The sequence below is a fragment of the Rhamphochromis sp. 'chilingali' genome (genome assembly GCF_963969265.1).
Source record: "Rhamphochromis sp. 'chilingali' genome assembly, chromosome: 13".
Classification (NCBI taxonomy): Eukaryota; Metazoa; Chordata; class Actinopteri; order Cichliformes; family Cichlidae; genus Rhamphochromis; species Rhamphochromis sp. 'chilingali'.
The window spans coordinates 26,644,431-27,132,017 of record NC_137940.1 but is presented as its reverse complement, the minus strand read 5'-3'; the positions used below and the strand labels follow the sequence as shown (position 1 = coordinate 27,132,017).

At 41.3% G+C, this 487,587-nt stretch overlaps 35 protein-coding genes, 3 long non-coding RNA genes and 1 pseudogene across 70 annotated transcripts in view; 17 read left to right on the top strand and 22 right to left on the bottom strand.

Moving 5' to 3' along the window:
• Positions 1 to 2,064: 2,064 nt before the first annotated feature.
• On the top strand, positions 2,065 to 12,972 carry LOC308408442 (alpha-1A adrenergic receptor-like). The gene is made up of 2 exons (XM_080900679.1): positions 2,065 to 3,463; positions 11,792 to 12,972. Exons 1-2 carry the CDS (start codon positions 2,500 to 2,502, stop codon positions 12,343 to 12,345), a joined length of 1,518 nt encoding a protein of 505 aa, XP_080756805.1. The 5' UTR covers positions 2,065 to 2,499; the 3' UTR covers positions 12,346 to 12,972.
• Positions 12,973 to 14,864: 1,892 nt separating this feature from the next.
• On the top strand, positions 14,865 to 16,113 carry LOC308408636 (gastrotropin-like). The gene is made up of 4 exons (XM_080900997.1): positions 14,865 to 15,050; positions 15,160 to 15,320; positions 15,428 to 15,517; positions 15,646 to 16,113. Exons 1-4 carry the CDS (start codon positions 14,984 to 14,986, stop codon positions 15,703 to 15,705), a joined length of 378 nt encoding a protein of 125 aa, XP_080757123.1. The 5' UTR covers positions 14,865 to 14,983; the 3' UTR covers positions 15,706 to 16,113.
• A 4,763-nt stretch (positions 16,114 to 20,876) lies between these two features.
• On the bottom strand, positions 20,877 to 36,924 carry ccnjl (cyclin J-like). 2 transcript variants are annotated; one of them, XM_080901898.1, is made up of 6 exons: positions 36,651 to 36,924; positions 35,929 to 36,015; positions 32,342 to 32,552; positions 23,238 to 23,537; positions 22,987 to 23,146; positions 20,877 to 22,895 (listed from the first exon to the last, which is right to left on the bottom strand). In XM_080901898.1, exons 2-6 carry the CDS (start codon positions 35,995 to 35,997, stop codon positions 22,382 to 22,384), a joined length of 1,254 nt encoding a protein of 417 aa, XP_080758024.1. In that variant the 5' UTR covers positions 35,998 to 36,015; positions 36,651 to 36,924; the 3' UTR covers positions 20,877 to 22,381. The 2 variants fall into 2 exon arrangements, with proteins under 2 accessions (XP_080758024.1, XP_080758025.1); XM_080901899.1 differs by having other exon boundaries at positions 35,929 to 36,012.
• Positions 36,925 to 39,548: 2,624 nt separating this feature from the next.
• Positions 39,549 to 43,138, bottom strand: c1qtnf2 (C1q and TNF related 2). The gene is made up of 3 exons (XM_080901259.1): positions 43,002 to 43,138; positions 42,435 to 42,692; positions 39,549 to 41,250 (listed from the first exon to the last, which is right to left on the bottom strand). Exons 1-3 carry the CDS (start codon positions 43,021 to 43,023, stop codon positions 40,607 to 40,609), a joined length of 924 nt encoding a protein of 307 aa, XP_080757385.1. The 5' UTR covers positions 43,024 to 43,138; the 3' UTR covers positions 39,549 to 40,606.
• A 1,893-nt stretch (positions 43,139 to 45,031) lies between these two features.
• Positions 45,032 to 49,870, bottom strand: LOC308409047 (pre-mRNA-splicing factor SLU7-like). The gene is made up of 15 exons (XM_080901589.1): positions 49,714 to 49,870; positions 49,326 to 49,482; positions 49,081 to 49,234; positions 48,913 to 48,993; positions 48,594 to 48,758; positions 48,427 to 48,492; positions 48,194 to 48,325; positions 47,571 to 47,668; positions 47,339 to 47,406; positions 46,750 to 46,889; positions 46,230 to 46,391; positions 46,036 to 46,137; positions 45,843 to 45,920; positions 45,621 to 45,740; positions 45,032 to 45,535 (listed from the first exon to the last, which is right to left on the bottom strand). The coding sequence occupies exons 2-15, from the start codon at positions 49,472 to 49,474 to the stop codon at positions 45,356 to 45,358; spliced, it is 1,695 nt and encodes a 564-aa protein (XP_080757715.1). The 5' UTR covers positions 49,475 to 49,482; positions 49,714 to 49,870; the 3' UTR covers positions 45,032 to 45,355.
• Positions 49,871 to 50,991: 1,121 nt separating this feature from the next.
• nsd1a (nuclear receptor binding SET domain protein 1a) lies at positions 50,992 to 63,914 on the bottom strand. Its single transcript, XM_080901101.1, has 23 exons — positions 63,512 to 63,914; positions 62,085 to 62,950; positions 61,599 to 61,740; positions 61,279 to 61,451; positions 59,403 to 61,194; positions 59,192 to 59,307; positions 58,020 to 58,236; positions 57,812 to 57,915; positions 57,648 to 57,707; positions 57,354 to 57,548; positions 57,166 to 57,258; positions 56,933 to 57,056; positions 56,651 to 56,851; positions 55,087 to 55,266; positions 54,230 to 54,386; positions 53,932 to 54,137; positions 53,735 to 53,847; positions 53,373 to 53,642; positions 53,160 to 53,276; positions 52,907 to 53,048; positions 52,670 to 52,776; positions 52,358 to 52,562; positions 50,992 to 52,062 (listed from the first exon to the last, which is right to left on the bottom strand). Exons 2-23 carry the CDS (start codon positions 62,931 to 62,933, stop codon positions 51,308 to 51,310), a joined length of 6,318 nt encoding a protein of 2,105 aa, XP_080757227.1. The 5' UTR covers positions 62,934 to 62,950; positions 63,512 to 63,914; the 3' UTR covers positions 50,992 to 51,307.
• A 1,034-nt stretch (positions 63,915 to 64,948) lies between these two features.
• Positions 64,949 to 66,881, bottom strand: LOC308408159 (uncharacterized protein). 2 transcript variants are annotated; one of them, XM_080900287.1, is made up of 2 exons: positions 66,652 to 66,881; positions 64,949 to 66,488 (listed from the first exon to the last, which is right to left on the bottom strand). In XM_080900287.1, exon 2 carries the CDS (start codon positions 66,405 to 66,407, stop codon positions 65,661 to 65,663), a length of 747 nt encoding a protein of 248 aa, XP_080756413.1. In that variant the 5' UTR covers positions 66,408 to 66,488; positions 66,652 to 66,881; the 3' UTR covers positions 64,949 to 65,660. The 2 variants fall into 2 exon arrangements, with proteins under 2 accessions (XP_080756413.1, XP_080756414.1); XM_080900288.1 differs by having other exon boundaries at positions 64,949 to 66,383.
• A 332-nt stretch (positions 66,882 to 67,213) lies between these two features.
• atp5po (ATP synthase peripheral stalk subunit OSCP) lies at positions 67,214 to 71,212 on the bottom strand. The gene is made up of 7 exons (XM_080900289.1): positions 71,105 to 71,212; positions 70,781 to 70,831; positions 70,586 to 70,696; positions 70,160 to 70,289; positions 68,361 to 68,473; positions 68,100 to 68,186; positions 67,214 to 67,468 (listed from the first exon to the last, which is right to left on the bottom strand). The coding sequence occupies exons 1-7, from the start codon at positions 71,129 to 71,131 to the stop codon at positions 67,358 to 67,360; spliced, it is 630 nt and encodes a 209-aa protein (XP_080756415.1). The 5' UTR covers positions 71,132 to 71,212; the 3' UTR covers positions 67,214 to 67,357.
• Positions 71,213 to 89,116: 17,904 nt separating this feature from the next.
• LOC308408573 lies at positions 89,117 to 90,552 on the bottom strand. Of its 3 annotated transcripts, XR_013973808.1 has the most exons (4): positions 90,307 to 90,552; positions 90,001 to 90,232; positions 89,696 to 89,782; positions 89,117 to 89,235 (listed from the first exon to the last, which is right to left on the bottom strand). It is a non-coding gene; the product is annotated as an uncharacterized lncRNA (long non-coding RNA). The 3 variants fall into 3 exon arrangements; XR_013973807.1 differs by having other exon boundaries at positions 90,001 to 90,552; XR_013973809.1 differs by having other exon boundaries at positions 89,123 to 89,235; positions 89,609 to 89,782; positions 90,001 to 90,552.
• Positions 90,553 to 96,615: 6,063 nt separating this feature from the next.
• Positions 96,616 to 101,303, top strand: LOC308408158 (serine/threonine-protein phosphatase 2A catalytic subunit alpha isoform-like). 2 transcript variants are annotated; one of them, XR_013973757.1, is made up of 10 exons: positions 96,616 to 96,748; positions 97,176 to 97,385; positions 97,704 to 97,877; positions 97,963 to 98,052; positions 98,254 to 98,415; positions 98,530 to 98,648; positions 99,554 to 99,644; positions 100,599 to 100,660; positions 100,767 to 100,800; positions 101,171 to 101,303. XR_013973757.1 is itself a non-coding variant. In XM_080900286.1 (7 exons), exons 1-7 carry the CDS (start codon positions 96,647 to 96,649, stop codon positions 99,624 to 99,626), a joined length of 930 nt encoding a protein of 309 aa, XP_080756412.1. In that variant the 5' UTR covers positions 96,616 to 96,646; the 3' UTR covers positions 99,627 to 100,350. The 2 variants fall into 2 exon arrangements, 1 of the variants encoding a protein (XP_080756412.1); XM_080900286.1 differs by lacking the exons at positions 100,599 to 100,660; positions 100,767 to 100,800; positions 101,171 to 101,303 and having other exon boundaries at positions 99,554 to 100,350.
• sfxn1 (sideroflexin 1) lies at positions 101,195 to 110,789 on the top strand. Of its 2 annotated transcripts, none has more exons than XM_080900284.1 (11): positions 101,195 to 101,333; positions 103,027 to 103,196; positions 103,290 to 103,460; positions 103,763 to 103,861; positions 103,980 to 104,055; positions 104,325 to 104,410; positions 106,300 to 106,427; positions 106,514 to 106,563; positions 106,769 to 106,818; positions 109,041 to 109,088; positions 109,256 to 110,789. In XM_080900284.1, exons 2-11 carry the CDS (start codon positions 103,033 to 103,035, stop codon positions 109,350 to 109,352), a joined length of 969 nt encoding a protein of 322 aa, XP_080756410.1. In that variant the 5' UTR covers positions 101,195 to 101,333; positions 103,027 to 103,032; the 3' UTR covers positions 109,353 to 110,789. The 2 variants fall into 2 exon arrangements, with proteins under 2 accessions (XP_080756410.1, XP_080756411.1); XM_080900285.1 differs by lacking the exon at positions 101,195 to 101,333 and adding an exon at positions 101,363 to 102,705.
• A 582-nt stretch (positions 110,790 to 111,371) lies between these two features.
• atp7a (ATPase copper transporting alpha) lies at positions 111,372 to 129,767 on the bottom strand. Of its 2 annotated transcripts, XM_080900281.1 has the most exons (24): positions 129,516 to 129,767; positions 129,012 to 129,131; positions 128,121 to 128,249; positions 126,483 to 126,987; positions 124,350 to 125,132; positions 124,015 to 124,227; positions 123,756 to 123,919; positions 123,423 to 123,584; positions 123,236 to 123,312; positions 118,859 to 119,081; positions 118,465 to 118,698; positions 118,257 to 118,348; positions 117,818 to 117,945; positions 116,782 to 116,936; positions 116,557 to 116,691; positions 116,282 to 116,476; positions 115,049 to 115,231; positions 114,739 to 114,952; positions 114,501 to 114,647; positions 114,277 to 114,419; positions 113,883 to 114,086; positions 113,452 to 113,569; positions 113,243 to 113,345; positions 111,372 to 113,144 (listed from the first exon to the last, which is right to left on the bottom strand). In XM_080900281.1, exons 2-24 carry the CDS (start codon positions 129,111 to 129,113, stop codon positions 112,868 to 112,870), a joined length of 4,686 nt encoding a protein of 1,561 aa, XP_080756407.1. In that variant the 5' UTR covers positions 129,114 to 129,131; positions 129,516 to 129,767; the 3' UTR covers positions 111,372 to 112,867. The 2 variants fall into 2 exon arrangements, with proteins under 2 accessions (XP_080756407.1, XP_080756408.1); XM_080900282.1 differs by lacking the exon at positions 129,012 to 129,131.
• A 3,869-nt stretch (positions 129,768 to 133,636) lies between these two features.
• fbxl3l (F-box and leucine-rich repeat protein 3, like) lies at positions 133,637 to 143,258 on the top strand. The gene is made up of 6 exons (XM_080900633.1): positions 133,637 to 134,364; positions 134,492 to 136,445; positions 137,781 to 138,141; positions 138,413 to 138,535; positions 138,744 to 138,915; positions 140,212 to 143,258. Exons 3-6 carry the CDS (start codon positions 137,800 to 137,802, stop codon positions 140,853 to 140,855), a joined length of 1,281 nt encoding a protein of 426 aa, XP_080756759.1. The 5' UTR covers positions 133,637 to 134,364; positions 134,492 to 136,445; positions 137,781 to 137,799; the 3' UTR covers positions 140,856 to 143,258.
• An 807-nt stretch (positions 143,259 to 144,065) lies between these two features.
• On the bottom strand, positions 144,066 to 162,318 carry atp10b (ATPase phospholipid transporting 10B). Its single transcript, XM_080901526.1, has 21 exons — positions 161,730 to 162,318; positions 158,326 to 158,530; positions 157,936 to 158,021; positions 157,517 to 157,623; positions 155,546 to 155,677; positions 155,206 to 155,333; positions 154,804 to 155,056; positions 154,232 to 154,428; positions 153,313 to 153,477; positions 152,349 to 152,871; positions 152,158 to 152,258; positions 151,943 to 152,069; positions 151,655 to 151,839; positions 149,038 to 149,305; positions 147,505 to 147,581; positions 147,288 to 147,413; positions 146,985 to 147,185; positions 146,791 to 146,871; positions 146,527 to 146,631; positions 145,657 to 145,844; positions 144,066 to 144,515 (listed from the first exon to the last, which is right to left on the bottom strand). The coding sequence occupies exons 1-21, from the start codon at positions 162,137 to 162,139 to the stop codon at positions 144,251 to 144,253; spliced, it is 3,930 nt and encodes a 1,309-aa protein (XP_080757652.1). The 5' UTR covers positions 162,140 to 162,318; the 3' UTR covers positions 144,066 to 144,250.
• A 2,410-nt stretch (positions 162,319 to 164,728) lies between these two features.
• gabrb2a (gamma-aminobutyric acid type A receptor subunit beta2a) lies at positions 164,729 to 198,053 on the bottom strand. 2 transcript variants are annotated; one of them, XM_080901765.1, is made up of 10 exons: positions 197,920 to 198,053; positions 197,683 to 197,783; positions 197,170 to 197,237; positions 184,557 to 184,777; positions 176,691 to 176,773; positions 173,013 to 173,150; positions 172,646 to 172,798; positions 168,567 to 168,811; positions 167,957 to 168,097; positions 164,729 to 166,780 (listed from the first exon to the last, which is right to left on the bottom strand). In XM_080901765.1, exons 1-10 carry the CDS (start codon positions 197,991 to 197,993, stop codon positions 166,424 to 166,426), a joined length of 1,581 nt encoding a protein of 526 aa, XP_080757891.1. In that variant the 5' UTR covers positions 197,994 to 198,053; the 3' UTR covers positions 164,729 to 166,423. The 2 variants fall into 2 exon arrangements, with proteins under 2 accessions (XP_080757891.1, XP_080757892.1); XM_080901766.1 differs by lacking the exon at positions 167,957 to 168,097.
• Positions 198,054 to 199,177: 1,124 nt separating this feature from the next.
• Positions 199,178 to 206,656, bottom strand: gabra6a (gamma-aminobutyric acid type A receptor subunit alpha6a; the record flags this gene model as incomplete). The annotated part of the gene is made up of 10 exons (XM_080901527.1): positions 199,178 to 199,206; positions 201,185 to 201,429; positions 203,742 to 203,992; positions 204,075 to 204,227; positions 205,174 to 205,317; positions 205,417 to 205,499; positions 205,631 to 205,851; positions 206,246 to 206,313; positions 206,424 to 206,530; positions 206,610 to 206,656. 10 exons carry the CDS (start codon positions 206,654 to 206,656, stop codon positions 199,188 to 199,190), a joined length of 1,338 nt encoding a protein of 445 aa, XP_080757653.1. The 3' UTR covers positions 199,178 to 199,187.
• Positions 206,657 to 207,095: 439 nt separating this feature from the next.
• Positions 207,096 to 211,443, top strand: nudcd2 (NudC domain containing 2). The gene is made up of 4 exons (XM_080900376.1): positions 207,096 to 207,495; positions 207,945 to 207,993; positions 208,258 to 208,409; positions 210,561 to 211,443. Exons 1-4 carry the CDS (start codon positions 207,307 to 207,309, stop codon positions 210,642 to 210,644), a joined length of 474 nt encoding a protein of 157 aa, XP_080756502.1. The 5' UTR covers positions 207,096 to 207,306; the 3' UTR covers positions 210,645 to 211,443.
• ccng1 (cyclin G1) lies at positions 210,919 to 214,814 on the bottom strand. The gene is made up of 6 exons (XM_080900375.1): positions 214,780 to 214,814; positions 213,627 to 213,890; positions 213,286 to 213,539; positions 212,852 to 212,930; positions 212,505 to 212,615; positions 210,919 to 212,084 (listed from the first exon to the last, which is right to left on the bottom strand). Exons 2-6 carry the CDS (start codon positions 213,888 to 213,890, stop codon positions 211,893 to 211,895), a joined length of 900 nt encoding a protein of 299 aa, XP_080756501.1. The 5' UTR covers positions 214,780 to 214,814; the 3' UTR covers positions 210,919 to 211,892.
• Positions 214,815 to 215,720: 906 nt separating this feature from the next.
• LOC308408121 (septin-8-A-like) lies at positions 215,721 to 231,842 on the bottom strand. 3 transcript variants are annotated; one of them, XM_080900227.1, is made up of 11 exons: positions 231,628 to 231,842; positions 230,183 to 230,225; positions 222,671 to 222,785; positions 222,346 to 222,541; positions 221,718 to 221,904; positions 221,481 to 221,642; positions 221,068 to 221,164; positions 220,746 to 220,914; positions 220,177 to 220,309; positions 219,886 to 220,076; positions 216,233 to 217,076 (listed from the first exon to the last, which is right to left on the bottom strand). In XM_080900227.1, exons 1-11 carry the CDS (start codon positions 231,732 to 231,734, stop codon positions 217,073 to 217,075), a joined length of 1,404 nt encoding a protein of 467 aa, XP_080756353.1. In that variant the 5' UTR covers positions 231,735 to 231,842; the 3' UTR covers positions 216,233 to 217,072. The 3 variants fall into 3 exon arrangements, with proteins under 3 accessions (XP_080756355.1, XP_080756354.1, XP_080756353.1); XM_080900229.1 differs by lacking the exons at positions 216,233 to 217,076; positions 230,183 to 230,225 and adding an exon at positions 215,721 to 216,223 and having other exon boundaries at positions 231,628 to 231,841; XM_080900228.1 differs by lacking the exons at positions 216,233 to 217,076; positions 230,183 to 230,225; positions 231,628 to 231,842 and adding exons at positions 215,721 to 216,223; positions 224,482 to 224,590.
• On the top strand, positions 225,596 to 229,990 carry sowahab (sosondowah ankyrin repeat domain family member Ab). Its single transcript, XM_080900996.1, has one exon. The coding sequence runs from the start codon at positions 225,711 to 225,713 to the stop codon at positions 227,082 to 227,084; it is 1,374 nt and encodes a 457-aa protein (XP_080757122.1). The 5' UTR covers positions 225,596 to 225,710; the 3' UTR covers positions 227,085 to 229,990.
• Positions 231,843 to 232,684: 842 nt separating the features above from the next.
• gdf9 (growth differentiation factor 9) lies at positions 232,685 to 235,505 on the top strand. The gene is made up of 2 exons (XM_080900230.1): positions 232,685 to 232,779; positions 233,933 to 235,505. The coding sequence occupies exon 2, from the start codon at positions 233,941 to 233,943 to the stop codon at positions 234,871 to 234,873; it is 933 nt and encodes a 310-aa protein (XP_080756356.1). The 5' UTR covers positions 232,685 to 232,779; positions 233,933 to 233,940; the 3' UTR covers positions 234,874 to 235,505.
• A 1,062-nt stretch (positions 235,506 to 236,567) lies between these two features.
• Positions 236,568 to 238,433, top strand: uqcrq (ubiquinol-cytochrome c reductase, complex III subunit VII). Its single transcript, XM_080901651.1, has 3 exons — positions 236,568 to 236,679; positions 237,326 to 237,497; positions 238,261 to 238,433. Exons 2-3 carry the CDS (start codon positions 237,344 to 237,346, stop codon positions 238,353 to 238,355), a joined length of 249 nt encoding a protein of 82 aa, XP_080757777.1. The 5' UTR covers positions 236,568 to 236,679; positions 237,326 to 237,343; the 3' UTR covers positions 238,356 to 238,433.
• Positions 238,434 to 240,074: 1,641 nt separating this feature from the next.
• hspa4b (heat shock protein 4b) lies at positions 240,075 to 247,973 on the top strand. Its single transcript, XM_080901650.1, has 19 exons — positions 240,075 to 240,384; positions 240,968 to 241,025; positions 241,242 to 241,382; positions 241,657 to 241,779; positions 242,561 to 242,660; positions 243,035 to 243,168; positions 243,258 to 243,502; positions 243,589 to 243,665; positions 243,762 to 243,913; positions 244,067 to 244,173; positions 244,297 to 244,430; positions 245,651 to 245,835; positions 245,927 to 246,025; positions 246,213 to 246,368; positions 246,460 to 246,585; positions 246,692 to 246,799; positions 246,905 to 247,024; positions 247,165 to 247,326; positions 247,417 to 247,973. Exons 1-19 carry the CDS (start codon positions 240,278 to 240,280, stop codon positions 247,621 to 247,623), a joined length of 2,541 nt encoding a protein of 846 aa, XP_080757776.1. The 5' UTR covers positions 240,075 to 240,277; the 3' UTR covers positions 247,624 to 247,973.
• A 4,386-nt stretch (positions 247,974 to 252,359) lies between these two features.
• LOC308408775 (interferon-induced very large GTPase 1-like) lies at positions 252,360 to 268,935 on the bottom strand (annotated as a pseudogene). The gene is made up of 6 exons: positions 268,826 to 268,935; positions 262,723 to 262,827; positions 261,914 to 262,507; positions 257,339 to 257,391; positions 253,898 to 257,231; positions 252,360 to 253,746 (listed from the first exon to the last, which is right to left on the bottom strand). The product of its transcript is annotated as an interferon-induced very large GTPase 1-like (transcript).
• On the bottom strand, positions 266,267 to 268,450 carry LOC308409069. Its single transcript, XR_013973928.1, has 4 exons — positions 268,309 to 268,450; positions 267,818 to 267,973; positions 267,273 to 267,365; positions 266,267 to 266,983 (listed from the first exon to the last, which is right to left on the bottom strand). It is a non-coding gene; the product is annotated as an uncharacterized lncRNA (long non-coding RNA).
• Positions 268,936 to 270,162: 1,227 nt separating the features above from the next.
• LOC308408411 (interferon-induced very large GTPase 1-like) lies at positions 270,163 to 287,175 on the bottom strand. Its single transcript, XM_080900631.1, has 7 exons — positions 286,474 to 287,175; positions 284,999 to 285,123; positions 284,190 to 284,783; positions 281,465 to 281,502; positions 281,114 to 281,222; positions 276,197 to 276,255; positions 270,163 to 276,103 (listed from the first exon to the last, which is right to left on the bottom strand). The coding sequence occupies exons 2-7, from the start codon at positions 285,093 to 285,095 to the stop codon at positions 271,214 to 271,216; spliced, it is 5,787 nt and encodes a 1,928-aa protein (XP_080756757.1). The 5' UTR covers positions 285,096 to 285,123; positions 286,474 to 287,175; the 3' UTR covers positions 270,163 to 271,213.
• Positions 287,176 to 291,268: 4,093 nt separating this feature from the next.
• Positions 291,269 to 296,064, top strand: LOC308409068. 7 transcript variants are annotated; one of them, XR_013973921.1, is made up of 7 exons: positions 291,269 to 291,525; positions 293,361 to 293,541; positions 293,619 to 294,119; positions 294,606 to 294,731; positions 294,983 to 295,107; positions 295,213 to 295,334; positions 295,477 to 296,064. It is a non-coding gene; the product is annotated as an uncharacterized lncRNA (long non-coding RNA). The 7 variants fall into 7 exon arrangements; XR_013973922.1 differs by lacking the exon at positions 294,983 to 295,107 and adding an exon at positions 294,886 to 294,939; XR_013973923.1 differs by having other exon boundaries at positions 291,270 to 291,525; positions 294,611 to 294,731; positions 294,983 to 295,021.
• Positions 296,065 to 298,107: 2,043 nt separating this feature from the next.
• LOC308409037 (uncharacterized protein) lies at positions 298,108 to 302,922 on the bottom strand. 9 transcript variants are annotated; one of them, XM_080901576.1, is made up of 7 exons: positions 302,852 to 302,922; positions 302,423 to 302,515; positions 302,047 to 302,126; positions 300,888 to 300,972; positions 299,998 to 300,155; positions 299,521 to 299,581; positions 298,108 to 298,585 (listed from the first exon to the last, which is right to left on the bottom strand). In XM_080901576.1, the coding sequence occupies exons 1-5, from the start codon at positions 302,860 to 302,862 to the stop codon at positions 300,083 to 300,085; spliced, it is 342 nt and encodes a 113-aa protein (XP_080757702.1). In that variant the 5' UTR covers positions 302,863 to 302,922; the 3' UTR covers positions 298,108 to 298,585; positions 299,521 to 299,581; positions 299,998 to 300,082. The 9 variants fall into 9 exon arrangements, 8 of the variants coding, with proteins under 8 accessions (XP_080757702.1, XP_080757703.1, XP_080757701.1 ...); XM_080901577.1 differs by having other exon boundaries at positions 298,108 to 298,582; positions 299,521 to 299,575; positions 302,852 to 302,921; XM_080901575.1 differs by having other exon boundaries at positions 299,521 to 299,575; positions 302,852 to 302,920.
• Positions 302,923 to 302,925: 3 nt separating this feature from the next.
• On the top strand, positions 302,926 to 317,146 carry gnpda1 (glucosamine-6-phosphate deaminase 1). 3 transcript variants are annotated; one of them, XM_080901572.1, is made up of 7 exons: positions 302,926 to 302,947; positions 315,483 to 315,610; positions 315,734 to 315,835; positions 315,938 to 316,120; positions 316,242 to 316,426; positions 316,564 to 316,738; positions 316,876 to 317,146. In XM_080901572.1, the coding sequence occupies exons 2-7, from the start codon at positions 315,487 to 315,489 to the stop codon at positions 316,935 to 316,937; spliced, it is 831 nt and encodes a 276-aa protein (XP_080757698.1). In that variant the 5' UTR covers positions 302,926 to 302,947; positions 315,483 to 315,486; the 3' UTR covers positions 316,938 to 317,146. The 3 variants fall into 3 exon arrangements, with proteins under 3 accessions (XP_080757698.1, XP_080757696.1, XP_080757697.1); XM_080901570.1 differs by lacking the exon at positions 302,926 to 302,947 and adding an exon at positions 315,066 to 315,215; XM_080901571.1 differs by lacking the exon at positions 302,926 to 302,947 and adding an exon at positions 315,156 to 315,288.
• On the bottom strand, positions 304,092 to 305,515 carry LOC308408774 (uncharacterized protein; the record flags this gene model as incomplete). Its single annotated transcript, XM_080901186.1, has 1 exon — positions 304,092 to 305,515. One exon carries the CDS (start codon positions 305,513 to 305,515, stop codon positions 304,130 to 304,132), a length of 1,386 nt encoding a protein of 461 aa, XP_080757312.1. The 3' UTR covers positions 304,092 to 304,129.
• Positions 317,147 to 317,751: 605 nt separating the features above from the next.
• On the top strand, positions 317,752 to 329,845 carry ndfip1 (Nedd4 family interacting protein 1). Its single transcript, XM_080900676.1, has 8 exons — positions 317,752 to 317,941; positions 318,818 to 318,911; positions 321,342 to 321,481; positions 321,610 to 321,697; positions 321,896 to 322,020; positions 323,831 to 323,897; positions 324,029 to 324,137; positions 328,509 to 329,845. Exons 1-7 carry the CDS (start codon positions 317,906 to 317,908, stop codon positions 324,133 to 324,135), a joined length of 657 nt encoding a protein of 218 aa, XP_080756802.1. The 5' UTR covers positions 317,752 to 317,905; the 3' UTR covers positions 324,136 to 324,137; positions 328,509 to 329,845.
• On the bottom strand, positions 329,661 to 333,446 carry fgf1a (fibroblast growth factor 1a). Of its 2 annotated transcripts, XM_080900678.1 has the most exons (4): positions 333,139 to 333,446; positions 332,303 to 332,406; positions 331,174 to 331,265; positions 329,661 to 331,089 (listed from the first exon to the last, which is right to left on the bottom strand). In XM_080900678.1, the coding sequence occupies exons 1-4, from the start codon at positions 333,305 to 333,307 to the stop codon at positions 331,074 to 331,076; spliced, it is 381 nt and encodes a 126-aa protein (XP_080756804.1). In that variant the 5' UTR covers positions 333,308 to 333,446; the 3' UTR covers positions 329,661 to 331,073. The 2 variants fall into 2 exon arrangements, with proteins under 2 accessions (XP_080756804.1, XP_080756803.1); XM_080900677.1 differs by having other exon boundaries at positions 329,661 to 331,265; positions 333,139 to 333,444.
• Positions 333,447 to 336,516: 3,070 nt separating this feature from the next.
• nr3c1 (nuclear receptor subfamily 3, group C, member 1 (glucocorticoid receptor)) lies at positions 336,517 to 358,701 on the bottom strand. 2 transcript variants are annotated; one of them, XM_080900586.1, is made up of 9 exons: positions 358,400 to 358,699; positions 356,716 to 357,923; positions 346,418 to 346,566; positions 346,076 to 346,192; positions 345,716 to 345,994; positions 344,143 to 344,287; positions 341,663 to 341,793; positions 341,030 to 341,187; positions 336,517 to 339,107 (listed from the first exon to the last, which is right to left on the bottom strand). In XM_080900586.1, exons 2-9 carry the CDS (start codon positions 357,921 to 357,923, stop codon positions 338,955 to 338,957), a joined length of 2,340 nt encoding a protein of 779 aa, XP_080756712.1. In that variant the 5' UTR covers positions 358,400 to 358,699; the 3' UTR covers positions 336,517 to 338,954. The 2 variants fall into 2 exon arrangements, with proteins under 2 accessions (XP_080756712.1, XP_080756711.1); XM_080900585.1 differs by having other exon boundaries at positions 345,716 to 346,192; positions 358,400 to 358,701.
• Positions 358,702 to 363,048: 4,347 nt separating this feature from the next.
• Positions 363,049 to 374,423, top strand: kctd16a (potassium channel tetramerization domain containing 16a; the record flags this gene model as incomplete). Its single annotated transcript, XM_080900589.1, has 2 exons — positions 363,049 to 363,871; positions 373,310 to 374,423. 2 exons carry the CDS (start codon positions 363,049 to 363,051, stop codon positions 373,759 to 373,761), a joined length of 1,275 nt encoding a protein of 424 aa, XP_080756715.1. The 3' UTR covers positions 373,762 to 374,423.
• A 23,560-nt stretch (positions 374,424 to 397,983) lies between these two features.
• Positions 397,984 to 417,699, top strand: sh3rf2 (SH3 domain containing ring finger 2). Its single transcript, XM_080900584.1, is given in 12 exon segments — positions 397,984 to 398,290; positions 398,633 to 398,688; positions 398,691 to 399,067; positions 401,117 to 401,398; positions 403,339 to 403,434; positions 404,465 to 404,848; positions 415,231 to 415,352; positions 415,502 to 415,672; positions 415,905 to 416,179; positions 416,267 to 416,526; positions 416,714 to 417,015; positions 417,114 to 417,699. Coding segments are annotated over 12 exon segments (2,541 nt in total). The 5' UTR covers positions 397,984 to 398,255; the 3' UTR covers positions 417,295 to 417,699.
• An 8,200-nt stretch (positions 417,700 to 425,899) lies between these two features.
• kif3a (kinesin family member 3A) lies at positions 425,900 to 441,156 on the top strand. The gene is made up of 17 exons (XM_080900588.1): positions 425,900 to 426,068; positions 426,545 to 426,818; positions 426,974 to 427,118; positions 427,925 to 428,009; positions 428,299 to 428,404; positions 428,702 to 428,841; positions 428,966 to 429,163; positions 429,443 to 429,617; positions 429,716 to 429,814; positions 432,468 to 432,624; positions 432,721 to 432,901; positions 433,687 to 433,797; positions 434,017 to 434,142; positions 438,796 to 438,849; positions 438,954 to 439,022; positions 439,128 to 439,258; positions 440,284 to 441,156. The coding sequence occupies exons 1-17, from the start codon at positions 426,063 to 426,065 to the stop codon at positions 440,330 to 440,332; spliced, it is 2,106 nt and encodes a 701-aa protein (XP_080756714.1). The 5' UTR covers positions 425,900 to 426,062; the 3' UTR covers positions 440,333 to 441,156.
• Positions 441,157 to 443,178: 2,022 nt separating this feature from the next.
• Positions 443,179 to 444,021, bottom strand: LOC308408773 (uncharacterized protein; the record flags this gene model as incomplete). The annotated part of the gene is made up of 4 exons (XM_080901185.1): positions 443,179 to 443,304; positions 443,504 to 443,608; positions 443,759 to 443,797; positions 443,881 to 444,021. The coding sequence occupies 4 exons, from the start codon at positions 444,019 to 444,021 to the stop codon at positions 443,179 to 443,181; spliced, it is 411 nt and encodes a 136-aa protein (XP_080757311.1).
• Positions 444,022 to 445,799: 1,778 nt separating this feature from the next.
• atrx (ATRX chromatin remodeler) lies at positions 445,800 to 480,791 on the top strand. 4 transcript variants are annotated; one of them, XM_080900580.1, is made up of 34 exons: positions 445,800 to 445,996; positions 448,544 to 448,605; positions 448,702 to 448,751; positions 448,877 to 448,992; positions 449,079 to 449,159; positions 449,728 to 449,837; positions 449,947 to 450,014; positions 450,126 to 452,050; positions 453,202 to 453,274; positions 453,555 to 453,697; positions 453,799 to 453,963; positions 454,077 to 454,191; positions 454,283 to 454,382; positions 454,646 to 454,822; positions 456,410 to 456,551; positions 456,675 to 456,784; positions 457,019 to 457,165; positions 457,250 to 457,427; positions 457,789 to 457,926; positions 458,023 to 458,198; positions 458,292 to 458,409; positions 462,323 to 462,453; positions 462,717 to 462,811; positions 462,934 to 463,073; positions 464,794 to 464,944; positions 465,029 to 465,129; positions 465,903 to 466,011; positions 466,157 to 466,334; positions 467,873 to 468,064; positions 475,558 to 475,707; positions 477,354 to 477,470; positions 479,748 to 479,843; positions 479,917 to 480,045; positions 480,552 to 480,791. In XM_080900580.1, the coding sequence occupies exons 1-34, from the start codon at positions 445,981 to 445,983 to the stop codon at positions 480,774 to 480,776; spliced, it is 6,024 nt and encodes a 2,007-aa protein (XP_080756706.1). In that variant the 5' UTR covers positions 445,800 to 445,980; the 3' UTR covers positions 480,777 to 480,791. The 4 variants fall into 4 exon arrangements, with proteins under 4 accessions (XP_080756706.1, XP_080756707.1, XP_080756709.1 ...); XM_080900581.1 differs by having other exon boundaries at positions 445,800 to 446,000; XM_080900583.1 differs by lacking the exon at positions 448,702 to 448,751.
• Positions 480,792 to 485,169: 4,378 nt separating this feature from the next.
• fgf16 (fibroblast growth factor 16) overlaps positions 485,170 to 487,587 on the bottom strand; it is a 5,818-nt gene continuing 3,400 nt past the window's right edge. The window contains exon 3 of the mRNA XM_080900268.1: positions 485,170 to 486,606. Coding sequence (XP_080756394.1) covers positions 486,361 to 486,606 — 246 coding nt within the window. The 3' untranslated portion in view covers positions 485,170 to 486,360. The remainder of the gene's footprint in view (positions 486,607 to 487,587) is intronic.

The window sequence follows — 487,587 nt, the reverse complement described above, 5'->3', positions numbered from 1 at the left end:
AAAATAAATTCCACTTGGGTTGTTTTTCAGAGAAACAATTTTGGCCGTGAAATCGTCGTATCCAAAACCATTAAATGCTTTTACTTTTCTTTTCACTCTCGGATTATTTTGCATTTTTTCTACTCTAAAGAGATGGATGCTATTAAGCCTTGTGAATATGCAGGAGGTGGAAGCAGTCACTTCACATATTAGTCATGAAGAACCTCTAAATCCTCAGTTCAGAAATTATGCGAGTTTTATTTGGTATATCAGTAGAAAAGAAGAAAAAGAAACACATTTTACTTCATGAGTCCTGCATATTTCATGACTATCTTTATGAAAATGTTTGACACGATGACATCACAATGGAGAATTCATTTTCAGCACTTTTGACATAATTTATATTAAATTAGTCACATACTTTTGGTCTAACCTGTATTAATTAGTTTGTCCAAAGGAGACCACTCAGGTCGTTGCTGCAGGTCATGTGTGTGTTGTTTCCCGAAAATATTAAACATGACAAATTCTTTCAAACAATCTGGTCTGTGAATAAAAGCCAACTTTGCAGAGCACCAAATCGTAAAGCATGCAACTTCAGGTTTATCAGAGGACACCTTTGTGTGTTGGTCAGCTGCCTGTGTAGCATAAATAGTTAAACAGCTCAGCAGCACTTTATAATAATGCCCATGATTAAAGGTACGATTTCCCTAAAACTGAAAGGAATGTTATTACATTTTATCTGACATTAAAAATGTAATTATAGTTACCTACAAATACACACACTTGGATAAGGGAGTAAATATTCAAGATTTTGCAGGAAAGAAGAAGTAATTAATCTGACAGTGTTTAAGTAATGAGTAACCTCAGTTATTTTCTTCCAGGAAAGAAATTTTAAATAGGGTGTAAATCTGATGCATTTTAACATAAAAACAAACAATATTTCCTTTCTTTATGTTGTGAATAAGTATTTACAGAATACATTGGGGGAAATATTGTTTGATTTTATGTTATAAATACATGGAAGTAACTAACTACTAAAATTACAGCAGAATTATTGGTAGCACTTTATAATGTCACACTATTAAGATTTGGAAAGCTAATACTGAGTGTGTAATTCATCATTTATATTTACTCCATCTTAATATATCATTTATAAATACAGATATGTTTAGATCTGTATTTATTATTATTTATGACTACAGTCAGTGCTGTAGTTATAATCGTGAACATATATTTTTATTTATAAATGGTATACTAAGGAGGAGTAATGCCATATAAATTATAAATTAATCACTTTTTGACACCTTGCTGATTATTTATAGTGGGACATTATTTTAAAGTTCTGCTGGGTTGTTTTGTTTTGTTTTTCTTCTTTCCTGTAAACCTTTAATTTTTGCTTTTATATTCTAGTTTATGTACTGGTAATTATTTGTAGGTACATATATATTCTTTGTAATTCAATAAACATGAAAAAAAATTTTTACTTTTGTGGAAATTAGACCCATAGTGGTTGGCCTTTTTATAAAGTGCTTCTAAGAGAGGAACCTGTCTCTGGAATGCGCATGTGCCAGTCCACTAAGCCTGCCACTTCTTCCCAACTTATACGGTATACCCGAGATGAGATTACTCTGAGGAACTCTTGCATTTTACCAAAATAGGAATATAATTCACGAGAGATAGCTGTCATATGAGAGAGGATTGTATGTGATGTGTAATCTACGTTTGAAGTTAATCGGTTTGAAGTTGAAGGCTTAACCATCTAAGCTGACTGCTGGAACATCCTGAATATTTACCGCACTGAAACTGAGCATCTCTTACAGTCAGGACACCTTGGCTTAAAATTATGTCATTATTTTCTCTGTCAACAAAACACTTTTTTACCAGCGTACCGCCAAGCAAGCTAGAAGTACCTTTAAAAAAAACTGCACCAACGAGGTTTACTCTCACAAAGTTATGTGGTTGTGGAACTTGTAAATGCCCAGTTAAGCACCCTCCCACCGTGGGGAAAAATAAATCGGACACAAATGAAGTGCTTCACCCAAAAAGCGCGATTCCTCACTGCGTCCTGCAAAGTCAAAAGAAAGAAAGAAAGAAAGAAAGAAAGAAAGAAAGAAAGAAAGAAAGAAAGAAAGAAAGAAAGAAAATGAAGCAACGACACTATGTGCGTATTCTGCGCAATCACTGCTCTTCGTGCAGTGCGTCACGCGCACTTCATAAGCGCGTGTTTAGGTATGTTTGGTCAATATATGGCAACGCTGTGTGCGGAGGAGAGGAGGCAGGAGATGACTGCTGCCCCCCTCACTTCTCCACTAACCTCTCAGGAGAGTGGGGGGAGACGGACTGCATGGGGAACGTGCGGCTGCACAATGATCGCTTTTCTCTGATAAAACGTTTGGAAGCGAATTCGAAGAAGCGCAGTGAGCCATGCGCACATAGACCGTTTTGGCAGTTTGTGTTAAAGCCCTTTCTTTAAAGCTACAAGTGGTCTGGAGCCTGCTATGGAGGACTTTGTGAGTCAAAATGAGTCTGAGCATTGACAATGTCACAGACTTGTGGAAAAATGGTTCCTCGAAACTCGACGGGGCGTCTTCCCAGTTCAATTTCACTAACAGCTCTGGGGGTAACCATACGGTGCGCAGCGAGATGGACCTCACCCGAGCCATCCCGCTCGGCTTGGTACTCGGGGCTTTCATCGTGTTTGCCATTGCGGGCAACATCCTTGTAATCCTCGCTGTGGTGTGCAACAGGCACCTGCGGACCCCGACCAATTACTTCATCATCAACCTGGCTATCGCGGACCTGCTGCTGGGCACCACGGTGCTGCCTGTGTCAGCCACACTGGAGATCCTGGACTACTGGGTGTTCGGCAGGATCTTCTGTGACATTTGGGCGGCGGTGGATGTGCTGTGCTGCACCGCGTCCATCATGAGCCTGTGCGTAATATCTATTGACCGCTACATTGGAGTGAGCCACCCGCTGCAGTACCCGGGTATCGTGACGGAGAAGCGGGCTCTGCTGGCCATGCTTGGGGTCTGGGCGCTGTCGGTGGTCATCTCCATCGGCCCTCTGCTCGGGTGGAAGCAGCCACCGTCGCCGGACGACACGATATGTCCCATCACCGAGGAGCCGTTTTACGCGCTCTTCTCCTCCCTCGGCTCCTTCTATATCCCTCTCGTCGTTATACTGGCCATGTACTGCCGTGTGTACATAGTCGCCAAAAGGACCACTAAGAACCTGGAGGCAGGTGTGATGCGGGAGAGGATGAACTCCAGCGAGTTGACCCTCAGGATCCACAAGGGATCTCAGGTGCACGAGGATCCCGGCAGTTCTGGCACGGGGAAGGGTCGCGCGAACCAGGCTAGAAGTTCGCTCACGGTAAAACTGCTGAAATTCTCCCGGGAGAAGAAAGCAGCTAAAACTTTGGGAGTTGTGGTCGGCATGTTTACCCTTTGCTGGCTGCCCTTCTTTCTCGCCTTACCCATAGGTAGGTTCCGTACGTCACTCGGTGGGGGTCTTTTGTACGCCCCACGACTATACTTTTTTTTTTTTTTTTACATGAAGCAATTTGCAAAAAGACATCGACAACCTTTGTTCCCCCTGGAAGCCAGTTTAAAAACAGATATTTAATTGGTCGAAAACAGCCTGCAGAAAATACATCTCAGTCACATAAATGTCTCTGGGAAGCTAAACTGTTGCTGTTAAACGCTGCTGCAGGCATTGCAAATCATATCTGCCGCACACAGAATCTCCTGGGTTGCTCTGCTGTCATTAAACGTCTCGGTGGGCTCTACGGGTTTAGCCATTACTGCTGAAGTAAAACCCCTTATCTTGTAGCAATATGTGACGCAGAATGAATGAATCTATATCATTGATCTGGCCTAAGCCTCTGTTTATGTTGCAAAGTTAAAAGTTCACCATTTTCTCTGAAATCAGGGCCCCATTGGAAACGCCAAAACATTTCAAGGAAGTGGAATTCACTGAGAGCTCATCCAAATATTTTCAGCGTAATTCAGTGTCTGATTTGATTTGTTGTTGCACTAAATACACTGTGAGTGGTAGGTGGCCTCTCTCTGCTCTGGTCAGTCATTTCAGAAGCCTGTGGAGCCTGCTGAGGCTCCCTTATGATGCCACTGGCGCTGGCGAGCATTCAACAGCACTCTGGCATGAATGTTTAAAAAACTGCAGTGGAAATGAAGCAATGTATTGCAGGCTGAGAAAACATCAAGTCTTTGTTTAGCAGTGGCATTTGGGAGGGGAGGGGGAAACGGCCTCACTGAAAAACAAGCGCTGTATTCAAGAATGGGCCGGATGGTCTGAATGTGTGGGGATTAACCCCGCGGGGGCACCGTGGGCTATATGTATATGTTTGTGTATAGCCATGTGTCTGCATGTGTTCATTTAGCGTCGATATAAGGGAGTGTGTTTATGCACCTGGCTTCAAGCTGCAGCTCATCACGTCCTCTCACACACACACACACACACACACACACACACACACACACACACACACACACACACACACACACACACACACACACACACGCAGTACCTGAGGCAGGATCACTATGCAGTGCTACATGGCAGGGATTATTTTGCCCCAAGGCATCCTGGATGAGATACCGAATGTACACACCAAATGTGATTTTACAAAGTTCTGAATTTGCAGTTCTGAGAGGCTTCTACGCCTACATTCAGGGGTGGACTTCAGAAGGACCCTCTTTAGACACTGCCAAAAACCAGCCCCCAAGTTTCTCTTTACAGTCTCTGGTGTAGAATACTGATACATTGCGACAAAGCACCATGCAGCTTTATTTACTGCCCACTTTAAGTGGCTTAAGAGATTCATAAAAGCATCCACAGAGAGAGTACTCTGGCAGAGAATGGTGCTACTATATAGTCATGTCAAAGCTGGGCACCGAGCTCCCTTTCTTTTTAACATATTTTATTTTAGCCTTTATTTTGTTTAGCTTTTATTGTGTTGGGACAGTCTAGAGAAGGCAGGAAAGCAGGGGGAAAAAAAGCAGTAAAAGGCCTCGGGGCAGATTCAAACCTCTGCGTTAGCCTGGGTCGCCTGCTCAACCCAGGGAGCTGAACCGGGGCCCTGAGGCACCTCTATTTTCAGATGCAGATTTGTGGGAGATGTTGTTTTGAAGTTAAAGTTTGTCCTGCTCTCTGCTCTCTGGTGTGACTCACGTCTTAAGTCTGATAGGACAGCGGCACTATCCCTGTGTTGATCTGAGCCTCCACCCACAGAGTGGGATTTCCTGTTTCACACTTGTTATTATCCTGCTCCTTCCTCTGCACACTGCCACTGATTCGTATTGTAACTCATGTGGTTGGTGATGTGTGCGCGTGTGTGTGTGTGTGTGCTGGTGTGCAGTGGATGGGTGATGAAATATTTATCCGTGTTTATGTGAATGCATTGCAAGTTATGCTCGTTTGTGTCTTGAGCGATTGTGTCAGCGTGGCTGTAGATGCTTCTGCCTCATCCATCACTGCAGCTTTTTAAACAATTAAAAGCTTTCAGAGATCAAAGTGAGGCTGGCCAAAAGGAGCCACTGCAACCTCAGATCCATCAAGTTTTAACCTGTGAAGAAATATGTGAACTGTCCCTTAGCTACAGGTCTCACCTATCTTACGCAACGTCTGTTATTACTGTGGAGTTTATTTTTTTGTCATTGTACATAAATGGCAAGCAGGCAGCAACGGTTCCCACAGTTTGAGTCATTCCTTTTCAGGTTTTAAAGTGTCCTTTTTCCTTTTACGCCTTTAACTTGGAGCAAAAACCTCAGGATTATAAACACGACGTCAAATTTTTTTTAAGTTAGTGTACTCCAAACCAGCTACTTTGGACGAAAAGCGGTCCAAAATCTAACACACACTTGCTGTGAACTTTCAGCATCTGCATATTTGTCGGTAAAAGCGTCATACCTAAACTTAGAATGTATCAGCCTATTAGTCTGGCTGTTTCTCTTTTAAAAATGTAAAGCTTGCGTTCACTTCAGGTTGGCTTCAGCAAGTTTCCAAAGTTTATTTGATTCTGATTTTGATTTTTCGGGAACAAGATTGAAGAAGTTCAGAGTAGGCACTACAGTGCAAACACAACAATTTGTAAAGGCAACTTTACAGTCATGTAAACGTCCCACTTCCATTAATCATGTGCACCAGTGCCTCCTGATGCTTGTTGTGTTGACTCATCTGACAAACTGACCCAGACTGAAGCCGATTTCCAGTCTTTTAATTTTGTTTCATGGTGTTTTATTTTTCCCTAAAGACTCATTTTCATCCAAATATCTAAGTTAGATTATATCCATCCATCCATCCAGTCCAGGTTTGCACTGGGGGCTGGAGCCTATCCCAGCTGTCATAGGGTGAGAGGTGCAGTAGGGCAGCCAGTACACTCCATGATGTACTTTTACTGTTGATAACTATTTATTTACACTGACACTGACCTTTCAAATCTCATATGTCCTTTAAGCAGGTCTCATATAACACATGCAAGATAATAGCTTAAGGCAACTCTGCAGCAAAAGCTATAGCAACATGGGTTCACATGCAAATTAAAGTGTTCCAAGGCCACTGTGCACGGAAGCAGATTTTATGATTGTTTACAAATATTTATTTATTTCATGTCTGTGATGAGATGAATTTCATAGTTTTTTCAGCTTAATTAGACATTTTCATGCGTTTATCTTGTTCATAAACAATTAAAATCTACAAAATCTACAAGATTTACTGAACAACAAAAGTCAATTTGCCCACATGAGTAAAACGAGTGCAGCTCATATTGAATTGCTTGCTAAATAACTGAAAGTAATTCTGAGTTATCAGCGAGGTTACTAATTAATTTTTGCTCCAGTGACTAATCAGTTAATTGACTTTTCAGGCCTGCATAGATATAAATGAAGAAAAGGTTTCTTCATATTGCTATTAAAGGGGAAAAAATGTTTAACTTTAAATAAATATACACACAAATAAATATATTTTAGAACCAGATCGACTGTTATCCTCACACTTGTCCTCATCTCTGCGCTCATCCAAAGAAAAGTTTTTAGTGTTTCATTGCACATATATTCCCACAGCTCTGTCACAGCCAGCATAGGCACTAATGTCCTGTGAAGGCCTCGCATCGAACAAGTGGTGCAAGCAGCGTGTCTAAATGTAAGAGAATCCAACACCTGAGGTGTTGTTTCCTCATTTTTTGAGCAGAAACAGTTAATTCTGTGGGATTCTCAGACAGCTTCTTTGGCTTTTAAGGCCGCTGAGCTGGCCCGCCTGTGCGCTCCAGGGTTAACTCAAATGCTTTTTTGAGAAGGAAAAATAATTAGAGAGCTAAGTATCAAAGCAATGAAAAAGAAAGGAGGTGGCAGAGCAGAGCAGGAGGTGCCACGGGGTATCGGGGTGAAGACGAGGGGTCTCTGGGATGTCAGCTCAATTTTCCAAAAATAGCTTCACGCTACAGTTTTCATTGAAAGCAAAGCGAGAGGGCAATAATGCTTTTTTCCTCTCAGATCAAGACATATTAATCATATTTACTGCTGTGTTATGAAACAGGATGTGTGAGAGCAGATTGTGTGTGTGTGTACATGGCACAGAATAGGCATCACTACTTCAATTAGTTAGAATAACAGGATGCCATGTTTTGTTAAGATGTTCCTGTGTTTCAGAGTGAAATATGCGTGTGCCTGTCCTCAGGAAGGAGGTGCAAACATTTCTATTAACAGAAAGGGTGAGGCCACAACCCGCCCGCATTTATCTGTATACTATTGTCCCAGGGCTGAGCCCATCGCCTCCTCTGCCGTTTATACTATAGCTTTTAAACATAAACACTTGAAAGAGGACAAAAATGGACCACGTTCACACAGAACTTAAACACACAAACATGAACCATGTCTGGACACTGGAAGGTCTGCTGTCAGCCAGCGCTTCCTACACTTTTATCCCACGTTTGTGTTGAAAGGAGACACGGGAACATGATGGCAGGGTCCCAACTTATACTCTCTGTGGGATGATCGGGATGTTGTTAAAGGGGGTTTCCGAGGATGGAGACGGTGCTTCGTATCGGTTTTGCCTGTGTGGATGCTGCTCTCGGTGTCCAATCCAGATGCACGTGGTGTAGATTTATACAACTGTCGCCCAAACCGAGACGTTACAGAACGTAAGCACGCAAAATATTTAATAATCAGGGTTGATCAGTTTCAAAAGGTTATGGGTGAGAAAAGAATAAGCAGAGATGTGATGCAGGCAGTCAAATCCTTTTGATTTGCAGCCAGCTACTACACAGAGAAACACACTGACAAATGGAGATGAATGGAGAGAGACAGACATGGAGAGAAACGAAGGAATGACCATATTTTAATTCACCAAATCCCCTCCTCTGTATCCCAATCACACTCATAGCTCACACAGTTATGTAATCACATTTAAGTGGCCGAGCAGAGGGGAAAATAGCATGTGAAAATACCAGCCACCAAGAAGACACCGATTCATCTGGAGTTTATGGGGCCAAGACTCATTCAGACAGCAGTCTCATCTCACAGTCTAGCTACCACACACACACACACACACACACACACAGAGAGAGACAGCTTCTAGTACTTGGAGCCACTCATTAGGATGAAAGCTGAAAGCGACATTTCCTCATATTGTCAAATAATCACTTTCATCAACATTACAAATTGTCCACAGCAGCGTGTACGTGTGCGTGCGTGTGTTTTGGAAAGAACACGTCTGGTTCCATGCTCTCCTGTTATTGCGACATCAAAATCAAAGTGTGCTTTTGACCCGGGTACCTGCGTCAGTTCACCCTTTGGCTGTGTTGTGTATAATGCACCTTGTACAGCTTAGAGTAATCGTTAAAGCTGTTGATCTGATTTTCATGAAGAAGTAAGCTGAGGTGTCTCTGGTTGTCAGAGGTAATTTCACACTTGAAAGCCTGAGATCGTGGTGCATCCTCAGCCTATCCAGGAATGTGATATCAATTTAGGAATGTGGGCTGGTGTAAAGAAACGTTGTTTTACTCACATCAGCCTACACACAAACACGCGCGCAAACGCACAATGTGTCTGTTTCACACTAATCACGCTGTGCTGTGCTTATTAATCCCCTATTTTAGTCTTCAGGCTTCCCCTCTCACCTCATTAGCTTGTAAGATATCCTTCCTGTATTTAAGCTCAGCCACAGTAGGACAAAAAGCACAACAGGGGGTAGATTAATGCAATTTAACCCAGCCCAGATTTGCTCATTATCATACATGGCAAACTTGCCTCATACTCTTTCAGAATGATATCATTTCGTTTTTCGTGTCGAGTCTGACCAACGATCACGTCTGCACAGCTTCAGCCATGTTACCTGTGTAAACACAGACAAGGCCACTAGGCACCGTGCAGAAAGGAGACACTTGTGTTGCTAGTGTAACCTCCATAACCTCTGACAGGACAAACTGTCATTTCACTTCAACTTTTTTTCCCCCTTTTCAGACCAGCTCGTCTCTCCCACAGAGCATTTATCTAAAAGGGAATTCAGGGTCAGCTCACCTTTTCTGCTTTCTTGATCAAGTGTATTGTTTTACTTTGTTTTGGGTTTTTTCTTTTTAAGGAAACACATTATCTGCTTGTGAAGGCCTTCCTAAATACAAGGTTTTCTGTATTGATGAATAACATATGGAACTAACTGTCTTCACGTCCTCATCTGAAGACTGCAAACGGTCTAAGAGTAAAAAAAACCCTGTTTATCTTAATCAGTGCTGCCACCTGTTGGATATGATGCAACATCAATAAAGGATAACTAAACCAGGAAGTCTCAGTAATGTGTAATGAGTATAAAATGATCTTAAAACGACCTAATTAAATGGCTGTAATTGATCCATGTTGATCACTTTCTGTCAGTTACATTTATTCAGCCTCCAGATGACTCTGAGGTGCCATAGTACACTTTCATATTCCCTTACAGAATATATAAATAACCTCTGCTGACTTTCACAGGAGAGATTCAATCCTCAAATTTAGCAAAAATGAGCATATCATCGCTCAGTATAAATGTAGCTCAGGACTGCATGCTTATTCATGAGTCATTTGGTGAAAACATTTCTTTAGCACAACTTAATACACATTTTTTCCGACATGTACAAGGTCGTTGGAATCTCAGCTTCGGATGCTTCAGGTGAAAAGGTCAACTTTCACGACTGTGTTTCGAGTGTGGAGGTTGAGTCAGAAGGCGAATAGCTTAGCTTGTCATGAACCCTGAATCTCTGCTGGTGAAACAGTGAGAACACATGATACTACCTAAAATGAGTAAGGTCTTTGAGTAAACAACACTTTTAGTATGTTAACTGTTGAATTACTCTAGCCATCAGATCAATCTTTAAATTAAAAAAGCTGTTTCGATCCGGCTCAAAAGCCACAACGTTTTTATTTACTATTTTTATTTAACCTTTTTTATATAGGTAGTCCCATTGAGACCTAATGTCTCATCTACAATAGAGACTTGTTCATAAAGTGGAGATTGACACCAGAGTTTGCAGAAGCATTGTTTTTATTATAAATCATTCAATAACCTCAACAGAACCCTGAGAAGGATAAATGGAAGAGGATGGATGGGACGTCAACTTAAAAAAAAAAAAATCCCAGAGAGCCATTGAAGAGAAGAAGTGTCATCTCCCCCAACCTATCCTCAGCCATGCCTTTACCCACACCTCTGGAAGTGTAGACAATTGGCAATTAAGCCTTGGCAACACCCAGAGACTCTTGCACTGCCACTACGAAGGAGTTGCAGAAGGGTGTCACAAGGTGAACACGCATATCTCTGAAAATAAATCAGTCATTTAAAGACCCAAGTTTTCAAATCTGAATTATATCAGAGATTTTTGATAGTTTGTTTTTACAGTAACAATCGAAGTCTAGTTAACAACATTATTTTTAACATTATTTTATTATTAGGATAAGCGTTACTTAATTGGAGTCTAAAATTTAGGAACTCAGCTAATTGGCTTCATTTGTACTGTGCAGGCTGGTTTTCTGAGATTTAATTGACGGCCTTGCATACAAACAAGTTAAAAAGCTCAGGGAAAATAGTGAAAACTGAGACGTTAGAATATGTGTAGGGTAATAAAAGAGTTTATGGCTGACACATGTTCTTATATAGAAAAATCGATTTCACTTGACGGTTTATTTATCTTTTACAAACTAAAGAGGTAATAATGAATTCCATTTAGATATAATCAAAAATAAGAACTTGTGTACAGGTCAGAAAACCATGACACTGCCGTCTACTTAGGCCACGCCCCTCAAGTCACTAAACCGCTGCTGTGATTGATTTAACATCCTTAAAGTGGTAGGCACCCATTTTAGCTCCTAATCACACGGTATCACCTGAGTTATCGTTAGGTTATTTAAACTGGCCATTCTAAATTGGCCTTAGGTGTGAATGTGAATGGTTGTCTATGTGTTAGCCAAGAAGCTAGCTAGCTATAATGGGGCCTCTGGACTCCAACCCCTCCACCACACCGCATTACATTACTGACTAGATAAGAGAAAGAAAATAGAAGGATTGATGTTAGTTTTATGTGAACTAGCCAAAGAACAGAAGAAATTAGGATTTCTGCACAGAGCCGCTGCTCTCTTATTCACAATAGCTCCAAATGTTTGATTTGGCAGATTCTGTCAGATCCCAGTTTGTGTCTCCTCCCTGGATCAAAAAAAGGATCTTTCACTTGTTGTATTGGTGAATGTGTAGAATGTGTAGGCGACTACATCAGCCATGCTTACTATTCATGACTAAGAGCAGCTTCTCTTTTTACCCCCTGCTGTCCCAGGGTCCTTTAATGTGCACCTGCGGCCACCTGAATCCCTCTTCAAAGTAATCTTCTGGCTTGGTTACTTCAACAGCTGCCTGAACCCCATCATCTACCCCTGCTACAACCGCGAGTTCAAGCTGGCTTTCATCCGGATCCTGAAATGCCAGTGTCACCAGCGCAAACGTCCCGGCTGGAGAGAGTATAATTACCGTTCCTCCACCTTCAGCTCCTCTGGAAACTCACGCAAAAACTCAACGGACCACAACTCCGGCTGTCTGAACGGAAGCCAGCGTACTCTGCCGTCCTCAGCCAGCCCGAGCCCGAGTTACCTGAGTATGGGTCTGCCGCCTTGCCCTGAGGGGGAAGCATTATACATCTGGGGAGCTACCACCCCGACTCCCTCCACCCCCAACCTGCTGCCCGGCAGCCCCATCGATTGCCAGCCGACAGCTCTGAGAGGGGGGAGAACCGCTGAGGAAACTACAGGAGGAGTTTTCTCTTTCTCCTTTGTGAAGAATAAAGATAAGGGAGGGGTCAACAAAGACCTTATTGTGCCTGTTGACAAAGTGTGACTCATTCGTCGTACTAAGATGAGACTTACTGGTTCATTCCTTATAGGGATCACAGTAACAAACAGAGCAGGGAGGTAGGGTTTCACAGGCTTCACTGTACATGATCCCATGATCATTCATCAGTCAGTGGATTATCATTGTCATAAGCTGTCAATGTAAGGTGAAGAGTACTGACTATGCTGCTGTATCACAGGTATGTTGTTCCATGTTGCTGTAACTGAGATTGAAAGTAGAGTTTCTTTCAGTAGACAGTAACAGCTCTGACACAGTGTTTGCTGCCCTCTTGGGACTGGACACAAATCTGTGCATGCATGTTTTTTTTGTTTATTCAGACTCTAGGAGAAAAGACTGAAAGGACCTCCATCCAGCACAGCCTCTCACTCCCTTTCAGTTACAACTCCACATCTGCTCTGTACAAGAGCGAACGTGTCGAAGAACCCGAGTCGTGTAAAAAGCGTGGAAAGACAAACGATCACTGTTCTGTTGCAGTCACTTGGTATCTTTATGGTATATTGTGGAAATAAAGTATAACCTGTTTTATCTGCTGTGCACACAATCATCCCATATCATCTTCTTTGTATGTTTGTAGAAATGTGATGAATAAATAAAAGTAGAACGTTGCTTGAATTCTGCTTCAAGGCCAACTCTTCATTTCTCACTTTGCTCTGGCAAACAAAGAGCTCTCTCAGGTATTATCCGAGGTGTTAACATCAGTCTGATGATATGAGCAGAAGCAGATGGTGTTTATTAGATTTTAAAAAAAAGGTTTTCCTCATTATATAGATAGTTAACGTAAACACAGCTCATGATCAGTTGTTATTAAAGTGTTAATCACCAACTACCAATTAAGAGTGTGATAAATCAGATTTTTTAGAAGATATAAAAGAGAGGATCCAATACTGGAGACAGAAACATGAAGAAGATCAGAAAAGTGCAAAAAAAAAAAACCTCAAGAACAAAAACTAACACAGAACTCAGGGGATTGTCTGCACTTTTGTCAAAAAATTCAACACATACAAGTAATCATTACACATATTTAAAGATTTATTATGTTAATTTATCTGCTTCTCATACTCTATTACATTAGCAGCAAAAATGATCCAGCAGTTAAATTTTTATCTACTAAAAGATGCAAAATCCACCTTTTTATTTTGTCCTTTATGTATTTCATAAAGTCACACTTCCTGGAACTTTCCTTGACAGTCGTTGGTCCTTTCCACCAATGATTCAAAGCAGGCTTTGTCTGTGATTCATTACAGGTACAAAGACACACAGTTACACTGTTTGATTTGTAATAAGGGTAAAGTGGTGGTTTGTATTGTCACGTCACAGCATCCTGGCATACCCTGCACCTTTCCCAAAAACTGGGATAGGCTCCGGCTCCTCGCTCTGCAGGCCTGAACTGGATAAGAGAAGAAGCTGGCTGGCTGGCAGGATGGATGGATGGATGGATGGATAAAATAAAAAATTGAGCAATTAGCGTGCCTCAATAATATCAACAATATCCACCCACCAGCATGTCTATAGATCACCAACACATCATAAAACACATTATATTTAAAGAATCTGTACAATCCACATAAGAAGCTGTTTAAAAATAACAAGATAACAAAGTGATTTTACTTTGTAATTTAAAAAAATGCTAATAATTTACATGGATTTTACCACTTAGTACAACACAGTACATTCAGCACTTCGAGAGAGACCAGCTGTTTATTCTGCTTCAGAGTGGAAGGTGAGTGGAGCTTACAAAGAGTTGCAGGTAGCAGAGGAGGAGATAAATTAGCACTGCGTTTCACTCTTTATTACCAGCTGAAATGAAGCCATTGCTCTCGCAAAGGTCCAAGATTTAACACATTCAGGTGAGAGGGCTTTAACATCTTATTCAGCAGCCTTGTTTTCACCTTATTTTCACCTCCTTTCAAGATTAAATACCTTCCTGACTGCAAGCACCAACAGAAATGTGCAAACGTCTTGCATGTTTCTTTTTATTCATTTTAATAAATCTTTTTCAGAAAAATGTCACATATTCAGTCTCAGGTGTGAATATTCTGGCATCTTCCTTTTATACTTAACGGTGATATAAAAATATATATATTACTTGTTCTGTGGAATTGGATTTCACTTTTTTGCTGGTTTTTAGCCACCAAACAGCTTTTTTTCACAGCACAGCAATAGAGATCAGACAGGAAAGCAGGAAGAGAGCAAGGGGGAATGACACACAGTTTTTTTCCATTATTTCTCAATAAATCCACAAAACAGTAGCTTCTACTTTCATTTGAAGGAAGTTCTTTTCTGGTGTAAACTGCTTAACCTCACCTGAACGACCTCCTTTGACATGATGCTGGCATTAGGACATACTGTGTTTATCTTCTATTTTACTACACCACATGTTCAAACATGCAGATGTCCTTTTTTTACATCAGCGAAGGGCTGGAAAAACCTGATACAGGCAGGAGCGTGGACATACTTTGCAGCTTGTGACACTAGTCTTAGGAAAAATACCACGTGTGGGGGATGACACATTGTTAGAAACGTGTAAGTGGAAAGGAACAGAAAGGTGGTTCATTAGGAGCAGGCCACTCCTTTCTTGACTCAAGAACTTCTTCCCTTTTTTTATTTCTGCTCTTTTGGCATCATGGGGTTCAGTGGGAAATATGAGCTTGAGAGTCAAGAGAATTATGAGGATTTTCTGGAAGTAGTTGGTATGAGGATACTTCTTTTTTTTTAAGCCACAAATGAACTAATGTCAGGCATCATTTGTTTACACTTTGTTGGACTTCTTGCTCTGGGATATAACCCGCTTGTTCACAGGTCTTCAAAATGCCAAGACAGACCACAAGGCGGTGACTGAAGTGGTGCAAGACGGGAATAACTTCACCTGGACACAAACCATCCCGAACTGGACCTGGTCCAATACATTTATTGTTGGTCAAGAATGTGAGCTGACGACGATGACAGGATCCAAATTCAAGGTGAGGAACTAAAATGCACAGAGGAAACTTAGGATTTGCAGCTGACAGTGTTCACAACTTTTAATGAAACCTTCATGTAACCAAAGCTCCACGATATTTTTCTTAAGGCGCCTGTAACTATGGAAGGCAACAAGATTTCATGTCAGTTCCCTCAGTACCTCTTCACAGCAGAGATCGTTGATGACAAGCTAGTAATGGTAGGAGAAGAAGCCACTTATTCACTCCACTTTTTGAATGAGATTAATAATCCCTTAGATAAATCCATTTGCTCTTTTAATACCAGATTATCTTTAATCCTCTTTTTTTTCCTTTTTTGCGTATGCAGACTTGCGTAACTCCAGGAGAGAAGGGTGTAACCTTCAAAAGAATCAACAAGAGGATCTAACACCGCGAGACTCAACACGCTTGGATGGAAAAGAGGCTGCAGAAGGTGAAGCATGACAGTGCCTGTTAAATGGGCCGAGGAAGAGCGTCGCTGGGCCTCACGGGTCTGAAACTTAGGCCCAACACAGCAGAAGTGGCCAAACAACATTATGTACTGTATTTTTAAACAGTGTTCATTTTTGATCCAATGAACATCTCCCGTTTTACCTTCAAAGTGCTAATGATCTGCCACTGTGCTCTGATTTTGAAAGTCAACATATTTTCCATCCACTTTCTTTATGTGTTGTTTTACAGCCTTTTTTTTTACTTGTATGTCTCATTCATGTGAAATCATAAGCAGAGGGTGATCTCTTACATGGTTTAGACTGAATGATTGTTTTTCATGATTATTAAACTATGATTTGAATAACTAACAGAATACTTGATCAGTTTTTAGTCAGTCTTTTTGACTGCTCTGTCCTCTGTCTTCTTGTGATGTGAAGAACAGCACGGGCTGAACTCACACTGACATAAAGGCCTTTATTATTACGACTATTAAAGTCACACTTTACTCTTTGATTCTAACGCTGCAAGCACACAGCGACCTTAAGGTGTTGTTATTTGGTCTCTTACTCTGTTCAAACTTGCGAGACCTTGTTCCGTAATTACAGAGCGTCCTGTGAAAGATCACCATTCTCATCTTTCTTTACCAGTGAATGAAACTCGCTTACGCAGTGCAATCTTCCACAGCTGGTCTCAAAGAACAGAAGTAAAACCACATCTGCTGACAGAGAGAGGAAAATGAGTCTTTTGCTCATATTACACCACAGTCTGTGCATCTGATGCTTTTTCAGTTTCCCTTCCTTTCAAAACATGTTATCTTTTTTTATGCATTAACACATAAAGCACTTCGTTTAGCTTATGATATGAATCGTCAGGAAAGCCACAGTACACCTTAAAGGCATAAACAAGCGGTACAATAATTTTAATAACTTCCTGTGTCTTTTATTATCTTCATATTTTCCCTGAAACTTGACGGTGATACCACAGAGCTGATGCGCTGATGAACAAGATAAACCACGGAAGAACTTCTGCAGCATCAGTTTTTAAAGTGCAAAGTTTCCTGTCATTTTCATCACTTCTTTTTTGTGTCGAAATGATTCTTGAACTCAAAGTCAACTTCTCTTTTACTTTCTTTACTTTATTTTATCCTTTTATCTTGTTCTCGAAACTGTAATAAAGTCAGTTAAGCAGAAAAACAAATTCAAAGCAAATTCAATGCCAGTTTAACAAATGGGAAAATATATTTCTGTGCACATTTGATACATGAAAACCCGAGGAGGGACAGATTTCATAAATACAACCCCATACACATCTGTGCAAAATAAACCTGCTAGTAAAGATTGCTTCAGGTGGATCTTTAATCTTTTTTGTAGTTTGTGGTGTTTTGATTCATCAAAACTATTAATTAACCATTGACGTGGGACATTAAGTATTTACATCTGTGCTTCTCCCCATCCCATTAGGTTTTAGTGGGATGATGAGAGGTAACTGATGCTACATCTCCTCTTCCAGTTCTGCCTTGAAATTATAGACCTTGTAGGCTACATTATGTTTTCCAAAATAAATGTTTTTTTTAGTCATAGATAAAGGACCGAGTCCAATTCTAAAACCTCTAGAGAGAGGAAAGACTGAAACAGCACAGTTTAGTAGTGAGAAAAATCCCGATTGTTCGGTTATTGCACGTCTAGTCCGTCCGATTCACCCTCAGCATGTGGTTTTGTGGCTGTTGGTTTTAATATGACTTTTGTGCTCGACACTCCAGGCTACAGGTGCGTTTCTCTAATCTCACCACTAGGAGGTGCCCTATTTCTTCATAAAAACAAGAGTTTGGCTTTTAAATCAATTTCTCGGCGTAGAGTAAAAAAGATTTCAATCTTTGCAAGAGAAAAAAAAATTTCAGTCTGTTTCGAAACACTATGGGAATTATTTGCCTTAATAATGCAAAAGAAAATAAAAAAAACACACAAAGGAAAGTAAATATAGTTGAAAAAAACGTATCAGTCTTATAAGACTGGGCTGTGCTCACTTGGACAGTGGCAAATGTACAAGACGTATTTATGCATATATACTTCTAATGCACTTCTATATCAGTGGTACATTTCATCATGAAAGAGAAAAATCAGAACCTCTGTAATCACCATCTATAATCTGTCAAGTTTTAAGCTAGTGTGTGGTTAAAATCCCGCATATGATCTCATATCATAAGGTTCCTATCATGTAGCTGGGCTTTTTTATTGAGCATGACATCAAACATGTGGGTTTTTTTCTTGTCATGTGTACTTATGTGGAGAGGGGGTGGGAGGTGTATTTGACAGAACACCTGTGCTTCTGAATCAGTGTTTTTAAGTGAGGTTGGATAAAATAAAATGAAATAAAATAATGATACAGGGGGAAATACATGATACATGATCGACCATGCTGTTTACTGTCAAGTCAACTTATATACACAGTTATTACAAATTTACATGACATTATATAAAACTGTCCAATGGATCCTTACTGTATTAATCAGACAATGAACCCACTAAAGTAAGCACTGGATATTTTAAACTATATCTAGCACTCCCCTGCTGTACCAAGACAAAAATATCCATTGTATTAAATAAGTAGCACCCAAATTAACCTTTATAAACAAAACATTTCTAGCCATGTGTTAGATGTAATTACAGTAGAAGCCCTTCAATAACACTGATTAAATGTTGCATTGTGACATGAGGTGAGCAGCTTTCTCTGCATCCCCCTCCTCACCCAACCCCTTTTCTCCTGAGGACACACTCAAAGGAAGCCGGGAGCTTTCTTCTGTAGCTCTGCATACAAAAGCCTACAGGAAAATGATCCATTAACAAACTGACGCCTGGAGCACCACCCTCCCCCTCCCCTCATCCACACCTCTACAGACGAGCCCTAAAGACTGAAGATCTGGAAAATTCCTCACAGTGGTATCATGTTTATTGGTTTGTTGGTTCTTTAGGATTCTGTAACTGAAATTTTTTAAATATTTGCAAGCAAACATGATTAGACAACGTTCCAGATTTTCTCAGTTCCACAGTAAGATAAATATGCCACTGTGCTGCAGGGAACAAAGCTAAGGCTCAGCGGTCTCTAAGAGTTCACTATTGTGTGTGCGACATGAGGAGGGTGGTCGGTTTGCAAGTATTATACAACAGGATAATGTCTTGTTTGTCAGAGAGAGCCCCATCACTGAATAGGTTTCTATATGTCAAAATGCCACACAGCATAGAAAGCACTGATGGAGCTGCGGAGGTGGACGGCAGGAGTAGAAGAGAGGCTTAACTTGTTCATCAGCACGCTGATTAGTGATGCTCCTTTACTACCCCACCAGTGGTTACAGTGTGGGACTGACTGATTAAATTATTTGCTATAGATTTGAACTTAACTGCAAAGTGCTGGAAGAGTATGCACATGCTAGTCTGCATTCATGCATAATCAGACAAGAATTACCGTCTGGTACTTTTAGTTCTGCATTTAGCCTCAAAAAGATCTAAACACAGCTGCCAAGTATTTTTATTATTTTAAAGCAGAAGAAATGATTAGAACACAAGTAACAGCACTTAAATAAATGTATTTAAACTGCTCCACTGGCTTTAGCTTAACGCAGGGCAGGTTTAATGAATGGTGAGCTGCAGTGACAGTATGTGGTCACAGCTGGAGGGCTGTGTGTAAAACCTGCAGGAGTTGTTACATTGTCTTCTCTCTAAGACAAAGTAACAGTGGGAACCGTGTGCACCCGAAAAGCTGCAGGCACTTGAGAAGAAACACACCTTTCACACACTCACTTCAGTCTTTTGTGTTTATTTTTTTCATGGCACTTTATGATAAAAACAGATCATTTTATCATTCAGTGTCACATAAACCAAGGCTACAAAAGAATATAAAAATACAAGTTGGATGTTTGTGGTGTCATTTTTACTATCACATTAGACGAGGGTTGTTTGGTGTGACTGGCATCAGCATTTCTTATGGAAAAAAAGAAAAGCAAAAAAAGCATGATTAAACTGGCTAAAAGACGAATGCATTCGGTAAGATCTATCACTTCCAAGCCTGATGCTGCAATATGCAACATATTCATTGTGTTCAGAACCCGCCGCCCCCCTCTAGGGGAGATCCAACTTACAGCAAGTCAAGTCACAATTATAAAAAAAATTTTAAAACTTATATAAGTTATAAAAGATGAACAGTGGTAAACATGAGACAGTGATGGCTGTGGTCACTTTAAACAAACAAACAAAAACAACGTATTGCACCTTTGACACCTCAATGAGAAGTTGCTCTTGAATTATGAGAAAGATAAAAATTAGCTAAAAAACAAAACAAAAAACTAATTCACACCAACAGCATTCAATGAAAGAATCAGAAAAAGACTGAACTAAAATATAATGAAGACAAATGGAATGCATAAAATACAACAAAACTGTACACAGAGTTAGAAAACATAAAGGCATAGTATCATGGTTTATATCACTGAAACACATCAACAAGTCCTTTTGGTGGATGCAGGATTATATTAATCTGGGTAATGCTGTTTCAGGAAGCTTCATGTAGTGTTGTCTAACAAATATCTGTACATGTCTGTGAGCCTGACAACTGCTCAGGACAAGGCACGGACACGAGGAGGCTGCCCAACGTGCACAACTAACACCAGAATGAAGTGAAAAGTCGGGACATTTAAACGATAGGCAATTCAAGGTTCAAGAAATTCCAAGTAGCATATCTGAGTTTACACTTCTTCCAGAAAGACATCAGTTTTCTACAAAGCTGAGAAGACACTATCAGTTCAGTCAAGAGCTGGAACAATGAACAGATTCACTGATGTGTACTTTAAATGTTTCCTGACTCCAGCCTGCTTTTATTTGCGATATATAACTGCAGATTTTCTATATTTAAGTAGAGTTTTAAAAAAAGTATGAATACAATTAATATCATTAATGTTTTTAAGCGATTTCAGAAATATCACACAGTTACTCAACCTAAAACCCAAATTGATGATTTGCAGCCCTAATTCAGTCAAAATATAGTAAAAAAAAAAAAAAAGATCCCGAAAATTGGAGTCGGCAAAGTTACAGTATCACTATGATACCAGCCGGCACTGGGAAGACGGAAGAAATGTGGAACAATTAGAAACAACAGGCTGCAGATACTGGTGTGTCAAACAAGCGACCGCGGGCTTATTGAGCTATGTAGCAGACTATTTCATGCATTCAGTTACTGAGTTGTACACAGTATGGTCCAGTGATGAATAAGGAGAGTATAACAGCCCCCGCAGATGCTGAATTAGCATCCACTTTAAAGCATAAGCACAGAATAATGAAGGAAAGGCTGCTAGCTTCAGCCTTAAAACCTGAGCCTGTTTCTATGAACAGTTACAAAAAAAAAAAAAAAAAAAAACTAACTGACCAACGGTGGATTTCTAAGCTGGCAAAAAACTACATAATATCAAAAATGAATATTTAAAAAAAAAAAGTCATAAATAAAAGCTATGACATGTTTCAATGGCATCATATTCAAGTATAATCTTGTTAAAGTCCCTGATACTTAGTGGTTCATGTAAACATTTCAGTCATTAACACAGACACAGAACCAACAGTTCAGAAGGCAGCAGCAATTCATATGTACAACACACACCAGCGTTGTGTCTCCTTCACCATGCTGGTCCAGTCACATCAGTTTGTCTTTTAATTCTTTGAGTGGTGCTGGAGAAATTAAAACTTTAGCATGACAAAGCCTGCAGCTTTAACAGAGCCACACGTTCACCTGCATGCGTGAGGGCTCAGCCACAAGGCTCGACTTTGGAGGTGAGAGAGAAAAAAGATGACGAGGGAGGCGGGGATAAAAATAGCGCACGCCTGATCGAGCTGCGGACTTCACCTGCTGCGCACAGAACAATGACTTCTTCGTCCCCTCTGAGGTCTTATGTTGTGAGGAATTCTCAGAGAAGCCCTTCAGCTCATTAGATCAATGTTCAATGACGTGCAGGAGACACAAGTAAAATTTCCACTGACATACAGTCTCTTTGTGCTCTGCCACGTCAGCAACAAGCCTCCATTTCTTTCATCTCTCTGAAATGGTGGCTTAAAAAACAAAAAACAATATCAGCCAAATTTTCTCTGTAACATGTTCAATTTTTGGGATTAGTAATTAAAAAAAACAAAAAATAAAACGTCAAGCAGCAAGATATGCTTATCACATACTTTGTCTTCTGTGCACTTCTAAAATTGGCTCAGCTATCACAACTGAGAACAGGCACTGAATGAGGTGGGTGTTGGATCACACGGCTGCTTTCATCTCATTCACAGTGATGACAGTCTCAAAATAACACAGATTTATAAAGTCAGCTCGGAATATAGGGATAAGAATTTCACAGCGCCTCAGTATTTCATGAGGCAGAGGAGCATTTGTCATGTCAGTGTGATGACTTCCACTGGATCTTTCTTGCTTTTGGACCTCTGTTTGCGTCTGAGGCGTCTCTGTGAGAGGGACGAGGGAGCTGGGCAAGCTGAAGCTGTTGCGGTGGCGACGGAGAGAGAGAGGAGGTCTGTAAGTGGGTGTTTGGGGATTTGGAGGTCTCTATCAGCGGACTCCCGTGGGGGTTTGCGTTCCCTCTCCGTCTCCTGGCGTCACCTGTCAAAGCAGCCGGCTGTGAACGTGTGATGAGCCCCTAGGTAGCTCCCACTGTAAGCCATGCTCAGACAATGTCGCGGCTCTCCAGCAAGGGCCATCTGCACAGAAATGGGGCCCTGGAGCGGCAGCCCACGAGTCCCCGGTTGGAGACCTGAGGTTAGGCTTGGGTAGGAGGGGAACACCCCCGCAGGAGTGATGGAGGCAGCCCCAGCTAGAAGACCCATCCTGTGACTCTGAAGAAAGTCCTGAGACATGTTTACCACAGACCCCAAAGCCTGGGACTCAGCTAGTGCCTGCAGCTGGGACAGGGATGGGGAATGCTGAGAAATGTGTGGAAAGCTATCTGGCTGAAAGAGCAGCTGTGGTGTGGAGGAGGTGGAGGAGGCTGGTCTCTGGATGGCTGACACTGGAGAGAGGTGAGAGGTCTGCGGCTGGGACTGCAGAGAGGAGGGCCGGTGAGGAGGTGTGGATTTGGCTTTATTGGCCTCCTTCACATCGTTGTCATGAGCACTAAAAGGGAAAGGCACATATTTCAGTTGTTATCACACCTCCTGCAAAAATGAAATAAATCAAGAAATGTGTGGGTTTGTGCGTCCCTTACAGCAACATCAGCTCAATGCACTGGGTGAGGTGGTCCCATGTGTACCCTGTTAGTAAATGCAAAGCAGTTGTCCAACTTGGAGAAATCTGAAGGCAAATACGAGATGCTGCCACACACGCAGCAGCAACCTGGGATGGCCTGAAACTCAGAAAGGCATGGTCTGTAAAAGAGAAAAAAGATCATCACTCTATGTTCAACACCTGTGTGACACATTAAGTAAAGTACAGTTCACTACCGTCTTTTAAACTCACCCTGCAATGAAACCTCCAGGAAGTAGTGTGTGTATTTCTCCATGAAAGCCTTGGTCTTGGAGAGGGAGGACAGTGGCCAGCCATTGTAGAGGTCGCCCTCCTGCACTGAGGCATGGAGGTAGTAGTCAATAAAGTGGGCGGGTGTGGGCATACACAGATTCCAGCCAAAGGTCTCGAGCAGCAGGAGCTCCATTTTGATCAGATCCTTCTTGTTGAGAACTATGTTTAGGCTGCACATGAAGCCCAGAGAGTTCAGCTGCTCCAGTTTGGGGACCCGGTCCTCCTTCTCCTCAAATTTGCCTGCAAAGAAACAAAGATGTAGTGAGGGTGGCTATAAAACTTTAGTTACACCTTCAGACTTTAGAGCCATAAAGACAAAAAAAAAAAAAATAGAAACATCCAATATTTATTTAACTTATGTAACAGTTTACATATGTATTCAAGGAGGCAACCTCTGTATTGCACTTAGCTTGTAAGTTCTCAAAAATATAAAGCATTACACTAATGCAGAAGACTTTTAGCTATGGTTTTTGTGTTATGGGTAAAGATTTTGAACAAAAAAGTCTTTAACATCTTTAAAAATATATAAAAAAATTTGTAGGCTTTAATGGATTTATAAAATATGAACCAACTCATTTAAACGATCATTAGCTGCACCTCTTGTGGTGATAAAAAATGCAATTCATAACTAACATCATCTCATGTACTGAAGAAAAGTAAGTAAGAATGGAAAATGTGAACCAGAATGAGTTGCATCTGTTAAAGGGTGTTTAAAGAATGTTTATTAATTGTTTTCCCTCTTTTTAACAAGATTACCATCATGTGCAGCAGGTTTACGGTTAGCTCTAAAGCAGTTTATTACCTACTAAGAATTTGCAATTAAGTTGGCTACTCCCGAACATCTGGCCATAGAGCAAAGTGATTATAGTAATAAGCCCAGGGAGGCTTACAGTGGACCATAAAAGGACTTTCTATGAAAAACACGGTCAGCTCAATCCTCAGTACTTTTGTCCCTTTGTCTCACTCGCAGACATTAGAGAATCGTCATTTTTGGTGAGCCCCCCTCCCTGTCCTAAGACTTCCTGCTTTCCATAGCAACAGCCCTGAGGCCTCTGGGGTCCATGTGACCAATGAAGTGGGGTGTTTATGCCTTTAATCCAAGGGTCCAACAGGCCTCTTCTCAAACATTAAGAATGAGGGCGAGGAGGGGTCGGGTTACACTGATACAGACTCCCTTTAAAGCCTGCAACAAACTGCATGCAGCTTTTACTACTAACTTTCAATGGAAGTTGCTGGCTCTCAAAATCAGAGCTCAATTTTTTTTTAATACTGCTTCTAATTATTGGGAAGAAGCCTTGGACATTTAGCTGTGCAATAAGACACTTTAAATTTAAACAAATGGGTTACGGGATGAAACATAATGTAGCTATAAGCAGTTTTTAAACAAGTATAAGTCCTCCTGTGGACATACAAAAGTGGATCCTAGCAGATAAATTACACCAAAAATATTGTCAATGATTACAACATAATACTCTGCAACAAATGTTTTCATACTGCTTAGACCTGATAAATAGGAACAGATCAAGTTAATACAGTTTAGTCTAATTGAGAAGCACCTAAGAGAAGCATTCAATAAATAAATACATACATAAACACATAAATAAATCAGTACTGTATTACAGACAAAGAAACAGAGAAAAGGTTTCTAAACTAGATTTAATATTTCTTTGGCCCTGGCAACAGGACTGCATGTGATCGTGTTGCCAGGGATCATTTGCAAAAAAATACAGTTAACCCAATAGCTTAACAATAAGCCAATATTAATCTGATTAATGAATTAATTTTTTAATTTTGAGGACCACCAGACTTGCCACGTTTATTAAAGCATATTTATGTCTAAATGTCCGATTTGCTCTCTCTTGCTTTCTTTATAAGGATAGAATTTACATAATATAACATTGAGAATAAAAATTTATTTGCAGACATTTCAATAATCAAAAATACATATTTTTCCTGCCTGGAGACAAAATGTTACCCCATTATATCACGCTGGTAGGATTAAAATGTTACACTTCAGCTTGGCGAAAATATGCATTAATCCGAAAACTCAACGAAAACTCTCTGCAGGAGTAAATCTTCTAATCTAAGACAAGGCCAATGAAACACTGAAAACAGGAGCTTTACTAACCTTTCCCAGCTACAGTTATAAGCAAACAGCAACAATTACCTGATACTGTCATTGTCTTCAACAGACCTCATTTTCATATTTGAGCCCACGTCTAGTAGAGCGTCTTGAGTGTCTTCCTACAAGTATAAATTTTATCACCTATGCTGCAAACCACCATTAAGCAGGGGAAGGAAGAGAGAGGGAATGGGACTGGCAGGCCAACATGCAGGGATGTGGGGGTGAGACAGTAATTAGTAGAGAAGCAGTAATCGTGTCTATCAGGCAGAACAGGAAGCACAAAGAAACAGCGCTGTTTTACAACCACTCAGATTCAGTCCATGGCTCAGTCCACACTTGTCCCATTCTCTCACCCTCATATCCTTTGGATCAGGTCCCCGTCTGCTCCTAGACTGCTATGTCCACACAGACACTGCCATAAAAAGGCATCACTGCCCCCCTATCCCCACATAACCCCAGTCTCTTTGATCCTAAGACACACAAGTCAAGCTCCTTATTGTGTTCTGTGCTTATTCCTTTGGTTTACAACAATGAGTGTCCAAAAATAATCTTCAGTCAAACCTGCCAAACCATAACAAGAGTTTAAACCAGAAACAGGTTTAAGTTAATATCATGGAGATTACAGTGTGTCATTTCAATAAGTGAACACATCATCAAAAAACACAGGATGGTGAATAAATTCACTTTATTCACCCACCCACTCCTCTCCTGCAGTCTGACAGCATCTGAATATAGCAACTTAGTGTCTGAAAGGCCATCCTCGTCATTTACACTTCATATTAAACAAGTCTGAACTACATGCAATCACAGTAACAGATAGGCATGATCAAGATTAGCACATTTCATGCTTCTCTGCGTGCCTCAGCTCACTAGAGAATAACCCTTAACAGCCATAACATATACATAATAAGAGTGTCTCTCACCAACTCGGTTTCTGATTTGCAATAAGATTAAGACATTCTTGTATGATGCATTGCTGCCATTCCCAGTACACGAGAGCATGTTTCAAGAGGCTGTGTGAGGAAGGGTTCGACTGTCTAAGCTAAACACATACTGTGATACTGTGCTTAGTGGCGATGACAGAGTCCTCCTCTTGAACAAAAAAGTTTAATTATACTTCACTAGATTTGACACACACTTGCAGCAGCAAGTCTTTTTCATGTGTGGCAAATACAGTGTAACATAGCTCTCTCTCCATCACAGACATGGGTGGGTCTGAGGAATCTTGTTCTGAATGACAGAAAGCCTGCACCATGACAGAAAGATGAAATCAGAAAGCCTACAACTAAGAGTACAAGTAGCTCCTGGTTCTATTAATTCTGAAGTACAATAAATCAGACCAGTTACCATTTGGAAATGTTATCTAAAAGAGCACTAAAAATGTAACTATACATTATCCAGCCATCTATTCATAGCTTTTTCTGATTAACTAGCTTTAATTAAGTTAAATATTGAAAAATAGCCAATGGGTTCCTCAAAATTGAAAGATGTTGTTCCCAAATTTCACATTTTTATCCAAACAGCAATCAAAAATGAAAACGTATATAATTTCCTCTAACAGAAGGCTTAAGTCATTTTCACACATACAGTGCGGCCAGGAACTATTTTTGAGATTAACAGGTGGAGCGGTGGTGGATCGGACATTAAACAAACTTCATGTTTCCAGCAGAAACTCTGTGACATCAGAATACCATTTCTAAGATTTCTAGGATCATAGTTTTTGTTCCTCCTACAACGGCACCTAAAATCTAACACTGCTTTCCAGGAGCCAATGGACAAGATGAACTACCGTAAGAAAATTACTTTAGACTAATTTGAGACATTTTTCTTAAAATACTATTTAAATCGTTGATTACTTACCTAAACTGTTGTTATATAAAATTGTTGTTAAATAATAAATATCCAGAGCTAAATAGCATTATAGAGTCATTTCCGTCTGTTTTAAAAAATTAAAAACAAAATCAAATGTGCAAAACCGTATATAGCACTACACTGTTAAATCCACAAGTGTACACAAACCAGTACTAATGATACATACAATCATACAAGTACTAATCACAGTGTTTGGCTTTGTAAATTGTATCATATCTACTCACTGCTATTTTATTGGGATAACAGTGTGCCGTTTCACTGTTGCCAGTATGAAAGAGATGATGCATTCCTCTCCTGTGAGTTCAGCTCACCTGGAATGCAGACGGCTACATGATTGTATCTCAAGTCAGTAAGGAGTATAGAGTGACACTCCAAGGGTTTTATTTAAAAGCTTTCTTTTTCATCTAAACCATGTACTTCTCCATACAGAGCAACTACAAGACACCTATTATTTCTCACAGAACACACTGGTGATAATAATGATGAGAAAATGTGGAGCAAGTTGTTAAAAATATTCAGACTTAATGATGTGTGTCACAGGTTAAGGTTAGGAAGAGGTAAGACCAGGATGCAAGGCTTCCTCCCAGGTGTGTCATTTGAAAAATGGGAGTTGGGGGTGGAGATGGAAAGCAGTTTAGAGTGATAGGGGCTGTTAGAAAACCTGATAGTTGTACTCTCACATACACAGGACTCATTTTCTGTTTCACTCCATTTTGCTGACAATGTGCAACTCTACCAGTTTTTGATCAGCCTTCAAACTTTCTTCACCTGGTAGTTCCCCACCACATCTAAAACTATTAAAGCATCTTTCCAGATTTCTTGGTGAAAATCTAAATATATATTTGAAAAAGGACACATTAAACCAGAAGCCCTGAATGACAAAAAAAAAGACTTTATACACAACAAAGCTTCAGATAAATCGACCAACAGCCCTGTGGTACATGTGAATGACTTCCCAAACAGGATTTCTTACTGCTATCAATTAATGCTGATAATCTCTCATAAATAAAGCTCACCCTGCTTTCTCTCTTCAACTTGACAGCCATGAAGGAATTTCCCCTGTTCTTTAAACACAATGTATTTGTCGGTTCATCTTTCATTGGCAGGGAAAAATTGGTCACAGCTCCATCACAGAACCTCTGTGTTGACACCCCAGGTTCTGCCAGCTCTTACAATGTAGGCCTGGGCCGACCCCTGACCCCTGATGCTGAATGGTTGGGTGAGCGGGGAGAAACTGAGAAGACTCAGTCCTGCGCGCGTGTGTGTGTGTGTGTGTGTGTGTGTGTGTGTGTGTGTGTGTGTGTGTGTGTGTGTGTGTGTGTGTGTGTGTGTGTGAGATTGTGTGAGATTGTGTGGGGGGGATTCAGAGACTGACTGTGTGAAATGCCATGCAGTATGTGTGGTGACACAGGTAGTTCGTGGGGAGTTTCAGGCATTGCACAACAAAACACAAAATTCGACTAAATATTGACATTTGCCTGCAGTTGGGGGTTATAATTATAAAAAAAGATCTCAAACAAAAAGATGAACTGCCACATCTGTTTATGGATATTTTTAATAACATTTTCAAGAAAACTTGTGGAACCGTTCAATCAGAATCACATATTTGGACAGAGAGGGAAGTGGGTCCCCTATTAATCAACATTTTAGGGTACCCCACCGAGTGGTTCAGTTCTAACATGTCCCATTTTGCAGGCTACCACCTCTCCCTCCCTTTCTACCCTGTTTAACATCAGCAGTCAACCTGCCTTTGAAGTACCGCTCCACTCATTTCCCAACCCCCTCAGGGATGTGGGAGTGCTTTTTACTGGCTATCCTGTCCCAGGACTGGCTCTCTCTGCCCGACCCTGACAAGGTGAGAGAACGAGGAGGAAACAGAGCCAGCAGCAGCAGAAGGTAAAGGGACATTACCAGAACAAGCCAGTTTTATGTCTGTGTGTTGGTGGTAGTAGTGGCAGCCTTTTAATGGCAAACTCTGAAATGGATCAGACATGAATGTGGATTTTAATGAGGTGACCACAAGAAAGGACTCGGTGGGTTTATCACAAGGTTGCCACAGCAACCATGTCCTCTTTTAGTGACATTAGCTTACGGCAAATCTCTACCATACACACACACAAACACACGCCTGCACACACACAACAGCCTGCACACACAACAACCTCCACCCCTTGGAGTGTGCTCCCCTCCCCCTCTATGGGAAGGGTCTGGCTGGCTGGCTGGCTGGCTGGCTGGCTGGCTGGCTGGCCTGCTTGCATTGACTGGCTTTTGTTTGAGGCCTGACTCGGAGAGCATATGGCAGGTGCCCCTCGGCACACAGTTCCTCCCCACCCCCGGGCTCCGACGCCTATGTAAGTGCACGCTGTAGTCTCTTTAGTTGTGCCATTTCACAGGATGCTCTTTTCTTGTAGAATCAGAAGACTTTATTTATCCCCAAGGGGCAATTAACAAACAACAGAGCAGCATAACGTTGAAGATAAGGACAATAAGAACAGGCAATAAGAGTTGTAGGGCTCATGGAACAAAATATATGAAAACCACCTTCAGCGAGAGCTTGTAACTGAGATTCACTCAGGAGAGTTCACCTGTCCTGATCAGAAAAAAAATGTCAACAAGACTGATGTATCACTGCAGGACTTCAACACAACAGATACTTAATTCTGAGGGAATATATTGGCTTTCTTCTCAAAATAAAAATCAGCAGTCAATAAACCTCATTTCCACTTACTCTGTTTATAAAAAACTGACCATAACCTTACTACCACAAATGAAGAGGAGCTCATCCTTGCGCAAACACAAGCACTCACAAGTTCCCACAAAAAACACAGATATAATGGAGAAACAGGATTAGGCAGTGACTGCTGAGAAGTATGAAAGAGGTACTGATTAATTAACAGAGTTTGAAAGCCAGGAGAGTTTAAAGAAAGACAATGTATGTGCCTGTCAAAGCCAGTCAGTGAGACCTGGGGAGGTTGTTCAATAACTAGGCCAGATTCCAAGGCACAGATGAAAACCCGAGACAACTTTGATTGAAATGCACTTTCAAGCCCTCATCAATCATGACAGAGACTCCCTCAAGTCCTGGAGGAGTGAGAACAGAGAGGAGAGCAAGAGAAAGCCTTAGTATCTGAAAGCCACAATCAAAAGATTTTTTTTTAAATTGATTAATTATTAGTGATTAGAAGGATAACCTCTTTCCAGGTTGAGTTGATAATAATTATATCACTAAATTAACAAACTCACAAAGCTATTCTTGGATTCTCAGGAGATTGATTTAAAAAAAAAAAAAAAAAAACTCTTTCAAGTCTTATATTCAAATTTATCACACCACAGAGACTTCTGATTGCAAAAGCGGCATGTATGCGACTCCATACACACACACACACACACACACACACACACACACACACACAAACTGAGCCCTCCCAAGTGAACGGGCCCCGTTCCAGACTCTTACTCTGACAGCATCATTAGTCTAATTACCCATGATGCCAAGGGCTACATTAACGTACAGAAATCCTCACAGTCTGTTAATCACCAGACAGGCATACAGACACTAATAACTACCACACAACCTACACCCTGAATCTGCACTAGGGGGGAGGGGGGGGATGTTGATTAACACACCTGCTTTACACAAAACAAAAAGAAACATTTTTTGACTTCAGAGCAGAAAAGCAAATTGTTACTAATCAAACTAAACCACTACTTCACTCACTTTTGCAGAAACAAAGACAACTTGAAAATCGATGCAACTACAACCAAAGCATTCACATCTGTGCACACTGATGCATTTTTAATAAGTTTGGAAGAACAAAGGAATTCTGTGATGGAAAACATCCCTCTATTAGCAGGCTCAAATCACAGCTGGATTTGGTCTTTGTAAGTGTTTGCTGACAATAAGAAAGCACACAATATCTCCATATTTTCTCTGCTGATCACAGCAGAAAATTGCCATTAGAGAGTGAACAACTAATGGTAGTAAATTAGATTTGTATTGGGATGTTGGGTAAGCTGGAATTTGCAATCAATTAAATGAGTTTTGTTTTTTTAAACAAAATGTTTTGCAGCTTTAATTAGAGGACATTTTAACCTCAGAAAGTGCAACACTAGTTCATCTCAGGCTCAAACTGAAGTAGCCACTCAGATCATATTACAACTAGCATCAAAGACAGAGATAAAGTTCTGCAGGCATGATCATAATCCCAACGGTTTCTCAAAAACAATGGAACCATCATGCTGTCACATTGGAAACCTGGTTTTATCTTAAACCAACACATTGAACAGTAAACTGTCAATACGGTTCAGTTAGAAGGTGGAGCTGGAAGGGGAAAAAGCATCTCTAGAGTGTAACTCAAAATAGCTTAGTTGCAGGAAGTGTTTCACCTTGTGCCATCTGTGCACAAACCACAGTCAAAGCATTTCTTTTAGCACAACAGACTCACAGTGCAACCATTGTGTAGTTACAAGATGACATATAACACTTTTTAAGATGAAAACATAAACCTTAACCTGAGTAAAGGTTCCTATCAGATTAAAGCTTAAGAAAACCATTTAGAACATCAATTAAAACTTTCATCTACAAAAAAAAAGAGTTTTAAGAAAGAAAATCACCATCATGCTTCTTAATATGTTCATATGGTCCTTTTTATGTTAGAAGACACAAGCGAAAAAGCACCACGACCAAGCGTTTTGTTTTTTTTTTACATTTACTGCTCTAAAACACAGAGTATCAAAAAACACAGATCCAAACAGCCATGGCTTCATAAATAAACTAATTCCAATCAACTTGAAGAGTGGGGCTAACTTGTGAAAGATAGAGAAACCTTGTTCTCCAACACGAACAGCAGCCCATTTATTACCTGTGTGATAACACGTTCAGCTATCAAGAGGTGTGAAATGACCTCTAATCCATTTAAAAGCATGATGGGATTATTTTGAGATTACATGTAAGGATTTTATCAAGGAAAATATTTTTTAAATGCCTGGAATATAGAAAAAGCATGGGGCAAGTTTTGAGAAAATAAAAAGCTGATTCTGAACTTACTAGCTAGCAGCAGACAGGACAGAGCAATGATGTAGAGCTGCCTGACAGCCACGTCATAGTGGTCCATGAACAAGTCCAGCAGGTAGACTGCCAAGTGACGTGCTGTAGGACATAGCTGGTAGCGATTACTCAGGATGGCCAACAAGTCTGCAAAGTACCGTCGCATGCCAATCTGGGGAGAATGGGCCCGGTAGGCCGGCAACTTCAGCTCCTGAAGAGAGAAAAGATAACAGGGATGTTAATGACGGGGTGTAAGAGGAACAGGGTGGGCAGGAAGCAGTGATGAAAAAGCATGCGGGTCGAAAAGAATATGCATAATAATGGTGAGCCATGCTGACTAGATTCACTACTGTCAGGAGAGTGGTGGGTATGATACTCATATTAAGAAAGGAAATTATTTTTATACCAAAAACTCTTGATTATGATTCAACCCTGGATCCGTTTCATTTAATTCACCATTGGAGCAGAAAACTGGAGCTAATCTGGGTCATTGCAGGGGTCTCTGAACAAAGGGGTGAGGGTTTGTGTGTGATGAGTTGTGTATGTGGTATGGGGAGGGAAGGGGAGGGCCTCCAGTGGAGGTTGAGTGGTAGATAGGATTAGGTTTCACCCCTAGCCCATCTCCTATTCATGTTCAATTAGCTGCATGTGTTTCAAAGTGGAATGAAGACACTTGGGGGCATTTGCATTGAATCAGCATTGAGTATCTTCCCAATCAGCTACAGAAAACTGGAGAGAGACCAAGTTTCTAGTTTCAAAACCTGCCTCGGAGTAAGAAATAGGAGACATTTGGAACTGCATGTACACAGAACAGCTATTCCCCCTGAATTCATGATACTAATACTCGAATATGTTTTTATGTTTTTTTGGATGCATAAAAACAAGGGCTTTGGGATTTGATAAGAGATCAAGGATTGGCAGATTAATCTCTTTAGCGCCAGCAAGGAGTCCTTAAAATAAAGGAAAAATATCCACATTATGTCGGGACTGCTGTTCAAGAATATCCCATAGCTTAGGTTGGATCAAATCGTCCAATCTGACTAGTAATCAGTTTTTATATATCCACAAACCACTGCCTTCCATTCTTGTTTATCATTCTTCCATTAAAATAAATCACAAATTGGAGGGCAGCAGCTAAAAAACCTGGCAGATCAGCCAATACTAGTATCAACCGTTTCTCTGAAATGCACTGATGGAAATGTGTACTATTATAGCCGACACGCTGCACAAAAATTATTTGCTGTGAATGCAAAACTTTAAAAAAAAAGTCTTCAGACTGGCACTTCAGTGGAATTCAAAAATAAGCAGTACCCCCTACCAAATCAACATAGCAACACCAACCCCCGGTGCCATGACCTATCATATCAGCCAGTCCTCCCCAAACTCTGCTCCATCTGTCTGTCTCGGGGTACAAGGGCAGCAGGAGAATGGGGGTGGATGTGAAAAGAAGGGAGGGCTCTGGGGGGGTCTGCGAGGAGTGCAGAGGAGCCTTTGTGGGGGATCCGCACCATAATTAAGGATTCCACAGCTGCCTACTGATTTGCATGTCTGATAATTTGCCACATGCTACACACCACCGCTATCTCCCACATCAGGGCATTATCGCTGCAGCACACATCATTAAGGCTGGATGAGACTGTGGGGGTAAAGGCGCCATGCAGGAAATGTGAAGACCGCGTGAGGGCCTTTTTACGCACGGTTCTGACACTGACTCACCAATCTTTTCCATTACAGGTTTATGGAAATTTACTATTTCTGAAGACATAAAACAACCAAGCAACTGACAATTATTTTATTTTTTGGGGGGAAAAAAAGATTTACTCTAGATTTTAAATGAGTTGTTCTGTTTAGAGAAATGTCAGCTTTCAAGTCATCTAAAAGCAGCATTCTTTTTTCATCTGGCATGGTTAATGATCCATAAGTTAAACAGTCATTTCAGCATAAAAACAGTTTAGTCTTGAGAACAAAATCTGAAATCTTGAGGTCTGTTCAAATTCAAATGAAAGTCTTATGGTCATTTATTACATGTAATCGGGGGATAACAGTGTACCCATGCTTCAATTTGCATTATCTGGTTTAATCCTCTTTATTGTACTATTATTACTTAACTTGATTCTTATCTACTTTTACTACTTAAAACCCAATGTGATTTTCTATGATCTATTGGCTTTCCTATATATCTTTTATTCCCAATATGGCCTAGGTAAAGGAATGATTGTAAAGAAATTCCCAATTTTCTTTGAAACAACTGTAGTGCGTTTCTACATGAAGACATCTAGTGGTATCTGCGATCTTGTGTAGATGACCAAGACTCCTGTGAATTTGGGTAAAAGATTCAAGTCCATGGCAAGAAAAAAAATGTATAAAAAAAAACAACAAAAAAAAAAAACACTACAACTGTCTACAAATCAGTCGCCTGATCAAAATAATTTAGAAACTGAGAAAAACCTGCTTTGAAACTGTCTAACTCACTGCAGTACAACACAGGCAGGTTTGCACAGCATCCACCAGGTATTCCTGTATTGTAACTTTAGATCATTTAGTGCTGCATATCATACTGTGGTGAAAACAGTTGCTTTAGATTTGACTAGAAACACTTGAGACGGACAGCATGTCTCTCATTGTCACAGATGAGAAAAGAGTGGGCGTGTTGTTTTGTTTCCAGCTCTGCATAAAGACTTTCAGTGTAATTGACAGCTCACTCTGAGTCAGACACTGTCCAGCATGCGTAAACTGATTCAAATGCTATGTAAGCGTGTGACTCATTACATGCAGCTCACAACCACCCGATACGCTACACTCCTCATTCTACACACATTCTTGCGATTTGTGGCACATTTAAGATACCTGATCTTCTAAACCTGAGCTCCATCACTATGAAGATGAAAATGCCAGCAAAGTGACAGATGTCTCCATTAAAGTGACACATGGGGAAGAAATATGATCACGCTCTGAGGTTAATTAAGATGTTCTCAATTAATGAGCCTTAAATCCTCCATGTAATCTAATTTAGACTATGTTTAAATAGACAGCAGGACCGGGTAATTATATTTTCCTCGCAACATTACATCTTGTCGTGGAATATCAATACAGCTCAGGGTCTGATTCAAATGCGTGCCACAACTGCTCAAAAAAAGAAAAATTACTTTTAACATTTTCTTCTGAAAATCAATAGTAATCACTTGGTCTTTAGAACAAGGCAAAGGGTGCAATTAAAAAACTAAAACTAAACACTTATAATCCATTTGAGTAACAAATTTTGGCAAAGCTGCAGTTGAGAGTTTAACATCAGTGTTTGTTGACTCACTGTTAATCACTTTAATTCACGGATTTGATTAGGCAGAAGTAAAACTGTCAATGTTTGCTGGCGTTTTTCTAGATTTCCTCTGAGCTGGTGATAAACAGACACTGTTGATTTTGGCCTCACTGTTTGAAAATGTCAGCTGCAAAAGCCTAGTGCTGTGAGGAGAGGTGGGGGGTTACTGTTTTTAAAGGTGAATTTAAGTTATCCTAAGCGCAAGCAGTCAGAAGAAGGTCGGCAAAATAAAACTTCCTGTTAAAACAGAGCTTAGTTCAGACAAACTCACCTTAATGCGGAGGGACTGATGGATATCTGCAGCTAACTGATCCTTCCACCATTCCAGCTCCCTCTCCATCTTTCCTAGTTTTACCTGCTGAAAGCAAAATCAGACAAAGTTCAGGTACTTGAAGAAAGAAGCAAGGCCAAGCCAGTATAGCCACCACACTGAAAGTTGAGACTATTTTTACCACATGAGAGGAAAGAAAGCAAAGCTGAATTTAAGTCTTTCTACAACTGTTCTCTTTAATTTAAAATGTAGGATTAGTAAGCTAGCTGTTTTGTTCTCGTTGACAGTAAAAAATAAATAAATAAATACCCTTTCGAGGAATGCGTTTTTGATAAAGTTTTTAAACACCTTTATCTCGCTGCACAGGTCTATTTCCCCGCATAGGCCATTTTCTGTGTTCGGAAACCTAATGGCTCGGTTAAATGCCCCCTTCGACCATGCTGTAGGTCAGTCTCATCAAAGCAGCCTTCCATAAAATCTCATTTTTTAACGTGGTTGTTCATCGCGAAGGCAAATCACCAACCAGTCCTACATTTCAGTTATGACTGAAGGCGATTCTACACCACGAGACTGCGGCCAAACAGGCTTTAAGTTAACTGTGCCCACCAGGCTCAGAAATACTGAGCTCATCACAAACTCAGATTATTTTTCCGGCAATCAGCAACAAAGAAAACTTTTTCTTTCTTTTTTTAGTCTTGGTAGTTATCGCCTGTTTCACTCACCGCTCCGTCGGGAATGCCCCCCAGACCCCTTTGTCTCAGTCCGACATCCTGAACGACAGAACTCCGCTACGGCTCAACTTTGAGTAAGACCTCTTTTTGTCGGCGAAAAAACAAAGTTAATAACACAAAACAGAGTAGGTGCCACCGTTAAATCCCACCGACAGGCCTTCGGGTTCCCCGTTTCCCCCAAACTGTTCACACTTTTCCGAGAGAAACCACTGAGCCGTTTTCTCTCCGGTGGCTTCGCTGTTAACAAAGTAGCCTCTTCGGCTCAGCCAGCTGCTACTGTTGGTCTACAGAGCTCGTGCGCTAGACGTGAGGTTCCTCCCCCAGCCTGGGAATTGTAGTCTTTAAAGGTCACCGCTAGAACTACAAACGGCTACAGTTCAGCAAAGGATCTCATTTCATTTATTTAATATACAAAATGTTAACGAATGCATATTATATTATATTATATTATATTATATTATATTATATTATATTATATTATATTATATTATATTATATTATATTAAACATTTACCTATCTTTTAAGACAGAAATCCCAGACAGTATTCCCTTTGAGCAAGAATTCCAGTGATTTTGGAAGTGCTGTTATTGAAGTTGTCTATTTTAATGCTATCAAGTGTGAGAGCTAACTGTTCAGTCCAGTGAAGAAGTATCTGACCCCTTTCTTTCTTTCTTTCTTTCTTTCTTTCTTTCTTTCTTTCTTTCTTTCTTTCTTTCTTTCTTTCTTTCTTTCTTTCTTTCTTTCTTTCTTAATGATCTGAAACATGTAAATATGACAAATATAAAACAATAAGAAATAGAGAAATTTGCAAATAATTGTCACAGCACTGTATCCCTGACTCTAAGCTTTTCCCCTGTATCAGTACCAAAAAACACAACAATACACAGGCTTCAACAGCCTTTATAAACTGTTTATCTGGCACAAGATTTATGCTAACAATTATCTTAAACTGCAAGATATAAAGAGCTTGTGTGTGCTTCTTAAAAACATTGGTTGAATGCTTTGAGCTAAATGATCCCCAAGTAAATGCTGGAACCCGGGGAACCACAAAAGCAGTGAAGCAGATACTGTGCTTTCAGTATGGTATCTGTTTGAATTAGTTTAGGGGAAGGAATAGGATATGGTCTAGCTGAGGAATTGCTTCAGTATATTTGTTTGATAATGACAACTGCCATTTAAAGGAAGTTAGATATCACACTGGCATTCGTTAAGTGCAAACCTGTGTGAGTCCATTTTGCTAAACATCACTCTTGGCTGACTTTGGGGGATTTAAACTCAGCATCTCTGCATGGGAACATGAGGCTCTATAGTGGTGCATTGGGTTACCTACTGAGCCACTGACAGAGATGAGAGTAAAGCATCATATTTTCACATTTTTCAAATTCAAATTTTTATTTGTCACGTACACAGTCATACATTTTTGTTGAAGGAAAGTGTTTGATTCAAGTATAACACTTTTTAGAAGTGATTCGGTTATTTTTAGCTAGAGCCATCTAAGTAGGAGAATTATACAGCATGCTTCCAGGTTCCATACAAAAAGGAAGATTTTGCAAACATAAGAACAGGGGAGCTGAGCCTGTATATAAATAAAATGCTGCTTTCTTTCTGTTTACTTAAGAAAGCTGTTATCTGAGTGTTTGTAGCAGAAGCTGTGCCTGCATGAAGCGTACTGCAAAAGATTTGACTCCAAATAGCTATTAACACTTTACATGGGTAAATTGTTTACATTAGCTCTACACTGACTAACTATTCTAAAATGAAGTTTTCAGGTTTGCCATTGATGCATTTGTACTTTTACATAAGCACAAGTTTAAATGCAGAATTGCATTTCTTCCCTGAAGTATCATGGGTTATGGATACTTTAGTTAAGTAACACATTAGATCAAGTGTGATTAATTGCTTCCATGTGTGATGTGAATACCCACAGATGACTTTGAGACATTTGAGTATAAAACCCCAGTTAAAAATCCCCCTGTGGTCCATGAAATGGTGATGAACGGCCTCTAAAAGTAAAGAAACACAGGAGGTGCAGCATGTTCTTGTGTTTCTCCAATCCTTTGTCTCCTTAATGTAGTCTGTCATTGTCCTGTATTCGGTAACACTTTACAGTATGGCCCATGACTAATTAAATGGAATTGCAGTGGAATGTAGTTTATTTGAAATTACAATGTAATTATATTTACCTACAAATACTTGAAGTGAGGTAAGGGGGGAAAAGTGTTTTGGGTTGTTTTTTTTACAGAAAACAAAGAAGTATTTATACTGTAAATACATTTAATTCATGTACAAGTAATTTTAAATAATGCGTAACTTAAATTCACTCTATAATACGGCCAACAACCCAAAAAGCATAATGTACTTGTAATTTAAGATGGCACAATTACCAGGAAAGTATGTAGTATGGTACTTAAAATTGTTTATGCAGTATTTAAATTTACTCACAGTATAATTTTTGTCTCCTTTCCTGTAAAATACCCGGAAGTTTGACACTACTTAAAATGACTTAAAATGTCACTATTTCTTCTCTCCTGTAAGTTACATGAAGTTGTGTATTACTTAAATTACTCATGTGCTACATAAAATTGTATACATGCAAATGCAAATACATATAAATACATACATATTATTCTAACGTATCTACCTTTAAGTATTTTTAGGAAAATTACATTATAATTTAAAACAAAATACCTTAAAATTTGATTTAATTGCAGGAGGATTATGCCCTTAATCACAGATTGTATTATAAAGTGTTAACCTGAATTCTATTAAGCAATTCAGCCCGTGAAGCAACCTTGAGCATGATGACTTTAAGTGAGAAATAATTTTAAAATTTTCTACAAATACAAAACTGCAGGTTAATATTTATATAATTTGATACACATGTGATTGGCATGACATGCATATTATTTTATCCTAGTGCATCATTTCTGTTTACAATCATTTATTAATTTCATGTCTCGCTGGAAGAAAAACTTTTTGAGTTGAATAAATTTTCAGTTTGTTCAAATAATTTTTTGGGCATAAAAAAGTGATGCAATACGAGTTAATACAAGTGTTCAAGTAAAATGCCATTTAAATTGATAGTATGTGCAAAACTCCAGTGGCGCAATCGGTAGAAATTACATTTAATTAAATTAATAAAACTCTAAGATGAGTTATTTGATTTCTAAAATGCTTATTAGTTTTATTTAAAAGATGTTAGTTTATAGAATACACTTCTATGTGTCATGAAAGTAATTATGAACTTGAACACAAAAATACACGCCATGTTAATGAACCATACACAAATACTCAAAAACTGTTCCACCTATTCTCCTCCTCTTATCCAATTCAGGGTTGCAGGGGTGGGCTAGAGCCTATCCCAGGTGACAGGCAGGGTACACTCTGAACAAGTCGCCAGGGCCAACACAAAGAGAGAGATAACCATTCACACTTATATTCTACCGGCAATTTAGAGTCACCAATTAACCTGACCCACCTAATTGCATGTCTTTGGACTGTGGGAGGAACCTGGAGAGAACATGAAAATTCCACACAGGGACCAGGACAGTGCTAACCAGTTTTGACTCAAAAACACAAACACTGTAAAATAATTTATCTTACAATATAATTTAGATTTTATTTCAAATTGTGTTTTATAATGGTTAATAAAGGGAAAAAGGGGGAAAAAGAAGAAGGCACTGTGCCATCTCCTATCAAGGAGTTTAAAAAAAAGAAACAGAATTAAATTATTTTGGGTTACATAAATTTAAATATTTTATGAGAACAGGGCATAATATTTCAGGTAAAATGTTTTTTGTTCACTATTAAGGCTTTATTGTGTGATTCCTCCAGTTGATTTTCTTTCTTTCCTAGTGCGCCTCCTGGTGACGAATGTCTTAAACAACTGAAATTCCACAAAGCCCAAACTTGTGAAGTTCAATTAGATATAAATCTTAATTACAGTTCATTCATTTTCATCCTGAGCATTTGCTTTTCTATCTGCTTCATTGAGAAATTCCTGGTCAGGGTAGATTAGGAAGCCCGTAAAGGTGCTGTCTGTCCAAAAAGGATCAAAAAAGAGTCCGTTCTGCTCCGAGTAGAAGATCTGCAGCCAGACCTGGTCTGACTCCTTCAGGTGGAGAACAGTAGAACCAGATGCCACGTCATAGTTCCCAGTGTTTGCATCAAATGTTTTGATCTTGTACTGCCCATTGTGAACTAACCCGATGGCGAGATGCTTGTTGGCCAGTGTGATGTCATAGGTAAAGTAATAAACTCCAGGGATAACGCAGACAAACTTCCCGCTGGAGGCATTGTAGTGATTCCCTTCATTCAGCAGGATCCGGGTGAAGCGGATGGGCGTGCGCTCTTTAGGATAGCTCTTTGTCACAGCCACAGAGAAAGCTGATCGTGCTTGCTTGCCACAGTTACAACCACCTGGAGCTCCTTCCTCGCCCATGTCACCCACGTCTCCTTTTTGTCCCCAGGTTCCAGATGTTCCGGGTTTTCCACGTTGTCCTTTCAGTCCCCGAGGTCCGGCCTTGCCAATAATACCCTCACGACCTTTCTCACCCGGTTTGCCTGGGTTCCCAGGTCTCCCTGGATCACCTGATAACACATAAATAATAACAAGATGACAATAAAATAGTATAATCTGGGCACCAGTATAGCTGACATGCTTGAGCAGCTTAGCTATGTTCTTTAAGGCTATTGAAGATGCCTGGGTCCATTTACCATGTGTCTCACCAAGACCTCCTAGCATTCCTGTCTTCTCTTCACTATTCTATCTAAATAAAGGCTAAAAAATCCAAAATCGTGTTTTAAACAAATACTGTGCTCAAAATAAATAAAGGAACACGTTTAACTCAGAGTGTAGAAAATCAGTTAAACTTCTGTGATATTGATCTGGTCAGTTAAATGATACGGAGGGAGTTGTGAATCACTTTCAGCTGCTTTGGGTGCAGTAGAGGGGCAACAATGAAACAGTTTCCCAAACAGGAATGGTTTTACAGGTGGAAGCCACTGACATTTTCCCTCTGACTGTGTTTTTTCACTACTTTTGCATTTGTCTAGGGTCACTGGTAACAACTGCCAGGATGAGGTGATACCTGGATCCTAGAGGTTCTACGGGTAGTTCAACTCTTGAATGACACATCACTGCGTGCCATTAGCATAAGGTTTGCTGTCATAGAAGAGATTTCAGGGGACAGACAGTTACTCTAGGAGAGCTGGACAGGCCATATAAGGTCCTTAGAGACTGGTGTCTGCTCCTTTGTGCAAAGAGGAACAGGATGAGCAGTGCGAGAGCCCCCCAGTATCATGGCAAAGCGTGTGGACATGGTGGACTAGCATGCCTATTACCCTCATTTTTTCCCTATATCTGATTGTTTTCAAAGTGTTCTGTTAATTGTGAGAGTAGTTTAATTGTTTTGATGACCAAAAGCTCTTAAGAGCCTAAAACGTTCCCTGTGAAATTGTCACTGACAAAAGAAAAGAGCATATTAATTGGCATGTTAGGGCTGTTTAGATGTTTTTTGACTCTTCAAAACTTGTGATAATAAATAATAAATCAACAGGCTCGTTTAAGTAACTGAAAAAGGTCTGAATATGAAGCTAATGACCAAAAAAGTCAAATGGCAATAAAAACATTCCCTTTACAGTTAAGAACTTGCAACTTCAGACATCTGTGCATAGATGTTGGAGAGGTGCTAAAGAAAAATCAGATCAGTGACATATATGATGTGAAGATCATTCAAGTTCACAGTAACATACAACTAGAGATTAACTACTACCTTGATCTCCCTTCTCTCCCTTCTCTCCATCCTTCCCATCTTGGCCGTCTGTCCCGGGGGGCCCCATGGGGCCCATGGCCCCGGGTGATCCAGGGGCTCCTGGGTTCCCTGCAGGCCCCGCTGGGCCCGGCAGACTGCAGACCAGCTGGGATGAGTGGATGGTGAAATTCCGACCTCTCTTAGATGGGGGATTTGTTGACTGCAAGACGACAACTGACAGCACATAGATCATCACAAACATCTGGAGCATGATGGGAACTGTAGAGTCACAAAGAGACAAGGGGAAGCAACTGTTTACAATAATTATACTGACTTGAGTTTTGCAGCCACTGATCAGATGATGCAAACATGTGGTAAAAGATTCCTGGAGTCAACCAGAGACTAAAACCTAACACACCATGTGGACGGGCATCTAGATGGTGTGGCCATTTTCATGCAGTCCCTCAGTAACTAATGACAAATCTGATGCATCTGTTATATGTTCTGGTTACATAAAAGCATGCAGCTTACAGTAGGTTATATAAAGGAGTGTGTCAGCCATTTTAAAAGCACAGAGTAAGAACTCACCAGTTGAGAAATTATGACTCATGGGTATTTTTCAGCTCCGTCCGAGCCCTTTCTCTGCATCAGAGTGCACAAACCTTCCTACATTTCCAACAAACGATTGAGGCAACATTCTTCAAGAGAAGCTCTGCAGAGAAATGTGCAGCCCAGAGTCTCCGTAACATCCGCCCTGTTTATGCGAGTGATAGGCCAAAAAAAAAAAAAAAATACTTTCACCATGATGTCATTACATTCAAGTCAGTGCAACAGCTGAAGCAGTGACACATCAGTGGTTCACAAACTCTGCTGTGAGGAAGCAAGAGATTACACAACGAGGGCTAAAAAGGATAAAGCAGAAACATTTCGCTTGTTACACGTTATGCATTTAGATACTGATGTCCTCAGAAGTGGTCAAATGTTGCAATAATAGAAAAAGAAAATTAAAAAAAAAAACATTTACGTTTCCTTGTCTTATTACAAGCACTAAAATTGTCCCACACTGTAAAGTTTAGAGCACATCTTACAAAAAACAAGAGACACAAGAAAGAGGAACCACTGAAAAAACACGTCTGCCATTTTTTAGGTTTCTGACTGTGTTCATGTGTAATGCACGTGGATAATGTGTGCACCTGGTTAATGAGGAGCACAAGGACAGACTTCTCCCTGCAGTCTGAGATAAGGAACGCTGAGATTGACTGCTTGTTTTTGGTGTCCTCTTCTCCACCTTGGAACCCTCATCAGGGCTTTCCAGAAAATCACCCAGTGAATGAAGAGGTAGCCATCTCATGTTTGCATTCATTTTTCAGTTCAGTCCATTAGGTGACACTCTGGGTGACTTTTTTTTTTTTTTTAGGTATTTCAGATTTTAGTCCTTTCCCTTCTTTCCCCCTTTATCTCTGCCCTAGTTATGCTTAACACACAAGGCTACAAAAAGCAAAATTAAAAAGTACATAATTAATTCTTTTTTTTCCAAATAAATTATCCAGAATTGTTCGTCGCTGAACCTTGCAAGGTAAACACACCTTGCAAGGTTCAGTTTATGGTTTTTAAAAGCAATCAAATAGTTCTAAAACTCAATTTACATGTGAAAACCCGGGTTACCTAAAATAAAAACTAGACTTGGGGGGGGGGGGGTCAAAACTAACTGACATGATTTTGTAATCCTGGCAAACGAATTAAAGTTAAATACAAATATTGATGAAATGTCTTGTTTTTGTTTGTTACTTTGGTAAAGTTACAGTTTGCCCCCATGAGTTTTTAATGGACATCTTTAATGAGAGTCTACAAGACTGTGAATTAACTGTTTTCAGAAGCAGTGGGGTTTTTGTGTGAAACTTGAACTGATCTTCTTAAATCTTGCCTCCAGCATTTGCCCTCTGTAAAATGATATTTTGCAAGGCTAAAGCTAATATTGAGAAAAGCAAAACAATTAAAAAGTAAAGTGAAACGCACAGGCTCACTGTCAGAACTAACAAGAGAGTCAAAATGAAATTTAAAAACAATAAATAAATAATTAGAAAATACAATAATTATAATAACTCTGGTGGGTACTTTTACAAAGAACTGTGTTTTTAGACCCTGATCACTTACATGGGGAACATGATCACTGAGAACATTACATAAACAAGCCGTTCCCTACAGCAGGGATTCAGTGAAGGGTAGAAACTAGAAGGGCAGCTTCAGTTTCATTTTGGCCTGTAGTGGAGGTCACTATGAAGTAATCCTCCACTTTCTCTTCAGATCAGTACTTAAATCGATGAAGTCTCAGACCTGACAGAAATGTTGGAAATGCCTTTTGAATTGTTCTTTCCATATTACTTTCTGTTGTTGTGTACTAATTTACAAATCTCCCCACATACTTAAGTTTCCTCTGGAGTCCATAACTGGAAAACACGATATGTATATACAGCCATGCTAACAACAACTACTGAGGTTCAGCAAAATTAAAAGGATCAGCCGCCCAAGTCATGTTTCCACCCATTGCTCATACCTCATGTACAACCCTCCACCCATGCAAAAAACCCCAAAAAACAAGAACAACAAAAAACCATACATTCAGGCAAATGGATTTTATTATAAAAAGAAATGCAGTTACGTTTCTCATGTTTCCTGTAAAGACTGAATTTGAAAGGTTTGAAAGTATTTAAATGTCTCCTGTTGAAGCGAAACACCTTTTGTTGTTGTTCCACATTTTATGGACATGCAGCTTCAAAACAATGTGTCACCATTAACTTTTACAAAATACTGTACACAGTTTCTCCAGCACTTCTTTCCAAAACACAAAACTTGAGTGAATGTGGGATTTTATATTTTACTGAGCAGCTGCTCTAGTAGAGTCCTTGGGGAGAGTTTAGGGGAATCTGCCGGGACTGAAAAGGTCACTGTCCCAAGAAGGAAGCCATGGGATCATCTGGCCTGCTGCGTTTCATGCGGAAGGCCTCCATCTCCTCCTCAGTGGGCGCCTTTACTTCAAACAAGCTGTTGTACGGCCTCTTCCTCTCATCCAGCTGCATTAGTATCTCCACCTGCTTCACCCGCTTGTCCTCTGCTTCTAGAGCCTGAGAAGGAGATGGCGGTTGGAGGTCAGACACGGAGAAACTCATCAAAACAAACACGGCTGTCAAACAAAAACAAAAACATTACCTTCTTCAGCTTTTCCTTCTTCTTCTCCTCATCCTCCGAATCACTGCTGTCGGAGTCGCGCTTCTTGTTCTTTTTGTTCTTCTTTTTCTTCTTCTTCTCTTTCATCTTATCTTGATGCATCTGGTGATCACAAATATTTTAATAATGAACATTACATTTAAGCTTATTAACATTAACTGCAGCATTTTTTTTTTTTTTTTTTTTAAAAACAGTGTCCCTTACTTCTAGCAGAGTCTTGGGCTGTTCCTCCTCCTGTGGCTCAGTTATTGCCTCTTCAAATGGAGTGCACTCTGAGTTGTTCTGCAGGGGTTCATATACAAACACAGTCAGAAAGTGAGAAATCTGTGACCACTTTATAAACTGATATCCTATCCATCAAACAAACGCTTCAAATACTCTCAGTAAATGTACTTACAATTCCAATTCCAGCTGATCCTGTGCAGTAACTCTGTTTGACCATGGAGTGGCAACACTTGTACCCCCAGAAGCCGTCTTTCCAGTAGGAACCCCAAATACACTAACGAGGAGATATGATCTTGATTTTAGGATAAAACATAAATAAAATGTAACAAAATTAGCCACACATTTGCTACAGTCTGCCCTTCTTACAGTGTGGTTGTTGATGAGCACGTCCTCCTCATATTTGGAGCGAGCGACAGCCTTTTCGAGTCCTTTCAGCACAGCGCCGTGACGCGAATACTCCACGTAGTCCTCCGTCTGGGCCAACAGCAACTCCCGCGGTGGTGCATCCAAATGCTCCTGGCCTCCATACTGATTGTCACACACAAAAGCAGAAACATCATCAGTAAAGCCCAGACTGTGACTGATATGAAGTTCGGTCTGATATATCAGCCAATATTTTTTTTTCTTTCTGATATCCCTAATATTTGTAGTTATTTATTTTCTCCTTTACACAGCTGATCCAAGCCCGACTGCTCAGATAGACTGGTTGTTTGTGGTGTTCTCAAACATGCTGCCAACAGAGAAGCTGCAGAGTGCCATCCGGTGGACAAACTGTGCAACATCTGCACTCATAAGATGGTTGAAGAAAGTTTCTCCCATCTCTTATGTACAGTTCACTCTTCCTGGCCTCATCCTGTTGCTAAATGAATACATATCAGCCGTGTACCTTCTCCAGGATGCTCTCTCTCTGTTCTTCTTTGAAGTCCTCCTTCTTGACCTTGAAGGAACGATGCAGCAGTTCCAGTTTGGTGGGGTCAGCCTGCAGATGCACCTCGGAGCCTTTCTCATAAGCCTCCCAGGCAAACACTGTCACGAGACAATGACAATTGCTACAAATTACACTCTGTGGTCCTAACAGATAAGAAAAAGCTCAGATTTCATCATAATTATCCTTTACTAAGTAACTAAGATCCTGCCTTTTGGTGTCTCATATATAACATAAGTGTGACAGGAGAGGGACTCTTTAATTTAACTGTGTCTAAATAGATGTATAGATGTTAACCACTATTGTTAGCAGGCTGCTTTTTACTTTTTGCAGCTGATTTTTACTCTATAAATGCTGATTTTTCCACTTTTGGATGACTTTTGGTAACCTATTATAATCCAGTCAAACATTCAACAGTTTTGATCACAGTGGCCAAAAATAAATAAATCTCTAGACTCATTTCCAATATAAGTAAAGTCATACTTCCAAAACCTAAAGAGTTAAGGTTGTGAGGTGTTTGAAAAGAAGGAACCATAACTTTAGGACTTACATTGTGTTTGAGCCATGGAAATTGTGGCTCCACTGTAGCGAACAAAGTTGTCTCCAGCGTACCCCACTCTGTTACACAAAACAGTTCAAAAATGATTTCAGTGTCCACTCAGTTACTCCGAGACTATTTCTACTATTCCTCTGTTGATTTAAAAAAAACAAAAAAAAACAAAACCCCAACAACAACAACAACAAAACAAAAAAACAAAACAAAAAACAAACCCATAACTTACTCATCAGGGTTCTTGCCAGTGTTGGAGTACGGGTTCTCTCTCATTGCTCGCGTCTTTGGATCGTAGTACGCTGAATTTGGATCCAGATTTCTCAAGTACTGTGAAAAACAGACACGAGGAGTTCAGAGAAATTAGTAAACTGCAGTACCCCATCTTTCATACACAGAACTGCTGAAAAGTCATGTGATTTTATTATATTTCGCTTGAAAACAAACACGAAGGAAGCGTGAAAACACAAATCAAACACAAAACATGACGCAAAAACAGAGTCTGTGTAACTGCAACAGCCCTCTGAATCAAAATTTGGTATAACTGCCTTTATTCATTAACATAGCCTGAACCCTCTTAGGCAGCCTTCTTGTATTTTCTGTAAGTTGTCTTCAGTAATAGTTCTCCAGCCTGCTTGAAGGACATTCAAAGCTTTTTCATGTTCACAATTTAAACAAGATCTCGATACAACTGTCTCCTTGTAAGAAAAATATAAAAGGAACATGGTGTGGCTCACAGCTTTTACACAATAATGTGGGCAGTAACACTGTGTTCTGTATTCATTTTATCCCTGTGTACACAGTTTATCATCAGAAAAAGCACAAATGACTAATGTTTTACTACGTGGCTCTTACTTTAGCTGTGTCTTCTCTGATACGCAGATTCCTGACAGTGATTCGTCTCTTGGAGTCAAAGTTCTGACCGGGCATGTCGATGTCATCTGCATATTTGTCTTCATCCTCATCTTCACTGTCATGTTCCCACTCCTACAAATAAAGAATGTAAGGTTATTAAACTGCAGTCTGATATTTGCCTCCAAAACTGGGAAAAATTTATTATTACCATGTTAATGTGAGTGAGCACTTACAGTCTGGTCCAGTTTTCCCGAGGCCAACTCATCCTGAAGTTTCTGTGCTTTCAGTGTCCTTTTGGCCTGAGAAACAAATAAGAATTCAATCATGTGGTGGTGGACCACAACAACATTGGCTTACCAATGTTTTGACCTCTGGAGTTCAGTCATGCTGGTCTGCTTACCAGATCTACTTTGGCGTACTCTTCAACAATGCGCTGATGTTCCTCTGGGTCGTAGCCATTCCAGCGATCACGCTTTCCATCATAGTCCATGGTGAGCTGGATCTGAGCGTGTTCATCTGGAGCAATCCCTGTTCCTGTGAATTTGGCACCAACTTTTCTGGGTCGCTGGTGGGACAAAATGAAAGGTAAGATGCTAACTTAAATAATATAACAATAATAATAATAATAATAATAATACTCCTTTGACATCCAGGATAAGAAAACCCTGAATATTAATTTGTTCCAGCAGATAACTGTAAAACATTTTCATCAGTTTTACCTCCAAGCAGTCTTTCTTCTTGTGTGTCATGGCACCACAGTTTTCACAAGCCCCTTTACGGAACTTAGTTACAACTGCACTCTGTGTGGAGACACAAAGTGAAGCTTTTAGATTTTGTGGCAATATACTTCTGTGTCCACATGAGAGAAAAACTTGCCTCATTCTCACCTCCTGCACGCCTCTCTTGTACCACTCTCCGATTGCGGAGTACTGCTTCTCACTCTCACTCTGTGGTCTTTGATGCTTTAGTGTGGGCCTTTTTGATGGGTCGATGTACCACGGCACTGATGAAATGTACTGTGGGATGTGGGGGTTTATGTCCCTGTAGGACAGATGCGTTCACGTTACATATCACACCATTCCTTCCATCAGCTGCCTGAAAGCACACACTTTGTGCACAGGCACAAACTTACTTTCCCTCCTCGTCCACCTCAGCTGGAGCGTTTCCCAGCTTTCTCTGCTCCTCCAGCTCCTTCTTCTTCCTCCAGTCCTCTCTGGTCATCTTCTTGGGCTCATCCAGGCCCACGATCCCCTCCGAGTTAACGTTGGTCTGCTCGGTCATGACTGAACCTGCCGCCAGAAACACGCCGCCGGGGACACCGTCACGGGTTTAGTATAAACACCCGTCCTACTCACCTACACTCAGCAATTATGTGTTTCACTTCTTAAAACAAAGGCTAAAACTACAGGTTTTATTGCAGTATTTGCCAAACTAGCTGTTTAACTGCCGAATGACGTACATGTAGAAGAGGCATTTTACTTAATTTCTGTGAAAATTCATAAACCAATTCACTCACTTACCTTGAATAGGCTCCACAAATAAACTTGATGTTTATATTCCTTCCGTAAAATCAGCAACTTTCCCTGTATTTGACTCCTTTTTAAAACTAGTCGGTTGTTTTGACTAAAATGCGATCGTCGCCATTTTACATCAGCTAAAGTTACGTCACGTCCTTTCTGTGGAGTCGCTGCCGGAAACAGCGACTTCTAGAGGACAGTCAGAGTACAGCACCTCAACCGCAAGAAAACAGGTGGTCTTTACTTTCTTTTACTTGGGAAATTTCATATCAATAGTCGAAGCAAGTTAGTTTCTAACCCTTTGAATGTGTTTTGAGCTGATATCTCAAGTCTAAAAAAGCATAGCTTAAACTGTATTGTTAAAACTCACTCAGAAGTGTTTCTCTGAAGAACTGTGTCAGTTTTATGCAACATTTAGTCGCTAATGTGGCTTTAATTTACGATTTCTCCTAGTGAAATGAACTTGTGCGTCTGTACATAATTACTGACCACGTTTTAGGTACTCATTATTACAAATCTCTAATTAGCTAGCCACATGGCAGCACCTGAGTGTATTTAAGCATGTAGACATATTAAATCTGGCTGGCAATAAAAAATAGTAATTGTGTCCATTCTTGTATTACACCATGTACCCATCTTCTGATGGCTGCTTAATGGTGTCACGTCACAAAGCTCAAATCCTCACACACTGATTTCTTGAGCATGATGACTTAAGACAGCTCTGAAAGCATAAAGGTGGTCCAACCCAGTAACAGCAATGTGTATGAGTATAAAAGATGCTTCAGAAAAGGTTCTTCTTGTTACATGTGGACAGATCCTTGGATACTGAGATCTAGTAAGTACAAGGATTTTATTCTAATTTAGTCAGTGCAACATCAGCAGCGGTTATAAAACCAACACTGGCAACATCTGTGATTCATGTTTAGGTTGTGAGAAGATGACGCTTTTGTCTTTTATTTCTCTGTGCCAAAGCTCCTGAGCTGTGAGCTACTTGTTGTCAAATAAAAGAAACTGGGGTAGTTTTTGTTGTGAGAAGATCATTTATAGCAAGAAGACTCCAGTGGGTTCATTTCTGCATTCGTCACAAGCACCAGGCAGGTACTCCCTCTGCCTAACTGTAACACGGACATGTGAGAACAATGTTTTGAGGACTCCTCTGATTGGAAAGACAAAGTTAAGACAGTAACAACAACATAAGATGCCCTTAAGATGACAGTTTGGTCAGGTGAAGCTTCCCACCTTTTTTCTTATAATCCAAACAGGTTTTTTTTTTTTTCTTAAAAAAAAAAAAAAAAAAAAAAAAAAAAAAGGCCAAAAAATGTAAACATTGTTAAGAGAGACAACAAGAGAACAAAACAGCACCAGACACATACATATCAACAGAAGTAGAAAGGGGCTGAGTGAAGCAGCCGTCGAAGCCTTAGCACCAGTACTCATCCCTGCTGTCAGTCCAGCGGTGTGCAGATGAGAAGGCAATGTTGTACCAAAGTGAAGGCAGTGTTGCATTCAAGTAGGTACCAAAATATGAAACTCTTTCAGGCCTTTCAATGTCTACTGAGTTTTGCTGCTGAGATATAAGGAAGGACAGGATGAACAGTCACTTGTCATCATCCTCCACTCTCCCCCAGTCCTCCGAGTCCTCGCCCTCCACCTCTCCGTCGTCTTCCTCCACATAATCACCCCAAGTGTCATACTCGTCCCCGCCCTCGTCCTCCTCCTCATCATCCTCTGGCAGATTTCCTCCATACAGTGGCTCATCCTCCTCGTCCTCTACTATCTCCATCTCCTCCATATCGTTCTCTTCCTCATCGCCCTCTTCATCGTCGTCGTCCACACCGTCCACGTCCAACCCGCACACCTCCCCATCCTCCACCTCCCCGTCCTCTCTCTCTGCCTTGGAGGAGGCAGGAGTGGGGAGAGCTTTCTCGTCAGTTCTGCCCATGAGGTAGGACCTGCCGGAGGGGACGAAGCTTGAGGTAGCAGTCTTGGTGTTGATGTAGAGACGAGGAGGAGGCGCTTGCCTCGATGAAGTCGCTTGGCTGGCCGGGGCAGAGACGGGAGCGGAAGGAGCCACTCGTCTGGTGACTGGGACGAAAGAAGGGGCGACGGGCGCATCAACAGCCCCGGGCCTCATGGAGGTCGTGTTGGGCATGTATTCACGTATCTCCCCTGGCTCTAGCGGGTCGGGCCCACAGGGGTCGTGCTCGCTGCAGGACAACTTGCCGTCCAGCTTGGAGATGAAGAGCATGCCTTCTCTGTGCTCCTTACAGTACGAGTTGGGGCACATCTCACAGAATGAAGCCGCCTCCTTGCCACATACGTCACACTGGTGCCATGGACACTCCCATCGGCCTGCAGGCAAATCAAATGTGGAATGAATACAATAAACATGCGCAAATAGTACGATTTTTGACTCACAAATAGCTAACAAAAATATAATAATTAACATTTCTCTTCAAGTTCACGTTCATCAAAACTACATTTTATTTTTGCCTTTTTTGGAGAACCTTCACCTCAGAAACCACCCAGTCACCTCTGTTTGCTCCATGCATGCTTGAGGATATTCAAACCCCCTGAGAGCTTGATGTAAAAAACGATTGGCTACACACGGCTATCATATTGTGTGCTCTCCTTAAAGTCTACTTGCCTGCAGGCCTCTTGGCCAGGTTGAGGCAGTCAGCATGATAGACCTTTGGGCAGCCCGGCTTCTTACAGGAAACTATCTGACCCCCGTCACCACAGCTGAAGCACTCATCTTCCCTCTCCTTGGTCACCTCTTGCTTGGTCTTCTTCTTCATAGTACCCTTCCGTTTTCCTTCCTTAGGTTTCATTTTCTCAGCTGCTGGCTGGTTCTATACGAGGACGAGGAACAGGAAGGTCACAAGGCAGCTCTTCTTGTAAGTGCGGTCAGAGGATCATTTAACTGAAGGTAAAGTTGTGAATAAATATAAAGTTTTACCTTTGGCCGGACACCCAGGAAACCACTACAGTTGGGTGCTCCACATTTACAGGCGGTCTTCCCATTGCCACGACACTCCAGGTTGTAGTTGAAAGTCAGCTCCTCACCTAAAGTAGTTGTTGCATTAGATCGGATGTGTAATTAAAATAATCTGGATGATCTTGTTCAATACAACCCTCCCCTCCTAAAAATGTTAAAAAAATTAAATAACCCCAAACAAAAAACAAACTATCAAACCTTTTGGGATGTCTTGTAAAGCAAACAGCCCCACTCTGGTGTCCCCATTCACAGTCCACTTCTGAGTCTCACAGTTTGGCTGGCAGCTGTGATTCATGAAGCGAGCCTGGTTGCCTTTGGGCCCCGCGTCAATGATGCGATCCTGGAGTGGAAAAAAAGCGCAAATCAGTGTGGACACGTCATCCAATCTGCACTGTTAATCAAGCGTGCCGCGTTCAGGCTGCATCTGTTGGTATTTGACTCAGATACTTACTTTGTCCAGTGTAAGCATGTAGAAGTTGCAGATGTCATTCTCCTGAGCGTGCCTGATCCTGGCGCGGCATTCTTCTTCATCTATCACCTCGCCCACGTATTCACTGATAAAAGCTCCCTGGGAGAGACAAAAAGAGACGGAGAAACCGAGGAATAAGTAAAATGTGGTTACAACTAAAGCGATCAATGCTGGCTTGATTCACTTCCGACCCACCTTCCTGATGTCCGAGAAGCCACGCAAACCCCAGCCGCAGGACAGAGTCCTGAAAATCTCCACAGGTGTGTACTGGCGCTTTGTGAAAGATTGATTTTGGCATCGGTCCCCTGCCGCGCACACCTGAGGGTGACACTCGTACATCAGCATACGGTTAATGCACTCAGAGTCGATGCCGCACGGGTTCTCGTCAAGCGCCTTGCAGTTACATCGTGGAACCTCCGAGAGGTCAGCGGTGATAATCTGCACCTTCCCAATCGGCCGGTTTACCTAAGAAACAGAGACAGGGGTGAGATTTTAACAGCACTCGTCAGTTAACTGCTCTGCCATTGGCTAGATGAGCACAGATGTACAAACGGTACCCTAATGTGTCTGTATGGAGGAGGCTTCTTGTCATTCTTTCTGTCCTCCTGAAGCTGCTTCAGCTCCTTTTCTGCCTGAAGCTCTTTGAACCGCTCGGCCGCTTCGTTCAGTGCTACAAAGAGACACACGATCTTTACTATTAAACATGCACCTTACACCAAGAATCAAGATGCACTCAGCAACCTTAAGCACGCACCCTTTTTGTACACTGCATCTGCACCCTTGCCCATTTTTTCTATATTGTGAGTATCGCCCTCCATGTAGGGAAACACTCTGGCCTGGTATGTCCACACGAAATCTTTGGAGCCAAAGAACTGCACAGGGAACTCTCCCACCTCATGTTTCATCCTTAAGATGTTATTTGGGACCTCTTTGGTCAGGCAAACTTCAGCAGGCCACCACCTGAAGAGACACAGCGGGTTTCAGAAATACAAATATGGCTCCAGTAGTTGTTAGCCAGAGCCTCTGTGTGATTGCCAGTGTTGTTAACCTACCTGTAACGCCCCCACTTGACCCACAGGATGTCCTTAATACGGGGCTTCTTTCCAGCTTTGCAGTCGTTGCAGAACCAGCTACCCTGTGGCATCTCCATATTCAAGCATTCCCGATGGAAAGCAGCAGGACAGGCTTCACAGCACAGCAGACTGCCCCCTAGAAACGCAACCCATGAGTGATTAGGGAGCTTTTTTATAACACGCCATAATATGGCCTGCAACAGTCCGTAGTTATGTTTTGAACAGTGATTACAAGGTCACACGGGCCTGCAAATTTTCTTCTAAGTTGGTAAGGGAGAACAGTCCATATCCAATGTAAGCATTTGTGAGGTAAAGCCAGCAAATAAACACCAAGCTGAATATTTATCATCAGCGGTAAGCTAATTCAGTAACTGACTTATTATAGTGCCACTACAAGTGACACTAATCAGTACAAATGTAGATACTCAGGACTAAATGAGGTGAGTCGGTGTATTTAAATGAGATCAGTGGCACTAATTTAAATCAGTGTCAGAAATAAGAGCATTAAACATTAACATGTGACTTCAGCAGTCAAACTGTGTGTTTTTATAGCTGCTGGGTTTCAGAGGCAGATTTGTGAGTAGAGACAAGAAACAGAAATACATTTATAGATATATATTTGCCAAGTGGGAGCATTTAAGTGGAAAATGGGAGAGAGCATAAAAATAATTTGGAGCGCATTATGTTGAATTTAATAATAAAGCCCGGCGCTGAACAGCTGCCTTTCTTTGTGTGTGTTTTTTGTTTAACATTTGAACAGTGGAGGTCTGTTAAAAGCTCATGTTTTAATCCTGAACTCATTTTTACATATGCACACGCTACAAGACTGCGCTCACCTTCAGAGCAGACAAAGCACCAGCTAACGTTGATGTGCTCGTGGTTCTTGCAGCCTTTGCGAGGAGTGAAGTGGTTCGGACAGAGGAAGCTGTTGTTCGCCAGCACCAAGCTGCCCGCTGCCATGCAGTTGTCGTTGCCGTGATAGGCGACGGGACAGCGAACGCATCGAGCCAACCGACCTGAGAGGAAGTGAGAGGAAGCACGGCTTAATTCAGGCAAACAAAACAACACATACCATTTATGGAGCAATTTTAAAACACTTTCACTCCAAATGTTGTCCCTGGATTTGGAACATAAGACTCAGTCTTACAGGATTATTAAGAGAGATCGTAGTACAAAGCACATTGAAGGAGTCACGTCAGTCCACTGAATTAAAACTCTGCATTACATGCCAAAATCCTGCACAGTCAATATTTTATGAAGCCACTTTAAACTGCTAAAAAGCAAGGATTATGATGTACACTTGGTACTGTAGGTGAGGCTGTAAGTGTCAAAAAAATCTCAGTCTAAGTGCCTAATTTCACATGACACACGAGCAATGAATCACATACTCGAGTGTCAGCCTGTGCTTATGCAAAGACACCGAGTCATTCATAAGAAAAAGCTTAATCACAGAAACAAATCCTGATATCTCCAGGCATGAAATTCAAAGCCCTTAAATAATCCAGAGTTCAAAAGAGGCCATCAATATTCAAAGTAACAAGTGACATGCAAACAAAGACTGTGCATTTCCATTCATGAAGCCACCTTTTTATAGATGTTTACAATGAAGCGCCTGTCTCGTCGAGTGTGCTCTTGACTCGGCTAGATGTTCTGAAAAGATGGTTTTTAACCGAGGAAAGAATTCTGCAATCATCCACTTCAGTCGTTCTCTTTAGTCCTCATGGTCCTTTTTTCTTGGTTGGGCAGTGCTCATAAGTGCATTCCTTCTTTTTAAGAATAAACCAAGGTGTTGTTGATGCGCTCACTGCTAAAGTTTCTGCTATTTCTGCTATGAATCCAAGACTTCCTTTACATGCATCAACACCTCTTTGGACTGGATGCAAATTTTTAATAATAAACCACGGTGAAAATGAAGGAATAACTATCAGCCAGCTGGAGATCTACTTTTAAGCACATTTTCGTGGGCTGTTTAAAAGCCACTTTAAGCTGCTCCCCTATTCACAAGGGTCTGGCCACAGCGGGTAGCTCCATGTGTGATTTGGCAAATTTGAACATCTGATGCTCTTCCTGAGCAACCACAAAATAGATTTTTGTCTCCTCCCGGGAAACAAATGACTGCAGTTACTAACCAGACTGATTCTAGTTGTTAAACCTTCCTAATTTCCTAATTAAAGGTAAAACACTACACTTTAAATAAATCTTTACTGCTCTATTTTTAATTCACTGTCCTGTTAAAAAACCTCACATGTCACCTGGTTCAAGTCTTGCAAAAAACGACCCTGGTTTCAGCAAAATCTTAAAACATACTAACATAGAAGCATCTTGTGGTGTATGGTAGGCCTAACTTGGATGAGGAGAAAGTAGATGGCTGGTTGGATCAAAGCCAGCAGTGGCGCTCACCTTTAGAGCTGCAGATGTTGAGGGGATTGGTAATGTGGCAGGACAGGCACACATGCAGGGGGCAGCGGAAGCCTTTGTTGTGAGGCAGGGTGGCCGAGTAGGCCATTATACAGTCCGTGTGGTAGAATTTCCCACACAGCGGGATTATGCAGCGCTTCACCCCATCTCCGGACTTCTTACACACGAAGCACGCGTGAACGCCTGAGAGGATCATTAACAACCAGAAGAATTAAACTCAGGTATGCCGTAGCGTGCATTTTTTGTGCTTTCAGGCGTACCCACCAGCGTTGCATTCTCGACAGAGGAATTTTCCCTTCGGAGGCGCCGACAGGCCAATGCACTGTAGGTGAAAAGCTCCGTAACAGTGGCCTTCACACACCAACAGGTCTCCCGTCCTCTCACACACCTGCTCAAACACACGGAGGAAGAGGCCCGACTAATGATTTACTGCTCCCAAATACAGGGAATGCGCCACAAATCAGAAAATCTAGACTTTCTGATAGACTCCCTCTCACCTGACAGACACTCTCCTTCAAGGATGCAGCTCCTATTTTGCCTTTTACATCCACCTGTGAGGACAGACTGTCATTCCAGCCGGCCGGCAGCACCTACGGAGGTAGTTGTTAGTCAAGTGCTGCTCGTAAATGAAATACCACAGGTGGACGACCAATAACTCAGCAGCTTATCAGCACGACATACATACCTCGGCCTTGGGAGTTAGTGTTCCAGTGTTTTGTTTCTCCTCGGTGCTGCAGGCCTCCACCTCAGCCTCCTGCTTAGGGGTCTTGGATCCTTTGGGGCTTGGAGATCTGCTCTCTGGGGGCTTGGAGGCAGCAGAAGCAGCAGCAGGAGGAGAGGATGTGCTGAACATGGGCTTGTCGTTCTTCACAAATCCCAACTATCCAATATGATGAGATTTTTTTTATGATTAATTCTAGTATAATATTGTTTGGTGTTATACGAGAATCAGAGAAACCACATCACGAGGTTTTAGTACCTGTCTTTTCTTCACCAACACCTTCACCTCTGACGTAATTGCACTGTGACGTTTTTGCTCCTGTAGAACAAAAAAATACTTTCAGTGCTACTACAGAGCGCTCACAGAAAAAGCTTTTGTCCCCATCACAAACGCTCCTAGCTACCTAATGTCATCTCAGTTACCTTCTTCTTTGCAGGAGCAGCAGGCACCTCTTCTATGCTACAGTCCAGCACCTTGTGCGACAGCTTTCTCGGCCTCTTTCTTTCTTGGATTAACAATTCCGTCTCTGGAGTAAAACGATTCAGTATTGCATATTTTAAAATAGCGTCTAAGAGACAGGAAAAATAGTTGATGTTGTAAATACACCGGTTACGCTGTTAGCTTATTTACCTGGTTCAGGAGGTAGATCAGTTTCCTCTGGGGTGTCTGGGTCAAAGGGGGGCTGTGTCGTGACTGAAGCTACCGAAGGTGCTGCAGGAGAAAGCTCGTCCTGAGACGGACTCTTTTCCAACTGTGCCGGAGCCTCGGCGGGCTCGTCTGATGGAGAGGCTGGGGTAACAGTCTCTGACGTGATGCTGAGGTCGTGGAGTGCTGCAATCCCTGAAGTCTGCTGAATGTACACATTGACAACAAAGCACTGCTGAAATCCATCACATAAGAGGTTTTAAACTAACCACGGGGCAATCGTTTCCGTGCACTGTGGCGGCAACATGTTCCAGCAACATGTAGCAGCCATAGCTGTTGTTTATCAGATTTGTTTCTACAATTATATCTTATTATCACTCAACCCAAAAAACCTTAAATGTCAAAACAATAGGCTGATGTATCAAGGCATAATCAGAATGATGTTATTGCCTGATTTGAAAGCAATTCACTTTATTTACTTTATTTAATTCTGGCAAAGTACAAAGAGATATGCTTTATGTCTACTGAGTGGGTAATTCTAGATGGGTCAACCGGATAAACAGAAATATCTGTCTTTTTAAAATGGGTGTGAATATACAGAAAAGCAAAAAGGCTACAGCTATACCTTATATTGTATTGTATGTGCACAATATATACAGGATGCACATTTCTTAAACATGCCTTTAAGGACAATATATGCTGTAAGCTAGAGGTTCTTAGGGACCGCTTCCAGGGAACAAAACTTTCCAAGGACCTCATAATCCTCACACCAATCCAGCTGGTTGGAGCTTAGCATCAGATGAGTATGTGAACGGGCTTAAATATTAACAGCTGGGAGTGATTTCATGACAGATTGTTTTCTATTGTCCCAGTGATAACGCGGGAGGGAGTTATGGACACAATCTGCTTGTTTTATTGGTGTAAATTGTTCCCATCTCTAAAGATTCACTTTTAAATGATACCGCACAAAATTCATGCTTTAAAGCATGAATTTTGCTTTAAAGCAGGCCCCTGTGGATATACTGCGTGGAGCCTTAGGGTGTCAACAAACTCAACACTAAAGACTGTACAGGTAGCACTTGCGTTGTATTTATAGCTTGAAAGAGGCTGCTTACTTCCATTTTTATTAAAAGGAAAATGAATCATACATTTCTTACCATTTGGGAAGATTCTGACAAGTGCTTCTTTGATCTCTTTTTTGGGGCAAATATTTGTTCGTACTCCTCGGTCGACTCCAACAGACGTTTGGTGGGTTTCCGGAGGCGTTTGTTCTCTAAATAAAAATAGGAGAATAATAAATTATGTATCATTTACTTACTGATTTTACCAGCTCTGGAGATGAAGCTCAAAAGGAGCGCTTTGTCTTACCGGCTGAGCTGCTTCCGTCGGACAAATGCGAGTCGCTCTCCGTGCACTTCTCAGCCCCCGGTTCAAGATCTGGTGATGCCATCATCTCATCAGACGCCTCACTCAGGAGTTCACCCTTCCTCTCGGCAGCCTCCTCAACCACCTGCCAGCGCTTCTTTGGAGCCAACATGGCTTCTGAGTTGTTATCGAGGTAGCTGGTGGAAGGATCGGCAGCAACAACAGGAACCGATCCAGAATCGGCCAAATCGGCATGGCCGCTAACAAACTCCCTGCCGTAAGCCATGTCGGCCAGGTCGGAGGAAAGGCCAGATATGCTAAGTTTAAGTTTGGCGGGTAATCTTTGTTTCCTACGTTGCTTTTCTGAGCTTCCAGGCGGAGTACGAACAGGAGAGTCTTCACAGTGGTTGGTGTCAGTTCCAGTGATGCCTTTAGTCCTAATCTTTGTCCTTTCCTCTGTCCTGTGGGGTATTGTGGATTTGCGTGACTTGCCATTTTCAAGTTTGACCCCATGAGTTAATCCCTCACAAGAACCATTGGGAGTGTCAACATCTGTGGAAGCAGGGATCACTAGGGGTTCCTCTTTGATTAGGGCAGGTGATGGAGGGATTGTCAGCGGTTTGCCTTCTTTTTCCCTGGTATCATGCAGGTCTTTCAGAAGCATCAGGAAAGTACTGAATTTATAATTGGAATCAGTACGAAATGCAGCAGTTTCAGAGTCACTGCTGTCCTCCTTTGCAAGAGATTTAAACTTTATTTCCTGGATATCTGGAAAGGAATCCATCGGTGACAGGGACAAGGACTGAGAAGTGGTTGTGATATCCCTGACAGTGCTTTCTGTCTTGATCTTAACAGGTTGCAAAGTGGACTCAGTCGTGACCACACACTTGGACTTAATCCATGAGCCATTACGAATTAGCTTCTTATCAAGCTTCCTTGCACGCCTTTTTGGAGAGCTGTGGTTTACAGACAGTGATACACTGCAGGAGGATTCCCGAGTAGGAGACATTTCAGTGTTCATGGAAGCATTAGTAGGTGTATTAGCAGGAGACTCATCAGCAGAGGCTTCTGCTGAGAAGTGGCTCGTGGCCACTGCATCTTTGAAATCGGTCTCTTCCTCCGCCTGCAGAGCCCTCGTCATCAGGCCACTGCTGGCAGGAAGATCCACCGAGGTCTTTTCACTTTCAACACAGCTGTCCAACCTCTGGCCAGAATTTGTGTTTTTTGATGTCCTTTTGTTTTTTAAGCTGCTAAATGAGTCTGCACCCCGGCTCACTTTTTCTGTACTCTTTTTAGCCTTTGTTGAACTTTTTTCTCTTTGGACCTCTATACTGTGTACTGGAGACAGCGCTGTGCGTTTCGGTCGATGCAGCATTGGAACTGAATCCAGGTCAGCATAAGGCGAGTCCTTCGGCTCTTCTTTCAGTGCACGCGGTGCTGTGTGAAGCTGGCCTGTGGAGGATTCCTTTGATCCACTAACTATATGACCAAATATGTCTGACAGACACTTCTTTTTCTTCTTCTGAGCTTTATTGTTATTGCCTTGATTTGTAGAGTTTTTGATGAGATGGTGCTCGTTTCCATTGGAGGCTGTAGAAGATGCTGGAGGTTCACTGGAGTCCACAGAGACAGACGGGCTCTTGTGTCCCTTCTCATTAGGGAGCGGGCTGGGTATACGTTCATCTCCTTTGACCGACACTGACAGCACAGTTTCACTTTTCCTTTGCCGACCCGGGAGCAGATACTCAGCTTCTGCTACACTGACTTTCCACGCAGTCAGCAAACTTTTGGGTATCTGCAGAGAAGTAATATAATTACTGAAATATTGTTCACAGTGAGCAAACAAAAGATTTTCAAAGATTCACTTCACAAATTATACCGTATACTTGTAGTCTTTCTCCTTCTGCTTCCCTCGCCGCCTGAGAACAGGAAGGTCTTCAAACTGATGGCCTCCTTCAAAAGGTAGAATAACGTTCCCTGGGACCCAGGAAGACTCTATAATCTCGCCAATCGTTTCCAAGAAATACATCCGGCAAGGACGAGGACTGGGAACTGGATCAAAATGTTTTTTTAAAAAGAAGAAAGAGCAGTGTGAACTTTGACATACACTACAATGCCGTCAACAAACTATCAAAAAAAACAGTCAAGTTGTATGAAACGGATTTCTGTCAAATAATCAGTATTTACATCAAATCTCACCTTTCATCTTAGTGTGAATCCCCTGGTCCAGGTCGCTTGTGACCTGACAGGGCCACCACGGCCGTCTGTTGAATTTTGCCCACACCAAATCCCCTTCCAAGTATTTCACTGCAGGAAGAGGCCTTTTCTTTGGGCTGTTGGACTAATCATTACAAGAAAAACACAATAATAAGTGATACAGAAAAAAAATAATGCTGCATGTATCAAATCAAAATTCTTGTCACGTATAATGACAAGAATAGATGATATCCGCTTTTGAATTCTAATGGTGATGACAAAACATCACATTGATTGCTTTGCTGGCCTCAGATTTGAACTGTTTTCTACTCTTTTGGGTCAAATTTTAAAGCTTGGAAGATGGCGTACGTGCATATTGGTGGCTCAGGGTAGTTAAGCTATGCTTGATTATAACATAGCCACATAAACTTGTGTGGATTTGGTTGTACAGAAGTTGCAAAGTTTGTATCTCAAGAGTTTTATACTCACATTAGAGTTGGTGCCACCTGGTGAGATAAGTCCTGGGTCAACAGGGGAGAGAAGTTCACCATCACTGTCAGATTCCTCACCCAAACTCCACCCATCTCTCATGGAGATGTCTGGCAGCGCGCTGGGGCTTAGTGTAGGGTTGAGCTCAGATATAGTTTTGGACATTAGATTAAAGACTGTAGGTTTGTATGTTCTTTTATCCACCCCTGAGTCGCATGTGGTCTTACACTCTGTAACAGTTCGATCCTGACTCGGCTGTGGGGAGTGGCCAAAAGGCGCGAGTTCCTCGCCGCTGTCCCCCTCCTCATCGTCCCCCTTTACATCGCTGCTGTCAAATAGTGTGGACTCAAAATGCAGGCATCCGTTTGGAATGGGGGAACAGCGCTCGAAGCTGTCAGGACTGTGTAGGAAGAAACCATTTCTGCTCATGTCCGGCAGAGTCCCAACAGGCTCCATGTCATTGTTGCCTGGAGAAGGAGGCAACTGGACAGTTGGCGCCTCAAACTCATCATCGTCGTCGTCGCTAATTGGGCTTGCACAGAGCAAGTTGTTCCGAGGATGAAGGTCCCTTTCTGGGTCAGGTTTGTTGATCGCAGTGTTCAGGTCGTAGGGCCTCCTCAAAGAACTGTAGCTTTTAGATCGGTTAGTCTGATTGTACCCTAGTAAAGCGGGTTGTTTGAGGCTGGAGGATGGCAGCTGCACAGTTGATGACTGGTCTGATCCTCGCTTCACAATGCCACATTGGTTTCCATAGGAAGTGCTCACAGGGCCATTGTGGGGCCTCAGCTCTGGCGGGCCTGAGCCAAACACTGAGCCTACCCTAAGACCCGGTCTGTATGACTGCTTCATGTTGTCATGCCTACATCCTGTCAAATGAAACACAGGCAGGGTTAGACAAGGTAAACGTGCCATAGAAGTTTCTCTCTAAATACACTCCTGTGTGCTTATAGAGATGTGTAAACAAAGTGGCTTGTACAGTGATAAATATCAGAAGCATATCCATGAAGGTCCAGCCATGGCCAGTGCGCGCGTACACACACATACACAGGCACCCACACACACACACGCCGATAAGCCGACATTGCATGGCCTCCATTCTAGAGGCCAGTCGTACGGCACAAGACAAAACACAGAAAACAACCGTGCTCACACACTTCATTCACAAACTATTAGAAAATAACAGCGCTTTGTCTGCTAAATGTGGGTCACCCCGGCGATCGCTGACTTGTACAGTCAATGGAGGAGCGCTGAAGCTGTAGTAGAGGAGGTGACACTGAGCCATCACAGAAACAGTCAGTGGCTCACACAAACAAGCTACAGCCGCACACCGACATAGGAAGCTACTATTAACTCACGAAAAAAAGGTCTGATCGGCACTACAAGTTCACCGCACTATCAACACGTGGAAAAAAAGGCGAAAAACCCACCGTTTGGAGGTCGGTCATCGCGAAGCCAGCAGCTGCTCTTTGATAATGTGGCACCAGGCGAGTGTTTCTCTCGGTTTGTGAAAGCAGATCTCCACAATCCCAGCTGCAGCAGCACTAGTAGTAGGCCAAGGCACGGCTCTCATTCTCGCTTCATCAGCGTCGGCCCTCTTAAAAAAATGTCACCTTAAATAAAAAATAACAGCCGACTGCTCCATTACGCCGCAACGTCTTCAGTGAGCCACAACCGGTCCTGTAACAGCCACAGCAGTTTATTTACTACATGGTTATTATTATTATTTTTTGCCTGCTTGTCGATGTGCCCCTGGTTATGTTAAAACAAGCCCAGGCTGTGTGTTGGTGAGCAGTAACCAATCCGCAATGCTACCCAACCCCCCGTCTGTAGAGGGCCGTGACACTCACCCTCCGCGTGCACGCGTGCACACACTGGCGAGCACGGACGCACGACAAACACGCACGCTCGCACGCGTGCACACCCAGGTGAAGTTTGCAGTAGTTATTGGTATGTAGTAATCGTAAATGAAGGCAACGGATTTCTAAGTAGTTTGTCCCGTTTCTGCTGTAACCCCCCTCCACCTTCAGTCCTATTGTTTAACTTTCCTAGTTGATGCAGGCCTGTGTGCGGGTGTGTGTGCCTGTGTGTGTGTAGGAGGAGAAAGATCGACCATATAGGAAAGAAGAAAAAAAAAGACTGCACACCGATAATAACCACACGGCCTTTCCGGTCAAATCACACTCTCCGCGCGCCATGTTGGCTCTCCACGGAGCGCTGACATGAGGAAACAGGCCGCCAGGCGCTCAGGAAAGCACGATCGAGAGTTGAGGCATTGAGCATATGAACGGGTTTCTTTCTTTTGGTTTCCTGTGATTAAAAAAAATCTGTCGGCGTCCGTTTTCAGCCCGCCGGCACGTAACTTTGATGGTTTGTTGCGTGTCTTGTTGCTCTAACTGAAGCAGATCCACAAACGCGCAAACTGAAACAGAGAAGCACAAAAGGCTCGCTGCAGTGGGCCAGTCCTCAGATCAAAGAGCGTGCAGTTACATGCCGACTTGTCAGCAGAGCAGCTACCCTCTGCCGGCTTTTAAAATGTTTAATATCATACACTGTGGTATGTTTATGTCTCCAAAGGCGGTGCACTTCTATGGTGAATTATCATGTACAGAACACAAAGATTGAAGACGCAGCTCACATCATGGCGGCTTCACCCAAAAAAACATGACCTATAGTTTTTTTAACCTCTTCTTCTGTCACGTACCTGGTAAAAACACGCCCAAAAAGTAAGATCATAAACGTCGGTACGCCCTAAATTAGTCTAACAAGGTGTAAATAAAGGTATTATGATAAAGTGAGTGTCATGTCACAGGACTCAAGCCCCCTTGTGTCCAGAGCAAGAATTACAAGTGACAGGAAACTGTGAAAAAGACGATTTCTTTCTTTTATTTTGGCTTCACATACAGGAAATCATTATTATTATTACATATTCCACAAAGCATTAGTCGTTTCCCCCTCTACTGATCAGTCTAACATACATGCACAAGTGGGAGTGCTTATCGAGTGACTGTGGATATGGAAACAGGCTGTTACAATACATGATGCAAACTATATTTACAAAGTGCAGAAACAAAGGGGGTATTATGCTTTAAGCTTTACCAGTTTGAGTCAATAAAAACGTACCGCAGGGCTCCTGCTTTCCTGAATTGTATCACAAAATAAACCACATAATAGACAAGCGGACAAAACACAAAGGACGACTACATGGTTACATATTTATGCTCGGGAAAGATTTGGTTTCATTAAATTTTTTTTGTTCTAAAATGTATATGCATGTAGAAAATGTCACACAAACAAACATATTCATGTCTTAGAACAGAGTAAGAGAACATGTCACAATTCAGAGGAATACATCAGGGTTACTGAGGTCTGAACCACTAACTATACTGACTGGTGTCATTTCATGTGCATGCACCTCTGCCACACTGGAGCAACATATTTGTGATTCAGCTGTTTATTAGGAAAGGATGATGAGAATGCCAATCACTGTACAATGAAAACTTAGAACCACAGTAAATGATAAAACAACTTTTTCTCCCAGCATACATGAAATGCCACAATTCCTTCTAGTCCTCTTCTTCATGCAACCAAATGTTTTTCAAACACTGGGGAAGCAGCTGCAGAATTTATCTCTGTGGTTTCATCCACTTTATTGCTACCGTGCTCACAAAGTTCTCTTTTCTCCATCATGGTGTATGGAAAAGATGAAACATCACAGCTAGTGAAGTCCAGCTTCTTGGGAGCACTGCAGTTGCTAAAGTCCAGCTTGCTGGTGCCGTCACATCCGAATTCTAGCTTCTTGAGGCGAGTGAGGCTCTTGATGCTGCCAGGCGGTCTCCCAGGGCTCACCTTATATCCTGCAGCTTTGGTGGTTCCAAGGGGCCTACCTGGGCTTGTCTTGAAACCGGCTGCTCTAGTTGTCCCAAGTGGACGTCCAGTACTTGTACGGTACCCAGCTAACTTTGTGGTCCCCGATGGCCTCCCTCTCCGCCCTGACTTCGCTGTGCCCTTCTTTCTCTTAGAGCCCTCAGGCCCTAGAGCTTCACCGGCTCTGATTCTCACAGCCTGTGGCTGGAAGTCATTCTGGGTGTCTTGTAACTGGCACGCCATGGCTTTGTGCATGCCCTGTGGCAAAGGGGCAAGGCCGGCGAGGGACAGCTGCAAACCAGGGTTTGTCGGAGAGGGGTAGAATTTGTTGGACTGTGTACTACATAAATCAAAGTGGCTGCCTGGATGACAGTCCTCTGTTAGTGCACTCATGCAATAGTCACTGCTGCTGGTGGTCACTTGGTGCATCATTTTCTGTTGGGGTACATAGAAATACATGAGCTAGAAAAGCCACGTGTTTTACTGACAATCCAGTTTTTAGTAGCTGACTTCTAGTGGCTCAAACAGGCCTTTTTAGCACTGCAACACAAAACAAACAAAGATAAGTGATGTCCGAAATAAACATGTTCAAACAGAGTCATAGTTTGCAAAAATGCACGGCATGCATAACAATAAATTTAAATGATTACTGGATTACTAGATCGCCGAACTACTCAAAGAGCGAAAGATGAACAGTTCGTACCTCATTTGTTGGTGGACGTTGGAGTGGAAAGGGTTAATTTCGACTCGTCTACGCTTCCTCTCCCTGACGGCCACAACATCTTTGTGAAGGCACTGCACAAACTACGCCCTGGCGTCTGCGAGTGTTGTCTCGAAGCGGGTCTGCTGCATATTTCAACGCTCAGTTAATCCTCTACGCAGAGGTTTGGATGAGAGTGGCAGCCATTTTCACCCAGAAAAAAAAAGGAAAAAAAAAATTTAACCAGCAGACAACAACTGCGCATGCGCAATAAAAGCGTTCAAGAAACGTAGGGACTGATCCGTGTGACGTAATGGGTTTCTGTAGAATCGGAAAAGTATCAAAAATGTATCTAGTAGTGAAGCATGGAACTGTGGTAGCCATGGAACCATAATTGTATCAACAGCACAGCGGTAACTATGTAACTGACACACTGTCTTGAACCAACTGTACATTTATTAAAATGTAGTAATGACAATGTATCAACTAATCTGGCCATGAGATCACTGGTCAGTATAATGGAAGCTGTGTATATGTGCTTTACAAAGACAACAAACATCAGCGATCAATTTTTTTTAGTTTTTATTAACATTTTAAGCACAAACACTGGATTTATAGGGCAACAACAGTGCTGGAACAGGTCAAAATCTACAATTTTCAAAGTTTCCCCTTCGCCAATGGTCGTCTTTGTAAAATTAAGTCCACAGGACTAAGTTTCCTTGATGAGCTTGGTCAGCTTCTGGATCTTTGATCTGGTGGACATGTCCACATACTTGTCTCCAATGCTGACGATCATGCCCCCCAGGATGGAAGGATCCGACTGTGAAGAGACAGGTCGATTGTTAGCCAACACATATGAACACGAGACTTCCCCTTACAAGACAATGATTTCTTGTTTCACAAGTTTCCATTTTTTAGATATTTTTTTTTTTTGGGGGGGGGGGGGGGGGGGGGGGGGGGGGGAGAGATTAAAATAGTGGATTGAGCCGCGTTTAAAATCTCTTTGATATACAATTAAAGGCTTTTGCAGAGGACACAATGGACATTGGTTTTTAAATCTATGAACATTTTAACTTGTCGACATCTCAGAGCCTTGCGGGGAAAAAAAGATGTCAGATGCTTTTCCATTTCCTGGAATTCACTATTTAAATGTTCATCTTACAGCCAATCATAATACAAACTCCTCTAGTTGATTATGTACATTTTTAAATTCATATTTATTTAATGCAAGTTTCCAGAAAATATTTGCTTCACTATGTAAATTATACAAATTGTTACATTTGTGCGCTTAAACATTATCTCACCAGTCTGAGATAAGACATGTTATGCAAGAAAATTAACTCCACATCTTAGAATTGACTAATGCACAAAAACAGTTTTCCCCTGAAGATAAAAATTCATCAGCAAGATGGTTATGTACAGATTTCTGGGACTGTGCATTAGAGTTGTACCTTTGTTTCCAGCTTGATAGTCTCACCCTTCTGAAGAAAGCCTTTAAGAGCTACTTTCAGCTCGGAGAGATTAGCTTCATCCAAAGGCTGCAATGGATAAACATTCATTATAAAGGTACAATATGTCTAAATCAATAATACTGCAATTGATAAAATAAATGATATATACAGCAGCAAATATTGCTTAAGTGATGTGACCTGTTTTCAGTATCTGAAAAAAATAATGTATGAACATATCTTGTATATACACCCATTTCATACCTGCGCAGTAGTGACGGAGCAGATCACCTCTCCACGGTGTGCACTCATCATCTTGCTGAAAGCGTTAATAACATCCCCAGTTAAAGTAAGACGACCATTGTCAGCCAAAACATCTAAAGAGGGAGAAAAAAAAAAAGACAATACATGTTTGAGCAAGATTCTCCACTTTTCTATCTGCTCAGAGCAAAGTGTAGCTTTTGTATTACATCAGTTTAAAGTAAACAGTGTGGGATTTTGCCAAGTTCTTCCTAGTAACACTCATTTACCCTTAATCAAATCAAAGTTTACATCTATAGCACATCAACACAACTCAGGCTACGTCCACACTAGCCCGGATAGATATGAAAACGGCGTTTTCGTCTATAAACGCTCCGCAGCCACACTAGCGTCTTCAGTCGTTTTCACAGAGTTGTGTGTCCACGTTGAAACGGCCAAAAACGCTTACGTTCCAGTCCTGCGCATGCGCAAAAGCAAGTGAGGATTAAAGAATTTGAAGAAAAGCTATCTGGAGCATGTACAAACTGATATTAATGTTTTTTAGGGCTGTCAAAATTGAGAGTGTTAAGGTTCAAGAGCAATCAAAACAACTGCTGTATAATGCCCTCCGCTATCTTTGTTTAATTGGTCACATGACTGCATCACATGACTAAAATGCATCATCGTTTTAGAAAGTCTGCGTTTTCGAATGTCCACACTGCGACGGGACAGCTCCGTTTTGAAATGTATGTGTTTTCCCTTGGGAAAGCGCCGTCCCAGTGTGGACGGGAGGCCAAAACAGAGAAAAAGCATTTTCAAATGAAAACGCATTAGTGTGGACGTAGCCTCAATTGAATAAGTGCTGTACAGGCTATGCAACATAGACATAATAGTCACAAAATCAACAACAAACATACACCAAAATACACAATACAACCATAAACCTTGATTAAAGGAGGAAAAAAATAATCAAACTGTGATATAAGTAAATAGGAATACAGAATAAAATTTGCACAATAAAAACCTGGGAAAACCTGCTCAACTTAGACTGTAAACCAGTGAGAATAACCAGTTTCTTTTTCATCAGCGTTTTAAAATGATGGAGCGTCTGGGCAGCTCTTATGTGAAAAGGTAGACTGTTTCACAGATTAGGAGCTGCACCTGAAAAGGTTCTGTTGCCTCTTCTCTTTTAAGCCTGGATCTAGGAATGTTCAAGAGCAGCTGGTCCGTAGACCCCATAAAACACAGCTTGTGAATGTGGTCCAAACCTTATGGCTGTTGTGTCAAAGTATTTTCATATACATGTTATTTTCTTATAATCAACATACTTCTAGCTGCTCTGTTTTTTCTCCAAGGGGGTTGCAACAGCAGATCTGTAATATGCAACTGAATTAATGTACGAATGAGGATTGTAGTAAGGAAGCATTGTTAGAGTGTCGAAAAGAGCTATGCAAAGAAAACACCCTTTAGGCTTCAGACCGATACTAAGCTTAACAAGATGGCTTTCTTTATGTTTTGATCAGAAAGAGGTTCCTAAACAATATTCAAACCAAATATGCCCAATTGGGCATTAAGAATAACGAACCATGTGAAATCTCAAGGACCTGCATGTATAAGTGCTGCAACCATCACATGACTACGTGCAACAACATGTTCCTTACTTTGCGACCTTGGTAACATCATATCTGGAACATGCTAGTGGACTGTTGTCTTTGAAAATGTAACAAAACTAGGTTCAAATGTATTGCATGTGTACACGCCACAAACACACACGATTAATGACACAGGGGTCCCAGCAGTAACACGGGTCTGTGATCACTCACTGATGAGGTTGACAGTGATGGGTGAAACCTTGGCCTTTGCAAGGGCATCGTTGAAGGTCTTCTGCTTGAGGCTGCGCTTCACATGAGGATTCATTACAACACTGTTCATTTTAGGGTCCTTGATCAGGGCCTGAAAAATAATGTGGCAGACAACAGCAAAAAAAAAAAAAAAAAAAAAGTAAGTAAGTATTAGACAAAAGGTAGATGGTACCGAAACTGCTTGGATTATCAATATTTAATAATCAGGTCACTAATCTCATTATTAATTAAAAACCAAACAAACAATATATTTAAACATCCTGCGATGCTATTTAAATATATCACAGTAATATGCACATAACCCTGTGATCAAATATTAAGTAAAGCATCATTTTCATCATTCAGTGTCAGCAACATTAAAAATAGTTTCCTTTTTTGTTGACTTACAGACACTTTTCCCAGCTCCTGCTCCACTTGGTCCAGTTTGTTCTGCTTACTGGCAGCTGAGAACAGAGCAGTGGCATAACGGCCCTCCACTCCATACACCTGGATGGGAGGCTACAAGGACATTTACAGGGATAAGCTACCTTAACACCCTGTCACAAATTACTGAAGAAGGTTATTGCACTGCACGTCACTCACCTTAACCAGTTTGGCTGCAGGTCTGATCACAGACGTGCTGAACTGGCGTGCCTGCAAAATAATATTTGTATGAAAATTAAAGCCTGAGCTGGTGAATTATTAGCCCGCTTTGCACCGTTTACGTTTAACTCAGTTAGCTGGTTGGCTAACACGTTAGCAGTCATTCAAGTGAAATGCCTCGTGTGAATTCTTTTTGAAAGTTCAGCGCTCATTTCTGCTCAGCATAATTAATAAAACTCACCAAACAAGTTTTGGAAGATATGAAAACAAAAATGAGCCCTATTATAAAGGTTAAAATTTAAAAGAGATAACTGAATGTCATACCTGCTGTCCTAGCATGAATGCTGCCATTTTCTCCTACAGCTGTCCAGAGTAGAACGACCGACTGCGCATGTGTGCTTTAGAGGAAGGCGTCTTGCTGTGGGTAATGTAGTTCTTCCGGTGCAGTTCATCGTGAATAAGAGTCCCCAAAACAAGAAGCTGTTACGGAATTAAACAAGTTTGTTTTGTTTGTTTATATTATGTGTAGTAATTAATATTTTAAGCTATAGTAAATGTATATACCATCGAGGAAGTCTTTTTTTGAGTATTAGGTGAAATATAGCATACTTCTCTTAAGATATAAGTAGGCAATAGAAAACAACAAAATACTTGTTTTGGATATGCCTGGTCACATTAACAGGCTAAAACCAGAGACTGTACATTAAAGATGGACAAAGCCACCATAGAACCACCCACTTTGTCTACCTCTAAAAACAGCCGCATTAGATTGTTGAAAACAACATGATGTTTATTTTATAAATTATGGTTGGGAGTATATGGACATTGATTGACATTTGGAAACAACCTCAAGTGGTCATTTAATAAACTGCAGTTGTCTCACTGCTTCACTTTTTTTGCCCCAGATTTAGCTGCGTGACTAAAGGAAGAGGAAATTACTTAGAAAGTCTAACAACTAACTGGAACACAAAAACAGTGAGACAGGGAGCTGCTAGTTTTACATTTTAAAGCATACTTTGTGAGTTTAGTTATTTCTCATTAATTAGTGAATGCATTATATGAGTCCTATGAAGCTATTTTAATTTTAACATTTAAACAAGGTGACTCTATATGCTAAAATGCTGCATGGATAATTCCTTTTGTGTCCCGCTACCTTCTTGCTTTTCTTTTAAGAAAGACTAAAAAAGCAGTTTATTCATTTTTGTTTTTCTGGTTAAAATGTAAAATATTTAGTACCGGGGGAAAAGTATGGAGTCACCCCTCATTTATTTATGTTTTTCTCCAAAGAAGCCAGACTTGTAAACTTCTTATTAAGTTTTAAAACATTGTTGAACAGTAGTTCTCCAGGCTAACTGGAGGACTTTGAAAGTTTTTCTTTGTACATTGGCTGCTTTTTCGCTCATTTTCAGTCCTTGACTTGAATCTGGACATTTTCTGAAGAAGCAAGATGTTTGTTAAGGTAGTTAAGAAATAAAAATATGAATCGTTCAAGCATAAAAAGGCACCTAACTCAAGGAATGAACCAGTGTTGTGTCTAAACATAACAGAGAACTTACCAGAGAACCAATTTTAAATTGTGTGTTTAGCCAAAGTTAACACAGTTTGATAGAGTTAAAATAGCATTTTTGCACCAATTAGGTGATTACCAAAAAAGCATATCTTGGGATGGTGTCCTTAAAAATCTAAGGAAACCAGACAAGTGGAAGACAAAAAGAAGTGGGAAGCTTAATAAACTATCTACCTGATCTGACACCTGACTGGAGAGATGCATCTAGTCCTATATACATACTGTTCACTGAAGCCTCACGACCCTCAGACCCTCACGGCCCCCCTCTTGGACCCCCTGCAGTTTGCATACAGAGCCAACAGGTCTGTAGATGACGCCATCAACATGGCCCTACACTTCATCCTGCAGCATCTGGACTCCCCAGGAACCTACGCCAGGATCCTGTTTGTGGACTTCAGCTCTGCCTTCAACACCATCCTTCCAGACCATCTCCGAGGCAAGCTTTCCCAGATGAATGTGCCTGATTCCATCTGCCGGTGGATCACTGACTTCCTGACGGACAGGAAGCAGCATGTGAGGCTGGGAAAGAATGTCTCGGACTCCCGGACCATCAGCACCGGCTCCCCTCAGGGCTGTGTTCTTTCTCCTCTGCTCTTCTCCCTGTACACCAACTGCTGCACCTCCACCCACCAGTCTGTCAAGCTAATCAAGTTTGCAGATGACACCACCGTTATTGGACTCATCTGGGACGGGGATGAGTCTGCCTACAGCAGGGTTGTTGTGGCTGTCCTGGTGCAGCCACAACAACCTGGTGCTGAATGCCCAGAAGAAAGTAGAGATTAGGGATGGGTACCGGTGTCCGGTGCCATCACATAAACGGTAGTAACCAGACCGAAAAGCAGCGCACATTTCGGTGCTTTTTTTTCCCGAGCTGTGATACACTTCTAGCCAATCATTTTACGTTTCCCAGGATAGTAGGCGGGGCCAGGTACGTACGTTCAGTTAGAGCAGAGCTACAGATTAAAAATGTCCAAGGCGAAGCGGTCAAAAGTCTGGTTGTACTTCACAGCAAAATATGCAAACTCAGCAGCCTGTAACAAGTGCTTTAAGCTGATACTGTGATACTGTCAAAGGAGGTAACACCTCAAATCCGATGAAACACCTGGCGACGCATAGCGTTTTTTTTAAAAGCCGAGAAATGCGCCGTATTTGATAGGTTGCTGCGAGACCTCACACCGAGCACGTTGGGTGGGTTGCCAGTTATCGGACCCGGAGCAACATCCCCCAAAAACCCGAGGAATAGAGTCCTGGCCCCTAGCCCTGCCAGTGTAGCAGAAATGATGAGGATATTGATGCAGCAGCAGCCGTTCTTCTCTGCGTGAGTCGCTTAATGTTGTTCGAGTGTAATTTACGTTGAGTAGGCTAACCACGTTATTACATTAATGCATGTAAGGTGAACTAGCAAACATCATCATAGCTACATGCGGCTGTCCTCTTGTTTGATGGCAGATACTCCCTTCACCCTGGATAAAAAGGCTAAAATGACCAAAGAAAAAGTGGGAAACAGCTGAACATGAGAGGTTTTTGGACAAAGTTTGTGTTTTTTCCATTGTTTAAGCACTGCTTCCAGCCAAGAGTGATACCATATATGCCCCATAGCTGCAGAAAAGGCTAACATTGTTATCTTTTTACAAAAAAAAAAACAAAACAGCTGAACATGAGAGGTTTTTGGACAAAGTTTGTGTTCTCCATTCTTTAAGCACCGGTTCGAGCACCGTTTAAGCACCGGCACCGTTTCAAAAGTACCGATTTGGCACCGGTATCGGATAAAACCTAAACGATACCCATCCCTAGTAGAGATTATTGTGGACTTCAGGAAGCACACAGCCCCACTCCCCCCCATCATCCTGACTGACACCCCCATCACCTCTGTGGACTCATTCCACTTCCTGGGTACCACCATCACCCAGGACCTGAAGTGGGAGCCCACCATCACCTCCGTCATTAAGAAAGCCCAGCAGAGGATGTACTTCCTGAGGCAGCTGAAGAAATTCAACCTGCCAACACGGACGATGATGCAATTCTACACTGCAATCATCGAGTCCATCCTCACCTCCTCCATCACCGTGTGGTACGCTGAAGCCACTATCAGGGACAAACAGAGACTGCAGCGTGTTGTGCGCTCTGCTGAGAAGGTGATTGGCTGCAGACTCCCATCTCTGCAGGACCTGTACACCTCCAGGACACTGGGGCGTGCAGCTCGGATCTCAGCTGACCCTTCTCACCCTGGACACAGTCTGTTTGACCTGCTCCCCTCAGGCAGGAGGCTCCGGTCCATTCGCACCAGAACCTCTCGCCACAAGAACAGTTTCTTCCCCTCTGCTGTTGGACACATGAACAAAAATCGTATGACTGTTCCCACCACTAACACATGACCCTACGCTGTGTTCACTGCATCATTCCATGTTTAGCACTGATCACCACCTGCACTCATGTATATATCTATCTACTTAGCACTTTTAATTCTTATTCTTATTTTTATTTTCATGTCTATTTTAGCGTAATTTATGACAGTATGTTTGCACTGAAGCACCGCAGCAATTTCCTAATGTTGTAAACCTGCTCAACATTTGGCAATAAAACCCTTTCTGATTCTGATTCTGAAATGATTTCATTAGAAGGATGGCTGTCAAGTAGCCATTCTTCAGTAAGGGATACAGGGAAAAGGGATGAGCTATGTCACATTATACAAGAACTGGATTGAAACTCGATGGCAACAGGTCTGATTGAGTGATGAATCCAAATCTGAAACTTTTGGTTCAAATCAGTATGTACAGAGGAGGTCAGAGAGAGAGGTTCAACAGTGAGTGTCTACAGCCATCTCTAAAACTATGGAGGCTCTTCTACGGTTTAGAGGTGTATTTCGGCCCGTGTTTCTTATCTTTGACAAAACTGATGGAGTTATGAATGCAGAAAAGTACCTTCAGATTTTGATCCACAATGCAATAACATCTGGAAAGCAGCTGACTGGCAACAACTTAATTTTTCAACATGACAATGATCCAAAACACTTTTTGCACATTTCAATAAATCACTGCATGTTTTTGACATGGTGGTTTGCGCAGTTATTTGACGGGAGCAGGGGCAGACCTACTGTGGTGGCATGGGGTGGAAGTTACCACCATAAAATAATCTCTTGCAATAACAATGTTGTTTATTAAAATAAAATAGCATTACCACTTTGAGCCTAGCTACAATGAACATTGAATATACATTATAAAACTGAATATATGGCATAGTGTTATCCCCTCCCCACCAATTAAAAATGAACGTAAGAATGAAGGTGAGTTTTATTAACCCTCTCAGGTCGATGGATGTGCAGGCATGTCCAAATCACATGACTGATTAAAGATGACAGAGCAACAAGACGCAGCCACGCTGAGTCTCCATTTCAACTTGTGTTGAAATTGAATGGACTTCAAACTATATGTGTTGATAGGCCACAAAAAACCAGGGTCATCACATGTGATGCTTTTTTCTGAATACTACATTTAGCGCAGGAGGAAATGGTAAAAACTGTGATTTCTAAGAACACCGCTTGCAAGCATTATCTGTTTGCAAGTGTGGCGAGACGAGGTTGGGATATAAAGTAAATACTCTTCAGTTTTAAAGAACGACAACGCCACCCTGGGAATTTCACCCAGAGAATACTGGAAATGACACTAAATCACCAAAAAGGCACTTAGGTTCGCTATACTCAATCCAGAGACGAGGTTCAATAATAAACAAATTGACAATTTATTAATAATTATTTAAAACACCATATAAAAACACAATCATAAATATTCAAATACAAATATGCTTAAAAAGGTATTCAGAGCTGAGGCTTACCAGTGGAGGGGCAGGGATGCCACACACAAACTAAAGAAAGAAAACACACCCAAAACACAAGTGCAACACACTATCACACACACTCACACTAATAAACTAAACAAGGCAGGTGTGTACACTCAAGGGATCCCACCACCAAGGCACCCTAGTCTCCTCCACGTCGGCACTCCGCATCTGAATAAAAGAAACAAAGAAAATTTTAATATATTACAACAAACTAATGTGTAGCACCGGGGGATAACCCAACTGCAAGACCACACTGGTGATCTACAGCTAGAAAAAGGGCCTCCCACCAGTGGTGTAACAAAAATCCAAACTACAAATCAAAAGCAATAAAACAACATACAATCTGGATAAAACTCTAAAATCTGGAGCAAACGGAATCGCCGTACTGCTCCAACTTGCCGTCCACACGACGATAAGTTAACAGTCAATCAATATGCACGCCAGCTGACTCCGATAACCGGCATGCATATAGCCGTTGTCCACGCCGACGTCCACTGTGAAAGCTGACAGCAGCAGGGAAAGAATTCTCACAACGGGAACAGACGGTAAAAGCACAGCAAGGCAAAACAGCAGCACTTCAGTTCGCGTAGCTTGGCGCAAAACTAAGGTCCACACTTCCTGCGAAACATAATAAATAATTACTATAAACGAACAATAGAAGGCAGAGAGCGTAACAAAAGTTGATTACGTACCAAGTAAGCCGGGTCATAGAATGTAAGCAGAATAGCTCAGAGGAGGCTTCTATAGCTACGACCAGCCGCGATGGAGACTTTAGAGGAGTAACCCACAAACGATCTCTACCACACCGAGGAAGTCAGGTGACCAAAAAGGAGATCACAGGCAAGCAATGCAGAGACACTCAAATGGCCACTATTTATACCAGCGCCCCCTAATGGGCCAGGCTGAAAGTGGGTTGGACCGAGGGATAACATTCATCCTGCCACATTCTACCCCTCCTTCTTGCATCGTCGCCCCGACGATGAATTACAAAGACACCCAGATTAGTCCCAAGGCCTAAAAAATGCAGAGACAGCATGTACCCTAGGCTCAGAAATAGAGTTAGCAGCCCCTTGTGCCACCTCCCCTGTTGGTCTTGGGAGATGATGGATGTTTGAATGCTGGCCAGCTGTAGACCGGGTTGTTTTTCGCACCACCACATTTCTTGTATCAGAACTCGTAGAGGGAGCAGGAAGAGAGCTAGATGGAACTGGTGCTACACTCGGAGTAACCGTACAAGTGGCTGGGACATCGGAAGTTCGGTCTTCTGGCCGGAGCAACAACTCAGGGCTACTTGGAATCACTGCCACTGGGCTGTAAGATGGTGAAACATTTACTTGAGGAGCTCCTACGCTCAGGAATAACAGGTCACTGTCACTTGATGAGTCATGTCCTGGTTCTGGGGAGGATATTTCTGGGCCACGTGGGCTACTGCTTGGAGCAGGCCCTTCTGATGGTGTGGCTGCCGTTATCACAGCCTTCAACAAGGTACGATGAACATGCTTCACACTGCTGGGATCATCTGCAGGTGCAATGGTATATACTGCCCCACCTCCTTTAGGTGCCTTCAGGATTCTATATACCACGGGTTTCCATCGATCTTGGATTTTACATCTCCCTCTTCCACTCAGATCGCGCAGGAACACCAACTGGCCGTCGTTCAATGGTGCCTCTTTCACCTTTTTATCATGGTGCCTCTTTCTGCGGTCGGCAGCCAATTGCAATCGTTCCTTGGCTCCTTCATGTACAACCTGTAGCCGGGCTTGATGCTCCTGAATCCACTCGTGCACATCTCCACTGATGGGGTCCGGTACTCTGCCCAACAGAAAGTCCACTGGCAACCTGGGTTCTTGCCCAAACATCAATAAGAATGGGGTTTCCCCAGTAGCCTGATGGGGAGTGGTATTATAACAGTAGAGTAACTGGGGCAAACATACATTCCAGTCTCTTTTTCTGGATACTGGCAGGGTCCGCAACAAATTGTGCAAAGTCCTATTAAAACGTTCACACTGACCATTTCCAGCCGGATGATAAGGAGTAGTGTGGGACTTCTCGATACCATAAAACCTGCAGAGCTGCTGGATCAGGGAGCTTTCAAAGTTACGACCCTGATCGGAATGGATACGCGCTGGTACACCAAACTTTGAAAACCACTCAGTCACGAGAACCTGGGCCACTGTAGCAGCACATTGGTCACGAGTGGGGACAGCCAATGTATACTTGCTGAAAACATCAGTCATCACCAAAACGTTCTCCAGCCCATTCCGGGAAGGTTCGAGCAAGGTGTAATCAATGGCCAAGATTTCATTTGGTCGAGAAGCCAACAAATGTCCCATGAAACTTTGAGCTGCTGGTTGGGTGTCTTTTGCAACTTGGCAACGTTCGCATCTCTGACACCAACGAGCTACCTCAGCAGACATACCTGGCCAGTAGCACCGTGAGCGGAGAAGCGCTAGGGTCCTTTCCACACCTTGATGGCCGTGCTCCTGATGAACATGAGTCAACACCTGCTCAATTAGTGCACTAGGCAGCAAAAGCTGAAGTACCACCTCGGCACCGTCAGGGCGATGAACCTGACGATACAGAACTCCTTCCCTTTCAATCAGACGATCCCATTGTCGTAGCAGCACCAGAGCAAGTGGAGCAAGCTGCTGCCGCTCCTCAAAGCTGGGTCGCTGCTTCCGTCTCCAGAACACCAAGATCTCTTTTATCACTGGGTCGACCTGTTGGAGGGTATGAAGATCAGGAGTAGTGAGATGGGGCAAAACTGTAATGGCAGCTTGTGATACCTCAGCTGGTCCCAGCCGCAAGGCTTGTTGAAGAGGTCCAGGCAAGGCTGTACCAGGAACCATGGCTTTAATCTCCTGAGGATCAGGTGGATGCTGGCGAGATAAAGCGTCTGCATTCTTATTACTCCTTCCTGACCTGTACTTTAAGTCAAAGTCAAACGAAGCGAGCTGAGCTGCCCAGCGCTGTTCAGTAGCCCCAAGTTTAGCAGAAGACAAGTGACTAAGAGGATTGTTGTCGGTGTAAACAATACACTTGTGGCCCAACAAGTACTCTCTAAATTTCTCAGTCATGGCCCACTTAAGTGCCAAAAACTCCAGCTTCATTGAGCTATAATTTAGCATATTGCGCTCAGGGGGCCTCAAACCCCGACTGGCATAGGCTATTGGCCTCACTTTACCTCCCTGCTCCTGGGAAAGCACTGCCCCTAGGCCGGCATGGCTGGCATCCACTTCTAAAATAAAAGGCAAAGAGAAATCTGCATAAGCGAGCACTGGTGCTGTTGTCAGTTTAGTTTTTAATGCCTCAAAACTTTGAGCACACTCTACAGTCCAGTTCTCCACGACACCATGCTCTGACCTCTTCTTTGATTTTCTGCCTCCCCACTCTGCCACCAGTCTATGCAGAGGTGCCGCCAACTTGGCAAAACCCTCCACAAAACGGCGATAATAGCTGGCAAACCCAAGGAAGGAGCGTAGTTCCGAAACAGTCTTAGGAGGCTGCCAGTTAGCCACCACTTCCACCTTGCTAGGGTCCGTAGAGACACCTTGATCGGAGATGACATGGCCTAGGTAGCGAACCTCCCGCTGGAAAAAGGCACATTTGGCAAGCTTGGCTTTTAAACCTTCCTGCTGAAGCCGACCTAGCACCACATCCAGCCGCTCAAGATGTTGCTGTACTGTTGATGAAAAGATTACAATGTCATCAAGATAGAGAAGCAGAGACTGGCACTGTTGATCACCGAAAAGGCGTTGCATTAGTCTCTGGAAGGTGCTAGGGGCATTACAGAGCCCAAATGGCATTCGGTTCCACTCAAATAGGCCGAAAGGAGTACAGAAGGCAGTCTTGGGCCTATCCTCTTCCGTAACTGGGACCTGATTATAGCCACTTGCTAAATCCATGGTGGAAAACCAACGGGCACCAGTCAGCGCATCTAAGGATTCTTCAATGCGCGGCAGGGGGAATGCATCTTTCCTTGTCTTGTTGTTCAGTTGCCGATAATCAACACACATGCGCGGGCTGCCATCCTTCTTCTTAACGAGCACAATGGGAGAAGCATAGGGGCTGCTACTCTCTCTAATCACCTCGGCCCCTAACAACTGGTTAATATGCTCTTTCACAACCTCGTACTCTGAAGGGGGGATGCGCCTATAACGCTGCCGCACGGGGATATCATCTAAGACTGGAATGTCATGGGAGATCAAGTTAGTGCAACCCAAATCAGTGTCATGAGCAGAAAAGACCGAGCTGTATTTCTTAAGGAGAGACCTCACCTGTCCCTGTTCCTCTGCTGACAGTTTAGACAAATCAATCCCTTCCATCTGATCCTGCACAGTAGGAGTGGCGGTGTGAGATGCCATTGTGGCTACGTTAGGGAGTACTTCTATCACACCAGCGGGCAAACTGACCACATGAACATCTTCCAGGGTCCCTATAATGGTCCTAGGGTAAAGCAAGACCGCCGTAGTCCCTACATTAACAACTGGTATGTATGCAGTACCTCGAACCACTCGAACCAATGCAGGGGACGCTAAAAGTCCAGCAGGCAAGTTAACATCAGTAGGTTCAAATAACACAGTGGCACCTGAATATTGCTCAGAACAGGTGGCAGCCACTACTTTCATTACACCACCCGGAATGCAACATGCTCGCTTACCCCTCACTCTCACATGGCCAGACAAATCCAGTGGGGCTCTTATACTAACGTCATGGCACTTTTGCAGCGCCTGCACAAGGGGTTTAGGGGCCTCTGTGACAAAGCCCAAACTAAACAATGCTTCACCGTGTTGCCCAAAAAGCTCGTGGTAACACTTCCGAATGACATTCATCCCCAATACACCCGGAACCGTGGAAGGTCCTGCACCTGGAGGATCTTTAACGACCAACACGCCACACTGTGGAAGAAACTTGTCACAGAGCTCTACACTTAGCTCGATATAGCCAAGGTAAGGAATGGACAACCCATTAGCCGCTTTAAGCTGCAACCAATGACAAGCTTGGAGACGCTCTTGACCCCAGGACTCAAAATGCTGGCGGAAAAAACTTTCAGTAATGGTAGAGACCATGGACCCCGTATCAACCAAACAAGGTACTTTTATACCGCCCATGTCCACATCTATATGAGGACAGGATGAAATTAATTTCGAGACTGCCTCTGGACCATTAGAAACAACCCTTGAGCCAATAGACACCCCACCCGAACTGTGGCTCGGCAATACGGAGGGTGCTAGTTTTCCGAAGCCGTATTTAAAGGAGAGTGCCTGCGATTATGCAGAGGGGCCTGCGAAGGAGGCCGGGAACGAGGAACGCGTTCCCCATCACACTCCCGAGCAAAATGTCCCGGTTGCTGACAACGACGGCATATAATGGAGTCGCCCCGTCCTGAGCGAGGCATTCGATGGGGGCCCTGCAATCGAGCAATGCTCTGAGTGAGCTGATTAAGTTGCTCCTGCTGGCACTTTAACAATTCCTTCATCTCGCTCATCTCAGACAAATGGGTAGACTGGGCTATTCCTGAAGGACCGCTATGGACCCCATACTGAATGCCATAAACAGAAGGGACAGAACTGCTTCTATGCCTAACACCACTAGGCAACCCTTCACGTTCCCACCTAATAGCTTCCCCTCTAATCTCCAGCAATGTCAGTGTGGGCTGCCTCCTTACTAGCTGCTTTAACTCCCGCCGCAAGGTACTATCTAAGACCTGCTCAACAAATTGATCTCTTAATAAAACGTCAGCATTGGGCATGCCATTGGGGGCACTCGATTTAACTTTCTCCATAAGACCCAAGAGAGCGAGGGAAAACTCTTGCAGTGTCTCACTTTCCTGCTGTTTTCTAAAGAAGAAAGCTTCCTGCAATGCTACATAGGATTCTGAACAGCCATAAAGTTCTTGCAATATAGTAATTATCTTAGCAGGATCAGTCCTCTCTGCACTAGAGCGATATTTAATCTCCTCACGTGCTTCTCCTTCTAGGTGGTCAAACAGGAAAAATGCTTTATCAGCCAAAGACAAATGACGTGCTCTAGCACAACCTTCTATTTCCTCCAACCATTCATTCAACCCTATACCTGATTTTCCTCTAAACATAGGGCACTTTCTGTCACGGGGCACAAAAACTAGTCTCTCTGCTACAGAGACACCAGCCGTTGGGGGGTTAACAGATGATGCAGTTGAAGTAGAAGGTGTAGCACTAGTACCTGACCCAACAGCCCTCTCATTGTCTGCTTTCAGCTGCGCGATCAAGTCCCTGAGTTCCTGTAACTCTTCCTCCATCTCTGTAACACAGCTGTGAAATCCCACACCAAAGTAGCTGCTGCTTTGCCTTTATTCTGTACAAAATAATATAAAAAAAACAATTTACGTTACACCAAACAAAAAAAGAAGAACACACGTCTCTGTTTTAAAGAGTATATCCTGTCGACAACGCCAAGTTTGTGGCGAGACGAGGTTGGGATATAAAGTAAATACTCTTCAGTTTTAAAGAACGACAACGCCACCCTGGGAATTTCACCCAGAGAATACTGGAAATGACACTAAATCACCAAAAAGGCACTTAGGTTCGCTATACTCAATCCAGAGACGAGGTTCAATAATAAACAAATTGACAATTTATTAATAATTATTTAAAACACCATATAAAAACACAATCATAAATATTCAAATACAAATATGCTTAAAAAGGTATTCAGAGCTGAGGCTTACCAGTGGAGGGGCAGGGATGCCACACACAAACTAAAGAAAGAAAACACACCCAAAACACAAGTGCAACACACTATCACACACACTCACACTAATAAACTAAACAAGGCAGGTGTGTACACTCAAGGGATCCCACCACCAAGGCACCCTAGTCTCCTCCACGTCGGCACTCCGCATCTGAATAAAAGAAACAAAGAAAATTTTAATATATTACAACAAACTAATGTGTAGCACCGGGGGATAACCCAACTGCAAGACCACACTGGTGATCTACAGCTAGAAAAAGGGCCTCCCACCAGTGGTGTAACAAAAATCCAAACTACAAATCAAAAGCAATAAAACAACATACAATCTGGATAAAACTCTAAAATCTGGAGCAAACGGAATCGCCGTACTGCTCCAACTTGCCGTCCACACGACGATAAGTTAACAGTCAATCAATATGCACGCCAGCTGACTCCGATAACCGGCATGCATATAGCCGTTGTCCACGCCGACGTCCACTGTGAAAGCTGACAGCAGCAGGGAAAGAATTCTCACAACGGGAACAGACGGTAAAAGCACAGCAAGGCAAAACAGCAGCACTTCAGTTCGCGTAGCTTGGCGCAAAACTAAGGTCCACACTTCCTGCGAAACATAATAAATAATTACTATAAACGAACAATAGAAGGCAGAGAGCGTAACAAAAGTTGATTACGTACCAAGTAAGCCGGGTCATAGAATGTAAGCAGAATAGCTCAGAGGAGGCTTCTATAGCTACGACCAGCCGCGATGGAGACTTTAGAGGAGTAACCCACAAACGATCTCTACCACACCGAGGAAGTCAGGTGACCAAAAAGGAGATCACAGGCAAGCAATGCAGAGACACTCAAATGGCCACTATTTATACCAGCGCCCCCTAATGGGCCAGGCTGAAAGTGGGTTGGACCGAGGGATAACATTCATCCTGCCACATTCTACCCCTCCTTCTTGCATCGTCGCCCCGACGATGAATTACAAAGACACCCAGATTAGTCCCAAGGCCTAAAAAATGCAGAGACAGCATGTACCCTAGGCTCAGAAATAGAGTTAGCAGCCCCTTGTGCCACCTCCCCTGTTGGTCTTGGGAGATGATGGATGTTTGAATGCTGGCCAGCTGTAGACCGGGTTGTTTTTCGCACCACCACATTTCTTGTATCAGAACTCGTAGAGGGAGCAGGAAGAGAGCTAGATGGAACTGGTGCTACACTCGGAGTAACCGTACAAGTGGCTGGGACATCGGAAGTTCGGTCTTCTGGCCGGAGCAACAACTCAGGGCTACTTGGAATCACTGCCACTGGGCTGTAAGATGGTGAAACATTTACTTGAGGAGCTCCTACGCTCAGGAATAACAGGTCACTGTCACTTGATGAGTCATGTCCTGGTTCTGGGGAGGATATTTCTGGGCCACGTGGGCTACTGCTTGGAGCAGGCCCTTCTGATGGTGTGGCTGCCGTTATCACAGCCTTCAACAAGGTACGATGAACATGCTTCACACTGCTGGGATCATCTGCAGGTGCAATGGTATATACTGCCCCACCTCCTTTAGGTGCCTTCAGGATTCTATATACCACGGGTTTCCATCGATCTTGGATTTTACATCTCCCTCTTCCACTCAGATCGCGCAGGAACACCAACTGGCCGTCGTTCAATGGTGCCTCTTTCACCTTTTTATCATGGTGCCTCTTTCTGCGGTCGGCAGCCAATTGCAATCGTTCCTTGGCTCCTTCATGTACAACCTGTAGCCGGGCTTGATGCTCCTGAATCCACTCGTGCACATCTCCACTGATGGGGTCCGGTACTCTGCCCAACAGAAAGTCCACTGGCAACCTGGGTTCTTGCCCAAACATCAATAAGAATGGGGTTTCCCCAGTAGCCTGATGGGGAGTGGTATTATAACAGTAGAGTAACTGGGGCAAACATACATTCCAGTCTCTTTTTCTGGATACTGGCAGGGTCCGCAACAAATTGTGCAAAGTCCTATTAAAACGTTCACACTGACCATTTCCAGCCGGATGATAAGGAGTAGTGTGGGACTTCTCGATACCATAAAACCTGCAGAGCTGCTGGATCAGGGAGCTTTCAAAGTTACGACCCTGATCGGAATGGATACGCGCTGGTACACCAAACTTTGAAAACCACTCAGTCACGAGAACCTGGGCCACTGTAGCAGCACATTGGTCACGAGTGGGGACAGCCAATGTATACTTGCTGAAAACATCAGTCATCACCAAAACGTTCTCCAGCCCATTCCGGGAAGGTTCGAGCAAGGTGTAATCAATGGCCAAGATTTCATTTGGTCGAGAAGCCAACAAATGTCCCATGAAACTTTGAGCTGCTGGTTGGGTGTCTTTTGCAACTTGGCAACGTTCGCATCTCTGACACCAACGAGCTACCTCAGCAGACATACCTGGCCAGTAGCACCGTGAGCGGAGAAGCGCTAGGGTCCTTTCCACACCTTGATGGCCGTGCTCCTGATGAACATGAGTCAACACCTGCTCAATTAGTGCACTAGGCAGCAAAAGCTGAAGTACCACCTCGGCACCGTCAGGGCGATGAACCTGACGATACAGAACTCCTTCCCTTTCAATCAGACGATCCCATTGTCGTAGCAGCACCAGAGCAAGTGGAGCAAGCTGCTGCCGCTCCTCAAAGCTGGGTCGCTGCTTCCGTCTCCAGAACACCAAGATCTCTTTTATCACTGGGTCGACCTGTTGGAGGGTATGAAGATCAGGAGTAGTGAGATGGGGCAAAACTGTAATGGCAGCTTGTGATACCTCAGCTGGTCCCAGCCGCAAGGCTTGTTGAAGAGGTCCAGGCAAGGCTGTACCAGGAACCATGGCTTTAATCTCCTGAGGATCAGGTGGATGCTGGCGAGATAAAGCGTCTGCATTCTTATTACTCCTTCCTGACCTGTACTTTAAGTCAAAGTCAAACGAAGCGAGCTGAGCTGCCCAGCGCTGTTCAGTAGCCCCAAGTTTAGCAGAAGACAAGTGACTAAGAGGATTGTTGTCGGTGTAAACAATACACTTGTGGCCCAACAAGTACTCTCTAAATTTCTCAGTCATGGCCCACTTAAGTGCCAAAAACTCCAGCTTCATTGAGCTATAATTTAGCATATTGCGCTCAGGGGGCCTCAAACCCCGACTGGCATAGGCTATTGGCCTCACTTTACCTCCCTGCTCCTGGGAAAGCACTGCCCCTAGGCCGGCATGGCTGGCATCCACTTCTAAAATAAAAGGCAAAGAGAAATCTGCATAAGCGAGCACTGGTGCTGTTGTCAGTTTAGTTTTTAATGCCTCAAAACTTTGAGCACACTCTACAGTCCAGTTCTCCACGACACCATGCTCTGACCTCTTCTTTGATTTTCTGCCTCCCCACTCTGCCACCAGTCTATGCAGAGGTGCCGCCAACTTGGCAAAACCCTCCACAAAACGGCGATAATAGCTGGCAAACCCAAGGAAGGAGCGTAGTTCCGAAACAGTCTTAGGAGGCTGCCAGTTAGCCACCACTTCCACCTTGCTAGGGTCCGTAGAGACACCTTGATCGGAGATGACATGGCCTAGGTAGCGAACCTCCCGCTGGAAAAAGGCACATTTGGCAAGCTTGGCTTTTAAACCTTCCTGCTGAAGCCGACCTAGCACCACATCCAGCCGCTCAAGATGTTGCTGTACTGTTGATGAAAAGATTACAATGTCATCAAGATAGAGAAGCAGAGACTGGCACTGTTGATCACCGAAAAGGCGTTGCATTAGTCTCTGGAAGGTGCTAGGGGCATTACAGAGCCCAAATGGCATTCGGTTCCACTCAAATAGGCCGAAAGGAGTACAGAAGGCAGTCTTGGGCCTATCCTCTTCCGTAACTGGGACCTGATTATAGCCACTTGCTAAATCCATGGTGGAAAACCAACGGGCACCAGTCAGCGCATCTAAGGATTCTTCAATGCGCGGCAGGGGGAATGCATCTTTCCTTGTCTTGTTGTTCAGTTGCCGATAATCAACACACATGCGCGGGCTGCCATCCTTCTTCTTAACGAGCACAATGGGAGAAGCATAGGGGCTGCTACTCTCTCTAATCACCTCGGCCCCTAACAACTGGTTAATATGCTCTTTCACAACCTCGTACTCTGAAGGGGGGATGCGCCTATAACGCTGCCGCACGGGGATATCATCTAAGACTGGAATGTCATGGGAGATCAAGTTAGTGCAACCCAAATCAGTGTCATGAGCAGAAAAGACCGAGCTGTATTTCTTAAGGAGAGACCTCACCTGTCCCTGTTCCTCTGCTGACAGTTTAGACAAATCAATCCCTTCCATCTGATCCTGCACAGTAGGAGTGGCGGTGTGAGATGCCATTGTGGCTACGTTAGGGAGTACTTCTATCACACCAGCGGGCAAACTGACCACATGAACATCTTCCAGGGTCCCTATAATGGTCCTAGGGTAAAGCAAGACCGCCGTAGTCCCTACATTAACAACTGGTATGTATGCAGTACCTCGAACCACTCGAACCAATGCAGGGGACGCTAAAAGTCCAGCAGGCAAGTTAACATCAGTAGGTTCAAATAACACAGTGGCACCTGAATATTGCTCAGAACAGGTGGCAGCCACTACTTTCATTACACCACCCGGAATGCAACATGCTCGCTTACCCCTCACTCTCACATGGCCAGACAAATCCAGTGGGGCTCTTATACTAACGTCATGGCACTTTTGCAGCGCCTGCACAAGGGGTTTAGGGGCCTCTGTGACAAAGCCCAAACTAAACAATGCTTCACCGTGTTGCCCAAAAAGCTCGTGGTAACACTTCCGAATGACATTCATCCCCAATACACCCGGAACCGTGGAAGGTCCTGCACCTGGAGGATCTTTAACGACCAACACGCCACACTGTGGAAGAAACTTGTCACAGAGCTCTACACTTAGCTCGATATAGCCAAGGTAAGGAATGGACAACCCATTAGCCGCTTTAAGCTGCAACCAATGACAAGCTTGGAGACGCTCTTGACCCCAGGACTCAAAATGCTGGCGGAAAAAACTTTCAGTAATGGTAGAGACCATGGACCCCGTATCAACCAAACAAGGTACTTTTATACCGCCCATGTCCACATCTATATGAGGACAGGATGAAATTAATTTCGAGACTGCCTCTGGACCATTAGAAACAACCCTTGAGCCAATAGACACCCCACCCGAACTGTGGCTCGGCAATACGGAGGGTGCTAGTTTTCCGAAGCCGTATTTAAAGGAGAGTGCCTGCGATTATGCAGAGGGGCCTGCGAAGGAGGCCGGGAACGAGGAACGCGTTCCCCATCACACTCCCGAGCAAAATGTCCCGGTTGCTGACAACGACGGCATATAATGGAGTCGCCCCGTCCTGAGCGAGGCATTCGATGGGGGCCCTGCAATCGAGCAATGCTCTGAGTGAGCTGATTAAGTTGCTCCTGCTGGCACTTTAACAATTCCTTCATCTCGCTCATCTCAGACAAATGGGTAGACTGGGCTATTCCTGAAGGACCGCTATGGACCCCATACTGAATGCCATAAACAGAAGGGACAGAACTGCTTCTATGCCTAACACCACTAGGCAACCCTTCACGTTCCCACCTAATAGCTTCCCCTCTAATCTCCAGCAATGTCAGTGTGGGCTGCCTCCTTACTAGCTGCTTTAACTCCCGCCGCAAGGTACTATCTAAGACCTGCTCAACAAATTGATCTCTTAATAAAACGTCAGCATTGGGCATGCCATTGGGGGCACTCGATTTAACTTTCTCCATAAGACCCAAGAGAGCGAGGGAAAACTCTTGCAGTGTCTCACTTTCCTGCTGTTTTCTAAAGAAGAAAGCTTCCTGCAATGCTACATAGGATTCTGAACAGCCATAAAGTTCTTGCAATATAGTAATTATCTTAGCAGGATCAGTCCTCTCTGCACTAGAGCGATATTTAATCTCCTCACGTGCTTCTCCTTCTAGGTGGTCAAACAGGAAAAATGCTTTATCAGCCAAAGACAAATGACGTGCTCTAGCACAACCTTCTATTTCCTCCAACCATTCATTCAACCCTATACCTGATTTTCCTCTAAACATAGGGCACTTTCTGTCACGGGGCACAAAAACTAGTCTCTCTGCTATAGAGACACCAGCCGTTGGGGGGTTAACAGATGATGCAGTTGAAGTAGAAGGTGTAGCACTAGTACCTGACCCAACAGCCCTCTCATTGTCTGCTTTCAGCTGCGCGATCAAGTCCCTGAGTTCCTGTAACTCTTCCTCCATCTCTGTAACACAGCTGTGAAATCCCACACCAAAGTAGCTGCTGCTTTGCCTTTATTCTGTACAAAATAATATAAAAAAAACAATTTACGTTACACCAAACAAAAAAAGAAGAACACACGTCTCTGTTTTAAAGAGTATATCCTGTCGACAACGCCAAGTTTGTGGCGAGACGAGGTTGGGATATAAAGTAAATACTCTTCAGTTTTAAAGAACGACAACGCCACCCTGGGAATTTCACCCAGAGAATACTGGAAATGACACTAAATCACCAAAAAGGCACTTAGGTTCGCTATACTCAATCCAGAGACGAGGTTCAATAATAAACAAATTGACAATTTATTAATAATTATTTAAAACACCATATAAAAACACAATCATAAATATTCAAATACAAATATGCTTAAAAAGGTATTCAGAGCTGAGGCTTACCAGTGGAGGGGCAGGGATGCCACACACAAACTAAAGAAAGAAAACACACCCAAAACACAAGTGCAACACACTATCACACACACTCACACTAATAAACTAAACAAGGCAGGTGTGTACACTCAAGGGATCCCACCACCAAGGCACCCTAGTCTCCTCCACGTCGGCACTCCGCATCTGAATAAAAGAAACAAAGAAAATTTTAATATATTACAACAAACTAATGTGTAGCACCGGGGGATAACCCAACTGCAAGACCACACTGGTGATCTACAGCTAGAAAAAGGGCCTCCCACCAGTGGTGTAACAAAAATCCAAACTACAAATCAAAAGCAATAAAACAACATACAATCTGGATAAAACTCTAAAATCTGGAGCAAACGGAATCGCCGTACTGCTCCAACTTGCCGTCCACACGACGATAAGTTAACAGTCAATCAATATGCACGCCAGCTGACTCCGATAACCGGCATGCATATAGCCGTTGTCCACGCCGACGTCCACTGTGAAAGCTGACAGCAGCAGGGAAAGAATTCTCACAACGGGAACAGACGGTAAAAGCACAGCAAGGCAAAACAGCAGCACTTCAGTTCGCGTAGCTTGGCGCAAAACTAAGGTCCACACTTCCTGCGAAACATAATAAATAATTACTATAAACGAACAATAGAAGGCAGAGAGCGTAACAAAAGTTGATTACGTACCAAGTAAGCCGGGTCATAGAATGTAAGCAGAATAGCTCAGAGGAGGCTTCTATAGCTACGACCAGCCGCGATGGAGACTTTAGAGGAGTAACCCACAAACGATCTCTACCACACCGAGGAAGTCAGGTGACCAAAAAGGAGATCACAGGCAAGCAATGCAGAGACACTCAAATGGCCACTATTTATACCAGCGCCCCCTAATGGGCCAGGCTGAAAGTGGGTTGGACCGAGGGATAACATTCATCCTGCCACACAAGCAAAACACAAAAAACAAGACAAAAATGCAACCCCTTTCCTGTTGTGCATCAATGCACCAATGTACCATGTTGACCAATCAGCATTCGGTTGATTAGGAACAGGGAACAGGTTTTGGGACTAACAGTGGCAAGAGAGAGTGAGTGAGAGAGAGACAGTAATAGCCATAGCGAGCTTTGAGATGTGAGAGATTTGTGACATTTGGCATGTTTGGTGTGTAGTTTTGCTTTGTGTGTAAAACAATGAGGGCACTAGTGAATGCGACAGAGGCCACCAAAGGTAGACTGCAATGTGTCTCCAGCTGGATGTGCTCCTCTGTCTTGTGCTGGAAACAAAGCATTTTTTGGAGTAGCACAAATAATTTGTCACATCTTATTGTGATACCCTATTGTTCTTTAATTTTAGTTTTAGTAGTGGTTTTAAACTTTTGTACAAAAATGGCTCAGCCATTGGCTGCATTTTGGGGTATTTTTTTTGCAAACTTTACTGTTTGCAAAAACCCCCAAATAATTTGCCTACTTGGATTCTATGGGGTTTTTGTGTCATTTTAAATCAGTTGTGTTAATACAGTATGTTAAAATGAAAAAATAACTTTACATTTATTTAGACATGCGAGATTGTGCCGAAAAGCATGATACCAAACAAGGCAAGATAAACAGTTGAAATATAGAGGTAAAATCACAAATAATAAAAAACGACTAATTATACCCTGGACCCCAGAGGGTTAACCCAGTAAATTTTTGGTAAAAGAAAAAACAAACAAACAAGTCTTCATGGCAGTGGGGATTTCTGACATCTTGTATAAATTAAAGCATATAAGATTTTGATTATTCAATAAAAAGAGTGTGAAAAGTTAAAGTTCAAGTTCAAGTTCAACTTTATTGTCACTTCAACCATATACAGTTTAAAAATACACAGTGAGGCGAAACAACGTTCCTCCAGGAACCAAGGTGCTACAAGACAAGTTAGTGCAAAAGAAATAATAATATATAATATATCTAGTAATAATATTGTGCAAAAGAGCATTTACAGGTTGGTGTGTGCGATGGTTTGGTGGTGTAGGTCAGTGTGTTTGCGCTTGTGTTGGTTAGTCAGTCCAGTCTCAATGTTTTGAGGTATTTGAGTTAAGCTGAGTGATAATGTTAGTGTATGTGTGTGTGTGCGTGTTTATCAGTCAGTCCCTTTTTGCTGAGGAGACGGATGGCTTGTGGAAAAAAGCTGTTGCACAGTCTGGATGTGCGTGCCCGAATGCTTCGGTACCTTTTTCCAGATGGCAGGAGTGTAAAGAGTGTGTGAGAGGGGTGTGTCCGATCAGCCACAATGCTGGTGGCTTTGCGAATGCAGCGTGTGGTGTAGATGTCCTCAATAGAGGGTAGAGAGACCCCGATGATCTTCTCTGCTGTTCCCACTATCCGCTGTAGGGTCTTGCGGTCTGATATGGCACAGCTCCCAAACCAGACAGTGATGCAGCCGCTCAGGATGCTCTCAATAGTTCCTCTATAGAAGGTGGTCAGGATCGGTGGTGGAAGCCGGGCCTTTCTCAGTCTTCTCAGAAAGAAGAGACGCTGTTGGGCTTTCTTGTGCAGGGAGCTGGTGTTGAGGGACCAGCCGAGGTCCTTCTCCAGGTGTACGCCCAGGAATTTGGTGCTGTCAACGATCTCCACAGAGGAGCCGTTGATGCTCAGCGGTGAGTGGTCGCCTCGTGTCCTCCTAAAGTCAACAACCATCTCTTTTGTCTTGTCAACATTCAGAGACAGGTTGTTGTCCTTACACCAGTCCGTTAGTCTCTGCACTTCCTCTCTGTACGCTGACTCGTCGTTCTTGCTAATGAGACCCACCACGGTCGTGTCATCAGCGAATTTAATGATGTGATTTGAACTGTGTGTTGCTACACAGTCATGAGTCAGCAGTGTGAACAGCAGAGGACTGAGCACACAGCCTTGTGGGGCCCCAGTGCTCAGTGTGGTGGTGCTGGAGGTGCAGTTCCCGATCCGTACTGACTGAGGCCTTCCGGTCAGAAAGTCCAGGATCCAGTTGCAGAGGGAGGTGTTCAGGCCTAACAGGCTCAGCTTTCCGATCAGTTGTTGGGGGATGATCGTGTTAAATGCTGAGCTGAAATCTATGTACAGCATTCGGACGTGTGAGTCCTTCTTGTCCAAGTGTGTCAGGGCAAGATGGAGTGCAGTGGAGATGGCGTCGTCCGTTGAGCGGTTATGGCGGTATGCAAATTGCATTGGGTCCAGTGAGGGGGGCAGCAGGGTCTTGATGTGTCTCATGACGAGCCGTTCGAAGCACTTCATGATGGTGGGTGTAAGTGCGATAGGGCGGTAGTCATTGAGACAGGACACAGAAGACTTCTTGGGCACGGGGACGATGGTGGTGGCCTTGAAGCACGTGGGGACAACGGCACTGCTCAGAGAGATGTTGAAGATGTCGGTGAGAACATTTGCCAGCTGATCAGCACATTCTCTGAGCACTCTGCCTGGGATGTTGTCTGGTCCAGCAGCTTTACGTGGATTGACTCTGCGTAGAGTTTTCCTCACCTCAGCTGTAGTGAGACACAGGACCTGGTCGTTCGGAGGAGGGGTGGTCTTCCTCGCCGCCACGTCGTTCTGCCTGTCGAACCGAGCATAGAAGTTGTTAAGCACATCTGGGAGGGAGCCGTCACTGTCACAGGCAGGTGGTGTCGTCCTGTAGTTAGCGATGGCTTGTAAGCCCTGCCACATGCGTCGTGTGTCGCCGCTGTCCTTGAAGTGGTTGTGGATTCTCTGGGCGTGTGCGCGCTTCGCCTCTCTGATGGCCCGAGAAAGTTCAGCCCTCGCTCTTCTAAGCGCCACCTTATCTCCCTCTTTGAAGGCAGAGTCTCGGGTCCTTAGAAGTGCACGCACTTCCGCAGTAATCCACGGTTTCTGGTTGGGTCGTGAGATGATGATCTTGGAGACAGTGACGTCATCGGTGCACTTGTTGATATAGCTGGACACTGATGATGTGTACTCCTCCAAGTCAGTGAAGTCGCCGTAAGTTGCAGCCTCTCTAAACATGTTCCAGTCAGTGCTCTCAAAACAGTCCTGAAGAGCAGAACTTGTATTTCTAACTGATCCACCTCATTTTGTGTAGCTTCTGGATTTTATACTTATGCTTATTTATTATATATGCTATACAGTGCATAAAATCAAAATTAAATTTTTTATGTAACTGAAATATGGGCTAAAGAAAGTCACAGACTATGTTTATATGAAATGTGCATACTTATAGCATTTGACGTATTATAACCATAAATAACACATATTACAGAATGTAACACCTGCACACAGGGGCGTTCGTGGCCTGTTTGGTGCCCTGGGCGAGCACTCCCTCAGCAAGAGTATGCAAATGGACAACAAACAGCCATTATAATTCATCATACACTGACAATAGCAGACAAATCAACAATACACCTCTCCCAATTAATGGCTAATTAATATTATGCTAAACACAGTCCAAAACATTCAATAAGCAGTGTTGGGTAAGTTACTTTAAATTAGTAACTTAGTTACATTACTAGTTACTTCTATCAAAAGTAACTCAGTTACTTCAAGTTACTCGTTACTTTAAGAGTAACTAGTTACTAGGGAAAGTAACTTTGGTTTTACTCAGAATTCTCTTGTTAATGTGTTGCTTCCGTAACTGGATACCCAACAAGATTGCCAGTCTTCTAGCTTGCTTACTTGCCACAAGTGCACTGTGCCACCTACCAATAGAAAGGAAAAAAATAATGTGCACATTTCCACGAGAGAAATCCCACGCCTGGACCGTCGTTGACCGCCGCATGATTCTAGCCTGCTTTTTACATCCAACACAAAAACTGCAGTCGTGGTGCTTTCGATGTACTCAGAACTCGGAAATTCTGCCTTCTGAATAGGAAGATGTAGGTAACACCAGACTGCAGATGAGCTGCATACAGAGCTGGACTGGGACAAAAAAAAATCATCCCGGGGAATATGACTAGAGACCGGCCCACCATTATAGGAAAATCATAAAGCCTTTGAATGAAAACAAACGCTGTTGTGACAGTGATGTACACTGTTCTGATGGTATATATGCATTAATCTATCAATTGTTTGTTGTAAGACTCAGATAATTATTTTTTAAAAGTGAGACATTTTAAATGAGAATAAGAAAGCATTTCCTTGTGCCCCCCTTTCCCTTTTAATTCCCTACATGGACCCCTGGCAACACTTTGCTAGACCCGCCCCTGCACAGTTACCAGCTGTCAGCTACTTAGAAAAGGATCCTGGTGTTATTTGTCTCTCAGAAACAGTTCATAACTTCCCTTCAACTCATTCATGTGACCTAAAAGGTAAACCTGTTTCTCCATCACAGCTCTGATGATTCAGTAAGAACATCTCCTGGTTTCATCTTCATGTTTCCCTCTCATCACATAACCAAACCGATATCATGACCAGCAGCTTTTTTGCAGCTGTGGCTCCAGAAAACATCAGCTGATACTAGAAATTAATATTAAATAAATTCTAACAACAGCTGATCAAGCTTAAACGTGCTGCTGTTGTTTAGCGCGACATCCGCTGGTTTCCTCTTTCTGGCGCAAAGTGGGCGATAAACAAACAAGAGAGCCGATCAGCTGATCACTGATCAGTTTCATGATTGAAGTAGAAACAGGAGAGGGAGGGGGAGAGGATGAGAGGAGAAGAGGCAGCTGTGCAGCAAAGACACAGAATAAATCCAGCTTTGTGTCTTTTTCATTGTAGCTGAAGTCCGGGACAAACTGTTCCTTTTCACCTCAATAAGAAACGCGTAATATTTTCTCTGAATACGAGACGATTCCGTTTTTTAAGGAACGGTTGGCAGCTCTAATAATTAACCTTATGAACAAAATAAAGTTCAACATCAGTAACATAGCACCCACCCAGCTGTATAGAAACTCCGTCATGCTAGCTAGCACGCAGTACGAAAATAAACTCCACCTAAACTTGGTTTATATGTGACTCAGATGGACTGCAGGTCATAACTTCTTACCTGAAGTTCAGTTCACTTGACACTCTCGGACCAGCGGCCACTTCGGGTCTCTCCTCTTGCCTCCCTTTTCCTTCATCCACCTGCTGGCCTCCCCCACTTGCTAATGTTACTGAATCTGTGGAAGCTCCGCGATAGCCACCACACGAAGTAACGAGTAACGACCCTATCTAAATCCCAGTAACGAGTAACGCGTTCCTGGTTTTGGCATAATAACTAGTTACCGTGCTCGTTACCACAATAATAACGTAGTTACTGTAACGCGTTACTTAATAACGCGTTAGTCCCAACACTGTCAATAAGCCACATCAGTGTCATCTGTCTGTCTACTGTTTACTATCATAGCCAAGTGGCTAACAAAGGTAGCTAACAAAGTTTTCCCAATCCCTACTAATGAATGTTATCTTGTTTCAGGATACATAATACCTGCCTTTATCCAAAGACACATCTGCTTACCTGTATCTTTTGCTCATTTCTCCTCTTCTTTACTCTATTTTTTTTATAAACCAAGGACCTGATGGCTTTGACCTTTTCTTGTCCATCTTGCATCTCCAGTATTAACACCCAACCCCACAACAGAAACTAATAGACCTACACCTTGTATAGGTTTTTTTTCTGGGATTTCACACAACCCAGGAAACCCAGCCTTTACTCCGATTGGTTCCCATGCAATCCCCAAAATGCGCTGGCATGATGTCGGGGCAGCATGGGTGCAAGCAACTTTTTTTTGCCGATGCCATGATGCCACCCCCGCCGCGATGCCGCCCCGGGCAACCACCCATGTCGCCCATATCAAAAACCACCACTGCCTGCACATGTGTAAAGAAATGGCTGTGATTTTGCCACCCCGTTTGATTTCCATGCCACCCTAAGAAAATTTCTTATCCGCCCCTGGATAGGAGCACACCCGCGTGCGAGCACACGCACATGCACGCGCTAGCTGCGAATACACCAGAGCTCTCCAGTCAGTAGGACGTAGCGTAGCAGAGACACCGAAACATAACGAAATAGCGAGATATTTTCCCGAGGAATTTTACAGCTGGTCGGCTCGCTAGCTGACGGCAAAGCAGGCATGGACGACAAGTCATTCACCAAGGAGCTGGACGGATGGATCGAACAACTGAACGAGTGCAAGCAGCTGACAGAGAATCAGGTCAAAGTCCTCTGCGAAAAGGTGAGGTTTACCAGGCGACTTAATATTAGTACCCCACATTATTAGCTTTCCGCAGTGCTAGCCGACGCTTAGCCCGTACAGCCCCCCCGAATGGCTCCTTTAATAGAAATATTGCCTGGACTCAGACGTTATTGCATGTGGCCTTACAGGAGCACACCATTTGACTGTAGCTGCATGCTGTGGATTTCTAAGACAAGCCGAGAAGATGGAGGGGGGATGCCTGCGAATGTTTTCCCTACCTACGCCCACTGCTTGTCCTAAAGTGCACTTACAGAAGCACACAAGAAAACTCTTTAATAATCAGATTTTTTTTTTAAAAGCAGGAATATTGGAATCTGGCTTATTAATAACTTGTGTACTCCACAGGCTCCCAAACTGCACCACATTCTGGTACATGCTAACCTGTTTTCTTGGTTCTCATGCGTAGGCCAAGGAGATCTTGACAAAAGAGTCCAATGTGCAGGAGGTGAGATGCCCAGTGACAGTGTGTGGAGATGTCCACGGACAGTTTCACGACCTGATGGAGCTGTTTAAGATTGGAGGGAAATCTCCGGACACTAATTACCTCTTCATGGGAGATTATGTTGACAGAGGCTACTATTCTGTGGAGACTGTTACACTTCTGGTTTCTCTTAAGGTATTTCAAAAAAAGTAATCTTAACATCGATATGGACTTAAATTTTTTAATGAAGTAAAACTGCAGAACTGCAAATTTTGGTATTGATGCAATTCCAAGTAAACAAAGCCAGTATTACTGATACGTTTAGTGTATAAAGGCATCTTATTGAGGGGAGAGCAGTGTGTCATGATTTTTGAGATGAATGTTTATAAATTTACTGACCTTAGAGGATAGAAGCAAAGTATCCATCCTGTTGTGCTAGTTTCGATCTGATACCCGTATCAATATTTGGATTGATGCACCAAACTTCTATTACAAATGTGTTTTTCTTCGTAGGTAAGGTTCCGCGAACGGATCACAATTCTCAGAGGGAACCACGAGAGCAGACAGATTACGCAGGTGTACGGTTTTTACGACGAGTGCTTGAGGAAATATGGAAATGCCAACGTTTGGAAGTACTTTACAGATCTGTTTGATTATCTTCCCCTTACCGCGCTGGTAGATAACCAGGTAATGTTGTTTTTTCAGACCCAACCTGAAGGACAGGTGCACTGAGCTGTTATGTGTTGTTTATTTCATATTTCTTATTTGAAAGATATTCTGCCTACATGGAGGATTATCCCCATCAATAGATACACTGGAACACATCAGAGCGCTGGATCGCCTGCAGGAGGTTCCTCATGAGGTAAACACAGATTACGTAAATGCTTTTTAGAGATGTTTAGAGATTAATTTAGGAAATATCCCAGCTGACTGCTTTAGTGTAGGCATACGCATTCAAGAAAGTTCACCATGGAGTCTGTAGGTAATCACTGTATGCTCACTCTGTTCTTTTTACTGAATAGAAATTGCACTAAACAACACTGGCGTTCCCTTCGCCTTTCAGGGTCCAATGTGTGACTTGTTATGGTCAGATCCTGATGACCGCGGTGGCTGGGGCATATCACCACGCGGTGCTGGCTACACTTTCGGGCAGGACATTTCTGAGACATTCAACCACGCAAACGGTCTCACTTTGGTTTCAAGAGCCCACCAGCTGGTTATGGAGGTACTCTGACTTTGTTTGTGTACTACAAGTAATTCTGTTTTTTTCTTCGTCAGATGTACCCTTCACAGTCAGTGGCTATAAAATAGCTAACATGAAGCTGATGTCTTGATTTAGGGTTATAACTGGTGCCACGACCGCAATGTAGTGACGATCTTCAGTGCACCAAACTATTGCTATCGTTGTGGAAACCAGGCAGCAATCATGGAGCTTGATGACACGTTGAAATACTCCTTGTAAGTAAAGTTTGTCATGTCTAATAATGCAAACATATCTTTTTGCAATGAGGGGGGGATGCTACATACAAAGTTCAACAAAGCCAGTCTTTCATTACTTTAGCTGGCTCAGCAACACCTGGTTATCAACTTTCGCTGTTAAGTCACCCCTTATGTCATATGACTCTTCTTCCTCACAAAATGATCCCCGTGAGTGCTACCTACTTCAGTCATCGATGCTATCAGATGATAATGATAAAGTGGTGATGACTAGTCTATAATGAACATAATCTAGCAATTTAGTGCACAGAGCAGTAAAATAAACATTTTAATTCAAGTTAATAATTTTATGGCTGAGTGCAGTCTCAGTGCTGCTGTCTGTTCATTTCTAAGGTGATGGGTGCACATTAGAGCTCTAACACTTTAAACTGGATCCATTTAAGCATTAAAGGTTACTGTCTCATAGCCTAATGAAGGAGACGGGGAAATCTCTTTAGTTTGTTGGCAGATCAAATTAATGAAATTAATGTTATTCATTGAACGAATATTCCTGGTGTGCATTCTGGATTCAGCATAAATAATTACATGTACATTACTGTGGTAATGCATCGGGAATGTTTGCACTTCATTCAGTGGTTTTAGTTTAACAGCAGTTTAACAATCTATAATAAACTTACTGTAAATAAAAGAGTCAGGGAAAATGTGCCACTTTCAGCCGATAGAACATAACTTGCTCTCGACCAGGCTGAGCATTCAGCATAGGTTACCATGGTGATTTAGCCAGGCTACCTTTGTGACACAGAAACTCTTGACTTTAAAGTTGACATACCTGGCTAAACAATTAATCTCACTTTGCTGACTTAAATAAATAAACCTTATTATTCAGTCTATGAGATGACGAGAGCCCTGCCCTTTGTTTGTTTTAGCCTACAGTTTGACCCTGCACCACGCAGAGGAGAGCCCCACGTGACGCGGCGTACGCCGGACTATTTCCTGTAAAGATCACTGCTAAGAACGGTAATGGGCTGCACAGAGGCTTGGGGAAAAGAAGCATTCAATCCCTCTCCCCTGAAAATGTGTGCCATAATTACAATAAAATGGAAACTGTAACGTCTAGATGAACACCACCGTCCTTTTAACTCCTTCCTCTCTGTGCATGATGTTTTAATTGCTAGAAATGATTGCTACTATGAACAATACTGTCATAATACCTGCTGGATTGTCAGGAAACATGAATGAACTAACGCTGAGAATAACGACTAGATGTTGATAAGCAGAGTGTGTCGCCACATACAGTATATACGCTGCATCTTTCACTCGGCATGGCCTCAAACAAAAGGTTGCAGTGCATACAATGTGAACTCTTTTCTTTTTGTAACCGAAGCGAAAGTGCTTATTTTGTGAGATGATAGAAACGAGTATGTTCTCTTTGCACTTTTGTATTTGATTTTTATCACATGGCACTGACAAACTTTGTTCTTTTTATATCCCGTTATAGTGTAAGTAGTTCTCTTTCTGCTGTCTCATATCCCATACGGAAAAGATATATATAAATCTTATAAAGTTTGTATCTGTCTTGTGTGAAACTTGTATGAAAAGCATATAAGAGTGAAAACAGATATAAGATCCCTTGAAAAGTTATATAATGAAACTTGTATGTTTTGGATACTTACTAAAACAATGTATGAAAGTAATGAGAAAGTGGCCACTTTCATGAGTAAATCATGTAAGCCTTATATGATTTACTCATGAAAGTGGCCAATTTCATGAGTAATCACATATAAGTTTTTACTATTTCTTTTCCATATGGGATGGGAGTTAATGTATTTCATTTAACTAGGCAATACTGCTACAAATGACATCAGATGTAAAATAAATAAAAATAATAATATAACTTAATGTTTTGCACTCACAGCTATAAAAAAAATTAAAACTGGAGTTGCTGTGTCATTTATTTCCCCTTTTGTACAGCTTATGACATTATTCCCGAGGAGTGACCACTAGATGGAAACAGACACCCAAAATCGGTGCAGGTGATCAGCTCAGACACTGATAATGAGCTTTATTGTGAGTGGACTATTTGCAGTAAACTGGTCATTTTAACATCTGTTTTTCTTGTTTATTTAATTTCTAAAACAGGATTTTTGCACAGTTTTTTTTAACATGGAAAAAGGTAGGACATTGTTTGCAGCATGATGTTTTACTTTTCTTTTTTATTGTGCATTTCTGATATTAACCAAATAACCTCTCGTTTGCTTTAATTTTCATGCACATGTCATGGACCACTATTAATATCCGCTTATTACACGTGCATGTGTGGAAATCCTCCGAAGTTTTAACAGATATTACTGATTTACTGCCTGTAAAATCAATGTAGCGATAGTTCACAGAGCACCGGCGGATGTAGTGCTGAAAATAAAAGCATAATTTAAAGGATTTGGCGGATTGCAGCTCAGTTTCTCCCCTCAGACTGCTGATCACAGCTCCTGCTGCTTTGCGAAAGATTGGATCAACACTGCGTGTTTTTTTCCTGTCATTATAAGATGTTTTTCCCTAGTAAGAAGCGAGGCGAGGCTTTTATTTTGTCGGTGAAGCCCCTCGCGGTTCCTGTGCGCCCTCCGGCCGAGCTGACACTGCTGCATTGAAAATTAGCTGGCCGCAGCCTTTCAGGGACTCCTCTTGCGGACCTCCGGAGACCACAGTGCAGTAAGTAACCTGTGCTCGTTTCCCAAAACGGACTGACAGTTTTGTGCCGTGTGCGCTTGTGTGTCCGACGTGTCAAGCAGTGATCAGACAGCTTTTTGCTCCTCGGGATCCCACTGCTCGTGTGTGGATGTGGCAGGCTGATACTAGTTGAATCTGGGGCGCACAGCTGGACAATTAACGGTCTGGACAGATGTAGTGGCTAATTTGCCATTTTTAAAACGGTCGCACCTTGATTTTCATTGTTTTGGGGAAAGATTTTGGCGCCTTTTTTTCTTCTTCAGATCACAGAAACACCTCCAGTTACAGTCCAGATTTAACTGGTCTACGTCGGGTTGGACAACAAACCGTATCCATTCAGGGGGCATGTTATTACCCTGCGACCACGCACAGAGAGCCGCGTTTTGTATTATAGCACATACCAGGCTGATACAGGGGTTGAAATATGTGGGATACATAACAATTGAGTTGCAGGTTAATGTGTAGCCACGCAGGCCGCCGTTGATTGGCTGAGACTGAGGGCAGAACCAGCTGTGCGTTTATGGATCAAAGGCCGTGTCGGTACAAACTTCACTCCTTTCACAGCGCATTTATTACTGATTTGGCATCATATTATTCACGCTAACTCGGGGGTTTGAGGCCAGGAAGTGCCCTTTAATCTCTTTCCAGCAGTAATTTTGTGTCTTATTGGGCCACTGAAGGCTTTTTGACATCTCGTGAGAACCCCCGTTGAGTTTAATTCAATTTAAAGCGACAGCATGCTTTCTGTACTGCACAGATTTCTTATTTAAGCCGATCCAGCAGCCATGCTTCAGTTCGAGTTCATTGCTGCTGCATGCCTTCTCACAGTTGTTCATCTGAGGCAAAGAACAAATCCAGATCAAGCTGGGTTGGAACAGCATGCTGCATGCACATCCACAAAAAACCCCCCATCCACTGGTGTTTTTCCATTGCAAGCCAGTTCTGTCTGCTTTCAGACTAATTAATATAATAAAGTTTTAGGTAAGTACCCAGTTACAGCAAATAAAGCCACAGACTTTACTCAGTTTGTAACTTTTTGGTTAAAAATGCCACTTTCCCAGCTGTCCTATACATGCAGGGTGCTTTTCAGACTGGGAGTTGGTGTGTGTGCCCAGTTGCAATTTGGTGTTTCGCAGTCCTCCTGTTAGGTCAGCCCTCACTTAGTCACATTATGCTGAATTAGCAGCGTGGCAAAAGAAGCATTGTGCTCCGCCAGTCCTCCCTTGCTGACTTTTGTCTGCAAGAGAAATGAAGCCCGAAGGGAAGCTAACTCCTCTGCTAAGTGCTGGAGCAGGGCCCTGGTGAATTAATTTCCAGCTTTTCCGGTCCACATGTTGACACATCCTTGGAAAAGGTACTGAACGTCGAGTTGCCCGAGATGCATTAATCAGAGTGTGTGTGTGAGAATGTTTGAAAGCACTTTGTCATAGTACATCTGTGTGTGTGATTCTACTTGTGGTAGAAACCACTTTGAAGGTTCAAATATAGCAGAGACACGGTAGCAGTTCATCCATCTATTTTATCAATGCCCAAGATTATTTCAAACTGTGACTCATGCACAGCCACTCTGCTGTAGTCCAGGAATATAAGTGTGGAAACGAAAACGACTATGATAAGTATTACCATGTGCAAAATCGGATACATTTATTGCGCCTGTAACATTTTGTTTCCCCAGATAAAAATGGCAGCCGAGCTATCCACTTCCATAAACATCAAGGAGCCCCGCTGGGACCAGAGCACATTTGTGGGTCGGGCTAAACATTTCTTCACCGTCACAGATCCCAGGAACATTCTCCTGACAAACGAACAACTAGCACACGCGCACAAAATCATCACCGATTACAGGTAACCAGCCCGCCCAGTTTTTCAGAAACAGGCTGTAAACTCACTGCCGGTGTAAAACGAGAAATATGATTTTACACGCTCGCTGTCTTGCAGGGAAGGTATAGTCTCTCCAGGGCTGACGGAGGATGAACTGTGGAGAGCCAAGTATGTTTTTGACTCAGCTTTCCATCCCGACACTGGAGAGAAGATGATCCTGATAGGCCGCATGTCGGCACAGGTTCCAATGAACATGACGATCACTGGATGCATGATGACATTTTATAAGTAAGATCATGTGCGAGTTAATTGTCAGACTGTCACAGCCACACCCAGGCCTATTATAGCTTCTTTTTAAGCAGCAGAGCATGTCCTCGAGGGAAATTCACACATGCTGGTTTAAATTTTGCTGCTAAAGTTTCACAGGGCTGGTGTAGTGCATGCAGCATTGCTGTTTTTGCTTATAGAAGGAGCCAGTGTTATTGGTGCTTGTTGGGATGATGGCATTCCCACACAGGAGAGTACAAATATCTGTTTACACCCAGTAATGCACATTTTTAATGATTTCAAACTGTATTTTCAATTTACAGGACAACTCCTGCTGTGCTGTTCTGGCAGTGGATCAATCAGTCTTTCAACGCAATAGTGAATTACACCAACAGGAGTGGTGACGCTCCCATAACCGTCGGGTAAGAGGCAGCTGCTTTGGCGCTGATGCCGGCACATATTAACCCCTTAATTTAACAGTGCTGGTGTGGACGGTGGTTTTTGTTTGTGTGACGTGACCGGTGCCTCTTTTGTTCGCAGTCAGCTTGGCACAGCTTATGTGTCTGCCACCACGGGGGCAGTTGCCACCGCTCTAGGACTAAATGCACTAACAAAGGTATCAGTTCATCTAACCCCATCCTACATCTCCTATTAATGCTTTGACTTCAGACATGTGGGTGTGCTGGTATGAAGTTAGCCACACATGAATTGTTTCTCACTGAAAGCCCATGTTGTTTAGAGCATCACGCTCAGTAATCATGTTGTCATGCGAGCTTTTATTTGGACTTTGCGGCAGAAAGGCCTTTCTGTAAAGCATCTGAAATATTGGCGTGAATTCTTCAAGCTATGTTTACATCTGAGCTTCCTCCTTTCCTCCCGCTGCAGCACGTTTCACCGCTGATCGGACGGTTTGTTCCATTTGCTGCTGTAGCTGCTGCTAACTGTATCAACATCCCGCTGATGCGACAAAGGTAAAGATCACTGGTCTGTCCATCTGTCCATCCACTCTTAATGCAATATTTATACTAAAGATTCGCTCGGTCTCAAAGATGATATGATTAGAGTCAGTGTCATACCTCCGGTACAGGAGGAGCAACACACTGGCTTGATGACATTATTTAAATCGTCCTGAGTTCTCCTAACTGCAGTACTTTTGTGCTATAATGAACTGACAACTTGAGAAGAGCAGAGAAGTTTCATGTGTGTTAATAGTGTCAAACTCCAAGTTGGTTACGAACCATGACCAGAACATCAAGTTACTGAACCCTGGGCTCAGCTTGTTTTGATGTTCTGATGATTTGTTTTCCTTTCTTCAATGTCATACAGGAATAGTTATAAATGGAGAACACTGCACCTTAGTGAAATGATAATGAATAATCAAGCAGTCAGAGCTGTTTCATGTTTTTATAAGGACAATGCTATTTTGATTGTCTCTCCCTCTATCTGTTGCTCTTTTTCACAGTGCTGCTCCTGGATGGGTATTAAAACAGTAATTAATGCCCAGAAAGCTTTTCCCTGGAAACGCACACATTTGGGATGTCTCTAATTGTAAAAGGCATCGTTAAAACATCTTTTTTTTCTCTTTTTTGGAAAAAAATAATAATGCAGGGAAAGCAGAAATATTTCCTGGATGCTTGCAGCAGGTCGTTCACTGATAAGGGCCCGCATGGATTCTTTATTTGGATTCAATCAGAGTTTCAGATTATAAATCCACTGTGATTGTGAGGTGCTGCTACTTGGGTGTCACCCTGCTTTAACGTCTCAGCAACTTCAAACTTAAGAGCCATTTATTTTCTTTCCTTCTGAATATGTTGAACAAGAAATGGGAATTTTCCTTAAACTTTCAGATTCCATTTTTGTCATTTGATATCTCGACTTCTCCTTGTTTCCTTTGTTTTGGAAGTTCTGTATGCAGGATAGTTAGCTGAGTTTGGGAGTGACTGCTAATCTCGGTAGCGCAGGGGAGAAACTACTACTACTGCACTACTGTATTCTACCAATGATATCATTTTGTTATGATAAAAAAATCAAATGCTTTTGAAAATATGATTTCAAGATATAAAGTTTAAGAAAATAAAATTCTGTTATGCTTTTGGGGCTTTTGCGTCTTGCATGGCCTCTACACCATTGGATAATCAGGTCCAGACTTTACTATAGAACTGTTAACATGTTCTCAGTTTAAGAGACATGACTTTGAGTGATATTTTTTGGTATTATTTGGATAGGAAAGTCTTTTAAGATCATAATTCATGCGGAGTATCTGTAAGCAGTAGGTAGAAGGCTACTGATGGAAAACCTAATGTGCTGTCGTGCAGACAAAGGTGCTAAGAAGTGCAAAAAGGTTAGTGATATAAATGCTAATAAGCAACTAGTTAATGACTGAAAATGTGTAGTTTACTAGAGGGTGTCATTGTTCTGTGTTTTCAGGTCATACACTCAGATTTCCATACTTTAATTAAATCTTAAATATTTGTCTGCTCATTGCTGTTTCTGATGTATTACTATGAAGAACGGGGAGTTCGTCCATCTGTGTGAGTAGTCCCCGTGATATGATAAATTCATACATGTGCTGTTCATGGTTTACAGCATGCAGTGAAATTGCATTCAGTGTTTTCACTTTTATAAGAACACTTCAGTTGTTTTCATGAAAAACAGGTTTCCTGACATTTAATTTATCGAAGTAAGATGCATTACACAGCCTCTTCCTCCACTTTATTTCCCAGCTGTTGCTGTATTTCATTTCAGTTTCCAGGTTCTTCAGCAGGAGCTCTTGTGCATTTCCATGCATATTATTCAGAGCATTCAGCATTCACAGTCATCTATCTCCAGAACTGTTACCAGTTTTGCTTGTTGTCTTCAGAGAGCTTCAGCATGGTATACCTATAATGGATGAAAATGACAACAGGTTAGGAGAGTCATCAAAGGCTGCGCAGCAGGCCATCTCTCAGGTTGTGGTTTCCAGGATTCTCATGGCTTCTCCGGGAATGGGTATGGAAGTGTTTTCTCACTTTAACATCTGGCTTCAGATATTATTATTAATTTCAGAAATAAAATCAGTTTTCCTCTCTTTTCAGCTATTCCCCCATTTTTAATGAACCATTTGGAAAAGAAGGCCTTTCTGAGGGTAAGCACACGCCTGAGTTAAGACAAAATATGAGAAATGCATTTGTTGCATTAAATGTCAGCAAGTTAGACGATCATTAACTGCCTAGCTCCTTTTTATGATCACATATTAGAGAGACCAAAAGCCCCGAGTGCATGAGGCCGCTCTCGGATTCTCTGCCGCTTTTGTGCCTCTCACTCATTTTTTTCTGCCTGGCCTTTTTCAGAGGTTCCCATGGATGAATGCACCTATTCAAGTCAGCCTGGTGGGATTCTGGTGAGTTGCCAGAGATAGTTCACCTGATACGTTCACCATCATGTGCAGTCTTCTTTCTACTACAAACACCCCACAATCATAACATAAGATCACACTGATGATAAATGCTTCCATTTACAGTGTAGTGTAATGCCCCTAATAAAATGCCCTCATAAAATTTGTTAGCTCAGTGGATAACGATATGAAGATGCTTTAGCCCGTGTGTGGCTCAATAACTTAATTATTTTTTACATGAAACTGAATCTGCTGCTTCCTTTTTTTTCTTTAATGATGACTCGCACATCATCACCCAGCTTTTCACTTTGTGCTTCCTACTCGGCGTTGCCTCACGAGCCCTCGGTGCGACCAGTTAAAGTCTTGTGTAACTCACATGACTGTGATCAGGACCACATTCTGCAAGCTAATCCACAAAAATGGGGAAGCAGGCTCCTTTTAGGAGAACGCTAATCCACACACTTCCACAATGTGTAATGGAAGTTTACATACATGCTTCATTACTTAAATAATGTGCAGATGTTTCTGCACCCACAAGGATGAAATTACAGTACACCTGGTGTTTATCAGTGCTTCAACAGTGCTTTGTGCTTTTGGTTTGCAGGTAGTGTATATGCCCTCCATTTATGCCGACTTTCTTCTAATTGGCTGCCCCTCGTAAATTGAAGGTGTGACATCACCTGTTAGTTTCTAGATTCCCATTTTGAAGCTTCGAGATGAACGTTTTTGTCGCTGCCATCTTGCTCGCCAGAAAATGGATGTGACACGGACTCTGGCTCTGATTGATAACTAGTTAGCTCATGAGTGTGTGATTTCCATATCTTAGGTAATCCTCCATTTTGAAACATGGTACGACCAAGATTTACAGAATAGGTTTCATTTTTTTATTTGATGTGCCCCTAAAGAAGTAATTGATCCCATAAACTCAGCAGTGTTCACAGAGGTCAAGAATGAAAGCTTTTCATGGAGATTTCTATAATCAGAGCTATCGCCATCTGGTGGCCTTCTGATAGAATGCAGGTTTAAAGCTGTTCCCCCTCCCTGTGATGTTATAGATCAGGGGTCTCAAACTTAAATGACCGGTGGGCCGCTGCTGCCGCTGTCATCTCGTTGGAGGGCCACTTTAGTGTTCAAGTAGTAAAAAAAAAAAACAATGAATCAAACAAGAAAACACCCACAAATATTGTCTTGTTTGTTTTTTTAAAATTTCAAATACTTTTGCCCCCCCTAGGCTGCGTGATTGAGACCTCTGTTATAAGTTATAGGTGGACAGATTGATCAAAATACAAATAATTTCAGTACCAGCACTGGTATTAGTATCAGACTGATATCAGTATCTCCCCTCAATAAGATCCTGATAAATGGACATTTACATCATTTTTTGAAATGATGTAAACCTTGTTTTATAGAAGCTTCCACCATCACAGCAGTGTGTCTGTGTAAATGTGTGAGTTTATGTAAACAGTTTGGTCCATTCTTCCCTACAGCGTTGCTTCAGTTCATTCAGGTTTGCAGGCATTCATTAATGCCACAATGTCACAGTATTTCAGTCAGACTCTGACTCGGCCATTGCACCTTTTTTCTGTGCTTGGGATTATCGTCCTGTCACATGACTTTCATGACTTTCACATGACTCTAGAACACTTTGGTATACAGATGCGTTCACTGTTAACTCAGTGACTGCAGGGTTTCTACAACCTGATGCTGCAAAACAGGCTTTCCAAATCAATAGCCCTCCACCATCCTCCCTGACAGTTGGTATCAGGTGTGCTGGTATGTTCTGGTTGAGTTGCTCCAGAAAGCTTGAGGTTTATTCAGATGCAACTTTGCAAACTTAAGCTACCATGTTCTTTTTAAAGAGAACGGGCTTTTTCCTGGAAACCTGTCCAAAGACACCATACCCGTTCAGTCTTTTTCTAATTGTGCTGTCATGAACTTCTTAAATTCAACATGCTGACTGAGGCCTGCAGAGTCTGAGACATAGTTCTTGGGGGGCTTTTGTTACCCCTCATCTATACTAAGCTGATGGGGCATTGTTATCACCTGGCCAGGCGGTGTGGACACGTAAGTTTGCAAATGTGATAACTTGAGAACCAAGCAACATAAGAGCTTTAAATTGATACCATAGGTGTATCTACTAAAAATCTCTAAGTTTGAATCTCGGTGAGCTCGAGAGGCCTTTAATTTAAAAACACGTGAGCTCATCATTTCCGTTTCTTGTTTTTCAGCCTCGTGTTTGCCACACCACTCTGTTGTGCTTTATTCCCTCAGAAAAGGTGAGTGAACCATTTTGAAGTTATTAGTAGTAAATCATCTTATTATTATGTGACTATATGCAGAGTGTGCATGAGTCTTTTTCTGCCAAAAAGGATGCATTACATGCCTACATTGTATGCATTTGACCCATTAACCCCTTTTATTTATTTTTTGCCCTCTAATCCAGCTCTATGTCAGTCAGCCGCTTGGAGCCGGAGCTGCAGGAGAAAATCCGTGCCAACCACCCAGGAGTGGAGAGGGTTTACTTCAACAAAGGGCTATGAGTGTGTGCAACCCCCCCAATCACCGCCCAACCTCATCCGAACACTGCCATAACACAGCTGCAGGCTCGCTCCTCACGTCTCTGCCAGCTCTCCTCATTCAGTGTGCCAAAGTTAAGTTTTTCTCTCCTCACCTCCACCGATCCAGATGGATATCTGAGGACTCCCCCTCGCTGTCAGCCTCTTTGTAATGAGCTGTTCACGTTTGTCAGTGATTGTAGATTTTACTGAAACTGCTGAAGATGTTCTCCAAGCGGGATCAAAAGTTTGATGTTTATCTCGACAGATGTTTAGTGGCCCATCGTAAGGTTTTCTTCTGTGCCATGTTTTTATTACTTTAATGTCTGTGACTTGTTGATCTTATGTTGCCATGAAACCACTGTCACATCTGTCTGCCTGGCGGTTTTTCTTTTTTCTGGTCTTTATTCTGACTAGTCAGATCTGATTACATTTGCCAAATCTGTACTTTTTAAACCTCTGTCAAGGATTTCAACCTCCTGGTGTTCACTTTAACTCACCTGCCAAATGAGTGATACTAAACAAGCCTTCTCCAGGGATACACCCTTTAAAATGGGATGTTATAATAGGCCAGCACGGTGCTATTTCATGTCTGAATAATCAGTGTTTATTGTTCTATTTATTCTAATTGCCAGACACGTGTGAACAAACCACTCTCTGGCTTGTTGAAAAGTATTCTTCTGCCTCTTTAGTGACACAGAGGCTGTGTTCAGGAACACTGACAATAAATGTTAAATTCATATCAATCATTTCAGGAAAAAACATGCTGGTTCTTACTTCTACCAAGCCCAATTCTAGTATGAGAGATCTAATAACAACACAAGGTGGCAGAAGTGTTTTTACATCGTTATATGCATTTAGAGTGTCAGATATAGATGTTATAGATGTTATAGACTTCTCATGGATGCTATTTGTCAACGCCACACCTAAATGGTTCATCTCGCTAACACTCTGCCTGCTTTGAAAACTTCAAACAGTAACACATTTCGAGTCCGGTGAGTTTGAGGAATGCACAAACTCCCAGCCAAAAAGATATCTGAAGCAAAGACCTCCAGCGCCCCCTTTTACTTTATCTGCACCTCAGTCATATCTGCACATGCCATGACCAAGTTCAAGCCAAGCGAGCTGATAAAGCAGGTAGATTTTACGCTCTGTACTTTTGTTCTGCAGTCAGGATTCAGATAACGCGTGTTTGGACACAGTTGATTAACCTGTTGTGTCTAAAAGAATGTGTCTGTAAACTTGTAAACTCGCTTTCGGTGCCAGGCCAAGCGCATCACCGGACATTTTTAAAATCACGAGTGGGAGAAAAAAAGAACAAAGATTAACTCAAAGCAACAAAACTCACACCTTTAACCCAACTCAAATGTGTTTCTGGAACCCAGCGTGCATTCAACAAAAATTAAATGCTTTTGAAATATTTACAGACTCCTTCCCATATGATGTAATTTTTTGTGAGGTGTTTTTAAATGTTTAAACTCTGTAATCTCTTTGAATTTATCGCTGTAAAATTACAATTCTAGATTTTCAGTGTTTTCAGAGAGACGCCCTGGAGCTCTCTCCAGTTTATTTGAAGTGAAATTTGTTATTCTCGTGTTCATGGTGAATGAATGTAGCACTTTCCAATTCCAGCTGTTTGCGGTGTGTCTAGAAAAGCACAATGTTGTAGCAGATTTCCAAATGCTGCACATTTTTAGAACCACACCGATTTCAGTCCGTGCTTGATCAGTTAACTCTAACAATTAAGAAAATTCAATTTACCAAATCAAATGAAATTTCAACACAGCCAAAGCGAGACGAATCAACTCGAGAGGAAGTCATTTATAGCTTGCATTAATAATTTTTAAAATACTGTGACAAAGAATGTTTTCTGATTGTTTTGCAGTACACTGGGGTGATGTAATGTTTTGACTAACCAGATGAAATAAACTTGATAAAATCCCACAGCGAGGGTCGTTGTTGATCCACAGTGCCATCTAGTGGCTTAAAGCAAAAACAGCAATGTGATGTTACGAAAGCATTTTTATTCTAAAAGGCACACAATGTTCAGAAGAACGCGCAAACATGGACACAGATATCTGAGGCCTTATGGACACTTGAAAAAGGCATTGCACAAAAACAGCATTCTGGCAGAACTGACCAGACCAGAGTGCATCATGGGGAAGTGGCAGGACGTGCTGATGTACTTCTCATCAGGAGGAAAAGCAAGAGAGAAATAATTCGGAAACCAAAATAGCTCAACTGTTTTCTAATGATTCACAACAGCAGTGGCTGTTCAGCATCCTCCTCAAATCTGGTGGGATCTAAATAGTACTGAACTATTACTATTATTCTAGCGTTTGCTTCTCAGTAACTTGTTTGGCGGACTGCTGGGACACAGCTGTGTTTACTCTGTTTGTGCTGAGTCTCTTTGATCAAGTGCAACAGCATCAATCCTATTAAAAAGGAAAGAAAAAAAGCTGAGAAAGTGACAGCCTTGCATTAACGACAGTAACACAACCTTGCTTACTGCAGACACAAGGATGGACACGACGGCATTTAGAGTTCAGCCATTTCAAAACACAAGCCTAATTGCAACAACTCAAAGACATCCAAGAACATCATAATCCATGTAACAACTTCTGCTTCACTGCAACAGCAAACAATCTTCACATACATTGACAGATGACTGACTACAGCTGGAGCGAGTTGACGCATGCTGAAACTAGAGCTTAAATCGACCTTCAGCAGACCTCTGCTCACACTTTGTGAAGATCAAGTCCAAGATAACCTCTGAATGCTGCTATCTTTGGAATGTGTTGGAATTGCCGGGTGGCACTTCAACTGGCACTTTAGGTAACACGGACATTCACATCTCACTCCTTAGTTTTGCTTAACAATCCCTTTTGCAGCTTGTTATAAAGTTTTTATGCATAACTTTTCTAAGCAATCACACATTTTTTGGGAACATCAAAATCATAATTTACAGTTGGATTCAAGAACTTCATGTTTTACATTGATGTAGTGAAAAAACAAATAGATAAATAATAGTATAAATAGTTTGGAATATAATTATACAACACTTTTCCATTTAGGGAGATTAACTAAAATAAAACTCTACTCTGTCCACTCTTAGGAAGGGCACCACTGTTTAAATGTCTTTGGATAGATGTTCAAGATTGTAAAGTTGCAACGATGATCACAGCTCTGCTTCCTGGATGTGGCACCTGCTTCATGGCGCTGAAGAAGCTGACACGGGAGAGTTGTGGATTGTAGTGTCAATGAGTTTGTCTAAGAGTGTCCCCAAGAGCGTAACCTCAACAAAACCCATCTCATCATAGTCTGAAGAGTGTGATCAGTGGGTTGGGCTAAAAGAAAACAAGGGAAAGCTTTCTTCACGTAAACAGTGCTGGCCTGAGGGCACCTACAGCAAATGGAAGGGCCATTATTCAATGTAACCCTTTTGACTTAGCATGGCCCAGCCTGGAATAAACGCACTTTCTATTGTAAGCTCCTCAGATTCAACACAAGTCATCCTCGTGGCTCGCAGCGTCCCCGACCAGCAGCGAGTGTTTGTCGGGGTCACCGAGCACGAAGCTGTTGACTGAATGCTTGTCAGAGCGCAGCGAGTTGATTGAGGCTCGACTGTAGTTGACGATGCGGTCTAGCAGACTAAGTTTGGGGGACGGGCGACGCATCTCGCCCATGCCGATGTGGACGCTGACGTCAGACAGGCTGCCCTGCCGCCTGCTGGTACCCAGTCTGGCCTCCAGCTTCTCTGCAGTGGGTTTAGTGTAACTACATAAAGATGAAGGGGATAAAATGGACAGAAGTTTTTATGAATTAACACAAAATACACACAAAATACTTCAACAAAACCCCAAATATTTCATTACCATTTAAGTAGAAGCGAGGACAAAACCACAGAGACTGATGACAACGCCATGGCAGCAGAGCCCATCCACGGCTGTAACACCAGGCCGATGGGAAGGAACACCCCTGTAAATAGATGAGGTTCGTATTTCCACAGAGCTCAAAGTGATTTCACTATGATACTAAAAAAGTGGATGACCTCACTCTGCATTCAGCCCACCAAAGAACCTACCAGCAGCAATAGGAATTCCAACCAGGTTGTAGATAAGAGCGAAGACAAAGTTGATCCTGATCCTCTTGACGGTCTTTTTAGAGAGGTCAATACTGCCGACCACATCCAGCAGGTCATTCTGAAGACAAGAGAACAACACTGGGTAAATGAGCAGGGCGTTAATAGCAATTTGTGGCAAAAAGGGGAAAAAGTTGAAATGCTTTAAGTAAAATCCTCTCAGCACAAAGCTTTAAAAAACAAACAAAAAAACTAAACAGATCAACTGTTTTTATTTCAGTCTACAAGGTTTTTTATGTTAGACTTTTGTTTCTCAAGTTGGAGAGTCACCGGTGACCTGTTGTGTTGTCTGCATGCGATTCACATCATCCTAAATATCATCTGTGCCGCTTTCATGTTACAAAACAGACACCTTTGTCGGATCAGATTCTCACCCTGATCAGCACCACATCTGCGGCCTCTATGGCCACATCTGTCCCGGTTCCTATGGCGATGCCCACGTCAGCCATGGCCAGAGCGGGCGAGTCGTTGACGCCGTCACCCACCATGGCGACCCTCTTTCCCGCCTGCTGCAGCTGTTCCACTTTGGCCACCTTGTGGGAGGGCAGCACCTCAGCGAACACTTTCCTGATGCCGACCTGGTGGACAAAAAGCAGAATGATGAGCTCAGAAATCAAACACGTGTTGGGTTTCCAGCTTAATATGACATTAAAGCAGAAAAGCAAAAAAATCGAAGCCATCATCTCTGTTACAACTTCACCATCTAGTAACAAAAGTCTAATGATAGCATCAGTATTAATCAGCTCTTCATTCGTCTGCTTTGCTTACCTGAGCAGCAATAGCCCGAGCTGTCTTGCTGTTGTCTCCAGTCATCAGCACAATTTCCAGACCCATGTTGGTCAGCGTGTGGACCGCCAACTCAGCCTCTGGTTTCACTGTGTCTGCTATGGCTATCATTGCACACAGCAGGTCTATGCACAGAAAAAAAGGTTTTTAAGTTTCAAGCAGTCAGAAAGTGAGAGAAAAGAGTCAATTTTAACATTGCTACTCACCGTCTACGGCCACCAGAACAGCAGTGCGTCCTCTGCGCTCGTGCTCGATCATGGCTTCGTCGATTTCAGGTGTGACTTGCAGGCAGTTCCTCCTCATCCACTCCCTGTTCCCAATCAGGACTACATAGGTGGCTGTCTGAAGCAGGCCTGCAAACAACAGCAAGAAGGCATAAAAGCAAGTGAAACACAACTTTACAGCAACTGTAATCGTGCAGTAGGAATGCACTTCCAAACATACTTTGCGGCTGTGGGTCCATGATGAGTGGATGGGAGCTGGTGCATGTCCGGCTGTCGCTGATCTGGACTAGGACACTGTTGCGCTGGTTGTTGTCCTCGCTGTCACTGTCCAACTGCTTCAGCAGACTCTCTGTGTTGCTCACCTGACATCGGATGCCACAGCCCGGCACCGCCTGAAAGTCCACGCACGTGCCAAGAGACTCTGTGCCAAGCTCCTGCACGCAAATAACAATGGATCAACATCTTCCACATATACATACTGTAGATTATCATTCATCTCACCGTGGGGTCAAATCTGATGAAAGGCAAACCTGTTTGCAGTATTTGGTAATAGCGGCTCCGAGCGGGTGTTCACTGTTGTTCTCAGCTGTGGCTACAATGGCCAGCAGGCGGGAGCGAGGCATCTTATTCCCCTCCACCGCGATCTTTACTTGAACAACCTTTGGGGCCCCGTATGTAATGGTGCCGGTCTTGTCAAACACCACAGACTGAACCTGCATATGAAAGATAATATTATAAGTTATTTACTTTGTGACCCCAGAAATGATATCTAAATATAAAAGACGTTTATCACCTCCAGCATCGAGAATTTAATTATTTATTCATGTGTCTCATCTTTAACAGTCTTTAAGATTTTTTTTTAAGATTTTTTTAACGATTAAAGCAGGAGATGGGAATTTCTTTTCAGAATAACAGCTCTCAAGCAAATTAAAGAATGTGGAAAAATTATTACAATTCATGAAACAGAAAACTACAATATAAAAATACTGGCACCCCCAGTGCTACCCCTCAGGCTTCTAGTAGATATACCTACTGTATCAATTTCAAAATCCTACAGCACCTTGTTCTCAGAGAACTCTGACCTTGATCATGCGGTCACTGAGATTGTAAACTGAGATTTTTAGTAGATACACCTATGGCATGAATTTAAAACTCCTCATTCGAGTTATCGCATTCACAGACATAACAGGGTGATGATAATACCCTGATAACCTCCTGAAAACTGGGGGGGGGGAATCTTCCCATTGAACATTTTTTGTTTGACATGTTTTTTGTGATTTCCTTCCTCTTTGAAGCTAAAAGAGGCCACTCAAACACATGACATATCAGTGGAAAACCCAGGATGTCCTCTATTTAGTACATCAGGACTTAGTAGGGTAGCTCAAATAAGTCAAAAGATATAGACCAACAACAAAATGTCCATTACAGAAGACATGAATGAATAGGCTGGTTTTCAGGAGGATCATACTTGAGAGGTGAAAATAACCCACTAAAACAAAAATACAGTAAATGCACTTGTGAGGTCTAAAAACCTCATTTTAGATGATGGAAATAAATCACTATGCATGTCACGTAATCGAATAAGTGCATACATGTGGCACTACATCGATAAATCAAATTTAATGCATTCAGTCTCACCCATCTGATATCTGCCTGCATTTATATAATTATAATTTTATTCAATGTGTTAAAACTAACAGATGCTTTCTCATATATAACCGCCTGGCTAACACAGAGGTGTCAGAAAATCATCATTAACACACCTTATGCGCCATCTCAAGTGGCTCTCCCCCCTTTATCAGGATGCCATTTTGGGCTCCGACCCCTGTGCCCACCATGACAGCTGTCGGGGTTGCCAAGCCAAGGGAACAGGGACAGGCGATGCATAACACGGTTATGGAGGCCTGGAAGGCGAAGCGAACCACAGCCTCAGTCCTGGAAATGGATTTGTCGTAACCCTGCGTGAAGGAAATGATGTTAGCTTTTTTCCAATTCACAAAAATGACATAAAACTGAAGTAAAAGGGAAAAGAACTCACAGGAAAGTACATCTCCACCAGAGAGAAGTTCAAAAAGCCAATGATGATCCACGCGATCAGGGTAAGCACAGATATGCCAACAATGAAGGGTACAAAGTAGCCACTAATTTTATCCGCATACTGCTGGATGGGAGCCTAAAAACACAAAGTAAAGACATAAACACTTGTACAGCGTTACTCTCAAAGCTGGTATATACAGTGCACAGGCCAAACCATGTAATTCACCTTTGAAGTCTGAGCCTCCTCCACTAGTTTGACAATCTGAGACAGCGTAGTGTCCATGCCAACATGTGTAGCACTGACGAGCAGAGAGCCGTTCTGGTTAATGGAGCCTGCAATCACCGAGCTCCCGGGCTTCTTCGTCACTGGCATGGCCTCACCTGGAGTCATAAAGCAACAGCTGGTCAAAAAGCTGCAGTACAGGTAAGAAAAAAATAAACAAAACACACCCACTAATATTTGGTTTGGTTCCCATAGCAAGTTGCACGCCAACCAGATGCTTTTGGCCTTCTGGAGAAAGGTTTTAAGGTCGGACAAGACAAAGACTGAGCTATTTGACCACCTTGACAAGAGTTATGTTTGGAGGAGAAAAGATAAGGCTTTCGCATCTAAGAACACTGTCAAGCATGGTGATGGTAGCATCGTGCTCTGGGCTGTTTGTTGTCAGTGGATGCCATGTAACAATAATAAAATAACAATAAAGGAATTCTTCACCTTCCCCTGAAATCAACAGCCAGAAACACACAACAAAACTGCTTCTGGAATGAATGAAGCAGGTTAACATTAAGCTTCTGAAATTGTTTTTTCTCAAAGTCTCAACTTCAACCCTATTAGAATTTTTTGCATTACGCTTAAAAGTCAGGTCTGTGCCAAGAAACAAACTAATTTAAATGAACTCTACCAATTCTGCCAAGAGAGGTCAAATGCCCAGGAAGAATTATGTCAAGGTTGTTGATGGCTACCAAAGGCACCTGGTGAGGTGCAACTGGCTGAAAGAACTAAATATTAATTCTAGATTAGAGAAAATCCAAAATAAATCTAAACTTATGAACCAAATTCTTGTCTTTTTAAAGTAATAAAAGATGTATCCTGTACAATCATTCCACCCTAGAAAAATAAGATTTCAAAGAAATGATTAAAAGCCCCAAATGACCATGAGATTCATGCCCACGATGAGCATAAGTGACCTATTAACACTTTTTATAGACATCCAGCACCAGTCCATGCATAGATACAGGTCCTACAATTAATGACGACCAACCTGTGATGAGGGACTCATCGGCCATGGAATGTCCTTCAATGACCCTCCCATCGACTGGAAACTTTCCCCCAGGAACGACTTTGACTATATCACCCCTCTGAACCAGCTCCACATCCACCTGCTCCTCACTGCAACACACAAACATAAAATAATGTCAAATACTAAAAACAAATTCATTTTTGACACTGAAAAAAATAGTAAGATTATTAATAATAATAATGATACTAGACTGTTTAGGAAAGGCTGTTAGAAGACACACAAGGTCAAAATTGTCAATTAAATCTGACACTAACTCTGGAAACTCCCCTGCTGTTTTTTTATACACCCTTTGTTATGCTGTTGTCTATTTCAACAGGTACTCTAACTGCAAACATTTCATTATGTTGTCATTTCAAACCAAGTCAACATGTGAAAGGTGAGGGTAGAGAACCAGGAGTACCTGAGAACTGAATTATCACTGCCGAGAGTGACGACTGTGGCCTCAGTGGCTTGTAAAGACATCAGTTTGGACAAAGCCTCAGAAGTCTTGCTCTGGAAGACGGCACATAAAACAATTTGACTTTTTATACATGTGTGTCGATTTGCAGACTTTTCAAAAAAGTAAAGTTACTTGAAATGTCACAGATATTAATAAATATGAGCTAAACCTTGGCTATCTGTTCCAGCCAGCGTCCCAGAGAGATGAAGACAAAGAGCATAGGCGGTGTGTCGAAGAACGTGATGGGATTGACTTTTGCCTTCTCCGCTATGGCCACAATTAGGACAACGCATGAGTAGGTGAAGGCTATGGAAGTGGCCAGAACAATTAGCACATCCATGTTCGCAGACTTGTGTTTCACGGCTTTCCAGGCTTGAACGTAGAAGTAGCGACCTCCAATAAACTAAGGAGAGAGAAAAAAACAAACAAAACAGAAATCATTAATATGACTCCACGACTTTTCTCTCCTGAGGGCAAAAATTAATACTACTATTACTACGACTACTACTACTAAAAGTTCCCTATCATGTTTCCTGGGAGTGAAGTTAATCCCTGTGATTTACCTGTACAGGCACACAAAACAGGAAGGAGAGGAGGTTCATGATGGAGAGGCCTGGGAGCAGCTGTCTCTCCAGAAACATGGTGGAGTGGTAGCGGTTGCGGTCCTCTGCCGTATTGTTGTGATGATGTGAAACTGTCATCTGGTGGTCCATAATAATCATGTAGATCATCATACCCATCACAGGCACACAGAAAACCAAGCTCACAAGGAAAGACTTCCTCCACCTTAGCAAGGGAAGATAATATTCACTTAGTAACAGGTTTTTTTTAAAACGACAAAGCAAACATATGCTGACTTTAATAATCATAACAAAAAGAACCAAGACACAACTCTCTCACGGCCAGTATGACTAAACAAAACTACATTCATACACATTTGGAGCAATATTTTGTGGGGCGATATTATAATGATATTTATTAAATAAATATAAATGCTCTGGGAATACTACAAACAACAGGGCTAATCTCATGCACCAAAACCCTGAGATAATGTTAGTCGAGCCAACTTACATTAAATCATCTCAACTCAAAAACCGTTAAACACTGGTAACATTTAGCTTGACAAAGCAACCTCCTAATTCACACCAAGCTAATGGCTCAGCCACACAAGTTAAATAAAATAAAATAGAATAGAAAGGGTTGCTCAGAGCTTGAAGGTCTTACACACTCACAATGACTTTAGATCGAAAGTTGAGTGAACAGGTCGCCTGGTCACAGTCTGACTTGAACTGACTGGAATCACTCAGAGAGATTGTTGAAGGTTTGACAATAACTGCAGTCTAATTTATAAATGCAGACAGATGCCAACATGCTGCCATCAGTCTGATTATGTTCCTATAGTACAGGAAGGCCACTGAGTATCAATGTCAGTTAAATTTCTGCTGAATGTGTAAATATTTCTATCTTTAGTGCAACCACTTATCACACTTCACAGATAGCATGTTATTGCCAGCTTGACCCCATACAAATGCAGAATGATATCAGCCTGCAGTTGAATGGGGTCTGATATAAGACTGATACCAGACTGACCCGGTCTTATGACGCCACTTATGCCTGGCTTTCAAGCCAGTGTTGTACGGTTAACAGTCTATTTGGAGGAAAACCTAAATAAATAAATGAAGTGAGATAACATTATTTTAGATAAAACAGATAATAAAGTTTACCTCTGCTGATGAAAGAACAGGTGACAAATCGCAATAATTGTTACTGCAATACTCAGCATATTTCAAAATGTTAAAAAGTGCAATAATATGAAATAGTAAATGAAGTAGTATGATAACATCGTATCATGAGGTGTCTGGTGATTCCCACCTCTCCTGAAATATTTGATCTCTGACAGCATTTTTGGATGCTTGTAGAAACCACAGGTTTGCAGGTCTTATTAGTAGTATTATTTTTTAAACAGCTTTTTATAAAATGGCACATGATATTATTTAAAATAGTGCAAATCAAGTAAATGGCTTCAAAAACATAAAAAATTTGAATAAAGAAAAATGACAGTTATATGCTCCACGTACGACACATTGTACCGTATCCTCAATTTTGCCCCCCAATTTTCAAATGAATGCATGTGCAGCTGAGTGTAAGGTCAGTGTTACAGCTTCTGCTCCCATGGGCATGCGAGAGGTCGCTTGGATCTGAAGGACGTAAATAAGAGAGGGACTAAAAACAGGGCTCTGTCCCATGACCTGCAGCAAGACACGACACTACAATGCTTAATTACGCATGCACCCTCCAAGTGGACTTGGCCTTCGTGGCCTTGCATATGAAATGTTTTCCCTCAGCTGAGAGTGCTTTTTAGAGCTGAATATGAAAATAACCTCCTCTGAAGCATATTACATGTGCAGCTTAACTTAGCTCAATTACCTTATTGGGTACAAAGAGAGCTACATTTCAAATCACAAATCAAATCAAATCAAATCACTTTTATTGTCACATCACATGTGCAGGCACACTGGCACAGCACATGCGAGTGAAATTCTTGTGTGCGAGCCCCACAAGCAACAGAGATGTGCAAACACAACAACACAAACGAGCAAAATACAAGAATGGCCAACCTGAAACTAATAAATATATGTACAATATATAATAGTGTATGCATTTCTGGATGTATATACTAAATATTTTCCTACGTGTGTGTGTGTGTGTGTGTGTGTGTGTGTGTGTGTGTGTGTATACACATTTTTACAAATTAAATAGTAAAAAAATAAAATAAAATAATAATAATAATAATAATAAAATATACAGAGTGAGACATGTGCAAAACAAGTGGCATTTATATACAGTGTGTAGTGCATAATGTTGAAGTTCCAGTAGTGAAGCTGAGGTGTCTATGACGTGTTCAGCAGTCTGATGGCCTGATGGAAGAAGCTGTCTCTCAGTCTGCTGGTACGGGACCGGATGCTGCAGAACCTCCTTCCTGATGGAAGTAGTCTGAACAGTTTATGGCTGGGGTGACTGGAGTCCTTGATGATCCTCCCCGCTTTCCTCAGGCAGCGCTTCCTGTAGATGTCTTGGAGGGAGGGAAGCTCACCTCCAATTATCCGTTCAGAGCACCGCACTACTCGCTGGAGAGCTTTGCAGTTGTAGGCGGTGCTGTTGCCATACCAGGTGGTGATGCATCCAGTGAGGATGCTCTCAATGGCACAGTGATAGAAGGTCCTGAGGATGCGGGGGCTCATGCCGAATCTTTTCAGTCTCCTGAGAAAGAAGAGGCGCTGCTGCGCCTTCTTCACTGTTTTGTTTGTGTGTACTGACCACGTAAGATCCTCAGCCAGGTGTACGCCAAGGAACCGGAAGCTGCTCACTCTCTCCACAGCAGCGCCGTTGATGGTGATGGGGGTGTGTACTTCTCTGCACCTCCGGAAGTCCACTATCAACTCCTTTGTCTTTGCGACGTTGAGGGTGAGATGGTTGTCTTGACACCAGTGGGTCAGGGCGCTGACCTCCTCCCTGTAAGCCGTCTCATCACCGTTGGTGATAAGACCCACCACTGTAGTGTCGTCCGCAAACTTCACAATGATGTTGGAGCTGTTAGTGGCTGTGCAGTCGTAGGTGTAGAGTGAGTACAGGAGAGGGCTCAGTACACACCCCTGTGGAGCACCAGTGTTCAGTGTGATGGGGGATGAGGTGATGCTGCCCAGTCTGACCACCTGGCGTCTGTCAGACAGGAAGCTAAGGATCCAGCTGCAGAGGGAGCTGCTCAGTCCTAGATCCTGCAGTTTCCTGTCCAGCTTCGAGGGAACGATGGTATTGAATGCTGAGCTGTAATCTACAAACAGCATCCTCACATACGTGTCTCTCTTCTCCAGGTGTGACAGGGCAGTGTGTAGTGTCAGGGCTATGGCATCATCAGTGGACCTGTTGTGGCGGTATGCAAACTGTAGAGGGTCCAGTGAGTCGGGTAGTGCAGAGCAGATGAAGTCCCTGACCAGCTTCTCGAAGCATTTGCTTACGATGGGGGTCAGGGCTACAGGTCGCCAGTCGTTCAATGAGGAGATGGTGGAGGATTTGGGTACAGGGACGATGGTGGCCATTTTGAAGCAGGCTGGGACTACAGACAGAGAGAGGGAAAGGTTGAAGATGTGCGTGAACACTCCAGCCAGCTGAGCCGCGCATGACCTGAGGACGCGGCCGGGAATCCCGTCCGGACCAGTAGCATTGCGTGCGTTCACCTTCCTGAAGCACTTCCGCACATCCTCCTCAGACACAGTGTGCGCACTGACGTCATCCGCGGTGCGCACACTGTCCGGTCTCATGGTGTTCGCTGTGTCGAATCTAGCGTAGAATACGTTTAGATCCTCACACAGAGAGGCTGTGGTCTGCGGTGTGCTGGTTTTCCCTCTAAAGTCTGTGATCGTGTTTAGTCCCTGCCACATACTCCGAGGGTTGTCAAACTGTTGTTCCACCCTGTCCCTGTACTCACGTTTGGCTGCTTTGATCGTCTTCCGGAGTTGGTAATGTGCGTGTTTGTAGTCCGATGTGTTCGCGGAGGCAAAGGCGGTGTTCCGTGCCGCCAGTGCCGCGCGAACATCTCCGTTAATCCAGGGTTTTTGATTTGGGAAGGATTTGACTGTTCTAGTTGTGACACTGACAACTAGCTTCACGCTCAACATACCTCACTAACTGATTACTTTCAATCCCTAGTATCACTCTCTGATAAGTTTACATTTTACTGCCTATAATGGCCTAAGCACTTCACTCTACAAAAAGATTTTTCTTAGGAAAGTCAGATAAACGATCAAGCCAACATTCAGATGAACAAAAAGGAAAAAGAAAAAGAGTTTGAACACCAGACTCATGTCCCAACACAGTATGGTAACATACATAACTACACAAACAACAGGTTTTTAAATTGACAAACACCAAATGCTGCTTACTGTCGTATCTCTTTGCTGTGGTCCAGGTGGCTGGCAGTGCGGTCCCTCTTTACCAAAGACGCTTCAAACCCTAGATTCTACAGAAAACAAACTCCTGATGAGGCCTTTAAAGACTTTTATCCAGACCAATGAATTAGTAAAAGTATAACTGAACACATGCATAAATAAACAGAGGAAGGCGTAATACCTCAATCAGCTTGATGATGTCTCGTGGTCCAATAACTTCAGAGTCGAATTTAATGTGTGCTTTGTTGGTTGCCAAGGCAACAGAGGCATAGATAATCCCCTTTTCTTTCGTGAGGTTGGATTCAATTTTGTGAACACAAGAAGCGCACGTCATTCCCCTGACCTGAAAGAAGGTGAAGAGGAGCAGACAAGCAGATGAAGAGGTAGAAAATAATGAGAATATGAGGGGAGGAATGCACCTCATCTAGTGAATCCTTATTGAGAAATGTTTGTTTATGGTTTTGCATGCATGCATTAAAGAACATAAAGTCAATGCAGCCTCACAGTGACTCACCACTAATTCAACGTTTCCACCTGAACCTTCATAGTTCTCCATAACAGAGGCGGTGAAGCCCAGCTCCTTCACGCACTCGGCTACCTTCATAGGATCGGTGACTTCAGGGTTATAACGGACCTCTGCTTTACTCGCCATTAGTGCCACCAGAACAGAGTAGATACCTGCACAACATTACAGATTTTCTCTTTATTTCCTAAGGAAAGCCAAAAAATTATCCTATCAAAAAAAAAAGAAAACCCAAAAAACTTTAACACACCAGGTTCATTCTTGAGATTTCGCTCAATGTTTGACACACAGGAAGCACAGGTCATCCCGCCGATCTGGATGTAGCATTTAGAGTTGGTTTCTCCACTAAGTCCCTGTGGGGTTTCTTTGTGGTGGTCACTGTCCACCTCTTTACCTTTGACAGGTGCTATACTTGAAGACTTCGATGAAAGAGGATGTGGCGCAGGCAGCAGAGAGTTGGTCTCTGTTTACAAGAAGATTTCTTCATTAATGATGCTAATTTTGCTCACTAGCCTCTAAAAATAAAACTGCTCTGGGCCTGAAACCATGTGGGTAATTAAATGCCAACATAATCGGTCCTCTTACCAGGCAGAAAGGCATCAAAGCCCATGTCCTCTATGGCCTCCCTCAACTCCTCTGGTGTGGTCAGCAGAGGGTCGTACTCAAAGATCCCCTGGTGATCAGTCAGAGAGACCTCGGCTGACATGACCCCTTTCTTTTGGGAGATCATGCCTTCAATGGACTGAACACAGGAGTTGCATGTCATGCCCTCAATGTGGATATTCACCACAGATCCCAGTGGCTGATTAAAACAAGGCTGCAAGACAGCAGGTTTAGCCTGGTTTGCTCCTGTAGGCCATGATGATGACGGTGGTAAAGTGCGAGCAGGTGATGTGGACACAGGACTGAGGGGACCGGAGGAGTCCCACGGTTGAGTCTTAAAGTTTCCTGGAGGCAGTGCTTCAATTGCCTGCTGCAGCTGAGTCACTGTGACCGTTTGGGGGTCATAGCAGATGGAGGCCTTCTCATTCTCCAAAGACACCTCCACAGAAGACACACCAGGCAGCACTGAGATATTGTCCTGAATGTTGACCACACAGGAACGGCAGTGCATGCCTTTGACCCTAAGCGCGACGAGCGTGGTGTCTATGAAGATTTCAGTCTCCTCCGAAGTCTCAGATGGCGACGAAATTGTTTGTTTTTGAGAATCAACAAAGCGCTCCATTTCACTGGGGGACAGCTGCAGGGGGCGGGGCTTAGACTTCACAAAGGCCTTGAATCCAACCACAGTAATTTGATCAATGATGGTTTGGACAGTGAGGAGGTAAGGCAGGTAGACGAGTGTAGCTTCCTGAGACTCTAAAACAACTGTGGAAGAGATGGAAACAGGAAAGTTAAAACAGAAGCACAAAGCAAATAAAAACAAATGAAATTCTTTGACAAGAAGCGGAAGCCACTGTGTGTGAAACAAGGACAAAGATGTTGGCAGAGAATCAGACACACGAGATACAATCGATGTGAGATCATTTTGATGGTCCAGCTTAAAGCTTCAGGAGACAAAGCCTTTACTTCACTCTGAAGGCTGTTACACACTGAACATGTTGCATAAAAACAACACAAAATTCCAGATCTGAACTTGGCCTACATACAAACCAAACACATTATATTTTTTGTGGAGCATTCGTCCTCAAAAAAAACAAAACAAAACAAAACAAAAAAAAACACTGACTGTGACAAAAAAAAAAAAAAAAAAAAGTTCATCCTGATGTTTCTGAAACAAGAAAAGAAGGAAACAGAGATTCTGGGTTCATCAAATTCTCACAAGAAAGCAGCAGCAAGGACAATTTTACGCTTTGATCTAGAAGTTAAAACTGTATCACGCTCGCTTTCGTACATATTTCAGGATGTCAGTGGGGCACTTTGAGCTCTTTTATCAGAAATGGGACCACGCTTGAAGAGGGAGAGATAATTTCATTTCAGAGAGACGATTATGAGCCGGAGCAGTGTTTAGCCATGATGGCACTTGTTGCCAAATATACTGATCTGATTGGTCAGATCTGTTTATTTGGATCCAAAACATCAGAAAGTTAAACTACACATCCTGTATGAACGACTGCAAAAAGAATAGGTGAGCCCAAAAGATATTTTTAGCTCACAAAATATTTGAATGATTTTACACGTCCGGAGTTGTCTTATGCCAAAAACCCAGGGTTAATAAGTATGAACACCATGCAAAAAAACAAAAGAATCCTCTTCAATACTGAGCTTCAGGGCAACAAACTACAACAGTTAAAAACTGACTTCGAAAAATTTCAAATACGCATAACTTTTTCTGTTCTTTTTATAAAGGAAAATAAATGTCATCATTACTATAAAACTTCCCTTTTTGCGTCAGTTTGAAACAAATTTGACAGAGCAAACAGTACACTGACAGGCTGTGCAAACAACCACATTGAACGCAGGGATCATGCTGCACTCAACCACCATAATCCCGTCTACAAGTCATTCTTTCCAACCAGACGGGATTTCATGAGTCATAATCATATCGTACTAAACAATCTCTACTTGCTGAACCTAAAGACAGCCTCGCTGATCCACAATGACATGACACCTGAGATGTAGGACGTGCAATTCAGCAGTCGCGCTACAACATCTCTTCCAGCTCAGGCTGTAAAGTTATATATGACTGCAAATTTGCAAATGGGTCGAGTACATCACCTTTGATCTTTTGAATCCCTTTGAGTTTACCAATCTTTCCTTCAATAGTGGTAATACAGGAGTGACAGGTCATTCCTTCAATGCGCAGCTTAAGGATGGCCGCTCCACCTCGCGTGGTCTGAGATGGAGAGGAGGTGGGGTCTTTTTGCAAAGGGCTGCTCGGTGTGGAGATGTCCGGCGGTGTTACGCTGGCCACCGCCTCACTAAGCTGCTGCGTGGACGTCAGGGAGGGAACAAAGGTGACGGTGAGGCCCGTCTGTGGCAGGTTCTCTCTGACATCCAGCACTCCCTGAATTTGTGATAGTTTCTTCAATGCTTCCTGTTGGGCTGTGGGTGTCATGCCCGAGGTGGAGACCAACTGGATATCAGTAGGGACTGGTGTGGCTTTGCTGGAAGCTGGCAAACTTGATTCAAAGCCCATGTCCTCAATGGCCTCTGACAGAGACTCTGGGCTCTGATGGCTGGGGTCAAATATGACAGTTGCATTCTTGCCCTCTAAAGACACCTACAAAAGTGGAGTTGAAAGAGAAAATGTAAAATGGAGTCAACAAAATTGGAATAAATGCTAAGCTTAACCTTAATATGCAATATAGCTACATTTAAGATGTGGCTTCTATTTTATTCAAGCAACAATCAGATTTACCTCCAGTAATACTCTTAAGCACTTAATGTCGGTTCAGAGTTAATTCCGATACTATGAAAGGGATATTTTTGGTCTTGTGTAGCTATACAGATTCCTTAGATTTTATTATCACCTAACGCTTTTACTGTCTTGTCTCAGAACTAAACCTTTATTAAAACAAACAAACAAAAAAAAGAAAAGAAATGCATGACTTTGGCAAGCTCACAGCATGTGCTGTCAGCATGATCCCCTCAGCTCTCACTTTAGCAAGAAAGAAACATGTGACACATTGAAGGCATCGCCTGACTTGGCCATAAGTTAACCAGCAAGTGAGTGAGTAAGTGTGGCTGCCTGCAGGGTTAACCTTTACTCTCAGAATAAAGGGGAAACACTAATCCGACAATGACTGTTCTACTAAGAACATAAAATAAATCTATTTACTCTTCGCAGATCATGTCTGTATAGATTAATGTAAAATAATCCAGGACCTAAACTGTCTTAAGACACAAATGACATTTTCTGTGGATACACACAGAATTTATTGAGCTGATGTCACAGTCCCGCAAAGGGCAGAGCACTATCTGGAACACACTATTACATTATCGTCTCATTTACCCTCAGCCTCGGGGGTAAACACGCAATAAACAAAACAGCAGGCCTCAACTATTGCAATTAAACCCTCTCTCATGGCTACATTGATGCTACTTGGTTCTTAATCAGATGAGCGAGTCCCGAGGGGGTAAGATTAGGGTATCAATCAGGCCTTTAGTTAATATACTTTTTTTCTTTATGAGATCTAATACATGGTTTTAAAATACTTGACCACTGTTACAACATCTAGTTATTTCAGATCCTGTAGTTAAACAGTAAGTATCACGAGGGAAGTATTGAGTCAGCAAAATGTTATTATCAGTTCCTCAACAAAGACTGCTGCATGACATTTAAACTAAAAATTAATTAAAACAAAATTCAAACCCACTAACCACCACAAACAGCTCTAAAGAGCCCACGTTTACCTTTATATGCATCACTCCAGGAAGAGACCCAATGCGCTGCTCTATGGACTGGACACAAGAGCCGCAGGTCATACCCTCCACTCCAAGAGAAACTGAACACAGGCTGCGTTTATGTGTCATGACTGTTTCCTAAAAGAACACAAGAAAGACAATGGTTTTCCCACCAAGTCTTTGCTTTGAGGAAAAAGATCACGAAAGCTGAGTAGAGAAAGACGGGGTAGTTCTTCTCGAAATGACAGTTATGTTAATGTATGGGGCAAACACAAACACGCATGCAAAACTAAACATACACGATGCCTTATATTACCAATAAAGTGTTTAATTTTAAATCGAGACATCCGTCAGGGTTATCTTTGCTTTACTAAAATAAAAAAGGCTTAACATCAGATATAAAAATTGCTCAGCTTAAAGTTTGCCTGTTTTTAAAAATGTGTCATCAGGGTGAATCTCCATTTTTATTTCTATAGCAAGGTTTGAAACTGTCAGAAAAAGACAGTAGGGTGATGTTATTCCATGTGCACAGCTGGTCTGCAGCTTTACAAAAACTAAACGAATTTTGTGACATGCAATTGGTGCTTCCAATTCTGGTACATTTACTAGACAAAAAGTGGAAACAAAACAAAGCTTTGTTTGTACAAGACGAGAATTGTTCCTGTACTTCCTTCCTGGCATGGACTAATCAGGTTGTCCAAACATTGCCGTTCGAAGCTGAAGCTTGAAACATGATCCCAGTTTCATTTGGCTTACAATAACGTTCGTTTCGTTGATGGGCTGGAAACATATCTAAAGTTCAAGTTTTGGTGGATAAATAATGTTTAACTTAAGTATAATCTCTGTTATCCCCTCCTGGGCTTTGAGTGAATACTGTCACACCTACAGACGATCACTTACGGATCTGCCGCATAAACAGCACTCTTGGCTGTAGCTATAGCCGTTTAAAATCCCATGAAACGGATGAGGTCGGATCCTCAGGTCGGATCCGTTGAATGACATAAAGGGACTCGTATGACACTAGAGAGAAAGACCCGGGCCACGTTTAGAAAAAGCGAGACACCGATGAACTAATCTAGATAAACATTAGGTTAACACAGAAGAGGTAATTTAGTGAATGTTTTAATAGTTTTTAGAAAAAGGTCAGTTATATAAAAAACGCATCGGCTACAATGGAACGTAAAGTATTTGTAAAGCTAGTTTGGTGACTTTGTCAGCCGTACGAAAAAGCTACTGATCCCTTTTGTGAGCAGTATTTGTAACAGAAAGTATCACCTCCACGGAGCTAAAAATACCAAAAATATTACCTAATGTCTTTTTAGGATTATATAGGAAGCAATTCCGTCTCTTACTAGTTGCAATGCGGCCAACGTGACACCACAGAAATATCTGAGAAAAACTTACCGTCTCAGTTCACAGCGTGAAGCAAACTGTTAGCCACAGGCTAGTACTCCGACTGTCAGAGCAAGCTAGCTAGCTGGTATCTACTCTTCATCCTACGTTACAGTCAACAAAGCGGACACGTCGCTGCATCGTGAGGACTGCTAGAAATAATTGACAGTGCTGGATTGAGAGTTTTCTTCCTCTGTTATCACAGAACTCTATGTGTAGCTGATTTTGTTGCGTCTCCTCATGCTGACGTGACGAGCGGCTGCATTCCTGTTTGTCCAGGGATAGAGGCGGAGCTAGGAGAGTTACGGCAACGTAAAAGGGTGTAGTTTTTCCCTGTACTTTGCCTACAAGGCTGTGGCGTTCTCTAAAAGTAACCATCTTTTATATAAATCGCGGTTAAGTGTTGTTAGATTAGATGTCATGCAAAGAAGTTACTAGTAAGTTAACGGGTTCGCTTTAGTGGACTCGAATTATCAGTCGACAGTTTAGTTTACGAGCCTTGAAGACGAAACTCAGGGTATAAACAAAGAGCAATAACAGAAGAGAATTTATTTGTCCCATATTATTTATCCCATTTTTTTCACTGCAGTCGAAATAATAATAATAAATTTTAAGATGTATTCATGCTTTTTCTATGTTGCATTTTGCTTCTCATCTACCTACAGATATTAAGGTTGTTATAGGCAACAAAAATAAACACGAGACTGAATGTAAAAAATTAAGACTTAAACTATGGAACCTTGTTTCCTTCACTGAAAAAAATAAGTAAATAAAGTAAACAATAAAATAATATTCAGGCAGCACTGAGTCAAAATGTCAAATTGTTATGTCTTTTTGGGTTTTTACCCCAAAACTTCAGGTTAGGTTTTTCAAAATGTCGAGTTACTCACTCTGACTTGTGAATAAGTTGAAGCCTTAAGTTATTTAGTTGAAACTTTGAGTTACAAACTTGCTGAATTATGGCTTACAAAACAAACAAATAAATAAAACATCAGTGACATAAAGCCTTGCAACCATAAAACTTTACTGTTAGTCTTTGTCAGTTTGGGCAATTTCAGTGTCAACGTTTAATTGTCAGTGTTGTGTTCAGTTTTTCAGACCTAAATGAAAAGCTGCAGATCTTGTCTTTTCCCTAATTACTGCCAGACTTGTTGAATCAATGAACAATTAAATAGAACCTGTGTGACAGAGTGGAGGATAACAGAAAAAGCAACACATTGTGCAACAATCTAAAGAAACTGCTGAAAAACAAACTGACATCTAAATGATCCCCGAGACTTTTGGGAAAACATTCTGTGGCAAAAAGTTGAACTTCTGGAAAAGTTTACTAATACTCTACTAATAATTTCTCATCAAAAGATTGGACTTTTGACATCAGGCACTTTGTGACACTGACTGCGAAAGATTCTTTGTAAATAAACCTCTTAGTTAAGACCCCAGGCTGCACTAGAGTCTGTGCCCAAGGTTTTCTACAAATTGTTCTTGTGCCTTTCCATTTCAAAATAATTTTGGAAATGCCCTGCACAATGTAGTCCCCAGAGTGATAAACATGACCATTTCTTCTTGTCTGCTCCTCCCTCTCTTGCTATTCCACTCTGCAAACTCAGTATCCAGACATGCAATAGGCCTAAAACACTGGGGTTGCCAAAAGCCCAAAGTTCTGTAAGGTACTGAGAAATAGCAGCCAAAGTTGGAGGAACAAACTGATTTACAACTTGATTAGGATTAACAGGTTAAAATAACAACAAAACCATGCCAGTATTTTTAAGAGCAGACTGACACCATATGACAGTATCTGTTAGGTTAAGGCTGTGTGCAGGCAGGAATAGGACCCAAGGTGCAGACTCCAGAGACAGACGTGAACTCAAAAAAGGCTTTAATTTAATACTCAAAATATAACATAACTGAAAAAACTCAAAACAAACTTAAACTAGAGAAATGACAGAACACACAGCTAGGAAACCGGTAGATTGCGACACAGACCCAGAGAAACACTGGGCTTAAATACACAGAGGGAGCAATCAGGGAATGGGTAACAGGAGGGAAACACAGCTGGGGCAAATCAGGCCTAACGAGACAAGAGGAAGCAAAACCAGACACATTAACATCAGACATGGACTTTCAAAGTAAAACAGGAAACACATAACACAGACTGAACAAAGACACAGACTCATATGCAGGCACTACAAAGGGAACAGAGACGTGGGAACAGGGCAGACACAAACACTGACTGAACACGGGGATATAGGAACTTAGGATACACATAGACGCGAACTAGACAAGGGGATGCAGGTGATAGGGGAGACATAAGCCATAAGACGGAACTCAAAGAAACCAAAAACTAGAAAGTATAAATAATAACAAACTCAAACACCCTGGGTCAACGACCCAGGCATCCTAACAGTACCCCCCCCCCCCTTAAGGGCTGGCTTCCAGACAGCCCAAACCAAAACATCAAAATCAAAAAACACACAACCCAACCAGGGTGGGCGGTGGGGGAAACAGGATGGAGGGCTCGAAACAAAACAAGGAGCCAGAAACAACAAAACAAAAAAGTGCAAACACTGGAGCCCGGAAAGCAACAGAACACAGAAACAAAGTCCAAAACAACAGCACCAAGGCCCAGGCAAAGTCCAAAAGCAAACAAACAAAAGAGCTCACGAAAGGCGCAGAGGCCCAGGCAATAGTCTCAAAAAAAAAAAAAAAAAAAAAAAAAAAAAAAAAGTTCAGGGGGGCCGGCCCGGAGGCTGACAGCACGATAGTCCAATCCCGGGCAGTTCAGGGGGGCGGCCCGGAGGCTGATGGTCCAAGAGCCCAGAAAACAGTTCAGGAGGCCGGCCAGACAGAAGGCACCGGTGGCGACGGAGCAGGTCAGGAGGCCGGCCGGCCGGGCGGGAGGCAGCGACGGCGACCGAGCAGGTCAGGAGGCCGGCCGGCCGGGCGGGAGGAACTGGTGGAGGAGTAGTTCAGGGGGCCGTCCATGACGGCGGTGTAGTTCCGAGGGCTGTCCATAACGGCAACGACGTCCAGACATCGGCCGGACAGAACGTGCAGGACGAGCAGGCCGGACAGACAGCAGGGAGACCTCAGGAGCAGACGAAGCTGAACACTCGGAGGCCGGACCAGGCGGAGCTGCAGAGGCTGAGGCCGGACCAGGCGGAGCTGCAGAGGCTGAGGCCGGACCAGGCGGAGCTGCAGAGGCTGAGGCCGGACCAGGCGGAGCTGCAGAGGCTGAGGCCGGACCAGGCGGAGCTGCAGAGGCTGAACCAGACAGCAGGGAGACCTCAGGAGCAGACGAAGCTGAACACTCGGAGACTGCAGACTCGGAGGCCGGACCAGACTTAGCTGCAGACTCGGAGGCCGGACCAGACTTAGCTGCAGACTCGGAGGCCGGACCAGACTTAGCTGCAGACTCGGAGGCCGGACCAGACTTAGCTGCAGACTCGGAGGCCGGACCAGACTTAGCTGCAGACTCGGAGGCCGGACCAGACTTAGCTGCAGACTCGGAGGCCGGACCAGACTTAGCTGCAGACTCGGAGGCCGGACCAGACTTAGCTGCAGACTCGGAGGCCGGACCAGACTTAGCTGCAGACTCGGAGGCCGGACCAGACTTAGCTGCAGACTCGGAGGCCGGACCAGACTTAGCTGCAGACTCGGAGGCCGGACCAGACTTAGCTGCAGACTCGGAGGCCGGACCAGACTTAGCTGCAGACTCGGAGGCCGGACCAGACTTAGCTGCAGACTCGGAGGCCGGACCAGACTTAGCTGCAGACTCGGAGGCCGGACCAGACTTAGCTGCAGACTCGGAGGCCGGACCAGACTTAGCTGCAGACTCGGAGGCCGGACCAGACTTAGCTGCAGACTCGGAGGCCGGACCAGACTTAGCTGCAGACTCGGAGGCCGGACCAGACTTAGCTGCAGACTCGGAGGCCGGACCAGACTTAGCTGCAGACTCGGAGGCCGGACCAGACTTAGCTGCAGACTCGGAGGCCGGACCAGGCGGTGCTGCAGACTCGGAGGCCGGACCAGGCGGTGCTGCAGACTCGGAGGCCGGACCAGGCGGTGCTGCAGACTCGGAGGCCGGACCAGGCGGTGCTGCAGACTCGGAGGCCGGACCAGGCGGTGCTGCAGACTCGGAGGCCGGACCAGGCGGTGCTGCAGACTCGGAGGCCGGACCAGGCGGTGGAGCCGGTGGTGGCTGAACGGCCCCCTCGGACCCTCCAGCGGAGACAGGAGGCTGAAGCGGTTCCTCGGACCCCCCAGCGGAGACAGGAGGCTGAAGCGGTTCCTCGGACCCCCCAGCGGAGACAGGAGGCTGAAGCGGTTCCTCGGACCCTCCAGTGGAGACAGGTGACTGAGCAAACAACTGAGGCGGTAACTGAGCCGATAGGTGAGCTAATGTCTGAGCTATGGAGAGAAGTTTAAGTTGTATTGACTGTTGTAACGATGGCAGTAATGGCGGGTGAGGTGGTGGATTAGCAGATTGTTGGACTAGGTTGTCTGAGCCTACGGATCCTACAGAAAACTGCTGGACGGGCTCACCTGAGCCTCCAGCGAGGTCAGAAACAGGTGCAAGTACCTGCCGGACACCAGCCACTCCCACCCGAGGAGAAGGTACGGGTGCAGGAGCTAACTGGTTCCCGGTCATCCTCACCCTGGGAGCCGGGACAGGCACAGTCAACGGCTGGGCAGCTGCAGTCCCCACCCGAGGAGCTGGTACGGGTGCAGTGACAGGCAGAGGCTCAGCCAGCCTAGACACCTGAGCAGGGACCAGCTGGACCTCAGCCTCCCTCACCTGAAGCACTGAAACAGGTGCAGGGGAATGCTGGGCCTGAGCTGCCCTGGGAGCAGGAACACAATGGTGCGAAGGAGCAGGCTCAGCAAACACAGACTCTTCTAAAACGTTTTTTTAACTTCCTACCACCACCACGTCTAACAGTCTTAATAGTCTCAGTCTTAGCAGTGTTCATATGATTATTAGTTTCCAGCTCCGAGGAACGACAGCAATCACAACTCACCACCGGGAGTTGCTCCGCAGAAAAAGAGTGGTGACGGTGTGAGCGTCGCCTCCTCCGGGAAGTGGGAGGTGGCGAACTGGGCTGCGAATCCTCCAAAGGACCGGGCTGCGATGAGGAAGCAGAGAGTTTGTGAAGCTCAGAACGTGGCAGACCCAAAAACAGAGCGAAGGACTGCAGCGGAGTGAGTCTAACGTCCGGTGTCACATAATCTCTCTTTCTCCGCCGCTTAACTCTCTTGTCGGACTGGTAATCCAGGGGTGAAGGCGGAGGTGTAGCGACTGGAGAGAAGGAGCACGTGCTCAACCTGATCGCCCGAGGCATAGACGCTGGCTCGGCCGTAGCCATTTGGAGGCTGCGGGGCCCTCCCAAAGCCAAACGTGACCCATAGAAGGATGACTGGAGCTCCTGGGCATGCTCAGCTTCCTCCCTCACGATCTCCTTGAGGAAGGCAGAAACTGCGGGTCGCTGATACCACACAGAGTCTGCTGGGTCCATGTTCTGGTCGCGATCTTCTGTTAGGTTAAAGCTGTGTGCAGGCAGGAATAGGACCCAAGGTGCAGACTCCAGAGACAGACGTGAACTCAAAAAAGACTTTAATTTAATACTCAAAATATAACATAACTGAAAAAACTCAAAACAAACTTAAACTAGAGAAATGACAGAACACACAGCTAGGAAAACGGTAGATCGCGACACAGACCCAGAGAAACACTGGGCTTAAATACACAGAGGGAGCAATCAGGGAATGGGTAACAGGAGGGAAACACAGCTGGGGCAAATCAGGCCTAACGAGACAAGAGGAAGCAAAACCAGACACATTAACATCAGACATGGACTTTCAAAGTAAAACAGGAAACACATAACACAGACTGAACAAAGACACAGACTCATATGCAGGCACTACAAAGAGAACAGAGACGTGGGAACAGGGCAGACACAAACACTGACTGAACACGGGGATATAGGAACTTAGGATACACATAGACGCGAACTAGACAAGGGGATGCAGGTGATAGGGGAGACATAAGCCATAAGACGGAACTCAAAGAAACCAAAAACTAGAAAGTATAAATAATAACATAAACTCAAACACCCTGGGTCAACGACCCAGGCATCCTAACAGTATCCAGATGTAAACATCCGGTTTGTTTGATGTTTTTCACCTTGAGTTTGTAAACCCACACGTGATTGCTATTTTTTTTAATGAGTTTAGATAAATGTAAACGTTTTTATCAGGTATAGTTGTTTTGCCATCTGCTTTAGATGCGCCAGTTTGTGAAGCAGCAAGATTCATAACACTAAGAAACCACCTGACGTCGTTTTCTAACTTTTCTTCACCGCTGACGGCCGCGGTTAATAAACTGCTTTAATCGGCACAGGTTCGATAATCAAGGGTTTATAAAGTGTGTTCCTGTGTGGGGTTTTAATGAGCATGTCCACAAGATCACTCTCTCCGTCACACAAACACACGCACGCACGCACGCACACTTTGACACACTGACCTAGTTTCTGTGTGCAAGCGTGCACACACTATCTTGTGCCCTCTGCTCATGAGGACAACAACACTCATTGAGTGACCACATAAATTAGAATTAGTATAAACAGTCCTTTCCGACTTCCTGAAATGTGAAAATATATGTCCTCTGCTCACGCAGAACTGTTAATCTGTTTTTCTGCGCGCAAGATGGTGGTGGGAGATGCAGATCCATGTTTTCCTCAGCTCACGTGTACCGGCTGCTCGGCAGCGCCCGTCAAGCTGTCGCTAAAGTGAAGAGAGCTTATTATGGGAGCTGCTCCTGCTGTCCTATATCAACAGCAGCCAGCATTTCTGCAGTCATCTCCAGCCATGGCTCCAAGTGGACGCTGTCATCTCAGCTGGCAGAGCACGAAACCCTGCGGAAGGCGTCGTTTTTAAGCCGTTCGGGTAAGTAACTCTGAGCTTTATTGATATTTTGGACTGTGAGTAAAAGATCGATTGCGGAATTGGAGGAGGCTGGAGGAGAAGGGCTGTGTTACGATTCGGTCAGCTTTGCTGCAGACTCATAAATGCTCATAGGACACCTGCATTTATGCATTTTAAAGTTTCTGTTCAGCTTTTTTTAAGCATGTGCAACATGCAATAATATGCAACGACGGTAACAACAACAGCAACACAATACAATGCAAGGAAAGCAATAGTAGTGGTAATAACAGAGGGACAATACTATAAATGGTTTTAAAACAGATTAGTATATTTCATAGTTAGTGAAACGCGAACACCATTAGCTGATACTTTATTTAAAAGACCTTCGTACATATTCTGGAGCCAGTATTGACTCTTGAATAAAAACAACATCAGCTCACAGACAGATTTTTACAGTGCATCTCTGTAGGGTTAGGTTTTAGACACTTTTAGCTTTTAGACTGGTCGCTGTTGCATTAAATTATGTCGGTGCTTATAGTGTCTAAGATTGTTTCTTCAAGTGTGGTGGTGGTAAAGGACAAAGAGTTCCGTTTTAATATCAAGTGCTATATATATATTACGTACCTTATATTTGTGTTATACAGTGCTCATATGTCCTTTGACATAGTTGGTACTTCATAAATCTAGTTCTGACAGCATTTATTTGTTTGAGTTTGGCTGTCATGTAACGCAGATAACATAGAGAGTTATATGTTAGAGAACTCTGTGCTTTTAGTGGATAAATATAAAGTTCTTTGTTCTTTTTTTAAATTATACTAAACAGAAAAAATGTCATTTGCAAATACTGATTGTGTGAAAAAAAAGAGAAAATTCTCATTGGATCCAGACACATTTAAAACTCTCTGATTTATCAGCACGTTGGTAGCTCCATAGTTACACATTTGCCCAGCAAGCACAAGAACCCTGAACTCTGAAAGAAACCTGAGACTAGAAAAACACTCAAATTGGGGCTTTGACAGAAAGACAATCACGTGTAAAAATGTGGTGACTCCCTGTGAATAATGGAGCAGCCAAACGCAGCTTCTTTATTATATCAGGGCTTTAAAAACATACAATTATAAAAGAAAATAATTAATGAAGCATTTCAGGAAGCTATAATTAAGTGGGTAAATAGTGTTAAAGCAGATAATTATAGAATTGGAGATGTTTGTCCCTAAACACAAAACCTGTTCAGTGCTACCAGCATAAACTGAGTTCACACTGTACTGCAATTCATGGCTTGTGTAATCCCAGCACAGTAAAATCTTAACCCTGCACTGCCCTTTTAAACACACCTTTGATTTTATGACACCACAGTGGGCTGATTTGCTTCAGAATGAAGCGAGGAAGGACAGGTCTGAAATCACAGTGCCAGATTTTCCCCTCCCTCGGAGAGCGGGCTAAGAGACCGAAGTGGATGACTCCAGCACAAGACTGGGGAAACCTGCCCCATCACGTCGTCCTGCAGATCTTCCAGCATCTGTCCCTGGTCGACCGGGCCAGGGCATCATCCGTGTGCCGGTGCTGGAATGACGTCTTTCACACCCCTGACCTGTGGAGGAAGTTTGAGTTTGAGCTCAATCAGCCAGCCACGTCCTACTTACGCTCCACTCACCCTGACCTCATTCAGCAGATCATCAAGAAGCATGCCCAACACCTGCAGTATGTTAGCTTCAAAGTAAGAGCCTCCCCTGCCGTCTCTCATTTCCTCTCACCTGTTTCACCTGCTGTGGCCTCTTTCTCTTCTTCCATTTTCACAACACACTGTCTTATAAACAATACCTGCCCTCCTTAATCTGAACTGCTGCAGAATTGAGCATCACATGTCAGCAGTCTTGGCATCGACGTGCTTAATTATCTCAAGTGATTCTTACACCTCAGTCTTTCATCAATTATTTTAATGTCTCTTTCCTCCTCTCCAAAATGTTGAATCACTGCTGGTAAATCAGGTGGACAGCTGCACCGAATCTGCAGAGGCAGCTTGTGACATTCTCTCTCAGCTAGTGAACTGCACCATCAAGACCCTGGGGCTGATTTCTACAGCACGGCCCAGCTTCATGGATGTATCTCAAGTAAGAAATGGCCTGTTTATATTTGATTTTTTTTTTAACACACATAATATATGCTGGTATTTCAAGTCATCATGAAGATTGTATTCACCTCTTCCCCTGGTGCATTATTATTTTTTGCACTTCCTGTAAAAAGATTTGCACAGTTTTCTACATCAGCAATAACAGATAATGAATCCTGGTTTGATGAACATCGTTGGTATCTCCTCAGGCCCATTTTGTGTCTGCCCTGACGGTGGTGTTCGTAAACTCCAAGTCATTATCCTCCATCAGGATCGATGACACCCCAGTGGATGATCCGTCCCTGAAGGTGCTGGTTGCCAACAACAGTGACACCCTTAAGTTGCTGAAGATGAGCAGCTGTCCTCATGTCTCCCCAGCTGGTTAGTACACCTGCAGTATTTTAGCTTCAAAGTGGGCACTGTGAATACTCATCAGCAAGTTGCTCAATTTTGCTTTTCTTGGAACTGAGGTACTTCAGCATGGAACTGATTGCCAAAAAGAAAATTAAATTCACAGACTGTTTATGAAGGTGAATGAAGGAAACGGTTTCCAGGGCCTAATCCGTGGATCGACTTCCTTCGAGGCGTGGACGTCTATCAGCAGAGAATGTACCTTCACCTATCAGCAGAGAATGTCCCTTAGTCTGTAACACAGTCAAATATATTCTCAAGCAATATTCAAGCATGCCATTCAGCGTGTTAGTACGAGCTCGGGAGCAGCTTGGGAGAACAAGAAAACAGAGACTGCTTTAGATTGTCTTCCCAAAGTGACTCAACTTTATTCACAAGTACAACAGTTTATATAGAGGGTAAAATTCATGAGACAGCAGATTATCAGTTTAAACCAGTACAGACCAAGATAAGGCAGCGTCTTCCTGCCCTTGGGTGAAGAAGCATCCTTTGTGTAGTGTATCAGTTCAGCTACAATTGTGATTATCTCAGCGACATATTTTCAAGGCACAAAACAAAGTTCTTTCATTAGTGAAATCTGAAACAAACCATTTGGCCTTCAACAGGCGTCTAAAAGATTAAGAAACTAATGTAGCTGAGGGAGTGATCTCTGTGGTATTTCAACCTTGTACCAGCCTGTGATTCTCACACATCAATTCTTGGGTCAAAGAGAAAAATAACTAAAACAAAGGGGCCTTATTGAATGACAGAGTTTTCCTGCATAATGTCACTATAAAACAATATCCAGTAAATGCTACCATGGTACTAAAATACCTAACAGTGAACATAAGCAACATGATGTCACCTGTCAGCTTATGGACTCCCATTATGAAGCCTTTAAACTATATGACAGGGGAGTTGAGCTGACCCTAAACCCAAGCACACTATAGGCCAGTTGGGTAGTAACCTGACAGTCACAAGGTGGCCCCACCGTGAAATCGTACCGTACCACCATAAAATCATCAGGAAAGTGTTTATTGTGGCCATAAAGCAAGTGAGAAGTAACGTTATCTTCTTATAGATTTCTTTACAGTTGACCCCTGCTGCCCAAGAAAGAATGCAGCTTTAAGGACAAACCTTTAATACCCAGAAGCTATGAACACCTTTTAGTATACAGTCTGTGATTAAGGGTACAACCGTGCCTCAGCTAACATACTCATATTTAAAAGGTATATACATTCTCAAAGGCTCTAAAACATTAAGACACTCTTCTCTCTTTTTCATAAGGTATCTTGTGTGTGGCAGACCAGTGTCATGGCCTCAGGGAGCTGGCGTTGAACTACCATCTCTTAAGTGATGAGCTTCTTCTTGCCCTGTCTTCTGAAAAACACGTTCACTTGGAACACCTGCGCATTGACGTGGTGAGTGAAAACCCCGGCCAAACACATTTTCACACCATCAAGAGGAGCAGCTGGGAGGCTTTGATCCGCCACTCGCCGAAGGTCAACATAGTCATGTATTTCTACTTGTATGAGGAGGAGTTTGAGCCCTTTTTCTGCGAGGAGACCCCCGTCACCCACCTGTACTTTGGCCGAGCTGTTAGTAAAATGATGCTAGGCCGCATTGGACTGAACTGCCCTCGGCTGGTGGAGCTGGTTGTGTGCGCCAATGGCATTGAGCCCCTAGATGAGGAGCTAATCCGCATCGCAGAGCGCTGCAAGAGCTTGACAGCGATCGGGCTAGGCGAGTGTGAGGTGACCTGCAGTGGCTTTGTGGAGTTTGTGAAGATGTGCGGGGGCAGGCTGACACAGCTGTCAATCATGGAGGAGGTACTGATCCCAGACAGCAGCTATAACATAGAGCAGATCCACAGTGAGGTGTCGAAGCACCTCGGGCGGATGTGGTTTCCTGATATGATGCCCACCTGGTAGGCTGACATGAAGCCAGAGCTATCAATGATGGCATTAAACTATGGTTACAGTTTACAATTTTAATAGACATAACATTTAGAAAAGGAAAAACGAAAAATCCATTTCAAGATGGCCCCTGACTGGAAAGCCCTGCTTGGAGAAAGACTTTGGGCCAGAGAAGCACAGGCATACACGTTTGGCTTTGTGTAAGATTGGAACCCTGCTTTCCCAGGTGAAAATCCACTGCCAGCGCACCACCATCACCCTATCTCTATCATGTGAAAATTATTTGATTTCTTATGTTCTTGCACATTTGTCACACTTACATGTTTCAGATCATCAAACGAATCTTAATGTCATACAAAGAGTCAGAATGAATACAAAATGCAGTTTTTAAATAACAATTAAATTTATTAAGGGAACAAAAGCAATCCAAATCTACCTGATCCTGTGGGAAAGAGTAACTGACCCCTAAACCTAATAAGGGGTTGTGCCACTCTTGGCAACAAGAGCTGCAATCAAGTGTTTGTGATAATTTGCAATGATTTTTGCCCACTCTTCATTGCAGAAGAAGAGTTGAAAACAATTAAGGTCATGGCGAAGTATCTCAATCTAACTTCATACTTTCACTTGGCTTCTCCCAAACATTCACTTTGTTTGTTTTTCGGGGGTGGGGTGGGGGGTTGTTTTTTTGAGCCATTCAGAGGTGGACCTGCTGATGTGTTTCAAATCATTACCGTGCTGCGTAACCCAAGTTTGATTGAGCTTCAGTCCATGAAATGATGACCAGAAATTCTCCTTCAGGATCTTCTGGTAGAGAGCAGAATTTATGGTTCCATTAATTACAGCAGGTCATCCAGGTCCTAAAGCAGATAGTTTGATTGCAGTTCTTGCTACCAACAGTGGCACAACCACTTATCAGGTTTAGGGGGAATTTGTCTTTCAAACACGTGCCAGGTAGATTTGGGTACCTCTTTTCTCTCTCTCAGTAAGTCATTGTTCAAAAAAACTGCAAAATGTACTTACTTCAGTTTTCTGTGTCTAATATTAAAATTTGTTTGGTGATCTGAAATATGTAAGCATGAGAAATAAGCTGGGAAAAAAATTAGGAAAGGTGAAAACATTTCTTCACGGCGCGTCTTGGCCCGCTCACTATGGGTAATTTCTGTAGCTGTTGTGTACCATCAATGAATTTTATGTAAGAATAATACACTTCTCTGAAAATAGTTCATGCATAAAAACGTTTGATTGCTTTCTGTCTGTCACTAAATGTTGTAATGAAACATGTTGGTTGCAGTTGAATGATGGGCTACATTTTTAACCATGGTGTATAAAAGAGCGTGACGCTGCCAGGTGCTGGTCGTTGGTAGGGAAAAATCCCCCAAACATAATTCACAAGTTCTTTACGTTTCTAAATCTTTCTGAAAATCTTAAAATTAATGAAATAATTAACCAGTTAATTTAAAACTCTTCCTCAAGTTACAGATTTTTCTGAATTTAACCACATTTGCATGCATTCAGGTGAGGACACTAACCACAGTGATACTGGTTCATTGCAGAAAGGACAGGAGTTTCCTGTTGAGCCGGAGCGAGTCACACCTCCATGGAAAACACAATGGGTCTCTTTTGTCTGTTGGCCTGTTTTACTTTGCCGTCTTTTCATTTAGTTGACAGGTGTTAAAAATCAGGTAATAGCAGGTATTTGACTAAAGGCTTTGAACAGAAATGAATATGCAGAACTCAGATTAGGTGATGTGGTGACGTGGTCAGTTTATGTTCTTTTCTTTTTTTTCCTTTTTTAAAAAACAAAACAAAAACATGTGCACTTAAAAAAAAGATTTGCTGTCCTCATAAACACGAAGCAATAATTTTGAGGCAAAGGCAGTTGAAATCAATCAAATCAAAGATTTATTTATTAAAATAAGTGATCATTAAGCGAAATATGTTTGGTATAAAATGTACTACCAGATTCCTTTAAATGTAACATTACATGGAAAATTAACATGTAATCAAATTACTTAAAGTCAGCACTTTGGGCGTGATTTGTTTTTTGAGTGTTACATTTAGTTATTTATTTATTTTTATTATTGTCCTGTGGGATTTAACATGTAGTTAGTTGGTTCTTTGCTTGTAAGGGAGTACCAACTTAAAACTGAAGTATTTGTATCAAATGTGATTACGACGATAGTTTTGTGCAAAAGGTACAAATGAACCATTACAGGCCCACGATGTGCAATGACACGCTGTCCAACATACAGCTGTAAATATCTGTTTTGTATTTGTTTACTTTGCGTGGATGTAGTTAGTAGAAGAAGAATTGCTGTATAAATTTATATCACTTATTGTTAGTGGTTTTTGTGTATGTGCAGCATTGATGTCAGCTTCATTGAAACTGCTTTTTATTCTACACAGGCTGTATTTAAATACTAATAAAAAAAAACATGTTTACATAACTTTAATGTTGCATGATCTCCTAAACAGTGAAGCCTGATCCAAGCTGACTTTGTCCCGTTTGACCTTTCTGCAGCACTTCGTTTTCAGCTCTAGAGGGCAGCAAAGATCTAACCGGAGGGGGGGGGGAATGGGACGTTATATAAGCAGAGCTGCTACTGTATAATGGGGTATACCAATGATACCTCAGCCTTTTTTTACAAGTGGATTTGCTTGTGCACACTCGATTTCCATTTAAAAAAAAAGCAGCAGTCTTTGTAGCTCAGAAGTCTTTGCTTCTGATTCTTCTAAATTTATCTTTTTTGGCTTGTTTGATGTAGATGCTCCAGCTGGATTTACATAAAGCTTGACACACACACACACACACACACACACACACACACACACACACACACACACACACACACACACACACACACACACACACACTGGTTGTTGGTGTGGAAAATAAAATTTGATTTCCATGCATTTCCATGGTAATTTTCACAGACATGCATACCGAACACAAAAATTACTCCAAGGCTAGCTTATAAATGCCACTAATATTATTAATAATGGCAGCAAATTAAATAGAGGATCTGTAACTGTGGCTGTTTAGGATATCTAGGTGAGAGGACCACACTAAACCAGCTAAGCATTTTGTCCTGGAAAAGTACCACTTTTTGAAGGGGTGGGTGGCATGACTAATTGGGTTACCACTATGCGCTGAAACCCCATCAGGAAACTAACAGGCTTATGTGTTACTTTGTTAGGAGGAGAGGAAGGAACAGACGGCCCACATGCTTTTGTCACGTAGTTTATTGCAAAAATAAACTCCAGTTAGAGAGCAGCAGTATCTCCCTGATTGCATTTCAAAAATGAAACAATGTATACAGGGGGACTTCATGTATATAAAATCCTCTGAATAAATAACCATCTTAGAATTCCTTTCCCCTTCATGTTCCCTGTGAGTCTGCAGACTTTTGCTAGTTTTTAGTTGTGGCATTCAGTGTGAAATCATCCCCCATGATATCAGCAACCGCAAGAGACTCGTGAATGAAGTCCACAGGGGTCTCCAGGGTGGGAGAGGGTGGGGTAGAGAGCCTAGAGCGTTTGACCTGCCCGCCGCCCCTGTAGCTCCTCAACTCCTTCATACACTCTTCTCTGATGGAGGGGTTCTTACGGTCCAGATGCTTAGCTTGTATGAACGGGGAGAGGGCGATAGAGTTCTGCAGCACGTGAAAAATGTACCTGAGGGAGAGAGTGTGGTGGTGAGAAAGTAGGCCAGTGAAAAATATGCAGCCCTTTGATGTAAATCAGAGCGTTCTCTCTAAATATCAGCACTTTCAGACGCATCAGCAACCGAGAAGAAGAAGACCAAGCTGTGGTGCAGTCCTTCTTGACCTTCACGTTTAACAATATTTAACTACAATTCTGCAGGTAGGGTTTACACACCGTAAGAGCCTCATAATTGCATAGCAGTTAATGATGTACACAAGTCAAAGCGTGCTCTAGATCAATATAAGTAATTAAAATAGGAGACCCGCTAGCTTTAAATATGTGTGCAAATGTAGACTAAAATAGTGATTTCTATTTTTGTTGTTTTTTCTGTTGCCGCTCATCTAAGGTTATCTATGGCCTTTTGTGCAGAGATGTTCTATTATTTTTTTAAAGATTTTAAGTGGCTAAGAAAAGGGTAGCATTAGAGAAAAGTAGCATTGTCTGCTCCCTTTAAAAACCGCAGGATGATTCAGATTTGCTGTTGAGAACCATTGGGCTAGAAAATCCAACACAAATAGACATGTATTAGGAAATAGATATAAACATAATAGGAAAACTGCTCAAATGGGTTTTTTGAAAATCGATTAAGAAGTGAGTTATATTGTGAACATGAATTAAGCATTGAATGAGTCATTCTTTAACTAAAAATAGAGAATATTTGCTGCTTTTTCTCTTTATTCCGTTTTGAGTCACCGTACCGTCGACTGTGCTGAACGCAAAATACATTTATTAAAAGAAATTATTATTAATTTCAGAACATTTTTATTTTCCTCTGGTTGTCATATGACAAAAAAATGGAGAACGTTAGAGTTTAATATCCTTAGTGTTAATTAACACCTGTGCAGCTAATTGTTGCTTTTCTATAATAATAGATCTGTAAGTATATGTACATCCTTTCACATTTGGTGACTCCTTAAAGTAGAAATGAAGGGAAATACAGAGCAAAACCCACCTTATGCTGCTCATATTTTAAAATTAGACTATGTGATTGTTAAACATTGACACTGAAAAGACTTACCAACGCTAGAAAGTGCTCACAAATACACCCCAAAACTCTGGACAATTAAAAATCTTCAACCCCACTGAGCTTAAAGAGTGACAGACACGGTACCTGGGCAGGAGAGCCACCACAGTGGAGAGGATGCAGATAAGGTAGAACATGGGGTCCTCCATCTGGCTCTGGAGGATCCAGTATGGGTTAGAGGGAGGGTTGCAGGTTACACAGACGGCGCTGTAGGCGAGTGTCACGATGAAGTACAATGCCACACTGCCCAGCATGATTATCCAGTGAACCACCGTCTGCGGCACAAATGACAAAAAACAGCAATTACATGTGGTGGAAACAATCCAGTTAGCAACAAATACCCGTTAATTCTCTGTTTTCTGCTGCAAGAGAAATATTTACAGCAATAAGATTCTTCATCAGTTTTTTTTTTTGCATTACTTTGTTTCCATGCTTTAAAAAAAATTATTACCTTCTGTTGAAATTGCATATAAATTAAATACCTCACTTAACATTTTGGAAAATATGCATATGTATAAAAAGTTAGGAATAAGTTTAGTGGTTTGTTAGTAAATAAAATTTAGTCTTTCTAAAAAGAGATAAAAAGAGATTCTAAAAAGAGAATATTTGTATTTTGAATATTTGGAGTAAAAGCTGTGGATTAAAAATGAATACTGAAAAAATGATGTAGATCCTTATTCCTTAGTTTTACTTTATTCTGCCTATATTCACAAGGTTTTCACAGAGAGGCTGTTATACATCATCCAGATTTCAAGAACATTTTTCTCCTGGAAACATAGAAAAACCATCTGGGTTAGCTCTCTATTGCATTTTCTAATTTATGTGTGTCTTCCTTTCATTTAAAACCAGTTTAGAGGTCTTAAAAAATGTTAGAATTCGAATATGCACTAATAAAAAGAAGTGAATTAAAGACATTTCTACTGAGGTATATCATGATTATGTCAGTTCAGAACTCACCCAGGATTTGATCTCTATTGACAGATGCATCAGGATGATAAATAAAGCAGATGTGTTCATAGGTGTTCCAAAAGTGAACATATCAATGTCTGAATCCTGGTAGACCTGAGATACAAGTAATTAAATTAAGTACACTATCAAATATAAAGAAGAAAGCAGTTATCACAAAGAGTAGTTAACCAGTAAATAAATCAAATGACGCCCTGTTATGAAAGCATTACTTAATGCAATCAAAGATTAGACTGTTTAAAATGTGTCACTTACAAAATATGGAACAAAGAAGCAGACCAGACTCTGATAGAAGGCATCGAGGATGGAAACCCAGAAAGTTGTAAACCTGTAATCCTGAACAAACAACACAAAAGTTGGAATTCATGAAGACAGAAACTAATCAAAGCATTCTGCACATTTTTATTCAAGACCGAACGCTCGCATGACTTTTTGGGAGTGTCACTAACCCCTTCACCCTGTCCAGTCTTGTACAGCTCGGGCACACCCAGCAGCATCTCTGCTGAGATGTCTTTGTCCATGAGTCCAAACATTATGGGTGGCACAGAGGTGAAGAAAAGGTTGAAGAAAATCATCAGCCAGTAGTCGATCATGGCAGTGGCAGAGAATCCGCAGAAGAACTGATACCAGAAAAGCAGGTTTACGTAGGCCTGGGAAACATATTAAACACAGACGGTTAAAGGATGAATCATGACAGGATGTTAATTTAGACAGCAGAGCATCGGGATGCAGATATAACATATAACACTCACCACGTTCTTATAGAAGAAATAAATGATCATGTTGGCCAGTCGAGTGTAGCACCAGTGTCCGTGGACCAGGAGAAGTTTCTTCAGGTGTTTGAAGCGAGATATGGCAAAATCACTGGCCATGACGGCCTGCAGATGACAAAGAGGAGTTTTGATGTGTTTTAGGCTGTGAGGCAGGAGAACAAAGCACATACATGGAGGTAAAGAAATCAATTCCAACCTGCATCCCCTCCTGTCCAGATATCCCAATGCCAATGTCAGCTGCTTGGATCATACTTACATCATTTGCACCATCACCTGAAAACACAGCACAGACGCTGATTTAGTGGTTTATACAGAAGCTTAAAAATGTTTTAAGATTCACTCGATTCACAAACTCTATGCACTGTATTGAGTCTTATTCTCTTTACTACATGGATGTAAGTCGTTAGTGAACATGACACTGACTTATTATCACATTTTAAGCTGCTATGCGAAACCTATCAGGAAACGTGTAAGCATGATTACTAATTTATCTAATTTAGCCCTGTGTTTGGTCTCTAAAAAGCTTTCTGATAACCATACATTTGCATGAAAATAAAGGTTTTCTCGGTAAGCACATCCTTACCACTTCCTCAGGACTTACGAAGTAGCAGCCAGGTGCTGCTAAACAAACTGATCATTTGCTATAAGTTTGCTGGTCTGGTGCAATATGATGCAATAATGTATTACAATTAGAAAAAGACTGGACAGGTATGGCTTGTTTTACAGGGTTCCCAGGAGAAAGCCTCTTCTCTCTAAAAACAACATGGCAGCAAAGTTACATCTGAACCAACCACAAGACTTGTGGTCCTTTGGACAGGTGGGATCAAAGTGGAGATGTCTGGCAGTAATGCATAGCACCACGTCTGGCAAAAACGAAACATGGCATATCATCACAAGCACCTCACAAAAGTGCATGGTGATGGATGCGGCATCATTTGGATTTGTTTTGCAGCTGCAGAAGCTGGGCATCTTGCAGTCATTGAGTCAACCAACTCCTAAGCTAAGCTGAAACTAACTCGTGCAATCATCCCAAACAGAGAAGCAAATCTACAACAGGAAGATTAAAAAAAAGAAAAGAATCGTGATGCTGCATTGGTCACACTTCAACCTGACTGAAATGCTTTAAGAGAGCTGTGCACATAAACAAATACCTGCAAACCTCAGTGAACTGATACCTGTAGAGAGAGCCAAAGATTCCTCTATAATGATTTGAGAGACTGATAAAGTAATGACGAAAACAATTTCTTATAGTTATTGTTGCTAAAGGTGGTTCTACAAGTTCCTGAATCATGGGTGTGTTTAAACTTCACAGTCCTGTGAAAGTTTCTTTTGTAGGAGCAGCTTTCTGTGAAGTGAACTAAAGCGCAACGATCAAACAAACATCTGAAGTGGGCTCCAAATACAGGTGACAATTTTAACTTAACTTAGTATGAGCTGAGTATGACTTCTTCCTTTTTGCCTTATTCTTTTAGTTTTACCTCTTGAAATATTTGACCCAAAGTGTACCTGTGTTTGACCTCAGCATGGATTAATTTTAAAAGTAAGTTTCAGGTCTTTATCTTGCATCTGAAGCTCTAGTGTTTGGTTCAAAAATTATACAAAGAAAATGTTTTTGGTCACTTTCATATTATTTTTTACTGTATTTTATGTATGATGGGAAGAAGTCAAGAACACATTAAATCAACTTTTTACTTTACTGAACATGTAAGCATTTCATTGATTTTCTTACCAACGGCGAGTGTCATGACCTTGAGTTTCTCCCGGATCACTTTCACCACTCGGCTCTTCTGTAACGGCGTGACTCTGCAGCAGAGCACGGCGCGGCAGTGCTTCACCAGGGCCACAAAGCGATCCAGTAGGTCCGGCGACAAAGCCTTGTCCAGGGTAAGGCCGTCAATCACCAGAGACATGTTTTGGGTGGTATCCACATTACGAGGATCAGCGTTGTACCTCCTCACTTCTTCCAGGGTGCAGTCCAGGATGTTCGTACACGTGATCTGAAAAACAGCAGCTGATCACTTAGATGATTTTTGCTTTGAAGTTTGTCAAACGTGAGCTAAATATTATAGAAAAATAAAATTGTTGTTTCTCTTTTGTTAATAATGGAAAACTAAATATGCCTGGGTTCTGGACAGATTTCCAGAAAAAATAAACACGCCCATTTTTTTGGTATTTTAGCAACACGATTACTCTACTGCTGATTCACATTCATGATTTCTGAATACAAGCAGATATCAGGCTCTGGTCCCATCAGACTCATCATTGTTGTGTGTAAATAACTCAAACAAAAAGGAAACTGATGGAAGAAAAAGGTTTTTTTTCTATTTTTATTATTTTAAATTTCTTTAGGCTTTGGTAGGACGGTGGTTGTGGGAGTGTATCTCTCAGGTGAGCACCGAGTTATGATGGTAGAAAAAAATGGTTCGCTTCTAATATGCCTCCACTCTGGATTATGAGAGAATTATTTCCTCTGAGGTTTGAACATTAGACTGGTAATTAGATATGAAAGCATTAGTTATTGTGTTGAGGCTATCTCACTCCATTCATCATCAGTGACTAGTCCATCTGAGGGAAGCGCAGCAGCCCGTTTGTTTCAGAAAGTCCCACATGTATCCCTCAGGGCCGACAGCCAATTTCAGTCTATTTGAGGCTGCCGATGATTAGACATGGTCAGGTTGTTATGAAAGCTTCATTTCGGTGGTACCAGTTCTTTAATGACCTAAGAGAAGCAGGGCCACACCTGACACCTTATCTTTCTCTGATGGAAATGCGGAGGTTTGACCTTTAGTTAAAATGTAAAAGTGGTCACAAAGGTTCAGTCATTTAAATTGGAAGGATACAAGCTCACAGGAGGAGAAACCTACCCTGAAGTTACTGCTGGGAAAACACACAACTTTCCTTGAAAGACCATCAAAGAAAATCAGTGTTGTCCCCTGAAACAAGCTGTATGTGATTCTGCGAAATATAAATTACACATGTCCCTAATTTGCTTTAAAAGGCCAATGTTTAATAGACTTTTTTCATATCTGTTAGCTACTAATGCTTCCGGTCTTCACAATGTTTTTAGTTTTTGATGAATTAAAATAATGGAGGAAATGGTCCTCTTTCCTTTGAACCCTGTTAGAGTATTTATTATTTACTAATGGTGTGAACTAAAAGGGTTCAGGATTTAAACTAATTCCACATCTTTTACAAAAAGTTTGTAAAAATTTTGTTTTAATGAAATCGATATGCGCACTATAATATTTTCCTCTTCAGACATATGTGATACAATTAAATGTAACCATGCAAACAGTTTAATGGTCTTCTACTTCGTGCTCTTTGGTCAGCTATGCCATTTAACTTCAATATTTTTTTTTATAAAACAATATCAAACTGCAAGAGCACAGAAATGCTGTTTTAAAAAAAAAAATCTGCTCCAGTAGATTCTTAACATAACAACTTGCTTTGATGATTTCTTCTTTCATGCAGAGGGTCATCGCTGCTCTGTTACATACACCTGCAAATCTCCAGACAGAAAACTAGGCACCCAGGAATGTTTCTCAGGTTTTTTTCTGAGTCTCCTGTAAATTTCCCTTTAATTTCTGTTTCATTTAATTAGTGGTAGTTTTAACACTCAAACAGTGGCACTTTTTGTCTTGAAAACTGGGAACACCTCTCCTCCTGCATCAGGAACACTGAAAGTGAAGGTAAATTTCTGATTTGACTGGTGTAGAAATTCTTGTATAAAATTCCACCAACTTTTTGGTCAGATTTCCTTATTCTGACTAAATCAACACCTCTAATTTATCATATTGTGTACTTATTTAAATCACCAGAAGATAGACATTAAGAAGATTTTATTTTAACCTTTTATTTAAAATTATTATTTTTTGTTAAAAGTTAGATTCCATGATTCGACACCACAATCTGCACTGTAAATAGGAAGATGCCACCGTTAGTCAGTTAGCTTAGTGTAACATCTTGAATGCCCTTTCTGACACAACCCTCCACATTTATCCAGGCTTGGGACAGGTACTAGGAGTACACTGGCCCCCTAGGATAAAACTACTTTTGACTGGTGCCTTGATGCAAGGGGTCGCCACAGCAGGTGGCAGATTTTTTTTTCCAAGTCAGATGTCATTTCTGACACAACCCAAAGGGGATTTGTGTCTCGTCCTGGGAACTTTCCCTTGTTTGCCGAATCTGTACTACCTACATATTTACCATGCACATGAGTGTTGTAGGTTGCACAACCTAAGTACATTACTTTGATTTCCTGAAAAATAAATTAATGCTCCATTTTCAACACATGCCATAATGAAAAACACCTCAGTCAGCAACCCTTAAATGTGAGGCCTCCTCACCTTGTCTTTGCAGCCCATATTTATCACCAGGTCTTCGTCTTCAAGGAGCCCACAAGCATATCCAATGTTGACAGCTGTCTCTGGCTTGTCACCTGTCAGCACCCACACCTTTATCCCTGCCTCGCGCAGTGCCTGGATGGTGTCTGGAACGTTCTCCTGCAGACGGTCTTCAATGCCTGTAGCTCCTGCACGTGGACATATTTCAAATAAAGGCACCATTCGCACACAAATATTATCACAAAGATATACAGTATACAGCAACCAATGCACGATTGGTGGATGTGTCACCTAGCAGGGTGAGATTTTTCTCTAGCTGCACAGCAGTGTCCATGACGAGCCTCTCTCTATTCTCTATAGCAGCCATAGCGTTCTTTCTGTCCACTGACCAGCGTTTATACACTGCTTCACTCACAACCTGAAACACATGCAGAAAAAAAATGAAACATAGCTTCACTTAAATAAGCAAATCATGCTGGTAAATAGGATAATGTATGATTTTGCACCTTCTTTGCGATGCACAGTGTGCGGAGCCCCTCTTTAGCATAGCAGTCGAGATGACGCTGAGTAACAGTTGCTATATTTTTCTTATTGCCACTGAAGTGCTCTGGAAATATTACAAATTAATTAGAAATGCACTGACCAGTTAATATAGATGCATACTATAAGTACTTAATGTACTCTTATCTCAACTTACCTGGATAGGGTGTACCAAGTAATTCCATGATTGCAAAATCTGCGCCTTTAGTGTACAGCACATACTCTTTGGTGATTGGGTGTCGCACCAACACAGACATTCTCTTCCTGTTGGAGTCAAAGGTCAAGGTGTCCAGCACCTCAAAATCCAGCACCTCCCCAGATGGTAGTCTCACTGAAACGCTGTCAGGGGTGCGAGACAGCAGAGTGAAGCCATATGCTTTGGCAGCATAGACCAAGGCAGCCTCATCTGGACTCTCCGCCTCATATCTCAGATTATCTGAGGTCAGCGCGGGCTCGTCGCTCAGGGATGGAGGATGAGGCGAACACGGCTGGAGCCCGGTGGTGTCGACCCCCTCTGTTTGTCCAGAGGGTTGAAAATTTTCCTCTGAGTCCTCTGTGAAGGTACGGTGTCTCTTGGGATTGCGCTTGCAGAATTTAAAAATGCCGCCAGCATTTCTCATCAGGCTGGATAAAGTTTCCAGTGGAGTATTTGTGTGCTTGGCTTGTGGAGACACACTCACCTGAGAAAAAAAAAGAATCAAGAAATTCATTAAATAGCTTTAGGAAGACCTCTTCTCACATTACACATATGGCAAAACGTCCCAGTAACAATTCTTCTTCCACTCAGTTTCTGTTTGTGCATTAACCTTTGATTGTGAACTCAGGGGGGAAAACACACAGATTACATCCATCATCCATCTGCCAGACTTCAGAACTGCACAGTTCAGAGCAGCAAATGTTCAACTTAATGAAGCTTGCCCTGTTTGCAAATCTCCACTTGCTCCATGTCAATTTAGTGAAGAATGTTTTTTTTTCTTTTCTTTTTTTTTGTTCTATTTAAAGTTTATAGTTATAGGACACTGGAAGTTTAAAGAGGGCACATCTTTAATCTATCATTTCTCCACCGGATGTGCCCTCCATCTCTACTTCCCATCCACTGTCGCAGCAAACTGAGCACTCACCCTCCTTCTCTTTGTTGTTGCCATGGAAACCACCACTGTGTTGCAAATGGCTAGGGCCAGAAAAAAATCCAGGTAAGCATCTGTCTTCTGGCTGTGGCTGAGGCTGCCGCTTGATGTCCTGCTAATCTTCTGAAACAGCTTCCCGTCTGGGACCACCTCAGTTTCCTGTCGGAGAGCAAGTTAATGATTTTGTTAATGAAACACTTTTATTAGTAGATTTATTGCTTACGTTACGCTTTTCCAGCTTTGACTTGAGGAGATTGGATAACGTTTCTCTGTTTTCATTGTGGGTTTTTTTGGTCCATGTTTAAGGAAGAGCTGCGAGGAGAGAAGGACAGAAGGAAGGGAGGAAGTGTACGTTCATACGAGCATTCAGCTCTGTTTGAGACGCAGCATGAGGAGTGCTAAAGATGGGCTGTGTACTACATTGCTGGCATAAACATAAGACTTTTTCTGTCTCCGCCTGTATGCCCAGGCCTCCGCTCTCTGCCCCGCAGATAAAAATAGGCGCAGAGTCACTGTACTGTAAATCAAGACGACGGTGACTAATCTATAGTGCACATTTACAGTTTATGTGACATCACCGGCCTGTGCCAAATGATGCTCAGCATGACCATATGTCCTGTCACAGACACAGGGGCAGCTTTGAGCCAAAATGGATGTGCTCATCACTGACACCTAGCAGCTCGGCCATCTGCAGCAGGGACTGGGACCTTCTGACAGAAGGTTGGGTCACATTTGGGTAAAAAAGTAAGAGTTTGAAATTAGGTTGAAATATGAATTCAGATATGAAATAAGGCTGAGGGCGGACTTCCTCGTTTAAAACCAAAGTTGTGGATTCCGCAATAACTGAACAACAGATTTGGAGGAAAGCAGGTATCCAGACAGAGAGAAAAAAGAAAAATAAACATCATCGTACCAGTGGGCTGCTGAAGGCCACATCACTCTGGGCATTTCCTGTGACTTTGCTTCTGCGTCGGCTGCCATGGCCATGTGTGTCTTCAACATTGGCTTCCTCACTATCCAAGGACCAACGAGTTGGTAGAGGCTGTGCATGCTGGTTGAAGATGACCTCCTCTTCTGCCTCGGGCTCATCCAGGACAGCCAGGCGGATGGCTGCAAATCACCCCCCAAAAACATGTCGACACATGCATTAAAACACTAACAGTGCTGAGGGACTGTTTAAAATCCGAGATTAGAGAGCTGAGTGGAAGGACTCTTTCAGTAAGTCAAAACACCAAAGTATTCAGCAAGGTAACAAGATTATTAATAATTAAGAGAGCTCTCTTAATATTTCTGTTAAACTAGTGATAACCTTCTGATTCTTTTATCCTAGTTTTCTGTCTGATTTAATCAGACATCCAAATTTTCATTTGGAGAAATCTGCATATGAAAACACCATTTGTAACAACGTTACAAAACAGGTCATAATCGTGAGGTTAGCTAAACTGCATCAGCTTTAGGTTAAACTAACTCAGTGAAGATGTTTACCGTTCTCTTTGTGTGGGTACTCGGTTCCCATGATGGAGCATCTCCGAAACACCATCTTGTTCTCAGTCAGGGTGCCTGTTTTGTCTGAGAAGATGTATTCAATCTGCCCCAGGTCCTCTGTGATGTTCAGAGCCTTACACTGTATGCGGCTGTCAGTCTCCTCGTCGTACAAATCAATATCATTAGTGATGAAGAAAATCTGGCCAATCTTGACCAACTCGATGGATACGTAGAGAGAGATGGGAATCAGGATCTTTAGAGGAGAGGAGTAAATAGAAAAAAGGTGAAAGGTAACCCAGAGAGTAAACAGGAGGACAGTAAATGAGACAAGAGGAGAGAAGATTAGTTTAATGACTTCAAAATGAATAACAACACCCTCCAAACCGTCAGAGAGAGCAGTACCTGCAGCAGGATGATCATGGTGAAGAACATGTAGAAACTAGTAAGACTAGGCCTGTCCAGCTGACCGCTGGTGGGGGGTACCAGGTAAGGGGGGACAACAGGCATAGCATTAAGCCATAAGTAGTGACCTGCATACAGGAGGACAGCAGGATTAATCACTGACTGCAGTGCACGGAGGAAAGCTATTTTTAGCAGCATACCGTCCTCTGTCTTGATATGAGCTTGGGCTTGTGCCCATTTTTTTATTGGAAGTTAATGTCCCCTCATAAATGTAAAGCCATCAAACATGAATCATTTTGTGTAGCGATTTTACGGCTAAGAGATGTAATTCATTACTGACCTAGTGCTCCGATAAGACACATGGTGAAGAGGAGAATGACGCAGAAGAGGACGTCTATGTTCAGCCTCCGCTCAAGTTTGCTGCGCTTGTATCTTGGCCCGCTGTTGTTGAGCATGGACTTGGTTTCACGGCCTTAAAGGAAGGAGGAGAAGGTGTTGATTCCACACCCCACATGGTGAGTGAAAATCGGTATCACACGTTAAGACATGCATAATACATAAGAGACTTTACTGTCATTGTGCCACTGTCACAGCATCACATTAGGTTGTGCTCACTAAAAAAAGCAAAAAATCTTAAATATTGTAATAAAATACTACATTTACTACTATTACATTTATGCAAAATGAACATCATTTTCATCTGTTCGATCTCTTGAGTCCAAGACTCTGAATTCATAAATGCTAAAATGTTAAATAAACACTAAACATGGTGGCAAACGTCATCATGCTAGCTTTGTTTTTTTTTAGCATGCTAACATTAGCATATGGGGCTAAAAATTGAAGCCATGGTGGAAGTGCTGATACTTGTAGTTCCTTGAGCGATGGTACACCAGTTTGTCACAATGAAGACTGATGTACCAGTACATCTATGTTCCCATCTTCATCTGTGGTCATGAGGCTACAAGCAGCAACAGAAAGAATAATGTCGCTGATACAAGTGGCAACAGGGCTCTCTCATACAGACAGTGTGAGGAGCATAGTAATTTAAGAGGGACTCAGAGTGGACTGTAAATTCCTCCACAGTTAAAGGAGCCAGATGAGGTGGTTTAGCATCCGACTATGATGGCTCCTAGCTCCACCTAGGTGAAGTGTTTTGGCCTACAGGGACCAAAATGTAGGCAAGACAGTCTGGATGAGTTCTATTTCTTAGCTGGCTTGTCAATGCCTCGTTGTCCCTCCAGAAGATCTGGTGGAGAGAGCAAGGTCTAGATGTCTCTGTTTAGACTGCTGCTCCCATGACCTGGACCTCGATATGTGAAAAAACAAGCCAGCATCTGTGTTTTTGCTTTTTACCAGTGCTGTCATGGTCTCAGGCTTTGGTCCCAGAATTTTGAAGTCATTGTTGTTCTTGATTCTTGTTAAGTAGAGTTTCTGTTTTCATTTCATTTACATACCACTATTTGGCCTAGTGTATATGAAGTGTGAATACTGGTGAAGATGATCAGCTGTTCTAGGGTTGGTTCTGAACCCTTGTTTGTTTTTCACTCAGTCCTATTTTGAGTTTGTTATTTGTGTTTAGCTCCCTCATTATTTCACCATCTGCTCCTCCCTTTAGCATCTGCTGGTTTCATTTGTGGTTGTTGTTTATTTCCTGTTTTATTATGTTAACTAGTTTCGTTTTTAACTTTCCTTTACCCACCTGTCTCAACTTCCCCTACCAGCCCTCTGTGTATAACTAGTCAGCACACGTCACTCTTGGTGGTAGTCTAGTTGCTTCAGTCAGGACCCACCCACTTCGCCTGTTTGCACACCCCTTAAGACGTCCAGGTTTCTAGTTCCTATACCTTGTTTTTTCCTGTGTTTTCTTTTTTCTTTTTGTGCTTTAGCAATCCACCCTCTGGTCTAAATCTGGTCACTTCTGACTCCAAAACCCCAAGCTGTTAGGTGAATGCACTGACCAGTTGATATAGATGCATACTATAAGTAAACTGTGGGTGAAGGCACAATGGCTACTTCTGTCCTTTTTATACAGTCTGTGATTACAATTATGATTATGTAAGTCTCACAGAGCAGCTGGCTTCATTACACTGCACAATAATTACTTTTCTGACAGTAAAGAATAATAAAGGGAAACTTAATGAATAAATGTAAAGAAAATGTGACATTTTTAAATAGTAATTTTGTAGAGTTACGCTTGTAGATTGTGAAAAGCATCTTCTTGTGATCTCAGTATTTCAAGAATCGTGGTGGGAACAAACATTAAAAGCTCAAGGTTAAAACAGCGAACCAGCCGAGAAAATGGAAAATATACCTGCATATACCACAAAGCCAACAGCATGGTCCGTGTTTCTCACTGTGCAGCCTTGCAGCAGCAGACTTTCAATTCCAGCTCCCACCTTCTGCTTATCGGGTTTCTCTCTGCAGCAGGAGAAAGTGAGAAGCCTCCTTTTTACTGTCAGATCTCGTTAGATATTCATTACTGCTTATATATTCCCCATTAGCAATTCTCCTGCTTTATGTCTATAGCTGGCCAGCATAGGCAGACCACCTGTAAGAGCCGTGATGCCTGAGAAAATCGATTCTAGTCTATTACAGCCCCAATAATGCCTCTGGTTGAATCAGAAAGTCCAGCAAGGCGGTTGGAATTAGTTTTGCTTGGCTGCTTTGAAAGGCTAATAGAAACTGGGGGTGCAGGGAGGGGTTCATGTTGTCTGTGTATTTGATACCCACACGTAACCCTTGAAATGATTCAGGTTGTTGTTGGGTTTTTCACACACCAAGATCCCATTGAAGCTTTCAGGCTCAAATTCTGGATGCTGGGAAAAGGAAAGAGAGAAGAGACACGGGAAAATCATTACAAATGGAAACTTTTTAAATGCAGCTTAACCTGTACTTCAAGATGTCTCCTGCACCCGGGAATGGCAATCCCTCTCCAAATACATGTGTTAAAGCTATGTAATCCAGTAGGTATGTCTTCACTTACTTTGACAAGTTGTAATGATTTGCACTTTAAGTAACATCCGGACATGGCACGACTGTTTTCAGAGTGTATTCAATTTCAGTCACGCAGAGAAAGAAGGAAAGAGAAAACAAAAACCGGGAGGCAGATTTAACTCTCACCGTGTTGCAGACTCCAGACACAGCTGTCCTCTGCTTCAGGTTGGTCTCTCCATCCAGGTTGGCTGTCTCTATGTGACACACACCGTTGGGGTCTGATGTGTAAAGCAGGAGGAGGTCTGCAGGAATGATCTCATTGCAAACCACCTTCACAAAATCTCCCACTCGCACATCTTTCCAGTGTCTCTCCACAAACTGCTTCTCTTTCCTGCAGAGATGTCAGGTGCCAGCGATCATTGCATTTTTATCTTAATTTTTTTTTTCTTTTTAAAAACTTTTATACTAATTTATGCTGAGGTTTTTGTCTCATTCATTAAAGACATAGCCATCTTTTTTTATATATATATATAAATGTATGCAAATGATAACACTTTTGATGATGTCTGCAATTTATGATTGCCCAGACTAAGCAGCTAAAATACTTACCAATAGATACAACAGAACAACTGGAGGTCTCAAAAGAAAGAAGAAATAAATTATTGCACTTCTTAAGTGGCACAGTATTATTAGGGTTGCAGGCTATAACACAAAGAAGGGAAGTCAAACTCATTTTACAATGTGGGCCTCATGTGGTCCACTTTGATCTAAAGTGGGCTAAACTTACGAAATCCCCCTTTCAGTCAGTCTAAAGATGTTTACACACATTTAAAGCATTATAATATAAGAAAAGTGCCATTTCAACAGTCCATCTCAGTTTTTCTGCACAATAATAATCCATTAATTACCAATTACTTACTTTGGTGTAGTATAAATGGCAATGGTGGAGGTAAAAATGAAATACAGTCCAAAATCTATGCTCTCCTTCATACGTGGTCCTCTGGAGTGCCCTTTCATTCAAAAGTGACAACACTAAAACACTTTAGATCTGAAAGGTGTTGTGGGCTCAAGGCCCGGCGTAAGGACGAAGTAAACAGTTTGCTTTCGGTATTAGTTAAATACAACAGCTTTTATATTATTAAATTAAATTAAATTAATGAATTATTTTACCTTTTTAACTTCACAGTAAAAAAAAAAATCCTTATTAAACATCAGTTGAGAGTCTAGCCTCGAATTCTTTTTAAAAATTCCAAGGTAGGTTTTGGGGAATCACACGTGTGCTGTGTTATGAAGTGGTTGAAGTCAGAGCGTAAACAGCAGGAGCAGAGAAAATTATATCAGGTTTCTTTTTTCGGGGGGGGGGGGGATGACGACACAAACTGTGATATGTGTTTCAGAAAAGGAAAATTGTAGAGATGGTGTTTGTCAACGAAGTACTGCACGTTGAACATTAACAGATGAGGCTGTTCCCAGGTAGTGAGGCTTAGCCATGAGGGTGAGAGATGCAGGTATGCTACTCTGCATGCAGGACCTGATCGGTTAGCTACTACTGAACACCACGCCTCACACCAAACAAAGCCAGGACCGCAGACTTATATATTTTTAGTTTCTTGTGCTTATTAATCTCACGAGATGCACGCACAATCCTTTTCATGTCCAGAAGGCTTTACAGTTGTTACGCTAGTTTTTGTTTTTTATACATCAGGCAGTTGAATTCCAGGTGTGGGAGGTGTTAAGTGTGTGCTCTAGCCTTTGACATCATTCCTCGGATTTATTTTATCAATCATTCTGACACGTTTTATGACATATGCTTTCTTACTTGGATTTATATAAGAAGACTCACACAGCTGACGAGCTGTTAATGTTAACAGCCACGAGGCAGTTAGCTTAGAACAAAAGACTGGAAATAGGGGAAACCTGTTTCCCTAAAACCTGACTTTATTCAAAGATTAAACATTTGCGCCTAAAATTACGCAGTAGTCATTGTGTGCCACAAATAACAGTTGAAAAAATACTTGAACATGTTACTTGGCGAGTGTTAGAAGGAAGTTGTTGGGTCGGTGAGCTGTTTAATGGAGACAGCCTCAAGACTCACAATTATTAAATTCAACTGCTCTCAGCCACATTTGTTTCTTTTCTAGAGAACTACAAAAAAATACATTATTGATTCTCCTTTATTAGTTTGCCTACTTCTTTGGCGATCAAGTGATACTTGAAAGCAGTGATGATATAATATCAGCCAGATTTGTTTAGCTGATTTAAACAGCAGATATGGGAACAGCCTGCGAGGTGTGGTGACTGGTTGTAATGCTATGCGGTGAGACATACTTAACAAGAGGAGAGGGCGACGTGGCATTCAAACGCTGTGACAAACAGCCGGCATGCTTCATGCTCGGCATGTTTCCACGCAGGTGGACTGACAAGTGTTTGAGACAAGATGGGTAGAATGAGCCAGAAGATAAGCACGTTCTGCTCAAACACTTCACACTGCTTTGAAAACAAAATTATGTCGAGATAATGGGGGGGGGGGGAAACTTCGTGCTTAAGAGATGGCCCGATTGATTAAAGTCTGATCTCTGTCATCAGTCTGCACCTCCACGTGGGTCTTTTCAGGTAAAGATGGTGGAAAGGCTTCTGTCATCATGCCTGTAAAAATGGCTTCCCAAGAAGAAAGGAAGGATGTGTGTGGAGGTCTAAAAATCCATCCCTGAGCTTCTTTAGGAAATATTTGTATACTTCGAAGAAATCCCAACCAAATGATTTTGCTCTAAGCTTTATGATCCCAAAATGAAGCTTTAGCATCCCCTCCCAGTGAGCCGTGAGAGACCCACAGGAACCTGCACAGCAGCGCACAACTGCTCTGTGTGTGAAGCAGAGGCAACTAGTGTCCAGATGGACCGGCGTGTTCTCTGAAGTGTTTGAAATGTTGTGTCTGGAGACCACCCTTCAGGCCACCTGGACCCTGTCACCACACACACACACACAGATTCACACTATGGGCTTTTCCCCCAGATGAGGCTTCCTAACACCTCTGCTGTCTCTTTGGGGAAACCAGCAGCGGGCGGCGGGTTAATTATAAACCCCACCAGAAGTTGAGGCTTCATCATTGGAGGCAGTGTCTCCAGTCTCACGTAATACCCACCTCCCCACTTCCTCCATGTCCCACTGTACTTCAAAATCACAGCAGCAACAGGGATGGAAATGACGGAGTTTATCCTCCTTTGTGAATTATTCATTTTTCACCAGTAATTCTAAAAAACAGATAACGTCTAACATTACTGTCTTTGCTGACGCAATGCCCGAACGAGGATTTCATCAAATGTGCACAATGTGACAGTCAGAGATATTGTTATGAGGCTCTTCAAAGGAGGAATAATCACCCACACATGTTCTATTTCTAAGTCGAAAATTCCCACGGGGGTGCTGCAGCGCAGAGGAGGTAGAACACAATTGTACAGATCTACGCAATCAAACAGCAGGGAAGAGAGGAATCACAAGCACTGATGTTGATCGTTCGGGGCACGTCGTGCATAAACAGCACGGCACAGCTGTTTCTATATTTGGGACATGACTGTCATCTAGTCAGTTACCTGCTGTAGATGAAGCACGGCATGTTGTTAAGCTTCCTGTCAGACTGGTACCTCCTGAAGTCCTCCCAGGCGTCCTTCATAGCGGTCAGAGACAAGATGACACAAATTGGGATAAGGGCTATTTCTGGCTGGAAAGCATTCACTTCAGGGATAAAGTTCAGAATAACAAGCCCCACAAAGTAGAGGTTGGCCAGACGGTGAAACTGCTCATAAAGGTTCATGGGGATGAAGAAGAGGAGGCTGTATTTTGTGGTCTTGATGGCATTTGATGGGAAGTAGCGGTTAGGTTGCTTTCCCTTCTCTAATCCTTCATAAGGTAGATTAGACTCTAAGCTGCGGAGTTCGTTCTCCCGTGCCCTTTGACCTCGCAGGGCATCCCTCACCAGGGCCAGCGGGCTCCTCCACGTCATGGTTGCCTGTCCTTTTTCCTTTTCCTCTTCTCACCAATTTTTCCTTCCCATCCTCTAGAAATCCACTGCTGGTTTGTGTTAAATAGACTCTCCTTGGGCTTCGTCTTTCCTCCAGAGATTCTAGGTGAGTGTGTGAGGCCTGTGCCGAAACAAATGACAACACACCTAGTTCTTCTCTTGAGTCCTCCCCCTTGCACTGACAGGTGTGTTGCATTCCTCGTGCTTGAGCTGTCAGGGGAAAGTAGGCCAGGTGATTACACCCAAAAAAATTGTTGTGATGTGTCTCAATGAATCAGCTGATTTCAGTCTGGCTGGAAGTGATCTCCTTCCTTAAGTTATATCATGTTTTCAGCTGAAATAATCTTACACTTCAGTGTGGTGAGTCTGTGTAGTGTGTTGTCGGTATATTACAGACTTTGGGTGTTGATTAAAAAAATAACACACATAAACAAAAAGCTACTATCACATATTCAAGTCAAAGGCCCTAAAAAGCTGACAATGTCATAGTTACAGAGCAGAAAATTGGTGCAGTGGGTCATAGGGAGATTTGAACTGACAGCACAACACTGAACAGACTGCCCACGGCCAGTATATATGAAGAGTCTGCATGAAACTGGCAATGGATAGCAAGGCTCTTTATTGGTGCACGGGAGACAAAAATTCCAATGCTCATGGTCTGCTGTCTCTGCAGAAAGGTCAGAGGTCAGCAACAGAAGCTTCACAGGTGACTTCTTGTCACCGCTTTAGGAGGACAGATGCAGAATTTTCCGGACGGGCGTGTCGAGAGCTGGAACTTTGATGGCGTTAATCATGCAGGAGTCTGTGAGCGGAACTGCTCACATGCATGTGTGCGAGTCTATGTTTGATGGACTACAGCAAAGCAGCCTCTTGCACAGATGGCAAGCATGTAGGATGCTTTCCACTTCCTCATGTTGACATATGTTGTCTTTTCCAAAGCAGTCTGCCAAACCTGTTTAAGGAGGCCTGATTTGCACCGGGTCAGTCGTTTAACGTGCTTAAATTTAAACTTCAGGCATATTTATAGTGACTGCAGTAAATCTATATGTAGTATTTTACACACAGTAAGGATGCCACGCATGACCTCGCAGGTGATTTATTTTGTTACAGAACAGATGACACAATCAGGTTCAGCTTCACCGGGGAGCTCAGCGTGTTTTTCCATCAAATATGTTTACAGCGAGGAGGGGGGTGGCTTTGGGTGTAGCATTAAGGGAGTGCGGCAGACTCACCCTCTCACCCGTCCCAGTCAGCTCTGGCTGGGTTTGGCTTGGCTGGCACACCGACTTTCACAGTGGCGCAGCTGTGAATCCACACACACACACACACAGTAACAAACACGGTCTTGGAACAACAACACGCACACACCAGATTCCACAGAACAGAGGTCTGTGCATTACTAATTATGCCAGTGACATGGAAACACAACAAAGTAGAAAGCATCTGCCTTTCATCCCCCCCCCTTACATGACAACACTAATGCCCTTTTTTGAAAAAGAGAAAGAGAGGGAGAGAGGGCCAATTTAGCACAAACCATCTGTCTTCTGTAGTGAGATAATACATCTGTTATACTGAGCGGGCAACAGTCGTGTAGAGCTGCTTTTTTAGCGATGCATGGAGGAACAAGGTTACATGTCACATTACATCAGTTTTTACACCAATTTGCCTTTTGAGATAGTTTTTCTTTTTACTCCCAGCAGCTTCACACATGCAGAGTCCTATTCAAACGTAAAACGTAGTTCCCCTTTTTTTCTCATAAACAAACAGCAACTACAAAACACTCAAAGATGATGCTCTCTCAGCCTCGCTGTTTTTTTGTCCTCTATTTTCCAGAGCTTAGTGACAGAAATCTTTGGTTGATAATTTGGTTTTCTGTGCATTTTCATCTGCATTTTTTGCCTGATTTTTTTGATATTCACCAGTTATTTCCTCACTTTCCTAAGCTTAAAACCCAGACATTAGCTTCACACTAGAACAAAATCCTGCTTTAAATAATAAATATTCAGTGTTTTGCACCATTAAATATTCACCAGCATCCATTTAAGTGGTCAGCCAGTGCACGCAGAGTGCACTCGCTTTTGCTGCGTGACGGGGGAGGATGCAGCGAGAGGTCGTGGCACGGATGGCTGCATGGATGGCTCGTTCTCTTTCTTGTCCTTTATTTTCTTTCTCTTCGTGGCTTCAGCCAGAGGGCCACAGTCGAGTCTGCAGAGTGCCTCCATATCTATGGCTCTCTGCGTTAATGCCCCCCCCGAGGCCCGGGTTAAGCTTAGCCCCGCTCAAACCCCAGCCAAGCCCATCACAGCCAGCCTAGACCACCGCCACAGCCTCTCACTCCAACTCCTCCACTCCATCCATTATGCAGCCAATAGTCCCAGCTGCAGCACTCTCGACTCTCTTTTCACCCCCTACATTTGCTCCTCTCATATGCCTACTCATTCCCCGTGCTGGGCTCAGTTGTTCATTCGCTCATGCAGACACTCAATCAGCCATGCAGCTCAGACAGTCAGTAATCAGGCTCTCATTCATGCAGGACACATAAAACTGCCACCCATGTACTCTGTTGTTGAAGTGATAGACTGAATTGAGTTTTAATTGAATTTAGATACATCTTCATAATTGCTGACAATCATTACACAAGATATTTACAGTCATTATGAAATATTACAATTGGAATTTACAGAAACTTTGTACAAAATATGCCTGACTTCAATGCCTGGATAGTGGGGTCCTTGTTAAGCCATTTCCGGAGAGCAAAACATTGACCCAAAAGTCACTGGTGTCTGGAAGTGCTTTAGTTTCAGCAAGTAGATGCTTTTAAGAGTCCATTAAAAAGAAAAAAAGAGAGAAAATCCCAAAAGGTACAGAGTCAGCAAAGTTGTGAATTGTGTTTTCTTTTTCTTTCTTTTTTTTTATCCTCAGTTAAATTGCTCTTTTCTTTTTTCATTATCTTTTTATTTTCTCGACTGAATGGAACATTTGATCTGTAATTCAACTGCAAAAACAACAACGAAGACCCATTTAAATAGAATAAATCCGTAATATTTACACAATAATGTGAGTACTGGTTTATAAAAATGAATCATCTGTTTTTCTTTAAATATGACTTTATGTTTATCTACATTTTTTTCAAAACAGAAACCTATAAGCACAATGGAACGCATCATACTTCTATCATTCAATTCTACTGATAATGATGGATTGTGGATTGCCATATTTATGCAGCAAGTCTGGTTGCAATGAAACTCAGCTCAAAGTCCCCACAGCAGCCTAGGTTGCGTTGAAGCCGTTTCAAGCCTCTCGAGCTCCTTGCGTGATGGCGGAAAGTTTAGGGAGTCAAGTTAAGTCAAACAAAACAAACGAGAAAAAGAAAAGAAGAAGAAATAAACACGCGTGGTGAAATGGATTCGATTCCATCAGCAAAAGCGAAAACAGAAACTTGGCTGAAGCTTCAGTGTCCACTCTTCTTTCGGCACACAGCAAGCTTTTCCTGTTGAGTGTTGCCACCACGAAAGCCCCACATAGACATCCAGAGAAGAGCACGCCCCCTGCTGTCCACCTGTTCCCATCCAGCGACGCTCAAAACAATCCACCCAGGTGAGTCATGCTAAGCCAAAGCTGCAAACGTTAGCTGACAGGACAACCTCTACTAGCACAACTAAAAATGCTTTGCACTCCATCATCATCATCATCATCGTGAGATGCAAATGAAATCAAACATAAGCATGCTTTTAAAGGATGTTTTTGATATACAATAATTATAGGAAAATAGACTATCCAAGGATGACTCCTTTAAAATCATTTATAAAGCTTTCCTGGATGCAGACAGCTCGGCTACGAAGTAAATAGATACTAAACAAAAGAAATCCTTAAAAGTATATGCAAACACAAGCATAAATATTTGATCCACAGAGAGTAAGCTACGAATGACAAATATTAGTGATATATTGAAATTCTGGAACAGGCACCGTTTCTGTCTTTTTAAAACTCTCTCTTCTTTTCTCAAGAGCTTGACAGTCGATTTGAAGGTGTTTCCCAAATCCTAAAAGAGTCACTGCCGACTGAAGTGTTGGGTGCTGCTGCAGTCCGTCTAAAAGTCTTTTGTATCTCCGTATTTTCTCTAAAACGAACCACCTAAAAAAAGTCGGTGCACTGTTCATCTCACATTCTCTCTCTCACACACATCCTCTCTCTCATCTCCTCTTATTTTTTCCCTCCTCCCCTTCTTCCCTCTTTCTTTACATGCCTGCCGCGAGCCGGCTCGGTTTAATGGACGTAGTAAAGCCAGTAGACCACGTTGAAGAAGGAGAAGACAGTGGGGAAGATCATCCTGGACCACTTGTCAATAGAGTTCACGTCAGACAGGTCTGGGATGTTCACCTTGAGCTGGGAAGCCCGTCTCCGTAGGCGCGACTTCTTCTGGGCGTGGCGCTCCAAGGCGCTGTGGCCATAGTTCTGGCGTGCCATGGCTGCCCTGCGGTACTGCAGCGTCGAGCTATCATAGGCCAGCATGGTGTTGCGGGGGTCTCCGGGTGCTCCGAGGCCCCGGGACAGATCCCCGGCGCCGCCCATCTCATTCTTCATCTCCAAGGTGCTGAAGAGGATGTTGTCGTCGGGGGTCATCTGTGTGAAGGTGCAAACAAAACAAAACAAAACAAAACAGGCGCAGCCATGAGAAGTTACTGCCAGGGAGGAAATTTTGGAGCGTTCAGTCTACGTCTAGCAAAATTATAATTGAAGTTGTAATGATAATTATGCAGTTTACTGTGTAAAAACACTGATGGGGTGCTAGAATGGGTAATGCAAATGAGTCAAAAATCGTGTTACTTACAGTGAAGAAAAGATTTTAAGCACTTTAAAAAAAGCTCTAAATAAATCATTGATCATCTGTCGTCATTATCTGAGTGACAATACAACCACAAGACTATGAGATAACACTCCTGGAAAAGCACAACGCACTCCACAAACTTAATTCTCATGGAGAAACCTTCATTGCCATGTCAGAATTTCAACCAGCGTGTGGTTAAAATTCTGTCGATTCACAAGACAAACTGAACAAAAACAGAAAAGAGAAAAGCAAAGGAAAAGGAAAATGTGACAGGAGAAGGTTGAGAGAAACTGTAAAGGACTTTGCAAAGATGGAGGAGAGGCTAAAAGGTTCAGGGCAGGTCAGGAAAGACGTTGTGGGAAGTGAATTCGGATCAACATTTCTTCATCCATAGCCTGACTTCTGAGGAAAAACATCCCAATAATCCAATCCCGTCCTGCTGTAAATGTCAGCCTGATGCATTTTGTTGATTTTTTTTTAGGGGGTTTAAAGCGAAGCCACTTAGTTGGAGCTTTTCATCAAACTGCAAATGATTTCTTTCTCTTATCTGGAGATGCTTTTTTTTTCTCTTTGCTTTTGTTTTCTTTTCAATTGCTTCACTTAGTTTCAAGAGATTAATCAGTCACCTTAGAGATACAGTATTTCGGTCTAGATGATATTATCTTAAGAGGAGCTACTGATGTTTTCATTTCTCTTGTTCTCATTTCCTATTAATTCAGATGTACAGCCCAAGTTAAGATTAAATTAATGCCTGCAGAAATCAAACTGCTAAGCCATGTTTGTCAGGAAAATGCATGAAGAGCAAACCAAGAGAGGGAAAAAAACACAATGGTGGGAGTGATGATCAAGGTTGCCTTAAAAAATCTATAAAAAATCAAAGAAATGCACAAAAAAACTACAGCATTTTCCTCTGATCTGGATTGATTCAGATTGATGACATTGTTAGTTTTGACTTTCAAAACCTCCAGTACCTTATTTCTTTGCTCGCCTAGTCCTAATGCGGCATCGTCCACAAAGATGGGATCCCACATCGAGTCATATGCGTCAATTTCCCTCTGTTTCATTCTGGCATACAGAGCATCATCTCTCTGAACTACATTTCCCACCAGCCACTGCAAGCATACAAAATCAGCACTGTTACTTAGGGGGAAATCGTAGCTTGCCACACTCAGAAGGAAAGGGTGTTTGATTTCTTTTTCCTTATGCTGCCGTTGTTCTTGCTAACTTTAGCAGCTGAATAAAATTTAAAGAGAAGGCTTTGGCACCACAGCCAGTGATTTTTCCGAGGCGCCTTGCCCTTTGGGAGACACAGAAATATGGAGATAAAGTATAAGCCAGTCATTGCTTCTGCATTCACTCTTTCAGATCCTAGCTGAGTAATAAAGTTGATACACAGGGCTAAACCAGTGAGAAATGGAGAGCTAGAGCAGGAGTAAAGAGTGCTGGTAAAGGATATCAAGCATTGATCACAGCATCACATTGACCTTGAAAGGAGAAGAGGTAATTTTCTCGCACAGAAACAAACACGCACATTAACTGACAACACGGATACCTTTGGAGGAGCTCGGCTCGCGCACGTACCTTGTTGGGGTCGGGTCTCAGCTTCTCGTTATTGGCGGTGGCTGCTTTCTCGGCCGCCTTCTTCTGTCGCTGGGGGCCCTGGCCGAAGAAGATGTAGTTGACGAAGGCGTACTCCAGCAGGGCCAGGAAGACAAAGACAAAGCACCCCATCAGGTACATGTCAATAGCCTTCACGTAGGGGATCTTGGGGAGCGTCTCTCGCAAGTGGGTGTTGATGGTGGTCATGGTCAGCACCGTGGTGATCCCTGGACATCAGCAGAGTCACAGTTTCAGAGACAAAAGCCCCGCATGTGATGTTTTGTGTCAGGTGTTAGTGAAGTTTAGTCGCAATATTCAACTGTTATAATGATAATCACTTTTGTGCTTCATCCAGATTTCTGTCTAGAATTTAAAGCTTTAAGAGCTTTAAAATCAAATTTTATTTATTTATTTACGAGTTGCCTTGAGGTGCTTTATACTGTAAGGTAAAGACCATACAATAATACAGAGAAAATCCCAACAGTCAAACTGCCCCCTTTGAGCAAGCACTTGGAAACAGTGGGAAGGAAAAACTCCCTTTTAACAGGAAGAAACCTCCAGTAGCACCAGGCTCAGAGAGGGGCAGCTATCTGCTGCGACTGGTTGGGGGGAGGGAGACAGGACAAAAAACACACTGTAGAGGAGAGCCAGAGATTAATATTAACTAATGATAAAACACAGAGTGGTTTATAAACACATAATGAGTGAGCAAGGCAAGAAACAAAGTGCATCATGGGAAGCCCAAAGCAGCCTAGACCTACTGCAGCGTAACTAAGGGAGGATTTAGAGTCACCTGATCCAGCACGAACTACAGTGGGGCAAAAAAGTATTTAGTCAGCCACCGATTGTGCAAGTTCCCCCACTTAAAATGATGACAGAGGTCAGTAATTTGCACCAGAGGTACACTGCAACTGTGAGAGACAGAATGTGAAAAAAAATTCCATGAATTCACATGGTAGGATTTGTAAAGAATTTATTCGTAAATTAGGGTGGAAAATAAGTATTTGGTCACCTCAAACAAGGAAAATCTCTGGCTCTCACAGACCTGTAACGTCTTCTTTAAGAAGCTTTTCTGTCCCCCACTCGTTACCTGTATGAATGGCACCTGTTTGAACTCATCATCTGTATAAAAGACACCTGTCCACAGCCTCAAACAGTCAGACTCCAAACTCCGCCATGGCCAAGACCAAAGAGCTTTCGAAGGACACCAGGAAAAGTATTGTAGACCTGCACCAGACTGGGAAGAGTGAATCTACAATAGGCAAGCAGCTTGGTGTGAAAAAATCAACTGTGGGAGCAATCATCAGAAAATGGAAGACATACAAGACCACTGATAATCTCCCTCGATCTGGGGCTCCACGCAAGATCTCATCCCGTGGGGTCAAAATGATCATGAGAACGGTGAGCAAAGATCCCAGGACCACACGGGGGGACCTGGTGAATGACCTGCAGAGAGCTGGGACCAAAGTAACAAAGGTCACCATCAGTAACACACTACAACGGCAGGGAATCAAGTCCCGCAGTGCCAGACGTGTTCCGCTGCTGAAGCCAGTGCATGTCCAGGCCCGTCTGAAGTTTGCCAGAGAGCACATGGATGATACAGCAGAGGATTGGGAGAATGTCATGTGGTCAGATGAAACCAAAGTAGAACTTTTTGGTATAAACTCAACTCGTCGTGTTTGGAGGAAGAAGAATACTGAGTTGCATCCCAAGAACACCATACCTACTGTGAAGCATGGGGGTGGAAACATCATGCTATGGGGCTGTTTTTCTGCCAAGGGGACAGGACGACTGATCCGTGTTAAGGACAGAATGAATGGGGCCATGTATCGTGAGATTTTGAGCCAAAACCTCCTTCCATCAGTGGGAACTTTGAAGATGAAACGAGGCTGGGTCTTCCAACATGACAATGATCCAAAACACACCGCCCGGGCAACAAAGGAGTGGCTCCGTAAGAAGCATTTGAAAGTCCTGGAGTGGCCTAGCCAGTCTCCAGACCTCAACCCCATAGAAAATCTGTGGCGGGAGTTGAAAGTCCGTGTTGCTCGGCGACAGCCCCAAAACATCACTGCTCTCGAGAAGATCTGCATGGAGGAATGGGCCAAAATACCAGCTACTGTGTGTGCAAACCTGGTAAAGACCTATAGTAAACGTTTGACCTCTGTTATTGCCAACAAAGGTTATGTTACAAAGTATTGAGTTGTATTTTTGTTATTGACCAAATACTTATTTTCCACCCTGATTTACGAATAAATTCTTTACAAATCCTACCATGTGGATTCATGGATTTTTTTTTCACATTCTGTCTCTCACAGTTGAAGTGTACCTCTGGTGCAAATTACTGACCTCTGTCATCATTTTAAGTGGGGGAACTTGCACAATCGGTGGCTGACTAAATACTTTTTTGCCCCACTGTATATGTTTATCAAAAAAGGAAAGTTTTAAGCCTAATCTTAAAAGCAGTGATAGTGTCCGTCTCACAAATCCAAACTGGGAGCTGATTCCACAAAAGAGGGGCCTGAAAGCTGACGGCTTTTCCCCCTTTCTACCTTTTAATACTCTAGAAACCACAAGTAAACTAGCAGTATGAGAGCAAAGTGCTCTATTTGGGTGATACAATACTATCAGGTCTTTAAGATAAGATGAGGCCTGATTATTTAGCACCTTAATACTAATACTACCACGATGAACCCTTTAAATTTGATGTTAGTCATCAGTGTGGTCACATTAGCATGCAGAGCTTAACATGCTGATGTTAGCGTTTGGCCCAAAGCACCGCTCTGCCCAAGTCTATAGGTGAGTCATTCCCTGTGCAGGCTATGGTGCACTATAGCTACTGTCTGCCATTTTATTCCACTGGTTTTAGGCAACAAACTGCACAGTTTTCTGCATCTGATGCCATAACTCTGCATTTTATATAAGCTGCTTACAACTGAGGATCTACTATAGAGGCAGTGCATAATGAATGAACACAGATGTCTTTCTCGCTTCGCTGGAATTTGCCCCAGCATCAAACTAACTGAGCTCAGATGCTCATCTCCAAAGTATACGTGCTCGGGAACATGTGCATTTGCTCTTATGCTGTACAATGTATAGTGTTTAATGAACACAAGCAGTCAAATTTGAGAGAATGTGAGTCCACATGGATTAAAAAAAACACCTGAGACTGCGATAGCTTACATCCCGTCGTGCAACCAATGATGATGGAACAAACTGTAGGCTTTAAAAAAAAAGGGCCACATTGCCACTGTAAACATCTGTTGTTAGTCACAGCACGATTCACCTGCTTTCCTGACATGTACACATTGTGTTTGATACATTAGTCATCTGCCTGCACAATCTGCATTTGGTCAGATTCACACGTATTATAAATAACCCGGCAGCCAGCACTGTCACTGTAGCACGGAGCCTCGTCTCCCCATTGGCTGCACTTGTTCTCTTTTGGTTAGGACGCTGAGAGCAGAGCGGGGAGGGGGGGGGGGACATCTTTAAATCACGTTACCCTCTAAACGCACCGTCTGGGACTCTGACCTGCCAGCCGTCCCCACTTCCGAAAAAACAAACGGTGTGTGACAAGAAAGAGACGCGCAAAACGCAAAAGCTACCGACGTGCCAGTTTGACATTGGCGTGAGAGCGTGAGCTCCAAAGTGCACGGTGCATTTAAACAAATACAGCTGCGCTCGGGCTCTGATAAGCTGCGATCTCCAGCCAGCGAGAGGCTCCAAAAGACAGACAGGATGAGAGAAAGACAGCACACTTCAAGGTCGAGCTGCAGTGCCTCTCGCTCTGCATGACTCATGCATATAGTCATCTCTGAACAACAGACATTTAGCCAGGCAGCCTATCACACACTGCTATCACTCACTGTGCTTAGAGCTAATGAGGAAAAAAAGTAAACGCTGAGAAAATACAGGGAAAACATCAGGCTCGCCACAGACACAATAATGCAGAAATCCTGAGCATAATAATGTACGTTAAATGGCTCTTTTCATGCTCTGCTATCATTTGGCTCTGGGTTATTTCTGAGGGTCAGCGCTGAGCAGAAGCGAGCCGATCCTACCCAGGGCCACTCTGGCAGCCGATGCATCGTAGTTGATCCAGAAGGAGACCCAGGAGAGGATGGTAATCAGGATGGAAGGCATGTATGTCTGCAGGATGAAGTAACCAATGTTCCTCTTCAATTTAAAGCTGAGGGACAGGCGGGGGTAGGAACCTGAAGGAGGCAAAGGAGCAGAGGAAGTGGGATAGAAATAGAGTTTCCTCAGTGACACCAAATACATTTTCCTTGACGCAAGCGAGCCTGTCGCATACACTCTCTCTCTAATACTGACTGTCGATTTTATGTTAAAAATAAAAGGCCAAAAAATTGTTAACACAGCAGCTTATGCTAATTAAAACCTGCAAAACCCAGTGAAGCTTCTGCGCACCTGTGGAGAAGACGACGTTCTTGGAGATGAGTTTGTAGTCGACGATCGAGAACTGAGGCAGCTCTATCCTGTCCACGCCGGACACTGCGCCGTCTCCACCTCGCCAGTAAAACTCAATATCATCTGTGGTGTATCCATCTGCAGGGGAAAAAAGCCAGGACACTTAGAGAAACATTATCACCATCCATTAATGCTCTATAATATATCACAGCAAAGTGCTGTAATGTTAAAAGTCGTCTGCGGTTTTGTCTGTCTTTGCCCTTAACTATACTTAATGCTTGGCAATATCCACAGCAGCCGTCACCAACTCTGATTACATCTGAGGGGTCATAAGATGATTAGGAACTTTAAATAACAGGAAATTTAACAACATATTTTATGCTTTCTTGGAAAATAGAATGAAGGTGCCATTTTAGGGCTCTAAAAATATGAAATCACTTTTGGTTTAAAGTATTTAAAGTGTTTAAAATTTAAGGAGGTGTTGCAATTTGACTTTAAGAGCCACAAGCCAGAGAAAAGGCCCGCGGCGCTCACTGCAGAAACAAATCTCTATGGTTGTGGTTAGGGTGAGGATCATTAAACTAACACACATTTAAGATCTCCCATTTATCCAGCCACTGCTGCAGAGGCCATCTTTGCATTAGGGGCTTGTCACATTTTAAAATTTTAAGGTTATAAACAGCAGGGAAGATTACAGAAACACCTACAGCCCTCAGAAATCTTTGAGCGGTGCTCTGAGTATTTGCTGGCAAACTTTGTGTAAGCGTAATCTCTATAAACATGCATTTATCCATTTGTCACTCAAAATTAATCATGAGCGTAAGAAGGAGGTGATTGTTGGTGATTTCAAGAACTTGCAGGAAGTAGAAGTCTCTCAGCTCCGTCACCGGGACAAGAAACAGAGGGACGCTCACTAAATATGTGGCTGCCGGTTCACTGCAGGTTTGTTTCCATAACCTGTTTCCATCAACCTGAAACAATTCGTGTAACTGCAAGAAGTTATCTGGTTGACAACGTGTTTATTTTTCAGCACTTTAAAGCAGGAAGCTAATTTCTACATAGCTGCACACATCGTGAATGGAGACAAAGGAACCTATCTGCATATAAAAAATTAATCAACACTCAGCATTTTCAACTCTCTGTGTGTGAAGCATGTATATGTACCAAGAAACATGTTCTCGTCTGAACTTTATCCTGCTACAGTCAACGGAGCGGCGTCGTGTGCTCACCCAGGGAATGGCCGTCTCCCTACTCCAAAGCTCCACTTTGACTGCCGCATGCTCAAAATAGAGGCAGTGACCTATTCAGATGTGATGAATAATTAAAGTCCGAGGCTTTGATTTTTAAAAATTAACACAAAATTCTTTGTTGCTATGGCGCTGACACTGAAGGTGAAGTTAGTCACGTCGGGTTGTTATTGGTCGGACGGGCAGCCGGCTTCACCCACAGGCCTTTTTTTTTTCACAGCAGACATTTTGATTTGTCATAGTTGGAGAAGCTCAGGTGTTACTAATAATATCAGCAATGGCTTCCTTCTGCACGAACCTGCATGCACAATGTCAGGAAACTCAACAGCCACCATTCGGTATATTATTTATACCTGTGCTTTTCCTACTGCGATGTGTCTGCTGTGGAAGAAAGAAACTCTGTCTCTAGGGTGGTTTTAACATCTTGCATCACTGACAGTTAAGGTAATGGCACACAAATACAGATTTTCTTTCTTTCTTCTTCTTTGTTTTTGTTGCTGTTTTTGTTTGAAAGAAAAAAAAAGAAATCCCCCGAAACAGCTGGGTCCTGTAGCTCATGGCCAATATTACTCAAACAGGAGTAAATTCTGCATCTGTTAAGGTTCTGCAACACATTTGGTGCTCTGGTGAGTATTCACAGCAGCAGGATGAAGTACGTGGGATCGACTCAAAACAAACTCACAGTGTGTGATGACAGTAATGAAGAAGGATGTCCATCAGTGCAACACAGAAGCTCTCTGGTGCAGAGGGAGCACCAACTTCTCCGATATTTGTTTAAAATTAGTCTTATTCTTTAATTAAAGCTTTTCTTGCCAGGGCAAACTATGGCACTGAATACTGAATGCATCTGCAGAGCATAAAGCAGTGGATGCTGGAACTCCACACCAGCAGATAAATAAGCTCTACCGTTATCGTCACAGCATTACCCCAATTAGTGTACCATGCTGCTGTTGAGGTGCAGCTCGGTTAAGTTCTTATCGGCTACGTCAGGCTGGGGATCAGCGGGGTGTTGAGTCATTTGGTAGAGGGGAGTTTTTTTCAATATGAAGGGAGCAGTTTATGGCCAGTACATTCAGTTAGTTTGTAGCTCCATTCGTTCCAGACCATTGTCTCTGTTAGTGCATTACATCACTGCACTCAACCTGGTCTATCAAGACTGATATGAAGGGTGCCTGAGCCAAAGATGTGCATGGATACTGTATGTCAGCATTTATATGTGCATAACAGATCGTATTAGTTGGTGTTAGAGGGGAAGAAATGCTTTCTTTTTTTTTTCCTCAGTGCAGCACGTGAGTCCCACGGCCTGAGCCGCAGCAGTGAGTCGCTGATGTATCGGGGGTTTCTGGGGTTTTAAAACTTGTGTCTGTTAAAAATGCATTGAGTTTATCAAGGGGAGTGAGACTTCTCTGGGCTCATTAGTCTGAATAAAATAGCATGCTCTGGCATGAAGAGATTCCAACGTTAAAACCGTTGCCAGTTAATCCATATGAGAGCAGATACTGCCTGGTGATCAAAACTGGAGCTGTGTGTGTGTGTGTGTGTGTGTGTGTGTGTGTGTGTGTGTGTGTGTGTGTGTGTGTGTGTGTGTGTGTGTGTGTGTGTGTGTGTGTGTGTGTGTGTATTTCTGCCTGAGAGAGGAGGAGAGAAAAAAAGAGCATATGAGTGATGGAGAGAGAGATAAAAAGGCTGGGAGGGAAAAAAAAGAAGAGGATGAGACCGTGCGAAGAAAGGAGATGAGAAACGGAAAGAGAGGGTGATGGGGAGAGAGATGGCAAGCATAATGGGAGAGGAGCAGCGGGGGAGGGGGGGTGGTTCTGACCCGCGCTGTTTTTGTGCTGCTTAACGCTGCTGGCAATAGTGTGATCAAACCCGGGAAGACTGGGCCTACACCACATCCCAGCCCCATAATCCTTCTCCTAGGGGACCCAGATAATACACGCAGAGGACCTCGTCTTTCTCTCTCACGTTCCTCCTCTCTTTCCTCGCTCCCCTGACTCGAGAGCACCGGATCACGTACAATTACAAACTCCACGTGAAACTGAGTCTTTGTACTTCACAAACATGGAGGCGGCTTCACGAGAAAGCTGAACACAACATCCACTATCAGCACCCTCCTGAAATACTGGACCTAATCAGGCTCCTCCTCGCCTTGGGAAGCCACTGCAGTAGCAGTTGAATTAATTAGGCTGGATGTTATCAGTCACTGAGCCATTAGTGATGTTCCTCTTCTTGATGCATATCTCTTGATATCTCATCAGCCTTTCTCAGCATTTTACATCCTGTCTTATCAACTGTCTTTCTACCTCGGTGCCACTGGGCTGGCAGACTGTTTTCAGGACGGTTTTCCGAGCTGCATGCGTACGTGGGATCTCTTTAATTCGATGTCTTCGTGTGGGTGTGAGAGCTGGTTGTCAGGGACAACGGTACTTACAGCTTTCGATCTCCAGGGTGCAGTTTTGCTCATCTAGAGGGTAGCGGCGCAGGTCCATCATGCAGGCTGCGGTTGTAGTGATCCTACACACACAGAGAGGGATAAAGAAATATAGGATTCAACGCAGAAACAGGTGGAGGCGGCCACGAGCAGGCTGGGTTCATTTTATTTGACCTTCACTGCGCAGAGTAATGTAAACATCCCTGCAGGATGTTGGCAAACCTGAAGAGCACCAGACATGAAAGCCATTCTTCCGGAAATAATAGGTTCAAATGGAAAATGCCATCAAATGTGGGGATCAGGATTAACTCAAAATCAGATGCTGTTTGGCAAATCCAAGAAACCATTCCAACTGGCCGAGGCAGATGGCCGCGCTCCCGGAGCCTGGTTCTGTCTGGTTTCCTTCTTGTTAAAGCACACTTTTTACATCAGCCTCAGTTCAAGCCTCCATAAATCGTAAGCTGATGCTAACAATGTCTTTTTATTGAGAAATTCTTTTCTGCTTTTATTATGAAATTTACTGCATATTTTATTCTAATGACAAGATTGGGAAACTATTAAAGCTAGTAATTACTGTACTTAACAAAGTGTGGAATTTGGACACTATGCTGGTTTTACTTTTATCCCATAAAGAGATAAAAAAAAAAAAAGCAGGGTTCAACGTCTGGTCAATGGGCTCCTTAAAAAAAGAGCCGTCGAGCACAGGCCAGTCATATCCAACAGGTTCAGTCAGGGTGACGCACTTCCTGTTATAGATGACAAGTTGGCCAGAGCTGAGACGGGCTGGCACCCGGCCGCACCAAACCCCTGAGGCTGTCTGAGAGAGACTGGCCACACAATCTAACTATGGGGGCTAAATCTAGCGTAGACGTGTAAGACGAACCCCCTCACACACACGCACAAACAAACACACTGATTGATATAAAACATGATGGCGTCACGCGACCATTAATAATAATAGCAGCCTGTGGGAGAATTCCCAGTATAGGTTGAAGTGTTTGTCATAACCGCGGGTTTTCCTTGTCACAGCTGATTACGGTCACATCATCGATTTATTGTGTTAGCGGTCCATTCATTCGTACGTGGCAATGAAAAAGGCCACTGAGTAGCCAGATCATCCAGTAAAAGTCATGCTACATTTACACTTTACATTCATTGGACATTCAGTTCAACAACAAGGATCCCTCAGTGTCGCACAATCATAATTTGTCTTTATTCATAATTGCACTTTCCATCAATATATTAGTTCATATGTCCTTTTATTCTTTATTTCTTCAGTTTCACCATTTTGTGAAATACAGTGTTTGTAATGGGAACAAATGAATCTTGCTGCTTATCACTGAATTTGAACTAATACAAAAATAAATGAAAGGTAAACTGTCCTTATAAGAGAGGTGATGTGAACAAAAAGGCTTCATGATGATCATTTTACAGTGTTAAGCTGTAAAACAAACCCGCTGTCCTTATTTGAGGGCTTATGAGGGTCACCTTTGCACATCTCTGTTCAGAAATTGGGCCTCAGGAGGATATGCAATTTTATAAATCAGGGACAATAAATATTAAATAATAAAAAAAATCTGTTGTTTACCATTAAAAAACACAAGCAGTGGTGTCTGGATTTGCTTATTTTGATAAATCAAAGACTTTACGTCATTCCACTATTTATAAAATCATAATGGAAGTGCTACCATGGGAAAAAAATTTATGACAAAGTGCTGAAATGTATATTGTTTGGTGTGCATTGTCATCTCCTGAAAGCCTGTAAATGTTTTAAACATGAATAGAAATGGGCAAAAAAATGTTCTTAGTTCACACATTTTTCAAATCGCTGCTGCTTTGAGATTGAGAACGTGGTCCCGTGGAGCTGCGGGGACACTATGGCAATAAAAAAAATACAATCACAATGCCTTCTCTCGGTTAACTTCATCACATCTACAGATGCATCTTTAAGAGCGCCTTGTCTTTAATAATTAAGAGCAAACTTTATTTGAAATCTTTCTGCATAAGATGTTCAGCTCCCTCAGGCCGAGGCTGGCAAGTTTGGGATTTCATTTTTTCGAGCTGCAGAGTCTTCTTTCACACACTCGGGCTCTCTCCGTCTCTGCCTCCTTTTTTCTTGCTCTCTGGGCTCTTATGTAAGAGCCAGTTAGCAGGGCCATGGTGCACTGGGGGATTAAAACAGGAGGCTCATTTCTGTCCTAGTTTACCCCTTTTTTATGGCCACAACTTCCCAGGATGTTGTGCTCGCATAGCCGGGCACTCATCACTCACCATCATCGCCATCGCCATCACTAAATCATCGCGGTGGCACAGAGGAAACACAGGGGAAAAGCAGAAATGAGGCCAAAATGGCAGGGGTAAAAATAACAGCCTATTTATAGCCCACCTACATCATCAGCAGAAGTCTCACAGCTTTCTCGTCTGAGACTCCGCACGGCTGATCAAGAACTGCTTCTGCACCCCCCACCCCACCCGGCTGAGCTAGAGCATCCAAAACCTGCTCTAACAATTACCCCAAAAATGCAAATAATGAGCACGCAGGAGAAGCAGGACGAGGGTTTCTCTCTGCAGGATTCCCTCCCCATCTTTGAATCTCCTCCTCCTCGTCTTCGTCATCTCCACTGCAGAGAGAGTCTGCTGTGGACCTCTGCAGCAGCAGCAGCAGCAGCAGTTGTCATGAAGCACAGGCTTGTTTGCTCTTCATCAACATCAGAGCCGGTCCGTCTCTCGCTCATCCCAACCTGCCGGCGGAAAGGCCATGCTCTCGCAGATCACGCAGAATCAAACACGCTACATTTGCTCTGCGTCGGAGCTAATAGGACACAGAGTCTAAAAAAGGCTGTTTTTTTCTTTTTTTGTCTATGTTCCTCTAACAGTTCAACCCAGGCGCGCTCTCTCTCTCTGTATATGTGTGTGTGTGGACCCCCCTAAGGCGGCCTGTGCACCTTTATTCCAAATGACCTTGTTTACGGACATAACACAACCACCACGAATTCCCAGACAGAATCTCATTTCGAGGGAGCATCAGAGAAGAAGAGGCCAAAATACAGATGAGAGGGGGATTTTTGCAGGTTCCAAACCTGGTGCAGGCTTACTTAAACTGACATTTTATCATGCATGCAGGCATCAGGAGAAAAAAATAGAAAGATCATTTCAGAAGTTAAATTAAGATGGAGAAGCTTCCTCCATTTTGGATAGAGAGCCCATGTTGAGCTGAGCTAACACATGCAGGATTGTCTCTTCCTGCTCAGGCAGGTCACAGAGCACATCCAATCAAAAAGCAGGAAAAATAAAGAGGTTTCTACGTTTCCCTCTCGCCTGATCTGTAACTTCAGAAGGAGATAACTCTAAAAGTGATCCCATTGACAGCATTCGCACGGGATATCATTGTGCATTTTAGCTGCAGAGCAGAAACGTTCCTCGGCCTGACAGAAGACGACGTCAGTCTCCAAAGCACAAGGATGTGTCCTCTCACAACACAAAAGGAGTTACAATATTCACAGAGAAAGGAGGGAGGGTGGAGAGGGAGTGGGGAGAATCCTAATAATTTCTCCATTTTGAATGAAGTCTGACCTTCACGTCTCTTTCTCCCTCTTCGGCTCAGTCTCTCTCTGTATGCCAATGTGGAGCGACATACAGCACGAGTCACGCACTCGGTGTCTATATTTCTTTTTCATTTTTTCCTCCATTCCTGCATAAAATGAAAAGCTAAGTGGAGTTTGTGTTTTCCTGTTGTGTGTGTATATGTGTGTTTTTTCCTCGCAGCCTGGGCGGTATCTGTGTTATTGGCTGAGCCTTTTCAGGGGCTGGGTAATTAGATCAGACTGCCTCTCCCCGAGAGTCAAACCGAGCTCTAAAGTGACAGTTGGGAGCACTGTTGTAATTTTCTGCTCCTCCTGGTAATTGAAGACCAGGATTTGGCAGGATTGGGATGCACTATATATCCACAGAATAAGGAGTAAACAACACCCTCACTCTTCCTCCTTCGTGTGCACCCCTGAAAATAACACTCACTCATTCACACGCACATGTACCCAGAGACACAAACTGCACACACAGACACACACATCTCCTGCAAACTAAACAGTTTAACCTACTGGTGTTTGCCAGTTAGCGTGTTAGCTGGTTTCAGCTCAGCACAAATACTCCTCCTGCAAGATCAATAATATGTTTACTTTTGCCCCTCATTATCTAAGGATTTAGCAATATTACCTGATATTTTATAGTCAAACATTTTAGCTTAATCTCCAAAAAGAGAGATTCAGCATATAGTAAGGGGGTAAAATTATAGGGGCAGGAAGCTTTCTGGTTTTCAGTCTGTAGTTCAAGCATTATAAGATAAGTCACCTTGAGCAGGCTTTACTTGCATTAGAAGGATGGCATGTGATGACTATTAGCTGGCAATTATTACTTGCCAAAATTAGTTTGCTCTATCCAGAGGCTGAGTCAGCAGACCAGTCGGTAGATTTTAGAATAAATTTAAAATGTATTTAAACGTTTACAGACGGTTGTTTGGTTGAGTTTTTCTGTGTTTATATTGTGCAGATTGAATAAGAGAGTCGCTGTGTCCTGCATGTGGCTTCATCTACTCCCGTGATTTAATATCACAGCAGAGGTGAAGATATCCTGACCGCACCGCTCCATAAACATGTCAGCACCCATAGATTTCTAAATGACATCTTTTAGTTTCCTACCTTCTTCATTCTTCATAATGCAAAACTTGCTCTAATAAATGAGGAAATGAAGAAATCTCTGTATGTTTGTGATGTTTAACAGCCATTCATGCAGTTTAGTTCAAAATTGGCAGGTGTGCCACTGGAGGCCTCTGGAAGTGCTGTGTAGAGTTTATCCACATAATAAAACAGAAAAGTGGGACCCACCCACTCCATACTGCCAGTGGATATTAATCACTGAAGTCAATGACTTTTTGATTGTCACATTGCTGCAAATCAAAATAGAAAAAAACAAAAATACACTTGACTTGGAAAAATTGGTGGTTGCTGGATGATTGCATTTAATTTTTTTTTAAAAATGCAATGGCTTGCAAGTAGATGAGTATCCAAAGTCCTCAGCCACTGGGGGACCACTTAAGATTGCAAGATGATTGCACAGGTCGCCTGATGGGAGGCAACCTGTCTCCAAACACTTGTCATCTGACTCACTTTCAGAAAAATCAGCTAAGATTTGCAAAAATGTATTTAAAATTTATACAAGCAGAGAGATTATAAACACATCGGGATCAATCTGAGTCAGTCTGTGCTAATGGATACAACTTATCTGCAATGCATCTCTTTGCAGTAGGAGACTTAGACTAGTTGCCAACTGGTTGTATTCTGGTTCTATTATGTCAGAGCAAGGTTGCCAAGGTTGTCTTTGTCATGTTGCAGTTGAATCACTGTCCTGAAGAAACTATGTTACTGTTTTTGGAGGAATTTCTGAATTTCAGAGATTCTGGCTGGACACTGAGTGGAAGTAGGTAAACAGTGTGGTTTTTCACTTTCATGTGGATTTCTGTATATGCAGACGGCAACTGACAGCAAAAGGTTTATGATTTCCTGCGATTTATTCATTCACAACCAGTTTACATGGAATTGTGACCTTGACCCTACTCAGCTGCAAACTGATAACACACTCATCGCCTTTTTGACAAACCTAAGCTGCACTGAAGAGTGCTACTACCTGTAAGACCTGGTCCTCATGGCTAAAGCAACCATTTCAAAAGCAACAAGATTACAAGATTTCAAAGGCACAGCTGCAATAATTTTAATTACCCTCCGATTCTTCAATGTACTTTTACATCAATAGTTAATGTTTATGTCCTACATACATATAGATTTACTCATGAGAGTGGTCCCTTTCACAGTTTACATGTTTATAAATAATTAGGAAATGGCTTTCAGGGGCAGTAATTATGGTGGAACTACTTGGAAACATTTCGTCTCTACTTTTTACTCAGATACATGTATTTGACAACTGTAGTTACTCCACTTTTCCTTTTTTTTATATTTTAGCTACAGTCAGTCAGCTTCAGACATATGATGCAGTGGTATGAATTAAACAGCAGTGTGTAAAGAAAGTGAATTTTATTGTCAAAATGACTAGTATCCACAGTAAAAGCTTTCTTACTTAATAATGCATCCGTTTTTAATTTGTCATAACATGCTGATATAATTTTATGCTCTTTCTGCAGCACAATTTTAAAATGTTCTCCCCTTTACTGTTTCCTTTTTACTTTAACTCTTAACTAAAACTTCTTCCACCACTGCTGACCTTTACCCCGATGACATGCCTTGAATGAATTCACATCCCCGGACCTCTGACAGGATGTGTGCTCACATACATCCTCTTTCCTATAGACTCTCAGTTAGCCATCTTCTCCACACCCACTAAAGCTGTGTTGTTGCAACCAGCTGACCCGTCTCTACAGGTACGTGTCAGTGTGCTCAGAGCACGCAAGCATCTGGCCGGGCTGACTCTGACAGCAGCTTGTGTCTGGACTCGCTAGCATCAAATAAAACCTGGACCAAACCCACGAACCAAATAACGGAGAAGAACTGACAAGGACAACGCATCCGAGGTAAAAACCACATGTCTCTGCTGCGCACACCCCCTTAAAATTTCACAACACTCTTACAACTCCCCTGGCTTTCATTGCTTTTTGGCTGTTATGCAAAAAATATGTGTTAGGCTTATATAATTGAGTCAGAGTGTTCGGAATTACATTTCTCGACTGTTGAGACAAAATGTAGCGATGAATAATGTGGTGCAGTGCAGATACTTAAATTTTTTAAGCAGCCTTTGCGCAAGAAGGGCATCTCAGTCAAGAGAGGGAACGACTGCAACATCTTGAATTAGCAACAATAACCTCAGCTTTTAACACACACACATGCATGAACACACACGCACACGAAAAGGCGGTGACAGATCAGAGGAGGCAGCGGCACAGTGATGGACGGGTTGCGTTAGCATATGCAGTCAAATACGCAACGTCAGTACAAATACAGATTCAGTGTTTGTATTGAACTGCTACATTATTGATTATGACTTTATCAATTATGGATGACAGCATCCTCAGAGGCATCGCAGCCCTGCGCCACAAAGACACATCGTGTAGATGGGCTGCACACAATCAGAGTCAGTTCAGCTTTTTATTATTGATGATCATCAGGAGATATGAAAGGCTACAGTACAAGTGCATATAGTTCCTCCTATACACACCTTCTATACTTCATTACGACCCGGGGTGTTATTTTTTTTTAGATTTGTGGCTTGTGTGCAATTAATTCGATGACGTTAGCATGGAAAGTCAATAAGTCAGTGGTATAGATGATTGAAATCACTGAACTCTAACTTAAACAGTCAAACGTAACCTTTCTGTGCCCAAACACAATCACCAATCCTTTGATATCAATAAAGAAGCGGGAAAAAAAACAGGAAATACACACATTTGCACTTTTTCTTACTTTAACAGGTGTTAATTTTGTGTCATATCAGCTTTTTTAATAATCAGATTTAGGTTATTCTTTGAAAACACTGCCTTTTTCAATATATATATAACCCTGGGTTTTATTTTAAAATGCCTTCTTGTTGAGCAGCGCTACACAAACACACCTGCCTCGCTTGGCCTCCATGTTGCCTCTTCTTTTCAACCTTGTTAATCATCTCAGAAAGCGGCACCATGGGCGGCCTCGTAATAATCCCTCATTGCGTATGAAAAGTGCAGCTTGACTGCTCTGAGTAGAGTTTGGAGAGGCTGAAATATCTTCTCTTATTTTCTTACTTTTTTTTCTTTTTTGTGGTCCAACCAGATCATTTGCCAATAAAAACAATTCATAAAGACACAGCTATGACACATAAAAGTCTTACCTGAGTCCGTACAGCACCGTTCCATCAGGGTGGAGACGAATCATCCTGTTCTTCACTGTGACGCCATGCACAAAGGACTTCTTGTCGTTGAGGAAATAGGTGTCAGGGACCCACAGCTGGTCAGCCACTCGGTTATCCAGAGTCAGGTTGTAAGCAATCTCAGAGTAGGAGAGCCGCTTGTCCCGCCACGCTTGCTGGAAGTACATTGTCAAGGTGTAGTCCTGCCAAACAGAGGTGAACTACATTTAACGCCACAGTCAAACTCATTGTACATTTTTTTTATATATGTTTTATTTTCATCACCATCTCAACCGGGGAGCACATAAAGCTCTACCGGGATGTCATGTCACGCTCATGTCTGAGCCATGGCATGTTTTCATGGGCTCTGCATAGTGAGAAGGTCAGCCAAAAGGTCGTCGGTGGTCTGAAAGGCCACAGCCTGCACTAGGGGGCCCGTGGTGGCCGGGGTTGGGGGGTTAATATTCAACTATCCTCCATTAATTTTTAGACCATAACCAGAGGGCAACTTTCTCAGCTGGCTGACTATTGTCTCATGCTAAAAATATCTGCTTCCACTTGAGCGAATGAAGCTGCCTTCTGCTTTACAGAGACAATACCCTCTTTAATGCAAACTCCTGGTAGATATCTGCAGCTGGGGCTTTCTCCCTCGCTCTCTCTTTTTATGTTCTGACTTTGCATAATAAACAATCACAGCGACTGAGATTCAGGGGAGACTTTTCCAGATTTAACCTTAGTGGGGAGGGGGAAAAAATCAGTATTTATACTGTACAGTTTGTTTTTACACATGCTCAGAGATGTGGTAGAAAACCGTACCTCCTCCTCCTCCCTCTCCGTGTGTATCTTTTCTCTGCTTCTCACTCTTAAAAACAGACTCACACCCACACACAGCCACAGCGAAAAACAGCACTGCAGTCGGATCTGCTTGGTTACAGTGTGTTGCAGTGCAATCAGCGAGTGGGAAAACAAATTAAAAAATACGGTCCATGAAACAAGGCCCTTGAGCTTTTACTCCAAGCAGCCATCATCATCACTTATCGCCGTGTTTCTATGTTTCAGAGCCCCATCAGAACACATTGGCGTGACGCTGCCGCACAGTTGCCACTGAACACTAAATTCACTGTGTGCAGCGTGCCCGACCGAAGTATTAGTGTAAAAAAGGCCATCTAAAAATACACCAGATTCTGCCATCTTGATTTTTTCTTTTTCAGAAATAAAAAAAAGTCACGCGAGGACAGCTGCTTCCTTATCCTGTTTTACAAGGGTTCCCACTGAACCCTCCTCTCACACTCGCTCCCTCTCTGTCTCATTATCAGCCTGTCGATCGGATATCTCTATCACCTTTGGGATCGTTAGCTGCTGCCTGCAGGCTCAGAGTACATCACAAACCCAGGCAGCACATCCTGTGATACACTCCTGTCTTTATCGCAGGAAAACAAACAGGCCTCTCTTTAGCAGAATTATAAAAGAAATAACACATAATATTAACCCAGTCTGAGAAGATGGTTACAGAAATTATTGTTGTGGAAACTTTCTGTTAATGTGGTGTCAGTCTTGCAGAGAGAAACACCTCAAGACATTTTGGTGGATAAAGTCACAATGTGACAAGGAGGCTAAGTAATAAAGACAACAAACTGCAGTTCCTCACGTGGCCACTTGAGGCTAGCTTCAAATGTGAGTCAATCCCCATAGACCTCCATGTTAAAATGCCCACCTTTGCACCAGTGCAGTCCATCTGATCACTACTAGATATTCTGCTGAGGCAGTGTCCTTGCTTTTAAAGCCCCAGCTGCAACTCAAAAACACTCAGAATAACTCGGATAATAGCAATAGCAAGTCTGTGTATGCACCTTGCTAACCAAGCAAACGTTAGAGATGTTAATAATTTAGCTATGCAACTTTTCTCGAACTGCTGTGGTTCATGAACACAAATTGTCGGGTTTCTTTGTGTCAGTAAGTGTGTATTTGTAAGTAATGTGCTGTGTGTGTGTGTGTGTGTGTGTGTGTGTGTGTGTGTGTGTGTGTGTGTGTGTGTGTATTTGCATATATTAGTTTTAGTTTGCATAATTTTTGCTGCATCCAGCATTTTTTGTGTGCAATTTATGGTGTAATTTATTTATGTTGTTCTAGAGAAAAAAATCACTCTGATCTCTCAAAAACAAATGTATCAAATGTCATGCATTAACGTTAAGCGTTAATCAATAACATATTTAAAAATGACAGAAATTACATCTGAAAAGTCTGTAGCTCAAATTTGAGTCTCTGGTGTTAACAGTGAATTAATCGGCTCCACAGCCACAAACCCCTCCACCTTCCGAATGAAGACTGTGGAAAATATTAACATAGTGAAAATGGAATTAAATCAGTACATATGACAGTGGGCTGATGAAAAGTTGTGTTCATGATGGGAATTTTATATTGAGGCAAACAAAATGATGCCAAATTTGTGCCCAGAAACACAAATCATTAGATTAAAAGGTCCTGATAAACTGCTGTGAGGAAGGTTTGTGTCCAAATATTCTTACTTCTGCCTCCAACAGCCAAGATGGCGACAAAAACGGTAGTCCATAAACCAAAGGGTGATGTCACAGTTGCCAGGTCCATCTTTAATATAGAGTCACTGGTGTGAACCGGGAGTGCCATTATCCTATTTTTGATTTTCTTGTTTGCAGTCCCAGCTCTCAACTTGAAATTACTCGAGTAACTAAAACCTAAAGATTTAAGAGTCCTGAAGATATAACAGAAAGATAACCAGCAAATTCTGGTGATTACCTGGTGATATTAGTTTCAGTCCATTTCAGCATTATTACACTGAAAATGAAATGTCCTTTCTTAAAATGACACGATGCATTTAACTTCAGTTATAGTGATTATTCAATTTAACTTGTTCACACTGAGTTTTCTGGACTTTCAGCCTCCATACTTGTTTCAGTTAATTATATTCTAAACAAGGAGCATTGCCACACTCAAAGGACTGCTACTGTTTAAGTTTAGGTGTAAGTTCAGATAATGAATTAAGTAATAATCAGACTGTTAACATAGCATGTTGTCTTTAGATGATACAATGGAAAATGTGTATTTCAGCCCATTTATGTGATTGTAACATGTGTTTACAAAAAGAGTGTGAGAAGATGGAAAAACAACCGACTGTTTTCTGTGTTCGAGGTCATGAGGCGCTTTCTGTGTCGTTGTTATCAAGCAGGCGCCTATGTGACAGTGAGAAGAAAACCCTCCACAGCTGATCACACAGTTTGTATCCACACAATGAGCATAAAGGAGCTGCTAATTTCCTTTTCTGCATCGATGCTAATGCAAAGACTGCCTGTACTGTATTGATCCCTCTGCAGAGTTTCTTTCAATAAATCTCAGAAAACCCAGTTTGGCTTCAACGCTCAGTTTATTTTTTTCATAAGAGTTTGTTCACTTTTCATGGAAGAAGACAGGGGCCACTGAAAAAATAAAAATGAAAAAAAGACAAAAAATTCTGACATTTTTCTGACAAAATTCAAACTTTGATTCCAGACTTCTGTTTTTAATTTTCAAATTTTACAATTCTAAAGTAAAGTCAGCTTTATTTTAATTCACCGATTAGAATAAAACAATAATAAATAATAAAAATAACAGCCTGTTACCAAAATCTGTCGCTACTCCCCGTATAAACAGTAAACGCTCAATAGTAGGCAACAAATAAAAATCTGATTTTGAATCATTGTGAAGTGTCTCCTGTACTCGGATACTAAATGAGTCACATATTCACAACGGACATTTTATCCTGTCATAGTAGGAAAAGTTTAGGTGTTACTAAAAAGATAAAGATTTCTGACATGACAGCGTGACAGTGAGGCAGTTACACATGTACTTTTCTGACTGTGACCTCTCAGATTAGATGAGGAGTGGACACCAAACGATGTGAATGCTAAAACCTGGATTTTAAAGATGCCTGTCCTCGTTTTAAAGTGTTGAGTTTGCATATTTGCAGGACCTCTGTGTGTGTGCGTTAGAGGTTTTAACAGTATAGATATGCGCAGAGAACACCTGGGCCTGCACGCTGCCTCCTGGCTGTGCTGTAAAATGGCAGCATAATTACGTCCTTGCAGATGGTGCTGTTTACCTTGACTTGGACATCACTTGAGCATAGAGAGAGACACAAAGTACAGCTGCCTCACCTCTCTCTCTCTCAGTGCAGCCTGAGAACCAAATCTGCAACACAGAGTACTGCAAGGGAACAGTTTTGTAACAGACGAAGTGCTGGCTGAGTCATGCTGTGCAGGTGCTGTGCAGTAAAATAAGCAGGACAACCATGTTATTTTTATGCAAAAAACCCCTCAAAAGCCTAAAAAAAATAACGAGGTTATCTTTGAAAATCTGACAAATATGTTTCTGCATCTTGTATATTAGCATTCAGTCACTAGGGCTGTGTAAGGAGAGAAAATCCTGATTGACTTTTCTCCAATCCGCACCCAGAAAAAAGCTGCAGCTAGTCGGAGCATCCCATGCTTGAGCACTGGTCTCCAGAGCGACCTTCAATCTCCTTGTCACAAGCACTTCTCAGAAACTCCATTAACATCACACAGACAGCCCAGTAAGCATCAGTGAGGGAGAAATCTTGTGGAGAGCACCAACATTTAAAAGAAAAGGCACGACAGCACCGAATACATAAACACAAAGAGCATACAAACGAGGCTCGGCTAACTTGAAAAAACATCAAGGCTGGGTGCACAGTGACAGTGTCTCGCTGCAGATATGTTTCTGGGCTAACAAACCCCCATTAAGAACCTGACAGAGTGACAAGGAGTACATTTGTGTTTCCCTGAGAAATCTGACAGACTATGGTTGTTACAAGTCCTCCATTACAACTACATCAGCTGTCACAAGCGACATAAGAGGGGGCTGCACATAGATGGGCTTAACACAATATACTGCTGGGTTTGTAAATTTAGATTTGAAGGAAAAGTTGACTTTAAGCATTCACTTTTCATAAACATATAAACTGCTTCCTCTGTTCTGTCTGTGCAAAGCAGTCACATTAGGTTTAGGAAGGGGTAAGGGTGATGGTATGTGCCTGAAACTTGTTTTTGTCTTTTCAGATTGAACTCATTTTTAGGTGACATTATTTTCCAAGTCTCCTTTTTCCCAGAGAATGGTTTGGTTTATTGAAATTGCTAATCAACAGTAAAGGATGATATTTATCATACATTTATTTAGGTAAAGGTGAAATTCCCTTGATAATCTTAAAAAAATAAAAATAAAAAATACTTTTGCACTGACTACCCTGCTACCTTGATTATAGTGAAAATTCACTAGATTTTATATAATACATATAACATAATAAACATAAGGAGTAAGAAACTGTAACTTTACTTAAGAAAATTGTAAAAACAAAACAAATTTAAAAAACGATAAGGCACCGTGAACGCTGCTCAGTAATACAAATAAAATACAGCTGTTTACTGTGATTGGGTGTGCTTGTGTTACCACGGTGATTTGCTGCAGTGTAGACTTAGTAGGAAACTAACGCTAAAATACGAGAAACCCCGTTGCCAGTATTTACTCTTAATCAACGGGATAATTTTTTACAGTGTGTGAAAAGACACGTCCACAGACAGTCACTTTCATGTTCTTTATTAATTTCTAATTAATAATTTATTAAGTCGCTGTCCTGCACTAATTCCCACCGTAAAACATAATTAAATGTGATGGATATAATTTGTACTTGTTGTTAATAATGCTTTCTATACAGCACTCCCTTTTTTTGTCAAACATTTTCTGCGACAGACCAGTCAGCCTCTCTGTGGTTTATACCCACACAATGATAAATACATTACAATATTTATGAAAAAAACATTTTTACTTGTTCGTTGTCTTCATTAAAAGACTAGTTTTATTATTAATAATACTAATAATAATAATAATTTTTGCTAAAGATATTTTCACTGTGGTGAAATATACACATTAAATAAAAAATAATACTAAAAAAAAAAACTGATCCATGGATGTTTGGTTTGTGCACCTTTCCCTCGTCTCTCTGCAGCTTTGCAGCAGTAGACAGAAGTCCACCATATTGCTAATGCTCTCCTGTGCTTGGTCCTGCTGTCAGGCGCTCCAGCAAAAGCAGGAAGAATATGCTAATAACAAAATCTACTGTGTGTGAGGAGACAACTGGACATTTGGGGAATAACGAGCTTGTCTGCAGACGTCTCAGCATTTACAAGCGGAGGCACATACCCAGAACAACTGGTCAAGCTGAGCGTATTCATTTGTCGTTCTCTATCTGTGTTTCTGGTTAAGTACAGTCTTCAAATTAAATATTAGGGGTCAAGGGGGCTGTAAGTGCATTCTGAATGAGTTGCCAGCCATGCACATCCTGAGGGAAGTGACAACATGGCCTTTATGACTCTCTTTCCAGTTGGTCATTTTTCAGCTACTTAGTTTCAGTGGAGAAAGTGCCTGACAGAATCATTAACAGAGTCATCAAAACACATTAAAGGCTTTTAATGGAGCTGGATAACTTACATCCCACTTTAGGAAGCTTAGATTTTTTTCCCTTTGCACTGGCCACAATGAAATTAGATTAAAACCAATTTAAAGTTTGTGCAACGTTATGCTGCGGGACTCTACAAGGGTAAGTTAATAATAAGAACATTCAGTACATTAGCAAAGCAGCGATTTCCTGTTATTATATAAGTCCCGTTGGAAAAAATCGTGGCATAATGTTTGCATTTCCATTTAAGTCACTAACTTCCTAGTGTTCAAAATATGCATACTTTTCCATATTTAACAATGTATGTTTTGCCAGATTTTACCTTTAGGTGTAGCATAAAGCTCGTGTGCCTCTTTACAGTACCTTAGGTTTAACAGTTTAAGTGACCATGGACTAAACATTAAGGCAGAAGAGCCGGCATGCATGTAAGAAAGCTGCAGGATTAAGTGTTGTTCTTGCGCTGTTGTAATTATACTGCTTACCATATTAATCTGTTACTGTGTGCGTCCACTCAGCATTACTAATGACAGTGTTCTGGATAACCTGGATTCTTCTCTTAAGCTTTTTTGGAAAGCTCAGCAGAGCAAAGGCAGAAAGAAGAATTGAAGCAGCAACACATGAAAAAAAAGTCTTTCTTGTATTTAAATGGTAGAAAGGTGTGAATATATCTGAATGAAAATGTGCAAATTTAGGTAACTAGGTGGTTTTTTAAAAGCCATTCATCACGCAGAAGCTCGATCAGTTTTTAATCAGCTTAGATGATAAGCAGGGAGGGTTGTGGGTTCGAAGCTTCTGGTGATCTGGAGGTTTGGACCAGGCATGCTCTCCCTAGGTTAAGTGCTTGATCCTAAACTGACTCCAGGTGTGATGTGAACACCTGTCTGAGTCTCTGTGTTGATGGGATGGTGTTCAGAGTGTCCAGAGGCTTTGAACCAGCCACAACCAGGACTCCAGGTGTATAAGAAGTTAAGAAAATGGATGGAGAGAAATAGAAATTAAAAACAAAATGCTAAAACAAAGTCAAAACAACCTTCATCTGGAATATAAGTGATAGAAAAATCTCAAAAAAGTCTCATCAACAAAAAAAGAGGCCTTTTCCCCCTTGACTTCATTGGATCCACCATATAAAAAAAGAAGAAGAAAAAGAGGAAAAAGAAATGGCTGGGTTGTCATAGCAACACTGAGTAAAAATAACACAAGCTTATTTTCCACAAGCTGAAAATAAAATGGAACAGGATCAGTTTGGACAAACAAGATCAAAATGGTTGCTAATTCACAGACACACAAGCGAAGCTGCATCACACGGACGTGCTGCACAGCCGTTCCTGTCCCTCTGGTCATCGGCCGCCGTTATCTGACGGCCAGATCCCGTTACTCACGTAAAGAAACACACCAGTCGGGATAAAGATCTTAATAAAAAGCTACACTCACGCCCCACTAATTCCTCCATCCCAGAAGCCACCACAGCTGGTTTGTTTAAATCTTTTAATTCACAGCCAGCTAATTAACATTCAGAGAACAGTATTATAGTACAGGCAGTGCCTCTTAACAACCACAAACCTCAGGTATTTTACATGTAATTAACAACCGGGAAGGAAAAGAGGGGAAAAAAGAGGAGTGAAAATACTCATTTAACTTCCTCCCCATTCCTGCCTTGCATTGCACAGCTATGCTCAACATATGGATTGCATACTGAAGGCATTATTATGCAGCGCTGATGCATTGCTGAGACAACAGACTCGACTTGTATTTAATCAGCTGCACCGGCTGTGTGCAGAACACTTTTTAATGCACCGTAACCAGGGTTTGGGTTCCTGGATCTGTGGTTTCAGCGAAAAAACAAACAGCATTATGCAAATCAAACTTCAGCTGCTAAGTGAGGGAGATGAGTGATGGAGAGGACAGACAGACAGACATTGATAAACCGTGGAGTAGGGTTGGGGTTGGGGGTCTCGGCCATGATATCATATCTGTGCCATATTTTGCACTAACCCCAGTGAGTCAGCACAGCCCACCCAGCAAAGATGTGTGGTCACACCTCGGACTCGGAGGACACTTTCCTCTCAAAATAGCACATTTGTAATGTCATGCAGGCGAGGCTGCTACCACAGCGCTGACTGACCTGCACATTTTTATGGCCCCACAACATGGCTGACCTTTGAGCCTGAGCAGGCCAGTGCTGCAGACCGCACAAGAATGTGCAAATATATATATATATATATATATATATATATATATATATATATATATATATATATATATATATATATATATATATATATATATATATATATATACATACATGTATACTACTTCACAGCTGTGGCACAAACACATGTGAACAGGCACTGAAACAGCAAGAGGAGCAGCAAAACTACAATTCCCACAACCGCCATGGCTTTCATGTCAGAGCAAAAAATAAATAAATAAAATAAAACAAAAATGCCACAATGTCTTCAATCAGCCACCCCCCGTTCAAAATGCAGAGTTCATTCTCCACCAGAGGCGTTTTTAGCGTTAATTAGAGGAGCGAGCAGCTGTCTGCAACCCAGTGCTGCACACCACCATGAAAGCGGGCCTGCACACAAACAGCTGATTTCAAGATCACTTCCTACAGCCAGGGGTGCCACCGGGGGTGGGGGCATTGGCCACCCCGCAAAATTTGCTGCCCTCCCCTTCCTGTCCTATGTTGGTAATAATGTAATAAGGTTGCAGAAAAGCTGGTGCCAATCCCTGGAGAGGTAACAGTTCACACTCTTACACGATCTAATACTGAGAATTATTAAAGTGATGCCTGGGACTCCCAATCAGTCAATCAGTCAATCAATTAACACAGATTATTACCTTTTTTTGTATCTTTGTTGTCATATTTTTCAGGTAACCTATACTTGACAACAGCATAATAAAACTGGAAATTATGTTTTTGGTGTGCCACCCCAAATACTTTCAGTGGCCCCCATATGGCCACCCTTATGAAAACATCCTGGAGATGGCCCTGCATACAGCTGATTCCTCCATTTTCCTTCCCCTCCACAAACTGCATTCATTTGGAAACAGACATGACTTGGATGAAGTTGGATTTATCCCTAGAAAAGCTCCTTCAGAAATCATTCCCATCTGAATATATCTTTAGACTTTCAGTTTTGCTTTCAGAAAGTTAGCCTTTGCTCTGAGGGTAGCCTGCAGAACATTTTTTGATCTTGAAGATGGTGAAGGTGGACAGCACCTTCAAAATCAGCTTAACTATTACAAGTTTAACATCTCTGCATTCTTCATTTTAATTTTGATCACTTGCACAAATTACAAAAAATCAATTTTCTTCTAACTGCCAGCTTGGCATTACAGGCAGAAGAAAAAAAAAAAAACAGGCATCAAACAATGTCCATGACATTGTTTGATGCCTGTTTTTCCAGTGGCTATCTCTGATGACACTGTTTAGACAAGACTGCATGATGCACATTTGCAGTCATCTAATTTGCTCTGTTTTTAACCCCCTACCCTGCACCAAAGTCATAACAAACTTGTGGTTTGTAGCCAAACCTTGGACTACAAAGGTCCCATAGATTACTTTAAAATACAGCAGACCTCCAAAAGAGTGTGGGGAATTATGCACAAGCATGCAGAAAATTTCCATTTCATTAGGTGACTCTGCCACAAAAATCTTGGGTTTTGATACAAGTTTTAAGGTTGTATAATTTCAGTGGGGAAGCTGAAAATAACTGACAAGGAATACACACGTGTGCTAATACTAGATGTCAAAATGGAAAAAAGCGCCAGTGCGTTTAGGAAGGACACTCCTGATCTTCTGTGCTGGCACAAAGGTCTGCAGCAACTTTAGTTCAGCTCACACCATGTGTGCAGATATCATTAGAGGAGATACCGAAACTGATCACAGTAACCTTCACATCCCTCCCACCCCGCTCCTCGCCGCCTTCATCACCAGTTTCATCCTCGCTTCTCTCTCTCCTTGTTGTTTTCCCTCTCAGCACTTTAATCTTAAAAGCAAGCTGCCCCTGATGAGGAAGATCAAAGCAGCCCTGCACCAAGCACAGGTCACCAACTCCATCCTCGTGATCATGGCGCACGGTGATATTATTGATTTCTCCGAGATCAATCTTGTCAACTGCTGTTATCCTCTACTGCACCAAAGAGAAGCCGGACGTGAAGATAGAAGGAGGAGGAGGAGGAAATTCCAGCGTGTTATGTAAGTTGCAAGGAGGATTTTTCACAACGTAGCACAAGTCCACAAGAACTTAAACTTTTTTTCCCCTTTCTTTTTGTCTAAATTTGTCTGTCGTGTCAGAGGGACGCTTGTGCCGATTTGGCAGGGAGAGCTTTTCTGAGAAATGAGAGAGATGAATGCTCTCTCATAGCCACGGGGAGTTGCATGACGTCAGTCGCCATTCACTGTTTGCGCTCATTTTTGTGTTTTGTCACAGACACACACACACACACACACACACACACACACACACATGGATGTATGAAGCAGTGTTTTTTTCCAGATGAATGCCTGCACAGATGCCTAGTTCTTAAGTAAGATAACCCTTTGGAGCAAGGCAGAGGTAGATTACATGGCTGCTGAGTCCAGAGTCACATCCAGGGATCCAGTCAATGTGGTGGGAGGGAAGGATGGAGAAGGGAAAGAGGAAGGGAGTGAGAGGGAGGGAGAGAGACAAGGAGAGGCGGAAGCTGGTGAGGGGTTTCTATTTCAAATCTCCCCGGACCCCCAAGGCACTTCCGTTCTGGCAGCATCCTCCACCAAAATGAATCATTTCCATCAAAGGAGAAGCTCTGACCATTGAGTGCTTTTCCCCACCCAAAGCAAACTCACATCACTGTCGTATCTATCTGCTGAAAAAAAAGAAAGAAAGCCCACTCTGTCCGCTTTCAAACGACCGTCAGACACAGCGGCTTTAACGGGCTGCCAAATCAAAATCTGACAAGCAAAATGAACTAGACGTCAGCTCAGAAAAAAGGAAAAGAAAAAAGAAAAAGCTTCTGTTAATGATAGAAAACACACCTCCTTCCATTCCTGGTGGCAAACTTGTTTTTCACGCTCTTATATAACACATCTATTATGTTGCCCTGCAGAGAGGCTGCTTTAGAAATCATCTTTTCTCACACTCGGATTTCTTCAATATGGCCTTAATATTTTCATTACCCCCCACCCCCTCCTCCCATGAGCAAAACCACTAATTTTACAATGGAGGCAGACAGTATTTGATGCCCTACAGCTGCAGTGAAGTAGCTTAAACTGCTTGGCAGTGTCATGTGTGCTGCAGTGGTCCGTCTGTCTGTCAGTCACACGGATCAATAGGTGGTGCTCTTGCATGGGCTGCTTAAATCCCCCCCCCCACCCACCCATCTGCCCTATCTCCAAGTCGCAGAAGTTCTACATCTTTGTGCACCCCCGAACTAAAACACACACACACCCTCCTTCTTTTGTGTGTGTGTGATGGTGGTGGTGGTGGTGGTGGTGGGGGGGGGGGGGGGGGGGGGGGGGGGGTTCTTTTCCACCGTCGTGTGATTATACATTTATTAATAACAAATTGCTGACGTCATCTGACAAATAGAGGGGAGATCGCTTGTGTAGAGGTTGATGATGAGATTGGCCGTTGAATTAAAAAGAGCGAAATTATGCGCATTTAGAGGAAAGGTGGTGTTCTAGGTCTCCTTTTTTTTTGCGTGTTTTGTGCGTGTGTGTGAGAGAGAGGCAACAAAATTACAGCACCGAGGCTTGACAACGTGAAGCAGTGACACGCACACAAACACACACACAGAAGCAGCTCTCTCCGTGCGCGCAGCCGGGGCTGTGCGTCCGAGTGCGCCAGTGAGTGTGTGTTTTGAATTCAAATGCAGCAACACACCAGAACTGCAAATGCGGAGACTGAGGAGAGGATGGCGATGATGTGTTTGGGGTAGTAGGAGGGGGGACGGAAGCCTTCACATTTTTTTTTATATCCCCCCCACCTCTAAATGTAATTAACGACCTGGCTCCATCACGTATACTGCCCCCATGATAAGTATAGCTCACTTCAGAGGATATAGCGGCCGTGCCAGGTACATTTGGCAACATGAAGCGGGCGGTAATGATAATAAAGATTCACCTACCATGTTGACTTCTGAGACCATGTCTATGCTGGCTATGTCTATATTCATCCCCACAGCAACCGGGGCACCTGTGAAGGAAGGAAGGGGGTGGTGAAAAAGGAGGCATTAACACGGGACATGAATTATTCTCACCATCATGTAAATTTTAACAAATTCGTGACGCCAGTGCAGGTTCCTCTCCGAACCCCGCACCTACAGAAGGCTTGTGCATCATCAGCCCGATCAAGAAAAAAAACCCCTACACGCTTGATACACAGATGAGCTTAAATGATGTTAATTTCATTTATTTAGCGGCGTAATCAAACATTGATGAGCGGTATCGATCACGTTAAAAGCCCCCCATCATCATATGAAATATATGCACATCATCTCTCATGGGCTAATCGGAAAGGCCTATTTGACTGTGAAGGGATAATTATGTAAATGAAAGCAGATTTTGCGATTCATTAAACATGTATCGCACGTCAGGAGGGCGTGAAAACATGACATTCCCGTTTTCAATTTGCTCGTTACCTCCGAAATCTGGCCTCAACCGAATGTCGTATCCTTTCATCAGCCTGTCCACTGTTTCTTTTACCAGAGGCATATTGCTCGGATCTTTGATATCCTTGATGCTGCGGAGAAAAGGGTGGTGTAATGCAAGAAAAGAACCACATATTAAAAAAATAGCGCATTAATGTCACGCGCCAGGCACGCGTTCACAGAGCTAAAATCGCATGCAAGACACACAGACGCAAAAAACGAGATTACCTTTGAGCCCACACAAAAGTCACTAGTAAAGAAAAAGTCAAAATCCCAAAGTGGTTTTTCCTGATCCTCCCCATCGCAACAGTTTTTGAGGCGCCTTCGGGATGCGAGTGAGGGGAGCGCACATCCAACTTACTCCAGACAGTGCAGAGGAGCCAATGAGGGGCGCATGCGTGCAGCCAGCCCAAGATCAAAGAGTGGAGACTGATGATGGTGGATGAGCAGTTTCCATTGCAGAGAAAAATATTAAAGGGACAAGTGAATGTGCGTAATGAAGAAACAAGCGTTTGTGGCAGGAGTGAAAACACCGACAACCGCGTTCGTTTAGGCTGCTTTTATTCTTCGTGCTGATTACACGGCAGATGAGTTTGTCTATTTCCTGACAAGGTCGAAGAATGGAAAAAACTGCAGGGTTTAAAATGGTCAGATTAAGTTAAGAACAACTTTATTCCCTCTGTTTTCATCTTACCGGATATATTAAGTGGTGAAAAACAGAATCAATCCATCACATGTACACGAGCCTACCTTTACACAACTATCTTTTATGCATCGTACATACAAAAATAGGAAAAGAATACCACCATCACCCATGGGTATATATCGTACTCCTCCCTGCAGTGTTTCCAGAGGACCTGCTGTACTTCTGGAAATGCAAGGGGAGCACCAAAGCAGAAATGTGGGGTGGAAAACACAAGCCCACAAGTCTTCTTCTTCTTCTTCTTCTTCTTTTTCAGGTTTCAGTACATTTTTGAGCCTTCAAGGAGGGATGCAGCCTCCTCTAAATTGCCTTTGATGTTGTTGTAGTGGGAGCTGTGCTTCTGTAGAGGGCAGGCTTCTGAAAGTGTTGGTTCACTGTTGCATCACCACCAGTTAAAGCCATCATAGATTATATCATCCACATCTTTTTGATGTGTTTCTTGGTTTGTGCGTGTGTGTGGGTGTCATGCATACCGTGTGTGTGTGTGTGTCGTCAGCTTTGGTCCGGGGGTCTCAGAAGTTGTCATGTGTGCCTCGGTGGGGTTTTAAAGTGGCCGAGGCCCGTGAAAGGGCGGCTCTTCAGCTACTGATCAGAACACAAGTGGGCAGTGGTCATAGCCTGTGAAATGAATAGATGTGCAGCGGGAGGATAAATGAGTTTCTGATTCATTTCCTCTGTCAGATGAGAGCACAGTGAATGCTGAGAGCTCGTTCGCTGAGGCAGAGGAGGGTGAGGTGAAGCCGGCTGGATGCTGAAGGTCTCTCAGGCTGCACATGCCCTTTTCCAGGTCTTCTCAGTCTAGCTCCATAACCCTGCAACACGAGAATACAGCAGAGTGGAGGGGGGGGGGGGGTGAGCAGAGTGTACAGAAGCCTCTCTGTTTCCACATTCAGAGATGCTCTCTCTGCAGTATACTGCACAGCCAAAACTGTTACCATGCTCCCTGTCCTCTCCTTAAAAAAAAAGAAAAAGAAAAAAGTAGCAGACGAGAGACATGGCGAAAATATAAAGGGGGAGAGATGTGATGCAGCTGCTCTCATGCTCTCCATCTTGTCTCTCTCATTATTCTGCAGAACGTTATAAACAAAACAACCATAAAAATTCTCTGACAGGAACATGAGAAGCATGATGAGCAGATTTGCACTCCCCAGTGTTACATAACAGATCTCTCCCCCACCATCTCTCCTTCAGCCTCTCTCTGTCTTTTTGTACTGTACCTCTCTTTTTCCTTCTTGGACATGGAGCTTTGCGCTCTATAAGCGGCTCACTTATAGGTGGGAAAGTGAAGAAGAGAAGCTTGTTCGTGTGGTTGATGCACAAAGTAAACTTAGGTTTGTTGTCACTAACACAGCCACCCTCCCTCAGGTAAACCGTACTTAAAAGAAACCAGAGCGTGATGCTTACTTTCCTCTCAAGTTAGCTGAGAGTCCAGCCTGTTGTTGTATTGTAAATCTATGATGATGATGATAAAAGCCTCAGCGCTGGCATCAATGCAGCAGCAACGCCACCTAACATCTTTCTCCTTTTCCTTTTTTTTTCTTTTCCTTTTTCGCCTACAGCTCCCGGGGCTGTTTCAGCATTAGAAATTATTGATGTCTTTACTGCCTAGATGAGTGTTTGACAAAAACTGTGGGTAGTTATGGTTCCACTGAAACTATTATATTAGCAAGACAGGATTGTGGCTTTTTGAGACACGGACTAAGTATGCGTGTACACGTTTTTTTGTTTTTTTTGTTTACCGTAAGATGTTTTTAACTTCATCTGCAGAATACTGGATACCCTCCAGCTCTATATCAGCCATTTTCACTGCTTTCAGCACGACTCAGAAGGTAGGATTTAACCATTTACATTGAGATGTAAACAAGGAGAAATACATTTGAAAGGTTGTGTCTTTTTCATAAGGTTATCTTGTCTGGATAATCTTTACGAATATATTCAAAACAGCAAACCCACAGTCTACTTGTGCAGCGCTGCACCACTTTTATGTCCCCCGCTATGTTTAGATTGCTCCCCAGATCAGATGTCCTGTCCAAACCCTTTGGCATGTGTGAGTCTGTTAAGGTGCACTGTTGAAGTAAAATTTCATTTTGGGGTAGAGTGAGTGCAGATTGTGTCTTGTGGCTAAAACCCCTGCATTTTGAATCCTCTGTTAGCACAACGGCGCATGTTCTCCCTCAGACCTCTCAGGACATTGTGATCCAACCCTGTGAAAGCCCTGGCTGCGCTCTGTGGAGTCATCTGCTTAAAAACTCCTGTCGCTTGTAATTATCCACAAAATGAAGGTTAGAACTTGAATATTGAGCTCCATAAATAGCAGGAACGCTAGGAACGATGCAGGGCTGCTCAAGGAGACCATCTTGAAGGGGACTGTGGTCTAATTTAAATCAATGTCTTTTATTTATACCTGTTATTTTAAGCAGCGTGAAAAGGAAAGAAGAGAAACTCTTTGTTGAACTGGAAAATGTATTTATCATGTTAGGGCAAAAGCCAGTGGTGCCCATTTCCTCTCTGATGTACTGAAATAAAAGTGCAGCCTTTAGCAGATGTACTCAGATGTGTCTTAGTTTTGTGCTTAGTGGTGTCTGGACCAAAATGGAGCTCTCTAGCACAGATGAATAAGCTCATGCTTGGCATCACGCATTTCGTTTCCACCTTGTTTTTTTCCACGAATTATTGATGATTACTTACCTTTTAAATGTCTGGACTTCTATACACTTTGCCTTTGCCCTATTAGACATAACAAATAGACAAAAATAGATGTACCAGTGTAATTAAGAACAGGATGTTTACCTGGGCTTCTCCATTGTGTCCTTGACCAGATAGATATACCAGTAAATTAAGTTGAAGAGAGCAAAGGAAAGGGGGAAGAGGATGCGGGCATACGCATCAATAGGGCTGGTGCCGGCCAGCTGTGGGATTTGGGGAATGGCTGAGCCCTGCTGGAGAAAAATGGGCAGATGGGGAATATCTCCTGGCTCACTGCGGCTCACTGAGTGGTTTCTCCTCTTCAGGCCTTCCCGGGGGCTGCTGTCCGACTGATGGGGGGAGTAGCAGGAATGATTTTGTGGAAAAGCGAAAAGAGGTAAAATGAGGTAAGTGTTGGTTTTGTGGTAATCACTGAAAGGGAGGGGGTGGATGTAAAAAAAAAAAAAGAAAAAAAGAGAGATGGGGCAGATTTTTAACCTCCAAATTTATAAATGGGAACACATGCTAACATGTTAGTGTCGTGTATGCAAGGCTGCAAGCCGGGTTTGTTTCCACAGGAGCGTTCTCACCATGGCATGCATCTCTACATTTCTATAGGAAGCAGCAGGAAGTTTTGAGGATGCATATATGATGGCTGTGAGATCACACGGGGAGGAGTGCTGGAGCTGCTCTCTGTTCTCACACTGAAGCTATTTTTAAAGCGAGCATCTAACCATGAGATCTACACGTGAGGCAGGTCCCAGGAGGACACCGGGGTGGCTTACAGTATTAGCATAAAGCAGACAGTATATAGCTAGCCCAGAGATGAGAGTACACAACAGCCCATATTACTTTTTAATGCATGGTGTGCCCTAAGTGAGAAGAGCGAAAGAGGCAGGGGGACTACTTGGAAATGCATAGAAAAAGAGCCGTGTGTGTGACATAGTTTCTTTTTTCTGCTTCTGCAGCTGCTGACTGTCTCCTCGTCACTAACATCACTGCATCAACTAGAGACTCAGAGGCTCTGTACCTAAAGATTCGCCATTATTAGCGCTGTAAATACACTGCGGAAAAGATGATGTAACTGAGCATTGTGTTCCTATAAAAATTTTTTTTTAAGACAACACTTATCCAGTCAACTCATGAAACTGGCTATAAAGATGTAGCCTATAGGGTATACAAGTCTCCATGTTCATAACTGGAAACTCACTGCATCTTGGCAACATATCCCTCCTTAGTAACAAAATGACTAAGTGCATTCCCAGATATAGCCTTTAAAACATACAGTATACAGTTTGGCTTTATTGCTTTGCTGAAAAAATGGATTATCTCTTAAAAGATCAGGTTAATCTAAACTACATATTTAGAATTGCTCCATTACACCACTGTGAGACTTACACTACCTCTCAGCATTACGGTTACTCCGTAATGTCCATGGTTTTGAAAGAAAAGCAAATTGTTCTAATATAACAATTAATAACTGATGGAATTAGAACTATAAATCCTTGATTTAATGATTTTATTGGAATATCTATAAAAGCCTGTTTGTTCTGTTGACATTTTATGTTACCTGTTTTATGTTTATCCAATGTAAAGGTTGATTTATCACTAAAAAGAATTTTTCTCATTTACGATAACTCCACTGAGGACTGTCTGGACCTTGAGCCCCTGTGGAGTTGATTAGAGTCTCACAATCAAACTGAAAAAATAAATTTGGTCTTTTTCCAAGTGAATGAAGATTATACCACACAAGAAATTGTGCCCAAAAGAAAATTCACACAAAGGAGTGTACTACTCTCTTTCCAACCACTACAATCTGGCACTTTAATGAAGCTGCCAGTTGAGGACCTGTGAGGTGTTCGTTTCTCAGACTAAAGACTCGGCTGCTCAGATCTCCACTTCTCTTTTTTTTTCAGGTTAGAAACCGCGATCCTGTTCTGTGTAGGAAGTAGTACACACCAGAGGTTTTATGTCAGGGTCCCACATGAATAGCCTTCATTTCTCACATCAAGAATAATGACTGTTCTACAAAAATGTGGGGTTTTTAAAACTACAGTGTAAGCACAGGGGCTGAATTCTCACACACTCACTCACTAAATGTGTCATCGCTTGTATTAGTGTGAGTGTAATGTTTTCAGCATTATAAACTTGCATTAGATGATGAAAGTGCCATTAGTGTCGCGATTGCTGGATATGCCACCCACATATGCATTAAAAATCATGATTAATAATTCCATTTATCAGTTTTTGTTATTTTTGATCGATTTAATGTAAAAAGTAGTTTTCTTTTAAAAGCAAGACATTTCTAATTGACCCCAAACATTTAAGCATTAGTGCTTGACAGTGACTTTTAAAACGCATCGAAATAGGTGGTTCAGATTCAGAAATGGCTTCTTTACATTCATCTTTCTTAACACTATCTGGTGACTGCATTACCCACAGTAAACCCCAGCCACACTGGCTCTTAACAGTAAATGTCGCTTGTAACCATTATCCCACAGAGCTGAGGAGCTGGCTAAAGAGGATTCATTCTGTTCTCACCCCAATGAAATTTGCTCATTTTTGAGTCATTTATCAGGCCCTCTGGTGGAAAGATCAGTAGGGTTCCCCTTTAAAGAAGTTATATACAGCTTTTCTACATTTTAATATGAAAACTGCTTACCGAAACTGTGTCATCATCATCGCTGCCGGTGGCCAGGACCTCAAGCTTCTCCTGTCTGGCTGCCTTCTTCTTCAGACGGTGGGCCTGCAAGGTGGCGAAGTAGTTCACTGCCGCAAATTCGACGAGAGCTGACGCCACAAAGGCAAAACACACAGCAATGAACCAATCCATTGCCGTGGCATAGGCTACTTTAGGTAGAGACTGGCGGGCACTGATGCTTAAGGTGGTCATGGTCAGCACTGTGGTGATGCCTGAAGGGCAGCAGAGTATTCATGAATCACACATGCAGAGGGAGATTAGATCAAACTGGGCATGAGGGAAGAGGGGGCATACCAGCAACTGTGCGTGCAGGAACAGACTCTTTGTTGATCCAAAAAGAGACTTGTGACAGTACGACAACCATGATAAGAGGGATGTAGGTCTGTATGAGGTAGTAGCCCAGCTTCCTCTGGAGGTGAAAATAGACCACCTGCACAGAGTAGTGACCTGCAAGATAAACAGCACGTGAGAAGACAGCGAGTGTGAGGGACAGAGCGTGGTCGCACAGAACAGATGCCCTTGCTTGCCCTTCAAAAGGGAATAGCAGCTGAAAGAACCAGTTGTTGATGCTGCCAGGACAGGAACAGGTTGCTAAGTCTAAGGGAGCAAAAGAAAGAGGAGATAGGAAGAGAGGAGAGAAGACAGTGGGACAAAAAAAGGAAGGAAGGAAAGAGGAAGAGGGGGAAGGAGCCAGTGAGGTGGGGGCTGGCGGAGAGCATGCAGTGCCACTATGTGTTTGCTGCCCTGCTCTGTCTGAACACATGCATGCAGACATTCACAGACCGAAAACGTGCTGCATCATGCACGCTCACACACACTTATTTAGACGTCCTCTGTCTCACTCTGTGTTTCTTAAATGTGTATCATCGCTACATTTTGGAGCCTGCCTCATCCTTTTCTGCTCCATTCGAGGAATGTGCTGGATTCACAGCAGGGAGGCTTTCTCCTGGTAAAAAGAGAAAATGCACACACATAAAACTCACCCCCCCACCCCGCCTGAGCATCCACTGGGGTTCTACATGGTTTTTAAGCGGTTTACTATTTATATTTTATTCCGGCACAGTTGATGTGGAGCACCCAGAATTTTGTTGTACATGTACAATGACAATAAAGGCCTATTCTATTCTATTCTATTCTATTAAGGTGCACAGTACGCATTAGGGCCTAACCACTTAAGCATCTTAGATGGTGGCTCAAGGAAGTCTTTGCCTTTATATATCGTCCTCCTGCGGGGAGCAATGGACACTAGTGCAGGGCTTGCAGACACTCATTTGACCCCTTTCTACTCAAACATTAATAAACACTTGTGGATCTTTTAATTATGCTTGTATATGTGGCTACGGCCATAATAGGCTGCTTATGAAAATAGATTTGTTTTTTTATTTTGCATTACCTGTGTTTGATTTGAATATCTCCCTGGACAAAGTCTGTCCGACAAGATCGTACTGCAGAAGACTCATTGACTCTTTGGGACAGTCGACGGAAGCTATTGGTCCCTTCCTCCAGGTAAATATAATTTCACTGCTGGTGTATGCATCTAAAACAGGAAGAAAATATCACATCAACATGCTCAAGGTTTGGTCATATTTATCAATCTGGATATTCCTGGATGCTAGCGTTGGTCTGAAATACTCACAGCTTCCAAACCGCAGAGGACAGGAGTGGCCGTCCATAGGGAAATCCATCAGGCTCATTGGACACTCTGCACTGATTGTGAGCCTGAAAGCAGGAGCTGGGATCAGTCTCTGATAAATGTTCTGATTTGGTCTTGTGTTTAGCAAAAATGATCTGCTCCAACAAACAAAAAAAAAAACAAAGAACAAAACTACACGTTCACTGTGAAAAATCACCTCATGGTGTAAAGGACAGTCCCGTTCTGCATGATGCGGAAGAGCTTGTTGGGTGTGGTCATGTTATGGGAAATGGACTTCTTGGAGTTTCTGAAGAAAGTGTCTGGCGTCCAGATTTTGTCCACCATGAGGTTATTCAGCCGCAGGATTTCAATGGGGCCCTCGAATTTCAGCCTCTCATCAACCCACATCTGGCGGAAAAACATGTCCATGGTGTACTCCTGAGGCACAAACGTAATATTGTTTTGATACAAAAAAACCCCACAACTACAATCCCAGATTCAAGAATGAAATTTCTATCTTCGTCCATTCATCAGCACGCACAAGACCGAGGTGACATTTCAATACAGAGTGAAAGGTGAGGGGAGACGATGAGGCAGTGATGGATGCCACTCATCCCGGATAATCATTAATCAATCCACTCAGCGATCCTCGCTCTCTGACATGTTGTCATATTGATTTAGAGGCCATCAATAACGGAGTTATAGGGCTGGTCAAACAGATTAAAGCTCATTAGATGGTCTCATGGCAGAGTGCCCATAAGGCTGGTCACTGAAGCACTATTATCTCCCACAGTCAGCACATACACACTTCCTGACAGAAGTACTATCTTACCATTTCAACATCTGAAACAGGTCCAAAGCTGGTGACAAAGATGTCTGTCTTCACCTCGGTGACACCGCCTGCAACATTATTTAACAAAAGCAAAATGTACCTAAGAGCACAAAAAGTGCTGTTGCATAATGTCTTTATCTCGAAGGAGCAAGGTATTAGGACATAAAGTTTAAATTACCCCCAGAACCGGGTCGCAGTCTGTTGTCATAACCATCTAGAAGTCTGTCCAGAATGCGAGTGATGTTGTCTGAGTATATCTTTTCATTTCCCCATACATTACCTAGACTGCAGAGAGAAAATCAAACCTTAAACTCGCACGATCACTTCTTTCTGCTCCACGTTTAACTCCACAGACAGGACTTACCTCATCCAGCAGATAAAAGCAGCTAAAGTTAATGAAGGGACGGCCATCCTAGGTTTTGAATCAGGTTTCACAAGTTCATAAAATTAAAAAAAAGAAAAAGAAAAAAGAGCCACTTCAGAGCAGGATTTCTGCTTATGTGTCGCTAAAGTTACCAGTAGGTATGCATATGGACGCAGGAAACAACGAGGCAGGGAGTGTAATCTAATTAACAGATTAGAAAATCCACTCCATTTTTAGAAAAACTCCGGATTTAGTTGCTTTATTTAGTTAAAATAACTAACTAATAATAGTTAAAATAGGAGCATTAAAAACAGGAAATAAATACAACACGTGACATTTCAGTAACATTAAAAAGAAAGAAAAATCCTAGCTAAAGAGTCTATGGTGTGTCTCATAGGAGCAAGGTTTTCTAATTACTGGTTCATCCTATCAGGCAGTAGATGGCGCTGCAGCTTCCGTGATTTTCACAACCGGAAATGACACCGAGACTGAGAAGAAGAAGAAATTTGGAGCTTGTGAGGGGAAAACACCACAGGGAGAGGTAAAATACACCAACTTAAAAACAGACCTTTAAAGTTAAAAACAAAACAAAACATATAGGCAACTGTAACAGTTAACCGCACAGCAAGCCTCCAGCGTATCTTCGACCTGCTCGGTTTCACGCTGGAAGCTGGTCAGCCCGGCGTGCAGCCGTAGCATGTCGGTACACTTCGAGGAGAGGAGCGGTGTCGTCCCCTGCAAGACGCCATGGGGCTCTTGGTACCAGACCATGGATGAGGTCTTCATTGAAGTCAACGTGCCTCACGGGACCACTGCTAAAGAGGTCAAGTGTCACCTGGGGTCCAGAGACATCGAGCTGTTGGTCAAGGGAAAGGAAATATTCAAGGTAGGGCACCAAAGTGACTCCCAGGTCCCGAGAATAACCTGCATGCTGTGATCTTTATTTGCAGAAAGTAAGATAATGCGATTCCTGGTTTATCCTCCAGCTCCACCCCACTCTCACCCTCTTTTACCCAGTGACTGAACTAACCAGTAAACCCAATCCAGCCTTGTAAGACCATTCATGTAGCCCCTTTCCGTCATACTTATCACAGTTGGACCTAAAAGTCCACGTCACATTTAATCAGCAGTGTCGCCTATTTTGATACCGTACAATGAAATCAGTCGGGCTGTTGTGTGTACGTAAAGAGTATGTAACTTCACTGTATTGTGCTGTAACGCAGCTAGACCTGTTCTGGTCATGTGCAGGTCTTTTAACTCTTCCAAGAACAGGTCCAGGTGTGCTGATATGAATAAAACTGATATTATTCATTTTTTATTTTATTCTTTTGCCAGGGAAAGCTATTTGGAACAACTGTATCAGATGAGGCCACATGGACACTAGGTAAGTGACACACTCACAGAAATATTAAGGGAATTAATAACTATCCTTATAACTCTAACGATTGCTGTTGACTGGCTGTGTTGTGATATTCATCCATTCATGTCTTTATGTTACTTATGTTAAGTTACTGGGGGCTTTATGTTCACCCTTTGTATTATGTCATTGTTGAATTAGAAATGGTCAAATAGAAAGGAGACATTACTAAATTAGACTTTAATGAGAGCCAGCTTAATGCATTGTTTGCTTTGCTGATCATTTCCTCAGAGGATAAATGTCTTATCCGGATCATTCTGATGAAGACCAACAGAGAAGCAGGGAACTGCTGGTCCTCGCTGCTGGAGGGGGAGTATTGTGCGAATGCTTGGGTCCAAGACCAGATGCAGAGAAAACTCACTCTGGAGAGGTTTCAGCGAGAGGTGAGTTTGATTCGCTGACCTCTGTAGCACTGTTGACTCTACTGTACATCCTAATGACTGTTGTATATTGTACGCATGTAATCCTAATACATTTCTTCTACTGCACAGCTGCTACTTTTTCAGCCAGGTTAGGACCACCTTCTAAAAAGGAAACTTTTAAAGGCTTTACATACACTTACTGGTCACTTCATTAGGTACACATCTTACAACTGCCTGGGTTTGGAGCTCATTTTGCCTTCAGAGCTGCTTTAATTCTTAATGGCACAGATTCAACAAGGTGCTGGAAATATTCCTCTGAGATTTTGTTCTATGTTGACATAATAGCGTCACACAGTCGCTGCAGACTTGTCAGCATTCATGATGTGAATTTCCAATTCTGCCACATCCCAGAGGTACTCTAATGGATTGAGATCTGGTGACCGTGGAGGCCATTTGAGACCACTGTCATGTTCAAGACACCGCTTCGAGATTGATTGATTTGAGATTTGTGACATGGTGTGTTATCTTAATGGAAACAGCCATGAGAAGATGGGTACGCTGTGGTCATGACAGGATTGACATGGTCAGCAAAAATACTCAGGTTTTGGTCTGTGGGCTCATTAGTACAAGTTGAGCATAATTTAAACACCACAGCCTATCTCCAGTATCATTAGACCATCACCACCACCAGCAGTCTGAACTTTTGATACAGGGCCACGTGGATCCATCCAAATGTTGCAGCAGAGATTGAGACTATTGTCCAATTTGAGCCCGCTTGAATTGTAGCATCAGTTTCCTGTTCTTAGCTGACAGGATGGGTCTTCTGCTGTTGTAGTTTATCTGCTTTGAGTTTCAGCATGTTGTGTTTCCAGAGAAACTCTTTTCTACATCTTGGTTGTAACAAGTAGTAACTGAGTTATTGAAGCTCCTGCTACCTGCAGCTTGAAGCAGTCAGGGCAGTCTCCTCTGACCTCCACTATCAACGATATATTTTTTCTTACAGAGCTGCCAATAACTGGATATTTTCTCTTTTTCAAACCATTCTCCATAAACCCCACAGGTGGGTCTGTGGGGAAATTGCTGTGAGATGAGCAGTTTCTGAAATATAAATATTCCAAAAAAGTTACTTAAATGACCTTTATTCTCCTCGGTCTGATGCTCAGTTTGAACTTCAGCACATCATCTTGACCATGTGTGTATGGCTAACTGTATTAAGTTGCTGCCATGTGATTGGCTGATTAGATATGCAGTTGGACAGGTGTAATGAGAGTATGTTTTGGATTGTTGAAATATAGACATCTGACTGTTTTCATTCCCAATCCATTAATAATAACTCAGTCCCCAGGTTGTGATAAATCGGTTTTTCTTATAAATGAAGCAAATCCATAAATAATGAAGGGAAATAATCAAGGGAACTCTGTGATGGTCATTTCTGGGTAGGCTAAAGAGAAAAAAAATAACCATGCCACCTTAATTCTCAGAAATGCAGCTGACATGCTCTTTGAGTTGTAGGATTATCAGTAACACTTCAGCTTGAAGGAAAGATTGGAAAATGTCTTCCTCATTACAATAGAGATTTCTGATGTAATGTGCGACATTACTAACTTGCAATTATGTGGCAGTGTGAGTCACTGACTTTTAACATATTACATATTTTGCGTAATGAAACCTGTAAGGGGTTCTGAAAGTCTGGCTGTCAGAGCTCATTCCTGAGAATGTTTTAAAGGTGATGATCTGTTAAGTTAATGAAGGCATTGCTTTCAACCTCAAAGCCCTTTATCAAGAAATCCATCCATCAGTTCATCTTCTTAACTATTTAAATTAAATTTAAATTAACAAATCAGGATGAGCTGAAGTCTCTCCGCTGATATTGTGTGAGAGGCTGACAGGTCACCAGTCTGTTGCAGGGCTAACAGTGAGACTACCAACCGTTTGTGTGCACACCTGTGGCTAATTTACTATCACTAACCTAATAAGTGTCTTTAGACTTTATTAAACACTCATTGCAGTGTTACTGCTGTGATTCTGGAAATTGTTGAGATGAGCACTCAGTGATGAGTTTGTCTTCTTACATCTGTTTCTTAAACTCAGATACATCTATCCTCAGGAAATCTTAATTACAGATTAACAATCAGCAGTATGTCTTACTGACTCTTTTTTTTCCTTTGTTAGAATCCTGGATTTGACTTCAGCGGTGCAGAGATCTCTGGGAATTTTGCCGGTGGCGGTCCAGACTTTTCCAGCTTACAGAAGTGACCCATACCATGATGCTAGTACATGCTTGAGGAGTTACCTCTGCCCATCATGCACAATGTGCAGAACAACAGTGGATGCATTCGGTCTACTGTGACAAGAATTTGCCTTGAGACGAACTAAAAAGCCTGGCTGTCACATCATTGGTCTCGTCCTCAAAGGACTGATTTTGTGCAAACCAGATGTGGGGAGTGGGAAGGCTCTACAAAGGAAGTTGATAACTCTCGTTATGAGAATTTTCTGACATGTTTTAATAAAAACAAAGTGCACTCAGCAATAGCTTTTCAATAAAGTTTTATTGAAAGGTACAAATACATAGGTTAATCAGATGGTGTATTCAGTCATTTTGAATTTGAGACCACATTTTGTTTTGTCACTAAAATCAAACTAAACAGGGAAACTGGCACAGAAAATGCGATATAAATTTCAACCTGAATTTCCACTGCAATGACCTTTTTTGGGGTTTTCTGAGTGCTCTCTAAAAAACTAACAACTTAACTCAGTATATTTGTGGCGCTTCACACGGTGTCCACAAATTAAGAGTTGGTGAAAACAACTCATCTGTAACCGTTGGTAACGTTTCATCTCAAACACTGATGAGCTGTAGATAACAGGATCATCACTAGCTTCATTTCCCTGGTACAAACCAGAGCTCCCTCGCCTTAACAAAAAAAAAAAAAAAAAATCATCACCTTGGGTAGGAGTGTGCATTCAGGACAGCTTAGCAACCTAGGGTGGGAGTGAAGGACTTTGGGCCCGATCTTTTGGTTCCATTTTTTTGCTGTTCACAAAATCCCTCTCCCTCCTCTTCCACATGGTGGACTGAGGACCTAGGTGGTTCTATACTTATTAGCTTAAAACCAGCAACCCGTTCCAGGGAAACACCAAACACCGTGGTACGGATTTAAACAAGAACATACTAGACACCTGTGCAAACGGCTCAACCAAGAAAGTAAAACTTCAACCTTTCTGAGGAAGAATTACTCCTTGTCATAGGGAAAGAAAAATGTGTGTCTGATCAACATATGATTACAAACTTAAGGGATAAAAAAAAAAAAGAAAAAAAAAAGGGGGGGGCATTTCCTTAAAGACATCCATCATCACAGATGAAGGTCTCTAAGGAAAATAAAGCTGGAGCTGTAAGTGGGTGACCATACTGCATGTTACATCCAGTCAGAGGACAAAGATGTAACAGTGGTAATGTTGTAATTTTTCTTTCCATGTCAAGTCACCCACTTGGACGCCCAGGTTTTAACAAGCTGACTCAGGTATGGTGGGAAGGTGAGTGATCTTGTAGTAGCTGTGCTTCAGCTGATGTGCAGTTCTTCCTGAAATAGTCCAGCGAAGTCTCTGGACGTTTGGCCTGCAGCACTTAGTGGTGGCGTACTCAGCCAAGCATTTTCCAACTAGCTCCCGCATGCAAACCAGATCCCCGTCTTTGATCTGCAGGAAAGAGGAGTCGCATCTTTCTCTGCTTAACACTTGGCAAGAAGCATTAAAATTCATTAAGCTACACTGCATGGATCACCACCTTATATTAACTGTGACAAAAACACTAATATGCAATAATGTTAAAAACGAGCCATTTTGGTTTGAGTTGAGCAAAGGCTCATTTTGATAGTTTTTCCTACTCTGACCTGTATGTTGATAAGATGGACCTATTCCTAATAAGGCACACGGGTGTAGCCATGAGCACACAAGTCCCACTGACCTGTTGTTTAAACCTTCTGCCTGCTAGGGGCAACCAATCAGAAGAACGTTGGCATAAAGGGCTTGTGTCTTCTGAGGCCCAGTTTAAAATAAGGATTAGTTTGAACTGCTCGTATATATTCTTTAAAGCAAAAGGCTCAGAGCTGGACTTACATTTAGCTGCTGCTGCAGATTGCTCAAGGCCTCAGATATTTTGTCAAGGTACTCTGGGTCATGTTCATCATGGGCCTCAAAACACAGGAGAGCCAGGGCAAGCAGAGATGGCTGCACAGAAACACAAACACAGTCTCTTGTTAAAAAAAAGAAAAAGAAAAAAAAAAGTAGAAACTATGATAACATTTAAAAACAAATCGACACAGATGACCTACATTATACCTGAGATACAACAACAAACGAGAAGTGTACAAGACAAAAGCAGTCTGATTTTTAATGAAAAGCGCAGAAAAGCATTGAAATAAGTCATTATTTTCAATGTGGAGAGAGTAGTTGTTTTGGCTTACCTTTATTTTGGAGAAGACAAATGAGCAGTGACAGGCTTTCAGCTGCGCCTCCAGTCTCTCAAGGCTCAGGATCTTCATGCTAAAGGGAAAAAATGCTTTTAGTGTCAAAGCAAACTGAATGTGAAGTACAGCTTACATAAATAGTGATAAAAAAGCCAACCAAAAGGATTTCTATTTTTTTTTTTTTTTTTTTAAAGGTAACGTTTGAAAAGAGGGGGGGGACTTGCATATTTGTTTTCTAACACCCTGTCACATGTCTAAAAGTCTACACGATTTCAAAAAAGGACTGTGCCTGTTGGCTAAAAAAAATATATTTTTTTTTGGTTAGTGTTAGCTTTCAAACCAAATATGAGAAGACACATTTTAGTAGAGTAAATATAATCTCGTTGAGTCATAGCTCAGCCCTGCAGGTTGGTGTGACCGTCTGTCCTTACCTCTCAGCGTCGAGCTGCTCCAGGACGTGGCTGTGAAAGACGCGGAGAAAGCGCAGGGCCGTGGGGGCCTTCACCTTCCAGTAGAGCTTCTCCATGATGATCTTCTCCATCCTCATCATGTCAGACACTGTAAAGCGATTCTGACTGATGCGAATCAGGTCATTGGCCAGAGGCACGTTCTTCTCTTCTTCTGTGGACTTCACAGCGATGTAAAAGCAGCACAGACCGACACAAGGAAGGTGCTTTGGCTGAATCTGTAGGAGATGGGGAAATGGATATTGGAGAACGGAACAACTGCTACGATTTTAAGAAAGTAAGCAAAATGTACTGCATTTACAAACCTTCATGACAGACAGAAATCGGTCCAGCAAACTGACAGCCAGCGAGAAGCTCTCTGAACTGAAACCGAAGAACCTGGTCAGTGAAAGCAGGTCCTTCACCTCCAGCTCCCTGAGTCGGGAAGTCATCCTGAGGCCATTGTCCTGGGCGCTTTCAATGAACCTCAAGCCACTCAGCTTTGGTTGGTATCGGCCCTCCAGATCAATCAGGGCCTTCAGCTGGGCTGCAAAGGGCTGTGCCACAGGGCCTGTTACTGTGTCAATCATCTGCACAGACATGAAAATAAAACTTAGTGATACAGTAAAAAAACAAACAAACAAAAGATACACTGGAATTAACTGTGTGACCATAAACTGTGTATAAAGTATTAACATAACTCTGATAAACATCTTAGTCTCTTTAATAAGGCAAGGCTCTGTCTGCTACGTAATTGAAATATTAGACTGGTGTATTTAAAGGACATCTAGTCCGAAACAAAAATGGTTAAACAAATGCAGTGAGCGTAGTTTACTAACAAGATCCTGCAACAAGCCTTCCGCTAACACATGCCCGTCACTGAACTGGACTAAACTGGACTGGACAGGAGCAATGACTGTATATAAACAGGAGGCGAAATGAGACGAACACAGAACAGGGATATGCTTCAAAAAGTTTCTCCGTTTTTAGTTAAAGCGACATTTCTGCTACTAAAAGTGTGTAAAACACGAGTTCCACAGCTTTAGTGCTAGTTTGTGAGTCCACATGTAGCCGTATCACAGCAGCAGGCCTTGTGTATGTCAGGGCAAGGACCGGCGTCATGTCGAGACATGTCCCTGCCATACACACCAAAGGAGAGCTAACGCAAAGCATGGCACAGCAAACCAAAGTGACAGTACACAGTTTAAACAATAAAGATAAGAGTGAAACAACAACATAAGTCTGTAAGTACTATGTAAGTTAAACTTCATACTTTATTAGAGAAACCAGAAAATGACAAACTACTCTTTGTTGACGACGTAAACTGTTTAGCAATCAAAGCTAACGCTAGCTAAAAATCCATTTCTAAAACTAGTAGCATTTTTTTTGGCTGATAGCAACACATCATTTACTGTTTAGAGCCACGAACACCACTAGATAAAAAAATATATATCATATAAGGAAAATGGGTTTACTTACCTTAAACAGTTACGTTGCTTTTTGTATTTTAAAAAAAAAAAAGAGCAGGTGGAAAAAAAAATCCACGCGCTTCAAATAAGCGGGTGAATGGAGAAATAAAACACACAAAAGTGTAAGTATGAACTTTCACTAAAGAAAGTTTTAAGCATAGGTTAGTTTCTGCCTATGCACACCCCCTACCCTTGGCGTAAGGCGATGGGGAAAAGGACAGTTAAGGCGTTAAAACAGGCATAAAACCAAGCCCATGACCAACCATGCCGATTTTCTATTGGTCCTCAACAAGTGACGTTACCAGCTCTACATTTTAGTTGGATATTTAACTAGCTAGTCACATACAAGGTCCACCCCATTCATGCATTAGGGCCAATCGCACGTCAGAAGGTGGGATACGACCCAAAATAGCGTCGTAATAAAGTTGCCTCCTTTGGTATATAAATTATATTGGATTAATTTTTTTAAATTCATTAATAAATAAATACAGATATACAAATTATATCAACATTTACACAGTAATGTCTTTAGTGGGTAGTAAAATAGATTACATTTTTAAAAGGGTGTCGAAATCATAGAAAACTATTTAAAAAAAAGACACACACGCAAAGTTTCTGGAACAATCTGGAAGGAACCTGCATTATCCATCACTCCTTTGGTCTTTTCTGTCTAAAAATCAAAGTAAATATAGAGAGTACACAGTTCATTTTTCAATAAAGTAACTCTTTATTACATTAGGATTTAAAAATCTGCCAAGCAGGTCTACACAGACCCAGTATATAGATCTTATGACATAAAGAGATTTAATCCTGAATTTATATACAGTTTAAAATATGAAATCTCTCTCTCTAATATATATATATATATATATATATATATATATATATATATATATATATATATATATATATATATATATATATATAGCAAACACAACAGAGAGCTGACAAGTTAGTAGTACAGGGTACCATTTATAATTGGATATAAATAAAGAAAGCATATTTACTATAACTGTTTTAAAGTGCTTCTAAATCATAATGATTCACAATCAGTACCTTTAACAGCAATAATCATGTCAGTTTATAGTATATATTTCACAGTGTAACTTGTCATTTATCAGAAACCACAAGCATAACATAACAGACAAAAGTAGCACATTTAGTACAAAAGAAATTGGAAATTTTGGTATTGGAGATATTTTAATAAAAGCATACTTGCAGTTTAGGAGCCATGCAGAGACCATGCTACAGATCGCTGTTTAAAAAGAACATTGTTTAGTAGACATGGAAGACTTTGACTCACTTCAAGTGAAAGTTCAGCAAAACTTTTATTTTAACACTGTAAAAATAATAAACTTGAGTAGTTAGTCTGTGATCTTTAGATGTGGTAGAAAGTCTTCTAATTCAAATTCCTTCCTGAGGTTAGGGAGCACGCAGATGGGAGACTAAAGAAGCTATGAGAGGAAAGAAAAACCACATCATCATTTATCCAAACAAGCATCAGTCAGTAAAGGTCATGTGACAAATTCAACAACACTGCACATGTTGATTAAAAATAAATCATGTTGCTGGGTTTCCTGCTGCTGCCACTCACTGATACAAAAATAAAACAAGCAACACTGTTAAATAAATCAAAATCATCAGATGTGTTTTGGGCATGGCACGACACAACAGCTACAATATGAAATGCTTTGAGTGAACCAAAGGGCTCATGCGATGGAAGTCCCAAAGCACTGAGGCATTCCGATGGAAATGGGTTCAGGTGACACACAAACTGATGCTCTATTCTGTTTCCCATCATCTCTCTTTATTTAAATGTAAATGAAGACAAAGAAATTGTGTTCATTTCCAGATTCACTGTCAGTAAATTTAATCATGTTCTTCATAACGCTGCACAGAACACTGCTTAGGCAATTGAAAGATATCACCTGAGAAAAACAACAATTAAAAAAGATCAGTATATTCATATACATTACAAAGCATCTTGTGAATAAATGTATTAATATATACGTAAAAAGATTATTCAATATTCATTTTTTAATATAAAGTTCTGTTAGTGTCTCATTGAAAACCAGAGACTTAAATTTACAACTGAAGATGAACATACATTCTTGTCAAGAACATAAAACTACACAAGTTACATGTTATGAAAAACGTCCATTGATTTATTATTATGTGTTTAGCACAATCAGCATATGAAACTTAAATACACTGAACAAGGCTCCCTTTCTCATCCGTAAGATCGTTTTTCCCATGCTGATGGCACAAACATTCCTGGTTTCCACTGATGTTTGATCCATAAATCAACTGAAAGGGGAAAAGAAATATGACAAAATATGGCAAAAGAAACAAAAGGATGACGGATCTGAAATATGGCAGGAATCAAAAGTAAATAGTGAATGAATTGGAATGCAAGATTTTTTTTCTGTTGAAATATGCTGGCAGCTCAGCTCCCATTACTGACAGTTTAACATTTAAATCACATTTACTAACAAATATCCCAGAGAGACATTTAGCTGTGTGACAAGTCTGAGGTTTCTACTGTCTCTGAGTCAAGTCGCTCCAGTCCAACAGGAAAACACTGACAGCTTAACTCTTTATACACCAACAATGGCTATACACACTCACCAGCCACATTATTAGGTACACCTGTTCAGCTGCTCATTATTGCAAAATAACCCAAAATTGGACAATAGGAAATGGAAAATGTTGCCTGGTGTGATGAATCTTGATTTGTGCTGCAAAATTTGGATGGCAGAATCAGAATGAAGGCTGCTGGTGGTGTGGGGGATATTTTCTTACCACAATTTAGGACTCTTCTTATCTAGGCATTATTTAAACACCACAGCCTAACTGAATATGGTTGGTGACCATGACTATCTCTGTATGACGAGAGTACCCATCATCTGATGGCTCTTTTTAGGAGGATAACTGATTTCTTGAACATGACAATGAGTTAGTAAGTACAAAACCTCAGCACAATACCCCTGTACTATGGCCTCCATAGTCACCAGGTCTGGGGGGATGTAGTGGAATGGGAAATCCACATTGTGGATGTATACAGTGGTCCCTCGTTTATCGCAGGAGTTACGTTCTAAAAATAACCTGCGATAGGTGAAATCCGTGAAGTAGCCAACTTTATTATTTACAAATATTATAGATGTTTTAAGGTTGTAAAACCCCTCACTACGCACTTTATTCACTTCTCTGAGGCAGGCATGAACATTTTCACACTTTTCTCTCTTGTTTAAACATTCTCACAGTTCAAACCTTTGTAGAAAAATAAGTCCAGTATTATAGAATTAAACCAAAGATCAAACCCTAATTTCAGGTCCAGAACAGAACAGAATAGAGCAGCTGTGACAGAATTTAACAGAATCAATTCAATTTAATTCAGTGTAATTCAATCATACGGAAGTGGAGGAAGCAAGAAGAATGAGTTGAGTAAAGTTTGACTTATCTGACTGTTTTGTTTTGCTTAATGCGCCTTATAATCCAAAAAATATAGTAACTTCTATCTTTCTTTAGCATGTCCAGAAGTGCAACTTTTTGTGCGATGGTTAGGATCTTCCTCTGCCTTTTGGGTGCTACCGCAGGTGCCTTTGACAGTGCAAAAAGTTTTGTCGACATTGTTGTGTTTGTTGGGGAGAAAACTTCCAAACATACAGTACAGCACTTCAGAGTCACGCTGCTAGCGATCGAAGATTTATGTAAATTTGACAAGCTAAACGCATTCTGTACTGTACAGGAGACACAACATGGAAGAGATTGATTGACAATGATCTACAGCCAATCAGGACACAGAACACAATGTGCTGTAAAAAATTAAAATTAAAATTAAAAAAAGCATGCAAAATTGCATGGAAAAAAAATCTGCGAAACAGCGAGGCCGTGAAAGGTGAACCGCGTTACAGCGAGGGACCACTATAGCTGACAAATCTGCGGGAGCTGGGTGACGCTAGTATGTCAATATGGACCAGAGGAACCTCTGAGGAATGTTTCTAACACCTTGTTGAATCTGTACCATGACAAATTAAGATGGTTTTTTGAAGTAAAAAGGGAGGTCAAGCTGGTACTAGCAATGTGTACCTAATGAAGTGCTCAGTGAGTGTATTTAAAAAAACAACAACAACAACAACCAGACTTTTTGGTTAGACAGTGACTTTAAATACTTTCCACTTGCAATCTTACCTTAAAGCTTCAGCTCACTCTTGTCTACAGTAAGATTTTTACAAACATTTCCTCATCTTTCATATGACATATTTAAAGGATTATTTTATAAATCCCTTTGTGTATATGCTTAGTGTACGAAGCTGTTAATTTTGAAATGCATAAAAATGCATTTATTGCTTTTTCAAAAACAGTGTTATAAGAATAGCAGGAAGAATTATTAAAACATTAAAATACCTGAAATCTCTTCATCCACCTCACATGTAATTATACTGGCTAAATGCCTCGTAAAATTTTACTGTCTGGAATACTGAAGCCCTTACCATTAATAGTAAATGTTTCCAAGAAACTCTGCTCACTCAGTTCTTTTCATTTTTCTATTTTACTGACTATTAAGACAGCTTTGGTGTGCTGTGTTTTACAAGGCTGATGCCAGGATCAAGCTGCATTTAAAGCATATGCAACATCATGATTACAGCTCTTTGCGGGATGTATGAGTATCATCTGTGCTCTGCATGGCGTGAGCATCGGTGAGACCAGTCCAATGTAAACAGAACTGTCCCTGCCCGAGATACAGTCTGGCAGGTCAGCCTGCAGAGACATAAGCATCAGGCTGTGTCATCCAAGCTGTGACCCTTCCTACAGCGTCTGGGCACACAGTGTCAGTCTGAATCTGTCCCCGTATCCTTTTCTGAGCCAACATAGCCTCCGGGAAGATAACACTATCTCGTTAATCACGTTCTACTGCTCCCCCTTTTCCAAAAAACACCACAAAGACTGACCTCCATGATATGGAAGGTCAGTGAATATAATGTAGATTGACAATGGTTATCCATAAATAGCTTGATCTCAAGGTATTACTCATTGACTGTATTAACAGTTCTGCTGACAATCAGTGTGTGAATTAAGCAACCAGCACAAGGTAAATACAAACACATTAACTTACTTCTTCTTGTCTTTGTCCTTTTTGAATGGCTGCTGTGAGCAACCTTGGAGTGCCTGTCCCATCAGTGTCTCTGCTGCAACCTTCCTCCTATTGAAGGCATTCATCTCCTCCTCCAGCTCTCGTCTTTTCTCCTCCAGATTCTTCTTTTCTTCTTGGTGCATCCGCTTGAGCTGCTCAAACCTCTCATGAAGCTACAGGTGATGATAATATATATACACAGAGCAATGTCATACAAGCCAAATATGAGATATGATCACACAGGAGTTCTTTTATGACTTTGTTAATCCTCACCTCTTTTTCTTTCTCTTTCAGCTCAGCTTCTGTCTCCTTCACTTTGTTGACAAACATCTGTCTCATTTCTTCTTCTTTGCGCTGCAGCTCCACAATAAATTCCTTCCTCTTGGTTTCGTACGTCTGCTGCAGGCTGAAGATCAGGGTAAAGTCAATAATATGCTCACTTTACTGCCCTATAACTTCACACTTCGTTGAGCCATAAAATCTGTAGAGCAAACGCTGTAATGTTAACTACAGCTAGCAGAACTCATCCAGAAAAATGCTCTGCAATAGTAAAAAATAATAATAAACAAGCAATATTTTAACTCAACATTCAAAATTAGAAAACAAAACACACCAAATTATAAAACATTTTAACTGTGATACAGAGGGATTAATAGTTTTCAAGTCACATTCTTTATCTAAATCTCCTTAAAACGTTGACTTTAATGTGCTGTTTATGAATAATCCAAGTTATTTGCACATTTTTAACCTCATAAGAAAGCTAGAGTTTTGTTTTGGGGTTTTTTTTTTTGATAAAGTAAATTGCCCAGATGCATTTGCATCACTGCTTTCCCTAATTTCACCTGAACGACTGGCTGTCAGTGCCTGTGTCCTTGAAGCCCATCTCTTCCAGCTTGCAGCGACGGTACAGCTCATAGTGACGAGCGTGCGTTTGCTCCCGGAGATCCTCCATGTTCACACGCAGCACCATCTCCCTCAGCTTCACAAAATCACAATGCTTTTCGTTTTCCACTGAAAAGAAAAACTGGTCTTTTAATTGCTCATAAAATCCATCATGTTTATACCTAAAATAAATAAATAAATAAAAAAAACTGGATTTGAGCAGCAGGCATCTGACTAAACAGCTCCCTCATGATGACTGCCAAACCATTTCAGCAGACTCACCCTCCACAGATCCCCAAGGGTACAGCCTTCCTTTCACCATCTTATTTCCTACTTTCACGTCGTCTACGCTTCCAACCACAGCAAACGGCAGAAGAGTCTGTGACAAAGAGTACTGATAATGTTAGAATATGGAGCTATTAATAATGCTGCGTCATATCCAGGATCCTAATATGCCATTATGCATTATATAATGTTTCTAAAAATACTGTTTCCTCACCAATGAACATCTATTTTCAAATGGCATGACAAAGTTGATTATCATTACATGTGATTATCAGCATAATATTAGTTAGCTTAAAAAAGAGAGAGCAAGTATGCAGATTAACCGATGACTACAACTAAGCATTAAAAAAGCATTAGGTACCAAATCCACGGTGCACATGTTTTTATGTTTATCTGTTTTTAGGACTCACATTCATAGAGGAGTTGATCTCTGCAACAGCCTCATCCTCTGTGGGAAACTGATATATCTGGACTCCATTGCTGACCAGCTCACTCATAACCTTGATCTTCAACTTTTCTAGCTCATTCCTGGACACAGTGTCTGCCTTCGCAATCACGGGGATGATGTTCACCTGAAGATAACCAGAAGATAAGTCATGGACTGAGTAATACCTGCTGAAATACACATAGCTTGGATCTCCTTTCACCTTGCTGTCCAGTTTCTTCATCGTGACGAGATCGAGGGACTTCAGAGAATGTCCGTTGGGGGCGATGAAATACAGGCAGATGTGGATCCTCGTGTCGTGGTAGTTAAACAGGGAGCGCTTTATTTTTAGCTCCTCTTCAAGAAACTTCGCAAACTGGGCATCGATATACTCAAGAATGGGTTTGTAGCTGCAGTAAAAAAAACAAACATTACATGCATGAACATTCAACTTCATGTTGTTCAACAGACATATCGGTAACCATGGTAAAAACTCTGTACACAGCCAAGCATGTTAGATGCGTACACTTCCTGCTGATGGAGCACTCAAACAGCAATTGAAACCACATTTGCTCTATCACTCACTCCCGGGTTCCCTTTCTTCCACTCCAATTAAAATGCCAGCAGCGGGGCAGAGCTGGCTCTCGATTTTACAATCGGAAATTGTTTCAGCATAAGAGAAAAATGGCAAAGTGATTCAGGGTTGGCACTGATCTATCAGGTTTATAGTGTAACCTCTGTGAATTTTCAAAGGTTTTCTTTGATTTCTAAACTGTTTCTTCCTCTTTAAAAAATAAAATAAAAGTCATTTTAACTAAAAGTCCATCATCACATCCATCAGCAACCTGTACCTCTGTTCTTTGTTGATCTGGTCTCCAAACCCTACAGTGTGTACAACAGTCAGCTTGAGGTTGACATTGCTCTCCCGCAGTTCATACGTGTGTGGGCGCAGCTCCACCATTTGCCCATAGTGGCTGGCTTCCTCATTTTCAAATGTTGTATTGAAAAGAGTGTTCATCAATGTGGACTTGCCGATCCCGGTCTCACCTTAAAAACAGACAGAAAAACAAGGAGCGAAAATTACAGATGAAGCAGAATGAGTGCATGTGAATTTCAAATGAACTCTTGTTATGGTTACAGGACTAAGTTTGAAGCTCCTCCTGGGTTCAGACATACCCACACAGAGGATGTTGAAGCAGAATCCCTGTGCAGATGCTTTGCTGACCAGCTGATCTGGAAGGCTGTCAAACCCCACATGGCCACTGAGCTCCAGAGTTCGCTTCTCTTCATTCTGAGAAATTACAATGAAAACAAAACCATATTCATCCTATGCTAGTAAATATCCAACAAAATAAAACAGTGACTGGAATGGTGAGCTTAAAAGGTCCATCTGTCACATCCCATCCACACACACTCTGCTCTTAGGCTTAAAAGCATCTTTTGCAAATGAGGTCATCTCTCTCTCTCCCTCTTCCAATTAACACACTGAACAGTCCCATCTATAAAAAGGAACTATCCAAATAGTGAACCAAATTCCAGTTAGCACTGATGTCACGTTAAATGTATCATATGCTTCGTGTGTTATGAAATGGAGTAGATTAGAGTGTTTTTTCATGATTTCATTGGCTTCAAGTGTAATTCAGTATTCATAGTAAAAATGAATTAATTATACACAAAAAACGACATACACAAGCTGCTCTGTATATACCAAACTCCCTGGGACTGTTTTGCAGCATACTTTAGACGTTATAGCAGCTAAACTTTGGTACAGCTTCCCTCAGCCCTCAGGTACAAAAATAAAGATATTATTATTATTATTGAACATTCAAATCATCAACAAATATTTGTTTGATGAATTATTTTTAAAACTGGCGCTTATAAGTAACTTACTGACAATCATATCAGTGAACCTAGTATATGTAGCCAGAGACTCAAGCTGATAAACTCACTCAGAATTCCCAGCTTGAGCTTTGGGTATTGCGAGTTTGTATATAGTAGCCCAAACTATACGCAGTAGGATGAATGATGCTACAGCCTGGTAAGTTGGCAGTGAGAGACTGTTCCTCCAATACCAGATTCACCCTGGGAGCCTGGCATCTTGCAAAAAGGCTCAACATGAGCACCAGGATGTGTTTCAACACAACAATCCTCTGCTTCTCCCTCACATCTCTCTCTCACACACACACACACACACACACACACACACACACACACACACACACACACACACACACACACAAAGAGCTCTTTATGTGGATGTTATTTCACAGGATGGGAGGATATCCAAGCTGCTGGCTGCCCTGGTACCCCCCAAGCTCCCCTCCACAAACACTACATTAACTTGAACTCTTCCATCCTTTACAACATAGACAGGAAACTAAATTCCAGGTATGTGAGGTGAGCCATGATAGGATTTAATTAACGCATGTCATTACCCTGAATTACATGTTTGGCTGAAACATGCTGACATGTTTTTGCTGAGCAATATGATGCTGACGGTTGAGGAGCTGGTAGCTACCACTTACTACTACTTATGTTTATCCTCTTAACTCAGTCTCTCAGTCATTGCTGGCCTGGTCTTCAACCACATGCTAATTTCGTGCTGTTAATTCAGCACCAGTGCACACCTGTCAGAGGTGCTGACACGGTGAACAGGAAAGTACTGACACACAGCAGGGCTCCGTGCTGTTTCGTCCAAGACAGCGCGCCTGGATGCTGAAGTGCGCGCTTTCCGCACGTCTCCGAGGACCAGCTCCTCAAAACGGAGCGACGAAGCATTTCTCCGCTGAATCAACCATCTTCATCGCGATTCATTACACATAACGAGCTTTCCTCATCTCCGCAGCCCTCCTGCTGCAATCCCCGCACACATCACGTTGCTCTTATTTACACCCGAATGTAAGAAACCGTTTGCTAGCTCAATGCTGCTCTTCTAAAAACCGCTCGTCACCGCTGCAGGCCGGCAGACAGCCCACCGTCGTACTTACCGCAAAAGCATCCACCTCGCTGGTCGCCATCGTCACAAGTGGCTGTGTGCAGGAATTATGAGTGTTCAGCGCGACCTGCACTCCATCCACATCACACACAGACTCACACTGCTCTCAATATGGCTACTTGAAGGCAACACCCCCTCGGTGCTGGAGGATGATATTACACCAGCTCGAAATATACTAAACTACACCGAGATAGTTGCTTTTGATGAGATTTTACGCGAAATTACGATAATAACTGCTTTGACTGGGTTTGCAACGACTGCCACGGAAAACCTGGTTCACAATGGGAGCACTTTTTAACTATGATTTGTAATTATTTTCAATGGAAATGAAAATTGTACAATTTATTTATTAGAGGGAGTTTTTTCTGCCGCTTTCCAATATTCATCCAGTTTTCTGACTTGAAAACCTGTAGTACGTAATTGTCAAGGTTTATATATTTACACAAAGTGACACTAAACAGTAATATCTGGCCCAGAAAGTGTTTTTATATACGATTATGAAATTTCAGTGGGGTTACAGCAGAGTACAGAGCCTATAAAGAAAATGAACGACACAGTAGGACCGTGGAAAAATGTATGCATTTAATACCTGTTCACGTTACTTTTTCTATTTAATGCTACTTAAATATTTATTTGATAACCATGGTTGAAAATGTAATTTTGCAGAGAAAATATATAATTAAAGGAAAGACTAACCGTGTAAAAAATGCAAAATATTTTAAATAGGCGTCCGTGACCAGCTACAACATGCAGACAGCTTTTAATATGTTTATTTCCAGTTCTCGTGTATTTATTAATTTCGTTTTTCAATGTAATTTAATTTATAAGCCCTCAATGATGAAATATTTGAGAAATTTAATATATCTGTGGTATGTAAGTGTAACCCCGTATAATATACACACACACATATACATACACACACATCTTAAATTAAGCTAAACTCGTGTACTCCGTAAATAAATACTACGATGATAAAGAAAAAAATACAGAAGATTTAAGCTTTTATATGAATCCACTGATCACGGGAGGGTCAGCCCTGCACACAGTCCTTTTAACTGGGAGGGCCGCAATAACATACGGGTGGATTTATTTGGAGAGGCGCCGGAAGCAGCAGGTTGGTGCAGGACAGCAGAGAGGGGAGCAGGCAGTGCGGGATTATCCTTTGGGCTCTACTTAAACCATCCGCTATATCTTTTCATATTTTTGCGCCGCCGGGACAACATGGATCTGACCCAAGAGTCCATTTTGTCCTTTTTACTAGAGCACGGAGGCAAAGTAAAGAACTCGGAACTGCTAAACTATTTCAGACTCCGCATCAACTGCAGCGATCCCGCGGGAAAGCAGCACAATAGAGAGCTTTTCAAGAAGCTGGTGAACAGCGTCGCTGTGGTCAAACAGATCGACGAGGTGAAGTTTGTGGTGGTGAAGAAAAGGTACCAGGACTTTATTAAAGAGGCGGCACAGGATGTGTCGCAGAAACTGCAGATGGATGAGAGCTTCTCCAGCCAAAACACGAGTTTTTCCTGCACATCTCCAGACCGAGCCGAGCCAGCCAGGACTGACTCAGATATAGAAAACAATAATGTAGGCGACGCCTCAAACTTTAATCCCAGTTCTAACACCGATGTAAAACACATGTCCCTGTGGGAAATGCAGAAAAAGAATGTGTTATCTGGAAACGTGAGTATCGAGGATACGACCACTGTTAAGATCCTGAATATCTCCGGAGATCAGGCGAGCAGAGCGGGGAAATCTGGAGCTGTGTTCGCTGTCATAGCTGTGAAATCTCCAGGGAGAGACTGTGCAGCAGCAGCACTGGACGGATCACACTCCCGAGTGCATCAGCAGATAACTTTAGACAAACCAATTAATTCGAGTGCAAAAGTTTCTACACGACCAGCACCAACTTCAAACGCAAACTTTTCCGCTTGCAAGGGTATATCCAGAGAAATCCAAAGTAAGATGGTCACACACACAGATGACACACACCCACGAGTTTTACCAGAGGTGAGGGCGCCAAACAAGACCACAAGACAAGCAGATGATGCCAAGTACTCAGAGTCTGTGCCTTTGGAGCGACTGGCTCATGAGTGGTTGGTGAAGTGTGCAGCTGGGATGTGGGGACATATATATGCTTTGCTGCTGCAGGACACTGGTTTAGCCCAGAGGAAAGACTTCATGTCAGGGTTCACAGCACTTCACTGGGCTGCTAAGGACGGCAGCAGCGAAATGATACGCAAACTCATGGACATCCCCAGGAAACGTGGCATCCATGTAAACGTCAACACCAAAGCACATGGAGGCTACACGCCTTTGCACATCGCTGCCATACATGGGCACACTGAGGTCATGGTTCTGCTTGTGCAAAGATACAGAGCCAATGTAAACGAAAGAGACAATGATGGCAAAAAGGCCTTTTACTACCTGGGCAAAGGTGCTCCGGCTGAGGTCAGAGCACTTCTGGGAATGAAGCAGAATTTGAAAGCAGAAGATATAGAGAAGTACAGAGAGCAGACGAAAGGCTTCAACACAATCAGTAAACTGTTTCAGCCTCATGGGAAGAAACAAAAGACTAAGTTTGCTCATGACTGGTAAGAAGTATCACAAAACAAGCTGTGACATGAACTATTAAACCTGAAGGAGATAACACTGTTTATACTTTACACCTTATTAAGGCTTTACATATCTTACAGTCTTTCACTGAATTACAGAGGAGTACTTACTGTATTTTGTATGGCACTGCACAGTGTGGTTTTTTTTAAATTATTAATGGTATTTATAATTATCATTGTTTATCTTAAATTTCATGTAAACTGATGTGTTATTTTTCTCACTGATTAACACCACAATGTGTATAGTCATGCATATTTTCATTACCTAATGTGTAGTAAATATTTACAGGTCACTTCTCGATTCCTGACTTTTCAAAGTATGAGGAAATAGAAAAATAGATTGCACCTCCCTACTTCTTGGGAAATAGTAACTGTCAACTCATCAACCTGTAATACATTGTTCTAGTATGCTCATTGCTTTTGTGGGCTGCTGATCACATTTACAATCACTTTTATCATCCACATGAAATCAGTTAGCTTTGTCAAAGGAAAAGGAAACATTCAGTATAGCTGAAGAAACAAATAAAGTTAGGTTTTAACATATTCAACATCTCAGTGTTAGTACATGCAAAGAGTGTGGAATAAAGGCAAAGCAAAGCAGGAAAGAAACTAGTTGGGGTAGTGCAGTGTTTGCATTATACACTTTTTGTCAACAGTTTGTACTGTATGAGGAGGACACTGTTCTGTGGGATAAGCAGTATCAGCCAAAGCTCTAAAACATACTGCAATAAAAACAAAGCAGTTTCCCCATCTTTAAATAAATACATAAGCTTAAACTGTATTCAAAAGCTAATGAGCAAGGAACACTAACTATTGCAGTGACTTTATTAACATTTAATTGCATTGAATTTAATACCTTCAACACAATGAAGTGGAAAAAGCCTTTGCAATATTTTATCTGAGCCATAAATAACTAAACCTAAACTTATTAAAACATATTTCCTTGTTTAGACATGACTGACTAAACATAAATCTTTTTTCAAGACCAGCTATGCATCAAAACATCATTTTGAGATTAAATAACCTCATTTGTTACTTAGCTGACCCAGTCTGAAAACAAGTTTGGGTCTAAAAGGCACTTGGACAATAAAGCCGTATTCAGAGCAGTGCCAGAACAATGTCCTTTGTGTTGTTATTTAGGAAAAGAAGCTGCTTACATAAAGACAAAGGACAGCTCCACTCATAGAAACTGTGTCATGTGATTAAAAAAGGAAATCTCCCACAGAAAGGTTTCCTATGTCCCATGATCCAAGCAAAACTTCTAAACATCAAAGTTTTTCTAGGGTAACTATGTTAGATCCTGTTAAGAAAAATGTTTTGTTTTTATATACTTTATATACTAACTGCACTTGCTGTAAATAAACTGATTTTATTTGCTTCAGTACTTGTAGTAAACTGGGGCAAAGTTATAACTAAAGCTCTGAAATGGTCCCTTGAGTTCATAGTTACACTCCAGAGAACACCAGTACAAAAAGCTGTAGTGTGGTGCCATAATTATATGATGTGCCACAAGCGTGGTGTTTGAGAACAAAGTTAGGGATCACAGTTTTTACAATAAACAGAAATCTGTGGGAACACTATAAAAACCAGTGGCTGCAACGTGCCAATCAAGGACAAAACAATTTGTGAGTGGAGACTGTGATATTCTGGACTGATAGTGATACTAACGTTTAAAATAACAATATACCCAATGAAAATATTTAATCACAAATTTAAAATCACCAACTCCATACACAAAGACCCCAGCTGGAACTTGAACCAGACACCATGAATTAACCATGCTAACCGTTGCACCACCATACCACCCCTATAATTTTATCCATCCATACATTTTCACTACTATTTTTTCCAGTTTACCTATTGCAGGATCAACAACTAGAGCAAGTTAATCATTCACAATCACGTTTATACCGATAGCCAGTTTTTTGGATTAAGTTATTGGACTGTGGAGGAAGCTGGAGTACTAGGAGAGAACATGCAATCCCTACATTTAAAGGTACAGTGTGTAAAATCCCACCGCTAGATGTCAGTAGATTGCAGTCAATTGAGTTCTGATTTCTTACCCCTCCTAATTCTAATGTATAATCCTAGCTACAGTGTATGGCAGCCAAGAGAGAGTGAAACATTACATTTAGACTGCTCTATAACAGCAATAGCCAGCTGCTTTGCATTTCTGTACAAAAACATTTTTCTACACACTATATTTTAACATTTTTGAATAATATCACCCCAGAAAAAAAATGCAGCATTTTACATTTTTACCCCTAAGTCCACTCAAAATACTCTGGCTGACGTTCATCTGTAGTAAGTGTAGGCTGTCAGTCCACTGTTTACGTTAGCAATATGCTGGGTGCATACATTTACTCTAGAGGAGGCTTTGTGAAAGGAGTCTGAAATGAGTCAATGAGCCAGTAAAACTCACTTCTGTTAGATGACACTGATATTGAGGATATTCTGAACTTCTCTGCTGCTAAGCACTGCTATATCTGCCAGTGTATCTAACATTGTTGGACTCTGATGCTTAGTGAATAAACTCTCACGCAAAATGAGAATGTAACCAAACTGTTTTTCAGAGGCAAGGTGTGATTTTCAGGACACTCGAGCCTAACATAAGCTGGCATAATGTTAGCTAATATCAGCTATTGTTGATGTTTAGATCCCAAAGATAATGGAAATAACAATACAAATTAGTCATCTGGCACAGTATGTCAGGTCCAATGGTGAGAAGCTGTTCAGTAAACATAAACCCACACTTCTGTAGTGATGACATGACAAAACATACTGTCACATTTGAGGAGCTTTTCCCAGAGAGCTGATTGAGGAAATAAACAGTTACTGTCAAAAACTACACACATTTGTCTGGGACATGGTCCAGATTGGTTATTTCAAACTCACCACATAAATCTGTTGGCAGCCTTTTCAAGCTGTCCAAATAAAATGGTGTAAAAAGAAATAAAGGAAAAATGTACAAGGAAGCTGGCAAAAAGTAAATTTTGTTTGTATGGCTTGTTTATGTTCTTTATAGCGTAATACTGTACTGTTCTCAAACTTGTTTAATTATTAGGTTGAGTTATCTCTTACCGTGTTAATGGGAACTAATGGTTCCTGCTGGGATCCCATTTCCCTGAAACATACAGAATACCCTTAATAACACGTTCGTCTTTGCAGTTAAGTTTAAAATAGCAGTTAAGTTTAACTGCTTAACTGCTTAAACTTGCTAGCTTACGCCTAGCAGACAGCATACGCTTATATAAAACGGTCGGTTGATACTTCTAATAAATAATCAGCCAACTATATATTTCTTGACAATTTTTTTGCTTTAGGTTAGGTTTGCTTTAGGTTTTTCGCTTAAACTTAAAACACAAGAATAAGAGTGGCACCGGAAGTTTGGAGGGACCTCTTCAAAATAAAAACATTGCCATACCAACATGTTTGGTTTTTGTTAGCTTAAATTCTTCCTTATCCATGCTGCGAAAACTCAGTTCAGTTTTTTTCTAAATTAGATATAAAATAAATCTATGTTATAAAATGAGGTAAATAAAAATGTTGAAACAAGCATTTAAACAAACAAGAAACCCATCAGAAATACATAAACAATAAAATGATGCAGCAGATATAGCTGTACAGTGGTATTTTTTATTATTAGGTGGAAGCACTAACAAGGCGTGTTTATATATTTTTATATACGTTTTCTTTTCCTTTCCTAAGATTTTGAGGTAGGCTATTCCAAAGTTTGGCAGCAAAAATTGGGAGAGCTGCGCCCCCAGTTTTTCCAGTTTACTACTGGATAACTAAAAATTAAGCAGCATAGGATCTAAAACTTACAGACTTACAGAAATATAAAAAGGCAAGAGACCATTTCGGATTTTATATGCAGGTAAAAGTAAATAATTTAAATAACAATTTAAATAATTTCTGAGATACTGGTAGACAGTGTAGCTCTGCTAAAATCCATATACTTTAGGATTAAATGTATTTAAATTTGCTAAAATGTGTTTCAAATCTGTTTAGAGGGCTCGGTTTTCCGCTTTAAATGTTAAAATGTGTAGTCTGACCTTGTTTTTACAATAACCGGAAACGTACTTCAATACCAGAAGTTAAAGGTTCACAGTTTAATCAGAGCTGGTGCTTTACAAAACACAGTCCTCTCACTTATGCTACATATAAAACAAGCTCGCTGCAGTTTTCATTCTTATTTTTCACACGACCCAGCCGCAGGGGCTCCTGCAGCAGCTTTCTTTTACATGACAAAGTAATATGAGTGATGGAGCTGATTGCCCACACCTGCGCGTGTTGATCAGCGGCAGCACGTGTTCGCTCCTGTTGACCTCGAGCTCTCCACAGAGAGTCCCGATAGGTTTTGACCGGTTTCGTTGTTTATAATGGAAAAACAAATGCTGATGTCAGCTGCCCTTAGTCGTTTTCGCACTGTCGCTCTGCTGCTGCTTGTCACCTGCAACTTCAAGCTGGTTGCGCCATTCAGGCCTGCCACTAACGCGCCGCACACACTGACCGACTTCACCTACCAGTACGACAGCATCTTCTCCCCGCTGCTGAAAGCTCTGTCGGAGCACGGGGGGTCGAGGTGGAACCCCGGTCTGAAGAAAAAGCTCAAACCCGAGCACAGGTACATGAAATATCTGACAGAGGTTTACAAGAAGTCCTCCAGAGTGCAGAGGAGTGTGGACGGGAGCAACATCTACAACACTGTCCGACTGATCAAGCCACAGGATGAGTGCCTGGCACAAAGTAACAAAGGTGAGCAAGTCACACGGGCAGCTGACTGCACTGGAGAAAACAAAACGTTCATGCAGCACTGATGCTCCATGGCCATTTAAATAAACGAATAGGCTCTGAAACATGGCACACAGCCTTAAAACACCCCAAAGGATAGTTACTAAGGGTCATGTGTTTATTAAGATTATAGAGTTTCAATGATTTGGAGATATAGGTCACTTTTTCGAAGATGAGGTAAAGCAAAGCGAAATTACCAGAGCTTCCTGGATCTCAGAAGAACCTCAAGCCCCAGATGCACCCTAGGATAAGTATCTCAGTTTATATTTGGTAATATAAAGTTTTTGAGTCAAATGTCCCAACAAACTGACTCAACACAGAACAAAAAGTGGTTCATTTAATGGTATTACAATGTGACTGTTTCATGTTTGACATTAACCATACCTTATACTACATCTCATCATCTTACCCTGACCTGACCCACTTCTCTCTGCTGTACCAGGGGCAGACTAGATCATACGTAAATAATTCCAGTCCACCATGTACATGCAATACACTAACCACTGATTTTACAGGTTGTGCATTGATGTTAATTATAAATGAATAACTTTATTCATATTATAACATTAAAAAAGGCAACCTGGGACTGCCAACAATCCTAACTACTGAATTTCAAGGTGCTATGGCTTTTGGTGCACCTGCATAAATCATTAGGCTGCATGTATGGTGAGTGTTTGTTTGATCTGGCTCATAACTGGGATGTTTTTTGCAGCATTTAGCTGCCTTTTCTTTCTCATTTTTATTCCCTCCCTGTCTGCCTTACCTATATTTCTTCCCCAGATCATCCATTTTGCTCTGCGCTTTTTTGTTATTAGGCAGAGCAGCAAGTAGATGTTCGCTGCCAAGAGATGCACGTACATTTGCACACACCCTCGCTCAACTAGGTGCGTTGTTTGCACTGTTGACACACAAACTCACTAGGCCAGTGTGGTGAAGTTAGTCATACCTGCTCTGAGGATTGTGTTGCTTGCTATCTGATTGCTGGTGCAGCAAAATTACAGCAAAACTGCTCAGTCAAGTACTTATGAAAAGCCATAACTTAACCTTAGTGCTAACCCAAATTATAGAGGGTACCATGGGAAACCTGGTTTAAAGGGAGAACTAATTTCTACACAAGGCTGGTATATACTGTGGCTGCTGGATTTAATGATGTTCCAGGAAAAAGATGCACGTCTTTAATAAGATTTATTACATAAACTCTGAGGGAAGAAGGTAAGTGGTTTCTAGATGATTTAGTCTTTCACTTTTTTTGTGAGGGTTCATTTTGTAGTTCTATTATCTACAAAGCATCTTGAGTGAGGCCCTTCAGATACTTTTACGTTAAATCTATTACTGTAATTCTATGAATATGGACTCATGGATGTAGCTCAAGTTAACGCAGAATGAATACCGTTTAAAATCAAAAATATTTGAATGTCAGATCTCTGGCAGCAGATTGGATGCCTGTAGAAATCACAGTTTTGCAGACAGGGGACAGATATATTTTTTTATAGCTTCTAATATACAACACATAATATCTTAAACGGTCCAAACCACATGTATGGTTTCACAGATATTAAAGCTTGAGGTCTTTTTAATTTTTTTAAATTTTTTTTAGTCATTCAACTTTAGTGTGATAATACTTGGGTATGCTACAATATACCAATATTTTTTATTATATATATTTTTAAGTGTGTAATAGTTGATATATATATATATATATATATATATATATATATATATATATATATATATATATACACACACACACACACACACACACACACACACACACACACACACACACACACACACACACAAAAAGTGTGCGTTTTTAGGGTTTTTTTTTGTATGTAACTGATTATGGAAACACATTATTGTCACTAATCCTGCATTTTTACCTTCCCTTAAAAGTAAAATGTCATTGGTGGAATTGGCTACATGTATAAGTTGTGCATGTTTATTCAACCTAATTAAAATTTGGTGTAATCTTGAGCACGTCTGCATCATGACATGATGGTGACTTTCTGCCCTTTATGTTCTTGTGTTCTTCCACAGAGAGTTTTATGCAGGATTTATCCTACAGCCTCCATCAAGTGAAAAGAAAAGAGCAACTTCTGAACTCGGCCCTGCTGTACAGTTTGGACCATGAAAGTTCAGCACCTGTCAGCTCTCTGTGTTACATCACTATCGAGGAGTATGAGAGGTCGAATCAGTGCCCGCTCTGTCCAGGGATCCAACGTGCAGTGAACTTTTCAGCCAGCACAGGCAGGAGGAGCTGGAGAAACTGGGTGGAGATTGACATCACTTCATTTTTTCTGCCTCTCCTAAAGTTTCCGAAAAAGAACATACACTTGCTTGTCAACATCACCTGCCCGGAGGAACAAAGAGCCAAGGGCAATGGTTGCAAAGGTCCCCTGGAGATCACCTTGAGGTCCCCTCCTCTACTTCTTTACCTCAATGACACCAGTAAAATCGCCCACCAGTGGTCACTAGAGAGTGCTAAAGCAAGTAAAAGGCCATCTGTGGCCTTTAATAATTTTCAGAAGGAGGGGGCTTTAAAACCAGAACGCAGGCGTGGGCGCAAGAGGAGATGGAAGAGGGAATCTCCAAAGAGCAAACGAGGTGATACAAAGTTGGACATCCAGCTGCCTGAGCTTCTCCCAAGTTCCGAATTCCCAACACGTGACTGCGCCTTGTATGATTTCAGGGTGCGCTTCAGTCAGCTCAAACTGGACCACTGGATTGTGTTTCCTCCTAAGTACAATCCCAGGTACTGCAGAGGAATCTGCCCGAGGATCACGGGCTTCATCTACGGGTCACCCGTCCACACCATGGTGCAAAACCTCATCTATGAGAAGCTTGACTCCTCTGTTCCCAGGCCCTCGTGTGTCCCCTCCCACTACAGCCCCCTCAGTGTCATGATCTTTGAAGAGGACGGCTCTTACGTCTACAAGGAGTTTGAAGACATGGTCGCCACCAGGTGTACATGTCGCTAAGCCAGCAACCAACATGCCTTTCTGTTTTTCAGGCTGATCAGAATGTCAACAAACCCTCATCAGCAGTCATCACACAGGTGGACTGTTTCCAAGCATCAAATATTCTGACCAGGCTCGGTGATTTCATGAATTTATAAAATCGTTGTGCATGAAAGAAGTTTGGTCTGGAGCAGTTGTGTTTACTTAAAGTATTTTATCATGTAAAAGTGTGGCAGTTATTTCGGTTTTGTTAAGGCAGAAAAGGTGCAGATGCATCCTGATCTTCAGCTGTTAGAAATGTTGTAATGAATCTAACACACTTGAAGATAAAAATGTGTGATGTATGATTTATTTTAAGTTTGCTTGTTTTTGTTAATTTGTTCTGGGTGGGTTGTCTGTCATTATTCTTTAATTTAACACAATTTGCCAAATTTTAAGTAGCCCTGTTCTGGACAAAAAGAAAAAACAGTCACAAACGCTTCCCAAACCTTTTACATATCGTTTTATTCATGGGGATTACAGACGTCTGTCTGCATAATGTCCAGAATGAAAGTTGTCGAGGTTTCAGTGTGTATTTATTACTTCTGGTCACTGAGTGACTGCATACGTGTGAACTGACTGCATGCTTATATATTTGTACTGGTTGAATGAGACTAAATGCATGCATCTATTTATGCAAACTGAATGAATTCACTGTGTGTCTGTGTTCAGCTTAGGAATATTCGAAAGAATGAAATTATGTAGGCAAAAGTTGAAGAAAATTAAAAATAACTTGCATAAACCTTGTTTAAATGGAATTATGTGAAGAGCTATGAGCCACTAAAGAAAGGTGAGTGGTGCTGAAATTGAGGAAATCTACTAAAAAGAAAAGTTTTATGGCCAGATGAGACAAAGATTGCGCTATCTGGCCACAGAGATGAGGTGTCTTTCTTCATCACCTTAAATCAAAGCTAGACAGTATGAACTCAGATCTAATTGGATGTTCCAACAGGACAATGATGCCAAGCATACATCACAAGTGGTTTTGGAATAAATAAAGCAGACTAATATTACACCTTTGTAATGGTCTTGCCAAAACGCCGGCCTCAACCCTTGTTAAAAATTGTGGACTATGTTTAAATGCCCAGTCATTGCCTTGAAAGTAATCAATTTAAATGAACTACCAACTGTGCCGTGAAAAGTGGTCATCCAGCCAAAAATATGCCTCAAGCTTATTTATGGCAACCAAAGTTTCTGGTTGAAGTGCAACACGTTAAGAGACATTTAGCTAAATATTAGTGGGAATGTATATATTCATATTTAAGCCTGTATACAGATGTACACTAAAGAAAATCCAACACGAATTCAATTCTGCACCCAATTCTTGTTTTGTTTTTTTAAAGTGATTAAAGATCTATGATGCACAATCATTCTACCCTAGAGCACTGAATAAAAATTAACATAACATCCATGCCCTCCATGAGTGTATGGGAACTTTCGACCACAACTTTACTTGTTTTGCTTAAAGTCCTAACTGAGGAAAAAAACCTTTAGAGCTTAGTCGATTAATATTGGCACCTTCTGAGTGTGATTTGCTGTGGCAGCTAGGATCTGCGGCCTAAACTAGATGATGCCCATAATCAAATATTGGAATATCTGAAAACACACGAGCACAGTATTAATAGACCTGGAACTAGAAAAAACACATTTTCCTCACTCAGTTAATGGCTTGCCGTTTAAACCCCAGCCCGTCAGGGGGCAGTAATGCCCTCGGCGTGAGCTGACGCCTGAATAACAAAGGTCGACGGACACCGGAAGTGTTCAGAAACACCGTGGACAAGCAAAGCGGTGAGTCTCAATGTCATTATTTCAACTGAAAAGTTTTTCTTGAATTTATCCGTAATACTAAAACGTGATATGTCAGTAATTTTTTTATAGCGAAACTGAACTAGTGTGAGCCTATTGCGATTCAAATACCACGCTTTCGTGCAAGCTCAAGGTCTGTTTGTACCTCAGGAGCTAGCCTGTTTGAGCTAACAGACAAGCTAACGTCTAGCGCGGCTAACCTTAGCTCGTTTGGGATTTTAATTTTGTGTTCTTTGAGACAGGCTACGGATCAACAATCTGGCACCCTTTTGGGGGTTCTGTGTTAGTGACTATCACAGGAAGTCTTTAAGACAAGGGCAGGTGATTGTTTATGTAATACTCTTACATAAAACAGCTTTATAAAGCTGACTTGTGAACCTCATTACATAAGCTAACGTTTAAATGACGACTTTACGTTAAAGTTAATACGACACGTATGTATTGCCCTTTATGTATATTTAAAATTCAGTAACCCCAATAACCCCCTTTCCAATGACAGGCTGGTTTCTGAGGAGAACATTAGATATATTATCCAGCTATTGGGTTAAAAATATTTTCTTTAAATCCAGCTCACAGAAACACTTAAGCACTGATGACTGTGTTTGTATGCGTCTTGCTGTCTTTTCAGCTCAGCTCTCCAGTAAACATGGGACGCCACTTTGGAAACTTGGCCAAGGTCAGGCATATAATCACATACAGTCTGTCCCCTTTTGAGCAGAGGGCTTTCCCCAACTACTTCTCCAAGGGAATCCCAAATGTGTGGAGGAGGGTCACGTCGTCTTTCTTCAAAGTTGCACCCCGTGAGTGTTTTTCTTTTACACTATGTTAGGATTCTGGTATACCAGCTCATTGTGTCAATATCAGTAAATTCTTAAAATTAAATAAGAGCATATGTAGCATGCTTGGCCTGTTTGTTTCAACTCTGTCATTCATATTTTCCTAGTTAAACTTCACCTGGAATCTTGGAGTTGGTTTCTGAGCTAAAAACGCTTGTATTTTAAACTATAAAAGGATCTTATTCTGAACTACTTTAGGCTATTTTTAAGATAGAGAAAATAGAAAATAAAGCAAACCTAGATGACTTGCAAAGAAAAGCGTCTGGACTTCTTTAAGTTACTTGAAGACGTTTCACCTCTCATCCGTGAAGCTTCTTCAGTTGAAGAACCTTCTCAGATGAGAGGTGAAACGTCATTTGAGAAGCTTCTTCAGTTGAAGCTTCTCGGACGAGAGGTGAAACGTCTTCAAGTAACTTAAAGAAGTCCAGACGCTTTTCTTTGCAAGCTCCTTTGACTACGATGACCTGGGTGACTGAGAACCTTCACAGACAAACCTAGATGACCTGTTAAATTAATTGATTATGAGTTTGACCATAACAGTATTTGTGCTTATATAATAGAAGTGTTTTAGTCGTGTCATGTGTGAAGCATGAGTGAAGATTTGAAGAGAATGAAGAGACAGACAATATGATTTTTAAGGATTTACTAAAGACACTTATTTCACAGTAAGGTGCATAAAGTGTCAGATCGCTAATGCTAATGTGTTTTGTAATCTTCCTTTTTGCAGCAATGGTCCTTATGTATCTGACCTACAGCTGGGGCAACAGCGTCCATCAGCAGGGCAAGAGGAAGAATTCAGCCGACTACGAGAACGATCAATGAACACGCACCGCCTCTCTAAACTGCCCTCTGTTTATAATTCCAAGTCTGTACGTCTAACCAATAAAAAGTGAAAATATTTATGTGAAATCAGTTTTGATTGACTGTTGGTTCACTTTAATTCCTAACATTGAATGACAAAATAAAAAATAGTTAAGTTAGAGTGTGACATTTGGAGGATAAGTGTGGTACTCTCGCAAATGATGTTTGGTGATGTTCTGGCCAATAATCTGATGCCTGTGCACACCAGTTTGTCATGTTTTCACTTAGAATGTGGTGGATGTTGTGATAGGGTTGCAGTTTTAGATATTCTAATACATATTTTGCATTAAATTAATTTATCAGTACACAGAAAAAAGTGTGGTTAAAAATGTTGGAATCTGTGTTTGAGTGAGTTTGAACCGTTTGATGTGATTATTTGCTATTTTTGATCCCATGAGAATAATACTGATGAGACAGAAATGTTTCAACTGCAGAAGTTAATACTAGTCAGTCATAAAAGCAGTGCTGAGGAATGGATATATAAGACATATAAATGTATTTATTTTCAGGCTCAGTGTTTCAGGAATCATCCCCACGCTTTGAGTCTGAGGGGTGGAGGCAGTGCCACAGCTGTCTTTTTGCACGACAGTGAACTTTATATACTGTATTCCTTCCCTGTGTTAGTTGAATCTCCAGATTCATGAGTGTCTAATAAAAGTAGGCTGATTGACTTTGTGATGTTGTAGAATACAGTGTCCTGCTGACCACAGTCACTGGTGAGTGCTGTTGCCATAGCAGGATCTGCAACAGCGTAAGTGGGTACTATGTGTCAAAGTAAAAGCAGAACACACTGTTGTAACAACATGATTTTGCATCACCTGATGCTGATTTGCTGATGTGACTCCTTGATATGTTTAGCTGGTGAGAGTTGCCAGAAACATAATCAGAAGTCTTAACAGCCAGACAATTTTATTACAGCTGATTTGAAGTAGTTGTGATACTTAAGAAAATACCAACCTGCAAATGGTTGACGCTACAGCTACCAGAAGTCAGACAGCGATCATACAGACTCTAGTGAGATACTGGGATGTCCAACAGGTTAGGGTGATTATGGATAGAGATGGGCATGTACTAATCAGTGACCAGGGTGTGCTAAGAAGGTGGAAGGAGTACTTTGAGGACCTGATGAATGTATAAAATGAGAGAGAGAGAGGAAGCTGTAAATCAGGAAGTGCAGAGGATTAGCAGGAGGAAATGATGGCAGCTATAAAAAGAATGAGTGGAAAGGCAGTTGGTTTAGATAACATACATGTGGAGGTATGCAGAGCTCAGCTGAGTTTTTAACCAGATAATTTAACACAGTCATGGAGAGTGTAAGGATTCCAGAGGTATAGAGAAGAGAAGAAACAAGTGTGACAGACCGAGTGGTAGTAAATATACAGCGATAAAGATGATGACCCATGCCATGAAGATATGAGAAAGAGTTGGTGGATGGATATAGAGCTTCCACCGAGGAGGAAAAGAGAAAGGCCACAAAAAAGATTCATGGATGTACCAAAGGAGGACATGCAGAGGGTTGGTGTGACAGAAGAGGATGCTATGAACGGTGAGAAGGAATCACATGATCCGCTTTTGCGACCCCCAAAGGAAAAAAAAAAGACCTGCTGATGCGATACCGGGTCTGAGCTGTAGGTGGCGCATGACATCTCTCTGGTCCCCGCAGTCGGATGCTATTGGTCAGTGCACAGACAGAAAATTCCTGAACGCTGTCACGCATCTGCCGGCGTACCGCATGCTGCTGCTCAGCTTCATGGAACAAGAAGAACAAGGGTGTATCACCGTCCGCTGACTGAGAGCTTCTGTAGCCACCGTTGTCACTTTGAGCACCGAACTGTATTTTTGTTCCTCCTTGTAACTCCACACTACCAAGTTAACTAGCGATAATGTCAGTTGTAGGCTTTGACGTCGGGTTTTTAAACTGCTATGTAGCAGTAGCCCGAGCCGGAGGGATTGAAACTGTCGCCAATGAATACAGCGATCGATGTACACCGTAAGTACGACTAGTCACATCATTGAGGATGCTTTGCAATCTATCGTCTGCGTTGATAACGCCTACAGAATGTGAATGAATGCACTTTTCTATATCCTAATATTGAGTGAAGCTAACATTGCTAGCTAGTTAGCATGCTAACAGATTTCACAACAGGAAACAGCATGTGAGTGCTAAAGCTAATGCTAGCAAGCCGGAACGAAATTGTTGGAGAAAAGAAACCCTGGGATAACTTGATTTTAATTTATTGTTTCTTTTGGGGTTTGAATACATTAATACCATCGAAAAAATATTTAAAGGTCGTTAAGTGACCTAACTAGTCAGGTGATGGATGTTTTACTGCAGGCTGACGGGAGGAGGCCGGAACCAGGCTGTCAAAACCACATTATCAGCCTATTGTGCTTCATTTTTAACGCTCTCGGTCCACAGAAAAACCAGATAAAGGACCATAGAATTGTGATTTCAGAATCTTAAAAAATACACGTGAAAGGGTTAATATTATATCGCCAGTTGGTGAACTAACTGCACCATTGTGAAGCAATTGTTGTAGATGAGAGAGGTGAATTGTGTTTTCTGTTTTTAGAGCATGTGTTTCTTTTGGACCCCGGAATCGATCAATTGGTGCAGCTGCAAAAAGCCAGGTATGTTTTCACGAGAAGCTGAGAGGTGCTGGGTACAGGTTTTGCCCAGGAGACCGGGGTGGGGGTCGCTTCATCACACAGTGCACAGAGCATGAACAACTCTACACAGAAACTGCACCAACACAAATCAATTTGCCAAGTCATAAATTGACAGTTTGTGCAGTTAGTATTTGTGTGTCAATTAAACATTTTTCTTTTCTTTCTCTCATTAAACAGGTTGTCACAAACTGCAAGAACACAGTCCAAGGGTTCAAGAAGTTTCATGGCAGGGCATTTTCAGATCCATATGTGCAGTCCCTCAAAGAAAACATGGTCTACGATATTGCACAAATGCCCTCGGGAACAACAGGCATCAAGGTAAGAGAAGAAGAGGGAACATTTGCATTATAGTTAAAATTTTGGTATTCTTTTTCCAGACCTGACTTTATAGTAAACTTGGTCTGACATTTTCTCTAGCAGCTGATAATGGGTTTGTTTTTCTTTGAGGATCTAATTGAAAACCTCTGAGAACCTTTTGCTGCTCTGTGTCACTAACTGGAATATTTTTTAAAAATCTGCTACTATACAAAACACTCATTTTGAGCTGACGCGTAATAAACTTCCATGTCTGTCAATTGGATTTTTGTTAAAGGTGATGTACATGGAGGAGGAAAAGGTATTCAGCATCGAACAGGTCACCGCCATGCTTCTCACCAAGCTCAAGGAGACGGCAGAGAACGCCCTGAAGAAGCCCGTGGCTGACTGCGTTGTGTCTGTAAGTATGCTGTCATAACAAGTCCATGCCTCACACACATGCATTTGTCATGTTACTTGATCAGACTTGTCCTGAATCTGTCTTTCATTAAGTAGGTTAATAGAATAATACACAAGCTCTGAGAGAATGGCATACAACAGAGAGTCTATGTTTTACATAGTTTGGTTTCACTAAATCCAGTCTTAATTATTGAATCATCCATATTCTATCATAAACCCATGACCTTTGATTGTGCATCAGACTTATTTTAGAATTAATAATTAAACTCTCCTCCAAGAACTTCTAGTGGTTACAGTAGTAATCCTTCTGCTCTGGAGATCTGCTGCACTCTAAACCAGAACTTGCAGCAGGCAGATACGTGATTTATGTTCCATTATGCTTAACTCTTCCAAGCAGCAGAGCAGAGGACAGCTGACTGGAGTTGGATGAGAGATTCATTTTTGAGAATGTTGCTTATAAGTTGTTTTTTTTTTTGAATTGCTCAGAGTTCTTTTCAAATTGGCAGTGAAAGTTTATTTCTCAGCAATCATACACAAGCATTTCCAACCTTCAAAACAATAAAAACCTGTTGCAAATGCTAAAGATGCGTGTGACATTCAGTCTGTGACTTTGCTGTAATTCAGACACAGATACATTGTATTGCTTAACATGAGAGCATAGTCGTGTGACCAAATTATCTACTGTTTACCAGCTGAGAAAGATCAGAATCAAATCATAGTGTGTGCCACCTTGCGGGCTGATTAACCAGACTAATCAATGGACTCCCTTCTGTTCTAACCAGGTTCCTTGCTACTACACTGATGCTGAGAGGAGATCTGTAGTAGATGCTGCTCAGATTGCTGGACTCAACTGCTTGAGGCTGATGAATGAGACAACTGCAGGTCTGTACCAGAGCTTTTAGGCAAGGAAGTGCATCTCACTAACCAACTCTGATCTGACAGTAATTGAGACCTATTCTGCTCTTGATCATTTTCTGTCATATTCAAAGTGGTGGATGCTCAAATCAGTCGAATGCTCTACATACTCAAATTTCAAACAGTTTTTTTTCTTAAAAGGAGATATCATAATATGATCATATCAGTCACTAAAAGGGCTACATCACTGCCCAGTATAAATAAAATAGTTAATTATCAGATAAGGATTATTTTGAGCTTTGAGTCATACAAAGCCACTCTAGCTTGGTGTTGTTTGTAAGCTTCCATTTTCTAACTAGTTAATAAGGTACACCTAAAAATTCTAATTGACTCGATTGCAGTTGCCTTGGCTTATGGAATCTACAAACAGGATCTGCCTGCTCCTGAGGAGAAAGCCAGGAATGTGGTGTTTGTGGACCTGGGCCATTCTGGATACCAGACATCTGTGTGTGCCTTTAATAAAGGCAAACTCAAGGTGTGTAGACATCCCAGTGCACTGCACACAGTTTATCAGTCTACAACTGAGTTTGTGTCATAACCATAACTCTTTACCCTGCCGCTCAGGTTCTTGCCACAGCATGTGACCCGCTGTTGGGAGGAAAGGATTTTGACGAGGTTGTCGTTAAACATTTCTGCGAGGAATTTGGCAAAAAGTACAAGCTTGATGTGAAGTCAAAGCCCCGGGCTCTGGTCAGGCTCTACCAGGAGTCTGAAAAACTGAAGAAACTGATGAGCGCTAACTCCTCTGACCTGCCACTCAACATCGAGTGCTTCATGAATGACATCGATGTCACTGGAAAAATGAACAGGTAGTTCGACAAGAAAGTGATTTTTTTTTTGCTGATTGTTGATATCTACTTTACATCTAACGGCATGTTCCTCTTTTCTTTTGCAGGGCTCAGTTTGAAGAGATGTGTGCTGACATTTTGGCCCGAGTAGAACCCCCTCTGCAGAGTCTGTTGGAACAGGCCAGTAAGTTTAATTTAGTTTTTGTCTAATTGAGTTTAAAAAAGGAACTCATTAGTTTTTCTTCATGTTTAAGATTAAACTTTGTTTTTATTTCATAAGAACTGAAGAAAGAAGACATCTATGCGGTTGAGATAGTCGGCGGTGCTTCTAGAATCCCAGCTGTCAAAGAGAGAATCAGCAAATTCTTTGGAAAGGAGTTGAGCACTACACTGAATGCTGATGAAGCTGTGGCCAGAGGATGCGCTCTGCAGGTACAATGCAGTCGGGTTTTATTCTGATGTCTACTGGAAAATAATCAGTTGTTTGCATCTGGCAAACTTTAACAAGTGTTGATGATTGAGAGGAGTTAATATAATATAATGCTACTGCAGTGCTCATTGACACAAGGCCATCTCTCTCCTCAGTGCGCAATCCTTTCTCCGGCCTTCAAAGTCCGTGAATTCTCCATCACAGATGCCGTTCCATATCCCATCTCTTTGAAATGGCATTCTGCTGCAGAGGATGGTGTGAGGTAAAAAAAGAAAAAGGCTTCTTTGTTTTTCATTATTATTATTATTATTATCGTCATCATTATTTATTTATGCTGACATTTATCTTAGTTACCGTAATGTAATTTAATATTCATTTGTTGCAGTGATTGTGAGGTGTTTCCCAAAAACCATGCTGCGCCCTTTTCCAAAGTGCTGACTTTCTACCGGAAAGAGCCTTTCTCTTTGGAGGCTTACTACAGTTCCCCTAATGAGCTGCCTTATCCAGATCCCACTATAGGTAAGAAATGAAACCTTCCTAAAACTTGGTTACCTACACATCAAGCAGACACACAGCTAGATTTGTACCTATAAGTTTTTATTTTCCCCCCCATAAAGTCCTTAGAAAAATATCTTGGTTGGTGTACCTTTCCTCACTTTCAAATTTACTGCCTGGCCAAACAAAGTCACACACTAATGTGCAGTTGGACCCCATAAGCTTTGATGATGGTGCTCATTTGCCATCACTTCTTTTCAATAAGCGTATGCAATGTCTTAAGATTTATCTGTGTCCAGAATCACATTAGTATCTCACCAAGATCTTGTGTTCACGAGTGAAGAGGTGGACCACTGTGTATAGTCTTCTCCAGCACACCCTAAAAAGTTGGGTTAATGTCTGGACCAGTTGGTGTCCCATTGAAACTGATGTCTCGTGATACCTGAACAACTCCTTCACAAATTGAACCATCGATGATAAAGATGAAAAAAAAAATCCTATGATCGAAAAACCTGTTGACTCACTATATCCAGATTGTCAGGTGAAGTTTTGGGTGCAGAATGTTGTTGAACCAAGAACTGACCAACTGAAGTAATGCCACATCATCAACACTGCTCTCATAAGCTTGTACTCTACACTATGGATGATGAGTGCATCACTTAATCCACTTTTCTTTGTACCACGATGTGACCATCACAGTAAATCCTTTACAGACCTCATGATCTTTTTCCGTCGCTCCAGAGTCCAATTTTTATGTTCCTTCTGCCAACTGAAGCCTTTTTTATTAGTCTCACTGATAAGAGTTTTTCTTAAGGCTACACAGCTGTTTAGGCCCAATGCTTTGAGTTCCTTGTGCTTGAAATCCTCTTAATTTCACTATTAAATGTGGCCTTTTTGTGTGTTAGTTTTTTGTTTTGTTTTACCAGTTTGATCTCACTAAATTTTAAAATGATCTCCAGTAATCATCTTTTTTTTTCCTCTTTCTCTCTGATCAGTTTCTACCTAATACATCACGGTTCACCTTTATCATTCCAGGTTTTAATAATATGTTGCAGTCTCCCTAGGGTTTTTTTTGTTTGTTTGTTTTTGTTTTTTTTTAATAAATGCAGACCTATAACTGACCCTGAGTGATATCTTTTTAATGACTGTGGGATATGACAGGCAGCGATTAACAAGCTTCACTAAACCTATTTTTCCTAGTTAATTTTTTTATCTTTACTCCTTTTAACCCTTTATTTCCACAGGTCAGTTTATGATCCAGAAAGTTGTCCCCCAGGCATCAGGTGAGAGTTCCAAAGTGAAAGTGAAAGTGCGGGTGAACATTCACGGAATCTTTAGTGTGTCCAGCGCCTCTCTGGTTGAAGTGCAGAAGTCTGATGAGGCAGAGGAACCAATGGAAACAGAACAGGCTGCCGACAAAGATGGAGAGGTAGTTTGGACAAACGGTTCATCACAAAGAGTCATGCGGTACTCATTGTGAGATGCTTCTTCTTAAAGACTTCTTAAATTTCTTCCCACAGCAGAGCAAAATGCAGACAGATCAGGATGAGCAGCTGACTCAGGGAGAGGCTCAGAAAGAAACAGAAGAGAAGACGCCACGAGAGAGTGAAGAGATGGAGGTGAGATGTTTGTGTAGAATCAGTTAAATATTGATAGCCCAGATTAAAGTCTTTATGTTAGAACCCTGAAATGTTTTGATTTTTATGTTTTATCCTTATGAAGCAAATTCATTACTGTAAATGTTATAATACAGTTGTTTCATTCTGTGTGTTTATATTTTGTTATACCTTTTCTTTTTTTCCTTAGACTTCCACAGAGGAGAACAAGGGTGAGAAGAAGTCCGATCAGCCTCCACAAGCCAAAAAACCCAAAGTCAAGACAAAAGTTCTGGAGCTTCCAATTGAAAACAACCCACAGTGGCAGCTAGCAAACGACATGCTCAATCTTTTTGTAGAAAATGAGGTACCTATATTTTCACCCATCTCTCACACTGACATTACACAATCCAGTCATCTCGCCTGGGAGTAAGAATGGCTGTGTTTGTTCTCCTCAGGGCAAGATGATCATGCAGGATAAGCTGGAGAAGGAGAGGAACGACGCTAAGAATAATGTAGAAGAGTACGTGTACGAAATGAGGGACAAACTGCACGGCATGCTGGAGAAGTTCGTCAGCGAAACTGTGAGTGAAGAGCATCGTCTCATTCATCGTTTAAGATAAGCCGTGATGTAATTAGCAGCAGATTCAACGTCCCTCGACATAATGTGAAATCATTCTAATTCTTTAGGACCGAGATGTTTTGTCCTTAAAGCTGGAGGATACTGAAAACTGGCTGTATGAAGATGGAGAGGACCAACCCAAACAGGTGTACATTGACAAACTGGCAGAGTTGAAGGTGATTATTGCGCTGATTTCTTTTTATTTCTTTATTTATGTTTCTTGTCTTAATCTGATCACATATTGATTCCTCTAACTGATGTGTTTACGGTGTGCTCTGCAGAAACTTGGTCAGCCGATTCAGGACAGGTATGCAGAGTCTGAAGAGAGACCTAAAGCTTTTGATGAGCTGGGAAAACAAATCCAGCAGTACATGAAATTTATCGAAGCCTACAAAATGAAGGTGACTACTATTAACTACAGTATTAAGAAATGTATTTGTTTTTAAATATGTTTACACGGTATTGTTTAAAAGACATGAGAACTACTATTAATAGCTTCTGTTGCCTGCACAGCACATAATATTGCCTGTTTGATTTCCAGGATGAGCAGTATGACCATTTAGATGAGGCAGATGTAAACAAGGTGGACAAACTGAACAACGATGCAATGATCTGGATGAACAGTGCCATGAACCAGCAGAGCAAACAGAGCCTGGCGGTGGATCCATCTGTCAAAGTCAAAGACATTAAAGCAAAAACAAGGGTGAGTTTAAGATTGTAAGCACTAGGAATATTAGACTGTAGGGTTAGTTCAGTTTTTATTGAATCAACCCATCATTTCATTTTTCCACAGGAGCTTTTCGGTGCTTGTAACCCGATCGTGACCAAGCCCAAACCCAAAGTGGAGCTTCCCAAAGAGGAGACCCCTGCAGAGCAGAACGGGCCCGTCGACGGCCAGGAGAAACCCCAGGAAGCAGCGGCAGACAAGGGAACGACCGAGGCTGCGGGCAATCCTGCCTCAGAAACTACAGAGAGCAAGCCTGACATGGACCTTGATTAAAGCAGCCCGATGCCTCCTCGAGCGGAGCTGAGCAGGAGCTGATTGTTTTAGATTGAGACGCAGCCTAGCTGTATATCAGAGCCGATGACGTGTTTAAGGAACTGCTCTCTACGGTCAAAAAGCAGGCAGGGTGTTTGGCACACTGAGCCCAGCTCCTGGTGGTATCTCTGTCTGATGACATAGCATGCCCTCTCCCTTTCTGGATGACATAAATCAAAAGCCAGCTGCAATAATTCTGTTCGGCAATGAGCGCTGTACACATGATGGTATTTATTTCTGTTGTGTGCTCTGTAAGTGTTCTGGTCTGTGTCACAATATGGTTTTAATAAAGTTATTGAAAATCACTCGCACCATCACGGGACATGTGCCATCTATCATTTCTCAGAGAATTTTTCAGTGTTAATAGCACGAAGCTACAATGAATGAGGAATCATCCGAAAGACAAAACTCCTAAACACAAACTGAACAATGTGGTGTATGCTGTACAGTGTAGCGAGGAATGCCCAGACCTCTACATTGGAGAGACCAAACAGCCACTTAATAAACGCATGGCACAACATAGAAGAGCCACCTCCACAGGACAAGACTCGGCGGTCCATCTGCATATAAAAGACAAAGGACACTCTTTCGAGGATGCCAATGTTCACATTTTGGGCACAGAGGACAGATGGTTTGAAAGAGGAGTGAAAGAAGCCATCTATGTCCACTGTGAGCGACCATCTTTGAACAGAGGCGGTGGCTTATGACACCAACTGTCTGCCATCTATAATCCAGTTTTGAGATCCCTTCCAGACCCCTTAACGCCCACTCATACCCTGGTCCATCTGACCTCAGGAAATCCCATGATAGGGTGGGGCTAGGTTTCCCAATGAGCTCACTTGAAACCATGGGTGATTGTGACCTACACTCGTTTTCGCACCTTGGCTCATGTGATTAGGTAGAGGATCATTAGGGGGTCCTTTTTTCCCTCTTGGGGGGACACTCCCACAGGGTTTAAATCTGGGACTGAAGAAGCTTCTTGGATGAGAGGTGAAACGTCTTCAAGCAGCTTAAAGTCCAGACGCTTTTCTTTCCAAGCTCCTTAGACAATGAAGAAGAAAGGTGATTTAAGTAACTCTGAATGATGTTGTTACTGCCGGAGAGATCTTTGTATTTCACAAAATGTTGATGTGGGATTTTTCTACAGTCACTGGGTTTTCACAGAATGGTCAAGTTCTCTGGGAGAAAATGTGCACTTGATTTCAGAGAAGAATGGCTCAACTGCTTTAAACTGACGGGAAGTCAAGACAGCAACTTATTACATCTCAAAGATGCAGAAGAGCATCTCTGAGTGCAGAACACATTGAACTTCGAAGAGGGTGGGTGGATTATGGCAGCAAAAGACCACATTAGATGCCACTCATGTCTGCTAAGAACAGAAATCTGAGGCTACAATTCTAAAAAGCTCACCAAAACTGGACAACAGAAGGCTGAAAAACGATTTCCTGGTCTCGTGAGTCTCAGTTTCTACTGCAACATTCAAATGGCAGCGGCAAACAACAAAGCATCCTGCCTTGTTTAAAATCCCACAACCTACTTAAGTATTGTTGCTGATTACCCATCTTCTGATGGCATCTTTTTACCTTTTTAGCAGCATAACCCAGTTACAAAGCTCAAATCATGTTTGCTGAACATAAGTTCACTGTACTCTTTGATTCATTCATCCTACAAAATCTATTGAGATATGGTATCAAATAACACCAGCCATTCACTGATTATCAGTTATCGTAGTTCAACATTTGCACACCCTGCTTACATATAACCTTTAACCAGCTCGTGGCCTCTGATGTTGAAGTTCACAAAGCACGGACTTTGTTTTAGGGCAACACCACAACTTTTAACTTTCATGAGGGGAAAGGCTCCCTGAGAAACCCAGCTTATGATCAGAACGACGCAACATTTCAGACCTTCGATCTTAATCATGCATTTTTTTTATTAATTAACATACAATTTGAAATTTTTTCATTGCATATAATATACACACAGGATCAAAATCAGTTTGTCATTACAATGTGCGGCTTAATAAACACCGTGACGGCTGAAACTGAACTAATGGTATCACACATCCATATATCGCACATATGTTTTGCATGTTTTACATTAATTAAAACTAGATGCAAAACATGTAAAAACCACACGGTTTAAGCAGAGACCAGCTGCATCCAAATGCTGCCTCTATTTCTAAATGAGATCTCATTAATAAAACGTCTTTCCTGTCTCAGTCCATAAAAGTGCATGAAACCACATGAAATGTCAGAGAGCAGAATTAATCAGGACTGTGGCACCCAGTGAGGTGTTGGCCTTACCACAAAGGAAGACTACCAGAGTTGCAGCAAAGTACACAGACCTGTGTTAACTAAGGTAACACAACATTTGCCTCAAGCATATACTGAGCAGTTGTACTTATATGCTTAATTATTCCTTTAAGGTACATTTTGAGCGAGGTGTTAATTTTAATTTTAACTGCTTTATTTCCTTAAATCAGCACATATCTTAAGGTGGAACCTATTCTTTCAGTATGTTGGATGATTGGGGGATAAATGATGAAAATGCAGTGCATAACCCTCTTACCATCACCCCCAACCACTGTCCTTTTTTTGTTTGTTTTTTTTGCTTTTTTTTTTTTTTTTTAGAACAGTAGGTGCGAGTTTATAAATGGCGCGGTTGTGTGAAAGCTGCGAGTGATTTGTGATCTTGTTTAGGAACCTAAGGGCTCCACCTGCATGTCAACACTGGTAGAGACTGTAAATGCTTCTATCCAGGCATATACTACAGCCAAACACCAGGGGGCAGCAGAAACCTTCCTCTGAACTTCTGGGGCGCTATTAGTTCGTCAGCTTTTATCAATGGCAGTAGATCGGGAGGTCAAACTTATGAGTAAATGTGGAAAATGCTGTAATAGCTTTCTTTAGGAATTAATTTTTTGACCGTTAATTAAAACAAATGTTTATTTTCTTTCAAGATTATTTATTTTATAATCAATATTGGTTTATCTTCTACTCTGTCGATTTATAGTTATGTTACTCTGCCTATTTATGGTTAGTTAAATCTGTGCCAGAATCTTGCAGAGATCATAATGCATCAAAATACAACTGGAGAAAGGTCTGACTGACATGACCTTAAATCATCAGTAGCTATGACGTCATTTTGAGCAAAACAGGTTAAAGTGGTAGTTCGAAAAACTTCGGTATTTATCAAGCTAATTTTATCCTTTAATTATTAAATTAGGAATTTTTCATGGAAGACCTGAACTTGTAATACAGTTTTGTATGCTGTTGTACTGGTAGGTTTACTGAACACGTTCTCTACCGTTGCGACTATATACTCTAGTATTGCAGCCATTTGTCAGTGGAAGTGCTTGAAAGCTGTTTTGTGTGGGAGAAACTAAATTTAGACTATAAAACAGTAAAAACAGCTGATAAGTACTTACAAATGCCCACCCCTTCTGCTCTTGAACATGTCTTTTTTTTTACTGGCACTTCATTAAAACTATTACTACAAAACCTTAACCTATAATAATTTAAATAAACAAACAGAACAACACAACACCAAAAAGCCCCCTAACTCTGTTTCTTTTAGCTACCACATAGTAATCACATCCGCCTAACAAGAATTACCAAGAAACATATAACTATTAGCAATCACAAAGATAAAAGTGCAATAGAAGAAGGGCAAGTGCTGAATGATGAAGACTGCAGGTCCTATAACAGTTCATCCATCCATCCTCTTCCGCTTACCCATGTTAAGGGTACCTAAGTGCAATTTAGAATTACCAATTAACCTGTCCCCACTGACTGCATGTCTTTGGACTGTGGGAGAAAGTACCTGAAGAGAACCCACACAAACACAAAATAGAAAGACTCAGTTCTAAGTATATAAATGTCACACAATTTTCACTGCATGTCAGAAAGAAAGTCTTTTATTTTATCATAACGCATTTGCACACAGATAACACCAATGTTCATCTTATACTTGTTACTGAATGGCACACTTATAAAAACCTGTAAAAAGATTTTATCATAAAAACAATAGTTAGGAAAATATTCAGGATAAAATGGAGAAAAACAGGATAAAATTCTAATTTAAGTAAACTCAGTCTGGATAACTAGTTTTAAATGTACCAACTAGGTAAACAAAACAAATCAGCCTTAAATCTGTGAATGAATTTTCATGTAATATAAAAAAACAGTTGTGTTTCTCTAACTGTGATTAGACCAACTGAGAATCAATATATGAGGATCAATATATGTCATTATTTAAACATGATGACAAAAACACATTACAGAAAATCAATTTGAAACAAATTCAGATGACTGAGAATATATTATTATTATTAATATTATTATTGTATGTGAAAGACAAAAAAAGGAATGAAGAATTATAATTTTACATGATCTATAACAACCTGAACAAAAGAACCTGAAAAGAAAAAAGTAAAATCAAGTTATTTGTTCCAGTATAATCCATAGAGAAAGTATTTATTGTAAAAGAACATATTAATAATAGTTACTTTTAAATGTTAAGCCATTATCACATTAAAAAACAGTATAATCTCAGACACTACTTCTGCTTCCCTGTAGCAATGCTGTCATCTCTACAAGCCCTGCACTTTTACTTATGACACTAAAAACTCTACTCATTTGAGTAATGAGTTACAATGTGAAACCAAAACTGAAGGGTTTTGTTTCTCTGATGCTTTAACACATTTCATCCAGACTTTTAATAGCTTCATCCTTAGGGATTTTTTTCCACTCACTAGGAATCTCTCCTCTTCCCTGGAATTTGTACTTATAGTACCCTTCCAGCTGATTTTGAAATCGACACACAAACCACTTCCAGTACGCCAGCTTAGACTCATCAGGGATGATTCTCCAGTTAGCATACTCTGGACCAGCAGTTCTGTACAGTTTATAGGGAACAGATTTCTCTGAATTATGATGAGGATAAAATCTGCCATCACTTGCAACATTTGTTGTGCAAAAATTGACGCTGAATTCCACTGTGCCTCTTTTGTGCCATCCTTTGATTCCAGAGAGTCGATGAAAAGGGACGCTGTGGTCATCAGGACTGTGACCTTCAATGGTGTTGGTACAAACAGCTGCACAGAAGGGACACGTTACCCAGCAGCACTTACACAGCTGATCAATGAGGATTTCATCAGGTTTTAACCTGGATTCCTTCAGTTTCCCCAAAGAGAGGCTGCTAGTTTGCTCAATGATGGAATCGAGTCTTTTCTTTATCTCTTCCTTCAGAAACTCAAAATCATTGATGTCACTGAAGTTTTGAGAAGAAATGGTATGAAGAGTTAACTCATCTTTTAGCAAACTAGAAAATTCCTTCAGCCACATCTTTATGTCTCCTCCCTGACTTTGGACATTCTGTGTTGCTGTAGATAAAGCTTGACTCATCAGTGAGTTGACATCATCAACATTTTTCTTGAGTATATTCACAGTTTTATCTCTGTGATCTATGAAGATGTATTTCTCTACTTCTGCTTTTATAAAAGCTTTTGTTTGTCTCCTTGGATTTCTGATGTAGGTGATGAAATCATTAAAGTTTTCATTCTCAGCGAGTGACTTCAGCACATGTTTCTCCAAGTTCAGCCTGTTCCCATTGAATGCTGGGAAATTACACCTCATCTCTCCAGCCAGACCAATGGCAGTCCTGTTACAGACAGCCTCAACAGTGGAAGCTTTCAACCTTTCACAGATCAATTCTGCAAGCACAACAGCAGATGAGTTTCCTTTGCAAAAGCTTCTAAAGACTGTGTAAAACTGTGTTTTCTTGCTTTCTAAATAAGTCAGTGCATCTGTGTTCATTTTAAATTTCTTCTGGGAGTCTAGAAGCCAACTCTCTGCTCTGTCAAACACATACAGTATGAGATCGACTGTAAACTCCTTTTTCAAATTATATATCATTGGGAAATTCTTCACTTCTTCTTTTACGTTTTTGGCCACCTCGTGCAAGTGAGTTTGTGTGTAGCCTCTTGTAGCCACAGGTTTGTCTTTAATTGCATCAAGTGACTGTTTGTCAGCTTTGTCAATAAGCAGTCTGATCTCTTGCTGTTCATTCCAGGATAAAGCACTGTGTGATTTATGTTGTTTTTGTTTTGTTTTTGAATTGTATCTAAATGTCTTTTTTATATATTCCAAAGCATTTCTGACAGGTCCTGAAACATGTTCTTCTGGTCTACTTGTGTGATTGTTATCCTCCTCAATATCTTGAGTTGATTCACTTGTGTCAGAGAGATTTCCTTTCTTTGGAAGGATGACATAATCTGTATAATCTCCAAGCCTTGACATATCCTTGTATCTGCCATTTTGTTTGCGTTCATTTATCAGAGTCTCTTCAAAACCAAGTTCTTTAAGGATAATAAACTGATCTTCTTTCAAGTTGATGTCTTCAACAGGTTTAGTATCTGCTGTCAATTCAGTGACCCAGTCACTCCAAACAGAGCTGAACTGTTGGTTTAGCTCTTCTTCATCTTTGGCCTTATCCTTCAGCTGCTGAGCGAGCTCTTTGCTCTTCTGTAGCAGCTTGTCCTCAAACTCTTTTTTCTTATCATCCAGCTTTTTACGAGCCTCCTTTTGTTGAATAACTTCATCCAGTTTTCTTTTCACTGTGCTCTCCTGTTCATCACAAAAGTCTTTAATTTTGGTTTCAAATCGGCCTCTCCATTGAGCCAAGATTTCTTTGTCTTTGTCCTCCTCAAAGTATGTTGTCATTTCCGTTTGGATTGTTTCATGTGTTTCATGTGATTCTTTTTTAAGATAGTTTGCTTCGACCTTGTCAAGATTTCCATTTTCAATTCTGTTATGAAGTTGGTTTTCAATGGTCAACATGTTGCTCCTCAGGGCCCAGGTCCAGTTTGCGTACTGGTCCTCCAGTTTTCTGTATGCTGCAATTTCAAGTGTGTTTTTAAAACTGAAAACAAAGTTTTCATTGAGGAGGGCACTCCACAGGTCCTGGACTTTGTTTTTGAATTGTGTGAGAGTGATCCCAGCAGACTGTGAAGCTTTAGAGAGGATGGTGTTCTTCACTTCTTGGATGCTCTCACTATAACCTGGATTAGGAGGAGCCATGGGTGGACTGCCCTCCCATAGCTGGGCACAGTATTTTACATCTTTTTGGACATCAAACTCAATGATGTCACTGAAGCACTCTGCACTGGAAAACTCCTCTTCAGCTGCTAGTTTGGTCATCTGGTCCAGTTTTTCTAGCAGGCGTCTCTTTCCTTCCATGTTTTTCTCTGCTGCTGCGACATCTGTAACATTCTGGTGAACAAACACACAACTGGGAGAAAGGTTAACTTTCTTCATCCTCATAAAAGCCTGAACAACAATCTGCAGGATGTCCTGCATCTCAGATGGATTCTCTCCAAAGATGTTGATCAGTGTCAGGTTTCCCAGACCAACAACAAATGTTGCCAGTTCGTTGTCATGGTGAAGAGTGGTGTTACCTTCCAGCTCAAGAGCACGTAGTCCTTCAGTGTCCACCACTAGAAGATAGTCAAACTTCAAGTCTTTCTTCATCTCCTCTGATACTTTGAGCATCTGCATGAAGACACCTTTGGTGCACCTGCCTGCACTCACTGCAAACTGCAACCCAAACATGGTGTTCAGCATTGTCGATTTTCCACTGCTTTGTACGCCCAAAACTGACAACACAAAAACTGTCTGGTCCCCCAGTTTCTTGATGACTTCCTCTAAAAGACTGGAGATCCATGTTAAAGGCACGTGACCTGCATCACCATCCATCAGCTCCATCGGGTGTCCTGATATCATCAGCTGTGCAGCCAGCTCAGGGTATTTAGACCAGTCAGTGTGTCTGCTCTCTCCTTCTATTGCTCTATGAGCTTCATAGATCTGTCCCATTTCTCTGAAAATGTGCTCCAAACCAAAAGTTGCAGACTGCAGTTTTCTGGAAATTTCTTCAAGCTCAGTTTGTTTTATTGATAACACATCTGATTTATTGCATTTGTTCTTTAAAGCCAAGACCTCAGACCATTTTTTATCATAACTTTGGAGAACTGAGGAAAGCTCATCTGTGGAGAGATCATCTATTAATATCTGAATCCATTTCAGAAAATACTGTTTGTCTGTCAGTGGCAAAGATGAGAGACTTTAAATGAACAATTCCATCAGTTTACTGCAGGAAGCAGCGCATTGTTTCTGGCGTATGTTCATCAGTTGTTGTTGCTTTTTACATTTCTCATTTTCGATGTCTCCTCTGAGATGATACAGTTCTTTGTGTATTTTGCTCCACTGATGCCACAGATCACCTCGATAAGGAAGGAATTCATCTTTCAGCTTTGAGACATCCATGTTATTCTTTTTAATCAAATCCATTATTATCATAGCAGCAGATTTCCCTCTTTGACAGGCTGGGACGCTTTCATCCACTCTGATTCCAGAGACCTCAGCCATCATTTCAAGCTGGAAAGATGGTTTCAAGCTGGATCCATCTACAGATAAAACTTCTCTAATGATTTGTTTCAGTTCTTCAGATACATCTGACTGGCTTCTGTCCTTGAGACCTATGATGTATTGTCCAGTTGTTGTCTTTACAACATCACAGTCATCAACACAGAGACAAATGAGAGGTTTGCGAGATTTAAAAAGACCTGATATAAATGATTGACTTTCTTCATGCTTTTGCAGAGAAGCAAAAAGAATAATATTGATGGAAGATTTTTCAATCAGTATGTCGCGCCGTTTTTCAGTCAACAGAGCATCACCATGAAGATTACAAAAGGCAATGCAGTCATTGAAGGCATCATTGGGTTTTCCAGCAGGACAGTACCAGGCAATCTCTGCCACACCATCCATCAGATAACGAGACTTGGTGCTTCCTGGACAGTTTCTGTGGAAGAAGGTGCTGTGACGGTCGTTGATCAAAGTGTTCATCAGCTGAGATTTAGACACTGACAGAGAACCCAGGCGGAAAAATGACACCAAGGGTGTCTGAGCTTTGCACACTGGAACACTCTTCATAGTGACGATGTTTGAGCCGTCTTCAGTTACCTTCCAGGTTTTTGTTATTTGTTTGAAAGTCCACAGAGGACACTCGATCTCCATTGTGACTGGGTCAGGGACAAGCAATGGTAAGGCATACTGACACTGAGACAGCTTTGTAATCATCATCTGTTTAAGGAAGCTGTCTGAGCAGTGAAATACTGCCATCTGAACATCCATTGGATGCAAATGAGTTTGTTCTGTCTCATGTGTGCCTGCACCCATTCTTAATAAAGCCCCCAAATTACTGAAATCTTCCTCAGTTATGTCAATCACCTGAACAGGTTTTGGATGGTTCCCCTCTGTCTGACTGTCTGATTTTACAGGAATGTATCTGACTCTGTAGTCTAACATCATCAGCCTGTGAAGAAACATCTGAGCTAGATCTTTCTCAGATGTCACATGGTTCTGTTTCACAGGTGAATGTATCTGAAGAAAATCTGCTGGTGGAAACTTATCTTGAAATTTGTCTTGAAGGTGAAGTCTGCCAAGCAGTATCTCGGTTTGTTTTTGACATGAGTTCTTCTTTTTGATTTCTCCAGAAACCTTCACTGGCTGCAGAAAATAAGCAAATAAATATGTACTCTATGTAAAGAAATTATAATGTTATATAGTGTAGTAAAGTAAAATGTCCTATATGAAAAAAATGATGACTTTCTTACCTCCTTGTTTCCACTGATGTTCTCCTTTACACTCACCTCCTCATCTGAAGTTCCTACAGTTTAAAGTGGAACCAAAAAGTCAAATCAATGAAAGTAATACACTTATTAATACAAGTAATACAATAATACAATTCTCTAGTTTTTGCTGCAAAGCTTTCAAACTTGTTCTTTGGGACTTTGTAGTATAGTGGTTAACACATTTTCCTAACACACAAACAATCTCTGGTTGGAGACAGGGAGGAGACATAAAACCTTGGGTGGGGTTGTATCAGGAAGGGCACCCAGTGTGAAATTTCTGCCAAATCAAATATATGAATCCATCTGCTCTGGTGACCTCTTGTAAATAAAGAGGCCTTGCCACACCTAACCAACTATAAGATCAATCTCGGAGCTGCGGATGGTGACCTGCAGCTGGCAGAGGAGCTGAATATCTTCTTCGCCCGCTTTGAGACCATGGTACCGGAGGTATTGGAGCCACAGCAGCAACACGCCACCCATAGCAGCACCCCCCTCACCCTGGAAGAGCACGAGGTGAGGTGCATGCTGCAGGCTGTTAACCCGAGGAAGGCGGCGGGTCCTGATGGTGTGCCAGGTCGAATATTGAGGGATTGTGCAGAACAGCTGGCTGGGATCTTCACCAGGATCTTCAACAAATCCCTCGCACAGGCGACTGTCCCACTCTGCCTGAAGTCCTCCACCATAGTCCCCTTGCCTAAGAAGCCCCACATCACCGGCCTGAACGACTACAGACCGGTGGCACTCACCCCAGTGGTGATGAAATGCTTTGAGAAGCTGGTCCGCAGACACATCACAGCAGCCCTGCCCCGCAGCCTAGATCCACACCAGTTTGCCTACAGAGCAAACCGGTCCACGGAAGATGCTGTAGCCACAGCACTCCATGCTGCATTAACACACCTGGAAGAGCATGGTAGCTATGTGCGGATGCTCTTCGTGGATTACTGCTCAGCTTTTAACACCATCCTTCCACACAAACTGGTGGCCAAGCTACAAGACCTGGGGCTTCCATACAGCACCTGCATGTGGATCAATAGCTTCCTCTCGGGCCGTAGACAGAGAGTCAGAGTTGGCCATCACACATCCTCAGCCCTGAGTCTCAGCACTGGCTCACCCCAGGGCTGTGTGCTCAGTCCACTGCTCTACTCTCTCTACACACACGACTGCACTCCTCGCCACCACAGCAACATCTTTGTGAAATTTGCAGACGACACCACAGTGGTGGGGCTCATTTCCAAGGGAGACGAGTCTACGTACAGAGACGAGGTGGAGCAGCTGACGTCATGGTGTAAGGCCAATAACCTCCTCCTCAACACTTCAAAAACCAAAGAACTCATAATAGACTTCAGAAGGAAAAAGGCAGAGATCCAACCACTATTCATTAATGGGGACTGTGTAGAAAGGGTGGCAAGCTTCTGCTTCCTGGGAGTCAATATAGAGGAGAACCTTTCCTGCAGTGTGAACGCCTCCGAGCTGCTGAAAAAGGCCCAACAGAGAGTGTACTTCCAGAGAATTCTCAGGAGGAATAACATCACACAGAGACTGCTGGTGTCCTTCTACAGAGCCACCATTGACAGTGTTCTAACTTACTGCATATGTATTTGGTACACTAGCTGCACAGGGGCTCAGAGGAAAGCACTCCAAGGGATCATTAACACCGCCCAAAAGATCACTGGCTGCCCTCTCCCCACACTGGAAGTTCTACACAACGTCCACTGTTTTAAAAAGGCCCAAAACATCATAAAAGACACCTCACATCCTGGCCACTCCCTGTTTGAACTGTTGCCCTCAGGCAGACAGTACAGGGCAATCAGTGCAAGGACTAATAGACTCAAACACAGCTGTTATCCAACTGCAATAACACATCTGAATACTACAAAAAAAATGTCCATCACACCACTCTTGTGTTAATCTATGCACGGTCTGAAGCATGTGTGTGGGAATGTATGTGAATGTTTTACTGTTACGTCTTATTAATATTTTAAGTATTCTATCTATTTTATTTATTGAATTTTATTGTTTTATTTATATTTTGATATTGCTAGGGATGATGCAATGATCGGGGACCATTCTTAATTTCATTGTTCTTGTGACAATGACAATAAAGTTTCTGATTCTGATTCTGAGGAGCAGCTGACATAAGTATTTTGTCACCATTTCCATTTTTGGCTTATTCCTATTAATATAAAATCCAATTTTCATTAAAATGTTACCCTTTAGTGGTTGCAGATGGTTGTGGAGGACCTGAGCTTTGATGGCACAAAGCAATTTTAAAGCTTTTGAGCATCGATTAGGGCATGTCCATTGGGCGACAGTGAATTTCAATCCTTTGCCACAGCATAAAAAGTGATTACAACTCAATTATACATTTCCTGAGCTGTCAAAAATTTCACACAGTTGATCAGCATACAAGTCTTAAAATAATTATTTTACAATCCAAGATCAAGGCAACCAGTCACTGCTCATTTCATATGCACATTTTCAGTGGTAAAGGCATGATATATTGTTTTAGTAACTAGAAATTGGCCAGGCAAACACCACAGAGGCATCATACAGGAAATGCCATAATTATGTGTTTACCCCCTAATACTTGTATGTTATTTTGGTTTAAATTTGTTTGAATAGTTCAATTTAAAACACACAAACAGATGAACTGAATTTCATAATTTGATATTTGTGTATTGTAGTTTACAATAAACCAAAATGAAAGTCATTAAAGTCAATGTTTAGTATGTTTGTTGTGTGTAGTTAGTGTGTTGTGTAGTTGATTGTTTTTTTTTGCTGTGTAAACGCAGTCTCCAGGTGGAAAACAGGACGTGTGATACTGTTAGGATGCCTGGGTTGTTGACCCAGAGTTTTGAGTTTATTATATTATTTATTATTTCTAGTCTTTGGTTTCTTTGTTACAGTTCTGTCTTATGGTTTATGTCTCTGTGTAATCCTTAGTTGCTGTCTCCCCTGTCTGCTATATCCCCGTGTCCAGTCAGTGTCTGTGTCTGCCCTGGTCCCACGTCTCTGTTCCCTCTGTAGTGCCTGCCTGTGAGTCTGTGTCTGTAAGTTCAATCTGTGTTATGTTTCCTGTTTTACTTTGAAAGTCTGTGTCTCATGTAAATGCGTCTGGTTGTGCTTCCTTTGTCTCGTTAGGCTTGATTTGACCCAGCTGTGTTTCCCTCCTGTTACTCATTCCCTGATTGCTCCCTCTGTGTATTTAAGCCCTGTGTTTCAGTTTGTCGGTGTTGTGATCTACCCTTATCTAGCTGTGTGTTCTGTTGGCGTAAGTTCACCTTGGAGTCTCAGTTTTGTTACTTTTTGGAGTTTAGCAATAAATTTGAGTTACTTTCTGTCTCCGGAGACGGCACTTTGGGTCCTTTTCCTGTCTGCACACAGCCGTTTCATAACAGATACACGCCCTGCAAGTATCAGGGTATTGATGTTCTCCTTTATCTTATCGTGGACAGAAATATTTTTTTTGAGTGGAACAAATAATTTGTGTAGCATCTTATTTGATGCAGAACACCTGATTGTTCTGTGAATAGTTTGAAATGCTTATAAAAAAATCCCGGCCTTGGATGCATTTTTAGGTAAATAGCTGCAATAGCTTTGTTTATTGCACAACTGTTACTAACTCAATTACTTTTTTGAAGAAGTAACAACTATAACTAATTACTTTTCCAAAGTAACTTGCCCAACACTGCTTATTATTATTACTGACTCCTTTAAAAAGCAGCTGAAGACATTTTTATACAAACGGGCTTTTAATTAATTTTAACTTGTATGTCTGATCTTACTGTAAAGCACTTTGTGATTTTTATCTGTGAAATGTGCTATATAAATAAATTTTACTTACTTACTTTTACTTATTTTGTCTTTATTAACCTTCTTGCATGAAATAACCTACTCTTAAACTAACAACCAAATTTCAGATGAAACAAACTGAATATTTGCTATCCTCGTTTGGAAAAAAAGGGGAGCAGCAATAATACTGATCAAAACACGAATAAGCTAATGTATTTTGTGTCTCCATGATCATATCAAAATGAGTGGTAATATTACAATTTAAGCCCATCTAGCTCCCAGACATCAATGTGGCAGTTAAGACACATGAGAGAAGCCTGATGAAGAATCATTATGTTCTTCCAAATGCATCTGTACGTAGAGAGGAGGCAGGTATCTCAAATGAAAGAATGAAAAGAAGTGGTATGTATGAAGATGGTCTGATAGACAACTTTATGCTCAGTTAATACATAACTACAACAATGTGAATTTGTCACTGGGGTGAAACAGCCTCAGAAACAAATAACTCTCATTTGTGTGTAGACATAGGCAGATGGGTAACCACTATTTAAACAAACACCACTACACCTCTGCGTTTAATATTTTCTGGACAGAAACCCTCACAACTTTTGCACAAATCTATCAAATGAATAAAATTTTGGTTACAAGGACAATTCTAAAGATAAATGTCACCGAATTCATTGTATATAATCAAATTAAGATTCACAGGTTAGCCCACTGCTGAGTGCAAGAGTTTGTTTGCCTAAAACACAGACAGGCAGGTACCTCTTTCGTTTGTTGAGTTTTTCCTTTCTTCTTTGTGGGATTTGTCCTCCAGGTGTCCTTCTTGGTCTTTATCTTCAGCACACATCAGTCCAGTGTAGCTTTGTGGATCATTTTCAGAGACCATGACATTTATTTTTTCTAACAAATTTGCTACCTGTTTTTCATCCATCATATTTCTGTTACATGTGTGGAACCTCTTTTCATTAAACTCTGTGTTAGTTTTCAGCTCTTTTAATGCACTTTCACATGTTTCACATGTTTCACCTGTTTCGTGAGTTACCACTGTGATTAAATAAGAAAGTGCTCCAATCCCAAACGTTCTCTCTAACCACTGCACTCCTGAGCTGTACTGGCTGCTATGCAGAGTGTTGGGTAATAGTAAGACAAAGGCATGAACTCCCTGATTTAAAGGGATTTTCTTTGTTTGTAGACCGAGCATGTTAATGACACAGACATGTTGACCACACAGATTATACAGATTGGAGGAAAATGGTTCCACATTTGTTTGGTCGTCATGGTCAAGAAAAATGTTCTTTGGTCCGATCTCAGTGGAATCTGGGTCACCAATTAGTACAAGTGTGAGATCGGGAGCCACTGAAGAAAAAGAACAACATGTTACAATACAGACATCACTAAAACCACAGTGAATGATTACTTTGTGATTTTAATGAACAGTAACTAAATATTAAGAATAAAGAATAAATTAAATTTAAATAATTAAAGAGGTAAATGCTTCACTGTGTTTAAACTCAAATCAGATGCATACTCTAAATAGGTCTGACTATAACACTATAATATGATCACACTACCTCTCTCACTGATGGGAGGTGTTTCAGACGTGTTTTCAGACTCTCCTCCTGTGCTGTCGTTGTTCTGCTCTGCAGCTGCGTTATCTTGATCCTCCATCTCATCAGCTTCTCATTTTACTGAAGGTCTGTGTATCATATATGCATTCAGTTTATCACAGATGAAAGTACAAAAAGACAACTATTTATTTGTCCCCTGTGTGCAGCATAAAATCACTACACTTTATCAGGTACAAACATGGACCTGCTCTTTAATAACATGACAGCAACTCAAAACATTTAGGCACGTAGACATGGTCAGAATGACCGGCTGAAGTTCAAACTGAGCCTCAGAATTAGGGATGGGTATCGTTTAGGTTTTATCCGATACCGGTGCCAAACCGGTACTTTTGAAACAGTGCCGGTGCTCAAAGCGGTGCTTAAAGAATGGAGAACACAAAATTAGGGGATGTTGCTAACCCCGGGTCCGATAACAGGCACCACACCCGCAGTAGATGTGCACGGTGTGAGGTCTCGCAGCAAGCTATCAAATATGGCGCATTTTTCGGCTTTTAAAAAAAACGCTATGCGTCGCCAGGTGTTTCATCGGATTTGAGATGTTACCTCCTTTGACAGTATCACAGTATCAGCTTAAAGCACTTGTTGCAGGCTGCTGAGTTTGCATATTTTGCTGTGAAGTACAGCCAGACTTTTGACCGCTTCCTCTTGGGCATTTTTAATCTGTAGCTCTGCTCTAAAAGAACGTACGTACCTGGACCCGCCTACTATCCTCGGAGACGTAAAAGGATTGGCTAGAATCTAAAGTGTATCACAGCTCAGGAAAAAAAAAAGCACCGAAATAAAGCACCGAAATGTGCGCTGCTTTTCGGTCTGGTTACTACCGTATATGTCAGAACCGATACCGGTACCCATCCCTACTCAGAATTGATAAGAAAACTCATTTATAAATTTCGAATGTGGCGTGATCTACTGGGATTTCCCATGATTTTCTCCAGTATTTACAGAGAATTCAATTCTGTTCAATTTTATTTACATAGTGCAAAATCACAACAGCAGTTGACTCAAACTGCTTATGGTCGAAAAAATTAAAAATATCATAGCAGCATTTCTCTGGGTGATAACCACTCGTGTCAGAAGAAAATGGGTAGACTGCTATAAGCTGATAGGAAGACTCAACTCAAAATATTTATCTCAATCGATTTGTCTGTGAAGGTTCTCAGTCATCCAGGTCATCGTAGTCAAAGGAGCTTGCAAAGAAAAGCGTCTGGATTTCTTTAAGTTGCTTGAAGACGTTTCACCTCTTATCCGAGAAGCTTCTTCAGTTCTAAGGTCAAATGGCAGAGAGTCCCAGATTTATACCTAGGTGATTAGAGGATCATCAGGGGGTCCTTTTGTCCCTCTTTGGGGGGAAAGTCCCACTCTTTTAATTCTATGTTGTTGTACTTTTTCAACATGTTCAAAATAAAGATTCAATCAATCAATCATATATTTGTAGTGTCTGTTTTGCAAGGAGGATTAACAAAAAGTATTTCAGCTGAGCTCAACATTAAACATCTCCCATGATAATCCAGAATAACACTGGTGTTTTCTTCATGTTGAATGAGTACTTTTAATTTTGAAACTTTAAAAATGATTTTTTTGTCAGGGTCCTGGGACTGGGCGACCCAGGATCCCTGGGCAGTCATGGACCTGCGTATTATTATTATGTATTTTTGGTGTCGTTTCTCCTTCTCTGTGCGTGTACATATGTGTGTTTCTCTGTGTTGTGTTAGTCTGTGTCCCACTCATATGTTTAGGCGAGGTATGGGTGTGTATGTCTGCGGGTGTGCCTGGAGGATGGAGCTCGGCCACCTGCAGGCCTGAGGGGTGTGGCCCTGCGGAGGGACTGGCCACACCCGAAGCCACACACCTGCCGCTGATCAGGGCTCGTCGGGGGAGCTACTTAGGAGAGACTTGGAGCTCCCACCGACGCGGGATCATTGAGTTATCTTACCAAGTCAGTGTGTGTTAGCGTAGGTCTGTGCTGTGCGTATATGTGCTGGTTAGTGTTGACGGCTGCGTCTCTGGTTTCCCTACACACTCAAAAAAATGAAACGTTGACTTTAATTAAAATTATTTTGTCAACAGGTTCCACGAAATTGAATTATGTTAGTTTAAAGCAAAAATCTTTAGTTCATCTAATTTAAAAAAAAAACTACTTAAGATTAACAAGACATATTTAAGACTAACTAAATCAAGTTATGTTGTATGAACAAAGATGATATATTTTCAGGTTAGATAGTTTAGATTAGTTACTTCAACACATTTCTTATTTGTGGCAGTAAAATGTTAAATTTAAGTTAGATTAATTCAAATATTATATTTTCAGCCACCTTGTGCTTTATTAATTAGTTTTACATAAATCTATTTTGTCAACAGGTTCCACACAAATGAATTAAGTACATCCAACTTATTTTTTAAAATTTCTTTTATTGCCAACACATTCAGTGAGCATTTGTGTAAACCCAGTCCAAAATAAAACACAACAGCTCATTAGGGTTAGTAATTAACAGTATGTAGACAGATGCAACATCAAGACTTTAAATTAAATGTCTGTATCTACCAGAAATAGAAGAGAGAAAAAAAAAAACGCATTGAAGATCACATAACACATTGATAAGATGACACTTGAGTTATGCACATGTGATGCTAGTAAGGTCTGTGAGTGTTTTTTTCTTTTAGTGTCTAAAATGGATAGCAAAGTTGCTATTTGCAATGATTGCTTAGGGTCAGTCCAGTAACACAATGCCAATGAAGTGCTTTCCTTTAACAATGCAAAGTGAAGTGTCCACCTCAACAGCCACAATTTAAAAAAAATTTATGTAACAACAACAACAACAACAACAACAACAACAATAATAATAATCATAATAATAATAATAATAATAATAATAAATAGTCCACTGATATTAGCAATCAAAGAAAATTACATCACCATCCCAAATAAAACTTTAACAAAACATGCCAACATTATGGTCTAACAATAAAACAGCTTGTCAGCGTTCAGTTTTTTTGCAACAGCACAGCAGTAACCATTTAACACTTGCCACTGTCAACATTTATTTTACCAGTGTTTGGGCAAAAAACTTCAGATGTAAACATTTTAACATGGAAACAATTGTTCGTCTTTAAAAGTCCACAAAATATACATTCATCCTGCATTCCCAACTTGGATGATCTGATATCCTCGTGTTGGTGTTGTTCCCAGACCATCATGAAAATGTTGTCACATTGTTGTGACGTTATTCTTTTGCGCGCCAAGCCATTCGTGCATTTATGAAATTCCAATGTTGCAAGGACAATATCAATTCTGCTTACTGTTTATTAAAGGGTTACGGTTAGGGTTAGGGTCAGTTGATCGGCGGACAGAGGCGGTTTCACGCAGCTTAAGTACAGTTTTTTGTTTTACGCCGGTTTTTCCCGAAGTCGCAAAAGTATGACGTCATAACATTCTGATTGGTCACTTGCAATGTTGATCCTGGAACAACATTTAGTATGATGATCTGGGAACAACACCAACACGAGGATATCAGATCAACCTCCTAACTTACCCTTATTTTTAGTATGTATTGCAATTACCTTTACAATGCACACAATGTAACACAAACTGAATATGAACATATTTCCACCTCATAACAATATGCCTTGAACGCTAATATACACACCACCCTTCAACATTTCTGGTGCAGTATCATCTCTCAATTAAATCCTTTAAATCTCAATACTTTTGATTGTCTCTTACTAGCCCCCCACAACAGTAAAATCTCTCAAATTGTAGTAGTTTACAAACTTTTCAAAATGTTCTAAATTTCTCTTAAATGTAATTTTCCCTTTATCTGTCATTTACAAATTACCATTTTATTCCCATTCAGCCTCCGAAAAACTTCTGTCCATCTGACAGAACATTCATCATCCAAATTAAAGGTTGGCTTATTCATTCAGTGTATTCTTGAGCAACTGTACCTTGGTCAAGAGTATGCTGACATACAGATGAAGGAAGAGCTTCTGAAGTACTTCAAAGAAAGCTTTCAGTCTTGAGGTTAACTGAGATTCAGTGCATATATCCCACCCATTAAGAGTGCACATGCAGAGGCCAGGTCTTCCAGGTCATGCAGGACACACTAGATGGTTATACCCACATCGGCTGGAGGAGTGCTGGCATCAGCTCTTTCGATGGTAAAGATAGCAAGGGTAATTTGTTCCAGCTCCCTCTGAACAGCTGTAGCTTAGACACAAAAACATAGAAAAATGGCATCCAGTTTTAAAAAAAGAAAGAAAAAGGGCCAAAGCTACCCTTTAATGACGTAAACACAATATTAGGAACATGCACCCCAGTGTGCCACTATTTCAGACTACAGATTCAACGATAAATATAAATAGTTTGGGTATACAAGAAGATTTCCCAAAACATTTAAACAGGTTCCATGCAAATTACAACAACAACAACATGCAACAACATTAGTTATTCAAAATTTGGTTTAATACAGATAAAAAACTAAACTAAAATTACCAACCAATTATTCTTTGAAGAGGATGCTTGGGTCTTCATTCAGGTAAAAAGGTAGTGCCCTGAGGACACACTCCCTCCCCTTTTCAATAGTTTCCTTCTGTAGAGAGTGGCAGAGATACAGGAAGAGAAAACAGAAGTACTTTAGGATGACAGAAACTCACATTATACGCAAAATGAATGACATATCCACTGCACAGATAGACATGAACACAAGACCAACTAATCATCACATGGACATGAATAGTTAACCTGTTGGGCAGGGTTTCCACCACATTATATATGTCCATAATGGAGGTAAAGACAAACTAATACATCATCTTTTTTGCATTCAAAACATAACATAAAAACATTCACTTCTGGTTTAACCTAAATCAAGGGATCAGATTTTACATATGTTTAGGTAATTTAAATTTTCCAACGTTTTGAGTACCAAACTTTGTCTTGCTTAATATAAATGTAAGTGCACTGTGCAGCTACCATACACTAGCTGTTTAAATTTGAAAATGATCTTATTAGCCATAATATTTTGCTACCAACAGAATAACGCACCTGTGTGGCTGGGGCCAAAGTTTGTCTAATTTTCTTCCCTGCAACGCCTCCTTTTTTCTTGAAGACTTTTATGAGCTGGTCAGTGTATTGGTCAAGTTGTGTAAAAAGCCTTGGAACATGTGCAGCAGTAGTAATCCTCACATATTCTGCTTCCACCTGAAAATATGTCAACAAACACAACATACTGTACTGTATGTACACATATACAAACTAAAACTAATGTAGTAAGACCTCATTAAAGCTATAATTTTAACACAAACATTTACACAAAATGCTAATGGAGCCATTACAGCTTTTATTGTTATTTATCAAGTTCCAAAAAATATTGATCACAGCTGATCTGAAAAGAATTTCATGCCTCAGGCCCTTGAACTGCAACCTTTACAATGGTTCAGATGTGGAGAAGAAATAACAGGGGCATGGGATGGGTCACAAAAGAAAACTTAACTTATAAAACAGTTTTGTTTTTAAAAGTATAACAGTTCACATACCACATACAAGCTCAGCAATACCACATACACCACATCAGTATAGGAGGGAGCAGGTAAAGGCAGGATCTGAGATTTATAAAGTAAAACAAGAAATTCATTACTTAATTTCAAGAAGCAAATTATTGTTTGAATTACAACTAAATAAAATACAGGTTTCTGTCCTAGCTAAGTACTGCAACACTATGTGCTGGCATAACAACTTCAGTGCTCCTTGTCCGTGGAGTTGGAAATTAACATCTAATTTGTTCATTTAACATTTCTCATTAGTGCTGAACATCATTTTCATCCTCTTTAAGGTAAATGTTAAATTTCCCTTGAAAAGGTAACCCAGACCTTCACTTTAGGGATCAGCTGTTAATTTTTTCCTTTAATTTGCTACCCATCATACTCACACAGGCACAGATTTTACCAGGTATATATACACACACACACACACACACACACACACACACACACACACACACACACACACACACACACACACACACACTACTACAGAAATCAATAATAAACTCACCTTTGCTTGTTGTGTGTGGGTTTTTTTTTTCTTATAGTTCTGTCTGTTTTGTGTAGATGCTGCTGCCTTCTTATGAATCCTACCAGATACTGTTCTTTATATAGAGACATCTGTACTATTTAATGATAGGTCTGGCCCTAACAAACTCCTCCCAGCGGCTCTCAATAAATGGCATGTCATATTAGAGGAGTGTACATGAGTTTCAATTGAGTGATATCGAAAGGAAAAGCCAAAGTTGAATGGCTACACCACTTGATTTCCCAGAAACCATGTGACAGGAAAAGATAGGTTTCATTTTCCTGAGAAGACACTGCCCAGTATGGACCGAACACTGACAATTTACTGCCACCATACTGTAATTTATTTTACAGTTTTTAATGGCACATTGTTTAACAGAAGGATACTGTATTTTCTACAGGGCAATACTAACACCGGCCAGCATCTGGCCAATCCACCACCTTTCGTTGTTTATACCGTTACAAAAAAAAAGAAAATTATCGGGCCACCGAGTAAATGCCCGGTATGCCCGATGGCTAGTCCAGCTATGGTCGTGCCATCAGTTAACCCTTCGCGTGCCAACTGTGGCTAGGGTTGCCAACCCCTGTCCTATACTATAAATCAGAAAGAGAAGGTACGACCTCTCTCATGACCTTAGGATATGCGTGTATGCCAGAGGACTCTGGAACGCACACAGAGTCTTTGCAGACTACTAAGGATGAAACATTCTATCAATATGCAATCGATTATATATCTCTAAGCATTACTGATTATATGTTTCTAAGCATAAATGACAATCCAACAATATAAATCTGACAGAGATCACTGTCTAATATATTTACTCAGAAATTCTCATTGGTGCTGAGATCTGGTTATACCTTGCGATTTGTAGCATTTATCTTCTCTTCGTGCTAAATGTTAAATGTTGTTGAGGGTAAAAAGATGATCATTCAGAAAAACTTTATATATACTTTAAAAATGACCCCTGAGGGGGAGGGTGCATCTGACCTCCTTGGCTGTGATTGGTCCAGCCCAGAGTCGATCATGACCAATTGGCCAATCCACCACCTTTTATTGTTTATACCGTTACAAAAAAACAAACAAAAAAAAAACATTGGCCCATAAAAACAAAAAATCACCATCGACCCACCGGACAGTCCAGCTTTGTGGGTGGGTGATATTAAAACCCGATCCTTTTATCCCCATGATAGAACAGAGAAAACCCGACTCATAGTGGTCAAAACATTTATATTTCTTTTTATTCAGTCATCTTCCAGAAGAGAGAGCCCTGCACAGCCCCAAAAGCCAGTTGCAGAAACTCTAACATTAGAATTTAAAAACGTCTCACATATAGGTGTTATTTTGGTACTTTACACGTCACACAGTTTTGATACAAACACTCCTTATATGGTAAAAGTTCCTCTTTTCTGTCTGGCTTCCTGTATTTATTAATATACTTGTATAGCTCTACACTAACTTCCTGTTTTTTAGTCTGGCTGACCACTTAGTTTATGAGTCAAAAGTGGCCTTGCTGTACAAACCTTCATTATTAAAGTACACAAAGCAATATAATAAGAAAATAAGCCTTAAAATATATATATTTAAATCTCAACAGTGATAATTCCTGATGTCAAAGTTCAGAGGAGAACAGGCAGACTGCTTCAAGCTGATAGGAAGGCTCAACTCAAACCATTTAACTCAACAACCATTCGTTGCAATGAAGTTATATTTATTTTGTCACTAAATGGTCTAAAAAGATATCATCATGAAAACAAAAGTTAGACAATGTTGAAAACAAAAAGTCTAAATTTTTCTAAATTTATTATAACCAAGTAAACAAATCTCATGAGCCCTTAATCTGTCAGTGGATATTCATGTTTCATCTCTCTCCTTTCCTCTAAACTGTAATTAGAAAACTTGATTAATATACAAAGATGAAAAACTGGAAGTTGTTCAACAGAAGACAATAAAATAAAATTACAAAATATACAGAATATTAACACATGAGACAAATTCAGATGATTCAGATTATATTACTGGACACAATTGATTAAATAATTCTAATTTAACTTTATCTGCAACAACTTTCAGCAAAAGAAAGATAAAGTAAAATGAATGTATTTGTTCAATGTAAGTGCAAAATACACACAAAAAGGTTTTATTACAAAAGCTACATTTCAATAAGAGTTACTTTTAAATGTTCAATAATTATTACATAGTAAGAGTCTAATCTCACATGCTGTGAGTCTCTTTAATTGTTAGAATTATGTATAACTATGTTGTAATAATCCTGTCATTTCTAAAAAGAATCTGCTATTTTACTTGAATCACTAAATCTTTCTTTCCGTCATTATGTAAGACATATAAACCGAAGAATGCTGTTTCTTTGACTCATTTGCACATTTCATCCAGACTTCTAATGGCTTTGCATTTAGAGATTGTTTTCCACTCACTGGGAATCTCTCCTCTACCCTGGAATTTTAAATTGTAGTGCTCTTCCAGTTCCTTTTGAAATCGACACACAAACCATTTCCAGTACACCAGTTTAGACTCATCAGGGGTGATTCTCCAGTCAGCATACTCTGGACCAGCAGTTCTGTACCGTTTATAGGGAACAGTTTCCTCTGAATCATGACAAGGATAAAAACTGCCATCACTTGCAACATTTGTTGTGCAGAAATCAATGCTGAATTCCACTGTGCCTCTATAGTGCCATCCTTTAATTCCAGAAGGCCGATGAAAAGGGACACTATGGTCAGCACCACTGTGACCTTCAATGGTGTTAGTACAAACAGCTGCACAGAAGGGACATTTTACCCAGCAACAATTACACAGCTGATCAATGAGGATTTCATCAGGCTTCAGCCTGGATTCCTTCAGTTTATTCAATGAGAGACTCCTTATCTCATCACTTATGGGTGTAAATTCTTTCTTTAATGCTTCCATTAAGAAATCAAAATTATTAATGTCACTGAAGTTTTGAGAAGAAAACGTATCAAGAGTTAACTCATCTTTTAACAAACTAGAAAATTCCTTCAGCCACATATTTATGTCTCCTCTCTGAGTTTGGACTTTCTGTGTTGCTGTAGATAAAGCTTGACTCATCAGCATGTTAATGTCATCAACATTTTTCTTGAGTATATTCACAGTTTCATCTTTGTGATCTCTGAAGATGTATTTCTTTACTTCTGCTTTTATAAAAGCTTCTGTTTGTCTCCTTGGATTTCTGATGTAGGTGATGAAATCATCAACGTTTTCATTCTCAGCGAGTGACTTCAGCACATGTTTCTCCAAGTTCAGCCTGTTCCCATTGAATGCTGGGAAACTACACCTCATCTCTCCAGCCAGACCAATGGCAGTCTTGTTACAGACAGCCTCAACAATGGAAGCTTTCAGCTTTTCACAGATCAGTTCTGCGAGCACAACAGCAGATAAGTTTCCTTTGCAAAAGCTTCTAAAAACATTGTAATACTGTGTTTTCTTGCTTTCTAAATAAGTAAGTGGATCATGCTTCATTTTGAATTCCTCCTGGGAGTCTAGAAGCAAAATCTCTGCTTTGTAGAAAACATACAGTAAGAGATCGACTTTAAAGTCCTTCTTCACAGTACATTTACTTTCTGACTGAAATTTCTCCACTTTTTCTTTTACAATTTTTGCCACTTCTTGCAAGTAAGCTGATGTGTAGCCTCTTGTAGCCACAGGTTTGGCTCTGATTGAATCAAGGGACAGTTTTTCAGCTTTGTCAATGAGCAATCTGATCTGTTGCTGTTCATGACAAGATAAAGCACTGTGTGATTTATGTTGTTTTTGTTTTGTGTTTGAATTATATCCAAAAAATGTTTTGGTATACTTCCAAAAATTTGAGACAGGTTGTTTAACATATGCGCCGAGTTTACTTGCGTGACTGTCATCCTTCACAATATCTTGAGTTGGTTCACTTTCACCTGCCTCATAAAGATCCTTTTTTTTTTGAAGGATGACATAATCTGAATAATCACCAACACTGGATATTTTCTTGTAACTGCCACTTGTTTTGGATTCATTTATGAGAATATGTTCAAAACCAAGTTCTTGGAGGATTTTAAACTGATCCTCTTCCAGGTCGATGTCTTCAACAGGTTTTATATCTGCTGTTATTTCAGTGACCAAGTCACTCCAAACACAGTTGAACTGTTTTTGAAGTTCTTCTTCATCTTTGGCCTTATCCTTCAGCTGCTGAGCGAGCTCTTTGCTCTTCTGTAGCAGCTTGTCCTCAAACTCTTTTTTCTTATCATCCAGCTTTTTACGAGCCTCCTTTTGTTGAATAACTTCATCCAGTTTTCTTTTCACTGTGCTCACCTGTTCATCGTGAACCTCTTTGAGTTTGGTTTCAAATCGGCCTCTCCACTGAGCCAAAAATTCTTTTTCTCTGTTTTCGTCAAAATACTTTTTCATTGCTGTTTTTATTTCTTCATATGTCTTGCTTGTTTTTTTTGTAAGGTCACTCACTTTCACCATGTCAAGATTTCCATTTTCTATTCTGTTATAAAGCTGATTTTCAGCAGTCAACATGTTGCTCCTGAGGTCCCAAGTCCAGTTTCCATATTGGATCTCCAATTTTCTGTATGCTGCAATTTCAAGTGTATTTTTAAAACTGAAAACAAAGTTTTCATTGAGGAGGGCACTCCACAGGTCCTGGATTTTGTATTTGAATTGTGTGAGAGTGATCCCAGCAGACTGTGAAGCTTTAGAGAGGATGGTGTTCTTCACTTCTTGGATGCTCTCACTGTAACCTGGATTAGGAGGAGCCATGGGTGGACTGCCCTCCCATAGCTGGGCACAGTATTTCACATCTTTTCGGACATCAAACTTAATGACATCACTGAAGCAGTCAGCATTGCAATCCTCCTCTTCAGCTGCTAGTTTGGTCATCTGGTCCAGTTTTTCTTGCAGGCGTCTCTTTCCATCCATGTTTTTCTCTGCTGCTGCAACATCTGTAACATTCTGGTGAACAAACACACAACTGGGAGAAAGGTTAACTTTCTTCATCCTCATGAAAGCCTGAACAACAATCTGCAGGATGTCCTGCATCTCAGATGGATTCTCTCCAAAGATGTTGATCAGTGTCAGGTTTCCCAGACCAACAACAAATGTTGCCAGTTCGTTGTCATGGTGATGAGTGGTGTTACCTTCCAGCTCAAGAGCACGCAGTCCTTCAGTGTCCACCACTAGAAGATAGTCAAACTTCAAGTCTTTCTTCATCTCCTCTGATACTTTGAGCAGCTGCATGAAGGCACCTTTGGTGCACCTGCCTGCACTCACTGCAAACTGCAACCCAAACATGGTGTTCAGCATTGTCGATTTTCCACTGCTTTGTACGCCCAAAACTGACAACACAAAAACTCTCTTGTCCCCCAGTTTCTTGATGACTTCCTCTAAAAGACTGGAGATCCATGTTAAAGGCACATGACCTGCATCACCATCCATCAGCTCCATCGGGTGTCCTGATATCATCAGCTGTGCAGCCAGCTCAGGGTATTTAGACCAGTCAGTGTGTCTGCTCTCTCCTTCTATTGCTCTATGAGCTTCATAGATCTGTCCCATTTCTCTGAAGATGTGCTCCAAACCAAAAGTTGCAGACTGCAGTTTTCTGGATATTTCTTCAAGCTCAGTTTGTTTTTTTATTAACAGATCTGATTTCATGTGTTTGTTCTTCAAAGCCAAGACCTCAGACCACTTTTCATCATAGCTTTGGAGAACTGAGGAAAGATCATCTGTGGAGAGATCATCCATTAAGATTTGAATCCATTTCAGGAAATACTGTTTGTCTGTTGGTGAAAAAGATGAGAGACTTACAATGAACAACTCCACGAGTTTACTGAATGAAGCAGCACATTGTTTCTGACGTATGTTCATCAGTTCTTGTTCCTTTTTACATTTCTCCTTTTCGATGTCTCCTCTGAGATGATACAGTTCTTTGTGTATTTTGCTCCACTGATGCCACAGATCACCCCGATAAGGAAGGAATTCATCTTTAAGCTTTGAAACATTCATGTTATCCTTTGAAAGAATATCCACTATGATCATAGCAGCAGATTTCCCTCTTTGACAGGCTGGGACGCTTTCATCCACTCTGATTTCAGAGAGCTCAGCCATGGTTTCAAGCTGGAAAGATGATTTCAAGTTTGAACCATCTAGAGATGACGAAACCTCTCGAATAATTTGTTTCAGTTCTTCAGATATATCTGACTGGCTTTTGCCTTTGAGACCCATGATGTATTGTCCAGTTGTTGTCTTAAAAAGATCACGGTCGTCATCAACAGTGAGAAAAATGAAATGGTTTTGAGACTCAAAAAGAGCTGTTATAATTGAGAAGCTTTCATCTTTTTGCAAAGATGCAACAAGAACAACTGTGACTAAAGATCTTTTAATCAGTATGTCGCGCTGTCTTTCAGTCAACAGTGCATCACCATGAAGATTACAAAAGGCAATGCAGTCATTGAAGGCATCATTGGGTTTTCCAGCAGGACAGTACCAGGCAATCTCTGCCACACCATCCATCAGATAGCGAGACTTGGTGCTTCCTGGACAGTTTCTGTGGAAGAAGGTGTTGTGACGGTCGTTGATCAAAGTGTTCATCAGCTGAGATTTAGACACTGACAGAGAACCCAGGCGGAAAAATGACACCAAGGGTGTCTGAGCTTTATACACTGGAACACTCTTCATAGTGACGATGTTTGAGCCGTCTTTGATTTCAGTTACCTTCCAGGTCTTTGTTATTTGTCTGAAAGTCCACAGAGGACACTCGATCTCCATAGTGACTGGGTCAGGAACAAGCAGTGGTAAGGCATACTGACACTGAGAGAGCTTTGTAATCATCATCTGTCTAAGGAAGCTGTCTGAGCAGTGAAATACTGCCATCTGAACATCCATTGGATGCAAATGAGTCTGTTCTGACTGACGCGTGTCTGCACTCATGCTTAATAAAGCATCCAAATTAATGAAATCTTTCTTAGTGATATCAATCACTCGAACAGACTTTGGATGTGTCCCCTCAGGACCGTCCGCTTTCACACGAACATATCTGGCCCTGTAATCTAACATCATCAGCCTGTGAAGAAAAGTATATGTTAGATCTGTCTCAGATGTGACATGGTGCTGTTTCACAGGTGGACGTATCTGAAGAAAATCTGCTGGTAGAAACTTCCTTTGAAGATTTTCTTGAATGTGAAGTCTGTCAAACAGTTTTTCAGTTTCTTTTTCACATGACTCCTTCTTGTTAACTTCAGAGTCATTCCTTGACTGCAGCAAATAAGAAATTACATTTATGTAACAAATTTATAGTTTTGTACAGTGTGGTAAAGTAAATTAATTATTTGATAATATTTTTCTTACCTTGTGCTTGTTTCCACTGATGTTTTTCTTATTTACGTTCAAGTCCACATCAGAGGTTCCTGAAGTTTAAAATAGAACCAAAAGGCCAAATCAATGTGTGATAGAAGCAATACAGTTTTTTCTGCACAACCTGTCAATTTTTTTTCTTTTTGTTTTGACTCCACACTGCAGTGGTTAACACATTCACTAAAAACACAAAAGATCTGTGGTTTGAGACTAGGAGACCCAAAAACTTGCTGTGGTGACCACTTTTAAATAAAGGAACACTTGAAAAATGCTTTCGGTAACCAATTTTTACTTATTCCTGTTAATATATAAACCAGGTTTTCTTTTTTCTTTTTTCTTTCTTTTTTTTAAACCCCTTTGTTACAGATGTTTGTGGAGGGTATTTACCATTGACAGTGGAAAAATCTTGGCTATGCTCATTTTCAAAGCTTTTGATCAGTGGTTAAAGGACAGGCCCATAATGTCAGGGACCTGGGTTCTTGACTTTTTTTTTTTAGTTTCCTGTGTTTTTTGTCACTTTGTATTGTGAATTATGTTCTCATTTTTGGTCTTTAGTTACTCCCTTGAGTCTAGTTTCTTGTGTTCCGTTCCTAGTATTTCCCTCTGTGTATTATTTATCATCTCTAGCCTTTTGATTCTTTGAGTTCTATGCCTTATGGTTTATGTCTCTGTTTCTTAGTTGATCTGTCTCCACAGTGTCTAGTCCGCATCTCAGTGTTATACTTCCTGTTTTACTTTGAAGGTCTGTGTCTCATGTGAGTGTATCCTGCTTTGCTTAATTGTCTCGTCAGTTCTGATTTCCCCCAGCTGTGCTCTCCTTCTGTGTCTCCTTCTAAACCTCCTTCTAAACGTCAATAAGACAAAGGAGCTGATAGTGTACTTCAGCACTAAGCAGGAGAGGAACTACCAGACCCCTGTCATCAACGAGTGCCCAGTGGAGAGAGTGGACAGCTTCAAATACCTCGGAGTTCACATCACGCAGGACCTGTCATGGTCCTGTCACATCAACACCGTGGTGAAAAAGGCCCGACAGCGTCTCTACCACCTCAGACGCTTGAGAGACTTCCAACTGCCCTCCAAGGTGCTCAGGAACTTTTACTCGTGCACCATAGAGAGCATCCTGGCGGGAAACATCTTAACCTGGTTCGGGAACAGCACCATGCTGGACAGACGAGCTCTACAGAGGGTTGTGCGATCAGCTGAGTGCACCATCCGCTCCGAGCTCCCTGACCTGCACTCAATCTACAGCAGGCGGTGCTGGACCAAGGCCAGGAAGATCGTGAAGGACCTCAGCCATTCCAACAACAGACTGTTCTCTCTGTTGAGGTCAGGAAAGCGATTCCGCTCCCTGAAGACCAACACAGAGAGACTGAGGAGGAGCTTCTTCCCGCAGGCGATACGGTCTCTCAATCACACCACCACACAGTACTGACCCACACATATAGTTCTTACACACACACTGGACATTCTGGACATTGTTTTCACTTCATCACTTAATCACTTTAAGCATATTTGCACTGCACAAGACATAATGTGGATTGCACAACACTGGTCACTACATTCTTCACTTCCAGTTAATACTGTACAGCTGCTGTTATTGTGTGTATATTTATTTATATTTCTTCATACATTCTTATATAGTTCTGTATTGTGTATTTTGTTGTACAGTTATTTTATTTTCAACTTTAATTTATATATTTTATCTTATTCCTTCCTAGTTAAATTTACCCTTTTTAATTTTTCATATTTATTTCCTATCTTATTCATAGCCTTTTTGTTTTTTTTAGGTCACGAGCAGTTGTCCAAGCATTTCACTACATATCGTACTGTGTATGACTATGTACGTGACAAATAAAATTTGAATTCATTCCCTCGTTATTCCCCAGTGTATTTAAGCCCTGAGTTTCTCTGTGTCAGTGTCGTGTCATCCCTCATGCTTGTGTTTTGCTGTGAGTTTATCCTGTGAGTTTAGTTTATTCTTTCCCAGTTTAGTTGAGTTTTCGTGTTACATGCATTTTCCTTGCCAGCCAATAAAGCTGTAATTTTGAGTTCATCCCTCATGTCTGAGAGCCTGCATTTTGGGTCCAACTCCTGCCTGCACAATGCCGAAACCTGACACATAACAACTTGAACCACCCACACAGCACAAGAAGTTCCTATAACTCTAATATACAAACACATATAAATATTTCCAACCTGCTCAATTTTCTAAGCCATTTCCACTGTGGAGGACAAAAGGTTTCAAACTTGTCCAGGCCTTAAACTTCATGTGTGTCCTCCCTAGTAGTAGTAAATGCATAGAAATCAAGCTTTTATGAAAATGCTGAATAAAAAATAGTTTCCTTGTAAAAGACTAACTTTACAGTTCACTCTTGAAAAGCATATAAAATAAACAACATATAAAATGTCATTGGATGGCAGAGATGCAGAAATGTCTGCGTCTAGAGTGTCTAAATGAGTCTCACAGGCCTGAATGTGTGCATAAAGACATTTATAATTCTTGACTTTTTTTGATCTGCTGCTCACCACAAACAAGCACAAGCATAAATTTTGGACCTGTATTGTCAATTTTATAGCTTTTCCTACTGACAAAAATCTCCCTCATGGCTATTCATACTACAAAAAGTAAGCCACACATAACAAAAAGTTTCAGTTTCTCTCTTTCTACTATAGAAATTTCATTTTTTTTTTTACAGGTGCAGTTGAAAAAAAAAAGCAAAAAAACTACACAGTCTTTTTTACCTGTATTGTAAGAAATAAATCTGTAAAATTACAGAACAAGTTACAAGTCCAAAGAGTCGTGCTGACAGATTTCAGCAGGACTCTATTAATAAATAATTTTAAGGAATAAACTTTCCTTGTCATTGTGTACCCTACCTTTACTTGTAAAACACCAAAATACACCAAAAATCCAGCAAACAATTCACTTCGATCACGTGAACCTAGCCAGACAAACCAAGCCTTGACACAGAGCTTCTGAAGCACTGTGTTGTGGTTTTGGAGTGTGATCACTGAGTTAGGGTGAATAGTAAATTTAATAGTACTTTAAATTGTGCTCTGTCCCCTTGTTTTCTAACTTAATTCCTGGAGGATGCTTATTTGATAATTATTTACTTTTTTGTATAGTCAATAAAGCTGGTTGTAACAGCTCTTGAATTGCATGGGGATTCCAGACTGCAGTGTTTGTCTTGATTTTAAGATGAGCCACCTCTCTGCATGCCACAAATACATAGATTAATGATTTTTAATTATTAAAAATGTAAAGATTTTGAGTTATCAGTCAAATCTAATCACTTCGGTCATACACATTACTCTGGTGCAGGAATAAAATGCAGACTCCCACCATTAGCATGCTCTTTGCAAATTCCAACTATTTTGCTACTTTTATTGATAGTATGTGCAGGCGCATTATAGTGGAATCTGTGTTTAATTAAGAATTACTATTGAGTGTTGATCCTGTTAAGTAAATCCAAGCAAAAGATGAAAAAGGGTAGAACAACACTTCTAGCAGGTGGTGGACAGTCAGTCTTGGTGACTTTTCCTTAAGGGTCGGCAAGTGTTTCATTGTGTTTCACAAAAAACATGAACTGTACCTGCTCTCATCTGGACTTGGATGGAAGCATAACTCTGCTGTTTAAAGTGTCCAAAGATCTTTAGATGTCTGCAGCAGCAGGGGGATTTGCCATAATCAGTGTAACTCTAAGTTTAGTTTAATTGCTAGATGTTTTTGATTTTTATTCTGTTTCATTTGTATGGCTCATTAAAAGCTATTTGGAATGGAGCACATTCAATTTTTATAGAAGTAATAGAAGTTGCAAACAATTTCAAGTTTTGTGAAGACTGATAATAAAGCGGAGGGGGAGACATGCGGCAAAGGGTCGCGGGTGGCACTTGTGTACTTATCAGTACATGTTAGTAAATTGTGCTTAAATATTGTATTTTGCATTTATATTGTCAGTATATTTGATATATTTGATATTTAAGTATTTTTTGCATTTCATGATGCTTTGCATTTTTACATGATGGTAAATTTCTGTTTTATGGTATTTTTCTGGCACTCCAGCTGCTTTTTCTAAATCTATGTGAACACAATGCACAAACAGTCTTCTCTGAGCCAAAGTTAATTTAAAATGAAGCCAAAGTGGAAAAGCAGATAGATTCATATGCCGGACAAGAATAGGATGACATTACTTTCCCAAAAGTCCAGCAATTGGTCTCAGATCCTGGACTTTTATAGACTATTGTTAAAGGAACATATTGTCCCTACTTTTTGGTGGGGACAAATTCCATTTTAAAAGTACATTTACTCAATTTAAACATGTGATACAACATCTTTGTGTATTGTGAATAAAATATGGATGTCTAAGATTTAAAAAATCATTGCGTTCTGTTTTTATTTCCATTTCCCACAGTGTCCCTGCTTTTGTAGAATGGGATTGTACCTTTCGATTGTTTTAGCAACACTCACTTTGAGATCATCAGTTTATGAATATAAAAATACATCTGCATGTCAGTAAGACTGAAAAGGTGCTATTTAACTGCAAATGTATTATATTACAGTTATAGCCAAAGTTTGGTGGTAATTTAAACATGCACACTTCAACAAGAGTGTACATTTGTAGTGATCCAGATTTTGCAGAAAAGCATTAGAAACAGAGGCATATGAAGCATAGCTCATGCTCTGTGGTGTTAGTTGAAACAGTCTGACATCTCACACTAGTGTAATTTTCCGTATCACCCTCTTCAGAGTTTCTAAACATATATTTGTTGCTTTTACTAATGATTACTTCATCAACATCAGTTTCTTCTGCTCCAGGGTCACAACATACAAACATCACACTTTAATTTATGAATTCTCAAACTGTCTCTATATAAGTTACTGTGTAAATGAACACAAAATGAACACGTTACCTTTCTGTTTGTTTGGGGACCACACTGGAGACTTGATTTCAGGTTCTTCTCTTAATGCTGTGCTGTCATCAGTACTCTCTGATTGTTTGACATCAGTGCCTTCTTCATTCTGAGAAACAAATACTGTCATTTGTTTGTTAGCTGAAAACCACTGATGTAGACTAAAGACGAAACGGACTACAGATGACCCAGCAGTTAATGTCTTTTTTCACACATTTCTCACAGGCTCACATCTTATGACCAGTTAATACACAATTCCAGTGTCTCTGTCATATATCTGATATTCATTTTAGAAAGTAAATGTTGGTGTGCAATGATGAACATTTTTTAAAACAAAAAAGTAACATTTACCTTGATTTCATTTGTATCCTCCTCCTCGTCTTCTTCTTCTGCAAAGAAAATATCTGCTTTACAATGCAGGATCAAGGGAACCAGTTTCTGTTTTGGTAACTAGAAATGAACCTAGTGTGATAACTTCAACACACTAATGAGTCAACATAATGATATTCTGTGTTCTTCTTCACAGTATAAAGGTCATCTATAATACAGTTTATTTGAGGTTTATATAATGGATATTTTGTGGCTCTCCTCTGAATGAATCCTGGCCTCCATCTGAGCTGTTAGACAATTCTATAACTCTGACATTAATACTGTGAAAAGCAATGAAATTCAAAATTCACCACAGAATAACTGAAGGACAGAGATGGTATCAAAGTTAGAGAAAGCAGGCAAGAAAGAAAAAAAAACAGGGAAGGCAAGACACATTCATGGAGCAAAAGAAATATGTTTGAAGATCATCATACAGAGGACTTTATGTTTAGCTAACATATGACTTTTGCTCAATTATAGTTGAATAATGTAAAAGTGCAACTGCGGCCAGATAGCCTTAGAAACAAATAATTGAAACGTGCATAGGAGCTGGAACAACTGATCCTACTTAAACCAACAGAACTCTGCTTTTAATATTATCTAGACCTGTGGTTTTCAAACTGTGGTACGTGTACCAATGATGGTACGTGGGCTCCCTCTAGTGGTACGCGGGAAGTCTCCCCCAAAAAATAAGATTAAATAATATACCATGTTCTGATTGAGGGATTTCTGAAAAATGAAAACGTACAACATAAATGAAGACAGAAAACTAAACAATAAAAACTAAACAATAAAAAGTTAACAATAAAAAGTTAACAATAAAAGTTAACGCAAGAGTTTCCAGTGGTTAGGGACAAATACAATCAAATGGCAGGATGCTGTAAATGGACCAAACTTCAGTCAGGAGAACAACTGAGATAATCCATCCACAATACAAGGTTAGTCATTCATTTATTGCTGCATTGGCTGGGCTGTAGTTACATTGTAAGGTTTTAAAAACTGAGCTTTAAAATAAATAGTGGTAATAAAAACTGAGAGAGGCCGACAGTGATCACTGCCTTTTTTAGGGGCTTGTTCAGATTAAATAGAAGAAGATACAAAGCATTAAAACATGTTAAAAACACAACAGCCTTCATGAACACAGAGTAGTTTGGATCCGGAAGCAGGGTTCATACGTCATCACTTAAAGATTGGATATCCCACCTGCTATGAATGTTTTAATGCTGTACAGTTAGTATTATTATTATTATCACTTTTCACATCCTGTTTATGACAGTTAAAATAACTAACATTCATATAAGAAATAAAATTGTCTTGTGCAAACTGTATATGGTGTTATATAGGCCTATACTACTGTAATTTAATGTCGGTCATAAGGGTAGTACTTTATATATTTTATGAGGTGGTACTCATTGTGAAAAATTTGAGAGCCACTGATCTAGACAGAAAAAAAACCCAGATTCATTAAATAAATCAGATTTTTCCAAAGCACCAGTTAGGTTTCTTTAATGAGTTCAACAATAATCAGACATTAGAGGAGCTAATTCTAACATTACTGTTCATAAATAAATATTGTCACTACATTAATTGTATCTAATAAAATTAAGATTCACAGTTTTGTCCATTGTACTTATGTGTACTTATGTTACGACCCCCTCTGCTAGGGGACGAGGGGGAGTAACATACACAAGACCTCACATGAGACACTAAGTAAAATAAAGATTTTATTGCAAACTTCAAACAGAAAACCGACAGGGCCATGTTCAACAGAGGTCTGGGCAACCAGTTAGCACGTAATGCATGAACACAGACGACACATTAACACTGATCGCAACTCTCCTGTATTCCTTGCTCAAATGTTTAACCACAATCGACGCCTTGTGCGATGGGCCCTATTACAAGAATACAACTTAGAGATTCAGCATAAAAAGGGTACTGAAAATTTATTGGCCTGTCCAGGTGGTGAGTATGACTTGTTTTATTTTCTGCTGTGAACTGTGAAGATCGTGTATACAAAACCTAGTTTTGTAATTTAAGGGGAGGCTTGTTATGGCCCTGGGCCTTGGAGGGAGTGAGATTGCCTTTCTCTTCAAGCAAATGCAAGAGTGCCAGCACTCGCTGACGATTGGCTAGCTGGAGACTCGTGCCGTCCTGAATGCAAATTGCAGTATGTCAACCCTCACAGATAACTGGCTGCCTGGGATACTGTGGTGCTCCAGGAAGCAATGAGTGGTTGATTGTACTCATCTGTGGCTACAAAAGGCTATATATCCTTCACTCAGTGGCTTCTGCTTAGGACTGAACATGCAGTTTGCCCTTCTTGCCTCCCTCTTTGAACTTTGCTCGCCCAACTCTGTTCATGGTGTTGAACTTTGTTAACCCCGGGTTATGGTTGAACTTAGCTTGAGTAGGTGGTTGTTGGTGTTATTGCCCGTGAGGCTAGCTTTAGTTTTTCACTCTCTTGTGTACTAATCAATAGTGTACTGATTATTTGCCCAGTGGCCTGCAAAATGCAGCCCTGTCAGTTTTCTGTTTGAATTTCTGCAATAAAACCCCCTTTTTTTCATTTAGCTTCCTGTGTGAAGGCTTATGTATGTTACTCCTCCCTGTCCCCTAGCAGAGGGGTCGTAACATGCTGACTGTGAGAGTTTGTTTTAAGAATTGCAACAGTGTTGGAAAAATGCCTAAAACACAGACAGGCAGGTACCTGTTTTATTTGTCTTTAACTCAGAGTCTTTCCTTTCTTCTTTGTGGGATTTGTCCTCCAGGTGTCCTTCCTGTTCTCTGTTTTCAGCACACACCAGTCCAGTGTAGCTTTGTGGATCATTTTCAGAGACCATGATGTTTATTTTTTCTAACAAATCTGCTACCTCTTTTTCATCCATCATACTTCTGTTACATGTGTGGTATCTTTTTTCATTAAACTCTGTGTTAGTTTTCAGCTCCTTTAATGCACTTTCACATGTTTCACCTGTTTCATGAGTCACCACTGTGATTAAATAAGAAAGTGCTCCTCGCCCAAAAGCTTTCTCTAACCACTGCACTCCTGAGCTGTACTGGTTGTTATGCAGAGTGTTGGGTAATAGTAAGACAAAGGCATGAACTCCCTGATTTAAAGGGATTTCCTTTGTTTGTAGACCGAGCATGTTAATGACACAGACGTGTCGACCACACAGATTATACAGATTGGAGGAAAACTGTTCCACATTTGTGTGTACTTCATGGTCAAGGAAAATGTTCTTTGGTCCAATCTCAATGGAGGCTGGATCACCAATTAGTACAAGTGTGAGATCAGGAGCCACTGAAGAAAAAGAACAACATGTTACAATACAGACATCACTAAAACCACAGTGAACAATTACTTTGTGATTTTAATGAACAGTAACTAAATAATAAGAATAAAGAATAAATTAAATTTAAATAATTAAAGAGGTAAATGCTTCACTGTGTTTAAACTCAAATCAGATGCATAGTCTAAATAGGTCTGACTATAACACTATAATATGATCACATTACTTCTCTCATTGATGGGAGGTGTTTCAGACGTGTTTTCAGACTCTCCTCCTGTGCTGTCGTTGTTTTCCTCTGCCGCTGCAATATCTTGATCATCCATCTCATCAGCTTCTCATTTTACTGCAGGTCTGTGTGTCACATATGCATTCGGTTTATCAAAGATGAAAGTACAAAAAGATAGAACTTTTTATCAGGTGCACACGTTCAGCTACTCGTTAAGTCAAATATTTGGTCAGTCAATCATGTGACACCACTCAAAACATTTAGGCTCGTAGACATGGTCAGGATGACCGGCTGAAGTTCAAAATAAGCATCAGAATTGATAAGAAAATTAATTTATTTGACTTCAAATGTGGCATGATCTACTGGGATTTTCTATGATTGCTGATGTCAGAGACAAATGGGTAGACTGCTTCAAGCTGATAGGAAGGCTCAACTCAAACCATTTAACTCAAGCATTTGTTACATCAAATATATGCAAAAAAACATCTCTGAATGCACAACACTTCCAACTGTGAAGCAGATGGGCTTACAGTAGCAGAGGACCGCACCAGGTGGCGCAACCTGAGGCTGCAGGTTACACAGGCTCACCAAAACTGGACAAATGAAGATTAGAAAAATGTTTCCTGTTCATCGTATTCTATAAAATCGTATGTTTGTAGTCGCTGTTTTATGAGGCTGACACTTAATGAGCTGGATTAACAAAAACTATTTCAGCTGAGCTCAACATTAAACATCTCCCATGATAATCCAGAATAAAAATGGTGTTTGTTTCTGTTGAGTGATTACTTTTAACATTAAAACTTTAAAAATATCATTTTTAATGCATTTAAATTGTACAGTTTATGTGTATTGTATTGTGGTAAATATAGTTGGTATTTTCATAAATCATCTAATTTAAACAATTCCTCATCACTCCTCATTGTCATTTAGTGGTTAAACTAAAAACAAACAAACATTTAATGGGTATGGGTTACAAAATATGGATAGGGAAAAACCAACAGGATGTGCCCTAGTTAAATACTGCAACACTATGTGCTGGCATAACAACTTCAGTGCTCCTTGACAGTGAAGCTAGAGATCAACATCTAAAATGTTCATTCAACATGTATCATTAGTGCTGAAACATAATTTCTCGGGGCTATAAAGACTATAGCTTATTTCTTACATAATTTTTAACCTCCTCAAGGTAAATGTTAAATTTAGCTTGAGGAGGTGATCGATCAGAAACCCACCCCCAAAAACTTACAACTGGTTTAAAATTATGGTTCCCTCTAAAAGTGTAAACGGAGCCAAACCAAGCACCCAGACTCTCACTGTAGGGGGCAAAAGTTACGTTTTTCCTTTAATACTCATGCCTGCACAGATTTTACCAGGTCTTTGCACACACACGCAGACATAAATGTGTTTGTTTTTATAACAGTGACAATAAAGAGCTATTCTACAAGAGAAATATTATTAAATAATGATCAACTCACCTCTGTTTTGTGTAGATCCAGATGCCCTCTTATGAATCCTACAAGACACTGATCTTTATATAGAGATCAGTAATATTTAATGATAGGTCTGCCCTCTCATAAACTCCTCCCAGCTGCTCTCAAGAAATGGATGTCATATAATACCATAAGGAGCTTTAGATCTCTGCATAAGCAAGTTGCCAATAATTGAGATGCCATATAAGACATATCAGGATCAAACATTCGTTTCAAATGAGTGCTATAAAAATGAAAGTCAAAGTAGAATGGCTACACCACATGATTTCCCAGAAACCATGTGACTTAAGTTTCAGCTTACTGATAAACTCATTCATACACAGCCGGATGAACTGAACAGCTGTTTCCAACAAATCTGTATAACTGTGAACAAAAGTTTTTGGTCACATAAAGTTTGTTTTTTAGTTGTTGTTTTCTTTACACCTTTCTACACTGTAAAATCTAATTAGTTCCTAAAACTTAAAAAAAATATTCAAACTCATTTACAAAGTAAAGCTCACTTAAGTTACGGGAACTTATTCATGAAGTTCTTACGAACAAACATGGGAAATTCATAAGTTTCAAAACCTTTTATTAGCAAATACATTTTAAAAATTGTTTTAACAGTGGTGCCACTGCCAGTACTTTTGGCCAGAATTGTATTCACTGTAATTAAGTTTTAAAAAGGTGCAGTACGGGCTCTACTTTTACCTGAGTAATTAGTAAATCTCACTTTTGGAGACAAATCTTTCAGGGAGATGAGCCATTGTTTTAACGTTGAACATACGTGGAAGTGTCACGTCTGCGGAGGCAGATGACAGGGAGTGAGGTGAACGTGGACCCAAAAGCAGACATGGAGCTGAGATGGATATTAACAAAAAGCGAGCCTTTTATTTTGCTAGAAAAAGGCACAAACAAAAAGCAAAGAACAACTGGAATAGAACAAACAAAACCTATACTGGAAAAACAAAAATAAAACAAATAAACAAAACACTGCATGAAACTTGGAACCTGGAAAAACAGAGGTAGGAAACTCAGACAAACCAACCACAGACAAAGGACTAAATACTAGTGATGGCCCGCTTGAAGCTGAAGCTCCGGTGCGTGTGTCCAAAAAATCAACACACTGCTTCAGAAGCACTGTGTCGAAGCTTGATTCGCTTTGGCCAGAGTCACGTGATCAGTGACGTCCGAGGTTCATTTAGAACCTAACTGCTTCTGTGTCTGATTCAATGGTTTATAAGGAAATGAATCATTCGCGGGATTTGTGGAGTGTTTTGATGGTGACAGATAGCGAACCACTGATCATTCCACTGAGAGATTTGGAGCCAGCGAGGAACAGAGGAGGTTCTGTTGTGTGGTTTTCCAGCTTTGTTTCTGGCCGTTTGCTTTTGTTTTGTGTGTGCTTATTATATCTGACAACGGGAAAAAAGGTAAAATGTCAAAAATCTTCTTCAATAATATAAATGTCATTAAATAACTTTTAAAAAAAAACTTCCACTTGACTCTTTACATGTAATGTTGTAAAATATATATTTTATTGTGTAATTAATCTGAAAATGTTAGTCTGCCAAATGTGCAGCAATTGAATTTATTTATTCTCTTTAGCTGATAGTTTGTGGGGCCCAGGTAGACTGTATACCTGCATCTCTACCAGTTTCTCTGCACTCCAGCCTCTTCTGTGCCATGTGAAGGGATTTCCCTTAAGGCAGGAGAAATTATCTCCACGAAAAGGAACAGGTTCGGCCATCGCACACTAGAACAAATTCTCTTCTTAAGGGATACTTTAAATGCATCATGTTTTTAATTTGCAAGTTCATAAGCATTTTCCCTTCAATTCTACCCCCAGGTCAAAAATATGTCTGGGAAAATTTCCCTAATATAATATTATTTATAAATATACCCGTCTAGCGGTTAATTGCATAAGTGCATGGAGGCAGGACCTCACAGCAGAAGCATACTCCATAATGTGTTGCACATTATCATATGTATATTATATGTAATGTGGTATTTTTCAATTATTGTATTTACCAACATCAAGAAGTCACAAGCAAAGAAAGACCACACCATGGTGCATGTTTAAACAAGGAAAGTTTACATTCCGGCCCCTAATTGTTACTGCTGAGGCATAACAATTACATATTAATGCAATATAGTGTCATTTAATATCAACACTCAGAATTTAACTGGCTTAACCAAACATTACATGAAACAGTAATCATGTGTGTTGAACATAAATCTGTTACACACGAGACTGAGATTCAAATGGTTGCCTCCATTTCAAGCAAGAAACATAACTTGTTGACAGGCCTTTTGGTTTTGGAGAACACACGTCTGACAAGTCCATGAGAATCAGGGACTGTTCTCTCAACCTTTCCCATTATCCAGGAACTTCTTGGTGCACTGTCATCAACTATGACGGACCTTCCCAAAGTGTGGGAAGGTCACACAGTCACATAAACACAGCGAGGTGATACTTATAAAGACGCTAAAAAGATGGTCAGAAGGAACAACAAAATAAACTTGGAAGAATTAGCCATATTTGTACAAAATGAAAATGCTATCAGTGGATAGATGTAAAGATATCAGTGGTTACACCCTCGGACATGTTGTTTCACAAGACACGATAAAACGGCTGATCAATTTGTTTCTCTAACTCACAACAACAAATTTAATCCCCACAATTTGACTTTTTTGTTAAAATAGAATTTTTACTTTAATCCCAAAATTTCGACTGTATTCTCAAAATGATCAACAATAATTTCTTTACTTAATGTGGCCCTCATACTCCGTATGGTGCTATATATTACCAGAACATTTTTTTCGTTAGTAATCTTTATAAGCAAAACTAATGATCGCTGCAGCACACATACACACTACAAAAATGTTACAAGTTAAAAATCAACTCACCTTTGCTTTTTTTCGATCTGGTTTTTATCAACGCAGCTTCCTTTTTATGAACCCTAACAGATGCTGTTTTTTTATAGAGAGAAAAGTTATGCTGAGTCTGCTCCTAATAAACTTGTCTGTTTTGGTGAGAGGCAAAAGAAGCTTTGAATGCATGACTTCAAGCCAGTGATGTCGTATGTCTATGTATGGTATAGCTGGAAACACACACACACATTGTGCATTATTTACATGTCATTGCTTGGATTTGAAAAAAAAACTCGAGAATGCAAACCAGCTCGAGAAAGCTGGTTTGCATTGTCTGCTCACATGAGGTAGCAAGAAGGACAACCCAGCATACCTGAAGATGTTTATTACACCGAGTCTTCTTAATAATTTTATCTGTTTTATTAATGATTTAATTAAAATGTTTTGACTTTTATACATTCTTTTTTTGTCTTCACTGCGACAAGTTTCTTTCTCTATTTGACGGACTTGACCCACATTTCCAATTTATTAGAATGAACTTCTGTTTGCCATTTCTTTGGGTTTTCCTCCACAGTGTTACATCTGAGTACTTAGGAAACCTTACAGCTGAGTAATGTGTGAGCAGATGCAATTATTTTTTAGTCTGTCTTCATTCAGTCTTACTGAGATTGACTATTTTTCCTTGCTGAGCAGTCTCGCTGTAATATGGAAGTTTGATTTGATTTGAGGTAAGGCAGCACGGTGGCATGGTGGTTAGCACTGTTGCCTCACAGCAAGAAGGTCCTGAGTTCAATTCCACCATCAGGTCGGGGTCCTTCTGTGTGGAGTTTGCGTGGGTTTCCTCCGGTTACTCCGGCTTCCTCCCACCGTCCAAAGACATGCAGCTTGTGGGGATAGGTTAATTGGATAATCCAAATTGCCACTAGGTGTGAATGTGAGTGTGAATGGTTGTCTGTCCCTGTGTGTTAGCCCTGCGACAGACTGGCGACCTGTCCAGGGTGTACCCCGCCTTTCGCCCTGTGACAGCTGGGATAGGCTCCAGCGCCCCCCGCGACCCTGAAAAGGATAAGCGAATGGATGGATGATTTGATTTGTTTGCTTGTTTTAATCAATTTTAAATCATGCTTTTTATTTGTTTTTGTTTCTTTGAACCACCTTGTTGTTGAATTGTGCTATACAAATAAACTTGCCTTGATTTGATTTGTGGTGGAGCTGTAATCTGCAAATACAGTCTGCATCTCCACCTGTTCATTTATTTTTGAGGCTGTTCATTGGTTTCCTTGAGTGCCTTGCAAAAGGTGCTTACACCTCTGGTGCGGTGGTTATGTTATTCATACTACGCACAGGTACTCTCTAGTATAATATGTATATGCAGTGTTTCATTTTACAGTATACTGCAATGATCGTCCTTCAAGGTAATTTGAACCATCAGACACTTAATACCCTTTGAATTGTTTTTCTGCGCCAGTTTGAAGTTTGAACATTTCCAGTTTAGAAATATCTCTATTTATAGAAGGAAAACTAAACTAAAATCAGGCTTTATTTGACAAGCATATGCTAGCATCCATGAAAGACTGAAATTTAGACACAGACACTCTCCCATGATGCCAGTGGTTTTACTTGGAACCCCTGTTGGTAATGACACATGCGGTTTTTCAAACCTTAGCTCATGATTAATAGTATGTAGGTCAGCTACCACCTGACCTACATATCTTGGGTCTGTGTTTGTGTCCTTCCTGGCAGATAGAACAGTTCATTTTACCTGAGATTTACCGCTTAAAACACATATGATAAAACACTAAATGGATCCAGGCAATCAAGATTTGAGACTTGCAACATAAGGTAGATGAGGCGAGCTCATCTACCTTATGTTGATGAGGCGAGCTCATCTACCGCGTCACCAAACCAACACGTTTGTATCGTTTATTGCATTTACGGAGGGAGTGATGTATGCTGGGTAATGGCACAGCTAGCGACTGGGTGACTTTATTCACCCGCTTCGGCTGTTATCAGTCCATACATTAGCGTTATTAGCACAAACCAGTCCCATAGATATGGGCCATCTCCTGCTAGATTGTTCAGAAGGTTGTTCTCATCCATCCAGATGGAGGATCACTAACAGGAGCGTGGGAAGACTCCAGAATCCACTCTGGCTGGAATCCGGTGGATATGCAGTGTGTACAGGTAAGACCATTTAAACGGACAGCATTTATAGAATGACTATTAAAAGTCAGCGAGTGTCAGTAATGTTAATGTGGTTATGTTAGTAATACACCGAGTGCTAATATAACAGCTTTAAGATGCATTTGTAGATATTATTACGTGTTTTACCGTCTTTATGGTGCTAGCTTAAAGTTACGGTGTAAACGTTAGCTTATATTGGAGGAAAGCTGTTACTGGTTAAACGATGTTAGCACAGAAATATTAGCTTCTGTCATGACTGATGAAGTTACCAGTTAATAAAGTTTTCAGTAAAGTGTTTAATCGCAGCCACAGATTGACAGCAAATATCTCGGTTAGCTTCAGTGCATCTATAATAAATATGTGCAAGTTTCAGTGCTTCGTTTAAACTGTATGATACTTATACTGACCCAGGGTCAGTGTAAAATACAATCCTAGCTGTGTGAACAAAGCCTGGCTCCTTTAATCCTGCATGACAAACCTCAGGATGCAGGTTATTATTACTCTTTCCTGCTGGCACACCTGTCACACCTGAGAGTCAGCTAGAAACTTACAGTGACGTGGACATCATGCAAAGACTGCCAGACTCTGTAATACTGCAAATGATCAGTGACTCAGGTTAACACTAAACTTTAAACGGCACCTCTGTGTCTCTGTGTGCTGAACATCTAGGATTGAGTCAGGCTGCATCAGCTGAAGCTGTTATTTGTATATATCAGTATTTTTTATTTAGGTGTGGGGAAAATACGTAAGACTGCAGTGAAGCGATGCACCAGAGTAATCCCTGGCCAAAGGTATCGTACTTAAATCAGACTACTGATCCAGCCACATCAGCCTTTTGTGAGGTCTGTTTAAAGTAGACTTAAAGTGAACTGCAGGTTCCTGAGAGGTGGACTGTGAGCACAGAAACACATGTTCATACATACAGCTGCAGCAAACTTACATTAATTTTAAATAGATTTGTTACTCTGATGTCTGTCTCTGTGTTAGTCCTCTGACAGACTGGTGACCTGTCCAGGTGTGCTCTACCTGTGACTACTGGGACAGGCTCTAGCCTCTGTAATAGAAATGTTCTGTTATTCTCATTTTAAGTATTTAAGTGCTTATGCATATGCTTAGTTGTGACACTGTTATAGACTGTTCAGTGAAAGTTTCTAAAACTAGATGAACTTACTTCAGCGTCAGCAGTTTGAGAAAACAACTCCCTTTACAGGTGCTGATAAGGCCAAGGGCACAAAACAGCTTAACCATTGATCCGTTGAAGTGTGGTAGGATCAGTTTGTAACTTCCTCCCTCTTCCTTGGAATGCATAAAGGAGGAGGAGCACAACTTCTGTGGCAGCGCTGACATGACTGAACTGTGATGTTTGATGTGTGTTGGCGCAGTAATAAATAGCTTGATCACAGCTCTTTCTGTGTTGCAGACTTTATTTCAAAAATTCCACGACCCCCCCCCCCCCCCCCCCCCCCCCACCCTCCCACTGTGAACCTGAATTGAATATTCAGAAGACATTTGTTTAAATAGTTCTACAAATCTGAGCTGTTGGTGTGTCCTTGGATTGTGTGGTAATAATATTAGAGCCTGCAATCTTTCTTACTGAATCTCTACTATGAGTCATGTTACCTGAGATTAATTCTATGTTTACCTGTCAGCCTGGACGAATGTGCTGTGTGAAGGAAATTAAATTAAATCAGATCTGAACTGCGTACATTTGAGGAACCTGTTCATATTTAATTGAAATATGAACCAGTGATTTTTTTGATTGCTGATTCCAAGATAGTCTTTGTGGAAATCCTGTTTGGCTTTTTGTCATTTTAATTCTCTTCTCTGTTTTCCAGAACAGTTCTCCACAGTCGCTGTCCACATGGGTCAGTGGGACCAAGAAGCACTCTGCTAATGTGGGACTCTGACCAGCAACATCCAGCAAGACTCAGACAGCGTTTTCTATCTCCCAGCTGGAGTTTTTTGTTTGTCTGTGACTGGAGAGTCAGATTTTTGTTGAGCTTCACACTTGCAGAGGTAAGTCAGTTTGCAGAGATCCCTCCCACCCTGGCTTTTATGTGCTAGATTTCTTATCTGAAACGGTAATATTTCAGTGACTGCTGCTTCTACACTCTACTGATCCCTGATGGGAGAATCATCAATTTTGCCAACAAAGAAGCCTGGTGGATGTTTGTTTACAGTCTGATGATGGGACATCATGCTCTGCATCTTCAAAGTTTGCCTCCTCATTATTATTCATACCCAGTAATGTGAAGTATGCTCATATCTACTATAACTGAACCAACCTGGTGCTCTTCATTTATGGAGGCTGTTGAGTCTGAATGTTGGATGTTGTGTATCTCGTGTTCTCTGGGCTTTGTTGTCCTCAGTCTTTTTGCAGGATCAGAAAACAAAACCAGGAGGCGCGTAAATGTTTCTTTTCCATGATGTTTCTTCAAATGTTTCTTCTGGATGATGATAAGACTGTGACACAGGATGCCACCTTTGGTCTTGTGATGAAGCAAAGCTCAGGAAGAAGTGTGATTAAATGGTACCCACATGTGTGCTGCTGAGAAGGATGTACAGGGGCACCTGCAGCCAAATCCAAGCTTCAGGTTAGTTGTAGTTGCAGAACGCTATAGACTGAGACAGCTGAGGCATCAAATGTTTGATTAAACGGATGAAAAAGAGAAGTTTCTTCCCTATAATTATCACTTCTTAAAATCTGTAGCAACTTCAAGTCTGTCAGCGTGCTGAGCATGCTCAGAATGTGACAATATATTTTTGTTCAATATTTAATTTCTTTCAGTTGCAATTGTTAAATGAAAAAAAAATAAAAATATATTCTTATAATTTAGCAAACTAATTTATCAAAAGAAATATACATATATCTGTATTAGTTTTAATAAATTAATTTGACAGCTGTATTGAAAATACCATATTGTATTCATACAGAATCAGTATGGTATCATTGTTTGTCTTTTCACTGATTGTTGAAACTAAGAGTTGCTTTGATCTGTTTAGATCTAAAGTATCCAAAGTTGAGCTCTGATGTTTCTTCACCCTTGTGTGTGTGATATGTGATTCCTACATGCTGGCAGAGCAGCAGTTTGTGCTCACAGATGGTGACGGTGTGGAGAGACGGTGGTGTTTCCTCAGAAGAACCAGCAGAGTCACTCGCTGACTGATGCTCGTCTGCACTGCACAGAGGAAATCAACTGACCGAGGTTTGTCCAGTGACGTGTTATGAATGTATATTTGTTTTATGCTTACAGTTATGTTTTTCTTGACAGAGGCTCTGCAGAGGTTAGACAAAGCAGAGAAAACATGTGCTTTACATTTTACTGTGATTTATTGAGATATTTGTTGCCTGATGTTCAGCAGGAATGGAGAAATAGAATCAAAGGGAGATGTTTTTGCTGTTTTTGTAATGATGTAAGTAAATCTTCAATATTATTTATTTGCTTGGTTATATTAGGAGTGTTTCTGAGTGAGGGAGAGAGGAGTCATCATCCAGGTAAAGTGACGTGGATCAGTGGATACACTTGTCTCCCCTTTAAAGGAGACACTCTTAGAGAGAGACGATTAGAGTCATCCTTAAATGTTAGTGCTTTCAAATACACAAACATTTTTAAAGGACAAAAATGAACATCCAACTTTGACTGTAATACAAAATAAATCTTTGCATGTGTGTTTTCAAACTCTCAGATGGGCAGCATATCAGTCTTGGACTGTCTAACCTGCCGGAGCAGCACTGAATGACCACCACACATGAGCATGTTCCTGCAACATTCAGCATCTGATCCTTCATCTGTGTGCTGCTGCCTTTGGTAAGTAGAGTTACCCAACTACAGTAACTCTAAACACATGCCATCCATTTCTAACGGCCTGGTTACTTCCTGTCAGTTACTTTAGAAACCAAGTGGTCACCTGACCTAACACTGTTTCTTCTTCTTCCCCTTAATGTTCAAGTGTCACATGTCAAACAGCTGGAGAGGAAACTACACCAGTGTACTGGGATGTTTCACCAACACGTGCCAGATGCTGTTCCTTCATGGTGACATCACCAGAGACAGCCCCACCCACCTCAGGACCTCGCCATTGATCATGATGATTATAATGATGACAGCGAGCGGAACTAAGACTGTAAAAATCCACGACCAGAATTTTTCTTTCTAATTATTAATGAATACTGAGAGCCTCTTTCTGTGTTTTGTCTGTTTTGTTTTTTTACCTCATTTGTTACTAACAAAGTTCACCAAACTCACACAGTTTACATTCTGTATGTTTCCATCTTTACCAGCCACACTCTAACTGCATTTAAGAAAATGATCCTTAGAAATCGTCCTTTTTCTCTTTTGTAATTGATGATAATTCAGTGAATATACTGCGCTGCTTCCTTCTATTGCGTCACACATTGCTTTATGTTTTTCAGTGTCCAGTTATTTTTTACTGCTGTTTGAATTCTCTGTATGTTTGACCCTGTAGACTGTTTGATGGACTGCTTGTCTTCCTGTTTGTAACCGCCGCCTGTTTTTTAATAAAGATTTGGATTTCTGACTTTAACACAGCCTCTGCGTGTCCTCCCTTTGTGTCCTCTTCCTCTTTGAATGTGTTGCATGTGTCACAGATTCCTTTTATTAACAGCTTTCCCACAGTGAGTTGCATCAGCATTCATTCACAGCACATTTCAGAAGGATTCAGATTAATACAGTGATCTTACAGTCAGAATGATCCTGACAGAGTGCCACTGTAAATGATCTTTCATCAGGTCAATTTTAAAGTTCAGTATTTCAAAGCAGGAGTTATGAAGACTCATACTGGCATTAGGACTAATAATATGTACTCACAAAGTCAAAGTTTTTTAATTATGCTAGAATATTGGAAGACAATCAACTTTTAGTGTTTTCTGCATATTAATTATTCTGAAATAGAGACGGTGACCCTAACTGTACAGAAGCACTAAACAACTGACAGACATCATTGGCCCGAGCTGTCATGCACAGTGAGTCTGATCCTTTGCTGTGAGAGTCTGACAAGCATGTTTCTGGTCAGTTTGGAAGAAATAATATCACAATGTTGATCTTTCTTTCCAATATTCCTTCTCTTTTACAACATAAACTGTGATCAAAGGTACTTATGTTCACAGCATGTAATAATACTGACAGTCCAGGGCATTGTGGTCTGTTGAGCTAGGGTTAGGGTTAGCAATTCAGACATATGTAATCAATATTAAACGTCTCTGACGTGGGCCACTGTCCGCAGTGTTGGGAAATCCATACCACGCTGGAACGAGTCAAGGTAGGTGAGCATCCACGAGAAGACACAGCAGATGCATCCTACTAATACTGACAGGACCAGGAGACTCCAGAAACCCAGCATCTTCTCTTCAGTGCCATCCTCGCCTGTCACCCTCTCTGCCCGCAGCTCTTTGAGTATGGGGTAGATAAGGGCGCAGAGAAACCCTTATTACTAATTTGTATTATAATTCAATTTTCATGAAATATTCATATTTTGTATCGGTCCTTTTATATTATAACCACGTATCCACCCAGGCTCATGGTGGGGCAGGGCTCTGTCCTGGGATGCTTGAGTACAAGGTAACGTACACCCTGACCAGGTATCCAGTCTGTCAGAATTGTTTTCAATATTTGGTTCAAAAACATGAGTGACAACAAAAATCCAACTAGGATTCTTGCATATGATGAATGAAGTCTGTCTTTGACTGTATTGTCCAGCTGATCCATCAAACCCCCAGCAGGTGAACCTTATTCATGACATAACACGGCAACAATGTAAAAAATGAAACAGCAACAGTCTAAATGTAAAGTGCATTCTAAACTCCTCTTCAATGAATCATATGCAAAGAGTCATTCAGGACTGTAAAACGTGAACTACAGAACCCAGAGTCTTCATCATTAAATCTCTGGTTGCTTCATTTTTCTATCCTATATCAGATACTTTAAGGTTAGGTTAGGTAAACTTGCATTCTCATGGTGAGGCAAAGTGCTTTATGTGTGTGTGTGCGTGTCATGAACGGCTATAAAAGGCCTATAATTAAAGAACAAAGCGGGGTTTGAGTTCGAGTTGCGGCAGACTGTCACTACTTCTAAATGGAACGCAGCCTTCCTGCGGCGGACAGCTAATAACAGGAATCGGACGCGGTCCACCCAAGTCCACAGCAACCACCATAGCAACCGCCTAGCATGACCTTAGAAACATATTCTGTCTTCATAACTATCAAAAACATGAAATGATTTGCAAAGTGTTTAAGTGTTACAGCTGCAGAGAGCTATGGCGGTATCTTTGGAAGCTGTTTACATAGCTAATAATATATGTATTAACCATGGAGACAGTCAGTCACGTGAGGTAGCGGGGCATGTTTACTACAGTGAATAAGGTGATTGCGTGCACAGCGTCCACACGCTGCACAGGGTAAAGACATTACTTCAATATTGTTTTATATTGATATATATTTGCCTTCTGTTGACCATCACCTCAGGTTCACCATTACAGTTTCAGCAGACAGATGCACACTGTCTAAATATGAACACATTCAAAAACTCATGTCTCAGAAATAAGCACAGCTGTTCATGTTTGTCATTAGAGTTTTATTTGTAAGAAAATTATGAGCTTCATATTGTGTATCAAATAAAAGAACATTTCACAGCTCCGAGTCAACAGACACAGGTAACAGAAATGTCTCTAATGTAGACATGTACAGTGTGGTGTAAGCATTAAAAGATCATAAAGGAAACACTAACATTCATGTGAAACTAATTGTAATAAAAAAATGAACAGGTGCTTTATAGATGTAAAAGAAAGAATCTGAAAACAACACTTTTTTGGTCTAAGTGATCAAAGTAGAAAACAGAACTGATGTTCAAGAACAAACCGTAGCTGCACTAATATTACACATCTCCATTGTTGTGGTGAACAGACATGTTGCTTTTAAAACCACATGCAGTGTGTGACCATGACTGTTCACTGAGACCATGAACGCCACTTCGCTGAAGCCTTCGCCTTCTTCTTCTTCTTCTTCTAAATTGGAAGCAGAAGGAGCACGAGCTGCTTTGATCTACTGAAAGGAAAAAGCAGAACATCTGAGCTGAAACCATTAAGACAGGAACAATCATTCAATGCAGTGTCTCAGGTGGCTTAGCCTGTTACAACTGTTGATACAAGCTAAATACGGTTAACACACAGTGTCAGGGAGCTCCAGTGTGGGAACTAGTGGCTTTAGGTTTGTAGTCATTTAACTTTCATCCATTCATTCATTTAATTCAGGAGGAAGAAATGTCAGGTTGGTGCAGGCTGGTTACATGCATTTGGTCCCATGCTGTCTTTAACTAAATGACTTGGTTCACTTTATGGCTGGGCTGTATGTGGGGTTATATCATGTTATTTGGGCAGGAGTACCTGTCCCCTGTTAGACTTAGAAAGTTTCTCCATAAGTAGAGTTTCTAACTCTTCTAGCACATCTGTGGCTGACAGCTTTTTGGTGGCTCTTTTTACCCCACACTGGTTGTGAGTGTGTAAATAGCCCCACTAGTTATTTTGGGTTGCAGTTAACTTGGGAGGAAGAGGTGGGTCTGCCATGACTAGATGTATAACAATTATCTGGGATACATAAATTTCATAATGCATGCATATATCTCTATAAACCTGCCTGAGGGCTGCCATTTTTTTACATTCAGTTATTTCTTTGTTGAATCTAAATAATGAATGTGTTACAGTTAAACTGACACTGATCAGTGTGAATGGCTCATTGGGACACAGAAACCTTTAAATTAAACCCTATCACCTGATATCGATTGTCAAACAATATCAAAGCTGTAAAAGCTGTTTACAGTCAGAATTTATAAAACTATGATTGTAAATTAATTCAAACAAGTGAGCTTTTCTCTTTGTGCTGAATATCAACACTGTGATTTCTTAGACTGTAAGCTTTACTTCAGCACAACCAGTTGTAGAAGCTGCCACTCCAAATGTCTTTTGATAACAAGAAAAAAATACCTTTTCAGTCCACGGCCTGAAGTTCTTCTCCGACATCTTCTGCAATCGGCTTTGTCTGCTGGTTTGAAGACAATAAACCACAAAAAAGATGATTTAGTCACTTTGTCTGCATCATGCAGCTCGAATGTGTCGTGTAACGATGTTGAATAGCCGTCGTTATCCCTCTGCTGTGTCAGCAGGATTGTACTGTACAGCATCTCATTGATATGTGAGGAATGCTAATGTAAACAGACTTACATCATTAAAACATAAAGGACAGGAGATATTTAGATATTTTTATATTTATATTACATTTTATAGCTGACGGATATTACTAAATAGATAGAATTTACTAAATAGCTGGATGAACATGAAAAATATGTCTATAATCACAAATGACCATGAGAGCCAGTAGAATTAATTCAACTGGACACTCGAAAGACGTCCTTAAATGCTCTTTAAGTGGCAGAACAAACGAACAAACACTTAATTGCTTACTTGAGATGAAATCTGCTCAGCTACTTTGAAAACAGCTTCTAACTGGTTCCTCCTGTAACAGGATGACTGCTCAGGGGTAAGGCCATCATGCAATCCAGCAACCTTTATGGTTCTGCTTTGATTCACCAGGAACTATTAGGGAAACCTTCCAGCGCCTCCTGTGAAAGACACAGGCATAAACACACAAACATTTATTAACATGTTCCACAGTCTTCCAGTTTGATTTTCTCATCCTGTGGACAACAACGTACATGGATGCAGGTTTATTGTTGACTTTTGTAAGGTTTATTTAGTGAACATATCCAGCTGCAGCTCCACTGTGATCCTGAGCTGGATAAGCACTTAAGAAAATGTGTCAATAAATGGACATACATCAACTTACTATATTTATCCAAACAGACGGGACCAATAATGCTTCACTGAGTTAGAGACTTTAATGTCTCTTCTATGTAAGAAGATCTCGTGCTGATATACCAGCAAACTTGACAACAAAGGTTTTTCAGACTGCATGTAGCTGTCCTCTATGTCAGCTCACACATTTACATTCATGTCACACTTATTTCTGCTTTCCCATTTTATAATTATTACTTACATTTTGATTATAAACCTTGAGTTTGTAAATGATCAGATTACATAATTGGAATACAATGTATCCAATTCAGGGTTGCGGGAGGATGAAGCCTATCCCAGCTGATACAGGACAAAGACAGGCTGCCAGTTTATTGCAGGGCTAACACAATATGTGTAACAGAAAATCCACTTAAATGTTTGATATTTCTTATAATAATCATAATTATGACTATTATTTAAAGGTTTCTTTATAAATACATTTTGATTTTTTATAACCTCTAAAATATAAACCTGAGCTGTTTCAGATTCTGACCTCTGACCTCACTGCAGCTCCCTCTTGGAAGTACGTCTGCTTCTTGTCTTCCCCCAGTGTTGACCGCCTGCCCTTGATATCACGTACTGTACCTGAGGAACAAAACAGGACAAACACTTGCCTTCATTTAAGAAGTACATTCATACAGAGGTAATCTATGGAAACACACTAGTTCAACCTTTGGGAGGAATCAGTTCCTGTGAAACATTTCTGTAAATGAACATCATGTGGAGAATGAATGAAATGAGTTCTTCAGGTGACTCAGCAGTCCCACACTGACAAATGAAATCTAGTTAAACTATTAAGCATATTTGCTCTTCTGAAATCTGTGTTAAACAACAACAAACATAAATTAGTAACAAAAATACAGCTGAGTAGAGGCTTTACAAACCACCAGCAGCCATAATGCTAAATTTTAATCTTCAAATGTTTCTGAGCCGTCTTCAACCTGCTTTTAACACATTAAAGTCCCACAGTCAATGCAGCCTGACTCAATCCTAGATGTTCAGCACACAGAGACACAGAGGTGCCGTTTAAAGTTTAGTGTTAACCTGAGTCACTGATCATTTGCAGTATTACAGAGTCTGGCAGTCTTTGCATGATGTCCACGTCACTGTAAGTTTCTAGCTGACTCTCAGGTGTGACAGGTGTGCCAGCAGGAAAGAGTAATAATAACCTGCATCCTGAGGTTTGTCATGCAGGATTAAAGGAGCCAGGCTTTGTTCACACAGCTAGGATTGTATTTTACACTGACCCTGGGTCAGTACAAGTATCATACAGTTTAAACGAAGCACTGAAACTTGCACATATTTATTATAGATGCACTGAAGCTAATCGAGATATTTGCTGTCAATCTGTGGCTGCGATTAAACACTTTACTGAAAACTTTATTAACCAGCAACTTCATCAGTCATGACAGAAGCTAATATTTCTGTGCTAACATCGTTTAACCAGTAACAGCTTTCCTCCAATATAAGCTAACGTTTACACCGTAACTTTAAGCTAGCACCATAAAGACGGTAAAACACGTAATAATATCTACAAATGCATCTTAAAGCTGTTATATTAGCACTCGGTGTATTACTAACATAACCACATTAACATTACTGACACTCGCTGACTTTTAATAGTCATTCTATAAATGCTGTCCGTTTAAATGGTCTTACCTGTACACACTGCATATCCACCGGATTCCAGCCAGAGTGGATTCTGGAGTCTTCCCACGCTCCTGTTAGTGATCCTCCATCTGGATGGATGAGAACAACCTTCTGAACAATCTAGCAGGAGATGGCCCATATCTATGGGACTGGTTTGTGCTAATAACGCTAATGTATGGACTGATAACAGCCGAAGCGGGTGAATAAAGTCACCCAGTCGCTAGCTGTGCCATTACCCAGCATACACCACTCCCTCCGTAAATGCAATAAACGATACAAAAGTATCGTTCTACCTGTTTTTCAGGTAGTTGTTTACATTATATAATTTATTGTGTTCTGTATACGTCACTACAATGTGATTTGGAAAATGTCTAAATATACCGACAACAGGCACTTCCCGGCAATCTCTTCAATCGGAGGACCCTTCACGTCCCGACGCGAGAGGGGTACCCTGCGCGTCCATAAGTGCAGCAGAGGGTATGGCAAGCCATTAGTGCCAAAATTCGCCACTTTCCTAACCCGTTTGGTTAAGAAATGGCGTAAAAAACGCCGTTTAATTATTCAAAACGCCGAAAAAAACGGCGTTCTGTTCCGACAAACGCCGCTTTTTCCGCCGCTCGGATGGCGCCCTGAACGCACCATCCGAGTGACGTAAAAAGCGGCGTTCAAAGACAGACGGAAACGCCGTTTTTTACGCTACTCGGCACAAAACGCCGTTTTTATGCATCTTTGAACGGCGTTTTTTACGCCATTTCTTAACCAAACGGGTTAGGAAAGTGGCGAATTTTGGCACTAATGGCTTGCCATAAGAGGGAGCCTGACCATGCGTCACACGTTTGACGAGTTGGGAGTGAGAACGTGTTGACCAAACAGGCGAGCCTGGGACACCTCGAGCATGCTGCCAGTCCAGGTAGACCAGACCTATATGTCAGTGTTTTTAGAAAGGACGCAAAAGTAAAGATGAAAGCCAAACTAAACCAAACCAAACTTTTCCCACCGCTTTGTGAGTAGTTGGCATCCAACATGCAAACTGCAGATGACTATGGCAATCTGATTGCAACCAAAGCAATCAGAATTATGTTTTTGGTGCAGCAGACCCTGATTTCACCTGGCAACCACCACAAACCAGTGGCTTTACCCCCAAAGTTGCCAGGGGTGTGCAGCGCTGTGGTCCATTGATCACCTCTCCGGTTTGAGCCTGTCCAAACACATGCTTGTCAATTGGTGATTCTAAAGTGCCTGTTGGTGTGATGGAAGTATTTAAAAAAGTGACGACAGGGTGTGGGGACGGGAGCTGAGCCGAGGAAGCATTCATGCATCAAATAGCAAGAGAGTGAGGGGAACACCGGGGAGGACGACAACAAAACTAAAACAGGGAGCTAAGAACTTCACTACTGTATGTTTTCAATGTTTTTGTCACTTTTTACGGAATCAAACTCAAAGTAAGCTTTAAACCCTGCATGGTCGTACTCTCTCCTGCACTCCATATTATCCTTTGTTGATCTACACACGTCTGTTGCTGCCACGGACGTCGCACACTCGTACGTCATTGTCATGAGACTCTCTCACGAAGAAAATGACGAGGATTAGTAACGCAGTAATGTAGCCTGCTTACGGGAAAGTAACAGTAATCTAATTACCTTTTTTCCAATAGTAATCCCTTACTTTACTATTATATATAATATAATCTATACTATTGTATATTATGCACACACACAAACACACATGCAGCTATTACCTATTTCTTGTTTTTATACCTAAGATGAATGAAGACATTTTTCAAACACATGTAAAATGTGGGCAATTGTGTTTATTGGGTAAAGGAAAAGGCAGAAGGGGGAAAAGGGGGGATAGAAAGAAAGAAAGAGAGAGGAGAGTAAACCCCAACAATCTTTTAAAGTGAAAGAAACCTAAAGGAGAAACCTATGGCAGAACCAGGCTCAGGAGGGGACAGTCAACTGCCGGGACTGGTCGGGGGCTGAGGGTGAAAAAAGAATAAGGAGGGAGGGGAAGGGAAAGGGGGGAAATGAAAATGGAATAGAGGTGGAGGAAGACGAGGTTACATCAGGTGAGAAGCAGCAGTGCCCCTCCTCTAGAACCAGTGGAAGCGTTTTTTCTTCTTTTTCAGATACTCTTCCACGAGCACTTTTTTCTCAATGATGAGGGTTTTCAGCTCATCGATTGTTTCTGCGTTTTCTTTCTCAAGTTTGTTGCATCTTTTCACCATGTCTTCTAATTGTTCTTGTTTTTCTTTAAGGTTGTCTTTCAGTTCTTTAACTGTTGCCTCCTCTATTCGCTTTGCCTTGTGCACATCTGTGTGCATGTCTTCCAGCTGCTGGTTTCTCTTCTGGATATCTTGAAGTCTACACTGCAGGTCTTTATGTGTTTTCTGTTGTTCTTGCTTTTGCGCCTGGATTTCAGTGTTTTTGTGCTTCAAGGTCTTAGAAAGTTCCTCAAGTTCGGTATTTTTTCTCAGCATCTCATTGATGCTACTCTGCATCGCTGAGCATTGATTTTCCAGTTTTTTCTTTTCTCCTTCCAGTACAGTTGTTTTGTACTTCGTTTCGTTATACAATTCTTGGAGTGCTTGATTTTTCCTCTGGAGATTAAGTTTTTCTTCTTCCTGTTGTGTTTTCTGTTGGTCTTTTTCTTGAAGCAGCTCTTTATTTCCGTGTGCTTTTTTCTCAAGCTTGATTTGGAGCGATCTGTGTTTTTCCTCCATCTCATCACGCTTGGAGTCCATTTCCTTCTGTTTCATTTCCATTTTCTTCTTGTCTTGAAGCAACTGTTGATTTTTGTGCAGAGTTTTATCATGCTTCACCTGCAGAGCTTTGTATTTTTCCTCCATGGCTTGGAGTTTGCTCTGCAGGTCTCTCTGCTCTACGGGCTCTTGTTTTTTGTCTTGGTGGATCTCTTTATTTTTCTCCAGAGCTTCATCGAGTATTACTTGCAAGCCTTCATTTTGTTTCTCGATGTTCCTCAGCTTACAATCCATTTCTTGCTGTTGTATTTTCTGTTGGTCTTTCTCGTGAAGCAACTCTTTATTTTTGAGCAGTGTTTCCTCAAGAGTTATTTGGAGCATTTTGCATTTTTCCTCCAAGACTTCAAACTTTCGGTCCATTTCTTTCTCGAGCATTCCTTGTTGCTCTCTCTCTTGGATGAACTCTTTATTTCTGTGCACTTTTTTATTGAGCCTGACTTGAAGCATTCTGTGTTTTTCCTCCATCTCGTCAAACTTGGAGTCCATTTCCTTCTGTTTCATTTCCATTTTCTTCTTGTCTTGAAGCAACTGTTGATTTTTGTGCAGATTTTTATCATGTTTCACCTGCAGAGCTTTGTATTTTTCCTCCATGGCTTGGAGTTTGCTCTGCAGGTCTCTCTGCTGTGTGGACTGTTGCTTCTCTTCTTGGTGGATTTCTTTCAGTTTTTCTAGAGCATCGTCAAGCTTCTCTTGGAGCTCCTGATTCTTCTTGACCATGTTGTCCTGTTTTATGCTCTCTTTTTTCTCCTTTTGGAGCAGATCTTTATTTTTTTCCAGAGCTCCATCAAGCTGTTCTTGGAGCTCCTGATTTTTCTTGAGCATTTTATCCCCTTTAATGCTCTCTTTTTTCTCTTTCTGGAGCAGATCTTTAATTTTTTCCAGAGCTCCATCAAGCTTTTCTTGGAGCTCCTGATTCTTCTTGAGCATTTTATCCCCTTTAATGCTCTCTTTTTTCTCCTTTTGGAGCAGATCTTTAATTTTTTCCAGAGCTTCATCAAGCTTTTCTTGGAGCTCGTGATTCTTCTTATCTTGGAGAGCACATTGTTTCTCCTCAATAATACCTTCCCTTTCCTGAAGCTGGTAGGATAATTTTTCTAATTCAGCGCTCTTTCTCTCATTTTCTTCTGTCAGGATCTTAATCTTTTCTCTGTTCATGAGATTTTCATTCTCCATTTCTTCCAATCGCTTTTCCTCTAATTCTACCTGTTCATCCCAAGGAAGAGAGCTGATATAAGGGTCTAGGGACTCATACCATGGAATAGAGCTGGGGTCAGCTTCTTGTCTTTCTTGCTCTTTCTGAGACATGTTGGAGTCTTTATACCGTGAGTACGAAAAGGATCCAAATGTTTGAAAATGCTTTACTGGTGAACGTTTGAATGCTGCTAACATAAGTGCTGCAAATAACGGACTAAAAGTTCTACATCCTCACCCCTACTTAAGGATTCATGAGGATCAAAGCTTTAGAAGCCTGTGACATCAGAATTCCATAAGCCAATGAGGTTGTCACATGACATTTTTGAATGAGGTCATGTTTTTGTATGAATTTTTAAAATAACATCAACATTCCGTAAGCCAATGAGATTCTTACATGACTTTTGAATGAGGATAATTCTTTTGTGTTAAAAAAAAAGTGTAAAAAGTGTTATTGCAATAACATAAAAAGTGAGTAAAGAAAGTAAATAAAAGTACAGTTTTATTTATATAGCACCTTTCAAGACAAATTCATTGTGTCTGAGTTGTATTGGTAACTCGTTGAAGTGTTACTGGGTATCATAACTAGACAGTTTGCGCATACAGTGAGTGAAAGCATTGGGTGGACTGAATCAGGTTAAATTAAATCGATAGAACTGAGTGGAGTTCTATCGATTGTATTGATCAGAGAGTTAGAACAACAACTAAAGGAAACTTTGATTAATCTGAAAGGAATTAATAGGTTAACAGGTAGCTGATACAAATCAGGATTTAAAACCCTTTTTGGTTTGTTTGTTTTTTCTGTTTGACTCCTTGTTTTATTCAATATTGCAGTTTTTATGATAGTATTATGGGTTTGTTAAACTGTTCCATGTGAAAATGTTGGGAAATGAAATATCACAGGTGGAAATCAATGAAAGTGGAAATTCAGAAGAAATTCTGTCCTTTTCCTCATTAATGCACATCATAGATAACTATGTAATGTGTCTGTTGCACACTTTGTATGTAAGGAATAACCATAAATGTGTTGTCTTACAAACGGCTGTATCAGGTCTTTGCATCCACAATAAGCGAGGATAACAGAACTCCTGGAAAGCAAAAAAAATCTGTTTTTAAGACAGTCACCTTTAGTTTCACGCTGAGTGATGCTGGATTGTTGCAGACAAACCTGATTATGTTTCCCACTGGGTTTTATACTTCAGAGGCAACACAGAGTAAAGAGAAGCATTGTTATTTCAGTGTAACTTTAGTCAGTCAGTGTTTAGTCTTATCCCCTTGTAAATTTGATAAGAGCCAAATAGAGGAAACAAACTCAGTGTGTGGCCAGAAAATGCCATGGTGGCTTACAAACACGTCAGAACAAAAAATGAAGGATAAGACATCACACGTATAACGGAAAGAGACGCAGAAGAATTCATCTCTGAAATTTCTCACTTTATTGAACTGACATTTTCCCGAGACCACCGGAATTGGTGGGATGGACACAAAGAAAATCAGAGGTAGACAAAAATCCGTCAGGCGGGATCAGGAGAGAACAACGGTCTGCCAAGCCATTCCCTGCTTCAGAGTTTTGTCATTTTGCACCTGCTGTCGCTTTAATATTAAACTAACGAGGTTGAAATAGACTCACAATGGTTTCTGCTTCTTAATTAGACAGATTTATATCCCTTCATGTGCTTCTGTCTTCTGTGCTTCACTGTCAGTGATCATGCTCGAGCTCATCTTCAGTCAGTTATCTTCTGTTTGTTTCCTGCTTCCTTTTAAAGGTCAAGGATCCCACCTTGACCTTTCCACCTGCCTGCGTGCCATGGACGCCCAGGTTTGTAAATACAATGTTGTATTTTCAAACTGATACCATAGATACATCTAGTACAAGCCTCGAAAAAGTTTGCATCTTCGTGACCTTGACCTTGAGGTCTGATGCCAAGTCTTGTCACTTGAGACTGAGGTGATGCAGGATTTTGAAATTTATTCTATATGTGCAGCTACTAAGAGGCTGAAGGATAACACTGATATTTTTACATTTTCATGGAGCTGCTCTCAAAGCTTTGTCATCTAGCCTCAGTCCCTATAATTCAGTCCTGGTCCAGCATCACAGTGTGTGGTGTGGAATAAAACTGTGACAGTGTCAGAAATTTAGCTTGATCATCTGAGCGTAGCTGCTGCTGCTACTAGCCAGCAAACCGAAATGCAGCATGTAGTGATGCACTGACGCTGGCCCCTCTGTGAAAAACCGGCACACAACCAAACAAATTTGGACAGCAGAAGCCGCTGATGTGTGCTCTAACTTCTGACTGAAGCAAGGAGAACACTGGATGGACAGACACAGCCAAAGATTTAGATTTCAGGTAGTAGGCATTTGGTACACTACATGCATAAAACCTGGTGTCCTTCCCATATTTATTAAATCCAGGTCTCACAGTGTGGTGATAACAAATTCTGTAGAAAGTGAGTAGGCATTTAAGAAACAAATATAGTTAAACATGGCACATCTCATCTCTTCTTCCTTGGCACTGCTGCCCTCTTCTGGTTACAGTGGGTCAGTGGTCGCTGAGAGGAGGTGTGAGCTGTTAGTCTGCTGACTAAAGATTCGTCTGTGTTAAACCATTAATCACATTCTAAAGTAATCAACCATACTTTAAATGCTGTTTAATGTGGCACCTCGTATTGTGCATTATCAACTTTGCACATTATACTCTGTAGAAGAAGTACAGTGTGATGCAATGTGAAGTGGGCAATGCAGAGTGTTCTACAGTTCATATCAACCATGTCAATGAAAGTTAAATTCTAAAATAAAAACAAAACAATAAACCATGAATGTATTTTCTACCACTTCTTCTAGCCTACACTGTAAAAAAATATTCCGTAGAAAAACAGAAAATGTCCTGGTAATTTTCTGCCAGTACATTTTCTGTTTTTTTACGGAGGTTTGACGGACCTTTCTGTAAATGATAAAACGGAAAATTCTGTAGATTTACAGTATACTCTCTGTACTATTTACGGACATTTCCTTCAGCTATAAAACAGAAAATTCCGTTTATTCACAGTATATTTTCTGTATCATTAACTGATATTTTCCGTTAATAGAAAAATTGAAATTTCTGTTTATATTTGTCACGGTCTGGAGGGCAGACCGTGGGGATGTGGGGAAAGGAGGACCCAAAACGCAGACTCTGCGATGCAAACAGTGCTCTTTATTTACAGTGGAAAGCTGTAAACACAATAACTCCCCGTTGCTCCCTCGAACCCCATGTGCGTGCTTCCCTCCGACGTCTGTGCTCGTGCTCGTGCTCCCCGCTGTTGTGTTACTGCACACCCTGTGCGTGCTGCCCTTCTGGTCCCTCGTTTCACCTGCAGGACAATACAGAAGCAGCCGTTAAACACTGAACCCGCGCGCGCACACACACACACACACGATCCGCACTTCCTAATGCTACACACTGACTTGGAGTCTTAGCTTAATGATCCTGCGCCGGTGGGAGCTCCAACTCTCTCCTAAGTAGCTCCCCCGACGAGCCCTGATCACCAACAGGTGTGGCATGAACTTCAGGTGTGGCCAGTCCTTCCGCAGGGCCACACCCCTCAGGCCTGCAGGTGGCTGAGCTCCATCCTCCAGCCACACCCGCAGACATACACACCCATACCCTGCCTATACATATGAGTGGGACACAGACTAACACAGCACAGTGCAGAAAAACACACACATCACCAAAATAATAATAACAACAATATCAACGGGAGGTGAGTCAAAACTGCTCACGGACCCCGAGTCCTCCAGAGCTGGGTCCGTGACAATATTACTATTTCCAAGCACTTCTTTTCACTGTAACTCATTAAATATAGTTCTTTATATCCTTAAACGTACATTTCTATGCAATTACAACCTAGTACACCATGTACTCAAAAATTCATAAATTAAAACTTAAATTAATTTGTGCTTCGTACACAACAACATTGGTACAATTAATGTTAAATATTCTTTTATTCTCCTTAACTCAAACACTATACTTAAATATAATGACAGCATCCATCTTGTCATAAAACTACTAAACAGCTGATACATGAACAAAATAACTCACAAGCTTTCAAATTTGAGCATTTTTATTTCCTTAAAATCAGGTTGCCCTCATGTAAATGTGTTTATTTACATTCATTCAAGTGGCTACCAAGTGTTTTCTTCAAACAGGACACCTGACAAACAAAAAATGTCATATTTAACGACATGTTCACATTTAATAATATCCAGAGTACCTTTTAGTTAGAATCACTGCCTTGTGGTAGTTTTGCCTCAGCCAAATGGTTAAGGTGTGGTTTACATCCATCTCTGTCCACTTATGATACAGTATACACATGTAGTCAGTTATAGCCAAACACCTTTGATTACTGAATTGCATTCACTTCATTAATGAAGTGAATGTAATTCACATTTGTGTGAACATTTGTCTGAGATTAACTCTTTGAGCTCTTTACCTTACAATATAACATACTTGAGTCAAAATTTGTTGACTGTTTAAGTGGTGCCACATGAATACAACTGAACAGATCTAAAGAAGATGTTCCTGAACTTTGGGTTTATTCGAACAGGACTGATGGATAACCACAGGACTTTTCCCCATATGATAACTACAACACATAATAAATTAAGACAGATTACTGTCCCAAACTTAAAGATAAAAGTGTATTTACGGGACTTGTTTTGTCAGTGAGGAGCAAAGTATAATTAGAAGTGCTTGTTCTGATGAAAAGTTAAACTGTAAACAGCAGCATAGTGAATAAGGATCTGTGTCCACGAATCCTCAGCAGTGACAACACTTAAACATCATAGTTCAAAATCCTTAATGCACACCTTTTTCTCCACGGTGTTCAAATTCTCTAAGCTGGTTAAGTAGAGGAAAAAGTCTGACATATTTCATGACCATTAAATGTTAGACAAGGCTCTGAAAACGAGGTTACAGTTACAAACAAAAACCTCTGCTTGTGCGCACAGACCCTAAATCACAACAAATAAGACAATAGTAAGACAAATTACTACAAAGTCTTGTTACCGCTCTTCATATAACAGTGTGACAAAGTCCTGAATGCAGCCTGCATGTTAGTACATCAAGGTCCATCTGAGCTTTAAGTAAAATACACTCAGCTTTTCCTTGGATTTTAAGAGTTGCTCAGTTCATACAGGAACTGCAGCAGTCGGAGTTAACGTGTCGCTGTGTTGCTCCTCCGTGTCAGCCATTGAGACTAGTCGCAATTTATTCTGAGGAAAAAAAGAGAAACAACAGGACATTTTTAAAAAGTTTGTATTTTTATAATTTTTTTTTACCTAGAGCATAAACAACATAAACAAAAAAAGGATTAGGGCTGTGCGATATGACGATATATATCAGATTACGATATAAAAATGTCTATCGTTTCATATTATACACTATTCTTTGTTTTGTGGTGTTGCAAAATAAACTGTTTACGGCAATATTTTTTTCATGGTTTTGATGGTCACTGTAGTTGCTATATTATTTCTTAAAGTTCTCTCCTTCTCTTATACTTAAAATAACCACACTATGGACGGACAAGTGACTGTTTTTACGCGTACTTTCGTTACCAACAATGAGGATAAAACCATCGTGTGGCTCCGCCGTCCGCTTGTTTATTTTCCACATAAACCTTTCACAATAAAGCTCAAGTTTCTGTTGAGACTTTTCAAACTAAACTGAAATGATATACATTATTCTCAAACATAAAATTTCAGAATATGCATCAAACAAATGACCTCAAATAAAAACATCAAGTAACTATAAATGGCGCTTACAGTCACCACGCAGATGAAGGCACAGAGAATACCAGCATGGCCAGCAAGGATGAGGCAGAACCAGAAGGACCAGTCAAAAGAAATCGAGGACCTTATTGTTAAATGAGGGGCTACCTCTGTAGCATGGACATGGTTTGGTTATGAAAAGTCTGACACGCCCCAGAAAACTGTACTATGCAAATTATGCCACAAACTGGTCCCCACCACCACTCGAACACGACAAACCTCTTTAACCACCTACACAAGAATCACATGAAAGAGTTTCGAGAGAGTTTACGAATGAAAAGCAAAAAAGAGTCGTCAGGTGCTCAAAATAATCCTTAGACTCAAACGTTAGAACAGGCTTTTCCTTGCAGCACGCCGTCTAATAAATACTCAGAAAGAAAATGGCGGCCATTTAAACTCGTCTAAAAATGTATAGTTTCATGCATCGGTCAAAACACTCGACTCCAGGTACACGACGCCCAACTGAAAACATTTCACATAAGTCGAGTTGCCCGAGAATCACAGAATTTACAGAAAATGCACTATTTTGTGATATATATCGTTATCAGGAGAGATACGTCTTATATTGGGATATGAGACTTTGGTCATATCACGCAGCCCTACAAAGGATTATAATTCACGTAGAGTTGCATACACATAACACCATTCTGTTGCAACAAAAGCAGTTTATAATTAAAGTAACATACATACATACCTTGAAAAACTAAATCAACCACAACATTAAACTCACCTTGTATTTGTAGAGAAGGTGATCAGGGTTTTTCTTCATTTCCTGAGACCAGCTGCTCTGGATCATCACCAGCTTGTATCTTCATCTTTTTTTTCACTCGGGGAAGTCTCTCCTTTTCTTGGCCATTGCTCTGCACTGGAAAACCAAAGTGTGTGATCAAAGGTGAAATAAGGGATATTTTTCCACTGCAGGACTTAAAGTGCTTCAAGTAGTGATAGCTGTTGATCCATTTCTCAAATAATCTGTAAGGATCTGGATTTTTAAGAAAGATACAAATATCTCTGCTTATATTTGGCTAAAAGCTTGATATAGACAAGGCATATAGAGCCCCTGCACACCAGCACTGCGCTTACATTATAGTTCAATCAAGAAATAGTTATTATTGATTTATTATTGAATTTTTTTAGTAATAATTTTTAGTATTTAATCACATTAGCACAGTGGGGTGACAAAAATATTCCACATACAAGAAATGCTGCTCAGCATTTCATAAATTACATTTTCAACAAATGTTGGAGTAAAAACACAGTTACAGGGAAAATGTATCTGTCTGTAAATATTAACTAAACATTTCTATGTGCTACAAAATAGACATACTGTAATTGTAAATGTGCTGAGGTGAAACTATACTTTCAATAATTTTACCACTACAGTCTGTTAACCACCGAAATAATCTATGCTGGTCAGCTAGCTAAAAGTCTTTACTTTAGCAGCCCAAATCAGAGGCTAACAGTAGCATTTGCTAGCGTCAGCCAGTAAGGTCTGAGGCTTAAACTAGGGTTAGTGTAACTTTGCCTGAAACCCTTTAAAGTGTACAGGGCAAAACTGGTGGTATCACAGTAAAAATTATTTTAACATTAATTAAAATAAAGCTTAAGTCATGTTAAACCTAAATAACAATTATTTTAAAAAATGAGTCAGCAAAATATTCCTGACTTGTCTGGAGACAGCCGAAACCAGTTAACAAATAAATTAACAATTCTTTCTAAATAAAAACACGGAGTCTTTTGAAAAACATTATTTTAATAAAACGAAACATGAGTTTTATAATACTTACCACAGAAATTTGAAGGCAGTTTCTCCAACTTCAGAATCCAAAATCCAGATGAAGCCTGAAAGAAGCCTAATGGCTGCTCTTGCGCTTACTTTTCCCTCCTTTTCAGGTTCTTTTTCCCACAATGCATTGCAGTAGTTGAGAAATACAGAAAAATACCTGTAAATGACTAATACGGAAAATTCCTTCACGTTTATACAGTAGATTGTACTGTATTTTTACGGATTTTTTTTACAGTGTAAGCACAGAAGCCCAGCTCCTCACAAATATATAGACCAAATTCAATTCAATTCAATTCAAATTCTTTATTGTCCCACAAGGGGAAATTTGTTTAGTTTAGCAGCAGGCAACAATAAGAGTAAACAAAACAATAATATTAAAATAATAAGGACAATAATAGTAATAAAGAACAGATGTCTGTACAGAAAACAGGTGTCTGTACTGGTCACCCTACAGAGAAACAAGAAGATAAGGACAAACATGCAGACAGGAGGGCAAAAAAGACAGAGAGGTTTATAAAAGCTCATCAAGATTGATAGGAATGCTACATGAAGCAAACAATGTTATTGAGCTTCTCTATTGTCATCCTGCCTGGTGATGGACGAGTTCATGCCTATCTCCTATCTTATTCTGAGCCCATGGATGCAGCCATACCACACAGGACACATGACCAGCACACACTCTGAGTGTGTTTCTGTACCCAGTTTACTGAAAAAATGGAAATACCCAACAGTGTGTCTGTATAAAAGTCAGTCCATATCCAACATCTACACCCACTTATACTTGTAAAGCTGCAGAGAGCACAGCACATTTAAGGACAAATAAAAGGCCTGGAATGGATTCAAAAGTTCAGTTAAAGAGACCAACATTTTGATCTTACTCCTCTGTTTTTCACACCAACACTCCTTACTAAGTAGGTAGATTTGGTCTATGATCATGCTGAATAAATCGATTATTACAATTCAAAAAACGTGGGAAAATTGGTAAAACAACAATAGATAAGTAAATGGGACTTAGTATTCTAAAATCATTTTATTTTAATCAACTTTTTTCATCAATGACGCCTTTTAGCAGCACTTTTTTATACACGAGAATCTATAATATTAATTTAATGAGTGTCTGAGCCTTAAAATGAGCCCTCATGATAAAGATGCAGAGCTTATCATTTTAACATTAATATCAGAAATGTAATTGGTTATTTTAAAAACTGCAAACAATCTTAGTTTTTCGAAAATTTCAAAAGCTTCTTTCACCCATCGGCAGCTGTTGTTTGGTCGGGAATGCATTTTGGGCAATGATGAAAGGTTGGAGTGGACATAATGTGCAGATGCTACTGTTTAGACTTTTAAATCCTGGGAAGCTGAGAGGGCGTTTGCGCAACAGCAGACTCATTCTTTTTGTTAAAAGCTCACAATAATCGTTCAAAACTCTCGCGTAAAAGTAAAAAAGGACTGGCCTTTGGGACACAGGCTTTTCTGTCATTAAAGGGCGCTGTGGAGCAGCCCGGTGCCTTTTGTTTTCTCAGCTCTTGGGCTTGAAGTTCAGTTTTCGTTTCTTCCGCGGTGCGCGCTGTTCGCCTCCGGCAGAAAGTCACATGATCCACCCAGAGCCGTGTGCTCAGACTGAAATCTGAAAGGTAAAGCTGGCTGCATTAACTAAATTACTTTTTTTAAAATCAGTAAATGTGAGGTTCTGGCGACACTGCGCGGGTGAGTAAAGCTGTGAGCGATTTGCGAGTATGTTCGGAAACCTCGGAGCTCCAACTGCTCTGCTTGTGGCTGATTTTTATTGATGAGTCTAAAGTCTGACAAGGAGTGTTTTGAGACGATCTTCTTAGAATCTGAAGTTGTTTAGAGTCTAAACAACTTCGTTGCTTCATTTCTCACTGTTTTGACTTCTGCAGGACCATGAAGCTCATCATCCTGAACGACTACGACCAGGCGAGCGAATGGGCAGCAAAGTACATTAGAAACAAGATTTTACAGTTCAGCCCTGGCCCCAACAAATACTTCACTCTGGGGCTCCCTACAGGTAAGAGCAACGTGCAGTCCTGTGATGTAGCATTTAGCACATGTATTTAGATTTGCATGATTTTAATGTGCAGCCTACGTTTCCTCCTCTCACTCCTTTGTTGCTTTTTCTGCCCGTCTTCAGGAAGCACTCCTTTAGGTTGTTATAAGAAGCTGATTGAATACTACAAAAATGGAGATCTCTCATTCCAGTACGTGAAGACTTTCAACATGGATGAATATGTAGGTAGGTCCTGATTGTTCTCTATTGTGCCATTAAGCATACAGAGTGAGGGACGCTTCCAAGCTCTGGTCTTGCATAAGAAACTGCCATAAACTGCTTTTATAGGACTTCCCAGAGATCATCCTGAGAGCTACCACTCCTTCATGTGGAATAACTTCTTCAAGCACATAGATATAAAAGCAGAGAACACGCACATCCTCGATGGCAACGCCGCCGACCTGCAGGCAGAGTGTGACTCCTTTGAGAAGAAAATAACAGCTGCTGGGGGGATTCAGCTGTTTGTTGGAGGTCAGAAGACACACAGATAAAAGTGAAAATACTGCAGCTAGTCAGCCACACATTTCTTTTCTTCTGCCCTGTAATAAATGATTGCAAAACAATTAAGTCCCCTCTTCTTTTTCTGTGTCAGGTATTGGACCTGATGGCCACATTGCATTTAATGAGCCTGGTTCAAGTCTGGTATCCAGGACCAGGGTGAAAACGCTGGCGAAGGACACCATCATGGCCAATGCCCGATTCTTTGATGGAGATCTCTCAAAAGTCCCCACCATGGCGCTGACGGTGGGAGTGGGCACTGTCATGGATGCCAAAGAGGTTGGGAGTCTGGCTCAGTGTCAGCCACGTGCCTTGGTGTTTGTGTTTTTGCTGCTGTGCCTAAATATCAAGAAGAGTGGTCATCAGTTAACTTCTGAACTTGCTGAGTTATTTCTCGGTTTTCAATCTGTCCTCAGGTTATGATTCTCATCACCGGAGCACACAAGGCGTTTGCTTTGTACAAAGCCATAGAGGAAGGTGTGAATCACATGTGGACAGTGTCTGCCTTTCAGCAGCACCCACAGACCATTTTTGTGTGCGATGAAGATGCCACCCTGGAACTGCGAGTCAAAACTGTGAAGTACTTTAAAGGTGAGACACTGAATCACAGATCATGCAGTTGCTGAGTGGGAGAAAAACATTTTATATTTCCAGCTGATTAAGAAAAAATATTTCCAAAGCAGACATGAGTCATAGAAAAACTACTGAGTCTTGTTTTTTGTCCACAGGGATGATGCATGTCCACAACAAGCTGGTAGAGTCACCTCCATCAGAGCCGAAGAAAAACTGAGGGAGACCTCTCTCAAACATCCTGGATTCAAGAGGCATTTGACCAAATGAGCACTCCAATAATTCCATTGATTATGTTTTTCCCTCTTCAAGATCAAGCAAGATTTTCTCACAACTACTTTTCAACTACTAGATAATTTAGTGCTGGTATAGATGATTCTTCATACAACTGCTCATTTGTTCTTTGTAATAAAGCAAATTTAATTTGTACATCTTATGTGTGTTTTTTGGGACATGCTGTGGTTTTCAGTCCGTCCTTCCAGTCATGTGACGAACAGGAATGAACTCCTGTTGCCTTCAAGTGCTCCTTGTTATTTTTACTGGTTTTCTTAGGGTGGAAGTGCTATGAAAGTTTATTTTCACTACAGGGGAAAATGCCCGCAGACTTATTATAATTATTATATGTAAACTTGATATGTAGTTATTAGCCCAAATTTTTTGACTTGCAAATGGCAAAAAAACCCCCCCCAAAAAACCAAAATCCATCCGCACAACCGTTTTTGTTAACTAGAATACTGCCTCACACTTCATATTTGCTTAATTTCAGATGCTCAATAAGAAATCTCGGAAGATGGCACATCATATTAGCTCAGCACCAGTCATATTATGTATTATAACACTTTAAATGAGCAATTTCTTCCAAATAAGTGCATTTAATTTTGCTATATTATACACTGTAGCAATTCCCCTTTACAGCGTAAAATATATATAATTGACAGTTATGGGCTTATAATTTGTAATTTTTCCCCCCTCGATCTTTCACGCGCTAACAACTGAAAGAATGTCGTTTCCGACTGCACTTGAACGCAGCACCAGCTCTGCCACTACCAGGAGCGGAGAAGGAAGGAGATGGCCGACTAGAAGGCAGCGTTATCTTTGCTACTTCGCCTGCGAGATTCCTTTTACATTACACAGTTTCACAGCAGAAGCAGAGGGAGTACTGTACAGTTATTTCGTTCCTCTTCAGCTATGGCAGAACAAAACAGCAGCGTCAGATATCAGGAGGTAGGTAACAGGTTGCCGTCACACTTAAATGTGGCTAACAGCTAGCTGCTGCTCAGTCAACATTAGCCTGTCACTGAGAGCAAAACAGCGAACTGAGCTGTCATTTGTTTACGGGCGGGCCCGATGTTGAGTGACATGTTTTATGCTTTTATTAAACAGAGTTTCTTCCACTGCAACTGCTGTACTCATATATTCATCATATATAATTTTAACGCTGAATAGGCCATATTTATTTAGCAGCTAATTAGCCACTCCTAGCGTTAGCTGGCCTGCACAGGAGTGCTGTGTAGTGTCTAGACTTGATCCAAAGCTGTCCTGGCTCACTGACCAATCCTCCCTGTCAGTGACTGAAACCTTAGAGACGGATCAGGGTCAAAATGCTAAAGTGAAGCTGCTGCATGCTCGCTTAAATCGCCACACAGCACTGATGTGCAAATTATGTCTGAAATCAGCAGCCCACGGTTTATAATACAACCTGCCTTGTGTGTCGTTGGTAAAGATAAGTTTACTGTCCGATAATGTTATTTAAATGAGAATATCCGTAAGTATCAAATCCAGATGGTCTAATCTGTGTTTGGGAGAAGAAAGTGGCTGACAGAGCCTGTATGTCCGTACAGCAGGCCCTGTTTAATGACTCATGTAATTGTCTATAATGGCCCAGTACAAGCAGAAATCTTCCCTGGGGATAGTTGCCATGATATAAACAACATGGCAGACAAATATCTGCTATCACACAGTGTAAATGCTATCATTTTGACCTCCCCTATGCAGACAGCATTGTTCCCTTTTCTAAATTGCAGCTGCTTACTTATCTGAAAGGACCGTGTACTGTAAGCGAGACCCAGTTTGTGTTGTTGTCTATTAATGTTTCTCCAGCTGGTGAATGAGGAAGAGCCCGCCCAGCCTTCCCAGGAGGGTCCTGCCCAGGACGCCCCACCACCATACAGCAGCATTGCTGCAGCAAATGCAGGTTAGCTTGGTCACACGCTGTCAAATCACTTCATTTTCTTAAAAACACAATTTAATTCCAGATGTGTCTGTGCGACCTAATTGTCAATTATAAGTGAATTTAAAAGCAGGAAGAGATAAACATTATGAACACTGGCTGTTTTTAACAGCTGTAATTTGACAAGTTGCCACCTATGTGATCACTGCTTCGACTTGTACAAAGCACTTTGATGTTGAAGCTTTTCTGGTGACAGGTTTCCCTGCATGCAGATTTTGTGAGCTTATTTTGCATTTTGTTAAAGATCAGATAAATATTTAGTTTCGCTCACAGAAATCTTAAATACAGTCCAGATGCACCATATATCATTTGTACTGAAATGAGTATGTTTATTTACACGTATAATTGTGTGAAGTTTGTTTAATTTTTTTTTCCTAAAATAGGATTGCAGAATAGGTCATGTGCAGGGAAGGTCTCAGGCTCGTTATCATGTTTCCAATGTCACTTCTTAAGAGGGCAAGGGTCAGCATGTTCCATAAGAGGGTGCAGCTATAGCTCTTCCTGGATGAGTCCATTGATCTGTTTTAGTGCTGTTAGTGTTTGAGCGAGGCAGAGGCGTATTCCAGGATCGCAGCCAAACAACCCAGATAAGTCTTGGCTTGTATGTAGAGAGCACAAACAGTAATGGGTGCATGCAATATATCACAGTTGTCTTTCTTGTACTAATGTTTTACGTAAGTCATTGCTTCCTGCTTTGGGTTTCTAAAGCTCAGCTGTAGCTTTCATTTTTGAAGGAAGTGAAAGAAGATTTTTGTCTGTCAGCAGTCAGACGTGTTAAAACTCGCTGACCTTCGGTTTCTTTGTTTCTCACTTTCAAAATTGATGCTTTAATTATCATCTCTGCCTTCTTTCAGAGGATGGCTTCGAGCCATCTGTCTCTGTCTGTTGCACAGTGAAGGTTGCTAAAGAAGCGGCAGTTGTCGCACTCACTGTTTGTAGATGTGTGCCAAAATTATAAACTGTGCTTCAGTTTACAGCAGCCCAAAACAGTGTTCAGTTACATTTACAGCAAACTGTTTCATAAATTGTTGGTCCACAGAAGGCATTTAGCACTCCTCAAAATGAAACACTAACAAATACACTCTATACACACTACATTAGGTAGACCAGGTAGTACCATGTTGTCTGTTTGGTTTTTGGAACTGGATTAATGCTTTGTGGCATGGATTTAACAACATGCTTGAAATATTCCTTAAAGATTTTGGTCCACATTGACACAATGGTGTCACAGTTGCTGCAGATTTGTCAGCTGCACATCATGAAACAGTTTGTCTGTTCCACCACACCCCAAAGGTGCTTTATTGGATTGTGGAGGCCATTTGAGTTCAGTGAACTTGTGTTCAAGAAACCAGTTTGAGATGATTCAAGCTGTGTGGCATGGTGTCAGGTGAAGCATCCATCAGAATATGGCTATACTGTGGTCATAAAAGGATGGACATGATCAGCAACCATACTCAAACAGGCTTAAACAAAACAAGTTGGTGCTAAAGAACCAAAATGTGAAAAGAAAATATCCCCCACACCATCATGACAGACCTGAACATTTGATACATGGCAGGAAGGATCCATGCTTTCATTGACACTACAACTCCAGTGTTTCAGTAGAAATTGAAACTCAACAGACCAGGCAGTGGTTTTGCTCATCTGCTTCAAGAAATGCTCTTCTGCATGCATTGGTTGTAACAAGCAATGATTCAAGTTGCAGTTGCTTTCCCATGACCATGAAGCAGTCTGGCCATTCTCCTCTGACATCAACAAGGCATTTTCACCCAGATGTCTGTCTTTCACTGGATAGTTTCTCCTCTTTGGACCATTCTCTGAACAGGTGTACTTAATAAAGCCAGTCAGGATCTGCCATTGTCAGAGTCTTGGATGATACAATACAGCCTTAGCTTTGCTTTCAAGGGACACCTGTGTTAATAATTTATCTTGCCTTAAAGCATCAACTGAGATTTAGCACAGAACTGGTCTGTGAAGACAATGGGAAAGATCAGCAGAGTGAGCACATAGAAATGTTTTTGTTTGCACTCCGTTGTTCAGATTAGCAAAAAGTAAAGCAGGGAGGTGGAAATCAGGAACAATCAGTCTTTGGTTTTCTTGTTTTCAAAATAACATTTGTATTTTTGAAGACATCACAGGCTCTAGAAAAGTGATTTTGTAGTTTAAAGACCACACGTTTACTGGAGAAATAAACCAGCTCATTAATTGATAATGCTACTGTTTGGTGTAGTATTAAAGTGTAGGAAGTGTAAAATTTCAGCTCTTATACACTGTGATAACAGGATTTCATTTATTATTTTCTGTAGGTCTTCTGCTGTGTGGAGGAATGTATTATTACAGATATATATTTGTTGTTAATTAGTTGTAATTATTTGTTGCTTGTAACACCCACAGCTTTCTTTGAATACAAGGAAGATGGAGGAAGATTTCCCAACCCTCCATCCTACAGCGTTGCCACCACTTTGCCCTCCTATGATGAAGCTGAGAGAAGCAAAGCAGAGGCGGCCATCCCGCTGGTCGCTGGAAGAGTCACGGTACTCGTCTCGTTCTCAGACTTCTTTCTAATGACTTAGTGTTGTCACATATAAAACACTAAACAAGACAGAGGTAAACTGAGGTTATTTTAATTAATAGTTTAAACGTATCCTTTTTGATGATGCAGGAGGAAGACTTTGTGGCCAGAGATGACTTTGATGATGCCGACCAGCTGCGAATAGGAAACGACGGCATCTTCATGCTCACTTTCTTCAGTAAGAAACAGACTTTTGTAACGGTAACAATAAACAGACTTGATGCAAATGTACAACTCTGTTGACTCATCAAGGACAAAATTTACTCTCCTTTAATTTAACTTTTGTTTAGCTTCTTTTTGTTAAATCTGTGCCAACATGATGACTTTACAAATCAATGATCCTTCTGTTAATGAACTGCTGTCTTTCTGCTACCAGTGGCATTCCTCTTCAACTGGATTGGCTTCTTCTTGTCGTTCTGTTTGACCACATCAGCCGCCGGCAGATACGGGGCCATCTCAGGCTTTGGCCTGTCGCTCATCAAATGGGTTCTTATTGTCAGGGTAAGAGCCACACACAGCATAGACCAGCTCAGCTCAGCTCTCCACAAGGTGGTTAAAATTCAACCATAATATCACAGTTATTCTCCCCCCGAAAGGAGCGCGTATGTAATCGGTTCAATTAGTTTGTCTGTCTGTTTGTAAGCGTCCGTAGTTTTCAAGATGGGTTCAAATCTTGTGTGATTGTCGATGATAGTGACAGCTCGAGCTGATTTCATTTTGGTGAAATCAAGTCAAGGTCACAACAAATGTGAAAATCAGCAAAAGCTTTATGTTACCCAAATCTTTTTTTAATGCATTGTCTTCAAATGTAACAACACTACACTAGGCTGTGGGGGGACGTCAGTAACCATGTTGGCTAATCATTTGATCTCGACCTTTATTGTTGGTGCCAAAGCTCAAAGGGACCTTGGAAAAAAAATTTAAGAAAGCGTATAAAGTAATATAACGTATGAAAGGGTATGGGGAGAGCCGTAAAACACAGGGTTATATCTTTTCAATAAAACACCCTATGACATCATAATGACGCCATAAAGTTTTGCAAAATCTTACACTGCATGAATATCTTCAAGTCTTAAGTTTTTACAGCTTATAAAAACCAAAGATTTCAGCCAAATCTGCTCCAGTCGAATGAGTGAAGATGATAAAAACACCATTTATTTTAGTATGTAATGCTTCAAGGTCAGAGGTCAGATAGCAGCGTGTTGTAATAAAAACAGCATGTTGCAATAAAAATGTCATAAAACATTAAAGTTTTAGTACAACCTTGCCCTTCGAGGGAGTTGTGCTGTCTTAGCGACCGTGGCTCAGGGGGTTGGGAATCGCATCTGTAACCGGAAGGTCGCCGGTTCGATCCCTGGGCTCTCTGTCCTGGTCGTTGTGTCCTTGGGCAAGACACTTTACCCTACTTGCCTACTGGTGTTGGCCAGAGGGGCCGATGGCGCGATATGGCAGCCTCGCTTCTGTCAGTCTGCCCCAGGGCAGCTGTGGCTACAACTGTAGCTTGCCTCCACCAGTGTGTGAATGTGAGAGTGAATGAATAGTGGCATTGTAAAGCGCTTTGGGTGCCTTGAAAAGCGCTATATAAATCCAATCCATTATTATTATTATTATTAGCGTTCTTGTTTTAGTTTAAATTTTAATAATTTAATGTTGGTCTTAACCCTGTGAAGCCTGAACAACGAAAGGATTGACAGAAAATTCTGTTTATTTATATTTGAACACTGCATGTGTCTGATTGTATAAATTACAGTTCTCAAAATGTATCATATGTATGATACTCGTGTATCATATCTGATAGCCACAGCCACCCCAGCTGTGGCTCAGGTGATAGAGCAGATCAGCTACTGATCGGAAGGTTGGTGGTTCGATCCTTGGCTTCCCCAGTCTGCATGCCAAATATCCTTGGGCAAGATACTAACCCCAAGTTGCCCTCCGATGCATCCATCGGAGTATGAATGTGTGTAGTTTAGTTTGCACTTGTGTTTAGAAGTGTTTGTATGAGTGGGTGTGAATGGGTGAATGAGGCATGTTGTATACAGCGCTTTGAGTAATCCGGGAGAGTAGAAAAGCGCTATATAAGAATCAGTCCATTGACCATATGATGCATTTGGCGTTACTGGGTTAATGATCTATTTAACGGCACTTAATTTCCAAAAACACTTGAAATTACTCGTGCCACTTAAGTTATGGATGGGTGTGTGGTCAAAGATGTGCCGCATGATTCTACAAAGTGGTGTTTGGTGCTGTGTTCTTAAAGACAGACCACCAGAGTCACACTGTTGATTGAAACTTGCGTCTTGTGTCTCTGCAGTTTTCGACCTACTTCCCCGGTTACTTTGATGGGCAGTATTGGTTGTGGTGGGTGTTTTTGGCACTTGGTGAGTGAGAGATGATGTTTTATAAGTATACTTGTATTTTTATATTATTAACACACTACACACAGCTAAGATTTTTCTAATTATGTTGTGTGGTCATTTCTTTGGTAATCTGTCTTCTGTTTGGACTGCAGGCTTTATGCTGTTTATCAGAGGCTTCGTGAACTACTCCAGAGTGCGTAAACTGGCTGATCCCACTTACGCCACCCTTCCTCGAACAAGGGTACTCTTCATCTATTAAAGGTAAGGTGCATGGGTCATGAAGAAAATATCAATTTTTACTTACTGTCTGTCAGGTTTGTCATTAGTGGGCAGCACCTTTAAATCCGTGTTGGACTGATTTATGAATGGCAGCTAAACAAACAGCACAAAAATCAGCCATTAAACAAAAAGCCCCAGATGGTACCCACAGTTTGTAGTGGCTCCATCCAAGTGAAAATAAAATGTAGAGACTTGGTGAAAAGATTAAAATAAGCTGTTCATGACCTCTTTGATTTTTCAGCTTAAGCAGATTAAACATAAACCTGCTACTTCCCCATGTAACCTCTGTCCTCTGACTTTGCTGCTACATGGCGCACAGCACAACCACTGTCAACACCTGTCTCTGTGATTAAACTAACCTGATGCTCCAGATGGTGTGTGACACAGAACCAGCAGGGATGTCCTTTGGAAAAACGCAGGTGCAAGCCAAAAATAACTGTCTGTTCATTACAGGTGAAATTTAACCAATCAGATCCACAGGCTACTTTCAGTGCAGCCAGTTGGAAAAACAGGTTCTTGCCAAAGTCAGTCGGGAGAAGAGTGAAAACAGAGAGCAGGAAGTGCCTATAAGGGTTTTCTTTGCACTTCTTGCAGTTTAGAAATGCTCTAAACTAGAGCTGGGCGATATAAGATTTTTTCATATCACGATATGTGTTTTTGTTTTTTTTTTTCATTTCAGGCGATAACGATATCTATCACGATATAAGCCAAATAACTATATTTGTAAGATTTAAATGTGCCGTTGCTCACAAGTAAAATGTGAAATAATCAGCAGCTTGTTTTTATTTAAATATTTATTTCCCATAATAAGTTCAACAGGGTAGATGTACTTAAGGAACATGAGACTTTTTCAGATAAATAAAGGCAAATATTGCAAACTACACAAAAGGCAGCCGCTAAAGCGTTTAAGTTTCAAAATAGAACAAACGAAACAGACTACTAAATTGTCAATTCCACTTAGAAACAAAATATTAATTCTAAAAAAAAATCTTAGTTTGTTTTACAGAAGAACAGACAAAATTGACTAACCTTTGTCAATATCAAATAAACTGAGAACTAAAAGGAAATTCTCAATCTCTCCTTGTTGTATAGCTTAGCTTTTCAAACAGTTTTAACAGTTACTTTAGTCTGACAAAAGTCGAATGACGAATTAGCGCTTCCAGTCAGAGACTGAGGCTACGTCCACACGTACACGGGTATTTTTGAAAACGGAGATTTTCCGTTTTCGTTTTAAAAAATTATCCCGTCCACACATAAAGGCAGAAATGAAGGAAAACGCTGCTATGAACATGCCAAAGCAGCAGGTGGCGCTAGATTCCTAACCGTGCAGAAATATTGGCCAATCAGAAGTCTAGAAGCCTCGGTCTGAAAAAGTAAACAAAGCTGGGGCATAGAAGCAGAACCGAGTCGTATGTGTGGACGGACAGTAACTGTGTGTATATGTAAGCATTTAAACACTGCAGAGAGTAGAATTAACAGTATTGTAGAAATTCATTTCACCGAAACAATAACGTGGCGCACAGTGTGACGCATGCACCAGTTTATTGTATTTCCAGACTTGCTTTCGGCACAATTTACAGTGCACGCTACTCTGTTTTTTGTCAGACTTGAAATAGCCGAAATACCTTCACACTACGGAACTTCTATGGCTCTTCCGTTCGACAATCTCTCCGGCATTGGAGCCATCATCTGTTTTCTCTTCGGTAACCTTCGGTCATGCTCGGTTGATTTTTCTAGTCGGCACACTCATTTCCTCCATTACCCGGGCAGTACGGTGGCTGGCTGCTTCCCAAACAAATACACATGTGCGGCTTGGCACTTGTGCTGTACTTAACAAGTCACGCGACGTGACGCTGCGGCTGTGATTGGTTCGGCTCTGCGCTACTTAATTTGGATTGGCTGACCCTTTTTTTTTTTTTTTTTTTTTTTAAAGAGGACAAGAGCGGCGAGGTCTATCGCGATAGTTTAATTTCTCTATCGAGTAAAAGTTATATCGTGATACATATCGTTATCGTTCTATCGCCCAGCTGTGGTGGTGACAGTGGTGACAGTGGGAAGGAAGACCTCCCTTTTAGCAGGAAGCTGTTAAACATGGGAGAGAAGATGCATGTTAATGAAATGCAGTAGTGTCATGTCCATTCCCATGGTTTCAGTAGTCCCCCTCCAGGAATTTGCTGACATCTAAGTGGTTAGACTGAGGTTATGATTATTAATTAAATCAAAAATGGTGGAAAAAAATAGCTAGCAATGCACAGAAGGAATCTACACTACTGAAGAGACCAGTCAGAACAGGTGCTACCTGCATTGATGTGATCTGTATTTACAGTTTCAGGGAGGTACCTGTCCGGTTACGGTGTAGGGCAGGGGTGCTCACACTTTTTCCTCATGTGAGCTACTTATAAAATGACCAAGTCAAAATGATCTACCCACTACAAAAATCCAAAACATATACTTATTTATAAATATATTGAGGATTCTTTATATCTACAATGTATATACATGCATAACCGCAATATCCAATATTTCACAACACAATTAACTATGTAAATTTTTTGTCATTACCTGAGTTTACTCTGATGACTTGCACTGAATTGAATCAGCCAGGGATGCATAGTCCGGACAGTAGCTGCTGACGGCCAGGTTTAAGAGAAAAAACCGAGAGCTAAAAATTGGAGTTAACTCGCTGACTAGCTTGTCAGTTTTACTACACTTCGCGCCGCTGTTTGCGCATGCGCAGCGACCTAAGCGTCAGAAAAAATCTGCTGTCATCTGACTGGCTTCCCTGTATCAATCAAGTGACGGGATGGATGATAGGCTGGCATCTATTTTTTTTAATGCCATGCGATCTACCAATACTACCTTTGCGATCGACTGGTCGATCGCGATCGACGTATTGAGCACCCCTGGTGTAGGGTTTCACTTTGTGTGGTTACAACATATCTGCGGTGTAGCTTTCATGCAGCAGCAGCTTTGACCTAAACAAGTTTCCCTGCCATCAGTCGGAGTCCAATAATCTTTGGTGCTACACTTGAATTAGACCGGGAATGTGAAAAATGCAGTCCAAGGGCCAGAAAGACTCCAATCTGGTCCACTGGATGGCTTGTTTCTATGAATGAATGGGAATTATGTTAAAGAGCTACCAGAACTTTATCAGCAAATTTACATACTTATTTAAGTATGCTGACAGATTTTTAATTTACCTCAACATTTCTTTATCATGTAGAAAAACTGAGACGTGCAGTTGAAGTTGCACTTTTTGATTTATATATCAAATGTAATTAAGTGTGTCGTTAAACATCTGTACGCTGACAGAAATAGGAGTTTCGCTGGTCTGGCCAACTTACAGTCAAAGTAGGCTGTATGTGCACATGAAGTACAAAGAGTTTGACGTCACTTCTTTAGACTTAAGTGGGATTTATAGTCCCACAAATATGTCCATCCACGTTCGCTTTCATGAAAAGCGCAGACAGCTCTGTGTGTGTTCTGTTGGTCCATGGCTGGCTCACGGACCAACAACACCACGAGCAACAGCAGAGACTTTGTACACTGCCTCCACCTGACCACAGAGCTCACTGCAGGCAGACGGGCAGAGCATAGAGTGGAGCCGAAAGCCTACACGCTCGCTCTGCTTGACCATAAAACCAGCTTAACACTTTGCCATCAGCTCATGTAACACTGCCCCTCCTTTCTTTCACACAGAGCAGAGAACCTGTATCTGTTTTCACACACATCTGTTTTACTCTAAGTGTCTGCTCAAACCTCTAAAGTGCACTGCAGTGAAAATACAGCGTTTAGTTGAGGTTAGGGTGTCGTCTGAGCAGCAGCATACAGGCCGAGGACCACTCCAGCCTGTGTACTCAGCAGCTGCTTTATGTTCAGATTGACTGCAGACGTCTGGTTTGTCACAAGCATTTCCTGCAGGGCATGTGTGAAAAAATTTCCCCTCGACTTCCAACTCAGTAGAAGGAGAAACGCTTATCTGCTGATTGGGCAACCAGCTGTGGTTCAGAGACTGGTTTATGATGGATTCTCTCGTGATCTTGTGAGACTCTGCCTTGTAGGTTAAAGTTAAAACAGCATATCATTAACATGTCACTGAAGACCAACTCCATCTATTATGAACTGAACTTTTAAGAACAAAGTTGTAGCAACAAATGATCTCAAAAGCATTAAACCATGTTTCTGTAAAACATGTATTTATATTTAACCGAGTGGTAATAATTCGGTGAGCAGGCCTGTTATTAACTGGCTCTACTTACAGTGTGTCAGGTTGATAAGTAAGATTTGTGGTTGAGATTAGGATTGATTTCCACTGTTATGTCAGTTTTCTCCATTTTCCTATGTCAAAATCAGGACGTGGAAGAACTGGATGTGAAGAAGAAGAACGAGTTTAAAATAAAAGAAGACACTTAACCAGAAATCAGCCAGATGAGATCCAGATGAAGACGACTCGAGTCAATAAAAAATAATAATCAGGAATTATATCACTCGTTTTCTTTTGTTTCAAACCTTTATTAAAGACAAATGGTTAACAGTAATAGTCCCTCAATGTACTCATTAGTGGCGAATGTTAAGTGCTATTTACATCTGTCTGTAATGTATAAGTAATGCCTTATATCATTTGATGGTAGCATACGAGCATGCATCTGCCCTTAAGGTCAATTAAATAGGGAGCGTCTCGTGTTGGCGACACTTGAAGCCAACAGGTATTAATTAGCGCAACACTCTGTAAGCTTGCCATAGCATGCAACACACTTTATAATAATCTGCTCTTCGAGGTTTAAGCTCTTTATAGATTTCTTTAGGCTGTAAATACGGAAGTACTCATGAACACATCCTCCACTCACCTGTTGGCTTTAAGCAGTGTTGCTAGGAGGGGACAGTGTTGTCTGCAGCTTTTAGAAACTGTCATCGTAGATGTGATTCACACACAGCAAAGCGGCATCCATGATTTTTGCCTGTTACAATGTTTTTGTTGTACATTAAATCAGGTAAAACTCTCCAACCAGGGAAGAGAATTCAAGTTGCATGTGCAGGTTGATCCTAGAAGATGGAAAAGGAACTCGATGGCCTCAAATGACAAAACCTGGAGCTGCTCTGCTGACAGCTGTGGAGACACCAAATTTCTTTTGGCACTGACAGTGACCGAGATGATTTTTAAGGGCATATGAGCACATTTTCTGGTCTGTGTCCTCACAAATACCAATTAGATGTAACAGCGTGACCTCTCGATGACTCCTCAGTCTTTCTAGTCCACGTCCCACTCGCTGTCAGAGGAAAAGCTGTCAGGATTTCAGTACATAAGAAATGAACTTGTATTTTACTTCCAGGTGGGTTTTTACCTCAAGGTTTAATTGATGATTATTTCTTAATTTTTCATACTATGTAAGAAGTTTCTCTGTTGTGAGTATTATTATCAAAGAATGTTTAATGCAGGTGCACTTTTAGAAACACGGCCAATAAGGACATTTCCATCATTAGATTAAGTCACAGACACATAAAGCAAGTGGTGCAGGATGTTGTTTTATAATGATGCTTGAATCAACAGTTCATATTTCATATGCCATGGCTTTCATTTACAGACCAGTTATGCTTCTTTCTATATGATGTAGAGCTGCAGCCTGGGGTTTTTGTTGTTATCAAACTGTACAGAAACTGTTTAGTGTTAAATAAATGTCACTTTAAATGCACCTGCTGAGCTTACTGGGTTGTTACTGATGCATCACCTACTCAGAATACATAAATGCAGTGGATAGAAAAAGTGTAAGCTTCCCATTTATAGGCGCATGTGCAACCACAATGTTTTATGTTTTTAATTTGATCCGCTAAAAGTTTTGTTTTAAGGTCACATTAAAGGTGGAAAAAGTTTTATCTTGGTCTCGTTATTGTAACGTCATTACCGCAGGCACTTTAACAGGCACGTGTACGCTTTTTATATCCACTGCATGCTTCATTAATGTGTAACAGGAAAACCGCTAACAAAATGAAGTGGTTTACAATGGGGTACAACTGAAGAACTATAAATATGGTAGTCAAAGGAGCTTGCAAAGAAACATTAAAATAGTTCAATAAAATACAACAAATATTTAAAAAAGCGTAACAAAATAGAACCAAGAGCTCAGTAGAACAGAAATGAAGGCTCATTAAGTGCATAGTAAAATAAACAGTGCAGGATATTCAAAGTGTAGAGACGAGCATACTGATGATTGTTCTAGGTTATGAAGCCTTATTGGACAAACCATGAAAAACCGTGAGTGCACAAACAGTTGTTAATAAGTGTGATTAAAGGGGCTAACTCATAGGTCAGTGTGTATGTGTATAAGGGGCCGGTAAATTTAAGTGTTGCAAATAAAAATTATTTGGAGAGGATGTAATCATGCACAGTGGCGGCTTCTAGTGGCAGCAATGTGTAACTGTTGGAAGTATAACAGAGCAGCAACACTTCTGAGAAAGCTTTACTAGTTAATTTGTTAGGCTTTAAGCTCTGTAGCACTTTCTATCCAGTCAAGGTTTCAAGAACAAAACAGATTACAGAAAAGCTAAAGTACAGTACATAATTAGTGGCAATGTATTTATTTACTCTTCCCAGAAAACCTTAGTCCAAGAAGCACAAATTCCTGTTAAACTGCAGGTTAATGTGTTCATGTTTGCTCTACATGTCTGTTCTGTGAGCTAAGAGGACCTGCTACCAAATAAAATCAAAGATTTGTTGTGTCTATAGATTTGACGTATTATTAAAATAAAGAGACATTTGATCTCTCCATGCACTACACAGACTGCCTTTGCACTTCCCTTTTATTTGGATTTATTATCTCTTGATTTCACGCCACCATCTCCTGTAAGTAGTCCTATTGATGATTTAGAGGTTATGTGTTTCTGGTCCTTTGCGGTTGAGGTATCGCTGTGTGTTTTGCTCCTTCAGTCATCCAGCTGCCTGGGGAGAAAGAAGACGGCTTTCTGTCCGATGTGGGTTCTCGGGCCGAGTTTAGGCTTTCCGTTCTTTTTCAGAGCTACGTACCAGTTGTTGTCGTGATATTTCTGTGGCTGGTATGTGTTGTAGTGGTTCTCCTCCAGCCTCTCCAGGAAGTAACATTCATCTGTAATTGTGGGCTGAGAGACAAATGCAAGAACATTTCAAATAACATCTCATGAGGTTTGAGTTGGAGGTAAAAATGTAAACATTTAAAGGGTTAGGAATAACAGTTAATAGTTTCACTTTGATTCAGTAAATCCTGCACTATCAATAATCAGAGTTTATGTCTTGTCCTCCTACATTAAGCTGTGCTGGCAAAGCAGCAGAGAAGTATGACCAGTGATCAATACACTGTGGGAATGCCCTGATGTTGAAATCTTATTCTGTTACTCAGATTTTTCAACCTTCTTGGTATTGAACAAAAAACTAATATATTAAAAGTACAGTGTGTGCAAAGGTTTTAAGCAGCTCCTTCTTTCTTTGGTAGGTTTAATAAGTTCAACAAATTTATTAAAATATACAAACAGACTTACAGAATGAATATGATGCAAAAAAAAAATTCTAAAGGACACAAGAAACAGATGCTATTTATCTGTTGCAGATAGTTTTCCAATGTTCTCTTGTTTTTTCAGAACACACGGCACACCATGCCAAGATATGTCAGGTTTTCAACTGAAAAGTGAAAAAAAAAGGTTTATCCATTGAGTTAGGTGTCTTTTTAGGAGTGAATTCACAGGTCTGTTAAGTGACTTACCAAAAAACATTAACAACAAATAATTCTTGGATTATTTTCACTGGACTGAAAATGAGTGAAAAATCAGCCAGTGTCCACAGAGAAACTTTAAAAGACCTTCAGAAAGCCTGAAGACCTACTGCTTAAAACATTTACATGAAATTCTTATAAAGAACTATATAAAGAAATGAGGGGTAAATCAAGGATTTTACATGGGACTGTAACTCTGCAACAAAGTGGGATCAGGTTTAAAAACATGATGTCAGTGCAGATAACACAGACCGAACTTATACAATTCAAGCAGATAAAAAATAATTTAATGAATAATAAAATGTGTCTTATGTTAAGTGTTAATATTCTTGATTGTTTCCCGATTTGTTTTTCTTGTAATAGTTCCCATAAACCTTTATTTAAAAAATAAAATTTGCCTTAAATACTCACTGAACTGTACAAACGGCCTTCATCGCTCATGGCTAAATATCTGCTGGCTTCAGTTCCTTGGATGACCACGACACCTCTGTCCACAGCTTTGAGCTTTAAAACAGCTGAAAGGATAACAAAAAATTACATGAAAGTCAAGAAATTACACAGAAACTGTCAAAATCTGAATATATAAATAATGAATATTTCATGGGTTGGCTCAGAGGTTTCAGTGCAAAGGTAAATCTGCAGCATCTGAATATAAAACATCAAAAACAGCTGTCGATGCATTTATTTATTTTATTATTCACAATCTGAAAATTCTTCAGCAAAAATCTTTAAATATTCCTGCAGAAAGAGAGCCACCAATCTTTTTTTTAATCTGTTTCTCTCTGTTTTGTCCAGCCTTGATTAGAACAGGTTCACCTGCGGTGTAGCACAGAGTAAAAAGAGAGCTTGCAGATGGCTGATCAATACAGAAAAGTATCTGATGACTGAAATGTCTCGTGCTGTGGTTTCCTGTTTCCACCTTTTCAAGGCCAGAAATGTTTCTTTCACAGAAGCCTCTGCGGCATCATTCCCAGCACGCCATTCCACTGCTCCTGTCGGTAAACTTTCCTTCTACTTCTGCGTGTTTTCTCGTGCTCAGACAACCACCGACTCCATCCACATTCATAAACACGTTCAAACTGAACTCACAGACATTTTGCAACAAACTAACGCAGTGGGATGTCCCGCATTTCACTTAAAAAGTGAAATGGACGCATGGCGCTTTAACCTGGAACACCTGCAGCAGAGGAAGTGAACGCGTCATGCTGCAGGCCTGACCTGGATGTTAAAGCGCGCAGTGATCTTACTGTGAGCGTCACTCTCTTCCCTCTGGCCCTGCACCGTCCCGTCGGGGAGGATCTGGAGGTGATGTCCGCCATTCATGCAGTACAGCCGAGCCAGTCTCCGGTAGTCCCTCAGCTGCAGCGGGCTGCTGTCCCCCACGCTCAGATCCACCACCGTGTCTCCATCCGCCATCCTGCTCGGCAGGAAACCTCGCTCTCTACAGCAGGGGGGTCTGCGACGAGAGGGGATCGGTTTCCTGCGGAAATTCTCACTGGATTTGTCCCCTTGCAGAGATCAGGTGTTTATGTGGCCGTGAACGAGCGCGAGACCACACAGGCAGCCACATGCGCAGTCCCGATTCCTGGCAGCATCCAACTGGGGTGAAAATAACAATGCCCACTTTGAATTCAAAGTAGCTTTTTAAACAGCCAGTGTGAGGACCCTGAGTTACTTTCTGCTTTCGTTACTTGTTGATCAGGTAATCAGTAACGAGCCCACGTGCCATAAGCACGCAACCTTTATTCACATGTTTTTGAAAGATATTTCTAATTTTCTGGGAGGCAGCTGTAATTAACGTGGGAGGAGCTGCTGCACATCACAGCTTTATCCCAGAGATGGGACTGCAGTTTGGACACAACACAACTAAAGTTGTTTGCGTCCCCGGCTGGCGCACTTTTAATCTAACTGATAGGAAATAAGGGGAAAAGGGACATTTTCAACATGCTATTCATAACACAACATGACAGTTTTAGTTAAAGAGTTAAAAATAACTATACATTTTCTTGAGTAAATGAACATTTCCAATGACACAAAGTTTTGTTTTTTTTTAAGTTCAGAAATGTCCTACATACTGGTTTCCACGAGTCTCCATGAAATAAAAACTGAGAACAGTTGAAAAAACTGAAAATTCCACTGAAAACAGGCAAAGAAGCTGAAATTTCTGCTGAAAAGAGGTAAAGAAGCAGAATGTTGTGCTGAAAAGAGGTGAATCAGCAAAATTTCTGCTGAAAACAGATTTCTGCTTAAAAGAGCTAAAAAAGCTGACATTTGTGCTGAAAAGTGGTGAAAAAACTGAAAATTCTGCTAAAAAGGAGTGAAGAACATAAAATTTGTGTTGAAAAGAGTAAAACAAAGTTTTACTGTTAACTGAAAAAAATGTTACCATAAGCAGGATTTGAACCTTGGCCTCCCAGTCTGAGAACGGCTGCTCATCTCACTGACCTAAAACACAGCTCAGCCCAGCGAGCAGAAATAAGTGACCACATTGATAATGTGTTCCATTCATTTCAATGGGCAAAATATTGCAAAAAATGCAATGTGAGGCATTCACACAATAACTTACAACCAGGGAATGCAGAAGAGCATCTCTGAATGCACAACTCGTTTAACCTTTAAGCAGATGGCCTGGAGGAGCAAAGACCACACCACCAAAAGTGGACGAAAGATTTGAAAAATATTGGTCTGGTGAGTCTCCTTTTCTGCTGCGACATTTGAATGGCAGGGTGAGAATTTCCAGCACCTTGTTGAAACTACACTGTGAAGCATTAAAGCAGTTCTGAATGCAAAATAGGGTTCAAAGTGTACCTCATAAAATCTGTGGTGATTGGATAAGCATCTAATTTTCACAGCTAGATGTGCTCCTTTATTGGCTCTCGGAGTTTAGTCCCTACTCCAAGGTGTTAAGTTTTGCTTCTCAGCAGCCATTTAAAAACAACCACTTATTGGGGCAGTTATTTTGAACCATTATCTTAATTTAAATACTCGCCTGCACTGTAAAGTCACCGGGGAAATTTGACAGAAACTTCACCTTAAAAGTTGCTGACTTTGCCTTAAATTTAGGTTTTAAAAGGCTTTCTTTCCCCTTCTAATTATACTGATCCCACCATTACTGCCATTGTAGAAGGTTGGTTTTTGTAAATGACCAATAAATAAATAAATTTTACATGCTTTTAAATAGGAACAAAAACACAGGTTTACTTCCAGTGAATCTAAGCAGTCAATAAACCAGGTGTCAGAATGGAAAAGCATGTTTATTTGATGAACACGTGCTTGCTGTGAACATGAAAAGTGGCCTTGCACCAAGAATGACCATTTCCACAGTTTAGTTTTACTGCGACGGATGGCAAACATCATCATACACGTCCCCGTTTCGACAAGTACCACACAAAGACGTTAAAGGTTCAAACTTTAATCGATGGAGGAAAAATATCAACAGGATCTCACTACAGAGAGGAAATAATACAGAGGGGGTGGGGTGGGGGGGAGGTACTGAAAAACTCTTTTTTTGGAGACAAATACACCACATTATTTCTTTACAATGGATTATATGTACATATTAAACTGGTTGGAAGCAAAAAAAAAAAACAAAAACAACCAAACGCTCTTTAGAGAAAGCATTACCAGTGAAAGATGATCTGCCCTTGATAATTCTCAAAAGTTAATGTCTGCATATGTTTTTATACAAAATAGATTTTCAAATAATATTTGGGTAGTGCAAATTTTTTTTCTCTTTTTCTTATTTTTATTTAAGATTCAAGCTGGTTGATTACTTTCACAACCAGTTTGCGTGTGAAATAGACTGACTCCTATCCTATTCACAGTATTACACAATCCGACCAAAGCCTCCACGTTAGAGGAAAAAGAAACAAAAAGAACTGTACATTTGTCCTGTCTGCACTTGCTTTGGTCACCTTGTAGTCAAACATCTAACAGGCTGTTGTTTGTGCAATCTGGGTGGACTGATTATTGTTTCCTGAATATCCTGAAAAGCTGGCCTGCAGAGATCAAAGTCAGTCCCCTGTACGTAAATAGCTTATATAGGAAAGAAATGAAGGAAAACAAGAAGTAATGTAATGTTATGCTATGATGATGGTGTTTCTATTGCATATTCAGATGTCCTCCTCAAAAATGTACACACAAGACATTTTTGAGCAAGAAGAGGCAAGTGTGCGATTTTTATCTCTCTCTCATATATATATATTATATACACACACATACATACATATATCTATATATCTCTGTGTGTATATATACCTGTTTAAATGAAGAGCAGCAGCAGTAGAGACTTGGCTACACTGAATGTGAAAGTAACCCAAGATGATTTCCAAATATCTGAAACAAACCTCTCAGAAAAATGATAAGCATCTGTTGTCTGAGCCTCAGTGAGAGTGATGCTGGTGGCAGCAGAGTCATTAAATTATTCTCATATATTAAATTTTTTATCTTTGTTTGTGGGGGTGGGGGAGAAAGGAATAAACATTAAAAAAAACACCAAAAGAGACATCTGGGGAATCCAAACTTGTTTTTGGTTTTTAGTGTCAAAACGGAGCACAGACAGCTAAATGCTGTGTGAATCAGACAGTTTAAATAACCTGAGAATGGGGGAGAAAGTTCTTTTAGACTTGTCGTGGGGGATAGATCAGCCACTGGACAATTTTACATTTTTCCATATTTAAATACTCAAGTGAAATAAATGAATTCCTCTTTTAAGGGTCACATTCATGTAAAACATAAAAAAAGGGGTTAGGAAACACGGCCGGCTGACTGGTGAAAATTCCCACTTAGACCCCACAAACACACACGTGTGTTTATACATCTGTGTTACATATAAAACTCAGTTATCTCTTACAACAATCCAGTGTCCTGAAGTGCAGATAACTCAGGACTTCCCCCCCTCTATTTAAGACAAATTTATAAGCTTCAAAGTTTGGGCTCATTTCCGCTTCTCATACAATACTGACCGACTTTCAGCATCACTGAAAACAGACAAAACAGGAGTTTGGCACTGAAACAGTTCCCAGAGAATAAAAAGGATCCATTTTGCCTGCTTCCCCAAAGCAGCAACGCTACACTCGGACTGTGACAGGACTCTATGAGGTGACTGGTTTTTTTTTAAAATGCCGGGACTCGTCCACAATGGCAAACAAACAAACATACGAAGAACACAAGCAGATGCTGGACACGTTGTCTAGGGAGGGGACGATGCCTGAGCCGAACTGCTCGATACACAAGCCGTCTATCATACAGACTGTTCGTTCTCAAAGGAATACTCTGACATTTTGACCAGTATTCTGTAAAATGTCTCATATCCCTGCAATGAATATGAAGCTGCCGGCACAGAAAGAGTGTAGAGAGGGGAACATCTGGCATGGTTTCATTTAAAAACAATAAGACTGCCAGGACCTTTAACACCTCATTAATACCAGTTAGATTGTGTTTCTTTAGTTTATACAAAAAACTAATAAAAAAGCCAGAAATACCAAACCAGCTTTAAACTCCAGCTTCACATTCACTGTACAGATATGACAGCGGGATAGCTGCATTCCCACAAAATGTCCAGCTATTCCTTTAATGAATACAATAATACATGAGCTTTTAATTAAAATTTAAAAAATAAAAAAAATAAAAAATCCAAAGCAGAAGCTTATTGAGAGAAGAGATATACTGTATGTATCACATCATCTTTACCAAACACACTTTGTAAAAAGAGCTTAAAAAGTGAAAGACAGGTGTTTCTCCTTCCACTTTGAGCCACATTAAAAACCACAGAAATTTCCTGATTAATCAAAAATGACATAAACTTGCAAACACAATAAGAATAAGCCCTCTCTCTTGTGATTGGTAGACGCAGATATCCATCCAACTGTTAGACTACCGGTGAAGGAGCGCGGACTAAAACGAGCACAAAATGGGCTACTTCCTAAAAAAAAAAGCAGCTCTACTTTCCATCTAAAGTCAAACAGGAAAGACAATTTAAACAGTCTTTCTTCACAGCCTTTTAAAGCCTTAAGCAGAGTACAAAGTGCTCAAATCGCACCTAAAGACTCCCGTGTATGTGTGTGTGTGCAGGAGGAAGCAGGCTCTGAGCGTTGTTTAACAATAAGGATCATTTCTACACGTGAGCTGCCACTTCTAAAGATAACATACAGCCACTGGAAAATCAAAAAGGAAAACTCGTAAGAAGTATAAAAAGTACAATCAACATACGATGAAGGTAGACCATGACGGGATAAAGAGTACGGTCGGAAGAAAAATGGCTAAGTGATCATTGAAGCAAAAAAGGCACGTTTTTTTTTCCCTTTTATAATAAAAGACGTGTGTAAACCTGGAAGAGGTCAGCTTGTGAAAGAAATAATCCTTAGAACGATGGATGTCTCTTAACAGTCCCATAGATTTGTTTTGTATTTTCCAAAGTTAATTAGCAAAACCAAAAAAAAAGAAAAGCCACTAAATACGCTTTTTAAATGACTATAAAACACACTCTCCCCCCATGTGACTGATAAAACATTTTGTTACAACCTCCTATAAAAACTAAAAGTGGAACATACAGTCTAAAAGCCTACCGACGAGCATGTTAAGCTTCGCTACCCTCTTGGGTAACATCAACCTGGGTAATTGTAGAAACTGTCATAATTTGAAAATGTAGAAAATACTATCAGAACCTGTACATAGATATTTGTTCAATCTATTTTAGATAACGTTCTGAATTTGAAGGTAAGAAACCTGAGATGACGTTGATGTTAGTCTAGTTCTTCTGTGATTATCTTTTATCTTACAAACAAGTCCTAATCATTGTTACACACTACATCCTACACTGTTCAACAAAACCAAACCTCTTGTGCTTGCCGTTTCTACACAAACATCTCCGCCCTCTCCCATCAGACCCGTGAGCCACTACACAAGAGTTGCATACGTGCTCCCAAAATACATCATCCGCGCCTGGGATCCTCAAGTCTTCTGGGGTTGGGGTAAGGGTGGTGAGGTGAGATTATGTGGTGGGACTTTTTTTCTTTTTCTTTTTTTTTTTTTTTTAAGGCATTGTGTCTGTTACGGGGGTGAGTCATCTCTGGTGGAAGAGCAGAGGTTTGACGCTCCCAGCCTTGAATTTTGGCAACTGGTTGCTGATGATCTCTGCCAGCATCTCTGGGAACTCCACGCTCAGGGATTTATTCACAAAGGTGTAGAAGCAGAAACTCAGCAGACCACCGACCATCTGGAGAGAACGCAAGAGGAGGAAACATCAGAACGTGATTAACATAAAACACATGCAAGTGTTTCCTGAATAATGGTTTAAAACTATGAGTGGCATTTTAAACAGTCCATCAAATATACAAATATTTCCAGCGAGCAACAAAAACTGGCTTGAAAACATTTAAGTCAAAGTTACAGTACAGCTGCTGCTCTCATGTAATTCAATTAACATACACAGAAATACAGCCTGAACTCTTTCTTGTCATTTTCTTAAGTAGTTTGTTCTGTTCTCTGTCAAGATGATCCCTCCCTGCTTTAATAACGCTTATCCACTTTGTGGGGAGGACAATCCATGCCTAATAGAAAACCACAATGGAACACCATCTTTTATGCTTTTACTACACTGGCAGTGTGTTTTTAGATTAGACTGAAAACTGGTGCCAATCTGATGCTTTCCAGATAGTAGTGTGATCAAAATCTGACCATACTTTTCTGCTTTTTATTATCCCATCAACAACACTAGCTTAAAGTGTCCAGCGTGTTTTACAGGTGGCCTATTTCTTAAGGACATGAGTGTCAGATACCACTGATTGACTGTACATACTTATCCACCTTAAAATATTAAGGCAAACATTTCAGCTAACAGCTCTTTGGGAATCACCTTGTTGGTACAAAAATACTATGTTACTATTATTAATAAAATATTATTTTAAAATTAATACTGTTCTGTGTTATGTTTGACATCTTTTAAGTAAAGAAATGGGAACAAATTATGTGTTTTTGGAGCAGGCTGCTAGTAACAAACTGCTTAAAACCCCCATAATTTAAAATGTGTTATTTGTAGACAACACCGATTCATTCCGCGTTTCACTTGTCTGTGTTAAGTGACATTCTTAACTTTCCTCTGAAAGTTGTACGAGGAGTGAAAGTGAATGAAAAAGCAGCCAATGTCCAAAAAACAAAAAAAAAAACCTTTGAAAAGCCTGTAGTGTTACTGCTCAAGACCAATTTAGAAATTACAAAAAAGTCCATCTTCTTTTAAGCAAAACATAAAGAAATGAGGGATGGATCAAGACTTGTGCACAGTACCCTACACTGGCTGACAATGCTACATGCAAACCTACAAAACAAACTGCACCAGCAATGTGTAGCTTTGATGGTGGGTTCACCAGTTTCACTTCGAGTATTAAATGAGCCTTTTTGTAGCCTTTTTTTTTAAGGTCCTGATTGCATTCTCAGACAATTTTTGTGCCGGTATGTTAGCCCTCCACTAGCTTACTCCTTGCTTCTAAAGCCATATCCCTTTCACACAGCTGCTTCTGGTTCACATTCAGCAATCTGATAAAGTAGGTTGAGTTCCTCCTAGATTGGATATTTGGTTTCTGAGTCTTTCGTTAACTTCTGGCATCGTGTTAGCAGAGGTGCCAGAGCAGGTGATCACTGATAAGTGACGGGCGATGTGATCGGCTCGGGCTGCTGGCTTTTTATGCACAGTTTCCAGCTGAGAGTCAAAAGCCAGACACTGTTCGTTAATACTGTCTAAAGTTTATTTTCTCCTATCTTTTCTGTAAGTGGCGGTCCATCTGCACTGGGGGTTAGTTCCAGTTTGTTCCCCACAAAAAGGTGCTTCTAGTTTATTATGAACCTCAGTGAGTGTCTTTGATATATCACACTCTCTTAATTGTCGACATTAAGCAACTGAGCAAACCCTCCACAGATAGTTTCTGATCAATTTTGCTGCACTTTAGGAAGTACTATCAAATCTGTACTTCTCTGTTTTGTATCACTGAAACAAGTCTCCCTCAAATCTCTCTGCACTTTAAAATGATTAATCTGATTAGTCACAGATAACAGACCATTGTTTAAGGATTTAGGGACTGCAGATGGTCAATAACGACTTGCTGGCACGGATAGGTTTTGGGATCATGTGCTCAGTCTTTGTACCTCATGCATGGAATCCAGCAACTTGGTGAGCTGATAGAATCGCTGCCAGTTCTGGCTGGAGTTCTCCTCACGCTTCACAATGGCTTTTCCTAGCTCCTTGATATACGACATGCGAATCTCATCAAACACTGCTTGGCTCTTCAGGCCGTCCTTTGGCACTGTGGGAGAGGAGGACACTCAATGTCACCATCTTGGAAATAAAATCAGGGGAGTGTGCCTCACTTTTACTGCCCGTGTCTCACGCTACAGCCATCACACTTCCAGGTTTAAACCGCAATCACGGAAGGGCATTTTAAACACCATTAACTACTTAAAACATCCATGCTGTGAAGGACACAAACAGCACCTAATGACTATCCAAATAGTCTACAAGGCAGAGATCTAGCTCTAAAGACTATATAAATGTGTTTAAGTATTAAATGTAGTCTGGCACCTTTAATTCTGCAGCACTAAATGATCACACACACCACAATGCAGTTTTGTAAACTTCTGTACTCAATTAAAACTACGTATTAGTTTAACTGAGAAAGTGCTGAGATGTGCCTTGTGCATCCATCAACATTGTCTATAGTATTGGATTGAGATAATGACTTTTGTAACATAGGTTCAGCTGCTCTCAGGTGGAAGTCTGACCTGTGCTGAGCAGCAGCAGGACCTTCATGCACAGGTACTCATCGTGGGAAACCTGCAGCCGAACAAACTCGCTGCAAATCTTCAGCATCTGCTCAAACTGGTCGGTCATGTAGGGCAGCTTCATCCTCTCCCTGGTGGGTTCAGACAGAGACATTTCAGAATATTTCTCCTGTTGTGCTACCTGTAATATTTCTGTACATTTTATGTCCATGGTCATGATGTAGAAGGGTGAAAATCCATTTTTCCATTTAGTACAGATCATTACAGTGATCCATTTATATTGTGAGTTACACCAAAACATGAAAACCTCAAAAATAGGATATAGAATAAACTATCTGCTTCTATTAGATATTATTCTAAGGAAGGTATTTTAAAGGGGTAATCTCTGCTGAGGCTAGTGTCCTAACTTCCAGTTGATAAGTGATCCTCCTGTGCAGTGTCTTCTCGAACACATGTGCTGCCTCTACACCAAGCTTTGTGAAATACACCTGGGCAACGTTTGCGACATGTCGCTGACAAACAAACTTGAGGTTACTGGTCCTTTAACCTCGGTTCTCTGATAACATGATTGATGCTCTAACAGCATTACCTATAAAATGAGGGTAGTTCAATATCACTCATCATTCAAGATGAGCCTCTCTTTATCTCTGCTACTCTCTCTTCTTTCAAGGTAAGACAGCTCACAGTGGAGTACAGTGACACTTAACTTATAAATCCCGGCAATGATTGACTTCAATACAATTTCATCTTGTATAAACAGAGCCCAGGAGGTGTCATTCCCCTAAAGGAATGAGCACAATGACACACAGGTAGCTGCAGTCCTTTGCTAGTTAACTTACATAATCCGGTGAGAGAGCCACTGTTTAGTAACAGGCTTGCCAACATGGGGTTAGCCCATGAAGCAAACAACTGATCCTCATGTGCAAGGCTTAAGGCACCAGTATTCCCCCCACATTTGATGCTTCGCACGCCACTGCAACGTCGTCATGCAGTCGCTTCTATTTATGTCTGCTGTCAAGGTGAAGGAAGCTACCACAGCACTCTCCCGAATCATAAGTGCCCACACTCAGAAGATAACGCCACATCAGCGCCAGTATAGGAAGGGAAGAAGTTTAAACCAGAATCAAAGACTTTACAGTCCCAGAAAGTCTCACAACACACCAACGTGCTAGCAGCATAACCGCCGTGTTACAGGGGCCATGGTGAGCATAAAAACAAGCATTAACCCCAACAGGCTTGGCTGTCTAAGTTAACATGATCCCACACCTGGCTGTATGGCGAGGACTAGACGGTGACTGTCAGAGAGGAGCCATGATGGCATCTGATGATGAAGGTATTCAGCTGGACAGTTAAGGCTTCAAGTTGAAAAGGAAAAAATTGTATCACCCGAGTATAGTTGGTGAGTGCTTGTTCACAGTTGGTAGCTAGGTGAAATTTGTTGCAAAGAGGGTGCTGCACCAAAAACCTCCTTGTGATTGTTCTGGCTGAAAGCTGTCGCCAGCATGGTAGATTCCAACTTGTGTGCAAACAAAAGCCAACTATTAGCTAAGTAGTAGGGGCTTGTGTAATATACTTGGATATTTATATTGAGCCATTTGTATATATTGGAGCTCTGTTTACGGACAAATCTGCATCTTTCATACAAACTACAGGTGACCGTGGCAATCAAATCGTGGTTTTTAGTGCAGTGCTGTATATCTCCTTCACTGCCAGCAACTTCCAGTGACCAATTCCCCACTGGTTTAGGAATATGCTTCTTTTTTCCCCCCTTTACTACCGTTGGTTACCAGATCTCTAGGTCTGTGTAACTGGTACAGTTAAACAGTCAGCTGAGAGAGGCCTTCTGGGTAAAATAGGAAAAGAAACTTAAATGACATCTGATACTGAGCTATCCTCATTTATAGGGAAGCAGCATGATTTTGTCTCCAGTACTGTTTGGGTAGATAAAAAAGAGGGTATGAAGACAATACTAAGACAGCGTTCCCCATGGCGGGACAACAAACAAATGTTTGAAAGAGATTATTTTTGGCAAATTATGACAAAAGACAGGCAGCAAATGAGGTTTGTTTGGAGCTGACTAACAACAGAAAACACACCCTCGTCAGATATTAATTATGATCATGCTAATTTTAAGCTTCTGATTAGGGGGAGAAAAATGAAAAGCAAAAGGCCTATTATAGCCCTAAGCACGATAGCTCTGACAACGGCTCACTGCTCTCAGATTCTATAAGAAGGATCAGACACAGATTACTAGTAAGAGCAGGCAGACACAGTTTGAATGTTGGTAGATGGGACACACAGCAGAGAGCTGCTCTGATACACTTCAACAAGCAGATGTTTGTGCTTGAGTCACCTGGTCATCTATGTTTTTACTTTAACAATCCCGACAGCAGTGACACATTATTTCACTTATTTTAAATATACACCGGTCTAGTCGTCCTTTAGGTATCAGACGATTTAGAATGCTTAGCAATACTTACTCATTGATGACGAGGTCTGGCGCAAAGCAGAGCATGTTGCCGTTGCACTGCTGGTAAGACCTCCAGCCCAAACTAAAAGTCATGAGGAAGAGCCAGGAGTACTGCAGCAGAGTCATCTGGTCATCCAGGTGCAGGTTCCTGAAACCTGAGGGGAAGGACGTGGAAATACCTCAACTGGTTTTTTAAAGCAGTCACGATATAAAATAATTATATTCATTTTCCAGAGGTGGTCTGTGGTTTACAAGTAAAATGCTAAACAACTGTTTGCACAGACTTTAAAGAGGCATCACTGTTGGCGAACACACAAGACTATGCTTAACACGGAAAACACCCAGAGTGACATTTGCTTCAGAAAGACAATAGCAACCAGTGAAGCTGTGGTTAATACCACAAACATGATATTTCTGCATTAGCATGTAAAACAACAAAGAAGCTTCTCCTCATAACATAGCTTAAAATGTTAATAAAGGACATAGTGGAACTGTCATTAAAAACAGGTATTTTGGAAACTACACTGAAATAAACTACATGGAGTTACAGAACATGAAGTCCTCGTTACAAAGAAGAATCTACATTTGAGAGTTTGGCAGTACAAACAAACCGCAAAGACAACAGTTCGCAGAGATGTGGAAAAAGTGATAAGGTCAGATGAGTCATCTGTCACTATATTCTCTGAAGGTGGGCGAGTGTACGTGTGGTGCACGCCAAGAGAAGGGCACAGTAGGGTTGTGCAGATGGTCAAAGTGACTGATGATAGCTCGCCAATCAAGGCCATTTTAGCTCATTTTCCCTTTCATGCATTAAAATACCATTAATATGATGTTCAGCATAAATCTACTTATTTCAACTAATTAGGCTAAAATGAAATGTTGATGTGTAGACATCTCTTCATGCTGAAGTGAGAAACAAACTCATAGATGTGCGTGTTTCTCTCTCATTTGTTGCATACTGATTTGGTGTATGTGGGCCACTCGCTGTACTTTAATGGAGGGTGGATCGCACTATCCTAACCTCTACCCTAACCCTTAACCTCCTCTGTGGGATCCCACAGGGTGACAATCAGACCGTCGAGCAAAGAGGCCAGCCCTACAGAACAAACCTAAATGCTTGACTGCAACAGTTCTGGGATTTGCTGGTTCTGTTTAGCTGTTGGGGGCATTTTTGCTGTTGTGGTTTGGTTCCATTTGTTCCCTTAGTGGGCACAAATCAATAAAATGTTCTTCTAAGTGTTTGTCTTTTCACCGTAATTAACACCAGTTGAACACCAGTGGGAGGTTTTGTAGCAACATGTCAAACATGCCAGACTCTTTACCACCATCATCGAAACACCCAAAAATGGAATATCTTTGGGAGAAACGATGATCTATCCCCCGAGTAGCATTACAGAGACTTGAAGCTGTCCTGCTTCAATTCAGTTTTATTTATATAGCGCCAAATCACAACAGTCGCCTCAAGGCGCCTCAAGGTGTTGGTGACGACACCTTGCTAAGACCCTTCAACTTATCACCTGTCTTTACTATTTATACTTTACAAATTCCCCACCATAAGCTTAATCACACCAAGCACCACTAACCTGGCAGGGCCTTGGCCCACTTGACGGCAGAGATGACCTGTCGGCCTCCAAGCCTGTTGAGGGTGGTCATGAGGCGGGTGGAGTTGTCGGGCAGGGTGCTGTCGTAGCCAGCGTAGATGGTGTCTGGCTCTATCGCCTTCAGCAGGGATAACATTGTTGGAACGAGCTGAGGCATGCACTTGGGTACGAGGGAGCGGGTCTCAACTGGCGGTGAAGGTGTAACCTCTGGTGGGTTGCTCTGCTGGACGCCCTTTAACCGATTCTTCTTTAATTTGCGAGCTTCGGGAGACATAACAGGGGTGAACAGTTGCAAATAAAACAACTCAAAGCATCTGAAATATCCATGCGGGTGCTGCATACCTTCCAGATTCATGCCTGCCATCAGACACTTTCGGAATCGGCAGGCTGGGCAGTTCTTCCTCCTGATTTTGTCTATTATGCAGTCATTCCTCCCTGCACACAGGTAATTATGTTGCCCTGCAGCACACAGAAGAGAAGATCCATGTGTTATTTACCTTAAATGTTAAGGCAAACACTGCAGGCTAAATCTAATGAGGTGTTTCATGGTCTTTTAAAACATTAAGGCATCAACTTTAACATTATAACCCCTGTATTTGAGCTAACATGAGAGGCAAACACTAGTAATTACTGTGTAACAGGAGGCAATAAATACACAAATGATGATATTTTAGGGTGTTGCACCTTCTACTGCTCTCTTGAAGAAGACTTTGCAGCTGCCGCAGGTGAGAACGCCATAGTGGCAGCCCGAAGCCTCATCAGAGCACACCAGGCAGATTTTATGAGTCCCGCTCTTTCCTTGTGTGGAGGATGTAGCGGTGCTCCCTTCCTGCCTGGAGATAGAATTGGAAGAAGCAGCATTTTTATTTATTTATTTATTTTTTAATAAAACACAATTTCACACACAGTGACATCTCGCTAATGTAATTTTACTGCATGCCAAAAGTGTTTAAACTGATTCAAATCAAACAGTTGCAAAACACAATCAAATTCATGTAAAATTCACAAACTGCGTGTTTACACAGTGCTATTTATGCAGCCTTGTCCTATCCAGAATTGAGCTGTAGTTCATATTTATAACTCTGTGCTGAAGCTTTGAAGCAAATAAAAAACAATTTACATATATATACACACACTCTAGTGACTATTTTTGTAAACTCTGGTTTGATCTCAGCATCTTGAGTGAAGAAAACTTTAAAGTCCCAGCCCTTAAAACCTAAATTATCTCAACATCTGCGGTCACATCCTAAATCCGGTGGTTTTCATCAAACAGCCCTTCTTCCTGTGATTGAACCGCAAACATTTCCAGACCCGGTCAATACTGGTTAAGAATGCACTTGCTCAAAACCGCCACTAGAGGACTTTGCTGCATTCATGAACTTTTCTAACCCAATGGCCACAGCAATGACAACGCCCACACTGAGAGGATATGTAGCCTGAGACGTGCAATAACCGTTTCTGTCCATATGTTTACACATCTGCTGCTGCAATGAAAACTATTGTATTTGACAACAGCTTCTCCTGAACACCATCACTGCACACAACAAAACACTTATTGAGGTTATTGGCAGAGGACTCAAGTTCACTTTTTGTTATACAACATGAGGGTATTAAGATGAAAGCAGGCATTCATGCACTTTCAATGGACAGCGCAGGACCGGAAAACCTGAGTAAAACATCAAAGCATCAAGTCCAGAAGCATTCATAAATCTTGTTACAAAAGAAAGGCAAGAAAACCAAAGAAGCACGAGATCTGTGAAAGCTAAGCTCCCCTGACAACACACTGTGGCCAATACATGTCAGTTTTCTATAATCTGTACAACTGTGTGATTGTTTCCGAGCTTTCATTTTCTCCGTCTTTCACCGCACTGTTTTCTTACACCTCAAACTCAAACCAGTGTTTACTTCCAAATCTCGTTTTAATTAGGAGAGCCGAATGCCGAAAAGTGGAGTGTTACGTAAACAACTCCCTTCTGGTCAGCTGTGAGCGGTGAACGCAGCTTAAAGAGAGTGAACACAGCCACTAAATTCACGAGTAAGCCAGGAAACCGGCATTTATGATTATTTTGAACTTAAAAACAAATGTTTTTAAGAGTAACACGAGCAGGATTTCAAAATGTTTGAGGTAGACTACGCAGAAAGAACATTATGATAAATGGGCATGGTGCAATAACAACTGTTTTTTAAGCCCTGAAAACCAGATTTATCGTCCCAGCTTAAAAAAAACAATGCATCCCAGCTTAAGTAGGTGCATTACTTGTATAAATAAGAAACAATCAATCATTCATTTGCAACAGTTGAAAAGGGAAACAAGAAATTACCAGCAAATCCACATTCAACAAACCAAACAGTGGGGTAATGGTTTTGCAGTATGTTCCCACTCTCATTATCCATCAAAGTTACACCAAAGAAGTGACTACTAAGCCTAGAGATATTTATTTTTTAACTGATTTAAGGCTGATGTGGGCTGCACTTTAAAAGAAATATTAAAACTACATGCCCGTATTATAGCTCAGTATGTGTGATGACAGAGAGCAGAGCCTCCCTCATCCCTCCGTCTTTTCAAGTATTCACAAGAAAAACTAGTTCTGCTCAGTTATGCTTTAAATCAAAGGCATCCCCTTGGTTGAAGGGTAATAGAGATGGCACTATTATCCTGTTATTCTTCAAATACTGCCTTAAACGCCAAACTGCTGTCAAATGACTAGGAATTGACCTTTTACGGTTTGCACTGGACCTTGTTTGTTTATTACTGAAAGGAGCTCCACTTTGCAAAAAGCGTTGCATTTTTCACCTGTTTGTACATTATCACATAATCCCTCTCATGTTATTAGCGTATTCTTCTTTGATTTTTATTCATACACATTTTGGACACTAAAATGGTTGCATAAAGTTTTTTATATTTTGGATAACATGATTACCATTTACGTATCAGCAATACATTTGTATTGTTTTGATGATGTTCCCTTTTAATCTGCCAATACAAATATTTAAAATAGTCACATTTATGTAGCAGCTGAAGACTTTAATAAATTCTGATATTCACTGCTTTCCAGATCAAGGGTCCAAAATACTGAGGATCCAAAATGTTTCAACATTTTAATTAAAGTAACTCTTGACAGCAGGAATGAGGTGTTAGTGCTGATATGATGTGTCGGGCTATTTCCATATTTGACATTGCATATTACCAAACATCTCCACTTTGGTCTGATCGGTCCAAAGGACACTGCTCCAGAAGTCTTATGTTTTGCTAGATGCATCTTTGTGAACCTAAGCTGTGCAGCCATGTCATTTGTCAAGAGGAGTTTTCTCCTGAAACCCTTCCAAACAAGCCATGCATGTTCAGTCTTGTTATAATTTTACTGTCATGAACTTCCACTTTTAATATGTCAAATGGCTCTAGATGGCTAAAGAAAATGGTAGCTCTTGGGTTTTTTGCAGTTTCTTTGAGCATTGCACTGTCTGACCATGTGCTGAATTTGCAGGGATTTCCACTCTTGGGAATATGGTTGCACTGTGTTAATGCACACCTGAATGTTCCTTATCAGCAAACTGCCTGAAGGTCTGCTTTTATAGGGGTTGTCACACTTGACAAGTACATCTGATTAGCAACGTCTGGCTGCTACAAACTGTCTTAATTCATATGAAAACGATAAAACTGTAGTTAATTTTTAAGACGGGATCTGGAGGTGGCATTAGCAAGTTCTCTCTTTGCAATAAAGTCCTGTAACAACATCCAGGACACATCATGTCTTCTCAACCATAACTTCTTGATGTACTGTCAGGATGCAAAAACTACACTGCTCTGCTTCCAAAACAAACTTTGCAAATAATCTTTTAGTTTCGATTTGTCTTGTATTTTGAGAAACAAAACTAATAACAGTGGGACCTGAAATTTTGCAGAAATCCTATTAAGGTGGATTGCTCCACTGGAATTTTTCTCAATTCAATCCTAAATGGTTGGATTTGAGGGACTTGATGACTGACGTGGAATAACCTTTGCATTCATTTGGGATCCCAAAGTAAGCCAACAGAAAGTTATGTTATTTTCTAGTGCTGCTCACTTTGCCCTCTCTGCAGTTCTTCCAAACTAACACAAACAAGCCAAGGTCGGGGTATGTCCTTGACCTTGACTGGTTTTAACCTCACTGAACTTTGGTTTATATTTATACACTAACATCACCTGAGAGGGACGGTTGCGCCATCTCTACTTTAACAACAAGATCAATTTGCCAACCATGTAATAAAAAGAAAATGTGACTTCATGATGCATTCAAGTGCGCATTGTAAACCCCAAAATTCATCCTGTAATGACCACGCATCTTTTTACACTTTATACCCAGAGCACAACTCATAGCCTACCAAAGTTAAGGTGACCCTAGTTAAGTAAACAATATTTTCACATTACCACTGAATCAAATGTGAAAATGATTGTTAATCCTCAACAATTTCCAAAATGTTTTACTCACTCTGCCTTTTCCAGTGCATTGTTTAAAAGTTTAACCTTTAGCACTTTTCAGTAATAACAGCTTGTGGCTGCTTTCAACAAAAGCTCTAACCTAAGCACAAAGAAAAAACAAAAACAATAAGCAGAAACTCTTAACAGATGTATAAATATGTATGCAAATATTCAGAAGAATGCCTCCAAATAACAATGCTATCGTTTCACCCCTGCTGGATGTGTTAAGAAGCTACGGTTTGCCAAAATGTGTCCTGTAACAAAGTTATTAGGTGATAATACGTCGCTATTATATTTGCAGCCTGTTCCAAGCTTTAGAGTTTAACACAATGCTTCAGTGTGGCTATACCAACACACTATACTGTAGAAAAATATAAAGAACCAAATATAAAGCCAGGATGCTTTGAACAACAATGCTATATACAGTTTTTTCCCATATTAAGCTAAAAATCAAATCAATATTTTCTGCTCTCTCCCTTTAAAACATCACCAGTTCTCCACACAGGCTGAACTACAGCTTTACTGAGGCCTATAGATCTGAGAGGTCATGGCTGTGTGGGGGAAATACCATCTGCTGCACAGTTCGCTGTTGTACTTGTCACTGAAGATAATGTTTCATGATTCGGGTCTATGTTTGAGGTTTGTGCCACAGCATTTTGGATCACTTATAAGGCCTCTGGATCGTACTGCATGATGGGTAAAAATAAAATAAGACCACGAAGCCCCCAAATGAGAGTGTAGTGGCCTGCACGATGGGCGGTGGCTGCTAATGAGTCTAGACTGATGATGATGATGTCAGAGGGTTTGTCCTTGACTGGTCCACTGAGATGGTGTCAGCAGAGCAGCTTTACTAGAAGGCTTTGGACTACTGGCTTAAATCCAATTACTGCTGCTGGTAAATGCTTGCAAGAACGACAACAATGTAACCCCGAAGAGAAGTTGTGGCTGTCTATGACACTCTCAAAATCTCATTGTGAAATCAGCTGATGAAACTGAACTTCACCATAATATGAGCTGCAAATCTGTCTTTGTGGATTGTCAGATGCAAACCACTCAAAGCTGCAAGGCAATGTGGGGAGACCAAATTTCCTCTTTCTGAAACCATCTGCTGAAGTGCGTGCTCACAATCAACAGGAAGTTCTTGCATTCCCTCTGAGTGTACTCTCGGTCAGAGCTCAGACGCAGAACAAAGGCAGAGACACCCTGAGTGGGGGCTCGCCTTCAACACGAGCAGCGCTGAGAAAGTTAGCTGCTTAGGAGCGCAATCAATGAGCCTGGGCGTTAAGCAGGCAACACACTTGTGCTAACGCAGGTGTCCCAATGCCCTGCTTAACAATTCATAATCCCCTTTAAGCTGCGTGCATCACAAGGAACTTGGCAGCCCCCTACTCTCTATACTCCACTGTCTGCCCATTCAGATTATCAGTTATTCTTCTTTTGCAGATGATAAATCATTTGAAGCTTTTCTTACACATATTTTTCTCAATCAAACTACTTGACCTACTTTATAACCAACCACTGCAAATGAGTCATCGCACTGAAAAGATTATGACCAATCATTTTACTGGATTTGTCAGCCTCACTTGTGATGGTTGCTTTATTTTACTGGCAATTGCAGCTACAAATATGGATTAACATCATCCCACAAACATCTCATCTTCATCAGACGTTTGGAGCAGAGCCGGTAGAAGTGTATGAGGAAGTACACCACTGAAATATAGAGGAGAACTGGTTTGTGCACTCTGAATCGTTCTCATATGCAGAACAATTAAAGAGGTTTTATGAGTGAGTGGCAGGATTTTTTTTTTTCTTTCTGGGCTAGACGTTTCAAAAATATCTATGATGTATGGTGTCTAATAATAACAGTATGTCTTTATACATACTGGTGCTACGCCTTTACTCAATGAGGCACGCTGTCAAGGTACAGTGAACACGTGAAAAAGCATACTATTTCGGTTTTTACATCTACATCAAGTTTTCTCATGGCTGTTGCTTTGTTTCATCATACAGGCACTCTGGATTGTCCCTCTGTGTCACTGTCCACAAAGGGCCACTGTCTTCCTCTTCGTGCTAAATCGGTTTCAATAACAGTGGCAGTTTGTAGCCCAAAGCAGCAACTACTGCTTGGCTTCGAGCACCAGAAGAGGAAATTAGACTCAACTCGCTGCTAAGCATAGGAAGAACAACCCCCTAGGATCCGAGTTTCCATACAAGTTTCCATAATAGAAGCTGTTCGTACGTGTAGGTGGGAGGTAACTTCCTGGCTGAATGAACTGGATACTGTAATACCTTTAATTGGGTATTACAGGATGTGGGAGGATCCCATTCCCAAAAGTTTGACTTGCTGACTCAACAACTTCACTGAAAGGAAAAAAAACAACAACAACAACAAAAAAAGCACATAATGCACAGAGTTAACCTAGCTGTATCCTCTTATCCTCAATATGGGGAGTTTCTGTAAGCCTATTCAGCATCAAAACTCAACAAAGAGTAAATATAGAAAAAGCAGCACTGTGGTTACAGGGGAATGCAGTAATAACGTGAAAGAGACTGGAATGGCTGGCATTTGATCTGGTGCATTCACTTGGCGCCAGATGTGGGGAGGCGGGAGAGAAAGTAGGTCAGAGGAGTGAGAGCTTCACGGCTGTGCTCTGCGGTCTGCCTTCCTGCCTCGGTGCTCATGACACACCCACATGCACACATACATGCGCGCACCTACACATTCATGAATAATACACATAGTCAACAGAAAGAAATGTCACGCACACACACACACACACACACACACAAGAAGAAGCGATACACAGCAGTTGAAAGCTTCTGCTGACGGTCATGGTCTCTGCCCTTGACTGCAGGAAGTAAAAGCAGGGGACAGAGGGAGAAAGAGGGAGCGAGAGGTAGAGGACGGCTGAGCGAGTAGAGGGGTGTGCCGCGGCAAGACTGTGCAGTGAACTGGGACTCTGACCAAAGATTACTTTCTAAACACAGAGTTAAGGCACAGAGGTTAGTATAGGCTTACAAGCAGGTTTTATTTAAATACACACAGTTATATATAAATTAATGACTGACCACAAATAACTCAAGTATCAAACCAGCTTTTAAACCACAGCTGGCACTCATGACACCAGTTTTAGTTCACCAATACAACTTAAACACACTTTCTAACTTCAGATTGAGGCCCACCACTGCTGCAACGGTTTGATAAGCTGTCTGTGACACTGCCCCGTGGTAAAAGTATAGACAGCTGCAACAAGTAGAAAACTGTCTGCAAACCTATGCCCAGAATTTGCACAGAACAATCTCACAATCATGCCAGTGTCTTTAGTTATCTTTGGAACTTGCATGTTAACAAGGCATAAGGTTTCCTTTCCCCTACATCTATATTTTTATGGTTTCATAAAAGGCTGAAGAAGCACTCAGAAAAAATAAGGTGGATTATTATCTATTGAAGGAATATATTTATACCAGTTCCATCGATCCATCACGTCTGGTGGTCAAAACTAGTCATGACATGATGAGGGTGTGTATTTCCCAAAATAAACAAAGCTCCACATTTCTTAAAGTGACGCATTCGCATTCTTGATTAACTGCAAACAGGTTATCTACGAGTCAGTTCATCATACTATAATACAACGTGATGCACGGAATTCACAGCGGACGTTTGAAACTAATGGACAATGGACTCATGTTAGGAGTCCTGCACAGAGAAACCCAGCAAAAATCTACTGTGTGTGCTATTTATAAAATGTGCCATTTCAGGTCGGTCACTCAGTGTCACGCAATGCCCTCTGAGCCACAATTTTAGAAGGAAGCAGCAGTGGCATTGCAGCGTGAGAAGTTTTCTACCTAATGCAAACTGCCGGGTGACCACACAATCAAAACACAGCCCAGTGCTCAGTTCATTTCAAGCCAGTAAATGTAACACAACCAGAGTCAAACAAACACCACACAAAAATTACTCATACACACAGACTCAGACACTAATAAGATAGTCATCAAACAGCCAGAGGTGCACACAAAATCATTTTGCCTCACACCACACGGACAGGCATAATCCCATGCCTAAACACACCTTTACTGTTCACAAAGACAGGACGATTAGAGGCTCAAGTGAAATGAAGCTGAGGTGTATCTCATGTCTGAACTCATCCGTTCCTGCTCACCAAGCAGTGTGACAGCTGTGGAGATGGCACCATGCATCATTTGCACAATACAAACACAACCACATCGGTGGCTGTGTTGACAGGGTGCACCAAGTTTTAAGCTGATCACTCCCATATCAGATACTGAATCAAACAGGCGTGAATGTAAAAGAGATGCAAATAAAGCAGACAGTTAGACTCTCTGACACACCTCTGTTTGTATGTCAGCCTCGGAGCTGAAATCATAAAATATCTGCAGGGCAGCAAAGTAACTACAAAACAAAATATGCTTTGTAAGGCCATGTGCACTGCAAACACTGTGATTCCTATTAGCCAGAATGCAAGCTCACTGGAAATAAATCATAGGAACAGAAGGTGTCTTTCCTACCCCCCTCACTTCTCCTTACACAGAAATAATTTGATTATTACATTACGGGCTCAAATAATCTGTTTAGACCATGATCCTACTTATCTGTCCTCAGGTTTATTTTAGCACAAAACAGCTGGAAGAGCTACTAAAAATGACTCATTGAACTCCCTGACTGGGTAACCTTACTCTTATAATAGAAAACAAAAGAGATAGTGGGATTAGGACATAAAAACAACAAATCAGAAAACAGTTGATCACAGAGTGGAAGTGAAACAAGCTATGGAGACTCATACTGACACTCTTGTCAAGGAAAACAAAAGGATGGCCTGTCTGATTCGAATATAAGTGGAATTCCCCGAGCCTTTAACAGCACATCCTTCCTTTAGATCTCAGCACTTACTGCTTCTGGTGCAGCCACATCCTGTGGCGACCATCAGTCTGCCTCACAAAGCAGGATTAGTAGGTTAACTATCTTAGAGGTTAAACCATGCTGAACCAAAACAAGTCAAACAAAAAACGTCTAATTGTATGAGTCACCAATTCTACAGAATAAGGAAACAGAGAAACAAAACCCATTGTAAATGTTACATATCATATTGTTATTTCTCATATCTGTATTTTTATTTAAATACAAACACTGGAGTGATAAACTGTGATTTGTGCCATATTGTAATATGGTTGTAATATGATTTTTTATGTATTTAGAGATAAATAAAAAAGGCTTAAAATAAATTGCAGAAATAAAGAACTTCCTCAAATGTCTCACTGTGGGTATAAAAATAGACTGTCTCTTATCGCTGCAAAAAAAAAAAAAAAAAAAAAAAAAAGCAGGAAGTTGTACTGATCAGGAACTATAATAAAACTGCAGCAGTGGTGCTACTTTGATGTACACCATCCACCTAAACATCAGTGCCCCACACTAATAGCACCATCAACAGCAAAACTTTAATTTAGACATTTTTTTTAGCTGAAAACCCACAAATAATAGAAACTAACTAAAATACAGGGAAGAAATAAAGATTACAGACTGAAAAAGATGCAGGTCAAAACTCAATACAGCGACTCTTTCTATAGCAATTCACATATTTTCTTGATTGCTGATCCAATTCTATACAACTGCATTATTTTCACCTGTAACGCATTTACTTCTGTTCTTGGTATTGAAAAGTAAGCGTTTTACTTTGCTGACCCTTACTTTTTGAAGCTGATTTTCCTCCCAGGGATCAATAGTGTCAATGTAATGTGTTTAACAAATAAAAGTTTACTAAATGCTTTAATTACCCAGCATTTTATTTGATAAAGGTAGACGTGAGTAGCTGCTTGTGTGAAGTCAAAGTGAAACAGTCTGGGCTGACACCAATATCTGATAACCATTTTGTAAGACTGGTTTACCAGAGTTGCCAAAGTCCGATCTGAAAGCAGATAACAAAGTCTACCAAAGTTGAGACATAAACAAGACGAGTACAACTGAAACTAACAGTCAAATCACATGAAAATAAAAACAGCAACCGAATTTCAAACACAACTTTCTTAATCACAAGCAGCATTTACAAAAAAAAAGAAAAGAAAAGAAAAGAAAAAGAAAGAAAGAAAAAAAGTCTCATCTCAAAAGTCTCATAAACAAGCTATGAATATCCACCAAGGGGGTGCAAGGCTTCTGCAAGTAAGATCAAATCTGAGATGCAAACCCCCACTAACACTCTGAGTCAACTAACCGAGAAAAAACAAAACAAAACACCCAATTAAAAAAAACAAGAATTTCAGCAAAGGATCTTGAGTATTTGTGGGCAAGTCAGCTCATGACCAGGCTGACTTCTGAAGACCACAGACCTGCTGCTAAAATGCAGTCTAACACTGCTGCAGTGGTATTTCAGCACTAAATACTAAATTTCTCTAGATGATATATATGATAAAAACAAGGCATTTTTGGCTTAAAACATAAAAGATAGTGGTTATTCAGGCATACTGAAATGAAGGGTGATAGGACACAGCTGATGTCGACAGTTGTTACCTGGTAAAGCTGGTGGGGTAGGAGGGGGAACTTGAGAACCCCTCACCAGCCCTCTGGACTAATGAGTTGTTACCAATACCCTGGCCTCGGTTCCAGATCCCACCGATGGTCGTTACTGGGAGAAACAGGCTGGAAACTGGCTTCTGCTCATTCTGCAGCGGAGTATCACTGCTCAGTGTGTTCACACCAAAGTGGTAGGTCTGTCCTCCTGAAGTGCTGACCCCACAGACTGAGATGGCGTTAGTCCCAGCCATGTCTCCAGAAGCCGTGCCGCTAATTTGGCAATAACTCTGTCCTCCAGAGGTCTTCTCCTGTTTAACCACACCTGGGGTGCAGAGCTGGATGAAGTCTGCATCTTTTTCTTTTTTCACCATTGCAGACAAAGTGGTTGTAGGGGATAGTGAAGTAGTTGTGGATATGGTAGAGCTGGATAGATCTGGACTGGTCACACTGTTGCCATTAAGGGCAACAGGCACTGCCCCAGTCGTGTTACTGCTGTCAACTACAGCAGGTTTTATGTCCCTCTCGGATGTCACTCCAAGCAAAGAATCATCTGCAAGAGAAGACAAAAAAGCATCATCCCCTACATAAAAATCTGAAGGGGACCCAGAGAGGTCAAAGTCCTGCAGCAGATCCAGAGTGTTGTCACTGAACAACTTTTGGTTCACGTCCATATCTTTCCCAATGGGCTCAAAGGCATTATCAAGGTCAATTGGGTCCTGCTCTCCTTTATCCAAGGAGAAATCCTCCGTTTTCAAAGGGAAGAAGTTGGGATCTGATCCCCCAATTAGCGAATCCATGGAGGACTGGGTGATGTCTGCCATACTGGCATCCAACTGGGACAAATTTTCTGATAAGGTTTGATGACCAAAAGTCGTCTGCGTCTGAAGTAACTGCTGGTGCTGGGGTCTCTGATCTTTGGTCAATCCCCGGGGCTGTGGACTGTCGATCAACGAGCCTACGGTGGCAGTGACAGAGGCAGAGGTGAGCTCCTCAGGAAGGGTGTTGTTGTTGAGGCCGTTGGGCACCTGTCCTGGCTGCATCAAAGAGCTGGATGGAAGAACGACAGAGGCGGGAGAGGTGACAGACATGGCACTGTGAGGAGCTACTCTCAACAGACCTCCCTCCTCGGGGCTTTCAGTATAGACCAATTTGCTTAAATGGTCATCTCTTCTGTATGCTATCTTCTTCACTCCACCTTTATCCATCTTTAGAGGGGAGAGGAGACAGACAGCGATAAGATACAGAGTGCAAACACAGATAAATGTGCAGAAATGCTACGGAGTTCGATAATAACACATGCACAGAGCAGGTAACTCCAGTTATGTTCAAGACCAGAGGAAAGTTGCCTGATCGCGCCTGATACTCAACGAACTGCAACCGCTAACTACGCTAGCTATTAGCACAATATTGACATGAATGCACACATCTCGACCTCTTATCCACTGCAATTAAAGCAAACACACACATCGCGAATTAGACTACACACTGTATGCAGAGACTGGTAAAGTTAAGACAAGTTTAAGATTTCCCAGCGGTAGCTTCTTGCTAACTGTTGACATGCTAGGTAGCAATAGGCTAATGTCGTTGACACTAATATTAGCCTTCAAGCTAACGCAGTCCTTACAACGGCTGCTTTAGCATTAACTGAACCAACTAAATGTGAATAATGTATCGTATTTACCCTTGAAATGAGTGGTTGCAGATATCTGTCCACAGGTCGCCTGTCAACATTGTTTTGGTTGATACACCCTGATTGAGTCTGCTAACATTACTCCTGTCGCGGCGTATCGTCTCTACATTCCGACATCAAATGATACAACACACCCAGCCTCGGCGTTTTTTCAGCCGCCCAAATCAATCTAGCTGTAGATTTGCATGCAAAAGGTGAGATTGGTAACTACACTGATTGCCAGCTATCCCTTAGGAAAGTAGGCGCTAACCTCTAAGAAAAACATACAAAATGGAGAACTGGAAGAGGCGGTTCCATGGCTGACCTGCTTTACTACATGCAGCCCTGCCCGCTGCTGGCCGCACCGGGGAACTGCAGCTGAAGTTCCGATTTAAACTTCCAGAAAAAAAAACTATAAAACTGAGTCGATCAAATATAAGAAAATGGGTGCAGAACGACAGTTTGGTTTTTTTTGTTTGTTTGCTTGTTTTAATTACTGAATCAGAATTAGTGCCACAGTTACAGCAAAGTTCTGCTTTCTTGTACAGTTAATTATGTTTTGCGTGTGTTTGTGTGGGTGGGTGGTTTTTGGTGGAGGGTGGTATTCGTGGTTGCAAGAACATTTCCTCTCAGTTTTAAAGATTTAAAGAGTGTTTACTGGTGTGTAAACTCAGGTATGATGAAACACTGTGTTTATTAGTGTACTCCTGCAATATCTGTTCACTTTTTTGTTTTTTAAATTGAACCCATGTTTTATTTGTCCAAATGATTGAACCTGATCCAATATAAGTTACACCTAACGTCAGATTGTTATAAATATTCTAGAATGCTTGGGCTTAGTAGTTAAATAAACGAATAACTCATATCTAGAGATGCAATTTCCTGGTTTAATTTGTTTACCGCCCTCTAGGGGCTACAAAAGGGAACTGTGCGTGTTAGTTTTTATTAGGTAGGTTAATAGTTAAGCTGTTATTAATGGGCGTCATCAATCAAAATATTCATGTTGAAATTTATTATGAAGCAAGAAAAAGATAGTTACCAAAAAACTAAAAGACAGTTGCTGCACTGCTTATGCAAAAAGCTGCAAAACACATATTGGCCCTAAAAAAAATAAAAAATAAAAAAAAAAGCCGGTTCACACTTCTGCCTTTTTATGTGGAAATACAAGTGGATGAAAAGTGGGCGGGAGAAGAGGAAATCGTGTGAGGCAGGTTGTTTGTGCATGGGGACAATAATTCTGCAGAGAGGATCAGTCCTATATTATTTTCCCCTCTAAAGGCTGCACAAGAGTGCATAAATTCAATGCCTGTCAGTAAATTTGCACAGTAAAAGAGCAGCGTTTAACGAGTGAACGGGGACATTCATCACCGAGCATACGTGTGTATTCAGATTTACAAACGAGTCTTAAATAATTAAAGAGATATTTTGTGCATGCAGTGCGAGCTGACCTGCTTCAAAAAAAATCTTTTGTCCAATCAGCCCACACCACAGATTACAATGCACGAGCTTCCAAAGCCCACAGCTGAGAATTTAATGTTACAGCTCATACAGATTTCTACTTCACGCTCAGCTGAGAGACATATTGTCTTACATTATTCATGCTGAAGTTGCATGAAATTCAATCCCTTTCAAAAGATAGAATCTAACCTGGGAGCTCTGCACGAACAGGAAATAAAGTGAAGACAGGAGGCAGGGAAATTGGCTTTAATGGGAGGATGAGTGAGATGAATAAGAAATAGGATCTATAGCACACACAGGAGGAGAGTCATCCCCAAGTACATTTTAGGGAATTAACTCCAAGTCGTTCTGTTATACAAGTCAAACATCGCCCTATCTGCACATGTGCAACTGCAAACAACCTGCCTTATACAGTAAACTACACCGTATGATGCTATTCCTTATCTATAGTGGCGTGCGCTTCAGTGTGGAGGGCGCACAAGCCTCAAAACATCAGGATATAATTTCAAATGTAAGCAGCAAAGCCCTCACATGACAGAAAAGGAGATCAGTATGCTCACTGTAGCTCTAAATCCCCACTGTTTGAATCCCACTCAGTCCCCTGCGGCTGCTTAGCAACCCCTCTCCAGCACAATATACTCCGAATTAACAGGGTAAAGCGTGACCGCTGCCTCCTCACAACCACGAGTCAAGGGTGCTCTCCCATCACCAACGCCTTCTCTCAGCACTGCAGCAATAAAAGCCGCGGCTTTATTACATCGTGGATCCAAAACAACATGAAAAGCAAACACGAGACACGAAACAGTGTGAAACGTGGTTGGGGGCTCCGTGTGATGTGGACAGCAAGATTTATGGGATATTTCACACACAGCGCAAACAGGCAAGTACGTTTCAACTTGGTATCACAGATTCGGGTGATTGTGAACCCTTGAATGGCCCTCTCTCCTCATTTAAATAATTTCTCCTACACACATCTTATATTATGCACAATATATACAACAGGAGCTTGTGACCTACATAGAAATGCACATGCAGATGATGACATGCGCTGTCAATCCTTCACCTCTGCTTTGCACCTCACATTATCCAAACTCGATTTTCCACCCCAAGAAAACTTGGCTTCAGCGCAGTGTACTCTGATGACTCTACGGCAAATTCACTGAGCAGGCCTTAAGCACTATCACACGTCCCCAAAACCTCAGCCCCCCTCTGCTGCTATATAATCCAGAATAAAATGACTCAGTAATGAGGGTTCCAACTCTATAAACCGCAGGGAGAGCGCACTAAACGGAGACTTCGTTATGATATACATGTTCAATTACCATTATAACACGTGCAGAAAAAAGTAAAAGTGTTCATTAATGCATTTCTTAATATTTTTTTTTAATTAGTTCCTTTGGTAAAGAGATCAGTTTCACCGTGATGTCTGACCCTGGTGCTCAAAGGTTCAGTCAGAGTGCCGCTCAGATTCTAATTATTGCTCACTCAGCTCGAGTTTTCAAGCGTAACACCGGACAGGGGTGTAGTTAAGAGTGTAGATCACGCGCAGCTGTCACACACGACGAGCTTTCAAGTGACACAGCGACACCTTACCCCACCTCACCCATCTCACTGTCACGGCGAGTGAGGTGAGCCGTGTGGAGGTAATGAAGGAGGATCCAAACGCAGGCAGTCGTGAAGGTGTGAAGGTGGTTTATTGAGCATGAAAGTAAATACAAACGGCAAAGGGAGCTATGACTAACTAGACTGGGAACAAACTAACTACAGAACACGAACCTGAACATGAGCAGAAACACTTGGCGGTTGACAGCAGGGAAACACACAGATGACGCAGGGTGGAATACACAGACGGACCAGCAACTACAATGACGGCAGACATGACTTAAATACACAGAGAATCACAGGGGAATTACACACAGGTGGTGGACACAGCTGGGAATAATCAACAAGACGAGACAAAGGTAAAACTGAACACACTCACATGAGACGCAGACCATCACAATAAAACAGGAACAAGCAACCATCACACTAAGACACAAACTCGACATAGAGAGACAGACAGAAAATGGCACATGGAGCTAGACAAATACTAAGCAGACACAACTGAAGAACAAATCCTAAACACCACAGAAACATGAAACTCAAATAATAAACATCATCATAATCAACACTACAAGAGAACAAGAAAACAATCCCTGATGCAAACTAAAACCAAAACATAATAAAACTCAAACTACTGGGTCCGACGGACCCAGAACCGTGACACTCACGGGATAAGCACGTCAGCTAAAAGTGTTAAATGTAAAAGGGGATTAATCTGTGATCTTAAAATTGCGTCACACCTCATCGCCAGCTGCACGTCGCCCGTGGCCGTATCAGAATTTCATGAAAAATTGCACAGATCCCCCCCCCCCCCCCCCCCCCCCCCCCCCTCTCTCTCTCTCTCCAATCATCCCGCTTTGCGTCCATCAGCTGAAAATGTCATTTTCCTTTAAGATGATGTAAGACATTACTACACGGGACGATTTTTTCCCATTCTCTCTCTCTCTTGCACAGCTTGGAGCAACGTTATCTTGAGCCTGCCGTCGGTCCAAACATTTCCGCACTCAGCAGTTTGGAGAGATGGATGCGCGCAGGAATCCCATCCTCCTCATCTGTGCGAGAAACCTCCTCGCGCATTTCAGTATCTCAGGAGCCGGGAGCGTGGCAGCAGAGCGACGAGGTGCATGCACATTTGTTTTTTTTAATTCTTTATTTGAGTTTATCTGGCTGAACTGAGGGACAAACGCAAACCAGTGACGCTCTCCACTGAAACTTGAGCGGAGATGTATTCACTTTTTTGTGCTGTGAAATTTCTGAGTGAAGTGAGTATATTACATTTATCTGGAATCAAACTAGCAAATCAACGGGGTGGATGCGTGTAATTCGACGCTGGTTAGGATAATCGATTCCATTCAAAAGAAAAAAGAAAAGGATGCATCGTGGTGGGTAGGCACGTTTACGCACGGGGTTAAAGGATGTACTGTAGACACACCTTGGGATTGTTCTGTCATGAGATACTGGATGCGAGTGCTGCAGCTTGCATCGAGACTGTGTGTTAGCTGAGCGCATCGGCACCGTATGCAGCTACACCCTACACCCTGAACTTCTGGGACGTTTGCGCTCCGTGATCGAGACTCGGATTTCTTACAGGATCGGACAAAATGGCACTGAGCGAAAACTGCAAAACGCAACCCACAAAGGAGCAAGGCTCGGTGCAAAACCCTCCATCGGATGTGATTGAGCTAAACGTGGGTGGGCAGGTGTATTACACTCGTTATGGTACACTGGCAAGTTTTCCAAATTCTCTACTTGGGAAGCTGTTCTCTAACAAGAAGGGGTCCTCGAATGACTTGTCCCGGGACCTCAGAGGACGCTATTTTATAGACAGAGATGGGTTTCTGTTTCGGTATATCCTGGATTACCTTAGAGACAAGCAAGTCGTCCTCCCTGATCACTTTCCTGAAAGAGGAAGGTTGAAAAGGGAGGCGGAATACTTTCAGCTGCCAGATTTAGTCAAACTTTTGTCATCCGAGGACTCAAAACTATTCGCAGACGACTTGTACTACAGCGATTTGGATGATGCGTCGCAGGGCAGCGACCAGAGGTATTATCCCTCTTACTCCTTTGACAGGAGGTACGGCTACATCACGGTCGCCCTCAAAGGCGTTTGCGCAGCGGGAGGCAGAGAAAATCAAAGTGATGCCAAGGCCAGAAAGTTACCGAGAATCTTCATTAGTAGCAGAATTGGCTTGGCGAAAGAAGTGTTTGGAGACGCCCTGAATGAGAACAGGGACACGGACAGACCTCCGGACCGATACACCTGCAGATTTTACCTCAAGTTCAGACACCTGGAGAGGGCGTTTGACATGCTGTCAGAGAGCGGCTTTCATATTGTGGCCTGCAATTCGTCCCTGACCACGTCCCCGATCGCTCATTACCCGGATGACAGGGTCTGGTCCAATTACGCACAGTACATCTTCTACCGTGAGTGAAGATTTATTCCCACTCTGTTCTCTTAGAAGTGCTAACAAGCTGAGCTGGAGGCTTTCTGACCTTCAGGAGTAATCATAAGGCAACCATCACCAAAGTAAAACACAAACAACCCCAAATACGAATTAAAAATAAAGAAAACAAACGATTAAACAGGAACTAATGCCCTCCCCTCTCGCCCCCTCTAATAAATCCACATCCACATGTAATGCCTATCAGGAAGGGTTTTTTTCACATGAAAAGACCATCCTGCTAGTTTGCCACACGACAGTCAGTGTGATTTGAAGATTTACAAGGGTTGCTCACACCGCCAGGAGGCACGGTCGGATTGCAGCATTATCCTTTTAAATATTTGCATCCCTTACAGTGACTGACTTAAAACATGTGTTCTGGGTCCGAGATAAGAGGCAAACCTGCCTACGGCCCTCGGAGGAGTTGAGTCACAATGCTGCTACACTTAAAGTACACATGCGTCATGCGTAAACATGTCTTATTGCTCACATTTTTGCCAGCCGCTGGGCGATGAATAATATAGCACCAGCGGGCGGGGGGGAAATCACATGGATGCTGCTACTGCCGCTTGTCTTGAATCAGCTTGTCTTTTCTTTTCTTTTTATATTTGGAGACAAAGTTTGTTCATCAGCAAATAACCTAATTAGCTGCAAATATGGCTTGTCCCGTTGCGGAGGGAGGAGTTGGAGCATATGGCCAATTAAAAAGCACTTTGTTCATTATTCTGAACGGCTCCCCTTAGAAGAGCTGAATTAAATCCAGTTGGTGGGTCAGAGTTGGAGGTGCAAGGTGGACTGAGGAAGACATGACATATGGTTTGGTAATGATTTACCAATAGCTTTGTTAATACGAGGTAATTATCACAGAGGGCTCTGCCTTGACCTAAGAAAACATCCAACCAGGCAGCTAGCAGGGTTTTCCTGAGTCATTCAACATTCTGGAGCACAACAACATATGGTGTAGGTGTTCACCCCATTCCCCATTAAGAAACACTGTTCTGGGTCATGGGACAGCAGGAGGTGGAGAGAAGGTGGGAAGAGACAGAGGAGAAAATAAGAGCGAAGAGCAAAAACGGGAAAAGAGAGGCACAATGTAAGAAGCCAAGCTGAAGTGAAGGGAAGAAAGGGGAGGCTGGCAGATGGAGGAGAGAGCTGCCGAGCGGGAGGGATGAGGGAGTAAAAGTTGCATGAGACCTGGCCATGGGGAGAAAGAACTGAGGCAGAAAGAAGAGAGAGGCAGTGGGAGCAAAAATAGATTAAAGTAAGGATCAGACAGGGAAGTTCATTGAGGCCGTGGGAGCGGGGAAGGGGGGAAAAAAACGAAAAAAACGGGGTGGTAAAACATGGAAGCACAGGGAGAGACAGGCTGGGTTTTCATTAGAAGACAGTGGATGAGGGGATAGCACAGGGATAGATAGATAGATAGATAGATAGATAGATAGATAGATAGATAGATAGATAGATAGATAGATAGATAGATAGATAGATAGATAGATAGATAGATAGATAGATAGATAGATAGATAGATGATAGGGTGATGTATAGGCACATCAAAGGTAGACAGGCGGGACAGGCCTTTCTTCACAGCAGCACAGCGGCCTGCATCCACTCTCAAAACTAATACTGTAACCTGATTCTAAATGTGGGACGCTGGCTGGCCTAGGGCAGGTAGTCCTAAGCTAAGAATGCATGTAGACAAGTGCACCTTCGGGGATGGCAGAAAACAGATGTGCTTTGTTGTTGTTTGTTGTTTTCAGCTGAACATTTTACTGCTCTCTTTTTATATACTCTCTCCTCCTTCTAACAGAGACTCACATAGTGGGGAAAATGGTCAGAGGGAGGATGGGTTTGTTGAGTCTCTAAGAAGAGCAATCCAGCGCGGTAAGAAAAAAAAGAAAATGGAAGAAAAAAAAAAACGGAGGACTTCCTTCCAGCCTGTCAGTTTCTTAGCATCATCCGTGTTGCTCTTCTTGTTAAATGCGTCAGTTGTTTTCTGGCTCCACTGTCTGGCAGCATTAGTGTGGACTCCACATATTCATAATCTTTTCTGTTAACAGTCAGGGGACTTTTTCCTCTCATCATGTTAAGACACTCTTATCTCAGTTATTGTCATCCTCACCTGCGCTGTAGAATATGCTGCCAGCTTCTCCTCAAACTAAAACAAATGATATTTTCATCTAAAAGGGCAATCTCCTCAGGAGGCTGCAGCCATGATGAATGATTCACATTTAGCCAAGCATGACTTGGACACCTTTTGAATAAACAACTGAAACTGCTAATGAACACACAGAGCGAACAGGACTGGGATCAGTACTTTGCTTTTAGAGGCTCATCCGGTCAACCGGGATCTTGCTTTGCAAGTTAGTCGTAATAGCAAGACAGTAAGGTGATTGAAGTCATACATAAAAAGTCATCATGAGATGAAAAATATCAATTATTTAAAATCCCAAGTCAAAACTGTGCAATTTAAAAGCTAAAAATGATTAAATCATAAGTAAAATATTTGATAAAAGTCAAAATTATAGCTTACTTAATCAAAATGAGAAGAGAAAAAACAGAAAAAATGGGAAAGATCATAAATTTTTGAGTGAGGAATTTAAATGTGGACGTCGTCATATTCTGACATTTTCAATTACACCCTGTGCAGAGAAATTTGACTCAGTACATCAAAATATTAACCTACTTTGAGCATTTTAATTATATCATTACACACTTTTCACCCCCCCTCCCTTTGACTTGCAGAAATGGCCTTATATAAGCGATTCTGTCAAGTGACATCCCAGGCAGAGACGTAGGTTGTTTAGCATGATAGACATGTTTGCTGTTTTCCACTGGTAGTGACAACATTATCGTTGTAGTGATTAAAAACTCTAACCTCCCAGCTGGCAATTGGGACCGGTCCCCTCACTGCTAATTATCTCCGGGGAAAGAGGGGAGTGCTGCTGCTAATTAAAAATCAATCTGTGATCCCAAAATATTTCCTCAACTGCCGTCATCCACCGAGGAAGAAAAAAAACAAACTCCCTATTTAAAGAGACACTCTAGGCACCATTACACCATAGGAGAACTTTCAGGCAATTCATAAATGAAAACTAGCTGTCATCTTGGACTAAATATCATCCTAGCCTGCTCATCGGCGAAACCAGAGACATGCTCATCTTTCCCACTTTGAAAGAGCGGTGCAGAGAGCCTTGTCAAAATGGGAGATTTGTACAGTAAAGATGGAGGATGATTGTACTTCCTCTAGTCTGTTAATATAACTGTGCAGTCTTCATTTAAGCTGTGAAAGAGATGATGTTTGCCCATAATGGCTCCTGAACAATGGCCACAAATCGGCAGGGAGAGACAGTGAAAGTAATCAATTGCTTGGGCGTAATGGAGGCAGAGATTGGACCGTCCCTGAGCTCCCACGGAGCCTGGTTGGAGTCTGGATGGATTGGCAGTGCCTACAAGAGATGGATGGTGTTCCCATGAATAACTCGTACACGTCTTAAAGAGCACCTGGGCGGAAAAATGGTTGGAAGCAAGGCGAGGTTTGTGTGCATGTGCCATTTTTTTCCATCTCCCAAAAGGTAACCGAACTTTGTGCGTGACATCAGCTCACGCAGGCAATCTGCTCCACCCTGGGAGTAAAGTATGAGTTTATTAAACATCTCAAAGGGAAAATCGAGTCTTTGAAATCAATCGCTCTTTGAAAGATTATGTTGTGGCCTGTTTTGCGGCCCTGCCGCATGGTTTCTAAATGTTTGACCTTCTACAAGCTTTTACGATTTCTACCCAGTTTTAACCTAATTTTCCTACAACACAAAGAGCTAGAACCCAACATGAAAGCTGGAATTGTTCATGTTTAAGACTGTCTGTGCATACTGATTGTCCTCTGGTTTAAGTATACTGTAACACAAGTGTGTGACAAACTAATAAAGATTGTCATTGATGATGGATTTTAATCAGTCTTAAGCAAGTTGTACACTGAAATGAAAAGACTGGTCAAGCTTCAGATTTTAAACTTTGTTGCTACTTACCATGTTTTACTTCAGACAAACTGAAAAAAAAAATTTGAGTACATATTTAGGTCTTCACATCACTTTTTTACCGAACATATATGCAAATAATCACATTTTTAATAACTGCCGGGAGGTTTCGTGGTGATATCTACATGTATTAGTTAGAAAAATTGCCATAAAGTGTGTGAAATTCTACAGTGCATAACTTTAAATGCTGTTTACTTGGAAAAAAGTTCATTCTCATACTCTGAGCCAGAAAGAAACCGTTCCAGTTTTATTCCCATCTTTATTCCGAAGGTCATTACACATGGGCTGTATTCATACATCATTCATAGCCTGATTTATAGAACATTTTGTTCCAAAAAAGATGGTGAAAATCTATTTTTTTTTCTAGCTGTTTAGAATTTCTTTTCTGTTTTATTGAGTAATAAAACCCCAAATTCCCTCTGTATAGACCCTACAGTCTATATCAGCAAACTGAAACACAACTTTTTTAGCTGACTTCATCCAATAAAATATATTGTTGTTCTGAAACATTTTGTGCACACTGCCTGGGATTCAGACATAATCGTTAACCGTTAATCAGCTAAGCAGGTTTTATGATTGTATCTAACCCTTTTCTCATATTTCCCCTAAGACTCTCCCCCCTTAATGGAATTGTGCAGGCAGCACTACACAGAAGTTATTATTTTGGTCTCTGCTTCTGCTATTTCTGCTCTTTGAATCTGCTGGAGAGCAGGTATAACAGCTCTTTCTGTCTGACATTTAACACCTTTACGATCCCTCCAGAGATACTTAATGGCTGCTCGGGTGTGAAAGTCTTCACATTATGGACAGGACTGAGTGTTTTCTGAAGAAAAGGGGATCCCCTGTGTTGGTATGCAGAAGGAGACCGTTGTATATTAGTCACTGGCATGTTATAGGTTTTTTGAAGGTGTGTGGCATTCTGCAGTCACCAACCAGTTCATTGGGTTGAACTTTTGCCTTTAGAACATTTTTCGTGCCATAGACAGATCTGGTGACTGTGGAAGTCATTTGAGTACAGTGAACCCTTTGTCAAGTTCAAGGAAGCAGTTTGAGATTATTTGAGTTCTGTGACATGAAAATCCTGCTGCAAGCAGCCATCATGGATGAGTACACTGTAGTCATAAAGTGATGGACATGGTCAGCAACAATACTTTCGGCTGTCTTTTTTTAAAGACATTTTAAAGACTTTATTTAATCTTGTTACAGCAGCACAAGGGTCAGGAAGAAAAAGTGAATTAGAAACATATTATAAAAAAATAAGATGAAATAGGTATAATAGTGTACAAAAATACGTACAAATATGCACAAATTGTTACTATATCGAGTAAGACCCTGTATACTCAATGCTCATGTGGAACTAAGGGACCGAAAGAGTACCAAAAAGTCCCATTGTTCCATTTTGACGAGCCCGTTTGAACTGTAGCCTCAGCTTCCTGTTCTTAGCTGATGACACTTGCACTTGCTGTGGTCTTCTGCTGCTATAACCAATCTGCTGCCATGCCATGTAGACGGTGTCTACATGTCTAAATACACCTAGCTGCTGACATGTGATTGACTAATTTGATATTGGAGGTAACAAACAGTTGAATGGGTGTACCTAATAAAGTGGCCAGTGAATGTAGTTGATAAAGTATGCACAGTCTCGTACTCAAACTCATTGTTCAGTGTACTTTCTTAGATTTCCCTCTTTGACTAAAACCAACCTGACAGGGAGAGGGACCACAAACCCCTACCCCCCAAGTTCTCCTGAGGCATCATTTAAGGGATGAATAGAGCACTGCAAACTACTCGGGACACGTCCTCCCTTCATCTCGCTTCATTAGTGCTTGTGCAGAAGAGGGGTGTGGCTCTGGGTCAGAGGACAGGCCTACAGGGAGAGGCTGATATAGACATTTCAATCTGCCTGCTATGCTTGTTCATCTCCCTGTCAGGGAGACACTCAGCGGACAGCCACCCTCTGACTCGGGAGGGGAGAGCACCCGCTTGTCATTAACAATCAGCCAGTCATGCTGTCACTGTCCTCATGGAAGGGAGATAATTTCAGCCAGAGCAATGAAAAACAACAAGCCATGCTTTGTGTCCTTGAATTAGGTCACGTAGTCCTTTTTTGGGACGGGTTACCCCAACTTCCCAGCTCTTTCTCATCACTGCTGCCAATAATGGTTGTTTCAGTACATTAGGGTGGCTGCATGGAGGTAATTAATATTGACAAATTCAAATGTATGCAAATATTACAGACTTTATTATACACGGCAGGAGGTTTGACACAAACTGCTGAAGTGATACTTCTGCGGCAAATAAGACTATCTTGGTGAAATGGATTACCCTCTCCGTGTAAGGACAATCGCTGCCTTTGCAAGACAATTCTTTATTTTTCTGCTCCAAGGACATGCTGACCTAAATTGTGAGCTAACAAGCATGTAAACTACTTCCTGAGGCAGGAAAATATGTATATATATATATATATATATATATATATATATATATATATATATATATATATATATATATATATATATATATATATATATATATATATATGTATAGATAGATAGATAGATAGATAGATAGATAGATAGATAGATAGATAGATTTGTGTAACTGGATATAGAGGTTGAAAAATATAAGATGAGAAAGTTGTATGAGCTTACTCTCTGAATAGCTGCATGACGCATGAATATACACATTCATCCTCCAACACCAAGTTAATAAACGGGCCAATTTTCTACATTTTTTCTTTTTTCTTTTTTTTGTTTTGCTTCACGCCCAAAGTCTTGGCCTGAAAATATTATTTCATAAGAGAAAACACAGCAACTGGAGCTTCATACTCTCAGGTCTCACAGGCTTCTCTTGTGTTTGCACAAATAACAGACAGTAATGAAAGTGAACAGAAGCAGACGTGTTTATTTCAGAATTTTTAAAGTATCTTTGTGCCTGACTCCAACAGCTTTGATGTGAAATGCTCTTTGTGTGTGTGTGTTCCAAACTTTCATCCGTGTAGATTGAGGGCACAGTTCACACCATATTCACATTTAAAAAGCAGATCTGGGTCACTCACATCTGAACGGGACATAAATTGCATTCTGGCCTTGTGGATTTGTACTATAACAATGTTCTTGTTGCCTTTTTTTTTAAAAAATTATTTTGCCTCTCAACTTTCACCACACGATTGTGCAGAGTCTCTTTCAGATTGCATGACTGGAGCACAGCGCTGCTCTGCCTTTAAAGCTGCCATCATCAGACACCCCTGATGACTCAGTTTAGGAGCACAGTTAAAACCAATCTCTCCTCCTCCCCCCAGTGTCTGGCAAGAATTCCTCTGACATTTTGCATTTGAGTTTGTCAGATCGCTGTGCCTTCAGTCATGTCCTACTTTTCTGCCATTTAAAACCTTTAAACACCTATAAGCGAATGCACAGTTCGCCAGAACCGTGTAAACCTGGCCTCTGCAGGCACGGGGACAAGCGTTCCCGCTCTCCTCAGAGGTGGAGAGGATACCCGGTGTGACAGGCCTGCTCGCGCCCCGTGCTCTGTGCAGAGCTCGACTCCCTCTCTCTGTGTTATTTATGAGAAGTGCAGGCACAGCCCAAGTCTGAGGACCAGCCCTAGTCAGTTAATGTGGTTGGAATATGAGCTTTTAGACGGGGTGTATAGATCTGAGAAAAAAAGACAAAAAACACATTACAATCAATGGCTTCCCTGAAAAGATACCAGAGTGTATCACACCCACCTAGTTGTTTAAATGCACCTGTGTTTCCTGAAAGTCTCTTAGTTGTTTACTGACTAGGCTCTGACGGCAGAAATAAGAACCTCACAACTTCTCCCCAAACGCTCAGATTTGTCTTTGTGTTACTGGCTGCGTGGCAAGAGCCCATTTCCGTATCCATGCTCCAGCAACATGAATTGTTATGGAAAACAAAAATAAAAAGGCAAAAACAGGTGCTTCTCAACCTCATCGGCGGCTTTGATACAATCCATTCCCCTGCATGGGCTCAGAAATTTCATGCTGCTATTATTGGGTGTTGGCTAGTTTCCTAAACGGGTTTCCCCCTCTGGACTACAGCATCCATCCATTTCGAAACAATGCTCAGCCTCCTCCTCTTCATCCTCCTTGCTAAAGAGCCTGCATCCATTTGCCTGGTGCTGTTTGTCTGCCGGATTCAGTGGGATTCATTATGTGGAAAGGGGAGGGGTAGGATTGGCATGCTGATTGGCCTCTTTACTCATGGATTAGCCATTAAAAAGCTGTTAGTGACTCTCTCACTATCAGCGCAATGCAATCATCGTGCTACAGATAAGGTCATTATTACTGTCTGCGCAGAGAGGTTAAAATCCCCCTTGAACTATGCTCAGTTTAAATTGGCGCGTGCACTGGAGGGAGTAATGGACAAATTATTGCTCCCTCTGAGATATCACTGCTATGTGGTCTGTATGATAACACTGGGGGGAGAGCCATTAATATGTTTCTGTGTCTGCGAGTTTATTCCTCATATGCTGGTGTTTACGCATTTCAACCTAAATGAGACATACTGTGGCTATTTTTGGAAATGAAAGACAGCTACAGTGTTTGCTGCCTTTACTTGAACACTTCACAAGCCAGCGGGCAGTACTGTACAGTCCATAATTAGCCGTGTAGGAGGATGTGAGATGAGACGAGAAGAAGGTACGGGCAGAAAAACAAAAGACTACAAAAAAATCTTTAGTTTGTACCTGTTTGCTGCTCGCTGCAGAGCGTGAGTCACTGTTCCCAAAATTCATGATAAGAGATTGCAGCACATCAGAGGTCTACATACATCCACCCATCCTGCAACATGCACTGACCTGACTCTAACACCAGCTGAGATAAATTGTGCTTTGTTTGCCTACATTTTCCTGGCCCGGTGGCTCCCCCAGAGGTGTAAAACATAATCCCAGACTTATTTGACTGAGTGATCCGAAAACACAAAAATCATGCGCCACCTCCTTGGCAGCCAGGGTTACAGCTCCAATAAGAAGCTGCAACAGCAGAGCAGATTGCTTTGGCTCCGAGACAAGCTTCGCCTTGGGAAAAGGTCTTTAAGGGAGTCGCACTGAGCTGCACTGAGCTCCGAGGTTCTCCTTATCAGGGGATGCAATATGCACAGCCCACCAGCTCTTTGAAATTCAGCAATTAAATGTCAAAGCCAATACCTCGCATGTTCTTACAGCTGTGGCCTTTTTTGAATAATTGAAAGATACTCGTGTGGACACCGAAACTGCTGTGCAGGCATTTGTCAGCATTTGCTTGTTCACTCCAACTGTTTCGGTCGATTACTGTGGGGATTTGTCTCCGTAAAGACTGTTTGCGGTGGTTTTCTGCAAACTGCATGTGGTCGGACCCCACTGACAAACCTTTTTGCATTGTCTTGTAGGCGGACCTTCTCGGTGGTCGTCCTCTCACTGTGACTGCTGCTGCAAGAGCCACAAAAGCGAGCGCGAGGGAGAGAGCGGCACATCCTACAACGACCTCTCCACGTCCTGCTCCGAGACCCAGTCAGAGGCCAGTTCCCCTCAAGGAACCGTGATCTGCGGGCCCGTGAGCCGGCACTCCAACATTCAGACGCTGGACCGGCCGGTGCCTAAAGGGCCGGTTCACATGCTGCAGCAGGCGGAGATGCGCCGCAAGACTGACATGCTCCGTGTGAGAACCTTTGGAGTGCGGGAGCGAGAGGCTGCGAAAAGGAAAGCGAACAAGGAGAAGATGACTCCCGAGCAGGAGCTGGAGAAATGTATCCAAGACTTCCAGCGCATTAGGATTCCCGATCACTTTCCGGAAAGGAAGTACATGTGGCAATCAGAGCTTCTGAGGAAGTACCATCTCTAAATATATGAGTGGAGGAGAGGCAAGAGAGAGTGAGAGATGGTGCCGTAGTATCATTTAACCATCAGTGGAGAGCATTAAACTGCATAGGCAATACACTGCACCCTCTAAGACACATACTGTACTAGAAAAAAAACAAAACAAAACTGTGGCCACTTTCCTGCCAGGATGACTAGCCAAGCACACACAGTATGAGGCAGTGTGAGTCATTTATTTGTGAGGTATGCACAGTGTTGTGTACGATATGCACATGTGTAAATCAGGTTTCTCCTGCTGGGGCTGACATCACACACACACACACCCTGTTCTCGCTTCGCGGAGCTGAGAGGCAGGAAACACTACCACTGACAACAAAGCAACCTCAGGGGCAACATCATTTCAGTTCATCAACTCACCACATACTGTATGTGCAATAGCCCACAATAGCTATTTTCTAAATGGATGTACCCAGATGGTGCTGTGAGTTAGCAACGGATTATCACTATACGTCACCGACGCAACATATACTTATAGTACGCTTTGAAAGCAGCACTGCATGTCATTTCACTCTTATCATAATTATGCAATATCAAGCAAAGTTTAAATTCACCGTTTCGTGTGACAGGTAAAAGTGGCGTGTCAGGACCGAGGCCGACTTCACCGAAGAAAGCACTGCCTAGATCTGTTTTGCCATTGTGAAACTTTTTGTCCATTGACGTCATTATGTGTTGGATAGCTGATGTTGTGTAGGTAGAGTGTATAATGCCAATGGATACTGATCTAATCCTTGATTGTATGTGTGCATAAAAAAAGTAAATAAATGAGTAAGAATTCTGTTCCTTCATAATGAGCCTTCTTCAAAACTTTTACAACTTTTAACAAATGATGACCTACTTCAGTACTTACACTTGCTATTTTGTTTCTAAGAGTGCTTTAAGAGATTGATATAGCTTCTGGGTCTGAGAAGCCAACGCAGCAGTACCTTTAACCTGCATTCCTTCTAATGGCCAGCAGCTCATTTTGTAACTCATGGTGGTTATTATAGTCAGAAAGAAGGATTATCCAGGGTGTGTGTGTGTGTGTACTTAGTTTTACAGTTAAACCTGCCCCTCCCTCATCATGTCGTGTCTCAAAGCACCAAGACTCTGATGGCAAAAACGAGACGCTATTTCTATCTTATATATTGTCTGTGGTTTACTTTAATAAATATAGCTACTGAAAGTGCCCGAGTATCTACGTAGTGCAACCTGGTAACTTGTGAGGTCAACAAAGAGGCTATTGTGCACAGATATGAATAGAGATGTACCTTCAAAGTTTGGTTAATTTTTCATGCCCACCTTGAAACTAGTGATCCTGCTTTCAGGTTTTGAAGTTGCATGATCATCCGGTACTGTGTGAAAGCCTCGAGCCACTTCTCATTTCTTTATATTTTACTTCGAATGAGCATTGGGTGCTTTGTGGCCTTAAAAATTTTGAGGAAATTGGACATGTAGAAGACAAACAAAAAGAAGAAGTGGCAGGCCTAAAAAAATAAATACATTCATGTTCTTAAGAAATGGGAAAAAAATCCAAAAGAACAGACCAAACAGTCAAAACAACACAACTGACAAAACTGTTCATCTGCTCAAGTTCCTCAAACATTATACTGCTAATATATCTGGTTAGCTAGCTCAGTGCTGTAAGCTAGTAATTCTTCTAAAGTAAAGCAGTTTCCTGTGTTTTTAAGCTAACGTGTGTGTGTGTGTGTTTACTTTTACAATTAATCATGTCCTGTCTCAAAGCACCAAGACTGATGGCAAAAACGAGACGCTATTTCTATCTTTTATATTGTCTGTGGTTTACTTTAACAAGTATAGCTACTGAAAGTGCCCGAGTACCTACGTAGTGCAACCTGGTAACTTGTGAGGTCAACAAAGAGGCTATTGTGCACAGATATGAATACAGTCGTACCTTCAAAGTCTGGTTAATTTTTCATGCCCACCTTGAAACTGGTGATCCTGCTTTCAGGTTTTGAAGTTGCATGATCATCCAGGCTACCATCTTTGCTACTATCAGCTTGTTGCTAAAACATAACAATTTGTTACCATTTCTGTGAATCAGTGAAAAATGCCAACAATAACCTAGTTTGTCAATAATCTAGTCAATAACCAAATGTTATACTAAAAAACAAGAGGCAGTTTTCTCTATTAACACCACATCTGGGTATTTAGTTGACATTTGTTGTGTGTTGCTCCAAGCAGCTTGCTGAGCTTAGACTGTTTCAGTTTTTTCATGTAAGCCATGGTGTTGACATCAACAATTCATGGGGCCCATACCCTCTGTTGTAGGGCTAATTGCTGTTTTTGCAAAATAGCTTTTTATTGTTTTGATTAGAGTCCTTGTTGTGCTGGAGACCATAAATTTGATCACATCTGTGACTATTTTCACTAATTGAACTCCAGATTTGCAGGTTGTAACTTGCTTCACCGTAAATTTCTTCTTCCCAACTCCTCTGCAAAGAAAAACCTTCAGTCAGATGTGGATATTTTTAAGTTTCATTAGTCCAGAGTACCTACCTATTTTTTAGAATCCCAATTTTGAGCTGATGGGCAACCCTGAACACTGCTTTGAAAGTCAGCTTAACCTGTGTCATGTCTGCTGTGCTCAGTCCTTGGCTGACCACTGTGTTTCTAGTACTCAGTCATAGGCCTTTGTGCTCGTGAAGACCTGAAAGAGTTAGACAGCACGTCTGGAAAGAATTATATAAAACCTCTGCCTGTAACAGACTTTGCTGAGGCAGAATGATCACATCGTCGTTTTGACTACTCTTACTACGGTGTGAAATTTTTATCTTTTCGGCAACATCACTGTTTCAGTATAGCTTTCATTTCCCTTACAAAGCTGTTTGTGTTTTACTTATTAATCCTATTCCTGTTTATTAGCATTAGTATCCAGTGGTAATGGACACATTGTGATCTGTACTGTGACCAGGTGGAAGAGTGCCTGGAGAGGTGGAGGTATTCTCTGGAGAGAAGAGGAATGAAAGTAGAAGCGAGACAGAACATGCAAAGAGTACAGGTAGTGAAGATGGATGGAGTTAAAATACCTGGGGTCAACCATTCAAAGTGATGAATAGTGCATAAGAGAGGTGAAGAAGACATCACAGACAAGGTGGAGTGGGTGGAGATAAGTGTCAGGGGTGATTTGTGATGGAAGAATAGAAGCAAAAGTGGAAGAGAAAGTTTAAAATATGGTAGTGAGACCTGCTATGATGTATGGATGGGAGCCAGTGGCACTGACAAAAAGTAAGGAGGCAGAGCTCAAGGGGGCAGAGTTGAAGATGTTAAGACTTTCATTCAGACTGATGAAGACGAACAGGATTATAAATGAGGCACAGCTCAGGTTGAGTGTTTTGGAGACAAAGTTAGAGAGGCAAGGCTGAGATGGTCCGGACATGTGCAGAATGGGAATGGTAGACATACTGAACAAAACATGCTGAATATGGAGCTGTCACACTGGAGGAAAAGACAAAAACCACAGGGAAGACTCATGGATCAGGACAGGGTGAGATGGATGATAATCTGCTGTGGCAACCCCTAAAGGGAGCAGAAGAAAGAAGGATAAGACTAGTATTTGATGCGTATAAACAGTACACTTGTTTCCTTTTGTACAAATTTCTGCAAACTGATTTGAAAACATTTTTCTTTAATGTAATCTCTGTTCTTCTTATCCAGGTATATTTATTAAGCAGCCATACCAGGGTTGTTACAATAAACAGTACTGTTTGTTATTCATAGGTCGACTACACAGATCATCGAAGGCGGATGCTGACATAGTTTTAGATACAGACATTTAGCACAGTATCATGTCTGCAGTTGTTTTCACTTACAAAGTCTGCTTCTGACACCAACATCTGAAAATGAAGTATGTAAATACGCCTTCCATGTCCTGTTTTCCTCCACACAGAGATGCCTTATAAATTTTCCACATACAGAAGCTCGTCTACGCTGGAAACAAAACCATGCTCCCTTGAGATGCACTGCATCACCTGCTCATCCCACACAAACTGGCTTCATTTAAGAAGTGAAATAGATCCCTGCTTGTTGACATTTTAATGTCTGCCTCATCCTCTCGAGAGGATCTTAAAGAAAGGCGAAGAAAACCATAGCATAGAGAGCACTATTTTTAGCAAACAGATTTCTGCAGTGTTCCTTACTGCATCCGTAAGGAGCGAGGCTTAGGGAGCGTATCACTGCAACCCAAAAACAGCCCCTGCGATGATAGATGAAGACCTGCTTCTCTCTTGAGGCAGCCAGTGTCCTCCAACACAAGTTCCAAGGAAAAAAGCTTTGTTATAGGGCTTGGTGATTTTTGCTCTGTCTGCAGAAATGCATTTGATAATAACCAGATTATAAGTGAGGAAGGGGAATACCTCTCAAGAGCTTCCATCAGTGTCAGCTAAGGCATAAATGCAAACTGGAACCTATAATCCTGGGGCAAAAAACCATCAGCTTACACCCATATGTTAGAGAAAAATTCAGGCCTGTAAGCCTCTATTAAAGTCCTTTTAACTGCTCTGTAACTAAGAAGTGATGTGGGTAAGGATGTAAATGGGCTTTCTGAAACTCACTAAAAAAAAATGCATTAGATCCGTAATAACTCAGTGACGGTGACATAATGAATTTGTCATGGATATCATGGTCCTTCCGCCTCTCCTGCACTCTGCACCTGCACTGATATCTCTTCCTCTCAGCCGTCATTCAACAGCACCGCAGCATGAAATCTCTTTGAAATTCAATGTCCCTTTCCCCGACTTTGAGAACCACATCCGCTTTGGATGACATTTCGCCTCGCACAATCTGAATCCTAATACCTCAATGGAAGAAAAAAAAAGAAAAAAGAAAATCAATCATTCTGTTTTTGCATATCAAATATGCACAACATCACAGTGTAGCATGGCCGAGCCTGGCCCTGCACAGGTGACCTTGCTGACATATCCCACAGAACCACCTGAACACGGCCGGCATCGCTCTGCTTTCCTTACAGATCAATACCCTCAGATCCTGGCCCGGGCCTTTCTAGTCTTTATAGACAGTCGATAACCAACATCCTCCTCAAGGATGCAAGCTAACATTAAATCTTCACTCAAAAAGCATCCCTGCCACCGCTAACTACCCTCAATTATCTGCCAGGGCTGCCTGCAGGCCTTGCATTACACACAGCAGCTTTCTTCAGCACAAGGCAGGTCTGACAGCGTGATTACAGCCCTTGTATTAGAAAATTACAGCACAGCCTGTGAGGATTCAGGAGTGGGAGAATTACCCTGATTATCAGATATTAGGCGACCAGAGAAAGGATGTTATTCACAAAAGAAATAATGGACGTATGATGTAAAACCAGGCAAACGGGATTACATATATTTTTTTCACACAAGGACTGTGAGGATTAGGCTCTGCATTGTATGAGATTTAGATGAGGCTATGTTGTTCTTCCTTATGTTATAAATCCAACCTGATAACTGGTGTCATTGTTGCAACAAGAACGATTTAGGCAGCTATACAATAAACAAGCCTATGCTCTCTTTTTTTTTGACAAGCTTGGCATAAAAAGATGAATTATGCAATTTTTCATTCTTCTGACAAAAAACAGTTCTTAAGGGAGAGGTTTCACTGTGTTTCCATAAATATCCATTTTCAGCTCATTCGTCAAATTTTAGATGACTGACATCTCTGGGTTTTATGGGGAAGTGAATGGAAATGTTTCCAAGTTAGGATTTATCTCCTGTGGTACGTATCTTTGTTTATTTGCATCTTTCCTCATTGCTATGGCAGAAGAGGGTATTCCCAGGATTGCGCCACCGTGTCCTTTGATAATATGATAAAAAATGATTAAAAAGAAATCTTGCAGCTCATACTGGGCTTTTTTTGTTTGTTTTTCTTTTTAATGGAAAGACCACCCTGGAGCCCTGATTTCCCTTCAGTGTCATATTACTTGATATATGTAAGATTTCACTGTCTTTTATGATTGTAAATGGGGCCAATTTTCCCTTGCATGCCACATTGTGCTGCGAGCTGTGATTATACTGAACTTACATACTGTCTCGCACATGCATAGAGAGCCTGCGGGGAAGTAGCTATGGAGAAATGCATTTTTGGGGGTCTTAAACTGGCCTGATTCTGCCAAGTCCAATGTGTAGAAATACCAACAGAGCAGAGTACCAATGAATTCTGGGGGAAAAGTGACAGGATGACAATAAATATCATCACCATAGCCCCAGCAAAAAAAGGGAGCGACACCCTGAGTGGCAGGACTTCCCTGTGAGAATGCAGTGGTTCAAACATAAACCTTAAATCTTTATGCCTCCCATTTCCTTTAACTCACTTCAATTTCACCATTGCCAACAGCTAATGATTATTAAATGGTAAATGGTCTGTATTTGTATAGCGCTTTACTTAGTCCCTAAGGACCCCAAAGCACTTTACACTACATTCAGTCATTCACACACTGGTGATGGCAAGCTACATTGTAGCCACAGCTGCCCTGGGGCGCACTGACAGAGGCGAGGCTGCCGGACCGGGCCCTCTGACCACCACCAGTAGGCAACGGGTGAAGTGTCTTGCCCAAGGACCGAGACTGTCCGAGCTGGGGCTCGAACCGGCAACCATCCGATTACAAGATGAACTGCCAACTCTTGAGCCACGATCGCCCTGTGCAAGCTACAACAATACACACCCACACACTCTTTGACTTTGAAGCACTTTATTTTGAAAACGCAACGACACACAGTAAAGTGCCCCGTGTTACCGAGTCATTTTTGACTCTTAGTTTTATGTGTCCAGGTTTTAACATGTCCAAGATTTCTACTGCTGACCAGCACAAAACCTTAAGAGCCTTCTTGATCTAGAACCCCTTGCAATCTCTTCTCATTACTCCAGGTACAAACACACACACACATAGACACGCACACACACACAAACATAGACACACACACACATAGACACACAATGAATACTGCAAAGACAGGTGTCAGTCAATACCGCTGACTTCAGCAGTCACTGAGTCCAATGCGAGTCTTCTTTTGCACTTCTTCGGCACCCTATCTCCTCCCTCAGCTCTCCCCTCTGGCGCCAGTAGTGAGGTTTGACAAATTTACCCCCACCCTCCCGCCCACCTCAGACGACCATTGTCAGCATTGCAGCTTGTGTCTGGATTATGTGCTCAGCTACATTCTTGGATATTCCTCCAACCCCCTGTGGGATCCCTCCTGCCTCTCCCACTGCACAAAATAAAGTTTTTAAATCCATGCTCCTAATAATGCGTAATATCCAGAGGTCCAGAGTAAGAGTAAAAGTGCAAAGAGCGAGCCCGCTAACTACATACAGAGGCTCACCAGGGATCCATCTGAGACATAAGTGGGTGATGAAAGAGAGGAAAAATGAGGGTGCACTCAAGAAGTCACCCCACTGCATTGTTCTAAGGTCAGTCAAGTGAACTTGAAGCTCCACAGCATCAGCACAGGTGTATATGCTTTGTTTTGGTTTTTTTAAAACGTTTCCTCTTGGCGGATTTAAGGAGGCTGATTTACAGCCAAAGTGTCTCCCACTCGTCATTTTCCACCTCATTACCTTATCCCTTCCTCAAGGACTGCTCTGCTAGCATATACAGGCTCAATTAAGCTGTTCTGACCGGAAATCTCATTGCTCATAAATCACCTCCAAGGGCTACTGATCAGCGCTGCTGTGCCACAGCATAAAGCAGCAAGCTATGATGTGTGCCGCAGAGCACAGGGTATTATAAATCAAAGGAAGAGAGCAGAGAATATTGCAGGGGATAAAATACTGTAGGACACCGTATCATAAATCTGGAAAATAATCACTGATTGTCTGTGAGGTTTGATATCAGAGAATGAATACAGCAAGACAGGTAAACAGTTATGAAGCTATGAGAGAATAGACAAGGACTTACTCTGCTTATATATATATATATATATATATATATATATATATATATATATATATATATATATGTATCGTTACATATATATAGAGAGGGGGGGGGAGGGAGAGAGAGAGAGAGAGAGAGCTGTCTTTTGTCAAGATGTTATGAAACACAAGGGAAGATTTCACAGTCCCCTTAAACCTGATTTTGTACCTTAAAATATGCTGCGCTCAGCTAATGTGTCGGCCTATTAAGTAATCAGTAGGCGAACTTTGTCTTAATTCCTCCCAACATTTTCCCAGTGATGTGCAATTAGAATTTCATGCCCTAACCATACCTTGAGGTGTTGTCGCTCTTTAAAACATCCTCAAATAGCTTCCGAGCACTTTTCCATCTGTGCAACCCTTTTCAGTGTACAAGCGCGATAAAGACTTTGTTGGCTGTTAATTTCTTTCATGCCTTTTAACAAGGGCCCAGGGAGAAGCCCTTCCCTGAATACATTACAAAGCTGGTAGTGTATAGCGAAAATAATCTCTGTATTAAGTTGGAGAATTCAATTTGACTCTAAGGCGATGGAGCAGGTTCAAGTTGAAGTCAAACAAAGCCTTTATGTGACGTCTAACTGATGGGAGAAAAAATAAATATTGTTGGCGCGTATCTTCACAAATATATGCAATTAAAAAAACTGAGTCAGATCAAATCACAGCTGGGAGGTAACTATCATGTGGCATCCAGACTGGACGGCGAGGAAGATTCATGCTCACTATGCCGCGTTCTTTCAATATAATCCAATCTATTTTCAGTGGTAATCTGTTTTTGAAGGATGGGGAGGTGCAGCACCACAAAACGGAAGCCACGTATTAATGCCAAATGCATTTATTTCCCAGCTACACTCATTAAATCAAATTCTTTTCTCTGGAGAGATATTTAACTCAACCAATGCAGGTCTGCGGGATGTGTTTTTATGGGTATTAGGCACTATTTTCCCAAAGCTGAGTGCGTCGTGCATGTAAGGAAGAGCTCATATCACCCATGGAGTACCAGATTAATCCTTCCAGAGATTAAACATTGCACACAGATGGTGGGCATGTTGCATCCACATCAGTTGACCCGGTACCATTGCTCTGCGATTATCAGCAGTGGACTAAACATATCCACACAGATTGCTTAAAAACATGAAAACATTAGTACATTGTGCACATATTTTCACTGAAGGCCTACGCCAAAGCACTCAGCTTCTGGGGTCAGATAACAGTGCAATAATTACAATGCAATTCTGTGCAGTGCCCATCTCAACAAAAAACACCAGTGAGATAGAAAGTCTTCTCTTTTTTTATTTCAATGAAGCAACAATAAAGCAAGCTACTGTTTTAGCCAAGCTCTCGGCGTTTGATGTGGAAACAATTAACTTCTAACTTTTTGCAGTGAATACATCCTAAAAACTTCACTGACTTCTACTATATATCTTTTTCACCAGTGCCTGGTGCCAACTCTAGAATTGTTTTCATGCATTTGAATGCAGCCCATGGAGTGTCTGTGCCAAAAAGCTTGTGCCAGGACTCCATAATTGCTTGAAACGCTGAAAAAGTTGGAACCACTGAAGTCAGGAGGCACGGGAGAGGATTCAGAGATGATTCACAGATGTGGAAGGTAACAATTGTAGATTTCGCTGAAAGGTCCACATAAAAATAAAATAATGGTTTACTAACTTTAGTAAAAGGCTAACTTCGCATCCTGCACCATTACCTAGTAAACATATCATTATTTCAAACTGCTTTATTTACAAAGTAATAATTAATTAAATGAACTCGTGATTTCTTAGCATTACATCAGTATGTTAGCAAATGTTTTTCTTTCAAAATCTGCCCATTTAGTTGTTTCAATTCAATTCATTGAAATTCAGGTTTATTTATTTAGCAAGGTGCTTTATATTGTGATGTAAAGACCATACAACAACACAGAAAACCCCAACAATGTCACTTGGTGACAGTGAGAAGAAGAACTGAAAAGAGGTGACTGAAGAAGAAATCCTCAGTGCATCATTGAAAGTCCCCAACAGCCAAGACCTATAGCAGCTTAACTAAGAAAACACTGCTGAAAGAAATAGAGGGAACACTGGTATACCACAGTATACCACAAAGACCGCTTCATTCCTCCCATGAACCCCTTCAAATCCATTTTTCCTACAAGTGAAAGTGTCAACAGGTGCACCAGAGAGGCAACAAGACAACCTCCCAAAATGGTTTAGCAGGTGGTAGCCACAGACCATTACCCCACCTTATGCCTCCTGACTGATTCTTCTCCAGTTTCGCTTTTTTGCTCAGAGACCCTGCTGGTAGCGTGACACGGTACCTGCAGCACATTCACACGTGGTCCAGCTCCTCCAGGATGGCTCTTCCACACATGCTGTTGCAAGAAAATCTGCTGTGTGCCTCCCAGCACAGCCTCAGCTGACTTTGTATTATACTGTGATGACTGAGTGTTCCCTTAATTTTATGAGCAGTGCATAAAAATCAAATTAGCTGAATGAAGCTGCTCGCAAATGATGCGGCTCGTGCTGTCACCTGTAAGCAGAGGCTGGTTTAAAAAGGTCACAAATGATGACATAATTAAAAAGTACGTCAATAAAATATGTTTGACTGCAATAAGATGCTTAAATCTCTTCAGAAAAACCCAGTTTTAATACAATGTGACTTAAACAGCTTAATGCACTTTGAATAATGAGATCATGTCCTTTATTTTTATCACTGCTTTTAAGAACAGGAGACAGGCGTTTAAATGCATTACATTTAAGGTCAACAGCAAATAAATGACTTGTCAGTTCCCCACATTCATTTTATTCTTGAAGATTTAGCATTCAGTGCTAGCCAACAACCAGATAATGTTTAATAAAGAGTTGAATAGCTGATTTGTATCTTAGATAAGGTGGAGTTTTTTAATCAAAACTTTGTTTTAATGCTTAAATAGTGCAACTATGTGGAGCTGGTGAATGTGAGTGTGGTGAGTGTAAAAGTCTAACCAACACAAAGCAGATGTTGTTTGTCTTATAGCCGTGAAAGTGTTAAGACCATGGCACTCTCATTAATCTCTATTGGCCTGTGTCAGCGCTCAGAAAGAAAGGCGAGATTACTCCCATCCCCGGCCTCGGACTTTCATTTAGCCTCCTACTTCAAGCCATTATTCTGCCATCATAAGAAAATCCACAAAATAAATGGTATTTACCTCAAAGGCCACATTACCTCAGGGTAAAGGGATAGGAGGCTATGACGCCAAGATAGGGGTAAAGCAAGAGGGGGTATAAACAGGAGTTTGAAACTCATTATAAAGCTGCAGCGTGCTGACTTCCTCTGCAAGTGTCAGCCTGTCATCTGTCATCCAAGAACATGACAAACGGCTGAAATGAGCTGGAGAGGGATTTGACACAGATGTCTGACATCACCATCTAATCCTTCACTACATTATGACATGGACTTGATTTCCATGGCAACAAACTTAAAAATAATCCTGCAGCTCCCTGAACGCCTGGGTAATTGGGTTTGATTTTGATTGTGGTATTAAATCACGGCCTGCTTCTACACCAAAGAAAGTCTGATTTCCAAATTAGGGTGCTGTTAATTAGTCACCCACACAGAGACAGCCTGCGGTCTATCACGGTCCAATCAAAGAGCTCACCCGCGTGACTTTACCCTAACAAGGATCTTACACAACTGAACCCTGGCTTAGCCTCAGAAGTAAGGCTGATTACATCTCTGCCACAAGGATGTCTGTCATTTGCTTCGAATCTCATTTTTCCCAGGAGAAATATCAACATCTGGACAGTCGTTCTTTTATTAACTTCTTGTCTTTTATTAAGTTATAGGAGGTCCAGTTTGAGAAAGCGAAGCCAAGGTGAAAGTGGAGAAAAGGTGATTGTGTTAGGGGCAGGAGTGTGTGTGTGTGTGTGTGTGTGTGTGTGTGTGTGTGTGTGTGTGTGTGTGTGTGTGTGTGTGTGTGTGTGTGTGCAACAGCCTCGAGTCGGGAGCAGGTCTGCTCTGTGATTAACTTTAGATAAAGGAGACCTCGAGCAGGATCAGAGCTGCTCGAGGAAATAGAGCCAAGGCTTACATACAGGATGAAACACACCTGTGATAGTTTCATAGTGATTGCTCCTTGTGTTTTTGAGTGTTTTACTTTTTCCTGTGCCTTCCACCCATCGGTTTCTTCTTGTTTTCTCTGTAAGTTTATTCTTTTTTTATTACTCAATCTTTTATTTTGTAGATATTCTCTTCCTGTGTTTTTACTTCCTTCCTACGTCTTCCCACCCTCATTAGTATCCAAATGAGTCTACCTGTGATTTTCCACCCATTACCCAGGTGTGTACCACTCTGTGGCACAGACTTGAACTGTGCCACAGAGTCAGTCCTCACAAGTTTCTGTGTTGGTTCTCTGTCGTCTGTCGTATTGATCCCCAGGCTCTCTGTCCTCGTCGTTGTGTCCTTGGGCAAGACACTTTACCCTCCTGCCTACTGGTGTTGGCCAGAGGGGCCGATGGCACAATATGGCAGGGCAGCTGTGGCTACAACTGTAGCTTGCCTCCACCAGTGTATGAATGTGAGAGTGAATGAATAGTGGCCTTGTAAAGCGCTTTGCGTGCCTTGAAAAGCGCTATATAAATCCAATCCATTATTATTATTATAGTTCCAGTCTGGCACCTAAACCAATACTCATGTGGAGAGTCCAACACAAAAAAAAATGCTGTTTTAAAACCCTAGCCTTTGAGTTTAAGTGCTTTATGAAGTTCTCCCACATAGAGCCCTCACTAGTGCGGGCTTATAAATCCCAGCAAAATGTGCAGCACATTTGTGCAGAGGTGTGGACTCGAGTCACATGACTTGGACTCGAGTCAGACTCGAGTCATTAATTTTATGACTTTAGACTTGACTTGAAAAAATGTTCTAAGACTTGTGACTTGACTTGGACTTTTACACCAATGACTTGGGACTTGAATTGGACTTGAACCGGTTTACTTGAAAAGACTTGATATTTTACCCCAAATATAAAATTTAACATGCATATTATATAGAGATTGAAAATGTGACATCATTCACGGGTAGAACCGCAAAGGATTCTGGGAACTCGTGGCAAGCGGTACTAGCGCACGCAGGCTTTCAATTAAAATCAGTTACACAGCGATAAAAAGAAACACAAAAATGGCAAGAAGCTGTTGTATTATTAACTGCAATAGCCGGTCGCATGACAGCCACGGGAAGCCGACGGGTAAAGAGATCGGTTGTTATCGGATTACGTCGTTGAAGAGAAATTGTTCAGCCATGTTTCCGAAGTAACAAAGACGCGACTGGATTGCAGCCATTCAAAGATCAAATATAACGTCCTAGAACACTCCAGCTCACAGGTTAGTCTGCTCCAAGCATTTACACGAAGGTCAGTGTTTTTTAGTAGTTAATACGTCATTTTCATAACATAATTGGTGATATAGGTTACAAGCAAGTCTGGCGCTGAACAGAAATTGTCGCGCTATGCTCCTTTATTTATTGTGCATAAATAGTGAATTGTCCTGACACAATATTGCGTTTCGCTTCTGTTATTATGGTACATTGACAAAAACATATACTTTTATTCACAGGATAAAACAGGTTTTTTGTATCACTAATTGCCCAGTACGATTACAGCATACAATATTATTGTCACTGCTACATTTCTGTGATGGGTACCAGAAATTATTTCCACTGCTAATTAATTACCGTTGAGCTCAAAGGTCCTATTAATAAACGGTTAATGAATGTGTATTTATGACGACAATTTGTGAGACTGGTAAACTTATGATACGTACGATGGTCTTTCGTTCTACACGGTGCATTTCAAGGTCCTGCACCCATCCGTCGGTAAACTGTACCTGGGCTTGTTGCAGTGACCTGAAGTTACTAAACTTCATGAGTGTATGCACTCACTCCAAGAACCGTATGATTATAAATATGCATATAAATATGCTACGATGAGATAGCTGACTTCATCTAACTAGCAAATGTTGTCCAGGCTACGTTGGTGATACAGTTTTTTTTAATATGTATGATATTTTTGTCATGCGATTTTAAAGCTGGTCCTACAACCGCATCCAAGAATAACATGCAGCTTATCTCAGAACCGTCGGTGAAAATTATTCTTGGAGCTAAGTTTAATTGAGCTGCATTTTAAAGAGGTGCAATTTCACAATTTGTGTATATTTTCTACGTTCACTTTTGTCATGTGTTGAGAAAAACACAGATTTAAAATTACATGGTCTAATATTTACATTTAGCATAACTGCAACATTATTTTTTCGTTGTTTTTTTTTTTTTAAAGACTCGAAAGGACTTGAAATTCAAAGTTTCAGACTTGTGACTTGACTCGGACTTTTACACCAGTGACTTGAGACTCGACTCTGACTTGCCTGACATTACTTGAGACTTGACTTGAGACTTGAGGATAAAGACTTGAGACTTACTTGAGACTTGCAAAACAATGACTTGGTCCCACCTCTGCATTTGTGTCCAGCATGGAGGAAACTGAAACTAAAGGAAATAGCATTTATGGAAATTTTGTACATGATTTCTAATGTTCTTGAAAGGTTCTCCATAATTTAATTTATTTATTTGTTAAAAATGCTGGTAGGATAAGAATGAAGTAAAGTCAGTTGCAGCCACCCTCGATGCAAATGTATGATACAGAGAGGGTTAGTGCGACTCCACGTTGTGCTGTCTGACTTTAATTCAGTTTAAAGTTCTACAGGTAAATTTTCAAAGATTACACTTAGAAAACAGTTAACATAAGTGATGCATTCAACATATTGCTGTTGTCACAAACTAGTCATGCACATACGTTCTTCTCCTGTCCTAGACCAAGTTCATGTTGGACCTCTATCTTCGTATTCTCAAACAATGTAAACAGTATCTGAAAAAAGTACACATTTCACCAACAGGAGAAGGTAATAATATTGTTTAATATAAGTAATATAAGTACGAAATATAAGTAATATATTAGTATTTGGATTTAATGTTGTTCCTACATTTAAAACACTAAGTATAGTATCAGGGTTACATAAATAAAGTATGATTAACTTGGGATTTGTGTATTAGGATCAGTGTTGGTCAAGTTACTTGAAAAAAGTAATCAGTAACTAATTACTGATTATTTCCCCAAAAAAGTAATCCCGTTACTTTACTGATTACTTATTTTCAAAGTAATTAATTACTTAGTTACTTAGTTACTTAGTTACTTTTTAAAAACACGATTTACAACCTGAAGAGGTGATAAAGTGATAGATCTTTCAGCCCAATTCTACTTTTTCTACATAATCCATCATACAAAATGTAATCAAATGGAAAAGTATCTTTTTTTTTTTAACTTGTTTTATCAGTTTTAATCTTTTAACTTTATGCATCAAGCAAAAATTTAATTATATGCAACATTCTCTGACTTGAATAAATTAGTTTAACATTTAAACCTATTTTCTGCACATTCCAGCACATAAAATAAAATATTTTTTGTGTTTACACTCAGTCTTTCAAATAGATGCAAGTAAAACACAGCAGAACATAAATAAAGTCAAAGACTCAGCGGTCCTGTTGCTCTATTTTCACCTGTAAAGCAGGACTGTGGTAGGCGGAGGTTTACCCTGGTGCAGGTGTGCCGCAGCGGTCAGTTGAAGAATCCGCGAGTTTCTCTGTAAATTTCCCATTACGTCATAGCACACTCGGTGCTTGCTTGGAAGTTTAGGGGTTTTTTTCGCTGTAAAAAGAAGTTTTCTTCCCACGCACAATGGACGCTAATGTTTTTGTCACTTTTTATGGAATCAAACTCAAAGTAAGGTCAGTACTTCCACGCTTTAAACGCTGCACGCTCATACTCTCTCCCACAATCGATATGTGATCCATTGTTGATCTGCACACAGCTGTTGTCACTAACAGCGCACTCGCTTACGTCACTGTCATGAGACATTCTCGCAAAAAATCACGGTTTTAGTAACGCAGCGTTCCTACGGGAAAGTAACGGTAATCTAATTACCGTTTTTGCAATAGTAATCCCTTACTTTACTCGTTACTTGAAAAAAGTAATCAGATTACAGTAACGCATTACAAGTAACGCGCTACTGCCCATCTCTGATTAGGACAGGGAAGATCACATGTGTGGTGTCACTAAGGGAAAAAGTGTGGGATAAACATATCTCTCCTGTGTGAGCGTGTATTTTGAATTGATAACCCAAGAAAGATATATATGGAAACAAATCTGACTTGGTCCATTTTCTAATAAGTGATAACCTTTAATACATGAAACTGACAGCTGTACAAATAAAGACGCTGATTACAAATTTCTTTTTCCACTGCAGAAAGGCGAAGTTATCCCAAAGCTTGCTGAGTTATTTTCCACTCTGCCCTTTAATTAAGAGACCCTTCAGCAGCTGCAAATGTGACTCCACATGGAGTTACATTCACCGTGGAGTTGGAGGGTGTAGGACACGGATTGAAGTTGGGCCTTTGAGCCCTTTATGCACACTGTCAGTAAGTCGACATTTCTGTCGACTTGTGCCAAAGGGAAGTACCCACATTTCACAGCACTGTGATGTTAAATATGTTGCAGGGGATGCCTTAGAAAAAAAGGATGGGAAAAAAAAAATGGTAAACAAGCGAGGACAGGAGAAGAAAACAACTTAAAAGTTAGAAAACAAAAAAAAAAAGTTACATGAAAGGTTTTTTTATTACATAGTTTATTTTAAGGCTCATTTTTATTTTTTTTTTTATTTTTTGTCAGGGACCACACACTGAAACAATGATCTCATGCTAATTTCCATCTGCAGTCCCTAGGCAGGCAGTAATACTTAAGGCATAAAATAGAAATACATATTCAAGACACAAGATACGGCTAGATATAAATATAATGTGATATGTATTCAAAGACTAAAAATCCTCCTGGATTTTAGCCCTACCCATTCATATGTACAGCACTTCCACAAACAGATTATTCTAACTTTCATCCTCGCGGTATAGAGCGAGACCCTGGAAGATTACCCCTTTAAGTTACTGGGCGCTGATGGAAGCACCAAAATAAAGTGAAACAAATGATCCAAAAGCTGCAATAAGTTGGAAACCTTACAATAACATCACTTCATAAGTCATAAAGTGCAGTCCACTTTCTGTTTATACAATTTCCAATCCCTACCAGCTCAAACTCAACCTGCACACGCAGGTGATGTCATTTAAGCCTTAGAGTGAACACTGGGATCATGTTTTGTGCTATTATTTGCCCGTGTTTGTCTGTGCTGGAGGCTCCTGCTACCCTCACATATATCCTGTATGTTTTTCAGCTGCTCACTAAAGATCCTTATATTTCATTTCCTTCTTGTCGCTCTACCTCTGTGAGCTTCATTTGGGCCCATTACCCTAAAAAACCTGACAAAGCCACTCTCCCATGATATATTATTTATTTTTAGATTAATAACACACACGGGCTGAATAGAAATGTATGATTCAACCATTCAGAACTCTTGGTAAATCAGAGTGAAAAACACTCAAGCCATGACAGAAAGTGGGTCTGACAAAATGCTATTCTGCTGGTGTGTGTGTGTGTGTGTGCATGCGTGTGTGCGTGCGTGCGTGCGTGCGTGGGTGGGTGTGTGTGTGTAGAAGAGCCTTGAGCAAATACATAAACCGCTTCGAGGAACTGGTGATATTTCTCGGTTTTCTGCACCATACAAATTATTTCCATGGTTTAACAGGAGCCGTGATCCGGCCTCTAGATGGCATTCAGTGTCACCTTAATCACTGGTGACACACTTGTCATGCACCACTTATCCAAGACTGTCACAGGACAGAGGATCCCGACGTGTTTTTTAATTTTTTTTTACACAGACTTCACTTTTTTTTTATGGTATCTTCAACTCTCTTTTCGCCAATCATCCACTTAAGGTCAGCCCAGCAGGTAATACCCCAAACAACCGTTTGATTTGAGGGCTGCATCCCAGATATGTTTGTGATGAACGTGCATGAATAATGATGAGGCAGAGGGGAGAAAGGAGAAGGGTTGCGTAACCTATTTTGAAAGCTCCCAGTCTTTCTCCAAAACTGATACCAAGCAAACAGTGTGACACATGTATCTGCCTACTGAATGGGAATTAGACACACACAGAAGCACATCAAAGGGTGTGATTGAGGGGGTTTGTTCCACGGGAGATGAGTGAAAGAAACTCAGCCAGTCATTTCTAATGTGAATTACTTTCATCACCCCCGCACACAGGGCAGGCCATAATAATCATGTTACAGCGTTTACTCGGTGAAAGAGAGTTTTCCCGTTCATGGAGTCTGCAGGGACAATAAACAGAGGCTACTTTTTTTTTTTATTCATAGCCCGAGGAACACTCATGCACACAAACCTGCTCGATGTCTGCACTTCACGGAGCTAGAGGAAAATCTCGTCTCTTACGCTGCTTCACCTTTGAACTTAGAGAACAAAAGCTTTTTGCGTGTCAGTCTACTTATAGGATAAGGACTGCATTTTTTTTTTTTAAACAAAAACCAACAGTGTGCTAATCCATTTCCTAATACTTTCCAACTTCTCTTTTGTCTCAGCCCAAAGCCATTTGTTCAATTTAAAAATGTAAATCTTTTTAAAAAATAGGTCACAAATATACGCGCCACGCTGTGAAATTCACCCAGTTTCAAAGACGGCCTGGGACTGAAGGTTTTAGCAAACATCACTCAGTTGTTGGGGTTTATTTTAATTTCTTTCCCAGTTTAATACTTTTTTATATTCATTAAATATAAGGGCTAGAATTCTTACATCCTACATCCTGCAACAACTGCATGAGCTGTGCAACAAGAATAAAAAAGAAACAATAATAAAAAGGGGAAACAGATTTTTACTGAACATCATAGCATACGTGATGCAAATGGTCTGGTACTTATGTAGCACTTTCAACTATTTAAGCACTCACACTGATGCATCAGGAGCAGCTCTCAGTATCCTGCCCAAGGATGCTTTAACTTGCAGACTATAAGAGCTGGGGATCGAACTATCATCCTTCAGATTAGTAGGTAACTCGCTCCTACTCTCTCCTGAGCAATAGCTGCCCTGAGCACACACACATACTGTATTATTCCTGCAAAATATATCTCCCTTTAGCAACTATTAGCTTGAGTGGCTTTGCTAAACTTATCTTTGGGTATCTTCTTATGGGTTTCTTGTTTGTTTGTTTGTTTGTTTTTGCTATAACTAACTAAAGTAGGTGTAGAAGAATTAATATAACCAGGGCCTATAGGTCAAAGGTTATTGCCCTTCTTTGCTGTGGGTATTAGATAACTCTGTTATGCTGTCGGGTACATTTGACTGTCATGCTTATGAGCCATTTGGCTCCTTTTTGAAGAAGAGTAACAGCAAATCTATAGACATTCATTCATCATTATCCTCTTGAACCATTTACAGTTGTGAAAGTAATGAATATAAGTATTAATTTTCTTAATGATTTCATCAGTCTCACTTTTTGGGGGGACTTTTGGCCTACTCCGCTGTACAGTGTTGCTTCATTTCATTGAGGTTTGCAGGCATTTGTTTATGCACCACTCTCTTTAGGTCCCATCTCAGCATTTCAATCAGATTCTTGTCTTGACAGTGTCATTGCAACTCCTTGATTCTTTTCCTTTTCAGCAGTTCTGTTGTAGATTTGCTGCTGTGCTTGGGATTGTTGACCCATTGAAATGGTTTAGGCCAAGCCAACTGCACGTGCCCTGGTCCTGTGGCTGCTAACAAGCATAGATCATCAGCTGTCCATGAGGTGTATCCTCTGATATGCTCTTTTAGGTTTTCTTTGAATGTGGCGCTGTGCATTAAGGCCAAACATCTCTGCTTTGGTCTCAGTCCAAAAGACATTATTCATTAAAATCTTGTGGTTTGTTCAGATGCAACTGCACTCTGCCACATTCCTTCTGCCAGCCCTGCAAAGCTGAGCTTCTCTTTTCAGTCGTTTTCTATTTGTATTGTCATGAGCGTTAACCTTTAACATGCTAACTGAGGCCTGTAGACTCTCAGATGAGCTCTTGGGTTTTTTGCAGCTCCTGAGCACTACACAGTCTGACCTTGGGGTGAATCATCTGGACATCCACTACTGGGAAGATTGTGGCTCTGTGTTAACACACATATGAATGCATCAGACCTGAAAACTGCCCAAACCTCTGCTTTTAAAGAAGTATTTATGCCTGCTGATGATCAGTTAATCAAGTGCATTTGATTAGCAGCACGTGGCTGCTACTTACCCTCTTCATTCCTAAAGCAGTAAGGGTGTACTTAGTTTATCACAGGACTGTATCTCGATGGGTAATCCCCTCATCCACAGAGCACAAGGAGGTCCATGGGCACCAGATCTCAGCCCAGCTAAACAGCCACAGATATTATTTACCAACGTTTTGGGCAGCATTCTCCACCAGCAGCATCGAAACACTAATAGAGGGAATATTTCTCAGCAAACTGCAGCTCTTTTCCTCCAGTACATTTCCAGGGACTTTCATAATCAATGCCAACATGCACTGCAGCTGTTCTAGCAGCATGTGGTTGCACAACAGCATAAAAAAAAACTTCATGCTTTCTGGAATCTGTTGTGTCTTTATTTTGATGATTGACTGTTTCCAAGAAATCACACCTATGCGTGATCAGTCATGAAAATAATAGCAGTACGACACATGAATTTAGTCCTCAATATAACACAGGGTCTTGCAAAATTGTCCACAAACAATGTATCTGCCTGGAAAACGTCTGCTGGGAAGTGCTGAGAAGTTTTTCAGCAGGAGGGAAAAAGCTCAGGCTTTAGCTAGTTTACAGAAATGCATTGCCAGCATTTTTTTCTTTTACATCAAAACAAGCCATGAAAATGCCAAAACCAAAATTTGTCACATGCGAGATAAGAAGTTTCTCTGTTGGAAAGAAGTGTTATTAAGCAGGAATGGAGAATAAAGCTGCAGTTCCAACTGCAGCAAAGCATGCTTCATGTCCTGCCAGTCTTGGAATACAAGTATAAATGTTTTCGAGTTTTCCAGGATCCTTCTCAAACACACAGTTTCTGATATACCTGCAGATCTTTATTTAGGGGTTTAAATTTACTGGTGCTTCTCTGAGACTCGTGGGATCGAGACTTCATATTTTCAGTACTGATTCACGTGTTCTAGTTTCTCTTCAGATTGAATAATGGACCACAGTGAGGGGGAGGCAGTGTCCTGTTTCAGTTCTTTCATGTCAGCTCAGGACTGGCCGGGAACACAAGGCCTTTTCAGGGACAAAGAAAAGTGGGAAAATAGAGATGAATGCGGGAACAGAGAGCTACTCAGAGAAAAGGAGGCAAGCAAGAGGGGAGACGCAAAGGCAGTCCCAAAGGCAGAGAAGAAGCAGCTGGCTCGGAGGTGTGTGCGTCCTATTTTTAGTTTCCCTCATGCACATCTCAAACTCCACACAGCTGCTGGAGCATTTGCACACGAATAAAAAACAAAAACTTCAGCACACCTCCTGCACATCCACGCAACAGGGAGACTCAAACTTCAGCCTGGCTCAGGTGTTTCAGCTGTTATTGGCTTAGAGCTTAAAATCCCGCCAGCATCACCCGATTTGCGCTTCTGTTAAGTTTAAGACGCGAACACAAAGGTGGGGTGCAGGGTAGAGTCACATGACCCAGAGAGCGCGGCTGATACATACCGCCTGCAGCCTGAGAAGCAAGAAAGTCGTAAATAGCCTGTGTCCCATGTGAGTAATGTATGGAGGGCCATGACAGGCTGAGAAAACAGCCAAAGGGGGTCATTAATGACAGAAGTAGCTGGGATGTCACTCAGGGATATCAATAGTGTATTTGTTGTGTCCCCTGCATGTACAAAATATAACACAAGAGAATATTTCATTGATGAAATGCTGTAGGATATCTAAAATTTCCACCTTAATAACGGCTTCAGACTAAGTCAAAAACTATTTGTGTAGTTCCCAGCAGAATGAGTGCATGTTCATTTCAAAAATAAAGCAAAACATCCCTGAGCAGAGCCTCGTTTTGACAGTGACTGAAACAATGTCAGAGCAGCAGTAATAAGCCATAGGTAGGAGAGCAACTTAGTGCGCTACCCAGAAGTAAGAAAAGAGGTTGTTTCATTTATTTATCAAATGTAAAATATTTATAGGATTCAATTTGCTGGTAGAGGAAGACCAGGCAGAAGTTGCTTTGCAGATGGATGTTAAAAATAAAAATTTAAAAATTTAAAAAAAAAACATCTGGTGGAGGGCTGCCTGCTGTTCTGCATACATTTGCAATCTAAATTACATTTCTGGGCTTTCAAGCAGTCACGGCTGAGTCAGTCCCAGACCGAGAGTGACAATGCACTGCGGGCCAAAAACATCTCACTCTTTTGTCAGCTGGACTTTCTCTCTCAGACAACTGAAGGGAGTACCTGAATAAAAGAAGGAGGATGTGTCTGTGTGCCATACACAGAAACGCAGACTCGGAAAAAACTACAGATATTCTGGTTGAGCCAGTCTGACTGGAGTACTGTGTTTTTCCTCCAAACACAGCCGGCGGCCTCATCTCACATCTCACGTTACTCCGTGGGAAAAAGAGCCGGTTCCCGCCCTGTCCGTGGATCTTTCATTAAAGAATGGAAAAACAGCAAAAAATAAGTCATCAAATCAGCACCTGAGAACTGCCGCAGCTAAGAGAGCCACTAGGTTTGGAGTGGAGGATTAGTTCCCCTCTGAAAGGAAGAAGTTGATTATGTGGCTGTGACGCACCTAAAGTGCTGTTCGATTTGTGGCTAATCCTCACCGAACTGCTGCGCGAGGATTACGCAGTTTTACCGTTGCCTTGTTTCGAGTGAAACTGCTGAAACACATCCTCGTGCATTTGGAAGTACATCTGCACATGTACCACACCGAAATGATCAAACACAGCGGCAGACAGAGGAGGAGAAAGAGGCCTGAAAGAGAGAAAAAAAAGAAGTCGAGGGGGTGAAGGCAATGCTGAGGCAGATCACACTCAATGAGTTAGCAGCGCTCTCTGAACAAGACAGCTTTTTAAATAAAACATGAAAGCTGGAGAAGAAGTCACTACTTTATATACAGCAACTCGTGGCAAGCCATGATATTCTGAGAGACAGGGCAGCCAGCTCAGAGCTGTCCCCGGGGGAGATCCTTCAACTCTCCATCAGATAGACTATATATCAGAACCATCAGACATGATCCCCACTCCTGCAACATGCAAGGCTCCACAGTGGAGGCCAGACTGATCGTCGGCTGTAAGGAGCTGATAAGCACTTATGTACTGACTCCCTCTGAACAACTAAACAAACACACTCCCTTCTCCATCTTTCAAAGGATTACAGGAGATCAATCACTCACACGCGAGAGTGTTACAGTCATCAGGAGGTTACGTTTCAGTCCAGTAAGGAAAAAAAGACCTAAAAATAAACTAAAATCAAGTGCAGTTCGGCCCCCCTCGTGTCTACACTTATGAGGTTCTTAGGAGGAAGGCCCTGTATCAACACTGAGGTGAGCATGTAAATAAGCCATGGCTAATCTCTCCCCCTCACTTTCTCCTCTTCTCTCTCTCTCTGTAAAAGCCATATGTACATTTTTAGAATTCCCCGAGTTCTGCTGACGTGAGGAAAGAGATGAAAGATTCATGTTTGTTTAAAAAATTCAAACTGATGTCCTGAACTTTCAGTACACAGCCCACACTGGTGAATTATTTAACACTTTGGTGCAAGAAAGGGAATTTGGGGTTTGGGCGGTGCTGCTGTAATCCGAGCAACAATTAAAAGTCGTGCGACATGTTAACTGTGAACTGCTTTAAATGCCTTTTGGCAAAATTGTGGTGGAGGAAAGGAGTGCCGGTGAATGTCAGGTATGCTTGATATTCCCTTTACTCAATTCAAACTGATGTGCACTGCTGTGGGGCTTTATAAACTGCTGCGGAGTGCGGTGAGTGTATGCACCAGCAGAGGGAGCCAAAGTCACACGACTGCGCTGTAAATGATGCCCAAAATTCCCCGTTTCATACATGTTTTAATCAATAAAGATGGGCATGCTCAGACGGTTCATTTGAAGGGAAAAATAATTAAAAGCTTCAATGTCTGCCATGTTTAATTTTAGTGTTTTTAAGGATTTGTTTGAGACTATGCAAAACATATACAGTTAAAAATAAATATATAAATAAATAAATGTTTTTTTTAAATGTAGGAATTGCAAAAAGCATTTGTCTTACAGGAGATTTGATTTTAAACGTCCATTTTAATCCTTTGCATGACATCACCTTGAAATATTCCGTGTCATTACCCTGAACGGTGTAGCCGAGCTGATCAGCTGTAAAGGGTTAAAGTTAGTCAAGACACTGAAACCCGAGACAGTTCCTGATGGATGCGCCCGAAGGCGGCTGGGACATTTTAAGGAGTTTGTTTTGAGTAGAATTCTACCAGGTGCGTTTCTTTTTAAATGTCGTCGTGATATTTGGCACGGGTTTAAGGTAAAGCTGATGCGCCCTTTGTGCCCCGTGCTCGGCGCACCGCGTCTCGACGACGGCGGGGAAGAAGTTGCGCATTTCCAAATAGTCGAAGTTTATGGATTGTCCCTCTGATTGGCAGGAAGCAGACGTGTAAGTACCACGTGTGTGCTTTTTTCTTCTTTGAGGGTTTTTCTTGTAAACAAATATGGAAGAACTGTGTTATTTCCTGGTTCTGTCCTACCTGTGGAGTCAGGTGAGCCGACATGACACCTGTGTAAAGCACCGCGGGCGAGCAGCTGCGCGTGGGGCGCTCTATTAGGTTGTAGTTCGACCTTATCAAAGCTGTCTGGAGGTATGTGGTGGGACATGGAGTTCTACTGGCTGTCATGTGCGAGGACATTGGTCACTCGTGTTGTAACTGCTTCACTGTGTTTTGGCAGTAACTTATTTCACTACATCAGCTTTTCATTCCTTTCTGTGTTTCTGTCTCAGAATGGTGGATTATAGTGTTTCCGATGTACCAGAAGTCCTATTCTCAAACAGTTTTAAACAAGTTTTAAAATGGAGGAGCTGGCTCTAATGGCCTTGCTGGAGTGCCCTCTGTGTCTGGAGAAGCTGGATGCGTCAGCCAAGGTCCTTCCCTGTCAGCACACTTTCTGCCTGCCCTGCCTGCAGAGGCACGAGGCTGACCAGTACCAGCTATTTTGCCCTGAGTGCCGCGCTCCTGTCCCGGCCAGGACCGCAGAGGAGCTGCCGACAAACCTCCTGCTGGTGCGGCTCCTGGAGGGGCTCAACGGTCCCTCGGGCCCCAGCAAGAACACACAGAAATCCCGCTATGCAGTGCCCGTGTCCCGGGAGAGCTTAACAGCCAGGGACGATAAACAGTACCAGGAAAGTCCAAACAGAGAGAAGCAGGGGAACAATGAGGTGAGTAAGGCCTCAGCCCAGTCATCTACAGCTATATGAGAAACAAAGTGGAACTGTAAAAACTAATATGTGAAACCCAAACTCAAGTGTTGCACATCACTACTGACAAGTATAGTTATTTGTTATTAACACTACACTACACTATACGGGCTGAAGGGTTTTACACAGTAGTAAAAATGAAAGTGTTTGCCCTTTCACTTGTACTACCTAACCTTTGAACTTTGGGGATTTTTAATATGATGGAATATCAATCTTGGATGTAGATAAGATCCTTTAAGCAAACTATAGAAAATACTATAATTATCAAGTGATGGGGAAAAAACAGATAGCACTTTATGCCGTTAATCTATAGAAGTGCTGCTGAGTGATACACCCACACGCATGCAGGGCAACAGGAGGGAAAAACCAACCAGATGATAATATGTGTGTCAACTCCATGGAGAGCTGTGGTTTACTGCTCGGTTATATTTCCAACAGTAGCTAAGCGATATTTTTCGACTAATCTCCATACATCTGAAAGTTTGTGGCTCATGCAAAACAGAGTACTTCATATTCCTAGCATTCTGGTGTTTATATATTAAAAATAAAGCGTTTAAAGAAGAAAACATATTTCTACTTAAAGCAATGCCCCTGAGGGGACAAATGATGGGCATTCTTAGGAAGGTGGGCCAAGCCATAGAACAAGTTGGGGAAAAAATGTTCTATATGCCAGAAAGTGAAGTAAAGTGCACATGAATACAGCTAGCTCCATAAGCATTTTTTGACAATTATACACTTTTTGCCCCCTGCACATCACCACAGTGGATCTGAAATCAAACAATCATCATGTGACTAAAGTTCAGACTTTTAGCTGAAAAGTCAGTGAAATTAATCAGTTAATGCAATGCTTTTGTAAAACCCTTTTAATTAATGCTGAAAGTCTGCTGTTTTCTGTGGTGGTGGTGGTGGTAAAGTTAGAAAATCTGTGTTTTCCCACTTTATGAACCCAATTGGACCTCCAACTTTGGCTCTCTGGCAGTGATACAGGCTTTTGGGTGCCACCAGAAAAAATTGGACGACAGTTTTATTTGTGTGCAAAATGAAAAACAAAAAACAAATTCAGCATGCAGATTTAGAGATTGCCATAGGCAGAAGAAGATGATGAAGAGGGAATTATACAAAGCCCAGTGAACTGACTATTTCTTATGCATTTTTTTTTTAAATTAGTATTATATGCATCTCTGCAAAAACTTTACAGTCCACAAATCTGCGTTCTCACATGTGCGAGCTAAACAAGAAGAGTTCAGTATTCTACTTGAAACCTGATTTGAGTTCAGTCACAGTTCAGAAAGCTGAGCCTGTTTCGTTAAACCGAGTTAGTGATCATTTTGGCTTCTTCCGAATGCTGTCATGGATACAGTATGTGTCAGTCTGATTAACTGTAACCCGATGCTACGATGATTGGCCGTAAAGTGGTGTAAACACTTTATCTACAGACTTGATACAAAATCCCTAAACCATCTATTTAAATTGCACATATGACATTTTCCACTGGTAATAATCAGTGAAGCTCAGGGTGTAGCCTGCATTTAGTTACGGAAATCACGAGGAGACTTGTGAAATTGTTACTTTAAGTATGACTTGAAGTCCATATTAATCAGATTTTGTGCCCTCTCAGGCAGCGTAATCGCTTTTGTGCCGTTTTCGAAAAACTCCAAACTGAAGTGTAAACTTGATACAATCTTGAAAGGGGGAAAAAAGAAAAAAGAAAGGATGTGTCATATAAAAGTCATCTTCATATCTCAGTGGTGCATCAGTGCCGGTTCAGCGCAAAATTGTTTTGTCATCCCACAATCTAACTCGTATTACAAGATGAAGCACAAATTAAATGCAGAGTGTTTCTGTAGCACCTCACACCAACTGTCACTTATTTTCTTAAAATGTGTCATAGCCGGGGATTTTTACAGATGAAATTGCAGAGTGTGGGATCTTTAAAATCTTACATTATGTAAGAAATCTTAATTATTTCAACATAAAGAAGCTGAAATTTGACTTTCTTCCACACTTTAGGCTGCTCACAGAGCATCAGTGTATAGCCACAGAGGTGATCTGTCAGGAGAGCTGTTCCTCTCGGCTGGTAACGCTATCACACCAAAACACAAAGGGGATGACAACTGGCACGCCGGCGACAGTAGCAGTGCGTCTGTCAGTGCTCAGCAGGTCGTCAGCCAGACACCTCAGCTGCAGCCCCTCCAGCAGCTCCAAGCACCAGCTCTGTGCAGAGCACTGTGTGACTTTAAACCAGAAGAAATGAATCTGGAAGACAGCAGATATTTTCTCAGCTTCCTCAAGGTGAGCCACTCAGACTGCTGAGTTAGTGCAGCAGGGCAATATAGTGTTCATGGGGTAATTGTGTGTGCACAGTTTTAAACCTTTTAAATAGCATCGGTTTTACTTCAGTGAACCTCTAGAGTGAAAAAGTATAAAGGTTCCTCTGCAAGAAATATGCTACAAGCCTCGTTTTTAGAAATTCAGTTATCGCACATGCACTGAAGTTTACAGACCACCATGGCGGTACAAATGGACCAAACTTCACATATTTATTGTGGCTAAAAAGCACCTGTATTTTATTTCTTTATGATTTCAGTAAGCTCCCCAGTAATGTGAAAAAGACAGTTTTCAAAGGGGTCTGTGCAGTCGGTAATGCTTCCACAGAATTAAGGGCCAGATTTACTAAACAGGGCAAAGTAGCGTTTGAGCTCAATCCCCAGACAGCACTGATAGGTGTTTGCTGTTTTCTAAACACAGGCACAGTTGATTCATTTCAATATCAACTGGTAAAAATGAGACATGCTTTAAATATCTGCAGAATTAGCAGTAAATTGTGTGTCGCAAATATCAGTAAATGTTTTTGTGCTTGATTTAAATATTCTCCTTCTTACGTTTTGCACCTTATGAGGTCACCTTGCGACACATGTTTAACAGCGTCAGTCGCAAATCTGTTACTCCCTGTAAACACCTTTTTTACACCAAAACCCAGTTTATGGAGCAACATATTAGTAAATCTGGTCCAGAGAGTGTAAGCAGCAGCCATTTGCTGATAGTCAAATGCTCTTTATTCATTGATAGTCTGATATATTCAGGTGTGTGTTTAACAGAAAGTCCTTTCCAGGACTTTACACCCAAGGGAAACAACTAAAAAAAAACAAAACCCAAGAGCTAAATCTCAGACTCCACAATGCAATTAGGAAAAGACTGAACAAGTTAGGCTTGTTTGGTAGGGTTGCCAGAAGAACCCTACCAAACAGTTGAGGTTTGCAAAGTTGCTTCTGAACAAAGCGTAAGACTTTATGCTTTGTTCAGTGACCAGTGTGCGGATGTTTGGTCATAATGCACAGGACCATGTTTGGAAACCAAACACAACATATCAACACCTCATACCAGCTGTCAAGATGATGGTGGAGAGGTAATGTGAGGCCATGTGGCTGACAGCTAAAGCTTGGCTGAAAATGGGACAGTACAGCAGCAAATCTACAACAGAGTAACTGAAGCTGTGCATGAACAAAAAGTGGACCAAAACTCCTCCACAATGATCTGAGACACCGATAAAGTCATACGGTCATAGTTTTAGCTGCTGGTTTGACTACTTGCTTCGGTTTAGATTTCATAGATGCATAAAGGACAGATCTGTCAGTTAGCTAGGATGTTAGAAGCCTTTCAACTGGTGTATTGACTTATCTTCTGTCATGGCAGGGAAACAGCAGTTTTGAATTGATGCTTAACCCCTTGAACTTAATCCTGCTTTCTTTTATATTAAACCTGTGTTTGTAGCAATCTGTGAATACAAAGAGCGCAGGAAGTCCCCAGCAAAGACTGCTACATAAGGATCACCGCTTTTATTCTTTTCACTGTTTTCAGAGACTGAAAACTGAGACTTGTGGAAACGGAGGCTCAGACCTCCATTGCAGCAGTTCTTACTTACCCTGGATTTCTGAGGCAGTTATATAAGGGCCTGGGTACTTTTGTGCCCTCCATTAAAACGCCCTCGACCGAGCCTCTTTTGTTTCTCAATCTAGGTGGTCAAATGTTGTTGTTTTTTTTTTAAGAGGCTGGCCACAGAAAAGGACAAGGCCTGCAGACACAAAGGGAGCTTATGTCACATGTTCGTGGAGAAACACAGAGTTTCCGAGCTGAGTGCTCAGTCTCTGGGGCAAGCGCACTCTGTTAAATCCATCTTGTGTCCCGTCTTGTGTGTGGTTTTCAGTCTGTTATTTATTTTGTGCTTCATACAGGGAGACATTCTTACTTTCATCAGGCGGGTGGATGAAAACTGGATCGAGGCCAAGCTGGGGGAGAAAGTGGGATTCTGCCCTGAGCAGTTTACAGAGGTGAGTTTCTTTTCTTCCTTGGATGTGAGTTGTGACCTTTTCAGCGCGATCGAGGTCGACACCTGCCGTTAGCCACTTTTCTCCGGTAGTGTAATCAATTGAACTGCAGATGTCGTCGCCGGATGCCATTAATTCCAGGTCACTGCCGGGACGCTAACTTGCTTTTCATTCAAATCTCTGATTTGTCAGTAAATGTCACTCCTGCTCTGTAAAGTGCTGAGGCAGAAAGCTAATCTGCGAAGCCCTGCTGTGTCTGCAGCTGCTCATTAGTTTGTGACTATGTGGCTTACTCAGGGTTGCGGGGCTTGCTTAGCTGGCTGACTGTCATTTGTTTTCCTCTGCACTTTCTGCCTCCAGGAATTAACTTCACCCATGCTGGAGGGGGGCTGTGTTTGTTCATTCAGTCGCTGGGGTCAATGCCTCATTCACTTCCTGTTTACTTTCCTAACTTGTCATCTGCTTTGCTGTGATTTCCTCACTAATATACCCCCTCTTCTTATTAGTCCTCTCTTTAATGCATGCATACTTTTATCTCCCACTCACCCATGTCTTCTCCTCGAGCCCTGCTTCAGTGATGCTCTTTATCTTTCTCCTTTCCACTTTCCTCCTCTCCTTTCTGAGCCAGCCTCTTCCTGTGTCGTGCAGCCAGGCGTAAAGACACAGTAATGCTTTCTCTGCTTGGGTGGCATAACAGCACATCACTGTGGAGAGTGAAAGCATTAACCCTGCCAATGCCTGTCTGCCTGCCTGTCTGTCTGCGCGGCTCATTTCTCAGCAGTATCCAACCCTGCCTGGCTTATTGGCTGGTACTTCTCACGCTCTCTGCTGCCTGCCTGTCCAACAAGTTGTAGGGGTGAGTCTAGCGGTGATAAGTGGGTGTATTTAGACAGATTTTTAGCTGGTCAGCAGGAGCAGAGGTTGGCAGGCGCAGGTTAGAGCAAGTTTGAGAGGAATTGTTTTTCTTGACTGAGGATTTTCCTGTGTTACGTTTCTTACTGTGGTTCGTTTTTATGCATTCATCCTATTCCAGCCAAACTCTGTGGCTGCCAAACTGCTGAAGGGAAAGAGTCGGAGGGGGGGGGATCTAGCAGAATTTCACCATCAGACTTCGAGCGGGGGCAAAGACAAGGCCACTGACGCATCCAGTAGGACTGCCCATTACGGAGTCCCTCAAGCCCCGGCTAAGACGCCCGTCATCAGCACGTTGCCCCTCTCCAACCAACGGAAACAGCCTGTAGCCGGAGGAAGCAACTTTTATCAGACAGGAGACAACAACAACACCTTCAACAGCTACAACCGTCAGGGTCAGACGCAGCGCCTCTCTGTGCCCACTACCACCCGGGGCCACTCTCATTCTTCCAGAGTGAACTCTCAGCGAAGACGCCACTCTGATTCGCACAGACACCTGTTACAAGTGAGTCACATAACTCTCTTATTATTTATTTATTCTTTTCTCCACCTCTGCTCTAATCTTTTAATTAAAGCTGGGTTTGGCTTTGCTCGCAGTGATTTGCTATAACAGAAAACATGCTGTTGGCAAAAAGGTGAAATGGTTTTATGTGCGATAATAAGAGGTGTTTATTTGAGTCACTGATCAAGTTGGCCTCTGGTTAAGGGAGGGAACCGTAACACTGTAAGCTGCAGGAATGAGTGAGAAAGAGATCGCCCTTGTGATTAAGTGGTTCTCATTAAGACGAGACACATGTGGGAAAGGGAAACAAAAGAAGTGAGGAGTGGAGGTGAGTGGACCGTAACTTTTGAGAGGTCTTTAATCACGAGTCCTGGGACAAAAGCCAGGATTTCCCGTCTGAGATGAATTATAGTTCCACAGGGTGGGTTTTCTTTTTTTCTCTCTTCATCTCAGGGACATGTGGTTTGTGATGTTGTGCGAGTTTGAATCCTCACAGGGAGAACTGTCAAGCAGGAGAGAAAAGAGGAAATCTCTTCTGATTTGATGGGATTGTTAAAATGACTCATTAACTTATTTTTTTTTAACTCTGAGGGAGCACAGAAGAAAGCAGGTCAATTTTACTGTCTAAATTAATTATTACCTCTAGAAGACTAGAAGTCATTAACAGTCTTGAAACTGAAGATTTTTGCTGTTTCATTGTTTAGTGAGGCTGGAGTTTGGGAATGTTAGTGTTTCAGGCTATTGGGTTCATAGCTTTTCCGGCACTAACATGATATCTGCTGCATACTTTATGAAGAATGTGTAGCAATATCAGGGCGAGGCATGATTGGTAAACATGTCCCTGCACATAGCTTTAACCAAGACAAGAAGAGTTCATTTCTGAGAAAGCTTGTGATAAAACTTACTCGGGAAATGACCCAAAAGCTCCTATAAATCATTAGCACGTTGGAGTAAATAACCGGACATAGTGCTGTTATTTCACATTAGAAAACAGCGGTGATGTGGCACCAAGTCACGGGGCCTAAGAGTACAGTGCTGGCATGAAAGCCTCTGGAAGGCTTAATAATGTAACGCGCTGCCAAATTCCCTGCCCTTCAGAATAGCGATTTCCTTTGATTCCTTTCAAACGTCTCGGCTCTGCCCTGCAATTACACATGTCAGAGCGCAGAAATGCTCAACCTCATGCAGGTTGGAGAGAAACAGGAGAGGAAGGGAGGCGGAGGGGAACGATAAGAAATGAGGAAACGGGGCAGTACGGCAGGAAGAGGAAAAGCTGAGCGTCCGAGAAAATGGTATGGAGCGAGGGAGAGAAACGCGACACATTTTCAGGCTGCGAAAACAAAAAACGCATGAAGTGGGAAGAAGGAGGAGGAAAAAATGAGAAATAGATGTGGAGAGTGGGAGGCTCAGAGAGTCCTTCAGTGTGTCTGCTTATCGCTCTTATGCTGATGATGATGATGAGTCACTAGTGAAGTTGCTTACATAACAGACCCCTCTCCCTCTCTGCCCTTCCTTCAAACTCCTTCCTCTTCACTAAGCAGGTAACGCTCCCTTTCACATCAGCGAGCCTGTAATGGCAGACGAGCCACACACTCCCCCTTTTTAAGGGAGCGGAGGGGCCGTGTCCCTGAAGCTGAGGCTGAGCTCTCCAGTGACCAAGACGGCATGTTTGTGCTATTCTTGGTGCCGCTTCCCATCGGCTCTTACCTCTGACTCTCGCCTGTTTCTTTTTTTTTTTTATTTTGCAGCTTCCCTCCCACTGTGGATGAAATAATGCATATTAGTGTGAATATCTGCACAGTTATGTAAGAGCAAACTTTAGGATTAATTTGAAAAAAAAGTTCACTCCCCTATCATACTTCACCAGAATATCTGACATCATTGTAATTGTTATCAGTGGTTATGCAGTCACCCTGCAAAGTGACTGCATAAAAGAGCAGAAATAATTAGGCTGAGTTATTTATACGGCAGTTTTCAAGTGCAGAGTCACAAAGTGCTTCCGAAAACAGAAAAAATAGATTTAAAAGTAAAAACAAGATAAGTGGCAGACGGTTCTCTTCAAATCTCAAGCTTAATCGGAGATGGAAGACCGAAGATAGACAGATAAAAGTTTAGGTAAACGCAGATCAGAAGAGCTTTGAGGCTTTGTGTTTGAGTACGACTGCAGTTGATCTGTAATCTAGTTCACTGTTTGACTGTGCAGAGGTACAAAACAGGAAACCTGAATTAAATTCAGATTTTGATTAGTCACACGTGATGGATTGTAGGTGACCTGGTCAAAAGCTTAGTGGCATTTTAGGCAAAGTAGATTGTTAAGCTAATGCAGCAAGGAGGGTATTACCTTAGTTTAGATGAAGTTACATGAAAGTATGAATTAATTATTTTAAATCTTCATTTTGACATAAATGTGTTTTAGCTTCTTACATTTACAGCTTTGCTTCTACTGTTATTATTCATTCAAGGAAATGAAGAGGATCTGAATATACTGGGTGGGCCATTTATATGGATACACCGTAATAACATCGGAATGGTTGGTGATATTAAAGTTCTGTTTGTGGCACATTAGCATATGTGAGGGGGCAAACTCAAGATGGGTGGTGACCATGTTGGCCATTTAGAAGTCGGCCATCTTGGATACAACTTTTGTTTTTTCAATAGGAAGAGGGTCATGTGACACATCAAACTTATTGGTAATGTCACAAGAAAAACAATGGTGTGCTTGGTTTCAACGTAACTTTATTCTTTCATGAGTTATTTACAAGTTTTGACCACTTATAAAAGGTGTTCAATGTGCTGCCCATTGTGTTGGATTGTCAATGCAACCCTCTTGTCCCACTCTTCACACACTGATAGCAACACCGCAGGAGAAATGCCAGCACAGGCATCCAGTATCCGTAGTTTCAGGTGCTGCACATCTCGTATCTTCACACCATAGACAACTGCCTTCAGATGACCCCAAAGATAAAAGTCTAAGGGGGTCAGATCGGGAGACCTTGGGGGCCATTCAACTGGCCCACAACGACCAATCCACTTTCCAGGAAACTGTTCATCTAGGAATGCTCGGACCTGGCACCCATAATGTGGTGGTGCACCCTCTTGCTGGAAAAACTCAGGGAACGTGCCAGCTTCAGTGCATAAAGAGGGAAACACATCATCATGTAGCAATTTCAAATATCCAGTGGCTTTGAGGTTTCCATTGATGAAGAATGGACCCACTATCGTTGTACCCCATATACCACACCAAACCATCACTTTTGTTGTTCCAACAGTCTTGGAGGGATCCATCCAATGTGGGTCAGTGTCAGACCAATAGCGATGGTTTTGTTTGTAACTTCACCATTTACATAAAAGTTTGCCTCATCACTGAACAAAATTTTCTGCGTGAACTGAGGGTCCTGTTCCAATTTTTGTTTTGACCATTCTGCAAATTCTGTGCACCGATCTGGGTCATCCTCGCTGAGATGCTGCAGTAGTTGGAGTTTGTAAGGGTGCCATTTGTGAGTAGCTAATATCCGCCGAAGGGATATTTGACTAATGCCACTCTCCAGTGACATGCGGCGAGTGCTACGCTGTGGGCTCTTGCTGAATGAAGCTAGGACAGCCACTGATGTTTCTTCATTAGTGACAGTTTTCTTGCGTCCACATTTTGGCAAATCCAACACTGAACCAGTTTCACGAAACTTGGCAAGCAGTTTGCTGACTGTAGCATGGGAGATGGGTCGTCTCGTAGGGTGTCTTGCATTGAAATCTGCTGCAATGACCCGGTTACTGCGTTCACCAGATATCAACACAATTTCGATCCGCTCCTCACGTGTTAACCTCTTTGACATGTCAATGGCTGTGAACAAAGAGAAACTTGTAAATAACTCATGAAAGAATAAAGTTACCTTGAAACCAAGCACACCATTGTTTTTCTTGTGACATTACCAATAAGTTTGATGTGTCACATGGCCCTCTTCCTATTGAAAAAACAAAAGTTGTATCCAAGATGGCCGACTTCTAAATGTCCACCATGGTCACCACCCATCTTGAGGAGTTTGCCCCCTCACATATGCTAATGTGCCACAAACAGGACTTTAGTATCACCAACCATTCCCATGTTATTACGGTGTATCCATATAAATGGCCCACCCTGTACATTTAAAAATAACCATAAGTTTATTTTTGAGTACAACACTTATTTTCATTGACACATGGGTTATGTATAACAATGTCGACAAGATACTGATAGACATACATTATTATTAGCTACTTGTGCCTACTTAAGTAAGGCTTTCCTAAAAGTCAGTTTTTAGATTGCGCCAACTGTGCAAAACCACAGAGGACTTTATAGAAAGAGCAATAGAGATAAAATCTAAATTCTTGCAAGGGATAGAGAACTGACCTGTAACTACTTATTCTTCTGTGAGGGAGGTCAGGTTTTTTTTTTTTTTTTTTTTGTTTTGTTTTTTTAAGCACTGCCAAATTTTGAAATCAGATCCCATTTTAAATCTCCCACCTTTGTTTGTATATAAATAAGAACGAAATTTAAAGGACATTAAAACACGAGATAGTCAGCCGTTGTTCTGAGAAACCGTTCTACTTTCACAAATCGTCCTACCCGTATTATAATTTGATGGTGACTTCTGACTAATCCAAACCATAACCCTAACCATAAGAAATATTGGCAATGGGTTAAAAAAAAAATGAAGTAAATGTGGGTTTTGTGTTGTACACATGTGCAGAAACAATGGGTAGGATGGCTTGTGAGTTAGGATGGATTCCCAGAACACCGTGTCAGACCCCTTTGAATGCCCTTGCAAATGGAAATTACTGGTGTGGACACTGCGTCCAGTGTCACAACACTAGTAAAACTACATACTTTTTTCAGTCGCATACCAGAAAAAAATTTCCGATAAGAAGTGTGACTACATGTGCATTTACTCAAATTATATATAAATGATACATTGCCCTTGTGGTTTTGCACATATCAGCAAAACCACACGGAGAATAAGTTAACAATAAAAGTGCGATTCACCGATGTGACAAAATTATTCAGTAGAAGCACATTTTTTAATGATATGAAACATGATCTCTGCATCTTTATGATTTTGTGACACTGAGCATGTTCCAGTACCTCCAATGGGTGGAAACCATGACTTGTTAGTGAAGAGAAGAGAGGCATTCACCTCGCAGATATTGTCACCTAAAGGACTGAATGATGAACTTGCACTCAATGTTATGTAGTGGCTTCTCCATTATATTATTTTTTTGGGGTGTATGTGGTTTGAATTGTGATGTTTGCATTTCCTAAAAACACTATGCATCACTCAGTTGACTAAAGAATACATGGAGGAGTCCCTAATTGGCTGAATCTCTCTGAATGTGTATATATGTGCAAATGTTTGCATGAACACTTTTTCTCTGTACCTGACGAAGGTTGCACAGACTGACACGTTGCAGTTGAATAAAAAAAATAATGGTAAGCGGGACAGTGTGGGGAAGTTATACTATTTTTCTCCACAAAGTTTTTTTTTTTTCTCCTCTTTTCACTCGTCATTGATTTTTCCCTTTTTTTTTTTTTCTTTTTTTTTTTTTTTTTTTAGCTTAAAAAAACCAAAGCATTAATTGGTTACTAAAGAGGGAGACTAGTCAATAATATAAATCATCCTCACCCTCTAACTGGCTGTTTGAAATTCAGCTTACTCGTCCCTCTGCACAGCTAATTTATGTTGTCTGATTGGAGTTTTCATTAAACACATCCAGGGTGGAGACATAAGCTTAAAAACTGAACTCGAATAAAATCCCGAACCTGTAAAGTGATTGAAAGCTAGTGAGTACACTAGGGTGGGGGACAAAAGCTGCGTTCAAGGTTATTCTTCTTTTCACCCAATTGAAAAACTTTTCCATAACCATAAACATGTAAGAGAACATATCCATGATAATGAGTTGACAGGGTTTATACTTCCCAACATGTCATACATATAAACTTCATAAACAAACACTCGAAATAAAATCCAAAGACCAATAAATCAATCAAATCTATCAATCAAATGAGGTTTGAAATCAGTCTGCACAGATCTTATGTCTTCACATGTTTAAACAACGGTTCTATGTCTCTTTAAATTAATTATAAATTGCAGTTGTTTCGAATCTCATTTTGGCCTCATTAATCATTTTTAGCAGGAAAAAAATAGACTTGAATAGTGCAATTTTAACAAATAAAATGTTAATATTGAAAATGACGCAGAAGACGTAACACGTAACAACGTCACACATCTGAGCTGGTTGGATGAGGGAAAAGCCTCGTGCCTTCTATCATGCCCTTGGCGGGGGGGTTGCAGTGAGTGGAGAGCAACCTCAGAAAAGTGCAGCTGCAAGTGATCCCGCGAGGTAATTCCTGATGATGTCGGCATGATGCCACGGTGACTCGAGATCAAGCTGGATAGAAGTCAAACGTGTCATGTGCTGTTTGGTGGTTTATTGATTCTGTGCAGGCCTAGCACCTTTTGATCACAGTTAAACATCATGTAATATCCGCTAACCAGCTTCAGCTTGACTAGAAGTCTTATCCATAATAACTGAAAAGACCTGTCCGGTCAGAGCTTTTGTGAATGTTTTCACCTCATATCATAATTTTTAGACACACATTATGACGTGGTGTTGGTAGTGTTTGCTTTTGTGACGGTAAAATGATCATTTCAGAAGATACAGGTTGCAGATATAACAAAAAGCCTTTTTTAATATAATAAAATTTATTGTTTTTAAGGGCTCCAGAAGTCATTTCCTCATTATTCTTACAAAGTGACCTGGAGTTCAGGTATTTCCATAGTAACAACACTATTTGAAGGCAGAGTAGTTCTTTTCCACAACATGGCAATAAAATGTAATAAAATGTGCTTTTTGTTAAGACAAGGCTGATGACTTTACTGACGTTATTTCACAAAGTCACACAGTAGCTCATACTTACTTTGGATGGTCATGGGATTAAAGCTCGTTATCAAAATCCCCGTCAAAAATATGAACGTGATTTCTACGTCTGCAACCTCACTGATGAACTATTTACATTTATTCATTATAATATTTCACAAGAGCTCATTAATTTATTTAGTTTTACACTTTTTGGGCATCCATACAAACTGTCTCACTTCATGTGAGGTCAAAGGATGTTGGCAAAAAGCTGCAGATTAATATCCTGTTAAATTAATGCGCGTGTTTGTGCTAGCAGGATTCAGACTGTAGGAGCAAGCCAACCTTTCACTCTAAATAAGACTTTATTTTCTGCCTGACTAATATCAGAGTTAGTTTCTCTGTGTAAGTATCCTTCAATATCCTTTAGCCGCTGCAGCTGCTGGGTCAGTGCACCTGGCCATAGCGTGACTGCAGTATAAATAAAGCCGGCTCTTTGTGGCTAAAATAAAAACCTAAGAATAGAAATAGGACACAAAGTCATGAAAGAGATGAATAATTTAAGACATTAAGTTATTCTTTGTTGTCAGTGCTTTGCATCTTTTTTTTTTCTTTTTTTTTTTGTCCAAATATAATGTATACTGCTTCTTCATTCATTTAAAAACATGGTTGTTTTCTTTATGACAGAGATGCTCATTCGTGGCCTCTCACATATGATGGAAGTCTGTCGTGTCCTCAGGAATCGGTGCACGCAACCTTACTTTTACACTTTTTACTTCTGCCTCACAGCGCTGCCTTTAAAAAAGCGAGACTGCGGTTACAGTGCTGGATGCGTCTGTCAGATGCATCTTTCTTTGTGCTGTTGAGTTACAGAGTGTGAGAGCACTGCAACATCCAGCCGCATACTGTAATAGCAGGAACTCTGAGCCCAAAGGCTATCGTTAAAGCTTCGAGCAGCAGTTTAGTGGTGGTGCTGTAAATACAAGCAGGAATCAGCAGAGAAGATGGGCGCAGCAATGTTATTTCTGCGTCTTTGTTTTAAGTAAGAAAGACTAATGTGTTTGATTAAAGGGGAAAAAATGCAGCACACAGGCCAGGCTTTATAAAGGTTAACCTAACACACCTTATTTGAGTCTTGTTTGACTCACATCCTGCTGATTTCATCACTGTAAAATATTCTTTGCTCTAAGCTTTAAGTAGACAAGCTTTGATCTGTAAAGATACACTGCAAAAGAAGTCTGTTTACATTTTTCAAAGTATGACTAAGAATTTCAGAGGAAAATCCAATGAATCATTTCTTATGTGCAAACGTGTGACAGATTAAAAGAGAAACTTAAAGAAATGAGGAGAAATGTAGAGACTGAATGCGCTGCATTCTTGGAATGAACCGATTGTGAAATTCTGGCAACATACCAAAGTCATGAATGATTTAGCTTTTAATCACACTGTCTTTGAACACTTGGCACAAACTGATTTGACGTAAGAGATAAACATCCACCACTGATACGCCAAATGTCAACTTATTTGCCAATGTCTGGGCAAATGAGTTGAAATTTAGTTAACATAGCCGGCGTATTGGTGTATTAGATACAAACCAGCAATTTACTATACACAACAACAGGTAAATTAGTGTTAGGAGTGTCAGCTTGCAGAAAGAGAGTAGCAGCTTGGCTGCCAGTCGGACTCCTGTTGTGTACTCAAGTTTTGTGATGCAGATCTACTTTTTTTCCCCACTTAGTGAAAGGTGCCTGAGTAAAAAGTTCTCAGCTGATAGCCACCTGCTTCCATGCACGCTCTTATATCTTCAGCTTTTTACATCGGTCCCCTGCTGCAGAGCCTTGTGTGTGGTGAGCTATGGCAGCAGGTCTTTGTTAATGCACCTTCACACCCTCTCATCCATGTTACGTAGTGCCCAAAAATGAGGTGTTGGAGGCGTAAAAGTTACATAATACTGCTTTATATTATCAGAAGGCTCACGTGCCATTATGCCTGTCTTAAAGGCATAACAAGCAAAGTGCGTAGGCCGCTGTTTAACAACACAACAACATTTAAACTTCTCCTCCCTGGCTCAACAGGGGAGCGAGCGAAAGAGGGAGCGGTGTTGAGCAGAACAAAGCAGAGATTTAGAAAAATCAAACGTTATTTCCTGATTGCATCGTAGCTGTAACGTTCTAAAGCATGAGAAATAAATGGGCCCACACTTCTGCACAGCCGTGCAGAAAGGCACTACCTTGGAAAATTTTGTGTGAATGCAGCCAACGTGTGTGTGGCCAGTCAAACAAACATGCTGATGTGCACCTCTTGAGTCCATTATTTTATACGTCCATGACGCAGATTAGCAGAGCAGAGAGCTGGAGACAGAAATGTAACCTGGCTGCTATATCCTTATAAACTCTGGCTGTTATTAGTCAGGATTACACGCTGACCACAACAAAATCAGAAGAAATTAAGACAATAGATTCAGAGATCAGGGTCTGTGCAGATAAAAACTCTTTATTCTTTTAAAAGTGTTTGTCTTTGCTTTGATCATGTTACATGTTTGCCATTGTTCATTAAAAAAATCAGCATCCTGAAGTTTTTTTACTGTTAATAAACATTCTAAAATAGAAAATCGAGTAAATTATCCTTCTTCTGATCATTTTACCACATTGTCGACATTAAACTGTTAAGTGAATTAAAATTGCATTCGGTATAGACAGCCATCCCAGCAAGCGGCCCTCTTTGGGGCCTATGTGAGGGGGGTGCTGTGGGCAAACCCACACATCCACAGTATCAGTGTGAAATTTGGCAAAGAGAGGCCCACAGTGGGGCCCATTGTGGGCCTGATCGTACCCACGGTATGCCCACACAGTGTGGGCTGTCCTACTGGGGCCCAGATGTGCTCTGTGGTACATTATTACCAGAATGTTGCTACTTTTAGTGACTTCTTTATCAATAGGGGTCTATTAGAAAATGGAATAGGTCCTGATTTCTTTCACTAATTGACTTCTTTTGCAGTATTTTAATAGGATCAGTTTAACTTCCAAATTGAATCGGTGGTTTTTCCCAGGCTCATATTTCTGACCGCATAATAGAATAAGGTCTGTCGTTTAAGTATCTCCATAACGGTCACATTTCCCTGTATGATATTTCCTTATTAATGTGCCAACAAACATGCCTATGCGGGCTCACATTGGGTAGGTGTGGGTGAACTGTGGGGCTGTGTTGGCAGGGCAAGCCCACACTTATCCCAAGCAGGCCCCAGTTGGGAGTGCCTAAATGGTGCCGACAGCACTCTAGAATGGACAGCACTTCTATATAATGACCCCATAGGGGTCATTATATAGAATTTCTAGGTTGCCCATAGAAATCCAGCCCCACTGTTTACCCACACTTGCCCACTGTTGGCCCACACTGTTAAGTTTGCTGGGATTGTGATTACGGGATGAATAATAAACGATGTACCATGAGGTGTCCTTTGCTTCCTATATGATAATTTTGAATTTATCCCATTTTAGAGCGAGAAGAAAATGACCAGCGAGACTCCGCCCACCATCTCTATGGCTCTGATGAACCCCCAGATGCCTTCTGCCTCTGCAGATGGCAAAAACTCCTCCACACAGCAGCTCTCCATCAGTGTGTGAGTCACTGTTTTGAAAAGTCATGGTGTGTTAATGGTATTATAATGTATAATGTCACATCTATGAGGTGTGAATAGAATAAGAAACAGTTATATGTGGCCAAAAAAGGGCTGAATAATCTGGATGTATATTGTTTTTGACTTCTCAGGTGTGCTGTCCTCTACTCCTACAAACCACGCCGGCCAGAGGAGCTGGAGCTGAGGAAAGGGGAGATGGTGGGCGTGTACGGAACATTCAAAGAAGGCTGGCTGCGTGGGTTATCGCTGAGAACGGGCAAAGTGGGCATTCTTCCCGGCAACTACGTCACTCCTGTGCTCAGGTGAGAGGTTGCGATCGCTGACCGCAGGAAATGGGAGCTAAATGCTATTTGGGTTCAGATAGTAACATAGTGTGGGCATGAAGATGAGCTATTTTGTACACTTATTTATGAATCAGAAATATAAAGCTGCATGTCACGGCCTGCTGCTGTTTTCTTTGTCATATATAGCAACAATGTGAAAGTAGACATTCATCACTATCACTATACTAATATTTTTGTTCCCAAAATACAGAACCTCGGCCAGACTGCTGGAGACCAAAGCGCCTAATGTGCCCTCGCAGTACAGCACTTTATCTGCAAAGAAACACACAGCTGCCAAGAACCCTACTGTGTTCCTTGCTCTTGATAAGGTGAATGGTGATGGAGCGATATACTCACCAGGACAGATCCCATCTGTGCCAAACGGAGCACACCATGCAATGTCGCCCACTGGGATTGGAAAACCTTCCTTCTACGGGGATTCACAGGGTTGGGAGACTGTAAGGCGCGTTTTTCACCCACACAGAGGCGAGTGTCAAACAACCACACTCTCTTGGCTTGATTGAATTATGCACTTTGTCAGGTATGTGACGATCTTTTTTTTTTTTTTTTCAGGCTCAAATCGCACGTCCCACATGGGCAGTTCCCACGTTCCCTCCAACTCGCAGCACTTTGCACAACATCAGGCATCTGGCTACTCGCCTGCTCTGCAGAGGAAGAAGGGCGGCAGCTTTGTATCCAATGCTAACGTACCGCTGGGTTGGATGACTGATCCAGCAGCGCCCTCTTCTGCTGTGTTCATGAAGGACGGGGACAGCACTACCCCTCAGTCAATTCTAGTAAAGCCTGACATGCACAAGACCAGTACAGAGAAGGTAATGCCATTCTTATGAAATCAGTGTCATTAAAGTTGATCTTGCTTTTGCATATATATATATATATATATATATATATATATATATATATATATATATATATATATATATATATATATATATATGTATATATATATATAAATCACGCTACTATTTGTGTGATTTACAGTTTGTTTTATTTCCATAGCCGGCAAAGTCTGTGCGGTTTGTCACAAATGAAGGCTCCCCTCCCCCAAGACATCGGACCGCCTCTTGGTCGTCAGGAAATCAGGTTCTCTCCAACAGCCGACCCGGGCCCCTTCCTTTAGAAGTGTGGGCCCCATCGCTCACATTGGGAAGGGACGGACCTGGGATTATCCTCAAAGATGGAAAAGGTCCTATTCTCCGGAAGGGGCTTGAAACGGCCATGACAGATTTTTATGCTAACCAGAAGGCGACAACCTCACAGCCAACGTTGTCAGCTGTGTCAGCACAGTTCAGCCCAAGTAGGTATGTTGGATTTATGGGTTTGGAGCAGTGATTGATCATACAGTCTTGAAAGTCATTACTGATTTTTTTTTTTCTTCCCCCCCCCCCCCCCCCCACAGACACAGAGTTGCCGCGACACATTTAGCCCAAACAGACTCAGAGCTCAGTCTGCTTCAAGGAGAGCTTGTCCTCGTCCACAGACCGCGACCTGATGGGCGGGTTCTCGTTACTCAGGAGAGCAGCGGGCAGACAGGATTTTTCCAGAGCAGTATTCTTCAATCCCTCGAACGCCTCAGCTGACCGTGCATTCCTTCTGTAGTGATGTATATTTCTAAATACCATGTTTTAAAACTGCCAAGTGACTTGATAGACCTGGTGACGCGCCTAGAGCTGCAAAGGTTAATGCTGCCAAACGACAATTGGAAGGTGGAAGGTGTTTATTTTTGTTCTGAGTTAGAGTATGGGTAAATTCTCTGGAAATATTTGTTGCGTCCTTTAATGTCCATGCATGTTTGTTTACACATGTACTATTACAAGATTTTGCACATAAAAAAAAAAACACTTAACGACTGTTCCTCGTTTTATACCCATGTTACACGCATTGTGAGTGCCTTTGTCAAAACCCATGAAGAAAGTATTAACTATATCTGTACATAATTAGAGAAATTATGAGGTGAAATGCCTTTCCGGTAATAAAGTATACTTCCTTGACATCAGTAGTTTCATGTCATCTTTCAGACATAGAACTGACATCAACAATACGAAACAACAGTAGCGTATTGTAGCATGTTACTTTGGTAGTGACCTGTTCTATATGTAAACCTTGCTTTGCAGCCTGGATTTTGACTGCAACTTTCTTGTGGCACACTAGTTCAGTTCAGTTCAACTATATTCATGTACTACTAATTCATAACAGTCATCTGTTCATAAGGTAAAAACCTTTCAATATTAAAGAGAGAAACCCACTGGTGCTCTGTAAGCAAGAACTTTCCAAGACTGAGGAGATTTTAAAAACACCCTTTAAGCCCAGAGGAATCTCTGCAGGTGTAGAACAGGGATTCATGTTACATTGTGGGCCACATACAGCCCACTTTAATTTTAAGTGAGCCAGACCAGGTAAATTCTCCTTTCTGTCATTATGCAGAGGTTTAACTGTACATTTAATCCTGGAGCTAAAAAGGTACCTTTTTAAAAAAAACAAAAAAACAAAACTGTGAACCCATTGTCAAAAAAAACAACAAAAACTGAAATTTGTATACAGTTTAACTGTTTAACTTTTTGTGTATGAATGGAAGAGGTCTCTAATAGTAGTAAAAGCTGTAAAACCTGTGGAAAAAAATGTATGCCTTTCTTGGCATTTTCCAAAGCAGTCCAGTGGACTGTGCTTATTCTGTCCCCCGGGCCTTACGTTTGACACCCGTGCTGTAGCAGGTCGTGTTAGGCAGAAGGGGAAAAAGCAGAGACAAGCCCCTCTCTCAATTTTTTAGATTCTTCTCTTTGCTTCTGAGATTTTAAGGCAACAAGCATTTAACAAAGTGAGTCATCCTCTCCCCATTCAAAGTTCTGCACAGCAACACTATAAACTGTTTTAGAGACTGATAAAATAAAATAAAAATTCTGGTCTCGGATGTGACACTAGTAAACTCAAAACTAAAGTCGCCAGCCTGTTGCAGGGCTAACACAGAAAACAACCGGAAGGTTCTTATCTATATTAGATATTAGGACCTCGTGTTCCCTTGCAACCACTTATTTATGGGGTAAAATGACCTATTTGTAGGAGCTGTGCACCTAAGCCCTTATAAAAGAATCATATCATGCTAAACTTTCATCATGCCTGATTGAAGCTGACATCCATCCTCTGACATCATCACACTCCCTAGCAACTGTAGCAGCCCAACATATGAGTAAAATCTTTGACTAACCAATAGAGCAGCATGCATATGTACTCATATAGTAAGTGCACACAATTTTCCATTTTATAGTTGAAGGAAATGCCCATTTTGATTCATGATATAATGGAAATCTACCAGTTAACCTAACCCCACGAGCTGTATGTCTGTAGATTGTGGGAGGAAGTTGGACTAACCAGAGAAGACTCATGCAGACACAAGGAGAACATGCAAACTCCAGATAGGACCCAGCCAGATGGTGGATTCAAACCTCTTGCTGTGAGGCAAGCTTTAAAAGGCATTTTAAAAAAGCTATTTGCAGCTGTTTCATAAATTTTCTATGTATTTACTGTTTTAAAAATACGGCAACAGCACAGGCTAACTTTTGCACAAACCATCTGCTCCTGCAGCAGGTCCTCATGATCGTTGTTGCTGTGCAGGTTTCTTTTATGACTGAATTTTATGGGCAAGGGAGGTGGATCTTTGTTCTTGGTTTAAGTCAAGTAAAATGCATGCTCTTCATATTCACTTCCTGGATAACCGTTAGAAAGCAGCAGAAAGATTCTTGTTCTCTACTTTTTTTCTATCGCCGAGCTACAGCACAGAAGATGTCTTGCAGAAGATATACCCATGTACCGAGCACAAGTTATCACTGAATTTTCATTTTTGGTCAATAGAAAGTGAAAGACAAATAAAGAGGTCAGGCGGAAAAGATGAGGTGGTGCTTAACAAATTGTTTTATTTATTTATTTTTCAAAATGTATCTTACTCTGAAAAATAAAAAGCAAATACTGAGTCGATGAGCGAATATTTCAACTGTCTACTATTTTAATACAGCTAAAAATATGATATCTGGACAAAAACCATACATGTACAGTTCAGGAGCAGTGTTTTGGACAGTGTTTTCTAGTATCAATGTCCAGGAAATTGCCATGTATAGCCCTGATAAGCTTTCAACAGTTGGTTAAAAATAAACACGCACCTCGCAGAAACACTGATTCTAGAAGACATGCACAGACAACTAGCAGTCTGTGGCAACAAACAGTAATAACAAAACTGCATTTCTCTAAACAGAAATGTGCTAGAGGTCAGACAAAATAGATTATATATGGATTATACACACCACACTGACTTCACAGCAGAAGGCTGGTGGTGAGCTGCAGCATCAAAGGTGCACTTTTTGTGTTCCTTCTGAGTTAAATTTTCTTCAAAGTTTAAAGTCTGATCATTTTTGAGCAAAAAAAGAAAAAAAAACCACTGCAGGATTTAAACCATGGTGGAGGCAACATGCATGTCAGTTCTTGCAACAACAGCTAGAGCAACCACAAAAGAGATGAAAATAGAGATAGAAAAACAAGAACTTCTGAACTCTATTCAAAGAAAAATAATGTGAGGGACTTCACTTAATGACACAAGGCTAATGAAGTAACCATATGACTGTCAAATGATGTCAGCAAACAGAAAAAGTGTATTTACTTTTTAGTCATAGTAGTTTTTATAGACTGCTGATTGATTTTGAGTCAGAACACACAGTTGTGTAAAATGCTCCAACAGTATCTACTTTTTATTTATTTACTTATCTACTTATTTACTTACCATCCATCCATCCATCTTCTTCCACTTTATCCTGTTCAAATTGTATAGAATCACAATGTATTTCTTCGTGTTGGTGTAGCAGTTGTTTAGTCATTTTTACCACACAAAGCATTGCACTATTGTCAATATGACACAAATGCTGAGGATATGATGTAATCAGAAATTTCTGCTCTGGGATTTACATCAGTGTCAGTGAATTTCATATAGGGTAGACTAAAATAAACTGAATGTAAGAATTCTCCACTGATGACACAGGATAGACTGTGCATGATAGCAATTTTGTTTTAGGGCTAAAGGAAATTTCCACTGTTGACATAGGATAGACTGTCAATTAGGTAATTTTCCATTTTAGGACTGAGCAAAGTGTCAGTTTATGATAGTTAGATCATAGTTTAGATGATACCACACAAAATCTATATTTGTTTGTCTGTAAAAAATACCTACACAATCAGTAATCCATCCATTTTTTCTTCTTATCTAGTTCAGGCTCTTGGGGAAACTGAAGTGTATCCCAGCTGTCAAAAGGTAAGAGGTGGGGTATACCCTAGAAAGTTCACCAGTGTGTTGCAGAGCTCACATAGAAAGACAACCTCCACAATCTGATTTTGAGCAACAAAGATGGGAACACAGATATTAAGACCGGAAGTTTTTTTTTTTTTAATCTATATCAGAGACTAGGTTCTCATGTTCCCTAGCTGTGCACCTAACACCTTATACAAGCATCGTATCATGTTAGCAATTTTCACCCAAAAACTTTCATTACGCCTGATTGAAGCTGACATCTATGATAATGCTGCTCATCCTCTGACATCATCACATTTCCTAGCAAATGTAGTAACCCCAATATATGAGTAAAATCTCTGACTAAACAATAACATGGACATGTATGCATACACTAAATAAATCGAATTTTATATTTTATAATTGAAGGAAATGTCAAATTTGACCCAGGATGTAGTGGAAATCTACAGCACAAATTATATAAATATACAAATGTATATATAATTTCTTTATTTATCATTTATAATTTATCCACATTACAAAAATACAGAACAAGAGTTCATAGGATAATGCAAGAGTCTAATCAGAATTGCATATTTTGAAGAAGAAACAAATATATTCTACATATGGACATGAAAAGGCTACTCTCCAAAGTGTTAAGAGTCCTCAAGGCCAAAATATAACAACACCATTTCTCCCAACTATTTTCCCTCATTTTTGGAGCCAAATAAGTATGTTGCCTGTTCCAGCATATGTATTTAGTTGACACTATTAATAAACAATTTGGCACTAGGGCAATTTAGGTTAAATAAAAATTAAATTTAAAAAAAGTCCAACCAAGGACTGGGTTTGCAAATTAGCCCTTGGCAAGAAAAATTTTGTACGTAACATTGCTTAACTAACTGAATACCAACATATCATATAGCATGTTTCTTAAAGACTAGCCATAGATTTTGTAAGGCCATAAACCCATGGACAAATACCAGTGTATTTACTTCTGAAAATTCAAAGGTGAAGTAAAAGGCCCAACTAATGAGCTAACCATTCCAGACTAGTTTCAGCCCCAGTCTTCAGGCAGATACACTGATTCCACTGGCATAAAGGGCAACCATAAAATGGTATCTCTCTGGTAAATAGGGAAATACTTCCCAAACATTATCTTTGGCTATGTTCTTTGCCACATTAAATTGAAAAACAGCTTGGTTTGCCTACCTAAGTCTACCAAAGGGACATTTATGCGGCTCTACTTATCCTAAAAGAATTTAATATGTTTGCAAACCAAACAAAAAATAGCGCTACTATTACTATCCTAACAATGTAATAACCAAGCAAAAATTAGACACTATCTTGTGTCCCAAAAAACTTGGGTTAGGGTTAGGGAAATTTAAAGCCTTGATTTTACTGCTGACACAGACATGGCCATTTTCTAATAAAAAAAAAATACTAACATATACAACAAATGTAAAATTAAAAATGTAACAAATACAAACACCACACAGGGTTAATGCCTAGTGGCATGTAAGATAGATCCATGAGCAGTTTATCTGGACCTGCTTTTATAGCCTGGAAGGCCTATCTCAGTACCCACTCCTGACAACTTATTACCCTCCAAAACAGTGAGGACATTACTGCACAAAGGGAAATTTATGCACTATTTGCCCAAATATATGTATACAATGTAGCCAGTTTCTTCCATATTATAGATGAAGTGTAAGCTGATACTGGGCACAATGTTCCCTCTAAACTGCGCGCGTGCGCAATTGCGCACTGCTGGCACGGTCTCTCCGCACAGAAAATCTGCGTTGCGCACAAAAAAAAATCTAACCTGAATTGAAATTAAAATTAAAACTTTAACAATTCTGTTTTGCAGTGTTAGTCAGTAAGTGAATGGCTGCTCCCGTATGGGATTAGAACGATGCCACCTTATCCCATAGTCCAGCCAATGATGCGATTCACATTCGTATTGACAGGCTATGACAGCGTCCTTATGTGCCGACACCGGTGTTTTAGCTAGCAAAGCGGCTGATGTGGAGTGAATCTACGTTAATGACAACGTGTACAACCATTGGAGATGTGAGCAGGACAGACGGAACAATTGACGGAAAAAGTGTGGACTTTACAGGGAGTGCAGAATTATTAGGCAAGTTGTATTTTTGAGGAATAATTTTATTATTGAACAACAACCATGTTCTCAATGAACCCAAAAAACTCATTAATATCAAAGCGGAATGTTTTTGGAAGTAGTTTTTAGTTTGTTTTTAGTTTTAGCTATTTTAGGGGGATATCTGTGTGTGCAGGTGACTATTACTGTGCATAATTATTAGGCAACTTAACAAAAAACAAATATATACCCATTTCAATTATTTATTTTTACCAGTGAAACCAATATAACATCTCCACATTCACAAATATACATTTCTGACATTCAAAAACAAAACAAAAACAAATCAGCGACCAATATAGCCACCTTTCTTTGCAAGGACACTCAAAAGCCTGCCATCCATGGATTCTGTCAGTGTTTTGATCTGTTCACCATCAACATTGCGTGCAGCAGCAACCACAGTCTCCCAGACACTGTTCAGAGAGGTGTACTGTTTTCCCTCCTTGTAAATCTCACATTTGATGATGGACCACAGGTTCTCAATGGGGTTCAGATCAGGTGAACAAGGTGGCCATGTCATTAGTTTTTCTTCTTTTATACCCTTTCTTGCCAGCCACGCTGTGGAGTACTTGGACGCGTGTGATGGAGCATTGTCCTGCATGAAAATCATGTTTTTCTTGAAGGATGCAGACTTCTTCCTGTACCACTGCTTGAAGAAGGTGTCTTCCAGAAACTGGCAGTAGGACTGGGAGTTGAGCTTGACTCCATCCTCAACCCGAAAAGGCCCCACAAGCTCATCTTTGATGATACCAGCCCAAACCAGTACTCCACCTCCACCTTGCTGGCGTCTGAGTCGGACTGGAGCTCTCTGCCCTTTACCAATCCAGCCACGGGCCCATCCATCTGGCCCATCAAGACTCACTCTCATTTCATCAGTCCATAAAACCTTAGAAAAATCAGTCTTGAGATATTTCTTGGCCCAGTCTTGACGTTTCAGCTTGTGTGTCTTGTTCAGTGGTGGTCGTCTTTCAGCCTTTCTTAGCTTGGCCATGTCTCTGAGTATTGCACACCTTGTGCTTTTGGGCACTCCAGTGATGTTGCAGCTCTGAAATATGGCCAAACTGGTGGCAAGTGGCATCTTGGCAGCTGCACACTTGACTTTTCTCAGTTCATGGGCAGTTATTTTGCGCCTTGGTTTTTCCACACGCTTCTTGCGACCCTGTTGACTATTTTTGAAACGCTTGATTGTTCGATGATCACGCTTCAGAAGCTTTGCAATTTTGAGACTGCTGCATCCCTCTGCAAGATATCTCACTATTTTTGACTTTTCTGAGCCTGTCAAGTCCTTCTTTTGACCTATTTTGCCAAAGGAAAGGACGTTGCCTAATAATTATGCACACCTGATATAGGGTGTTGATGTCATTAGACCACACCCCTTCTCATTACAGAGATGCACATCACCTATTATGCTTAATTGTTAGTAGGCTTTCAAGCCTATACAGCTTGGAGTAAGACAACATGCATGAAGAGGATGATGTGGACAAAATACTCATTTGCCTAATAATTCTGCACTCCCTGTATACCAGTTTTTAAATTGTGTTGATAGGCCACGTAAAACCAGAGTTATGATAAAAAAAAAATATGCAATGTTTGGTTTTCTTCCTGAATATTATCATTGTTTATATTTACTGTGGAAGAAAAACGGCGTATGAGGAAAACGCTCCAATCAAAAAATGATATGGCAACAAGGCATTTAGTTGTTTAGGAAGAGGGAAGTTTTAGGAGTGATGGTGGTGTTTTGAAATGTGAGAGATTTGCGACGTTTAGCGCAAATCTTGTGTAGTTAGTGTGTAGTGTAGTCAGTAGTTTTGTTGTGTGTGTCAGAACAATGAGGCGACTGCTGAATGTTACAGGTGTTACAGGAGTGATACATCTCCTGTTGTCAGGCCTGCAGGTATCAGGCTGTTGTTCTCCTTTATCTCATAGTGGACAGAAATTATTTTTTGGAGTGGCACAAATAATTTGTGTGGCATCAAATTTGATGCAGAACAGATGATTGTTCTGTAAATAGTTTGAAATGTTTATTTAAAAAACTGCCTTGGATGCTTTTTAGGTAAACAGCTGCAAAAAACTTTTTACTTTTTTGAAGAAGTAACTATATAAATAATTGCCCAACATTGGTCATTATATACTGTATTTTGCAGACAGAGAGTTACAGGACTCTCTCCCAGACCACAGACTCATACTCATAATACAAGTCAGAGCTTTATAAAAAAAAGAAAAAAAAAAGAAAAGAAAGTTGTGTTTTCAAAATTGGAGTACAAGTTATTATTATTTTTACTTCCAATAGTGTTAACAAACTGCACAGGTCATGAACAATATTTTTTTTTAAATTTTCATTGTAAGTGGGTTAAAGTATAGTCTAACGTAAATGTTGTAATTTGATTATTTTAATAAACCATGTAACTTGGATGGATTCGATGCTGGCGTGACCACAGTGCACTCGTCTGCTGTTGCTCACAGTGATCCAAGTGTCCTCTCAGGGAGTTTGTGTGTTCGCTTAGACACATGAAAAATTAGAGGGAACATTGCTGGGCAAGCAGATGGTATTATTCAAAGATATAAAGACGTGTGTGTGTGTGTGTGTGTGTGTGTGTGTGTGTGTGTGTGTGTGTGTGTGTGTGTGTAGTGAATCACTCTATAACAAAATATTTCCCAATACTTTCCACCTGTACTTGTCTCCGTAACATTAAATTCTCGATGTCATTTAATATTAAACTGCAGCTGACTGAGCCAGTGACGACCGGTTAGCGCATGCGCAAGCAGACCTAACAACAAGCGATCGGTTGTGAGATTCTGGTAATATGGGCATAGCTTTGGTATTTTAATGCTTCGGATAACGTAGAGTCAAATGAACAAAGGCTTGAAAATATTTTACTGTTACTACACGTGCACTGTAATTGCATTTCGGCCTTATCACTATGCCGGTAAGTCCCCACGCATGTTTGCATTTTTGTTTTGTTTGCAAACTGGGTTCCTCCCTTCCTCTGCTGATGTGATGCTAACCGGTTAGCACAGCTAACCTAGCCGTTGTTGTTGCTGTAGGATACAAAAAACCCCGCAGACTCATTCTTCCGACGTTGGGTTTTGCGTGTCACCTCAGATTTGGTGTTCTTGAGTGGTGCTTGCTAGCTAGCATTGTCATTTATGTTACTAGTCCAAGCGTATTTTTGCATAGCAAAAAAAGCTAGCGGCAAATGCAAAGCAGGTAACTCAAGCATAACCTCACCGTTAGCTAGCTTCTACAAATGTTACCCTCAGATTTAGTCCAAACTAATAAACTAGCTCCACTGAATCGACCTGACAGCTCTGCCCTTATATCCATGTTCGTAAAATAAAAGTTATTGCTACGTACTAGAAATAACTGTCTTTATTATGGTATTGTGGTCCTTTTTTTTTTCAGAGCCATAAGGTTGAGAAGCAGGAGGTCAGCGATAACGTTAAGGTCGTGGTGAGATGTCGTCCCCTCAACCAGAAAGAGACGACGATGGGCCACAAACAGGCCGTCATAGTGGATGAGATGCGTGGGACCATCACAGTCAACAAGCTGGAGACCCCCCACGAACCTCCCAAGACCTTTACTTTTGACACTGTTTTTGGTCCTGACAGTAAACAGCTGGATGTCTACAATCTCACAGCCCGCCCCATCATTGACTCAGTGTTAGAGGGTTACAATGGTATATTTAATGCGACTACACACATTGCTTTTTCAAATTAAGAAACCATTGCTGTTCTCTTTATTGGATTGTAAACTTTGCATTTTTTTCTTCTTTCTTATTTTCCACATGCATTATTTGAAGTAATGATTTTTATTTTCTTCTGTCCATTTCAGGCACAATCTTTGCATATGGGCAGACTGGCACAGGAAAAACTTTCACAATGGAGGGTGTGAGAGCGGTGCCAGGGCTCAGAGGGATAATCCCAAATTCCTTTGCTCATATTTTTGGGCACATTGCCAAGGCAGAGGGTGACACAAGGTAAGACCACAATCAGTTACACACAATTGATCCAGTCAATTGCAGACAACTTGGCAAAGAACAAGTTACATCTTTAGGACTTTTGTTAGTAGCAGCATTGTCACTAAAATGCATAGTTTGTTTCCATTTCTTTAGTCTACGCAAAAGCCAAAGATAACACTGTTTGACAGGCATAAAATAGTATTTTTGCACCAGCAAGGTGATTCCCAAACAGCTGTTAGCCAAAAACCTGGCAACTAGTATAGACCTGACACACAACCTAAGAGATTCAACTGCCCTTTCATTTGATCCATTTATGGTTAGCTGAAGCCTTGTTATAAATTGTGGCTGTCAAGAAGCCACAGTAGTGTATGTCAAAGGTGTAATGAGGATGTCTGTAACTGGCTTCACATAAACTCAGTCTTTGGTGAAGTGCGATGTTTATCCTCAAGTGTTGATCAAAGGAGCTTGCAAAGAAAAGCGTCTGGACTTCTTTAAGTTGCTTGAAGACGTTTCACCTCTCATCCGAGAAGCTTCTTCAGTTCTAAGGTCAAATGGTGGAGAGTCCCAGATATAACCTAGTGGGAGTAACCCCCCACAGAGGGACAAAAGGACCCCCTGATGATCCTCTAATCGCCTGAGCCACACCCAGTTTCACACCTTGGCTCAGGCGATTTTTTTAAATTCAAATTATTTAAAGGCTCCAAACCTTTAAGGGCTCTAAACAGAGCTCTTAAAGGTTTTGACCTAAACTGTTACAGGTAAAATATTTACAATTTACAGTTTGAAGTCTTAGTGAGTGTCTGATTTGCACTTACCTTCCACAGGTTTTTAGTTCGTGTTTCATACCTGGAGATTTACAACGAAGAGGTGCGGGATTTGTTGGGAAAGGACCAGCTGCAGAGGCTAGAGGTAACACTGCATTTACAATGAGTAACTTTTAACAAAGCGGTTCGGATAAAGTTGGCATTAAGGACACTATAGTCTTATCCATATATGACTATAGTATATTATTGCACGGTCTATACCTTGCAATATAAAGTGCCTTGAGGCGACTGTTGTGATTTTTAAATAGAATAGAATTGAACTGAAACCTTCCAGAAGATGGCTAAATTAATTTGATTATGTTCAGTGTTTTGCTAGTGTATTTCTGACAGCAGCTTTTCAACATTATGGTGTTGATTTTTTTTTTTTATGACAGGTGAAAGAAAGACCAGATGTTGGCGTGTACATAAAAGACCTGTCTGGTTACGTCGTGAACAATGCTGATGACATGGACAGGATCATGACACTGGGCCACAAAAACCGTAAGCAGAACACAGGCAGTACTGAAAGTGAAATAGATGCCACAAAGCTAAATGCTGATCTTCATTCCTCCTAACTGAGATATTTATCTCTTGTGATTAAAAAAAAAAAACCACACGTCAGAGTAAAAGGCTCTCACCCTACTTGTAGTAAATGGAAAATGGTGACTGCTAAAGAGTAAATGGGGAAATATGCAAAAATAACATTTTCAAAGTTTTAATTTCAGGTTCTGTTTTAATGTTACTGAATCAATCACCGTAATTATATTGTCTGGTCAAACCCTATTGTGGTATTTTTAGGGTCTGTTGGAGCCACAAACATGAATGAACATAGCTCGCGCTCTCATGCTATTTTTACCATCACCATCGAGTGCAGCGAGAAGGGCGTAGACGGCAACCAGCATGTGCGCATGGGAAAACTTCATCTGGTTGACCTTGCGGTATGTACTCTTGTACTACTAAACTAAAGGAGATGATATTGATATTGGGTGTATGTACTATATTCTTACAGTCCATGATATACCTCACTGCCATTAATTAAATATAGACTTTCACTACTTACAGGGCTCAGAAAGACAGGGCAAGACTGGAGCCACAGGTCAGCGTTTAAAGGAAGCAACAAAGATAAATCTGTCTCTCTCCACGCTGGGTAATGTCATCTCAGCCCTGGTGGATGGCAAGAGCACTCACGTTCCCTACAGGAACTCAAAACTGACCCGACTACTCCAGGATTCACTCGGTGGAAACTCCAAAACAATGATGGTACTGCTAAATTTGGGAAGCAGCGTGCTGTTGTCTTTGCAAGGATGGAAGGATTTATTATAATTAGAGAAACCTTGAATTCTTGCTTAAACCATAGATGTGTTTTTGAAAAATACTTTGGGTGATCTGTTTTGCTGTAACACCACAAAACAACTAACTCCTGACCTAACTAAAAAGCCAACTAACCCTTAAATTGAGGGGGATTTTTACAGTATTTTAAATGTTGAATTGAAAGTTTTTGCCTCACTTCTTTAAATGCAACACTTTAATTCCCTCCAGTGTGCAAATATAGGACCTGCAGACTACAACTATGATGAGACCATCAGTACCCTTCGCTATGCCAATAGGGCTAAAAACATCAAAAACAAAGCCAGGATCAACGAGGATCCTAAAGATGCCCTGCTGCGTCAGTTTCAGAAAGAGATCGAGGAGCTCAAGAAAAAGCTGGAAGAAGGTAAAAAACCAGAGCTTGAAGAAATCATTGCACTTTTTGATTTGCATATAATTTTTAACGCCACGTCTTTGTGAAATGCCACTTTGTGACGCATCTAGGTGAAGAGATCTCTGGCTCTGATGGCAGTGCATCAGAGGAGATGGATGAAGGTGACGATGAAGGAGGGGTGGCAGGAGATGGTCGAAGGAGAAGAAGAGGTAAAAACAGTTGTGAATGAGCACATAGATCGTTCAACCTTAAATCTGCTTACAGTGATGCTCTGCATAAGAGATGTTTTAGGCCTTATCACTGTCATCATTCTATTATGAGTCAGCACTGAGGTTGCTTTGATGCTGCTTGAATGTTCACAGTCTTCCTTAAACATAAGACCTCTTAGTTTCCCTGGTATTCTCACCTTCTTTTTTTAAAAAGTAGGTGTTAAATACTCATGAATTCGGTATGTGTTGCAGTGCTGGATGTTTTCTTGATGCTTTGTTCTATTTTTTTTTTTTTTTTTTTTATCTCAAATTGATGTGTGTGCATATTTTTCAGTTGGGACTTTTCTACTTGATATAGTATGAAGCTATTCTAAATTAATAGCAGCCAAACTGTCCGTATGCTGTGAGTAAGCTCGTCTGCTATGTTTGTTTATATGCATATGTGCACATTACAGAGCTGCAGTTGATATACCCGCAAACTGCAAAACAAACGCTGCTAGACCTTATCTCTCTTTTTTTATTTCTCATTGTGGGCTTTGTTGGGTATAGTACTTCCTCTTTTCCTTTACAGACAACATCAGTTCAAATTGTGACTGCACCTCCGCAGTGCCACTGTCCACTGAGGACAAACCTCAGAATAGTGAGTTAGAGCAGCACTCTGCTCACCAACCCACCTGCCTACAAATTTAAGCCCTTTTCACACATGAGACAGATACATTTGCTGTGCCGTGTACTTTTGCGCTTTATTGGCTGTTTGCTTTCATGAATACTAGACGCAGTTCTTTGACAAGTCTTGTTCCCATTTTAGTTTCCCCAAACAATGTAACCTTTTTAGACAGATGCTCCTAAGCAGTTTCACAGTAAAGTAAATATGATCCGTAATTATATAGTCTATATTTCTAGTTTTTTAAAGTTTTTTGCCCTCCGTATTTCCTAATTAGCTTGTTGCAACTCTTCGAATGGGGATTAAAATAAAGATTAAACGATGGCTTGTATGCTGTTTATAGTTTTTCTTGTTATGCTCTGTAAAAGAGCATGAATGAAAGCTGAATACCAACCTCATGTCTAATAAAGACAGAATTTTTTTTTCTTCATGCCGTGGATGTAGGTGGTTTTCTTTAGGGGATTTCCTAAGGCCTCGATGTCCCGTCAATGACTCAAGTAATTTGCTGCATTTCCTCTTTAGTGGTCAGCTTACCTAGTTACCTGTTACTATTTTTCACTGTGGTTATTGCAGTTGTCTGGGTTCTGAAGATTTTCTCAATTTTCACTATTTTTAGTGAAAATTCATATATATTTTTAATGTCCTCTTTGTTTGTTAAAAGCCTTGATCAGTTGATGTAATGGAGAAAGCCTTAAACCCCTTTATTTTTTCTTTTGTTATTATATTTACAATTAGCATCAGGATTGCATTGCTGGATTACAAGGAAGCATGCAATCTTTTGGGGTGTTGATCCTAGTTTGGTAATTCTACATTGTGTTTGTGAATTACAGGACATGTGTGAAAAGGGGCTTTGTACTATCCTTGACACACTGCCACTCCTGTAGGCTCACAGCGTAATCCCGCTTCCCGACTGCTCCACACACCTTCATTGTCATCTCCCAGGCCTTGTTAGGGTTTCCATAAAACTGATTGCAAGTTTGTCCGTTGAATGAAGGTGCTCATGCTGCAGATTCCTGAATCCACTCAGTCCATTAATTTGGGGTATCTGCCCAGCTGGACAACTCTTTGTGAAAGGTTGATGTTATCTGAAGAATATTTTCTATTATTCTTCTTTACAGATGACCCGAATGATCAGTTTTTGTGCATGACAGTTCAATATCCTCACTTTATACCTGCTCAAATTGTGATTTCTTTAAGACCTAATTCACCCACATTATGTTTCATTATGGGTTTTTTTTTCTTTCCTGTGTGTCTTATGACTGGCATCACTAAAAGATGCCTCTCATCTCATCAGCATTTTTATTTATATATATATATATATATATATATATATATATATATATATAATTTTGTTTCAATTTATAGAGATGTAAGACTTTCCGAATCACTCTGTAATGTGTTGCTCTTTCTTTCTCCTCCTTTTGGTGCAAATGATGCCTGTCTGACTTGCTATACACCTCTTAATTGAAGAAGAAAGAGGTTGGTGTAAGAGTCTACATGGTCAAACTGTCCTTTACAAACAATGTTTTTTGCTCACTTAAAATGATCAAGATTGCCAACACGTGCTTTAGTAGCTTTTCACTAACCGATTGGATAACTGCTGATTGTATAAGCACTGCTAGCATTTTTCTGTTTGTCCATTGTCTGACTGCCACCCTTAATACTTACTCTTTTCATAAGCACCATATCATCCTCGCATTTCTTATAGTTTCCCTTATTCATAGGTTTTGCATATACTAACTTTGATTATTTAATACTGTGCACTAGCAAGCTAGAAACATATGCACATGGATCCTACTAGCATTCCCTTTATAAGGACTCATTCAGAAGACCAACAGGTTTGCTCAGAAACTGCACAGATTAAATAATACTAATGCTGATTGTTAAAGAGGAATGAATCTGCCTTTAAATGATCCAATACCTATACAGTGACAAGTGCTTGTTAAACAACCACTAAGGCTCTTTGCTGTCCTATGTGTGTCTGTTCAGGAAGGAAGAAGGTTTCCCCAGACAAGATGGTGGAGATGCAGGCAAAGATTGAAGAGGAAAGAAAGGCTTTGGAGGCCAAGCTAGACATGGAGGAGGAGGAGAGGAACAAGGCAAGAGCAGAGCTTGAGAAGAGGGAGAAGGACCTTCTTAAAGCCCAGTGAGTCAATAAAGAGAAAATAAATTCTATTTTTGATTAAAAATCATTTGTGGTATTTGCTAATTTTGGTAATTGGTGGGCCTTTTAAAATGTCAGGCAGGAGCATCACCTCCTGCTAGAGAAATTGTCGGCTTTAGAAAAGAAGGTGATTGTGGGTGGGGTGGACCTCTTGGCCAAAGCTGAGGAGCAGGAGAAGCTTTTGGAGGAGTCCAACAATGAACTCGAAGAGCGTCGCAAGAGAGCAGAGCAGCTGCGGAAGGAACTGGAGGAAAAAGAGGTACGGATAAATAACGTCACTGAATCCACGCATTATCTCATCCTTTCCTAAGTTTGGCAGCTGATAGTCACGCTGTTGACGGTAATGTCACAATAATGAATCAGCATTACCACTTGGGAAATTCTTCTTTACCTGTTGTACCACATTGTAACCACAATAAAGCAACACATACATTCGGAAATTAAACCTGTAACCCATATCTGTCAGCTACCCTGGAGAGAATATCTCATGTATGTATGTTTTGTTTGCTTGCTGACCAGTGGTTTTAAAAAAAACCAGCTAAATTAATAGTTTTACAATTTGTTTTAGTTTTTTTGTTTATTTTTGGGCAACATTTTGCTTCAAAAAATTGCGACTCTTTTGCCACTCATAGCTAACCATTATCCTGTCGTGCTTCACTGAGATGACAGGATATGCTGACAGTTACATTGCTTGTTTTTTAGAGAAATTATTGCATCACTGTGGTTGGAAATATGGTTAGAAGTTAATACTACACACTTTCATGTGCAAATTGATTATGATCGATGTTCAGATAAAAGTTGAAACTCATGTCCTTTTAGTTTAATGTCTGAATTAAAGATATTTGAAAGCTTTATTTTTTTCTTATTATTATTATTAAAAGTGATATTTTGATTTTTTGCTGTTTATTTGTGGCTGTTCCTGCTTGCAGCTCGATGGTATAATGTCCTTTACCATACACACAATATATTTTTGTAAACCCAAACAAAAGCTTGCAAAAGTACCTTGATTGTGCATAATCACAAACCTCGTCCCTCTTAAAACAGCAAGAACGTTTGGATATAGAAGAGAAGTATACTAGCCTGCAGGAAGAGGCTCAAGGAAAGACCAAGAAGCTGAAGAAAGTATGGACCATGCTGATGGCTGCCAAATCTGAAGTAAGTTTAACAAAGGGTTGCACCATAAATGATCATTATTCTTTGACTTGTTCCCTGTCGGGACAGAAGGGTGACCATTATGAGACACTAAAGTATTGCTATTATTAATTGTGTATGCAGCATGTATATTCAGATTTAATCAAATAGCTCTTTGTGGCTAGATGTATTATCAGTTTAGCAGAAACTGATCCGCTAGCATTGTTGTTTTTCATCGGTTAGATGGCAGATCTGCAGCAAGAGCATCACAGAGAAATCGAAGGCCTCCTCGAGAATATCCGCCAGCTGAGCCGAGAACTCCGGCTCCAGATGCTCATCATAGACAACTTTATTCCCCAGGAATACCAGGTGTGTGTGCGTGCGTGCGCATGTGTGGGCTTTTAAGAGAAGTCCAGATAACGCAATGACAGTAGAAGTACTGTAATATTAGACATCTTTAGTTACAAGGCTAATCTGATACTTGTATTTACCTGTTATTTAAACATACACACATTAAGCATACATCATCTAAATCTGACATGAATTGAGTGGGGTTGTTTTTATATTGTTGTTGGCTTTATTTATTGTTGTTTTACTTCTGCTTCCTCTACATCAGGGGTCGGCAACCCTAGGCACCCGTGCCAGGGTTAAGTGATGGCACGACCATAGCTGGACTGGCCATCGGGCATACCGGGCATTTGTTCGGTGGGCCGATGATTTTTTTTTGTTTGTTTGTTTGTTTTTGTAACGGTATAAACAATGAAAGGTAGTAGATTGGCCAGATGCTGGCCGGTGTGTAAAAATAACTCAGTTTTTGGTGGTGGATATGGCGTAGCTTCCACAGATTCAGTAATATTAGCAAGTGGTGGCCAGCAGGTGGATGAGAGAAAGGGGAGGCAACAGGAGAGACCAGAGGCGGGGCCGGTCCGAGTGTCAGGTGAACTGAACTTTAGGTAAGAAGTTATGACTTGCAGTCTATCTGGGTCAGATATAAACCAAGTTTAGGTGGAGTTTATTTTCGTTGTGCTGACTTTTTACAGTCAGTTACAATAACTCGTACTGCATACTAGCTAGCACGACAGAGTTTCTATACAGCTGGGTGGGTGCTTTGATGTTACTGATAGTGAACTTTATTTTATTCATACGGTTAGTTAGTAGAGTTGCCAACCATCCCGTAAAAAGACGGAATCGTCCTGTGTTCAGAGAAAATATTACGCGTTTCGTATTGAGCTGAAAAGGAACACAGTTTGTCCTGTACTTCAGCTACAGTGAAAAAGGCACAAAGCTGGAGTTTTTCTATCTTTATGCTGTCAGCTGCATCTTCTCCTCTCATTCTCTCCCCTCCCTCTCCTGTTGCTACTTCAATCATGAAACTGATCAATGAGCAGCTGATCGGCTTTTCTCTCTTGTTTGTTTATCGCCCACTTTGCGCCAGAAAGAGGAAACCGCTGGATTTCGCGCTAAACAACAGCAGCATGTTCAAGCTTGATCAGCTGTTGTTAGAATTTATTTAATATTAATTTCTAGTATCAGCTGATGTTTGCTGGAGCCACAGCCGTAAAAGCTGCTGGTCATGATGTCGGTTTGGATATGTGGTGAGAGGGAAACATGAAGATGAAACCAGGAGATGTTCTTACTGAATCATCAGAGCTGAACAGGTGATGGAGAAACAGGTTTACCTTTTAGGTGACATGAATGAGTTGAAGGGAAGTTATGAACTGTTTCTGAGAGACAAATAACACCAGCATCCTTTTCTATGTAACTGACAGTTGGTAACTGTGCAGGGGCGGGTCTAGCAAAGTTTTGCTAGGGGGCCAGGCAGGGCATTTACAGGGAAAGGTGGGGCACAAAGAAAAACTTTCTTATTCTCATTTAAAATGTCTGGCTGTTATTAAATAATTATCTGAAGCTTACAACCAAAGTTTTTATCTGACGTAAAATGTATAGAAATCATACATATACCAACAAGATTGTACATCACTGTCACAACAGCATTTGTTTTCATTCAAAGGCTTTATAGCTTTAATACCTGGTGGGCCGGTCTCTAGTCAAAATGCCTGGGCTGTTTTTTTTTGTTTTTTTTTTTTTTTTTGTCCCAGTCCAGCCCTGGGCAAGACACGCAGTGAATTAATCTGAGAAGGTGCATTAAAAAATAAATGGTCGCGCCAGCGGTGCACATCAGAAATGAGCTGCATAGACATATTAGTTGTGCCACTTCTTAATGACGGTATCTTAGCTAACAACCCCAACTACCAGATTCAACTTGTAATTGGCTAAAAATAACTTAGCCTACTGGTGAGAGGGATGTTGTTAGCTTTCCACATTCCGACACTTCAAAAGCTTCAGGAGCTTTCCGCTCAGCACAGCATCAGCACCATGGAAATACACGGATACAGACTCGTTTTTGGGACTTTCAGGTGTATGGACCAATGTTTTATTTTCTGATCACACCAGAAAGCTTTAATGAGCAGCTGGATTTGTCTTGCATTAACTGGCTGAGTTAATGCCAGTTAATGCAACATCGAAGCAGCTGGAATCCACAGCTGTGCGTGTTCATGGAGCTGCATTTTCACCTGCTGGACATCACTACCTGACAAGTTTAACTGTCTTCAAAACATTGCAGAGGCCTTATTGACAGTATTTGGCTCTGCATGTCTGTGTGAGCAGATTTTCTCTCACATGAAGAGTGTCCTCAGGTAGCCGTCTGAATGCTGGACACTTGAAGACCTGTGTCTCTGAGTGGGAGACCAGAGATCACATTAACATGTGTATCCCTGTATTAACAAACATGCCATATTGGCTCAGTTTATTTTTCTTATCATTGTTGTGAGGAAATAGCATTTTCTGTTGTACAGTTCATTTGCTGTTATGGAGTTCTTGTTATGGATAAAAAGTGTCTTTTTTTTTTGTTTCAAAATAGCTGATAACTATTCGCTGATAGCTGCAAACATCTGCAAACAAATATAATTCTATGAAGTGGTTCTATATAGTGTGTAACTGTTAATATAGAGCGTTATTAAATTTATTGCTAATGCAATCATATGACACACTGACTTCTGAGGAAATTTTAGACGGCACTCGTCATCAGAAAGGTTGCCTACCCCTGCTCTACATCTTTTGTCATAGAGACACAGTTCAGACACCTTGTGCATGTGTTTTACTCTTTCTGAATTATTTAATAATTTTTAATTAATAATTTGTTTTGAAAATCTGCCCTTACTCAAAGTAATGGTAGGTCTGAATTGGACTAATTAACTGTCAGATGTTAGAATCAAAACAATTGTCTCTAACCTGCCCACAGTTTTCAATCTTTAGGCATGAATTTTTGTCTTGTATGCTGAATGACCCCTCCTTTTACTTACAGGAATTAACCAACATGCTTGAAAATGTCAGCTTTGATAATTATAGCTGCCAATTATTTATTTGAAGTTATCAAGATGATCAGATTGTGTGAGATTTTCAAAATAAAAGCCATATTAAAAACTGAAGGATATACTTAGAAATATCACATTTTCTAAATAAAACCCTATTGTTATTGTTGTTCTTTCCATATTTTTTTCCAATGTTTTTAACAATGATTAAAAAAACAACCAAAAGTCTCACAGTAGCAACAAACCCCTCTGTTTCTTTTTTGGTTGTTGTTTTTTTTCCAGAAATTCCACATATTTGATCCACATAATGAAAGTTTTGATTATTAGTGAACTTCTGTAAATCTTTAATCCTGATATGGTATTAACGATTATTAATGGGGAAATGGTATTTGTAGGAAGATGTCAGTTGTAATGACATGCCACTGACAGTAATGAATAGCATTTTCCTAAAGATCTGTGCCTTTGTTAATAAGAGAGAGGATTTGTTACTGCTGGACCTTTGTGAATTTTGCCAACCAGCAACAGAGTGACTGTTGTGACCAAATAATTATTTTTCACATCTACAAACATAGATTTAAATTTTGTTTCATATATCCCAGGAAATTAAAAGAAGAGCATCCAAGCAAGATGTTGTAGAGTAGACCGCAAACAGAGTAACACAGGGTCAGATTTAATCAGCTTTACTTTGGCCAACACACATCCATAGGAGAAGAAGCTATTAAGGTTTATCTACTAATTTAAAACAGGATGTTTGCGTAGTACGATGTTGTTAGAAAGCTATGTTGTAGTGCTGAATGAGATGTTGTGACAGATATACAAGCCAAATTTGTTTTTACCAAAGTACCTACAAAAAGACATAGACTGTGCGATAGTGCTCTTCACAGTATGTGTGCGCACATCAGCAGGAAGACAAAAAGCTGCGTTTGTAATTTGTTTGACAAACACATAATTTCTGTAGCTTTGCCTCTGTACACCACAACAGTGAATTTTCAATCCATCAATATGTGATTGAAGCGCAGACTTTGAGCTTGAATTGGAGGGGTTTATGAAAATGTGGCAGACCAATTAACGTCACAGACCAGGATCGTCAAGTGCTGAAAGGGCACGACACGCTCTGATGACCCAGTAACTGTAGAGCTCCTAGCCTCCTCTGCCAGTAATAACATCACAGAAACTAATGTGCCTCTAGCTAGGCATGGGTTTCCATGGGCGAGCAGCTCTAGTAGGTGTTGTGTGTAGGTTACCAAGTATTTTGTCCAAGTCGTGTATATGTGCATAGTAGATGTGAAAAGAGATAACAGATTTCAAAAGTGGTGCAATTCAAAATCTAGTAGACATACATGCATTTAAACTCAGATGTACAAACTGGAAAAGCTGCTTCTTTCTTTACTCAAACATTAGTAATGAGCTTCCTGTACGATTACATTTTTACATGGGAAGCAACATCTACCAGCATTAAACATTTTCATTGAGAAGCAGGCAAACAGGAAGGTTGCATGGCCTTCCAAGTAGCCTACAAAACTGTCAGCTGACCAGTTTTTCTTTGACAAGCAGAAAGAAATGTTACTTTTGCTGTTTTCTCACCATGCAACATATCTCATCTTCAACTTCCAGATAGTGCTTCTGATAATCTCTCATGTTTTGCTTGTAGGAGATGATAGAGAACTATGTGCACTGGAATGAGGACATTGGAGAGTGGCAGCTGGTGAGCTCACTTTGCACAGCTAATTCACACACTGGTGCACAGTCTAATCAGCATCCGTTTAAAGAGTTTCACTCCTTCTTTCTGGTGATTTGTCTCTCTTTTAGAAATGTGTGGCTTACACTGGCAACAACATGAGAAAACAGACCCCTGCTCCAGACAAAAAAGAAAAAGATGTGAGTTGTGGAAAGTTGTTTTTATGTAATCATTGATGTTGTGGATTTTTTTTCTCTCTTTACATTGTAATTCTGACCTCTTTTCTTTTCTCCTTGTCACTGTAGCCATTTGAGGTGGATCTGTCTCATGTGTATCTAGCCTACACAGAGGAGAGTATGCGGCAGTCGCTGATGAAACTAGAGAGGCCCAGGACCTCTAAAAGTAGCAAGAGTGGCCGTCCCAAGACGGGGCGAAGGTAGAGAGCTTTCTACACAAATCAGTACCTTGTGTTTTAATATTGACTACCTGTCCCCTGTGTAGTTCACACACATTTTCCTCCCCCATCTACATTTGTCATAGCAGTATGTAATACACTTCTGTTTCCTCTTAGTTAACAAATATGAACTTGAATGTACAATGTACTTGAATGTGATTTGACCCAGTTTGGTTTGCATGGGTTGGACTGCATCTTGTCTGCAAGATGAATGACCGAAATGTTAAAAAAGGAAGGAAAAAAAAAACTTCCACAATAATTTTTTTTTTTTTTTTTTTAACAGGCCAGCTAATAGCTACCATTAACCAACAACACCAAAATTCAAACTTGCACCTCTTTCTAATGTTGGCCTTTTTATTCCCTTAGTGCTGAATTTGGATCAGATTATTGCTCCTGGCTGACTGTTGCAATCGCGTTCCTGCGCTTGCTTATCATGGAGAGAGATGGTTGATTTCTACTTAATTTTTCTGTTACCCCAGCTGCAGTTATCACAGAGGAAGATCTTCCTCACGTAGTTACACTGAGGCAGAGTTAAAGTACTAATCAGGTCAAACTGATTGTTTTTTTTGTTTGTTTTTTTAGTTTAAGCTTAGATGCAAAAACAGATCAAGTGTAAATGGGTTCTTTAGATGCAGGGTTCAGAATAATTTGTTAAACAGTGAGCTGGTTATCTCCATGTGTACTTGTAGATCAGTGACATTTCTACTTATGTTTTATCTTTTTTGTTTTTTTGTTCTTGAGTTCGACTGCATGAATATGAAGTGCATGCAGTCCAAGTGAAGAACAGGGTGATCAATTTAAATATAGCGTTGAGTTCCTGAATATCGTTTGGGAACTCAAACATTTAGCAACTCTTCATAATTAGTGTATTTATAGCAGTTTGATATGAGCTGTAAGCATGATGGTGTTAGTCAATATCATGATATGCTGCTTTTCTGAGAACTGAGCAGGCTGAAAAGCTCTTTGAAATGCTTGATAACGTTTATCGCACACCCATCTCCACACAGGAAAAGATCTGCAAAGCCAGACGCTGTGATCGAATCCCTTCTGCAGTGATGACAGCACAGAGGAGAGCCCCAGTGCACTGCAACTCTCGTGTTACCTGAAAGAAGCTGTTGGTCCAGTTTATGACCAAACACTATCTAAAAGATTATCTGCATACTTTAAATAACTCATACGGTTTTACATGTAAAAGAGTTGCACCTGTGATAGGACTTTAGACTTCTTGGCCTGGAGGACCTGTTATATGTATTGTGGTATTTTTATGTTGCTTTGGGACATTTTTCAGCTGCACCATAACCATAAATATATACATTTCTCTTTTGAAAATGTCTTAAATCCTGACAGAAACTCACAGAAACAGAGCTGTGAGCTTCTAAACTGATTTCCTGCAATGTGACCAACTGGTTTGTGTTAAGTGGTTCGTGCGGATATTAATGTGTTATGATTAATTTCTGATTGCGTGTGCAATTTCACAGAAATCATTTGGGTAAAAGGTTAAAGTATTTAAATAATTATATACACGAAAAGTTTGCTTTATACTCGTTCCTGTAGGTAAGGAGCATAGGAGCATGCATGTCAGTCAACTCTTACTGCTAATAGCTAAAATAGGAAAGTCATCTTTTTATTGTCAGATGTCAGGACACTGTGTTATATTATTATAACGAGATACTACATGCATATGGTATGCCTTAGTATAATGCACTAGTAGGAATTTTTGTGAAGATGATTTCATTTCATGGTGTTTTATAGTAGAGGCAAAATGGCTTTTATTTGGTATCATACTGTATTATCATACTGTCAACTGTTTACAATCCCTAAACCACTGGGTTTTTTTTTTGTTTTTGGTTTTTTTTTTTGGGGGGGGGGGTGTTATTTATTAAATTATTCCACATGTTTTATCTCACATTCTGGATGCTCTTTGTGTTTCAGAATTAAAATGTTAGAAACTAGAAGAGATTATCATGATTACACCACCACACCAGAAACAGCTCAGCTGGCTTTCAGAATGAATTTCTAAACTAACCTAATTGATGTCATATTTGTTTTTTCTTTATCTTTTGCATAAAACAACTTTTTACTGAACAGTTTTACCCACAAATACTTTCAGGGTGTGATTTACCAAGGATCCCCACCGCCCCCTGCTCTTTTGATCCCCCTGTGGGACAAACCAGAATACAGGTGGAAGTGATCTTGATCCCTCTTTTCATGATGGCACCACACATGAAAGATGATCGGACATGTTACACACGCCTGATCATCTGCATGAGCATTCCCAGCACAATGGTCCATCGATAACTTCATTTGTGAGAATCTTTTGTATTCTTTGTGCAGGCTGTGATCAGCTGATCTGTTCTGTTGTCAGCCTTGAGGTTTACTGCTCTTTGTGGATTTAACCGTCTGAATTCAGCATTTCATGTGCTGTCACAGCTCCTTACCAGCTCACAGGCAGTATCAAAGGTACAATCTTATGAGTAAAACTACACGCCCCATTTCAGAAGCCGAAAAGGTTTGCTACAACACCTAACAATGATCGGCTATCTTATTAAAAATAAGAGAATTTGTTTTAGACTTAAAGCTGAAAGTCATCAGTGCAACTGAATCAGCAAACTCTCATGTTTCCTTGTAGAAATAAATCATATTTATTCACATTATTTTTACATCATATTTATAGATGGTTGTCAGTGCACTTGCAGTGGGGTCCGCCCCACAGTTTGAGAACCACAGATCTAATCAAAAAGTGATCTTAAACACCACATCCTGCTCTACACTAGTCCAGTATAGTCCATTAGTGTAAACTGCACTAAATTTCCACATATTTTAATACCATTAAAATACCATATTTCAATAGCACAAAATTCCAGTGATTCAATTTGTTTTCAGGTCATTTCTTAATATGAAATAACTTCAGGGACACATGTACAGATCCACTGTCTGACTTAAAAATCTGCACATCATCGGGCAAAGCGGGGATGAAAGGGATAAAAGGATGTGCACACTGCTTTTGAATTTGATGGAGGAGTTATCGCCATGCCGTCAGCTGGAAGCAACGCTAGGCTTCAGCGCAGAGGAAATGAACTCGCCAGAAAGCATTTTGTATGTAACAGCAGATTTCAACATTCACTCACTAGTCGAAGGTTCCTGCTCGTCCCAGTTTAACCTCGATCTACATTGCAGCCATGCAGCAGGGCTTGCTATCTGTGTGACATCCTGCTGGAAACCACAGAGGCAGGCATCATTCACTGCATCAAATCAAAAGTTACAACTGGCGGCTCATGGTGATGTGAAACGGGTCACATAGCCGAGTCATTGTCATCTATTTATTGACTTTCAAACTGTGAAAGTCTGGTATTTGTGTCAGTAAATGAACCGGGGGTTGCCCCGCAGAGAGGTGGCTCAAAGAGGGATGAGGTGCTACAAATGGGCTGTTTCTGCTTTCCTGCGTGGGAAGTGGTCACCATCAACAGACCGCTTTCTCAGGCAGACAAAGAAGCCTACGCTCTACTCAGGCAGGCCCTGTTTGTTTATTTATGAATGACATGTTTTAAAAAACATTTAATAATTTAATCATTTATATTGGTAAGAAGCATGCGACTGATGCACACATTAATTTTAAATAAAGAGATAAAGATAGGCTATAAATCCAGTGATCACATGTCTAAATCATTAACATGCCTGGCTGAAGTTCATAATTATCCCATAAACGTTACACACTGATGGCAGTAATGAGTAATAAATACACAAACACACATCAATAGGTGTAAAAATCAAAGTAATGACAAGTGCTCCTTTTTGTTTTAATTTATTTGTATATAAATAGAAAACGTGAAAAAAGTAATAAATATGTCATTAAATAAGTCCATAAATATATTTACAGTTGCAATAAACTTGGGGATAACTCTTCATTTAATATGATGTGGACATATGATGCTCTTGTTGTTCAAGGCGACGTCAACACAATGCACAATTTTCTCCAGAAAGTCTTTTATATTATATTGGTTTTGCGTGTGCAGGTGACAGTTTTCATCCTGCAACAAAATCAGGTTTACCAGTTATGTTTCGAACATTAAATTTAGTTGAAGACAGAACTAAACACACACACACACACACACACACACACAAATCTTTTATCACCACATCAGCGATTTGCTGTGTTAATTACTAAAACACAGTCAGTTTTTTGAATTACTGCCATACAAATGCATTGAAAGAAATATGCATCTTTACCTTGCTGTACACACGCAGGGAATGCTCAAGTGTTGCCAGATTCTGATTTGAATTGTTTTCCAGAGATTTGTTCAGCGCCTTGTCAGCTAAGCAGAAGAATTTTTCCTGCAAAGAGAAAACAGTGATAAGCAACGGTGCCCAACATGCTGGAGATGAAACTGAATGACATAACATAACAAACGCGTGGTAACCGCTGTCTGTTATAGAGGTCAAAGAACACCGTGAAGAGTAAAATATGAAACATTTTCAACTTACCACACATTTTTCTATCTTAGGCACATTGAAGTCAGGCAGCTGCAAGGATAATTAGATAAAAATGTGAGTATATCAACAAAGAATATATGGCGTACTAACAGAGAAACATAAAGTTTACTTACATGATCTTTTAATGTCTTGTTGGCATGTTCTCTAATTTGCTTCAGCTTCAGCCTTTTGTCTTCACACGGGTTGATTGGTGCTGCATAGACCATCACAGCTATCATCAACAGTGTAAGACACTCAATACCAAAGTTCTTCATGTCTTTCAAAGAGCTCCGGAGCTAGAAGTGTCAGCTTGAGTAGAATAAGGTAAATTCCCTAGATAGTCTTACTACTGTTGGTACTTATACAACTCACCCATGACCACGTCACAGGGGGAAAGCACCAAATAAGGCGTGATGATTATTACATGTTCCACTAGTTGAACTCCATCGATTACTAAGAAGTTACCTTTCCTGAAAAGTTTAATCAAGAACCTAACCCCCCCATATTCACACCTTAAGGTATATTTTTACCACAGAGACTGCAGCTTTGGTGCGCCCTTTACTTTCACCACTGGGACTTTGACTTATCGCACTTTAAATGTACAAGCAGAGTTTGCGTGTGGTAGCAAGTGGCATTACTAACATTTATTAGTATTTTTATTAGTATTAGTGTCTAGCCATTAATGTGTGACATATCAGACTGTGGTGTGTAATGTGTAGGCACATGGGAAATATTTTGAGTCAAGATTTCAACTTAAGCCAATCCCACACACATTAGGAAGAGGAAAATGTGACTGATAGAGAAAACTCCTAATAGCCCTAATGTCAGTTTTACTCTGTATAGTAATCCCCCCCACACACCCTTATTCACCCACGCACACAGACACACACACACCCTGCTCCCCTCTCTCCAATTATGTCATTATTAGACACAACAGTAGTAGTGTATTACTGTATTCGTTTTAACTAAATTATTATTTATTTAAAACTATTTAGTTAAAAGTTAGTTAACTTAGTTAAAACTTAGTTACAACTAATACAGTGTTTAGCTTTCATTAACAGTAAGCCAAAAATACTCGAATTAGTAGAATTAGTCACAGCCTCCACCAATCACACCCAGTGCAGCTGAGAGATAGCTGCAACATTTTTGGTTTATTATGTGATGTTTTTTTTATATATGTTGAAGCTCGAGCACACACCTTTTTGCAGTTTAAATACGCTTACATTTATACACTTCTACTCGTTATTGCTGTGCCCTTGCACCGGAGAGGCTGACATCCTTTGAGAAAGGGCCCCACCTTTAGGTATTGTTAAGTAACTCAGCTTTAAGGATATTCAGTGTATTGCAGTAGGCATTCACAAGCTGCTGCTGTCTGAACACAGAAACAAAACAATCACGTGCACTTCACAATACTTTGCTCCTCAACCATTCAAGTAGTTCCTGAAAGATGAGAATTATTCAGTGATTTTACCAAGCCAAGATTTCAAAATGAGTCCATAAGGTCTGCATGAATCTTGGTTATAAATGGTTAAACAGTCAAACAGGACAGACTGCACCAAATGTGCAACACAGTCATGTTTATTTACTTAAACCATTAGATGCTTGTAAAGCTCAACTTAGTACATTGTCACATTCTAAAATTGTGTCATATGTCTTTATAATATATAAGTTGTCAGTTCTACTGCTGAAGATTAAACAGTGGTTTCCACCTTTTTTGTAGCTACATGCCTTATATTATCTTTCCATTGTAAACTTTTGAGGTTTACAATGGTATGTGTATTTAGATCCTACATGTTTATTTACTTGAACTGTCGTCCTCGAGAAAGATGTATAGAAATTGTGTGCTGTACACCTTTATCAGTAAATAGGCTTCAATAGGAATGACAACCCAGCCAGGAGCAGCAGCAAAAGCAGCTGCCGCTCTTGTTTTTTATGGAGGAAATGTTTGCTTTCGCTCGGAGGATCAATCAGCTCCGGAGAGCCTGGACCATTCAGAGCGCCAAAGCTCACGAGCCTGTCAGCCAATAGGAATCCGCACAGGATTGAGGCTAGATGCGCCATTTTACTGCGTCCACAGCCATCCGGCAAGATGGTCCCCCTGCTTTGTCTCCACTGACCGGAGTTGTTTCGGTTTTCTCTTGCTTCTTCTTGCTTTAACACTAGTGAAAATCTGTATGCTCGACTGAGCTGGGCTGCCTGGGCCAAAGACAAAACCCGTGTTTGTCAGTCAAGAAATGACGACGGCGAGAAGTAGGTACGAACACTTGTCTTGTTTGTTTAGACAAGTCAGTTTTGCATTGATTGCCGTGCTTGCCTTCGCTAGCGGCGAGCCGGGCCATAGGAGCCTATTTGCTAGTTAGCAAGCTAGGCTAGCTTGGTTGCAGCCGTTAGCTGCGCGGCCGGTAATGCTCAAGTTTGCGCACACGCTTATTCAGACGCACACATGCGCATACATGGATGTTTGTCAAAGTGATCAAAATCCTAAATGTGATTGATTTTTTTTATTGAGTGGTAGTTTTCGTTGTGTTAATTGGAGCCAGCTAAATGTTGCTAGCCGGAATGCTATACGAGGCAGTGCCAGTCTGCGGGTAGCGCGCGGGTTGGTGTCATGGCATCGTCACAGGGAGAAAAAGGCCTGTGCATGCAGCGGTGCATGCCCATGCACTGGAGCTTGTGTGAACGGCCGAGACTGCAAGGTTGCCAGGGCAACACGGGGGCAGTGAAAAGAAGTAAACGGGCTAATATTACCAGAGCTGAACTTGGCATCCCTGATAGTCGACGCTTTGTGACTTGTCAAAACCCGGAAAGACTTCGGTGAGGATAAAGAAGCTGCAAATACAGATAGGTGGGCTCTTTTCTTTCTCCCACGGAAGAACTGAGTAAGAATTGTACGGCCGGCTGCTGCTAGCAAGCCCGGGTGATTGTTCACCACATCTCGTAGCATCTAATCAGCACGTTATGATGACGCAAAAGGGGCAAAATAAACAGCAGCGGCTCTGTCTGCAGAGCGGCATGCTCCAAAGATGTGCCTATAAAACATGTAGGTCACAGCGGTATATTTAATTACGTGATTGTGCGGACTCGCAAAACCTGCGGTTTGGCTTTTGTTGTCATCAGGAGCTCATTTAGCTGCATTTAGTTCAGTTTTGTCGGAGTTTGTTTACGGAAGACTGTGCACATAAATGTTGGCATAGCTTTGTTTTCATGCTGTGGTGTACTGGAAATAATATATAAATAAAATCGCCGTTAGAGAAACAGTTGGCCTATCAAGCAAATACAGATTGTTTTGGTCTGAGTTGCGCACTTTTGGAGACATCGGCCCTTTTCTGAATATCATAAAGCTAAATGCCACTTTCCCCTTTCTTAAAGCCTCACTCAATACACTCATGAAGAATAACCCCATAGTTATTAAAAGAAAAGCTCTGTTGCGAGTGGCTTTATGTGGGAACTATTTTTTTTTTCCTGTTGTACTTGTCTACATCCGCCAACCACAGAAAGCATAGACCTAGCAACCGTTACATTTCACCTGAAGGACATGAAAGAGTACATCCTGTCACAGTGTGAAGAGCTGGAGCCTCTCATCATAGTAGATGCACAGTGGGGTGGGGGGGGGAAGAAATAGTAACTACTGTAAAACAAGGAGTGGGACTATCCTTAAAAAAAGGAGAAAAAAAAAGAAGTAAACAGACCATATTTTGGTGTTTTGGCACTTTGAGCACCACAATGCAATTAACTCCAGTTTATTCAAGATATAACTCTCAATAGCTATAAAATTGGGACAGATGCAAAAACATTTAGTTATTTCTTTTTTTTGTCACCTTAAGCAGGAACGTCAGAATCAAAGTCCAAAATTCTTGCCCTCCTTTATATTTTCTGAAGCCATCCAATGGGCTGGACACCTTACCTTAAAGAAAAATTTAATGTGTTTGTCTTTTGTATCATAATTTTGTCTGCTGCTGTTGATATTCTTGTTATTCTATATTTATAGTAGTGATATGCTGTTGGTCTTGGGCTACGTCCACACGTACCCGGGTATTTTTGAAAACGCAGATTTTTCGATGCGTTTGCACCTTTCTTCCACACGTAAACGGCGTTTTCGGTCACTGAAAACGGAGATTTTTAAAAACTCCGGCCAGGGTGGATATTTTTGAAAACTCCGTTTTTGCATTTAGGTGTGGACGAGAAAAACGCAGAAAACGCAGCGTCAAAGGTGTGCGCCTTTTTTGACATCACACTGTGCGCCACGTTATTGTTTCGGTGAAATGAATTTCTACAATACTGTTACTGTTAATTGTACTCTCTGCAGTGTTTAAATGTTTACATATACACACAGTTACTGTCCCTCCACACATACAACTCGGTTCTGCTTCTATGCCCCATCCTTGTTTACTATTTCCCACCGAGGCTTCATTTCTACATGGTAAGGAAAATATTGACACCTGTTGCTTTGGCATGTTCCTAGCAGCGTTTTCGTTCATTTCTGCGTTTACGTGTGGACGGGATTATTTTTTAAAACGAAAACGGAAAATCTCCGTTTTCAAAAATACCCGTGTACGTGTGAACGTAGCCTTGGGCTTTATACAGAGCAGAGCACCATGGTACAATAGAAGATATGAACTGTTTAGATTGAAATTAAAGACAAAAGCTCAGTTTAAATGCAGAATGTGAACATAGATTCATACAGTAAATGCATGTAGCTGTACTTTTTTAAATGTGTTTTTCCCTCTAGTTTCTGACTGTTCTGTCAGATGTAATATGGTACCAGAATGCAAACTTTTTTTGTAAATGTTTTTTCAGGTAAAATGAGTCTGGCTGCTTCAGAATCACACCTAGACCAAATGGCGGAAAAGGAAGAGGAGGTAAGTTCACCACTTTGTTTGTTTGTTTTAGACTTTTTAAATGTTTGAAACTTGTTCATTCTCAAGCAATTAAAACACATTTTATATCGTTGCCAGCCTGGTAGCTCAGCAGAAACTATGAAGCCCTCCTCTTCTCGCAACAAGAGGTGCGGAGCAGATTTCTTAAATGTGTCAGCCTTTTGTTGTTGCTTATGCACTTGTATGCGGTCAAAATAGCTCGCAGAGATGATGCAGATTGAAATGTTAAAGTTGATTCCCTGACTTATTGCAGGAAGCCCACCTCTGTAGCTAAGCACACGGACCAGAATGGATCCGAGTCCTCGGCTGAAAGTGAAGGTGCCACTTCTGACAATCCTTCAGACAATAACACGGGGAGTGTTTCTAAAGGTATGAACTGTACGAAGGTATTTCTGAATTTTTATTCAAGATGTCGTGGATGTCTGGGTTGCAAACGGAGCTGTTTTGTTCTTCAGGCACTTTAGTGATGAGGCCAGCTGGGAATGAAAACAAAGGTGCTATGAAGCTCAGAGTGGATTTCAAACAGAAAAAAACAGGTAATTATATTTCTGATTAAAAATGTGTGTTTACAGTGTTTCTTACAGAATTAAATCTGATTTTTGGCAGGTGTGGTACAAAAAGAGGTGTAAAAGTAAATGTACATTGTGACAATAAATAAGGTGATAGGAATCAGCTGCTTCTTCAGTGAGTTCCTCGTCTAGTGGATTGACTCGTACTCCAAAAGTGCAGCTGGCAATAGTAGACCTGATTCTCCTGTTGCCAGCTGCAGTCCACAGAGTGCAGGCACGTGACCTCAAACTACCATGAGATCTGCCTAGCTTGCATTTAAATAACTGGAGACAGTAATTTAACTGGTTAGAGGCAACTAAACTTTTAAAGTAAGGGTGAGGGCATTGGAATTCTGTCATTCTCTCAGACAGAGGAAAACATTAATATATGCTTGGACAGCCGCTAAAAGAATGCTGACTTTTTTTAACGTGCGTGGGGGGGGGGGAGACAGATTTGTCATGTTGACTGTTGAAAGTGAACCTGGATAAGATTTTAAAGTAAATGAAGTGGATTGTGAAAGTCATGTTTTTTTTTTTTTCTTCCTTCTTGCTGTAGATGATGCCCTGCAGAAGAAGGTAAACTGCACTGCCTGTGGAAAACAAGTGAACCAGTTCCAGCGTAACTCTGTGTTTGTTCATCCTGTGCTCAAAGTACTTATTTGCAAGGTAGAGACTCTGAGATGGACATTTCACATATTTTCATCATATTATTACAAGTTCTACCATTTTCACTATTTTTTTTTTTTAATATTTACGTTCTTTCCTCTTCCTCCAGTCATGCTACAAATACTATACAAGTGATGACATCAGCAGAGACTCTGATGGGATGGATGAGCAGTGCAGGTACACTACACTAATAAAACAGTGAATTTCTTTTAAAGTAATGTTTGGAGGAGTTTTTGAGGACCTCTTTTGCTATTTTCCCTCAAACCATGTTAAATATTTATTCTCCAGGTGGTGTGCTGAAGGCGGCAAACTCATCTGCTGTGACTACTGCAACAACGCCTTTTGCAAGAAGTGCATTCTGCGCAACCTGGGCAGGAAGGAGCTGTCAGGGATTACTGATGAGAACTCAAAGTGGCACTGTTATGTCTGCAGATCAGAGCCCCTCCAGGATCTGGTCTCCAAATGCAGTCGCGTCATGGAGAAACAGCAGCTTAAGCAAAAGAAAACGGAGAAGACGGAGGAACGTGAGAGCAAGAAGCATAAGAACAAAGCAGCCAAAGAGCACAAAGCAGTCGTCAATGGAAAAGAACACACAGAAGACTCGGGGACCATGACATTCTCCTACAGAAAACTGCACATACCAAAAGAACTTGTAAAGAAAGCAAAAAAGCTTGTTGAAACTACAACTGGGTTGAACAATACTTTCATTCAGTTCATTCAACAGGAAGCCGAGGACCAGGGAGATAGATCTATCAGGTATCGGCATTTGAAAGCCTTTAAGGCCGTGCTTTCTGATTTGAGAAAAGCTCACAGTGCTTTAGAGGAGGCTTTGGAGCCTGAGTTTAGAAACATGGAGTTGCAGAATGGCAATGAAGGCCAGCACGTTGTTAGAAAAAGCACTAATGTTGAGGCAGTTGCAGAAAATGATACCATGGACAACACTGCAGATTCGGTGTGTGAGAGCGATCCACCTAAAGAGGCGGATGAGGAGACGCTTCAGGAGCAGGATGTGGTAAAAGATCAGGTGTCAGAACAGAGTGAAATGAAAGAGCACCAAACAGAAACTGACGCAACCGAAAGGACAGTTAAAAAAGAAGTTTGTGAAGATGGGCTGGTGTCTGCTGGTGAAATGTCCTTAGATCATGATATTATGTCTGTGCCGCCTTCGGTTCCTGAAGAGCTTTTTCAGATGGTGGAGAGTCTTGCAGATTCTACAATGCTGTCACAGGCTGACACAACCTCGGTCACCGATGCCGAGTCACAGTCTAATGGAAACCCAGCAGACACTCAGCCCCAGCCTAAGGTAAAGAACCTTATAGTGAAACTGACTCCTGTCCCAGTTGTTACAACGCGTGGGTCAAGGTCATCCAGGTCCAAAAACAAGGAAAAGGGCGGCGAGGTTTCAAAAAAGTCTGAACAAGAATGCGAGGAGGAAGAAAATGCTGCTTCTGATGAAGTAGATGGAACCAAGAGCCCACCGCCCAGCCGTCGCTCTAGCAGAGTGAAGACTACTCCTTTGAGAAAGCAGACTGAGAATAAGGACAAGAATGTGTCCTCTGACTCGGATTCAGAGTCAGAGGAAGATCACAAAGACAAGGTCAAGTCTTCCAAGAAATCCAGGAGCACTAAAAAGGAAGACGAGAAACAGGCCAAGGCTTCTGATAAAAAGACAGCTGACTCTGATTCGGATGAAGTTCCTGATGTACTGATGGAAAAAGCCGCAGCAGGCGACAGCACTGATGAGGGAAGCGCCAATTCTAAAAAGCATTCGCGCAAACTAAAGCCATCCACAGAAGACGCAGAGAAATTGTCCAAACGCAAAAGGAAGTCTGTAAGCTCCGATTCAGACCTGGCAAGTAAAGGTAAGAAGACTTCCAAGAAGAAGAAACGGAACGGCTCAGACTCCTCAGACTCGGACTCTGAGGAGAAGGACAGTAAAGCGCGTGTAGCGAGGAGGAGATCTACCCGTGTAAAGAAGCAGGATGACACAAAAGAAGAAAGCAAAAACTCACCTGAGACGAAGCCGAAGAGGTCCTATGAAAAGAAGTGCAAGGGAAAGGGCTCTGGAACATCCTCAAAGCTACAGTTGACCTCTAGTGATGAGGAAGAGGAGGCTGAAGGTGCCTCTGGGGAGGACAGCGACGAGCAAAAGATCAAACCTATTGTGGAGGATAACGTTTTGGCAGGCAGTGCAGCCTTTATTCAATCCTCAGGTACACCTGGAAGTAGGGCTGCTCGATTATGGCAAAAATGATAATCACGATTATTTTCACTGAAATTGAGATCTCGATTATTTGACGATATTTATTTAACAATAACAATGTGTTGAATAATGGCTTTAAAGATTGTCAAAAATAATATAAAATAGTGTGCAAATACTGATAACAGTGCAAATGTTAGCAATATAAAAAAATAAATGAAAAATGTAAACATCTATACTTAGTGAACTTTGCAGTGTTGCTCTGTGGTGCAGCTACGACACAGTAGCAAAGTTTACACACTGTCTACTTGATCCACGTCTGACTCAGCGAACCCATGTTTCCACACCACTGAAGGTTTTTTTTTTTTAACCTCTCTTTTCAACCAACGGCAGTCACTCTCCTCTCGAAATAACTTCTGCTTAGCTTTCCGAGCTTCCCTCGGGTCCTCTTAATTGTTGTGACGCGTGATGTGTTCGAAACACAGAGAGGTGCGCTCGATTTGCCACACGGAGCAGCGCGAGAGTAAAGCACGAGGGAGGTCATTTTTAATGATCGTTGAAAGCCCAGATCGTAATTTAGATTAAAATTCGATTAATTGAGCAGCCCTACCTGGAAGTTTTATAACATGAATTAAATAAATGAAATGTGCTGATGAATGCGCTTCAGGAGGACAGAGATGTGTTAAACTTTTCTTGTAATGACCTGCATGGCCTTCAGTTAGCTACACGTGTGTATGGAAAACTACTTTAACATTTAATCTTTAACCACAGCGAAAACAACAGCATCTTTTTGAGCTATTACCATCAAAGCCAACAGCTTTGACCCAAGGCAGTTCCTCTTAAAGATATCTCCAGTTTATATCTCCTCAGCCAGAATGATTCATATCAGCAATTTATTTCTTACTGGAACTGACCAGCTGTAGTAACCTAAATAATTGCGACATTTAGCCCTGACTTCTGTTCAAACTCTGTATTATACTTCCATATACATGCGATAATTTTGATTACTCTCTTTATTCTTATTAAAGTCATCTACAAGTTCATGGCAATATAAAAGAAAATTGTGAAGGAATCATTCTAATTTAGAAATTTTTTATATTGATAATGTCTTTGATCTGTTTAAATGTCGGAGAGGTTTGCTATAATGTGTGGTGTTTTGTACAGGAGATGAAGTGGACACTAAAGAGGGAATTACTGGGATTTGTGACGACGATGATGACGACGATCCTGAGAACAGGTACTTGTAAAAGAAATTGATTCTTCCAACTAGGCATCAAGTGGGTATCAACATCATTCAGTCCCAACAGTGAAACGCGAGGTTTAGCGTTAGCAGATCGAACAGCTGCATTGAAATAATCTCAAAGGAGAAACTGGTGTTCGAATGCTCTGATTTATATTATATTGCACTAACTTTACAAGGTTCCACACAAATGTTGTATTTGTTTGTTCATTTTTTGGGGGGCTAGAATGTTTTTGTAAAATCAGGTTTTTATGATTTTATTTCTCTTTACCTGCAGGATTGCAAAGAAAATGCTTCTTGCCCAAATAAAATCGAACTACTCCTCGGGAGCAGAGAGCTCCTCTGACAATGAAGAGGCAGAAAAGGAGGAGAAGTCCTCCAAGAAAGTTAAAAAAGAAAATGAAGAAGACGAACAGCAAGGTAGAAATTTGTTAAATAATCCTAGGATTTTATTTTATTTATTTTTTTAATAATACTCATCTTCATGAACATTTTCAAAACAAATTTTTCTTTCCATGAAGATGATGAGGATACAGAAGACTCTGGCTCTGATGTCGAAGTGAAGAAGAGTGGCAGACGCCATAAACTGCTTCGTCATAAACTCTCACTGAGTGAGGGTGAATCAGGAGAGGAGAAGGCTGCTGGGAAAGAGAAGAAGAAGGGCAAAAAGAAGTCAGGACGGAAAGGTTTGTTCTGAAATTATAATTCAGTCTCTGTGCCACGTCCTACTTGAGGTTAAAATATTTGAAGAAGCTGTTAGATGACAGGTTTTCGTTTTGTTTTTTTATTTGCATTTCAGTGGACAGCGATGACTCTGCAGACTCAGACTTTGAAAAGTCAGAGTCCAGTGGCGAGTCGGCCGAGAGTGAGGTAGTTAGCGACTCAGACAATGAAGACAAGCGTCGAAAGACCAGGTGAGAGGAAAGAACTCCAACCAGTGGTGGTGACTTATTTCACTGCCGGTGGATCCGGACAAATCTAGTATTGTTCTTTTTATTCCTGCAGAGCTGCGAAGAAGAAGGATGATGAAAAACAGAGAAGTTATGCTCAGAAGAAGAAGCGACGCAGGATCAAAGTTCAGGATTCTTCTTCAAGCAATGAGAAGGTGTTTTAAATGCAGTGCACTTGGTGCTCCTAAACTGTCCCAAAGCTTCTTTTTTCATAGTAGGATTACTAGGTAGAGGAAATGGAGCCACGTGAAATTTACCAAGTCAAGTCATGCACGACACTTAAAATGTTATTTCAACTTACCCTGGAGTGTGTTGTGGGGATTATTGAGGCCACAAACCAATCATGGGGCTGCTCAGCTACTGATCGTAGCCTAAGGGCTGAACATCAGAGGGCTGAACTTGATGTTCATTTCCACAGAGTGGAGAGGAGGGCGGGGAGGACCAAGATGGAGAAGGACGCAAAGGCCGAAAGAAGATCCGCAAAATCCTGAAGGATGACAAGCTGCGGACGGAGACGAGGGATGCTCTGAAAGAAGAGGAGGAGAGGAGGAAGCGCATAGCAGAGAGAGAGGCACTCAGGGAGAAACTTCGAGAGGTAAAGATGAAATGTGTGGCTGTTATCAGGAGTATAGACTCGATATTCAAAGCCCTGAGCTGTTGTAGGAAGTGGAAAGAAAATGAAGAGTTTCCAGTGAATATTAGTTGTAAGAGGATCTAATGATGAGCAGTACGTTTCATTATTTGCACTTTATGCTAAATCAAATCATGTGTCTTAAGTTTTTCAGATCAAGCAGTTGGAGAGTCTGCTTTGGAAGTTATAGTAATTACCATAAAACAAATATATGAATCAAAGATTCAGAAAGGTTAGTGTGAAAAGATGGGCTGTCAACTAGCTTGTGAAATACACTGGTGTGAAACTAACAGGGATCCTGGACTTTGATGGTTGGTGTGTATGCCAATGCAAATTTATGTTTAATAGGCCAATAACACATTTCCTGACCAATCTCCCTATTACTACAAATTTAAACTTGGCACAAATCCTGGTAGGTTAGAACTCATCCTGCTGATTTTGAGTTGGTTCTCAGTGGTGGGAATGCTGCTGCATTGTGGGTGGTAAATGGCTACGAATAAAGAAAAATCCAGAGTGAAATCAAGTTGAATGGATATGTTTTTTTGTTTTTTTTGGTAGAGAAATTAAGAATTACAATAAAGGGATTTGCTAAACTGCCATGTGGACCAGTCACAAATGTAATTGTGATAACATTTTTGTTATTGGGATCTATAGTGTATGGGCTAGACTTTTTTGTGGTGCATGACATTTGAGAACTTGTCCTGTAACTCCTGCATATGATGTAAAATGTTCCTGGTGTTTGTACCAGGACTCTCTGGCAGCTGTGGCCTTTGAACCACTCTGCTCATCCTCTTTTGCCTGCAGTGGCACATTTTTTTTTCTTTCTTTTAAACCTTCATCTAAAAGAAGCCCATAGCAGTCCGCTGAAGGCTGCCTCTGGGAGCAGTACTGCCAAAGTAAGTGGGTTGAGGCTGCTGGTCCAAATCAAACATTTACTGGAGAGAAGCAGATGTTGGGGAGACGAGGGCCACACAGAACCACAACATGCTTCACAGCTGTCTCCATTTTTGTTTCTTGTTCTCTATTATCTCCCTGTTGTATTATTGGTGGTTGTGTTAGCATTAGCGTTAGCATGGTTTCATAACAGCCTGTATGTATCCAGCATACAAAGTGCCAGTTGTGGTGGCTACATTGTTTGCCAATATTAACGACCCATGTAAAAAGTCAGCCATGTGCTCATAATTCAGGGGTAGCTCTGCTGTTAAATACATTTAAAGGACATTTTTAGAAAATGAAAGTGTAACGAGCAGCAGGGTGTTTCCGTAAGTACTTTATTTTTTTTATTAAAATGAATAAAATGCGCCATGGTTTAGTCAGAATTGCCAAAAGTGCATGATGGATTTTTCTTTTAATTTGTGAAATTGACCATGCATTAGCCTAAACGGGCTTCCTTCACATACACAGACGTAAAGAGAGCGAGGTATTTTGTTGGAGATACAAAGTGAGAATTTTAACATACTGGAAGAATTAGTGATATATTTCTTTTACTTAAGACGTTATTTCCAGATTTTAGAATTAAAACAATCTTTTTGGCTCTTCTTCATTTTGCAGGTGATTGTGGTGGAGGAGTCTTCCCAGGTTGTCTGCCCCATCACTACCAAGCTGGTGCTGGACGAGGACGAAGAAACCAAAGAGCCTCTGGTGCAGGTGCACAGGAACCTGGTGACAAAGCTCAAACCTCACCAGGTTGATGGTAAGGACACAATGCACAAAGAATTTTGAACCGGTAGGAGCTGGAGAAAAAAAAATAAGCAAAGCAAGCCTGAGGTGCTCGGCACTGATGTTTCCTATCGTGTGTGTTTTGTGTCCCTGTCAGGAGTGCAGTTTATGTGGGACTGCTGCTGTGAATCGGTGAAAAAAATTGAGAAGTCTTCTGGCTCTGGCTGCATCCTTGCCCACTGTATGGGCCTGGGAAAGACTCTGCAAGTGAGTTACTTGCCTTATATTGTCTGTTCATTTTCACTCTTGTACAAACTACACCAGTTGTGTAATGCAATGTTTTTAGCTGCCCCAAACGTACAGAAATGACCTCCTGTGGAACTTTAGAACAGCACAGAGAAGCAGTTGTCAAAATCAGTGCTTATATTAAAAGGCAGTCTGATAAAAATGTTCGAAAGCTCTGTGCTGTTGGTGCAACATTTGACTCGTTTTGTCCTGTAGGTGGTGACATTTCTTCACACGTTGCTGCTTTGTGAGAAGCTCGATTTCAGCACAGCACTGGTGGTTTGCCCTCTGAACACTGTCCTGAACTGGCTCAATGAATTTGAAAAGTGGCAAGAAGGAATGAAGGATGAAGAGAGTTTAGAGGTAATGGGTTGCCCTTGTGACCTTTCAAGCCTTTTCTGTTTCCAGTGCGTTGCTTAGCATATTTACCTTTGGTGTGCTCAACAGGTAACTGAGCTGGCTACAGTGAAGAGGCCACAGGAGCGAGCGTACGCCCTTCAGCGATGGCAGGAGATGGGCGGCGTTATGATCATGGGCTACGAAATGTACCGAAACCTGACGCAGGGCAGGAACATCAAGAGCAAGAAGCTCAAAGAGACTTTTCAGAAGACTCTGGTAGATCCAGGTAGAGTGATTTTTACGTTACATGTTATGGACTTAGGTTATCTTTCGGTGCTCCTAAAAATCAATCTTGTGGTCCAAATGATCCTTTTTTAAACTGATATAAGCTAAAACAAACATTCTCTTTAAGTGAGTACATCTCTGGCTGAATGTAGACTCAGTCCTGGGGTTGTTTTTTGCACGTTAGCTGTTCTAATGTGGCCACATGTACCAAATTAGCCAAACTGTTTTCATTTTCTTTTGTTTACATCTGAGCCTGTTACTGGTAAACCCCTTTTTTTTTTTCGATGTGCGTGCCATTCCAGCGGTGTGACCTGATCTGAAATTGGCTGCATTAAAATTATCCTTGTGTTCATTTTTACTAGGGCCAGACTTGGTGATCTGTGATGAAGGCCACATCTTGAAGAATGAGGCCTCTGCTGTGTCCAAAGCAATGAACTCTATCAGGACGAGGAGGAGGATTGTGCTGACTGGAACGCCGCTGCAAAATAACCTTATTGAATGTGAGACTTCCTGCTATCATCCATGTGAATCATTTATATGGATGATTTTTGTTTACTTTTTAAAAATAACTTTTCTGACTTTTGTCTCCTTACCAGACCACTGCATGGTGAACTTCATTAAGGAAAACCTGCTTGGTTCAGTTAAGGAGTTTAGGAACCGCTTTATTAACCCCATCCAGAACGGTCAGTGTGCTGACTCCACCCTACAAGATGTCCGGGTCATGAAGAAAAGAGCTCACATTCTTTATGAGATGCTTGCTGGATGCGTCCAGGTATATATTTAAAAAAACATTTTTGTGTTTGAAATGATTCTCTCAGGCCTCCTTTGACTTCCTGCTTAAATAATGCATTTGCTTTTCCTACAGAGAAAAGATTACACTGCACTCACCAAGTTCCTACCTCCCAAGCATGAGTATGTGTTGTCAGTCAGAATGACTCCAATCCAGGCTAAACTTTACAGATACTACCTGGAGCACTTCACAGGTGAGAACCAAGCTTTAGTGCAGTTTGTTTTTTGCTTTGTTGATGTTCAACAACCCTAAGTTTTAGTCCCAACTAGAGGAAAACTCTTTGGTACTAAAATTGTGTTAATTTAACTCCCCATATTTTTCCCATGGTTATTCACGCCCTGCTGCAGTGGCTCTCTGCCTCACCAGTGTGGGCCCATGGTGCAGTTTGACAACCACTGCTTTAAACTATTTGGATCTTTGGGGGTTATAAACAGCAGGGACTCTTGTGGCTGCTAGCAGTGCTTTCCCAGTGACAAGTCTGATCTGATTGCTCATACAAAGATTTAGACCACGCTTAGACTAAAACAAAATTAGGGAATTCGACTGGAAAACATGTATAGGCTAGGACTAGGTTAAATCCTACTGCGGGAGTTCTGTTTCTCTTGAAAGCGCTCTCCTTACTGGATTTGCTCAGACAAGGTTTTTAGATAAATGGAGGGTCTTTCTGGTGGCGCAGTAAGTCATTTAGTGAACTTTTCCTCTGAGAGTGTGTGTGTGTGTGTGTGTGTGTGTGTGTGTGTGTGTGTGTGTGTGTGTGTGTGTGTGTGTGTAAAAGAGTGGCAGCTGGCACAGTGCCGCAGGCAGGGTTTAAGCCCAGTTTCCCACGTCTCCCTAATGAAGAGCTCTGGGAGTGAGGGTGTGGGGTAAGAGGGGAGGGATGTGGGGCATAAAGGGAAGGGAAAGAAATTTCTAGGGAGAAGGGGCCAGAGGTTTTACACCAAAAGCAAAGAACAGGAGGGCTGGTATTTAAGAACAGGAGTGTTTGGAGGGATTGTTGGTATGTGTTGTGGCTCATTAGGCTGGGTTGTCCACAGTGCACAGCGCTGATGTTGTGACAGAGGATTTAGTGTTTTAAAGTGGTGTCTTCAGACTAAAGACCACCACGGGTTGTGGTGGGAATATCCATAAATATTCTCTCCTTTAATTCCACTGCTTATGTAAAACTTGAACTAACTTCTGATGTCTTGGGGTCAGTGCAGGTCAGCATCCTGAATAGGTACGTTAGTGTTTTAGCGACTGCTTTTTGCTCTAGGAAGCAGCTGATGGAGCAGATTATAAGGCTAAGAATTAGCTATTAATCATCGGCTTTATTGTGATTTTGTGGTTTCAGTGTTCATTCCTTGAGAAGAATGATTTGCACTTATTGCTTAGTTTTGTCTGTACAATTACTTTGTAAATGCGCTGCACAGTCAAAATCAAGCAAAGTTTTCAGGCCGTTGCACGTTTTCCACATTTTCAGACTAATCTAAAATGGATCGAATTTATTTTATTTTCTTGTCTGTCTGCACACAATACTCAACCGTGTTCAAACAAAAACAGGTCTTTGGGTATTGTGTAAATGTAAGAAAAATAATGAAATGGCTAATTTGCAAGTATTCCGACCTTTGCATTTGTACTTTGTTGTTGAAGGAAGTCTTGGCAGCTGAGCCATCCTCAAATCATATTAAAAGTGATCTCCCATCCTTCTTGGCAGAAAAATGTAAAAAATTCAACCAGGTTTGATGTGCCGATAATGTGCACAGCCATTTTCAGGTCTCTCCGGGCATGCTTTGAGTATTTCGTTGATCTCTGTACTCTCTAGCTCTCAGAGGCGATTTTTATCATCTTGGCTCAGTTTGATCTAAATGGTGAGGGAGTTTGCCCTTTTAGGAATTAGAGGGGGAAACATGATGCTATAAGACGACGAGAGCAAATAAGAGTTAAATTTAATTCATATAGTACCAAATGTCGGCAATAGTCAACTCGAGGAGCTTGATATTGTAAGATAAGCACCTTAAAATAATTGAGAAAACACTCCAACAATCAGACGACCCCCCTATGCGCAAGCACTTGACAATAGTGGGAAGGAAAAACCTCTGGCAGAATCAAGCTTAGGGTGGGGCAGCCGTCTGCTATAACCAGTTGGGGTTGAGGGGAGGAAGACAGGATAAAATACAGCCTGTGGAAGAGAAGTCAAAGATTAATAACTAATGCAGCACAATATTCCTGATGATAATCTTTTTCATAACTGTTCAAAAACAGAATTGTTTCTGGAAAACATTTTAGAGCTCAACCCAAGCCACTTTTGTATCTATCTGGCAGCACCTTTTTAGGTCATTATCTTGTTGACGTGGACACTTTAGAGCTCTCAGGATCTCAGAGTAAAGTTAGACTTTTTTTTTTTAAAATCCATTTTTCCTATGCGTCTGTCCAGCTAATCTCCCACATTATGTAACAGAAAAACTGTCACAGTCAGCCACCGCTGTGTTGACCTGTAACAACAGTGTCAACGAGGCATTCCTGAATTGTGGTTTCCACGATACATGCTGTTGGATATCGTGACCAAATAATTCAATCTTTGTTTTGTCAGACAAGACGATATTTCTTCTAACTGTATGAAAGTCATTAAGGTTCCTTTTGGCAAACTCCCAGCAGGCTGTCATGTGTCTTTTAGACAGGAGCGACTTCCCCCTGGCTACTCTTACTATAAAGGCCTGATGGGTGGAGCGCTGACCTCGAATCAACTTTTAAAAGCGTCTTGAGGATAATTGATAAAATTAGAGCTCAAATGTGAGTCTCACTCCAAATGCTGTTTTTGCTTTGTTGTCTAAGGAGCTTGGAAAGAAAAGCGTCTGGACTTCTTTAGGTTGCTTGAAGACGTTTCACCTCTCATCCGAGAAGCTTCTTCAGTTCTAGGTTCTTCCGTTCTTGAATTCAGTTCCTAGAACTGAAGAAGCTTCTCGGATGAGAGGTGAAACGTCTTCAAGCAACCTAAAGAAGTCCAGACGCTTTTCTTTCCAAGCTTCTTAGACTATGATGACCTGGATGACTGAGAACCTTCACAGACCTTTTGCTTTGTTGTTTTTTCAGTGTTGTGTGTAGGTTTAAAATTGAGTTGAATCCTTTTTAAGATGAGTTGGGATTGCTTAGAGCTTGTTCACTATGGAAAAAAAAAAAAACAACAACCTCTGAGTACCAATTAAATATTTTGCTATATCCCCCTCTGACACTCCGGCCAGCATTAATCTGTATTAACTGTCAAATTACTGTTTACCTCAGCTGTGTGAAGCTTCCATATCTGTTTACTGTGGAGGAGTCCAAAACTGGTTAGTCAAAGCTCATTTGTTGTTATGGCTGGCTAGTTGTGAGCAGTTCATTTACTGGGGAGAAATGCATGTTTAATCTGCTGACAGTAACAAACTGTTTAATTATTCCGACTAAAAGACTTATGCACGTTTTAGACAGTGGAGTTGAGGCACGGGGTGTGGAAGGAAGATGATGAATTGGATACAAGGGAGAGAGGGAGTAGTGGTGGAAAAGGTAGAGGAAGATGTGAAAAAAGAAGCAAATGATAATGCTGAGGGTTCAGAAGGAGGGATAAGATCCAAGGAAGAGGCGGTACAGTGTCAGTGCAGATGGGAGATTTTGAACCACCATGGACTGCCACTCTTACTTCTCCTGCCATTCAGCCCTGTGTGGTTACAGCTTAAAGGCTTAATACTGACAAAGGTGTGAATTGTGTTTCTAACAATCTCTCATGACCAAAATATATTTTTTTAATTATTAAAAACAAGAGTTTATTTATTTATTGTTTTACATTGTTTGATGATGGGCTGTGAAAACATGTAAATTTAAAGCTCTTAATGGATCATATGTAGTTTGAAAGAGTGGTTTGTGATCCTTAAAATGAAAACTAAATTATGATTGGTGTTCTCAGAAATTTCTTAGTTAAGTTTAGCTGTCTGTCAGTTTGTCAGGTTTCCTCTTTTTGAAAGATTACAGAGAGTTAAACTCAGTTGCTCCTGTTCTTATCGTCTGTATGTATAAAAGGTTTAAGAGCATGCTGTCAGGTACGTAATGCAAACACACATCCATCTTCTCCCTCATATTCTTTCCCTTGCGTGCAGGTGTGGGGAATGCTGTGGAGGGGAGCCGGGGCCGCGCGGGGACCAAACTCTTCCAGGATTTCCAGATGCTCAGCAGAATCTGGACCCATCCCTGGTGCCTTCAGCTGGACTACATCAGTAAAGAAAACAGGGTAGGGCTGGGGAAGACGAGACTAAACCACAGCAAACACTGACTGAAAAACTAGAAATACATTCCCACAAATTGCGCACACTGTAGCAAAACAATAGAAACACATTGCTGACAGGTCACGCTTCGAGCAAGAACACCACATACTGCTACTGAAGCAAAACTTTTCCCCTTATGCATCGTTTCTGCTGCCCAAGATCGAGCCCTGCGTACAGCTGACCTGCATTGCTGCACAGTTGAATCTCACACAAGTGTACTTTCCCGCAGGGTTTCTTTGACGAGGACAGCATGGACGACTTCATCGCTTCAGAAACAGAAGAATCCTCAATGAGTCTGACCTCCGAAGATGAGAAGATCAAAAAGTAAAGTCATGTTTGTTTGTTATTTATTTATTTCTTTATACAGATATGACATAATTAAACTGCTTTTCTACTCGGCATCTTACTCTTGCTAACCCAGTCTCGCTGTGCCTCCTGGCTAATAGGAAAAAGAAGCAGGGAAAAGGGAAAAAGAAGGGATCTGACGATTCGGACAGTGATGATGTTGAGGTCATCAAAGAGTGGAACACCAGCTCTCGTGGCAGGAACGGCGAGGGCCGAAACAGAGCGGAGTCTGTAGAGGAACGTGAGTGTGCAATAACACACAGAGGGGACTACGATTGGTTGGCTGGGTTTAAGAGGGTCATGAACTGTACTGTATATCTATATAACATTTCAGGCTCTGATTCAGTCCTTCCTACTCTCTAAGTAATTAGTTAGTGAGAGGGGGAATCTGTTTTATCAGAACTGACCTCAGGGAACCAAGCACACTACCTGCTTGTCTGAGCCTAGGTAAAAAAAAAAAAAAAAAAAGAAGGGGAAAAAAAGCCCCTATTGCAGCCTTATTTTAGGCTCCGAGCTGATCCATTTGCCCTTGTCCTTATTCATTCCCACATACTGAGGAATGATGATTATATTGTGATATCCTTCTGTTTTATTTAGAAATTAGGAGGCTTCACATCCAGCTGCTGCTACAGGCAGAAGCTGTTGATGAGTGCGCCTCTCAGTATAAACAAATATGAAATGCACGCATTTCCATCCCATTCTCATGAACCCGATGTCTCCATAGATGTCTTGACTTCTCACTTTAATCCAGGATGATTTGATTCAAAGTCTTTAAACACATTTTTAGCTATAATGTGAGAATTTTTATGCCTATTAAGAAAAAAAAAATCAATACGCTAATTAAGCAAAAGTTTTAATTAAAGGCCTAATAGAATGACATGGAAAAAGTGATGACCTTTTATACCTAAAGGGTCACACCTGAAAATACCTGGATTTAAACTGGAACTTTACTGGTTGGTAGGGATGAGCAGCTACTTGTGGGTTTGAGTGAGTCTAAAATCTTCTGTTTCCTTTAAAGTCAAAGATTCATGGAGATACAGTATATGGATCAAAGTACAGAGCCATCTATACATCACACCTACTGTAGATGCTCGGTCATAGAAACCTGTGAAATGAGGCAGTTTCTGTGCTGAGGTTAATGCCAGAGGAGTTTTGGAACTCTACAGGTTTTAAGTGCGAGTCTTGGCGACTTCTGTGTGGCTCAGCGCTCGGTGACCCGGCTCTGTAGCATTTTGTGGTCTGCTGCTTTGTGGATGACTTGCTGTGGTTCCTAAACACTTCCACTTTGCAGTAACACCACTTATAGCTAATCGTGGAAAATGGGGGGGGGGGGGGATCACGTTGCGTTGGTGGCATCCTATTACAGTACCACGTTCTTCAGAAGGACTTGTTCTTTCATAAATGTTGGTAAAGGCAGACTGCATGGTTAAGTGCTTGATTTTGTACACATGTGTGGGACTGGCCGTGACTCCAAAGGTACACTATATCATGCACCAGCAGTTGTACTGCATAATACTGAGAGAGCTGTTTAAATGTAGCAGTAACTGTCATGTAATGGAAGATGGTCTGGGACAAAATTATGACAGTGCCAGTAATGTTAGGATGATCATCTACTACCCAGGTCCACTAATCACTTAGTCAAAATGTATCAAATCAAAATGATCAGCATGCTATTGGCATCATTGTGTTATGCAAAAAAAGCAATTTTGCATATGCAGATCTAGCAGTGGCAGTAGAAGCTTGAGTTTGGAATCACTAATAGTATCCACGTATTAAGTGCTTGGTTGAGTTTACAGACATATTAAAACTAAATAAAAAGAATAATTTTCACACACTTAACTGCTGTAACACAATAGACAACCATGTAATAGTGGGCCTCAGCTTTGGAAACTCAGTGTCTGTTACAGGCTTGTTGTTGTCAGATGCATGTAGGCTAATCTGTAACTCTGTATTATGAACAGCTCGGCCCTCTGGCTCTGCACCAGGAAGTCCCACTGCTGACTGGCACAAGGAGTTTGTCACGGAGGCTGACGCTGAGATCCTGGAGCACTCAGGGAAGATAATGCTGCTTTTTGAGATCCTGCGCATGGCTGAGGAAGTAGACGACAAAGTGTAAGTGTGTTTGTACTGTGTGCAAGCGTAGCCTTTGTCAGTTTGCAGTGTCATTGCAAGGTGTGTCTCTGTGTTTGTCTTTAGGTTGGTGTTCAGTCAATCTCTCATCTCTCTGGATCTGATTGAGGATTTCTTAGAGTTGGCTTGCAGAGCTAAAGATGAAGAGAAAATTTCTCCATACAAAGGTATGTTTTGGGCATTTTTACATAGCATTACACTATGCAAAAATGAACCTATGCCCTGTTACTGACTTGCTAGACTTAGCCAAGCACTGTTTTAGTATTATAAGCGAGTTGAGATTGGCAAGCTTCATTTTGTCCCAAGATTCATTTTTGTGGTTTTACACTGCGCTTTTTAAAGTGACGTGTGTGTGTGTGTGTGAGTGAGTGTATGTGTGTATGAGAGAAACTGTGTTAAAAAATTTTAACATGAGCCTTGGATAAGGATGAAGCATTTTCATAGAAATGCAGGTTTTCGACTCATAAGTCAACCCACACGCAGCATGTATTCTTACATGTGTACTGGTGTGCTTATTACTCTTAAACACACACCAACATACACACATTGCCGCTGGTGTAAGGTCATGTTCCTAATTAAACTTCAGCAGCTGTTTTTGCTTTCATTTTGAAAATGATTAGACCTTGACTTTTTATTCGACAAAAAATGTTTGCTCAAGGGTTTGTAATTTGTAATGAAAAGATCACAGTGCCGTAATTGGAAACATGCTGAAATGTTGGTTATGAAGGCTGGTGGGAGGGGTTGGTTTGGCCATCTTGAAGGCTAAACATGGCTGGCCTCTAACCAACACAGCCATCTATCTGCTGCCTGTTAATACCAAAACTAAGTCTCTTTGACAAGCAAAAGGCAGCACTGACGCAGATACATGTGCTTTTGAAGTTTCTGTTGAACGTAGACGGCAGATGGCAAATCAGATTTCGTTCCTCTCGTGTTTGTGAAGGTGAAGGCAAGTGGTTCAGGAACATTGACTACTATCGTCTGGACGGCTCTACCAATGCCACCACCAGGAAGAAGTGGGCCGAGGAGTTTAATGACACCAGTAACACAAGGTGACATCTTTGCTGTGTTTACAAAATGCAAAATGATGACAGCGACTTTGCAAAAAAAGAGCATGAGAATCTTAAAGCAACATTTTTGCACGTGACACAGGATATAATTGTGATGTGTCTCCTTTTGTTCCATTTTCATACACAGAGGCCGTTTGTTTCTCATTTCTACAAGAGCTGGTTCACTTGGCATCAACCTGGTGGCAGCAAATCGGGTCATCATCTTCGATGCCTCCTGGAATCCATCCTATGACATCCAGAGTATCTTCAGGGTTTACCGCTTTGGGCAGCTTAAGACTGTCTACGTCTACAGGTTGCTTGCCCAGGTGAAGTTTAATAAAAGTCAATACATTTGCAGGTAAACTAGCCACCAATAACCAGCAAGCAGGTAGTTGGTCTTTGTATATAGATTAAGACTTTCATGAGTATAAACAGTTTCATGCAAGATGCTCTGTATAAGTTTACAACATTTACCAGCAAAGCCAGCAAACGTTGAAAAGCCACAACAAAGTATAAGAATGGTTTAACCTCCTAAGACCCGAGCTCTTCCATGGCATGCATTTTTATTTTCTCTTTGATATTTGGGCATATTGGGACCTCATGAATGTAAAAACAAAGAATTGCCAGGTTTTTTTTTTTTAACCTGATTTTTGTTTCTAAGAAAAATGAGAGCCACATATGAGGACATTCGTTTTAAATTTTGATAGAACAGTGGCATTAGAATGTCCTCATAAGTGGATATCAGGCCCTCGTAGAGAAACATTAGTGTTTTTAGGTACAGACAACCCAAAATGTCCACATATGTGGACGCCAGGTCCTAGAAGGTTAAGGTGACAACAATTAAGACTTGTGAAATTCAGCTAGAGATGAGCTGCTGTTGAATTTTTGGGACTAATATTGACTTTATATATAGATTTTGATAAATGCATGGCTAATTAGGTGACTAATGCAGCATCGATGGGCTGGGAAGTTGTGGATTTGCTGACTTGAGGCATTGAACTGTAGGTGGTGTTCGGGCAACTCTGTTTAACTTTTTGACTTTTGGTTTCACTCTGACCATTTTGAATTTAGCTGAAATATGAGACACTTTTTCTAAAGTCTAGCTAGTGTGTTGTGAGTGTAAAATAGCTTGAAGTGCTTACCTTTCAATCAGCTAAATGCTACGTGCTGACCGAAGAAATCTAGCATGCTAGTTAGTTTCCTGTGATGGCAAATGTATAAGCGGTGTTGGCCGAATTTCCAGTATATTGGTCAATTTTTACGTTTTTTTTCTTTCAAACATTCTAAACAGACACATTTCTGTTACATTTCTTTTGTATACTTATTTATATTTACTTATACTTATTTACTGTTGCAGAGTGCCCTCTGGTGGACAAACTATGCAACATTGACACAAAACATTGCTGAAGGGCATTTCTCCCATCTCTTTAAATGAAGAGTTGGCAATTTTAATTTATTGACTATTAAAAATACAATAGAAAAGCAAATAAATCTGGTCAGTTAATATTTGCTATCAGGCGAAAATCGTTCGGTTTCTACTTCCAAATAACTCTGCACCAATTTGTGTTGAGCTGTTAGGCTAATACACCTCTTTGAGTATGGCAGACAATAGAATTGGATTCATGCTGGGCAAACTATTGATGACCTAAATCATCATTTTACCTCATTAGGAAATGCAGATTGGTAATGAACTCACTAAACTGTACTTGGAATTCTTGCTGCATTGTCTTGATATTGATGCCTCTGTGTTCATCCAGTATAGGGTGGATGTGATGTGCTTGTGTAATTCTGATTGACTCCTGGGCCACTTGATGTTTTTTAAACCTCCGTTTTTTGTTCATCTCTTTTCATTCTCCCTTTTTAGGGCACAATGGAGGAGAAGATTTATGAGCGGCAGGTAACCAAACAGTCTCTGTCATTCCGGGTTGTGGACCAGCAGCAGATTGAGAGGCACTTTACGATGAACGAGCTGGCCGAACTCTACACCTTTGAGCCAGACTTGCTGGATGATCCCTCTGAAAAGAAGAGCAAGAAAGCCACACCCATGCTTCCTAAGGTAAAGATGCATATATTGTATGTATTTAGATCGAGAAGGTGGGCTTTCAGCAACCCTAACCCTAAGTTAAATTGACGCTATAAATCAGACATGTAATTTGGCTTTGATGAATCATTGACTGAGAATTCATGCTTTTCTTTGAAGGAAATGTTGAAAACAGGCTGAAACCTATTAACAGTAGTAAAATAGCTTTTTTTTTTTTCTCCTTCAGCAAACATGGCACAGGATGCTATTATAATTGCCAAGCTTGTTTTTTTTCCATACTTTCAGCGAGTAGCTTGTTCTTCCTTTTGAAGTTTTGCACTTCAGTGATAAACTGTTATTTAAACCCAATGCCAGCTTGTATCCTGCTTAGCCTCTTTCTGGGATCTCGGTATTTCTTCTCGTTTCCTTTCATAATCCTGCCCTCGCCTCTTCTTTTCTTCTAATGCAGGTGCAGTGTCACTATTTAGGCCCCCTGGGGTTTAATAAGAACACAGCGCTTACATGGACCATCCAGTCCAGCACAGCTGCACAGATCTGTCTGTTTACTGCTATTTACTAAATAGTCTTCCCATTGCAACACTCCTGCTGCCCTGCTATAAACCTGCACTCCTCTTTTTTTTCATTCATTCCTTGCTGCTTTTTACTTCTCTGTTGATCTTTGAATTACTCCCCTCCTTTCCCACTCATTCCCTTTTTTGAACTCTCTGGGTTTATTCAGATCTGTTTCTTAAGTGGTTTTACCTCTTTGTTTTGGTTTGACCCGGGTTACTCTGCAGAAACTTGTAAACAGACAGGTTTAAAAAAACCCACTGTATATACAGCTTGCATGCTCTTTCATTGGAGAAAAGTCCTTACAGTTCACCTTCATTGGAAATTGTTTTTGTTGTTTTTTTATTGACATTGACAGAATAATTTGCATTTGCCACTCTCTTGATGAGTATTATCAGGTAGGAGCAGTGTGAGAATCCCCTCAGTGAGCAGCTGCTATAATTTCTCCCACCACATATATTCCTCTAAACCCAGAGTAGCCTACTTAGAGCGCAGCAGAGCACAGTTGGAGATCTGAAGAGGAAAGATGTGTTCACTGAGCTGCGGCCTGTTAGATGTGTATGATCTTTAACGAGCCCAGTGACATTTATATGACACAGTATTAAAGACGGAGAAGCTGACAAGCTCTTATAAAGCCAACCTGTTTTTGGCCAAGGGGTTAACTATGATGTGGCAGCAGGACTGCAGTATTACGGAAGGAATTTGCCATCTGGAATGATGTGAAGATGAGTCAGACACCCTCCATCATTTTCAGCCAAGAACGAGAGAGCTTGTACTTTCTTTCCTCCATTTCTTCACACTGTGAAGTGCAGGGTTTTTTTTCCACGCAGAAAAGACTTGGGTCGCAGAGAAGCTGATATTTAGCTCTTTTTTTCTGCAAAGCTTTGTTATGGATATTTATTTAACTTGACCTTACCTCAACCCTCATACTGTACCTATAGTTGCACTTTTACTCATGTTCCCACTCTCTCTTCCATCCACGCCATTTCTTTTCTCTGCCATCTTTGTGACCATCTGCTACTATGACTCGCCTCTCTACCTCCAAATGTTCAAAGTGAACTCAGTAAAGTTGTTTTTCTTTTTTCGCCCCCTGGCCTCCCCCTGCATGATGAAAGGTCATTATTTAAACCCCACTCTTAAAGATGGCTCTCTAGTCTTCAGAAAAACTAATTGGAGACAAAGGAAGCAGGCGTGCTTCCCGCTAATGACAAAGAAGGCCCTCTCAGCCCAGACATGAGATTTTTTGCTCTCCACCCATCTCTTTCTGAGACACTCTTGCCTACTTCCTGTTCATCACACACTTCCATCTAACATGCTACCACTTGTACTTAAAGTTATGTTGGTAGTCTTTGAACAATTTTTATAAAAGTCTCCAGCATCTCGTGCAGACGTGCTCTGCATTGTACGCTCTCGGCCCGGCTGGCGTGCTCTCAGCAGGTCATGGCTACAGTGGTCATTAGGCTCTGCTAGGAACGCTGAAAGGCCGTGGGCAGGCTGTGCCTAAACTACAGTATAGACTGGAGCTATAAAGCACACCATGCTTGTCTCATTAGAGGTAGGAAGTCACTTTTGACCTTGGGGGGGGGGGGAAATCTCCCTCAGATAGTCTTCAAGCATTACATGAATGATCGGTAGTTTACAGAGGTCCTTTGTGATGCTGTTGTTGTAAATTACCTGCCCTCAGTTAGGCCGATCTCTCCTTGGATAAACTGTTTCTTTTACTTCCCAGAGTGCTTTTTGCCTGCTTTTAGAAAACATGCCTGAGCTTGATGTAGAGAGAGCACTAATTATAGTTACAGCAAGAAATTAAGTGGTTGCAGGTGGTGGTGGGGAGAATCAGAAGTCATCATCAGACCTCTGTTGCTATACTCTGATTGTTTGGGACCACCTTTAGAGACTCCGACTTATTTGTCTTTTCTATGATCAATCCTTCTCGGTATGATTTATATAATAATAATAATAATAATAATAATGGATACTTTATTGATCCCCATGGGGAAATTACTTGTTTTTCTCTGCATTTGACCCATTCACTCAGTGAAGCAGTGGGCAGCCCACTAAGCAGGCGCCCGGGGAGCAGTGTGTAGGGACGGTACCTTGCTCAGGGGTACCTCAGGGTAGCCGTTAAGTGGATTCGAACCGCCGACCTTCCGATCATGGGGCGACCACTTTACCTACTGAGCTATCCCTGCCATAGCAGTAGGTGACTCATTTGAGACTGATCAGTCATTCATAGAGTTGCACTTGTTTTCTCATCACCCCACAGCTTACAAATCACCGTGTGAAACAGCATAAAGTCTTTCTCTCTACTCCAGATTTTGAGACTGAAACTGTTTGACTGACCTGAGAGCTGTTTGATCAAAGTGCATTGGCATCTTTATTCTGACTGTAGCGAGACTTTGGAGCCAATGAATGAATCTGAAAAGAGCAGCAGTCTGCCTCTTCTCGTCTCCCACCCGTTTCTCACCTCAGGCTTGTTCAGAGACTGATTCCTATTTTTATATTCTCATCTCCCCCCTCTCAACCCTCCGCTCCAGCTGGCTGTCTCCTGTAGCGAACCCTTCACTGCTGCTAGCTGAGGCTTGTTTTTATTGGAATGTGGTATGTTTGTCTTTTTTTAGCCCTTTATGACATGCATGATTTTTGTTTCTTTGTTAATTGACTGACAGCTAGATAAACCCTCTGACTTGTGTTTAGGCCCCAGAGGGTGTAAAAACAACATGGGCAGGGGCGGCCTCCTGATGTCAGGTACAAGAGCAGCAGTTGAGCACATTTGTGCGAAGAGACTGTTTAGTGCAGGTTGGTAGAGTTGTGTGTCACTTATGTGCAGCTGGTGGGGAGAGAGAGTTTTGACTGGACTTAATGTTTAGGTATTAGAAATATCCCATACCTTCACATTCCTGCTGTTGCGATCCTGCTTTAGACCCCTTAGTTGCTATGGCCGATGCACCTGTGTGTCAAAAGCAGTTTGTGACACACACACACACACACACACACACACACACACACACACACACACACACACACACACACAGCCATGCCAGTGCATTAAAAACTCGTGCACAATTTGGGAATAGTTGTTGTAACTGAACAACTGAGAATTTCTTTTGCTCTGCTGCTTTCTTTTCTTGTCTAAGTGTTAAACCTTTTCCCTTTTCATCCTTCATATTTTATGGCTTGGTGGAGGCTTACTATTGTGGCAATGACAGGTATAATAGAAACCTCATTGTCAACATATTAACTGATCGCTTAGGAGTTTGGAAATGGAGTTAACATGCTTGAAAATGTTCAGAAAGTTGATAATGTGGCCAAAGAACTGCTGCCTGTTATGTAGGCGGCACTTTAATGGCATCATACCTCTTTACAGTTAAGCGCCACCTAAAATCTGTTTGTAAAGCATACGTAGGCTTCTGTGCCAAGTAGTAAAGTCTACATGAGGCCCACTTATATGGACTCCCAAGTTTTCATCTTTGTGATGTGTGAGGCAGCCACGTTTGAAAGCTCCTTTACATAATTTGTGAACTGTTGGCAGGAGAGCTGTTTTTATACATGTGCAAGTATTTGGTTTAAAGGATGCATGCCTTGGGAAAGGTTCTCATGCATTGGTAAATTTAGTGAAAGCCTTGTTTGGTAAGTAGACCATGCAGGTTCTAATGAAAGTACTGGTTCCGTTTGCATTTACAGAGGCTCTTCCTGTACTTGGATTTGAAACATCTGATTATCAGGATCTTCTTACGATTGAGCAGTTTGTGTCCTAACTGAGGAACGTCTAGAGGTCGCCTGCAGACATTACCTGCCACCTCCAGTGCTGCGTCTAAGCAAACGCGCACCAAATGTCTCCCCTGTGCTTTTCTCAAAAGGGAGAAAACATTCAAATGGAGTTGAATTGGCTGATTTACCGCCCACTCTGAGCATCTGCCCCCACCCGCAGTCTTTTGCCTCAACCTCCCTGCAGTAAATTGATAGTCTTCCACATACAGCTCCATACAGATGACAATAGCATAGGTCAGGTTACCTACAGTCATTAGTGCCGCCTCAGGATACACGCACACATAGCACTAGGATGGGAGATGGACCGGACCACCCCAGAGCCACTGCTGGTAGGGATTACTTGGGTATCCCAGAATGCACAGTGTTCCAGTGGGAGCGCCTATACTGTCATTTGACCTGCAGCTCCACTGACCCGTTACTCGACCAGCAGTCAGAAAAACTCCTCTTTCATTCATTTGGATAAAAACACCTCACATTCTCTACACGCTCAGATGGTAGCTTTGTTTTTTCTTCTTGCCACCTAAACCTTCGGGGTAATTTCAAAATCATGTTTCTGTTCAGCAAAGCAGTAATATTTCTTTTTAAGCAGAGAAAACAGGGTGTGTGTTGGTTTTAATTCTTTTAAGGACTGATGCAAAGCTGTCAGCAGTCGTTGTGTACCTTTTGCTATCTGCCCTTCAGACAAGGCAGCAGCGAGATAAAAGCTTTACCACTAGACTCAGTTTGGTGTTTAAATCGGTAAAATGCTGCTGTTTGAGCCGTGCATGCTGCATCCCAAGTGTTTGTTGTGGCCTTGATTGTGACCTTTATTTGACCTCATGCGGACTTATTTTGGCAGAACAAACCATGATGGGTGTCTTTTATCCAAGTCAGACCAACGGGCTCTTCTGTGCTTTTATGTCCTAATTAGAGAGTAAAGCAGCAGTTGAATCGCTGCCTGTGCTGCTGCTCTGAAATGTCTGGTTGTTCAGGGGTGGCCTGGTTTTGTCCTGATTGAGTGTGATGGCTGGGAAACATAAACACATGTCAATGAGGAGCACAATTGGCTTCAGGATCCAAGTGTTGGAGGCTGTGGTGTGCAGGGTTGAGAAACACTGTGTCCCAGTCTGCTTCTACCTGTTTCAGCCACCTGTTTTTTACTCTCTGAAGTCAGGGAGGCTCTTGCATATTACCACTCTTCTTCTTTTTATTTTGAAATGGTTGCAATCCGCTATTAATTTTATCGTTTGTTTCTGGGGGCTTTAGTTTTTTTTTGTTTTTACCCTCCTTTTCCTTACTGCTAACTATATTGATGATTAATTTTGTTTGTGTCGTCTCACCCATTGTCACTGTTTAGCTTGAGAGCACGAAGAGCAAGGGAGGAGGGCCGAGCCCCTCTGAATTGGCTCGTGTGGAGCTGAAATGATGCAACTTCTGTATGACGTCTCCAGATTGCAAGGTTCCAGTTTAATGTAAAGCTAAGTTGAGACAAAGAAAAGCAAACATGCTGCACAGAGAGTAATTTAAACCATGTTTGTGTGAGCGAAGCCTGGCCCAACTCTTAATTTTTCACAGGTATTGTTTTCAATAACAGTGTAGCCATGGAAACCTCAAAACACATGTGCTGAAAAAATAAATGTATTTATCTTTTTATTTTGGTATCAACAGAATTTTCCACGTTTTCTTGAATTGTGCGTTCAGGTCACTGTTGGAGTTGTTTGACATTTGAGCGCGTGCTAATCTGCTTTAAGAGAAGATTTGATGCCTTAAATGTAGTGTTGGTGTTTTTTGAATTTTAGTAACTTAAGAGGTTTCTGCAAAAAAAGCAGATTCAAGGTGCTGTAGAGAAAAATTAGCATTGCATCTGGAACCTTTTCTGTTTTTAAGGGGCTAAAATGTTGGTTTAAAAAAAAAATGATATTATTGACTGCTCAACGTGACATTTAACCATACGTTATTTTGTTTGTAGTCCTTTAACTCTTAATTCTCTCATGAAATGCACATTGCTTTGGTAGTGTGTGTGCAACAGAATGAATCCACTTTGAGTGGGTCACAGTCAAAACAAGATGGCCAGGCTTCACTTGGGGTTGTCGCCTGTAGCCAGTCCTGTGAAAGTTGGGCTTAGCATGGTTTGCAGAGCCAACTCACAGCTTTGCACTGTTGTCTACAGGTTGTAGCTGTTTACTGTCACTAGGGGGCAGTGTCAAAAATCTGAGGGTTACTCTTTTGTTTGAGCTGCTGTTCTTTAAAACTTAGAATTTTAGTTTCAAATCACTTTTTCACATGCATAAAACTTCTGACCCTAATTGAACTCCATATAGCTGTTGCAGTTAAATCATAGGTGACAAATATTCAGAGTCAAATGCGTGACAAACAGAAAAAACACTAAATTGCATCGCGTAGCAGCAGTTTGCAATGTCAATTTTGGTGTGTGCGCTCTTTTATTCAAAGGAACTGGTAGCTGGTAGCGCTACTGGCAACATAAGTGCACATGCTAGTCATTTCCTGTATAAATGCTTCATGGCTTCTGTGTAAAAAGACCATGTACACTTTGTATGGATGATGGATCTGGTGTAGCCACTTTGATGAGTCCACATGCGTTTTGTTTTCTAGTTTAACCACGGGGTTAGGAGAAAAGAGTGTTCTTGTTTCCAAATTTAAAAAAAAAGTCTTGTGAGCTGCTGGCCATATTTAATTGCAGACCAGGTCATCGGAATAACCGTAAGGAGTAAGGTGGATGATAATGTTGCTGAGTTTAAAGAAAAGTCTTGAAGATTGACCATTCAGGGACATCACAGGTCAGTGGATAAAGACAGAAGGATGGAGCTTATGGAAACTTTTGAATGTAACAAGTTAATTTCAAGTGAATGTTGAAAAACTGCCAATTAAGCAAAAGATTTTTTTTTATTTTTTTTTTAAAAAGAGAGAGAGCTGTTTGGAGCTCACAGAACATTTTTATTGAGAAACACATTGTTTTAATCCAGCAAATATGCACCTCTGTTCATGGGTATTCTTGCTGCATTCTTTGCACATCACATGAAATCCTCTGTAATTAAAAAAGGATTTGTACTTTGCGGTCTGAATATAGAGGAACCTTTAGTGCTCAAGAGGTCTGTGGCTCCTCCACAGTAATCTTTCCTTCCCCTCTAATGATGATGATTTCAAACCCACCGTGACCATATTTTTTTTCTCATCTTTCCTTGATGTAGGATCCCTTTCTGGCTGAGATGCTGCAGAACAATAAGGACCAGATTGTGTGTTACCACGAGCACGACTCTCTGCTGGACCACAAGGAGGAGGAAGCCTTGAGCGAGGAGGACCGCAAGGCTGCTTGGGCTGAATATGAAGCAGAGAAAAAGGTAGGCGGCGAGCAGAAAACGCATGCATACAGACGCGCACCAGCAAATCCACCAGATCCAAAATCAAAGGGCCACGTGTACAGCACTTAGGCCTCGGGGCTGTCACTCTCCAGAACATTGACAGTAATGTGTGAGGTGAACCAGGGCCCCGCTTTTGTTTGTCAAGATGTGCGAGTTAGTGTTGGATCTGTATAATCCTCTCATCACTCAGAGTAAGCAGATGACAGAGGCTCCCCCTTGCTCTGCTCATGGTCATTTTGGCCCACCATCAGGCTAGTGAGCTGCTGTACAAATCGCCAAGGCTGTCTAAGCAGTGTCAGCGCTACTTACTGTAAGACCACAGAGGTTTAGGGACTCCTGTCCTCTTCACACACATAACTGTCCCCCCTCTTCCTTCACTCTGTTGTGGGGCAATTAGTGGGGTTTATTTTGAGATGTGTATATTGTAAGAGAACAAGAGCAGGTCTCCTCTACGCCCCTCGAGTAATCCTAGATTCTAATTCACACTAATGATTATTTTTCCAACACACTCTACCCTTCTTTGCCCTCTATGCCTTAAGCTGATTTTCCCTTGGAGCCTCTTCTGCTTTTCAAGAGAACAGAGGGTTCCCAGTCGCAGTAAAGAGAGGGGTCTGTTCCCATCACTTCGATCTGTCTTTCAGCAAAAGAGCAGAAATGGTCACCATCATCATCAAGAGGTTGTTCGGTATCGTGTTGTACGCCCTGCTTTGCAGGAGAAACAACTGGAACGTAACCCAAGCTCTGCTAATGTCTTCACAACTTAAGGTTTGGCCTGGCGGCGGCTAGAGAGGGCTGCATGTATGAATATCACATTTGCAACTCAGGGAAATGGGAAAAACTGAGAATGCGATTGGGAGCCCAAAACGAAATTGAACCCAAGAGCCCTGGTTCTCACTGGGATGACTTCAGCTTGGTACAAAGCTTACCGAGGCTCATGCCATAAATTTAGATTTCAGATACTGAATTTTGGAAGCAAAGGCTAGATTTGGTTTCCGTCTGTGTGAAAACGTATGAAAGGCGCAGAGCATCGGAGGATGCTGCTAAAGTTAAAGAGGTGTGTGTGCGTAGATTAATGTGTGTTGAAAGTTCTGTACTGTTTAGGTTTGCACACCTGTCTCTGACCAGGTCCAAATATCCCTGCTGGCCCCCAACACACACACACACACACACACACACACACACACCCCCCCCCCCCCCCCCCCCCCCCCCCCGCATACCGGATGGCCAGATTACAGGGCACGGGAAAACCATCTGCAGCAGAGACTCAATTACATACAAACATCGGCATCCTGCTGGCCTTTGCTGGGACGAGACTGTTTACTTCAGGTCACTACTTTCACACACATATTTAATACTGCGGGAGCAGGCTGATGTTGGACAGCTTGTTGCTTTTGGAGTTATTTGTGTAGATATGAAAACTTCATGAAGACTCAACATGAAGTGAAGACCTCATCACATCAATGTGCGACTGAATATGACAGACAAAGTGGGCCGTCGTCTCTCGTCAGCCTCGCCGATTGTTTAGTTTTTCCCATCATGGCCTCAGTGGCTCTTAACACCTGCGTAATTAGCCTCTGCTTCCTCACTCCCTCCTCTGTCTCTTCCTCTTGTCTTTCATCTCTCAGGGTATGTCCATGAGGACCAACTACCAGACGGCATACGCTCACGCGGACATGAACAACCCCAGCTACTTCACCTACAACATTGGAGCTTTGCCCTCCATGACCAACCAGCAGCTGGAGGTAAGTAATGAGCTCCACATGTCACCACTGCTGCCTCACACCCGTCCCGCTCCTTCCCCCCGCAGCATGGCGACTCACATTCCTCAAACCCCACAGCTAATTGTGACAGCAGTCCTGGTAGCAGATCAGCCCAACTCTGCCCCACGCTGCTCAACGTCTGCAGCTATTAATGCACAACAACTGATGGAGTGAACAGAACTTTTTGTTTAAAATTTAAACTACTATACGCTGTCTTTATAAATTAAATAATCACATATGAGACATTATGTAAGCGGAAAGCAGTAGACTCTGCAAAGCAGGTTTTGGAGGTCAAAAGTGATTTTGCTGACACATGCTTTCATGTGCATCAGGTCATCCGATTAATGAAAATCTAATATTTAGACTACTTTTGGTTTTCACTGTTGTATTAGACGGTCGCAAACTTTATCTGTCTGCTGTGCGGTGCTGGGCACAGCTAATCAGTTACAGGTTTTTTTCTTTTTTTTGTTGGTTGTTGCTGAAAGTGGTGAGACTCAACATTACAGTAAATGTGCGGGCTGTAAATACAAATAATAAGCTAGAAGGATTTCTGTGGAGCTGCACAGATGGAGATGATTCACCTTTTGACGTTACGCATTTTGAAGATTACCATACATAGGGTACAATATCTGGGATCTTTTAAATGTTTTGTTCACTTTGCCATCTGTTTGGGAGAGTAGGGCTGCTCAATTAATCGAATTTTAATCACGATTACGATCTGGGCTTTCAACGATCATTAAAAATGACTGCGCCGATTATTAGCCCCTCCCTCATTTATCCGCGACACCTTAAAGGCCGGTCCGTGAAAATATTGTCGGGCATAAACCGGTCCGTGGCGCAAAAAAGGTTGGAGACCGCTGATTAAGAGGACCCGAGGGAAGCTCGGAAAGCTAAGCAGAAGTTATTTGGAGAGGAGAGTGACTGCCGTTGGTTGAAAAGAGAGTTTAAAAAAAAAAAAAACTTCAGTGGTGTTGCACACTATTTTATATTATTTTTTTAAAGTCATTGTTAACCCTTTAAAGCCGGTCAGAGCAGCACGCTCCGTTTTGCGTAACTATTTTTAAATCCCTGTAGAACCTGAACCATGTAAGCTAGCGCAATAATTTGTTTTGCATATGAAACCGGAGGAGTTGTACTTACATCTGATGCCATCAGCTTGTCCTCGGTCACGGTTTCGTTCCACATATAGCTTTGCAAAAATTGCATAAAAAGCGCTTGCAGGAACAAAAACATAATATTCCAGAAACAGGCTTTGCCGTTCCTATCAGCTGTTCGTAACACTTCCCACAGTGAAATGATGCACATGCTGTTTTCTTTGCAAATTTGCATCATAGGATTGTTTTTTGTTTTTCCTGCAGTATATAAAAATTGCTGTATCTCCAAAATAAAACTATGAAGACACTCAAAATAAATTTCCTGTGGTGGGAAACTATTTTTTGCAACTTTATTGTATTTAAAGTTTTGAGGGATAAACCTCTTAAACTTCTCCAAGTAGAAATATATGTAAACAAAACAAAAGCGATTTTCAATTTTTTTTAGTTTATTGCACTTTTTTGCAATTTATGTAATTACTATGGACTTAATGCATACATATTATTAAAATATGGGCTATAACAGTTGTATTGATGTATAGCAACTTGAAATGCTCCCACAAATGGCACTACAGCATGTAAAAAAAAAAATATAAGCTCTGGTGGACTTGGTTCTATAGTAGGTCTTAAAGGGTTAAATAAATATCGTCAAATAATCGTGATCTCAATTTCAGTGAAAATAATTGTGATTATCATTTTTGCCATAATCGAGCAGCCCTATGGGAGAGTCCCTGCTTTTATTTTGAAGTTCTGCTGCTATTAGCCAACTAGCTCAGAGGTTTCCTGTCTTGTTTCCCCAAAGACAGGCTGATCAGTCATAGTGGTGATATTATTTTGTGTGAATGTGTGAATAGAGGCACCTCTAGTGAATGTAGAGCGGCCTCTACATTCACTCTGTTATCCTGAGGTTGAAGAGGATGTGTTGGTCTTTGCTGTGAGGTCTGCTCCTGAGCAGGTGGAGAACTGGTGCTATCATGGCTGAAAGGGAAGGACTAACACTAACTAACATTCTGGGGGAGTTGTGATGGATGAGAGAGGCTCACTGAAGAGGCAGCTGAATATATTGCTCTACTGTTGGTCACCAAGTACTCGACACAGTGAATACAAGCAAAGATCACCTGCCTTCGTCTCATGTGTATTCTCTCTGCCTTGTTTTGTTTTTGCTCAGGATCTCATAAACCAGGGCCGACAGAAAGTCATCGAGGCTACAAATGCTTTAAAGTCTTTATCACGGGAGTCGCTGGAAGATATAATCAGCAGAGTGGTGAGGTCTTTGAAATCACTTTCCATTTACAGGGATCACTGTATGTTTTAATGGCTGTTGCCTCTCACCACAGTGGAAAGAGAACCCAGCGCTTACGGAGAACCAGGTCCAGGCTGCCGCTCTGGGGCGACAGGCCACCGTGGAGCTAGAGCTTAAACGCAGGGAAGCGATCTACAGGGATGTCCTCAACAGGCAGCAGTCGGTAAGAGCCACTCTGTATACGAGACAGAACAGACAACTGAATGACGCCAACAAGTCATCACAGTAGTTTAATTTCATTAGTTTATCTATGGTGGTTAAACAGGGTAATTTGTAAATTAATCCATTATGACCAAACAGTCAAAAGGCCAAAAACTGGCAATAATATCACTGTGCATCACAACATTTTGTGCTGAGAGGGCTATACTGGTTTACCTGCACCAGCCAAGAAAAAAGGTTAGCGTGGGAGTAGTATCTCTGTTTACTGTCTGTCTGTGAAAGCATGAGGCAGTTTGACCTCTTAAAAGCTCTGATTCAGCCTTGACTACAGCTCAGAGACACCACTATATGTGACCTCTGATGTCAGCTGTTGAGCTGGGTTTTAACGAGGACAAGGGACTGCCACCCTCACTACTTCCTATAATTGTTGTCATTGTGTTAAACCGTGACAGGGCAAAGTGTACTTTTTACCTTTGAATTGTGTTAATTTTCAATGTCTGTGTGTTTCAGTTGATGATGTACGTGCAGAAGCTGATTACCAACAGGAAGGTGCAGGAGCAGCAGCTGGCCATGGCCAATCAGGCCAGCTACCTAAACCAGCTGGCCCTGCAGAATGGCATGATGGGAGCCGGCGGGCTCAGCCAGATGGACCTGCTCACTCTCTACCAGCAGCTCCACGGCCTCGGTGGCCATCAGGGTATGGGCAAAAATCCTGGCCCCTCCAAGGGCCTGTAGGTCCTCCCCCCCCCCCCCCCCCCCCCCCAAAAAAAAGAAGCTCAAAACACACAGATGCAACGAGCCAGAGGGTCGGTGAGAGACTGAGACTGGACTGCTGTCCACTGGAGCCTCAAGTGAGAGAGACTCTCAGTGCTTTATTCTGTAACTCACTGAGAGGATGTAATGTATAAATGACTGTGTGAAATGTCTGTTAGGAGAGGGGGAAAAAAATGTATATACCGCCTTAATGTTATTCAAGTTCTATATCTTCATTTTTCATGTATTTAAAGTTTTACCCCCAATGCTTTAAGGCATTGTATTGATTTGCCCTTTTTAAAAAAAGGGTTTCCTTATTATTTCCAGCTCAGTTTTTTTATACGGTTTTAAATGCCTAACTATCTACACCTGAGTGGGACCAGTATTGTTGGTGACAGGACTCTGATGCAAAGCGCTACACGATGATGAACTCCAGTAGATTCCTCCACCTTTATCTAGCAAAGCAGACAGCTGTTGGTGCTGCAAGTCCTGCTTTTTATTTCTTTCTTTCTTTTTGGAAGATGGGAGAAACTGATAAAAGGGGGGAGGGGGGGGGGGTACTGGGGGAAAAAAATATGGCCTTATTGATTTGCTAAAAAAACAAAACAAAAAAAGCTCTGTAAAGATTTGAGGTTTGTTGAGAATCTTTTCTATTATGCTTTTAAGTGTTTACATTAGTTGTCGCTGAACATGGTAACGGAATGCTTGTGTTGTTCAGAAACTGCCTGCCAGTTCCTATGACCCTTTTGTAACGTCACCCTCATTGTCACGTGTCGTCTAGCATAGCACCGTGCGTCTCGTTCATTACGTTCCACTTGTGTTGATCCCCGAGCCTGGGTGAGAGGCCGGGTCTCGCAAAGCGGAGGCGGTTCAGCCAGGTGTCACAGAGGGCCCAGAACTTTTACCTTTCAGCATCTTTCAGCGTTTGAAATATGCGTTTCCAGATGGGATTGACAGAGTAAAGGCTGGAAATCTTATTATACCTGGCTGATTTGTGTCCTCTGCTTTGTGAGAAATGTTCTCCTGGACACTGTAGTCTCACCAGGCAGGCCCCCAGACTACTTGTATTCTACTTTGGCACATTCATGCTTCTAAATGCTTAAACTGGTGTAGCTGTTGAACATGAGGAATATGAACGTTTCTCACGGAGAGACGACTTGCCTTCTCCGATTGACTCCTGTGTTTGCACAAGGTGTATTTCATAAATGTAGAAAACGTTTTTTGCCCTTGTCTAAGAATGTTCTTACGTTAGCGAATACACCAACATGATTTGCCATGAATCTGATCTGCTATTATCTTGATAAGTATTTAATATAACATTTAATAAAGTGACCAAAAGTATAACCGGTGCATGTGTTGGAGTCTTTTTTTTTTTTTTTTTTTTTTTTTTTTTTTTTTAATTAAAGGGATTGAAGTACCGTATTTCCCGGACTACAAAGCGCACCTAAATATTAGCCGCACAAGCTAAAATCAGGGGAAAATCCTGTTTTGTACATACATTAGCCGCACCTGACCAAAAGCCGCAGGTGTTTCAATGTTGACTTATCATATGTAAGAGAATATGCACAAAGGGAATTGTCAGGAAAGAGATGGCTGTTTGGAGACACATCACTTTTATTAATATTTTGAAAAACAAGTTATGGGTACATATTTGCACATGTAGTACATAACAATAACCTACAGCACACCAGAACAATAGATTCGGCCTACCTTTTAGGCTCAGGTGCAGTGACACAGCTTTAACAAGAAGAAAAGTCAGTCATTCACCACCATCTTTCTCTTCTTCCTACGCACTAAAACCACCAAAGTCCTCTTCTCCAGTGTCGGATACAAACAGGCTCATGATGGCTTCGTCATCCACTCTTCTTCTCTCCTTCGTTGTCACTTTCAAAACCAAAGAAATCCTCATTGTCAGTGTCAGAGTCGAACACCCTCAGAAGGGCCGTGGCGGTGTCCTCCTCTCCATCATGCAGCAGTCCAGCCCTTCAAAATCCGTTGGTGATCGTGGATGTTTTCACACTTTTCCACGCTGTCAGAATCCACCGGTGGAGTTGGGCATAACTTGCTTTTTGGGCATAACTTGCAAGTTTATCGCCGCTCATCATCCACGACTCCCGCTGAACGCGTAGCGCTACTTTGAAGTTTGTTTTTCGCGCTACTTCGTACGACACTGCGTTGCCTGGCGGACGGACATGTGACTAACATACCACTCTTGAACCCCGATCCTTCCGCCAGGCAACGTAGTGCCGTACAACAGCGGAACACACAAAACAAATCGTCTTACGATATGACAAAAATCACGGACAATCCATAGAAAAGCCGCACCTGACTAAAAGCCGCAGGGTTCAAAGCTTGTGCAAAAAGTAGCGGCTTATAGCCCGACATTTACGGTACTTGCCACTGATTCACCTCGCTGAGTTTACAAAGAGGAATGCTGGTTGCACATTTGTTCTCTCTGATTAGCTCCACCTTGATGATCGTTGCATGTTATGCCTTATTAGACAGGAGAGTTTGGGTGGAGACTGATGGGGAATAATACACAGGAAACAAATGCACAACTAATAGGCAGGAAATGGTTTTGATTGCATTTTTGTGAACCGTGCATATTTGCTTTCTTGCCAAGTGTTACAGAATTGTTACCACTTACATTTGTCTTTGTTGGAGTACTGTGCAAAAAGTCCCGAGCCACCTGCCATTTCTTTATATTTGGTTTGGAAATGGGTAAAAGAGATAAAGAAAAATGAGGCAAAGCAGTTTGTACAGTTCTAACAAGGTTTATTTAACAAGGTGTGTTTGTTATAAACACCTTTATTCATTAACACAGCCTGACCACTCTCAGGCAGTTTTCTTGTATATTCTTTAAGTCATTTTCAGGATTAGTTCTCCAGGCTGCTTGAAGGACATTCAAAGCTCCTCTTTTACTGCTGGCTGCCTTTTGTTCCCTTCTCTGCAAAGTGAGACCAAACTGCTTCAATAATGTTGAGGTCTGGGCTCTGGGGAGGCCAATCCATGACTGATAGTGTTTCACTGTTTTGTAATCCGGGTCTGCTTTTGCTGCATTGTCAAATGCAGCCCCAAACCATGACAAAGCCTCCACTGTGGAGACACTCGTGGTTGTTCTTTCATACATATTGACAACAATTTGAACTAACCATTTCAAATTTGAATTCATCTTTCCATAAAAATCAGCTGCCACTGGTTTTCAGTCAATCTTAAGAACGGCTTCAAATGGGGGAAAAAAAAAAGCCAATAATACGCCAAAGAAGAACTTTAAAAGACCTTCAGAAAACCTGGAGAACTATTACTCAAGACCAGAGAAAAATACAAAGTGGTCTGGCTCCTTGAACTGAGGTGTGGCTCAAGACTTTTGCACAGTAGTGTAAATCTGAAGCTACAGTCAGCAGCTACTTACTTTAGGTTATCATAGCAAAAACACTATAAAGGTGATGGTGGGGCTATTGGGTTGAATATGGTGTATGACGTCAACTTACTACGAGGCAAACTTTGAGGCTTTATGCTAAACTAAATGAACTGCCTCCTGGCTTCAGCTTCCTATTTATGACAGATATGAGAGCGGTATTCGTTTTCTTAACTTATTCTTGGCAAGAGAGCAAATCATTTCCCAAAATTTACGGCTATTCCTTTAACAGCTGGGACGCTGATTCATCCTGATGCAGCGTCCCTGTATTTCACACCCACAGCAAAGTGCCTTTTGTCCCACTCTCTTCTCCCTTCAATCTTTCATCTATTTTTCCCCTCTGCTGGTATTGTTTTCATTTCTCAGCCTGCCAGGGTTTTCCCCCTGCATGTCTTTGACTTTTCCATTCCCTCCCCCCCAGGGGAGCTTGCTCTCCCAGCTTACAGATATCTGCCAGTGGAGAAACATTACAACTATTGCAGATGTTGAAATGTTGATCCCATCCTCACTTAACTTCAGAGCCACCACTCCAGGTCTGCAGCACATCCCTGCTGGTTCTCTGCGCACCGCATGCAGCTGTTTCTGTCTGTTGAAAAGACCCGCTGTAGGGCCAGACCGTGAGGCCCCTGCAGTGAACGACCAATCACTGCTCTTAATCCACGCTGATGTGTAAAGCCAATTAGGGATCCGGTTGCATAAGGAATCTGATTTTGTATGGTGGATGTAGGCTGGCTAAGACCTCATGGAGACAGAGCCTGTGCACATTACTTGATAATGTAACCCTTCACTTGGTAAGGGGTTTACGAGGGCAAATTGGTATGGGAAAGAATCTGACTTTTTTTTTTAATTTATTCTCTCTTGGCATTAATGTCAGTGAAAATGTTAAAGTGATAGAAGCATCTAAAAGTGAAATATTTTGCCACAATAGGCTGAAATAACAGGAAAGACATGCAGGATTCACATATCTGGTTTTAATTGGTACAGACTTTAATGCAAGCAAAAATGGTCTCTCACAATGACGTTGCGATAGCAGGACAATTTTATTGTCACGTTTCATTGAAGTTCTTCATTTTTTGTTTGCCTTTTTTGGTGTCAATTCAGTAGAATCTGCAGTCCAGATAACTTCAAGTTCATTACAAAATAAAGTCTTTGCAATAAATAAATATATAGATTTACATTTATACTTTATATGTAGAAAATAAATATATTGTACATCTCATAAATAGGAACACCCATATGTACACCTCAGCTGCTTGCATTTTTAATAATGTTCCCCGATGCTCTGAACATTACAAGTCATCATCCTTAAAAAGAACACCCATTTCTTTAGTCTTCACAACCCCAGTCGGATGAAGTGCTTTTAGCCCGAGCTTAACTGCTTTTGTTTTTTGCATATTAAATTCCCATAGCTTTTTTGTGTTTGTTTGAATTTAATCTGATGTTTAAACTCAGACCAACCGAGCGTGACGCTGAGACTTGGGATGTGCAGTAAGTGCAGTTCGATTGATCCCAGAGTCGGAGACATTATTCCCATCCTTTGTCTTTTATTTGAAACAAAACTTGCTCGTAGCTAACTCAAAGACAATCTCATCACATATCCCAAACTACCGCTTAACAAACATGTAGCACAAAGTTTGCACGTCTCTGCTGTATATGTGGAATGTGCTTTCCTTCCCTCTCCTTTACATTTAATGTTGCCATAACAGTGTGCACACTGTGACATCATGCAGGGATTTATGTCCTTAGCTCCTAAAAGTCACTTCTCATTGACTGTTCCTTGTCCCGGCCAAAACCATCAAGAGCGACCACTCCCATTTTGCCTCTTCGGTATCTACACATGAACCTCTGTTATGCATTTATAGAGAAAACATGGCACCTGATTTGATTTTCCTGATTCAGCCACAGCTGGGCAGTCATGAGGGCCTCCTTTGTCCATGATAACAGGGGTTTTATAAGAGAGTTTTATCTCCTCTCTGAAGTCCGCTGCAGATGATGCAAACATGGTAACCTCAGGTGGGGGGTGAGGGTAAACAGTTCTGTACCAGGTCCAAAATATCCGCAATATCCCTCCCCCGCCCCCTCATTTTTGTCTTTTTCTTTTATCTCTGTTCCTTCAGAAATAACCAGCTCTCCCAGTGTAAGCACTGGTCACCTGTACTGGAATAAATCCCTGAATTCCTGAGGGATCTTTTCAATCTCCACCGGTCTGGGTAAGAAGTGGGTGAGCTTCTGGTGTTTTTTAGTCCTGCCGCCCTCCCTGGGCGAACCATCTTTGTTTAAAGCCACATAGTAGAAGCGCCCCGTGTCCGTGTGCCTGTACCGAGTTGAAGCATAGGTGTTGTACCAGTTCTCCTCAAACTGCTCCCTGAACACACATTCTTTTGTCAGCTTCTTCTGCAGGAGAGGAAACAACAGGTTTGAAAATGCAGAAAACATTTGCAAAAAACGCAGTCAAGACTGAGCTTCGCATGCAGATTCCTCTCCTCTTGATGCACCAGCTTATGTCTGTCATTAACTATTGTACACTGTGCACTTAGAAGTGGAAAGGAACCAGTGGAAACTCATTTAGGCAGGTGCTCATTATGACAAAAGGAGCGAAGTCATTACGAGCGGATTTTCACTTTATGCTCCGCAGACCTGTTAACCTCTCGTTGTGCATGGAGAACTATTCCCCTCCCTGTGATGCAATGACAACGCCAAGCGGACGTCTTCCACCCCCACCTCTGAACCAAACATGCACACACACATATATACAGAGCAGCTTTCAAAGCCTCAGCCTTCACTGACAGAACAGCATGAGCGATGGCTGTGGGTTCAGCAGGTGAGAGCATGCTGGCTGGGTGATGGGTGGGAACAATAAGAGACATCAGTGTTTGAGCTGCTTTCCTGCCAAGACCAGTCAGCCTCTGCTGGTCTGTAAAGAGGGTCGAACCCTGTCAAGTAAAAGGTTTTCAGCGGAGGACCACTTCTGAATGTTTGCTTGCTCTTTTTCCTTTTTTGTGTTTTTTGGTAGAAAATACATCTACAGAACATGAAATATTTCTCATTCTCTGCCTTTAACACACTCAGAAGCATCTGTGCGAGACTGCCGTGTTTTATTCCAGAAGCAATTTTGTTGATTGGCTGTCAGGCTCTGCTTGGCTGCGGCTGTGTAGCGAAGCTGTTGTCCGTAAACACAGCCCAGAGGGCACATGACTGGGCCAGCTCCATCCTAATACACACACACACACACACACACACACACACACACACACACACACACACACACACACACACACACACACACACACACACACACACACACACACACACACACACACACACACACACACACACACACACACACACACACACACACGTGCACATCCTCTCTCA

Excerpts from the sequence above, each read along its gene's own strand:
- nsd1a (XM_080901101.1), bottom strand. The coding sequence starts at position 62,933 with ATGAAGCAGTCATACAGACCGGGTCTTAGGGTAGGCTCAGTGTTTGGC. Across the intron at positions 56,852-56,932 it reads CTGTCGAGAATGCAACGCTG|GCGTTCACGCGTGCTTCGTG; the intron begins GTGGGTACGCCT and ends TGATCCTCTCAG. Across the intron at positions 54,138-54,229 it reads GTCAAGTGGGGGCGTTACAG|GTGGTGGCCTGCTGAAGTTT; the intron begins GTAGGTTAACAA and ends GTGTCTCTTCAG.
- LOC308409037 (XM_080901576.1), bottom strand. Across the intron at positions 300,973-302,046 it reads TGGATATGCAGTGTGTACAG|GTACAGTACGTGATATCAAG; the intron begins GTAAGACCATTT and ends TTTGTTCCTCAG. Across the intron at positions 300,156-300,887 it reads CAAGAGGGAGCTGCAGTGAG|GAGGCGCTGGAAGGTTTCCC; the intron begins GTCAGAGGTCAG and ends TGTCTTTCACAG.
- fbxl3l (XM_080900633.1), top strand. The coding sequence starts at position 137,800 with ATGAAGCGAGGAAGGACAGGTCTGAAATCACAGTGCCAGATTTTCCCC. Across the intron at positions 138,142-138,412 it reads TGCAGTATGTTAGCTTCAAA|GTGGACAGCTGCACCGAATC; the intron begins GTAAGAGCCTCC and ends CTGGTAAATCAG. Across the intron at positions 138,916-140,211 it reads TCCTCATGTCTCCCCAGCTG|GTATCTTGTGTGTGGCAGAC; the intron begins GTTAGTACACCT and ends CTTTTTCATAAG.
- sowahab (XM_080900996.1), top strand. The coding sequence starts at position 225,711 with ATGGATCTGACCCAAGAGTCCATTTTGTCCTTTTTACTAGAGCACGGA.
- ccng1 (XM_080900375.1), bottom strand. The coding sequence starts at position 213,890 with ATGATTGACACAGTAACAGGCCCTGTGGCACAGCCCTTTGCAGCCCAG. Across the intron at positions 212,931-213,285 it reads GAGCAGCTCGACGCTGAGAG|CATGAAGATCCTGAGCCTTG; the intron begins GTAAGGACAGAC and ends TTTTCCCTTTAG. Across the intron at positions 212,616-212,851 it reads TTGTCTTCTCCAAAATAAAG|CCATCTCTGCTTGCCCTGGC; the intron begins GTAAGCCAAAAC and ends GTTTCTGTGCAG.
- atp7a (XM_080900281.1), bottom strand. The coding sequence starts at position 129,113 with ATGTCATTCAACGGATCCGACCTGAGGATCCGACCTCATCCGTTTCAT. Across the intron at positions 128,250-129,011 it reads GCTGTTTATGCGGCAGATCC|GAAACAGTCATGACACATAA; the intron begins GTAAGTGATCGT and ends GTGTTCTTTTAG. Across the intron at positions 123,313-123,422 it reads ACATCATCAAGCTGATTGAG|AATCTAGGGTTTGAAGCGTC; the intron begins GTATTACGCCTT and ends TGTTTTCTGTAG.
- LOC308408636 (XM_080900997.1), top strand. The coding sequence starts at position 14,984 with ATGGGGTTCAGTGGGAAATATGAGCTTGAGAGTCAAGAGAATTATGAG. Across the intron at positions 15,051-15,159 it reads GGATTTTCTGGAAGTAGTTG|GTCTTCAAAATGCCAAGACA; the intron begins GTATGAGGATAC and ends GCTTGTTCACAG. Across the intron at positions 15,518-15,645 it reads TTGATGACAAGCTAGTAATG|ACTTGCGTAACTCCAGGAGA; the intron begins GTAGGAGAAGAA and ends TTGCGTATGCAG.
- ndfip1 (XM_080900676.1), top strand. The coding sequence starts at position 317,906 with ATGGCAGAACAAAACAGCAGCGTCAGATATCAGGAG. Across the intron at positions 317,942-318,817 it reads GCAGCGTCAGATATCAGGAG|CTGGTGAATGAGGAAGAGCC; the intron begins GTAGGTAACAGG and ends ATGTTTCTCCAG. Across the intron at positions 321,482-321,609 it reads TGGTCGCTGGAAGAGTCACG|GAGGAAGACTTTGTGGCCAG; the intron begins GTACTCGTCTCG and ends TTGATGATGCAG.
- gdf9 (XM_080900230.1), top strand. The coding sequence starts at position 233,941 with ATGCAGGATTTATCCTACAGCCTCCATCAAGTGAAAAGAAAAGAGCAA.
- LOC308408158 (XM_080900286.1), top strand. The coding sequence starts at position 96,647 with ATGGACGACAAGTCATTCACCAAGGAGCTGGACGGATGGATCGAACAA. Across the intron at positions 98,053-98,253 it reads TGCAGGAGGTTCCTCATGAG|GGTCCAATGTGTGACTTGTT; the intron begins GTAAACACAGAT and ends TTCGCCTTTCAG. Across the intron at positions 98,416-98,529 it reads CCCACCAGCTGGTTATGGAG|GGTTATAACTGGTGCCACGA; the intron begins GTACTCTGACTT and ends GTCTTGATTTAG.
- gabrb2a (XM_080901765.1), bottom strand. The coding sequence starts at position 197,993 with ATGGGGAGGATCAGGAAAAACCACTTTGGGATTTTGACTTTTTCTTTA. Across the intron at positions 173,151-176,690 it reads CACCCTGGAGATCGAAAGCT|ATGGATACACCACAGATGAT; the intron begins GTAAGTACCGTT and ends TTTCCCCTGCAG. Across the intron at positions 168,098-168,566 it reads TGAGACCCGACCCCAACAAG|TGGCTGGTGGGAAATGTAGT; the intron begins GTACGTGCGCGA and ends GTATGCTTGCAG.
- nudcd2 (XM_080900376.1), top strand. The coding sequence starts at position 207,307 with ATGTCGGTACACTTCGAGGAGAGGAGCGGTGTCGTCCCCTGCAAGACG. Across the intron at positions 207,496-207,944 it reads AGGGAAAGGAAATATTCAAG|GGAAAGCTATTTGGAACAAC; the intron begins GTAGGGCACCAA and ends TTCTTTTGCCAG. Across the intron at positions 207,994-208,257 it reads TGAGGCCACATGGACACTAG|AGGATAAATGTCTTATCCGG; the intron begins GTAAGTGACACA and ends TCATTTCCTCAG.
- kif3a (XM_080900588.1), top strand. Across the intron at positions 428,405-428,701 it reads GACACTGGGCCACAAAAACC|GGTCTGTTGGAGCCACAAAC; the intron begins GTAAGCAGAACA and ends TGGTATTTTTAG. Across the intron at positions 432,625-432,720 it reads AAGGACCTTCTTAAAGCCCA|GCAGGAGCATCACCTCCTGC; the intron begins GTGAGTCAATAA and ends TTAAAATGTCAG.
- LOC308409047 (XM_080901589.1), bottom strand. The coding sequence starts at position 49,474 with ATGACCGAGCAGACCAACGTTAACTCGGAGGGGATCGTGGGCCTGGAT. Across the intron at positions 47,407-47,570 it reads ACTGGCAAGAACCCTGATGA|AGTGGGGTACGCTGGAGACA; the intron begins GTAAGTTATGGG and ends TTTGTGTAACAG. Across the intron at positions 45,536-45,620 it reads AGAAGGAAAAGCTGAAGAAG|GCTCTAGAAGCAGAGGACAA; the intron begins GTAATGTTTTTG and ends TCTCCTTCTCAG.
- atp10b (XM_080901526.1), bottom strand. The coding sequence starts at position 162,139 with ATGACGTGGAGGAGCCCGCTGGCCCTGGTGAGGGATGCCCTGCGAGGT. Across the intron at positions 158,531-161,729 it reads CCGTGCTTCATCTACAGCAG|GAAAGAGAAGCAGTTTGTGG; the intron begins GTAACTGACTAG and ends ACATCTCTGCAG. Across the intron at positions 147,414-147,504 it reads CTGGACAGGAGGGGATGCAG|GCCGTCATGGCCAGTGATTT; the intron begins GTTGGAATTGAT and ends TGTCATCTGCAG.
- gnpda1 (XM_080901572.1), top strand. The coding sequence starts at position 315,487 with ATGAAGCTCATCATCCTGAACGACTACGACCAGGCGAGCGAATGGGCA. Across the intron at positions 315,836-315,937 it reads CAACATGGATGAATATGTAG|GACTTCCCAGAGATCATCCT; the intron begins GTAGGTCCTGAT and ends CTGCTTTTATAG. Across the intron at positions 316,427-316,563 it reads CTGTCATGGATGCCAAAGAG|GTTATGATTCTCATCACCGG; the intron begins GTTGGGAGTCTG and ends ATCTGTCCTCAG.
- LOC308408159 (XM_080900287.1), bottom strand. The coding sequence starts at position 66,407 with ATGTATTTCTATGTACCCCAACAGAAAATGATGCACCAAGTGACCACC.
- nr3c1 (XM_080900585.1), bottom strand. The coding sequence starts at position 357,923 with ATGGATAAAGGTGGAGTGAAGAAGATAGCATACAGAAGAGATGACCAT. Across the intron at positions 346,567-356,715 it reads TACCCCACCAGCTTTACCAG|GCAGGAAGGGAGCACCGCTA; the intron begins GTAACAACTGTC and ends TTCTATCTCCAG. Across the intron at positions 341,188-341,662 it reads CCTGCTGCTGCTCAGCACAG|TGCCAAAGGACGGCCTGAAG; the intron begins GTCAGACTTCCA and ends CCTCTCCCACAG.
- LOC308408442 (XM_080900679.1), top strand. The coding sequence starts at position 2,500 with ATGAGTCTGAGCATTGACAATGTCACAGACTTGTGGAAAAATGGTTCC. Across the intron at positions 3,464-11,791 it reads CTTTCTCGCCTTACCCATAG|GGTCCTTTAATGTGCACCTG; the intron begins GTAGGTTCCGTA and ends CTGCTGTCCCAG.
- uqcrq (XM_080901651.1), top strand. The coding sequence starts at position 237,344 with ATGGGACGCCACTTTGGAAACTTGGCCAAGGTCAGGCATATAATCACA. Across the intron at positions 237,498-238,260 it reads TTTCTTCAAAGTTGCACCCC|CAATGGTCCTTATGTATCTG; the intron begins GTGAGTGTTTTT and ends TCCTTTTTGCAG.
- atrx (XM_080900580.1), top strand. Across the intron at positions 450,015-450,125 it reads GGGATGGATGAGCAGTGCAG|GTGGTGTGCTGAAGGCGGCA; the intron begins GTACACTACACT and ends TTTATTCTCCAG. Across the intron at positions 479,844-479,916 it reads AAGATATAATCAGCAGAGTG|TGGAAAGAGAACCCAGCGCT; the intron begins GTGAGGTCTTTG and ends CTCTCACCACAG.
- atp5po (XM_080900289.1), bottom strand. The coding sequence starts at position 71,131 with ATGGCAGCATTCATGCTAGGACAGCAG. Across the intron at positions 70,697-70,780 it reads CTGCAGCCAAACTGGTTAAG|CCTCCCATCCAGGTGTATGG; the intron begins GTGAGTGACGTG and ends ATGTCCTTGTAG. Across the intron at positions 68,187-68,360 it reads GCTCCGTCACTACTGCGCAG|CCTTTGGATGAAGCTAATCT; the intron begins GTATGAAATGGG and ends TATCCATTGCAG.
- LOC308408121 (XM_080900227.1), bottom strand. The coding sequence starts at position 231,734 with ATGTACCTGTGCTCGGGTTTGAGCTTTTTCTTCAGACCGGGGTTCCAC. Across the intron at positions 222,786-230,182 it reads CATTAGTTCCCATTAACACG|AATGAAGAGAAGCGAACTCT; the intron begins GTAAGAGATAAC and ends GTAATTTCTCAG. Across the intron at positions 220,915-221,067 it reads CCCTTGGGGATCTGTGGAGG|TGGAAAACGAAAAGCATTGT; the intron begins GTGAGTCTGCTG and ends TTTTCTTTTCAG.
- LOC308408411 (XM_080900631.1), bottom strand. The coding sequence starts at position 285,095 with ATGGATGATCAAGATATTGCAGCGGCAGAGGAAAACAACGACAGCACA. Across the intron at positions 281,503-284,189 it reads GTTAAAGACAAATAAAACAG|AAGAAGAAGACGAGGAGGAG; the intron begins GTACCTGCCTGT and ends TTTTCTTTGCAG. Across the intron at positions 276,256-281,113 it reads GTCCCCAAACAAACAGAAAG|GAACCTCTGATGTGGACTTG; the intron begins GTAACGTGTTCA and ends TTTAAACTTCAG.
- fgf1a (XM_080900677.1), bottom strand. The coding sequence starts at position 333,307 with ATGGCGGATGGAGACACGGTGGTGGATCTGAGCGTGGGGGACAGCAGC. Across the intron at positions 332,407-333,138 it reads GGAAGAGAGTGACGCTCACA|CTGTTTTAAAGCTCAAAGCT; the intron begins GTAAGATCACTG and ends TTATCCTTTCAG. Across the intron at positions 331,266-332,302 it reads AAGGCCGTTTGTACAGTTCA|CCCACAATTACAGATGAATG; the intron begins GTGAGTATTTAA and ends TTTGTCTCTCAG.
- hspa4b (XM_080901650.1), top strand. The coding sequence starts at position 240,278 with ATGTCAGTTGTAGGCTTTGACGTCGGGTTTTTAAACTGCTATGTAGCA. Across the intron at positions 243,666-243,761 it reads GAGTCTGTTGGAACAGGCCA|AACTGAAGAAAGAAGACATC; the intron begins GTAAGTTTAATT and ends TTATTTCATAAG. Across the intron at positions 246,586-246,691 it reads AGAAGTTCGTCAGCGAAACT|GACCGAGATGTTTTGTCCTT; the intron begins GTGAGTGAAGAG and ends CTAATTCTTTAG.
- ccnjl (XM_080901898.1), bottom strand. The coding sequence starts at position 35,997 with ATGGAGAGGGAGCTGGAATGGTGGAAGGATCAGTTAGCTGCAGATATC. Across the intron at positions 23,538-32,341 it reads GTCCTGTCTGCTGCTAGCTA|GCAAATTTGAGGAGAAGGAG; the intron begins GTAAGTTCAGAA and ends GTTTCTTTGCAG. Across the intron at positions 22,896-22,986 it reads TGCATTGAGCTGATGTTGCT|TGCTCATGACAACGATGTGA; the intron begins GTAAGGGACGCA and ends TTTCCCTTTTAG.
- c1qtnf2 (XM_080901259.1), bottom strand. The coding sequence starts at position 43,023 with ATGAGTCATAATTTCTCAACTG. Across the intron at positions 42,693-43,001 it reads GAGTCATAATTTCTCAACTG|TTCCCATCATGCTCCAGATG; the intron begins GTGAGTTCTTAC and ends GTGACTCTACAG. Across the intron at positions 41,251-42,434 it reads GGGAGAGAAGGGAGATCAAG|GTGATCCAGGGAGACCTGGG; the intron begins GTAGTAGTTAAT and ends ATGTGTTATCAG.
- sfxn1 (XM_080900284.1), top strand. The coding sequence starts at position 103,033 with ATGGCAGCCGAGCTATCCACTTCCATAAACATCAAGGAGCCCCGCTGG. Across the intron at positions 106,428-106,513 it reads CATGGCTTCTCCGGGAATGG|CTATTCCCCCATTTTTAATG; the intron begins GTATGGAAGTGT and ends CTCTCTTTTCAG. Across the intron at positions 109,089-109,255 it reads GCTTTATTCCCTCAGAAAAG|CTCTATGTCAGTCAGCCGCT; the intron begins GTGAGTGAACCA and ends CCTCTAATCCAG.